This window comes from Homo sapiens, chromosome 3, assembly GCF_000001405.40.
Source record: "Homo sapiens chromosome 3, GRCh38.p14 Primary Assembly".
Lineage (NCBI taxonomy): Eukaryota > Metazoa > Chordata > Mammalia > Primates > Hominidae > Homo > Homo sapiens.
The window spans coordinates 142,306,327-142,812,985 of NC_000003.12; the positions used below are offsets into that span (position 1 = coordinate 142,306,327).

At 37.4% G+C, this 506,659-nt stretch overlaps 4 protein-coding genes, 1 long non-coding RNA gene and 8 pseudogenes across 63 annotated transcripts, besides 10 other annotated features; 6 read left to right on the plus strand and 7 right to left on the minus strand.

Moving 5' to 3' along the window:
* Positions 1-283: 283 nt before the first annotated feature.
* XRN1 (5'-3' exoribonuclease 1) lies at positions 284-141,711 on the minus strand. Of its 13 annotated transcripts, none has more exons than NM_019001.5 (42): positions 141,544-141,711; positions 126,335-126,567; positions 120,418-120,515; positions 119,103-119,212; positions 118,896-119,006; positions 117,234-117,316; positions 116,509-116,596; positions 116,256-116,424; positions 115,150-115,217; positions 114,690-114,827; positions 112,489-112,555; positions 112,178-112,283; positions 110,814-110,903; positions 107,809-107,965; positions 106,218-106,337; positions 98,581-98,750; positions 97,543-97,663; positions 97,348-97,446; positions 94,118-94,221; positions 91,003-91,134; positions 78,197-78,359; positions 76,974-77,087; positions 73,756-73,854; positions 70,153-70,268; positions 69,472-69,618; positions 64,913-65,002; positions 64,159-64,294; positions 58,984-59,040; positions 58,721-58,853; positions 53,536-53,605; positions 50,586-50,793; positions 49,075-49,170; positions 40,908-41,016; positions 29,122-29,183; positions 26,641-26,763; positions 26,049-26,205; positions 23,108-23,289; positions 12,464-12,577; positions 12,266-12,368; positions 6,810-6,848; positions 6,272-6,432; positions 284-5,487 (listed from the first exon to the last, which is right to left on the minus strand). In NM_019001.5, the coding sequence occupies exons 1-42, from the start codon at positions 141,616-141,618 to the stop codon at positions 5,185-5,187; spliced, it is 5,121 nt and encodes a 1,706-aa protein (NP_061874.3). In that variant the 5' UTR covers positions 141,619-141,711; the 3' UTR covers positions 284-5,184. The 13 variants fall into 13 exon arrangements, with proteins under 13 accessions (NP_061874.3, XP_011511221.1, XP_047304312.1 ...); XM_011512919.3 differs by having other exon boundaries at positions 26,049-26,208; XM_047448356.1 differs by lacking the exon at positions 12,464-12,577.
* Positions 101,331-101,411, minus strand: RNU6-1294P (RNA, U6 small nuclear 1294, pseudogene; annotated as a pseudogene).
* Positions 113,879-114,043, minus strand: RNU1-100P (RNA, U1 small nuclear 100, pseudogene; annotated as a pseudogene).
* Positions 137,755-137,961: a silencer, noted in NCBI's record as "fragment chr3:142162923-142163129 (GRCh37/hg19 assembly coordinates)". NCBI's record gives its function as "represses an EF-1alpha promoter that drives an FKBP-Casp9 reporter gene in an ReSE screen in K562 erythroleukemia cells {active_cell/tissue: K562}" and the evidence as "EXISTENCE:reporter gene assay evidence [ECO:0000049][PMID:32094911]".
* Positions 139,537-139,896: an enhancer, noted in NCBI's record as "active region_20641". NCBI's record gives its function as "activates an Ori minimal core promoter by ATAC-STARR-seq in GM12878 lymphoblastoid cells {active_cell/tissue: GM12878}" and the evidence as "EXISTENCE:reporter gene assay evidence [ECO:0000049][PMID:35858748]".
* Positions 141,429-141,708: an enhancer, noted in NCBI's record as "active region_20642". NCBI's record gives its function as "activates an Ori minimal core promoter by ATAC-STARR-seq in GM12878 lymphoblastoid cells {active_cell/tissue: GM12878}" and the evidence as "EXISTENCE:reporter gene assay evidence [ECO:0000049][PMID:35858748]".
* Positions 142,909-272,407, minus strand: ATR (ATR checkpoint kinase). 9 transcript variants are annotated; one of them, NM_001184.4, is made up of 47 exons: positions 272,320-272,407; positions 261,737-261,828; positions 259,795-259,935; positions 255,906-256,783; positions 254,917-255,095; positions 253,937-254,128; positions 252,925-253,115; positions 252,298-252,450; positions 250,057-250,249; positions 249,551-249,813; positions 247,499-247,689; positions 247,314-247,414; positions 246,901-247,072; positions 243,806-243,976; positions 243,153-243,347; positions 241,399-241,584; positions 236,339-236,431; positions 234,578-234,708; positions 232,156-232,299; positions 229,782-229,875; positions 228,754-228,879; positions 217,667-217,873; positions 216,402-216,515; positions 213,343-213,458; positions 209,069-209,189; positions 207,175-207,312; positions 205,934-206,144; positions 201,605-201,783; positions 198,813-198,977; positions 197,036-197,127; positions 193,301-193,392; positions 192,271-192,448; positions 190,687-190,866; positions 190,035-190,194; positions 186,806-186,985; positions 178,814-178,956; positions 163,760-163,857; positions 163,011-163,243; positions 161,608-161,742; positions 159,998-160,207; positions 158,771-158,914; positions 155,614-155,764; positions 152,901-153,057; positions 152,632-152,785; positions 151,278-151,429; positions 146,802-146,907; positions 142,909-143,276 (listed from the first exon to the last, which is right to left on the minus strand). In NM_001184.4, the coding sequence occupies exons 1-47, from the start codon at positions 272,376-272,378 to the stop codon at positions 143,103-143,105; spliced, it is 7,935 nt and encodes a 2,644-aa protein (NP_001175.2). In that variant the 5' UTR covers positions 272,379-272,407; the 3' UTR covers positions 142,909-143,102. The 9 variants fall into 9 exon arrangements, with proteins under 9 accessions (NP_001175.2, XP_011511226.1, NP_001341508.1 ...); XM_011512924.2 differs by having other exon boundaries at positions 216,402-216,521; XM_047448361.1 differs by lacking the exon at positions 142,909-143,276 and adding an exon at positions 144,233-144,276 and having other exon boundaries at positions 216,402-216,521.
* EIF2AK1P1 (EIF2AK1 pseudogene 1) lies at positions 143,753-146,011 on the plus strand (annotated as a pseudogene).
* Positions 178,508-179,707: an enhancer, noted in NCBI's record as "BRD4-independent group 4 enhancer chr3:142203676-142204875 (GRCh37/hg19 assembly coordinates)". NCBI's record gives its function as "activates an origin of replication core promoter dependent on BRD2, P300/CBP, MED14 and CDK7 cofactors, and independent of BRD4, by STARR-seq in HCT116 cells {active_cell/tissue: HCT116}" and the evidence as "EXISTENCE:reporter gene assay evidence [ECO:0000049][PMID:35650434]".
* On the minus strand, positions 225,921-226,642 carry SUCLG2P1 (SUCLG2 pseudogene 1; annotated as a pseudogene).
* Positions 272,198-272,357: an enhancer, noted in NCBI's record as "active region_20643". NCBI's record gives its function as "activates an Ori minimal core promoter by ATAC-STARR-seq in GM12878 lymphoblastoid cells {active_cell/tissue: GM12878}" and the evidence as "EXISTENCE:reporter gene assay evidence [ECO:0000049][PMID:35858748]".
* Positions 272,658-272,757: an enhancer, noted in NCBI's record as "active region_20644". NCBI's record gives its function as "activates an Ori minimal core promoter by ATAC-STARR-seq in GM12878 lymphoblastoid cells {active_cell/tissue: GM12878}" and the evidence as "EXISTENCE:reporter gene assay evidence [ECO:0000049][PMID:35858748]".
* RPL6P9 (ribosomal protein L6 pseudogene 9) lies at positions 274,963-275,652 on the plus strand (annotated as a pseudogene).
* On the minus strand, positions 285,351-285,465 carry RNA5SP143 (RNA, 5S ribosomal pseudogene 143; annotated as a pseudogene).
* On the minus strand, positions 289,583-350,484 carry PLS1-AS1 (PLS1 antisense RNA 1). Its single transcript, XR_001740938.2, has 4 exons — positions 350,232-350,484; positions 328,382-328,439; positions 294,202-294,420; positions 289,583-290,971 (listed from the first exon to the last, which is right to left on the minus strand). It is a non-coding gene; the product is annotated as a PLS1 antisense RNA 1 (long non-coding RNA).
* Positions 290,067-407,338, plus strand: PLS1 (plastin 1). 16 transcript variants are annotated; one of them, XM_047448326.1, is made up of 20 exons: positions 317,098-317,236; positions 327,902-328,125; positions 333,358-333,450; positions 337,092-337,213; positions 338,970-339,254; positions 357,876-357,981; positions 363,064-363,227; positions 364,667-364,796; positions 369,831-369,963; positions 371,706-371,787; positions 377,680-377,845; positions 377,927-378,069; positions 379,958-380,050; positions 383,292-383,487; positions 388,143-388,221; positions 391,627-391,741; positions 397,542-397,675; positions 398,137-398,260; positions 405,175-405,299; positions 405,546-407,338. In XM_047448326.1, the coding sequence occupies exons 6-20, from the start codon at positions 357,912-357,914 to the stop codon at positions 405,679-405,681; spliced, it is 1,890 nt and encodes a 629-aa protein (XP_047304282.1). In that variant the 5' UTR covers positions 317,098-317,236; positions 327,902-328,125; positions 333,358-333,450; positions 337,092-337,213; positions 338,970-339,254; positions 357,876-357,911; the 3' UTR covers positions 405,682-407,338. The 16 variants fall into 16 exon arrangements, with proteins under 16 accessions (XP_047304279.1, XP_047304280.1, XP_011511205.1 ...); XM_047448328.1 differs by lacking the exon at positions 337,092-337,213; XM_047448327.1 differs by lacking the exon at positions 327,902-328,125.
* Positions 290,123-290,362: an enhancer, noted in NCBI's record as "active region_20645". NCBI's record gives its function as "activates an Ori minimal core promoter by ATAC-STARR-seq in GM12878 lymphoblastoid cells {active_cell/tissue: GM12878}" and the evidence as "EXISTENCE:reporter gene assay evidence [ECO:0000049][PMID:35858748]".
* Positions 367,276-367,516, plus strand: RN7SKP25 (RN7SK pseudogene 25; annotated as a pseudogene).
* TRPC1 (transient receptor potential cation channel subfamily C member 1) lies at positions 417,708-501,562 on the plus strand. Of its 24 annotated transcripts, none has more exons than NM_001251845.2 (13): positions 417,708-418,405; positions 430,053-430,207; positions 437,159-437,260; positions 441,932-442,134; positions 471,306-471,437; positions 474,508-474,703; positions 478,378-478,714; positions 484,693-484,832; positions 486,498-486,641; positions 495,843-496,018; positions 497,651-497,852; positions 498,110-498,304; positions 499,682-501,562. In NM_001251845.2, the coding sequence occupies exons 1-13, from the start codon at positions 418,234-418,236 to the stop codon at positions 499,907-499,909; spliced, it is 2,382 nt and encodes a 793-aa protein (NP_001238774.1). In that variant the 5' UTR covers positions 417,708-418,233; the 3' UTR covers positions 499,910-501,562. The 24 variants fall into 24 exon arrangements, 22 of the variants coding, with proteins under 22 accessions (NP_001238774.1, NP_003295.1, NP_001400304.1 ...); XM_017007121.3 differs by lacking the exon at positions 417,708-418,405 and adding an exon at positions 427,866-429,360; NM_003304.5 differs by lacking the exon at positions 437,159-437,260.
* Positions 417,952-418,001: a silencer, noted in NCBI's record as "silent region_14790". NCBI's record gives its function as "represses an Ori minimal core promoter by ATAC-STARR-seq in GM12878 lymphoblastoid cells {active_cell/tissue: GM12878}" and the evidence as "EXISTENCE:reporter gene assay evidence [ECO:0000049][PMID:35858748]".
* Positions 418,260-419,126: an enhancer, noted in NCBI's record as "H3K27ac hESC enhancer chr3:142443428-142444294 (GRCh37/hg19 assembly coordinates)". NCBI's record gives its function as "activates a minimal SCP1, AML or CMV promoter by ChIP-STARR-seq in naive H9 embryonic stem cells {active_cell/tissue: H9 hESC(naive)}" and the evidence as "EXISTENCE:reporter gene assay evidence [ECO:0000049][PMID:30033119]".
* On the plus strand, positions 494,884-494,941 carry RNU7-47P (RNA, U7 small nuclear 47 pseudogene; annotated as a pseudogene).
* Positions 501,801-502,095: an enhancer, noted in NCBI's record as "tiled region #6947; K562 Activating non-DNase unmatched - State 24:Quies". NCBI's record gives its function as "activates a minimal TATA promoter and a strong SV40 promoter by Sharpr-MPRA in K562 cells {active_cell/tissue: K562}" and the evidence as "EXISTENCE:reporter gene assay evidence [ECO:0000049][PMID:27701403]".

Below are 506,659 nucleotides of genomic sequence, written 5' to 3' on the forward strand. Positions count from 1 at the left end.
CTAAATAACTTATTCATGTAACCAAACACCACCTGTTCCCCAATAACCTATGGAAATAAAAAAAATTAAAAAATTGGCCAGGCATGGTGGCATGTGCCTGTAGTCCCAGGTACTCAGGAGGCTGAGGCAAGAGAATCGCTTGAACCTGGGAGGTGAAGGCTGCAGGGAGCCGAGATCTCCAGCCTGGGCGACAGAGCAAGATTCTGTCTCAAAAACAAACAAACAAAAAGACTAATGTTTCTACTTTTGATATCAGCATAGTAATAAAAGAACAAACAGCTTATAAAATCATTCTCAAGTCTTTAATTAAAATCCATAGAGCATTTAACATGAACAGATGTTTAAACTCTTTCAGTGACTCTCATATTTTAAAATCCTTTGCACAGCATCGTGAGGCTAACTTCATGCTAGAAATCTACGGATAACGTAACACCACAAAAATACATTCGGAGTCCATTCCAATGCAAGTTTAAAACACTTTAATTGGCAGACAATGTAAAGATATTTAAAATCAAAAATTACAAAATGAGCACATAAAAGTCTTCCCTTTTGAATTTTTAATAAAATACTTCTCTGTATAAGATCTAATGAAAAATTCCAGTTACTTATAAAATAGTTGAGAAATCAATTAAGATATGTATCTATATATGTATGAATTACACTTTTGTTTAAATGAACAAAATGTTGAACACTTCAATGACAGCACAGCATCTATTACTCACATTAAACTAGATGAAAATACTCAAAGAAGCAGTTGGATACAGGCAAAAGAAAATATGATACTTAAAGCCAAAAGACAAAAAAATCCAAAAAACGAAAACAACCTCCCCATCCCCCACCAAACCCTTAACTGTAAGGGAAAGAAAGGAAGAGAGAACTTAAAGCTAACTATGGACCAAATTCTCATTCTTTTTAATGAGAAACAGCATGAGAATTTGGCTTCAAATTACTAAAACAGCTACAGAAACCTATTTGGCCTGGACAATTTAATAGTATACCAACTGCTGAAACAACCAAGTGCAGTTGGTGTACGGCTGGAGGGAAAAAAAAAAAGACTTTTTACAGGTTTAACTTTGTAAAAAAATGTATCTTTTGGAAACCATAGTCTCCTTCACAAATTGCACTTGAGATGGCTGAATGCATTGATTGAGCAAGGCATTATTATTTGTTCACTGACACACACACAAAAGCAGCTACAGATAGTTGACATTTTGGACTACTAAAACTATTTTATACATGTTTTTCTTCTTTAAGAAAAGGATCTATGATGTCTGTGAAACTTAACGGCCTGTCTGCTCTGCCATGTTTCTGGAGACTTGATGCTGGTTCAACACTATCTCTTACTGTATTGGAGAAGTTTGATGGAAATATGAATAAAGTCAGTCCGAACGACATTAATTTCTGGAATTTTAAGCTTTATCTTGACTAGGAAAGGAAGCTCCTGCAAAACTGATGGTTTCACTGACAAAGCTTACAAAATGTATATACTGAGCACTGCCAGTTTGAGTACTATAATTTATCTCTAGAAAAATGACAAATGAACTTCTGCAATTGATTTTTAAAGACAGAGAACGACTTTCACAGCCACTTCTCTACAATAAATTAATTGTCTTCTACAGTAAAAACAAAATTTGGAAGCAACATGATACCAAGAAATACAGCAAGCTCATAAGGCTGAGAAATTGTACAGTTGCTTTAAAAAACTGTGCTCTAAATAATGGGAAGAAGCGTGACAGAACTAACTTGAGTGAAGATCTGCACAGCTCTATCTCATATAATAAAAGTAAAAATTAGACAACCACTATAAACAGTTATGACTAACACAAATAGAACACATAAATAAAAAGTGAGTAAAAAAGACCTTACAGTTTATCTATTTCCTTGTGCTAGAAAGATACGGTATAGTCCAAAAATGCAGTGACTGGGTATGTCTTATTTAACTGTTTTTCTTCTTCCATCTGCCTCCCTCTCTCTGCCTCCTCTCATTAAAACCAAGAATCTAGCTTAGTTTGGAAGTAGCAGTCTAAAATGAAAGCAGGTACCTGATCATAGAAAGAAACAATAAAAAAACTTGCATCAATAGTTCTTCATTCCTCCACCAATCGGGAAAAAAACCCTTCAATCTTTATTAGTTACCCCTTTGAAAAGCAAGAAAAATCTTAAATTGAAACCAAGGTTCAGTAGAGGTGACTTTAATTTTTTTCTGCAACTACAACTGAGTCTTAGATGTTTAAGACTTTAGTCTACATGATGTTTAAATCAATTAATACATTCAAATTCTAACGCTGAGGTAATTATTAGGTAATGCAGGAAAATGTGAAAAGGAACGAGACTGGAAGGAGCAATCTTCAAAATTCACTTAAGTTGCTCAAAAAAGAAAAAACTTATTGAATAGAAATATTTAGAAATAATGTTTCAGTTAGGAGACAAAGGCTTAAATAGATTGAAGTGCTCTAGTTATGTGGAAGCATAAAGCAATTTGGGGAATCTGTCCTATGCCCTAAACAGTCCACCATTTTCACAAAAAGTCCTCAGAAGATTCAAGTTGAATGAGCATATTTTTAAACTTTGGGGGTGGTCTTAGTCCACCCCATCTCAAAGAGAGAATTTTAAATTTCTTGAAGTCCAACTGCTTTTCAGATATACTCTAAATTCCAGGTCTATCAACAGATTGTTTCCTCAACATGGGGCAGAAATGGCCTCTGCTTCTTACATCCTCCATAGGGAGGGCACATCTCCCATTGACCTCAGGCCCACATTTAGAATGGGTCTACAGGGGGAAAAGAATAGAGAATGCCTGACCACTATCCAGCCATTATGGAGCTCTCTCCTATCTTAATCTCTTCTCAGTTTTGACCTTTAGAATAATAATGTTAAAAAAAAAGTAAGGATAATAAAACTTTTTTCTTTTTTTTGAGACAGAGTCTTGCTCTGCTCTCCAGGCTGGAGTGCAGTGGTGCAATCTCGGCTCACTGCAGACTCTGCCTCGCGGGTTCAAATGATTCTCATGCCTCAGCCTCCCGAGTAGCTGGGACTAAAGGCATGTGCCATCACGCCCGGCTAATTTTTGTATTTTTAGTAGAGACAGGGCTTCATCATGTTGGCCAGGCTTGTCTGGAACTCCGGACCTCAAGTGATCCGCCTGCCTTAGCCTCCCGAAGTGCTGGGATTTGAGCCACTGCGCCTGGCTGGAAAATAAAACTCTTTCACTGCCTATCTGTATAGAACTGTCAGCTTGCTGTGCTCAAATATTGGTCAAGTATCCTTATGGGTTTAGTGCACTATGTCTACTGAAATTTCCCTTTGGAGTTTTCAGAAGATGGCAGGTGCCGCTTCTTCTATGCTCTAAAACAGATGTGAGCTGCATGCTATTTATATAACTGTCACACAGGAGTAATGAGTGAGGCAAATTCTCAATGCTGGAGTTTGTACAGCTGAGGTGAAACATTTCACACTTTAAAGTAGGAAGAGGTTAATATAACATTACTGTCACAATTTAACTTTTCTTTGTATTACCATAATAGATGTTTCCTTTAAAAACAAAGAGAGAGTTTATGAGGCAATAATTATACACATTGAGGATTTACTTGAGCCTCATTACTCAAGATCCCACTACAGATAAAGAAACAATGTTGGGAACTGATAAACATCTGAACTTATGAAAATAACAGAAAATAAAATCATGGAAACTTATACGACTATGATAAATGACAGATAATGAATATTTCTCTCTTATACTGAAGGCACTGCTAATACACAAATATCCTGCTAACATTTAAACTCTGAAATCAGCAGTTAGTGAAAGGAGTCCATTTAGTTTAATACCAGCATTTTAAAAAACAAGTAAGACTACTTTAAGAGTCATGGCAGAGTTTCCAATGAGTTACATGAAAATCAGATATAACAAGCTGCTCCATATAAAGATTGTGGTTCCTACTTTTAAAAAAGTATGCTATAACTTACTTCCTTAAAAATATAAGCATATCACAAAAACTAAAGAATAAATATATATATATATATAAACATAGGCCCTGCTGAGAAATCGTCATAAATTCTAAAATAATTTCAACAGTTACAGCTTGAACCACACATTCACATATGACATGCAAAGAGAGAATCCCAGCATCATTGAACAGTTCAGCATAAAGCTAAAAATATAGAATCAGAATGAAATAGGCAGTAAATAATGTATGTCACAAACTGATGACTGTGCCTCCTATATTGTAGCACACCTTGGAACTTAAACAACAATTAGAATTTCTTCAGTCCCAAGAAGCACTACATACCGACCAACTATGAAGCTCTCATAAAATGTCAGGTAAGCAAATAAAAAGCTATACAAAATAATACAGTTTATTAATTAACATGACTAATATTTCATATTTTATTTTGTTAGAAGATTAATTTGTAATCATTGTACCCTGTAGATTTTGAAACAATTTTACTAGAAATTACTAATGCTGGTTCTTGAGTAACCTAAAAAATTGTATTTACTCAAATTTAGAATGCTATTTATAGTTCTAAGCAGTTAGATGAAATATTCTGATTATTCTAAAGTTGCTTTGGTACAAAATTTAGAATAAAGCAAAACTGGCAGCACCACAACAAATGTGATCCTTTCACAGCAGGTCTAAAGACCCTCAGAGGCAACAAAGCATAAGTTAAAACACACATAAATAAGAGCCATTCTCCTGACAATTTTCTTACATCATTAAAAAGAGAAATAAAATCCACATTCAGTAAGTTATACTGGAGGCCCAAATTTCATGCTCCATGTAATTATTCCTCAATGATAGTGTAAAAAATGCTTATTATTGCTAACTGATGTCTAATTCATAGTTCAGGATGCTTCAATCATGAGGCCAATGATTAGAGTGGTACATTTTAATGTTTAGTCCACTGATACTGTGATATTATTTTAATGCAAGGTTTAATTTAGTTTTTTATTACAGATTTATTGAGGTATAATTGACATACAACAAACTGCACATACTTAAAGTGCACAATTTGATACACAGTCTTTTAAACAGCATGAAAAGTGCCTGATAACTTAAAAATGAAAAAAATTTCAATTTACACATATTATTTTAAAATAGTACATTCTAATTTTTATGAGACATAGATATGTATTTATAAAAAGGTAGATGGAAAGAGAAGAAATTAACTTAATTCTAAGAGCCAAATTTACTCAGAAGGTTTAGAAACACCAAAATTAACAGCCAGTTTTCTTGATTTTCTTCTTGAAGAAGAGATTGGTGTTGACTTATGGTGAGATATACTATGGCCTTGAGAGGCAGTTTCAACTTGAAAAGAAGATGCAGGTTGAGCAATCGGAGAGGACTTCAAAGAAGCTGATGAGCTCTCCCGTGGACTTACTTTGACAATGTTGGAAGAATCTGGCTGGCTAGTCTGAACTGGAGTGGCTTGAGAACTCTGGGCTTCCTTATTCTCAAAGTTCTTTTTGTTTGCAACCCTTTTTTTAGTAACCTGTTAGGAATAAAAGCATCACTAATTAATAATGTAGGCAAAAAATTAGCTAGTGTTGGAAATTACCATAAACCATGCATGCTGTTAATATTTGTCAATCACAGCTGATCTGTGACTTCCACTTATAATTGCCAAGTAAGACTTTAGTAATTCAAAGGACTTAGTTACAAACAAAATATTTAAAATTCTTGGGCTGTGTGCAGTGGCTCACAACTGTAATATCAGCACTTTGGGAGGCCGAGGCAGGTGGATCGGTAGAGACCTAGGGTTCGAGACCATGGCAAAACCCCATCTCTACAAAAAAATTACAAAAACTAGACAGGCATGGTGGCACATGCCTGTAGCCTCAGGTACTCGGGAGTCTAAGATGGGAGGATCACTTGAGCCCAGGAAGTCAAGGCTGCAGGGAGTCGAGATTGTGCATGGGCTGCGTTCCAGCCTGGGCTACAGAGTGAGATCCTTCTCCAAAAAAATGAATAATAATAATAATAATAAAAATACAATTCTTCATAGGTTATTTTGAAAATATTTGTGATTTTATTTATATTACTGATTTTAATCAATCTGTATTAGAATAGCATATTACTTGGTACAATTATTGTTTATTAGAACACAAACTCAGAGAGCAGAGACAGGTCAGACTTGTCAACCATTGCCTTCTTACTACCCACACTAGTACTGAACTTCTAGTTGGCACTGAATAAGTAAACTGAATAAAAAAATGTTTATCAATAGTCTTTCAGCATTAAACAAATAATTATCTTAAAAATATTATTTTTCTTACCTGCAGAGGTATAAACTGATTGTGCACACCCCCTGGTATTCCCCCAGCCATGGGCATGGTCCCAGAATATAAAGTATGATGGAAGGGCTTCCCAGGAACTGGCACCGATGGTCCCCATGGCATTGAGCCAAAGAGATGAGACGACGAAGGCATTATATTAGCTGTTAAAAACCAAGGAAAATTTTTCTTTTAGTAAAATGGTATCATCAAAGCTCTGAAATTTGAGACCTCCTTCTGCTAGCCTTTTTGGGCTTTTTTTTTCCCCTTTGGCAAAAGGCCTACACTTACTTCACCTATAATTACTCTTCCTTACAACATTCAACCTCAGGATCCTTTCCTAGGACTGTGTGGACTATCTACACAAATGAATTTATCATTATACTGGCCTGAAAAGGAGAATACTACTACTAATATCATATGCTGATACAAGTTTTAGGAATATTTGCAATTATATTTATAAAAAAAATAAAAGGGTCATGAAATTGTCCCTTGTGAGAGAAAAGCTTGGGCACAAATAGAGAAATCTTAAGGATCTCACCTGCCCCCAATGCATAGTTGCTTCCATAGTGATCCCAGCCTACAAAAAAACCAAAAAACCTCAAGTCCTGAAATCTCATCACCTTCATATGACAGGTAGAATCTTTCTTTTCTCTATTTTAATATTTGAAGTCAAGGCCTTTTTTCACTTACAGTTTGTTTATTAAAAATGTAATGAACCAATGGGTGCCAAATCTAATTTGTATATCTGAATCACTTGAGGAGTTTGTGAAATACAGATTCCTGGACAGGGCCTCAGACCTAGTAAGCCAGACTCTGAGGGGCCCTGGAGTTTGTATTAAGCTCCATAGGCGATTCTTATGGAGACAGCCTGTACCAGTAGAGCATTTGAAAACTACATTAAACAGTGACATTCAAGGCACCAGCACACGCCACTGAAGAAGATATGCACTATGTTCAAATATTCTTTTCATAGAGATAAAAAGCAGCCAGACCTGTAAAACAGTATAGCTTAATTAAAGTTCAGCTATTTAAGACACTTTTAGGTTAGGAGAGAAGAATCATAATATATTTCAGTGTTATGAAATACACATACACAAATTCTAAGAAGAAGAAAACTTTTAATATGAAAAACACTAATAAGATTCAGAAAATTAGGCGAGGCGCAGTGGCTCATGCCTGTAATCCCAGCACTTTGGGATGCCAGGCATGGCACGTGGCTGTGGTCCCAGCTACTCAGGAGGCTAATGTGTGAGGATTGCTTGAGCCTGGGAGGTGGAGGTTGCAGTGAGCCAAGATCATGTCACTGCACTTTAACTTGGTTGACAGAGTGAGACCTAAGAAAAGTAGAAAATTAGGTCTTGAAACTATCTACGAGCAACTTTGGTGGGAGTCATAATGCTAAGAAGGTCTATTTAAAAGATGCTATGCTAATCTTATACAATGGTCAACTCCGTAATTTCCCCAATAAATCACTGTTACAAATATGAAATACATATTCCTCAACTGGGACATTTTACATCACAAATTTTTTTATACCATAAAATAGAAATTTACAAAATAACTTTAAAATGTTAATCTAATGCTTAAGTTGTTCTCTGCTGATTAACCTCCAAATATCTTGGCATTTATGTATTTACATATTTTAACTGGAATATTTGGAGAACACCTTTATAGGACCAAAAGCATTCCAATTATAACCTTAAAATTATTAGTAGGTATGAATAAACTAATCAACATGAAAAAGGTTAAAATATCAATAATAAATGGGGAAAACAAACATTCCTCTTAAAAAATATATGATCATAAGACAATTCTTCTTTAGAGAAGTTTGTGTGCAAACTTTTAGGTACCCTACACATACTAATTACTTAAAATTAATCTATACATAGCTACTGTATTCATTTTTGAATGTGAAGCAGCAGCAGTCAAATTAGATTTTATAAGTTACGGTGATACTATTACATTGAGCTATATAAAAACATCAGATCCATTACGTCATGAAAACTTTATGACTAAAACATTGTTGGCTGGGCACAGTGGCTCATGCCTGTAATCCTGGCACTTTGGGATGCCGAGGCTGGCGGATCCCTTGAGCCCAGAGTTTGAGACAAGCCTGAACAACATGGTGAAACCCTGTCTCTATAAAAAGATACAAAAATTAGCCAGGTGTGGTGGTGGGTGCCATAGTCCCAGCCACTTGGGAGGCAGAGGTAGGAGGATCAACTGAGCCCAAGGAGGTTGAGGCTGCAGTGAGCCCTGATCATGCCACTGCACTCCAGCCTGGGTGACAGAGTGGGACTCTGTCTCAAAAAAAAAAAAAAAAAAAAAAAAAAAAAATCCAAGTCTGTCGTCTGTTTTTTTTTTTTTTTTTTTGAGACCTAGGCTACAGTGCAGTGGCACAATCTTGGCTCACTGCAGCCTCCGCCTCACAGGCTCAACTGATCCTCCTGCCTCAACCTCCTGAATAGCTGGAACTACAGGCACATGGCACCACACTCAGCTAATTTTTTCCATCTTTTGTAGCAGTAAGGTCTCCCTATGTTGCCTAGGCTGGTCTTGAACTCATGGCTCTAGTGATCCTCTGAGCTCAGCCTCTCAAAGTGCTGGGATTACAGGTATGAGCCACCACACTCAGCTATCTGTTTTCAAAGCCCATGCTTTTGTTACTGTACTGCACTGGCATTCCTTTGACTATATAAACAATGTTTTGTTTTGGTTTGGTTTGGGCCTTTGGGGGTTTTCTTGAGATAGGCCTTCCAAAGTGCTGGGATTACAAGCATGAGTCAACAAGCCTGGCTCAGACTTGGATTTTGATGCCAGTTCTGCTAGATAGTAACTTAATGACCTTAGACAAATTACATTAAAAAAAATCAAAATACTACATATACATTGTACTAAAAAAGATTTTCTTTTTCTTTTTTTTTTTTTTGAGACAGAGTCTAGCTCTGTCACCCAGGCTGGAGTGTAGTGGCGCGATTTCAGCTCACTGCAACCTCTGCCTCCTGGGTTCAAGCGATTCTCCTGCCTCAGCCTCCTGAGTAGCTGGGACTACAGGTGTGTGCCATCACACCCAGCTAATTTTAGAATTTTCGTATTTTTAGTAGAGACGGTTTCACCATGTTGGTTAGGCTGGTCTCGAACTCCTGACCTCAAGTGATCCACCCACCTCTGCCTCCCAAACTGCTGGGATTACAAGCGTGAGCCACTGCGCCCGGCCTAAAAAAGATTTTCAACAGAAAACAGCAGACATCTGTTCTACTCCAGGTTTAACTGTTTTAGATATTTCCACACTGTTCAATTATTTGCTTATGCTACTTGTTAATAACTTATTAATTTTAGGCATTTTTAGGTCTACTGACTTCCTATTCAGATAGAACAAAATTTAGTTTTTTTGCATTACCCCTCACTACTTACCCTGTACTCCCAATGTAAGTACATTACATCATTTGTTTAAATATACAAACAGTGTTATCTATTTGTGGTATGTGGCTATGTAAATATTATCACTGCAGAGCCAAGCTGGGTACTCTGATAATGTTTCTTTTCTTGTAAAAAGAGATCCATTATGTATTTTCTTGTAAAACCTTTTGTTTTTACTTGAGTTAGTCATTATCTTCTTTTTTTTTTTTTTTTTTTTTGAGACAGGTCTCATTCTGTCACCCAGGCTGGGGTGCAGTGGCACGATCACAGCTCACTGCAGCCTTGACCTCCCAGGCTCAAGTTATCCTCCCGCCTCAGCCTCCCAAGTAGCTGGGACTATAGGTGCATGCCACCATGTCTGGCTACCTTTGTATTTTTTGTAGATTAGAGATGGGGTTTTATCATGTTGCCCAGGCTGTTTTGCCATGTTGCCCAGGCTAATAATTATTTTTTAAAAGCTTAGTCTTGCTCATATCAATTCTTTAGGAAAAATATAATAAAAGCTGCTTAGTCTTCTCTATACCCATCCTTAATGTTTTCCCATTGCTCATCTATTAATAACCTTCCTTACTGCCAAGACTTCCCTCTGCCTGTCTAGTTGGGACTAGTCACTTTCTAGACCCACTGAGCAGCTGGCATCCTGGGATTTCCATTCATTGTATAACTATACTACATCTACAATTTGTTATTTTGGTTTCCTAATTTTCTTTTAAACTACTGCTTTGTTTTGTTGGAGCATGTAATTCAGTAGCTTCTTAAGAAAGGGTAGGCAAGGCATGAAGGCTCATGCTTGTAATCTCAGCATTTCTGAAGGCTGAAGTGGGAGGACTGCTTGAGTCCACGACTTTGAGACCAGCCTGGGCAACATAGTGAGACCTTGTTGCTTAAAAAAAAAAGGGTACATAAGAAATAAATTTGCGTATCTGAAAATATCTTTGTGTCTCCTTTGTATTAGATTCACAGTTTGGCTATACAGAGAAATTAGGATGAAACTCATTCTGCCTCAGGGTTTTGAGGTATTCAATGCTTTCTGGCTTCTAGGCACTGTTCAATAGTGCAGTACCATTCTAATTTTTGATCTTTGTACATATTTCTTCTCTGAATCTCTTAGGACCACCTTTTTATCACTAGTATTCAGAATCTGAAGATAATCTGTGTCTTTATTCATTGTGCTCAACATTTGGTGGCTCTTTTAGAGATGCATATCGTTTTGTTTTAGAAAAGTTTATTATTTTTTTGACACTTACCTCCTTTCCTTCATCTCTGATCTCTTTTTCTGGAACTCTAATAAGGTGGGAGCTGGATCTGTGCACTAAGTCTCTGTTCTTTCTTATTTTACAGCTTTTATCTTCCTTGGCTTTGCTAGGACTTTATCTACTAAATTTTAAAATTTTACTTAACAATTTTACCTGTACTCTATTCTTTTTTCATCTTCCAATTTCCTATCTGGGGAGAAGGGTATGACTGGCTACAATCTGAGAACAGGATGAGAAAAAGGGAACTTTTCCTTAATCTCTGTGTTTTCAGTCTCACATTCCATTCTCTTCTCTGCCTGGTATTCCCATATCTAGATAGCTCCTCTAGAAAACACACCTCCAGTTTTTTGCTTGCAGAGGTCTGGCTGCGTCACAGAGGGAAGACGGGGGTAGTCTCACCACTTTGCACATAGACTTTCAACCAATCCCTCTCTTTTCAGCACATGCCTCCTCTTTATCTTCTCTAATAGTTTCTGATGCCTCCAAGATCTGAACCTCTTGGGAACGGCGAGGGACAATCTACTTATGCTCATTTGTAGTCTCTTCTACAGGCACTTTAGCTTGTAGCTTTTAAACTTGCTCTGCTAAAATGGTTACTTCTGCAGTTGTTTTTCTCAACACAAACTCTTTTCAAATCTCTAATCTGCTGATATTTCTTCTGTCTTCATCCTCACAGATTTACACTTTTGAAATCCTTTATTATTCAGTTTAATGAGAAGAGACAACTGCATGTCATAAATTTAATCAGTATTATTCACCTTTCTAATGCTTATTGTAAGCATTAGATATTTAGAATTCCTGGAGTATTACCTGGCAGTAGATGCAGAAAAGGGATTTTCTAAACTTAAATAAATTATTGGCTTTAAAACAATAATAATTAAGATAAAGGGAAGCCAACTGCTATTAGGAAAAAAAGCTGAGTGATTTAGAAAATCTCAGAACTTAAGATTTAGAATTACAAAATGTTAGTCTCAACAAGATTTTGGACATAGTCTACTACCAATAAGAAAATACAGTCCTGAAGAAATTACATGATTTTTTTTTTACCTTTTGATGTCTAACTTAAACACAAATTTATCTGTTAGCAGCTACTGGAGAATAAGGGCCTGCCCACTCAACCTCTTCTTACTACTCTAGCCATACTAGAGGCTGTAGGAAGAGAATGGTACTTTTAGATGAATCTGCAGGCTGTGGCTTTAGGCTTTCTCACAATTTCTTCTTACATTCCTAGATATTTGAGTACATTCTTGATTTCTTAAAAGAGCTTAGTAAAAATAACAACTCAATGACAAATACTTATAAATGAAAAATATCTTACCAGTAGGTGGGGGAAAGGCTGGAGGAATGGTTCCAGGTGGTACAGCTGAAGGATAATTTGCAAATACTTGTGAAGGCAAAGGGAAATTCATGCCTAAGGAGCCCTGTGGAAGTATTTAAAAGTTACAAGACAATGCAATACAAGCTTTCTATAGGGACTAATAAAAATTTTAATAGAGAAGTCATGGACAGTTCTTACCAACTGTTGTAAAGCAAAAAGTGCAGCTTTCTCTTTGGCTTCATTTTCAGAGTGGCACTGTGGCCCATGTACCAGTAAGCCATTAGATAATTTTACTTGGCAAACGGTCATTGTCTAAAAAAAGAGAATATATATGTCTATGAAATTCTCTGTCTAGGAAGTTGACCTCTCCCAAAGTTTAGTCTAAACAAGTAAAATAATTTTATCAAGAATTTAAAAAAGGGCTTTCAGTTCAAGTTTTCAATTGCCAGGCAAAAATTTTCGAGTTGTTGCCTTATCTTTTTCAGTGTTTACAAAATAAAAAGCTTTCTAAGCTGGCTGAAGGGTCAATCCACCTAATGCAAATGAAAGCCAGCAAAACTGTTTTCTTTATACAAGGAGTTGACAAACTATGGAGTTCTGCCTCTTTTTGTAAATAAAGTCTTACTGGAACATGGCCACATCCATTCTAATGGCTACTTTCACACTGTAACTGTAGAGTTCGGAAGCTGTGATAGAGACTATCTGGCCCACAAGGCCTAAAATATTTACTATCTGACTCTTCACAGAAAAAATTTGCTGACTCATGTTTATACCATCCTTTACTTAGGAGATATTTTGGTAAGATAAGTTAATTGCCAAAATATAAAAGACTCAGAGATTCTGATGTGTTTTCTACTCATATTTAAATTATAACTATATTATACTTTAATTTTCTGTTTTATAAAAAAGCTTGTTTTGTTTTGGTTTACCTTAATTTTTTTTAAAAAATAGATTTGGGAGTACAAATGTAGTTACATGGATATACTACATAGTGGTGAAGTATGGACTTTAGTGTACCCATTGCCTGATTAGTATACATTGTACCCAGTAGGTCATTTCTCATCCCTCACATCCCTCTTAACCATCCCATCTTTTGAAATCTCTAATGTCTATTATTCCACTCTGTATGTCCATGTTTAGTTCCCATTTATAAATGAGAACATGTGATATCTGACTTTCTGTTTCTGAATTATTTCACTTAGGATAATGGCCCCCAGTTCCATTAATGTTGCTACAAGATACGTGATTTCATTCTTTTTATGGCTGGATAATATTACATGGTGTGTGTATAGGATAGTAGTACATGGTGTGTGTATACACACACACACACACACACACACGCACGCACACATACCCACACACATTTTCTTTATCCAATCATCCACTGATGGACACTTAGGTTGATTCCCTATCTTTGCTACTGTGAATAGTGCTGTGATAAACATACAAATGCAGGCATACTTTTTATATAATGATTTCTTTTCCTGGGGTAGATACCCAGAAGTGAGATTGCTGGATTAAATCATAGTTCTATTTTTAGCTCTTTGAGAAACCACCATACTGTTTTCATACAGGTTGTACTAATTTATATTCCAACCAACAGTGTATAAACACTCCCTTTTTGCTACATCCTTGCCAAAATCTGTTTTTTGACTTTTTTAATAATAGCCATTCCGCCTGGTATGAGATGGTATCTCATTGTGGCCCTAAAATCTGCACTTCTCTGGTAATTAGTAATGTTGAACATTTCTTTCATGTTTGTTGGCAACCCCTTGAGATGTCTTCTTTTGAGAAATGTTCACTCATGACCTTTGCCTGTTTTTAATGGGGTTATCTGTTTTTTACTTGTTGAGTTCCTTATAGATTCTGGATATTTAGTCCTTTGTCAGATACATAGTTTGCAAATACTGTAGATTGTCTGTTTACTCTGTTGATTATTTCTTTTGCTGTGCAGGAGCTTTTTAGTTTAGTTGAGTCCCATTTGTCTATTTTTGTTTTTGTTGCATTTGCTTTTGAGATTAGTCATAAATCTTTGTCTAGGCCAATGTCCAGAAGTTTTTCCTAGGGTTTCTTATAGGATTTTTATTGTTTCAGGTCTTACATTTAAGACTCATTTCATGAGTTCTCTATATATTCCAGATATTTTTTATCAGATATATCATTAGGAAGTATTTTCTCTTATTCTATGAGTTACCTTTTTCACTCTTGTTATTGTCTTTTGATGCACAAAATGTTAAAATTTCCATGAAGTACAATTTGTCCATGTTTTCTTTCGTGGCCTGTGCTTCTGGTGTCATATCCCAGAAATCACTGCCAAATCCAATGTTGTGAAGCTTCTGCCCTAAGTTTTCTTCTAAGACTTTTATAGTTTTAGGCCTTATCTTACATTTAGGTATTTGATCCATTTTGAGTTAATTTTCATATATTATGTTAGTTAGGTAAGGGCTAACTTCATTCTTTAAAATGTGAATATCCAGTTACCCAGCACCATTTGCTGAAAGATCATCCACTTCCTTTTTTTTTTTTTTTTTTTTTTTTTGAGATGGAGTCTCACTCTGTTCTCTGTTGCCCAGGCTGGAATGCAGTAGCGTGATCTTGGCTCACTGCAACTTCTGCCTCCCAGGTTCAAGCAATTCTCCTGCCTCAGGCTCCCAAGTAGCTGTGATTACAGGTGCATGCCATCATGTCCAGCTAATTCTTTGTATTTTTAGTAGAGACAGGGTTTCACCATGTTGGCCAGGCTGGTCTTGAACTCCTGACCTCAAGCGATCCGCCTGCCTCGGCCTCTGAAAATGCTGGGATTACAGGCATGAGCCATTGCGCCCGGCTATCCACTTCCAACTGAATGGTCTTGACAACTTGTCAAAAAATATTTTGAACATGTATGCAAGGGTTTATTTTTGGGCTCTCTGTTCTATTCCATTGGGATTTTGATAGGAGGTGCACTGAATTTGTAGACTGCTGTGGGTAGTACTGAGATCATAACAATATTAAGTTTTCCAATCCACGAACAGAGTGTGTTTCTATTTGTCTTTTTACATGTCTTTCAGCAACATTTTGTAGTTTTCGGTGTATAAGCACATCATTTCCTTTGTTACTTTTATTCCTTAGCATTTTATTATTTTTGATACTATAAATAGTTTTGATACTATCATAGTTTTCTTAATTTCCTTTTCAGATTTTTCACTGTTAGTGTATAAAAATACAACTGATTTTTGTCAGTTGATTTTGTATTCTGCAACTTTGCTGCATTTATTAGTTGGGATTTTTTGTGGAATCTTTAGAGTTTTCTACTATAAGATCATATCATCTGCAAACGGATACTGCTTTACTTCTTCCCTTCTAATTTAGATGTCTTTTATTTATTTATTTTTCTTACTTAATTGCTCTGGACAGAACTTCCATTACTGTGCTGAATAGAAGTGGTGAAAGCAGGCATCTTTGCCTTGGCCCTGATTTTAGAAAAAACTGCTTTCTGTTTTAGGTTAGAGGGTATCAAGAACTGGATATAAAGAGAATAAAACAACTTTCTTGCGGTCAGTAGGTCTCAAAGTGCAGTCTGGGGATAGCTGAGGGTCTGCGAGACCCTTTCAGGGAGGCACTGAGATCAAATTTTCATAATTATATATGCATATATTTTTTAGAGTTGGGGTCTCACTCTGTTGCCCAGGCTGGAGTACAGTGGTGTGATCAAGGCTCACTGTAGCCAACTACCAGGTTTAAGCAATCCTCTCACATCAGCCTCCTGAATAGCTGAGAATATAGGTGGGTACTACCACGCTTAGCTGTTTTTAAAGTTTTTTTAGAGATGATGGTCGGGCGCAGTGGCTCATGCCTGTAATCTTAGCACTCTGGGAGGCTGAGGCAGGCAGATCACCTGAGGTCAGGAGCGTGAGACTAGCCTGGCCAACATGGTGAACCCTGTCTCTACTAAAAATACAAAAATTAGCCGGGTGGGGTTGCATGTGCCTGTAGTCCCAGCTACTCAGGAGGCAGGAGAATCGCTTGAACCTGGCAGGTGGAAGCTGCAGTGAGCTCGTGCCACCGCACTCTAGCCTGGGCGAACAGAGCGAGGTTCTGTCCCCAAACAAACAAACAAAAAAAAATTGTTTTTTAAAGAGATGAGTTCTAGCCCAGGCACGGTGGCTCACACCTATAATCCCAGCACTTTGGGAGGCCGAGGCAGGTGGATCACGAGGTAAGGAGTTCGAGACCAGCCTGACCAACATGGTGAAACCCCGTCTCTATTAAAAATACATAACTTAGCCGAGCGTGGTGGCATGCACCTGTAATCCCAGCTACTCAGGAGGCTGAGGCAGGATAATCGCTTGAACCCGGGAGGCGGAGGTTGCAGTGAGCTGAGATCACAGCACTGCACTCCAGCCTGGGTGACAGAGCGAGACTCTGTCTCAAAAATAAAGAGATGAGGTCTTGCCCAGGCTGATCTCAAACTACTGAGCTCAAGTGATCCTTCTGCCTCAGCCTCCTGAGTTGTTGGGCTTACAGGTGTGAGCCACCGCATCTAGCGCATGATTATATTGAGGTGCTATGCTCTTTTTCGCATTACTTTTTCTTATTTCCTACCTTCTCACAAGTATATGGAGGACAAAAATGTTTATTGATAAGGTTTCAGATTCCACACTGCAAGATTCCACACTGCAACTAACCTTAAACAAAATACCACTCTTAAGGTTTTTTTTTTGTTTTTTTTTTTTAAATGGAGTTTTGCTCTGTCATGCGCCACCATACCTGGCTAATTTTTGTATTTTTAGTAGAGATGGGGTTTCACCACACTGGCCAGGCTGGTCTCGAACTCCTTACCTCAAGTGATCCGCCTGCCTTGGCCTCCCAAAGTGCTGGGATTACAGACGTGAGATACCATGCCCGGCCCACTTTTAAGTTTTAATGTAATATTAAAGTATAGCCAAAACTATCTGAAAAGGCTATTAAGATTCTCTTCATTTTTCTAATTTTGTATCTGTATGAGGACATAGATTTCTACAAAAAAACACGTATCACTAGGGATTGACAGTATTAAGCAGACAGGAGAATCTAGCTTCTCCTATTACTACTGTGGTGAGAAGGATTTTTAAAATGTAGAGCAGGACGGGCATGGTGGCATGTGCCTGTAATCCTAGCACTTTGGGAAGCCAAGGTGGGAGGACTGCTTGAAGCCAGCCTGGGCAACAAAATGACACCCCATCTCTTTAAAAAAAAAATTCGAGTAATATCACTCTTCTAACTAAATTTTTTAAGTAGTTAATATTTTTTACTATTTTTTTTTTGTTTCTAGTTTTATGAATACATAATAATTATAACACACATTTATGGGGTACATGTGATATTTTGATACAAGGATACAATGTATAATGATCAAATCACAGTAACTGAGATATCCATCACCTCAAGTATTTATCATTTTTGCTGTGTTAGGAACATTTCAATTCCACTCTTTTGGTTATTTTAAAATATATATTATTGGGTTTTTTTTCAGTTTTTTTTTTATTATTTTTATTTTTTTTACTATAAGTTTTAGGGTACATGTGCACAACGTGCAGGTTTGTTACATATATATACATGTGCCATGTTGGTGTGATGCACCCGTTAACTCTTTATTTAACATTAGGTATCTCTCCTAATGCTATCCCTCCCCCCTCCCCCCACCCACAACAGTCCCCAGCGTGTGATGTTCCCCTTCCTGTGTCCATGTGTTCTCACTGTTCAATTCCCACCTATGAGTGAGAACATGTTGTGTTTGGTTTTTTGTCCTTGAAATAGTTTGCTGAGAATGATGGTTTCCAGCTTCATCCATGTCCCTACAAAGGACATGAACTCATCATTTTTTATGGCTGCATAGTATTCCATGGTGTATATCTGCCACATTTTCTTAATCCAGTCTATCGTTGTTGGACAATTGGGTTGGTTCCAAGTCTTTGCTATTGTGAATACTGCTGCAATAAACATAGGTGTGCATGTGTCTTTATAGCAGCATGTTTTATAATCCTTTGGGTATATACCCAGTAATGGGATGGCTGGGTCAAATGGTATTTCTAGTTCTAGATCCCTGAGGAAATGCCACACTGACTTCCACAATGGTTGAACTAGTTTACAGTCCCAACAACAGTGTAAAAGTGTTCCTATTTCCCCATATCCTCTCCAGCACCTGTTGTTTCCTGACTTTTTAATGATCACCATTCTAACTGGTGTGAGATGGTATCTCATTGTGGTTTTGATTTGCATTTCTCTGATGGCCAGTGATGATGAGCATTTTTTCATATGTCTGTTGGCTGCATAAATGTCTTCTTTTGAGAAGTGTATATCTTGAGAAGTGTGTATATATATACACACACATCTTCTTCATCCATTTATCCATTGATGGACACTTAGGTTGATTTTGTATCTTGGCTTTTGTGAATAGCACTGCAATAAACATGAGAGGACAAATATCTCTTACATATACTGATATTTTTTCTTTTGGACCTATACCCAGCAGTGGAATTGCTGGATCATATGGTAGGTCTATTTTTATCTTTTTGAGCAATTTCCATGCTGTATGTCCTTCATAGTGGCTGTACTAATTTACGTTTCCACCAACAATGTATGAGGGTTTCCCTTTCTCTGCATCCTTACCAGCATCCATTATTGCCTGTTTTTTATTTTTTGGTAAAAGCCATTTTAATTGGAGATATATCATTGTAGTTTTGATTTGCATTTCTCTAATGTAGTGATGTTGAGCATTTTTTCATATACCTGTTGGCCATTTGTATGTTTTCTTTTTAGAAATGTTTGCTGAGATCATTTGCCCATTAAAAATTTTTATAGTTATATTTTATTTTTTAAAAATTCAACTTTTGTTTGACACATGGGGGTATACATGCAGGTTTGTTACATGGGTATATTGCATTTGCCCACTATCAAATGGGATTTTTTGTTTTTTTTCTCTTATTGTTTGAGCTCCTTATATATTCTGGCTATTAATATCTTGTCAGATGGGTAGTTTGCAAATATTTTCTCCTCTTCTGTGTATTGTCTTTTCACTTTGTTGATTGTTTCCTTTGTTGTGCAGAAGCTTTTTAAGCTTGATGTGATACCGTTTATGCATTTTTGCTTTAGTTGCCTGTGCTTTTGATGTCTTACTTATCTTTGCCCAAATCAATGTACTGGAGTGTTTCCCCAGTGTTTACTTCCAGCAGTTTAATAGCTACAGATCTAACATTTAAGTCTTTAATCCATTTTGATTTGATTTTTGAAAATGGTGAGAGATAAGCACTTAGTTTCATTCCCTTAAATATGGATATCTAGTTGTCCCAGGATCATTTACTGAAGGGGCTGTTCTTTCCCTAACATATGTTCTTGTCATCTTTATAAAAAATAAGTTGACTGTAACTGTGTGGATTTATTTCTGGATTCTCTATTCTGTTCCATTGGTCTCTGTCTGTTTTTAAGCCAGTACCATGTTGTTTTGGTTATGTAACTTTGCAGTATAATGCCTCCAGCTTTGTTCACTTTGCTCTGGATTGCCGTAGCTATTCAGGATCGTGTGCGGTTCAAGATAAATTTTAGGATTTTTTTTTTTTTTCTATTTCTGTCAAGAATGTCATCGGTATTTTGAGAGGAGTTGCACTGTATCTGCAGATTGCTTGGGGGTGGTATAGACATTTTAACAATATTGATTCTTCCAATACATGAACATGGACAATCTTTCCATTTCTTTGTGTCTTCTTCAATTTCTTGCATCATTGTTTTATAATAAGTTTTCATTGTAGAGATCTTTCACTGCTTTGGTTAACTTGATTAATTTCTAGGTATTTTATTTATTTGTAGCTATTCTGCAGGGGATTAATTTCTTGGTTTCTTTTTCAGATTGTTTGCTGTCAGTATATAGAAATGTGACTGATTGTATGTTGATTTTGTATCCTACAACTTCACTGAATTTATCAATTCTAATAGTTTTTTTCTAAATATAAGATTATATTGTCTACTAACAAGAGTAGTTTGACTCCTTCCTTTCCCTTTTGGATGCCTTTTATTTATTTCTGTTGTCTAATTGCTCTGGCAAGGATTTCCAGTACTATATTAACAGTGGTGAAAGTGGGCATCCTTGTCTTGTTTCCAGAATTTAAAGGAAAGTATTTCATTTTTCCCCCATTCAGTATGATACTAGCTGTGGGTTTGTTGTTGTTTATTATGTTGAGGTATGTTCCTTCTATACCCAGTTTGTTGAGAGCTGTTATCACAAAGAGATGCTGAATTTTATCAAACACTTTTTCAGTTAGTATTGAAATGATCATATGGTTTTTGTTCTTCATTTTGTTGATGTGTCACAGTTATTGACTGCATATATTTAAACATCCTTGCATACCTGGGATGAATCCCACTTGATCATGATGAATTATCTTTTTAATGTGCCTTTGAATTCAATTCACTAGTATTGTGTTGAAGATTTTTATATCTACTTCATCAGATATATCGGCCTGTAGTTCTCATTTTTTGTAGTGTCTTTCTTTGGTTTTGGTATCAGGGTAATACTGGCAAGTTTGGAAGTATTTTCTCCTCCTCAAGTTTTTGGAACAGTCTGAGTAGAACTCTTATTAGCTCTTCTTTCAGCGTTTGGCAGAATTCAGTAGCGAAAACACCAGGTCCTGGTCTACTTTGATAAGAGGCTTTTTACTACCGCTTCCATCTTGTTAATGTTGTTCTATTCAAGTTTTGGATTTCTTCATGGTTCAATCTTGGTATGTTTTTATGTGTCTCGGAATTCATCCATTTCTTCTAAGTTTTCCAATTTACTGCATATAGTTGCTCATAATAGTCTCTAAAATATTTTGAATTTCTGTGTTATCAGATGTAATGACTCCTTTTTCATCTCTGATTTTATTCATATGGATATTCTCTCTTTTACAGTCCGGCTAAAGGTTTGTTGATTTTGCTTATCTTTTAAAAAAAAAAAACAACTTTTTCTTTCATCCATCTTTTGTACTATTTTTAGTATCAATTCATTAATTTCTGCCCCAATCTTTATCATTTCTTTTCTTCTAATAATTTTGGGTTTGGTTTCCTCTTGCTTTTCTAGTTATTATTTATTTTAAAAATTTGTATAAACGTAAGGGGTGCGAGTGCAGTTTTGTTACATGGATTTATTGCAGAGTGGTAAAGTCTGGGCTTTTCTTATATTCATCACCTGAATTATGTACACTGCATACATTGCAGCCATTAAGTAATTTCTCACCATCTACTCCCTGCCCATCCCCCACCCTTCCAAGTCTCTATTATTTCACACTCTATATCCCTATGTACACATTATTTAGCTCCCACTTATAAATGAGAACATGTGGTATCTGTTCTGAGTTGTTTGCTTAAGATAATGGCCTCAGTTCCATCCATGTTGCTGCAAAAGACATGGTTTCATTCTTTTTTAAAATGTCTGAACAATATTCCATTGTGTATATATACACCACATTTTCTTTATCCAATCATCTGTTGATGGACCCTTAGGTTGATTCTACATCTTGGCTATTGTGACTAGTGCTGCAATATACATACAAATCAGGTATCTTTTTTATACAATTTCTTTTCCTTTAGATAGATACCCAGTAGTGTGACTGCTGGAACTAATTCTTCAAGACACACTGTTAGGTTGTTTATTTGAAGTGTCTGTACTTTTTGGATGCAGGGATTTATTGCTATAATCTTCCCTCCTAGTACTACTTTTGCCGTATCCTACAGGTTTTGGTATGTTGTGTTTCCATTTTCATTTGCTTCAGGAAAATTTAAAATTTTCTCTTAATTTCTTCATTGACCCAAGGGCCATTCAGAAACATAATGTTTAATTTCCATTTATTTGTATAGTTTCCAAAGTTCCTCTTGTTATTGATTTCTGGTTTTATTTCATTATGGTCAGAAAATATACTTGATTGAATTTTAATCTTTTGAATTTTGTGAGACTTGTTTTGTGGCTTAACATTTGGTTTATCCTTGAGAATGTTCCATTTGTTGAGGAAAAGAATGTATATTCTACAGCTGTTGGATGAAATGTTCTACAGATGTCTATTAGGTGAAAGTTATTTTTAATAAACAATGGATTAATAAACATATAGGTTTACTTGTAATATTATATATATATATATATATATATATATATATATATATATATATATATATATATATATATATATATATGTTTCAGAGACAAGGTCTTGCTCTGTTGCCCAGGCTGGAGTGCAATGGCATAATCGTGGCTCACTGAAGTCCTGACCTCCTGGGCTTCCGTCCTCCTGCCTCAGCCTTGTGAGCAGCTGGGACTACAGGCTCACAACACACATGGCTAATTTTATTTTTATATTCTTTTGTAGAGATGAGGTCTTGCTATGTTGCCCAGGCTGGTCTTAAACTCCCAGCCTCAAGCTGTCCTCCCGCCTTGGCCTCCCAAAGTGCTGAGTTACAGGCATGACCCATTACAACTGGCCAATTTTTTTTGTTTTAATTTCAAACACAGTAAATATGGATATAAGTAAACAAAATCTCTTTGGGGTCCTCCAAAAAAAGTGTGAAGTTTCTGAGACCAAAAAGTTTGAAAATTGCTACTGTAGGCCAAGATCCCTGGCTCTATTAGTTTGAGGAATCTTGCCAGGATACCTGCTGCCCAGTTCCTCCCTGTCAGCTTCTCTTAGGGCTTTGGTTATGTATAAATATTAGAGCTAGGGTAAGAAGCATAAATCTATGCTGCTCATAAAGTTAAGAAAAATAGGCCCCATTTTATTTTTTCTAGCTAAACATTTTCAACCAATTTATTTAAGCTTAATGTTAAATAATTTATATAAATAGAACAGTAGTATACTATACCTGTGGCATCCTAAGAAAGGAGAAATCAGGTTGTGGCATTCCAACAAGGGAACAAATTCGAGAAAGTTCAGTTACTGGTGTGGATACAGGAGGGATCTGGCTGGGGGCAGGCCAACACATATTGTCCATAGACTGAACATTATGGTACTCATTAGCACTGTGAGGCTTGTTCATATAAGATGCTACCAAAAAAGAGAAAAGAGTCTATCTTTATTAATAAAATACTATCTCAAATTATGCACTTATTGTAGGGTTTTATAGAAGAGCAAGCAGGAAACTGCTAAAAAGTGAAGTGAATTGCTCAAGGCCACCCATTATTAAATAACAGAATCAGGATTTCAGGTGGCTCTAGTTCCAAATCCTGGACTCTAGCAGTACAACCTGCCATCCAAGTGACTGTCAGCTTACCTTCAGTGGTCCTCTGGCCACGCACCTTATAAATTTGGTCGAAAACCTTGAAAAATTCAGTTAGACGCTATAGAGCCACCAACTGCATTAAAAAGATGAGTCTTCCATGAAGCACATATAAACAACTATTTAGTACTTCCTAAAATTATTGTGACTTCAGTAAAGGTTTTTGGATGAGTATAATTGATTAATGATAAATTATTAAGATAAAGATTTTAAAATATAAGTACCTAACTGCCAAAAATTAAAACCTTGAGCAGCTAATGACTACATGGTACTGCTACAGGTAAAATTTGAACAAACAAATGGCTTTCTTGTTTTGCAGAAGTAAGAAGAGAAAAATAAAAGAATGAATAAACAAATGGCTTTCTTGAGCTGAAATATAATTCATCCTTAAGTTTTGAAGTTTTGGCTTCCACCTCAATTCTTGCAATTCCACCTTACATTCTGAGACACATGGATGAATATTTTTGTGGCTCTGAAATAATATTTCTTAAAAGTTTTTTTTGAAATTGTCTTCTAAGTGTTTTTATATGGAAGATGATTTTAAAATTCTGAGTGTTCACATTCTTTATGATTAACAAACTCACTAATAGAACAAAAGCATACCTCATTGAAGAATTAATCCAAACTTCTTACTAATATAGATTAAAAAAGCAGTTAAGTGGCTTGCTCAAAGTCACAGAGCCAGTTAGTTCTATAACAGGGGCTGGATTCTGAGCTAGTGACCCTAAGACTCTAAAGCCTATGAGTTTTTTTTTTTTTTTTTCCTATACTGAAATAAAGTAAAACTTACTTGTTTTTGACAATGGGACCATCTTTATCTAATTTTGTCTTAAAATTAATTTGGTTCTATTTCAGGACCATGTCTGTCACTATAATAAATAATCAGGTTCCTAATATTTTTTGGAATTTTTAATTAATTATCACTGGAATATAAATGGGGTTAGGTTCTGCTTTTATTCCAGGTTTTGTTTTTGTTTTGACAGAGTTTCGCTCTTGTTGCCCAGGCTCGAGTGTGATGGCGTGATCTTGGCTCACTGCAACCTCCACCTCCCGGGTTCAAGCGATTCTCCTGATTCAGCCTCTGAAGTAGCTGGGATTACAGCTACTTGGTGGCGCCTGCCACCACACCCGGCTAATTTTTTGTATTTTTAGTAGAAAGGGGGTTTCACCATGTTGGCCAGGCTGGTCTCAAACTCCTGACCTCAGGTGATCCACCCGCCTTGGCCTCCCAAAGTGCTGGCATTACAGATGTGGGCCAACGTGCCCAGCCAATTCCAGGTTTTGATCTTTAATACGCTTAGATCTGCTTATTCCAAAATGTTTTTGACTTCTCTGAGAAACTTCTGCCCACATCCACTTTTGTATCAGTCATTCTTCCTGGCTGCCTTTAGTAGATCATTATACAGATAAAATGCTAAAGTATAGAGGACATTCAGGGTAGGAACAAATATGGCGGATATTTACTGAAATCCAGTTATGTGCCAGATGTTATGCTATAGGCTTTACAGACTTAAGAGTATGACTCACTTTCCTATATCTAACTCTATTAATGATTTTTAATTGATTTTGTAGATTTTTCTATTTTTACAACAGTTAGGTTATTTTAACATAATATTAATATCAATTATTAGCACCTACAATGTGTTGGACATAGTGCTGTTTTATATTTATACATGTTATATAATTACCACAAGTAATCTGTAATGTATTATTCTTATTTTATAAATAAGAAACAAGATTTCAGAAAAGTTAAATAATGTATTTAAGTTACATGATAATTTTTAAATTACTGAGGACAAAAGCTAGAATGTGCAAACTTTTAAAGGTTTGGATGTCTACAGAATGATTATCTATAACACTACAATTAAGTAATCACAAGAAGACATTTAGTGACTGTAGATCTATTGGTTACATGGTTGTATTATTATTGTTCTTTTTGTTTTTTGAGACAGGGTCTATCTCTGTTGCCCAGGTTAGAGTGCAGTGGCGTGATCTTGGCTCACTGCAACCTCTGCCTCCAAGGCTCAAGCAATCCTACCACGTCAGCCTCCCCAGTAGCTGGGACTACAGGCACACGCCACCACACCTAGCTAACTTTTGTATTTTTTAGAGAGACAGAGTTTCCGCCATGTTGCCCAGGCTGGTCTTGAACTCCTGAGCTTAAGAGATCCGCCTGCCTCAGCTTCCCAAAGTTCTGAGATTACAGGCATGAGCCACACCTGGCCAGTTATATTATTATATAACTGAAACAAATATAAAAATTATAGTTTTAAGAATAAAAGTAGTTTTGGGCCAGGTGTGGTGGCATATACCTGTAATCCCAGCACTTTGGGAGGCTGAAGTGAGAGGATTGCTTGAGGTCAGAAGTTTGAGACCAGCCTGGCCAACACAGCAAGACACCATCTCTAAAATAAATAAATACATTAAAATAAAAGCAGTTTTATCTTTAAAAGTACATGATTAAAAAGAACCAAATGAATTGAATTTTTAAAATGATATTATTGGTAATAGTATTTAGTTTACTTACCTAATTTCTTATTTTGTTTAGGCTGAGAGGGTAATCCATATTCATCTCTTCTGTTAGAGGAAACAGGGATTTCATTAGCAATCTGTTTGATTTCATTCTTATGGTCCACAGTGTTAGAGCCATCAATTTTTAGAATTTCTTTAAGCATCCGTGTTCCCTTCTTTTTGAAAATGATTCACATGGAGATGGTGAGGGTGAAGAGAACAAAGTCAACATTACATCTGTAGAACTTATTGATCTTTCTTGGAAAGAATTCCATTGTTAACAATTAAGACATTAACTACATTCAGATAGAAACTGAAAAAAAAAAACCCAACACCCACATTTCTGATACAGAAACGATACTTATCCTCCTGCTTAACTTTCATCCCAGTTACCTAGTAGCAATGTTTGAAAAGCAGGGGAACTGTGGTCTAAAGAGAAAAAGTATGGCTAAATTGCCCAGGGCAGCCTGGTTTCCTCACAAGATGACAATAATGATGTAACATACCAGCCTCCATGATGGAAGTGTTTGAACACTTGCATGGGATATGTCTGCATGGTCAACAGTCGAGAAATTACCACAGTAAGAAAGTTCCTACAAAATACGAACCATGGCAAATGACTGTGGTGACAAATGCTCTTCACTTGGAGGCTCCCCATGATGAGATGACTGTACTTCATTTTCTTTGGAGATATTCAAAGATGCTAAAAAGTTCTCAATTCCAGAGTTAGGCTAAAAGAATAAATATTTTGGGCATGAAGATGAACGTATAATACAAGAACACACAAAAAGCTGAGTTTTATGTACAAAAATGGTCATTCGATTTTCACTCAATCATCTTCCCAGGTGTTAAAGTTTGGGAAGAGAATTGGAATAAATAGTTTTTTACCTTATCAATAGCATTTGGATAACCAGTCACAACCTTTTGGGTTTCTGAGACTTCTGGACTTTCATTTCTCTTCAATAGCTTAATATTATATTTGGCAGGCCCTTCTAAAGTCTATTAAAAAAGTAAGAATAAACTTTTTGTGCAAATATATTTATAGTTAATATGTAATAGTGTTCTAAATAAATTGTTGCAAAAAAATTTTATGTGCTATTTTCCCTTTTGTATCATAAGAAAAGGGGCCTATAAACTTGGATGGGGAAAATTACACCTTAATCTTCATTAACCTCTCAATGAGATTTAGCATTTCCTGCAATTATGAATATAGGCAACAAAACACTTATATGGTCTGCATGTTTGTATTCCCCCAAAATTCTTCTGTTAAAATCCTAACTCCTAATGGGATCATATTAGGAGGTGGGGCCTTTGGTAGGTAATTAAGTTTAGATGAGGTCTTTAGGGTGCAACATCCATGATGGTATTAGTGTCCTTATATGAATAGAAAGAGAATAGAGCTCTTTCTCTCCATCATGTTAGAATATGAGAAGACGCATCATCTGCAAGCCAGAAAGGGAGCCCCCACCAGACAATGGCACTTTACCGGATTCTAACTGTATTTCAATATAACTGGTTTTCTCTTAAATCTTTTTAGCATTAAAGACATTATTCTGCTAGTGCCTTGATCTTGGACTTCTCAGATTCCAGAGCTGTGAGAAATAAATGTTTATTGTTCAAATGTACCTAGTCTATGGTATTGTTATTATAGCAGCCCAAATCAACTATGAAAACCACAACAGTGGTGATTCTAATTGTATATCAGTATAACTGGTTTTCTTTAAAATCGTATGTATTTTATTTTAGCATTAAAAATACTATTCTGAGAATAATAATGGCTTCACCAAAAGTCCATGGGCTTCACCAAAGATGTCTATTGAACAAAAAGTTTATCAATCCCTTTTCTAGAAGAAAGGAAATTACAGTATAAGAGTTTCAAATGGAGAGGGCCTTAAAAGTCAAGTAATTAAACCGTTTACTGGTATCTAAACATTAATGGGTTCCATTTACTACCTGTTATGTGCCAAATATTCAGCTAAGACCTTTTATAAATTTAATATATTACTATAAGAGATCAATTTAAAAAAATATATATTAAAATATGATAGGCATACAGAAAAGTACACATCTAATAAATATACGTGTCAAATTTTTTTAGATCAAAGATTTGTTATTCTTTCATTATAAAATGCATCCATAATCCTTGTAAACAGCAGAGACTATATAAAGTAAAACATAAATGATCTTGGCTTCCCCCACACCAATCTAATTCCACAGAAGTTAGCCTGTTAAATTTGCTATTTTGTTCCATGTACTTCAATTGTATATGTAAATATATATTTCTATGTATATATATAAGACCATATATATGTCTATGTGTATATATATAAGACCATATATATATGTCTATGTGTATATATATAAGACCATATATAATGTCTATGTGTGTGTATATATATGTCTATGTATACACACACACACACACACACACACACACACACACAAAAGACCATATATATTGGGAGCAACTACAAGTGATTAATTTTTTTTTTTTTTTGAGACAGAGTCTCACTGTTGCCCAGGCTGGAGTGCAGTGGTGCGATTTCAGCTCACTGCGACCTTTGCCTCATGGGTTCAAGTGATTCTCCTGCCTCAGCCTCCCGAGTAACTGGGACTACAGCAGGCACATGCCACCACGCCTGGCTGATTTTTTTGTATTTTTAGTAGAGACGGGGTTTTACCATGTTGGCAAGGCTGGTCTCGAACTCCTGACCTCAGGTGATCCGCCCACCTTGGCCTCCCAAAGTGCTAGGATTACAGGCATGAGCCACCACGCCTGGACAAGTGATTAATATTTTTATCTCCACTTAAAGATGAGAAAATTGAGGCTGTGAGAGGTAAAGTGAATTGCTCAAGGCCACCCAACTATTAAATGAGAGAATCAGGATTTCAGGTGCCTCTAGTTCCAAATCCAGGACTTTAGGTGTACAACCTCCCATCCAAGTGACTGTCAGCTTAACTTCAGTGACCCTCTGGCCACACACCTTATAAATTTGGTTGAAAAGGTTGAGAAATTCAGTCCAATGCTACAGAGCCACCAATTGCATTAAAAAATTGGTAACTAGAAATTTGATTTTAAGGAAGCTTACCTGCTTATTGGACATTTTTTGGGACCAACACTCAGCTTTAGGACTCTTACACTCTTCTTTAACTAGAGACAAGAAAACAGAAATTTTCATAAATGGAAGTGTTTACTGCACAATTAAAACTACCAAATATTTATAATAGCAAGGCACTGTGTTAAAAATTCAGAGAATTTCAAGACACAGTCTCTGAACTTAAGGAATTTATAACATAGATAAGGGGGAGAAGAGACACTTAGATAATAATAGAGAAAATGGAAAGGTGGCATCTGAATTGGGCCTCGAAGGAGGTAGGTTCTAAAGGGCAGACTAAGAAGTTAAGTACTCCAGGCAAAGCAAATAGTGGGAAAAAAGACATGGAAGCAGAAAGCAAGTTCCACTGGAAGTTAAGGGTAAAATGGAGCTTGAGAGAACTAAAAAAGCAGGTTAGAGCCATAATCTGCAAGTCACTGAAGACTACGGTATTATATTAAGTTGGTAGGAAATGGGCAGCCAGTAACAGAAAGGTTTAAGCAGGTAGTAATCTGATGAGAACTGTGCTTTAGGACGATTAAAATATGGCCATAGCCTATTGGCTAAATAGAAGAATAGTACAAGACCAACTCAGGCAGCTATTTTAATAGTTCTGTTAAGGGGAAATTGGGGGATGGTAGGAGAAATGAAAAGAATGAATTTGAAAAATTCTAGGATTTAGCAAATGACAGGATGTGAAGATGAAGGAGATAGGAAAGGATGAATTTGAGAGATTATTTTCATAGGATTTGGTAAATGACAGAATATGAAGATGAAAAATATGAGGGGCATGAGGTAGATATGAAGAAGCACAAAAAGCATAGTTTGTAATTATTGCATAATATTCTATTATATTGGATATACTGGATTATATAGCTATATAGATCTACTATAACTTATTTTTACCACTTTCTATCACTAGACTGTTCATTAAGCCAGTCTGAAAAAATAAAAAGGTGGGTGGAAAGAGAAGAGGAAAAAGGAAGGAAGGAAGGAAGGGAAGGGAGGGAGGGAGGCAATATTAAAAAAGAAAGAGAGGCTGAGGAAAGAAGCAGGGGAAGGGGAATAGTGAGGAGGGCATGGGAGGAGGGAATGAGATCAGAGACAGGGGAAGGAAGGACAAAGGGGAGAAGGAAGGGTAAGAGAAGGAATAGAGAGAGAGGAAAAGAGAAGGGGAGGAAGGGGAGTAAAGGAAGGTAATGGAGGTAAGGAAGAGAGGAAGGGAAGAAAGTAATCTTACAAAACAAAGGAAAAGAAAATGTGAGCTGACAAGCATTAACACTAAACATTTGTTGAGACATACACAAAAGAAAACTAACTGGAACTCCACATAACTCAAATAGTTTACATACATTTATGTAAATATTAGTTTGGAGAAAAATTAAAATCCATTTGAATATAACACCTTTATGCTATATTTATCATTATCAGATTTACAGGGACATTAATCTGTATTTAACTTAAAGAGTAAAATAAACCAAAATAACATACAGATACTGGTATTAAAAAAAGGTATAGCACTTACCAAACTGAACCAAAGTTAAAAACCACAAAATTTTTTTTGAAAATAGCTTTTTAGAAAAATGTTTAAAAGATTTTAATACCTATAATATATAGATAAATAAAATACCATGCATATATAAAATATAATAAGTTAGACTCAGGGGTCTGCACTTGATATTTCCTCTACTGGAAAGTTCTTCAGCCAGCTTTGCATAGTTCATGCCTTCCTGAGCCCTTTATTAGGGTCTCTGCTGGAATCTCATCTCCTCAGAAAGGCCTTTCTTGTAAACCCAATTTAAAAGAGCACCCCTGTCACTCTATCCTCTTAATCTGTTTTACTTTTTCATCATAGCACTTATTATTACTTCAGATTATGGAATTTACTGTTTACTTGCTTATTATCAGTCTTCATCTTAGAGTGTAAACTCCATTATACTCTAGGAGGTCAGAAAATTTGTCTTCCTTTTTAGTCATGTATCCCCAGCATCTAGAACAGTGCCTTGTACTCAATAAATAGTAGTTGAATAAATAAACGAATAACAAATGAGTCATATTTTGAACATAAAGAATAATTTTCTGCAATTTGGAAATCCTTTGGTCAAGGGAAGAGAAATAATTACTACAGGATGAAGATTCTCATTCCCAACTGTGCCTGAACACAGTAGACACTACTGAAGAAATTTAAAGAGTATAAACATATAAATTATGTGAGAGAATATTAACAAAATATTTGCACCTATTTTAAAGAAAAGCCTGTAATATAATTTGGAGTATATAATAGGCAAGTGTTTATAAGCAGAAAAGTAACTGGATCACTCTAAGATTTATCTCAAGTTGTTAGGGAAGGGACATCAGCAAAATGTCAGAGTAAGGACCTCCAAAAATTCTCTCCTCCATAAAATCAACAAGAGAATGGGCATAAATTAGCAGAATTCATATTTTCAGAACCACAGAAGTTAACCAAAGGCTTGCAGCAATCTAGGGAGTGTTTATTCAAGAAAAAAGACAGTGGGAACTTGAGTACCTGCAAGCCTTGCCCCCATGGACTGAAGTGCTTTGGAGCCTTAAATAAACCTGAAAGGCTGTCCAGGCCACAAGGACTACACGTCCTAGTGTTGAGTTGGGCTTGCAGCCTTTTACTTGCTAGGCATGTGACTTACTGAGACTCTTGCTGGGGCAGCTAAGGAAGTGCTTGTGCCACCACTTCCCCAACTCCCCCAACCCCAGGCAACACAGCTTGAGGCTCCAAAAGACATCCCTCTCTTCCACTTGACGAAAGAAAAGGGAAGAGTAAAGAGGACTTTTGTATCTTGGATACCAACTCAGGCTTGTGTCAGAGTCATGAGACCCCATTTCAGGCCTTAGCACTCCTGGATGACATCTCTAGACACGCCCTGGGCCAGAAGGGAACCTACAGTCCTGAAGGGAAGAACCCAGTCCTGGCAGGATTCATCACTTGTTAACTAAAGAACCCTTGGGACTGAAACAACCAGCAGCGATACCAGGTAGTATCCATGTGCCTTCGATAAGAGTCTGAGACATGCTGGCTTCATAAGAGACCCAGCACATGCCCAGCTGTGGTGATTATACTGAGAGAGTCCTGCTTGAGAAAAGCAGAGGGAAAAGTAAAGGAGATTTTGTCTGCATCTTAGGTACCAGCTCTGCCAAGTGGGACAGAGCACTAAGTGGGCTCTCAGGGTCCCCAATTCCAGGGTGTGGTTTTTAGATGGCATTTCTAGATGTGCCTTGGGCCAGAGGGAACCCCACTGCCCTGAAGGGTGAGTCCCAGGCCAGGCAGCATTTATCACAAGCTGACTGAAGAACCCTTGGGAGTTCATCAGCAACAGCCTAGCAGTACTCCCCATGGGCGTGTGGTTGGTGACGGCCACGGGGAAATACTCTTCTGCCCGCAGAAAGTGAAGGGAAGAGTGGGAAGGGTAGTGGCTCAAGGTTTCAGGGCCAGCTTAGCTGCAGTACAACACAGATTTCTAAGGTTTTTAAATTCAGACCCTGTCTCCTGGATGGCATCTCAGGATCTACCTGGGACCTAAGGGAACACACTTCCCTAAAGGGAAGGACACAAGCCTGGCTGGTTTCACCATCTACTGATTATAGAGCACTAGGACCTTGAGTAAACACAGGTTGACAGCCAGGTATGGCGGGCTGTGGGCGAGATCCAGTACTGTGGTGGCTTCAGGTCTGACCTAGTGCAGTCCCAGTGGTGGTGGCCACAGGGGTACCTGTGTCACCCCATCCCCAAGCCCAGGTGGCTCAGAAAGAGATACCCCATTTGTTTGGGAGAAAGTAAAGGAAGAGAACAAGAGTCTGCCTGGGAATCTGGAGAATTCTTTTGAATCTTCTCCAAGACCACCAAGATGGCACCTCTGATCCTGTAAGAACCACAGAATTATTGGTCTAGGTGTGCTCCTTAATGCAGATGTGGCTTAGATCACAAAATCCAAGTCATTTCAAATACTTGGAAAGTGTTCCCAAGAAGGACTGCTACAAACAAGCCCAGACTTTGAAGACTACGAGATGTATCTAACTCTTTAATCCCCAGACACCAACAAACATCAACAAGCATCAAGACCATCCAGCAAAAAACATGACTTCAACAAATTCAGTAAGGCACCAGGGACCAATCCTGGAGAAACAGAGATATGTGACCTTTCAGACAGAGAATTCAAAATAACTGTTTTGGTCAGGTGCATTGGCTCATGCCTGTAATCCCAGCACTTTGGGAAGCTGAGGTGGGAGGACTGACTGAGCCCAAGCGGTTGAGCCTGCAGTGAGACGTAATAGTACCACTGCACTCCAACAACAGGGCAAGACCCTGCCTCAAAAACAAAAACAAAAAACAAAAACAAACAAACAAAATCCCCAAATAGCTGTTTTGAGGAAACTCAAAGAAATTCTAGATAACACAGAGAAAGAATCAGAATTCTATCAGATACATTTCACAAAGATAGTGAAATAATTAAAAAGAATCAAGCAGAAATTCTGGAGTTGAAAAATGCAACTGACATACTGAAAAATGTATCAGAGTCTCATAATAGCAGAAGTGATTAAGCAGAAGAAAGAATCAGTGAGCTTGAATGGGCCATTTGAAAATATATAGGCTGGGCGCAGTGGCTCATGCCTGTAATCCCAGCACTTTGGGAGGCCGAGGTAGGTGGATCACCTGAGGTCGGGAGTTCGAGACCAGCCTGACCAACATGGAGAAACCCTGTCTCTACTAAAAATACAAAATTAGCCGGGCTTGGTGGCATATGCCTGTAATCCCAGCTACTTGGGAGGCTGAGGCAGGAGAATTGCTTGAACCCAGGAGGCGGAGGTAGCGGTGAGCTGAGATTGCACCACTGCACTCCAGCCTGGGCAATAAAAGTGAAACTCCATCTCAAAAACAACCACACACACAGAGAAGAGAAAAGAGAAAAGAATAAGAAAGAATGAAGCACGTCTACGAGATCTAGAAAACAGCCTCAAAAGGGCAAATCTAAGATTATTAGCCTTAAAGAGAAGGTAGAGAAAGAGGGGTAGAAAGTTTATTTGAAGAGATAATTTCACACAACTTCTCATATCTAGAGAAAGGTATCAATATCCAAGGACAAGAAGGTTATAGAATACTAAGCAGATTTAACCCAAAGAAGACTACCTCAAAGCATTTAATAATCAAACTCCCAAAGGTCAAAGATAAAGAAAAGATCATAAAGCAGCAAGAGAAAAGAAACAAATAACATACAATGGAACTACAATACATCTGGCAGCAGACTTTTCAGTGGAAATCTTACAGGCGAGAAGACAGTGGCATGACATATTTAAAGAGCTGAAGGAAAAAATTTTTTACCCTATAATAGTATATCTGACAAAAAATATCCTTCAAACATGAAGGAGAAATAAAGACTTTCTCAAACAAAAGCTGAGGAATTTCATCAACACCAGATCTGTCCTACAAGAAATGCTAAAGGGAGTACTTTATTCAGAAAGCAAAAAACATTAATGAGCAGTAAGACATTATTTGAAGGCACAAAACTCACTGATAATAGTAAGTACACAGAAAAACACATAACACTGTATGGTATGTAAACTACTCTTATAACTGATGAACCAATGAAAAAAATAACTATGACAACTTTTCAAGGCATAGACAATACAATAAGATATAAATAGAAACAGCAAAATATTATTAAGCAGGAGGATGAAGTTAAATTATAGATTTTTTATTAGTTTTCTTTTTGTTTATGCAAGCAGTGTTGTTAAGTGTTAAGTTGCTTAAAATAATGGGTTATAAGAGAATTTGCAAGACTCATAACTTCAAATCAAAAAACATAAACAGATACACAAAAAATAAAAAGCAAGAAATTATGTCACACCACTAGTGAAAATCACCTTCACTAAAAGGAAGCTAGGAAAGGAGGAAGAGAAGACCAAAAACAACCAGAAAACAAATAACAAAGTGGCAGGAGTAAGTCCTCACTTGTCAATAATAACAAAAGGAAGAATAATAAATAATAATAAAAGGAAGAATAATAATAAAAGGAAGACAGGAAAGGAGGAAGGGAAGACCAAAAAACAACCAGAAAACAAATATCGAAGTGGCAGGAAGAAGTCCTCACTTGTCAATAATAACACTGAATGTCAATGAACTAAACTCTAATCAAAAGACATAGAGTGGCTGAATGGATTAAAAAAAGGACCCAATGATCTGTTGCCTAACAGAAACACACATCACCTATAAAGACACATGCAGACAAATAAAGGGATGGAAAAAGTTATCCAATGTCAATGGAAACCAAAATGGAGCAGGGGTTAGCTATACTTATATTAGACAAAATACATTTCAAGACAAAAACAATAAGACACAAGGAAGATCATTATATAATGATAAAGAGGTCAATTCAGCAAGAGGATATAACAACTGTATAAAAACAATTGTAAAAAAATATATTTCCAACACTGGAGCACCCAGGTATATAGAGCAAATATTACTGGAGCTAAAGAAAGAGATAAATCCAAATATAGTAATAGCTGGATACGTCAAGATTCCACTTTCAGCATTGTACTGACTTTCCAGATGGGAACCAAACAATATTTGGAAAAACCTGAATACTCCACCAAAAAACTATCAGAACTGATAAATTCAGTAAAGTTTCAGGATGCAAAATCAACATACAAAAATCAGTAGCATTTTTATATGTTAACGGCAAACAATCTGAAAAAGATATCAAGAAAGTAATTCCATTTACAATAGCTACAGATAAAACTAATTACCTAGGAATTAACCAAAGAGTTCTCTACAATGAAAACTATAAAACATTGATGCAAGAAATTGAAGAGGACACAAAAAAAGAGAAAGATATTCCAAGGTTCACAGACTGGAAGAATCAATATTGTTAAAATGTCCTATTACTCAAAGGGATCTACAGATTCAATGCAATCCCTGTCAAAATACCAATGAAATTCTTTACATAAATAGAAAAAACAATCATAAAATTTACATGGAACCACAAAAACCCCAGAATAGCCAAAGGTATCCTGAGCAAAAGGAACAAAACTGGAAGAATCACATTACCTGACTTCAAATCATACTACAGAACTATGGTAATGAAAATGGCATGGCACTGACATAAAAACAAACACACAGACCGGTGGAACAGAACAGTGAACCCAGAAATAAATCCACACATCTCATTTTTGACAAAGGCACCAAGAACATACATTGGGGAGAGAGTAGTCTCCTCAATAAATGGTGCTGGGAAAACTGGATATCCATGTGCAGAAAAATGAAACTAGACCTCCATCTCTTGCCATATACAAAAATCAAAATGGATTAAAGACTTAAGTCTAAGCCTAAAGTATGACAGTACTCAAAGAAAACATTGGGGAAACTCCGACACTGGACTGGGCAAAGATTTCTTGAGTAGTCCCCCACAAGCACAGGCAACCAAAGCAAAAATAAACAAATGGGATCACATCAAGTTAAAAAACTTCTACACAGCAAAGGAAACAATCAACAACATGAAGAGACAATACACAGAATGGGAAAAAATATTTGCAAACTATCCATCTGACAAGATGGATAATAACCAGAATATATAAGGAGCTCAAACAACTTTCTAGGAAAAAAATCTCATAATCTCATTAAAAAATGAGCAAAAGCTTCGAATAGACTTTTCTCAAAACAAGAGGCATAAATGGCAAACAGGTATATGAAAAGGTGCTCAGCCAGGCGCTCACACCTGTAATCCCAGCACTTTGGGAGGCCGAGGCATGTGGATCACGAGGTCAGGAGTTTGAGACCAGCCTGGCCAAGATGGTGAAACCCTGTCTCTACTAAAAATACAAAAACTAGCCAGGCGTGGTGGCACACGCCTGTAATCCCAGCTACTCAGGAGGCTGAGGCAGGAGAATCGCTTGAACCAGTGAGGCGAAGATTTCAGTGAGCTGAGATCGCACCATTGCACTCCAGCCTGGGCAACAAGAGCGAAATTCCGTCTTAAAAAAAAAAAAGAAAAAAAGAAAAGGTGCTCAACATCATTGATCATCAAAGAAATGCAAATCAAAACTATAATGAGATATCATGTCACCGCAGATAAAATGGCTTTTATCCAAAAGATAGGGAGTAACAAACGCTGGTGAGGATGTGGAGAAAAAGGTACCCCTGTATACTGTTGGTGGAGATGTAAATTAGTACAAACACTATGGAGAACAATTTGGAGGTTTTGTAAAAAACTAAAAATAGAGCTACCAAATAATTCAGCAATCTCACTGCTAGGTATATACCCCAAAGAAAGGAAATCAATATATTGCAGAGATTATCTCCACTTTCATGTTTGTTGCAGCACTGTTCACAACAGCTAAGATTTGGAAACAACCTAAGTGTCCATCAACAGGTGAACAGATAAAGAAAATGTGGTACATATACACAATGGAGTACTATTCGGCCATAAAAAAAGAATGAGATCCTGTCATTTGCAACAACATGGATCAAACTGGAGATCATATGTTAGGTGAAATAAGCCAGGCACAGAAAGACAAATTTCACATGTTTTCATTTATTTGTGGGAGCTAAAAATTAAAAACGACTGAACTCATGAAAATAGAGTAGAAGGATGGTTACTAGAGGCTGGGAAGAGTAGTGGGGGGGAGGGGTGGGAAGTGGGGATGGTTAGCAGGTACAAAAAAATAGATGAATTAGACCTAGTATTTGCTAGCATAATGGGGTGACTATAATAAAAATAATTGTATATTTTTAAATAAATAAGAGAACATAATTATGTTGTTTCTAACATAAAAGATAAATGCTTGAGGTGATGAATACCCTATTTACCCTGATGTGATCATTATGCATTGCATGCCTGTAACAAAATATCTCATGTAACCCATAAATATATATACCTACTATGTATCCACAAAAATTAAAAATAAAAGATAAAAAACAAATAAAAGGCAAGGATGCATGTTCTCACCACTTCTATTCAGCACTGTACTAGCTGTTGTAAACACAGCAATTAGGCAACAAAAGAAATAAAAGGCATTGAGATTATATAGGAAAAAGTAAAACTATCTCTATTTGCAGAAGCCACAAAAAATTAGGGCTAATAAACAGTTAAGGCAATATACAAAAATCAGTTTTATATCTATAACAGAAATGAACAATCAAAAAATAAAATTAAAAACCCAGTTCCATTGAAAAAAGCATGAAAAAGAGTAAAATATTTAGGAATAAATTTAACAAAAAAGTGTAAGACTTGCATAACTGAAAACTACAAGACATCATGGAAAGAAATTAAAGACCGAAATAAATGGAAAGACATCTTGTGTTCATGGACAGGAAAACTTAATACTGTTAAGATGACAATACTACCCAAAGTAACCTACAGATTCAATGCAATCCCTATAAAAATTCCAGCTGCCATTTTTGCAGAAATAGGCAAGATGATCATAAAATTCATATGGAAATGCAAGAGGCCCAGAATAGAGAAAACAATCCTGAAAAAGAAAAACAAAGAGGGCTCAAACTTCCTGATTTCAAAACTTACAACAAAGCTACAGTAATCAAGACTGTGTATTTCACATAAGGACGGGCATATACATTAGTGGAATGGAATTGAGAGTCCAGAAATGAACCCATACATCTACAGTCAATTACTTCTTAAAAATGAGATGGTGTCTTAATATGTTTCCCGGGCTGGACTCAAACTCCTGGGTTCAAGCAATCCTCCTGCCTCAGACTCCTGGGCAGCTGGTACTACAGATGCATGCCTGGCTCTATAGCCAAATAATTTTTGACAAGGGTGCCAAGACTATTCAATGGGGTGTCAAGAAAATTCAATGGGGAAAGAGTAGTCTTTTTAACAAACAATGTTTGGATAAATGGATATCCACATGCAGAAGAATGAATATGAACTCCTACATCATACCATGTATAAACTTTTACTCAAAATGGAAAGAGACCTAAATCTAAAAGCTAAAACTATACAATTCTTAGAAGAAAACACACTGTAACTCTTTGTGACTTTGGATTAGGGAATGGTTTCTTAGATGTACACCTAAGGTACAAGCAACCAAAGACAAAGCAGAAAAAATACACAAATTGGACTTCATCAAAATTTAAAACTTTCGTGTTTCAATAGAGTATAAAGAAAGTTAAAAGAAAACCCACAGAATGGGAGAAAATATTTGCAAATCACATATCCAAGAAGCATGTAATATCTAGCATGTATAAAGAACTCTTACAAACCAAGAAAAAAGATTAAAAAATCCAATTAAAAAATGAACCAAGGATTTGAACTGACATTTCTCCAAAGATGATATACATGAAAAGATGCTCAACATTATTAGTCATTAATAAATTACAAATGAAAACCACAAGAACATTCCACCTCACACCTAGTAGGACGACTATTGTCAAAGAGAGGGACAATAACAAATGTTGTGAAGGATGTGGAGAAATTGGACCTTCACACATCCCTGGTGCAAAGGTAAAATGGTAATATCCAAACAGTTCGGCAGTTATACAAAAAGCTGAACTTAAGAGTTACCACTATATGACTCAGTAATTTCACTCATATGCATATACCCAAGAGAACTGAAAACATATGTTCACACAAAAACTTTTCCACAGATATTCATAGCAGCATTATTCACTATAGCCCCAATGTGGAAACAACCTCCATGTCTACAAATGGATGAACCGATAAAATGTAGCATTCATACAATGGAATATTATTCAGCCATAAGAAAGGATGAAGTACTGATACAGTTGTCCCTCCATATCTGTGGAAGATTGCTTCCAAGACCCTCCTGTGGCTATCAAAATCCACATATGTTCAAGTCCCTTACAGAAAATAGTGTAGTATTTGCATATAATCTACAAACATACTCTTTATATATTAAATAATCCCTAGATTACTTATAATGCTTGATACAATGTAAATGCTGTGTAAATAGTTGTCATACTGTATTGTTTAGGGGAATAATAAGATTAAAAAGTGTGCACATGTTGAGAGCAGACACAATCATCCTCTTTTTTTTTTTTTTGAGAAGGGGTCTCACTCTGTCACCCAGGCTGGAGTGTAGTGGCTGATCTTAGCTCACTGCAACCTCCGCCCCCCAGGCTCAAGCAATCCTTCTACCTCAGCCTCCTGAATAGCAGGGACTACAGGTGCATGCCACCACACCTGGCTAATTTTTGTATTTTTGGTAGAGATAGGGTTTTGCCATGTTGCCCAGGCTGGTCTTGAACTCCTGGGCTCAAGTGATCTGCCTGCCTTGGCCTCCCAAAGTGCTGGGATTACAGGCATGAGCCACCGTGCCCTGCCTTTTCTGAATATTTTTGATCCTCAGTTGGTTGAATCCATGGATGTGGAACCCACAGGTACAGAGGGCCGACTGAACATGCTACAACATAGATAAATCTTGAAAATACACAAGTGAAAGAAGCCAGTCATAAAAGTTCATATATTTTCTGATTCCATTTATATGAAGTGTCTAGAATAGGCATATCCATAGAGGCAGAAAGTAAACTATGGGTTGCCAAGGCCTGGAGGAGTGACTGCTAATAGGTATGGTGTTTCTTTTTCAGGTGACAAAAAATGTTCTAAATTTAGATGGTGGTGTTGGTTATACAATTTTGTGAAAATACAAAAAACCACTTATCGTATACTTTAAAATAATGAATTTACTTTATGGTATGTAAATTATATCAATAAAATGTTTATTTTTTTAAAAAAGAAGCAGCACACACAAGTACACCTTTCTAATTTAAAACTTACATTTTCTGTGAGGGTCATGTTTTCTTTGCTGATATTTAACACTGTTGTCATTAAAGCCAGATTTATGATGTTGATTTACTTGGCTTATTTCTTGAGGTAGAACTGCACCCTGAAAATTAAAATTCTTATAAATTAAACAAAATCTTAATATTATAACTACTTCTTATCTTCAACTTTTAATAAATACATTTTTATAAAAATTATATAGTTCCTTAGAAAAAAACTTAATACAGAAAAGTATAGAGACTTTTAAAGCCACTTGAACTCTATCACCAGACTCATTAACATAATGATCATCACTCTAGATATTTTTTCTATGCATTAGTTTGCAAGATATAAAGAAAACAATCATTTTATAAAAATGCTACTTTTTTTTTTTTTGAGACAGATTCTTGCTCTGTTACCAAGGCTGGAAGTGCAGTGGCACAATCTCGGCTCACTGCAACCTCTGCCTCCCGGGTTCATGTGACTCTCATGACTCAGCCTTCTGAGTAGCTGGGACTACACGTGAGTACCATCGTGCCTGGCTAGTTTTTGTATTTTCAGTAGAGACGGGGTTTCACCATGTTGGTCACGGTGGTCTCAAACTCCTGGCCTTAAGCAATTCTCCCACCTCGGCCTCCCAAAGTCCTTGGATTACAGGCATGAGCCACTGCACCCAGCCAAAAATCCTCCTTTCAATAAAAGAATTAAATCTAATTTTGCTTGATGTTAACAAATGCAGAAACCAAACAAAATACTAAACTTTAGGTAAATGTTTCTTCACCTTTAGAGAAATATCAGTCTCTAAAGATCCCCCTAGATTTGCTTCAAAATAATCCCATCCCTTGGGTAGGTGGAGGTGGGAAATGAGTAGGGGTTATAGAAGAAATAGTACTGGACTAGAGCATGGCAGGGAATGAATACTGGTGGGTTCATTCATTCTATTTACTTGATGTCATTATGGTTAAACTTTTCCATTAAAAAGTTTTAAAAAATTTATCATTTCTGGCTCTACATTATGAAAATTGAGGATGTTAGCACACTTACATTCCCTTCCATGTTAATTTTTATTAATCCCATGTTTTATTGGGATTAATAACAATCCCAATACCTGATTTTTATTAATATTTATATTGTCAAGGTTTTTAAATGTTGGAAGCCTTCAATATTAAATAGCCAGACTGATGATAAAGTTACAGTGATTGAGACAGTTCATAGACAGAATTAGCAAAATGGCATAAATTTCATATGAAGATTCTATCAGATCCTTTCATTTTTGGATAGGGAGAGAAAGCCTGAATGCAAAAAGAGATAGACAATTTCCCACAGTTGAAGCAACAAGAAGCAGCAGAAGTGGAGGCTAGAGAAGGTCAATACAAATGAATTATTTCACCGTTTTGCTTTTGGTAGGCTCTATTTACTTTCTTATCAGCACAGACAAATGGACACTGGGTACAAAGACACAACATGTCCTAACTGGTAGTGGGCATGCTCCAAAATAGTTGTGATATGCATGGGAGTACCAAGGAAGACCTAATGAGATCACATGGACAGAAACACTCAAGACTCTTCAGTTTTTTAAAAATCTATTTTTTATTTTTTTTGTAGAGACAGGGATCTTATTATGTTGCCCAGGCTGGTGTCGAACTCCTGGGCTTAAGTGTTCCTCCTGCCTTGGCCTCCCAAAGTGCTGGGATTACAGGCATGAGCCACTGTGCCCAGCCCAAGGCTCTTCAGTTTTGTTTTTTGTTTTTGAGACAGGGTGTTTGCTCTGTCACTGAGGCTGCAGTGCAGTGGGGTCATCCTGGCTCACTGCAACCTTCGACTCCTGGGTTCAAGTGATCCTCCTGCCTCAGTCTCCCGAATAGCTGGGGCTATGGGTATGTGCCACTATGCCTGGCTAATTTTCGTATTGTTTTGTAGAGATGGGATTTTGCCATGTTGCCCAGGTTGGTCTCGAACTCCTGGGCTCCAGTGACCTACCTGCGTTGGCCTTCAAAAGTGCTGGGATTACAGGTGTGAGCCACTGCGCCCGGCCAGCTTTTCAGTTATTAAGAGTCAAAATGGCATGAGATTTCTATCATCATGGCACAATGGCTGGTGGGGCTTTGGACTACAGCAGTACATTATGGGTGATTTTGACTCTAAGGAGAAGAATTAGAACATCAGGATAGAACAAGTATTGTCTGAGTGTCTTCTATGTGCCAGGTATGGTAAATGAACTGTGTACCCATTATTTTAATATCATTATAGTAATGCTACTAACTAAATAGTAAAATAAATAGTAAATAATATAATATTATTATTTACATTATTTTGGAGCTCTAACTCCAAAATCCATGTTCACAGTACTACTTCAGAGAAAAGGTAAGCCATATGTTTAATTAGTAAGCAAATATTTGGGTATAGTTCTTTAGGGTGTTCTGTTTGATATCTATATAAAGGTATTTGTACACATTGCCATGTTTTGCCAATGAAAGCTTGAATATTTCTTATCACAGTGAATTCTCTTGAATTTGCTCATCAGGTTAGGCTGCTTATTAATGCATATGCGTTATACTTGGGATCTCATAATTCTTAGGACATTTAAGAGATAAAACATGAGAGTGTTCAGCTGAAATAAACAATGAAATAGCACCAAGTAAGAGGGGTTGCATGTAGGAGATAATGAGAAAATATAATATCAAGTGATTCTCAAGGAAATAGGAGATTTTGACTGAGACCTAGGGGGTTATTTGTAGTGAGAGAAAAAATGGGCATTCTAAGTGGAAGGAACAAAAAGAACACATAACCCCAAATGGGAATCATCTGTGGGAAAGATAAAGTAAAGAGACCAGTCTAACTAGAACAGACTATTATGTCCAAATGGTTGGACATACATCATATAATTAGGTGGGGTTAGATTATAGAAGGCCTTAGACATTAGTTTGAGGAGTTGAGGCAGGATTCCAACCCTGGAGCTGTATATATTCCAGAGTACTACAGCAATACTATTTTGTGGCTGGAAAAGACCTTAGAGGTCATCTAAGTGAACTTCATTGTATACATGAGGACACAGAAGCCTAGGGAAATAAGCCTCTCTCTGAGGAGAGAGAGTATTCCAGACAAACTCAAAGGCCCTGTTGTGGGGACCATCCCTGGCATACTCAAGGAAGAGAAAGAAGACCATTATGGCTGTAGCAAAAATGTGAGTTATAGAAAATGTGATTAGAGAGGTGACACATCAATATTGTATGGGACATTCCAGGCCATTATATAAAAATAATGGCTTTTACTCAGTGAAACGGGGAATCAGTGGAGGGTTTTGAGCAGCAGAAGGACATGATCTCTGACATATTTTAATAGCATCACTCTGCCTGCTGTCTTGAGAATAGACTGTAGAGGAGCCAGGATGGAAGCAGATTACTAGACTACTGTAACCATCAAGGTGAGAGTTGGTATGAATTTGGAGTAGGGTAGTAGGAGCCTGTGAGAAATGGTCCAATTCTAGACATATTTGAAAGAGATTTACATATGATAATGAATTGGATATGAGGGTAAAAGAGAAAGGAAGGAGTAAAGGATGTGACTCTTAAGGTCTGAGTGAAAGGAGGGAGTGGCTATTAACTGAGATGGAAATGACATTAGGTAACGTAAGTTTGTGAGGGAAGAACAAGAGTTCAATTTTGGACATGGTAATTTGAGATGTATATTAAGTACCCAAGTGGAGACATAGAGTTGGACATTTGAGTGGAGATGAAGGGTTGAACACTGAGTCTAAATATCATGGAGGACTTCCAAGCTGGAAAGAGAAGTTTGGGAGACATGATGTATGTACTTTTGTAGGTATATATGTTTGTGTGTGTATCTATATCTATCTTATCTAAATCTATTTTTTTCTCTATCATCTATCTATCTGTCTATAATTATCTATCTATGTATCTATCTATGTATCTATGTATCTATCTATCTATCTATCTATGGAAATGGGTATAGATACAGAAGAAGTCCAATAATTTAGCCCTAGAGGATTCCATCTTTAAAGAGCCCGAGAGTTTAGGTGAAACTGACAAAGAAGACTGAGAAACAACAGCCAATGAGACAGGAAGAAAAACAGGGAAGGGTGGTATTCCAATGACAAGTGAAGAATGGATGACAAGGAGAACTGAGTGATCAACTGTATGAAATGCTGCTGATGGGTCAATTCAGATGGAAACTGAGACTTGATCACACGGTTTTTGCACACAAAGGTCATTGGGAACCTTGAAAGGGCAGTTTCCATAAAGTGATGGGAATGAAAGACCGATTAGGGTGGGTTTAAGAGAGAAGGGGGGAGAGAGGTGCCAGTATAGACAATTTTTTCAAGTTTTGTTCTAAAAGGAAGCAATTCTTGCCTTTATCTATTTGTTCAACTTTTTAATTAACTCCCTCCCGCTCTCTTAATCTTTTACTGAGGAACGTTCCTCCAAATCCAACAACAGTTTTCTTTTCATTTTTTGCCTTACTGCTTGACTAATGACTTTGACTGTAACCTCTCTGCTAAGTATTACTAATCTATATCTCTGATTTGAACCTCAGTCAAGATTTAATCCAGTATCTGCAACTTTCTAGGACAGATATCACAGCTGGATACTCCACCATCACCTCAACCTCAAGGTGTCCCATCTTAGACAAGGCAGCATGAGAGAAGAAGAACATTTTTTTTTAAGTTAAAAAAAAAAAAAAGGTCCCAGAATCGGCCTCACCTAAAGTTACTCCTCTTACCCTTATTTCTAACACCACCATTCCTCAGGCATATAATCTAAAATGCTTAGAGTCAAAAATTTTTGCTTTCTAACATTATTTTTACAATGATATTATAAATCATTCTATCATTCTACTCCTCCTCAGTTCCTGCAACTGGACTTTAGATCGTCATCCTTGGCCTAAATTAACCTTCTAACTACGATTCTTGTTTCCTATCTTTTTCACATATAGTCCTTCTTACATACTGCTGCCTGATTAATCTTTCTTAAAGACCCTGTCATCTGTTTTGGCCCCAAGGCATAATTGGGCAAAGTATCTCTTGGGTTTGAACCCAGTTTATACCCTGAAGCAGTGTGGTGCAGTAAGTACAGTACTGGACTCAGAATCAGGAAATCAGGTTTTGTGATTCAAATAGTTTAAAACAAAATAATTTATAGATAACCTAAAGAAAGCTTATAATAGCATATTGGCTGAGGAGAACTACGTATCTTGTCACCTTAATTTTTTTCTTTATTCTTTAAGTTATGACATATACACTAATTTTTTATGTTTATTTTATTATTTATATTTATTTTACCATTTATGTTTATATTCCCTTTGTAATTTTCTCTTTTATCTCTGATAATGCCACCATTACTGCAGGACATTAGAATAAATGAGGGTCTGAAGGTACAGGCTACTGGTTTATAAACTTGAACATTCCTTTTTTTATTTTTTGAGATGGAGTCTTGCTCTGTCATCCAGGCTGGAGAGCAGTGGCACAATCTTGACTCACTGCAACTTCCACCTCCTGGGTTCAAGTGATTCTCCTGCCTCAGCCTTCTGAGTAGCTGGGACTACACATGTGTGCCACCACAGCACCTGATTGATTTTTTGTATTGTTTGTAGAGATGGGGTTTCACCATGTTGGCCAGGCTGGTCTTGAACTCCTGACCTCAAGTAATCCTTCGGCCTTGGCTTCCCAAAGTGCTGGGATTACAGGCATGAGCCACCACGCCTCGCCAAACATTCCTTTTTGATCTAAGCTGAGAAGATAGGTAACTAGCAAAACATGTAGTAGGAATTTATTCCTTTCCTCTTCCTTTCTTTGTCTGAGTCTCTAATCTTTTAGCAGCACTTTTTCTCTCTTCTTAATCTCTACCAAGGAATACATATTTGTTCATTCATATTTAAGATAACCAACTACCAGCATAAAGTGACACATTCAAGTGGAAAAAGTAAGTTGTTAAATGCGATAACGGCCTTTGTTGAATTTAAAATATAGTTACTATGACTTCGTAAATAACTAAAAAAACCCTAAAGCTGATTTAAAACAAAAATTATCTATACTCTCGACTCATTGGTCCAGAAACTAAGGTCTGAAAATAATTATGAAAATTCATGATTACATGGAACCAGAAAAAAGCCCAATAGCCAAGGCAATTTTAAACAAAAAGAACAATGTTGGAGACATCACATTACCTGACTTCACGTTATACTGTAAGTTTATATTACCATGTATCTGCCATGTAACAAAAGTAGCATGGTACTGGTACAAAAACAGACACAAAGACCAATGGAACAGAATAGAGAACCCAGAAATAAAATGGCATACTTACAACCACCTGATTTTTGACAAAGACAACAAAACAAGCAATGGGGTGAGGACTCCCTATACATGATGCTGGATAGCTGGCTAGCCATATGCAGAAGAATGAAACTGGACCCCTACCTTTCAGCATATACAAAAATTAACTCAAGATGGATTAAAGACTTAAAATATAAGACCTCAAACTGTAAGAATCCTAGAAGAAAATCCAGGAAATACCACTTGGAGTATCAGCCTTGAAAAGAATGTATGACTAAGTCCTCAAAAGCAATCGCAACAAAAACAAAAATTTACAAGTGGGACCTAATTAAACTAAAGAGTTTCTGCTCGCTAAAAAAATTATCAACAGAGTAAACACAACTACAGAATGGGAGAAAATATTCGCAAACTGTGCATCTGACAAAGGTCTAATATCAAGAATCTATAAGGAACTTAATTCAACAAGCAAAAAACAAATAATGCCATTTAAAAATGGGCACAAGATGCTTGCTTCAGCAGCACATATACTAAAATTGGAATGGTACAGAGAAGATTAGCAAAATCTTAAGAAAATTTATATTTTAATTAAAAAATTAATTTTTAAAAAATGGGGAAAAAACATGAATAGATGCTTTGTAAAATAAGACATATCAGTGGACAAGAAACATATGAAAAAAATGTTCAACATCACTAATTATCAGAGAAATGCAAATCAAAACCACAAGACGATACCATCTCACACCGGTCAGAATGGCTGTCAAAAAATAACGGATGCTGGTGAGGCTGTAGAAAAAAGGGAATGCTTATAAACTCCTGGTAGGAATGTAAATTAGTTCAGCCACTGTAGAAAGTAGTTTGGAGATTTCTCAAAGAACTTAAAACAGAACTACCATTCGACCCAGCAATCCCATTGTTGGGTATATACCCCAGGGAAAATAAACCGTTCTTCCAAAAAGACACATACCCACATATATGAGTTGCATTTGCTATTCACAATAGCAAAGACATGGACTCAATCTAAGTGCTTATCAATGGTAGATAAGACTGATTGATTAACTGATTGATTTAGAGACTGAATCTTACTCTGTCGCCCAGGCTGGAGTGAAATGGGGCGATCTTGGCTCACTGCAACCTCTGGCCTCCCAAGTTCAAGCAACTCTTGTGCCTCACCATCACGAGTAGCTGGCTAATTTTTGTATTTTCAGTACAGATGGGGTTTCACCATATTGGCCAGGCTGGTCTCGAACTCCTGACCTCCAGTGATCCACCCACCCCAGCCTCTCAAGGTGCTGGGATTACAGGTGTGAGCCACAGTGCCCGGCCAGATTTTTAAAAATGTGGTATATATACACCACAGAATACACACTATGGAATACTATGCAGTCATAAAAAAGAATGAAATAACATCCTTTGCAGCAACATGGGTGGAACTGAAGGCCATTATGCTAAGTGAATGAATATAAGAACAGAAAACCAAATACTATATGGTTCTCACTTATAAGTGGGAGCTAAGCATTGGGGACACATGGTCATAAAAATGGGAATAACAGACACTGGGGGTTACTACAGATGGGGGAAGATAGGGAGGAGGGGGGAAGGGCTGAAAAACCACCTATTGGGTACTATGCTCACTGCCTGGGTGACAGGATCATTTGTACCCTAAACCTCAGTGTCACACAGTATATTCATGTAACAAACCTGTACATGTATCTCCTGAACCTAAAACAAATAAAGTTGAAATTATTTAAAAAAAGAAAAAGAAAATTCATGATCAAAATTGTCATTTTCTATTTTATGAGATGTCACAGAAAAATAATCATTGTAGTCTTAAAAGAAAAATATAAAAATATATTTTCTTTAAATTAATTGTCCATCAAAACAAGGAATACTAACCTTCTCTTGTATAGTTGGCTGAAAGTATTGCATCTTTCCAGATCCCTGTAAGGACTGCCAAATGTTGCAGAATTCATCATCATCTTTAGTAGGTACCTAGCAAAGTACAAACAATTTCTTGAGAAAATGAAATAGGAAGAAATAAAAATACATATTAAAAATCAAATAATTCATCTATTAATGTTATTCAGTGGTAGACAGGATATTAAACCTTTTTTTTTTGACTTGGGGTCTTACTCATGTGGGGTCTTGCTCATGTCGCCCAAGCTGGGGAGCTGTGGTGGGGTCATAGGTGATTGTAACCTCGAATTCCTGGGCTCAATCCTCAGCCTCCTGTGGAGCTAGGACTACAAGCGTGTACCATCATGCCCAACTATTTTTTTTTTTTCTTCTAGGGATGGGTTGCCATGTTTTGCTGTGTTGCCCAGGCTGGTGTTGAACTACTGCCTCAAGCAGTCCTCCTGCCTTAGCCTCCCAGAGTGTTGGGGTTACAGATGTGAGCTACCACGTCCACCCCTAAACTAACTTTCATTATGTGAAATCTCTTAGTTCCTTTTTTTCTAAAGCTCAGCATAGTAATCACAAAAGTATTCTATGAGAGTGAAACTGGTGTTCTTTATATGCAATTAGTTTTGAATGGTTTTATTTGTTGAAAAATATTTAAAGCATAACAAACACTATAAAAGATTATACTGAATCAATATCCCACCAATAGGTTTTTTGTCTTCTAATGTATTAAAATACATTCTCTCACTCAAATTGACACCTAAAGATTTTATTTTTAAAATCTTCACCTTACACAAAATAATCTAATAAATTTAAATATCAACTATTAAGATTAAAACTCTGGAAAAATAGGCACCAAATTTTGACAGTGGTAACCTATGAGATTTTAGAGGACTTTTGCTTGTGTTTCCTTTGTTATCATCTACTTATCTGTGTTTTCCAATTGGTTTATAATAAGCAGGTACTATTTGGGTTAAAAAAACGTACTTAATAAGCATGAGATTTGGGGTCATGGAATTAAATAAAGTGTCTCACACAAGACAACTCAATTTTTGTCCCCAGAAAGAGGAAATAAAGGAAATCACCCATAAATTGTATGGTAGAAACTTGAAAATTGCTTTTGATAAACGTGATATAATCCTTGCCCTTTATCTTTCAAATTTATGTTATTTATAGCAGATAGCATAGGACATTTGGATTATACAAGAAAAAAATTAAATGTTAACTTGAAATGTAAACATTTACAGAGAAAGCATGGACATTCTTAAGTTCCTTATTTAAATACACTTTTTTCCTTTAATACAACTGTTATTTTATAGCAGAGGTAGAATGCTAGCAATAGCATTCTTTATTAGCCTAGTATCTTAAATTTGGAATTGACCTGAGCCAAAACTTTTTAAATAAAAGAGGGAAACTAAGTTAAATTAGGTTTACATTTACAAAGTCTGCTGTGATTTGTGATTTGTAAAAGGGGTAGAGGAGAAGTTAAAGACTGAGAGTCTTACTTGAGTAGGAACAAAAAGTGATTGAGGGGAATGGTTGAGGGCTCCCAAATGCCCAGAGGAAACTGATGAACTTGAGCTATGTTGATGTACAGCTGGTTGTGGTTTTACGATGGCTGTCAACTTCTGATTTCCAGTTTCAGAGCGACTCCCATGAGAAAGGTTCACCAAGGCACTTGTTGGCAGTCGATAACCTCTACCAGGTGAGCATCTAAAAGTAAAAGTTATATCAGGGTTGGAAGGAAAACAATACTAAATGTGTTAGGGAGAAAAGTCAAATAATTTTTGGTGGACAATCCATCATCAGCATTAGTAAATATTACTTTTTAATTCGGTAGAGGAACCTCAAATCACAGCAATAGCTCAATTTATAAGATGATGTATTTCTAAAAACTTTCCTAAGAGCATATTTAGTATTTACTAAGTAGAGAAAACCCAACTATGTTCTAGGGGTGTGTGTCGATTTGTCGTTAAGAAGCTTGCATCTTAATTGCTGAATACAACTGAAAATTTATGAATTAATTTTTTTTTTTTGAGAGATGAGATCTCACTGTTACTCAGGATGGAGTGCAATGGTGCTATATCCTAACTCACTGCAGTTTCGAACTCCTGGGCTCAAGCAGTCTTCCCATCTCAGCCTCCTGAGTAACTAAGACCACAGGTGCAAGGCACCACAACTGGCATGCTTTTTTATTTTTTCTTAGAGACAGGGTCTCACTATGTTGCCCAGGCTGGTTTTGAACTCCTGGGCTCAAATGACCCTCCATCCTTAGCCTCCCAAAGTGTTGGGATTACAGGCATGAGCCACCATGCCTGGCCTCGAACGTCTTAAAAACTGTGGAGCGGGCATGGTGGTTCATGCCTGTAATCCCAGCCACAGCACTTGGGAGGCCGAGGCAGGTCGATCACTTGAGGTCAGAAGTTCAAGACCAGCCTGGCAAACATGTTGAAACTCTGTCTCTATTAAAAATACAAAAAAATTAGCCAGACATGGTGGCACACACCTGTAATCCCAGCTACCCGGGAGGCTGAGGCAGGAGAATTGCTTGAACCTGGGAGATGCAGGCTGCAGTGAGCCAAGATTGCACCACTGCACTCCAGAATGGGCAACAGTGTGAGAATCTGTCTCAAAAAACAAAATACAACAACAAAAACAAAAACAAAAACAAAAAAACGAAAACTATGGTTTGGGCAGTCTAGGTTATGAAAGCTCAGGAGCATGGAACCATTCTCAGTATAGCTCTTCCTAAGCAACAGGGTAAATGTCAGCTTTGATCTCATTTGTCTATCGGTCAAATGTGGAGTCCAGCCCTTTTTTCCCTCATTTTCCCATCTTAAAGTTCTGGGCCTGTACCTGGAAAGGCTTAAGAGACAAGTATTTGTGATTTCCATCTTTCATGGCTTTGATAAACGTGTCAGATATTAAAGAATCCTTCTCTTGTTAAGTTTTCAACTCTATCACCTATTTTTTTTCTCTTTGAGAGTATAATTTTCTTATATTGAAAGAAAGTGGAAAAGTAGATTTCTATGAGAAACCTTTGTAAGTTCAAGGTTGCTAGGAAGTATCTATTTTCATGAGAACTAAACTTACTAAAGATTCTGTATTACAGAAATGAATACACTGCAGGCAGGTAATCTTTTACCCAGCTCTCTATCAGTCAGTAAATTCACTGTCCCTTACTAGGAGAGGGGGGAAAAAACCACAAAAATATACTTAAAATATATTTTGGAAAGTTAGTGAATCAAAGGTATTGGTAATCAAACACTTTCATGAAAAATAAAATCAGACAGGAGATCCGGATTCTGCTGCTGTATGTGAAGAGTGTAGACCGGAAAAGTCTTTGAATAACAAGCATATTTAAGTTGCAAAACAATAATAATAGCATCCTGAAGGTGACTACTTGGTATAACAGCCAAAGACTGTGAGTTCATGTAAGGAGGTTAAAAAAGGGTAATTAATTTTTTATTTTAATTACTCACTTATCAAAATAGAGGAAAAAAGGAAACTAAGCTAAATTCAGTTCAGTTTTCCAGCTGATTTTTAGAAAGCAGAAAACTGGAAAGGATTTCATCTCATCCTCACAATAACCTAGGGAAGTATGTATATATCTTCATTATAGATGAGGAAATTGAGGGTCAGACACTTAATTAACCTACCCAAGGAAATACAACGTTTAACTGCAAGTTTACACCATGGTGCCTCTCATTTTATCATGATACTTGTTCCTATAACTTTAAACTTTCTATTGGCACTTTCCCCCAAAACACTTGTCTTATCTGTGTTAAATTAAAAACAATTTAACCCTCTTCCTTTAAACCTCCTAACCTCCAGTTAACTTTCTCCTTTCCTTTATAGTCAAACTTCCCAAGTGTTGCCTCAATTTCCTGTCTCCATTACTACACCTGCCATTCACTTGTCAAATCATGCCAATCTGTCGTGAGTACCTACAACTCCACTAAAATTGGTGACAAAGACATACATGTCACTAATTTCAAAGGACATTTCTATTCCTCAAGTTATTTAACCCTAATAGCATTGTTTACATATGCTATTCCCTCTTCCTGTGCAAATGTCATTATTCCCCCCTTTTCTCCCTGGTTAGCTATTATTCATTCTTCAAGTTCTATCTTAAATACCACTTCCTCAAAGAGGCCTTTCTGTTACTCTCAGGATGGGTCATACTCTTTATAAAAACCTGCACTTCTTCCTAGCACTTGCCATGCTTTAATTAAATAATTAATAATGTAATCGGTTGCTTAATTACCTCCCTCACTAAAATGAAAGCTCTCTGAGGGTAGAAAGCATGTCTGCCTTATTCAGTGTTACATCCCTAGTAGCAAGTACGTCTTACACATCCCACAAACTGAAATTGTAAACAAATAAAAAGTAATGTAAAGTCACTGGCCACATGAACATATTCACAAAGGGCAATTATCATTGGGAAATACAAACCTTATTGTTAACCCTCCAGGAAATTCTTCATCAAATAATACTTCAAATAGTACATCGGCTTCTCTATTAGCTGTTACAATAGGGAGAGAAAAAGAGACACTAAAAAATCATATGATGAAAAATCAACAGATAAGTTTTTGGAGTGTTTGGAAGTATTTATTATAAAATTCTAGATATGATATAAAATATTCAGGATATGAACAATGGCATAATATTAATATAAGGAACATTATATAAGCTAAGAAACAGAATACCAGTGCCTTAGAGGATCATTATTGTCCCAATTCCCAACTAGGTAACATTATCTTCAATTTGGCAGTTATGATTCCTTATGTTTCTTTATACTTCTACTACATACATATGTATCTATGAATAATACATAGTATTGTTTTGCAAGTTTTGAAACATATACATGATATCATAGAGAATATATTATTTTGCAACTTATTTTTCTTTCAACATTATATTTGTGAGATTCACCCACGTAAACATGTGCATTCAGTTTTCTGGATATATAGTATCCCATCTATGGGTATACAATAATTTATCCACTCTCCTGCCAATAAACATTTAGGTGATTTCTAACTTTTGCTATTATAAACAATGCTACAATGAACATGCAAATGTGTCCTTTATGCAGGTGAATGTTCCCTAGGTTAAAAGTGAAAACTGCTGAGTCTTAGGGCATGTACTTTTTTAAAAAAAAAAAACAGTCTTACTGGGCTGGGTGCAGTGGCTCACGCCTGTAATCCCAGCACTTTGGGAGGCCGAGGCAGGTGGATCACGAGGTCAGGAGATCAAGACCATCCTGGCTAACACAGTGAAACCCCGTCTCTACTAAAAATAAAAAATAAAAAAAAAAATTAGCCAGGCATGGTGGCAGGCGCCTGTTGTCCCAGCTAGTTGGGAGGCTGAGGCAGGAGAATGGCATGAACTCGGGAGGTGGAGCTTGCAGTGAGCTTAGACTGCATCACTGCACTCCAGCCTGGGCGACAGAGCGAGACTCCGTCTCAAAAAAAAAAAAAAAAACCAAACAACAACAAAACAGCCTTACTGAGGTATAACTGACATATGATACACTGCACATATCTGAAATATACAAGTTAATGAGTTTTAACATACATAATTAACCATAAAGCCATGATAAATAGGATAATCACTTCCAAAACTTTCCATGTCCTTTTGTAATCCGAATCCTCCTAATCTAGGCAACTAAAACTCTGCTGTCACCATAGGTTACTTTACATTTGTAGAATTTTATGTAAATGAAATAATATAATGTGTATTCCTCGTTTGTCTGGCTTCTTCGAGCATAATTATTTTGAGAGTCACCTATGTTGTGTCTATCAGTAGTTGTTTCTTTTTTATAGCTGAGAAGTATTCCACTGCATATGTATCCAAGAATTTGTTTATCCATTCATCTGCTGATGGGGATTTAGATTATTTCTAGTTTTTGGTTATTACATACATATAAAGCTGCTATGAAGATTCATGAACAAGGCTTTATGTGGATTTAAGCCCTTATTTCTCTTGGGTAAATACCCACCTATGAATGGGATGGCTGGGCCCTATGCTATGATGTATGTTTAACTTTTTAAGGACTTACCTACATCATGATAGCCCACCAATGGGGGGAGAAAAAAAGAACCCACTAAACTACTTTCCAAAGTGGTTTTATCTTTTACATTACGACTGGCAATATAGGAGAGTTCTAGTTGCCCTATATCATTGTCAACACTTGGTATAATCACTCTTTTAAATTCAAGTCTTTCTAGTCTGTATGTGGTAATATCTTATTTGGTTTTAATTTGTATTTCCCTAACAACGAATGATGTTGAGCATCTTTTCATATGCTTATTTGCCATCCATGTATCTTCTGGGGTAAAATATCTGTTCAGCTATTTTGATCATTTTAAAAATTGGGTTAAGTTGTAAAAAAACTTTTATATAGTCTAAATAAAAGCATTTTGTTGGATTTATGTTTTGCTAATATTTGCCTTTTCATTTCTGTAATGGTGTCTTTTGAAGAGAGTTTTTTTTTTTTTTAATTTCGATGAAGTCTAAAGTAGCAATTTTCTCTTTGTTTCTTTTCTTTTTCTCTCTTTTTTTTTTTTTTTTTTTTTTTGAGACAGAGTCTTGCTCTGTTGCCCAGGCTGGAGTGCAGTGGTGTGATCTCAGCTCAGTGCAACCTCCACCTCCTGTGTTCAAGAGATTCTCCTGCCTCAGCCTCCTGAGTAGCTGGGATTACAGGTGCCGGCCACCATTCCTGGCTAATTTTTGTATATATATTTTTTGAGATGGAGTCTCGATCTGTCGCCCAGGCTAAAGTGCAGTGGCATGATCTCGGCTCACTGCAACCTCTGCCTCCCAGGTTCAAGTGATTCTTCCGCCTCAGCCTCCCAAGTAGCTGGGATTACAGGCATGCACCACCATGCCTGGCTAATTTTTGTATTTTTAGTAGAGACAGAGTTTCACCATATTGGCCAGGCTAATCTCAAACTCCTAACCTTGTGAGCCGCCCGCCTTGGCTTCCCAAAGTGCTGGGATTACAGGCATGAGCTACTGCGCCCGTCTCTAATTTTTGTATTTTTAGTAGAGACGGGATTTCATCATGTTGGCCAGGCTGGTCTTGAACTCCTGACTTCAAGTGATCCACCCGCCTTGGCCTCCCAAAGTGTTGGGATTACAGGCATGAGTGCCCGGCCTTTTTTTCTTCGTCCCCCCTACCCCCGCCCCCACCCCCACCTCCATCCCTCCCCTGGCCTTTTTCTTTTTCTTTTCTTTTTCCTTCCCTCCCTCCTGCTCCGGCCTTTTCTTCTTTTCTTTTTCTCTCCCTCCCTTCTTTTCTTTCTTTCTTCCCTTCTTCTCCTCCTTCCCTCCCTCCCTCCCTTCCTTTCTTCCTTTTCTCTCTCTCTCTCTTTCTTTTTTTGACAGGGTCTCAGTCTGTCAACCAGGCAGGAGTGCAGTGGTGCAATCATGGCTCACTGCATCTCCGATCTCCTGGGCTCAAGTGATTCTCCCACCTCACCCTCCTGATTAGCTGGGAGTACAGGTGCACAACACTATGCCTGGCTAATTAAAAAAAATTTTTTTAGTAAAGACAGAGTTTCACGTTGTTACCCAGGCTGGTCTCAAACTCCCGGGCTCAAGCAATCCTCCCGCCTTGGCCTCCCAAAGTGTTGGGATTACAAGTGTGAGCCACGGCACCAGGCTGGCAATTTTCTTTCAGACTCTCTATGTGTTATTTAAGATATCGTTACCGAATTCTAGGTTATTAAGATTTTCTCCTAAAAGTTCTATAATTTTAGCTCTTACATTTATGTCTTCAATTCATTTTGAGCTAATTTCTATAGAAGATGTAAGGTAAGGAGTTGTGGATTTTTTTTTTTTGCATATGGTGTCTAATTGTTCCAACACCATTTTTTTTCTTTTACACTAAACAAGTCCTCAATATATACAGCACGATTTTTAAATTAAATTACATTTTTTTTCTTATTACTCACCACTATACTAACGGGGACAGCACCATTTGTTAAAGACATTATCCCTTCTTCATCAAATTATCCTGGCACATTGTTGTAAAATCAATTGACCATACAGGTTTGGGTCTATTTCGGGACTCTAATTATATTCCATTGATCTATATGTCATCTTCATATTAATTCACACCGTTTTTCAGTGCAAATTTTACTCTAGTTTGTAAAGTTTACTCTAGCTTTGTAAAGTTTACTCTAGCTTTGTAAAGTTTACTCTAGCTTTGTAAAGTTTACTCTAGCTTTGTAAAGTTTACTCTAGCTTTGTAAAGTTTACTCTAGCTTTGTAAATTTTACTCTAGCTTTGTAAAGTTTTGAAATCAGGTAGGGTAAATTCTCCAACTTTGTCCTTCTTTTTCAATTTTTTCTGGTTAGTCTAGAGCCTTTGCTTTTTAAATAAATTTTACAACCAGCTTATCAATTTCTACAAAACAGGCTGCTGGGATCTTGATTGGGATTTCTTTGACTGTATAAATCAAAGCAACTGATTTCACTGACATTTTAACAATAGTGAGTCTTCCAAAAAAGTAAACAAAAAAATTAGGGAAGAAAATTCTTTTAGTTATGTGGGCAGGAAGATTCAAAGAGGATCTACAAATGGAAAATGTACAGAACCACTGTTCAAATTTAGGTAGGAATCAGGGGAAGGAGTTCAAATCCCAGCTCTGCCACTTATCTATGTAAACACAGGAAGATTACTTAACTTATCAGGTGAGGAAATAACACCCACCCCTTGGGTGATAGTGAGGGTTAAATGCAAAATATGTTAGTGCCTGGCACATTGCTGGCACTAATTAAGCAGTTCTCTTCAGCTAGTGGCCCGTCTGTTCTTCCTACTTTTGGGATAGTGAGACCAAGAGGTTCGGTGCCTGGGATATATATAGAGGAATGGTGCTGCCAGCACACTGACTCCTGGGTGCATGATGCTGCTTCATGCTGGCACTAACTTTTTTTGAATCTATGCTATAAAGCTGGTTATTCCAGGAATATCTTTGGGGGCACATTCAGATATTTAGCTGCTGCTTCCTTATTTTCCCCCTTCTCTGATTTTTTTTTTCACCATCTTAGCCACTTTTAAGCGTATGGTACAGTAATGTGAACTGTATGCACACTGTTGTGCAACAGATTGATAGGTCTATTTTATATATGTAATTTAGTTGTATTCATAAAGTCCAAATTAATATACACATTTAATTTTCAAGTCTTTTAACTGTAACTAACGTAATATATATTTAATCTCAGAAACTAAGTGATTACAATGAAATTTAATCTCAGAAAATAAGTGATTACAATGAAAATAAAGCTCTGAGCAATGAAACTCAGGAGAAGCAATGAAAATTATCAGTTTCATGAAAACATATGTATGCTCACCAAGATCTTGCATAATTTTAATGTGATATAAAACTACTAAATTCTCAGCAGCCCCTTCTCAGTTTCTCCTTTTAATCTCTTTCCAGATTATACAATAAAAAACAGAAGAGATTTTTTTTTCTCTGAAAAGTATAACCTAAAAAAAATTTAACTAAAACATAAAAAGATTGTTTGTTCCTGATTTATAGTCACTTTCTGGTTAGATATAAAAAACAGACAAGCCTGTTTATTACTTTACAATATAAATTACGTTGAAGACATTTCAAGTATTAGGATATTACCTCCTTTTATTCCTATGATGGTGCCTCGAAGGCCAACTGGAACTGAGAAGTTTTCTCTCACATTTACAACACGGTCAAAAAGACAAAATTCTGCATCCCGATCAGGAATGACTCCATGTTGCTGTTCTAAAGGCTGAAGAGAAGAAAGCTATTAATTATAATAAACAAAAAAATTTTCATACTAATATACTGAAAACATCTTTGCTCCTTCCATGCATTCAAAGTGAAAGCAACAACTCTGAATTCTTTGATAGGAAACTTACTCTGTATAGCAAATGGGGTTTCACTGTTACTCGCACCTTCTTATTATTCTTTCTTTGCTGAGGAAAAAGAAAAATTGTTAAATATTTTTAAAATATAAAATTATAAAATCACTACCTACTCACTACTTCCACATGTCTGAATTTTAAAAAGCCAAATGAAGAGATTAATTTTTAAAATATTTAAAGTTCTGCAGCTGCAGCAAGAAGAAATAAACACATATAAAATGCCTATAGCCTAAATCATTATTTAAAAATTTTTTAAAGTAAAATTTTTTGCTGAAGTATAAGACAGCATGGGGAGGAAAATGCAAAATTATAAGTATATAGGCCAATGAACTTTTATAGTGTATCTATGTATAACTATACCTGGTTCAAGAAACAACATTGCTAAGCACAACACAAGAAATCCTTTCCATCTCCTCCCAGTTACTACCCTTTCCAGAAGTAACCTTACTTCTAACACAAAAGATTACATTTGTCTGTTTTGGCCTTTATATAAATGCTATCCTATTCAAATGTCTTTTTTATAACTATGAAAAGAATTACATACAATGGCCAACAAAGATGTATATATTTTTAAAAAGTATCAAGTACTGACCTATGACAATACCATGAATTTTGTGGCCACTTATAAAAATTATGGTGGCATTCATTTGACAAAACCCTTTGCTTTGAATTTATTGTAAAATGCGATATTAGAATCTTTTCATTATCTAAAAAATGCTGGAAGAAGACTTTTCTCCTATCTTTGATACTTGCTAGTTCTGTGAACTCACACTTAACTACTTTAGGCATCAGCCTCCTTCCATCTGTAAGATGGACATATTATCTGTTCTATCTAATAAAAAAGTGAGAAAAATTTATATCCTTTACAATTTATAAACTACTATTCATACTAAAAAAATTTAAAGTTAATTCTTATCGAATTTTAAAAATTACAGCAGTTTAATTATATGGCAGTCACCTCTCTTTAGAACATAGCTTATGGGAATATGTACAAAAGGACACAGAACAGATCCAGGCTATAGAATCCATAAACTATAGGGTTCATGTATTTACATACTATAAAATGCTCAAGCCTTTAAACAGTGTCTATTTTCTTTTGTTATGAGGCATTTCATTTATTCTTTCAATGAATATTTACTGAGATCCATTTGTATGCTGTATATTGATTAATCTAGGTGCTGGGGATAAAGCAGTGAACTGTTCTCTTACTCTAGTTGAGGGAGATATACAAGAAACAAAATAAGGAAGATATATAGCATGCTAGCAGGTAAAAAGCCTAGAGAAAAATGAAGCAGTTAAGGAGGACAGCAGTAGGGGGAGACATTACAATTTTAATAGAGTGAACAGTGAAGGCCTTAATGACAAAGTATCTATGCCCACAGCCGACTAGATGCACTAAAAGACTACAACAGCAAAAGGAAAGACTATGAAGAGATTTAAGGGAACTTTAAAAAGCAGGCACAGTGGGGTATTGCACATCAAAAAACAACCCATATGCTCTAAGACATTAACAGGCATTATTACACTATAGCATTGATTAGAGGACATGGATCAAAACTGATTCATCAGGCAAATGAATAAGCTGGGTAATGTTCATAATAGGCCCAACCCATATCTAATGTATGAGAAGTTTGGGGACTGGCTATTCAAAATATGATCACCTAAGAGCTTATTAGAAATGCAGAATTTTGGCCAGGTGAAGAGGCTTACGCCTGTAATCCCAGCACTTTGGGAGGCCGAGGCAGGTGGATCACCTGAAGTCAGGAGATCAAGACCAGCCTGACCAACATGGAGAAACCCTGTCTCTACTAAAAATACAAAATTAGCCGAGCATGGTGGTGCCTGCATGTAGTCCCAGCTACTCAGGAGGCTGAGGCAGAAGAATCGCTTGAACACAGGAGGCAGAGGTTGCAGTGAGTCGAGATTGCACCACTGCACTCCAGCCTGGGCAACAAGACTGAAACTCCGTCTCAAAAAAAAAAAGAAAGAAAGAAATGCCAGAATCTCAAGTCACACCCCAGACCTACTGAATGAGAACTATATTTTAACAAGATTCTCCGGTGATTTGTTTGTTACCTGAAAGTTTGAGAAGCACTGCTCTAGAGGAAGAACCCAGAATTTTATTCTAATTTTAACAATGAGGAAATAGAGGTATGGAAGGAAAGTTCTACCAGTAATTTTGATAATTAGCAGAGTTTGGAAACCATGTTCCAACAAGAAAACTGACTCTTTTTTTTTTATTTTTTTTGAGACAAGGTCTTCCTCTGTCACCCAGGCCAGAGTGCAGTAACGTGATCATAGCTCACTGCAGCCTCAAACTCCCTGGCTCAAGTAATTCTCCTGCCTTGGCCTCCCGAGTAGCCAGGACCACAGGCGTGTGCCACCATGCCTGTCTAATTTTTTTATTTTTTGTGGAGATGTTGCCCAGACTGGTCTCAAACTCCTAACCTCAAGTGATCCACCCTTCTCCCAAAGTGCTGGAATTACAGCTGTGAGTCACCGTGCCCAGCCAACTACTAATACTTTTAATGATGATCCTGCATTACTAAGAAAAGTTTAAATGATCTTCAGAATTACAGTGTTTTTTAGTTTTTTCTCCTTTTATTGCCCTAGTAACATAATCCTGAAAGAAAAAAAAAAATCACTCATAACTGCACCTCCCTGACAAATTAACAGGTTTAAGAAAACTCCTGTCTTATCTATATGCATATATGTATGATCATATATATGATTATATATAATACATATTAAATGATATGGAGTTAATATATTACATGTTTATATATAAATATGTATTTATATAAACATTTAATTTATAAACATATAAATTTAACACATATATATATAAAATGATATGGAGTCTTGCTCTGTTGCCCAGGCTGGAGTACAGTGGCACAGTCTCGGCTCACTGCAACCTCCGCTTCCCAGGCTCAAGTGATTCTCCTGCCTCAGCCTCCCGAGTAGCTGGGATTACAGGTACCCGCCACCACGCCTGGCTAATTTTTGTATTTTTATTAGAGACAGGGTTTCACCATGTTGGCCAGGCTGGTCTCGAACTCCTGACCTCAGGTGATCCACCCGCCTTGGCCTCCCAAAGTGCTGGGATTACAGGCGTGAGCCACTGCACTCAGCCTATATGCACATATATATTTTAAAATGTAATCAATATCACAGACTAAGACGTTGTATATGTATCTTCCATTTGTAAAGTAAAGGGAAAATGTGTGAAACATTTTAGAAAGCTCTGAATCCAAATGGGTTAAAATTGGGGGGCTTAAGGTTTTAAACATTTGTTAACTGGAAAACTCACCTCAAAAATGATGCTGAACAAACTGATTTCACTCTACATTGAAAGGCAATTAAAAAGAAATACAGGCTTTCTATCCTCAGCTGAAAATAAATGACCTTTCAAAAATTAAACTCTTGGCTCTGAGCCTTATATTTTTTCCTAAAGAGAAAAAGAGTCATCTAGTGGTGATTTTCTAGACTATAATCACAGCTCTTCAGTATGTGATAGGATAATTTAAATAATAATTAATAAAAACATCTAAGCATTATTAGGCATTAATAATAGCTAGGCATTATTAGAAGTAGTTTACGCAATATTAACTCAGTTTATCTTTTTGAGGACACTCTGAGGCAGGTACTATTTTATTCTAATTTTACCAATGAGGAAACAGAGGTATGGAAGGAAAGGTTAAGTATCTTGCCTAAGGTTATTAATATTGAAAAACCGATTCAAACTCAGGGTGTTAGGGGAGACAGCTCCAGAGCCCAGTTCTTAACTTATTCTGCAATTAGTTCGAACAAGAGAATGCTGTGTTGGCAAAGCAACAGCATTTTAATACAAAGGGCAAATTTGTGAAACATGAAATAAAAAGTTGAAAAAGGCAAAATAATCAATTCATTTTCTATAGATAAAACAACGCAACTCTACTATAAAAGTCTACTCCTTAAAAGAAAGCGAGACGTAAGAAATAGGAGAGATTGAGGGAGTTCAAAAATTTTTAGTAACTCAATGAGTGTATGAGTAAGAAAAGTACATTTTAGGCCAGGCACGGTGGCTCATGTCTGTAATCCCAGCACTTTGGGAGGCTGAGGCAGGTGGATCACCTGAGGTCAGAAGTTCAAGACCAGCCTGGCCAACAAGGCAAAACTCCGTCTCTACTAAAAAATATAAAAATTGGCTGGGCGAGGTGGCAGGTACCTGTAATCCCAGCTACATGGGAGGCTGAGGCAGAAGAATCGCTTGAATCTGGGAGGTGGAGGTTGCAGTGAGCCGAGATCATGCCACTTCACTCCAGCCTCGGTGACAGAGTGAGACTCTGTCTCCAAAATTAAAAAAAAAAAAAAAAACAAGAGTATATTTTAGAATTGACTGTCAAAAGTCAATTAAACTTTTTTGTTCTACAAAAAGATGAACTGTGTCTTTAAAGAATGTAGTTAGAGGCTGGGTGTGGTGACTCACCCCTGTAATCCCAGCACTTTGTGAGGCTGAGGCAGGCGGATCACCTGAGGTCAGGAGTTCAAGACCAGCCTGGCCAACATGGCGAAATGCCGTCTCTACTAAAAAATACAAAAATTAGCTGGGTATGGTGGCAGGCGCCTGTAATCCCAGCTACTCAGGAGGCTGAGGCAGGAGAATTGCTTCAATCTGGGAGGCGGAGGTTGCAGTGAGCCGAGATCCTGCCACTGCACTCCAGCCTGGGCAACAGAGAGAAACTCTGTCTCAAAGAAAAAAAAAAAAAAAAAGAATGTAGTTAGAACAGGAAGAAATAGGGGATTATTAACCTTATTCTCAAACTTTCTACTGTAACTAAAATCACAAAATATTAATTCTCAATATTGGAAACACTACAAGGGCATAAAATTTAAATACTATGGCTTTTGTATATTGAAAATATAATTTTATAAGTTTATAATTAGTTATGATGGCTAATGTAGCCATTAACATATTAGTGCTATACAATATAAATTTGGCATAACACTATTGGCTACTAAAAGCTACTATAAATGGTTAGAACTTTTTTAAATTACAGGATTATTTGATACTAATTAGAATCACTAAGTATATGTTTTATTTGGTTGAAACACAAATGAATTATTTGTAAAGTATAGTCCATTTAATTCCAAATCTCATCAATAATCTTGGTTACTGAAAGTTAGTACCTTGCACTTTTCGACTTCTTCCTCAATTTTCTCAACAATAGCTGCATCCAGAATTTGTAAATCACAAGAAGAACGAGATAAAGTACTGACAGGATGTCCTTTTAGCCAAGTAATAATTTCTTGAACTTTTTCAGCACTAAAGCAAAAACAATAATTTTTAAAATTTGATTAAAACTTTCTCAGGGCTATAAATTATAAAAGACATAAAACTTATATAACTAATAATTAGTCACTGAACTTAATCGGGACTAATTCTAAATCTAATATAAATATGGACATGTTACCTCTTAGTAATTAAAAGACACACAAAAAGATTAGTTTAAAAGTATTTGTTGATATAAATGAAAGAAAATTTGTTAAGCTCTTAAAGCAAAAATGAAACAATGCAAAAAAACAAAACAAAACAAAACAAAACAAAAAGAAGTAACAAGACACGCCTGTAATCCCAGCACTTTGGGAGGCCAAGGAGCATGGCCTGAGCCTAGGAGTCAAAAAAAAAAATTAGTCAAATGTGGAGGCGTACGCCTAATAGGCCCAGCTACTCAGGAGGCTGAGGTAGGAGGATTGTTTGAGTCCAGGGAACCAAGGCTAAAGTGAGCCACATTTGAGCCACTGCATTCGGGCAAGAGAGTAAGAACCTGTCTCAAAAAAAAAAAAAAAAAAGTAATATGAAATTCTTGAGAAACCAGCTGCAGTTGTCATTGAAAACACTGAATTGAACTATGAGGTAATAAATATCATAAATCTTGCTTACCCATTCTCATTTTCTCCAGGCCAAATGTCATCTTCATAGAACACATCCTCTTGGCTATTTTTGGCTATATAACTAAATAGTTCTGGAGCTCTGGTCAAACAAACAAAAATATTGTCTTAAAATATATATGGTTAATTTCGGATAAACTTCCTACATAATAATTTCAGATCCTAAAGAAACATATAAAGCTTATTGAGGACTACTATAATATTAATAAGGGATATTATTAAAAGTGATAGAAAGTGTAAGACTGGTAAGTCAGAGTACTCCTAGACCCTCAAAAAACTCCCACTGGCTAAGGTTCAAGTCATAAACTTATAATAAACTTCAATTACTGACTCTACTCTCTTTCATTAAAATGACAGCTGATAGACAAAAATGGTATCTATAGGTTAGTTTTCTAATTTTCACAACAAAACTAGAGCACTCCACAATACAACAAATTAAAATAGATTAAAAGCATCTTCTGATAATTTTCAAAACTCCATTTCTTTCTGAAGAGTGCAGGACTTTTCGATACATATAGCAAACTGAACGTATATGCTTATCTTCCATCCCTCTCCAATCCATTAAAATGACAATATAGTATAAAAAAGAGCACAGACCTAGAGAGACAGATGAAAAATGAAGCACGGTATCTGGTGGCATATATAACCTGTTAAAATTTTAGAAACTGGAAACTGGATGAATGAATATTATCTGATTTGACAGACAGGAATAAGTTGAATCTTGAACTACCAGTGGGGGAAGTCAATAAGAAGCAAGTTGATTTAAAACACAGAACACTCTGAAAAAGCTCAGGAATTATAGGTTCCAGGTACATTTGAAAGTGTGGGGTGAGGTTTAGTAAGATTTAAAGTTTGTATAACAAGCAGTTATACTGTCATGTGGTTGCCTGCCTACCACCCCAGCATATGACCTGTAGCGTATATTTTAGAGAGGTCAAATAGATACTCTAGCCTTGTGTATACCAGTCACGGACTTAGGGGTGAGGAAGGCATAAGGAGGAGAGGACAGGTGTTATACTGAAAACAGTGAATTAATGAAAGCATAAATACTATACAATGTGTCACTAGGAAGCATAAGGTCTCTAGAAATGGACTCTGGGATGGAGATAAGCATGCAGGTAGGGAGTGCTTGTTTGATCAACACCCGTGGAAGGGAAGGGAGAGGAAGAAAGCAGAATTGGGCACAGGAAGAGGATGGGCTGTGACCAATTCTCAATGAATTCCTTGAACAGCCCCACAAAGATCTCAAACTGGGATGGCCCTTCAGACTTGCCATGAATTGGGACAATCAGAATGTCTGGGTTTCTATACCTCCTTATAGATTGGGCATTGATTTGCGGCTGTTGTGGGAAGGGAAAGTAACCTTAGTTGAGGCAGTTCTCCTCATCCAGGCAATTACTAAAGAGGGCTCACAGCTGAGGGCTGCCGGAAAGCAGCATTCCTGCTGCAAGGGGATAGGTCTTTCAGTCTTGAAAAGTGGTCTGGGAGGTGTATCACAGTATCCACTTGGTAATGAAACCTTCTTTCCCTGGTTAACTTCCAGAATACTGGCAATCAGTTTAATCCACTACATTCATATCCACTGTCAAGGAAAAGGGTGGAGGCCACCTCTCCGGGAAAGAAAAGATAAACATGCAGGTAGTGATACTAGGAGGTCCTCTGTAGAAACAGGAAAGTCCCTCCTGATCCACCTGATAAACCCCACCTAAGTACACTAAATTTCCAATCAGCTATTTAGTGCCTCATTCTTAAATATAATTGGATATCAAAGATCATCAGACAAGAACAACAACAACAAAACTTTAACACTGCAAGAGAGACTAAATCAAACAGGAGGAAAAAAAGCAATTAGAGAAAACAGAAAACACAAAAAATAGAAGGATAAATCCTAGAATTATCTTCAGAGAAATAAATGAAGATATTCCATTCACTGTAAGAACAAGATGCTATATATAGCCAGAGAATAAGGACACACTTTTAGAAATTAAAATGATTAAATCAAATAGAAATTTTAAATGATAAACAATAAAGTTGAATGAATTTCCCAAAGTAGAACAGAAGTATAACAATATAGGAAATGGATGAGGAGAGATAAAACTAAAAGGATCAGTCCAGAAGGTTTAAGATTGAACTAAAAGGATTCCCAGAAATAGAAAGCAGGAAAAAAATAGTGAGGAGAAAATTATCAAAGAAATAATACAAGAAAGTTTCTCAGAATGGAAGGGCATCAGTTGCAAGCCTGAAAGAGCTGAACAGGAGAAGGGAAGAAAAAAGATCCATACCAAGGCACACATCCTTACATTATTAAAAAGCACCAGTAAAGGAAAGGTGCTAAAAAGATTTCAGAAAATGAAAATAGATCACATACAGAAATTCAGAATCAGAATGGCACAGGCTTTATCAACAGCAATATGGAAACGAAAGGAGAATGGAACAGTGGTTTCAAAATTCTGAGGGAAGGCCAGGTGTTGTGGCTCATACCTGTAATCCCAGCACTTTGGGAGGCCGAGGCAGGCAGATCACTTGAGGTCAGGGGTTTGAGACCAACGTGGTGAAACCCCATCTCTACTAAAAAAAATACAAAATTTAGCCGGGCATGGTGGCAGGTGCCTGTAATCCCAGCTACTCGGGAGGCTGAGGTAGGAGAATCACTTGAACTGGGGAGGCAGAGGTTGCAGTGAGCTGAGATCGTGCCACTGCACTCCAGCCTGGGTGACAGAGCGAGACTGACTCAAACAAAGCAAAACAAAAATAAAAACAAAATTCTGAGGGAAAATAATCTCCAATCTAGGATTCTACACCCAGGCAAACTATCGATCAAGTGCAGGAGAAGAATAAAGACATCTCCAGACATGCAAGTTTTCTCAGGAAGCTACTGGAGTAAGTGCTCCATCAAAATGGAGATATAAATCAGAAAGAGTGAGGCATGAAAGTCAGAAAAGGAAGGAATCCTATATGGCAGACTGGTGAAGAAAACTGAATTCCTAGGATGACAGTACCAGGAAACTGAATAATGAGAGCTGCACAACAGCCCTAGAGAGCAATCAGTTCAAACTGAAGCAGGAAGACACAGGTTTTAAAAGAAGTCTCCAAGAGAAAAATGGAACTGAGCAATCACCTGATCTGTCTGACCATAGTGTAAACAGCTATGACACAGAATTTGTTATGTGAACACAGATAAGAAGCAAATGAAAAAAACAGCAAACAAAAATGTGTACAAGAAATAAAATGTAATCTTAATACTCCATAAGGTCCAACTGTGAACATTTACTTCATCATAAGGAAGTAAACCTTTAATACAGATTTAATAAAAAATCTTCATAAAAGTTTAGTGAGAGGGGAAATATGTGTCTGAGGGAATCCAGAGTGGTGGAAGTCAAAGAAAGCTGAAGCTCAGGATAGGAAAGCCACTCACAGCAGAAAATCCATAAATATGTCAAGTTGAAAAATTAAGAAAAAGTAGTTTAAACATGACCTTTTAAAGAAATAAGAAAGTGAACAGAAGAAACAATCTAAATTTCCAGATGGTAATATGGGATTGAATTGTGTCCTGCCCCACTCAGAAGTTATCGAATGTGACTTTATTTGGAAATAGGGTTTTTAGTAGAGGCAGTCAAACAAAATGTGGTCATTAGCATGGACTCTGATCTGACTGGTGTTCTTACAAAAAGGGGAAATTAGGACACAGAGACAGACATACAGAGATGAAAGATGATGTGAGACACCCAGCGAGAACATCACATAAACACGGAGGATTGCAGGGATGCATTTACAAGCCAAAGAACATATAAGGCTATGAGAAGACAGAACAGAGATGCTTCCCTAGTGCCTTCAGAGGGACCATCATTGTCCTGCAATATCTCGATTTTGGACTTCTGGTCACCAGAACTGGTTGAGACAATAAATTTCTGTTGTTTAAGCCACCCAGTTCGTGGTACTTTGTTACAGGAGCTAGCCTAGGAAACTAATAAAGAGATCTTCAAATATAAGGTTAGAAACCAGTGGAATAATGGAAAGAACATTAAATTATGAATCAGATGTAAATATACTTCCTGTAAATCTTTGTCACTAGTAACTCAGTGAATCTTGGTACTTGGCTTTCTCACTTTTGGTATGAGTTGACTTGCTGATTTCCTAGATAATTTCAGCAATAAAATTCAATAATTCTAAGATAGTAACCTGTATAGCTACATAGTTCTAAGAATCAGAAAAAATCCACTATGCTAAGAGCTTTGTTTATCCATATCAGTTCTCTCAGTGCTGACATAGGTATGCAAGGTAGTGAACAATGTATGATAGTAAGTTAAGAAAAATTTTAACTAAAGAGGGCAATTTTCATTATATATTTTCTTTTTAATAATATGGTATTTTTCTACTCAATTTTAGCTAGTGCCTATGATATTCCATGATGCAAAATTAAGTTTACATGTAACATATGCCAGATTTTACTAATGGAAATATTTGTCCTCTAAAACTAATATCAGGAAGGCAAAATAAACAGTATTTTCCTAAGATTTTGGAATGACTACTAGTATCTTATTATGTACTTACCTCTCTAAGTACTCTGCCAGAAGTTGTTCTGCTGCAGATGAATACATCCATTCACTTCCAACTTTCTTAGTATATCCAGGTACCTCCTCATTTTTCTTGTTGAATTTGAGATTTAAACCCACATTTGCTTTATGGTCTCCATGAGGGCTGAATTTAAACCACACATGCGCACACGTGCACACACACACACACACACACACACACGAGTTTTAAAATGTCGTTCAAGGAACAAAAAGTTTTGCTTTCAATTCTTAGAAAAGCTCAGTTTTGATTATTCTTCTATATTTTAGTTATTATGGTTATTTCCAAAGTAGCAGTAATTGAAAAACTAGAAGAAAAGCTTCAAAACCCAAGTTAACAAAGCATGTAAATAAATTATGTAATTATAGAGGAAAATGAAATAACAAGATGCAAGGAAATATACTACTGAGGTTCACACACACCCTCTGATACCTTTTTTCAAGGTTCAATTTATTAGCTGCTAAAAAATAAGAACTGTCTTTTCCAACCACCTAAAACATGTGCCATTCAGATGAAAGATTACCATCAGAGAAATTTATGCACAATTTTAAGACAATCCAGAGCAATTAATAAGAAAATAAATACTGAAATATTAAGCATTTAATCTTTATCATTTAATTTTTCTGCCACTTTAAGTAAATTTCTCTAACATAAACTTACTTTCTCCTAGATCCTCTTCCAATAAAAATACTTCCTGTAAACCTTGAAACAAGGTATCCACTCACTCCAAGGCGACTGGCCAACACATATCCTGGGTTGTACTTTATAGAATATTTCTTTAAATATAAAAACAAAAAGGTCAATTATGGAAACACAAGTTTACATTAAATGTTATTTCTTTACCTTTAAAATCTGGAGATAATCAAGACATCACTAACCATTGGATTGTGGCAATATAAGGATTTTCACTTAGATCCATTTCCCCTTTTTTTTGAAAGGATCTGTAGGCAGAATTTTTCTGCTCCTCTCTCTTTCTCCTTAAAGGACAGAATTCCCAAGGATGGATAAAAGGGGGGAGGAAATATACAGTTTGTGAAACTGTCTTAAGAAATAAACTCTACTGTAAGTACTAAATGGCAAACTCCACAGGCAAGTTTTTTGTTTGTTTTTGTTTTCGTTTCTACTAATTTTCATATTCCAAGCAGGGCCTAGCAAAGTACTTGGGACAAAATGAGGCCTCAGTAATTATTACATTGAATTAAAAAATAGGTACATCATCAAAATCGTTGCTACTGAGAAAAACTAAAAGTGTCCTTCATATATGGATATAAGTAATATTCTTTTCCCCTAATATTTACTATCATATGAAAACATACAAGCATGTATAGACCCATAATTAATACAGTCAATGAAATGTAACCTTAATTTATATACTTAAGGGAAGAAAACATATTGTCACATTAAAAAAAAAAAAAGAAGTAACAGATCATATAATATTTAACCAGGAAGCAAATGATTCATGAATCCAATACTAACTAGGATAAACTACCATATACTCTTAACATCATGTACATAACAATAAAACATACTTAAGAACATAATCAGATTTAGCAATAATGTAATACAAATCAAGTATGCTTTCCAGAACAGTTCAAAGAATTAAGGTAGTAGGTCTCAAATATAAGTAGCAACACTTTTCTAACAAGCATTTGGAAACGTGTAGAGGCACATTTAATTACAATAACTGGCATGGGCTACTAGCACTTAATGCCCTTGAGCCAAAGATGCCAACTGTCCTGCCATATACAAAACAGTTTTATTTAATACATAACTGTCCTGCCCAAATTGCCAACAGTACTCCTTTTGAGAAATAATGGGTTTTGCTATAATTTAAGATTCATTAAAACCATCACAAACATCCTAGAAAATATAAAATAAGTAGCTGAGAATGTTGTGGTAAAAAAAGAAGTCAGCTTGAGTGAAAGTTAAACGTATGTAAAGAGAAAGAAACAACACTGTACACTATCATACAACAGGACAGGCTCTTCTAGATCTAGAAAAAGCCAGGGATGAAGGAACACAAGTTATTTAACCTTCACTGATTCCCAGTACAAAGCTCCAGCTACTTTATCTAAAGAGCCACTCTCCTGGTTTCATGACTGCTGTCTAAATTTGTTCTTCAAATGGCACCAGATGGTAAGATTTTAGGGATGACTGCCTTCCATACATAAAGTTTCCTCATGGGTGTGCTGATACATAATGCCTTAAATTCATTTCACAGGATATAAAGCTTTATATTTTACTATTAGTGGAAAAAAAAAGGCTAAGTAGCAATAGCTGGTTGATTGTGAATTAATTTTAGCTAAGTTAATTATCCAACCAATCAATAAGAACAAATGACAGATATCAGAACCTTCCCTCTGTTTTAACAGGAGAAAGGAAAGCCACTGGAAATTTTTGGTGAGAAAGTCCTAAAAAAGATGCTGTTAACTTAAATGCAATTTTCCAATATTCTTGAGGGTTGAGACTGTTCATTCTTAGCTGAGTGGATACATACAGCTTTTGCAGAAAGGCCATTTGTCACTTCCAACTAAAAATGCAGGTGCTGAATTGTTATGAAAGGTTTAACAGAAAACACAAAAAATAGAAGGATAAATCCTAGAATTATCTTCAGAGAAATAAATGAAGATATTCCATTCACTGTAAGAACAAGATGCTATATATAGCCAGAGAATAAGGACACACTTTTAGAAATTAAAATGATTAAATCAAATAGAAATTTTAAATGATAAACAATAAAGTTGAATGAATTTCCCAAAGTAGAACAGAAGTATAACAATATAGGAAATGGATGAGGAGAGATAAAACTAAGAAGATCAATCCAGAAGGTCTAAGATTGAACTAAAAGGATTCCCAGAAATAGAAAGCAGGAAAAAAATAGTGAGGAGAAAATTATCAAAGAAATAATACAAGAAAGTTTCTCAGAATGGAAGGGCATCAGTTGCAAGCCTGAAAGAGCTGAACAGGAGAAGGGAAGAAAAAAGATCCATACCAAGGCACACATCCTCACATTATTAAAAAGCACCAGTAAGGGAAAGGTGCTAAAAAGATTTCAGAAAATGAAAATAGATCACATACAGAAATTCAGAATCAGAATGGCACAGGATTTATCAACAACAATATGGAAACGAGAAGAGAATGGAACAGTGGTTTCAAAATTCTGAGGGAAGGCCAGGTGTTGTGGCTCACACCTGTAATCCCAGCACTTTGGGAGGCCGAGGCAGGCAGATCACTTGAGGTCAGGGGTTTGAGACCAACATGGTGAAACCCCATCTCTACTAAAAAAAAAAAAAAATACAAAATTTAGCCGGGCATGGTGGTGGGTGCCTGTAATCCCAGCTACTTGGGAGGCTGAGGCAGGAGAATCACTTGAACCAGGGAGGCAGAGGTTGCACTGAGCCAAGATCGTGCCACTGCACTCCAGCCTGGATGACAGAGCGAAACTCTGTCTCACAAAAAGAAAAAACCAAAACCAAAACCAAAACAAAATTCTGAGGGAAAATAATCTCTAATCTAGGATTCTACACCCAGGCAAACTATCAATCAAGTGTAGGAGAAGAATAAAGACATCTCCAGACATGCAAGTTTTCTCAGAAGCTACTGGAGTAAGTGCTCCATCAAAATGGAGATATAAATCAGAAAGAACGAGGCATGAGAGTCAGAAAATGAAGCTGGTTGATTGCGAATTAATTTTAGCTAATTATCCAACCAATCAATAAGAACAAATGACAGATATCAGAACCTTCCCTCTATTTTAACAAGAGAAAAGAACGCCAGTGGAATTTTTTGGTGAGAAGGTCCTGAAAAAGATGCTGTTAACTTAAATGCATTTTTCCAATATTCTTTAGGATTGAGACTGTTCATTCTTAGCTGAAGAGATACATACAGCCTTTGCAGAAAGGCCATTTGTCACTTGCAACTAAAAATGCAGGCTCTGAATTATTATGAAAGGTTTAAAACACCTAAATCTGTTCCCAGAGGGTGTGCTAATCAATGTGCCTCTTATAAGCTTGAACACAATAATCCATAACAATCACTATGGATTAATAACGGGATTTCAGTGATTTCCCCCCACAAAGATCTACATGAAGTTTTGAGCACAGATTCCACACTTATTTTTAAATACCAGATGCAACTGGGAGAGAGAATCTAATCATTATTAAATAAAATATCTGAAATAAATTCAAAGGAGGTGGCAAAAATATCCTAATATTTTAAAAGTTTATCAATTCTAAATGAAACAATACAAACTACTGTACTCACATGCTGGTTCTGTATTAAAGCATCAAGATTGGGTTCACATGGAATGCTGAAAATCACACGAATCCTACCTTCTGTAATCACATCACCTGAATCCTGAACCTTAGAAGAAAAAAAAATCACAGTATAGTCTCTTTCAGTACATTTTATTTTTTAACTTATTTGAACACTATTATTTTTGAAATACAGTATGACAAGTTGGATAGTGGAAATTCTCTTGAAATTTGTTAAGTGGGTATGAAAATACTGTAAATTTGAGTCACTGTATCGTTGCTTTAATGGTTAACTTCTTTTGAGACAGGATCTATAATACTATAAATTTGAGTCACTGTATCATTGCTTTAATGGTTGTTAATTTGTTTTTTCTTGTTTTCTTTTTGACAGGATCTCATTCTGTCAGACGAGATCAGGTGCGTTCAGGGTGGTATGGCCGTAGACAGGATCTCGCTCTGTCATTCAGGCTAAAGTGGTGGGATCACAGCTCACTGCAACCTTGAACTCTTGGGCTCAAGTAATCTTCCTGCCTTGGTCTCCCCAAAGTGGTAAGATAATAGGTGTAAGCCACTGCACCTGGACAATCATTTTTTTTTTTGGCAACAGGGTCTTGCTCTGTCATCTAGGCTGGAGTGTAGTGGCACTATCATGGCTTGCCGACTTGCTGCACTTGCCTTCCTGGGCTCAAACAATCTTCCCACCTCAGCCTCTCAAGCAGCTGGAGCTACAGGTATGCACCACTAAGCTCAATTATTTGCAGAGATGGGATTTTGCCATGTTGCCCAGGCTGGTCTCAAACTCCTGTGCTCAACCAATTTCCCCACGCCCGCCTTGGCCTCTCAATGTGCTGGGATTACAGGTGTGTGCCACTGTGCTTGGCCCAATCATTCTTTTTTAAATTAACTTTTTATTTGCAAATAATTTCAAAGTACCAAAAAGTTGCAAAAAAAAAAAAAAGTGGAGGTTGCAGTGAGCCCAGATCATGCCACTGCATTCTATCCTGGGTAATAGAGCGAGACTCTGTCTCCAAAAAAAAAAAGAAAGAAAGAAAAGAAAAAAAATTTATCCAGATTCACCTGTTGTTAGCATTGTAAAACAAATGCCTTTAACTTTTGTGTACTATGTGTGTATTTACTTATACATAGTTATCTTTCTGAACCCCTTGAGTATATATTACATACATCATGTCCCTGACCTCAATATTTCAGTGTGTATTTCCTAAGATAGATATTTTACTATATAATCACAGTACAGTTATTAAGTATATAAATTTACATTGACATAATACTTTCATCTAAGCTACCATCTATATTCCAATTTTGTCAGTTGACCAAATAATGTCCTTTATAGAACTATTTTCTTCCTTTATTACAAGATCCAGATTAGGATCAGATATTGCATTTAATTGTCATATCTCTTTAGCATCCTTTAATCTAAAATGTATCCACTGCCTTTTTTTGTTTTTATAACACTGACCTTTTAAGTTATTGCTTTTTTTTTTTTTTTTTTTTTTAAGATAGAGTCTCACTGTGTCATCAAGGCTGGAGTGCAGTGGTATGATCTTGGTTCACCACAACCTCTGTCTCCCAGGTTCAAGCAATTCTTATTCTCAGCCTCCCAAGTAGCTGAGATTACATGCATATGCCACCATACCCAGCTAATTTTTATAATTTTAGCAGAGATGAGGTTTCGCTGTGTTGGCCAGCCTGGTCTCGAACTCCTGGCCTCAAGTGATTGCCTATCTTGGCCTCCCAAAGTGCTGGGATTACAGGAGTGAGCCACCATACCCAGCCAACATTGACATTTTGAAGAATATATAATTTGTCCCTCCCTCTCCAACCTGCCTTTTAAAAACAAAACAAAACAAAAAAACAGTTCCTTATTTTGGGTTTGTTTGATGCTTCCACATAATTAGGTTATGGTAGTACATTCACAGCCAGAATACTGCATAGGTGATGTGTCCTCCAAAGGGTATTACATCTGGAGGTACACAATGTTCATCTGTCCTTTAATGCGATGCTAACTTTGATTATACCATTAATATGTTGCTCAATTTTTTTCCTGCATAATTACAGTTTTCGTTTCCCTTGCAGCTAATAAATAATCTGTAGGAGATACATTCTAAGACCATGCAAATATCCTGCTCCTGATTTAAAAAAAAAATGCCCCCTAGATTTAGTTCCCAAAGATGATTCTTACATGATTCAATCTTTATCATAATGGTTGCACAATGGTTTTTCAACTGCAGCACTCTCTCCAAATTTACTTCTTACATGCTACTACAGACAAGAGACCTTCCTTTCCCTATTTATCTTTTTACTGTCACTACGGAATCATGAATTCCTGTTTTCCCCCCAGTGGTTTATAATTAACTACTGAATTTAATTATTTTGTCACTCAAAGTATCCAAGATTTGGGCAGTGGTAGTACCCTCAACCTGGTTCCTGTGTTTACATGACATACTCCCACCATTCTTCTGAGCACCTCCTTACTTTCTGACATAACAAGATGTTCCAGGTTCATCTTGTATCTTCCCTGCCCCAGATCCAGAATCAGCAATTTCTCTGAGAAGCCCTGTTCCTTTTAGTGAGTTATGAAATTAGACGTCAAGATCTGGGTGGTACATGTGCTCATTGTGCTAAGGTGTCTTTGCTTCTTATTCCTTTCAGCAAATAGAGCTAGAAACATATGCATACGTGTATATATATATACACATATATATGTGCCTATATACACAGATATACAAACATATATACATATTTTAGAAACCAAGAGTTCACACTAATACTTCCAAATCTGTCCCTATAGGTTCTTTCTTGCTTTCTCTCCTTCCATATTTGCATGTACCTTTTTCCATTTAAGAACCAAAGTTCCTCAAATATGAACGCATTTACAAATTCACTCAAGCCTATTACATGTCTAAAATAGTTACAAAATCGTTTCATCCATACCACTACAATAAACAAAACTGCTAAAAAAAAAGAGATCAGGATTTGAACACACCACCTCTTGATCCTAATCTGCTCAAGACTAAAAGTATATGGTCTTTAGTCTTAGATATATAGTATTTAGATATATAAGTCAAACACTGTGTTCATAAGTTACATGGATAAATTCTTTATTTTTTCCCTTCATTATTATATTTTAATTTAAACCTAAATGAAGAGAAGTTAAGTAACTGCTTTAAACTAGAGAAAAATGTATCAGTAACAATAATGGAAACTAACTTCTCCAGTGCAGCCATAATAGGGAGTTCCCAGCATAAAGACCATACTTCTCAGAGGAAACAAATCATCCAATGTTTTGATATTGGAGAAACGGGAGTCGAAAGCTCGGATGTCCTACATAAAATAAAAGTAAATAATCTTAGTCATAATTTCTATAGATTGCGTATCAAGTTTTTTTCCTATGGGATTATGACTATGCTGTTTGCAAATGTCAATGTGAAGATTTTTCTACATAATGCCAAGAGCTAAAATTTGTTGACTGGTTATATGGCAGGCACCCTTCTATGTGCTTCACACATTTATTGAGTTCATTTAATCCTCATGACAAACCTCTGTGGCAGAGACCATTATTAGCCTCACTTTACAGATGACAAAACTGGGGCACAGAAAGGGGATGAATCTTGTCCAAGGTCATGCAGCTAAGAAGCCAACTCAGGCAGCCAGTGTTCTTAAGTCACTTAATCACTACACTGTACTATAACACCCCAAATTACAGGATCGCTACATACTTAAAAAAATTTTTGTCCTCTTATCGTATCTAAGATTATAAATGCAAAAATAAAATGCCTTTTACATTTATAAGATTTAAGGCAAACATTTTTGAAGAATAAAAATATAAAATTCAAGGGTGTAAGTTAATGGTGGGATTTTTTCTTTTAGAGTCTAAGTCCTTAAAAAAAACCATAAAAGGCTGGGCGCAGTGGCTCACGCCTGTAATCTCAGCACTTTGGGAGGCCGAGGTGGGTGGATCACGAGGTCAGGAGATTGAGACCATCCTGGCTAACATGGTGAAACCCCATCTCCACTAAAAAATACCAAAAAATTAGCCAGGTGTGCTGGCGGGCACCTGTAGTCCCAGCTACTCGGGAAGCTGTGGCAGGAGAATGGCGTGAACCCAGAAGGCGGAGCCTGCAGTGAGCCGAGATGGCGCCACTGCACTCCAGCCCGGGCAACAGAGCGAGACTCTGTCTCAAAAAAAAAAAAAGAAAAAAAAAAAAGCATACGAAAGCATAAAAGACAAGTTTCCTAACTATATATACTGAGTGTCTGAGCATGTAATACTTCTTACAAATAATAAGTTATTTTGTAAATTATATTAAATGATAATCTCTATTATACATTGCTGAATTAGTCTATTTATATTAACATATCTTTTCATTATACAGTGAATAGTGTATTAATAGTGTATATTAAGACAGAATTGAAACTTGATATAGACTTACCTTGACAATAGTTTGATAAACAAAAGGAACAACTTGTTTTGACCACTGTTTCTCTAGACGAACTTCACCATTTTGATTTATTTGATATTTACGACCTGTGAGTAACTGAGCATACACAACTGCAGATGTTTCATTTATTATTATTCCTTTTCTTCTCAGGTAGCTAAAATAAAGAATAAACATGAAATATACATATGAATGAGTATGCAGATATTCTAGGACGATAATCGTCAACTATCGTAAACTATCAACTCATAATCAAGTGTGTAAATAAACTTTAAATAAATACGCTAGCAGTTCCAGGTACCTAACTTGAGACTTTTTGCATTATTTATTTTACTCTGTGGGTACTTCTCCAACTGTCTCTGTGATTAAATAAGAACTCATAGAGCTATACAAAACTCCTGTTCTCACATCCACTAGGATCGTTATAATTAAAAAACAGGGAAAAAAATAAGTTTTGGTGATGACATGGAAAAACTGGAACATCTGTACATTACTGGTGGGACTGTAAAATGGTGCAGCTGTTGTGGAAAACGGTTTGGCAGTTCCTCAAAAAGCAACATATAATTAACACATGACCCAACAATTCTAAGCATTCCAACCCCCCCGGATTGGAAACAGGTACTCAAACAAATATTGATACACAAATGATCATAGCACCACTATTCAAATAGCCAAAAGGTAGAAACAATCCAAATGTTCATAAATGAACAAATGGATAAACAAACAGTGGCATATCCATACAATGGAATATTATTCAGCCATAAAGAGGAATAAGCACTGACACATGCTACAATGTGTATGAACTTCGAAAGCATGCTAAATGAAAGAAGCCTGATACAAAAGGCCATATATCATATGATTCCATTTATATGAAACATCTAAAATAGGTAAATCCATGAAGACAGAAAATAGATTGGGGGTTGCCAGGAGTATGTGATGGCTTTTCCAATCTAAAGTAATTCAGACAGCCTCCTAGTTTTTTAGATAAAAGTTTACTGGAACATAGTTATCCATTTACTTCCTGTCTATGGCTGCTTTTGCGCTACATGGTAAAGTTGAGTAGTTGTGACAGACATTGTAAAGTCTACAAAGCCTAAAATATTTACTATTTGCCCTTTACAGAAGAAGTTTGCTGACCTTTCATCTAAATATATAATCATTCTTCATTTAAGGAATACTTTCTTATCTCCTTTCCATTTTCTCTTTCTAGAACTCCTAATAGATAGATATTAAAATTCTGATATTATTTTCATCTCTTTGTGCTTTTGTACTGCTTACTGAAGGAATTCCTAAGGTTGATCATTTAGCTCACTGATTCAATTTTTAGTATGCCCGTATTACTACTCAGTCCATCTACCGAGCTCACTTTACCAATCACACTTTAAAAGTTTTGTTTATACAAATATGTCATAAAAATAGTATATAATATAGACTATATAAATAGCATATAATATAGTATATAATTATATAACACGTTATATATTTTTTCACATCAGCTTATACTTTAATAATGTTGTCTATGGCAAAGTTGGTCTGAAAAAAGTCATGTCACCTTAGCCAGAAACAAAAGTTTTCCAACAAATTTTTGAAACACACCATTTTCTAAAAATTTATTAGAATTTTTTTCTACCACTTTCACTTAAAAGTCATTTAGCCAGTAATCTTGATATCAACAGCTGACCAGGACATTTCAGGAAATCTTTATAATTATGGGCCAGTATTTCTCATGAAAGTAGATGCAAAAATCTTAAAACAAACTTAAACAGATAAAATCCAATTATGTATAAAAGGATAATATATCATAAATAAATGGGATTTATTCCAGAAATTTAGGGGTAGATTAATATTGGAAATTCAATCAATGCAATTCATCAGATTAACAGGATAAAAATAATATAATCAGTTTGACAGCTGCGGAAAAAACATTTTACAAATCAGCACCAATTAATGATAAAAACTCTTAATCAGAATAGAAGGAAATTTCCTTAACCTGATAAAGAACAGTAATTAAAAACAAGCTACAGTGATAATTTTATTTAAAGATAAATTACTTAGTTTTCCCCTGAAATTGAGAATGACACAATAAGCCAGTAAGAAAACTATAAAGTAATGAGAAAAAGATAATCAACCCAATTTTAAAAAGGGCAACAGACTTGAACAGGCATTTCACAAAAGAGTATGCATATTCAAATGGCCAACAAACACGAAAGGATGTTCAATTTTATTAGTCATCAGGGAAATGCAAATTAAAGCAAAATGAGATACTACTACTATACCAAAATGGCTAAAATGAAAAAGCAATAGTAAGTACTTATGAAAACAGAAATCAACATAAGTTCTTATAAACTGCTGGTAGAGCGTAAATTGATACAAAGAGTTTGCAAACCTTTTTGGTAGTATCTGTTCAAGCTGAATGTAGGCATATGCTATGAAGCAGTAATTCTACTCTTAGATATATACCCAAAAGGAATGCATAGACATATACCCAAAAGGAATGCATATATACACGTTCACCAAGAGCCCCAAATGAGAAACAACTCAAATATCCATCCACTGTAGAATGGAAAAATTGTGCTGTATTCATACAATGTAATAGTATCATTAGTGAAAATGAACAAACTATGATTACATGTAACAATATGGATATTAGAATCACAATACTGACCAAAAGAAATCAGGCTCAAGAAGAATACACTCTGTGTGAATGAACTTATACTGCATAAAGTTCAAAAATAGAAAACACAAATGTATGTGGTTACAAGTCAAAATGGTTATCCTCGTCACTGGGGGTGGGGAGGGAGCAGCGGATGGTAATGGATAAAAGGGTGTACAAGGGACTTCCTTGGATTATGGTAATATTCCTGTTATTGTTTCTTGACTTGTATTCTTGTTCCACATGTGAAAATTCATCAAGTAATATACTTATGATTAATACACCTATAATTCGCAAGTATTTTTTGCTCCATATGTATACAGCCATTCTTTGGGAGACATTTCAGGTTCAGTTCCAGACCACCACAATAAAGTGAGTCACATGAATTTTTCTGTTTCCCAGTACATACCAAAGTTATGTTTACACTGAGTCTATTAAGTGTATAATAGCATTATGTCTTTAAAAAATGTATATATCTACTATGGTTTGGATATAGTTTGTTTGACTTCACCAAGTCTCACGTTGAAATCCAATCCCTAATGTTGGAGATGGAGCCTGGTGAGAGATGTCTGGGTCATGGGGTGGATCCTTCATAAATGGCTTGCTGCTGTCTTCCTTGCAATGAGGAGGATACGGGGGTTTATCACTCTACTAGTTCCCATGAGAACTGACTGTTAAAAAGAACCTGGCACCTCCCTCCCTACCCCTCTCTTGCTTCTTTTCTTGCCATGTGATCTGTACACGCCTGTTCCTCTTTGTCTTCTGCTATGAGTGGAAGCTTCCTAAGGCCCTTACCAGAAACATATGCTGATGCCATACTTCTTGTGCAGTCTGCAGAACTTTGAGCCAAACATACCTCTTTTCTTTATAAATTACCCAGCCTCAGACTGGGCTAAGACAATACTTTCATTTTCAAATACAGCTGACACTTGAAAAACACAGGTTTGAATGACATAGGTCCACTTACATGCAGATTTTCCTCCTCCTCTAACACCTCCAAGACAGCAGATGAACCCCTCCTCTGCCTACTCAACATGAAGACGAAGATGAAAACTGTTATGATCAACCACTACCACTTAATTAATAGTAAATATATTTCTCTTATGATTTTATAATAACATTTTCTTCTATCTTACTTTATTGTAAGAACACACTATATAATACATATACAAAATATGCGTTATCAACTACTTATGTTATCGGCAAGTCTTCTGATGAACAGTAGGCTTTTAGCAGTTAAGTTTTGGGGAGTCAAAAGTTGTATGTGCATTTTTTTTACTGTATTGGGGGTCAGCACCCCTACCTCCCACACTGTTCAAAGATCAACTGTACTTTATTGCTCAAAAATGCTAACAGTAGGCTATTAGTAGTTAACTTTTTGTTAGTGGAGGGTCTCACCTTGATATTGATGGCTGTTGATTAGTCAGGGCAGTGGCCGATGAAGGTTGGGATGGCTGACGCAATTTTTGAAAATAAGACAATAATAAAGTTTGCTGTATCAGCTGACTCTTCATGAAAGATTTCTCTGCAGAATGCAATGCTATTTTATAGCATTTTACCCACAAGAGAAGTTCTTTCCAACTTGGAGTCAATGCTCTCAAAGTCTGCCACTGCTTTTCAACTAAATTTATGTAATATCCTAAATCCTTTGCTGTCATTTCAACAATGTTCACAGCATCTTCACTATGAGTAGATTCCATCTCAAGAAACCACTTTCATTGTTCATCTATAAGAAGCTACTCTTGGCCGGGTGCATTGGCTCATGCCTATAATCTAAGCACTTTGGCACGTTGGGAGGCCAAGGCAGGTGGACACTTGAGAGCACGAGTTTGAGACCAACCTGGCCAAAATGGCAAAACTCTGTCTCTACTAAATATAAAAAATTAGCTGCGTATGGTGGCGCTTGCCTGAATCCCAGCTACTCAGGAGGCTGAGGCACGAGAATAGCTTGAACACAAGAGGTGGAGGTTGCAGTGAGCCGAGATCGCACCACTGCACTCTGGCTTGGGTGACAGAGCGAGACTCTGTCTCAAAACAAAACAAAACAAAGAAGCAATTCCTCATCCATTCAAGTTTTATCATGAGAAAGCAGCAATTCATTTCCATCTTAAGGCTCCACTTCTAATTCTAGCTTTTTTTTTGCTATTTCCACCACATCTGCAGTTACTTCCTCCACTGAAGTTTTGAACCTCTCAAAGTCATATAGGAGGGTCGGAATCAACTTCTTTCAAATTCCTGCTAATGTTGATAGATACTTTGAAATCCCATGAATCATGAATGTTCTTAATGGCATCTATAATAGTGAATCCTTTCCAGAACGTTTTCAATTCACCTTGCTCAGATCCATCAGAGCAGTCACTCAGAGTCTCGCTCTGTTGCCCAGGCTGGAGTGCAGTGGTGTGATCTTGGTTCACTGCAACCTCTGCCTCCCAGGTTCAAGCGATTCTACTGCCTCAGCCTCCCAAGTAGCTGGGATTACAGGTGTCCGCCACCACGCTCAGCTAATTTTTGTATTTTTAGTAGAGACAGTGTTTCATCATGTTGGCCAGGCTGGCCTCGAACTACTGACCCCAGGTGATCCACCCACCTCAGCCTCCCAAAGTGCTGGGATTACAGGCATGTGCCACTGTGCCCGGCCAAAAATGTATTTCTTAACTACTAAAACTTGAAAGTTCAAAGTACTCCTTAGTCCATGGGTTGCAGAATGGATGTTGTGTTTGCATGCGTGAATGGATGTTGTGTTTGCATGTGTGAAAACATTATCTCCTTGCATATCTCCATCAGAGCTCTCAGTTGATCAGGTGCACTGTCAATGAACAGTAATATTTGGAAAGGATCTTTTACTATGACCAGTAGGTCTCAAGAGTGGACTTAACATATTCAGTAAACCACACTGTTAACAGATGTGCTGTCATTCAGACTTCGCTGTTCCATTTATAGAGCACAGGCATAGATTTAGCACAATTCTTAAAGGCCCCAGGATTTTCAGAATGGTCAATGAGCACCGGGTTCAACTTAAAGTAACCAGTTGCACTTTTCCCTAACAAGAGAGTTAACCTGATTTTTGAGGCTTTGAAGCCAGGCATTGGCTTCTCCTCTGCACCTATGGAAGTCCAGGATGGCATCTTATTCCAATAGAAGGCTGTTTTGTCTAGGGTTGTTGTTTAGTGTAGCCATCTTCATCAACAATCTTAGCTAGATCTGGATGACTCACTACAGCTTCTACATTAGCATTTGTTGCTTCAGCTCACACTTTATATTATGAAGATGGCTTCTTTCCTTAAACTTCATGAACCAACCTCTGCTTACTTCAAACTTTTCTTCTGCAGCTTCCTCACCTCTCTCAGCCTTTATAGAATTGAAGAAAGGTAGGGCCTTACTGTGGATTAACCTTTGGCTTAAGGGAATGCTGTGACTAGTGTCATCTTCTATCCAGACCACTAAAACTTTCTCCATATTAGCAATAAGGTTGTTTAATTTGCTTATCATTGGTGTATTCACTGGAGTAGCACTTTTGATTTCCTTCAAGAATTTTTCTTTTGTATTCACAACTATTTGGTGCAAGAAGCCTAGCTTTTGGCCTGTATCAGCTTTTGACATGCCTTCTTCACTAAGCTTAATCATTTCCAGCTTTTGATTTAAACCTAGAAACATGTGATTCTTCCTTTCACTTGACTACTTAAGAGGACATTGTAGGGCTACTAACTGGCCTAATTTCAATATTGCTATGTCTCATGGAATAGGGAAAGAGAAAGAGACTAGGGGACCGTTGGTTGGTAGAGCAGTCAGCACACACACAACATTTATTGATTAATTCACCATCTCAAATGGGCATGGTTGATGGTGACCAAAAACAATTACAATAGTAACATTAAAAATCACTGATCATAGATGACCATGACAGATATAAAAATAACAATAATAAAGTTTGAAATATTGTGAGAATTACCAAAATGTGACACACAGGCATGAAGTGAGCACATACTGTTGGAAAAAATGGCACTGATAGAGTTGCAACATGGTTGTCGCAAGCCTCTAATTTGTAAAAAAAAATGCAACTATCTCTGAAGCACAATAAAGAGAAGCACAATAAAACAAGGTATGGCTGTATTTCGATGCTTCTATTAAAATAAAATCCCCCAAATAGTTAGCTCAAAACTTTTAAATTCCCAAGTGGTTGGAAGATTTTCGTCCATTTACTTTTTCTTTTACTATATACTTTTACTGCTTTGGGGTCAGTGTTGTTGTCTGTTTTAAAATTTCTTAGCCAGACTTGGTGGCTCACCCTTGTAATTCCAAGTACTCCAGAGGCTAAGGCAGGAGTATCACTTGAGGCTAGGTGTTTGAGACTAGCCTGAGCAACACAGTGATACCCCATCTCTACAAAAAATTAAAATAGTAGCCTGGCATGGTGGTATGCACCTATAGTCCCAGCTATTGCAGAGGCGGAGGCAGGAGGATTGCTCGAACTCAGGAGCTCCAGGTTGTGGTGAGGTATAATATGAATGTGCCACTGCACTCCACCCTGAGTGACATAGTAAGACCCCGTCTCACTAAAAAAAAAAAAAATATATATATATATATATATATATATGAATGAAATAAAATTTATTGTATTTTCTTACTATCCTGCATGAAAGGGTTTTTAATATATGGTGCATAATCTGATCTATAACTTTTACAGCAATGCATTATATTATTTTGATTCTATTTTTGCATATTTGTTTTTTGATTACTAGATCTGTCAGGAGCTGTTCTCCAAATTATCCTCTATGTGCATCACTTTCTCCATGATGTCCTATAAAGTACTTCCTTGCCCCCTTTTCCAGGTCTTCTTCCATTCCTAAACCTTTTCACTCCATTTTATCCTCAACTTCTACCTCCTTATCTGAAGGTTCCACCACTTCCCTATCAAATAGTAGTTGTTTGTTTTCATACCATGCACCCTCAGGGGTAGGAGAGTGTTTTGGTATTCTCCTTACAGCCCACTGAGACCTCAAAATCTCTAGTAGAAAACTACCCTCCACTTCCCATTCTATTCTTATGTCAATGTCTACATGTATGATCTACCCACCACTGTAACTCATTTTCATAATCTCTTTATCTCCAATAACCTCCTTCATTTCACCTAAGCCAGCAATTTCTTTTTTTTTTTTTTTATTATACTTTAAGTTTTAGGATACATGTGCACATTGTGCAGGTTAGTTACATATGTATACATATGCCATGCTGGTGCGTTGCACCCACTCGTCATCTAGCATTAGGTATATCTCCTAATGCTATCCCTCCCCACTCCCACCACCCCACAACAGTCCCCAGAGTGTGATATTCCCCTTCCTGTGTCCATGTGATCTCATTGTTCAGTTCCCACCTATGAGTGAGAATATGCGGTGTTTGGTTTTTTGTTCTTGCGATAGTTTACTGAGAATGATGATTTCCAATTTCATCCATGTCCCTACAAAGGACATGAACTCATCATTTTTTATGGCTGCATAGTATTCCATGGTGTATATGTGCCACATTTTCTTAATCCAGTCTATCATTGTTGGACATTTGGGTTGGTTCCAAGTCTTTGCTATTGTGAATACTGCTGCAATAAACATACGTGTGCATGTGTCTTTATAGCAGCATGATTTATAGTCCTTTGGGTATATACCCCGTAATGGGATGGCTGGGTCAAATGGTATTTCCAGTTCTAGATCCCTGAGGAATTGCCACACTGACTTCCACAATGGTTGAACTAGTTTACAGTCCCACCAACAGTGTAAAAGTGTTCCTATTTCTCCACATCCTCTCCAGCACCTGTTGTTTCCTGACTTTTTAATGACTGCCATTCTAACTGGTGTGAGATGGTATCTCATTGTGGTTTTGATTTGCATTTCTCTGATGGCCAGTGATCATGAGCATTTTTTCATGTGTTTTTTGGCTGCATAAATGTCTTCTTTTGAGAAGTGTCTGTTCATGTCCTTCGCCCACTTTTTGATGGGGTTGTTTGTTTTTTTCTTGTAAATTTGTTTGAGTTCATTGTAGATTCTGGATATTAGCCCTTTGTCAGATGAGTAGGTTGCAAAAATTTTCTCCCATTTTGTAGGTCGCCTGTTCACTCTGATGGTAGTTTCTTTTGCTGTGCAGAAGCTCTTTAGTTTAATTAGATCCCATTTGTCAATTTTGTCTTTTGTTGCCATTGCTTTTGGTGTTTTAGACATGAAGTCCTTGCCCATGCCTATGTCCTGAATGGTAATGCCTAGGTTTTCTTCTAGGGTTTTTATGGTTTTAGGTCTAACGTTTAAGTCTTTAATCCATCTTGAATTAATTTTTGTATAAGGTGTAAGGAAGGGATCCAGTTTCAGCTTTCTACATATGGCTAGCCAGTTTTCCCAGCACCATTTATTAAATAGGGAATCCTTTCCCCATTGCTTGTTTTTCTCAGGTTTGTCAAAGATCAGATAGTTGTAGATATGCGTAAGCCAGCAATTTCTATGGCTATGACTTGGTTTTTGACATTATCCATAACTACCGAACCTCTGAAATCACTAACACAAACATCTCACTGTCTGATAACTTCCTCTTCATCCAACTTGCATGTTCAACTACTTTGTTCAATTTTATCTAGGATTTCCAAACCACTAAACTTTCTATCTTCTCCCAGACCTTTTTTTTTTTTTGAGACAGTCTTGCTCTGTTGCCCAGGCTGGAGTGCAGTGGTGTGATCTTGGCTCACTGCAACCTCTGCCTCCCAGGTTCAAGTGATTCTCCAGCCTCAGCTTCTGGAGTAGTTGGGACTACAGGCAGGCGCTGCCATGCCCAGCTAATTTTTGTATTTTTAGAAGAGATGGGGTTTTGCCATGTTGGGCAGGCTGGTCTTGAACTCCTGACCTCAAGAGATCTGCCCATCTTGGCCTCCCAAAGTGCTGGGATTACAGTCATGAGCCACCGTGCCTGGCCTCCCAGACTATTACTACTATTACTGTCTACTTTCTTCACTTCTCCCTCTATCCCACTTAGATTTCACCATCCACCACTTCAGTAACATTCTTGCCAATATTCTAAACTCTCTTGCCTCTTTGTCTCTTCATTGTGCTCATGTGGCAAAATCCAGTGCTGAGTAAATCCAGCCATTTGTTTTTTCTAAGGCTGTGACTGGTGAACTCACTTCTATCCCAAAACACAGGGTAGAATGTTTCATTATAAATTATGACTCCAACTTCAAAAAGGATCCTCAATACTGCTTACCATTCTACCACATTTTCCTGATAAACTGATAGTCTTCTATTTCCCTGAATAACTATTTTCAAACCTCCTTCACTCTACTTCAACTTATGACCAACCTTCCTTTTCCTCCAGCCATCCTCAATAGCTAAACTCAGCATCTGCTTTACAAGGAAAATATAATCAAATGAGAGCTCCTCAGCTTTCCCCATGCCAAACACACAAACCAACTTATATTTGCTTCCCATACTGTTAAAACAGAGGAGCTATCTCATATCCTATTTAAGAATCCATCTCCTTCCATCTTAGAATTTATTGTTTTCTCTCTGCTCCTTCTCATTGTTTTTACACACAATTAAAACTCTCTGAATAAACCAAAAACCAGCTCTACTCAATCCTATATCCTTCTTTAGCTATCTCTTACTGGTGATTTTCATCAGAAAAAAAATTTGTTACACAGGTATACAGAAATTTATTAGGTACATCATATGTGCTTAGAGGGTTTCTCAAAATAAAACTACATGATTTGGTACTTATGGAAATATTTCATGTATATGTTTATAGGAAAAGAATATACTCAACTTAGTAGAACATATCTTAGTTAAGATACATGGAGATATGAGATAAGTAATAGGTTCTACATTCTTCCTGCAAAAGTCATAGAGCTAAGAATGCTCTGCATAAGGATAACTCCTATTGTTAGAGCCATGGAATCCTCACCTCATGCTACTAACATTCTAATGTGCAAAAATCACAAATAAGTAAACCCTCAGGGGCAGAGCAACAGTAATCTTGTGAATTTCACCTTGGAAGACAGAAGAGCTAGGGAGGCATGAAAGGAAGGGACAAAAAGTGAGATGGTATCAGGGGGGAATATGGTAGCAAAGAAAAGCAGTCTAAGAAAATGGTGACCAGAATAAAATAAACCTAAGTGCTCATGAATCCACATAGCCTTGTCTACCCAACTTGGTCGACAAGGTTAAACAGGACAGCCTGAATTGGCAGGCACTAGAAACTATTCTCGAGTGAACGAGTATACATTGTTATCATCTCCAGCAGTCTTCTGCATTGACGACTCTCTCTGTCCTTTGCTGCCCTCATAGAAGTTCAAGCTCATTCAGAAGGGGAACAACAGATAAGAGGTCAAGATCTCTTGGTCTCTCTCTCACAGCTGAACTTTTTGAACAAGTTGTCAATTTCTACTGTGTCTCCACTTCTGCAACTCTCAATCATTCCTTTACCCACTCTAGTTTGGCTTTCAGCTCCATGGCTCAATCAATACAGCTCTTGCTAAATCTCTTCAAAATATACGGTGTGGTTTATTACCTTGTTCTTGAAATAATCTTTTCCTTTGGTTTACATGATATAACCCTCTTCTAGCTGTCCTCCTACTTCTGAGGTTGCCACTTTCTTTTTTCTTTGTTGCCAAATCTTCCTCAATACACACTGCTTTTCCTCCTGCCACAGGGCTTTTCATGTAAGTCTTCCCTCATCATGAAACACTTCCTTTTCATTCCTTGCCTAACTCCCAGTCAGCATTCAGATATCGATTTAATCAATACTTCCTTGGGAAACTGTCCCTGACTATGACAAATTCCTCCCTAGCTAAGTCAAATGGTCTCAGAGCACTACTCCTTCAAGTGCAATTACCATAGTTGTCTCCCATCCAGCAGCTGTAAATATCATAAGTGTAGGAACTGTGTGTTTTTACTCATTATTATTCATTACGTGTTTTTATTCATTACAATGCATACTACTGTATCTATTATGGCAGGTATCAATACATTGATATTCACATATCAATGTTACATATATAAACAAATGACTAAACACTTTACCCGAAGTACTTTGAATGATTTTTTTTTCCAATTAAAGGAGTCTTGACTAAAATATTATCTATTCATTCAAACAATAACTCAGTAACTGAGTGCCTAGGCACTAACCAATAAATTGGAATAAAGAAGTAACAAAAACAGATATGCTCTCTACTCTTATGGTGCATACTATCTAAAGAAAGAGTTATTAAATTAATCATACAAGTAAGTTTATTATGGTTTTATTTATATGCTACAAAAGACAACTTAGAATGATATAAACTATGATGGGGTATCTAATTTACACTGTTGGGAGGCAAAAATATGCTCTACCTCTCGAGAGCTATGTTTATCTCCTTTGGTGTTGGATGGTTTTTCATGGTCTTTGAACGTTTTCCCGGTTTATTCATCTTTGAATAAGGATATTGTGGCCTGGTATTAGCCCCAAAATTAGAAGGAGTATCCCTGAATTCTCCGAAAGCTTATCCATGGATAGGAAGGCTGATGGTATACATTTAAAACATTTCATGTGCCAATGCCAGCCTCTCGTATTCTGCTTTTGTTTTGGGAATTCTTGTGTTTGGATGGCAAAGGAGAGGTGCTGCTGGGGTGGGATCATGGGACACAAAACACTCTGGTGATCCTGAAAACCAACATTCCCAGGTGGGTTAGCATTTCAGTTTGGCTGCATTCTAAGCCCTGGGGAATATGGCTTGGGTGGAAGAGAGTAAAGGGAATGGGGAACGGGAGAAGATGAGGAACAAAACAGGATTTTTCTTCCAATTTTCATGACTTACATGTGGCCAAAAAATTCAATGGCCTTATACAGTTAGTGAAAATAGCTCTCAAAATCAGTCAATGTATTAAGTGTTATTCCTAGTATTACATTAATTTGTCATTTTTTTTCTATACTTCATTAGGTATTTTAGTGACAAACTGGGCAAGGCTGTAACTACTGCTAATCAGGTATCATTTTAAACTAGAACTCATTACTTTCTAAAACAGGATGAAGGTGTAATTAGTATTCAGAGTAACTACTATGTTAAATGGAAAATAAGTTAGAGAATGAGTACATTAAAACGGATTTTAGTTCCATGATATTAAATACTTTTAACGATACTCACTGTTCTGAAATTCCTTGTACTTCTTTTGCCCAGTTAGATTGTTCTTTATCTCCAAGATGAACCACTTTAGATGGTGGGGCAGTTCTTCCTGAATAAAGCTTCTGTGTTCCTGGAGGTTCTTCCAAGTAAAACCTTAAGAGTTAAAATAAAAATTATATAACCAAAATGTTCTGGTTTAATATAGAGTTCTAGCAGTGTGAGTCTTCCAAATGAAATATTTTTTTCACATGGTATACTAGCAAAAAACCCCACAACTGTAATGTAAATTACAAAACTATAATAATTACAGGTCTTTTTATAAACTAATATAAATTACAGAACAAGGCTTGTTAATTTCATTCAAATTTTAAAAGCATGGGAAGTACAGAGGAAGAAGAAGATAAGTTGGTTAATACAAAGTTAGATAGAAGGAATAAGTTCCAGTGTTCTATAGCAACAGTAGGTTGACCACAGTTAACAATTTAGTGTATATTTGAAAATAGCCAGAAGAGATTGAAAATGTTCCCAACACAAAGAAATGATAAGTGTTTGAGGTAACAGATAATTTGAAAATTACATGTCATATACATGGATCAAAATATCACATGTATTCTACAAATATATACAATTATTATGTATCAAAAAAATTTAAGGTTGGGTGCAGTGGCTCATGCCTGTAATCATAGCATTTTGGGAGGCTGAGATGTGAGGATTACTTGAGGCCAGAAATTCAAGACCACCCTGGCAACATATTGAGACAGTGTCTCTACAAAGAAAAATAAAAAAAATATGCCAGGTATGGTAACACATATCTGTAGTCCCAGATACTCGGGAGGCTAAGATGGGAGGATCACTTGAGCCCAGGAGTTTGAGGCTGCAGTGAGCTATGATTGCCACTGCACTTGGGGCGACAGAGCAAGACCTTGTCTCTCCCAATCAGTCAGTCAGTCAATAAAATTTAAAAGCATATTTTTTTCCTAAGAGACTAAACATATAAAAATAAACATTTTTAAAGAGTTAAAAATACAAATTCAATATGAAGTATGCATTATCTACAAAGTTTTTTTTTTTTTTTAAGAGATGGGGTCTCATTCTGTCACCCAAGCTGGAGTACAGTGGAGTGATCATAGCTCACTGCAGCCTCAAACTTCTGGGCTCAAGCAATCCTCCTGCCTCAGTCTCTTGAGAAGCTAGGACTACAGGTGCACACCACCATGCCTAGCTAATGATTTTATTTTTTGTAGAGACAGAGTCTCACTATGATGCCCAGGCTGGTCTTGAACTCCTGGCCTCAAGAGATCCTCTCACCTCGGCCTCCCAAAGTGCTGAGATTACAGGCTTGAGCCACCACACCTGGCCCCTATAAAGTATTTTCACCAAAACAGTTTAACCTGAATCTAATTCAGCTACTAGCCCTAACTTCTAGCTTACAGGAAATATGTGGGATAGACGACAAAGTTAAATGACACTAAAAGGAAACAACAGAGTAAATCCAGAATTCTACAAAATAACTGGCTGTCCTAAACTCTAAAAATAAAATAAAAAGGAAAAAATATTCTAAGATATAAAATCAACATAAAAAATCAATTGTATTTTTATATACTAGCAGGGGAAACAAATTTAAAACATAATACCATTCATACTCACTCCAAGAAAAATTACATACTCAGGTATAAGTCTAACAAAACATGTACCTGATCAGTATGATGAAAAAAACCAAAACAATGATGAGAGAAATCAAAGATCTAAATAAATGAAGAGATATATTGTGTTCATGGATAAGAATATTCAACATAGTTAAATCTCCCCAAATTGATCTATAGGTTTAATACAATTCATATAAAAATCCCTCCAAGATTTTTTGGAGATATAGGAAAATTATAAAATGTATATGAAAAGGCAAAGGACCTAAAATAGCTAAAACAATTCTGAAAAAAAAAAAAAAAAAAAGTGAAGTTGAAGGAATCACACTACCTGATGTTAAGACCATGGTAATCAAGCCAATGTGTTACTGGCATAAAAACAGACATGGAGGAAGCACAGTCTTTTCAACAAATGATGCTGAAGCAACTGAATATTCATACACAAATACATGAAAGTAGATCTGCCCCTTATACCTTATACAAAAATTAATTCAAAATGGATTACTGATTTCATATAAAATGAGGTAAACCTATAAAACTTTTCAAAGAAAATATCAAAGAAAATCTTCTGGATCTAGGGCTAGAATAAGAGCTCTTAGACATGACACCAAAAGCATAAAAAAATTAATAAATTGGACTTCATCAGAAAGGTAGGGGAATTAAATTCTGATAAAAAAAATCCTCAAGATTTCATATACAAAAGCAGATGCCAACAAAGGAAAAAAACCGTACTGGCACTGACTTCTCATCAACATTACATAAAATAACATAATGGAGAGATGTATGCAGAGCTCTAAGAGAAAAGGAAAAGAAACTGGGCCTCCAAAATTCTAAACCTATGTGTAAATTTAAAAAAAAAAAAAGACATTTCGGATGTGTAATAACTCAAAATCAAAAAACATAATATCTACCCATCTTCTCTGAAAAAAAATTATTTCAGAAAATTCTAGCCATATGAAAAATAAAATATAAGAAATCAAGATAAAATTTATATGAAATAATAAAAAAACGACAAAAAATAATTTATCTAAACATTTATTGATATAAACGATTGTGAATTTCAATGAAATGTTAAGATATTTTTCTTAAAACAAAAGATATGTGCCCTAAAAAATTAATGTACAATTTAAATGAAATCCAGATGGGGCAGGGAAAAGGGAAGGTTACATATGCTATTAATTCTTGTTAGAAAGAGAAATGTATTTGCTAAGTAATATAATGATAACCACTTCTAGAAAAGAATTAGGATATAGAACTTCCAAGAAATTAAAAGGGAAAAAATAACATATGCATCTAAAATATCTCAAGAGAGGTACAATAAACTGTCAATAGTGTTTGAACTTCAAGTGGTGTCATTAGACGACTTTCATTTTTGGTACAGAGTGTAAATGTTCTTAATATAATTTTGTCAGTTAAAAAAATGAATCAATAAAAGCCATCAAAGTCACAAAGCAAATATATGTTAGAAAAATTATAAATCAAATCTTACTTACTTAGTTTCTCCATCTGATACAGCCACGACTCTAGCTTCCTCAAGGTGAGGCCAATTAACAAAGACAGATTTTCCAAGCACTGATGAAGCTACATTTTCTACGGTCTTAAAGTAAAAGCAAAAAAGTTCATTCATGATTTCAGGTCTAAGAGAAAACTTTACACAGGCAAAATTTTCCAATCTCCATTTAAGTTTTTTAAATTCTAAAATAAACAAGTTGGGGCCGGGTGCAGTGACTCACACCTGTAATCCCAAAACTTAAAGTCCAGAGGTCAAGACCAGCTTGGCAAACATGATGAAACCCCATCTCTACTAAAATTACAAAAATTAGCCAGGTGTGGTGGCACACGCAGTAGTCCCAGCTACCCGGAGGCTGAGGCAGCAGAATCGCTTGAACCCAGGAGGCGGAGGTTGCAGTGAGGTGAGATTGCACCACTGCACTCCAGCCTAGGCAACAGAGCAAGACTCCGTCTCAAAAATAAATAAATAAATAAATAAAATGAACAAGTTGAATTAGTTGCTTTACAAAATTCCATCTTCCATCCAGGTGTAAAACTCTATCATTCTAATTATCTTCCTTATTTTTTTATGGTAACTGAGAAAAATAAAAAGAACAGCAGAAATATCTAGAAAAGAACTATTGACTGTTTCATATCAAATAGTCAATTATTTAAAACAGGATCTAAGAAATACAAGCTCATTTCAGTTTATGGCTGGTGTGATGAAAAAAGAATATTAGACTTAAAATCAGGAGACACGGGTCCAAATTTGGGTTCTACCACTTTTTCAGCTATAGAATCTTTGGCATATCATTTAATCCTACTGAATCTCAGTTTTCTTTTATGAGGAAAAGGAATAACATCTACCTTACAATGTTGAGGATAAAAGAAAATCATATACATGAAAGCTTTCATAAACCATAAAATGCTCTACAAATATTCTGTAGGAAATAATATCTTAAGTAAAAAATTCTAGTTTTAAGAAACTGTAGGCTGGGCGCTGTGGCTCACGCCTGTAATCCCAGCACTTTGGGAGGCCGAGGCAGGTGGATCACGAAGTCAGAAGTTCAAGACCAGCCTGGCCAAGATGGTGAAACCCGGTCTCTACTAAAAATACAAAAAAAAAATTGGCCAAGCGTGGTGACAGGAGCCTGTAATTCCAGCCACTCGGGAGGCTGAGGCAGGAGAATCGCTCCTGGGCAGCAGAGGATGCAGTGACCCAAGATAGCGCCACTGCACTCCAGCCTGGGTGACAGAGTGAGACTCTGTCAAACAAACAAACAAACACATAACTTCTTGACCAAGGGCTTAATACTTGCTACCTTTACTTCCCGTCTACACAATCTTAGCCTAGTTCTCAGAAATTGAAATTCTGCTTCCACCAATCTACCGAAATGGAATTTTCAAAGATCAACATTGATGTTCTAAAAGACAAATTCACAGATCTTATTTGAGTTTTTATTATTCTTCAGATTTATGCAGCTTACATCCTCTGCTCCATGCTTCTGTGGTACTATTTAACTTTGGAATCACTCTTCCTAACCTCTCTGTTTCTACTGGCTCCCTCTCCACCATTTATAACTGTGGGCATTTCTTTATGCTGAGACCATGAACACTCAATGCACCTTGTCTTCAAGGAAATGAACCTCAAAGTCATCAATTCTCTGTTGACAACTTGAATATCCTTCTCTCTCTCCAAGCTCTAGCTCCAGGTATTTAACTGTATATAAATAGCCTTTCTTTTTTTTTTCCTTTTTTGAGATGGAGTTTCGCTCTTGTCACCCAGGCTGGAGTGCAGTGGCGCGATTTTGGCTCACTGCCACGTCCACCTCCTGGGTTCAAGCAATTCTCCTGCCTCAGCCTCCCGAGTAGCTGGGATTACAGGCACCCACCACCAAGTTTGGCTAATTTTTGTATTTTCAGTAGAGATGGGGTTTCACCATGTTGGCCAGACTTGTCTTGAACTCCTGACCTCAGATGATATGCCCGCCTCAGCCTCCAAAAGTGCTGGGATTACAGACGTAAGCCACCATGCCCAGCCATAAACAGACTTTCTAAACAGGTTTTTCATCTGAATCAGAGAACACAAAATACGTCTACTTTCTCTGTTCTCTCAAAGATGGTACATAACTCCTACTGTTCTAAATGCACAGAAGATAAGTTAATTTATTGCTTACAATGAATGACTTAGGGCATTAGGGCTTATACATCTTGTGGAATACTGGTTAAGAAAGGCTGGCAAGGCAGTTCCGGTTAAACATCCTAGTGTTACCTTAAAATTCCATCATTATTTATCATTTCATCCCCCTAAACTATCAACTCCCCTGTTTTAACTTTTCTAGTCCAGTAAATTACAATTTTTTTTTTAGTTAATTAGCCTGGATATCTCAGTCACATTTACTATTAATAGTTTCTCTTTTCACCCCCTGTATTTGACCAAATAATGAAACCTATCAGTTTTATTTCATCTTGTTCATCTAGATCTATTGCTACTTCTGAAGTTTATGTCTCTATCACCTGATGCTACACTCGCAAGCTTTCCCGCTTTCTTTGATTTCTCTTTTGTGCAATTTAGTTTATTATACTGCCACCAAATTAATCTTTATGAAAATATCAATTCCAAAATAATGGTCATGGGAAAATAAGTCCAAACTCAGCCTGGTACTCAAGGTTCGACATAATCTGGCCTCAATCTGATTTTTCAAACTTATCTTCTACTATTTCCAAACACAAATCCTCTGCTTCAATAAGGCTTATTTATTCCTTCTCCTCAAATATATCACATTTATTCTAAAGAAAAGACTAAGTGTTAAGAAATAGTTCAGATACACAAAAAGGTTAAAAACAATAATATATGACATTTTTGACTGAAATGACTGGCTCATGATATTTCTTTTGACTAGAATGCCTTTCCCCTCCTTTTCTGTGTCCTAACCTGTTTTTCAGTCCTCAGCTCAAGCCTATTCTCATTTACAAGTCTATACTTAACTTTTGGTTTACATAGCTCTTCTCCTTTTTAAAATTTCTAGAAAATTTGTATATTCATTGTGTCACAGTGATACAGGTTCTTGAACTATTATCTAATTTGTATGAATGTTTCTTTGCTTCATCCTTATTTAGGCTCCAAATTTCTAGAGTTACAACATATAATACCTCCCTGGTAAACATCCCAGCAGCTACAGTTTAATACATTATAGGCATCTAATAAATGAATGATAAATAAAATACTTACAAGTTCATCTGATTCTGCATCCACTAAGATTTCCAACATCATGTTTTCTCCACGACTGCTTTGCTGGAATACTTGAACACCACTTTTCTTCAAAAAAAACTTTAAAAGAATTCAAATAATTTAATTTTAATTCTTTCTCCATAATCACTTCACACTTAATAAAGTGAAAAAATTCTGAACTAAATAGCCACTGACTTTGTGTCTGATGTGTTTCAGAGTAGGAAATCCACAGAAATATAATGCTTTCTGGTCAATTCTGGTTATTTTGTTTTTGTTTATGTCTACACGCCAAGCATCTAAGGATATTATTTTATACCTAGAAAATAAATCAAGGCATTTAATTTAAAATTAATACATTACAAACAATTACAGTTTTTTAACTTTCCCTTGTATATTTCGTAAGAGTCATCCTTGCTTTTAAAGAAGAGAATGACAATTAGTTCCAGACAAAGAAAACACAAGCAGATAACCAGCCTCTCTATTGTTACTGGTCTAGACACAATCATGCCTGTAGATTACTAAGTTGAGATTTTCCCCATTAATCTAAAACAAAACTATATATATAAATTTTAAGATAAAATATGACACATAACACAAATCTCTATATCCTCCATGTTCCAAAACCCAGGATGGAAAATAAACATTTTATAATGCCTGTTTTATCTTTCTCTTTCCTTTAACAAAAGGAAAAGTTGTAACTGAGAGATGTTTACTTTATTTGCAACTCAATTGCCATCTGGGTAGATTATTTGCAGGGAAGGTGAGAGAAGAGAAAAAAAAGGAAGATATTTTCATGAAGAGAAAAAAATGGAGCTCTTTATTTCTTATTTCCTTCTTTCTAGTTGGGTGGCTGGGGGGTATAATCAATATCACAGCGTATCAAATAATGCTGGGAGCAGAAACACTGACAATGGAAACAAAAATTCACATATCCATTCGAGGGAGACAAAATGCAGGGATATACATTAGAGAGAAAAAATTCAAACACTTTTAATAGAAGAAGGAAAGAGAAACAAAGAATCTGACCAAAGTAGAGAATTATAGACACAAGTGTGAAAGATCCTTAGATCCTCTGCAAGTTAGATGTAACTCATTGATTATCAATTGACTATAACTGTCATAAACTATTTGCTAATTCTCCAAACAGATATTCAAAGCTCCCCCTTCACCACTTCTCGCACCCTTGTGTTAGGAGCGCTCTTTTGTTGTTGAAAAATTACCAAGTAACATTACCTTGTACAACATCGTTCTATGGCAGGGAACTTTTCTGGCCATGGAGAAGGATAGATAAACTCTGTGTCTCTATCATACCAGCACATTAGGCACTCACTATGTTGGTTTCTTTTCCTCTCTTCCTTTTTGAGGGAGTGGTTACATGTCTCCATGGCTTCCAATAATCGCTTCTGAATATAAGGATTGAAGAGAAGGGTTACAAGCATAAAAATTCCATAATCTCAACAAACAGAATAAGTCTTTTTCCTCCATATACAGAATAACCATTTGTGCTCTTGAAAAACAAAAAACCAAAATCTTAACTAATGAAACTCTTCCATTTTATTGCATGAAAAATATGCTATTTATTGTTTCAAAGGGCCCTAGAATACTGCTACCACTGCAAAGTTCTCTGAAGCTATTACCCCAACAGTTGCCACTAAAGTGCAAATAAGCAAGGCAGCAGAAAATCAAATTTTAAGTGTGAATCTATTATAATACTATATCATAATTCACAGAGCATTAATCTCTTACTTTACAAATTCTGTAGTAGTATAGTGATGTCCATCTTTCCAAATTAACTTATACATTTAAAGTAATTCCAGTCAGGACATCAATGATTTAAAATATCTTTTTTTTAAAAAAAGAATAAGATACCAGTGTTAATATGGAAGAATAAATGTATGGACAGTAAAAAGTAACCAGGGACTTGTCTTACCAGATTCTATCACTTTTGATAAAGCTACTGTAATCAAAACACTAGTACTGACACTACAAGAGACCCACAGACCAGAAGAACAGAATAGAGTTCAATAATAGACCCAAATCTATGCCAAAACAGTCCTTTAGGTATTTAAATAATGACAATGTCCTAACTAGCTATCCAGCTGAAAAAAAAGCACATACACTTCTGAACTTCCTACCATATATAAAAACAAGTATCACAATAACAAAATAACAAATGTATCAGAAGAAAATCTAGGTGGTATTGATAATTTAGTGTGATAAAGTTTTATTTAAGGAAGACAGAAAAAAAACGAACAGCCTTAAGGGGAAAGACATTTTTTAAGTAAAAGATAATGTATATGACAGAAGATGCCATATACAAATCAAGAGACAGATGTGATACTGGGGAAAACTATTTCTAATATATAAAGTAGCTAAAAATCAAAAGAAAAAAAGAAAGAGAAATGGGGAGAGAATATAAACAAGCAAATTACAAAAGAGAAAATGGAAAAGGTAAACATACATAAAAGTATTTTCAATAAGACATATGGACCAATGGAACAAAATAGAAAGCCCAGAAATAAATCCATAATTTATAGCCATCTGATTTTTGACAAGGTTGCCAAGAACACACAACAGGGCAAGGATTGCCTCTTCAATAAATGGTGTTGGGACAACTGAATATCCATATGCAGAAGAATAAAACTGGACTTTTATCTTACCATAAACAAAATCAACTCAAAATGGATTAAAAACCTAAACATTAAGACCTTAAACTATAAAACTACTAGAATAAAACACAGGACAAAAGCTTCTTGACACTGCTCTTGGCAATAATTTTTTGGATATGACTGCTGACATGGCTGAATTAATAAAGTCATATTTGGGAGAAAGTAGATGGCAAAAAGGCATAAACATTTTTGTTTTTGTTTTGAGACAGGGATTTGCTCTGACACCCATGCTGGAGCGCAGTGAGGCAATCATGGCTCACTGCAGCCTCAACCTCCTGGGCTCAAGTGATCCTCTCACTTCAGTCTCCCAGGTAGCTGGGAATACAGGTATACACCACAACATCCAGTTCATTTTTTTTTTTTTTGGTAGAGGTTGGGTCTTGCTGTGTTGCCCAGGGTGGGCTTGAACTCCTGGGCTCAGGCAATCCTCCCAAAGTGTTGAGATTACAGGTGTGAGCCATAAACATTATTTTTGATGAGAATTTCAGCTGGAGGATGAGCACAACAGTTGTTAAGATATAACAAAATCTTGCAGTCATCATCCAGTCAGCTTCCCTGCAGTAAGCACAAGCTGCTGGTACAAAATGTTTGTGAAACCAATCTGAAAAGATGTCCCTGGTGATCCATGCCTTTTTATTAGCATAATAATGGATTGGTATGAAATTCACTCCTTGAAAACAGTGAGAACGCAAGCTTTTGCTTATAACAGCAAGTTTACACTTATGCATGCCTGCTGCGTAAGTATATCTCAGCACAGTTATTTGGTCTTTGGCATCCTTAATTCTTGGAAGGGCTGTTTCATCAGCTGCAGTCAGTGTCTTTCTGGGGCAATAATGCCCGAACAGTGATGTTTCATCAGCATTACAGACTTGTTCCAACATCACTAGCAAAGACCCTGGCAAACGTGTCATTGAATTTCTCTAGCTTCATGATAAGCAGGTGCTTTATCATCCCAAACATTTAAAAATTCAATGCTGTGACTTTTAAAATTTATTTATTTATTTATTTGATGGAGTATCACTCTGTCACCACACTGGAGTGCAGTGGCACAATCTCGGCTCACTGCAACCTCCACCTCCTGGGTTCAAGCAATTCCCATGCCTCAGCCTCCTGAGTAGCTGGGACTACAGGCATGAACCACCAACCTGGCTAATTTTTGTATTTTTAGTAGGGTCAGGGTTTCACCATGTTGGCCAGGCTGGTCTTGAACTCCTGACCTCAAGTGATCTACCCAACTTGGCCTCCCAAAGTGCTGGGATTACAGGCATGAGCCACTGTGCCCGGCCTACTTTTTTGTTTTTATCATTACTATTTTTTAGCATGGAATGCTTCATGAATTTGTATATCATGCTTGCGCAAGGGCCATGCTAATCTTCTTTGTATCATTCCAGTTTTTTTTTTAAGTATATGTACTGCTGAAGAGAGCACTGTCTTTTTTTAAACTTTTGCAACCAGTCTGTTAAATGTTCACAGTTCTCTTCAATTTCCAGTTCACTGTGATAGATCTGTTTGTTTCATTATCAGCCTGCCATTAAATGGCATGTATTCACAGCAATGCTGACAAATGCAGTACTTCAATACATGATTGATATCTTCATTTGTAGCTTTATGCAGTATTCTCTTTTTCATTAACTTCTGCTCATCACTTCCAGCACAGAATGTCAACAGCTTACCCTTCTGTTTCTTCAGGTCATATATGGACATTCTAATAGCATACTCTTCTAAAAGACAGTTCACACACCGCTGTCTAGTTTCTCCAACAACTTGACTTTCTATGCTACAGGTAAACATAAATGCTTCCTATTTTTCTTGACACCAACACCCATAGGGGTAGCTGCAGTCCTTTTTGACACTGTCAACACTATCTTCACACCAGACTAAAGAATAAGCGAAGTAATACAGTGAGTAATGCACATAGGCCTGGGGCCCATTTGGGGCATTGTGGGGAACCTGCCATTGGCGCATCTGGCCTATACATGTGCCATTTTATTACCCTTTGTGGGGGTGCTTGGGTGGGGGAATCTGGGTGTGTGCAGAAAAGGTATATTGCAGCTGAAAAGGGCTGGGAGGGTCTTCTATCCCTTGCGATGCAAATAAGCTGTGTTGTGCACCTGCATTTTGACTGCAACCCATCCCATGACACCAGGTGCAGATTTTCTATTTGCGGCATCAGATTGATGCTCAAAGTTTCTAATTTTGGAGCATTTCAAATTTCTGATTTTCAGATTAGGGATGCTTAATCTGTACCACAATTTACTTATCTATTGTCCTGCTGACTGGTATTGGGCGGTTTCCAGTTTAGTTATTATGAATAGTCTTGTACAAAACATTTTTTAAACATACTTTCCCCTCCTCTTGGTAAATATCTAAGAATGGAATTGCTGGGTCCTAGGGTTAGGTGTATAATTTACTTTATAAGAAACTGCCAGATAGATATGAAAAGTGCTTTTATCCATCTTATACTCCCATTAGCAGTGTATAAAAATTCCAATTGCTCCACATTCTTGCCAATATTGGGTATTGCCTTTTAAGTTTTTTCCATTCAACTGGGATTATGGTATAGTGGTATCTTATCATGCTTTTAATTTACATTTACCTGATGCCTAATGATGTTGAGCACTTTTCCATTGTTTATTATTTGTATATCTTGCCTTGTGAAAATGGCCCTTCAAAAATATTTTGCCATTTAAAAAATTGGGTTGTGTCTTTAACTTGAGTTGGAGGAGCTGGTTATATACTCTGGATACCAGTCTCATGCATGTGTATGTTCTGCATATATTTTTTTTCTCCTACACTGTGGCTTATCTACTCTTTTTTAAATAGCATCTTTTGATAAATGGAAATTTTTTTGATTTTGGTGAAATCTATTTTCTCAATTCTTTCCCTTTATGGTTAGTGATTTCAGAATCTTGAAATTTTCTCCTAAGTTTGCTTCAAGAAGTTTTATGGTTTTAGCTTTTATTAATACATTTAGATCTATGACATATTTTGAATTAAGTTTTGTGTATGGTGTGAGGTATGGGTCAAGATTCACTTTTATTCACAAATATAGCCAGTTGTTCTAGCACCAACTTTTGAAAAGCACTTTCTTTACTCACTGAATGCTTTGGTGCCTTAATTGAAGATGAATTAACTGCATAAACATACATTTGGGTGGACTATTTCTGTTCCAATTTATCTATTTGCTTATGGCTATACCAATAACAGACTGTCTTGATTAATGTGGCTTCATGGTTAGTCTGGAAATCAGGTCATGTAAGTCCTCCAACACTGTTCTTTATATGGATTGTTTTGGTTTTCTCCTTTGCAATCTTATAAAAACTTTAGAATCATATTTTCAATTATATAAAAACCTGCTAGGATTTTCACTGGGATTGAATTTAAAGATCAAATTGAGGAGGACGTACACCTTAACAATATTAAGTCTTCATATCCATGAACATGATATAATCCCTTCATTTACTTAGGTTTTCCATCTCTTTCAAGGTAGAGGGCTTCCACATATGTTGTTAAGTTTATAGCTGTGTATTTTATATTTTTAAATGCTATTTTAAGCAGAATCTTTAAGCTTCTTATTTTAAAAGTTTTGTATTTTCAAATGGTTTGTTGCTAGTATATGGAAATACAATTAGTTTTTGTACAGATCTTATACTCTGTAACCTTGCTAAAGTTACTTATCAGTTAAAGTTTCTCTTTTGAAGATTTCTTAGAATTTTTACATAGATAATAATGCCACTTGCCACTAAAAACAATTTTACTTATTTTCTTCATCTTAACACACTGGACCTCCAGTAAAACGTTAGAAAGAAGTGGTTAGAATGGACATCTTGTCCTATTCTTGACTTTACAGGAAATTGGTCCTTCTTTTACTATTAAGTATGTTGTTTGCAGTAAGATTTTTTATATGCCTTTATCATAAGGTTGAGGATGTTTCCTGTTATCCTTGTTTGTTGAACATTTCTATTAAAACTGGATGTTTGTGAAAAAAATATTCTTGGTCAGATAGTGGAAGGTGGAAAAAAAACTGGATGTTGAATATTGATAATGTGGTAAATTACATTGCAAACTAACTTTGTATTTCTAAAATAAATCCCATTTGGTCATGAGTATTATCCTTCTTATACGCTGTCAGATTCTATCTCATGTTTTTTTTTTTTTTTTTTTTTTTTTGAGATGGAGTCTGGCTCTGTTGCCAGGCTGGAGTGCAGTGGCTGGATCTCTGCTCACTGCAACCTCTGCCTCTGAGGGTTCAAGCGATTCTCCTGCCTCAGCCTCCTGAGAAGCTGGGACTACAGGTGCCCACCACCACGCCCTGCTAATTTTTGGTATTTTTAGTGGAGACGAGATTTAATCTTGTTAGCCAGGACAGTCTTGATCTCCTGACCTCATGATCTACCCACCTCAGCCTCCCAAAGTGCTGGGATTACAGGCATGAGCCACCGTGCCCGGCCTCATGTTATTTCCTTAGGAGTTTTTGCATCTACTTTTAGGAGGAGTATCAGTCAGTAATTTTCATTTCTTTTAATGCCATGTCAAATTTGGGTCTCTGGAATATGCTAGTCTAATAAAATGTTGGGAAGCAATTTCCTTTCTTCTGTTTTCTGAAAGTTTGTGTAAGATTGGCATTATTTCTTAAATGTTTGCTAGAATTCACAAGTGAAGACATCTGGGCCTAGAATACACAAAAGACTATTCAGATTTTTATATTTTTTTCTGTGAGTTTTGATAAGTTGTGATGAAATATGTTCACTTCATCTAGGTTGTTGAATTTGTTGACATAAAGTTTGACCATAACATTCCTTAACTAACCTTTTACTATATGAAGGAACTATAAGATAGCTCCTCTTCATTCCCAATATTGGTAATTTATTTCTGCCTTCCCCCCTTTTATTTAACTTTCTTGATTAGTCTAGGTAGGATTTACTGACTTTATTAATCTTTTCAAAGAACCAACTTTTGATGTCATTAATTATTCTCCATTGTTTGTTCATTTTCTGTAGATTTCTGCTTCTTTTTATTTCCTTCATTCTGCTTGAGTTTAATTTGCTCTTCTTTTTCTATCTTCTTAAGTTAGAAGCTTAGGTAATTTATTTTAAACCTTTTTCTTGTTTAGCGTCTAGAACCTTAAATTTCCTTTTAAGCCCTGCTTTAGTCGTATCATACTGACCATGGATCCCTTTTTTTTCTTTCCTGAGGGAAAAAAAGCAATCCTACCGTCTTGGCCTCCCAAAGTGTTGGGATTACAGCATGTGTGCCACCATGCTCAGCTCCCATTATGATGTATTGTATTTTAATTATCGTTCAGATCAAAATATTTTCTAATTTTTCTTTTAATTTCTTCTTTCATCATAGGCTATTTAGAAGTGTGCTATTTAGTTTCAAAATGTATGGGGATCCCCCAGATCTTTGTTACTATTTCTAATTTAATTCTATGAGTAGGTTTATAGCATTACTCAAATCTTCTTTATACTTACTGAAAATTTTTTTTTTTTTTTTTTTGAGATGGAGTCTCGCTGTCTCCCAGGCTGGAGTGCAGTGGCGCGATCTCGGTTCACTGTAGGCTCCGCCCCCGGGGGTTCACGCCATTCTCCTGCCTCAGCCTCTCGAGTAGCTGGGACTACAGGCGCCCGCCACCTTGCCCGGCTAATTTTTTGTATTTTTTTAGTAGAGACGGGGTTTCACTGTGTTAGCCAGGATGGTCTCGATCTCCTGACCTTGTGATCTGCCCGCCTCAGCCTCCCAAAGTGCTGGGATTACAGGCGTGAGCCACCGCGCCCGGCCATCCTTACTGAATTTTTGTCCTCTTGTGTTATTAATTCTTCAGAGAAAAGTGTTGAAATTTCTAGCTATAATTCTGGTAATTTTTGCTTCATGTATTTTAGGTTCTGTTATTAGATACAACATATTTAGGATTTTTATGTCTTCTTGAACTGAACTGACTCTTTTATCTGTATAAAATATCTCTTTATCTCCGGTAATATTACTCCTTGTTCTGAGGACTACTTTGTCTAATAATAGTAAAGCCACTTCAGCCTTATTATAATTGGCATACCTGGAAGTTTTTATGCACATAATGAAGAGGGTAGCTAAATCTCATTAACAAAACATAAATGGTGATTAAAACCCATTGCTCATTAACCTATGTGAAATAGTCTCTGATTAAGAATGTATGTGTATGTAATGATTATTTCATGCACTGACCTCATCAATAAAAGGGATTAACACCACAGCTTCCCATTCCTGTTGTTTCCCATTTAGGTCAGTTTTAAAATCAGGTGGGTAATATTCTATAATTGGTGAGTCTTCATTGGTCATCAAATGCTGTGAAAATATGAAATAGTATAATAGAAATATAAGAACTAATATCAATATAGTTTTTTGTTAATGTATTTATAATATTTCCTCATGTTAGTTTAAAATTTCTAAGCAAAGCAAACTAAATTTTTGTACCTTTGATATGTCACAATATACTTGCTATATTTTGATTTTCAACTATAAGAATTCTGATTTCACTACTACTCATCATTTATACATTTTACTGACTTAGTTATGCAGCAAAGTCATCCTTACTCTCAACATTCATTTTAAATTATTTTTTCTTGTTTTTTCACTCTACAAGACACACAGCTAAATTGTTTTTCTATTCAGACTTCATTTCAGTTCATCTAAAAGGCATCTAGTAGTTCTCTATTTTTAGCCTCAAATTGACAATTTACTTTCATGTCCTGAAGAACTGATTCTATTAAGTAATGTAACATCCAAGATAGTTTAAAATAAAAATATCCTAAAATCCAAGAATCACTGCACCACTAATATCAAAGAGAAATAGTCCAATAACACATTTCTATGACTTTATAACGGAGGTAGACAAAGAAAGCATAAGGAAATAAGGCAGTATACTCTCAGGGTAATATTCAAAATATTTAAAATAACCAGTATGGCATGGGCACTGTACGATAAAACAGACCGTAAAACGCATGGTCATGCTGGTTCAGAGTGGTTGGGTATTAAAGCGTATTGTATCCAAAGGCAGGGAAAAAACAATCAAAGAAACTTACGAAGAAAGGGAAGCCAGGATCAACAACAGTTTAAGGTTCAGAAAGATGCAGAAGGGAGTCTGACACTGCTAAAGAAGTAAAGGGGGTGTGTGTGTCTACTCCAATTCCTGACCAAACCACAGAATTAAAAGAACAGATTGTTACCCTCAAAGAACGATACAAAGTATAACTTCAGAATCACCTTAGTAGGCTTAGCGTAATTTTGGTAACCTTATCAACTCCTGAAATATTTTCCTCCTGTTACATGAAATATGTTAACCAAAGAAAGCTTTTTATTTCACAAATTGATAAATAAAATGTTTAAAAACAAACATATACTGAGGTAGTACTGCTGTTGGGATAAATGACTTATTAGAACCATCCCTATACCAAAATGTAGACAGTAAAGGGAAGAGAAATGAATCTATAAATGTTTAGATAAAGTAGATAGCTTCAGATTTTGTCGGTTTTAGCCTACTTTCTTCAGTGTAGAGACAAATTGAAAATCTGTTTAAAGGTGCTGAAAATGAAGCCAGGCTCTGAATGATTTACGGAGTTTCTTTGCATCTTTAAAACAAAGCTAACTTGAAATCAAAGAATTACTTTTCAAGGGACTTGTTAAAAAAATACTATGGTTTAAAACTGAAAATAACTACTTAGCTACCAAATAAATTTGAGTATTATTGTTTCTAGGTTTGGAGGAAGAGCTTCTAAATATCAAAAAGGACATAAAAACATTCAATTCTAAGACCCACCTGGTAGCATGCAGGAAGTAAATTTTTGCTGGCTGCTGGAAGTACAGCAAGAAGCTGTTCAAATGGCTTAAAAGGTTTTCCTAGTTCAAAATGGATTTTGAGTGTACTGATGTTGTGTATATCAGACAGGAAAGGTGCATAATGATAAGGATAATACCTATAAAACAAAACTGAGTTTTAAACAAGTGGCATCTTTATGAATTAGGTTAATAATAAACATATACTTTTCCCCATATTTTAACAACATATAAAAATAATTTTAAAAAATTAGTACTGCCCATAATTCTACTATCTGAATATAAGAAATTAGCAGTGTTGGAAAATTTAGGTCATCCGATGGCAACAAATGTTACATTTCCTGAATTTTTTTTTTTTTTTTGAGACAGAGTCTCGCTCTGTTGCCCAGGCTGGAGTGCAGTGGCGCGATCCTGGCTCACTGCAAGCTCCACCTCCCGGGCTCAGGCCATTCTGCTGCCTCAGCCTCCCAAATAGCTGGGACTACAGGCGCCTGCCACTATGCCAGGCTAATTTTTTGTATTTTTAGTAGAGACGGGGTTTCACCTTGTTAGCCAGGATGGTCTCAATCTCCTGATCTCGTGATCCGCCCGCCTCGGCCTCCCAAAGTGCTGGGATTACAGGCGTAAGCCACTGCGCCTGGCCTATTTCCTGAATTTTTAAAGTGTGGTTTCACATTTCTGAAATTGGGATGAATCAGGTAATTGAAAAACACGTATAATGTAATGCTTTTTTTAATTCTCAAAATGTTGATAGTGAATCTTCCAATCAATAGATTGAACCAGAAATAATGAGGTAGTCAGAAGACTTTCAGTTTGGTCACTTGAGCCTGGATCATTTAAGCAAGAGACTAAAAACAGTTGAACGTTCTGGTAAAAGCTCACAAGGAGAGGAAGAAAAGTGAGTCTGAGGTTATCTGGCCATTACCAGTCAGATCTAAGAACTTTTATCTTTGAATTAGCATGCTTATTATTGTATTTGTGATAAGGATGAAACCATGTATCGATCACATACACTAATTGTTTTTGTTTTTATTACCTTCTCATCTTAATTACAGGTATAAATATTTTATAAAGCTTTGAACAAACAATTTTTAAAAATTTCAATATGCTTCTAATGTTTGAGTCAGGATACCAAAAACATTGAAATGTTTTTGTATTCCATAATTATGGCGTACATTTCAAAAAAAATGGAGGAGTTTAGGAGGCCAAGTGCCATGTGGAATAGAAAAAGGGTAGACTTTGGAATCAGACAGGCTTTGACTTAATTCTTGGGTGTATAATCTTTAGGAAGATTACCTAACCTTTCTCAACCTTTCAGAGCCTCAATTTCTTCATCTGTAAAAGGGAGAAAACAATGTTTACTTTAAATAGTTGTGAAGATTATGTGAGAGCATGCTTTTTATGTGCTTGGCCTTAATGTAAGTTACAACAGGAATAACTTACATTCACACTATTTTAAAAATGGCAAATCAAGGATTTTCTTCATGAGATTGCTCCTCAGAGAGGCCCTGAGAATCAGGTGATTATAAAACTTTTTTCAAAGGCTTTATGTAGTAAGTGAAACCATAATTAATGTCACATTATTTTGCACTGGTTTGTATTGCTAGATGGAGCTCTGAAACAGAGCCTAGCACAGGTGCTTTGAACAAAACCAAACCAAACAGAGTTGTGTTATCATCTAAAAGTCTCTAGTATTCACTGTATCATTTTTTGGTTTTTAATTTTTCTACTTTGGTGGATGGTTTGAAAATGCAGATGGGATTTGCTAGAATAGGAAACATGAGAAATAAAATGATTACTATTCTCCATAAAAGCAAATAATTGGGAGGCTGAGGTATGATAATTGCTTGAACCCGGGAAGGGGAGGTTGCAGCAGTGAGCCAAGACTGCACCACTGCACCCTAGCCTTGCTGACAGAACGAGACTCTGTCTCAAAAAAAAAAAGAACTCCTTTCTCTTTTCTTCTTCACCTTTCTAGCCCTTCCTAGAAGTAAGCCCATTTTTCAATGATTATTCTGTTTATTTATTTATTTATTTATTTGAGAGACAGAGTCTTGTTCTGCTGCCCAAGCTGGAGTGCAGTGGTGCGATCTCAGCTCAGCTCAATTGCAGCCTCTGCCTCCAAAGTTCAAGCGATTCTCCAGCCTCAGCCTCCCAAGTAGCTGGGACTACAGAGGCACACCACCATGCCCAGCTAATTTTTGTATTTTTAGTAGAGATGGGGTTTCACCATGTTGGCCAGGCTAGTCTCAAAACTCTTGACCTCAAGTGATCTGCCCACCTTGGCCTCCCAAAGCGATGGGATTAGAGGCATGAGCCACTGTGCCCGAACACTTCAATAATTATTCTTGATAGAGAATTTTTTAGCAAACACAAAAAATGTAAAGAGAATATAATGAACACCCTCACATAACCATCACTCAAACCCAGTAATTATCAAGACTTTGCCAAACTTGACTAACTTTGATAGAGAACATTAAATCTTTACATTAACTAAGACCTCTTATTATGAGCCTTCTGTTAGGGCTGGAGAAAATATTACCTATGTTTCATTTAAACCTGGTTGTATGGAACTTTTAAAAAATTACCATAAGTAGAGGCCGGGTGCAGTGACTCATGCCTGTAATCCTAGCACTTTGGGAGGTCAAGGTGGGCGGATCACCTGAGGTCAGGAGTTCGAGACTAGCCTGGCCAACATGGCGAAACACCATCTCTACTAAAAATATAAAAATTAGCTGGCCGTGGTGGCGCATGCCTGTAATCCCAGCTACTCAGGGGGTTGAGGCAGAATTGCTTGAACCCAGGAGGCGGAGATTGCAATGAGCCGAGATCATGCCACTGCACTCCAGCCTGGGCAACAGAGTGAAAAAAAAAAAAAAAAAAAAATTACCATAAGTAGAAATAAAAGGAAGTGCTTCCTAAATAAGACTCTAGTAGAATGAATCATTATAAAAAGACAAAACTTTATTTTTGTTTTTATTCTCTCACCAGCTCCAGGACTGAACTCCATGATAGTAATAGTGCAAAATCCACTGTATTGCCTGAACATAACATGCAGCTTGATCAGCCAGAAAGTCACTGAAAATAGAATATTTTCATTATAACATATTTTCTGAAGACAGGCCCGTGTCTTTAGAGCACGGTATCTGCTGATACAACATTTTACCTCAGATGATTTATTTAATCAATGAATTAGCTATTTATGGCTAAAAATTATAATCCTAAAAACTCCAAAATATTTTTAAAAATTACATCCTGTCACATGACAGTTTTCCTAAACCAACTATCAAAATAGATAAGTCTGTTATTCATATTTACTCAGTTAATGTACCACTCCCTTGGTCCAAAGGTTGAAGATTTACCCAATGAAGCTTTCCATAGTGACACTACCACTCTCTTAAATAGTGGGGGTGAGACGGGAGAAAGGGATGGGAATCTTCTTTACATGGGATGATATCTGAGAGAAGCAAAGCAGCAAATCAGGAAGATCTTAAAATTTGGTCACAGAAGCTAGAATGCTTTCAGAAGTGCTGTATGTGAACAATATTCCTTCTAATCCTTTCTTTGTCAAAAACCAAATGCCATCTTCTAAGTTTGGGTAAAATAAGTCTTCAAATCATCAAAACAAAACAAAACAGAGCCCTGGGCTAAAGGCAAAAATATTCACTTAGAAATTACATAACTACATATTTCTGGGAGGTAGTTTTTTAATATGAAAAATATTGCTTTTTTATTATAAAAGAACTATTTCCTCAGGAGTGAAAATCTGGACAATGAAGAACAGCATTTTTATCATCTTATAGCCATCACTTTTACATTTTTAGTGTTTCAGTCTTTTATCTATATCTAGGTTTTTTTAAGGTTAATGAGAGCATACTGTATGTATGATTTCATGTCTTGCCTTTACAATTTGTACTTAATAATGTACTATAAGCATCCTTCCAAATTGTTATGAACTTTCTGCAAGTACCAGTTTAGCAGTTCTGCAGATTCCGGAGATGGAAGAGGTGACAGAGATGGTGACTGTAATGAAGAAGCAGTGGCCAATTATGATGAACCTTCTTATTGGACATTTAGATTATTTCTAATTTTTTTACTATTATAAACAACTTTGTAACAAAAATCCTTATACATAAGGATCATTTTCTCTTCAGCAATTTTTATCACAGGAATATAATACAAGTCAGAATTAATACCATCTTCTCCAAAACCAGACTAGTTGAAACATACACAATAATTCATGAAACCAAAAAATCCTTTTTCTCCCACTACTTCATCAAAATCATATTTTCTGAATAACTGCAAAATCTAATTTTTTCTATTTTAAAATAAAAGCATTGGCAAAAACGTACTCAGATACTACGTCAACCCCCATCTTCGTCATGTAATATGTTCTTTTATATTGTCTAAACTCAGTTTCAAATAGGTCATCATCTTCAGTCTCATCTTCTAAATTATCTGGGGAAAAAAGTCAGAAAGATAGTGACTGACAATTATGAATAGCCTGTTTTTCCACCTAATGATTTGATAAATGCATATCCAAGTTGATGCTTATATGCTATCACAGAAATCTGTTCCACCCAAAATTAGTAATAATAAATAAAAGGTATAACAATTATCCTGTCAAAGTAGTAACATATCAAAACACATACTTCATACTTACCCTTAGAAGTTATCATTTCGCCTTCATTTTTGTCTAAAGCAGTCCAACACAGAGAATTTTCCTGGCCCTGTAAATTGTAAATCAACATAAAATGAATGGCAAGATACATTTCAAAATGAGATGTCATTTCTCTTCCATGCACCCATTTGCTTTTCTATAGTTCTTCCATGTTATAACATCCTTCATATCCTGCCCATCTGTTTTTCCTCCCTTGTGATCTCAATCCTTTCTCTCCTCTATTCTCTGATTTCCTGTCTACTGCCAATGACTCTCTTTAGTTCTTCCTACTCCCTTATCCCCATTTCCTTTCTTTCATCCAACTTATGGCCTCTACCAACTTCCTGTGTCTGGGCTATTCCTGCACAGTGTCTCTAAAGTTAGCTGCATATGGCTGGAAGACTGGTGAAGTTTAAGTACTGAATTGTGGTGGGGGAGCCAGGGATTACTGACAGGTAAGTTTTGTGTGTACAGGTTCCCAAAAAGTTGCAGAGCCCGTTTTCTTAGGGGGGGAAAAAAAAAGACACACACACACACACAAAAACCAGTGGAATGCAGACTGACTGCTGCCAAGTTCCAGTGAGGAAGAGCTAAGCAGCGAGAAGGACTACACTAGAGAAAACAAGGACAGTTGCCCCTCCTGGAGCAAGAGTCATTAAGTTTGAACCTAAATAGAACCAGTACAGCAAGGAGAGTAAGAAGCTCAACAGAATCTTGGCCGGGCACGGTGGCTCACGCCTGTAATCCCAGGACTTAAGGGAGGCCAAGGTGGGCAGATCACGAGGTCAGGAGTTCGAGACCAGCATTACCAACATAGTGAAACCCCGTCTCTACTAAAAATACAAAAATTAGCTGGGTGGTGGCGCGCACCTCTAATCCCAGGTACTCAGGAGGCTGAGGCAGGGGAATTCAAGCGAACCCAGGAGGTAGAGGTTGCAGTGAGCCAAGATCGCGCCACTGCACTCCAGCCTGAGTGACAGAGTGACATGCTGTCTCCAAAAAAAAAAAAAAGAAACTCAGCAGAATCCAATAATTACAGAGAGGCTGAAGAATTTTTCACAAGAGGTTTACTTTTCAAGTTAACACAAGACATTCTTTGGAGATTATCAGAGATGCTCTGCAGGGTACTATCATATTCTAATTGATTCTATTATTCATTTATTAAGCACATAACATTTACTAGATATTGTGCTATTAGGCTGGCACAAAAGTAATTGTGGTTTTTGCCATTACTATTAACTTAGACTATTGTATTTTATATGTAAATCATTTCTAGAGAAAAATCACTGATCTAGTTAATGTCTCATATCATTAAACACTATAAATATCCACATTTTAAAAACTAGTCCATTGTTTTAAAATAACAATTTTTTTTTAATTAAAAAAAAATTGCCAGGGGAAAGTGTGAATGCAGTCCTCCACTACCATAAGTCACGCAGTTCAGTTTCCCACATTTGGCGAAATCGCAGGGCATCAGCACATCCAGAGTGCAATGGATAAACCTCGCCCTGGGAAAACTACCTTCATGATCATGGTATCCTCCCTGTCAGGTTTTAAATAATTGTTTTTCTTTTTTATGAGACAGAGTCTCACTCTATCAGCCAGGCTGGAGTGCAGTGGCTCAGTCTTGGCTCACTGCAACCTCTGTCTCCCAGGTTCAAGTGATTCTCGTGCCTCAGCCTCCCAAGTAGCTGGGATTACAGGTGTGTGCCACCACATCCAACTAATTTCTGTTTTTTTAGTAGAGATGGGGTTTCGCCACGTTGGCCAGGCTGGTCTCAAACTCCTGACCTCAGGTAATCCACCCATTTTGCCTCCCAAAGTGCTGGGATTACAGGTGTGAGCCACTGCACCTGGCCTTAAATAATTGTTTTTAATAACATGTTTTAAGTAATTTTTTTAAAAAGCCCAGAAAATAATTCATTTTCTGGGCTTTTATGTTTAGAAATGTTTTCCACATTTATTAACATAAAACACAATGTACCTCTTCAACAGTAAAAATAAGGAACTGATTATTGAAGATCTCATTAAATGACAGAAGCTAATAGAAAAAAAGAAACCAAATCAATTTCTGAAATGCCTATAGAGAGGAAGAGAAATAAAACGAGGCAATCCCAAATCATAAGAAGGAAAATGAGAAACAAAGAATATAATTTTTGCCTTTACAGTTAAAACAATGAAAGGACACCTAAAAAAATAGACACCTTTAACTTTTTCTTTTCCTTGTAGTTCCTGGCTTCTTCTGCTGCGACACCTGCTGCTTCATTGAGGTACTTGTTACCAACTTTGCTTTCAAACCATTTTAGGTCCACAAAAACTTCACTGAAGTGCTCCCGATCAAACTGTACAGAAATATTTAAATTTATTTTTAAATAATTTAAGTATATCTAGAAGAATACAAATCAAACTTAAAACAGTGACTACTACTGGGGTATAGGAAATTGGAGAATGTTACTCTTTTATATATATGGGAGACCTCATGTGTTACTCTAAAAATACAAATAGAAAGCAAATAAAAATAAAATTAATTTAGGTAAAAGTGTTTATATTGAATAAGCAATTGGAATAGAATTATAAAACCCCTTTCTTCTGGTATTACATAATTGGTGACTGATCATTTACAGCTACTCTGCGACAGGAAACCAAAAATTTCTAGTTACTTACATCTGATAGTTTCACAAGGTATTTCTCAAATCGAGGTAAGTTGAGGTGCCCACTTTCATTAATATAACCTAAAAGAAACAAAAATTTAAATCTGTACTAAAAGCTGACATTTTTTCTAAACAATTCTACAAAACTCTTTCTACAAAATGTTGAATGTTCATGTTCTACAGTACTAATCAAGAAAAAACAGTGTTGGACTATATCCAAACTGGCCCTAGTTTCTGTGAATTTTATGCTACTATAATATGCAACATGTAAGCACCAAAGCCAAATATAAGAAATTCCAGGTTCCACATAATAATCCAACATTTGGTAACAATTAATTAAATTAAATATGGTCTATAATCTATCTAGATCATTTAATATGATATGTTAACTTAAGGACTGATGTTCTGCTACCCTGTGGTCTGTTTTATTTGGCATCACTATGTTTGTCAATTTTCTGTTTTCATTGAAAAATCACTGCTTCATAATAAACACTGTGATGCATATCCATTCGAAAAAAATTGAATTTCTATGCTTAAATATGAAAAAAGTAAAACCAATAAAGTATGCTGGCTTTCTTAAGGAATTAAAGGCAAAGATTAGACCGGGTGTGGTGGCTCATGCCTGTAATCCCAGCACTTTGGGAAGCCAGATCACTTGAGGCCGAAGTTTGAGACCAGCCTGGTCAATATGGTAAAACCCCATCTCCACTAAAAATATAGAACTTAGCTGGGCATGGTGACACATGCCTGTAATCCCAGCTACTCAGGAGGCAGAGGCATGGGCATAGCTTGAATCCAGAAGGCAAACGTTGCACTGTCGCCACTGCACTCCAGCCTGGGCAACAGAGCAAGACCCCGTCTCAAAAAATAAATAAATAATAAAAAAAAGGCAAAGATTAGTTAGATATCAATAATTGAGGTTCGTTAACTCTGTTCACTTTCTTTCCTTGTGAATCACTGAAAATGACAACCTCAGAGGTTAGCACCTTAGACCAAAATAAATCCTCAATGTTTTTCTGCTTTAGCGTGCATGCAATAATCTACTAAACTAAGTCACATTTTTAGGGTAAGGTGGCACTAAATTAAAGTATCCTCGAGAGATTATTAAATTCTTCTTACCCCCAAGTTCTGGCAGGATGGTAACATATGTTCCATAAAGAAGAGGCAGTGCATCATGATTAATATGTAAATGAGGTAGATGAGGGATAAAATCATTACCAACAAGAAACCCCATCAAAATCCAATCATCTATTATCCTTTCAATATCATATTTAAATGTGATCTTTTCCTACAGTAAAATAGAGAACAAAGTCAAATCCAGTGAAAATTTCTGCAATGGAAATCCTTGGTCCATGGCTTTATTAATACTTACTTTTAATACTGAAAACTCATAGTCAATATACTCTCTCATTAAAGACAAGTGTAGAAGGTGAAATGTAGTTTCTTCTGGAGCACATACCCTGGAATTAGTCAGATGATCAAGATACAGTGAATTTTATTTTTAAGGTCCCAGCTTAAAAATGTAACAAAGCTTAAATCAAAAGTATCATCAGAAGATAGTAAGGTCTTGTAATTAAGGCATACAATTTATATGAAGGTTGCAGGGTAACAAAGATAAAAATACAATTGCAATAATAGATAATACATGTTAAAGTTCAAAACAATTGGTTTACATTATGTGTTCTGTGGAAGGATTCTCAGAATTAAGAAGTCCTAAATAACATATAGTAGAAGTAAGAAACTACTGAGATCTGGCCCATTTAAGGCTGGTCTTTTCAACAAATAATGCAAGGAAGATTGGATATCCACATGCAAAAGAATGAAGTTGGGCCCTTACCTTACACTACACACTAAAATTAACTCAAAATGAATCAAAGATCTAACCATAAAAGTTAAAACTTGAAAACTCCTAAAAAAAGAAGAATAAATGAGTTGGATTATAACAAAATTAAAAACGTTTGTGCATCAAAGGACACTATCAACATAGTGAAAAGGCAACCTACGGAATGAGATAAAGTATTTACAAACATGTATCTGTTAAAGAATTACTATCCAGGCGTAATTTCTTTCTTCCAACATATATGCTATATAATTTACCGTTGTGTTTTTTTGCCACCAAATCGAACTTCTTCTCTTAAGAGAGAAAAATGTGCCTCATGACTTGTTAATCCAAGCATAATCTGTTGAAAAATGATTAAGAAATGTTTTTATTCTCCCATTTTTAATAATATTAGGTTCACAAAAGCAATTAAAAAACAATTCTATACAAGGAAGAATAAGAAACAATTAGCACATTAAATATACAAATAACAAAATATGATCTATTTGTAGGTAATGAATGAGATAAAGTGTACTTTTCTAAGAAAAATATGTTCACCTTAGCTCACATGCTTTTCATAACCATTACCCTATCCCCTGTCCCCTCTCCTCTTCCTATCCCTCCAAATCCCAAACATCTTCTCTTGGTTTTCACATATTTCTACTTGCCGTGGGGGAACTGGTTAGAAATTAGAGGCAGCAGCTTTTCTATGACCAAAGAATGCAGGACTCTTTTGGAGACCAGGATAGCCCCAGTATATGAAAACTCAGGAAAAAAAAAAATGGAAAAGAGCACTTCCAGTTAATTTTCTCACATAGTATCTTTTTTTTTTGAGACAGAGTCTCGCTCTGTTGCCCAGGCTGGAGCAGTGGCGCGATCTTGGCTCACTGCAACCTCCACCTCCCAGGTTCAAGCAATTCTCCCTGCCTCAGCCTCCAGAGTAGCTGGGATTACAGGTATCTGCCTCTATGCCTGGCTAATTTTTGTATTTTTTAGTAGAGATGGGGTTTAGCCATGTTGGCCAGGCTGGTCTTGAACTCCTGACCTTAGATGATCTGGCCGCCTCGGCCTCCCAAAGAGATGGGATTACAGGCATGAGCCACCTTGCCCGGCCTCTCACACAGTATTCTAATACCCCAAGTAAGTCAACAGTCTGTTGACACATATCAATCAAACGCCATGTACTTGCATACTGTTTATTTCAATCTTGATTCAAACAAGAAAACAAAATGAAACATTTATGAGGCAATCAGGGAAATGATAATACTAACTGGTTATTTCTATATTAAGAAAAGGTTAATTTCTGTTTTAGGTGGGATGATGGCATTGTGGTTATATATTTTTTCTTAAAAAAACACCTTAATCCTTTAGAGAAACATTATGAAACATATACAAATTAATGATAAAATGTTTAGGATTTGCTTTAATAATCGGGCGGGGAGTGGGTAGGAGGGAGAGGAGACAGATGATTAGGGGTAGAAATTTAAAATTATTTAAGTTAGATGAAGGGTATACGATGTTCATTATATTACCTTTTCTATTTTTGTTTATGCTTGAAAATTTCCATAATAAAAAGTTAATGCCAAAAAGTCTACTAAAGGTATCTGGAGCATGGAGTTTTCAGATAAGGAGGTATTAAAAGCCAAGTATTAAGCCTGAGGGTAAAAAAGCAGCCCCATTTCTCTGACCTTGGCAAAGTATTCACAGCACTAGGATTAGTCACACCTGTAGACTAATTATAGAGATCTGTTGGTCAATAAACTATGGTTAAAAAGCTCATTTTCCAATGATTTTTAGAAATTTGGTAATGATAGAAGTAGCAATCATTATTGTGTCTCCAATATTTGTTGCCACAGCCAGTAAGCTTCCTGTACAAAATGAAATCTCTTAGATATTTAACTATCAATGCATAAGTTTATAATAATAAAAATTATACCTACCAAGTCAGCATCTAAACCATAAAGACAGTGTCTGGTGTTTGGATCATGATCTGGCTTTGCTTTCTCGGATCTGATAAATTCCATGATTTTATGCTCTCCTTCTCCAGGAGTCTAAATAAAATTGTTTTTAAAAATGCAGTAATATGGTATATGCTTGAGAATATTAAATACTTTTTTTAAACTCTTTAAATAAAAAAAGATAATAACCTCATGGCCTGAGAAGTAGATGGTAACTCCTTGCCATGACTTGTCTGTGGAAATTTTCATATTTACAAAATACTTCAGATGTTCATGTAACCTGGCCATAAATTCAGTTCCTAAAAATAATGTTTTAAAAAGGTTAATCTAAGAAAGACATAAAAACATTAAGTTCTCAGTGACAACACATAACTGAATCTGAGTACGCCGGGAATAGCTAGGTAGGTATAGGATCTCCAAAGAAGGTCAAAAGCTCTCTTGCTTATCCTGAAAAACAAGTAATGTACTTTTCCCTTGCAAATATCACAACTGTTTCTAATGTCACTAGTCCCCCTAAATAGAATCAGTGTCACACAGGGAAAGTCAAGGAATTTTACTAGTGTCTCAGCACTGTGCTTCAGGAATTTTCATGTAAGGGCAGAGTTTGAGATCTCTAATGAACCTCAACCTTCTATTTCTTCTGCTGAATTCTGAAGGTTTTTTTTTTTAAGGCTTGCAGCTTAAATCAGATTGTCAATAATAATAATAATATTACTACTGAAATTATTATTCTGAAAAATTATTATTAATTTGGAACCTGAGTCTACAATGATTACATTTTGGGAAAGGCTCAGATGGTCAACAGTCAAAAGCAATACAGTCTAAAACCACAATCAGGATAAAACCGGTTGTTAAACTGAGCAATGTGTGACCAATGCACTTAAAGAAAGGGCAAATTACCACTGTTAGTAAAGAACTGATGAGAAAGTTAGATTTTAAGATTTTCATTCAAAGTAAAGAATTATATGATGTTAGACAAAGGTTGTAGAAGTATATAGAGTATGCTGCTGCATACAAAATTAAACATAATACTGATAAATTCATTTTCCTTAAAGTCATAAAAATCTTAACTAATTTTGAGAAGCAGAGTAGTAAGTGCCCTGGACTAGGAGAATCAGTTTCTTACTCTGACTACCACAATCTAGCTACATCAACTTGATAAGCTACAACCTCACTGAGTCTGTTTTAACATAAATAAATGGCAGGAATAGGACAGAAAGATATATAAACATAAGTTTCTTCAAGGTCTGCAATTCTGTCCACCTGGGAGATTCCTGTCCATATCTGCTCTAATTTATCTACATCTGAAAATCCCTACAGTTTTTGTAGGAGTATTTATGACCAAGGTGACCAAATCGTCTCATGAGCAAACATAAGTGGGAAAATACAGTAAATGGAACCCTAAGGCCAAAATAAATAGAGCATAGAAAATAAAATACATTTAAAAACCAAGTTTTCAATTTATATTTCAATTCTGTCATAATTTGTCTCTCAGTGAATTTACCTGGTGTGATACAGTTGGAATCAAATCTGGCCTCTGTAGGAAGAGTTTCTCCCTTCTCTATTGCCTTTTTAATTTTGTCTTCTGCCTCCTTTGCTGACCTTAAAGGTTAAGGGAAAAAAGTACCTTAAGTTTTCTGAAAAAAAGTGAAGATCTTTATATAAACTGCTATGTAGGTGCCTTTATAACTAAAATAGTAATTCACCAGTTTTAACGTTCAAAACATACAAGTTTTGAAATGATTATGATTGATAAAAATGAGCCCCAGACTTGTCTGTTTTGTTTATTTAAAGAATTGAATTTTTCAGGCCAGGTGCAGTGGCTCATGCCTGTAATCTCAATATTTTGGGAGGCCAAGGTGGGAAGAACAATTGAGTCTAGGAGTTCAAGACCAGCTTGGGCAACAAAGCAAGATCCCATCTCTACAAAAATAAAAAAAATTATTAGCCAGGTACAGGGGCATGTGCCTATAGTCTCAGCTAGTTGGGAGGCTGAGGCAAAAGGATCCCTTGAGCCCAGGAGCTCAAGATTGCAATGAGTGATGATTGTACCCACTGCACTCCAGGCTGTGTGACACAGTGAGTCTCTGTCTCATTTAAAAAAAAAAAAATTGAATTTTTCGGATTAGGAATACAGAAGTAGAACATTTTAACAGAATGTTAAAAACATAAAATAATTATTGTCACAAATATATGGCAAATTCATTCTAAAAATAAGATCAAAAGTATAGCTTTAAATGTTCATTATATATACTACATCTAATGATAATGACATTTAATGATCTTAATCATCATTTAATGTATACATTTAAGATCATTAAAATTATCCCTAAGATTATATAAAAATGCAATTATAAAATTGAAATATCTATCTTTGTGTTTCCTAAAAACATTTAAAATGAAAGCCTAATGACATTAATGAAATCAACTGCAAAATCATCACATTTTTGAGGCAACAGAATTTACTAGAAAGAACCTGAGTTTTACAGTCAGGCAAACCTGGATTTGAATATGGGTGTCCTACTACCTGCCTGACTTCTACTGCCACCCCTTTGCAGCGTACCAGCATGCCACATGGCATACAAGTTAGGAAGCTCTGCTTTGAGTATAGTTTCTACAGCCTTGCTACTAGCTTCATCTACTGTGCCCCACACAATTCTATTTCTGTGATGAACAAACTCTTCTTCAAGTTTAACTTCTCTCTCACCAACCTCTTTAACATAACAAAAACTCTGAGGATATCAACTTGTTTGTATTATCTGCAATGTCTTCTTTCCTCTTTTCTTCCCTTCCTTCTTTGGCTGACCAAACGATTATTCAATGTTGTTATGTCACAAGGTCTTGGGATATAACAAAAGAGAAATTATTCTTGGCCAGGTGCGGTGGCTCACACCTGTAATCCCAGCACTTTGGGAGGCCAAGGCAGGTGGATTACCTAAGGTCAGGAGTTTGAGACCAGCCTGGCCAACATGGTGAAACCCCATCTCTGTTAAAAATACAAAAAGAATTAGCCGGGTGTGGTGGTGCGGCCTGTAGTCCCAGCTACTTGGGAGGCTGAGACAGGAGATTCGCTTGAACCCAGGGGGCAGAGGCCATAGTGAGCCGAGATCACATCACTGCACTCCAGCTTGGGCGAGACAGAGCAAGACTCTCCAAAAAAAAAAAAAAAAAAAAATTATTTCTGTTCTGAGATTACACTCTAGTGGGGAGGTAGAAAATTAAACAGCCATAATGTTTAATCTGGATGCAATAAAGAAAATGTTTGACAGGAACAAGGTAAGACTATTGAAGTAATCTAGATTAAGATAATGGTAGTCTAGGCTGAGACAGTAGCATTAAAGATGAAAAGAAGTAGACAGATGTGACAAATTTGAGACTGGATAAAGAGGACTGGATGTGAGGAATGAGGAAGAGCAAGAAGTCCAAATAACTCTTGGACTTTTGGATTAGGTAGCTAGTGGCAGGTGTTGCCATTCATTGAAATAGGAAACACAGAAGGCAGACTGTTTTAAGGGGAAGATGAGTTCAGTTCTAAATATGTTAACCCTGAAGTATATCTGGGGTTTCCAAAAGGAGACATTTAGTAGGCATTTGGATATATAGGAGCTTAGGAGAAAGCGATCCACCAGAAAGATAAATTTGGAGTCATCAGCAGAGACATAGTAATCAAAGCCATTGGATGAAATCACTCAGAGCCTAGGACAGAAACTTAAGAAACATTAATATTTAAGAAACACAAAGGAAGAAAAGAAGACAAGGAGACTAAGAAAGTACAAAGAGAGAATGTGGTTACATGATGGTCAAGGAAAGGGAGAAGCTCAAGAAAGAATGGTCAACATTGTTAAATGCTGTGGATAAATGAAATAAGTTGAAGAAAGAAGTATTCTTTGGATTTAGCCATAATCTTTTTTTTTTTTTTTTTTTTTGAGACAGAGTTTCACTCTGTCGCCCAGGCTGGAGTGCAGTGGTGTGATCTCAGCTCACTGCATCCTCCGCCTCCTGGGTTTAAGCAATTCTCTGCCTCACCCTCCCGAGTAGCTGGGATTACAGGCGACCACCACCACACCTGGCTAATTGTTTTTGTATTTTTAGTAGAGACGGGGTTTCACCACCTTGGCTAGGCTGATCTTGAACTCCTGACCTTGTGATCCACCCGCCTGGGCCTCCCAAAGTGCTGGGATTACAGGTGCGAGCCACCACGCCCGGCCTGGATTTAGCCGTAATCTTGTCAGGAAATTTTAGTGGCATGGTGGGGATAAAAGAAGGCAGATTTAGAAATAAGTAAAACAGGGAATTATGAATGGAGAAGGTCATCACTGTAGAGAATGGCAGAAAACTGACTAGGGGATTTCTAGGAAAAATGTAGTGCTCAATACCAGCACAGTATTTAATAAATGCTTGTGGTGGTTATAATGCATTGGCCCTCAACTTCCATTCCATTTCCTTTTAGTTTACCTTCTGACACCAGGTAGGTTAGAAAGTTCTCAGGCTTCCCTGAAGCTAAGTGTCTTCATATGACTCAGATTTTGCCAATTAGATGCCTCCATATAAGGTTTGGAAAGTGGAAGTGTGGTGGTGCCTGCATCACAATTGAGGCACTGGAGCTCTAGTATGTCTGTATATTTCAGCAATGGTAAAGAAGATCCCAGTATTCAGTATCTTTAGAGGTGCTGATAAGCAAGGAACAGGGAATCAGTTTTTTTCAGTGCAGATCTAGCAGGTGCACTGTAGCTCTGGAACAGATGCAGCTGTAGCTTCCTAATTGCTGAATTGTAACTATAGTGATGTATTCTTAGAGCCCCAAGTGACAGCTTCTTAATTATTGGATCACAGATAAAGGAGTAAGTTCCCGAAACCACCCATTTTGGTAGGGGGCTCTGAACTCCTCACGTTACCTGAATGTGGTAATAGTTCTGCCACTGGTGAGTCAGTTCTGTAGTGCTGTTTGGGAAGTTATCCCTTACGGCTCACCTAGATTCCCGCCCTTTTGGCTTTACAGTGATTTTTATAAACACCCAATTCCCTGAATTACACCCCTTTTTGTCTGAAATAGCTAGAGTGCTTTCTATCACCTGCAACTGAACCCAGACTGATGTAGTAGGTTTATAAAATCCCTCCTTAACACTAGATCTTCTAGGCTAGTGGCTCCCAAAAACTACTTTAACAAATACCAGGGGAGTATGGTAAAAAATAGTTCCCAGGAGTTTCTCAACTACTAGAGATTCTGATAGAGTAAGTCTTGGGTGGTATTTGAGAATTTAAATATTACTCAGAGATGGCCCTTGCCTTCAAAGATCTCACAGTCTTTCTAAAAATTTCAGTATCTTTTTTCTTTTGATATTGAAATCAGTACTTTTTGCCATCCTCTTCCTCTCACCGGCAGCCTTCTTCAAAGCACCGTCCCACCTTCTTTGATGACTTCCACATTGGATGTGCAGATGGTCTTTCCACTCCTTTACTTGCCATTATGATTGAAGGACTCATTATGCTAATGACCCGTCAAACACTCTCCACTAGGGATTTCTTGCCTTCAATTCTAACCTTTACTTCTGTTACCCATGAACCGGGACACAGCCTGATCTCACTGTTACACAGAAATATTCCACATGTCCAGGAATGAACTTTAAAATCCTAGTGTGTAACCTCTTCTCATCCTTTTACTTCTCCTACCGCCTAAGTCACACAGTGGTGCTGATAATACCCTGAATTTCCTAACTTAGCTCACTTCTCACAGTCCATCAATTGCATTCTGATCTCACTTGCCTTTCTGCCCAATCTGGACTTATGCTCAGTCAAAAATCAGCATCTAACCCAGAGTCTGGGCATTCAATACACGTTTGTTGAATTAAGTGTCAATAATGTTCTCATTAGAAGAACCTCTTAGTTCACTTTCTAGTTACCATCCCAGGGCAGACTACTATTGGAGCTTTTCTCTACTACAGTACTATCATTTGCAAATTATCAATGAGAAGTATAAAAACTTGTGACAGAAAACAAAAGTGTGACTTTATAAGCAAGGAACAGGGAATCAGTTTTTTTCAGTACAGATCTAGCAACTGCACTGTAGCTTGGGAACTAACAGATGCAGCAGTAGCTTCCTAATTGCTGAACTGTAACTACAGTGATGTATTCTTAGAGCCCCAGGTGACACCAAAACCTGGCCAGACGTGGTGGCTCACACCTGTAATCCCAGCACTTTGGGAGGCCAAGGTAGGCAGATCACTTGAGGTCAGGAGTTCAAGACCAGCCTGGCCAACAGAGTGAAACCCTGTCTCTATTAAAAATATTAAAAATTGGCTGGGCACGGTGGCTCACACCTGTAATCCCAGCACTGTGGGAGGCTGAGGTGGGTGGCTCACCTGAGGTGAGGAGTTTGAGATCAGCCTGGCCAACGTGGTGAAACTCCGTCTCTACTAAAAATACAAAAATTAGCTGGGTGTGGTGGCGGGCACCTGTAATCACAGCTACTTGGGAGGCTGAGGCAGGAGAATCACTTGTGCCTGGGAGGCGGAGGTTGTAATGAGCCGAGATCGCGCCACTGCACTCCAGCCTGGGCGACAAGAGCAAAACTCCATCTCAAAAAAAAAATTATATATAATATTAAAAAATATATATATTATATATAATATATTATATTATATATATTATATATAATATATATATTATATATATAAATATATATAATATAATATATTGTATATATTATATAATATATTATATATAATATAATATATTGTATATATTATATAATATATTGTATATATATAAATATATATTTTTTTAATATATATAATCTTTTTGAGACGGAGTTTTGCATATATATATGCAAAAATAAATAAATTATACATATAAAATATATACATTATATATAAATATATAAATATATTTTCATATATATAAAATATATAATATATAATTTATATATAAATATATAAAATGTTTTATATATAAAATTTATTTTATATATAATTAATTATATATATAATTAATTATATATATATAAAATTTATTTTATATATATATATAAAAAATTAGCTGGGTCCGGTGGCGCTTGGCTGTAATCCCAGCTAGTTAAGAGGCTGAGGCACCGATAATCACTTGAACTGGGGAGGCAGATATTACAGTGAGCTAAGACTGTACCACTGCACTCCAGCCTGGGTGATAGAGTGAGATTCTGTCTCAACAAACAAACAAACAAACGAACAAGAGAACCTCCAACATATGTTTTGAGAAAGGACATCTCACTGAGTTCCTAACTCATTACTCGACTGGTAAAATATGACACTGAGATATTTCCATTTCTGGGGGAGTTTACGCAGAAAATAAACATGAACAGAAGATTGTGTTAAATCAATTATCTTTAAAATAACATATTTTTACTAAGCTAAATAATATTCCAAAATAAAACATAAATGTTTTACCTAAAACGCCTCCCACGCTGCTGGTTCATTTTTGCTCGAGGAGCCACACCATCTACAGCCATAAAGAACACTTTCCTGGGTTTAATAATGCGAAACAACACCTCCAGGTAGTGAAAAATATCAGTAAAGATTTTATCATCTGAAATTCTAAAGTGAACATCATCATCATTAGGATGGGAGCACTGATGTATAATTCCATTCATATCCAGGTACAAGTTGTCAAATTCAGGAATCTGAAAAACAAAGAAAAATGCTTGAGATCATTTATTTTAATCAACTACAGATATCTTAAGCAGCAGGGAAAAGTGATTATTCAATGATGAAAAGCAGGATTTGTGTATTCTATTATACAAAAACTGAGTAAACAATCACAGATGAATACAAAAAGTAAAGAATTGGTAATATGGTGACAAATTTGGTTTTATATAATGCACCAATGACTTGATCAAATTTACTGTCAGAAAATAATCTACTTATTCAAAATAATAAGCTCCAAGAAAACACCAAATAAAGTGCTTGGTTCATTTGGTACTCAAAATATTAGTTTCGTTCCTTCCTACCATTTGACATTAACTCCTCAAAACCTCAATTTCCTCTATAATGGGTAACAAAAAGCCCATTTACATCAAAAGGCTGTTTGTACATGGTTACTGAAACATTTAACATATGATGTAAAGCCTAATTGTATACTTAGTTTCACTGAAGCAGTCACTGATTGGTTATATTAATTTTTAAAATGTTAGATTATGCCAAGAAATTTATGAAACTGAAACCTGAAAAACAGATTTCTTGTTTGTGATATGTGGGTTAATAATTTGTAAGCTCCGAATAACAAACATCTGCTTTTATAAGAAGACCTTAATGGCTCTCTCATTTATTTTTCCTCTATTTAAATGTTTGTGTTGGAACTCTTGGTCCCACCAGGAACAAAAATTTTTTTAACTAAAAATAAAAAAAGTAAATGTTTGTGAGGATGGGGAACATTACTGAAACAAATACACATTAAGATGGAACTGAAATGGGTAAAACTAAAGAGTTATATTTTGTACTGTAATAAAAGAATCTTAGAATAGAGTCTGCCTTACATATTCATTAAAGTAAATTACTTTGAATTTTTTCCTTGTATAAACATAATAGAAATCACTTCTGAAACAGTAATTCAAGTTTTACAACACGTACAAGTAACAATATATTTTCCTGCTACTGAGAAAATGGCATGCCTTTGAGTTTTGGGAGTGAAAAGTTTTGGTCTCTGAATCAATGAACACCATCAAAACATATTTTTATGAAATACCTATTTATATAGTATTGTATGTACAAGCATAACATAAAAATTCTGGAATGTTCTTACTGACAGGCTGAACTGAAATGACAGTTGTAACCATGAGAGTTTTAAAGTGCACTCAAGATTTACTGTTTATTCCAAGAAATCTGAAAACCTCAATGAAAATCTCAGTGTGACTTTTCAACAGGGGTATTTTATTTATTTTTATTTTTATTTTTTGAGACAGGGTCTCGATCTGTCACCCAGGCTGGAGTGCAGTGGTGCGATCTCGGCTCACTGCAGCCTCCACCTCCCAGGCTCAAGCAATCCTCCCACCTCAACCTTCAGTGTAGCTGGGACCACTGACACATGACAACAAACGTGATAATTTCATATCTTTTTCACACGCTAATTTTCATATCTTTTGTATGAAAAAATACCAGCCATGTTGCCCAGGTTGGTCTTGAATTCCCGAGCTCAAGCGATTTGCCTGCCCAGGCCTCCCAAAGTGATGGAATTACTACAGGTGTGAGCCACTGCGCCTGGCCTCAGCATCAACGACTTGATCAAATTTTTTTTTTTACACTTTTTTTTTTTTTTTTTTTACATTTTACAGAACGATTTTCCAAAGTTTTCCTAGGAGAATAAATATGCAATAATAGCCAAGAAGAGTATTAAAAAGAAGAATAAGCTGGGTGTGGCAGCACGTGTCTGTTCTAGCTACTTGAGAGACTGAAGTGAGAGAATCTTTGAACCCATAGGTTCAAGGCTGCAGTGAGTGGTGATTGCATCACCAAACTCCAGCGTGGGAGACAGAGTAAGACCCTTTGTCTCTATAAAACAAACAAACAAAAAGAAGAATCAAAGGAAATTTGCCCTAGATAAGTTATCAAACAGATGGTTTGAATGGAAATTTAGTATATAAAAAATAAAACTCCATCTTACGCTAAAACAAAAGAAATTCCAGAAGGATTAAAAATTTTACTGTAAGAAATGTAACAAAAAAATTACATACAAATATTTTTAAACTCTTAGGGTAGGAAAAGCCAGAAATCATAAAGCAAATAAATGGTAGAGTTATCTAAAAATGTATTGTTTTACATATATAGGGTTAAAAAGCGCCATATATAATTCAATTAAAAATGACAAAACGTAGGGAAATGTTTGCAAATTAGAAGTCAACATCTCTGGCCGGGCGCGGTGGCTCACGCCTGTAATCCCAGCACTTTGAGAGGCCGAGGAGGGCAGATCACGAGGTCAGGAGATCGCGACCATCCTGGCTAACACGGTGAAACCCCGTCTCTACTAAAAAAATACAAAAAAATTAGCTGGGCTTGGTGGCAGGTGCCTATAGTCTCAGCTACTCGGGAGACTGAGGCAGGAGAATGGCGTGAACCCAGGAGGCGGAGCTTGCAGTGAGCGGAGATCGAGCCACTGCACTCCAGCCTGGGCAACTGAGCAAGACTCTGTATCAAAAAAAAAAAAAAGAAGTCAACATCTCTAACACATAAAAAATACTGAAATACTGAAATATAAGAAAAAGAGCAAATTTTTGACTGGGCACGGTGGCTCACACCTGTAATCCCAGCACTTTGGGGGCCAAGGTAGGTGGATCACTTGAGGTCAGGAGTTCAAGATCAGCCTGGCCAACAAAGTGAAACCATCTCTACCAAAAATACAAAAATTAGCCTGGGTGGTGGCGCATGCCTGTAATCCCAGGTACTTAGAAGGCTGAAGCATGAGAATCGCTTGCACCTGGGAGGTGGAGGTTCCAGTGAGCTGAGATCATGCCACTGCACTCCAGCCTTGGCAACAGAGTGAAACTGTCCCCACCCCCCAAAAAAAAAAAAAAAAAAAGGCCAGGTGCAGTGGCTCACGCCTGTAATCCCAGCACTTTGGGAGGCCAAGGCGGGTGGATCACAAGGTCAGGAGATCGAGACCATTCTGTGAATGGTGAAACCCCATCTCTACTAAAAATACAAAAAATTAGCTGGGCGTGGTGGTGGGCGCCTGTAGTCCCAGCTACCTGGGAGGCTGAGGCGGGAGAATGGCGTGAACCCAGGAGGCGGAGCTTGCAGTGAGCTGAGATCGTGCCGCTGCACTCCAGCCTGGGCGACAGAGCGAGACTCCACCTCAAAAAAAAAAAAAAAAAAAAAAATTTAAAGCAATCACAGAAAATGGAAAGCAATTCAGAAATGAATAAACAAAAAAGTCATAAGTCTAATAAGCACATGAAAAGATGTTCACCATCCAAAATTTCTCATTGAAATAACACATCATTTTCCCACATTAGTAAAAATTAAAGAGACTGATGTTACCCAGTATTAACAGGGCTTTGGGGAAGCACATATTTCATGTTATTAAAAGCAATGGCTGGCATTTATTATGCAATTATTAGGTATTAAACATTGGGCTAAATATGTATATTCATTCTCTGACTTAATTATAACAACCTTAAAAGATAAATATTTAGCATTCTAATTTTAGAGAAAAGTCGTGGAGCTAGAAAAACAGAAATAGGGTTTATACCCAATAGTTTGGGACTAGAATGTAAATTGGCATAACTAATCACAAAGTACGAATTAAAATTTGAAACGTGTATCTTTGACCCAGGATTTCTACTATTGAAAATTTATCCTGAAAAATAATCAGATATGATTAACTTGTAAAGATGAAGTATAAAATATTCATGGCAGTATTGTACAGAAAAGATAAAAATAGAAAACTGATGATGGTACATCCATACAATGGAATTCAACACAGCAATTACAAATTATGAAATAGATTCATATTTGGCATGGAATAATATGCATAATATATATCATCAAGTGACAAAGGCAGGGTATAAAACAGCAGGTAAAGTATCCTATTTATAGGAAATATTTATTTACATACGTATCTGCATAGAAAAGTTAGAAAGTATATAAAAACAAGATGTTACTAGGGGTCAACCATGGATGATGAAAGCTTTTTACTTTCCTCTAGACTATACAATAATTTTTATATTTTTCCGCATTATCTGAATTTTTTAAAATAATGAGCATATATTACCTTTATAATCTAAAAAATACCCCATATAATTTTCCTTTTAGAAAAGAAATATTTGAAAAATTCTCTTAGGTTTCAGACTAGTAAGAAAGACAAAGAATAATTAATCATTGGCCAATGTGTTGAATAAAGTGAGAACATGCAGTAGAACTTTGCTCCCATACAAAGAGATTACTGATAATGTAGTTTCTCTTCTCAGTTATTACATTGGCAAGTTAGAAATTTCAAGGTTATTTTATACTCTCTGCCTTCTCCAATCCCATATCCAATTAGTCACTGAGGTATTTTTCTTTTTAATTTAACATCCAAAATGTTTCTAGAATCTTACCATCTTATCCATTTCCACTGTCTTAGGTAATCTCATCCTTTTCTCTATGCCCAGATCTCCCACACTGGTCCATGCCCCTCAGTTTCCCAACAGAACTGCTTGCTTCCAGTTTTCTCTCTCACCACAGTTTAGCTATTTTTCTAAAACATAATCTGATCACATTGCTTCCTTACCTAAACCCATAGGATACTACAAATCCTTAATAGCATAAAAGGTCCTGCATGATTTGGCTGCTATTTTCCCCACCAATCCTATATTCTTTCCTCTTTCTACATATCTTTACAAGCTACTACAAGAAAACATTGAGGAAAATCTCTAGGACATTGGTCTGGGCAAAAATGTCTTAAGTAATATCCCACAAGCATAGGAAACTAAAGCAAAAATGGAGAAATGGGATCACATCAAGTTAAAAAGCTTCTGCACAGCATAGGAAACAATCAGCAAAGTGAAGAGACAACCCATAGAATGGAAGAAATGTATTTGCAAACTACTCACCTGACAAGGGATTAATAATCAGAATATACAACGAGCTCAAACAACTCTATAGGATGAAATCTAATAATCCAATCAAAAATGGGCAAAAGATCTGAACAGACATTTCTCAAAAAAGGACACACAAATGGCAAATAGGAACATGACAAGGTGCTCAACATCACTGATCATCAGAGAAACGCAAATCAAAACTACAATGAGATATCATCTTACCCCAGTTAAAATGGCCTTTATCCAAAAGACAGGCTACAACAAATGCTAGCAAGGATGTAGAGAAAAGGGAACCCTCATACACTGTTGGCAGGAATGTAAATTAGTACAACCACTATGAAGAACAGTTTGAAGGTTCTTCAAAAAACTAAAAATAACTAGAATCCAGCAGCCCAGACCCCTTTCTTTGTGGTCAAGAAAGGCGGGAAAACAGGTGCAGGACTGCTACATTGGGGAGCGTAACTAATCCGATAGGCAGAGGTCCGTGGGGAGTTACGCACCCTGGAAAGGAACTCACCCCTGAGCACAAAGGCAATTTTGGGCACGCTGGTAAAGGACCACTAGAATCCAGCAGTCCAGACCCTTTTCTTTGTGGTCAAGAGAGGCGGGAAAACAGGTGCAGGACTGCTACATCGGTAAGCGTAACTAATCCGATAAGCAGAGGTCCATGGGTGGTTACGCACCCTGGAAAAGAATAAGCATTAGGCCCTTACAGGACGCTCTAGGACTAATGCTCATTGGAAAATGACTAGGGGTGCTGGCATCCCTCTGTTCTTTTTTCAGATGGGAAACGTTCTCCCCCACAAGGCAAAAACGCCCCTAAGATGTATTCTGGAGAATGGGACCAATCTGACCCTCAGACACTAAGAAAGAAATGACTTATACTCTTCTGCAGTACCGCCTGGCCACGATATCCTCTTCAAGGGGGAGAAACCTGGCCTCGTGAGGGAAGTATAGATTATAACACCATCCTACAGCTAGACCTCTTCTGTAGAAAGGAGGGCAAATGGAGTGAAGTGCCATATGTGCAAACTTTCTTTTCATTAAGAGACAACTCGCAATTATGTAAAAAGTGTGGTTTATGCCCTACAGGAAGCCCTCAGAGTCTACCTCCCTATTCCAGTGTCCCCCCGACTCCTTCCCCAACTAACAAGGACCCCCCTTTAACCCAAACGGTCCAAAGGAGACAGACAAAGGGGTAAACAATGAACCAGAGTGCCAATATTCCCCGATTATGCCCCCTCCAAGCAGTGGGAGGAGGAGAATTCGGCCCAGCCAGAGTGCATGTACCTTTTTCTGTCTCAGACTTAAAGCAAATTAAAATAGATCTAGGTAAATTCTCAGATAACCCTGATGGCTATATTGACGTTTTACAAGGGTTAGGACAATCCTTTGATCTGACATGGAGAGATATAATGTTACTGCTAGATCAGACACTAACCCCAAATGAGAGAAGTGCCGCCATAACTGCAGCCCGAGAGTTTGGCAATCTCTGGTATCTCAGTTAGGTCAATGATAGGATGACAACAGAGGAAAGAGAACGATTCCCCACAGGCCAGCAGGCAGTTCCCAGTGTAGACTCTCACTGGGACACAGAATCAGAACATGGAGATTGGTGCCGCAGACATCTGCTAACTTGCGTGCTAGAAGGACTAAGGAAAACTAGGAAGAAGCCTATGAATTATTCAATGATGTCCACTGTAACACAGGGAAAGGAAGAAAATCCTACTGCCTTTCTGGATAGACTAAGAGAGGAATTAAGGAAGCATACCTCCCTGTCACCTGACTCCATTGAAGGCCAACTAATCTTAAAGGACAAGTTTATCAGTCAGCTGCAGACATTAGGAAAAAACTTCAAAAGTCCGCCTTAGGCCCAGAGCAAAACTTAGAAACTCTACTGAACTTGGCAACCTTGTTTTTTTATAATAGAGATCAGGAGGAGCAGGCGGAACAGGACAAACGGGATTAAAAAAAAAAAGGCCACCGCTTTAGTCATGGCCCTTAGGCAAGTGGACTTTGGAGGCTCTGGAAAAGGGAAAAGCTGGGCAAATCGAATGCCTAAAAGGGCTTGCTTCCAGTGCGGTCCGCAAGGACACTTTAAAAAAGATTGTCCAAGTAGAAATAAGCCGCCCCCTTGTCCATGCCCCTTATGTCAAGGGAATCACTGGAAGGCCCACTACCTCAGGAGACGAAGGTCCTCTGAGACGAAGGTCTCAGGAGACGAAGGTCCTGCTGAACCAGATGATCCAGCAGCAGGACTGAGGGTGCCCGGGGAAAGCGCCAGCCCATGCCATCACCCTCACAGAGCCCTGGGTATGCTTTACCACTGAGGGCCAGGAGGTTAACTGTCTCCTGGACACTGGCACGGCCTTCTCAGTCTTACTCTCCTGTCCTGGACAACTGTCCTCCAGATCTGTCACTATCCGAGGGGTCCTAGGACAGCCAGTCACTAGATACTTCTCCCAGCCACTAAGTTGTGACTGGGGAACTTTACTCTTTTCACATGCTTTTCTAATTACGCCTGAAAGCCCCACTCCCTTGTTAAGGAGAGACATTCTAGCAAAAGTAGGGGTCATTATACACCTGAACATAGGAGAAGGAACACCCGTTTGTTGTCCCCTGCTTGAGGAAGGAATTAATCCTGAAGTCTGGGCAACAGAAAGACAACATGGACGAGCAAAGAATGCCCATCCTGGTCAAGTTAAACTAAAGGATTCCACCTCCTTTCCCTACCAAAGGCAGTACCCCCTTAGACCCGAGGCCCAACAAGGACTCCAAAAGATTGTTAAGGACCTAAAAGCCCAAGGCCTAGTAAAACCATGCAATAGCTCCTGCAATACTCCAAATTTAGGAGTACAGAAACCCAACAGACAGTGGAGGTTAGTGCAAGATCTCAGGATTATGAATGAGGCTGTTGTTCCTCTATACCCAGCTGTACCTAACCCTTATACTCTGCTTTCCCAAATACCAGAGGAAGCAGAGCGGTTTACAGTCCTGGACCTTAAGGATGCCTTTTTCTGCAACCCTGTACATCCTGACTCTCAATTCTTGTTTGCCTTTGAAGAGCCTTCGAACCCAACGTCTTAACTCACCTGGACTGTTTTACCCCAAGGGTTCAGGGATAGCCCCAACTATTTGGCTAGGAATTAGCCCAAGACTTGAGCCAATTTTCATACCTGGACACTCTTGTCCTTCGGTACGCGGATGATTTACTTTTGGCCGCCCATTCAGAAACCTTGTGCCACCAAGCCACCCAAGCGCTCTTAAATTTCCTCGCCACCTGTGGCTACAAGGTTTCCAAACCAAAGGCTCAGCTCTGCTCACAGCAGTTTAAATACTTAGGGCTAAAATTATCCAAAGGCACCAGGGCCCTCAGTGGGGAATGTATCCAGCCTATACTGCTTATCCTCATCCCCAAACCCTAAAGCAACTAAGAGGGTTCCTTGGCATAACAGGTTTCTGCCGAATATGGATTCCCAGGTACGGCAAAATAGCCAGACCATTATATACACTAATTAAGGAAACTCAGAAAGCCAATACCCATTTAGTAAGATGGACACCTGAAGCAGAAGTGGCTTTCCAGGCCCTAAAGAAGGCCCTAACCCAAGCCCCAGTGTTAAGCTTGCCAATAGGGCAAGACTTTTCTTTATATATCACAAAAAAACAGGAATAGCTCTAGGAGTCCTTACACAGGTCCGAGGGACGAGCTTGCAACCGTGGCATACCTGAGTAAGAAAACTGATGTAGTGGCAAAGGGTTGGCTTCATTGTTTATAGGTAGTGGCTGCAGTTGCAGTCTTAGTATCTGAAGCAGTTAAAATAATACAGGGAAGAGATCTTACTGTGTGGACACCTCATGATGTGAATGGTATACTCACTGCTAAAGGAGACTTGTGGCTCTCAGACAACCATTTACTTAAATATCAGGCTCTATTACTTGAAGGGCCAGTGTTGCGACTGTGCACTTGTGCAACTCTTAACCCAGCCACATTTCTTCCAGACAATGAAGAAAAGATAGAACATAACTGTCAACAAGTAATTGCTCAAACCTAAGCCGCTCGAGGGGACCTTTCAGAGGTTCCCTTGACGGATCCTGACCTCAATTTGTATACTGAATTCGCATACAATTCGTATACAATTCATTCGTATTCATATACATACAATGAATTCGTATACAAAAAGTCCTTCATAGAAAAAGGACTTTGAAAAGCAGGGTATGCAGTGGTCAGTGATAATGGAATACTTGAAAATAATCCCCTCATTCCAGGAACTAGTGCTCAGCTGGCAAAACTAATAGCCCTCACTTGGGCACTAGAATTAGGAGAAGGAAAAAGGGTAAATATATATACAGACTCTAAATATGCTTACCTAGTCCTCCATGCCCATGCAGCAATATGGAGAGAAAGGGAATTCCTAACTTTGGAGGGAACACCTATCAAACATCAGGAAGCCATTAGGAAATTATTATTGGCTGTACAGAAACCTAAAGAGGTGGCAGTCTTACACTGCCGGGGTCATCAGAAAGGAACGGGAAATAGAAAGGAACCGCCAAGAGGATATTGAAGCCAAAAGAGCCGCAAGGCAGGACCCTCCATTAGAAATGCTTATAGAAGGACCCCTAGTATGGGGTAATCCCCTCCAGGAAACCAAGCCCCAGTACTCAGAAGAAGAAATAGAATGGGGAAGCTCACGAGGACATAGTTTCCTCCCCTCAGGATGGCTAGCCACCGAAGAAAGAAAAATACTTTTGCCTGCAGCTAACCAATGGAAATTACTTAAAACCCTTCACCAAACCTTTCACTTAGGCATTGATAGCACCCATCAGATGGCCAAATTATTATTTACTGGACCAGGCCTTTTCAAAACTATCAAGCAGATAGTTAGGGCCTGTAAAGTGTGCCAAAGAAATAATCTGCACTGCAGGCCATACATTTCAATCCCTGTATCTTTTTATTTTTATTTTTATTTTGAGATGGAATCTCGCTCTGTTGCCCAGGCTGGAGTGCAGTGGCGCGATCTCACCTCACTGCAAGCTCCGCCTCCTGGGTTCACGCCATTCTCCTGCCTCAGCCTCCTGAGTAGCTGGGACTACGGGCGCCCAACACGACGCCCGGCTAATTTTTTGTATTTTTAGTAGAGACGGGGTTTCACCGTGTTAGCCAGGATGGTCTCAATCTCCTGACCTCGTGATCCACCCGCCTCGGCCTCCCAAAGTGCTGGGATTACAGGCGTGAGCCACCGCGCCCGGCCCAATCCCTGTATCTTTAACCTCCTTGTTAAGTTTGTCTCTTCCAGAATCGAAGCTGTAAAACTACAAATCGTTCTTCAAATGGAGCCCCAGATGCAGTCCATGACTAAGATCTACCGCGGACCCCTGGACCGGCCTGTTAGCCCATGCGCTGATGTTAATGACATCAAAGGCACCCCTCCCGAGGAAATCTCAACTGCACCACCCCTACTACGTGCCAATTCAGCAGGAAGCAGTTAGAGCAGTCATCGGCCAACCTCCCCAACAGCACTTAGGTTTTCCTGCTGAGAGTGGGGACTGAGAGACAGGACTAGCTACATTTCCTAGGCCGACTAAGAATCCCTAAGCCTAGCTGGGAAGGTGACCGCATCCACCTTTAAACACGGGGCTTGCAACTTAGCTCACACCTGATCAATCAGAGAGCTCACTAAAATGCTAATTAGGCAAAACAGGAGGTAAAGAAATAGCCAATCATCTACTGCCTGACAGCACAGTGGGAGGGACAAGGATCGGGATGTAAACCCACGCATTCAAGCCGGCAACAGCAACCCCCTTCGGGTCCCCTCCTTTTGTATGGGAGCTCTGTTTTCACTCTATGTCACTCTATTAAATCTTGCAACTGCAAAAACAAACAAACAAACAAAAACAAACTAAAAATAGAGCTACCATATGATCCCAGCAACCCCACTGCTATCTGTGTTAATATAACCCAAAGAGAGGAAATCAGTATATCGCAGATATCTGCACTCCTTTGTTTGTTGCTGTACTGTTCACAATAGCCAAGATTTGGAAGCAACCTAAGCGTCCATCAACAAATGAATGGATAAAGAAAATGTGGTATATACACAATGGAGTACTATTCAGCCACAAGAAGGAATGAGATCCTGCCATCTGCAACCACATGGGTGGAAATGCAGTTCATTATGTCAAGTAAAATAAGTCCAGCACAGAAAGACAAACATTGCATGTTCTCACTTATTTATGGAATCTAAAAATCAAAACAATAGAACTCATGGACATAGAAAATAGAAAGATGGTTCCTAGAGGCTGGGAAGGGTAGTCGGGGAGTCAGGGGAGAGGTGGGAAAGGTTAATGGGTATAAAAGAAAAACTGAAAGAACGAATAAGACCTAGTCTGGGCACGGGGGCTCACGCCTGTAATCCCAGCACTTTGGGAGGCCGAGGCGGGCAGATCACTTGAGCCCAGTAGTTCAAGATCAGAGTGGGCAACATGGCAAAAACCCATCTCTATTTTTAAAAAGATTTAAATTAAAACAAACAGAACAAAAAAACACAGGCCAGGCACGGTGGCTCATGCCTATAATCCAAGGACTTTGGGAGGCTGAGGTGGGCGGATCACTTGAGGCCACCAGGAGTTGGAGAAGAGCCTGGCCAACACGGCAAAACTCCATGTCTACTAAGAACACAAAAATTAGCTAGGCGTAGTGGCACACGCCTAATCCCAGCTACTTGGGTGGCTAAGGCACAAGACTTGCTTGAACCGGGGAGGCAGGGGTTGCAGTGAGCCGAGATTGCGTCACTGTACTCCAGCCGGGGTGACAGAGCGCGACCTTGTATCCAAAATAAAAAATAAAAAAAAAGAATGAATAAGACCTACTATGTGATAGCACAACAGGGTGACGATAGGCAATAATTTAAAAACAACTAAAAGAGTGTAATTAGATTTTAACACAAAGGATAAATACTTGAGTGGATGGATACTCCATTCTCCATGATATGATTATTACACACTGCATGCCTGTACGAAAACATCTCATGAACCCCATAAGTATATACACTATGTTTCATAAAAAAAAATAATCATAATAATCCCAGGCTTCATTTCACTTTTTTAAAAAATACTGTTTTACAACATACTAATATACCATGTCTATTTTAATATGCATTTCTATATGCTATATGCTATAGCTAATAAATTAATTCACTCAAAAAATATTTACTGAGTACCCATTCTGTTATGCTGCTTTGGTTTTTTCTTTTTCAGGCACCTCTACTATTTGTCTTCTTTGCCTATCTTTCTTATCGTTACTTTTTCTTGAATCTTTTAAATCTATTTTATTTTTTAAAATTTCATCTTTCCACTGCCGATTGTTTTCTCAAATGGTATCATTTGCTCGTCTTGCTTCTATTTGAGGCTCAGCTCTGCATTTTTTTTTCATTTACTTCTAACTTTCTCTGTCATCTCATTCTCACATTTTCATAATTGATACACGTTGTTCTTTCATGTCTTACCTCATTTTCTTAATGCCTTTTAACTCATTGTGAAATAGATAATAGTTTTGGTTATAATTTTGGTCTATTTTGTGTGCATTTTTTTCATTGCAAGTTTTTATGTCTGGAGAGATACTCTGTCCCTTTTTCTCGTATAATAACTTTGTATGTAATTTGATCTCAATACCTTTCTGTAGCTCATTTTTATGTGAATTTAATTTTCTTGAACTTTTAGAATGAGTAGAGGTTCAGGGAATATAAGTTCACAAAGCTGTTTCTGGGTAGTGTTAAAAAATACAGTGGTTTGCTTTGTGGTTTGTTTTCTAAGATTTCTTGATTCTATGACTTTGCCTCACTTTTATATGGTCTATCTCCTTCTCTTCTTGTCTCTATTGTCCCTTTCATAAAATTTTATTCCACTTCCAGCATAACATTTCCGTAAGACTTTATTCCACTCCCTTTTCCTTAGGGCTCTGGTCTAGAATGGCACCTTGGCAAGTCAGTTTTGAGTGTTCACAGGAGGTAGACTACTCCTGCCTGTTTGGTCTTTCTTATGGTAGACCTTCACCCAGTCAATAATGGAGTGAATAAAACTCCTCTGTTTCAGCTACCGCTATCTAATTGGCCAGCACAGTCTTTTAGTGGATACCGCTGGCTATTCTGGAATTCTGTTCTAAGGTTCATCAGATGTTGCCCCATTGCTTCCTTCTCGCTTTTGCACAGATGGCAATATCAACGGTGTCTAGAGACTATTGATAGTTTGCCTCACCTAGTTATGTTTTGAGTTTCATGGGGATAGCATGTCACATGGTTTGTTGTAATTGTTTTATGGATTTTAAACTTTGGTTTCTAGTTTCTCTTTCTGTTTTTACAAGATGATTCAGAGAAACTGAAAACCTATGCTACTGAGGCCACACCACTGACTTCCCGTAACTTACTTCTTCTCCCTATCCTTCCCGCCCAGGACTAGCTTTTGAATGCCTGTGACTTATTTAGGCATTACCATCTTTAAGTTCTACTTAACAGAGAAGCTGATAACCTTTGGTCTCTTTTTAATCAAACATTTTTGAAAGGTATCACAACAATGAACCAAATTTTAAAATTTATTTACAGTGAAATTTAAAAATAATTCTCCTCCCAGTTTCTATATAAAGCTTTCACAAAACCTATCCTTAGTGTCCATGTCATAAAACTGCATTAAAGAGATTTTCATTCTTCAGTAACAAAATTCCTCAGGATGGAGAGAATCTAAGATATTTTCACCAAACCAAATTCTGTGCCACAGACTACAGAATAAAAATATTACTGAACAAATTATGTATTAAATCATCACGAATAACAATCGCATTATTTTTGCACTTTAGAGATAAAGTGACTGATATATAGCAGGTACTGACTGAAGGATGCAAGAAAAGCCAAAGTTGGTTGTCTCCATTTCTGCAATGTACTGGTTTCCTTTTTAGCCCTCCCCGGGGGAAAAAAATACCTCTCTAAACCTAACTCAATCTATGTTTCAAATAAATTCAAGATAAGCTAACCTTGGAAACTTTTTGTAGTCTATTTCTCATCTACCAAATCTGATTGGAATCCAGCAACAAAAACTCCTTTCCAGAAGTAAACTACCTTCATGTTCGTAAATGCCGATTAAACCATAATTTAATAGGCTATTTACAATACTACCCATCACAACTGATTCAATCAGCTACACAAATTTCAAGCTTTTTTTCTGTAAAGCATCAGAAAAGAGATCAAATTCATTAAATGTGACAAACACCAAAGTATCACCCAAAGTCTAGTTTACCTAATAGACGACTGCTTTCTCCTCTCTTTCCACAGTTCCAATATATAAACTACGTTTTCGGAATCTACACATTAACGTTGTCCTGGGGTCAGTACATGCCAAATATTATTAGTAGTATTAATGTTCTATCAATTCGTTTCCCAACCCCCTCTGTCACACAGTGAGGCCTCCAAATAAAAGGTCCTACGCCCCACTCCCCAGCTGGCCCAAGAGTTTTTTGTTTTGGCAACAGGGGATTGGTGCTGCTTTTGAAATAACAGAAAGTAACAAAAGGCATCACCAATATGACCATCAGCCACGTCGGAAAGTCTAGGCTCCGGGGGCCGGGTGGGCCGCGCTCTAGATCAGGGAAAGTAAACAAGGTGACTGCGTGCGGAAGCGGCTGTTATCGTCTGTAAGTGGGTCTGCCGCTCTGGGTGGGATGGGGGAACCTACGAGGACACCCACTCCAGCTTCGCAGCCTCTGTAAGGAAAAAGGCAACTTGCAGCTCCCCGGGAGGAAACCGGAGAACAGTAAAAGCGTTCTTTCCCAGGACTTCATTTCGGAGTCGCGGAAGGACCAGCAGAAGCAAGAGCTGTCAGAGAAGCCGTGAACCCAGCGGCTCTGTCCACACACAGGCAACCTGCGTCCTTAGCCCCTTTCGGCTCATCCGGGCGTCCTCAAACCTTCCGTCCCCCTCCCTAATGCCACTAATCGTCCAGACGACGAGGGGAAAGAGGTGGCTCGAAAGCCCCAGCTCTAAGGTGGAGAGGGCCGCGGAGCCCCGGGTCCTCGGCTTTCTGAGCCGTTGCCCCTCGCTCACCCACCTGATGCTCTTTCACCACTTCGCTGAGACAGGGATACCGCTCTGAGATCCATCTGTAAAACTTGGGGACTCCCATTTCGATCGTCAACACTAATCCCAGTCAGGGCCAAACCGAAACCAAACGCCCCGCCGGGGCTCCGCCGCAGCCTCCGGTCGTCGCTCCGCGGATGACAACACACCGCCCGGCCGACCATAGAGAGCGCCCGGCGGGCCTAGAGCGGCAGGATCCGAGGCCGTCCGAGGGGCGGGGCTTAGCCCTCCGGGCCTCGCGCGGCCGGGGCCGCGGTACTGTCCAGTGGCGGTCAGGGAATCTGCGGAGGTTTGCTGGTGTGTTGCAACTTAGGGGCGAAAATGCCCCATGATAGAGTTGTGCTTTCTAAGTGGATTTGGAAGTGGCATGAAAACCGTACGAAGGTGTGGGAAGGGTATCGAACACTGATTTTTGTTCCGCTTGTCTCCTAGGGTTGCTAATCTCAGTATTTTTCATTCAGATTTCGAAAGATCTGGTGATTTACTTGGCTTAGTTTGTTGTTTTGTCAATAATTTTTTTTCTCTGAGGAATTTAAACTTACGTTTCTTAATACATACGTTTAAAAACGTTCTTTTCCAAATTGTTCAAAAAAATTTCCCATGTACCCGCCCCCCGCAACTGTTAACATAAGACCTTGGATACGAAATCATTTAATGTTTAGTTTTGACATTCTTGCATCCGGGTTTATCATATTTTTCCCCATCACACTTTCAACCGCACAGCAAAGGAGAGTTCTATCAACTTAAGTGAAATTATCAGTTTTAAATGTAAGAGTTTTCCACTTATTTGAATGTATTAACCCGTTACTTTGTATTTAAGTCTTCTGGATGAAAACTTACAGAAAAACCTTAAACATTTAATACTTTTTGGATTTTAAGATCTCAGGAAATGTTAAGTATCGCTGTCTTTCATGACCACTGGATTCTGCATTCTGGGACTGCAGTATGGCAGCATCACACAAATTACAGAATGTTTATTTCGTTTTCACATTCACGCTTCTTGGCTTATATTTTTTCCCTATCACACTTTAAAACAAAGTTTTATTAAGTGAACTTAATGATATGCTATTTATATTTATATATCTCTCTTACTAGACTGTCACTTCCTGGAGGGCAGGAGAGGGTAGCTCTATGCACAAGTCTGGCACAACGCCTTGCCCACAGTATTTATTCCATATAATTTTGTTCTTCAAGTGAATCCTTACAATAGCTAGGACTTTTAAAAGGAAATCAATAGAAGTTGTAAAATGAAATTAGACTTGCTTGTTTCTTGCAAATATAGTTTTTGACCATAAGAACACATGATATTCTATTTCTCCAATTATAATGCACAGTATGTATTAAGAAAGCAGTTTATTTCTTAATAACTGAATGTATATTATTTTACATATAATTAATGATCAGAGAGAAATAACAGTTGCTGAGAACGTAAATTTATGTTGTACTTTAGAATTGAACAGATACAACCACAGATTCATACCAAATGCATTACTTTTAGATTATTAACATATTCTTTTACATAATTTCATTTCACATATATGGAGTCCAACCAAGATACATCTGGCATAGTAAGTTTTCATCAGTAGCTTCCTGTATAAGGTAATGCACATGTCCTTCAATAGATAACGGCAGTCCTGTCACTCTATTTCGAGTCTTGATTACACCTTGTAGTCGCTGCTCAATGTCAAGAACATGGGTCTTGGCCTAAAAAGAAGAAACATAAAACCAAAAACAGATGTTAATAATTTGGAATTACTACCTTTCTTTATATTTTGACATTTAATAAATGTTAATACCATTTTACTGACCAATACCCCTTTTGTAAGAGCAAATACAGGAAAAGAAGAAATTAAACAAATACAGTTAGCTTGTGATACTGATTTGGAGGCTCGCAAGATTGATTCAACATCAACTGCTTGGACATGTTTCTGGACTACGTGAAATACCAGGGAATTATTTACACATTACAATTCTAGAAAAATAATTTTTTAAATCTGCTTTGGAAGTGTTTAGGACTTAAACATTTCAATGAATATTCAAATAACAATGCTGTACTGCCTAATATTTACATTATGTTAGTACATGCAAATGGGTGTTCTAAGTGAGCTACTTGGAACTGTACAATTTCTTAAGCATATCTGAATGCAAAAGGAAGAATAACGTTATTAGAAGAATAATTCTCAGAGGTGGTGCTGGGTGGGCTGGTGGGCTGCGCTGCAGCCCACGAGCACAAAGAGGAGGGCCACGGGGTGGAGACTGTTGCTGTGCCATCTGCCATCGACTTTTCCGCCAAGAGCCTGGACTCCAAATATGACTTATGTTCCAGCAGAACTCCAGGTATTAAAATAACCCCTACAACAGCCAACTTTCCCTTTTGCAGTTGCAAACCAGCTGCCGCTTATTTCTTTGGTGAAGCACTTGAGCCATGTGCGTGAACCAAACCCAGTTCATTCAAGACAGTGTTTAAGTTACTTTGCCAGACCTTTATCAAAATGGGGCTGCTGTCTTCTTTCACTTGTGACAAGTTTAGCTCATTGAGACTACATCACCACAGAGCTATTACTCACTTAATGAGGTCCACTAAAGAGAGAGTTCATCAGGATCCTTGTGAGGCTATTTCTCATATCCAGAAAATCAGATCAAGGGAAGTACCCTTTGAAGCACAAACTTCACGTTACTTAAATGAATTTGAAGAACTTGCCATCTTAGGAAAAGGTGGATATGGAAGAGTATACAAGGTCAGGAATAAATTAGATGGTCAGTATTATGCAATTTAAAAAATCCTGATTAAGGGTGCAACAAAAACACATTACATGAAAGAACTACGGGGAATGAAGGTGCTGGCAGGTCTTCAGCACCCTAATATCATTCGTTATCACACTGCGTGGACAGAACATGTTCAAGTGGTCCAACCACAAGCAGACAGAGCTTCCGTTCAGTTGCCATTTCTGGAAGTGTTCTCCGACCAAGCAGACAGATACCAATACGGTGTTAAAAATGGTGAAAATAGCAGCTCACCCATTATCTTCGCGGAGCTCACCTCAGAAAAGAAAAACCCTTTGCAGAATCTGACACTCAAAATCAGAACAACAAGCTGTGAACTACACCATCAATTCCGTCTTAAGAGACACCAGTGAATATGAATCATCCCTGGAGCTCCAGGAAAATGGCCTGGCTGGTTTGTCTACCTGGTCAATTGTGAAACAGCCCCTGCTGCTCAGGTGTAATTCCCTCCTAGAGGAGAATTTCACATCCACTGAGGAATCTTCCAAAGAAAACTTCAACTTGTTGGGGATCGAGGTGCAGTACCACCTGATGCTGCACATCCAGATGCAGGTGTGCAAGCTCCAGCTGTGGGACTGGCTAGCTGAGAGAAACAAACAGGGCCAAGAGTGTGTGGGCAAGTTTGCCTGTCCTTATGGCCAGTGTTGCAACAAAAAATTTTCAAGATTTAGTGGAAGGTGTGTTTTACATACATAACATGGGTATTGTAAACAGAGATCTGAAGCCTAGAAATATTTTTCTTCATGGCCCTGATCAGCAAGTAAAAATAGGAGACTTTGGTCTGGCTTGCCCAGACATCTTACAAAAGAACACAGACTGGACCCATAGAAACAGAAAGAGAACACCAACACCTATATCCAGAGTGGGCACTTGTCTGTATGCTTCATCCCAGCAGTTGGAAGGATCTGAGTATGATGCCAAGGGTCTCACTCTGTTGCCCAGGCTGGAGTGCAGTGGTGTCATCATAGCTCACAGCAGCCTCCAACTCCTGGGGTCAAGTGATCCTCCCACCTCAGCCTCCCAAGTAGCTGGGACTACAGGAGTGTGCCACTGAGCCCAGCTAATTAAAAAAAAACAAAAACTATTTGTAGAGACCAGGGCTGGCTTTGTCCAGTTAGATATGTATATAGCTTGAGTGTGATCCTGCTAGAGCTCTTTCAGCTGTTTAGAACAGAAATGGAGCGAGCAGAAGTTTTAACAGGTTCAAGAACTGGTCAGATATTGGAATCCCTCAGTAAAAGGTATCCAGTACAAGCCAAGTATATCTATCACTTAACGAAAAGGAACATGTCCCAGAGACCATCTGCTCTTCAACTGCTACAGAGTGAATTTTTCCACAATTCTGGAAATATTAATCTCACCCTACAGATGAAGATAATAGAGCAAGAAAAAGAAATTTTTCTTTTAGTTCTTTTAGAAGAACTAAAGAAGCAGCTAAACCTTCTTTCTCAAGACAAAGGGTTAAGGATGACATGAAGGATGGGGGCGTACAGGTCTAGCCTTCCTCGAGCTATATCAGTAGGATGAAAGTGGACTTAAACTCTTTAGGTAGTTAACTGGAATGTAAATTTTTAATCTTTATTAGCATATAGTTGGTATAATTCATTGTATTTAGTAAGCCTGTACAAGACTTATTAAAGATGTAAGAGTGCCCCCCACCAAAAAAAACGAATCCTCAATCTATTCTAACTTATTAAAAACAACTATCTGAGCTAGGCACAGTGGCTTATGCCTATAATCCCTGCATTTTGGGATGCTGAGGTGGGTGGATCACTTGAAGCCAGGGGTTCAAGACCAGCCTGGCCAACATGGTGAAACCCATCTCTACTAAAAATATAATAATTAGCCAGCTGTGGTGGTGCACGCTTATAATCCCAGCTACTTGGGAGGCTAAGGCAGGAGAACTGCTTGAACCCAGGAGGCAGAGGTTGCCGTGAGCCAAGATCGTGCCACTGTACTCCAGCCTGGATGACAGAGCGAGACTCTGTCTCAAAAACAACAACCACCACCACCACCACAACAACAACAACAAAACTATCTGCAAACTTTGCAGCTTCAACTAAGTAAGAAGTGAATTGCTGCATTTGTTAACATAGCTTGTGACATACTGGTATCATGATATTAAAGCTCAGACCTGTTGTTCTGTAAGTTCAGGCAATTTGTACTATAGTTTTTCCTACTGTATCTCATAACTGTGAATTGTCTATGGTTAAACAAGTGTGCCATGAACTTTTATTATACAAATGCGAATACTGTTAACATTACTGACAATAAAGAAAACTTATGGCATTGTGATACTAGAGAACTAGATTTCAGAGTAATCAATAGTCACTAACAGTATTTCCAAGCAGTTCTCATGCATAGAGATGAGAACTATAGCTGCATATCAAGTTCATTTGTAGAGATGAGGACTACAGCCCATATCAAGCTATACCTTCTACTAACCTTTTCATTGACAACTTCTCCAGTTTCATTCAGTGGCGCTTTGGAATGCCCTTTCACTGGTTTACTCCATTCCACAAGAGGATCATGTAGAAAAGTCTTTAAGACACTAAAATTGAAACAAATATTATGGTATGATGTTATCTTTGCAAGAAGAAATCTTGCTGACATCAATATTTAAGTGAAGGATGAGAAGCTAATGGTAATACTCTTATAATACACATTACTACGTCTTCATTAAGTTATGTGAAATTTCTGTTTTGGTGTGAGGGGAGGGTAAGAGAAGGGAAGGCAGGAAAAAAGGCAAGATAGAGGGGAGTCAGAGGTGTTTTGGAGAATAGAGTAAGATGGGTTCTATGTGCCATCTCTAAGTGTATACTGTGAACTGGTAAATGACTATATTTTGAATGAAGGAATTTTATCCCTTACCATGTCTTCAATAACGATATAACATCTATAGCTACCATATAGACCTAGCCCAGACCTTTTTTCTGCACCCTAAACATCAAATCCAATTACCTATGGGAAATACCCAGTTGGATATGTTCCAAACACCTCAAACTCAGTATCTCCAAAATAAAATTAATTACCTTTTCCCAACTATTTCTCCTGTATTCCCCAAATCATCATCCACCCATTTGCCCTAGACAAAAATCTAGGAATCATCCTCACCCCGTCTTCCTCTAACATGCAATTACAACTCCTAAATCTCTTTGGAATCTCTTCAGTTATCTCCGTCTCTACGGCCGTGACACTATCCAGTACACCATCATCCTTTCCTGGGTTACTGCAATAAACCTCTAACTAGTTTTCTGGCTGTTGGCCCAAACTAGGACCCTATTTTTTCTACAGTACAAATCAGATTATCTCTTTCCACCCCTTGCCCCCTTTTTATTCCTTCTTAAAATCCTCAATGACTTCTGGTTGCTCTGCAGGCAAAGTTATAATGTAGTAACAGGCCCCATGTGAGACCTTCATAATCTAGCCCCTGCTTACCTGTCCTGCGTCATCTCTTAGCACCACCTCCTGGAAGTATACCCTCTGGAATACATACTGTATTTCTCAGGCAGGCCATGACTTCACTTGCCTTGATATTTTTATCACTCAGAACACTCTCTTCTCCCTTGCATGGTCAACTTTATTAACTTTTAAGGTCTCAACTACTTCCTCCAGAAATTATTTCTTGACTGACCCAGACTAACACAGGGGCTCTTGGTAACTGTTCCACATGATGATATACTTCCTATTTCAGAGAATTTGCTTTTGCATATGTCCAACTAACCAGTATTCTACCATAATGTCTGATAGACAGCTTTTTTTTTTTTTTTTTTTTTTTGAGACGGAGTCTCGCTGTCGCCCAGGCTGGAGTGCAGTGGCGCAATCTCGGCTCACTGCAGGCTCCGCCCCCTGGGGTTCACGCCATTCTCCTGCCTCAGCCTCCCGAGTAGCTGGGACTACAGGCGCCCGCCACCTCGCCCGGCTAATTTTTTGTATTTTTAGTAGAGACAGGGTTTCACCGTGTTAGCCAGGATGGTCTTGATCTCCTGACCTCGTGATCCGCCCGCCTCGGCCTCCCAAAGTGCTGGGATTACAGGCGTGAGCCACCGCGCCCGGCCCGATAGACAGCTTTTAAATAATGAAGGTGAATAAATAAGCTTTAAAAGTCCTTTCAAACAATCTGTTTCCCACAGCTAACATCATACTTAAAAGTCAAAGACTGACTGCTCTACCCCTAAGATCAGGAACAAGACAAGGATGTCCACTTTTAGCATGTCTATTCGACACTGATTTAGTTAGGGCAAGTAGGCAAGAAAAAGAAATAAAAGGCATTGATATTAAAAAGGAAGAAGAAAAACTGTATCTGCAGGTGACATGTTATTGTGGAGAGAAAATCTTAAGGAAGGCACAAAAATAATTATTAGAACTAATACATGAATTCAGCAGATTGTAAGATACAATATCAATATATAAATATCAATTATATATCTATGCACTAGCAATGAACAATCCAAAAATGAAATTAAGAAAAATTCCATTTAGAATAAAATCAAAAGGAATAAAATACTTAGGAATACAATTTTTAAAAGTTAAATATAAAACTTGACCCTAAAAACCACAAAACATTGATGAAAAAAATAAAATTCAAATAAATGGAAAAACATTCTATGTTCATCGATCAGAAGACTTAACATGGTTAAGACAGCAATACTCCCAAATTGTTAAGACAGCAATACTCCCTAATTGATTTACAAATTCAATGTCCTTCCTATCAAAATCCAAGCTGATTTTAAAATTAATATGGAAATACAAGGGACCCATAATAGCTAAATGATCTTGGGGGAAAAAAAGCAAAGTTGGAACACTCACACTTTATGATTTCAAAATTTACTACAAAGGTACAACAATCAAAACACTGTGTTGTTAGCATAAGGTTAGGCATATAGATCAACAGAATATTGCTGAAAATCAATTGACCATTTCAACAAAAAAGCCAAGATAATTAAACGAGGGGCAAAATATTCTTTTCAAAAAATGGTGCTGTGACTAATGGATATGCACATGCAAAAAAATGAATATGGACCCCTACCTTACACCATATCTACAAAATAACTGAAGACAGATAAAAGATTTAAATAGCAGAGCTAAAAGTCAAAAATGCTTAGAAGAACACATAGGTGTAAATCTTCATGACTTTGGATTAGGGAATAGTTTCTTAGATATGACAACAGAAACACCAAAAATAACCAGAAGAAAAAAACAAATTAGACTGCATCAAAATTTAAAACTTTTATGTTTCAAAGGCCATCATCAAAGAAAGTGAAGAGACAACCCACAGATGGAAGAAAATATTTGAAAATCATATCTTAAAAGGTCTTGTATCCAAAATGTGTAAAGAACTCTTGCAACTTGGCTGGGCGGGGTGGCTCATGCCTGTAATCCCAGCACTTTGGGAGGCTGAGGAAGGTGGATGGCTTGAGCTTACGAGTTCAAGACCAGTCTGGGCAACATGGCAAAACCCCTTCTCTGCTGGGGAGGCTGAGGCAGGGAAATCACTTGAACCCACGAAGCGGAGGTTGCAGTGAGTGGAGATCACGTTACTGCACTCCAGCCTGGGCGACTCTGTCTCAAACAAAGAAACAAACTCTTGCAACTCAAGAATAGGCCAGGCATGGTGGCTCATGCCTATAATCCCAGCACTTTGGGAGGCCAAGGTGGGAGGATCACTTGAGGTCAGGAGTTCAAGACCAGCCTGGCCAACGTGGTAAAACCCAATCTCTACTAAAAATGCAAGAATCAGCCAGACATAGTGGCTCATGCACACATGCTGTCCCAGCTACTTAGGAAGCTGAGGCACGAGAATCGTTTGAACCCAGGAGGCAGATGTTGCAGTGAGCCAAGATCACGCCACTGCACTCCAGACTGGGTGACAGAGCGAAACCCTGTCTCAAAGGAAAAAAAAAAAGAATAAAAAAACCCAATTTAAAAGTGGGCAAAGGATTTCAATAGACATTTGTCCAAAGATGATCTACAAATGGCCAACAAAGACATGAAAAGATGCTCACCATCACTGGTCATTAGGGAAGTGCAAATTAAAACCACAATGAGATACAACTTCACATCCCTAGAATGGCTAAAATAAAAAAGGCAGACAATAACCAGGATAGATAAAGATGTTATCTAAAGATAGAAAAGATGCAGAGAAGTTGAAACCCACATACATTACTAGTGGGATTATAAAGTGTTACAACTGCTTTGGAAAATGATTTGAGAGTTCTTCAAAATGTTAAGTACAGCATTTAACATATGACCCAGCAATTCCACTCCCAGGTATACACAAGAGAACTGAAAACATATGTCCACATAAAACTTGTGCACAATGTTCACAGCCACACTATTTATAATACACAAAAGGTGGAAACAATCCAAATGTCTCTTAACTGATGAACAGAAAAAGAAAATGTAGTATATCCATATAACAGGATACCATTTGGCAATAAAAAACAATGAAGTACTGATACATGATGAACACTGAAAATATTACATTAAGTGAAAGAAGACAAACACAAAAGGCCACATATTAGATGATTCCATTTATATGAAATGTCCTGAATAGGTAAATCCATAGAGACAGAAAATATTATAAATGAGTGGTTACAAGTAGATAGCAGGGGTGGGAGGGGGAAGGGATCAGGAGTGACTGCTAATGCCTACGGAATTTCTTTTTGGGCTGATGAAAATGTTTTAAAATTAGATAGTGGTAATGGATGCACAATCTTGTGAATATACTAAAAACCACTGAATTATGTACTTTTAAAGGGGTGAATTTATGGTATATAAATTATATCTGCATAAAGCTATTATTTAAAAAAACTATTTCAGTCAGTACAAAGTGGTTTCTACATAAAAACAAACATATGTAGGGGCCAATAATTATATTCGAGGTTACTGTTAAATTATTTACAAAGTATAGGTGATTACCTCATTAAAGGCTCTCGCTGATCACGCATCAGCCTCATTGTAACTTCACATGCTCTTCGAAAAAGACCCTCTGTTCCCATAGGACCCATTCCATTAACCATATTATGAGTCAGGCGAAATGGCACAATTTCTGGAACTTCAAAGGTTTCTCCCTTAGAAACAATACATTTTATTACAAACTAACAATGTTAGAATTTAAAAATCTTTACTCAAAGAACTTCATGTCCAGATTCTTTTAGCAAAAAGCAAAAATACCCTCAAAATATTTATGTTGTAATTACTTTAGAAGTTTGTAACATGAAGGAGCCATGTAGCTCTGCCTTTGCTTTTACAGAACTGAAACCATACTTGATCTTGGATAAGATCTAGGAGATAAGTGGACTTACCTTTCACTGAGTTTAGTACAGTGAATAAGCAGTATTACAGAGAAATTTTATGCATTCAATATTTAGTCTCATATTAACTTCTTTAATGTCTTTCTTGAATAATATGAAATACAAATATTCTCATATATTTCTACTTTTCTTTAACACTTTCATCTTAAAACAACAGAAGCAGCCAAGGGTCAGATGCTCACATCCCCTCATAAAGGAAATAAAACATGTCATATAATGAAGTCCAGTTGTTCATTTTCTGCTGTCCTCTAATCTGCCTTTTCTAGGGACCTTTCATCCCTTGTCCAATCAGTTACCCTAAATTCCTCTCTTGTATGGTTTAACCCATGCCAGTATTTTATCTCTGATTTGTTCTCAGTTGGATCTATGATCTTTCTTGGTTTCTTGTGACAGCACAAGGCAACCTGTAGATGATGGAGGTGAAGAAAATAGTGCGCTAACCTACCAGTCTGCCCTGCAGGATTATAATATTGGAAAATTGTAGGGGGCCTTAAAGATGGGTCCAATTGCCTCAATTTATTCCCAGGTCCCACTCTGGACCTACAGAATCTGAATCTCCTGGGTATCTATAAATTTTTTTTTAATTCTTGGATAATTCTGATATGTTGCTAGAATTGGAAACTATCGTATTAAACTACTCTGTCTCTCTAAAACTGAGTCTCAGTAAAATGAACTGATCTGCCCTTATTCACATAACTAATAACTAATTGAGTCAGAACCTAAACCTATGCTCTTGGACTTCAAATTCAGTACTAGCTTTACAGTATCACTCTTCTAAGTTCTCTCCATCCTAATACGCATTACTACATGATCCACTGATGAAAACTAGTCAACAAATTCTCAGTATAACTCAACTGTGAGTATAACTGCTACTAACAGGTATGTCAAGGAAGATACAGTTGTTGAGAAAAGGAAATTGAGAGAAAACACAATTAGTAAGAGTAACTCATATCACATACCTTATTGAAAAGACAATTGAAATCTACATGTACGCATTCACCAGTCAAAGAATCAAAGAGAATATTTTCACCATGACGGTCTCCAAGCCCCAGAATATAACCAACCATTGACATTACTGCAGTGGAACGGCAGTAAGCTGATCTACTACTGTACCTAAAAGAAACACAATGCCTATGAAATATCCATATACATATGAGGCCAATATAAATCTAAAATATTAAAAATAAACATTCAACCATAACAACGTATTATATTCTTGGTAACTTACCATGATGTAGGATCAGGGAATGTTCTCAGAAACCACTCATGAAAAATAGGAGGATGCCTGGGCAGGAGAAATTCTCGGAATACTTTGAGTTTTTCAGATAAAGCTGCTGACTTTGGTAGCATACACTGGCGAAGTTCTTTTCCTGTCATATACACTCCTGCAAGGAAGAGTGATATCCATTAATCACATCAGCCAAATGAAAAAAGGGGCAAAGTTTTTTTTGTTAAAATTGGACAAGAAACATCTACTTTTATTCAAATTGTTATTGAAAAACAAGAATAAAGGAACATTTTTCAATTAAGCATACATAAAGTTACTGATTGTATAATAAAATAATAAACCACATTATCTTCCCTTAATACAGATGACCCTTGAACAACATGAGTTTGAACTGTGTGGGTCCACTTACATGTGATTTTTTTCAACCAAACATGGATCAAAAACATGGGATGTAAAATCAGTATATACTGAAGGCTGACTTTTCATACATGCAGGTTCTGCAGGGCTGACTGAGACTTGAGTATGTGTGGATTTTGGTATGTGAGGGTATTCTGGAAGCAATCCTCCAGATAAGGAGGGACCACCGTACTTACCCAAGTGAAGCCTCTTATTGATGAAAATTAATGTCAGTTAAAACCAGTGTTGTGAAATCAAATAGTTCCAGAATACAAGACTCAAAATTAAGTCCCATATGAATGAACTTATTTTGCATATATGTGTACATATCAATATATATGTATATATACATATATTTTTTACACTGACACAAATTATCAAGAAAAAATATATTTTCAAATCCAAACTCAGACATATACAATATGTCATGCTCATAAATAAAATAGTCAACAGCAAGTTCTTTGAACTCTGACTCAAGTGTCTCTGAGTTTCAGTTTTGCAACTGTGAACTTAGACAAGTTACGTAAGTTCTCTGGCACTGTCCATAAAATAGGGATGGATAATCAGGCGTGTTAACAATAATAAATAAAATAATGTACATAACATACTTGGCACAATACCCATTATATAGTGATTTATCAGTATTACTTAATGTTATAAATTGAACTTTATCTCTCAAAAAAATATGCTGAAATCCTAATTCTTGGTACCTGGGAATGTGAGCTTATTCAGTAACAGGATCTTTGCAGATGTAATGTTGTTAAGATAAAGTCATTAAGGTGGGCCCTTAATTCAATAATCCAGTGACTGGTGTTCTTATGAGAAAATAGAGACACAGAGACATAGAGAGAATGCTATGTAACAATAAAGGCAATGTGGTACAATACATCCAGAAGCCACAGAACACCAGAAGGTTAAGAGAAAGGCAAGGAACATTAGCCTTCAGAGAGATCATGGTCCTAATGACAACTTGATATTGTATCTTTAGCCTCCAGAACCGTGAGATGATAAATTTCTATTGTTTAAACTCGCTTAGTTTGCAGTAATTTGTTATGGCAAATACCATACAAATTATGTATGAAAACATATACTTATTTTCTACTTCACTTTGACAACTTGATCTATTCATTTTTAATGTATTACACCATATGAACTTTAAAAACGTCTTATTTTAAAACAAGTTTAGATGTTACAAAAAGTTGCATCAATGATACGGAGTTCCCACATATTCTTCACCCAGCTTTCCTTAATGTTCATATCTTGCGTAACAATAGTACAATTATTCAAATCAGGAAATTCTTATTATTACAGTATTATTAACCAAACCTCTGACCTTATTCAAATTTCACCAGCTGTCCCACTAGCACACTTTGTTTAGGGGTCAGGATCCAATCCAGGATTACACATTACATTTAGTTGTCATCAAATGTCAACTCCTTAATGTCATCAAATCTGGGAATTCATTACTTTGACATTTGTAAGGAGTTCGGACCAGTTATATTTATATTTCTCTACTGTAAAGTTACTATACTTTTCCCTTTATAATTGTTAAGTATCTGATAGGGAGATACTTCAAGATTCTTCAAATAACCTGTTTCTCATCTTTTGCCTATTAATTTTAGCATCCATTAATAATCACTGCCTGCAATAATAATTACTATAGTGTTTGCTAATTGCTGATTTCCCATTTCCATCATCCTTTCTACATTTATTCATTGAAATTCTATTAGTACATAAGGAAGAACTATTCCCACTTCCCTATTTATTTATTTACTCAAATATCTGTTTATATCAGTATGGACTCATGTTTATTTGTTTATTCCATGGGTTATAATAGTTTACAATCATTATTTATTTTGCTACTCAAATTATCCCAGGTTTGGACAGTTGGAGCCTCTTATTCCAATCTAAAACGTCAGACTTCATTCTAGCCTTCTCTCCTTCCTTTCTCCAATAGTGAGAAAACTGGCTCTCATTATACAACATATTTACTTACTTGCTGAAGACTAGTACTGTATATACATAGTTTCAGAATTGTTAACCAATATCTGTGAAAAACAAATATTCATATATAGTTTTGTAAGCTACCTCAAATCCTGTTGGGATGAAGACAGGGAAGGAATCAAAATGGAAGGAAGGAAGGAAGGAAGAAAGGAAGGAAGGGATGGAAACACTTAAGTGTTTCTGTATATAAAATCTAGAAATTTCACTATAGCTTATATCAAAAAACATATGCTAGCATATATTAATACCAATTATACCCATATTATATAACTTAGTACCCACACTGTATATGTATAAGAATTAATTTTAGTACCCTTTTCTTTATATAGTTTGGTCAGAATAGGTCTCAAACCAGCAGTGTTGTTCACCCATTCAATAATCCCACATTCATCATTTAGTGGAATAACTGCATATGTTCGAATATGAAGTTCTCTTCTACGAGACTCTGCATCTTTTCTTAAGCACTGTTAAAAAATACACATAAATTTAAAAACAAGATAGAACTCAAAATTTCTAAATGTTATATCAAATATATTTAAAGATTGTTCATTTCATAACCAAAGAATGTCATTGAAGGCTTACTATGTGGTATACATGAATAATTCTTCTGAATGGTAGGAAGGAAGCTACTGGGACAGTATCTCTAATCTATTTACAGATTATTAAAAATGTCCTGGGTAGGTCCTTCTTTTTAATTATTCACTATTAATGTGACAAGAATATTGTATTTAAAATATTTAAGTTGTATATTTAACAATGACAAAATGCTGCTGTTTTATTTTCTATTGCTTTATAGGTATTACTGAAACATTAAGTCTTTAGGCACAGAGACTGCTATTTAATTTTTCTTTTTTTTTTTTGAGATGGAGTCTTGCTCTGTCGCCCAAGCTGGAGTGCAGTGGCTCAATCTCGGCTCACTGCAAACTCTGCCTCTCGGGTTCTTGCCATTCTCCTGCCTCAGCCTCCCGAGTAGGTGGGACTATAGGTGCCTGCCACCACGCCCAGCTAATTTTTTGTATTTTTAGTAGAGACAGGGTTTCACCGTGTTAGCCAGGATGGTCTCGATCTCCTGACCTAGTGATCCGCCTGCCTCGGCCTCCCAAAGTGCTGGGATTACAGGCATGAGCCACTGTGCCCGGCCAATTTTAATTATTTCTAAAATACATAAACAAAAGAGCATGAGTTCTATGACATCCTCAAAATGTATTGCTCCTCTTGCGGTTTATCACAACCTTATTTCTAAAGCTATCCCTTAGCAGAAGAAAGCCTTACATATTTCATCTGATTGATCCTGATATATCAGGTGGAAATAAACAGTATTATGTTTAATTCTAGACCTGTATGAAGTAAGCACACATCTGTAATTGTAACCTGCTCAATTCAAAAGCACAATCACTGATCAAAAATACATTTTACTTTAGGAAATAGGTTCCATAACTACCAGGAAAACAATATGGCCATAGAATCTCATATAAAGATCAGTGTGTGGCCTCCAAAACTAACATAGTTTTTTACAAAACTATGTTAGTAAATATGTTACTAACTAAGTTAGTATGTCAGGCTATTTTATTTTACCATGTTTATGAGGGAAAATGTAACAAAATACTTTAATTAAAGTAACAAAGCTGATTAATGTAAATTTATAAACTAAAGCCAGGCCACTTGATACTCAAGTAAATCTGATACTCAGAAAAACTCAGGGAGCTTTGGAGAGAACATACTAATGGTTCAGTAGTTAGTGAATTAAGGTACCATTTTAACAAACAATACTTTTTTGTTGTTGTTGTTGAGACAGAATCTCACTCTGTCACCCAGGCTGGAGTGCAGTGGCACGATCTGGGCTCACTGCAACCTCCGCCTCCCAGGCTCAACCAATTCTCATGCCTCAGCCTCCCAAGTAGCTGGGAATACTGGCGTACACCACCATGCCTGGCTAATTTTTGTATTTTTAGTAGAGAAAGGTTTTTGCCATGTTGGCCAGGCTGGTCTCGAACTACTGGCCTCAAGTGATCTGCCCGCCTCAGCTGGGATTACAGGCATGAGCCACCACACCCAGCCCAAATAATATGTTAAAATAAAAAATAATCCTCCTTTTCATATTGCTTTTGAAATAGCTTTTTAATGTGGTATTAATTTTTAAATTACTTTTGGTTAAACCAAGCAGACTATAACTTTTTTTAAAAAACAAACTCATCTACTGCTATATCTTTTCTATGCTAAAGATCTATGACTTTAAAATGTGGGAAGGCAATGAGAAGAAGGGAAAAAAAGCTTGTAGAAAAATAATAAAGTTTCATCTTTCCACAGTATAGATCAATTTTTACCAATGGAAAAAGACATACACTATGCATCTACAAATACCTGGTTACAGAATAATTCAAAATACATAAAACCATACATTTATAATAACCCTTTAATAAGATTCCTCATATCATCTTTGAGATAGAAATCAAATACCAACAGAACTGAAAAAATGCTAATGATTACCTTTTATTTATCTATTTATTTATTTATAAGAGTCAGGGTCTTGGCTCTGTCATCTGGGCTAGAGTGCAGTGGCATGATCATAGCTCACTGTAGCCTCAAACTCCTGGGCTCAAACAATCCTCCTGCCTCAGCCTCCTTAGTAGCTGGGACTACAGGCATGTGCCACCATGCCTGGCTAATTTTTTTTATTTTTTGTAGAGACAGGGTTTCACTATATAGGCCAGGCTGGTCTCAAACTCTTGGCCTCAAGTGGTCCTCTTTCCTGGGCCTCCCAAAGTGTTAGGCTTACAGGTATGAGCCACTGCACCCAGCCTATTTATCTTTTGATAAATATATTAACACAATAGCCAAAAGGTAGAAGCATCCAAATGTCCATCACTGGATAAATAGATAAATAAAATGTGGATGGAAAACAATAGACTATTATTCAGCTTAAAGAGGGAGAAAATTCTAACACATGCTGTAAAATGAATGAACTTTGAATAATGCCAAGTGATTTAAGCCAGTCATAAAAGGAGAAATACTGCACTTATATGAGGTACCTCAAATGGTTAAATTAATGGAGACAAAGTAAATGGTGGCTGCTGGAGGCTGAGGAGAAGGGAAATAGGAAGTTAATTGTTTCATAGACACAGAGTTCCAATTTGGGAAGATGAAAAAAGTTTTGGAGAGGGATGGTGGTGATGGTTGTACAACAATGTGAATGTACTTAATGCCACTGAACAATATACTTCAAAAACTGTCAAATGTTAAGTTTTATGTATGTACATTTTATCTCAATAAAAAAATTAAGTGAAAATGAAAAAGACTTTATATTTCATTCCTGCTTTTTAAGAGTGATCTGTTTGTATACTAAAATGCCTATATCAGATTGATAGTAATTATAGCAACTCTGAAATAAAAGCAATCTGGTTTTATAATAGTCAAAAATTTTTTTAAAATAAAAAATAAATAAATAAAATAAAAGCAAACTATCTCCCAACCTTATTAATCAAGGAATTGAATTCCATTAGTCTACAATCCTTTCTCAGGTCATCTTTTGGCTTACACATCATGATGTAGAACTTTCCATCTGAGCCTTTTAAAGAAATCTTCTTTGGTTTCTGAAGAGAAGCAAGAATTTCCACCTAAAAGATGATGAGTTATATATGAATTAGGGCCAAAAATTTCTGTGTAAATGTCTATATATTATAAACCTTGAGTTATGTAAAAAAAAAAAAAGAATATTACCAGCTATATTATGTAGTGAATTTGTATTTTAAAAATCTTTTATTTTAATTATCTATGACCTATGAAAAGAATGACTGTCTATGAACAGAAACATTTTCACCCATTAAAAATAGCTATGACATAAAAAGATTACTTCATCGCCAATACAAGTACTTACATATTCAAATTTAGACACCCCCCTTCAAAGCAGTCAAAATGTTTAAAAGATTTTTGAAACATCTTTTCAGGATCTTTCTGCGGAGCCTGAGACTCTGTTTTTCAAGCTTTATCAATTAAAAGTAGTTTGATTTTTGAAAAAACAAACTCCTTCAAAATTAAGTGTACCTAATGAAGTGAGTAAATAAGATGAATAATACTGCTTAAATTAAAAACAAAGCATAGACTGGGTACAGTGGCTCATGTTTGTTACACTAACACTTGGGAAGGCTGAGCAGGAGAATGGCTTGAGCCTAGGAGTTCAAGACTAGCCTGGGCAACATGACGAAACCCCGTATCTACAAAAAATTTAAAAAATTAGCTGGGCATGGTGACATGCACCTGTAGTCCCAGCTACTCAGGAGGCTGAGGTGAGCAAATTGCTTGAGCCTAAGAGGCAGAGGTTGCAGTGAGCTGAGATCGCACCACTGTATTCCACCCAACCCGGGCAACAGAATGAGACCCTGTTTCCAAAAAAAAAAAAAAAGAAAAGAAAAGAAAAATCAAATTGTGAAAAAATAAAGATTATAGTCATACTAAAACAACAGGAGCATTTGAAAAATCAAAACGTTACGGTGAATGTGAATCATGAATCAGAACTTTTTTTAATCACTGAATTTTTTTGCCATCAGTACAAATGAGTTTAGTTTTACTCTTCTGTATTTCCAATTATTTTTCTTCACAAATAAGATTCACGTAGATTTTGTGAAATACACTTTTTATCTTAATTTGAAGTTTTTAACAACTAAATTTTAAAATCATAGTCATATAAAACTGAAGTTTACCATATCATCAAACCCTGCAATATAGGCCCAATGTCCAGGAAATGGTTCATGGCTAGCATGGTTAGCATGGGTACCCAGAATTGATGGAAGTGTAGGTATCATGACTGATTGTAGAGGAATGAGGATTTCACTAAATGTTGCTTCTTCTACCAGCTTTTTAAGCATTTTAAAATGAGTGCTCATGCTTAATGTGGAACTACTTCCATCAACCTGAAAAAATAAATAGTGCATTTTAATTTGTTTTTACCTTAAATTCCACTATAACAAAAATTTCACTTTTACAATATTTTGATTACAAAGGTTCAGCAGTCTGTGGTTTTCTAAGTATTTCCTAATCATCCCATTTTAACCTCTGTCATTTACCTCATTAATAATAGTACCTACATCATAGGATTGTTTAATGATTAAAGGAGAGAGTAGAGGCCTATAATCTATTATCAAATATTAGAAAATCCAAAGAGCTCTGTAAATTAAACTCTCACTGAAGAAACAGTTATGTGTTTGATTATGGGATACTCCAACAGGTTACCCTCAGTGGAAATATCAAATATTAAATATGCACTAAAATCTTAAAAATCCTAAATTTCTAAGTGTAGCTTGCCACAAAGGTTTCAGATAAAGAACTGGAAACCTGTACATGTAAAGCACTTACAACAGTGTTAGTGTTTTAATAAATGTTGGCCACCATAACACTGTTTTTGATAATGTCAAGTGCATCAGAGGTCAAATGGGATTAATGGAGATAATAAATGCAGATTACCCTTTTGAGATGTTTATTGATAAAGGAAAGGTGAGAAATAGTCTGTATCTTTTCATCTATAAACACTGATGCACTCTGAATATTTGTCAAGTGAAGTCTAGCTATGTACCTTATTAAAGAACTTCTCTCTCCCTCCTTATAACCACCCCCACCTCCCACTTTTATCTTTCCTATACATCCTTGGGGGTTTTTCTCTAATACTTAGGTAGAATTATGGGGTTACTCCTGTAACCATGTTCCTACTTTAGTCACAAATCTACCGAAAAAAGTACTTATTACTCTAGATAACCATCTGCTTAGTTCCCTAAAAGACTGTAAGCACCTCAGGCATGAGAATAGATTTTATTCATCTTGTTTCCCTTAGCATAGTGCTTGTCCCCTCATAGGCACTGAAATGTGTACTAAAAGAATGAAAAGCAAAACCCCAACCCTCTTCCCTATCGTAAGTGTAGTTTAATAATGTATATGAATTTTGAAAGTTTAAAGATATGATATAATCATAGACTACCATAAGTAACTTAGAATATTTTACATACTTATATTTTTATGGCTTATTTCATATTCTCTACTAAAAATTGCTGAGAAACATGGATATCTACTCTCGGAAAATTCTTAATTCACACTAAGAAGAACTTTTAGAAATATTAGAGGGTATTTGGAAGTAAGATGTATTAGAAATATTAAAAACTGCTTTATTAAGACAAATCATACATAATTAAAATATACATTTTGATATATGTGTACACCTATAGTTAGAATTTTAATTTAATTAATCAAATGAAAAAATCTGCTCAAATTATATACATAATTACCCAACATCAGTTTATAAGCACTAAGATTATGATAGTACCGGTTTATTGCACAATTCTAGAAGCTTATCTGTTAGGCGAGTTGCATCTCCAACAAACTTCTCTAAGGATTTTTTCATATGAATAGCTTTATTGAGGATTTCCTTGCATCTGTTCACACGCATGGGATAAGATGACTGTCATAAAAAAGAGTTAAATGTCATAAAAAAGAGTTTATACAGGATTTTTAAAAGATAAATTTTTTGCTTGACAAAAAACTTAAAAAGTATTCATGATGAGAGTTTATATGATACAAATTTTCTGAAAATTTATTTGGCAATGCTATCAAGAGCCATACAAATATTGCCACCCTATAACTTTGTGAATTATAAAGTTATAGGGATCTGCCCTGGAGAAATAATTACAAGTGAGAATAAACATAGACATATCTAGATGTGTTACAATTGCAAGAAAAATAGAAATAACCTTAATGATTAACTAAACAGTTAAATAAGTTATTGAAGGCTATTTTTTAGAATTTTATATATTAAAATTATATCTTCAAATTATATTTAATAACATGGAAACAATAAAGTGAAAAATATGAAATTGTACGGCAACATAATTAAATTTAGTGTTAAAATATGCTAGAAAATATACAAATAAAATTACATCAAAACATTAATGAATGGCCCAAGGTGTGAATTTTAATTTTTGTTTTATGTCTCTGTATTGTCTAAATTCTCTAAACATTTACTTATTACATATATTGACCAACATATGAATTCCCATTAATGATGCAATAACGGTTTTTTAGTATTAATAATTCAGGTACTGGCGGGGCACGATAGCTCATGCCTGTAATTCCAGCACTTTGGGAGGCCAAAGCAGAAAGATCACTTGAGCCCAAGAGTTTGAGCCCAGCCTGAGCAACACAGCAAGATCCCATCTCTACAAAAAGAATTTAAAAATTAACTGTACATGGTGACACACCGCTATCATCCTAGCTACTGGGAAGCTGAGGCAAGAGGATCACTTGAACCCAGGACTTTGAGGCTGCACTGAGCTATGATCCCACCACTGCATTCCAGCCTGGGCAACAGAGAAAGATCCTGTTTCTTAAGGGAAAAAAAATAAAAATTCAGGTAGTTTGGATTAAAATATTTGTGAAAACATAGGTAACCATTTTGCATCAAGCATTAACTGTTTACTAGACTTCATAAAGAAAACACATGCTGAATTATTTGATCTTAAACATACTAGTTACTTCATTTCATATGGTAAATATATCCAAATATTAAGATATAATGCTATAAATTTCTCTCTTTAAAAAAATATTTAAAATTACTAATCTAATACAGGAGAGACGCCCTGGAACTTGTATCTACATATTAGTATTACATAATCAAGTTCATATAAAATGGTAAAAGATCTTTTCATATAAAAAGGTAAAAGACCCTTTTACCTTTGACACAGCTGTCATCATCCACATTGCTTGTTGAGGATAGGCTAGAAATACTTTGGCTATTATTTCCATCAAGACAACAAAAACTTCATCGTGAGAATGACAAATTCGAGAGATCAATTGTGAAAAAGCAGTCAAAAATTGATATGGAGCTAAATAGTTTGTATGCTCTGTGATAACCTTGTTTATTTTACCCAAATCATTCCTCATTTGTACACGATCGGAGCGGCCAGCTGGGGGAAGAAATAAGTTTAAAAAACAATAAAGGAAAGAGAAAAATCAGTATATCAGTTCATTTCACAGAAGAAAAATTTTGCTTTAAAAATAGCTTTAAAGTATGTTATTCCCATGCCCAAGGTTAGGTCACTTGCCAATTTGTGAAAAGATAGTTGTCTCTGTCCAACCAGAAAAAATATTTAGAGCCATTCAAAAACCCAAGGGACATTAATTTTCACTATCCATTTTAATTTTTAGGGTAAATTATTTGGCTAAAACTAACACATTTTAATATGTGTTAGATTCATTAAGAAATAATCAGATTTGTATTTGTGGCCCTGAATTAAAACTACTTTAAAAGTCTATGATTTGTCTTTCCTTTTTAACATTTAGTATCTTACTCACACTTACATAATATCTTAATTATCAAATTCATTCCAAGCTTCTAGGAAATTAGACTGTCCAGCCAAATCTGACTTTATACCAAAGTTATAATTCCTAGTCCTTTAAAACTTTTACGTGAAGAGTTATACCTTTTTCCCATTCATATGCCTTTGTACCATAATCAAGCCATAGAGTTAACATTCGTGGCATTGACTGATATATGAACTGATTTCCATATTGTAGAGATCTGCAATTATATAGACAAGAAACACTATTAGCATAGCTGTCATTTTTATATTATACGAATTAAAATTTAAAGATTCAAACTACCACATACCGTTTTCACAAAAATTATGGTATCAATATTTCTTCCTAGAAGTTATTTTTGACTCCTCTGTCTCCTTTTTAGCTCACTTAGTTCTACATTCCCTGTACCAAAAACATGTACATACTGTATGTTTCCACTTACAGTATACAGAATTTGTACATTATACAAATTCTGCTCTAATCAAAGTCTATCAATACTTCTTTCAATTTTTCCTTAGGATCTCTGTGCCTTCATTTGCATTCTTTGGCCATAAGCCTAGGTTAGGTCCAATCATTCTATTTCTGGGAAATTATAATAACTTGGTCACCCTAAATCCATATTTCTACCCTTCAGTAAATTCCAGACTAACATTCCTGAAATTCTGGCTTTATCATGCTCTCCCCTTATTAAAAAACAGGAATCAATACCTACATATTAAAACTATATAAATGATTCTGCCTGGGATTCAAACATTCAGAATCTTTTATCTCCATAATTTTCCAATCTTAGCATCTTGCCACTCACCAGTATACATCTTCCATCAGGTCTAGTTTCTGCACCATCCTACAAACCAACCACTCAACGCTGTTTCTGGTAAAATTTGTGAAAAGTTAAAGTTCTCTCCTTCTTGAATTTTTTAGGGGCCTGGACATCAGTTTATTTTCAAAAGAAATTTTATTGTGGTAAAACATACATAACATAAAATTTGCCATCACAACCATTTTTAAGTGTACAGTTCAGTGTTATATTAATATGGTTGTACATTCACATTGTTGCGTAATCATCACCACCATTCCCCCTCCAGAACTTTTTTCATCTTCCCAAATTGGAACCTCGTACCTATTAAACAGTAACTTCCCGTCTCCTTCCCCACCCAGTCTCTGGCAACCACCATTGTACTTTCTGTCTTCATGAATTTGACCATTGAAGGTACCTCATATAAGTGGAAACATACAGTATTTGTCCTTTTTGTGACTGGCTTATTTCACTTAGCATAATGTCCTCGAGGTTCATCTATGTTGTACCATATGTCAGAATTTCCTTCCTTTTTAAAGCAGAATAATATTCCATTGTGTCTACATCACATTTTGCTGATCAATTAATCTCCCAATGAACTCTTGCACTGCTTTCATGTTTTAGCTATTATGAATAATGTTGCTATGAACACGAATGTACAGATATCTTTTTGAGACCCATAGAGACAGTTTAATGACATAGAATTGCATTTACCATTCTACAACTATAGAAGAAGTGGGGACTTTCTTTTCCCCTTCTTATTTTGTCAAGATTAATTTAACCAGAAATTAGGAGAGCTAGCAGGTTTTTTTAAAGGTGCACAACATAATGTTTTTGTTTTTAAACATTTCATTTATTTATTTAAATCAACAAATAAAAATTGTGTATATTTATTGTGCACATGTTTTGAAACATGTATACATTGTGGAAGAGCTAAACCAAGCTAACTCACGCATGCTAATTATTTCACATATTTATTTTGTTGTGGAATAAAATCTATTCTCAGCAATTTTCAATACAAAACATTTGTTAACTATAGTGACCATGTTGTAGAGTAGATCTCTTTAACTTATTCCTTCTATTTAACTGAAGTTTTATGTCCTTTGACCAACATCTCCCCAACTCCTCACTACTCCAACCCCTGGTAATCACCATTCTACTCTCTAGTTCTATGAGTTCAACATTTTTAGATTCTACATATAAGTAAGATAATTCAGTATTAATCTTTCTGTGCCAGGCTTACTTCACTTAGAATAATCTCCAGGTTCATCCATCTTCGCACAAATAACAGGATTCCTTCTTTTTTAAGCCTGAATAGTATTCCATTGTGTGTGTGTGTGTGTGTGTGTGTGTGTGTGTGTGTGTATAAGTATACATACATATGCCACATTTTCTTTATTCATTCCCATGTTGATGGACACTTAGTTTGATTCCATAGCTTGGCTGTTGTGAAGATGCTGCAATGAACATGGGAGTGCAGATATCTCTTCAACATATTGATTTAATTTCCTTTAGATATATACCCCATAATGGGATTGCTAGATCATATGATATTTCTATTTTTAATTTTTAAGGAATCTCCATACTGTTTTCCATAATGGCTCTACTAATTTACCTTCCCACCAACAGTGTATAAGGGTTCCCTTTTCCCCATATCCTCTCCAATGCTTGTTATCTTTTGTCTTTTATATGATAGCCATTCAAACAAGTGTGAGGTGACATCTCATTGTGGTTTTAATTTGCATTTATCTGATGATTAACGATGCCGAACTTTTTTTATATACCTCTGTTGGTCATTTTTATGTCTTCTTTTGAAATATGTCTGCTCAGACCCTTTTCCCATTTTTTTTAATTGGGTAATTTGTTTCCTTTTTTCTATTTTTATTTTTATTTTTTCAGACAGGATCTGGCTCTGTTGCCTGGGCTGGAGTGCAGTGATATGATCCTGGCTCACTGCAACCTCCACCTCCTAGGCTAAAGTGATGCCCCTGCCTCAGCCTCCTGAGCAGCTGGGACTGCAGGTGCATACCACCACGCCCGAATAATTTTTGTATTTTTTTGTAGAGATGGGGGTTTCACCATGTTGCCCAGGCTGGTCTTGAACTCCTGGGCTCAAACGATCCATCTGCCTGAGCCTCTCAAAGTGCTGGGATTACATGCATGAGCCACCATGCCTGGCCAGGTGATTTGCTTTCTTACTATTAAGTTGTTTGAGTTCCTTACCTATTTTGGCTATTAACCCCCTATCAGATGTGTGGTTTGCAAATACATTCTCCCATTCTATAGGTTGTCTTTTCACTCTGTTGATTGTTTCCTTGGCTATGCAGAAGTCTTTTGGTTTGTATAATATCATTTGTCTATATTTGCTTTTGTTGGCTGTGCTTTTTGGTTCATATCCAAAAAAATTATTGCCCAAACCAATGCCATGAACCTTTTCCTCTATGTTTTCTTCTAGTAGTTTTACAGCTTCAGGTCTTACATTTAAGTTTTTAAGCCATTTTGAGTTGATTTTTGTATATGGTGTAAGGTAAGAGTGTAATTCCATTCTATTGCATGTGGACATCCAGTTGTCCCAACACCATTTATTGAAGAGACTGTCCTTTCTGCATTGTGGGTTCTTGGCACCTTTGTCAAAGATCAATTGACTGTAAATGCGTGGATTCATTTCTAGGGTCTCTGTTCCACTGGTCTATGTAGCCATTTTAATACTAATGTCATACTGTTTTGATTATTATAGCTTTGTGGTATAATTTTGAAGTCAGGTAGTGTGATGCCTTCAGCTTTATTCTTTTTTTTTTTTTTTAGAGACATAGTCTCAGTCTGTCACCCAGGCTGGAGTGCAATGGCACAATCTCGGCTCACTGTAACCTCCACCTCCCGGGTTCCAGCAACTCTCCTGCCTCAACCTCCTGAGTAGCTAGGATTACAGGTGCATGCCACCATGCCCAGCTAATTTTCTGTATTTTAGTAGAGATGGGGTTTCACCGTGTTGCCCTGGCTGATCTTGAACTCCTGAGCTCAGGCAATCCACCCACCTCAGCCTCGCTATGATTACAGGTGTGAGCCACCACGCCCGGCCAGCTTTGTTCTTGCTCAAGATTTCTTTGGTTATCTGAGGTCTTTTCTAGGTCCATACAAATTTTAGGATTTTTTTTTCTACTTCTGTGAAAAAAGTTATTGGATTTTTTTTTTTTTTTTTTTGAGACTCCCAGTCTGGAGTGCAGAGGCACGATCTTGGTTCACTGTAACCTCCGCCTCCTGGGTTCAAGCAATTTTCCTGCCTCAGCCTCCCTAGTAGCTGGGATTACAGATGTGTGCCACCATGCCTGGCTAATTTTTGTATTTTCAGTAGAGACTAGGTTTCACTATGTTGGCCAGGCTGGTCTCAAACTCCTGACCTCAAGTGATCCACCTGCCTCAGTTTCCCAAAGTGCTGGGATTATGGGTGTGAGCCACTGTGCCCAGCCAGAATTTTTAAACAAAACAAAACAAAAAAAAAAGGAAAGAAAGAATAAGCTATTGGAATTCTGATAGAAACTACATTGAATCTGTAGATCACTTTGGGCACTATGAACATTTTAATAATATTAATTCTTCCAATACATAAACAGGATATCTTTCCATTTGTTCATGTCTTCTTCAATTTCTTTTCATCAATGTTTTATAGTTTTCATTGTATAGGTCTTTTGCCTTGTATTTATTCCCAAGTATTATATTTTATTTTTGTAGCTACTGTAAATGAGATTGTCTTCTTAATTTATCTGCAAGTACTCTGTTATTAGTGTATAGAAATGCTACTTACTTTTGTATGTTGCCTTTATATCCTGCAACTTTATTGAATTCATTTATTTGTTCTAATAGTCTTTTATTGGAGTCTTAGGGTTTCAGTATATAAAATCATGTCGTCTGCAAATAGAAAAAAATTGATGACTTCTTTTCCAATTTGGATGCCTTTTATTTATCTCTCTTCTCGAATTGCTATGGCTAGGATTCCTGGTACTATATTGAATATAAGTGGCAAGAGTGGGCATCTTTGTCTTAATCTTAGAGGAAAAGCTTTGAACTTTTCACCACTGAGTATGATGTTATCTTTGGGGTTATCATACATGGTCTTTACTGTGTTGAGGTACATTCCTTCTATACATATTTTTTTTTTAAAAAAAGTTTGTTTTTTTTTAAAAAGCCTCTTTTATTTTAAAAAACAAAGGAATGAAAAACACAAAATTGGGAATAGTGGTTGCCTCCAGGGATAGAGGGGTGACATAAAGGTTAGACTAGATTAATGGATGTTCATTCTATTATTATGCTTTACAACTTATATACATGTTATGTTTTATATATATATGTTTTTAATTATACTTTAAGTTATAGAGTACATGTGCACAACGTGCAGGTTTTTAGATATGTATACATGTGCCATGTTGGTGTGCTGCACCCATTAACTCGTCATTTAACATTAGGTATATCTCCTAATGCTATCCCTCCCCCAGCCCCTCACCCCACAACAGGCCCCAGTGTGTGATGTTCCCCTTCCTGTGTCCAAGTGTTCTCATTGTTCAATTCCCAGCTATGAATGAGAACATGCGGTGTTTGGTTTTTTGTCCTTCGATAGTTTGCTGAGAATGATGGTTTCCAGCTTCATCCATGTCCCTACAAAGGACATGAACTCATCCTTTTTTATGGCTGCATAGTATTCCATGGGGTATATGTGCCACATTTTCTTAATCCAGTCTATCATTGTTGGACATTTGGGTTGGTTCCAAGTCTTTGCTATTGTGAATAGTGCCGCAATAAACATACATGTGCATGTGTCTTTATAGCAGCATGATTTATATTCCTTTGGGTATATACCCAGTAATGGGATGGCTAGGTCAAATGGTATTTCTAGTTCTAGATCCCCGAGGAACCGCCACAATGACTTCCACAATGGTTGAACTAGTTTACAGTCCCAACAACAGTGTAAACGTGTTCCTATTTCTCCACATCCTCTCCAGCACCTGTTGTTTCCTGACTTTTTAATGATCGCCATTCTAACTGGTGTGAGATGGTATCTCATTGTGGTTTTGATTTGCATTTCTCTGATGGCCAGTGATGATGAGCATTTTTTTCATGTGTCTGTTGGCTGCATAAATGTCTTCTTTTGAGAAGTGTCTGTTATATCCTTCGCCCACTTTTTGATGGGGTTGTTTTTTTCTTGTAAATTTGTTTGAGTTCTTTGTAGATTCTGGATATTAGCCCTTCGTCAGATGAGTAGATTGCAAAAATTTTCTCCCATTCTGTAAGTTGCCTGTTCACTCTGATGGTAGTTTCTTTTGCTGTGCAGAAGCTCTTTAGTTTAATTAGACCCCATTTGTCAATTTTGGCTTTTGTTGCCATTGCTTTTGGTGTTTTAGACATGAAGTCCTTGCCCATGCCTATGTCCCAAATGGTATTGCCTAGGTTTTCTTCTAGGGTTTTTACGGTTTTAGGTCTGACATTTAAGTCTTTAATCCATCTTGAATTAATTTTCGTATAAGGTGTAAGGAAGGATCCAGTTTCAGCTTTCTACATACAGCTAGCCAGTTTTCCCAGCATCATTTGTTAAATAGGGAATCCTTTCCCCATTTCTTGTTTTTGTCAGGGTGGTCGAAGATCAGATAGTTGTAGATGTGTGGCATTATTTCTGAGGGCTCTGTTCTGTTCCATTGGTCTATATCTCTGTTTTGGTACCAGTACCATGCTGTTTTGGTTACTGTAGCCTTGTAGTATAGCTTGAAGTCAGGTAGCGTGATGCCTCCAGCTTTGTTCTTTTGGCTTAGGATTGACTTGGCAATGCAGGCTCTTTTTTGGTTTCATATGAACTTTAAAGTAGTTTTTTCCAATTCTGTGAAGAAAGTCATTGGTAGCTTGATGGGGATGGCATTGAATCTATAAATTACCTTGGGCAGTATGGCCATTTTCACGATATTGATTCTTCCTATCCATGAGCATGGAATGTTCTTCCATTTGTTTGTGTCCTCTTTTATTTCCTTGAGCAATGGTTTGTAGTTCTCCTTGAAGAGGTCCTTCACATCCCTTGTAAGTTGGATTCCTGGGTATTTTATTCTCTTTGAAGCAATTGTGAATAGGAGTTCACTCATGATTTGGGTCTCTGTTTGTCTGTTATTGGTGTATAAGTATGCTTGTGATTTTTGCACATTGATTTTGTATCCTGAGACTTTGGTGAAGTTGCTTATCAGCTTAAAGAAATTTGGGGCTGAGATGATGGGGTTTTCTAGATATACAATCATGTCGTCTGCAAACAGGGACAATTTGACTTCCTCTTTTCCTAGTTGAATGCCCTTTATTTCTTTCTCCTGCCTGATTGCCCTGGCCAGAACTTCCAACACTATGTTGAATAGGAGTGGTGAGAGAGGGCATCCCTGTCTTATGCCAGTTTTCAAAAGGAATGCTTCCAGTTTTTGCCCATTCAGTATATTGGCTGTGAGTCTGTCATAAATAGCTCTTATTATTTTTAGATATGTCCCATCAATACCTAATTTATTGAGAGTTTTTAGCATGAAGGGCTGTTGAATTTTGTCAAAGGCCTTTTCTGCATCTATTGACATAATCATGTGGTTTTTGTCTTTGCTTCTGTTTATAGGATGGATTACATTTGTTGATTTGTGTATGTTGAACCAGCCTTACATCCCAGGGATGAAGCCCACTTCATCATGGTGGATAAGCTTTTTGATGTGCTGCTGGATTCGGTTTGCCAGTATTTTATTGAGGATTTTTGCATCAATGTTCATCAGGGATATTGGTTTAAAATTCTCTTTTTTTGTTGTGTCTCTGCCAGGCTTTGGTATCAGGATGATGCTGGCCTCATAAAATGAGTTAGGGAGGACTCCCTCTTTCTCTATTGATTGAAATAGTTTCAGAATGAATGGTACCAGTTCCTCCTTGTACCTCTGGTAGAATTCGGCTGTGAATCCATCTGGTCCTGGACTTTTTTTGGTTGGTAAGCTATTAATTATTGCCTCAATTTCAGAGCCTGTTATTGGTCCATTAAGAGATTCAACTTCTTCCTGGTTTAGTCTTGGGAGGGTGTATGTGTCCAGGAATTTATCCATTTCTTCTAGATTTTCTAGCTTATTTGCATAGAGGTGTTTATAGTATTCTCTGATGGTAGTTTGTATTTCTGTGGGATCGGTGATATCCCCTTTAACATTTTTTATTGCATCTATTTGATTCTTCTCTCTTTTCTTCTTTATTAGTCTAGCTAGCAGTCTATCAATTTTGTTGATCTTTTCCAAAAACCAGCTCCTGGATTCATTGATTTTGTGAAGGGTTTTTTGTGTCTCCATCTCCTTCAGCTCTGCTCTGACCTAAGTTATTTCTTGCCTTCTGCCAGCTTTTGAATGTGTTTGCTCTTGCTTTTCTAGTTCTTTTAATTGTGATGTTAGGGTGTCAATTTTAAATCTTTCCTGCTTTCTCTTGTGGGCATTTAGTGCTATAAATTTCCCTCTACACACTGCTTTAAATGTGTCCCAGAGATTCTGGTATGTTGCGTCTTTGTTCTCGTTGGTTTCAAAGAATATCTTTATTTCTGCCTTCATTTCGTTATGTACCCAGTAGTCATTCAGGAGCAGGTTGTTCAGTTCCCATGCAGTTGAGCAGTTTTGATTGAGTTTCTTAATCCTGGGTTCTAGTTTGATTGCACTGTGGTCTGAGAGACAGTTTGTTATAATTTCTGTTCTTTTACATTTGCTGAGGAGTGCTTTACTTCCAACTATGTGGTCAGTTTTGGAATAGGTGTGGTGTGGTGCTGAGAAGAATGTATATTCTGTTGATTTGGGGTGGAGAGTTCTGTAGATGTCTATTAGGTCTGCTTGGGGCAGAGCTGAATTCAATTCCTGGATATTCTTGTTAACCTTCTGTCTCGTTGATCTGTCTAATGTTGACAGTGGGGTGTTAAAGTCTCCCATTATTATTGTGTGCGAGTCTAAGTCTCTTTGTGGGTCTCTTGGACTTGCTTTATGAATCTGGGTGCTCCTGTATTGGGTGCATATATATTTAGGATAGTTAGCTCTTCTTGTTGAATTGATCCCTTTACCATTATGTAATGGCCTTCTTTGTCTCTTTTGATCTTTGTTGGTTTAAAGTCTGTTTTATCAGAGACTAGGATTTCAACCCCTGCCTTTTTTTGTTTTCCATTTGCTTGGTAGATCTTCCTCCATCCTTTTATTTTGAGCCTATGTGTGTCTCTGCACGTGAGATGGGTCTCCTGAATACAGCACACTGATGGGTCTTGACTCTATCCAATTTGCCAGTCTGTGTCTTTTAACTGGAGCATTTAGCCCATTTACATTTAAGGTTAATATTGTTATGTGTGAATTTGATCCTCTCAGTATGATGTTAGCTGGTTATTTTGCTCGTTAGTTGATGCAGTTTCTTCCTAGCATCGATGGTCTTTACAATTTGGCATGTTTCTGCAGTGGCTGGTACCGATTGTTCCTTTCCATGTTTAGTGCTTCCTTCAGGAGCTCTTTTAGGACAGGCCTGGTGGTGACAAAATCTCTCAGCATTTGCTTGTCTGTAAAGGATTTTATTTCTCCTTCACTTTTGAAGCTTAGTTTGGCTGGATATGAAATTCTGGGTTGAAAATTCTTTTCCTTAAGAATTTTGAATATTGGCCCCCACTCTCTTCTGGCTTGTAGAATTTCTGCCGAGAGATCAGCTGTTAGTCTGATGGGGTTCCCTTTGTGGGTAACCCGACCTTTCTCTCTGGCTGCCCTTAACGTTCGTTCCTTCATTTCAACTTTGGTGAATCTGACAATTATGTGTCTTGGAGTTGCTCTTCTCGAGGAGTATCTTTGTGGCGTTCTCTGTATTTCCTGAATTTGAATGTTGGCCTGCCTTGCTAGGTTGGGGAAGTTCTCCTGGATTATATCCTGCAGAGTGTTTTCCAACTTGTTTCCATTTCCCCATCACTTTCAGGTACACCAATCAGACATAGATTTGGTCTTTTCACATAGTCCCATATTTCTTGGAGGCTTTGTTCGTTTCTTTTTATTCTTTTTTCTCTAAACTTCTCTTCTCGCTTCATTTCATTCATTTGATCTTCAATCACTGATACCCTTTCTTCCAGTTGATCGAATCGGCTACTGAAGCTTGTGCATTCGTCACGTAGTTCCTGTGCCGTGGATTTCAGCTCCATCAGGTCCTTTAAGGATTTCTCTGCATTGGTTATTCTAGTCAGCCATTCGTCTAATCTTTTTTCAAGGTTTTTAACTTCTTTGCCATGGGTTCCAACTTCCTCCTTTAGCTCGGAGAAGTTTGATCATCTGAAGCCTTCTTCTCTCAACTCGTCAAAGTCATTCTCTGTCCAGCTTTGTTCCGTTGCTGGTGAGGAGCTGCGTTCCTTTGGAGGAGGAGAGGCCCTCTGATTTTTAGAATTTTCAGTTTTTCTGTTCTGTTTTTTCCCCATCTTTGTGGTTTTATCTACCTTTGGTCTTTGATGATAGTGACGTACAGATGCGGTTTTGGTGTGGATGCCCTTTCTGTTTGTTAGTTTTCCTTTTAACAGTCAGGACCCTCAGCTACAGGTCTGTTGGAGTTTGCTGGAGATCCACTCCAGACTCTGTTTGCCTGGGTATCAGCAGCGGAGGCTGCAGAACAGCAAATATTGCTGAACAGCAAATGTTGCTGTCTGATTGTTCCTCTGGAGGTTTCGTCTCAAAGGGGTACCCGGCCGTGTGAGGTGTCAGTCTGCCCCTACTGGGGGATGCCTCCCAGTTAGGCTACTCAGGTGTCAGGGTCCCACTTGAGGAGGCAGTCTGTCAGTGCTCAGATCTCAAACTCCGTGCTGGGAGAAGCACTACTCTCTTCAAAGCTGTCAGACAGGGACATTTAAGTCTGCAGAGGTTTCTGCTGCCTTTTGTTCAGCTATGCCCTGCCCCCAGAGGTGGAGTCTACAGAGGCAGGCAGGCCTCCTTGAGCTGCAGTGGGCTCCACCCAGTTCCAGCTTTCCAGCCACTTTGTTTACCTACTCAAGCCTCAGCAATGGCGGGCACTCCTCCCCCAGCCTTGCTGCCGCCTTGCAGTTCGATCTCAGACTGCTATGCTAGCAATGAGAGAGGCTCCGTGGGCATGGGACCTTCAGAGCCATGCACGGGATATAATCTCCTGGTGTGCTGTTTGCTAAGACCATTGGAAAAGCGCAGTATTAGGGTGGGAGTGACCTGATTTTCCAGGTGCCATCTGTCACAGCTTTGCTTGGCTATGAAAAGGAATTCCCTGACCCCTTGCACTTCCCAGGTGAGGCAATGCCTTGCCCTGCTTCGGCTCATGCTCGGTGCGCTGCACCCACTGTCCTGCACCCACTGTCTGACAAGCCCCAGTGAGATGAACCCGGTACCTCAGTTGGAAATGCAGAAATCACCCATCTTCTGCGCTGCTCATGCTGGGAGCTGTAGACTGGAGCTGTTCCTATTCGGCCATCTTGGAACCGCCCCTCTGAAACTTTTTAGTCATAAAAGGATGTTGAATTTTGTCAAGTGCTTTCTCTGCATCTATTGAGATGAGATGATCATATGGTTTTTGTCCTTCATTCTATTAATGTGGTATATCAAATATATGTATTTGGATATGTTGAACCATCCTTGCATTCTGGAGTAAATTCCACTTGGTCATGGTGAATGATCCTTTTAATGTGCTGTTGAATTTGGATTACTAGTATACCTTCTTCATGAGGTTTACCAGACTTTTGTAGCAATTCAATGCAAAGAAGTACACTTTTGAAATCATAAAGCCAGTGGCTTGTGGCTTGACTTTTGACCTCCATGACTTCTGGACTTGTTTGGTTCACTTTTGGTATCTGGCTAATATAGCCTCCCACATAGCTGGGACCATGGTTGTACACCCTATGCCTGGCTGATTTATTTATTTTTTGTAGAGATGAGGTCTTGCCATGTTCCCTAGGCTTTTCTTGAACTCCTGGGCTCAAGCAATCCTTCCATTTCAGCATCCCAAAATTCTGGGATTACAGGCATTAATCACCGTGCCCAGCCATATCTGATATTTACTACATTTATTTTGATTTATTTATTTATTTTTTTTTTGAGATAGAGTCTTTCTCTGTCACCCAGGCAGGAGTGCAGTGGCATGATCATAGCTCTCCGCAATCTCCACCTCCTGGGCTCAAGCAATCCTCTTGGCTTAGCTTCCCTTGTAGCTGGGACCACAGGTGTGCACCACCATGCCTGGATAATTTTTGTATTTTTTTTGGTAGAGATGGGTTCTTACCATGTTGCTCTGGCTGGTTTTGAACTCATGGGCTCAAGCAATCTGCCTGCCTCAGCCTCCCAAAATTCTGAGGTTACAGACATGAGCCACTGAGCCCAGCCTATTTTGATATCTAATCACACATTCTATTATGTACCATTATTTAAATGTTTTATGTACTTAAGGTTTCTAACCCTAATTGGATCCTAGATTCTTAAGGGCAAACATTGATATTTAATCAGTAATAACACAATTATTCAGTCAGGGGATAAATATGTCTCAATAGCTAAGTTTACTCCCTTAAGCATACAAATATTTTATTTTAACTACTATGGATAGAAACAGGTTTTAAAATGTACTTACATTCCTGAAGGGTACTTTAAAAATACTCACTATACATAACAGTTTTATGCATATAGAGGACTTTATATAGCCACTTGTTTTAAAAGAAATGTGTTAAGTAAATTCTATATCCCAAGGCACATGATATATACTAAGACTAAAGAGCAAACAAAAGAAGCTATTACTCATTTTTCAAAAGAACTGGGCCAAGAGTGATGGCTCACACCTGTAATCTCAGAGCGTTGGGAGGCTGAGGTGGGAAGATTGCTTGAGGCCAGGAGCTCAAGATCAGCCTGAGCAACATAGTGAGACCCTGTCTCTACAAAAAATTATTTAAAAACATAGTTGGGCATGGTGGCATGTGCCTATAGTCCTAACTACTAAGGAGGCTGAGGCAGGAGGATCACTTGAGCCCAGAGTTCAAGGTCATAGTTAGCTATGATTGTACTGCACTCCTGCCTCAGTGACAGAGTGATACTTTGTCAATTAAAAAAAAAAAAAAAGAAGAACTGCCTTTAGTACCTTTACTCATTTTGCTACCCTAATACCATTGATGATGAACAAATATTGCTTTTTTTTTCCATTTTTTTTCTCGTGTGACACAGCCCTCAGGAGATCCTGAGAACATATGCCCCCTTTCTTTCTTTTTTTTTTTTCTTTCTTTCTTTTTTTTTTTTTGAGACAGGGTCTTGCTCTGTTATCCAGGCTGCTGTGCAGTGGTGCAATCACAGCTCACCACTGCCTTGACGTCCCAGGTTCAGGTAATCCTCCCACCTCAACCTCCAAAGTAGCTAGGACTACAGGCACACACCACCACCCGTGGCTTACAGATATTGCTTTAATTTCTGAAAATATTTAACTGAGAAGTCATAGTACCTCATAATAGGCAATTTTAACAGATATATTGATCTGAAGATATCCTTCCATGTAAAGCAATGGTACATGAGTATGATAAGGAGAATGTATGGAATGATATTGTTTCTTAGCAATTAATAATTTATAAAAACATAAACAGTAGGCCTGAGATTATACTTGACTATAATACACCGATATATGAAATTAAAAGTTATATTTCACCTATTAACTAGTTTAAGAATAAGTACTTTCTACAAGTCTAATGTCAAAATCATTTTCATGTATATATATTATACCACTTCTTATTGGAATGGGCTAGAAGGAAGTACTCCATTGCAATAAAATATAACCACAAAGGCTGAGTGGAGTGGCTCACATCTATAATCCCAGCACTTTGGGAGGCCGTGGTGGGTGGATCACGAGGTCAGGAGTTCGAGACCAGCCTGACCAACATGGTGAAACCCCGTCTATACTAAAAATACAAAAATTAACTGGGTGTGGTGGCACACGCCTGTAATACCAGCTACTCAGAAGGGTGAGCCAGAGTCGCTTGAACCTGGAAGCAGAGGTTGCAGTGAGCTGAGATCGTGCCATTGCACTCCAGCCTGGGCGACAGAGCAAGACTCTGTCTTAAAATAAATAAAATAAAATAAAATGAAATAAAATAAAATAAAATATATATATATATAACCACGAAATATGACATTAAGGGTCTTCTGGAATTCTATGGTTGGGGACTCAGGGGATGAGGGTCTGGAATGAGAAGGATACTTAATTTGGTGCTGTTGAATTTTTTTAAAAATCCAGGCTGTGGAATTATAATACATATATTGGTTTTAGTTCACAGTTACTGGCTCCTAACTCCTCGTTTTAATGTCAGGGCACTTTAGGCCTCAGGAAACAGAATCTCTCTCTATGAGCTTCTCCTGTCCTTCACTCATCTGCCTAAGGGAGGATTCTAATCTGACTGTGAGTCAAAAGATCCTCATCCCAGAGAGGATCCTGCCCCATATCCTAGAGGAAGGAATGCTACATAGAAAAGGCCAAGAAAAGTCTGAACAGACAGACCTTGCTGGGTTTACATTATGAGCTATTTGTCCACTCACATTTCTACATGGTTGTCAATCATGCCCATGTAATAAAGACTCCATTAAAAACCCCACAGGACAGAGTTTGGAGAGCTTCCAGAGAGGTGAACACGTGGAGGCTGACAGGAGGGTGAAGAAGACCTCATCCACGTGCCAGGAGGATGGCACAGCCCATCTCCATGGAGACAGAAGCTCCTGTGCCGGACCCCTCCAGACCTCACCCTACCTATCTCTTCATCAGACTGTTTATTTGCATCCTTTAAAATATCTTTCTTAATAAACTAGTAAAAATGTTTCCCTGAGTTCTGTGAGCCACTCTAGCAAATTTATTGAACCCAAGAGGAGGTTGTGAGAACCCCAACTTGAAGCCAGTTGGTCAGAAGTTCCAGAGGCCCAGACTTGCAACTAAGGGAAGGAGGAGATGGTCTTGTGTCACCAAGCCCTCAACCTCTGAGGTATGACACCGTCTCCAGGTAGAGAGTGTCAGAACAGAATTGGAGGACACCAAGCTGGTGTCCACTGCTTGGTGTATGGGGAAAAAAACCCACATCTTTGGTCATGTAAGTCTTCTACTGTGTTGATGATTGCTGTGTTGGTGTGAGAGCAGAGGAATAACATAGTTAGAGAGAGTTTCCAAAACACATGTCTATATCACTTTTTTCATTTAAAAAGTTTTTAAAGTGAAGAAAAAAGTTGCATAAAGGAAAAATTTACATCTTATCTAAGGTGATACACTGAATCAGTCATAAGCCAGAAAATACCTAGAATATGCTAAGACATGTGATAACAGTTTCAATATTAATAGTCATCCTTACATATTTAATCTGCAAACATGCAGTTCTCATACTCACCTGCCAAAATGAAGAACTATATACCGGATGAGATCACCTTGCTTTTCCATTTTGTTGTCTGTGACCATGGGCATCAATTTGTCATAGTACTTGGCAAGGTAAAAATGCCCATCCTCCCATTCTGGCAGGCACGCGGTCACATCCTATAAAAAAGAACATAGGATACCTACCTAAGGAAATCCCACGCTATGCTGGGAAGTAAAATATGAATAGATGATTAGGGATCAAAAGTATGTGACCTTTATCTAGGCAGAGCAAAGTCAAAAGCAGACTCAATCTTTGATGTGGAAAAGGAATAGCTAACTTCTTGTAAAGGTTTTCTCAGGAGGGCTGATTTGTTCTGGTGGGTTGCCCACTGCCCAACATGAAATAGTGCTGGAAGAATTCGCAACTTAGGAGAAAACTCCATTTATGTCACCACTTTAAAAGATACATCAAAGTAGTGTCTGGATGGGTTAAATTTTTTTATACATATATATGATATGTGTGTGTGTGTATATACACATATATCATGAAAGGCATTTTTAAAAATCTTCAAAGCAGAAGTAATATCAAGTCTCTAAAGAGTGTAGGACTTTAAAAAGCATAAAAATTTTGGTAAAATAAAAATCACATATTTTGTTTTTCTCCAAGATCTCTCACAAGTTATTGCCCTTTCTCTCAATTCCTTCAGAAGCAGGCTTCTAAAAAGGATTCTCTACCTCACATTGATTCCTAAAACTATGTCTTTTCAGCTTCAGTCTTCACCACTCCACTAAGGAGCTCCTTAAATCCAAGAGATATTTTACAACTCTGATCTCATTTGAACTCTCTTCAATATGTTTCTGTTGTCCAAGTCACTTATTTCAAATGCTTTCATCCCTTGACTTCTGTGAGGCCACCATCTTCCAAGTTTTCTCCTCTCTTTCTGGCCACTCTCACTTAGTCTCCTTTGTCATTTCTTTTTGCTGTTCCTGCCTTAAATATTTGTGTGGTTTATTAATTTTTAATATTACATGAAATGTGATGGGAAATACACAGGATCACTGACAATTTTTTTTTTAATTGAAGTTCCACTTTTCATCTAAAGAAGTTTGAGAACAGTTTAGACCAGAAACCTTAAGTGAGATCTTGAGTTTCTACTGACTCTAATCTTGAGACTCTACAGACACAAACCTGCCTGGGAATAGAGGACAGAATGATATGATTAGACGTGTGGCACATGCTAGGTTCATGTACCTAATCAGCCACACAGGGTAAGGGCTGCCAGAAAAACATATTAGTCAATCTAGTCTTTCCTTCCTTTCTTCTTTCCTGCCTGTCTTCCTGCCTTCCTTTCTTCCTCCTTCCCTAACTTCCTTCCTCCTCCCTCTCTCATTTCAGCTTAGATTTTAAATATTTATTTTGAAAAGTAAAATTCACATACTGAAAAATACACTAATATTACATTTACAGCTTGATCAATTATCACAAAGTAATTACCTTTATATAAAATCTCCTTCCTCCCTCTCTTCTCTCTCGCTCCCTTTTTAGTTAAGATTTTTAAGTTTTATTTTGAAAAATAAAGTTTATATACAGAAACATATATGAATCTTATGTATACAACTTGATCAATTATTACAAATTTATCATCCTCATACAAGAACTCCAGGAGTTTTTTGTCTGTTTTTGAACTTTTATATAAATAGAATCATACTATAATAATTATTATTATTGGCTGGGCAAGATGGCTTATGCTTGTAATCCCAGCACTTTGGGAGGCCCAGGTGGGCGGATCACGAGGTCAGGAGATTGAGACCATCCTGGCTAACACGGTGAAACCTGGTCTCTACTAAAAATACAAAAAAAAAAAAAAAAAAAAAACAATTAGCCGGGCGGTGGCAGGCGCCTGTAGTCCCAGCTACTCGGGAGGCGGAGGCAGGAGACTGGCCTGAACCTGGGAGGCGGAGCTTGCAATGAGCCAAGATCGCGCAACTGCACTCCAGCCTGAGCGACAGAGCGAGACACCATCTCCAAAAAAATACATATTATTATTAGAGACAAGGTTTTGCCCTGTTGTCCTGGCTGGTGTGCAGTGGCATGCTCATGACTCCCTGCAGCCACAACTCCTAGGCTCAAGGCAATCCTCCCTCCTCAGCCTACGGAGCAGCTGGGACTAGAGGCATGTACCACCACACCCAGCTAATTTTTGTATTTTTTGTAGAGACGGAGATTTGCTATGTTTCCTAGGCTGGCCTTGAACTCCTCAGCTCAAGCAATCCGCCTGCCTCAGCCTCCCAAAGTGCTGGGATTATAGGCATGAGCCACCATGCCCAGCCCTACGTGTATTATATTTTTTATCTGGCTTATTTCATTCAACATTACATTTGTGATATCAATCCAAGTTATTGCATATAAATTTGGTTTACTATATAGTATTCCATTATAAGAATATGCTACAACATATTTATCCATTCTATAACTGATTGCCATTTGGATTACTTCCAATATAAAATCTACAAATAATAATGTTATAAACATTCTTGTGTTTATCCTCTGGGGACATGCTGGGTCATATTCCAGATATGAGCCTCTAATGTATTGCAAATATCTTCTAATCTGTAGGTTGCCTCTAACTCACAATGGTATCTTCTGATAAACAGAAGTTATTGTTTATTTTAGGGTTAGTGTTTTTGTTATGTTTAAGAAGTCCTGACCTAGATTAACAATCTACCTCAAGTTTACTTTTGTTTATGGTGGGAAGAAGGGATCAAGTTTGATTTTTTGTTTTCCTATAAGATACCCAAGTGATACAACAACATTTATTGAAAAGACTATTTTGGTTATTCACAGTTTGCCCCTCCAGATAGATACACTTGCCAACTTTAGCCTTTTCCACTCTGCTCAGTGCCCCAGCAAACTGAAATTGATGATTTATATCAATGGGCCTGTTTGCCCTCTGGCTTCCTGTGAAGTTCAATCAATGGAAGGTAGCAATAGATTAGAGGGTGAGGGGGAGAGTGAGGTTAAGGTCTTTATACCTGCTCGTTTCCTTCCTGCTGGGCTGCAGTTGACAGTGGTGGTGTTTCTTTCCCTAAGGTTAAGTTCTGGTCCAATGGTCCTTTCCTACAAATTTAGCTCCCTGTACAGGTTCCAGTAAATGCCCTATCCTTTTGCTCCTTCAGGTCTAGAGTTAGCAACGACTCTCTGTTGTTGCTAGCCATGGGGTACTTTCACCATCCTTTGTTAATTTCCCTTAATCTAGTTTTTCATTAAACTCTCCCCAATTACCTCTTTTGATTGGGCCAACTATTTTCTCCCTGCACCTGACCTCACACGATACAGTAAAGAGCATCTCAGATAGATTGGAGGTCACTAAGGAGATATGACAACTAATGCTATATGGAATCCTTAATTCTAGACAGAAGAAGAACACTATTGGGAAAACTGGTGAAATGTGGTCTACAGATAGTTAACAGTATTGTTTATCAATATTAATTTCCCACTTCTGATACTCTGGTAGTGTAAGATATTAAAATTAGTGGAAACACGGTAAAGGGTAGATATGGAAATTCCCTATACTACTACTAACTTTTTAGAAGTCAAAGATTATTTCAAATTAAAACTGAAAAAATGAAAGGTGACAGAGAAGCTTCTTGGTTATTCTTGGCCTTTATGTTTCCACATAAGTTTTAAATTCTAATTGTCAATTACCTGTTAGCATTTGATGAGTAATGCATTAAACCTCTAGGTCAGTTTGTAGAGAAATAATTATATTATTGAGTCTTCCCATTCATACATGTATTCTAGCTACCAATTTATTTAGTTCTTTTTTACTTCACTCAATTTTAATGTTTTAATTTTTATTTTGTGGAGAGGTCTTGTGTGCAATTTAATCCTAGGCATTTCATCATTTTTATTGCTATCCTAAATGATATCTTTAAAAATTTTAGGCTGGGCATACATGGTGGCTCACAACTATAATCCCAGCACTTTGGGAGGCAGAGGTGGGAGGATCAGTAGAGGCCAGGGAGTTTGAGACCAGCCTTGGCAGAACAGCAAGACCCTATCTCCACAAAATAAAAAATTAGCTGGGTGTGGTGGCATGTGCCTGTAGTCCCAGCTACTTGAGAGGCTGAGGTGGGAGGATCACTTGAGCCCAGGAGGTTGAGGCTGCAGTGAGCTGTAATCATGCCACTATACTCCAGCCTGGGTTGACAGACCAAGACCCTGTCTCAAAAATAAAATAAAGTAAAATTTTAAATCAACTTTCTTAAGACATATACACCCATGGAACCATCATTCCAGTCAAGAAGATGAACATTCCTAACTCTCGAAAGTTCTTATGGGCGCCCACCCTTGCCGTCACTCTCCTGCCAACTACCCAGGCAAATACTGATATAATTTCTATGCATATACATTAATTATACCTGTTCTAAAATGTCACATAAATGAAATCATATAAGCATATAGTCTTTTATGTCCCTCTTCTTTCATTCAGCATATCTATGACATTAATCTACCTTGTTGCGTGTATCAGTAGTTCATTTCTTCTTACTGTAGGGTAGTATTCCATTATACAACTGTACCAGTTTGTTTACCCATTCTTCTCTGGATGGCCAGCTGGCCTATTTCCAGTTTTTGTGACTAAACCTACTATAAACATTTGTGTACAAGTCTTTTTATTGACATATGTAATTGTTTCTGTTGGATAAACACCTAAGAATGGAATGGAATATGGTAGATTTAACTTTTTATAGTCCCCACCAGGTGCATTTATTGCATTAATAGGTATTGCTAGTCTTTCAGACTTTAGCCATTTTAGTGTGTAATGTGTTATTTCATTGTGGTTTTAATTTGCATCTTCCTAATGACTAATGATGTTAAGCATCTTTTCATTTGCTTTTTGGCCATTTGCGTGTATTCTTTATGAAGTGTCTATCCAAGACTTTTGCAGATCTGTATTTTTTTTCTTTTAATAGACAAAGTTTCACTCTGTAACTCAGGCTGGAATGCAGTGGTGCAATCATAGCTAACTGTAACCTTGAACTCCTAGGCTCAAGTGATCCTCCTGCTTTAGCCTCCCGAATAGCTAAAACTATAGGCATTCGTCACCATACCTGGCTAATTTTTATTTTTGCAGAGACAGGTTCTCACTATATTGCCCAGGCTGGTTTTGAACTCCTAGCTTCAAGTGATCCTCAGGCCTCGGCCTCCCAAAGCACCGGGATTACAGGCCTGAGCCACTGTGCCTAGCCTCACAGATCTTTAAATTGTCTTACTAAGTTGTAGGGTTCTCTATAATTTAGCTACAAATCCTCTGTCATATATGTATTACAAGTATTTTCTCCAAGTCTATGGCTTACCTTTTCATTTTCTTAACTGTCTTTCTTAGAAAAGGTTTTAACTTTGATGAACATCTAATTTATCAGGATTTTTTAAATGCTTAATGCTTTGTGTGACCTAAGAAAACCTTTGCCTACCCTAAGGTTGTAAAGATTTTCTTCTATTTTTTCATCTAAAAATTCATAATTTTAGCTTTTCAGTTTAGATCTATAATCTACTTTTTTGAAGCAATTTTGTCTATCATATGAGGCAGAGGTTGAAGATCATTTTTTTCCTCATACAGATATCCAACTGTTCAAGTACTTTCTGCTTGTAAATGGTATGTTTTAAATTCCTTTCTTGTTGTCATATAGAAATAAAATCATCAGGCAATCTTGTTTAATTCACTCAATATTTTGAATAGTTTATAATCTTTTGAATTTTCTACATATGTATTCATATCATCTGCAATTAATAACTTTCCTATATTTTTTTCCTAGTCCTTGTATCTTTTACTTCTTTTTTTATTTAAAGATTGCCATTTGGGTAATATTTTAAAATGACAGCTCTATTGGGATATAATTAATATATTATAAAGTTCACACTTTTAAAGTTGTTGTTAGTATATTTACAGAGTTGTGTAACCATCACCACTATTTAATTCCAGAACATTTTCATCACTCCAAAAAAAAAATTGTACCAATTAGCAGTCACTTCCCAGCCCCAACCTCAGTCTCTAGTACCCATTAATCTACCTTCTGTCTCTATGGATTTGCTTATTCTGGCCATTTCATGTAAGTGGAATCATGCAATATGTGGCCCCTTGGATCTGCATGTCATTCTACAGTAGTCAGCCTCTATTCTTTTCTCTACTCATTTCTGTCTACATCATGTATAGGCAACCAGAACAAGAGAAGCAGCTACTGAGGCCTTTATGACAGGAAATTAGGGGTGTATGCAGAAGAAACAGAACCTGAAAAGTTGGTAGTCTGACAACATCTCTCTTCCCTAACCCTGGCTTTAGTACCCAGGCAGAGATGGGAGAACTGGAATATTTGCTATCAAATTCTGCTGTTAAGTACTGGTGAGTTTTTGTGTGCCTCATAAGTTGTTGTGTCTTACATACTAGAATAAATTCAGAAGATCTCTCTAACTGGGAAGGTGAAACTTACAAGTATGGTTTCAGAACTTGCCTCATTATCACTGCCCTTTAGGATAATATAGTTTTTAATGCAAATCAAGGTTAGTTTCTTAGGTGGCATGACATCTTCTTGTAACCAAGGAACAGGAGCTGGACTCCTATTTATCTTCATCAGAATGCAACACTTCCTGGATCTAAAGATTAGCACTGTCTGTGCCATTTGCTTTGGCTGTTGGTCCCATTTAGGTCTTTCTTGTATCTTTGATTTCTCTCTCTTCTCATCATGCTCTTATTTTTGTTTATGTTCTTAAACTTATGGAGCCTATATACAATAGCTGTTTTTAAATCCTGTCATTTCTAGAACTATTTCTACTGATTTATTTTTTTTCCTATCTGTGGCTCAAATATTCCTGCTTCTTCATTCACAGAGTAATTTTTTAATGGATGCTGGATATATTTTTACATTGTCAAGTTTTAGATTTTGTTGTCTTGCTTTAAAGAGTGTTAGGCTTTGATCTGGCAGGCAGTAAGGTTACTTGAAGATCAGTGTAATCATCTTAAAGCTTGTTTTACTGCCCTTCTAGTATGGATATAGAGTAGTTTTTAGCCTAGGACTAATTTAGTCCTACTTCTAAGGTGTGGCCCTTTTAAGGTCTTTACTGAATGCTCCATATTATGCAATGAGGCCTCTTAATCTGGCTGGTGGACTGAATAACTCTCAATCCTGTAATCTGAATGAATCTCAATCCCGTGTGAGCTCTGGAAATTGTTCTTATAGCCTCTGCATGTTTATTCTTTCCCCAGCAGTTATTCCTAGCTTGGCCTCATAGAATTCTGAATTATTCATGTGCAGGCTGGTATTCAGCGAACACAATTCCTATGCAGATAGGAACTACTCTGTTTAACTTTTTTCTCTCAGTTAATCTGTCCCACAAATTCTAGCCACCTGCTCTTTGCTTTATTATTTCCTTTCTTCTACTTTTTTATTTCTCTCCCTACTTTTTTAGTTCCTTTTCTAACTCTTTGGGATAGATACTTAACTCGTTAATTTTGAACCTTTATTTTCTTCGAATATATGCAAATAAAAATTTAAATCCCTTTTAAGAATGGCTTTAGCTGCACAGGATATGATATGCCATTTTTATTATCATTCAGTTCAAAGTACTTTTCAATTTCCATTGAAAGTTTTCATTGACCCATGGATTATTGAGAGGTATATCTCTTACAACACCATCTATATAAAGTTTAATACCTAGTAAAGAAGTTATAAATTGGTTTTGCTGAAAAATTTTCAGGCTAGGATGTAGTTAACTTTGAGACAGAGGGTGAGAATAGTGATTACTGGGATGAAGGGTAGTGGGGTTATAGAGCTCAAATAATATTCTATTTCTTGATGTGGTGGCAGTTTCATGAGTATATTTATTTTGTGATAATCCATATACTTATATACTCACTGAAAAGTCAAAAAAATTTCCTGGTTATTTTTATACATGTGCTTTGCCATATAGACTTAAGTCATTTTACGTAGTCAACAGAGTTAACTGAAACTGCATTATACATATACTTGCCTTATATTTTTTCATAATTGCATTGCTTTCAAAGTTAGCTGTTTCTTCCATAAATCGGCCCACTAGTAGCATAGCTCGACCATGGATTAACATGTTCTTACCCTCAGGTGGGGTTTCATTTTCAGGAAAACATAATTCAACACCTTTTTGAAGAACAATTAGTGCCTGGTGAACATCACCCTAAAAGAAAAAAGGCAACAATAAGCCTTTTAATTTAAAAACATACTTCTATTTTCTGCAAAAGTATTAGTTCATTATGTTTTTGTACAAATCCATTTGTAATTTCATGTTTATCTTTTACTTGCCTCTTATTAAAGTAAAATTCTAAAACTGAAACATTGCTTCATCTCATTCATTCATTTACTAATTAATTTTATAACTGCAGTTGGCTCTCTGTAGCCACAGGTTCCACATCAATGGATTCAACCAACAGTGGATAGAAAATATTAGGAATGGCTGGGCACAGTGGCTCATCTCTGCAATTCCAGTGCTTTTGGATGCCAAGGCAGGGGGACTGCTTGGGGCCAGGAGTTTGATACTAGCCTGGGCAACATAGCAAGATCCTGTCTCTACAAAAAATTTAAAAATTACCCAGGTGTAGTGGCTCATGCCTATAATTCCAGCTACTCGGGAGGCTGAGGGGGAAGGATCGCTTGAGCCCAGGAATTCGCAGTTACAGTGAGCTATGACACACCACTGCTCTCCAGCCTGGGTGACAGAGCAAGATCCTCTCTCTTAAAAAAAAAAAAAGAAAGCTAGGCATGATGGCTTATGCTTATAGCCTTTGATACAAAGTTCAGGGTGAGGTGGGAGGATTGCTTGAGAGCAGGAGTCCAAGGCATCAGTGAGCTATGATCATGCCACTGCACTCCAGCCTGGGCAACAGAGCAAGACTCTGTCTCTCTCAAAACATAAAAATTTAAATTAAAAAAAAAAAGAAATATTACAAAGAAAAAATTAAAAATAATATGAATAAGCAATACAAGTATAACAACTGTTTACAAAGCATTTGCACTGTATTAGGTATTATAAGTAGCCTAGAGAAGTATACAAGAGGATGTCCGCAGGTTATATGCAAATACTGTGTATGCCACTTTATATAAAGGACTTGAGTATCCACAGATTTTGTTATCCATAGAGAATCCTGGGACCAATCCCTCCATGGATATCAAGAAAGGACTATAATCAAAGTTCAGGGAATTGAAGACAATCACAAACAAATTAAAATCCCTGACATAAAAAAAGTTCATAGTCACATGAGAAAAGAAACTATGTGAAATAAAAGCATATTTGCTAAGTGTTACAACAGAGGAATATACATCAGCATTATACAGGATAGAGAAGAGAGTCCCTTAAACCTACCTGAAGAATATAGGAAAATGGAGGAGAACTACAGTCAGGAAAAGTTATCAACGAAGAAAATTTGAATTAGGTTTTCAAGAATGAGTAGAAATCTTCTTGGCAGAGAATTTAGTGAAAGGCATTCTAGGTAGATGGAATAATAATTTTAATTGGAAGAAAAGCACATAGTCTGATTTTAGCTGAAGTTTAAAGGGTTTTTGAGATGGTGATGAATGACACTGAGGAAGTAGGCCAGGACTTGATCAGAAAGGGATTTGTGTAGTTCCTAGAGTTAGGCTTAATCCTAAAGGTATGAAGAATACTTTGTAAGATTTAATCTTTTTGAAGGAGCAACATGATTCGATGTGGATTTTAGAAAGATCACAAACTGCAATAACGTATACAGGGAAATGGTGAGATCCTAAAATGGTTGTTAATATTGTTAGAGGAAGTAAATAATAAAGTCATAAGTTAAAGCAGTGGAAATAAATAAGAGGGAGAGGATTCAAGAGATATTTCTAAGGTTGAAGAACAAAGATTTAGTCTCCAGCTGGATGTGAAAAGTGAGGTTGCAGAAGGAATTTAAGATGATGTCCAGATTTCTGTTTTTGATGGAAGGATGGAATAAAGTCTTGTTCAGAGAAGTAGGAAACATGAGAGGAGAAACAGATATTGAGTATTAGGTAATAAATTGCATTTTGAACATTTTGAGTTTAAGGTATTATAATACATAGACTACCACTAGCTCAATAAAATGACCAGGTACTGACTAATGCACACTGAATAAATTGCTTTCCCCTCTCATCCAGGAAACCTCTCCTGTCCTTTCTCAGCCACCACAAGTTGGTGTAACCACAAATGGCACCAACAATAGTTGCTAAGTATCAATTCCAGAACATGCTATTATTATTAGTAATGCCTATTACTAATTCTAAACTGGTGACTAGCCTGAGGAGAAATTTAAGTAATAGCCATTAAATCTGGGTTATTGGCCAGGCGCGGTGGCTCACGCCTGTAATCCCAGCACTTTGGGTGGCTGAGGCAGGTGGATCATGAGGTCAGGAGATCGAGACCACCCTGGCTAACACGGTGAAACCCCATCTCTACTAAAAATACAAAAAATTAGCCAGGTGTGGTGGCACACACCCGTAGTCCCAGCTACTCAGGAGGCTGAGGCAGGAGAATCACTTGAACTCGGGAGGCAGAGGTTGTAGTGAGCGGAGATCGTGCCACTGCACTCCAGCCTGGGCAACAGAGTGAGACTCCGGTTCAAAATAAATAAATAAATAAATAAATAAAAATAAAAAATAAATCTGGGTCATAAACCTTGCAAGTAGTTCCAATGTTTAAAAAACCCCCTTCTTATTACTTTGGCTTTAATCTGAGGTCTGCCGTGAACTTCTGTTCAGATGCTAGGCCCTTTCTGGCTAGATCAGAGCTGAATATTTACAGTAACACTGGCAAGTCTACAGAGAGCTAATTATCTGCCAGCAACTAAGTGACAGAGTTACATTCATTTAACCAACATTTACTGGGTCACTACTATATACACCCTGTATACATACATAAGGTGAAAAATTAAGAGGTCGTTTTCCTCAAGGAAAATGTAAGATAGATGAAAACTGAAAAAACTCCACATTCAGCCTTGAAATGGGAAGGTATCTGGGGACTGTAGAGTAAAAAGAACAATTACTTCCAGGCTATGGTAGATAACTAATGAAGAAAAGTGATAGAAAAGGAAGGTTCTTAATTTGGATTAGTTATGTTCTCTCAGTTGGCCTTTTAAGGAAGTACATAATTCCCGACTATATATATATATATATATATATATATATATATATATATATATATATATATATATATATGATGACATTTCCCTGGCCATTACCTTGGACCAGAGCCACTTTGCCCTTTCCACGTACAGTTCAGCGAGTCGTGATTCCCCTGCATTAAGGAGAGCATTGTAGGCTGTCTGGTGGTGACCAGCCTTTCTAGCTACCCTGGCACTCTGCAGCCAGCATTCTCCAACCATTTCATTGTAATCTGGTCTAAAGGAAGTAACAACACATTGGTGAGAGAGACCATTGGTAAGTGTACACAACAACTTAACTTAAAACAATTTAAATCTAGGTCATAAACTTTGCAAGTAGTTCCAATGTTTTGAAAGCCTCTGTTCCCAATACAGAACCTTCTTCATATACTATTTCAAAGGAATTAATTATTAATTTGTTTAAAAAGCCTTGACTTAACTTTTCTTACAGTGTTCTGTTTTACCTATTATGAACCTTATTCTTGATTTTTATCAGTAAAAAACATATCCCCCAGATATGTTTTTAACATCTTAAAAAAGAGAAAGAAATGGTGTCTAAAAGTGATTCTTAAGTTCTAGGTTCCTTTCAACCAGATAGTGTAGCCCTGATCATTAAAAATAGAAAAATGTAGATTCAGACAGAAAATTAAGAAATACAAACACCCCCAAATAATATCCAAATACCAAATTCAAGATAAGTGACATTTTTAAAAAAAGTAGTGTGAGAAACCTTTTGTTGAGGCTTAGTAAAGCCCTCCGGAGAGCCAGGATAGGCTCCTTGGCTCTGTAGGAATTCTGGGTCATTTCTAGTCGAGCTACCCAGTTTAGAGAATCTTCTTGAGAACTGTCACCTGGAGAATGCTGGAAAAGTGGTTTGATGCTATGCTCCAACTCACATAACATGTGCAATCTGAAGATAGATAGAGCCTATGTTAAAATGTTATCATATTCAGCCTTATTAATCTCATATATAAAGCAAGTACTTTAAATCAGAAATAAAGAATTTAAAATACACAGTTGTCTTTGGTAGAACTTTAATATATCCTTGCTAAGTAAATAATTACATTTATATCTTTTCAAACTGAATGTAAACACCAATTTATGCTGGTTTATACATTTGGTGCTTTAGCCAGGCATGGTAGCGTGCACCTGTACTCCAGCTACTCAGGAGACTGAGGCAGGTGGATCACTTGAACTCAGGAGTTCAAGGTTGCAGTGAGCTATGATTATGCCTGTGAATAGCCACTGCACTCCAGCTCAGGTGACATAGCAAGACCCCGTCCCTTAAAATAATAAATAAATAAATAAATAAATAAATAAAATTAATTACATTAAACTTTTAAAATAAATATTTAGGGATTTGCAGTGAATCCCAAATTCCTAATTAAACTGGAGAATGATGGATAAAACTAAATTCAAATGTATGAAACCAAAATTTACCACCTAAATGAAGATAAAAGAAAATATGGATCCATTATAAACCAACATGAGGTATTTGCATATATTGCTGGTGCTACTATAAGAGGGCCTGGCATAGCAGATGATAGTAAAAAATTATGAAATTAATGTAGTTTTTTTCTAAGAGTGATGGAAACTTTGATACATTCACACTAGCTTTTTCCCCCTTGTATGATAGTCAGTGTCTATGATTCAGTGTTCAAGGTACAAGGATATAGCTGAGTAGCTACAGAACAGAATTAAACTCAGTGGTCCAATCTCTAGTTTCATTAAGATATCACCAAACGGGTTGATACTAAATATAATGAATTCTTCTAACTTAAAAAAACAGTGCTATGTAGTAAATTTCTTATACCTTAATTACAATATTTAGTTTATCATTTTTCCTCAGGTAGAATTCATAGACCTAAAATGTTTTCCAACATTTTCTTCTTCACCTATAAAAGTTAATATTCTTTCTAGTAATGTGATGCCTATATTTTTGGGGGGAAATATCAAACACATTTCTAAATGAAAAGGAAAGGGAAACAACAAATACCAAGCACCAATGTGCCAGGTGCTATAGATGTCTATATTATATTTGGTTATATAGAAAGCAAACTATGACATTACAAGAGGACAAACATAAGATATTTTTATTATGTTTTTCATTAGTCTCATAGTTGCCTTTCCTTAAAAGGATGTATGTTAGAATTTTAACTGTAGGGTGATTGTGAGGTAAAAAGAATGAAAGAGCTGTCTAGTGTAGCTATGCATGAAACCAAACTCACTATCAATTATTTACTCAAAAAAATTTTCCAATCCTGTCAGGTGACATTTATAGGCCAGAAATATAAAAATGGAAATTCCAAAATACCTCACAATATATTCATATCCTCGTTGGTAGGAGCCTCTTTCAAAGCTTGCAGCTGAAAGAGGTACAATTTGTTCTGCTCTCACTAGTTTCAGTGAGTCATAAAAAGCTGTGATATCTCTTTTTTTGGCTGATAATAATAGCTGTCCCAGTCTGACACTCCATGTTGTAGATTTTCCATCTGAAAAACAAATGAAGAGTCAAGAAATGTCACGGTAGCTGGGTCCAAGAGTCAGCTTTATTTCATTAGATAAAATGGTCAGCTGAAATATCAAACAGGTGGCTTCATTCCTTTTTTTTTTTTTGAGACAGAGTCTCACTCTGTGGTCCAGGATAGAGGGCTATGGCATGATTATAGCTCACTGCAGCCTTGAACTTCTGGGCTCCAGTGATCCTCCCACCTCAGTCTCCTGAGTAGGTGAACAGGCATGAGCCACCATGCCCAGCTAAGTTTTTTAAAAAACATTTTTGCAGAGACAGTCTCAGTATTTTGCCCAGACTGGTCTAGAGCTCTTGGCTTCAAGCAATCCTCCCACCTTGGCCTCCCAAAACACTGAGATTACAGGTGTGAGCCACCATGCCCAGCCTGGTTTCATTCTACTTTGAACAACTAAACAAGGCAATCATAAAACAGGCTAAGATATTAAGTATGAATGTTGCTAAGTTACTTAAGTCTGAATATTTATGTCATATTAAAACCGCTTTTTTTTTTTTTCTTTGAGATGGAGTCTCACTCTGTCACCCAGGCTGGAGTGCAGTGGCGCGATCTCAGCTCACTGCAACCTCCAACTCCCAGGTTCAAGCAATTCTCCTGCCTCAGCCTCCCGAGTAGTTGGGACTACAGGCGCGTGCCACCACGCCCAGCTAATTTTTTGTATTTTTAGTAGAGACGGGGTTTCACTGTGTTAGCCAGGATGGTCTCGATCTCCTGACCTCATGATCCGCCCGCCTCAGCCGCCCAAAGTGCTGGGATTACAGGCGTGAGCCACCGCACCCATCCTAAAACTGCTTATATTTTAAGAAGTAATTTTACCTGCTGCCAAATAGTTTTCCACCAAATCCCACTGTGACAATTTCCAAGCTGCTTCCACTCTGTACGTGTTTAATTCATCTGTCCACTCGGACCTATTAAAAGAAACCCATATCAACTAAACTTTAATTTATTTAAGGTGACATTCAGAGATTTTTCATTGGTTTACATACTCTATTTATTATATTTATTGAATTTGCATTATATTGTATTTTGTTCTTAGATATAAAATAATTATCTCTATCCAGAAACTATCCAGAAAATTTTAATCTTTCCATCCTTCAAAAATATTTTTTCACTAATTACTTCTGATACACCATTTAAAATGACATTCTTCAACAAATTAAAGTGTGCCATATATTAGAGCAGAGTTAATTCCTGAATAATAACTAAGCCCATTGTAAAAATAGCTGCATGCTTAATTTGAACAAAGAGCAAGGAAGAAAAAGAGCCAACTGAACACACATAAATTCAGAGGTAAGCAATTCCAATAACTCAGAATTCTGAATTAAATTTAAGACAAAAATACAGGGGGGCCAGTGGTATAACTTACGGACAGTTGGGAGGTATCTAGAACAATACCAAGAGCAAAAGAAAGTTACAATGATTTGTCAATGGCATAACAAAGTATATAAAACTAGCTACGTAAAATATATACCTATTTTTAAACTACTTTCAGTTAGTTTAAAATTTGAGTTTGCAAAACCAGTATGATATAGGCTAATTATTTTGTTCTAAGCATTCTACTTAGGTGACATTAGGATGACCAGTGATATTTGAGATCATGACTACACAGAAACCGCTAGGCTTTCCTCATGTTTCTTTTTTATTAATCATACTTTCTGAATTTCTGCCATATGTTTAGATCCTAGGCTAGGTACAATTTTCCATTTAATAATCTAATAACACTGCATACAGCACATATATATCCATATTATAAATAAAGTAACAGAGAGGCTGGAATCAATATCCTCAAAAGTTTTCCTTGCTCTTTTTATTGTAGTAAAAACACATAAAGAAAAGACAACAAGTGATCTAACAAGTTTCATTTTTAAAAATTCTAAAAATAGAAGCTAGAGGATTCCAATTTCTAAATTTATGACCACCACCAAAAACAGTTTAGAATAAGGCTAAAGAAATACAACTGAAATGTAATTTTCAAAAGTCCAATTTTGAAGGACTTTACAAGCTTACCATCAGACACCAAAATATAAAAATTTCAGGATAAAAATCTCAGTAGAATTAGGCAGTATTTGTTATCCAACTGTGGGATAACAGATTATCTATGGGATATCAGATAACAAAGGGGATGTGTCACACGAAGACTTATAGCAAAAAGTACAAATGGCAATCAGGATCAGGCTGTGAGAATGTATCCACATAAATGGGTACATTAAAAAGAATGATAAATAGGGCAGGCACAGTCAATATTTTAGGAAAAATATTTGTTTAATGCAAACAGAAATTACCCCAAGAAAAACATGCCCCATCCATAATCATTTGCTTCACCATGACACAGCACCCCTTCATTGAATATTGACGCATGCCTTTTTCACAACCCAAATCAGGAGGCTCTATGTATCCCAGACCCAAAGAGAAGAAAAGAGGAGTCTGAATGTGTAGTCTATGTCAAAAAGAAATTTGACACCCCAATTTGAGCCATGACTCTCCCAAATCCCTGTAATCTATTTATTCATAAAGTCTCTCAACTAATCTGGAGAAACATATCCACAACATATAAGCATTCCTTCTTTACTTCTGTAAAACTTCCCTTGTGATTTCATAAATTCCACTACTGTGATACCATCTGACCAACAGTGAACTTCTCTGCCCTTAGACATTGTAAAATGATAGTCTTTATGAATCACAGTTTTGGAACCTATACAAACAGTACTTAGAAAAGGCTGGCTTCAGAATCTATAAAAAGCTCAAATAAATCAACAAGCAAAAAAACAAACAACCCCATTAAAAAGTAGGCAAAGGACATGAGCAGACACTTCTCAAAAGAAGACATACAAGCAGCCAACAAGCATATGAAAACATGCTCGTCGTCACAATTATTTGAGAAATGAAAATCAAAGCCACAATGAGATACCACCTCACACTAATCAGAATGGCTACTATTATTATTATTATTTTGAGACAAAGTCTCCCTCTGCTGCCCAGGCTGGAGTGCAGTGGTGCAATCTCAGCTCACTGCAACCTCCATCTCCCAGGTTCAAGCAATTCTCCTGCCTCAGTCTCCCGAGTAGCTGGGATTACAGATGTGCACCATCACGCCCAGCTAATTTTTGTATTATTTTAGTAGAGATGGGGTTTTACCATGTTGGCCAGGCTGGTCTTGAACTACTGGCCTCAAATGATACACCCGCCTTGGCCTCCCAGAGTGCTGCAATTACAGGCATGAGCCACCACACCCAGCCCAGAATGGCTATTATTAAAAAGTCAAAAAAGATGTAGAAGGGGCTGCAGAGAAAAGAGAATACTTATACACTGTTGGTGGGAATATAAATTAGTTCAGCCACTGTGGAAGGCGGTTTAGAGATTTCCCAAAGAACTGAAAATAGAACACACAGCAATCCCATTACTGGGTATATTCCCAAAGGAAAATAATCCATTCTACCAAAAAGATACATACACTCGTATGTTCATTGCAGCACTATTCATAATAGCAAAGACATGAAATCAACCTAAGTGCCCATCAATGGTAGATGGGATAAAGAAAATGTGGCACATATACACAATGGAATACTATGCAGCTATAAAAAAGAATAAAATGGGAGCTAAACATTGGGTACACATGGACACAAAAATGGGAACAATAGACACTGCAGACTACAAGGGGTGGGGGAGGGAGGGAGGCAAGAGTTGAAAAACTATCTTTTGGGTACTATGCTCACTACCTGGGTGATGGGTTCAATTGTATCCTAAACCTCAGTATCACGTAATATGCCCTTGTCACTAACTTGCACATGTACCCTCAGAATCTAAAATAAAAGTTGAAAAAAAAGAGAAAGAAAAACTTGGCTTCAGAGTAGTCCAAAAACAGTGGCCTGTATAATCTTTGTTTAACTGAGATCCCATTCCCTTTTGACCAGATTTTACTGCCCAGAATAGCCATTTAGAGTCTGGTGAATAAATCAAGGAATACAGCTGTCAGCTCTCACAGCAAAGCAGCTTCAAGAGCAGTGCTAATCTCCACATTTAATCTCCAAACTGGAAGAACTACTCAGCCTTAATGTTTTGCCACATACATGTATTATTTTTTGTTTAATTTGATTTTCTACAATAAACCCACCTTCTTTAGGAAAGGAAGGCTGCTTTCACATTCATCAATCATTTAGGGTAAAATCAATGCACACAGTCTACAGTGGTATTCCGTAAATCAGTCACAACCTCTAGCACGGAAAATAAGTGGTACTGATACTGTAAGCAGAGCATAGATGCCCTTTGAGGCCCAGGAAGTCCCATCTGAGCCTCACCAATAGCCAGTGGGTTCTAGAAGTTCCTTGTGTTAAAGCAAATCTAATTCAAGGATGGCTCTTTAGACAGAAGCTGTTAAGTGGTAGACTGACTATGAAAAACTTGAGGAAAAAAAAATGTTGGTGCTTATCTCCAATACCATGAAAACACATAAAACATTTATTACTCTACTAAACATTAAATTACCCAATTCACTAACTAAAAATTCTCCATTCAGATGCAATAACAAAAGAAAATCATTTTATAAAATATTACCTGTTAGCATGCACTCCATTCACCTGAGTGATAACAGTAGACAGCTGACCAAGACCTAACATGGACTTTACTACACCATGATAATGAATGATCTAGAAATTTAAAAATATTTAAAATAGCAATTATCACTTCAATAATAGCTTGGGGACCAAAAACAGTTTAACTGATATTCTTTAAAAATTACTATTTACCTTATTGCCCTTATTTTTTTATTATTATTATTATTTTAATTTTTTGTAGAGACAGGGTCTTGCCATGTTGCCCAGGCTGGTCTCAAACTCCTGGGCTCAAGTGATCCTCCTGCCTCAGCCTCCCAAAGTGCTGGGATTACAGGCATGAGCCACCATGCCCAGTCACACCTTTCTTAATTTAACAATTGATTTGCTTACTTACATGGCAGGACCCCCATCAATGTCCTAACACATTTAAAGTAACATAAATAAATGTAGACAACATAGAAAATCTCAGATTGAAGTTATTATATTTTTCAATTTGGACTACTTTTTGGTTCACATCCAATATAAAAAGTATCTAATATCTTTGATATTCTGTTTAAAGATTGTCATATTTCTCACATAAACATTCAAGCTCAAAGGTCCTGATGTTTTAAATATGGATTTCGGGCTTTAGCACTAAAAAGTTAAAGAGGATTATGTACTATCCTTTAAAATGAAAAGAAGATTGTGAAAAATAAAGAATTTATATATTGTGCTTCTGAGAAACATGTCAAATATGACAAAAAGCAATATCCCAAAATTAGAAAGAATCTAAAGGCAAGATTGTAAATTAATGATTCTAAACCCCTTTCCCATTCCAATAGACACACAGCTTATTCCCATTACTAACTGTAACTCTGTGATTCTACAGGACCATTTTAGAGACGTGCAGGTGGGTGAGTAGGTGTATAAAATATGAAAATGTTTCTCAGGCTATGGAGAATCCCTAGTTCTACAAACTGATCCATGGCTTACACTTTTAATAGCAAACTAAAATTATATACATTTTAGAGTTATTAAATGAACATTTTAATACAGATATACTCCATAATAAATCTTATTCATTTAGGGGATTTCTAAAGTCATATAAATATAGTATTGGAAGGGACCTTTTTTTTTTTTGAGATAGAGTTTCACTCATGTTGCCCAGGCTGGAGTGCAATGGTATGATCTTGGCTCACTGCAACCTCCACCTCCCGGGTTCAAGCAATTCTCTTGCCTCAGCCTCCCAAGTAGCTGGGATTACAGGCGCTCGCCACCACACCCAGCTAATTTTTTGTATTTTTGGTAGAGACAGGGTTTCACTATGTTGGCCAGGCTAGTCTCGAACTCCTGACCTCGGGGAATCCACCCGTCTTGGTCTCCCAAAGTGCTGGGATTACAGGCATGAGCCGCCGCATCCGGCCTGGAAGGAATTTTTAAAATCATCTAGTAAAGTCTCTAATTTTATCTGTTAGGAAACTCAAGCTTAGAGAGGGTTAAATATTTTCCAGACACTCAGTGACACTGACAGAAACAGTATTAAAACTAAGGTTTCGGCTGGATGTGGTGTGGTGGCACACGCCTGTAATCCCAGCTACTCGGGAGGCTGAGGCAGAATTGCTTGAGCCCGGGAGACAGAGGTTGCAGTGAGCCAAGATCATGCCACTGCACTCCAGCCTGGCCAACAGAGCGAGACTCTGTCTCAAAAACAAAACAAAACAAAACAAAAAAAACTAAGGTTTCCAGAGTTCCTATTCAGGGCTATTTTCATTACAGTTGCCTTTCAATTATTATCTTACCTGGTCTGGTTCTAGCTGAATAGCCCTGTCATAACAAGCAGTGGCATCCCTCAGCAAGCCAAGGCTTTCATGTTCAAGGATCTGTTCTTTTAGAGATGGTTCTGCCTTTCTAATTGCACTGACTCCGGCCACTCCATCAGGTTCATGCATAGCAGCATACAATTTCTTTGTTCAATGATTAAAAAACAATCAAAAACAAGAAAAAAACACAACTGGAAATAAAACTATAAAACCACCTGTTTATATTGAAACAGCAATTTTTTGAGAAATTTTTCCTCAAAGTAATAGTAAGCATTTGTTTCATGGCAAAGTCACAGTAAAATTATAAACTTATTTCCAGGCATTCTATTCCCTCAACATTCTTACTCCTTTTAAATACAAATCTATATCAATAGCTGTTATTGATCATAAGGTTTATAAAGAACCTCAGGATCCTAAAACTGTCTAGATCCAAATGATAACATATTCTGTTGAGTATAGCTTATAAGAGTTTTATTGAATTTTTAAATTTTTAAAAATGTAAATAACCATTTTAATATATTGTTATTGAGATGACTTCAAGAAAACCAAGACAGCAATCTGGGCTCAAAGGAGATATTCAAGCTAAAGATAAAAATTTAGGAATCAGTTAGCACAAAGACAGTCTCTCACAACATGAGAAAGAATGGGATGATCTAGGAAATGGATAAAGAAGAAAAGCAGACTGACGATAGAGATTAGAGTTTCTACATTTATCAAGAAGGAAGAGCTGGCAAATGAAACAGGAGAAGTGAGATAACTTGGAAGAAAACTGGAGAATAAAATATCCCAGAAGCCATGGGAGAAAAGCAAATGATGTCTTAATGAGAAAGGCATGGTCAATGATACTGAGGTTAAGAAAATGAGGGCTGGGAAAAATTTACTGGATTTGGTAACATGTGGCCACCAATTTTCTTAGCAAGAATAGTGTCAACAGAAAAGAAAAAGAGAAGTCTTGTTGAAATGGGCAGAGTGAATGAGAAACAAAGAAGTGACTGCAGTATAAAGAAACTAGACAATTCCTTCAAAAACTGGTTGTGAAGTTCCGGAAACAGAGAGATGGGATGTATCTAAAGGAGAAGGTAGGATTTACCAGAGCATGTCTATATGCTCCATATACTCTGGTTCCCAAAGAGAAATTAATTACACTAGAGAAAGAAGGAATATATGAAGAAGTTACATCTTGAAATTGAGAACACAAGTAGAAAGATTGAATTTTGACAGGAAGAAATCCTTCCTTAAAAATAACAGAAGAAGCCAGGCACAGTGGCTCATGCCTGTAATCCCAGCACTTTGAGAGGCCAAGGCAGGCAGATCACTTGAGGTCAGGAGGCCAGCCCAGGCAACATGGAAAACCCCGTCTCTACAAAAAATACAAAAAATTAGCCAGGTGTGGTAGCAGCGCCTGTGGTCCCAGCTGCTCGGGAGGCTGAGGTGTGAGGATCCCTTGAGCCTGGGAGGTGGAGGTTGCAGTGAGCCGAGCTCGTGCCACTGTACTCCAGCCTAGGTGATAGAGCAAGACCCTATCTCAAAATAAATAAATAAATAAAATAACAGAAGGGAAGAAAAAGAATATGGTGCAGATGCTGTTTCATTTGCAGATTTTTCCTAATGAATCATGAAGCAAGATTGTCAGCTGGAAGCAGGGAAACAAAGTGAAGGTAAGAGACAGTCATCTTGACAAAGGGGAAAGTAGCCTTACTAGAGAAACACAGCCAGCCTGAAGGTAATGTTAGAGTCCTGCAGTTTTAAAGATGTTTGAGATCATGAACTTAAACTGAAACCAGTTATAACACCCACTGTGTAATTTTTCTCCAGCTGCTTACATGGTTGGAGTTTGACAAACGGAGTACAACACAGTGGGAAAAAGACAAGAAGTTGAGCATCACTCTAAGGGAACGATTTTAACCATGAACCATAGACTTAAAGCTGGACAAGGAGGAACACAAAGATAGGAAGGGGCTAATATTCATCTTAAGACTGCAAGTTACTAATTTTCTAGTTATTTTATCACACTTTGCTTTTTGATTTGAAAAGCCCACCAATCTTGAGCTCTTATTTAATTCCACTGTATTCGCCTCACCTGCTCTTACTTTCTTTTCTTCCCTACACAATCATAACATCGCCTAAATCATTATTTCACCAGCATTTTCATGCTTGATACCTGACATAACCGGCACTTGCCCCCACTAACTCACTCCCAAATTCAGGACCACAACTCTCACAAGGAGAAGAGTAATTCCTTGAATCATAGCCCTTCCAAACTCCTCCTCCACAACTGCCACAGGCATTTAGCTAAAATTCCATTGTGACCATAACACTTCCCTAGTTCGCACCCTCCAAGAAGTTTGGGCAACTTAAAAAGTCTTCTATTATTTGTGATCTTTCCTCTACCATTCCAAAACCGACACTTTACTCTTTGGCATATACCATGCTCTTTTCAAACACTCCACAGAGATGCCTCTGATTATAATGTCTTGCCTCCCTATACTGCTCATTTTTTAAGACACCATCTCCAAGAAGCCATTCCTGACCTCTGGCTCATCCGCTTCCATCTCCCACCCTATTCCACATGGATGAGTTAAGTGTCCTTCCTCAGGGTACATGTGTGTTACTGTACTTAAAATATTATACCAAATTGATGTTTATCTCTCCCCACTAATCTATAAGCTTCTAAGCATAGCATATAAAACATTCAATAAAATGAACAACATAAACATAAAAGACTGGCCACATTAATTTTCATTATTAAATTCACTATATTAACTTCAGACCTGTAAAAATCCAAGATGTTCCTGAATATTTTGCTTCTTTTCTGTAATAAATGATTCAAAGTGCATTACAGCTCGTGTGTATGCTTTGGAGCGAAAGGAAGCTACTGCCAGAGTATCCTGGGGTATGAGGTCTAGAAAACGGGTTACACTCTGATAGTCTTCATAATCCACAGTAGATACTAGATCATAAAAAAAGTTGAGTAATTAAAGACTTATAAGATAAAATTTAAAAGTGTCAATTTAAGTATTTAAGTTCAATTTATTTCACTAAACAAATTAATCTGAATATATTAGGATATCATATTTAGAATGTAACTAACAACAGAACAATTGTTCAGAGAGTCTTGCTCCAACTCTGCCATTATAACTTACCTTTCTTTGGACAGTCATTTAATTTACTGAGCCTCTATTTCTTTACCTATAAAAGGAAAATGTTAGTACCTGTCTTGCCTTCCTTACAACGTTGTTGGTGAGGATTAAATATCAATCTATTATTAAATTTTGAAAAGATATAATGATGATACAAAAGATACAAGATTAGTCATTATTTTTGATGACTATAAAAAATGATTAAATGTAGCTATTTTGTAGGGAAACTTCAAAACTATGGAAATAATCTTTTTTAAAGTTTAGAATTCATTGTTATCCACCTATTTTTTCTTGGTTGCCAAAAATACAGTATCACCTATTACAATAGAAATTGAAAGTAATGGCTGGGCATGATGGTTCACGCCTGTAATCCCAGCACTTTGGGAGGCCGAGGCAGGCGGATCACAAGGTTAGGAGATCGAGACCATCCCGGCTAACACGGTGAAACCCCGTCTCTACTAAAAATACAAAAAAATTAGCCGGGCGTGGTGACGGGTGCCTTTAGTCCCAGCTACTCGGGGGGCTGAGGCAGGAGAATGGCGTGAACCTGGGAGGCGGAGCTTGCAGTGAGCTGAGATCACGCCACTGCACTCCAGCCTGGGTGACAGAGCGAGACTCCGTATCAAAAAAAAAAAAAAAAAGAAAGAAATTGAAAGTAAAAGTGCCTTCAAAGTAAAACCACAAGTACTTTAGGATAATTTTTCAAGAGTGTACAAAAAGACAAAAATTAAAAACTTCTAAATGAGGACAGTCTAGTTTATGAATTATTTAAAACTTCTAAATTTTAATGATTCATAAGTGTGTAGAAAACAGGCAACAAATTTCTTCAAAATTTAAATAAGGCAGTATATTTTATTTTTATTTATTTACTTACTTTTTAAAAAAAATTATTTTGATCTCATTCTCACTGAGGCTGCAGTGCAGTGGCAAGATCATAGCTCACTGCAGCCTTCACCTCCTGGACTTAAGTGATCCTGCCTCAGCCTCCCGAGTAGCTGGGACCATAGGCATGTGCCACCACGCCTGGCCAAGTTTTGTATTTTTTGTAAAGATGAAGTCTCATTATGTTGCACAGGTTGATCTTGAACTCCTGAGCTCAAGTGATCCTCCTGCCTCGGCCTCCCAAAGTGCTAGGATTACAGGTGTGAGCTACCACACCTAGCCTAAGGTAGTATATTCTAAACAGATTATATTTAAAATAAGGTCCTTATTTCCATCAAAATTTGTAGATGATTTCAAATTCTGATTTTTTTTTTTTTTTTTTTTTTTTTTTTGGAGACAGGGTCTCACTCTGCTGCCCAGGCTGGAGTGCAGGGGTGTGATCTTGTCTCACCGTAGCCTCAATCTCACAGGCTCAAGCAATCCCCACACTTCAGCCTTGTGAGTAACCTAGGACTACAGGTGCACACCACCACACCCAGCTAATTTTTGTATTTTTTGTAGAGATGGGGGTCTCTACAAAAATGTTAAAGAAATGTTAAAGGTATTGTACTTTTGAATCATTACAAATGTTATTCTTAAAAGCTAGAATTTTGGCCAGGCACAGTGGCTCACGTCTGTAATCCCAGCACTCTGGGAGGCCAAGGCAGGTGGATCGCCTGAGCGCAGGAGTTTGGGACCACCCTGGGCAGTGTGGTGAAACCCTGTCTCCATTAAAATACAAAAAATTAGTCGGGTATGGTGGCATGTGCCTGTAGCCCCAGCTACTCAGGAGGCTGAGGCACAAGAATCGCTTAAGCCTGGGAGGTGGAGGTTGCAGTGAGCCAAGATCATGCCACTGCACTCCAGCTTGGGCTATAGAGTGAGACTGTCTCAGAAAAAAAAAAAAAAAAAAAGCTACTGTCACTGAAAATGGTGATAATAGAGTGTTTGGTTTTACAGTACCATTTTGACATGCAGAAATAAAAACTAACAGGCTGGTTGTGCTGGCTCACACCTATAATTCCAACACTTTGGGAGATCGAGGCAGATGGACTGCTTGAGCCCAGGAGTTAGAGACCAGCCTGGCCAACATGGTGAAGCCCCGTCTCTACTAAAAGTACAAAATATTAGCTGGGCATGAGGCATGAGAATCACTTGAACCCAGGAGGTGGAAGCTGCAGTGAGCCAAGATCACACCACTGCAACTCCAGCCTGGGCAACAGAGAGAGACTTAGTCTCAAAAAAAGAAAAAAAAATTAAAAAACAAACATTCAATAGTTAAATATAAAAATATATTAATAGCCACATTCCAGACAAAAACATTCTCCAAGCAGGTAATTATTGGCAAGTCCAGGAAATTTCAGAAAAATAATAAACTATTTTGCTTAACAACAGGAAAGTATCTGCTTCAACAGAACAAGAGGGAGATGCTCACAAACTGAGAATTATGGAAGTGAAGGCCTCTTTAAGGACTGTTAGATAGTTTTTCAATTAGCCTGAAAGCCTGAAGGAAAAATACTTGATGTCTGTGAGAACAGCTAAGGTATAAGGCCAGATTATAACCATCCACTTATTGCCAAGAATGGAAAAAAAAAAAAGGTTCAAAGAAAGTAAGAATATCCATTAGTGTGTGATGAATATAATTCTTCTCATCAATGCTTATATCATAGGGACAAATTAGCAGTTGTCATTTTTAAATCAAGATTCTTCTTAGTGAAAGTTGTAATATCACAGGAAAAAAACAGTGCAAGGTAAGATAGAGCAGGGTGTAGTGTAGTAATGCATACTAAGCATATCTGGACAGCTGGCTAGATATCAAACACTACTAGAGACAAGAAAAATAAATAAATAAAAATAGCTTCTCTTTAGGCCATGAAATAAATAAAATTAAAATCTCCCTTGAAATTTAAAACTTAAATGTGAAAAAGATTACAAAGAATATTTTCCAAGTGAAGAATGACAAAGAACAGAGTACACACATACACACACACACACACACAAAAACTGAGGAAACATATAATATGTTAACAGGGAGGATTAGGTTAATAACAATATTAGCATCTCATTTATTTCACATTTTATAATTTATCTGTTCATCATCTCATTTATTCCTCACAATAATCTCCTAAGGGAGATAATATTAACCCCATTTTGGCCAGGTGTGGTGGCTCACACCTGTAATCCCAGCACTTTGGGAGGCTGAGGTGGGTGGATCTCTTGAGGCCAGGAGTTGGAGACCAGCCTGGCCAACATGGTGAAACCCCGTCTCTACTAAAAATACAAAAATTAGCTGGCCATGGTGGCACACACCTGTAATCCCAGCTACTCGCAAAGCTGAGGCAGGAGAACTGCTTGAACCCAGGAGGTAGAGGTTGCAGTGAGCCAAGATCCTGTCACTGCACTCCAGCCTGGGCAACAGAGCAAGACTCCATCTCAAAAAAAAATTAATAAATAAAAATAAAAATATTAACCCCATTTTATACAAAGAAAAAATAAATATGTGCCTTGTCGAAGTGAGAGTAAGAAGAGAGAAAGGTCTTATTACTATAAATTCACTGTTTTTTCTCAGTGAAAAGGCCACACTATTACCCATTTTAAAAATACACAAAACAGCTGGGTGCGGTGGCTCATGCCTGTAATCCCAGCACTTTGGGAGGCCAAGGCAGATAGATCACCTGAGGTCAGGAGTTCGAGACCAGTCTGGCCAATATGGCAAAACCCTGTCTCTACTAAAAATACACGAAAAAATTAGCTGGGTGTGGTGGTGGGCACCTGTAATCCCAACTACTTGGGAGGCTGAGGCAGGAGAATTGCTTGAACCCGGGAGGCAGAGATTGCAGTGAGCCGAGGTCACGCCACTGCACTCCAGCCTGGGCAACAAGAGGGAAACTCCATCTCCAAACAACAACAACAACAATAAAAAACATGAAGCAAGGTATTTTTTAAGCTAGTGCTTAAATTATAGAACTGATAAAGGGAAGAGCTAATTGGTGAATAGCTAAAAAAAAAAAAAAAAAAGAAACAGAAGTGATAACTCACCCATTGAGTCTACCTTATTTCTGTTTGATTTGCTGTGTGGACATTTCTCAGCTTTCAGTGCCTGAAATTTGTGCCTTGCCCACTGTGTGAGATGGTCAAGCATGGAGAACACAGTCTGTGTACTGAGTTGACACAGATCAGATGCAATGTCTTGGGTATTTATGGTATGCTGATCGTCATGCTTTAGAACTGCCATAATTTCTGCATAAACCTATGAGAATCATTTATAATTAATAATAATATCTATATAATACCATTTAACTATTATATGACATCTAAAGCTAACCATTCTAAGGCAAAAATTTTCAAAAGAAAAAACACAATTGGCCAGGCATGTTGGCCTGTAATCCCAGCACTTTGGGAGGCTGAGGCAGCCCAATTGCCTGAGGTCAAGACCAGCCTGGTCAACATGGTGAAACCCTGTCTATACTAAAAATACAAAAAAATTAGCCAGGCATGGTGGCACATGTGTGTAATCCCAGCTACTCAGAAGGCTGAGGCAGGAGAATCACTTGAACCTGGGAGGTGGAGGTTGCAGTGAGCCAAGAGCATCACTGCACCCCAACCTGGGCAACAAAGGGAGGCTCTGTCTCAAAAAAAGAAAAGGAAAACACAATTGATCAATAATACATTCCTCTATTGTTCTTATCTATAATTAAATCAATCCAAATATTAGTCTAAAAAGAAAATATGTTAACGACTAAAGAAAATTTTAAAAATTTTAAAATATTCTAGATTATTCAATAAATGATAATGAAACTTTGTTAACAGTGAAAAAAACTTACAGTAATATTTCACACTATATGCAAAATTAAGTTCAGAGTAATTGAAGACTAAATATAAAAACAGAAGGATTAAAAGAAAATATAGCAAATAAGTTCATGACATTAGATGAGGCATCACATAAAAGGTTTAAAATTAATAATCTATAAAAGATGTATAAATTTTGCATTTACATTTAAAATTTCTGCGTGGCAAAATGTGAAAAGGTTAAAAAGAAAATGACTAAGTTGGAATAATTTTTGAAAATATGACTGGCAACAAATTGGTAGCTAGAATATACATAGAACGTCTATCAATTAAAGGGATACACACACCAAACAGGCAAAGATATGTAAATGAACATACATAGCCATACATAGGTCTACATTTCCTACTAATAGGTAGCCTTTCTAATACTAATTACATTGGAGAAAGTAAGTTTCACATGTTCAAAAACCAAGTAAGATGATTTATCTCACCTCCTGCTGATCTTCTTGATTACAACCCAGTAAGACATACACCAGAATATGTGGAAGAAGATAGATGGTCACTTTGAAATCATGCTTCATCATAATGCTACAGCAGGTGAAAATTTTACTGGCAAGATCATGTCGAACCTGTAAATGCAAAATGTGTAGACAGTAACACACTTTCACATATTGATTAAATGTCAAAGAGTAGCATGTGAGATAATTTATCACAAACGAGTATTCATTTTTAAATTTAAAAAGTTTTTTAATTAATTTTTTAATTAAATTATTTGGGGTTAAAGTCAAATTTTGTTATGACTTAACTTTTGATTTGCTAACACTGTTGAACTCATAAAATTTTAAAGAGATTTTTTCTTCAAATACAAAGCCAAAAAACAAAAAAAAACCCATAATATTCCAGAGCTGAAAATAGTTAACAGTATTCCACATTTCACACATTATATTTTCAGTATATTCATTAAAAAAAGAAAATGTCAGCCGGGCATGGTGGCTCACGCCTGTAATCCCAGCACTTTGGGAGGCCAAGGTGGGAGGATCACGAGGTCAAGAGATCGAGACCATCCTGGCCAACATGGTGAAACCCAGTCTCTACAAAAAAAACACACACAAAAATTAGCTGGTATGGTGGCGGGTGCCTGTAGTTCCAGATACTCGGGAGGCTGAGGCAGGAGAACCACTTAAACCCGGGAGGCGGAGGTTGCAGTGAGCCGAGACTGCACTCCAGCCTGAGTGACAGAGCGAGATTCCGTCTCAAAAAAAAAGAAAATGTCTTGAAGTTACTAACTACGAATTAGTATAATGATATTTTAAAACACTAACAGAAATGTTAATTAAAGGTGGGGCACGGTGGCTCACGCCTGTAATACCAGTACTTTGAGGGGCAGAGGCGGGCAGATCACCTGAGGTCAGGAGATCGAGACCATCCTGGCTAACACGGTGAAACCCCGTCTCTACTAAAAAAATACAAAAAAATTAGCCGGGCGTGGTGGTGGGCACCTGTAATCCCAGCCACTTGGGAGGCTGAGGCAGGAGAATGGCATGAACCCGGGAGGCGGAGCTTGCAGTGAGCTGAGATCGCGCCACTGCACTCCAGCCTGGGCGACAGAGTGAGACTCTGTCTCGAAAAAAAAAAAAAAATACAAAGATTAGCCGGGTGTGATGACTCATGCCTGTAATCCCAGCTACTCAGGAGGCTGAGGCGGGAGAATCACTTGAACCCGGTAGGCGGAGACTTACAGTGAGCCGAGATCGCACCACTGCACTCCGGCTGGGTGGCAAGAGCAAGACTCCGTCACAAAAAAAAAAAAAAAAAAAAAGAAAGGTAAATTAAAAACAAAAATTGTAAATTTTAAATATACTGTAAACATTTTCTTGGAACACAGAGTACCTTTTGTCTATCCAGCATGTAAAAATTTCTCATTAAGGAAATAGAAATATACCTGTTTTTCTATGAAAATTCATTGTAAAAATCTTTATTTTTATTTTAGAGAAAGTTCAGATAATATAACTTCTTTTAGAAATGCTATTAGAGTATAATATATCTCTTTATTGAATGTCTTTTTATTATGTAAAAAACTCTGACATAGCATTTACATCCTTTTACATAGTATTATTTTACAATATAAAAGGAATAAATGTAATTTTACACACACATTAAGACCATAGTAATTTTCTTGGTAAAACAATTACTTTTCACTCAGAAGCTATTATTAGTAACTACAGAGAAATTATTATTCTCTATTAGTTAACATTTTCTTCAAAAATTTCTATGATTATCAGCACAAATACTTCAATGATTATTGTGTGTGCTAGGCATTCAGATAGATGTTCTGGTTTCCTTTAGAATTTCCATTCAGTTAACAAACTGAACAGGGTTTCTTACCTTTGTAATAAGATAACCTGCCCAAGATGCTGACCATTCTGCAAAGTTACTACCCAATTTACTTAAGTAAATTGGCTTCTTTACTCCAGACCAATCGGTTGACTTCTGAGAACTCTTGTATCTGTAATTTTGAAAATTTGTTTATTAAAAAGATAAATCCACCTGTTTAGAATTTTAGTAAATTACAGCAACTCCTTCAGTTGACTACCTCAGTACTGCCTTGCCTTTACTGCAATCTGCTTACCTTTTTCCAGTATCCTTCTTAGGGGTGAAGTAGGTCATTCTTGGACACCTAAAGTACTTCTAAGGATTTGAGTCTGCCCCCTCCTCTTCCTCAGATCCTTCCAACTCTCTTCTTATATAAGAAAAACCTGTTCCTTTGAAGTTCAAGCCACCCAGGTATACTACCATTTTCTACTCCTCATTATGGGTAACTATGCAACACACTGATTACCAAACTCATTGATAACTTTAGAACACTGCTCAGGGTTTTCTTTCTTCCCAGTGTTATTATCATCCTGGGTGACTTCAGTGTCTAGCTGGAGCACTTAATCAAGCTCAGAAGTTTCCAATGACTTTCTTCTCTACTTATCAGGGCTCAGGAATTATCAGGGCTCCCATGCTAATTCAAAGAATTTCTTCACTTTGAAATCAATTATTTAGACATCTCATTGTATGGTCATAGTTTCCTAAATTTCCAGTTTTTTCACCCAGTTATTCCAGCACACCCATTCTCTCTTGTTGAGATCTTCTGTTCCGTGACCCTGCTAAGCTCTCCTGATCTATGACACCCCTGTCTCTTTGCCTCTTTCCACAACCATCTTAGTCTGTATGGTCCTTCACTTCTAGCATTCTCTTGGTAATATCCTCTACCCACTCCATTGCCACACTGTCTTTTCCAGCGGTATTCATCTGCTAACCTCCCAACCTTGAATCAGTCTAAATATTTGTCTTTACTGAAATGATACTCAGGCTACTGCACTGATACAGGAAAATCACTAACCCACTTATAAGATTAGTACTACTATGTATTCTTAGTCTTCAAAGTCAGTGGGCCGCTAAAGTTACAGAATTCCTTCTACGTTTTCATTATTGGCTCTCTTCTGTTTTCCAGTGATTATTTCAAACCATCACCACCCTCCTAAAGTCACCTACACCAACTCCATTGCCACTTTCAGCCAATGAGGTCATCTCCTATACCTCCTACTTCACAGAGTAAAAACAAAATCATTGCTTCCCGCAATGAAATCTGTAAACTTAGCTGTGTTCCATCCATTATTTTATCTTTCCCTATTGCAAAAAAAGAGATCTATTCCTTCTAAGTATAATTCCCTATAAGGGCCACGGCTCTCCCATTCCGGATGCTCCTTGGGGTCCTTACTACACCAACTATCACTTCTCTCTCACATTACTTCAACATGACCCTTTCTATTTGTTCCTCAGCATTAACATTTAAACATGTTCACACAGCTCTCATCTTACGGCTACCTGTGTGTAGGATTTTTTTGAATGGCATGGGTTTCTTTCAAATCACCAATAAAAGCTTAGGAAATAACAAATGCCCTATACCCAAAGTCTTATACCCAAATAATATATATATATATATATATATACATATTTCACTGTATTCCAAGTTTCTAACAGTTGAAAAATCCAATAATCTCTCAGTTAACCATCACACTAAACCAGGAGAAAAAATTCAAATCCCTATTTTGAATCATCACGCGTATAGTTCTCTGGATGATTTTTATCAAATTTATAGTAAACTTAGCTAGAAAACTACTGATACTGGGATACAAGCCAGGCTCTGCCTAGTCATAACCTGATGTTTTCTCCTAAAGTTATTTCTATGGTGATTTTGAACTGCAGTTGTTCTATCTGGTTCTAAATTTCAGTCTCCCAAATACAGCCATCCTTTAATCCAGATTTAGTGATTATATATAAAGAGCCCAAATTAAAAAAAAAAAAAACATAAAGTAGGGAGTATAACTTAAAGGCAGCAAAAATATGAATATGCTTTTAAGAAATTCCATATTTCCCTAGGTCCTCTGGAGTAAATATCAAGCAGTCCAAGCTATAAAATTGAGCTACAGGCTAACCTGGTATTTTAGTTTTTCATACAAAAGGGAATCAACGCTATTGAAAACGCACTCTATCAACCTCTTAATTTTATGTGGCTCCAATTTCAATAAGCAGATCCCAACTAGGTAAATCTCCTAACTTCCATCATTGAGGAACCATTCGAGAGGTTATTCTAACTGCTCAGGTATAAAAGCTAAAGACCAAAAGAATTTCCATTGCTTTGTTAAGATCTACTTTTAAAAGACCACTTAAAAGTTGCTTCCTATGAAAAACATGACAAGTAGGCAGAAATGTTGGCTTCTACTTCTTATGAAGTATATGATAGCCAACCTCACAAATTCTCCCCCCAAAAACAAAGAACTTATTAAGCAAGCTAGGATTGAATAAGCATTTATTATTGAGTGTCAACTAAATATCAGGCACTTTGCTAAGTACTTTTAATATTATCTCCTTTATTCCTAACAATAATCATACAAAGTGGGTAAAATTATCCATGTTTTCAAAATTAAAAAATTAAAACCTGGAAATGTTAAATAACTTGCCCAAGACTTCAGAGCTAGCAAATGCAAAGCCAACAATCAAACCTAAGCCTGTGTGACTACAAAGGTCATAAACTTTCCAGTAGATTACAGAAATTCTTTGACATCTACAGGTGCTATACAAAATACAGACTAAGAAAATGGGGGAAGTATGGAGTCCTCAAAAATGAAAATCCAAATTTTAACTTTAGTCTTTAACTTTACTTTTTAAATAATGCTAATAGTGGCCAGGTGTGATGGCTCATGCCTGCAATCCCAGCACTTTGGGAAGCCCAGACAGGCAGATCACTTAAGGCCAGGAGACCAGCCTGGCCAATATGATGAAACTTCATCTCTACTAAAAATACAAAAAGTAGCCAGGCATGGCGGTGCACGCCTGTAATCCCAGCTACTTGGGAGACTGAGGCAGGAGAATCACTTGAACCCAGGAGGTAGAGGCTGCAGTGAGCTGATACCGCATCACTGCACTCCAGCCTGGGCAACAGAGTGAGACTCTGTCTCAAAAATAATAATAATAACAGTAATAATTCTTCTTTAATAAGGCTAATAATAATAATGCTAAATAATCACTTCTTTAATAATGCTAGTCATAAGACATAAAATGATGTTTAAAAGATTTCTAAGTATAAAAAATTATCTAGGAAATAAATATGCATACCTCTGGGCTTTTATAAAGACTGTTAGTATAAGTCTAGGCACTTTCTAAGGTTCAAAGAAGTTATTTGTCCAAAGTCAAGTATCTAATATGCATGTGTACCTAGGGTACCAAAAAGTAGTTTCTAAATAGAAATAATTTATAGTTGTATGGATTTTTTTCATATAAAATGCTTCATGTATTTGCATGTCATCTTGCATATTTCGTCAGTCCTAACAAAGTCATTTAAATTTTTTAAGAGATTAAATACATTTTTTTAAAAGCAGAGGGTGAAAATATATTCATGAGGAGAAATTGGGAGTAATGAAAATCTTTAATTGGGCCTACTAAAGGCTTTCTGACTAGCTTTAAACTTTAAATTTCTGTATTACTTATACCTATCAAAGAATTCAACTCACATTCAGCTTAAAGTATATTCTTTCAATTTACTACCGACCATTGAACTTTTAAAAAAATCAATCCTTTTAACTTCAATAAATTTATCTGAATATTTAAAGTTGTAGAATTTAACCCAATGAGCAGACTGCACTTCTCATCTAGACAAATTATAAGCATAAATCATAGTGAAAAATATACATGAGGAGATACTAAAACACTTTTAATGTTAAAAAACTATATCAAAAATCACATTAATTTTTTTTTTTTTTTCCAAACAAAGTCTCGCTCTGTCACCCAGGCTGTAGTGCAATGGCACAATCTCGGCTCACTGCAACCTCTGCCTCCTGGGTTCAAGTGATTCTCCTGCCCCAGCCTCCCAAGTAGCTGGGATTACAGATGTGCACCACCACGCCCGGCTAATTTTTGTATTTTTAGTAGAGATGGCGTTTCACCATGTTGGTCAGGCTGATCTCGAACTCCTGACCTCGTGATCCGCCCGCCTCAGCCTCCCAAAGTGCTGGGATTACAGGCGTGAGCCACTGCACCCGGCCAAAAAAATCGCATTATTTTTATATAATTAAAAACAATTTTATGAAAATACATTAAATAAGCCTACATACCTGGTATTTAGATGAGGTTCTAGTATTTCCCGAACATGCTCAGGAAATCTCCTCCACAATTGGTGACCTGGGCCGTTGGTCTCCATCTCTCTACAGTCATAAATAGAAAGCAACTCCTACAAATACATATTTTACATTTGTAAGTCCACAGTGAAGCAGATAACGCTTTATATTCGTCAATGTTCTACATATCTTAGTTATAAAAATACAGCCATAACTCATTTTATTGCACTTCGCTTTATTTATGCTTCATGGATGCTGTTTTTTTTGTCTGTTTGTTTTTTTAGAAATAGAAGGTTTGTGGCCACTATGCATGCAGTAAATCTATCAGTGCCATTTTCCCAACAACATATGCTCACTTCATGTCTCTATGTCGCATTTCGGTAATTCTCAAAATATTTCAAACTTTTTCATTATTACTATATCTGTTATAGTGATATATGATCAGTGATCTTTGATGTTACTGTTGTAATTGCTTTGGGGCTCCACAAACTGTGCCCATATAAGACAGTGAACCTAATCGATAAATGTGGTGTGTGTTCTGACCAGCCGTTCCATCCCCCTCACTCTCTTTGGGACTTCATATTTCCAAAGACATAAGAATATTGAAATTAGGCCAATTAATGACCCTACAGTGGCCTCTAAGTATACATATGAAAGGAGGAATCGCACATCTCTCACTTTAAATCAAAAGCTAGAAATGACTAAGCCTAGTGAAGAAGGCATGTCAAAAACCTAGACAAGCCAAAAGCTAGGTGTCTTGCACCTAACAGCCAAGTATAAATGCAAAGAAAAAGTTCTTGAAGGAAATTAAAAGTGTTACTCCAATGAATACATCAAATATAAGAAAGAGAAACAGTCTTATTTCTGATATAGAGAAAGTTTTAGTGGTCTGGATAAAAGATCAAACTAGCCACAACATTCCCTTAAGCCAAAGCCTAATCCAAAGAAAAGCCCTAGTTCTCTCCAATTCTATGAAATCTGAGAGAGGAGAATAAGTTGCAGAAAAAAAGTTTGAAGTGATACAACTCAAGGGGCGCTTCTTAAAAAACAAAAAAAAACCCAAAAAGTTTGAAGCAAACAGAGGTTGCTTCATGAGGTTTAAGGAAAAGAAGCTGTCTCTATAACATAAAAGTGTAAGGTGAAGAAGCAACTATTGATAGAGAAGCTGCAGCAAGTTATCCAGAAGATCTAGCTAAAATCATTCTATTCTGTTGGAAGAAGATGCTATCCAGGACTTTCACAGCTAGAGAGGAGAAGTCAATGCCTGGCTTCAAAGCTTCAAAGGACAGGTTAATAACTCTCTTGTTAAGGGCTAATGCAATTGGTGACTTTAAATTGAAGCCAATGCTCATTGACGATTCCATACATCCTAGGGCTGTTAGGAATTAGGCTAAATCTAAATATATGCGTCTACTATATACCCATAAAAATTGAAAATTAGAACAATAAAAGTAAAAAAAATTTAAAAATAAAAAATTATGTGAAATCTACTCTGCCTGTGCTCTATAAATGCAGCAACAAAGCCTGAATGACAACACATCTGTTTACAGCATGGTTTACTGAATATTTTAAGCTCACTGTTGAGACCTACTGGTCACAATAAAAGATTCCTTTCCAAATATTACTGCTCATTGACAATGTACCTGTCACCTGGGAGCTCTGATGGAGCTATACAAGGATATTAATGTTGTTTTCGTGCCTGCTAACACAACATCCATTTTGCAGCCCGTGTATCAAGGGGTAATTTTGACTTTCAAGTTTTATTACTTAAGAAATACATTTTATAAGGTTATAGCGGCCACAGATAGTAATTCCTCTGATGGATCTGGGCAGAGTAAACTGAAAACCTTCTGGAAAGAATTCACTATTCTAGATATCATTAAGAACGTTCATGATTCATGAGAAGTCAAAATATCTATCAACATTAACAGGAGTTTGAAAGAAGTTGATTCCAACCCCTCCTGGATAACTCTGAGAGGCTCAAAATTTCAGTGGAGGAAGTAACTAGAGATGTGATAAAAACAGCAAGAAAACTAGAGTTAGAAGTGGAGCCTGAAGATAGGACTGAATTACTGCCTTCTCATGATAAAACCTGAATGGACGAGGAGTTGCTTTTTATAAGCAAAGAAAGTGGTTTCTGGAGATGGAATCTACTGTGGTTCCACTCAAAATGCTGTGAACACTGTTCAGGTGACAACGAAGGATTTAGAACATTACATAAACTTAGTTGATTAAGCAGTGGCAAGGTTTGAGAGGACTCATTCAAATTTTGAAAGAAGTTCTACTGTGGGGAAAATGGTATCAAACAGCATCACAGGCTACAGAGAAACCTTTCATGAAAGGCAACTGATGTGGCAAACTTCGTTGTCTGATTTTTTTAAGAAATTGCCACAGCCATTCCAACCTTCAGCAACCACCACGGTAATTAATCAGCATCATCAACATTGAGGCAAAATCTTCCACCAGCAAAACCATTATGACTTGCGAAGGCTCAGAAGATGGTTAGCATTTTTTAGTAACAAAGTATTTTTTAAATAAAGGCATTTACATTGGTTTTTAGACATAATGCTATTGCACACCTGACAGACTATAGTATAGTGTAAACATAATGTTAATATGCACTGGGAAACTGAAGAATTCATGTAACTTGCTTTATAGAGATACTTGCTTTATTGTGGTGGTCTGGAACTGAACCCCTACTATCTCTGAGTTATGCTTGTACATAGAAAAATAAACAGAATTTTATAGTTTTAGAGCTGTGAACATCCTTAGGACATTTATTTCAATGCCTAGAATGATTTAAGTAACTCATTTAAGTCACAAAGCTGAGGCAGTAGTATATATTTGTATATACATACAAAAATTTTGAAAGTAACTATACCTATAATAATTGGTTAAGAGGTATGCTTCTGTACTCTAAAATGTTTATCATGAACTTGTATAACTTTGATAAAAGTGAGAATTAAAACAAAAAGGAGTTTCACAAGTATAGAATTTACAACGTTCTTATTTGAATTAAACAATTTAAAGCCAGTAATGACTATATCCACTCTTACCTGAATGGCATAGGCAGCTGAATCTTGAGCTCGGCTATTATCAGCATACGCAAGGTAAGCTCTTGTTAGCTCCATCAATAATCCATAGGCAAAGCTTGAATCTTCTACTCCAGTCTCAATCAGAAAAAAAAAAAAGAAAATTCCAGGATAACTGCTATAAATTTTCTTAGGTGTACTGCTTTTTCCATGGTGAATTTAACTTAACTGCGTAAGTGAATTTAACTTAGACAAAGGAAAAGACAGTGAGGTTCAAACTAAGTTTGGTATCAAGACTACAATATAATCTGTAGCTAAAAAGCCAAAATGTAAAGCTTTTTAGGCTATTTCTAAGGTGTACAAAAAATTATTCAACTTTTGCATATCTCTGACAATTTGCATTGTTTGTTTTTTAACCCTTAAAAAGCAAAATGTAGGCCAGGCATGGTGGCTAATGGCTCTAATTCCAGCATTCTGGGAGGCCAAGGAGAGCGGATCATGAGGTCAGGAGTTCAAGACCAGACTGGCCAATATGGTGAAAGCCCATCTCTACTAAAAATACAAAAATTAGCCAGGCGTGGTGGTGCACGCCTGTAATCCCAGCTACTCGGGAGGCTGAGGCAGGACAATCGCTTGAATCCAGGAGGCAGAGGTTGCAGTAAGCCAAGATCGCACCACTGCACTCCAGCCTGGGTGACAGAGCGAGACTCCGTCCAAAAAAAAACACAAAATGTATACATAGCATCTCCTACGTTGCATTCTGTAGAGCCCAAGAGTCATCTGAGAACCTCTAAGGAATAATTTTAATATACGCATATAGTATAACTCTTGGAGATATAGTCTTAGAGATTCACAATGCACACAGATACATTAAAAGTCACATTTTTTTTAAAAGGTCACATTTAATTTTGTTCTATATGGAGTTCCCAAACTCATTTGACTACAAAACATTACTACTGTAATATCCTGGAAACTAGTTATCCATGGAAACACTAGCAATAATGTTTAAAAAGTAATATTTAAATAATTGATTAGGCTTTAAGTATTGTCATTATTATATTAGGAAGCTTTATTTACAAGAATATAACACCCTAGATGGGGTTCAAACTTTATTGCTTTTGGCTAAAGGTTTCTGCAATAGTAAAAGAAATAAACTCAGAAGTTAACTGATTGTCTGGTTCTAGGTGAAGCTTTTATTAAGGATAAGCTGAATAGTTCTTTGTAAATGAAATATATAAACCTCAATAGGACAGAGAACTCTTTTGTCATTCCAAATTTCCACTACTTACCACAAATGTAAAATCTTTTCCTTGAGTTTCAGTTGTTGAGAAATCTAATCGACCTGGATCTATCGCCCCCAATTCCCCTAAACATTCCCCACAGAGCAACCGAGCTTGAGAGTTTGCATCTTGGCAACCTTTCAAAAGCACTGTCACCAACTGTGAGATAATAGGTTCTACTGTTTCACTGTCTGTTGCATACTTTATCAGTTTTTCCTAAAATAAAAGTAGAAAGAAAATTTATACGTAATTTCTACAAACTAGTATGTTTTCCTGAGCTAGGAAGCTTAAAAATATTAAGGAATATCTAACATAAATATTGACAAAATTAAATTTCTGTATCTGCAATTTTTTCAGCTAGTTTTTGATGAGTTCACATAATATAGTTCAACAATATGTCCTGTACAATTAGAATCATTAAATGTCTGAAAGTCTTTGATCATTAATCCATTAAACAAGCAGTTACTGTGCATTTTATCAATATACAAAAAATCAGTAAAACAAGTCTTAACAAGTTCACAGTCTAAGAGGAAAACAGACAAATAACTAAAATATCATATGATATGTACAATAACAAATATACTTGTACGGCAAAGAAGCAATGAATAAGAAAAAACACAGAGTAACTTTTAAAGGACAGTGGACAGATATTTCAGTAGATAAGTGGAGGAGCAACTATTAGGTTAAAACAAGAAGTTTGAAAAGTGTATAACAACTAGTAAAGAAGGAAAAAAGATATAAAAAAGGGTTCTGTGAGGATGGAAAAGAGGGAGGAAGAAAGAGGTAGCCTAATGATAAATATGTCAATTCAAATAGTCTTTTTTCAGCTATCTCTTCAGGATGCTGTAATGAATAAAATGTTAAGTAAGAAGAAACAATTCTCAAGCCAGTGAAGATTTAGACCTTGCACTTGTGTGATCACTTTAAAGCTACTTCATTTATATTATTTTCTTTCTAGCACAAGTCAAGTGTATAGGAGCATCTCAAACTCCATGTTAGAACTGTAATGAGTAATACAAATTACTGTAATACATTTCAAAAGAAAAACGAAAAGACATTTAATCTTATCCAGAATCTTCAATAGCTGATTTCTTAAATAACATTACAGGTTAATTCAGCTGTAAAGACCGCCTCCCCACCCCCACACATACACACCCTGGTAATCAGTTAAAAGTAAAACTCAGATAAGAAGTGTCACTTTTTATCATATACTAAATGTCCATATGTACTTGGGTCTATTTCTAGACCTCCTATTGTTTCCCACTGGTCTGGTTATTCATATACTAGTTACCTCTTTGTTATAACTGTAGTGGCTACAAAGTATATTAATGTTTGGTTGGGCTACTATATTCTCATAACCTTTTTTTTTACAGGGGGAGTTTACTAGCTATTTTTTACATGTTTTATTTTTCCATATGAGCATTATTATAAACCTCCTACAGTTAAAAAAAAAACAACTTTGGTGACATTTTCATTGGGATTGCATTCCATTAATTAACCTAAGGAGAACTGAAATCGTTATAACATCAACCTACCCAATAATAAGGGATTGATATAGCTTAGGTATCTGTCCATTCCAAATCTCATATTGAAATGTGACCCCCAGTGTTGGAGGTGAGATCTGGTGGCAGGTGTTTGGGTCACATGGGTGGATCCCTCATGAATGGCTTGGTGCCATCCCTGTGATAATAAGTGAGTTCTTTCTCTATTAGTTCAGGTGTGAGCTGGACTCCATTAGTTCAAGTGATAACTGGTTATTTGAGAGTATGGCACTCCTCCCATTGCTTTCTTGCTCCCTCTCTCACCATGTGATATGCCAACTCCCCTTCCCCTTTGGCTATGAGTAAAGGCTCAGGCTTGCTGAAACCCTCACCAGAAGCAGATGCTGGCACCATGCTTCTTGTATAGGTTGCAGAACCATAAGCCAAATAAACCTCTTCTTTTTAATAAATTACCCAGCCTCAGGGTAATTTACTATAATTCCTTTACAGCAAAGCAAACAGACTAAAACAGTGATGGTTTCCATTTAGTTAAATCTATTACCCTTTTGTGTCTTTCAGAAGCATTTTAAAATTTTTCTTTTGTTGGTGTATGCATTTCTTGTTAAGTTTATACTCAACTATATTGTTTTCCTGTTGCTATTGTAAATGGGGTATTCCAAAAAAATTTCTACCTAGTTACCACTTGTCATATGAAAATTATTAATTTTTATGTTAATTTTATATCCCCTATTTTACTGAATTCATCTGTGGTCAAGTTAGTTTTATCAGTAATTCTCTATAATTTCCGAAGTATATTAGCATAAGAAATGGAGATAATTTTACATCTTTTCCAATTCTTATGTCTCTGATTATCATATCATCTGTAAATATAGTTTTACATCTTTTCCAACTTTTATGTCTGATTGCTTTTTTCCCTAAATTCCTTAGCCAATACCTCCAAGTGAACGCTAAATAGTGCAGATAATAGGAAACCTTGCTTTCAGTGGGAATGTTTCTTGTTTCCCATTAAGTATGTGTATATATGTACTATGTATATATATACATAGTACATATATAAACATGCATACATATATGTACACATATACATTAAGATAATATTCATCAATTTCTGTTTTCTTGAGTGTTTTCATTTGAAGTAGGTGATGAAATGTGTCAAAGTCTATTCGGCATCTATGGAAATAATAGCATGATTTTCTCTTTAGATCTATTAATATAGTGAATTACATTCGTGGATTGCTAAGTATTAACCATCTTTGCAATACTGGAATAAAATGCAACTGGTCATGGGGTATTGTGGGTTTGTTTTTGTTTTTTTTTTTTTGAGACAGGGTCCCGCTCTGTTGCCCTGGCTGGAATGCAGTGGCATGATCTTGGCTCACTGCAGCCTCAAACTCCCCAGGCCAAGGTGATCCTCCCACCTCAACCTCCAAGTAGCTTGGACTTTAGGCATGTGCCACCATGCCTGGCTAATTTTTGTATTTTTTGTAGAGATGGGGTCTTGCTATATTGCTCAGGCTGGTCTCGAACCCTTGGGCTCAAGCAATCCATCTGCCTTGGCCTCCCAAAGTGTTGGGATTACAGGCATGAGCCACTACACCCAGCATGGGGTGTTTTCTTAATGTGAAATTGATTTGTTTGATAATATTTCATTTATAAATTTTTACACTGATATTAATATGATAATCTTTAATTTTTTGTTTCATGCTATCTTTTTTCGGTCTACTGAACACTGTTATATATTGCCGCTTTTTTAAAAATGGAAGTTTTCTTTCATTTCCTATACTCCAGGACAATTTAAACACCACTGAGACTATTTAGTTTGTGAAAATTTGATTTAAAAATCCCCTTATCTGGGCCTGGTGCTTTCCTATGGATGAAGTTCTTTTATAATATTCTCTATTTCTCCTACAGAAACTAATCTTTTAAGCTTTCTATTTCAGCTAGAGTTCATTTTGATACACTATATATTCCAGGAAAAGTATACATGTTTACAAATTTATTTGTGTAAAAGGGTACAAAGTAGTCTCTTGTGATTTTTAAATACCTTCTATGTTTCAACAGTTTATTATTTACATATTTGACATTTACCAATTTCGCTAGTTTTTTGCTAGCATTTTTACTCATTAATTAATTTTACTGCTTTCTGTTCTCTATATTTCTGCTTTTATTTTTATTATTTTCTTCCTGTACTATCTTTTCTTAAATAGTTTTAATAAAATATTTGTTTCACATACTATAAAATTAACTCTTCTAAGGTGTACAAATGAATGGTCTTTAGTATATTCACAAGTTTTAGTATAATGAAGTATATCACAAGTGCAACCATCACTTCTATTTAATTTCAGAACATTTTTACCATCTCAAAAGGAATCTGTACCCATCAGCAATCACTCCCCATTTCCCCCAAACCTCCTAACCCTAGGCAACCATTAATCTACTTTCTATCTCTATGGATCTGTTTATTCAAGAATACCAAAGGTTGCCAGCAAACCACCAGAAGCTCTCAAAAGGAACCAACCCTGCCACCACCTTGATCTCAAACTTCTAGCCCATGGGAGCTGTGAGACAATAAATTTCTGTTTCTGTTGTTTAAAGTCATTCAGTTTGTAGTACTTTGTTATAGCAGCCCTAGCAAACTAACACAAAGATCCAACTAATACAATAATCAATTTTTATGAATGTTCTATCTGCTCTTTAAAGTATGCTTCTATTATCAAGGTGTAACGTCTGACATATATTCACAATAGCTACTTTATTATGTTATTTAGATCTTCTACGTATTTATCTACTAACTTATTTTATACTGAGAATAACATGGTAGTCTCCTCTGATTGAGTTTCTATATATATCTTCTTAAGCTTCTTATTTTGGCTTTATCAAGGTGGCTGGTGTGTTATTTGGAGCATATTCATAACTATTAAATCTTCCTTATGAATTATGGCATTAAGCATTAAAAAGTATCCATTTTGGTCATATTTAATGCTTTTCAGCTTCAGTTCTATTTTGTTTGGTGGCAGAATGAGAATTCCTGCTTTCTTATACTTTCCACTTATCTGGATAATTTTTGCTTATCCCTTTATTTTTGGCCTTTCTGAATCACTTTAGGTACGTATCTTGCATGTGGTAGAGAGTTGTTTCTTACTTTGTAAGCCAATTTGTAAATTTTTTAATTTTAAGGTTGTTCACACTTATTAATGTGACTCAGATGCTTGGCTACAATTCTGTCAGATTTTTTATTATAATACAATGGATTATAATTATAATACAGTATACTATAATTAGTGCTTTCTTCCCTCTATCCTGTTTCGTGTTTAAAAAATCATTTATTTGGGTAAGGATGACAGTTTATACTTTTGTTCTGGAATTATCATATATATATATATATATATATATATTTTTTTTTTTTTTTTTTTTTTGAGGCAGAGTCTCACTGTGTCACCCAGGCTGGAGTGCAGTGGCGCAATCTCGGCTCACTGCAACCTCTGCCTCCCGGGTTCAAGCGATTCTCCTGCTTCAGCCTCCTGAGCAGCTGGGATTACAGGTGCGCCATCATGCCTGGTTAATTTTTGTATTTTTAGTAGAGACAGCGTTTCACCATGTTGGTCAGGCTGGTCTTGAACTCCTGACCTCGTGATCTGCCTGCCTTGGCCTCCCAAAGTGCTGGGATTACAGGCGTGAGCTACCGTGCCCAGCCTATCCAATATATTAATACCTTTAATATTAATTAAAGGTGAAATATTATTTACCTTAAAGGTAAAATAAAAATTAAGGTAATTTTTTGAAATACCTACACTCCCTCTTTTCCTTATTTGACTTTCTATAACTAGTTTGCCGGTGTAAAATGGTATATTTTGACTTCCAGTTATTGCCTATGCAACAATTACTGAGCTTATCTTACTTACTCCTTACTCTCCCCCTTCTCTCATTTAAAAAAATTGCATTATTTCTAGTTTATTAGAATATAACATTTACATATAATTATCCCACACTTGCCCTATTGTTGTTTTAGTCTTATATATTTCGTTAAATACATAAACAGTAACCATCAGACCTTTTGCCAAAGTCTGCCCAGTCATCTCTTGACTTAATGAAGCTCATCCTCTAATACATCTCTTAGGAAGGGATCACTTGTGAAAACCATATTACTTCAATTCTTGTAGGTTTAAAACCGTGTTCTCATACATGATACTCTAAGGACAGCTTGACTCTTTCTTGACTCATACTTTATGACATTTTTTGACATTTTAAAAAAATGCTGCTATTTTCTAGGCCCACTCTGTACATTCCTACTGAGAATTCTGATACCAATCTACTTTTTTTTCTCCTTGCAAGTAATTTTTTGAAAAAAAATTTTTTGGCCAGGAAGCTTTGAAGACTTTTTATTATTAAAGTCTAGGATATGTCTCAGAGTTAATTATCCTGGGTCAATTTTCTCCAGGATACAAGTCTTTTCAATATGTAGATTAGGTCTTTTATTTCCAGAAAGCTTTCTTGGATTATAATTTTAAATATTAATTCTGTTCTCTTGTTTTGGTTTTATTCTTCAGAGACATCAATTATTTGCAGGTGAAATCTTTGCCAATCTTCCATTTCAACTACTTTTTCTTTTTACTCCTTTTTACTCCTTTATCTATTTTACTCCTTTATCTCATTTTTCTTCTGTTTTTTATACCTTTATTCAATGCCCCTTGCTAAATGTTTAGTCAAATATATTCTCCCCTGTAGTTCTTGTAATTTAATCTTCATTTCAATTTCTTTCCTAAGTTCAATCACCCTCGTTTCATCTTGGTTTTTATTTCTCTTGTTTTTTAAATTTTTCATGCAACTTTTTTTATATCTGAAAATGATTGTTTAAAATATTCAATTAAAGTTATACTGCTAAGTTCAATCTTCTTCCATGTTATGGTTGGTTTTGAGGAGGAACTGTCATCAATTCACAGACTTTATTTTCATTTTCTATTTTTGTCTTACAGGAACCTTGCATACATATATTTTTTCTACACATATTGTGAAATTTCTAAACTAGAAAACCCTCCATAACAGCTATCTGCAGTAAGCATTCTGTAGTGGCTTCAGGATTTCTCTTTCATGAGTATCCACGTCAGCATAGTGAAGTGCAGTTTTCTTCATGAATAGCTTTTTTTTCTTTTTCTGGTAGCAGGGGGAGGATTTGGTTCATCTCTGATTTTGTACATTTCTTTTACTTCTGCAGGACCCTTAAAATTCTCCCTCTTACTTTCTTCTTTCTGTTTATGCCATAGTCTCTGAAGAGTGCCTCTCCTCTCCTCTTCTTTTACTACTCCCAAGAAACTGATTTTCAGAGACTACAAACGTTGGGCATACTTTCAAGTACCTTCCCTGTAGCCAGTAGTCTGACATACCACATCCTGGACTTATTTTCAGTAATGTTGCACTTAAGAGTATGACTCTCTTTCTGTTGGTGATTTTCTCTTTGCTCCATCAATTCTTAGTTCCTATTCTTCATTTTCTTCTTTTTTTATACAGTCTCATCAGAACGTACCCGCTCTCAACACCATACAAGGTTAAGATATGAGCTCCACAGATATCTCTGTTAGTTACAAGTAATTTGAAGTTCATAATATTCTGTCTCAAAGTTCTGTTGAAGGTGTAAATTATGTGTGGTTTCAATTGCTCTGCTTGACACTCTTTATGATATTTCAGGGGCTACACAGAAATTCAGATGTAGGCATCCACCATTATCCTAAGACAACCTGAAAGTCTCTAGCAGTTTTATTTTATTTTATTTTATTTTATTTTTATTATTATACTTTAAGTTTTAGGGTACTTGTACACAACGTGCAGGTTTGTTACATATGTATACATGTGCCATGTTGGTGTGCTGCACCCATTAACTCGTCATTTAACATTAGGTATATCTCCTAATGCTATCCCTCCCCCAGCCCCTCACCCCACAACAGGCCCCAGTGTGTGATGTTCCCCTTCCTGTGTCCATGTGTTCTCATTGTTCAATTCCCACCAATGAGTGAGAACATGCGGTGTTTCGTTTTTTGTCCTTGAAATAGTTTGCTGAGAATGATGGTTTCCAGCTTCATCCATGTCCCTACAAAGGACATGAACTCATCCTTTTTTATGGCTGCATAGTATTCCATGGGGTATATGTGCCACATTTTCTTAATTCAGTCTATCATTCTTGGACATTTGGGTTGGTTCCAAGTCTTTGCTATTGTGAATAGTGCTGCAATAAACATATGTGTGCATGTGTCTTTATAGCAGCATGTTTTATAATCCTTTGGGTATATACCCAGTAATGGGATGGCTGGGTCAAATGGTATTTCTAGTTCTAGATCCCTGAGGAATCGCCACACTGACTTCCACAATGGTTGAACTAGTTTACAGTCCCACCAACAGTGTAAAAGTGTTCCTATTTCCCCACATCCTCTCCAGCACCTGTTGTTTCCTGACTTTTTAATGATCACCATTCTAACTGGTGTGAGATGGTATCTCATTGTGGTTTTGATTTGCATTTCTCTGATGGCCAGTGAGGATGAGCATTTTTTCATGTGTTTTTTGGCTGCATAAATGTCTTCTTTTGAGAAGTGCCCTGCTTCGGCTCATGCTCGGTGGGCTGCACCCACTGTCCTGCACCCACTGTCTGACACTCCCCAGTGAGATGAACCCGGTACCTCAGTTGGAAATGCAGAAATCACCCATCTTCTGCGTCACTCACGCTGGGAGCTGTAGACTGGAGCTGTTCCTATTTGGCCATCTTGGCTCCACCTCCCAGTTTTATTTTCAATAGCCTCTTCTCTTATGTGTAAACGTTAGTAAATGTCATTTTATTAGAATTCTGCATTGCCATAAAAGTTTATTTTGGCTTCTTACAAAGTTATCTTTTTGGGATTTTATCAAATGGATTCCTGACTAGTATCAATCTTCAGAAACCAATTATATGGTTTCTTAATTTGATCTCTAGTCTGACTTTTCTACATAGAAATCATTTTCTGCCATCCACTGAGCTTAGAAGTCTTCTATTCCTTCAAAAATATATATTCCTCCTTAAAAATAAGTAGAAGGTGTCATCTCTTCAATGTCAATGACTGTCTGGGACTACCCATCAGTACAGGGCTTTTGCAGGGTCATTCCATAAAAAATAGTTAAGTATCTAATGCTATACCAGCGATCATCTTATTAACTTTCCTATCACCACCTCTTGGAATTTGCTTTGTTGCTACATTACACCCAATCATTTGTTTAGCCACTCCTACCACAACTTCAGGTGTATTTTTAAATAAAAACCTCCTTTCAATCCACTCTTAAAGTATCTTTTCCTCTCCCTGTGGCTAAATTTTAAATTCTAAAACAGAATCTTTTGCATCTGTTGTCTCATGGACTCTTAAGAGTACTGACTACAAAGACTCTGGCCTCTCATCCTCTTATCTTATGCCAGTTTCATGCTCTGGTGGTATTCCTGTAGGTTCAACCAACTTGTAGAGCTGCACTGTCCAATACAATAGCTACTATCCACATGTGGCTATTTAAATTTAAATTAGGCCAGGTAGAGTGGCTCACACCTGTAATACCAGTACTCCCAGAGGCCCAGGCAAGGGGACTGCATGAGGCCAGGAGTTCAAGACCAGCCTGGGCAACATAGCAAGACCCCATCTCTTAAAAAAAAAAATTAGGTGAGCATGGTGGCACACACCTGTAATCTTAGCTACTCAGGAGGCTGAAGTGGGAGAATTGCTTGAGCCCAGGAGTTTCAGGCTGCAGGGAGCTATCATCACACCCCTGTACTGGAGAGACCCTGCCTCTAAAAGTAAATAAGTAAATAAATTTAAATTAGCAAAATTAAATAGAATTAAAAATTCTGTTACTCAGAACATAATGTTTGAGCATATATTTCAAGTGCTCAAGAGAGCCACATGTGGCTAGTGGCTACTGCTGAAGAGTATAGATATAGAATATTTTCATCCTCACAGAAAGGTCCTTTGGACAGTACTATTGGAAGTCTTAATTCAATTGTATTCAACTTTAATGCTATCTTCTTGCCACAGTTGGGAAAAAACCCATTTCCTTCTCTCTTTATTCCTAGGTGTTTTGGGCCAGTGCCTGCTGGAGTATGGTTAGGAAGACGTGTTTCTGGATCTTTATTCTTTTCTTACCTCCTCATGGATCTTCCAATCTTCCTTGCCTTTAGTTTTTCTTACCAGCCTGCCATAAATTTATCCAGTTATAGATGCTAAACTACATTAAATACTTACTTTAAAAAAATCCCATAATAATATACGGCTATTATATCTTAATCAGAGTACTCAAGACTCCTACAAGTACACTTCCCTTCTTATTCTGTCTAGGTAATCTATTAGCATTGGGGCTTTACATTGAAGGAATCCTGTAAGGAAGTTGCCACATATGATTTATCTTCTGTGATCCAGGAGGCAAAGTGAGGCAGCTGCAGCTTTCCTTAAGACTGTAAGAAATCTTCTTGAATTCTCAGATTTAGTTATTTATATCTAGGAAGTGATGATTGAGGTGAAGTTTCCTTATGTTAGACAATGACTGTGCCATCTGCTTGGAAATAACCTAAACTAGAAAACCTCTATGCAAAGAGGAGAAAACCTTTGTGATTCATAAATCTCTGTATTAAATTAAAAGGCTAAAAGTCCTTTGAGTTACCTGAAAACCAGGTAAAGGTATGGGGCTAGGGGCAAGCACAGGGTAGTTTCATTGTAGTTTAGAGCAGGAATAGAGGCTGTAACGTTGATAATGCACATCTATAGTCAGGAAGGCACAACACTTAACCTAGAGGAGATTCAAGGCTCCTCCCCTCTGTTGGGATCATCTCCACACTGGCTGCTACCCACATTGGTTATACAAACTCACTGCCCCAGAAAAATGTGCTCATTACCATCACGTATATCTTTTGTCCTAAGTAAGTGCTTGCTTCTATTAATGGAAGGAAATATAACCCTTCCATTATAGAATGGTAATCCCAAAATTCATGAGGGTCTTAGGCTCTCATATCTTACCATATGGGTTCTAGATATGCAAAAATGAGTAATTCCGTTAAATTTTTTCCAATTTATTCATATACAGTGATCTGGTATTTTAAATACCAGTTCTCACTATCATCAAGTTTAGGGATAATCTACATTATGTTGCCAAAGAAAAGAATAAAGTTCACTCACCCCTTGAAAAAGTAAACTTAAAGATTTAGCTTCATTAAAACTAACGTTAATTCAGTCAAAATGTACAATAGTAAAATTGCTGACATTTCATATGACATATATCCATAGGAAATATGTGAGAAGACTTACATAAACTGCTGCTGTATTATACAATTATATACATGTTTACTTACGAAGATGCAGTAACCTAAAATATAACCATCAAATCATGATCCTTCAAAAACAACAAAAACTGCAAATCCCTAAGATTCAAGCTCAAAGGGCATCTCATGGATTCCTAATTCTCAGTCAGATCTGATAATTCAGGTAAAATAAAAATTTCTTCTTTCACTAAATCTCAAACAAAAATGTCATTTTGTCATCTTTTCTTTAAGCCTCCAATCTTTCTTTGTTATACATTTTTAATTATATCATATTAGCATACCTGATTTTTATACAAGGTTTCCTTCAAGCTTGTAAGAGCATGAATACGAACATCGACATTTTCATGTTGAATGGCCTTCATAGAGAGCTGAAGAGTTGTCTGAAGATCAGTGCTCTCAGAGGTCTCCTATATACAAAGCACAGAGAGACAGAACTTATTAATCAACTATTTTAACAACCATTTCCAAAGGCCTGAATTCTCTATATAGTTACCATTAAACTATACCAAACCAATTTTTTAAAGTAATGAAATTTCCATTCCTTCCTTTGTACAGCACAAATCATTTTTAGTAATTCTGAGGGAAAGGGATTTCATTGTAAAACTGTTAGACCTGGAGAAAAATTTTATCCCAACTAAGTAAGAATTTACTTCTCTAAAATAAGTACTTCTTGACAGGAAGTACAAGTTTCCCTTAATTTACAAAGGGCTACATAATAGCTTTGAACCAGGTCTATGGATTATATAGGTAATTCAATTCCTTTCACTACCCAAGGTGACACCTAAGGTCAGGTGTCCCACTTTCTACCCAGAAGTTCTATGAAATCACCACTAACATCTTCATAATTTTAGAGAGCTCACTAAGATTTAAGATGCTGGAATTATAAATTATTCCCCTTCTAAATCTCAGGAATCATTCACATCTGACATTTCTATATCATGGTTTGTAGCACAACAAAACTAGAATCATCCCACAGCTTTCCTTTCTTCTCTTAGGGTGTGCCGCTGTGGTAGCGCTTCTTTTTGGGACAATAAGTAAGGACACTTTGGTCTGGGTAGTAAAGGCATAAGAATTGTATTTTTTGCTCTCTGTTCTATCTAATGGTGTTACATATTTAATCTAAATGCTAAAACTTCCCTCCAAAAGTCATGGATTCATGGTAGCATTATCTACTCACCAGGAATTAGCTATCAGAATAGGACTATATTATCCCTAGATATGATCCTAAAGGATCTTTATTTCATGTATTGGAACTTGGGAACAATTCTGTATTAATGATCTCCTAAACCACAAATTAAAAATTAAATACCTTTCTGTATTCCTGGAGAACGGCTTTTATCTTTTTTAATTCTGGATGATCAGGTAAAAAATATATTTCATGAAGAAAATCTTGCACAGCATCCCTAATAGTTAGTTGGAATAAAAAGAATTATTTGCCAAGAATATGAATACTAAAAAAATGTAAAGTAAAAGTTGAAACTAAGGCCAATTTAATTCATAATTAAAAGTGCTAGTTGATTACTGAGCTGCAAAGTATTTTCTAACTATGTCTAAGATGCTCAGCTAAATTATTAGTGGAAAATGACCAAAGCTATGAAAATCACTCTATAATAGTGCTACAATAAACCATGCTTCTCAGCATACAAACCCATATATACAGTCCCTTCCTCTTCAAGCTGGGCTGAGTGTGTGACTTGCTTTAGCAAATAGACTGTGGCAGAAGATATACTGTGCCAATTTGGGGCCTGTTAAAAATGCCTGCAAGTTTCCATTTGTGTGTTCTGGAGAGCCCTGAGTCACTACGTAAGAAGTGTTGCCACCAACATGGACAGACCGTGGTACAGAGAGACAGACTGTGAGACTACACGGAATGAGAGAGGGCCCAGCCCAGTCTACCTGCCCCCTGAATGTGGCCACATCAGTGACCACTTGTAAGACCAGTAGAACTGACCAGCTGAGCACAGTCCAGATTGCAAAATTATGAGCAAATAAAAATGCTCATTGTTTTAAGATACTAGGTTTTGGAGTGATTTGGAATGTAGCAATAGACAGACAAAGACTACCTCAATATACAAATTATCATGAAGAATTATAGAAAAAAATACATAAATAATCCTTGTCAGGGCTATAATTTTTAATTTCCTTCTAATATAATAAATGCTCTAATCTTTCTGGGTCCAAATATAAGCATTTCTAAATCCTAGTCTTCATTAACTCATGCAATAAATATATATTAAATAACTACTATGTGCTACTACATGCTAAGCACTCTGCTAGTCACTGGGGATGGAACAATAAACAAAGCCAAAGTAGTGCCTTCATTCAGCAAGCTTAAGGTCTTCTATCTTGCAGCATGATCATAACTCACTGCAGCCTCAAACTCCTGGGTTCAAACAATCTTCCTGCCTCAGCCTGCAGTAGCTAGGATTACAGGCTCTTTTTGCTTTTTTTTTTTTAAATGTTTCTGTATTTTTTGTAGAGATGAGGTTCTCACTATGTTGCCCAGGCTCCTGGCCTCAAGCAATCCTCCAGCCTTGTCCTCCCAAAGTATTGGTATTGTTGGCATGAGCCACCATGCCTGGTCAGGATTTTTCTTATGATTATGAGAAAGGTAGAGAAATGACACTTCTGCAATAAACAGCAAAGACATGACTATGTACAAAAAAATTTAAAAGGTACTTGAAAAGTAGTCCCAAAATCTAAATTAGTGATTTTGTTGTTTTATCATGCACAAAATATAAAAATATCAAAAATAAAAGTATTTTAACTAAATAAAAACACATTAACTTTTCCTTCTTCTATGATTTCTCCCTCATTAGACAGTTACTGCAACTGACTAAAGGGACCAGCAATAGCATATGGGTGAGTAGGTAAATAAGTAGTACTTCAATCCCAACTTTTCACAAGCAAAGGAATGATTATATACAACATTAAGTAAAATCACAGAAAAAAAATTAAATATATAAAAAGACATCCCAGTCTAAAAAGCAGCCTGAATCAAAAATACAAATGGGAAAGAATAATGCATGTTCTGTCAATAGTAATCCACACTGGCTATAGCCTAATGCCTGTTTTGAAAAATTATGGGGGAAGATAGTAAGAAATAGTCTGTGGCCACATTTTTAGAAAGCCTTCAATATCAAGCTAAGCAATTTGGAATTTATCAATTAGGAAATGGAGAATCTCAGAATGCCTTTGTATGCTGGAATGACACCAATAAAGAGATATTTTTAAAACACAGTTCTAGTAACAATATCAAGAAAAGTGATGAAAGCTTAAAGGAAGAGAGGCTGGTTCAAAGCTTAACGCAATGAGGTAATAAGGGTTTCAACTAAGGTAAGCTGCAGAAAGTAGGTATCTCTCCTAACCTTTCTCATGCTATTCAACTATCTGCCTTTTGACTGTGAAAAGAAAGGTAAATTAGGTTACACATTTACAGAATTAATGAAAAGTAATTTTTAACTGGTGACCTATTAGTGAGCTTTGGAAATAATTATAATAGAAGCAATGCCACAACTGAAATAGCATCATTTCAATATGTAATTACATGCCAATTACTTTTGTTTATTGATAAACCCTGAAATTCAAAAAAGTGACAGTTTCCACATTACCATCAGTAATTTTGAGACATAAAAATACAGTTTAAAAAGTTATTATTTTACTATTAATTTCAGTTACAATACCTGTTTTCAATTATGAGGTAGTGGAAGATAGCTGCAGTTTCTTTAGGCTGGATGTGTATAAGAGGTAACAAAGCTACTATTACATGACTGAGAAGGGAGCCCAGACAAGCATGATCCAGGCAGCGAACAAAGCAGTCCCAAGCTCTATGTGAAAAAACAAATAGAAATGAAGTCCAATTACTTTTATTATTTGTAAAGCTCTATCAATCAGTAATTAGTTGAAGACACATGATATATACAAACAATAGATTAAAAGGCAGCTTTAAACATGGAATAAAGATCAGTGCTATATATTCAAATAAAGTGATGTCCAAATTATGTGAAGTCAAAAAAGCAAGGTGAAAAACAGTGTTTGGGGCAGAATTAATAATAAAAAAAAAGTATGTGTGTGTGCATTTACTTATTCTTTTACAGAGGGTGGATATACAAAAATTAATAAAAATAGATATCTGTAGAGGTCGAAATTGGAATCTAGATTTCTGACTATAATTTGTTACACAGATTTGAATTTGGGACTATGCAAATGTTTTATATAACTTTTAAATTAAATAAAATAGAGGGAAAAAGCAACCCTTAAAAGTTTTAAAGAAACTGAAACAAGTGAACCTAACTAAATGTTAAATTGGTAGCACATGCACACAGAAAATAAGTACTTCACGTGATTCTAAAACCTATTCTTTATAAAAATTTTCTAGTAGCTACATTCACTTAAGACTTAGAAGCAATGACAGTAGGCCCAAAGAGTGCCTATGCTTGGAATTAATCTGGGCTCAAAGGAACCAGAGCCAGGTTTCCTTGAAGAAATCACTAATTTTGAGTCAGAGGCAGGAAATGTTCAAGATAAGCCCAGGTCATCTTGTCATGCCAGAAAGCAGAGAATCTATAAGAGATTAATAGAGGTCATATCAAAACTCATAGATGCCAACTTGAAGGGATTTCTACTTGCTTAAGATGGGACAATTTCAGCAATAAAAAAGGATAGTGACTTTAATGGATAAAAAATAATCAAACTTATAAAAATCTACGTTATCAAAATGATATTAAAAAAACTTCACTGGAGGTTGCTACAGCACAAACCTATATTCCTAAATTGATTAACTAAAGGGAAATATTCAAGTATTTATGAACTGCTTTATATGAACTATGGTTGTTTTGCTTTTAAAGACAAGGTCCTGCTATGTTGCCCAGGCTAGACTCAAACTCCTGGCCTCAAATGATCCTTCCACCTCAGCTTCCTAAGCAGCTGGGACTACAGATACGCACAATCATGCCCGGCTAGCCAAATTTTATGAGGAATTTTGTTTTAAGAAGAATCCCACCTAGTAAATACAGAAGGAATAATAAAATTAGAAAATCATTATTTCATCAACTGCAATGAAATAATGGACTTAGGCAATGATCATTAATTAATGCTAAAATCATCAGATGAAAGATTAGTGGGGAATTTTATAATAAAGGGATTCAGGTTGATAAAACCTACTGTCTAATCTTACCATTACTAAAAGTGGACAACCAGATATTATTATGTGGCTCATACTGTGCCACAAGAGAAGCACAAAGCCTCACCTATGAGGTATGTTATCATAATAAATTGAACCTAAATCTAATCAAGCATCTATATCTAAGTACCCATTTATAGAAAAGACAGGGAGGAAAGAAAAAATAGAGGGAAAAGTTAAATTAGCTATTCGCCAAATCCAACATCCTAAAATCTTAACAGCCTAAAATAAGTAAAATGTGTGAGTAGAGAATTTAAGGGATGAGGCTGTTTACAAGAGACACTTAAGGAGCCAGGCAACCAAATACACATATGTAAACTTCATTTATAGTCTAATTCAAGAAACTATGATACATACAAACATCTCTGGAAAAACATCTCTGATACATACAAACATCTCTGGTCATATACAACATAATATATACAATGTCTTTGGGAAAAATACCTTTGAGACAACTGGAGGAAATGTGACTAAGGACTGAGTTTTAGATTAGATATTTCTATTAATCCTGCTAAGTATAATAATTCATGAAGGTTATTTTTTAAATGTCCTCATCCGTTAGATACATCTAAAGTATTTACAAGCACAATGATAAGATTCTGGGATCTTCTCTAAAATACCCCAACCAACAATCAAAAAGGTAGAAGTGGATTAAAAAAAACTAGCAATGTTGATAACTGCTAAAGTTGGGAAATAGGTATGTAGGTTCATTGATAACTCTTCTATTTCCCAGTATGTTAAAAGACTTCCATAGTAAAATGTTTTAAAAGAAGTAAATATGTTCTATTTTAAATACAAATAAATAGTCTTTCTACCTTATTTATTATTTGAACCCAATTTCCCTCAAAGAGATAAGAATTCAAGTTAGTGCTACTGGAAAATGCAAAAAAAAAAAAAATTAATAAACTCAGGCAGTCATTTACCTGCAACACAATTCAGGAAAATCATCCTTGAATCGAAGGCCAGTTCTCAGTGTGGTCATCATCTTCACCCTCACAGAACTGACATGTTTGGGTCCCATTAACTTCATCAAAGACATCAAACTGTTCAAGGCCTATAGAGTTAAGTAGTGCTTCAGAGTAAAGCTTATAAACATGCTGCCAGAAGCAGATGAGCCCTAAGGACAAGTGCTTCCCACCCAGTATCAGGGTGTCATCTATTCTCAGATAATACAAAAGATTGAATAAATGTTGGCCAGTTTGTTTTGTCCAATTGCTTATGTCTTATGTGGTAATTATAAATTTGAAAAATACAAGTTGAGTTCTTTTTTGTTTTTTCCCTTGAAGGTGATTTGTTATTTTAGCCCAGTATTCATCTAGAACAGTACAATTTCTAATTTATTAAAGGTATAATGCATATTGTTTAATTTCTTTCATATCTATCCCAAACTGCCATACACATATATAAAACAAACTGAATTAAAATCATTTAAATTTGAGACCATATAACAATTTTTGTAGTAAATGGAATACTTCCTAGTAATCAGTAGTTAAGGAAATTTTTGTCCTAATGATATTAAATTCAAGATGTCCTGAATTTAGTAAAACAAATAATTAATGATACACTCAGAAAATGAAACACATGAAAAACACAGAACCAGACCTGTTATCAGCAGCTCCAGTTTATAATGAAGGGGTAAAGAAACTCTGGTCGACTTTATATGCCAAAACATTTTAGTTATTTATGGTTTACAAGACAAACTGTAGTTTTCTTAGATTCAAGGTGATTCTCTCCCTTAGAATAGCAATTGGGGAAACAATAGGAAAGAAGCCATGTAGATGGAATAGTAGTTGGTTGGGGGATTGAATTTACTAGTTGACACCAAAAGAACAGGCATTGGTTGCTGAAATTTGCAAAATTTAATATGGTAACATATGTCTTTCTTGGCTCCTTAATAAAAAAAAAAGGAGGGGAGAGTATACACTGAAATAAAAGCTTCCATTCGTAGGTGTTTTTTGTTTGTTTTTATTGTAATCTTACTGACTGCAGAGGTGGAAAGCAACAGAAAGAGAAATTTTATCAATATCTAAAATTTTACTCCAATTTATAGGACGAAAATTTCCAACGGTGGCCAACTGTTGCAGCAGTCATAATGAAACTTCACTGTGGCACAAGCATTTAAACATAAAGTTGCTTTACATTATAATAACCTAAGATTTCTGGTGTTCAAAAACACCATGAGCCATGACCCACACCAGACCAATCTAAACCAAGGAGACTCAATGATGCAACTTTTGTTTGAGCTTTCAGTGATTGCTAGTCTCTCTCTTCAAATGCTGGACTAGATGTTGTGATGACGTGAGCTTGAAGCCATTGAGGTCATTAACTGGCTCTTAAGTACAGAGCCAACCCAGATGAATCTGAGCCAAAAGACTGACTCTGAGAACTTTTTTGAGTCCAAAATCAAGTTATGCCTAAAGCTACATCATCCTTACGCTTTTAGTAACACAGCCACAAGTTCCTTTTAGTCACTTTGGGTTGGGTGTTCTATCCCTCCTAAACTAAAGAAATGAAACGAATACAATTCCAATTTTTAGACTCCCAAAAAACGTATATGAGTTCTTCAGCAATAGAGAATGTCATATTTGGTTATTTCTCATCTTTGAATGTTTGTAGCTAGATGCAGAATTTATCTATATTCTGTATGAATTCTATCTTAGCACTCTGGAACTATCACCACTTACCATTTTCTTATCTTCAATGCCAACACTAGAGCTCAGTAACTGCATGTTAAAAAAAGCCAAAATGCCCAACAATTTGGGTTGTAAATAATCAGCCTAAGAAATAAAAACAGATAATATGTAAGCTTTATACAGATTGAATTTCTTAAGTTGACATTTTAATTATTTAATTAATGTCATTTATATTTTACCTAACTAGATTAGCATATTAGAAATAAACACTTGGTTAATTAAGTTTCTCCAAAAGCATATATCTTCACATGTAGTATTTAAAGAAACATGTAGTATTTAAAGGAATGATTTATAGTCACCACGAAAAAATATGATTAAACAGTACAGTACAATGAGAAAATGATGAGTTTTTTAATCATGGAGTGAACTGGGGTGGGATCCTCAGGATCTAATTCATGTCGGGATGTGGGGTGGAGAGGAAAAGAAGAAAGAAAAGAATAGAGAAAGACAAGGGACTGCCCTTATTCTATGACATTTAGAGCTATGGTAGAAAAGTACGATTAAGGAAAAGGTATTCTACCAGAATAATGATCTGACATAGGGGATAATATCCCTGGAAGTAACAGGGGAAAAGAGGCACAAGACCATGGGCATCAAAAGTTGCAGACTAGATATCATCATCCATGACGCTTTAGGTTTCCTGAAGTAAACAGAGTTCCTTCCTTAGTTCCTTCCTTCCTTCCTTCCTCCCTCCGTCCCTCTTTTCCTCCCTCCCTCCGTCCATCCCTTCTTCCTCCCTCCTTTCCTCCCTCCCTCCGTCCGTCCTTTCTTCCTCCCTCCTTTCCTCCCTCCCTCCTTCCCTTCCATTCCTCCCTCCTTTGCTTCCTTCCTCCCTCTTTCTCTTTCTTTCTTCCTCTTTTACTTAAACAGGGTTCCTTCCTTCCTTCCTCCCTCCCTCCCTCTTTCTTTTTCTTTCTTTCCTCCTCTTTTTTCTTAGAGTTCCTTCCTTCCTTTCTATTTCTTTCTTTCCTCCTTTCTCTCTCTTTTTTCTTTTCTCTCCTCTTCTTTTCTTCCTCTCTCGACAGGGTCTCTGTCACCTAGGCTGAAGTGTAGTGGCACAATCACGACTCACTGCAGCCTCAACCTCCTAGACTCAAGCAATCCTCCCAGCTCAGCCTCCTGAGTACCTGTGACTACAGGCACGCACCACCTCGCCCAGCTAATTTTTTGTATTTTTTGTAGAGATGGAGTTTCGCCATGTTGCCCAGGCTGGTCTCAAACTCCTGGGCTCAAGCAATCCTCCTGCTTTGGCCTCTCAGAGTGCTGGGATTTCAGGTGTAAGCCACTGTGCTCGGCCAAGTTAATACTTTCTTAAGAGAAGGTCCTGGAGGAGAGGGCATGGGCTTTAAGTCAGCCAAATCTAGGTTTGAATCTTAATTTTGACACTTCCTAATGTGTGATCTTCTATAAGTTACTTAATTCTTCCAAGTTTGTAAAATGTGAATAATAAAACCACCTACTGCATAGAGTTGTTGTAAAGGCTAAATAAGATACCATTTATTGGCTAGGTGTGGTGGCTCACGCCTATAATCCCAGCAATTTGGGAGGCTGAGGCAGGTGGATTACATGAGCTCAGAAGTTTGAGACCAGCCTGGGTAACATGGCAAAACCCCATCTCTACAAAAAAAATTAGCCAAGCATGGTGGCATGCACCTGTGGTCCCAGCTACTCAGGAGGCTGAGGTGGGAAGATTGCTTAAGCGCTGGAGGCAGAGGTTGCAGTGGGCTGAGATTGCACCACTGCAGTCCAGCCTGGGTGACAGAGCAAAATCCTGCCTCCAAAAAAAAAAAAAAAAAAAAAAAAAAAAGATACCATTCACTAAGAACTTAGTATATAGCTAAGTATTAAATCAATTTGTTCATATTACTACAAACTGAGAATGTGACCAGTCTGTAAAGAAGAATATTCTTTTGTTTCATGTCTTTATGTACAGGCAGAAGAAAGGAGCAAAAAAAAAAAAAAAAAAAAATGAGCTGGGAATGAGTAGCAACTAAAGCATTTTGAACTCCATAAGAAAGTTGCACTGCTTGATGTTGAGGCATCTGATTTAGGTATCTTCAGGTTCCATGCATTACCAAGAAAAGGGTAGGAGGGTGTGTGCTACCATATAATAGAGAGGAGTGAGGTATCCTACAAGTCTCTCCAGATTAGATGTCAGGATAAATCTTTATCTTGCCTAGCACAGGAAATCATCTGGTTTTTAAAATCTAAAATTGCATTTTGTTCTGCAAACTTCTGATTTAGGTTGAGACTCAACTTTGGCATGGTAAGCCACAATTCACTAATTGTATGGTTCTAGCCTATGTTGCTTAAATAAAAAGCAGATAAGGATCACACAATCTCTGTCAACATTCCAATATTAAAGTTCTTGCACTCAGACAAACAATTATTTGACTTTATCTACCTACCAATATATTATCTATCACCAAATACTTATTATGTATGCCTAGAATCCTATACTGGGTACAGGTGTACAAGATAAGCAGAGTCATTCTCTCTCATTAGCTTACAAGGTAGACTAGCATGAATGGAAGACACTAAATAAGTAGTAAGTATGTAAACAAAGTTGTGATAATGCTATAAGAAAATAAACACAATCCTGTGATAGACAAGAAATGTGGTAAGGGAGTCGAGACAGGGTACTCAGGAAACTCTTGAAATCTAAAGAATGAGAAAGATCCAGGAGATTATTCCAAGCAGAGAGACCATCCAGGGCCTAGGTCTCGAAGCAGGAAAAAGTTTGGCATGTTTAAGAAACACAAAGGAAACCATGTTGAAATATAGGGAGAAAGGAAGAAAAGAGTTGTACCATGTGAGAGTAGAAAGGTAGGCAGATCATGTATGCCTTACAGATTTTATTTTATGTTAAGGGCAATGAAAACCATTGAAGGAATTTAATCAGGGGAACGATATGAGTTTGTAAAAAGAGCACTCCAAAGGCTGTGTAAATAATTAATTGTAGAGAGGGAAGAATGAAAGGACAGAACCATTAGGAGATGTTCACAGCTGTCCCAAGAAAGATGATCATTATTTGTGTAAGGGTGGTGGTGGCAGAAATGAAAAGATATATTTTGGAGAGACTTGATAGGATTTGCTCATTAATTATAAAAGGATAAAGGAAATGGAGGGCTCACGAATGCTTCTCAGGTTTTGTCTCATGCAACTGGTAGATAGCGGTACCATTACTGAGATGGGAAAGACTGGGAGAAAAACAGATTAGAAAGGGAAAATAAAGATTTCTAATGAACATATTATATTTGGAATTGTTTGAGATGCTTATAAGACATGAGAGTAGAGATGATGAAAAGGTGAATATCTGTTTGCCATCTTCTGTCATCCTCAGGTCCATTCTCTGCCGCCTTCTGCCCTGCTCCGTACCTGGGACACTGACCGGACTGCATTACTTAGGATCCCTTACCCTCTGGCTTTCCACTGAATTCAGTCAGCAGGAAATACCACTAGAACAGAGGGTAGGAGGAGAGAGTATGGTATTCATATTTCCTGCTCTGTCTGTGTTTTGAGGTAGTTCTGGCAGTGGCTATGTTCCTCTACAATGAGAGGACCCCCCTCATGGTTCTGGCTCTCAATCAGGTTCTAGTAACACTATTTCTTCCCCTTTCCCAGAACTAAGGGGGGCATTAAGTTTTCTGTGGTTTGTAGTACCTGGGTTCCTTAACATTCCTTGCTGGTTCCCTTAACCTTGCCATGTCACTAAAAGTAGCCCCTTTGTTAAACTATTTCTGTGTAAATGTTTGTGTGTATGCCATCTGTTTCCTCCCAGGACCTAACCTATAAAACCAAGCTCAGAGGCAGTCTGGACTGAAATTTCAACTAAAAATTATCAAAATGTAACTCATATTAAAGAAAAAGATCAAAGAAGATCATTAAAGGAGAGAATGATGACTGAGAAAAAAGAGCCAGTTACATAGTCCTGAGTTATTCTAACATTTAGAGGATAAAGTAGATAATTTACAGGGAAAAAGCCAGTAAAGAAGCCTAAATATGAGTGAACAGTGAAGCAAAAAAGAAAATCAAGACAATGTGGTATCACAGATGCCACGCAGGAAAGAATGGCCAATTGTATTGAATGATACTGAAAGGTTGAATAAGATAGGACAGAGAAGTGACTATGAGATTTAATAGCCCAGAAGACTGTTGGTGATCCTGACAAAAGGAATTTCATGGAATAGTGAGAAAAGAGCCAGACTAGAATGGGAAATGAGAAACCAGAGATAAAAATCTCTCTTAATGAACTTATGTCTAGTATTCCATTATTGGAATGGTAAGCTTGTAGAAGTTATTTATATCCTACTGCTCAAGGTCATCACCAAAGTCTGATTTTTCACAAAAAAAATTTGCAACCTCTGGCATAAATGGGTTAAAATATTTTGCCAACAGTCCTTTAAGTCTGTTACAAGAATAAGGGCAGTTGAAAGAAAAAATAATAATTTAATTCTGTGGATTTACATATTTTTTTAAGATAGATAAACAGTAAAGTGATTTCAAATACAAATTTATGGTAGGGAAAGATTTAAAATAGAGAACATATTTCCAAACTTCCCTTCTATCCAATAATGGATTAAACTACAGTTAGAATTGAAAAGTTTCATTTGTTGACCTAAGGAAAGAGTAGTCGGAGGGGCAGGGTGAGAGGAGAGCTACAAACATATTCTAATATACATGTAATTTAAAAGTAGTAGAGAAAAATAAACTTCAACATTTTTATTCAGTGAAAAAATAAAATCTACTAAAAACACTTAAAAGTCCACATTTTTCAATGCTAATATATGTTGTTAATGCCCTAAATATGTAAATATGTAAACAAAGTTGTGATAATGCTATAAGAAAATAAACGTGATCTCGTGTTCATGATCTTGTGCATGTGACCACGTGATTTAAATCAGCCTTTTCAAAATAAAAATACCAACTTAAAATTTAAACAAATGGCTAGCAGCCAGAAAATGACCAAAAATATGATTTCTTCAATTTTATAATTAAGCTGCAAAAGGAAGAAAAACAAACAAAAAAACCTCATAGAACATATTCCTTACCATCAGTTCAGGTGATATGATATCTCTCGGGCCCTGATATGGATCATCACTGGATGCAAATGAGGCAAGTATTGACAAACCATTAAAAACCTGTTGATAGTGTTCTCCAATACGCAGCAATAATTCATTATGCAATCCTTGGAAATCTTGTCTCAACAGGCTCCCCAGTTCAATTTCTGTTTCATTCTAACCCAAAGACATGTTAAAAAAAATTTTTTTCTTCATACTAATATCCTGGAAATAAGTATACTGATTTTAACATGCTATTAGTACATCAGGAGCTCTAGCCCAGATGACAGGATTTATTAAAGGTATTAAGAAAAGGCATTGGAAAAGATTCTAATCTTATTCTATCCTGGTAGGTCTCCCATGGATTATATGTAATGAAGAGAAGTGATCCAACTTTATTTAGAAATAAAATATTAAAAAGCAAGTCCTAGTTTTCTCTAAGGTCTTATAATATCATCAACTCATTATTGGGGACACACAACCCTGGGAGGAAATGTAGTATAGTGGCTTATAGCAGTCTTTCTGTTCAGATTGCTTTAGTTTAAATTCTAGCTGTCATTTATCAGATATGCTGACTTGGACAAGTTACCTAATCTAACCTCACTCTGCCTTAGTTCCTTATCTATGAAACAAAACAAAAAAATAGTACCTTTGGCTGGGCGTGTTGGTTCACACCTGTAATTCCAGCACTTTGGGAGGCCAAGGCAGGTGGATCACTTGCAGCCAGGAGTTGGACACCAGCCTGGCCAACATGGTGAAACCCCACCTCTACTAAAAATACAAAAATTAGCCAGGCCTGGTGGCAGACACCTGTAATCCCAGCTACTCAGGAGGCTAAGGCAGGAGAATCGCTTGAACCCAGGAGGTGGAGGTTGCAGTGAGCCGAGATCGTGCCACTGCACTCCAGCCTGGGCTACAGAGCAAAACTCCCATCACAAAAAAAAAAAAAAAAAATTAAGAGTACCTTTATCTCATTGGGTAACTGTGAGGATTGCATGAAATGATCCATATCAATTGTTTAGCTCAATTTCTGACATGTATTAAATACTCCATAAATACTTATTACTATCATTCTATCTCCACAATATACAGTCGAATAATACTTTCTCAAGATGAATAAATACATTTGATATTCACTAACTCTCGTGGAAAGAGATGTGCTGCTGGCATATATTATGAAACAAATTAAGTAAATTAACATCAGAGAAAACAGTAAAGTTATATGCATATTTCTCATAGTTTTCCTGTTCCCATGTAGTTTCATATTCCTCAGAGATATTTTGTTAATATGACACCAAAAAAAAGAAGCACAGGTTATAATTTTAAATGTAAAAACTACCAAAAACCTGGACCAAATTGTAATCAGAACACCAAGTAACTAAAATATAGACATTATACTACATTTGAAGGTGATTGCCTCTTCCTATGGATATAATTAAGTGTGTATCATCAGTCAACTTATAACTCCAATCAACTGAAAAGTACTATAATGAAATAGGCTGAGAACCTCTCCCATGAAAGGATGCCTATCATATCCCATTATGGTGAAATGATCAAAGAAAACAAAAGGAGAATTCTATTTAATATGCTCTCAGGACAAAGATTATTTAACATAACAACATTTAAACTTACATTCTTCTAGGATAGGCTATAATTTACTCACCCTCTTTCCTAGAAGAATGTTACATCTTTCCTATAATGCTAATTTATATAAAAAAGTAAAATATATAGAAATATTCAATTACCTTCAGATAATGAAGGGCACGTTCTAATTCATCTTTGGAACAAGAACAGACCAAATGAGAAAAAATATATTTGAAGTTGTTTATTAAAATCTCTCTACGATTGACATTTAATTGTTTTCCTAAAGTTCGAATGAGAGCAGAAGCTGCAGGGCTTGCTTTGGCAGCAAGATCAGGTAGTAGAACTTGTAATGTCCTCTGAAAAAGAATGCAACAATTACCAAAAAGTACATTTGTCTGGGTGAAAAAAATATTCACATAAGCTATGTGCAAAAATATTTTTAAATGCCACACATATTTGGAGTCCACTCCATACTATAAAATATGTAATAGTAGATCATTTATACCACTATAATTTTATACTTTATTATTCCAACACCTTAGAAGCAGAAATGATCATATTAGACTTTGAATTGCCAACGGAACAAATCATAGCACCAAAGACATAAGGGCTCAAATAGCTAACTGAATTGATTAGCATTATTCAATTAGTATTAACTTTTCAGGACAGCTAACCATAAAGAACAATGACTCAAATCCACTTAAACTTAAGTTTTACAGCATAAGCAATAATCTCATATCAAAGTCAAAATCTAGAATGGAATGAACAAAATACTGAATTGCAAACCTCAAGTGAACTATATGTTGCAACTTACAGTAAGAAAACGATTAAGATCAGGAAAGTCGAAAACGTTGGCAATTTCAGACAACGTATTTAAAGCCATTTCTCTCTGGTGAGCCACATCTTGTTTTCGCACGTCAGCATTCTGGCATGGAGTATTCGGAAGTGCTGTCATCTGACTAGAGTGAAGGGATTCTACCAAAAACTAGAGCAAAAACCATTTTATTGTGAGTTTTCACACAAAGAAGAAATTTTAACTAATACTTTTTAAGCCACCATAGAGGGCAGTATCAAATAGTATTCTACATTATCTGAATTGGTCCATTCAATTTTTATAACAACCTTAATGAGGTAGACTATGTCATAATCTGCCTTTCACAGATGACATAATCAGACTTAGTTAAAAAACTTGAATATCATGCTAAGGATTATACCACAAATAAATTCAGTATTTTAGCATAACCTAACTTTTCAGCCATTAATTGAATATATTTAAAACAAAGTGTCATATAACATAATATCAAGGTGTAAAACAGTTTACTATCACTAAAAAGTCTATACACCATTATAAGATGATTTCCTTCCTCCCTCATTTATAACCTGTATCTTCAGACCAATATCCTAAAATATAAAAATGGCAAGATTTCAGTTATAGTAAATAAACTATAAACAAAATACATCGTTTTTGACAATAATTTTTTTTTTTTAAAGACAGAGTCTTGCTCTGTCACTCAGGCTGGAATGCAGAGGTGCGATCTTGGCTCACTGCAACCGCCACCTCCTGGGTTCAGGCGATTCTTCTGCCTCAGCCTCCTGAGTAGCTGGGATTACAGATGCCCGCCCCATGCCCGGTTAATTTTTGTATTTTTAGTAGACATGGGGTTTCACCATGCTAGCAAGGCTGGTCTCAAACTCCTGACCTCAGGTGATGCGCCCACCTTGGCCTCCCAAAGTGCTGAGATTACAGGTGTGAGTCACCACGCCCAGCCTTAACAATAATTTTTTAAAGCAAGCACAATGCTTTCTTTTTAAAACCAGGCACAGTGGCTCATGACAGTAATCCCAGCACTTTCAGAGGCAGAAGTGGGAGGATCATTTGGGGCCAGGAGTTAGAGAGCAGCCTGGGCAAAATAGGGCTGCTCTCTCTAAAACCCCATCTCTACAGATAAATAAATAAAAATTAGCTAGGTGTGGTGGTGCACACCTGTAGTCCCAGCTACTCAAGAGGCTAAAGTGGGAGGATCTCTAAGCCCAGGAGTTAGAGGTTTCAGTGAGTTATGATCACACCATTCCATGTCACTGTATGCTGCCTGGACAACAGAGTGAAATTTGGTCTCTAAGAAATGTTTAAAATAAAAAAGAAAATAAAACTTTTAAAAAGCAAGCAAATGGAACAGATTAGAGAACTCAGAAATAAGATGACACACCTACAACCATCCGATCTTTAACAAACCTGACAAAAACAAGCAACAGGGAAAGGACTCTCTATTTAATAAATGGTGCTGGGAGAACTGACTAGCCATATGCAGAAAATTAAAACTGGACCCCTTCCTCACACCATATACAAAAATTAACTCAAGATGGATTAAAGACTTAAATGTAAAACTCAAAACTATAAAAACTCTAGAAGAAAATCTAGGCAATACCTCAGGCTATAGGCACAGGCAAAGATTTCATCACAAAAACACCAAAAGCAATTTCAACAAAGCAAAAATTGACAAATAGGATCTATTTAAACTCAAGAGCTTCTGCACAGCAAAATAAACTATCATCACAGTGGACAGACAACCTACAGAATAGGAGAAAATGTTTGCAATCTATTCATCTGACAGAGGTCTAATATCCAGAGTCTACAAAGAACTTAAACAAATTTACAAGAAAAAAACAAAAGTGGGCAAAGGACATAAACAGACTCTTCTCCAAAGAAGACATACATGCAGCCAGCCAACGAACATGAAAAAAAGCTCAACATCACTGATCAAAACTACAATGAGATACCATCTCACGCCAGCAGAATGGCTATTATTAAAAAGTCAAAAAACAGATACTGGCAAGGTTTCCGAGAAAAGGGAATGCTTTTATACCGTTGGTGGGAGTCTAAATTAGTTAAACCATTGTGGAAGACAGTGTGGCAACTCCTCAAAGACCTAGAGGCAGAAATACCATTTGACCCAGCAATCCCACTACTGGGTATATACCCAAAGGAATATAAAAAGGAATATAAATCATTCTATAGTAAAGATACATGCACATGTAGGTTCACTGCAGCACCATTTACAATAGCAAAGTTGGCCAGGTGCAGTGGCTCATGCCTGTAATCCTAGCACTTTGGGAGGCTGAGACGGGTGGATTGCTTGAGATCAGGAGTTCAAGACCAACTTGGCCAACATGGTGAAACCTCATCTCTACTAAAAATACAAAAATTAGCCAGGCATGGTGGCAGGCACCTATAATACCAGTTACTTGGGAGGCTGAGGCAGGAGAATCACGTGAACCTGGGAGGTGAAGGTTGCAGTGAACTGAGATTGCACCATTGCACTCCAGCCTGGACAACAGAGCAATACTCCATCTCAAAAAAAAAAAAAAAAAAGCAAAGTCATGGAGTTAACCTAAATGCCCATCAATGACAGACTGGATGAAGAAAATATGGTACATATACACCATGGAATACTATACAGCCATAAAAAGGAACAAGATCATGTCCTTTGCAGGGACATGAATGGAATTGGAAGCCATTATCCTCAGCAAACTAACACAGGAACAGAAAACCAAACACCACAAGTTCTCACTTATAAGTAGGAGCTGAATGATGAGAACACATGGACACATGGGGGGAACAACACACACTGGGGCCTGTAAGGGGGGTGGGGGAAGGGAGAGTATCAGAAATAATAGTTAATGCATGCTGGGCTTATACCTAGGTGATGAGATGACCTGTGCAGCAAACCACCACGACACGTTTACCTATGTAGCAAACCTCTACATGCTGCAATATACCCCTGAACTTAAAATATAAATTGAAGAAAAAAGAAAAGCAAGCAAAATAAAACATGTATAAATATTCTTCTTTTTTGTAACTCTTAAAAAGTACTGCTGTTGCCTATAGTCCAGACAAACGCTGACTCTTACCTGACAGATGGGTTTCTTATACTGGCTGAAAAAACTTTGCAGTTTAACACTTTTAGCTGCAACCAGAGCTCTAATTTCTGTGTATGCTGCTCCAGAGACAGATGCTGACTTGGATAACAAACAATGCAATAAGTGTAAGAGTGCAAATGGTACCAAATCTCCTTTTGCGGCCCTAAAATTAAAAACAACATACATATGAATACACAAACACACACACACACACACACACACATACACACACATATGTATCTCCAATATCCCAGAAACAAACGGAAATCTACAAATAAATTCATGTTGACTCACATTTTGTCTATAATATCACAAATATCATATCACCATTTTTAACAGCAAGCAAATAAAAATGGAGAATGGCCAAAATAAATAAGGAAGAACACAAATGCTGCCAAGTATACCTTCCAATATCCCCTGTTGTAAGAATCAAGGTATCCTTCAGCTCATTATTTCTTGATATTTGGGCATGTGTATATGCTTCCTTCATTCTTAAGACAAAAAGCTAGAACAATAAAATTAACTGGTTAAAGAAATTTTTAGAGCTAGGTTGACGTAAACTCAAATGTTAAAAACAAAAATTATCAACCTCCTTTATAAATCCATCTTCAGAGTCCAAGGATTCCAATATGTGCTTGATATTTCCACTAAAAGCCACTCTAACATCTTTGTCTGGATCTTCCATTAAATTTAATAAAGTTCCAAGAACTGCTTTTACATCTGTTTCATCTTCTCTAAAATCAAGATGCTTACAAAGATGATGTAGATTATCTATGAAAGCTGAAGGACAAGAGTATACAATACCTAATTTAACATATTAAATGTCAAGGTTGTACTGTAAAAATATTGTCAACAAATAATATGCCATGAAGAATCCTAAGTTCTCTTATAATGTCAATGTTTCATATTTAAGTATGTATAGCACACAGAATTTTAGGAAATTAAAATGGATACTTATAAATTAAAATTACTTTATATTTAATAAATGTCACTTTTTTTTTTTGATATAGGGTCTTGCTCTGTCACCCAGGCTGGAGTGCAGTGGCATGATCACGGCTCACTGCAGCATGCAGCCCTGACCTCCCAGGTTCAAGTGATCCTCCCACCTCAGCCTCCCAAGTAGCTGGGACCACAGGCATGCACCACCATGCCTGGCTAATTTTTGTATTTTTTGTAGAGATGGGGCTTCACCATGTTGCCCAGACTGGTCTCGAACACCTGAGCTCAGGCAATCCGCCTGTCTCGGCCTCCCGAAGTGCTGGTGTTAAAGGAGCGAACCACTGCACTCAGCCTATAAATAATTTAAATCTAAAATAATTTCCAGAATTGTTATAAAATAACAAGTCTCTTTCAGATTTTGTAGACCATTATATGTTACCAAGATAAACTTAAAAACACATTGCAGGCCAGGAGTGGTGACTCATACCTGTAATCCCAACACTCTGGGAGGCCAAGGTGGGAGGATCACTTGAAGCTAGGAGTTCAAAGACCAGCCTGGGCAACAAAGTGAGATCCCTCTCTACAAAAAATTTAAAAATTAGCTGGGTGTAGTGGCACATACTATGGTTCCAGCTACTCAAGAGGCTGAGGTGGGAGGATCACTTGAGCCTGGGAGATCAAGGATGCAGACTGCAGTGAGCCATGATTGCGCCACTGCACTCTAGCCTGGGTGACAGAGCAAGACCCTGTCTCTTAAAAAAAAAAAAAGAAAGAAGAAAGGCCGGGCATGGTGGCTCATGCCTGTAACCCCAGCACTTTGGGGGGACAGAGTGGGTAGATTACCTGAGGTCAGGAGTTGGAGACTAGCCTGACCAACATGGTGAAACCCTGTCTCTACTAAAAATGCAAAAATTTGCCAGGCCTGGTGGCACACGCCTGTAATCCCAGCTACTCCGGAGGCTGGGGCAGGAGAATCGTCTGAACCCAGGAGGCAGAGGTTGCAGTGAGCCAAGATGGCGCCATTGTACTTCAGCCTGGGCAACAAGAGCAAAACTCCGTCTCGGGGAAAAAAAAAAAAAGAAAAAAAGAAAAGCACATTTCTCAAGGGGATCTTAGCTTTATTGTTAACCTTACATTACAAGATTTAGGGAGTACTTTCTATTGCTTTCAATAGAAAGTTTCTATTGAAACTTCAGAACAAGTTTCAACTTACTACCTAAACAAATGGATCTTCTAAGTATTTGTATAAATCTCATACTTCATAAAAATTTATACTCCATTACCACTGGAAAGTGGCCAAGAAGATACACTCTATAGTCCTCAGTTGGGCAAAGTAATTTAACTATTTGAAGTTCTCAAGGTCCAAGGTTGTAACAGGGGGCACATTAAGACGATCTCTGGTATCACTAAAGAAGATAATCTAATATTGAATCTTACAATATTGAAACAACCATCAGGTATGCCCCATTTAGGCTGTCAAATCACAAGAGTATTCGAAAAATCCCAAAATCACCTCTCCTACCAGTTTTGTGATGCGATCTAATACCAGTTATCCCATTTATAACTAATCAATACTGAGCACTGAATCTATAAAGCATGTAACTTCCTGTAATTTTTCAAGGCTTCAGTCTAATTCTTTTACTGATTTGAAAAGCAGAGCTTAAATAGGTTTTAAAGTATTAAATAAGTCATAATCACTCACCAAGTTTTACTGGACTAGGTATTTTTTTTTTCAGTAGGAAAAGGAATGGCTTGCAGACAGAAGCTTTTAGTTGAGAAGATGAACATTCATGTTGAGAAGTGGCTTTCAAGTTCCTACAGAAGAGGTCCACATGTCCGTGTTCAGAGAAAGGTTCTGTTAAAGAACTTGTCAGATAAAACATGCCGTGAAGAGTACAGACAAGTTGACCAAGTATAGAAGCAAATTCTTTCTTGACAATGTCAGAATCATCTTTGACTTTATCTCTGGGGAAAAAAAAGAAAAAGTACTAAACTTTCTTGCCTAATTTTGTGGTCTAAATAGTCTTGCTTAATTTGGGACAAAAGTACTGGTAAAACAAAGCCTAGAAGGAAAAAATGTTAAATTCTAAAACTAAAAGCAACATTTGCTTTACATATTCAACAATAAACACAACCCTGCATACATAGCCAGACAATTATGATCTTTCCAATAGAGTGATATATTCAAATTAAAATCTTAGTACATACATAAGAATCTTGGGAACTCTGTTACAAGAATTCTGCTGCTGCAATAAGATAAAAAATCCACTAACACAACTAGCCCGGATTACTTCATGGGAGCTCTGCAGGGCCCAGTTGTAAACTGCTGTTCTCCACTCAAGGAATATTCTTCTTGGAAACAGAGTCAGAAGAAACACACATCGTGATTGTGCCTGTGGTGCTGAAAAAATTAAGTCTATTAAACAAGATTTCTACTAATGTTAATTTTATGTATACACATATACATATATATAAGTAAAGTAACATTTGTGTATACATATATATAAATAAAAGTCAAGTAACACTTAAAATACATTTAATACCTAATTTAATTAAAAGCTCCTTTTCAGAAAATAAAGCAAGTGCACTGAAAAAGGTCTATACACAACCTTACTAAATAATCAAGGAAATGCAAATTGAAAATCATACCTACCAGATAGGAAAAAGAAAAAATTTAAGATACTTAACTCCATGACATTTTTTATTTTCTAGATAGCAAAAATTTTAAAGTCAGCTAAGTGTCAGTGAGGATGTGGAACTCATACTCTGCTAACAGGAGTGTAAACTGGTGTATCTTTGGAGAACAATACAGCAGAATAGAGGTGAAGATGTGCAAACTCTATAACCCAACAATACTACTCCTAGGTAGGTAAAAACGTTAAAATAATGCTTCTCAAACTTTAATATGGATATGAATCACCTATCTTGTTAAAATGCAGATTCTGATCAGTAGGTCTGGGTGGAGCATAAGATTCCCCATTTCTTTCTTTCTCTCTCTTTTTTTTTAATGTGCTCTTTCAGCAGAATCAAAGACGCTCCATTTCTAACAAGTCCCTAAATGGTGGCGATGCTACTGGTCTGTGGAGCATACTTTTCAAACAGCAAGGACTTAGAATGACTAAAGAATCATTTATAAAAATATTCATTTAAATGTTGCTTGTAATTGTGAAAAGTTGGAAACAACTTGATTGTCCACCAATAGGAGGTCTGATAGTGTCCATCCAAATTTGGCTACTATTTGGAAGTTTAAATAAAAACTAGAGTTACCCATATCACCATGGATAAGTCTCATAAAGATAGTGTTGATCAACAAAATGTAAGCTGTAAGAAGCAAAACAATTTCTTATATTATTTATAAATAAATACATATATAGTAAAAGTAATAGAACATTCAACAGAACAATCAACACCAAATTCAGAACAGTAGTAATCTCTGGGGAAAAAAATGAGGGGAATGAAATCATAGAGGGACAAAGGCTTCCATCATATCTCTAATAGCCCAGGCTGGAGTGCAGGGGTGCAATCTTGGCTCACTGAAACCTCTGCCTCCTGGGTTCAAGAGATTCTTGTATCTCAGCCTCCCTAGTAGCTGGGACTACAGGCGTGAGCCACCATGCCTGGCTAATTTTTGTATTTTTAGAAGAGATGAGGTTTTGCCATGTTGGCCAGGCTGGTCTCAAGCTCCTGACCTCAAGAGATCCGCATGCCTTGGCCTCCCAAAGTGCTGGGATTACAGGCGTGAGCCACCGTGCCTGGCCTAATGTTTCTATTTCTTAAACTGAGAAGTTGGTATAAGAATTTTTGGTATATTGTTCTTCTTTTTAAAATATTTCTCAAATACTTCCTAATTTTATTAAATGAAGATAATGATATGTAAGGACACATTGCAAATGTTTTACAAAAAGAAAGGAAATGGGATATGTGGGGCAGGCTTTTATGTGTTACTTTTTATGTATCTAACCCCCTTCTGAACTATTAAAAATGTACCTGCTCTTTTAATTATTGAAAAAAATATAAATAAGTCTTAGAAGTCCTATATAGAGATGAGTTAAAACAAACCACACAAGGCCAGGCATGGTGGCTCACGCCTGTAATCCTAGCACTTTAGAAGGCTGGGGCAGGTGGATCACTTGAGGTCAGGAGTTCGAGACCAGCCTGGCTAACATGGTGAAACCCCGCCTCTACTAAAAATATAAGAATTAGCTGGGTATGGTGGTGCGCACCTGTAATCCTAGCTACTCAGGAGGCTGAGGCAGGAAAATTGCTTGAACCTGAAGACGGAGGTTGCAGCAAGCCGAGATTGCGCCACTGCACTCCAGCATGGGCGACAGAGTAAGACTCCGTCTCAAAAATAAATAAATAAATAAATAAATAAATAAATAAATAGATAGATAGATAGATAGATAGATAAATAAAACAAACCACACACACATTCTTGTGAGCACTTACAATAGCTATCTGAAATCCTACAGCTTAATGTTAGAAGATTAGCGGCAAATGTGGTCAACTTTAAACAGCCATCATCAGAATGGGAATAAATCCATGGAAGTGAGAGCATACCACATAAATCTTCCAGGATATGATCTTCAAATGAACTGTTTACTACAGAAGCACAAAATAAGTCATTAATTATAACTTTTCCTTAATCATATCTCTTTTAAATAAAAATAAAGACATTTGAAATACTATCATAATGATCATTGGATAAGCAGAAATTCTTAACACAGAGATCTATAAACGATGGTCTGAGGTCTGTGAACCCAAAGAAATTAAATGTGACTTTATAAAAACATGTTATCTATGCCTGTTTTAAAGAAGAATCACGGCATTCCTCAAACTCCCAAATTAAAAAACTTTGAAGTTATAAATAATTTCTATTGACTAAAGAATCAAAATATTATGCACATAAATTGGCAACTCAGAACTTCTATTATTGACAAATTTAATAGAACTGAAATCAGGAAAAAACTTCTGAGTATTCCAAACACGCACTTAGGCTTCAGGCAAAAAAGAAAGCATATTTCTATACTGATTATCTTTAAAGGTTATTCTGATCTGTTGCTAATTTGTACTCACCTTGCATATAAATCAAAGCATCATAAATTTTCACCACCTTATCAATGGTTGCCTCCAGGTCCAGTTTCTGAACAGATTCTAACAAACTTCTACAGCTCTTAAGCACTTTTGTGTAAAAATCCAATGACATCCAAGTTATCACTACAGAAGGTTTCTTCTTGGATTTATGTTGACAGTCCTTGAAAGTACGGCTGCAGTAAGTACATTTTGTTAAAAACATTGGAATTAAGATGAATTTTGTTATAGTCAAACATAAAATTGTAGTAAAGCCAAAAGAAATTGTGAGTACGAAATTTATCTATAACAATTTAAAGTAAACATGCAAATCAAGTAATATGTTATTACTATTTTAAGTTGAATCTATTTATGTCAGCTTAAATCACCCTTAGGATTTGGGAACCAAATGACTTTGGGAGCCTGAGGTGGGAGGATCACTTGAGCCCAGGAGTTTGAGACCAGCCGGGCCAATATAGGGAAACCCATCTCTACAAAAAAAATTTTTTCTAAATTAGGGTGTGGCGGCACATGCCTATAGTTCCAGCTACATGGGAGGCTCACTTGAGCCCCGGATAGAGATCAAGGCTGTAGTGAGCCATGATCATGCCACTGTGCACCAGCCTGGGAGACAAAGCGAGACCCTGTCTTCAACAGCCAAACACTGGGTTTTGAGTTGTACACAAATGTGTTCTGGTACTTTCTAATCATGTGTCCCCAGGAAAGTCAGTTTTGGCTTCAGACAAAAAAGAGCCTCAGTTTCTCTGAGTGTCAGTTTCTAATTTTTAAAATAGGCATAATAGCCTTTACCTTACAGGACTATTGTAAATATTAACTAAGATATATACAGTGCTTAGCACCGTACCTAGCATTTGACTCAATAGAAAATAAATTTATTAACTACTTCAGTGAAAAGTTTGTGTTCTAAGGTTACATGAGTCAAGTGAATAATGAGTAAACAGTAAATCCAAGTTCATTACAGGAAACCCAACCCCAAGAAACAAGAAGTTTGTTTTACCAGTTCATGTTTTGATGAGAACAATGAACAGTACACAGAGCAGTCAGTTGTAAGACAACAGCAATTCCTTCTAACATCTCAATAACAGGATTCTTTAGGCCACTGTATTCAAGGGAAATCTGAAGGGATTCAGCTTTCTGTTTCAGTGCACTCCATAATATGCTCTTTTGGTTCATGTCCACATGTTTAATTCTATAATTATGAATATAGTAGAGAGATATTCATATGCAATATAAATTTGGTTAAAACATGAAACATATTTAGAATAAAACATACTATGTAATATCAACTATTCAAAAAAATTTTTTTTTTTTGTGAGACAGAGTCTCACTCTGTCTCCCAGGCTGGAGTGCAGTGGCGCCATCTCGGCTCACTGCAAGCTCCGCCTCCCGGGTTCACGCCATTCTCCTGCCTCAGCCTCCCGAGTAGCTGGGACTACAGGCGCCAACCACCACGCTTGGCTAATTTTTTGTATTTTTAGTAGAGACAGGGTTTCACCGTGTTAGCCAGGATGATCTCGATCTTCTGACCTCGTGATCTGCCCGCCTCGGCCTCCCAAAGTGCTGGGATTACAGGCGTGAGCCACCGCGCCCAGCCTGAAATTTATACTAAGATTTAAAACAATTAAAACAATGTTCAGAAGTAACTGAAATATGGCAACTTAGCCACTTTATAAAAAATAGTTGGTTAATGTTTTAAAAATTGCTAATAGATGCACAGTCTCAAAGATTTTTCACATATTAAAAAGTTAAATTAGATAAGCATATAAAAACATGCAAAGTAACTATATTTAACCATGAAATGTTTTATACTACTAACCGTCTACAATAATTATAAAAATATTTTAAGCACTCCCTTGGCTACATTTAGAAAGATGTTCTTTGTGTATTTAAATCAAAGCACTTAACTAAAGCTGATTTTTAAAAGTGAACAAAGTTTTATTTAATGGCTAAATACAAACTGAATGAAGGTCATCATACTCCTCAGTCTGTTTTGGTGCTCTTTTAGAAGGGTTTAGAGACGAGCTGAGACGACGCCTTTTGGGTGATATTCCATCACTATTACTGCTGAGGTTTTCCTGTTGAGTTTGGCATTGAATCTCCTCAATGATTTCCATACTTTCCATTTTCAAAGCTGCATAAAGTGGGCCCAACAAGTACTGAGAAAATAAAAAATAATTTCCAGAAATATTCCTTAGAAAATATATTTATATTATTCATAGGCAGCAAGAATGTATTAGATGTTAGGTGTTTTCTAGTGAAACTACTTTTAGAGTCTCATAAAGCAAAATAAACATCTAAATTGATCTATATTATTTAAGTCTATATATAGACTATGGTTCTATAGTCTTAGAAGGTTTAAACAAATCCTTCTCTCTACATCCTGTTTTTCCTCTTACCAAAATGCTATAAATTTTAATTCCCTTATAAAAAATTCTGTAAGGGAATTACCAACTTTCTTCATGTAACTTTAATCCAGCAAGATTAATAAACTAAAATATTTAATCAAGTTACTGCATCTCTGATGATTTTATTGTATTACCTGACTCCCACAGTCCAAATAGAAAAAAGCGCATAATTTGGCATGATTAATCATTCATAGGTTTTCTAAAAGTGATTGATTATAACTTGTCAGACACATAATCTGATTGACCAAAGCTTCTGCAATTAAGTTGGTAACTGCCCCCTTTTAATTAATAATGCAACAAATACATTTACACTTCACAGATTCTACTTAGAAACATTCTACTCCATTGGCAGTTCATTACCAACTTAATGAACAAATCCTTCTGAAATCAAAGTAAAAGTCCATAATAGTGAGCCAGACTACACTATGAAAATCATTATGTTCCAAATATAAATTACTATTAAAGATATTCTATTTTCTTATTATTACATTTTGCACATATGTATACAATTAAATGATGAACAAAATACATACTTAACTAGTAACCTGAAAAATTACTTACCTCTGCATCTACCTCAATTCCAAGCACATCCAAAAGAGCTTTACAAATATTTCTCACATAGACCTTCCTGACTTGTAAAGCAGATTCATACCCAGCTGGCACAAATTTAAGGAAATACTGCAGTAAATGGCACAAAGCTGCTTTTAGCAAATCAGACTTAAGCCGCATGAGCACACCGTCTTCAAACATGACACAGAGTTTTTCCAGCAGCATATTTAAATAGACAGGTTCAATATTTCTATAAGCTTCTGCTTCAAAGGGAAATAGTGTCTTTATCAGCTTTGATAATGGCTCTTCATAGAGTTTCAATTGGTCAGTATCCATTTCTACAAGGTGTTTTAATAATTCCAAAAATGAGCTGAAAAAAGTGCTAGCTGGTTGTGCTGGTAGTCCTCCAAGCTGAAAAAGTTCTGTTAAAAAGCTAATTGCTAGGGATTTAATTTTTGGACTACCATACTCTAGCAGAACACAACCTATCTGCCAAAGTAAGAGTTCTTGCCTTCTAAAAAACACAATTGCAATAATACGAGTAAGAACCATTAATAAAGTGACTTCAATAAATTCTAAATTTTGCATACTCATCAACTGCAAAGGAGCTGATTGTAAATATCCCATGTGTTCATCTAATTGACTTAAAAATCGGCTCATGACCACTGGCCATTCCACAGCATGACCCATCACATTTCTTCTATGGAGGTAAACCAAGTCTTCAAAAAGTTGTAATAATTCTTTTGTGAGTACCCCAAAAATAGCAGGACTCTTGCTTTTAAAAAGAAATAATAATGAACAGATGACTTCACAGATTTTCTTGTGTAACAAATGACAGGAGGGAGTTGCTGCAATCCGCAGAAGTCTCGTTATGATCCAATTACTGAATTCTTTGAAATAAACAAAAAAGATATTAAATAAACAAGTATATCCGAAGTGCTAATTCATTTGCTAAATCCTTGACGATTGACTTTTAAAGAATAAACTTCACTAACAAGAGTGTAAAACATTCTCTTCACAATGGAAACATAATAGTTTAGAACACAGGCATACCCAGTTTTATTGCACGTTGCAGATACTGCATTTGTCACAAATTGAAGGTTGTGGTAACTCTGCATCAAGCAAGTGTATCAGTGCCATTTTTCCAATAGCATGTGGTCACTTCATGTCTCTGTATCACATTTTGGTAATTCTCAAAATATTTCAAACATTTTCATTATTATCGTATCTGTTATGGTGATCTGTGATCAGTGACGTTTGATGTTACTATTGTAATTGTTTGGAGCTGTCATGAACCACACCGATATAAGGTGGCAAACTTAATGGATAAATGTATGTGTTCTGACCCACCGACCAGCAGTTCCCCATCTCTCTCCCTCTCCTTGTGTCTCCCTATTCCCTGAGACACAGTATTGAAATTAGGTTAATTAATAACCCTTACAATGGCCTCTATGTGTTCAAATGAAAGGAAGAGTCACACATCTCTCACTTCAAATCAAAAGCTAGAAATGATTAAGCCTACTGAGGAAGGCATGTTGAAAGCCAAGACAAGTTGAAAGCTAGGCCTCTTTCACCAAACAACCAACTTGTTAAAACAAAGAAAAAGTTTTTGGAGGAAATTAAAAGTACTACTCCACTGAACGCACCATTGATGAGAAAGTGAAACAGCCTTATTGCTGGTATGGAGAAAGTTTTTGTACTCTGAATAGAAGATCAAATCGTTAAAAGATGAGGAAATTTCCAGTAGGAAAAAAAGAAGATCAAACCAGCCACAACATTCCCTTAAGCCAAAGCCTAATCCAGAGAAAGGCCCTCAACATCAAGGCAAGACACTCCACCAGCACAAATATTACAACTTGTTGAAGGATGATATAATCGTTAGCATTTTTTAGTAATAAAGTATTTTTAATTAGGGTACATACATTGTTTTTTAGACATAATGCTATTCCACACTTAAGGTACAACGTAAACATAACTTTTATATGCACTGGGAAACCAAAAAATTCATGTGACTTACTTTATTGCAATATTCACTTTATTGTAGTGGTCTGGAACTGAACCCACAATATTTCTGAGGTATGCCTGTAACAACTTTGGAGTCAGACAGGCAAGGTCCTAGCTTTCCACTTACTAGTTGTATAAACTTTTCATTTCTCTGAACCTCTGTAATTTCATGTATAAGGAGAATAATGCTATCTATGTTATGGGTTACTGTGAGGACCAAATAAGAAAATGCACATGAAATACTCAGCACAGTTCCAAAGTAAAATAAATGTTCAATAAAGGGTAGCTATTGTCATTCTTTCAACTAAAATTTGAGTGGTGACTCTGTCTCAGGTACACAAGAATAAATCAGTCATAGTCCTGTCCTCATGAATCTCACAGTACAGTTTCTTGAGCTTTTTGACTGCAACAAAGAAATAACATTTTATATCATGACCCAGTACATATACATGCATTTTATTTAAATATTTAAAACAAAAGGTTCATTAAATAGTACTTACTCTTATTACATACAATGTACTATAATATTTTCTTTTTTTTTTTCTTGAGACAGGTTCTCACTCTGTTACCCAGGCTGGAGTGCAACGGCATGGTCTTAGCTCACTGCAATCTCTGCCTCCCAGGCTAAAGCAATTAGTGTGCCTCAGCCTTCCAAGTAGCTTGTACCACAGGCATGTGCCACCATGTTCAGCTAATGTTTTTCTGTTTTGTTTTGGTTTGGTTTGGTTTGGTTTTGGTAGAGACAGGATTTTGCCATGTTGCCTAGGCTGGTCTCGAACTCCCAAAGTGCTGGGATTACAGGCGTGAGACATCGTGCCCAGCCTATGATATTTTCTAGTTTATTTCATCTTGTTTTAAATGCTGATAATTGCCTAATTTCATAACCCACTAGTGGGTTATGACCTGTAGTTTAAAAACTACTGTAGGAAAGAATATAGACAAACCAATGATTAGAGCACAGTTTAATAGCCTCTATGATAGATGAAATGCAGAACACTTAGTACTAAGAGAGAATAAAGGAATAACCAAGCCAGTTCTAAGCAGTTAGAAGTAGTGCTCAGAAAAAAACTTCTTGGAGGACATGCTATCAAAGTTGAGTTAAAGTTTGAACAAAAAATTTTAAAATACTTTATCCATTATACAAAAAAAATGTTTATTTTGCATCTCTTTATGAAGACACCAATGAAGGGACAAAAGTAGTAGGTGCAATAAAGAATAAGCCTAGAGAAAAGCTTCAATATATAGAATAGCGGTCAGCAAACTTTTTTTAAAGGACCAGATAGTAATATTTTTGGCTTGAGTGCCCAAGTTGCCTTTGTAGTAGTCACAGACAATAAGTAAAAGAATGAGCATGGCTGTGTTCTAATAAAACTTTGTTTACAAAAACTGAAGCCAGGCACAGTAGCATGTGCCTATGGTCCCAGGTATGCAGGAGGCTGAGGCAGGAGGATCCCTTGAGTCTACCAGTTCAAGACCAGCCTGGGCAACATAGCGAGACCCTGTCTTATTTAAAAAAAAAAAAAAAAAAAAAAAAAGGAAACAAAACAAAACACCAAAACTTTGTTCACAAAAACAGGCAGCCACCCTGTGGACTACAGCTTGCCAAGCTCTGATCTAGAAGAAAGAGATTACCAAAAACAGAAAAAAGAAAACCATGCCAAAGTGTTCAATGGCAAATAAACAAATTTGATTATTTCTAAGTACCTAGTATACAATACTAAAAAGAAAACAATAAGGATATGTGAAGGAAAAATAACCATTACCATTTTGCTCCTTCAATTTATAGCAAAGCTGACCCAAAAAAGTATAATCCTGTACATGTAATATTTCAGAAGAGCAGTAAAAGGAGGATTTTATAGAACAGATGGCAAGTGAATGCATGAATAACAGCACTTACCAATACAACTGCCTTTGGCCTCATGGCTTCCACTCACATTTACAAACATAAGTGGGGAGGATTTCATGATATGCTGGATGAAATCAAGCAACATCACGGAGGTTGGCTGAGAGTCAGTTTTCTTTACAAGTTCTACAGCAACTAAAACAATAAGATTCATTTTAAAGAGTCATGACAAATTAAACAATGGTCCTTTTGTTAAGAAACCAGACTGTGGGCCAGGCAAGGTGCCTCACTCCTGTAACCCCTGTACTTTGGGAGGCTGAAGTGGGCGGATCACCTGAGCCCAGGAACTCAAGACCAGCCTGGATAAGATGTCAAGATCCCGTCTCTACAAAAAAAATTTTTCTTAAAATTAGCTGGGAGTGGTAGTGTGCCTATAGTCCCAGCTACTCAGGGGGCTGAGGCTGGAGGATTCCCTTGAGCCCAGAAGTTCAAGGCAGTAGTGAGCTACGATCACACTATTGCACTCCAGCCTGGAACAAAGCAAGACTCTGTCTCTTAAAATTAAAAAAAAAAAAACAAAAAGTGGGGTGGGGGTGGGGAACCAGACTTTGGTGACCAGAATTATATCCAGCACAGCACTCAACAACATTCAAGCTAAATTGATGGGGCTAAACACTACAGTCTTTTTTTTTTTTGAGACACAGTCTCACTCTGTTGCCCAGGCTGGAGTGTAGTGGTGTGATCTTGGCTCACTGCAACCTGTGCCTCCGGGGTACAAGTGATTCTTCTGCCTCAGCCTCCTGAGTAGCTAGGACTACAGGTGTGTGCCACCACACCCAGCTAATTTTGGTATTTTTAGTAGAGACAGGGTTTCGTCATGTTGGCCAGGCTGGTCTCAAACTCCTGACCTCAGGTGATCCACCCACCTCGGCCTCCCAAAGTGTTGGGATTACAGGCGTGAGCCACCGTGCCCAGCCAACACTACAGTCTTATCTAATTTTAAATGTTTAAAAATCACATGCATTCCTCTACCATACATCTATTTATCAAACATGTACTTCAGGAATAATATGCCAGGCAATGCTAAAATCTAAGGATTAAAAAAAAGTTCTCACAATCCAGTGGGGCGCCAAACAAACCAACTAATAATTATAATACAATATGGTAACAGCACTAATCCAGAATAAGGAGAAACAGGTATCTGGGAGGACACTGTGAAGGAAATGATTCCTAGATGAGGAGTTGGTCAGAGAGGGGAAGGGCAAGTAGTCTAAACGGAGGGAATATGAATACGATACAAAAACACATCTTGTAAGTATTCAGTAGTCCTTTGTTATTTTTCAGCAACCCATCATTTTACTGATTGAAAAAGAAAGGATTAATGGCTAGTCTAAGTCATAAAATCTGCGCCAAATTTGGAATCCAAATTATAAACCCTGAGCCTAATGCCATTTTATATTATCCCTCCCATGTAATTTCAACAGATATGACAAATGTGACACCATCTTGCCAGGTTGGTAATATTCTGTCTAGCAGATTGGCACAAACAGGCAATAATTGATTCAGTAACTCACATAATCCTATAATCTCCTATAGGCACAGGCATGAACCTACTTAAAGAGTAACTTACTTAAAGAGGTTTTTTTGGGTGGCATTTGCTATTAGTCTACCACTGGCATAACAGCTAACCAAAATAGGGTCCACATGATTGGTACTGGACAAATATTTTTACATATAATATCCAATATTAAAGAACTCATAGCAAGCAGTAGAAAATCTAGATAACAAACAGGAAAAGAGAATTATTTTAAAAGCCTAATTCAAATTTTGTAACAAGCAATAAGCAATACTGATTAACAAATAACTTGCTTGAAAATAGTAACTATCATAAATACTCCATATCTAAAACTACATGGAGAAAATGCTACTATAATTTATACATGGAAAAGAAAAGTCTAATTTATAAAGTTTATATAAGAAATAATTGGTTTCTTACCAACATTTACATCTGTAAGTATCCGGTCAATGAATTGACACAGAATTTGTCTTGGCTTCTGTACAACTGTATTATATTCCTCTGGTGTGGCACTAAAATACAAATTAAAAGCTTTTAATCCTTAAAGTGACTCAGTTTCATTTGCAAAAAAAATTTCTCTAAAGTAGAACTCATCAAATGTGTTCAGTGTCAATGTTGATATTCACAGTATTCTTCTGTTTAAAAATTGAAAAGAAAATCTGAATATGTTACCAACTTACAAGAAAAAAAAGAATATGCTAAGTAATACTAAAGAGATCCAATCAGCAAAGCCTAGACCTGAACTTCTCAATATGGTGGCCACTAGCTACAAGTAACTAGGGAGAACTTGAAATGTGATTAGTACAAATTGAAATGTGCTATTGATGGCAGTGGCAGCCCAGTTGGAGCGGTGAGGAAGGTGGTGCTAGGGCTGCTCTCTCCAGGGCGCTAGTGGGCAGAAGCCCCGCCCCCTTCTGAGGTGCAAGACAGGTGGAAGCCCCGCCCCCTTCCGAGTTGCAGGGTCGGGAGCCCAGCCATCCTGGGTGCAGCTGCAGCCGCCCAACCACGGCTGCAAACCCAGGCATCCCTGCTCTTTCCAGGGCCGGGAAGGCCCCCTGCCCTCACAGACTTGGAAATGCCTGCTCCCGCTGCCTGGCCTCTCCCCGCTCCCGGCACCCACACCAATTTCGGAGCAAAGTTGTGGGGGAGCCCAGGTGTTGTCAGGACCAGGCCGCGTGTGCATGTGCTCAGGACGGCACTGACACACCAGCCCCCTGCTGCCTCATCTCCCTCTGGACTTTGGGCAGGCCAAGCGGTAGGCTGAGGGCAGCTCAATATGGGCCTGCAGGCGCCCCTCGGCACGAACAGCCTCGGTGTAGTGGGTGGCAGGTTGATGGCAGCAGGAAGTAGGCTCCTGGGAGGAAAGGGGTGGGTCCCCAGTGAAGACCCACCTTCAAGCCAGGAACAGCTTGAAGCCTGGAAGCCTGGCTGCCAGTTACACGGACCACAGCGAGAACTTAGGGTGCTTTTTCCAGGCCCACCCATGACTGCCTATGGACCAATTAGCATTCACTTCCTCCCTTCTGAAGCACATAAAAACTAAATTTTTGGTGGAACGCTAATACCCTTTTCCACAGTGGCTGTACCATTGTACACTCCCACCTGCAGTGGACAAGGGTTCCAATTTCTCCACATCTTCACCAACACACGTTATTTTCTGGGTGTTTTTTTATTATTATTTTATTTTCCCCTTTTGGCGACAGGGTCTAACCCTGTTGCCCAGGTTACTGTGCAGTGGTGCACCCATAACTCACTGCAGCCTCAACCTCCCAGCCTCAGGAGATCCTCCCACCTCAGCCTCCTGAGTAGCTGGCACCACAGGTGCATGTCACCACACCCAGCTAATTTTTTGTATTTTTTGTAGAGACAGGGTTTCACCACGTTGCCCAGGCTGGTCTCAATCTCCTGGGCTCAAGCGATCTGCCTGCTTTGACCTCCCAAAGTGCTGGGATTGTAGGCATGAGTCACCATGCCCAACTGTGTTTTTTTTTTGTGGGATTTTTTTTGTTTTTTGGTTTTTTTTGAGACAGAGTCTTGCTCTGTCACCAGGCTGGAGTGCAGTGGCATGATCTCAACTCACTGCAACCTCTGTCTCCCGGGTTCAAGCAATTCTCCTGCCTCAGCCTCTCAAGTAGCTGGTACTACAGGCATGCACCACCATGCCTGGCTAATTTTTTGTATTTTAGTAGAGATGGGGTTTTACCATGTTGGCCAGGATGGTCTCAATCTCCTGACCTCGTGATCCGCCTGCCTCAGCCTCCCAAAGTGCTGGGATTACAGGCATCAGCCAACATGCCCAGCCCCAACTGTTTTTTTATTAATAGCTATCATAATGGGTGTGAAACAGTATCCTGTGGTTTTGATTTGCATCTCCCTAATGATTAGTAATTGTGAGCATCTTCTCATGTGCTTATTTGTCCATTTGTATATCTTCTTTGGAGAAATGTCTATTCAAGTTCTTTTTCTGTTTTTCATCAGGTTATATTTGTTGTTAAGCTGTAGGAGTTCTTAATATATTCTAGATATTAAACTCCTTATCAGACATATGATTTGCAAATATTTTCTCCAGTTCCATGGGTTGCCTTTTCACTCTATTGATACTGCCCTTTGATGCACAAAGTTTTTAATTTTGATGAATTCCAATTTATCTGTTTATTTTGCTGCCTGTGCTTTGTGTCATATCAAAGAAATCATTGCCAAATCCAGTGTCATAATGTTTTCCCTCTATGTTCCCTTATTTTTATTTATTTATTTACTTTTTGAGACAGAGTTTCACTCTTGTTGCCCAGGCTGGAGTGCAATGGCGCGATCTCAGCTCACCGCAACCTCCGCCTCCTGGGTTCAAGCGATTCTCCTGCCTCAGCCTCCTGAGTAGCTGCGATTACAAGCATGTACCACCACGCCTGGCTAATTTTGTATATTTTTAGTAGAGACAGGGTTTCTCCATGTTGGTCAGGCTAGTCTGGAACTCCTGACCTCAGGTGATCCACCCATCTTGGCCTCCCAAAGTGCTGGGATTATAGGTGTGAGCCACCATGCCCGGCCCCCTCTATGTTCACTTCTAAGAGTTTCATAGTTTTAGTTCTTATGTTTAGGTATTTGTATGCCTTTTGGACTTTTAAAATTTTCCTGTAGCAGTAAAGAGAGAAGCCAGATTGCAAGGGGCTGAAAATCTAATGAAATGTGAATACTGAGAATAGCGGGTTCTTTCCAAAGCTTGATCATGAAATGAAGAGAAGTAGAGTTGGTGATAACTAAAGAACTGTATGAGATCAAGAGGGCTTTGTTTTGTTTCTCCCTTATAATGGAAAGACCTAAGCAACCAATTCTTGAGATGTGACTCCTCTTCTTGGAACCAGATATAAGTAAAAAGACAATCCTTGGACAGGAGGGTAACTCTTTCATAAACATAGAAAGAATGGATGGGTACAGACGCAAATAATTTAATAAATTCAAAAGGCAAGTAAAACAAGATCCTCTGCTTCAAAGAACTCAGAATAGTTGCTGGGGAGAGGAGAGGAATGCACTTAAATAATCAAAAGCGGCCGGGCATGGTGGCTCACGCCTGTAATACGAGCATTTTGGGAGGCTAAGGCAGGCGGATCATGAGGTCAGTAGATCTAAACCATCCCGGCTAACATGGTGAAACCCCATCTCTGCTGAAAACACAAAAATCAGCTGGGTGTGGTGGCGGGCGCCTGTAGTCCCAGCTGCTCAGGAGGCTGAGGCAGGAGAATCGCTTGAATCTGGGAGGCGGAGATTGCAGTGAGTCGAGATCGCGCCACTGTACTCCAGCCTGGGCGACAGAGCGAGACTCAGTCTCAATAAATAAATAAATAAATAAATAAATAAATAAATAAATAAATAATCAAAAGCAAGTATCATGTACACCCAAAGCAGGGAATGATTAACTCTACCTAGAGGATTCACAGTGGGTTATGTGTGAGTGATTAGCAAAGTCCATCACTTCTGACAAAACAACTTAGGGTGTAGTAAGACAGTTACTTATAAATAATAGCATATATTTCATATATGTCACAATTTATTTCTATATAGCACTGTAAAATGTTCATACATTTTCCCCACTTATTATCTCAAATAGTGGTAAAAGAAAAAGAGTGAATTTTTTTCTTTTTCTGATACAGAGTCTCGCTCTGTCGGCCAGGGTGAAGTGCAGTTAGTGGCACGATCTTGGCTCACTGCAACCTCCGCCACCCGGGCTCAAGCAATTCTCCTGCCTCAGCCTCCCAAGTAGCTAGGATTACAGGCGTGTGCCACCACACCCAGCTAATTTTTGTATTTTTAGTAGAGACGGGGTTTCACCATGTTGGCCAGGCTGGCTCGAACTCCTGACCTCAGGTAATCCGCCCGCCTCAGCCTCCCAAAGTGCTGAGATTACAGGCGTGAGCCACCGCACCCGGCCCTTTTTCTTTTTTTTTTCTTTTGAGACGGAGTCTCGCTCTGTCGCCCAGGCTGGAGCGCAGTGGTGTGATCTCGGCTCACTGCAACCTCCGCCTCGCAGCTTCAAGTGATTCTCCTGCCTCAGCCTCCCGAGTAGCTGGGACTACAGGCACGTGCCACCACGCCCGGCTAATTTTTTGTATTTTTAGTAGAGACGGGGTTGCACCATGTTAGCCAGGATGGTTTCGATTTACTGACCTCATGATCCATCCGCCTCGGTCTCCCAAAGTGCTGGGATTATCGGCGTGAGCCACCACGCCCGGCCTGACTTTTTTTTTTTTTTTTTTTTTTTTTTTGATTATTCAAACCACAAAGTCCAATCCTAATTGATTACATATAGGATCAATAGCATTTACAGCTAATAAATGCCATAAAAGAACTGATACTGGTCGGGCATGGTAGCTCATGCCTGTAATCCCAGTGCTTTGGGAGTCCAAGGTGGGCAGACTGCTTGAGCTCAGGAGTTTGAGACCAGCCTGAGCAACATGATGAAACCCTGTCTCTACAAAAGAAATAGAAAAATGAGCAGGTATAGAGACACACACCTGTAGTCCCCAGCTACTCAGGAGGCTGAGGTGGGAGGATCGCTTGAGCCTGGGAGGCTACAGTGAGCCAAGATTGTGTCACTGCACTCCAGCCTCGGTGACAAAACCAGACCCCTGTCTCCAAAAAATAGAAAAGAAAAAAAAGAACTGTTCTCTGGTCCTGGTACATAGTAGACATTTAAAGAAAAAAAAACAACTCTTCAATGAATGAATGGTTCATAAGAACCTTCCTGAATTTTGTGGTTTCTTCATTCCTAATGTACAGCCTTCTGGACCTATGGAATATTTACCTATTCCCTGCCACTAGACTATAAGCTCCTACAGGTGGCAGACTGTGCTTTATTTCTCTCTGCATGTCCTAAAGTGCCATTAGACCGTAAGCTCTTATAGGAGAGAAAATGCATTTTATTTCTTTTTGCCTCTGCTACATCACCTAGAACTTGCTTAATAGAAAAACTTACTGAAATTAACAAATGTTTTTAAGTAACATAAACTCTAGACACAAAGAATCAAAGGGCCAGGCGTGGTGGCTCATGCCTGTAATCACAGCACTTTGGGAGGCTGAGACGGACTGATCACTTCAGGTCAGGAGTTCCAGATCAGGCTGCCCAACATGGTGAAACCCTTTCTCTACTAAAAGATAGAAAAATTAGCCAGGCGTGGTGGTGGGCGCCTATAATCCTAGTTACTTGGGAAGCTGTGGCACTGAGGCAGGAGAATCGCTGGGACATGGAGGTGGAGGTTGCAGTGAGCCAAGATCGCACCACTGCACTCCAGCCTGGATGACAGAGTGAGACTTCATCTCAAAAAAAAAAAAAAAAAAAAGCAAGTTTGTATATGCTACTAAATAAAGTCCTTAAAAAAAAAAAAGAATCAAAGAACAAGTAGTTACATTTGCATATGAAAGCAAAACAACTTAGTGCTATGTATCTTATTTAAATCAGCGCTGGCCAATAGAAATATAACGTAAGCCATAATTTTGTTATTTTCTGGTAGCCACATTAAGAAAAGAAACAGGAAAAAAACAATTGATCCTAACAATATATCTGAAATATTAGGTGAATGTGTAATCGATATAAAAATTATTCATGAGATCTTTTACATTCTTTTTTCTGGTACTAAGTCTTTGAAACCCACTGTGTATCTTATATTTACAGCACATCTCAATTTAGACTAGCCGCATGTGAGGTGGTCAATGGTCACATTTGGCTAGTGGCTACCATAGTATAGGGCATCACAAATTTAACAAAAAATTCAAAATCTGTAATTACAAGGTAACATGAATTGTTTTAGACAAAGTCAGGAGACATTATGATAAACCACAGTAATTTCACAAGTATCATTTAAAAATGTGAACAAAGAGGAACATGGGAAGAGGAGCCAGGATTGTGGGTAGTGGTCAGAGTTTCTTACAAAGTTTCATTTTGTAAAGATTATGTACTCATGTATTATTTGTGTAATTTTTAAAAATCAGTTTTAGAAAAATGTAAATTGATTACCATTCATTAGATCTACTATCAGAAGAAAGAAACTTGGCCGGGCGTGGTGGCTCATGTCTGTAATCCCAGCACTTTGGGAGGCTGAGGTGGGCGGATCACTTGAGCCCAGGAGTTTGAGACCAGCCTGGGCAACATGGTGAAACCCCGTCTACAAAAATACAAAAATTAGCCAGGCATGGTGGCACACACCTGTAGTCCCAGCTACTTGGGAGGCTGAGGTGGGAGGATCGCTTGACCCCAGGAGGCAGAGGTTGCAGTGAGACATGTTCATGCTATTGAACTCCAGCCTGAGCAACAGGTGAGCCAGTCTCAAAAAAAAAAAAAAAAAAAGAAAAAAGAAAGAAAACTCACAGGAGTGAGCACTTCTTATTTTGTGACTTCTACCCTGGAACTGAGCTAAGAGGGTATAACTTTTCAAAAGCATACTATAAAATTTGAGTATTAATGTAAGTATTATATAAAGCTTAGGCACCTCCTCTGAGGTAAGCATCAAATACCAGGATAACCAAGACAGAATGCACCTGCCCTAAAATAATTTGCAGATTAAAGGACAAACAAGAGGTAATTATGGTTAAGAACTGACAGGCCCAAGAAAGAACACAAAGGGACACTCAGCCCTGAGCAGGGCCCTGTCAGTCATGGCTTCCTTAACGAGGTGATACAAAACTGACTCCCTAAGGGACAAGGCAGTGAAATAAGGGTAAGAGGGAGGGTAGTCCAAGCACTGGAAACTGTAAGAGGCTCTATGTGGCTAAAGCCTTTAGAGATGCAGCTGAAGAGGGAAGATAAGGTTAAATTTCAAAGGACTGGCTAAGTAGTTTGGATTTTACACTGAAGGCAATGTGTAAGCACTGAAGGATTTTAAGGAAGTAAAAATTAAGCAAGTTTTAAAAAACTTGCTTATTTCCCTGTTTAAAAGATTCCAATGGTTTCCCATCACACAATAAAATCTCACTCCTTTTTCTAGCCTCCAAGGTGCTGAAGGATGTGGCCCTTGCCTACCCCTCCCTGTTTAACTCATACCACTCCCCTCTTTACTCCCTGTGCTCCAGCCTTCTTACTATCCTTTTAAAAGTAGGCTCATTCAGCCTTGGCATGGTGGCTGAGGTGGGTGCATCACTTGAGGTCAGGAGTTGGAGACAACCTGTGCAACATGGTAAAACCCCATCTTCACTAACAATATAAAAATTAGCTCGGTGGTGCAAGCCTGTAGTCCCAGCTACAGGAAAGGGAGGCTGAGACAGGAAAATCGCTTGAACCCGGGAGGCAGAGGTTGCAGTGAGCAGAGATCACGCCACTGGAGAGGGCGAGACTCCGTCTCAAAAAAAAAAAAAAAAAAGCAGGCTCATTCCCACTTATGGGCCTTTGTACTTCCTATTCCATCCCAGATTCACGTGACTAGCTTCTTTACACCATCAAATCTCCTCTAGTGGCTAATGCTGCTGCTCCTCAGAACCTCCTCCACATCCCACTGTTCCATTTAACATTTTAATAGCAACTATCACATTTGAAAATGTCTTACAACTACAAAGCAATCTCAAGTAGGAAAATCAGAGAAGGTGATTCTGAAATGACATCTAAATGAAACCATCCAGTGTTCAGATAGAAGGAACAGCAAACGATTAAAGGCAGGAACAGCCTTGGTATCCTGGAGAAACAAGGTCAGTATCACTAGAGTAAAGTAAGCAAAAGAGGGATAAAAGGTGATGAAGTCAGAGGCAGGCTGAGCCAGATTATGTAGAACCTTAGAGGCCTTGGTAAGGAGTTTGGATTTTATACTGATTTTAAGTGTGCTGGAATGTCAAAGGACGGTTTTGTGCAGGGGAACTTACAATATGACTAATAGATGAAAAATCACTTTACTGAGTGGAAAATCTATTATAAGTAGGTAAAAGTAGAAATGGAAAGATCAACTAAGGTTACTGTAATAGTTCAGGTAAGAAATTCTGGTGGTAGCAGTGGAGACAGTGAGAAGTGTTAGATTCTAGATGTATCTTAAACATATGGTTGTCAGAACTAACTTATGGATTATTAAGCGACAAGGGAAAAAAACCAAGGATGACTCCTAGGCTTTTGGTTGGCATATTTACGATAACACAGGAGAAGGAACAAATTCAAGGGCGCAGTAAATCAGGCGTTCTGCTTTGGATATGTTAATTTTCACTTCCCAGTGTGGATGTTGAGTAAGCAACCTAATATATATCTCCGATCTAGAAATATAAATTTGGGAGTTATCAGCATATGGATGACATTTAAAGCCATGAGATTAGGTAAGATTACTTGGGAAGACAGCACAGATTAAAAGAGGGCCAAGGACATAGACTGAAAGCACATGTGAAAATAGTTAAGAATGACTTCTAGATTTCCAGTTTGGAGAACTAAGTGAATATGGTGCCATGTACTGAGATATCTCTACTTCAATGAATAAGAGAAAAATAATTTTTTTAATTTAAAAAAAGAAAGCTTGTGAAAGCTAGGACATGTGGGGAATTTGTATTGGATATTCTGAACCTTAACTACACATAGGACACTCAGTGAAACTACCAGTATACAGTAAATATACAATTCTATAGAAGACATGATTTGGAGAAACATATTAGTAGTCATCAAATAGCAGATTATAGTTGAAGGCAGGAGAGTGGAAAGGTCATTTAGCAAGATTATGCAGAGCAGACTGCTAATAGCAAAAAAACAATAGGACAAAATTTATCTGAGGGACTGAGGAAGAGCAGCCCATAAATTAGAACACTAATATCTTTTTTTTTCAGTAGTCTAATTGCCATAGTCAATTAAGAGGAAACATTTTGGAAGAAAAGGCCTTGAAAGCTTGAATCTGAAACCTAGCTCTGTTATCTGCTAGCTGTGCCTTTGGTTCTTCAACTTCTCTGTCCCTTTTTCTTAAACAGTGGTAACACTTGTTTCATTCTATGTCATGGATATACTATGAAAATTGATTAGCTTTTTTGATTCAAGTAGTTGTAATGAAAAAGCCATGACAATTAAAAACTATTAGACAACTCTCTGTGGGTCAGTTTTTCTATTCTTTCTCTTGGAATAGCTACAAATAAATGAAAGGTAACATAAACTCTACTGATGAAACCGACTATATATAATCCAAGAACCAATTATTTTTATTAACAGGACTCACGGAGGAAGACAGAAGAGGGAAGAGAAGTATTAACCAGTTAATTCTACTTTAAAGCAAAGTGGCAAAAATATACTCAGCTTCACAATGAGCCTGAAAGATGAAATTTGTAAACCAACTTCCTACAATGATCACTTTTCTTCCTCTTCTTTTAGAGAGGTAGAGGTTATTTTATAAACTAAACACAAAGTATACTTGCCACAGATAAGTGGAAAAAATTCACACACTCAAAAATAGTGATGCAGTTACGACAAGAATGGTCCCTTCATTTATCCTTTTATTCATATATTGAGACTAGATTATTTGGATGGCCAACCAGTGGAAATGAACACAACTGCGCTGCAAAAAGAAAGAGAAGTAGCTATCCCATTGGCTTAATGTCAGCTTTGACTTTGTGTGGAAAGTTTTCAAACAGTTTAAGAAATTGGGAAGCAGTTATTCCAAATGATAATTTAACTGCGGTAGCAGCACAAGCTTATTTATTTCTTGTTCGCAGTAGTGTAGAATTAAAACAAACAAAGCAAAACAAGCTCTACCGAGTCTTTAGGCCTGGTTCAGGGAAGCCTGCCTGTGTATTGAAGAGGTGTGAGAGCCATCAACACCTCTCCCTCCTTGTGGTAAGATACTGGTTTTCATGAGGTTTACAGACAACATGCATTTGCAAATGAAATATTAAATTGTCTCCAAATTTTGGCAACACTCTGTGCACGCTGAGATTTTGTGGACCCAGGGGTCTATCTCTCCAATTTCTGACTAAAATAACGGATCGGGAACTGGACGATCAATACGAGGGAGGTCACATCTTCAGTATGTACTATGACTTCACTTCAAAGAAAAAAACTGCCTTTTCCAGCAAGTGATGTCACTTGCAGAAAATGAGAAGCGGTGATTTTCTTTCAAGGGCAGTTTGGGGACAAAATGTAAGGCTAAAAACCAATTCCTCCACGAGTGATCACAAAGAACAGAAACTGATGGGTCAAGTCCCTCGTCTAAGGAAAAAGATTTTCGAGAAGAAAATGAGTGTAGAAAAGTGACCAGAAAGCGATCAGCAGGGACTCTTCCTCCAGCTGCAGGAAGCAAACTCTCGATCGGGGTGAGTGGTAAACCAGGGCCGGCAGACGCCTCTCTCCCCCACGGACCGGCTTCCCGCAGGTTTGTGGCGACTGCCCCATGTGCTATCAACGGGCACTCTGAGGGAGAAGCGCCCAAATCAGCCACGGAGCATCTCCACAAGGGCCGCAGCGGGGGCTTAGGGGATCCCAGCCATAGCGCAGCAGGGGAGGGGAGAGCACGTGAAACCCAAGCCGGAATCAGCGGAGGAGGATGCAGGACCCAGGCTGGGCCTAGCCCTACCTGCCCAGCTCCCGCAGGGCGGGGATCATGGAAGCCAGCTCCAGGCCATGTTCCCCCATGCTGAGGCTGCGAGGCACTAGTCAACCACGCCAACGCGGGTTCCCGGCGTCTCCAAAGCTACCGCTGCCGGAAGAGCGCGGCGCCCGACGGAGCCGTGTGGAGGCCAAAACTCCTCCCGGAAGCCGCTACTGGCCCCGCTTGCCAGGCCCAGCGTCTTTTCTGCATAGGACCCGGGGGAAGCCGGGAAGCCGTTAGGGGGCGGGGCAAGCGGGCGGGCGTGCGTCGGTCAAGTTTCCCGGGTCGCGTCAGGCTTCTTTCTCAGCACCGAGCGAGCGACGTTCGTGAAGCTTTCGTTTTGAGCGGCCAGACTCTGCTGTTCTCAAGCCTGGGAGGCACAGAGAAGCAAGACTTCCGCATCGGGGGAGGATAGGGCTTGAGGGCCGCCAGCCCAGACTCGCTTCACAAATGTGAGAACTATGACAGTCCAGCGAGTAAAGGCCAAGAGTAAACTCCAGGTTTCCCCAGAGTAACGCTCTCACATTTTAAAAGTTCCTCACGTTCCCACCGCTCTTGTCCCTCTTTCTGAGAGATACAGGCCAAAAGGTGGGCTCTCCCTGTTTTTTTCCTTTTAAGCATTTTTTTTCAACTTGAAGTCACTGTTAGGTTTCGTTGAGGACCCTACCAACTTTTAATATTTGAAAATGGGGTTGGAATATATTTGTGTCTCATCAAATCAGCAACAGTACTGTGTGTGGAAATGCCACCATTACGGGCATCCGCAACCTGTGATTTAATTTTTAAAGTAAATCAATGGATTTTGGCAATACACATTTTCTAGCTCAACTCAATTTATTGGAAAGATGACCACCATAAGAGATTGTTGACATGTCAAAGTTATGTAGTTAATCACTCAAAGTCATGCAGTATGTTTACATTTGTTCTTTGGTACATGAGGATAGTTAACCGATACAGTATCTTAAAGAAAAAAGTGATGGAATGACAGCCAAATATGCTCTTGCCTCAAGAACTTTGCATTTGCTGTACTCTCTGCCTTGAACACCACTCTGTCATTGCCCTTTTTCCTTCAGGTGTTTGCCAAATTAACACCAAAGAGCCTCATATAGACTAACATATATACACATTCTGTCTCACCCTCTTTTTTTTGTTAGATACATTGTCTTACTCTGTTGTTCAGGTTCTAGTGCAATGAATGTTGCAATCATAGCTCACTGCAGCCTCAATCTCCCAGGCTCAAGCGATCCTCTCACCTCAGCCTGGGCTCAATTGATCCTCCTGCCTCAGCCTCCTGAGTAGCTGGGACTACAGACATGCCACCACGCCTGGCTAATTATTTTTTGTAGAGACAAGGTCTTGCTATGTTGCCCAGGCTGGTCTCAAACTCTTGGCCTCACACGCTCCTCCCACCTCAGCCTTCCAAAGTACTAGAATTAGAGGTGAGAGCCACCACACCCGGACATACTATATTATTGTCTCTCTCCAGTTAGAGTGTAAGCTCTTGGAGAGCAAGGTCTTGTCTATTTTGTTCACTCTCAGATACCCAGGACCTAAAACTGTGCCTGGCACATAGGTGGTGTTCAGTAAACATTTGTTGAATGAATCACTGAATGTTTTAGGAGAAAGGACATGGGATTGGGAGTTACAGGCCCTACACAAGTTCTCATTCCATCTGCTAGAAACTATATGACCTCAGTAAAGTTACTTAATCTCTTAATACTTCCATTTTTTCATTTATAAAATGGGATTAATAATGTCTACCTCACAAGATTACAGCAAAGATTAAATAAGAGGGGGTAAAGTCATAAAGTGGAATATAATTTCATAGTTAAAATGAATGAATTATACTACCTATACCAACGATGAATCCTGAAAACTACATTGATTGAAAAAGCAAATTCAAAGGTATACATAATAGTGTCATATCATTTATATACAATCTTAAAACCACAAAACAATGCGTTGTGTGAGTTATGTATACAAATATGTTTGATAAAAGTATGAAAACATGTTTGGCAAAGATAGATATCAACTCCAGGATAGTTGCACCTGTGGAAGGGAGAGAAGGGAATGAAATGATGAAGCTTCAATGTATCCCTAAGGGTTTTCTTTTAGTAGGATTTGAATTAATTATTATTTAATCAAAATTTAATGTTATATTTGGGTGGATGTTATATTACTATTTGTATCTGCATAGCCAGGATATTCCAACATGTATTAAAAAAAATAGCTCCTTCCCGTCTTGTAAGATGGTGGGGGAAAAAGTTGAGAAGCCAGACACCAAGGAGAAGAAACGTGAAGCCAAGAAGGCTGATGCTAGTGGCAAGGTTAAAACATAACTTCGGTTGGGCACGGTGGCTCACGCCTGTAATCCCAGCACTTTGGGAGGCTGAGGCAGGCGGATCACCTGAGGTCAGGAATTCAAGACCAGCCTGGCTAACATGGTGAAACTCCATTTCTACTAAAAATACAAAAAATTAGCTGGGTGTGCTGGTGGGCGCCCGTAATCTCAGCTATTCGGAAGGCTGAGGCAGGAGAATCGCTTGACCCCGAGAGGCGGAGGTTGCAGTGAGCCGAGATTGCATCATTGCATTCCAGCTTGGGCAACAAGAGCGAAACTCCGTCAAAAAACACAAACAAAAACACCTCAAGGCTAAAAAGCCAAAGAAAGGGAAGCCCCCCTGCAGCGGAAATCCTGTCCTTATCAGAGGAATTGGCAGATATTCTCAATCTGCTATGTCAAAAAGGCCAGGTACAAGAGGAAGTACTCGGGTACTAAATCCAGAATTAAAAAGAAGAAAGTCCAGACTTGAAAAAGGAAAAGGTTCTTGCCATTGCTACAAAACCAGTTGGTGGCAACAAGAATGGTGATACTTTTTGCAAAGTAAACCCTACAAAATGCCTAGATCCTTCCAAAGATGTGCCTGGAAAGCTGCTGTTGAGCCACAGAAAAAACAAACAGAAACACTTCAGTCAGCACAGAGAAAACTGCAAACTAGCTTCTCTCCTGGGATCATTCTGCTTATCCTCACTGGGCACCACAAAGGCAAGAGGGTGGTTTTACTGGAGCAGCTGAGGAGTGGCTTGTTAATTGTGACTGGACCTCTGGTCCTCATTCACATTCTGTGGGAAACACACCAGAGGTCATCACAAAATTGAAATCAGCAATGTGAAAATTCCAAAACATCTTACCAATGCTTGCTTAAGAAGATGATGCTATGGAAGCCCAAATACTGGGAAAGTGACATCGTCAACACAGAAAGAGAGTAATAGAAGATTATGGAGCAATGCAAGGTTGATCAGAAAGCTGTGGACTCGTGGCCAAGCACGCTAGCTCACTCCTGTTACCCCAGCACTTTGGGAGCCTGAGGCGGGTGGATCACTTGAGGTCAGGAGTTCGACACCAGCCTGCCAACATGGTGAAACCCCATCTCTACTAAAAATACAAAAATTAGCCTGGCGTGGTGGCGGGCATCTGTAATCCCAGCTGCTGGGGAGGCTGAGGCAGGAGAACCACTTGATCCCGGGAAGCAGAGTTTGCAGTGAGCAGAGATCGCACCACTGCACTCTAGCCTGGGTGACAGAGCAAGACTCCATCTCAAAAAAAAAAAAAAAAAATTAGAAAGTTGTGGACTCGTAAATGTTACCAAAAATCAAAGCTATTCCTTAGCTCCAGGGCTACCTGTAATCTGTGTTTGCTCTGATGAATGGAGTTTATCCTAGCAAATAGGTGTTCTAAATGTCTTACCAAGAACCTAATTAAATAACTGATGCATTTAAAAACTAAAATAAGTATACTTTTAAGCTTAAATAACACATCTGAAAAATAGTTTAAAAATACCAAATTTTAGCTATTTTTAGAACATATGAAGAAAGATTATAAAAATTAGAATGCTATCTGGAAGGCAATAGCTAAATAGCATGGTAATTCTAAAAAGCAGTATAAATTTGCAAGCCTTATAAATAATAGAGCCTCAGAAATCCCATTTAATTCAAAAAGTCATTTTGGGCAAGATATTGGGTTAGGTACTTCTGTGACAGACACAAAAATGAGGAAGATGAAGTTAGTTTCAGCGGGGCATAGTGGCTAACACTTGTAGTCCCAGCTACTTGAGAGGCTGAGGTAGGAGGATGGCTTGAGCCAAGGAAGCCAGGGTTACAGTAAGCCACAATCTCGCCACTACATTCCAGCCTGAGCAACAGAGCCAAATCCTGTCTCAGAGGAAAAAAAAAAAGTTAATTTCAGGTAATGTACAATTTGTGGATACAGAAAGGATATAATGAGAACATAGACAATTAAGAGCAAAGTGAAATCCAGTGAATGCCAGGACAGGGATATAAACAGCATGTATTGGAAAAATAGAGGACACAATCTACTCCAGTGGAAAGAAGAGGTGTATCAGGAAGGAGCTCAAGGAGAAGGTGTCACCATATCTGAGATTGGACTTGAAGGATGAGGAGGACTTCAAGAGACAGAAATTGGGGAAAAGGAATATATTCTAACTAGAGGCAGCAGTATGAACAAAAAGCATGCTGAGGGAGGGACACGGTCCCCTTTGGCTGGTACAAGGGAACATTTAGAGTAGTCTGAGACATTTGTACAGACTTCAGTAAGTATTGGAGAGGCTCTGGGAGATTTCATATAAGAGTGATGGTCAAAGCTACACTTGAATCTGGCAGGAGAGTGTAGAACAGAATAAAAGGAGAGTAGCAGGTCATTTAGAGAAATCAAACATCTATAGCAGTATTTTAACAAATGAGTTGATTCAAGAAGTCAGCATTCCAAGTAGACATCCTCCCTCTAGTAACTCATGTATTATCCAGGCTGGTTCCATTTCTACACCTTCTACTCAGCCCTAAACCTACGTATACTATACTCTCTGTCCTGTTTGCCCTCCCACCCCTTAAGTGCCTCTCACCAGAGTTACCAATGACTTTCATATGGCTGTTGACCAGTTCTTTCCTTTGACCTTTTAGCAGCATTTGACAATAGAGACCAGCTGTCCTCAACCTTTTTGGCACCAAGGACCAGTTTTGTGGAAGACAGTTTTTCCATGGACAGGGAGGTGGAGGGATGTTTTCGGGATGATTCAAGCACATTACATTTATTTTGCACTATTATTACATTGTAATATATAATAAGTCATTATACAACTCACCATAATGTAGAATCAGTGGGAGCCCTGAGTTTGTTTTTCTGCAACTAGACGGTCCCATCTGGGGTGATGGGAGACAATGAGAGATCATCAGGCATTAGATTCTCATAAAGAGCATGCAACCTACATCTGTCACATGTGCAGTTCACAATAGGGTTTGCACTCCTATGAGAATTTAATGCCCTGCTGATCTGACAGGAGGCGGAGCTCAGGCGGTAATGCCAGTGATGGGAAGCTGCTGTGAAAAGAGATGAAGCTTCACTTGCTTGCCCTCCACTCACCTCCTGCTGTGTGGCCCGGTTCCTAACAGGCCACTGGCCAGTACTGTGGCCCAGGGGTTGGAGACCCCTAATGTAGACCACTGCTGCTTTCTTGGAAAGCTTTCTTTGGACTCCATGACGCTTACTTGTTAACAACACTTCTTTGCCATTCCCGTTACTGTTGATATTCCTCAGGATTCTAACTTAGTTTCTTTTCTCTTTTTTATTATTTCATTCACACTCAAGGCTTCAATTAACTTTCCGTCTGCTGTTCACTCCAAAATTCATTGCTCTTCCCTTATCTCTCTCCAAGATTTATATTTCCTATGTCTATCTCCCTACTGAATATTTTCCCTTCAGCATTTCCCAGGCACTTTATTTTGTTTAACTTTTTGTTATGGGGACTTTCAAATATATATAAAAGTAGACACAATAAGGAACTCCTTTATGTCCATCACCCAATCAATGATTATCAGCATATGGTTAGTCTTTGTTTCATTTATAACCACCTTTCTCATTTTCTCTCTCCTCAGTTGGATTAAAGAAAAGTCTAGACCTCATATCAATTTATCTGCAGATACTTCAGTTTATATCTTTAAAACATAAGGACTAGATTCTATCTCCTAAATATCAAACCTATCCACTTTCCCCCAAATTCCCTTACCACCATTCTAGTTTTAGACCATCATCACCTCTTGCCTAAATTACTTCAACAGGCTTCTAGCTTGCCTATCTGCCTTTAGGCTTGTTTTTCTCTAACCCATTCTCCATACTTGAGGGGGAGAGAGTCTCCCAGACCTTTTATTTTTCCTGAAACGAGTCTCACTCTGTCGCCCAGGCTGGATTGCAATCATGTGATCTCGGCTCAGCTGCAACCTCTGCCTCCAGGATTCAAGCCATCCTCCCACCTCAGCTTCTCAAGTAGCTGGGATGACAGGTGCATGCCACTATGCCCAGCTGATTTTTGTATTTTTAGGAGAGATGGGGTTTTACCATATTGGCCAGGCTGGTCTTGAACACCTGACCTCAAGTGACCTGCCCACCTTGGCCTCCCAAAGTGCTGGGATGCTGGGATTTAATAGGAGTGAGCCACTGCGCGTGGCCATCTCCTAGCTTTTTTGTGTGTGTGTGTGTGTGTGTGTGTGTGTGTGTGTGTGATGGAGTCTCACTCGCTGGAGTGCCGTGGCACGATCTCGGCTCACTGCAACCTCCGTCTCCAGGATTCAAGCCATTCTCTTGCCTCAGCCTCCTGAGTAGCTGGGATTACAGCTACTGTAATCCCAGTGTGTGCCACCACGCCCGGTGAATTTTTGTATTTTTAGTAGAGATGGGCTTCGCCATGTTGGCCAAGCTGGTCTGGAGCTCCTGGCCTCAGGTGATCTGCTGCCTTGGCCTCCCAAAGTGCTGGGATTATAGGCAGGAGCCACCATATCCGGCCAATTTTTAATTTTTGTGGGTATATAGTAGGTGTATATACTTTATGGGGTACATAAGCTATTTTGATACAGGCACACAATGTGTAATAATCACATCAGGGTAAATGGGGTATCCATCACCTCAAGCATTTATCTTTTGTGTTACAAACAATCCAATTATATTCATTTAAAAATGTACAATAAATGTTTGACTGTAGTCACCCTGTTCTGCAATCAAATGCTAGATCTTTTTTCTTTTTTGAGACAAGGTCTCATCTGTTGTCCAGGCTGGACTACAGTGGCCTGATCTTGGTGTACTGCAGCCTTGGGCTTCCAGGCTGAAGTGATTTTCCCACCTCAGCCTCCTGAGTAGCTGAGACTACAAGTGCACACCACCTCAGCTGGCTAATTTTGGTGTTTTTTGTAGAGACGGGGGTTTTGCCATGTTGCCTAGGCTGGTGTTGAACTCCTGGGCTCAAGTGATCGGCCTGCTTCAGTCTCCTGAAGTGCTAGGATTACAGGCTCAAATACTTATTCTATCTAACTATATTTTGTACCCATTAACCATCCCTACCGCACACCCGTCACCCCCCCACTACCCTTCCCAGCCTCTGGTAACCATCATTTTACTCTGTATCTCCATGAGTTCAATTGTTTTTATTTTTAGCTCCCACAAATAAGTGAGAACATGTGAAGTTTGTCTTTCTGTGCCTGGCTTAATTCACTTAACATAATGACCTCCAGTTTCATCCATGTGGTTGCAAATAACAGGATCTCATTCTTTTTTATGGCTGAATACTACTCCGTTGTGTACATGTATCACATTTTCTTTATCCATTCATCTGTTGATGAACACTTAGGTTGCTTCTAAATCTTGGTTATTGTGAATAGTGCTGCAATAAACATGGGAGTGCAGTTATCTCTTTGATAAACCAATTTCCTTTCTTTTGGGTATATACTTAGCAGTGGGATTGCTGGATCATATGGTAGTTCTAGTTTTAGTTTTTTGAGGCACCTCCACACTGTTCTCCATAGTGGTTGTACTAATTGACATTCTCACCAACAGTGTACAAGGGTTCCCTTTTCTCCACATCCTTGCCAGCATTTGTTATCCAACTTTTTAAAAATTATTATTCAGTAGTACTCTTGAAATTTTAAAAATTTGTATCCTAATATGTGCACATTTTTATTAACCATATATAGTTCTACATCCTAATGTACATGAATTTCATGATAATGTAAATTTGAACATAATACAACTACTAATTGATTCCTGCATTCCTGTCAGCCCTCTTTTTATCATTTGGGGAGTAGGAGTTTGGAGGAGAGGGTGAGGCAGGAAGCAGAGTGGTTGGTGTGGATAGGTCCCAGTGTCCCTGGTATTTCCTAAGCCCAGTGTCACAGATCAAGTTGCCAAAGGGGCATCAGTCAGTGTTCTGGAATTCCAGTCAGCCATGTGTATAGAATTGTCCCCATTCATGATTAAACTAGAGTGGAAAATGACCACCAGGTGGTACTACAACCCAGTTGAGACTAAGATAGACTTGGTTCTCAGCCAGATGCCCAAACTCCTGGTTGGTTAGCTATGCAAGTTCCAACATAATGCAACAGTTTTACAAGTTCCTTTCTACATCCGAATGAACTTCAGTGGACACCTCTTGGTACACACACATTCAATAATATGCATTTTTAACAAGCTTCTAGATGATGCTGATGTTGTTTGGAGTTGTTCTACACAGCAGTCAGAGCAACCTTCTTAAAACCCAAAGACCACGACATTTCTCTTCTTTAATAGCTTGGCTATGTATGGAATATTGTCAGACATAGATAAAGGGTAAAAGGGGGCACATGTCTGTTAGTTTTCTTTGGGTAAAGCCTCAAATAATAGACAACATAACCACAAGCCAATATTCTGAAATTTAATAGTGCAGAATAGCCAAACTGCACCAATACACTTGTCCCATTTAGTGGAAACACTGCAAAAACCCATTACAAAAAAAAAGCCATCATAAAGTAACAAAATATTTAAGAAACTTAAAAGTAAGCCATTTGGCTTCCTATCCCTGTGGCAGTTTCACATCTACTAAGACTGTATTATAGAACTAACTAACACTCCACTGTATTTGGAGACAATTCAGAAATAAGGACATGGACTAATTCTTTATGTCTCCAAGAGATTTCTATTTCAGTAATGAATTATTGTCATTTTCATTGCTAGGTCCTGAGTATGACCCTAAGATTATGTAAAATATATCGGAATAGTATGATTATTTGTATTTGCGATTACTATTTTTACTTTTCTGAAAATACTTTCACCTGCTATTATCCTCCAAGTAGCTCTGTAAATAAAATGCAGAGAGGTTTCAGAGTTCTCAAAATTGAGCATGCATCAGAATCACCTGGAGAAATTCTGATTCAATCGGTCTGAAAGGAAACTCAGTAATTCGCATTTTTAACAAGCTGCTAGATGCTACTGCTGCTGGTCCACTGCCCACACTTTGAGTTAGCACTGTTTTAGGGTAGTGGTTCTTAACTTTGGCTACACATTGAATTTATGTGGATGAGAAGATTTTTAAAAAGTATCTGGGGACTCCCAGAGATTCTGATTTGATTAGGTTACGGCACTTACATGTATGTATATGCATTTCTCTACTTACCAGCAAGTTCAAGCATCTACTCATGTCTATTAATCATTTGGATTACCTTTTTTTAGTAAATTACCTGTTTAGAATTTTATCAGTTTTAATTTGGTTGTGTCTTTTTTATTGATTTATACAAACATTTTAACATATTATGAATTAAACCTTTTCTGATTTATATCTGAGAATATTATATCTTAGTCTGTCACTTGGCTCTTATGTAGGAATTTTAATTTTTATTATATCAAATCTACCCATCATTTCCTTTGTGTCTTCTGGATTTTAGTCTTGCTTAGAAAGGCTAACCACAAGATTTAAAATGTTCTTTTATACTTTTCCCTAACATTTTTGTACTTCAGTTTGCTAGTATTTGTTTTCCCATTTATCTACAGATCATTTTTGAAACAAGATCAGACAACTCATTTCCCAGACAGATAGTTCATATGTTGGTATTGAAGTCCCTTCTGCCACTTTCAAAATAAAGAGTTTAAGGGATCTAGATGATATACAAAATCTTTGAGAGAAACAGGCTTCATCATGAGTCTTCAAGAACTCCCCAAATTACCTGTCAAGGCAGCTGCTAACTCTGAAAGGATCAGGACGCTGCAGAATTAGGAATCTGCCCAAAGGGGTTCATGCCTTTCCTCTCTCTTCATGTAATACAAATTTGAATCAGTCTAACTTGGCTTGGTAAAACCTAAATCATTTTTGGAATCCTAGCTACAAGTGAATGTGGGAAATATTGGTTTTGGCTTTCCAGGAAGGCATCCAAGAAGACAGTTGGTCAATCCATGCATGGTATCTGTTACTATGTCACTGACTAGTCAATCATTCTCCTGTATTTTGAAATGCCCTTATTTTCATAAATACATCATAGATATATTTAATGAAAAGATATTTGAGGACAATCAGCAGCCTTTGCCACACCCCATAGCTCTTTCATAATTTGCCATCTGTTTCAGTTAATGTGGTATATGATCTTATTTTTTTCCAAATAAGTAAGGGCAAGGTATGGGGGGAGGGTGGAGAATGTAGAAAATTGCCTCAGGGCACCCTTATAGGCCCTAAAGCCATTTTTTTCTGCCACTGCTAATTGGGGTGACATCATTCTGGGATAATAGGCCAGCTTGATTTTCCAGTTATTAATCTATGTCTATTCTGAAACCCAGACCATTCATTTCATTTTTTAATTTCAGCTATCATATCATATATATAACATATATCATATATATCTCATATATATATATATATATATATTTTTTTTTTTTTTTTTTTTTTTTCTAACAGGGTCTCTGTCACCCAGGCTGGAGTGCAGTGGTGCAATTATGGCTCACTGTAGCCTCAACCTCCTGGGCTCAAGTGATCGTCCCACCTCAGCTTCCCAAGTAGCTGGCTGGGACTACAGATGTGTGTCACCATGCCTAGGTAATTTTTTTCTTTTTGAGATTGAGTCTCGCTCTGTTGCCCAAGCTGGAGTGCAATGGCGTGATCTCGGCTCACTGCAATCTCCACCTCCCGGTTCAAGTGATTCTCCTGCCTCAGCCTCCTGAGTAGCTGGGATCACAGGCACTCACCACCATGACTGGCTAATTTTTGTATTTTTAGTAGAGACAGGTTTCACCATGTTGGCCAGGCTGGTCTCAAATGCCTGACTCAAGCAATCCAGCTGCCTCAGCCTCCCAAAGTGCTGGGATTATAGGCATTAGCCACCGTGCCTGACTTCCTAGCTAATTTTTGTATTTTTGTATTTTTGTGGTGATGAGGGTTTAGCCATGTTGCCCAGGCTGGTCTCAAGCTCCTAAACTCAAGCGATCTGCCTGCCTCGGCCTCCCAAAGTGCTGGATTTATAGGAGTGAGCCACCACACCCAGCCTCAGTTATCAAAATTTTAAATTTCCAAATATATACTCAAAGTTTTTGTACATATGACATCTTCTCATGTTTCTCTGAAGATATTATACATTTCAAATGTCTTCTTCTGATTGTTCTGTAGCTTTGTTTTGTCTAATAATAATTGTAAAAATGGTGCCTCTTTCATGGTAACTTTTTTCAAATGTATGATAATGTGTTAGCTATCTGTTCAATTTTGTATTTTAGAATCTCTCTTCCTTTTGCCTATTTATTTATGGTAGCTGTTCTCTGCCAATTTTGTATAGGGAACAGCACTTATAAGACAAGGGTGTGTGGTTGCTCATCTTTAAAGTGTGGAAGACTGGTGTTCTTCCTGGTGGTCTATTGCTTTCTGGGCCACAATTTAGAACCAGTTGGAGAGAAGAAAGTGGTTGACCAGCCTAGCTACTCTAAATCTCTTATTCTAATTACTCCCCCTGACCAATGTCTCAGTACCCTCCTCCCTACTTCTTGATCTGTTAACTGTAAGTTTGTACACCCTCTCCCCAACTACTACTATTTTTGCCTTTAGCAGATTCCTCCATATGATTTGAGCCGAATTTTCCTTCCATTTGGTTTTTCTGAGATTTAATCTATCTGCATTCTGTCTTTTCTCAACATTTCTGGTTTGTCGATGGCAATTTTTTTTGTTTCTAGGATTTCACCATGTTGACCAGGCTGCTCTTGAACTCCTGAGCTTAGGTTGATCCACCCGCCTTGGCCTCCCAAAGTGCTGGGATTACAGGCATGAACTACCACACCCAGCCTTCTTTTACTTATTTTTATTTTTATTTTTTGGAGATGGAGTTTCGCTTTTGTTGCCCAGGCTGGAGTGCAATGGCACGATCTTGGCTCAATGCAACCTCCGCCTCCTGGGTTCAAGCAATTGTCCTGCCTCAGCCTCCTGAGTAGCTGGGATTACAGGCATGCGCCACCACGCCAGGCTAATTTTGTATTTTTAGTAGAGATGGGGTTTCTCCATTTTGCTCAGGTTGGCCTTGAACTCCCAACCTCAGGTGATCTGCCTGCCTCGGTCTCCCAAAGCGCTGGGATTATAGGTGTGAGCCACTGTACCCGGCCTTTACTTTTTAAAAGTATCTCCTGGCTGGGCCCTGTGGCTCATGCCTGTAATCCCAGCACTTTGGGAGGCCGAGGCAGGCGGATCGCTGGAGCTCAGGAGTTCCAGACCAGACAGGGCAACACGGTGAAACCCTGTCTGTACAAAAAATACAAAAATTAGCTGAGTGTGGTGGTGCATGCCTGTAGTTCCAGCTACTCAGGAGGCTGAGGCAGGAAGATCAATTGGGCCCCAGAGGTGGAGGCAGTGAACCATGTTCCTGCCACTGCACTCCAGCCTGGGTGACAAAGTGAGACCCTGTGTCTCAAAAATAAATAATGATTAAAATAAACAAATAAAATTATCCCCTTTATCATTTCATGAGATTTTAGGTGGTAGGTGGGTTTAGGTGTGTGTGCTTTGTTGGCTATTTTGATCTTATCTGTGTTAGATCAAAACGGTGTGTGTGTTAAATTTTGTGTGTGTGTGTGTGTGTGTGTGTGTGTGTGTGTGTATGCATGAGAGAGAGAGAAGTTTTGCCCTGTTTTTTTGGACTTATTTCTCATATTATTGTTTTCTCTTCTAAATGATTTATCATAAATTCAGAGTTGAAATGAATACTGAATCTCCCATCCAAGTACTAACCAGGTCTGACCCTGCTTGGCTTCCGAGATCACACGAGATCGAGAGTGTTCAGGGTGGTATGGCCACAGACTGAATATTGAATCTTAGTCTTTCTCACATATGTTTTTTTCTCTACTCTCTTTGTTCTGGAAAAAAAAAACCAGCCAAATGAAATAAATATGGTCACATCACACTTGCTGGTATCATTCAGAATGCACCTACTTTTCTAAAATTGATTGTAAAATTGGTGCCTATATAGTAGCTGATTTCGGGATGCTGATCAGGGCTGGGTTGCAGTGGGGTGTTGTGGTTATAAGCATGTTAGAAACCATCAGGCTCTGGGGAATGAACTAACATTAGCCACATTCACAGAGACTCGGTTATAATCCAGAATGCCAATATTTTTCCCTTAGAATACAGGGACCAGTATTGTAAATAGTAGAAAACTGGAGTTGAATCCTGGTTCTTCCATTAGCTTTTTTTTTTTTTTTTTTTTTGAGGCAAGGTCTCACTCCGTCACCCAGGCTGAAGTGCAGTGACGTGATCTCAGCTCACTGCAACCTCTGCCTCCCTGCATCAAGCAATTCTTCTGCCTCAGTCTCTCAAGTAGCTGGGACTACAGGCACATGCCACCACACCCAGCTAATTTTTGTATTTTTTGGTAGAGATGAGGTTTCACCATGTTGGCCAGGCTGTTCTTGAACTCCTGACCTCAAGTGATCCACCTGTCTCGGCCTCCCAAAGTGCTGGGATAAGCCACCGCGCCCGGCCCGCCATTCACTCTTGAGTTGGAATCCTGGTTCCGCCATTCGCTGTCTTTGTTACCTATTATTATTGAATCTGCACTTTTGTCTTCATGAATATTAAATGAAATAAACAATGTGAACTTCTTGGCACAGTAGCTAGTACATAGAAGACATGGAATAAATATTAGCAATGATAATGAAGATGATGATGGCAGTAATCACTAGAGCTCTGCTTTTTTGGTAGCCCTCTTAGTATCAATGAGCCTGGAAAAATAAATTAATAATTCAGATGGATCCTTGGAAACTGTGAAATTAGCAAAGATTGTCTTTATATAAAATATATTTTAAAAATGTAGTTGTAATTATTTAGTCTTTAGTTGTGTTATCATGGGAAAAATAACATTTTGTACTTCAGTTTTCTCATCTGTAAATTGAGGATAATTTCATAGGGTTGGCATGGATATTCAATGAGTAAATACGGTGAAGTGTTTAAAATGGTGACTACCCAGTAGCAGCTCAATTTTTTTTTTTCGGATAGGGTCTTGCTCTGTTGCCCAGGCTGGAGTCCAGTGTAGTGAACATGGCTCACTGTAGCCTCAGACTCCTGGACTCAAGAGATCCTCCCATCTCAAACTCCAGAGAAGCTGGAACCACAGGCACATGCCACCACACCTGGCTAATTTTGGTTTTGTTTTTTTTTTAGAGATGGGTTTTTTCCACGTTGTCTAGGCTGGTCTTGAACTCCTGAGCTCAAGTGCCCTTTCCACCTTGGCCTCCCAAAATGCTGGCATTACGTGTGTGTCACCATGCCCTGCTTTATCCTCGTTTTATTTTTAGTTCGTGATTTTTTATATTATTTTGAAAAACAACCCCCAGCTTAAAAGATGTTATTTTTTTCAACCAACAGTTGGAATACATGATTAGATATAATTTATGTAATAAACAAATATTTAAATGAAGACTATTCTACAAAAATTGGAACATATGGTTACTATAACTACAGTGTACATTTTTAACTAGTTTAAAAATCTTTGTATGTATTTTTTCTCATTGCTCTGCAAGCCAAAAAACAGGTCCACCAAATATACCATCTCTTTGTGAATTCTTACGACCTGATACTATTACTTCAATTGTTTTCAAACGATTGCTCTTTTAATTATCAATGATGGCCAGGTGCGGTGGCTCACACCTATAATCTCAGCACTGTGAGAGGCCGAGGAGGGTGGATCACCTGAGGTCAGGAGTTCGAGACCAGACTGGCCAACATGGAGAAACTCTGTCTCTACTAAAATTAAAAAAATTAACTAGGTGTGGTGGTGTGCACCTGTAATCCCAGCTACTCAGGAGGCTGAGGTAGGAGCATCTCTTGAACCTGGGAGGTGGAGGTTGCAGTGAGCTGAGGTCGTGCCACTGAACTCCAGCCGGGGCAACAGAGCGAGACTCAGTCTCAAAAAAACAAAATTATCAGTGAAACCCTTTTATCAAATAAGATTTCACAAGATACTACAATATGTAAGCAGTCTGGGTTAGGGTCCTTGATCCAGAGCCCTGCGTATTTTTCTCTCCATGAAACCCAGAGCTCCTGGAAACACAGTTTGAATACCTTATTTGTCATTGCTAGTGATACAATCAGTTAAGCAGGTAACAATTTTCTTTATATAATTATTACACGCTGGTTGTGCATTTCTTTTTTTTTTTTTTCTGAGACAGAGTCTCGCTCTGTCGCCCAGGTTAGAGTGTAGTGGCTTGATCTTGGCTCACTGCAACCTCTGCCTCCTGGGTTCAAGAGATTCTCCTGCCTCAACCACCTGAGTAGCTGGGATTACAGGCGCTTGCCACCACGACCGGCTAATTTTTGTATTTTTAGAAGAGACGGGGTTTCATCATGTTGCTCAGGCTGGTCTTGAACTCCTGACCTTAGGTGATCTGCCCACTTTGGCCTGCCAACGTGCTGGGATTACAGGCGTGAGCTACTGCACTGGGCCCTGGTTGTGCATTTCTAATGATATACTCTAGTTATTATTTTACACTTGGAAACAATTTTGGGAAACGGTTTTATCAATGGTATATTTACAAATCATATCTTAGGGTTGGCTGCTTTTACAGAGGGTTGTTACAGACATTTTATATGCATTATTTTTAGCTTCATTTACAGAGGATGACTTTTTATTTTACCTTTCCCAAATCAGGTTATACCATATTTAGAATCTACGTTTCCTCATGAACCTGCCCTGGTCAATATTACCACGAAAAAAAAACAGATCATAAGAGTATTTCATGAAAAAGTGTTCTCTTATCAAACTTATTGGTGAATAATTTACACACATTTTTCATGTTTAAAGTGTACAACTTAGCGATGACAGTTGTATACACCTGTGAACTTGTCACTACCATCAAAACAGAGAAAATTTCCATCGTCCCCCTCCAAAAATATTTTTTCTGCTCATTTGCAGTTTATCCTTCCCTCCACTCCTGGCTCCAGGCAATTACTAATCTGGGTTTTGTCATTATAGGTTAGTTTGTACTTCATATAAGTGGGATTATACAATATGTTTTGTCTCTAGCTTCTTCAACTCAGCATACCGATTTTGAGAGTTATCCATATTGAGTCCTGTGTGAGAGTATTTCTTCTTTTTTATTGTTGAGTAGTATTGCATTGTATAAATATACCACAATTTGTTTTTTCATTTACATGTTGTTGGACAGTTGGGTTCCTTCTGGTTTGGGGCTTTTGTGAAAAACAGCTGCTATGAGCATTCCTGTTCAAGTTTTTGTGTAAGCATATGTTTTAATTTCTCTTGGATAACATCTAGGAATGAAATGGCTGGGTCATATGTTAGATGTATGTTTACCTTTTAAGGAAATATTTTGCTTTATTTTGTGAGAACTTACTTAACTCCCCTTGCATATCTAGATAAATAAGTATCAGATAAGGATACTAAATTTACCAGATTCTCTAGGTGGCAGGTGGGAAAAATCAGATAAGAATACTAAATTCACCTGATTCTCTAGGTGGCAGGTGGGAAAAATTCCTTATCTTCCCTCTCCATGGCCCACCTACTTTCATAGTTCATTGCTCGTCCAATTTGTTTGAGTTCTTAAAATAATTTCAACTTCCCCCCTTTATTTTTTCTATTGTTACCATCTCAGGGTTGGTTGGGTGCCTATTCTGTATTGGATATTGTGTTAGGCGCAGAAGGGGCACGTGGGACTTTGAGTTAAAGGGGCAGCAAAACCTTGTTCTGTTCTCTGGACTGAGTTGGACAGACCACAACTACGGATTATGCTTCAGGCAAAGTATGTGAGAACTCTTGAGGCAGCATTCCATTTACCTGACTCACATGCGAGAGAAAATATCCCACTTTTGTTTGAGTGTGGGCTTTAGTTATATATTTATTTTAATCAGGTGTGGCTGTTAAAGGAAAAGGAAGCAATCCGTGAAACAAACGGAAAAAAAAAGAGTAGGGGAGAGAAACAAGTCTTCCTTTAATAACGTATACCTTTCCTTTTGACCAGCAGGTCCCAAAGTGTGGTACCCAGACTAGTAGCACCAGTTTTCGCTGAGAACATGTTAGAAATGGGAACTGTCGCGCTACGCTCCAGACCTAACTGAATCGGAAACTCAGTTTCCGGGTTTGGGATCTGTGATTTAAAAAGCTCTCCAGGTGATTCTGATCCACGCTCAAGTTTGAGAACTGCTGTGCTAAACTCATTCCCAGGGTGTAGGTGGTCATCTTTAGACTTGGGTAACTGTGGGCGGTAGAGATAACGTTGCCGCAGCGCCCGTCCACCTCTCCCCATCCACGCTCCCAGCGCCTGCAACTCCTCTTTCACCCTTAGCCTAAACCCAGGTTCTGGGCTTCCCTTTCCCTCCCCTGGGAGCCGCAGGCAAAACGCGGCAAGTGGATTCAGAGTTTGCGGGCCCGGGTGCCGGCCGAGCATGCGCAGTGGCGCGAGCGCAGCGGCTACGCGGGCGCGGAGAGGTAGCCGCAGAGTGGACCTGCAGGTACTTGGATCTCCAGTGGGAGCTGCCCTCTCGAAGGCAGGACAGCGGTGGCGGCAGGTACGCGGGGGTGGGGATAGGGCCCAAAAGGAAGGCTGGACAGACAGATGGAAAGCGAAGCGTTACTCCTTTGGGGGCGCGCGGCGGCTCGGGGGCAGTATCTCCGGGTCCCCTCGCTCGCGTCTCGTCTCCTGGCTGTGCAGTGTGGCGCCCGCCGTCCTCTGGGCACGCTTCTGCCCAGTCCCGGCAGGCAGTGCCCGCAGGTGTTAAATCGCGTATTTACACTGCTTAAACAATAAGCCTGTTAACTGAATTGTGATTCTATGCAATGAAATAAGGTATTTCATTAAGTTTTCTTCTTTCAACTTTGGGTGGCTGCCGGTGAGGCTTTCTGAACCAGCCTGTTTTGTTTTAATTCTGGGACTGGTTTATTTGCCTTTGGCCTTTTGGTGCATAGGATCAATAGGGCTGTAGTGAAATCCCATCCGTGCTGTTTTTGGTACCTTTCCTGGAGCATAGGGACCTCTGGATGCGGCATAAAAATGTCAGTTTTCAGCGAATTTCACTGCCAAAAAACTTTCCGTGTTTCAGCTGCATTTTCAAGTGGAGACTTAAAAAAATTTAAGATTTCTCCCTAACTTTTCAATTATTACTGTATTTCGGTCTTCATTTGGTACTATTAAAAGGAAGCGGTCGTTTAGATGAGTAACAGAATTCTCACTTTTCCTCCTTTACTTACTTACTATGTCACATTTTATGGCTTATACCGTGATATCTTTCCCTCCAGCCACGGTGTTGGATACACTTGTATGAGGCTTCAGCTGTGCTGCATAAATTTCTTGAAGAACCTGTGAGCCAGAAGCAAAATTTCAGGACAGGGGGCACACACTGAACTTGAAGCAAGTACTTTTACACCCCCCACCACCTTTGTAATCAGCTTTCCTTTAAGTTGAATTATGTAATGAAATTCTATAGTAAAGTGTTAATGTGTAATGTGGAGGCATATATATATATAGAGAGAGAGGTAGTAAGTTTAGGAAGAGGAAATTTTAAGTTCAGGAAGAGAAACCTATATGGAAAGGGAATACAGGTATCCTGCCCCCCTTCATTCCTCCCATGATAAATGTTTTAATGGCAGAAATAATATACAGCTGGTCTAGTTTTGGCTGTAGAGACCTTTGAGGTCAGCCAGTTCAGCTGCTTCAGTTTACAAATGAGAAAACTGAGACCAGCGAGGTTAGATGACTTGCTGTGGCCACCCAAGCCCCTCATTGGCAAAGCTAGGCCTGGGATCCAGGTTTTCTCATTTTCTGGGGTCTTTTTACCACTCCCTGCAGATACTCTTCTTTACCTCCATTATTAAACTTCCTTTTTCTCTTCTACTTATACCATGAAGTCTGGCTTAAGCAGAAAATTAGTTGTTTCTCTTACTAAGCTTCCTAGTACCTCATAAATTCCTTTCAAAAAGTGCCCTTTCACTGAAGCCCCACCTAACAATTTGCTGGTCCTGAAAACGCCCTCCTTCCTTCCCTCAGTCACCTGGGCCCTTTGCCCAAAATGCCTGTTTGCCTCCCTCTTTCCGTATTGAAGTCCTGCTCATGCTGCAAGGTGTAGCTCAGGTGTGACCTCTTTTTGGAAGCCTTCCTTGATTGCCTTAGCATGAAGTAGCTCTCCCTCTTCTGAACCCTATAGCACTTACTACTGTTGTTTGTGCTGTTAGTATCCCCATTGTATATAGTATCCTGAGTATTTTAGCACCTCCCAACTTCCCGACCAGGAAGTTGGCAGGTTGTGTAAGCTCTTGGAGGTTAAAGCCTATGACTTAAACATCCCACCCAGCACTAAGCACAAAGTATATTCTTAGCCCCTGTTTGTGGGAGGGAGTGGGGGAAGGAAGTGCAGTATGTATAGTTTTGTAAAGAGATTTCATGTGTGTTCTATAATATGGGGAAGGCCATGTTAGAGCTGTATCAAGACAGCAGCCAAGTCCATTTCTGATTCCTCATATTTTGATAACAGATCACAGATTAGTTAGGGGGATTACAGGAGACAGGCGTAAAAACACGGGTCAGTTGGTCCAGGCCCTGGATTAAGCCTGTGACTCAAAGTGGAGAAAAGAGGGCACAGAATTAAGAAATGTAAAGGAAGAAGCATGTGGTGAAAGACTAAATGCAGAGAAGGAAAGACATGTTGAAAATGAATTTCAGGGTTGGGGTGTTAGTAATGGGTTTATAATGTTCTTTTTATCTTAAAAGTACCTCCAATTGGCTGGGTGTGGTGGCTCACGCCTGTAATCCCAGCACTTTGGGAGGCCGAGGTGGGTGGATCACAAGGTCAGGAGATTGAGACCATCCTGGCTAACACGGTGAAACCCCATCTCTACTAAAAATACAAAAAATTAGCTGGGGGGGCATGGTGGTGGGCGCCTGTAGTCCCAGCTACTTGGGAGGCTGAGGCAGGAGAATCGCATGAACCCGGGAGGCGGAGCTTGCAGTGAGCCAAGATTGTGCCACTGCACTCCAGCATGGGCGACAGTGCAAGACTGCATCTGAAAAAAAAAAAAAGTACCTCGAATTGTGACATTGTCTCTGTTTCTTAGTTAGTGATGTAATTGTCTTATTTCCCGTTCTAGATGATAAGCTCTCTGAAGGATGACCTTTAACCCTTCACAATACCTGGCACATTGCTTTGCAGTATCAGACACTCAATAGTTATTACATGAATGAATGAATAAATAAATAAATAAATAAATAAATAAATAAATAAAAAGTGCATTTTGCCATGGGGAGGGTGGGCATTTAGGATCTTAGAGCTATATGGTAGCGCTTTATCCAGACTATCCCCTAATTGTATAGAGGAGGGACTCAGATATTCTTTTTTTTTTTTTTTTTTTTTTTTGAGATGGAGTCTCGCTCTGTCGCCCAGGCTGGAGTGCAGTGGCGCAATCTCGGCTCACTGCAAGCTCCGCTTCCCAGGTTCACGCCATTCTCCTGCCTCAGCCTCCCGAGTAGCTGGGACTACAGGCGCCCGCCACCGCGCCCGGCTAATTTTTTGTATTTTTAGTAGAGACGGGGTTTCACCTTGTTAGCCAGGATGGTCTCGATCTCCTGACCTCATGATCCACCCGCCTCGGCCTCCCAAAGTGCTGGGATTACAGGCGTGAGCCACCGCGCCCGGCCAGATATTCTTAACTAAGCTAGTTAGTGGGATAGCCAGAAGCTCTGTTCAAATTTCCTCATTACTAGACCCAAGCTCTTTTCATTAACTATTACTTTTTGAGGTTGTTGGCCCCACGATTATTTTTATTTATTTATTTATTTTTTGAGACAGGGTCCCACTCTGTCACCCAGGCTGGAGTGCAGTGGCACGATCACTGCTCACTGCAGCCTTGACCTCCCCGGGCTCAAGTGATCCTTCCCACCTCAGCCTCCCAAGTAGCTGTGGCCACAGGCACGTGCCACCATGCGTGGCTAATTTTGTATTTTTTTGTGTTTAGAGATGGGGTCTCACTATTTTTCCCAGGCTGGTCTTGAATTCTTTGGCCTGCCTCAGCCTCCCAATGTGTTAGGATTACAGGCCTGAGCCACCATGCTCAGCCTCCCAAGATTAATTTGAGTTGGTAGCAAGACACTCCAGTTCAAGATGTTCTGTGGACTGAAAGCCCTCAGAAACCAATCTAAGGGGGAAATTTGGTGGTCGATGAGAGAATGTGTGTGTCATCGGAAGAGGTGAAACACAAGGCTGCTGGCCAGTTCAAGGTTGAGTGTACACAGTGAGGAGGGAGTGAGGCTGGGGTCCTAGGAATCTTCACACTGGGGAGTTGAAGTCTGGAAAGGTCATGGTAGCTTAGCTTGTCAGAGGCAGACACAAATGGGTTGGCCCAAAGTCCTTGGGACTGAGAGTCTATTTCCTAGATATATTGTACACTACCAGGAGGTGGTGAGCAATGGCTTTGGAGAGGGTAGGCCAGGTGCAGTGAGGGTAGGCCAGGAGGGTGGCACCAAAGGGTGGTGTTTATGACCCAAGAACATGGGGGTGAGGTAAGGCTGAGAGAGAGACAATTGTGATCAGATTCTACCTGGAAAAACAAGACAGAAAGCAGTGCTGCTGAATCCAAACTTCCAGTTCAAGAGGTGGTTTGGAATATTTGTTTACTTGGAACAGATGTTGCATTTTGCAAATCATAGCCATTTTGCAAATCAAAACACAGCCTTTCCATTGAGCTGCACACAGCGATGAGGGAGCTGTTGGATGCCACATCCTTGCCATTGACTTGCACACTGTGGTTGACCACCATCTTCATATTTCCACAGGCAACGATGGTCCATTAAAAATGTCAAGGAGAGAGAGAGCAGTTGAGAGGAGAGACAGAACAAATGAGCTTGAGAAATGGCTAGCAGTGGGGAAGGGAAGGGTTGGCCTGGTTTCATATATATATATATATATATATATATATATATATATATATTTTTTTTTTTTTTTTTTTTTTTTTGAGACGGAGTCTCGCTCTGTGGCCCAGGCGGGAGTGCAGTGGCGCAATCTCGGCTCACTGCAAGCTCCGCCTCCCGGGTTCACGCCATTCTCCTGCCTCAGCCTCCCGAGTAGCTGGGACTACAGGCACCCGCCACCACGCCCGGCTAATTTTTTTTTTATTTTTAGTAGAGACGGGGTTTCACTGTGTTAGCCAGGATGGTCTCGATCTCCTGACCTCGTGATCCGCCCGCCTTGGCCTCCCAAAGTGCTGGGATTACAAGCATGAGCCACCGCGCCCGGCCTATATTTTTTATATATATATGTTTTTCATGATGACGTTAGTGAAAATTGATTAGGCAGATGCAAAATCAGGTAGTATGTTGAAGTTAATGTCTCATACACTTAAATGTCCAAATATTAAATCCTAGAATTTACCATGGCCCTTTGTAAAATGACAAATATCTTTCTTAAAATAATAATAGTAATATTAGTAACTAGTATTACAGAATATCTTCCATGAACCAGGCACTATACTAAATACAAGTAATATATCATTTCATCTTTATAAACCATCCTGTGAGATAGGTGCAACAATTACTCATTTATTTTTAATTTTTATTTTTTAAAAACAGGGTTTCAGTCTGTCACCCAATCTGGAGTGGAATGGCACAGTCATAACTCACTGTAACCTTGAACTCCTGGGCTCAAGCAGTCCTCCCGCCTCAGCCTCCCAGGTGTGGACCAACGTGCCCGGCTTATTAAAAAAAATTTTTTTATAGTGATAAGGTCTTGCTATGTTGTCTAGGCTGATCTCAAACTTTTAGCCTCAAGCAATCCTCCCACCTCAGCTTCCCGAAGCCCTGAGATTACAGGCATGAACCACTGCACCTGACCTACCCTCATTTTCTAGATGAGAAAATTGAGGCTTAGAGAGATAGATAAAAGCATTTATCTGAGGTCATATAGTTTACAAGTGGCTGAGCTGAGATTTGACCCCAGGCCTATCTGACTTTATACACTGAGCGCTCAAATAACTTAATCAAATATCTTAACAAAAATGCAAAGCTCTTTCTGAGGTAACTCTAACAGATGCTTAGAATAGCCACAGGTTTCAGCTGGTGGAACCACCAACATTCTTTGAGCCACATTTAAAAAAACCAAAACAACAGTGGTAAATCGTTCCGGTTTTTTTTTTTTTTCATTCCACTTAGTCTTTATCTCCTTTTCTCTTGAAGCATTCCTAGAGAAAGGGACAGCAGCTTTTTCTCTGGGTACACCATTAAAGCCACTTCTGATCTGCTCCCACCCTCTTTTGGGGTGGAGCTGTGATTGGGGAGTGAGTTGGTGGTCATCCAGGGCGTGTCTGTGGAGTTGGCAATGGGAAACTGGGAAGCTCACCTTGTGTAGGAGCCTAAGAACTCTGGAGTGACCAGGTATAAGGATTTCTTTCCCTGGGGTGTCAGGATCCACTGCTGGAAGCTCCTGGAATATCTATGGATCATGACTCTAATCTTAGGCCTTTGAACTATGGCCATAAACCCCCAGGAAGAATCCAGGTGTGAACACATTCTCCCCCAATTTTTAAGATTGGGGAGTTGTGAAGTCCCTGTGGACTAATTGGAGGTGGGTGTGGATACCTCAGGAAAGGCCCCAGGTCAAAGACAAATAATTTAAAGGCCCCCCCCACCCCATAGGCCCCAGCTTTGACCTGTGAGAAAATGTGCTCCTCTCCCTCCTCTTGATGAACCTAATTACATAGAGAACTTACTCTCCTGGGAGTCTCAAAATGGAACTCAGCTGAGAGCGTGCTTCCCTCCCTTGCTGCCTGAGCTCTCTTTCCATTTCCTGGTTCTGCTTTACCTTCCCCTGAGTGGTTCTGTGTTCCCAGGATATGAAAGGCAGGGCCGCAGCTTCTGGCTTCACCGGGCTAATTTTTGTATTTTTAGTAGAGTCGGGGTTTCACCATGTTGGCCAGGCTGGTCGCCAACTCCTGACCTCAAGTGACTCGCCCGCCTCAGCCTCCCAAAGTGTTGAGGCTGAGGCCACCTCTGGCCCTCATTCTCTCAACATTCAAAAGCTTGTCACTTCATCCAGTTCCGAATTAACATTTTACTCTGGCTGATGATGAACGTCGGGGAGAAAGAGACATTTGTGCTGCATACGGGTTTATTGGTTATAAAATGGTTATACAATTTTGATTGCTGGAAACTTTGCTGACATGTAAGGTCACATGAGATGTGAGGCTGTTCAACTTTGATCATCTGATTTCTTTTTAGCACTGTGTCTGAAAGTGCCTATGTGCCGTTTTTGGTGAGACATATGTAGCATGGCTTCTGTAAAGGCACGTTGCTTTTTATTATAGTAATATTGTGGGCACAGAAAGGGTGAGGAGTTAGATGATTGGGAGAGTTTTTTCTTACTTAAAACACTTGTTTCATCAGAAAATATTTCCTAGCAGAGTTAGACATAGCTTTGTTCATAAAGTCCAGTGGTGAAGGGACTTCAGACTTTACGATAAACTAAATTTTATGATTGACTTTTGTGAGCAATTCACAGCTATAAAACTACGAGACTGGCTGGGCATGGTGGCTCACGCCTATAATCCCAGCACTTTGGGAGGCTGAGGCAGGTGGATCGCTTGAGCTCAAGAGTTCAACACCAGCCTGGGCAACATGGCAAAACATCGTCTCTACAAAAAAATTATCTGGGCATGGTGGCGCGTGCCTGTAGTCCCAGTTACTTAGGCTGAGGTGGGAGGATCATTTTGAGCCCAGGAGATTGAGGCTGCAGTGACCTGAGATTGTGCCACTGCACTTTAGCCTGGGTGACAAAGTGAAACCCTGCCTCAAAAAAAAAAAAAAATACCTACAAGAACATCTGGGTGATAACTCACTGCACACAGACATGCCTCCTTCAAAAGATCCAAGCTGACCACAAAAAAAAAGGAGAAACTGTCTTTTCTTGATAGTAAATTGGATGGAGACATTAGTAAGGTAGAAGGTGTCTGAGGGGCTTCTTCATGATAAAAAGCAAAAGGTTTTGGGGTGTCACTGACCCAAAATATTAGCAGAAATCAGATTTACTCTATTATTGAGGAACACAATACATTAAATTGTTTATAGATCCAGTTTCAAGAAAGAAGATGTTTATATTAAAAAAATGACAAAAGCTCCTTCAATTTTTTTGAGAACTAAGAAATAAGAGATTTTAGCAGTACTGCCAAAATAGAATTTGGATTTGAATTTAAGACACTGGTAAATGTGTGTGGAAGGATCGGTCTTGTTAATTACACCTTGGACCAAGGGCTGCTTGGAATGAATAAAAGAGGGGGAAAGGTTTAGACAAGTAGAATCTCTAGGTTGATATCAAGTTAGTATTTATAATCTTTGTAAATAAACCAAAACCTCTCAAAGACTCCTGCTGTCTCTTCCTGGAGAGCACTCTGAATTCTTTCCTGGCGGTCTCCCTTTTCCTTCCCCTCTCCCCAGGTTTAAGATCATTGGGACATCCTTTTGGTCAAGGAAATGTTTCTAAGAGTGACCTAGTTATTGGAATTTTAAGTGTTAATCAGGTCAGTGAGGTGCCATCTGTGAAACACAGCTCACCAAAACCCAATGTTTTTCATCAGAAGTTGTCATGGAAGTGAGTTGATTTTGGAAAAACAACAATAATAGCAATTTGCTTGATCCCTTTCTTATCCTCAAATAGCCAAATTAAATTCAAGATTATTGGCCAGGTGCAGTGGCTCACGCCTGTAATCCCAGCACTTTGGGAGGCCGAGGCAGGCGGATCACGAGGTCAGGATATTGAGACCATCCTGGCTAACATGGTGAAACCCCGTCTCTACTAAAAAATACAAATAATTAGCCAGGCGTGGTGGTGGGTGCCTGTAGTCCCAGCTACTCAGGAGACTGAGGCAGGAGAATGGCGTGAACCCGGGAGGCAGAGCTTGCAGTGAGCTGAGATCACGGCACTGCATCTCCAGCCTGGGCAGCAGAGCAAGACTCCGTCTCAAAAAAAAAAAAAAATTCAAGATTATTATCAGTGGAAAAAGGAAATCTGAAAATCTCTGAATGTTTAGTGGTCAATTAAAATGAGTCTTAGGGCAATTTAAAGTTTAGATACCTGAAACCAGTTGGCCTATGATCAGAACCATGGATGAGAAGTCAAAGTCTGTGATTCTGTTTCTGACCCCATGAGAAGGAAGGCCTTCTCTTCAGCTGTAGGTTTGATAATTAAACAAGATAGTGGATGTGAAAGTAACTAGTCAACTACAAGATAGAGGAAAGGCATTTATTGATGTTTAAAAAAGCTTTCTGATTTTACTTCCTTTCACTGATAAGTGGCCAAGACTTAGAGAATGACTTGCCTGCTGGAGGTTGCCTGATTTGAAACTGCCAGAAATTAAACTCATAACTGTGTCTTATAATTTCAACATTTGAAAAAATGTCAGGGTTAATTTTTTTGAGACAGAGTCTTGCTCCGTTGCTCAGGCTGGAGTGAGGGGCACAATCTTGGCTCACTGCAACCTTTCGCCTCCCGGGTTCAAGTGATTCTCCTGCTTCATCCTCCCCAGTAGCTGGGGTTACAGGCATGTGCCACCATGCCCAGCTAATTTTTGTATTTCTAGTAGAGACATGGTTTCTCCATGTTGTCCAGGCTGATCTCGAACTCCTGACCTCATGGGACTTCAGTCTAGCTCCAAATCTAGTGCTCTTGCAGTCAATTCATATTTTCTTCTGTTACTGACCATATGAAATAATTCCTCTATGAAATTTATGTGCAATTTTTATAAAAGTCTAAATGTATTTTATGGCTAACCCTCAACTATGGAGCATATTAACATTAAAATGAGTTCTTGAAATAAGAGTTGATTAACATGGGAAAATATCCATCTCTTTCATCTTGAACAAAGTAGTTTTGTTTTAAAACTTATACTTCCTGCTAATGTACATCTGGAATGTGTAGGATAAAAGATTAAACTTTCTAAATATTTTACAAAGTTATATTCTCCCTATGTGATATATATTGTTCTGTGGGAGACTAAGCCTTAATTGAAGTATTTCTGCAAGGTTACTATAAGCATTTCTCATACCACTAGGACAATAAATAATGGGAGAACCCAAAACATTGTAATTTTCTAGTAATTCAGAGGAAATAACTGAATCCTGAAACATTGTACAAAAGGGTACACAATGATACCCATTTTTGCATGTTAATGTATTATTAAATATCAGTGGGAATAGTCTGCATGCTATTTCACATCTCAGGCACACTTAAGGAAGACCTTGTGATGTGCATGTTGCTCATTTAATCTAGAAAGGATACCAAGATTCATTTAGAACTTCTTTATGCACAGTTTTTTTTTGAGTATGTTATGTCCTGAGGCATTAAGGGTATTACTAAAGCAAGCAGCGGGACTTCTCAGAGAAATTAAAGGTTTCATATCAACCACACGTTGTCAAAATCTTCACTTTGAATAGGATTAAATGATGTTTCATCAGTATTCTTGGCACACATGACATTGTTTTTAAAATAACAGTTTTATTACTCTTGGCTGTGACAGTTTCTCAGACTTTCCTTAATATCATACAATTCTCCAATTTAAACTGTATAGTCAGTTTTACAATATTTTAATTACCCTGTATTCATTAGCACTTTCCTCATTTTCTACTACCTCCTCCCCAGCTGCCCCTACCCTAGGCAATGCCAAATCTACTTTCTGTCTATATATTTGCCTATTCTTGAAATTTCAAATAAATGGAATCGTATAATATGTGGCCTTTTGCGTCTGGCTTATTTCACTTAGCACAATGATGTCAAGGTTCATTCATGTTGTAGCACATATCAAGACTTCTTTTCATAGGTGTGCATAATATGCCATTGTGTGGACATATCACATTTTATGTATTCATCCTTCAGTTCATAGACATTGGGGTTGTTTCTTCTTTTGGGCTATTATGAATATTGTTGCTGTGAACTTATGTGCACTGGTTTATTAGGGGCATTTATTTTCATTTCTCTGGGCATATACCTAGAAGTGGAATTGCTGGGTCATATCACTTAGCATTTCGAGGAACTGCCAAACCGTTTTCTGGAGCAGCTGCACCATTTTACATTCCTACCGGCAATGAATGGAAGTTCCTGTTTGTCCACATCCTCACCAGCACTTTATTATCTGTCTTTTAAATTATGGCCGTTTTAATACATGTGAAGTAAGTATCACATTGTAGTGACTTAAAAAAAAACCAATAGACTTTATCTTTTAGAACTGTTTCAAATTTACAAAGAAATGAAGCAGATGAAACAGTGCTCCCATATACTCCCACACTGACATACTGTTACCCTATTATTAACATATATATATATATTTTTTGAGACGGAGTCTCGCTTTGTCACCAGGCTGGAGTGCAGTGGTGCGATCTCGGCTCACTGCAACCTCTGCCTCCTGGGTTCAAGCGATTCTCCTGCCTCAGCCTCCTGAGTGGCTGGTACAGGCATGTGCCACCACGCCCAGCTAATTTTTGTATTTTTAGTAGAGACGGGTTTCACCATGTTGGCTAGGATGATCTTGATCTCTGGACCTCATGATCCACCCGCCTCGGCCTCCCAGAGTGCTGGGATTACAGGCGTGAGCCACTGCTCCCGGCCGTATTATTAACATCTTACATTAATTAGTATGACATGTTTGTTATAATTAATGAACTGATCTTGTTATATTATTATTAACTAAAGTCCTTAGCTTATTCATATTTCCTTTGTTTTTAGCCAAAATCCCTTTTCTGTTCCAGGATCCCATCCAGGATACCACATGACATTTAGTTACTGTGTCTCCTTAGGCTCCCCTTGGCTGTGACAGTTTCTCAGACTTTCCTTGTTTTTTGATGATCTTGAGAGTTTTGAGGAATAGCAATCAGGTACATTGTGGAATGCCTCTATGTTGGAATTTGTCTGAATTTTTTTTTTTTTATCATTAGCCTGTGGTGACATTGATTTTTAGTATTCAGGGCAACTTGATCAGAATTGGAAATCAGCAGAATGTGGTTGGTGGGAAATTATTTTAATTTATTTTTATTTTTAAAATTTATCCTATTTTATTTATTTTTAGAGACAGGGTCTGCCATGTTGCCCATGCTGGTCTCAAACTCCTGGGCTCAGGCAGTTCTCCTGCTTTGGCCTCCCAAACTGCTGGGATTATTATAGGCATGAGCCACCCACTATGCCTGGCTGGGAAACTCTTAGGAATTTTAAAAATTCAGTTGCCTCTGGAAGATGAGCAGACATTTAACTTAAGATATGTTTTCCTAACAAGAGCTTGATCACATTGGAAGATGATCAAATTCGGTAGTGGAGTTTATCTTCATGACTGTTATGAGACAGCATCTAACCTAAAGGTAAAGCCAAAGATACATTTTTCACTGCTTTAAGAGAATGTTGTTTTGCTTGTAATAAAACATAAAGTTAATAGAAATTCACATTAACTTTTAGAATTCCATAGTACTATGGCAGCAAGCATCCAATGTATATTGAGTACTTCCACCTACATCAATCCCAGTAATTCTCAAAATGCTTTGTGAAGGGAGTAGGAACTGAGGCTCAAAGAGGCTGTGTCATTTGGTCTGAGACTCACATAGCTTGTCAGTAGAAGAGATGAGATTTGAACTCAGGGCTGTGGAAGCCTATACTCTGCTGCCTGCCAGACTCCAGAGTTTCCAGTGGTTTTAAATCATGAATGTATCAAAGGACACAGGCTTGAGTCCTTATCTTACTGGATATTTTTACTGCCAGCCAAAGGAGATAGTATGTCTCTGTGTTTAAGGCCCCACTGAAATTGGTTGGTCCGGTTAACAGCATACCTGTTGACTGCTAACAAAGGGAAACTAAGCCAGCTTTGCCTGGGGCACTAATTCCTGCCACATGTCTTCTGAAAATGCAGCCTGAGGGTCATAAAGCAGGCAATGAGCTATGTGGGAGAACAACATTAGCTGAGTATGTTTGCCAGCAGTTACATTGCTCAATGTATGTCTTAGTTACTTCTCAAGTTTTTTCAATAAGTGAGTGTCAGAGAGGATTTAATTTTAAATATTTATCTTTAAATTGGAGTAGATGTGGTAATACTGTGTGAATGCACTTGAAATGGAATAATAAAGTTGCATAGATAGTTGTCTGAGGAAGGTTTGGAAAATTTCCCTGCTTATTCAGCTAATTTTTGTAAACTGCCCAAGATGATTGATCACAGATTAATACAAAGTTTCTTTCTATACTACCAAAATATCAGACTTTATGTATTAGTCAGGATAGAGTAGTCTGTGCTGCAGTAACAAATTAACTGTGACATCTCCATTACTGTCTTGCTCATGTAAATGTCAGTGTTTATTGGCTGTTCTCCAGGGCAGCTCACCTATATGCAATGACTCAGAAATCCAGGCTGCTGTGATTTTTGTGACTTTGCTTTCCTAACATGGGGCTTTCAAGTGGTCCCACCAGAGGAAGGGGAACTGGATGATCACGTACAGCTCTGAAATGCTTTGGCCTAGAGTGACAAATATCACTTTGACTCACAGCCTGTTGGCTAGAACTAAGCTCATCACCCTGCTTAATAGCAAGGGCCTAGAAATAAGAGGGAGCACATAGGTATTCAGTGAACAATAAATGTCTTTTGCATCCCTGGTTTTAGAGCAACAGAAGCAGTTAAATCGTTTGCCAAAGTCTCTTCTGTAGAGATAGAAAAGTGGACTGAATATTTAGTGATAATTACTTGATAAAAAATTGTAAGTGAATTTTGCCGTAAACTATTAACATTTGCAATAATTTATGTATAGCTGATTTAGCAACCTGATTTCCATTTGTGGATATGGTTATACCTTCTAAGGGTATAACAATAAAGTTAGCTTCTTTTACATTATAATACTTCAGCTGATGGTGCTGATGATCAAAGCTTGTATGTATGTATGTATTTATTTTGAGATGGAGTCTTGCTCTTTCGCGCAGGCTGGAGTGCAGTGGTGCCATCTTGTCTCACTGCAATCTCCACCTCCCTGGTTCAAACGATTCTCCTGCCTCAGCCTCGCGAGTAGCTGGGATTACAGGCACAGGCCACCATACCCAGCTAATTTTTGTATTTTTAGTAGAGCTGGGGTTTCACCATGTTGGCCAAGCTGATCTCGAATTCCTGACCTCAGTTGATCCATCCGCCTCGGCCTCCCACAAAGCTTGTATTTATTAAGTATCTCCTATGTGCCAGGTACTCTAAGTGTTTTATATGAATTACGTTAATTTAGATTGGGCAGTGCAGTTTCATCTCTATGGTAAATATTCTCCAGTTCCATCAACTTGCCTTGTTTGAATGGTGCCTAGATTAGACCCATCACCGTGCAGATAGCTCCCCTCTAGAAACCAGATTGTCACTAAATTACCTTAAAAATAATGCTCCGTAGGTTGAATGTGACACTGTGGATATTGTCTAACTAGCACAGAGTACAGTAAGATCTAACATTTACTGTGATTCGGATCATACTTAAATATAGCAGCTTAAGACTTTGTAAACCTTTTAAGCAGCCATATCTAAAAATAAGCTTAAGGTGAACTAAGCCCATAGGATGTTTTTTTAATATAATTTTTTCCCAAATGAATTTTCCTGTGTTTTTGTGATTCTAATATTGTCTTAAAATGGATATATTTGATGAATGTAGAATTCTCTTGTTAGTTTGTCCTTTTGATGTCCCCTTTCCCTACTCTCTTCAGTGTGGCCTCAAATTCCACCATTAGAATGATAGGATGACAAAGACTCTCGCTGGGCCACACAGACTGGGGCAGTCCTCTCTTACTCAGTTTTCAAAAAGGCTCTTGGTTGTTTGAGCACAACTATCTTTACCACATATGAGGAGCCCCATCTCAGGCTTTTCATGTTGATTCCACATTCATTCATCAAAAAGCTGAACACAATTTTGGGCCCAGGCACTGAGCTAGGCCTCATCTGTCTCTACCATTGTAGAGCTAACAGTCTAGACCAGAAGTTGGCAAACTTTTTCTGTAAGGGGCCAAGTAATAAATATTTTAGGCTTTGTGTTTCATGTGGTCTCTGTCTCTGCTACCTAACTCTGCCCTTGTAGCATGAAGGCTGCTATAGACAATATGTTCACGAATAAGCATAGCTGTCTTCCAATAAACTTTATTTGTGGGCACTGAAATGTTAATTTCTTGTAATTTTCCCTTGTCACAAACTATTATTCTTTTGATTTTTCTCTTAGCTGTTTAAGAATGTAAAAACTGTTTTTAGTTCACAGGTTATATGCAAGCAGGCAGTGGACCAGATTTGGCCTTCAGGCTGAGTTTGTCAACCCCTGGTCTAGAATGAGCTCTGTGTTATTTTATTCTCACAAATACATAGTGAACTGCCTTAATAATTACTTAAATTGGTCAAGCATGGTGGCTCATGTCTGTAATCCCAACACTTTGAGAGGCCGAGGTGGGAGGATCATCTGAGGCCAAGAATTCAAGACCAGCCTGGGCTACATAGTGAGATCTTGTCTCTACAAAAAATTTAAAAATTAGCCAGATATTGTGGCATGTGCCTGTAGTCTTAGCTACTCAGGAGGCTGAGACAGGAAGGCCACTTGAGCCCAGGAGTTTGAGGCTGCAGTTAGCCATGATTGTACCACTGTACTGCAACCTTGGCAACAGAGCAATACCTTGTCTCCCCAAAATTTTTTAAAAATAGTACGTATATAGTATTATATATAGTATGTATGTAGTGTTATATAGTATGTACATACTATATACATAAGCGCACACACATATTGCTTTTGAGGACCATTGATTTTATGATAATCATGAATCACCAATATTGAAAATAATACCTAATATCTATTGGGCATTTACTATTACATATATTAGGCCTTTTTCTAAGCCTTTTGCTATTTGTTTTAATTAAGCCTCCCTGAAACTGTATGAAGTTGGTATTATTATCTTCTTAACTTTTTAGCTGTGAAACCAAGACTCAGAAAGGTTAAATGACTTGTTTAAGGTGATATAGTTAGTAGAAGCAGACATTCTCAAGAATTCTAACTCTAAAACCAGCGCTCTCAATGACATATTATGCTTCTCTAGGTACTGAAATATATGTGCAAAAGTCATTAGGCCATTTTTTTATTACGATGTAAGAAAATAGAAGTAAAGATTAAAAAATTATTTTTCCTAAGAAACAAGTACATCATTGAAAGAGGAATTTAGCAAATAAGTGCTTTAATAGTTCTCACTGGTTTAACTTTAACTTGTTTCTGTCCATGAGAAAAGATGATCAACTCCAACTCTAACTCAGGATAAACAGCATGCTGGGATGTTTCCCTTTTCTGAACTTAATTAACACTGATAATCGGGGCAGGGCTGGATTTACAGTGTAATGATGTGTCCAGTGCCAAAATTGTAATACAGGTACATTGTATTTGTATATAAGGTTTAGAGAATGCTCTGTTATATGTGATAAGTGATGTGAAAGTGCTTTGTGACCTGCAAATCATATTCCAAAGGGATCATTGTTCATCATCCCGGTGGCTCATTCCACTGTAGATATAGCCTTAGTCCTACCTTCATGTTACTTTAGTTGGATCAGTAGAAAAGGTTAGATCTCAAGTAAACACAACTGAAAGATTCCTAGTGGACTATTTAAAATTTCCCTTCACCAGCCAGTTGTGGTGTTGTGCACCTATACTCCTAGCTACTGAAGAGGCTGAGGTGGGAGGATCAGTTGGAGCCCAGGAGCTGGAGTCTAGCCTGGTCAATACAGCAAGACCCTGTCTCAAAAAAAGAAAAAAAAAATCCCTTATTTAACTTTGAGCCTGTTTTATATTTAATTTTTATTTTTTTTTGAGACAGAGTATCAGTCTGTCACCCAGGCCGGAGTGTGGTGGCACAATCTTGGCTCACTCCAACTTCTGCCTCCTGGATGTTCTCCTGCCTCAGCCTCCTGAGTAGCCGGGATTACAGGCATGTACCACCACACCTAACTAATTTTTGTATTTTCAGTAGAGATGGGGTTTCACCCATGTTGACAAGGCTGGTCTCGAACTCCCAACCTCAGGTGATCTGCCTGCCTCCGCCTCCCAAAGTGCTGGGATTACAGGCGTGAGCCACCGTGCCCGGCCAATTTTCAGTCTGTTTTATGTTGAACCAGGAGAAAAGGACTAAAGAATCTATTCTCATCCTGGAAAGTCTGAGAAGAAAGAGAAGTAGGATCAGATACAGTTTACTTTCCCATTTAAGTTCTGGGCTTAGGGCTGGGCGCCGTGGTTCACGCCTGTAATCCCAGCACTTTGAGATGCCAAGGAGGGCAGATCACTTGTGGCCAGGAGTTGAAGACCAGCCTGGCCAACGTGGTGGAACCCTGCCTCTACCAAAAAAATACAAAAATTAGCCAGCTGTGGTGGCTCAAGCCTGTAACCCCAGCTACTCAGGAGGCTGAGGCAGGAAAACTTGAACCTGGGAGGTGGAGGTTGCAGTGAACTGAGATCATGCCATTGTACTCCAGCCTGGGTGACAGAGCAAGACTCTGTCTCAAAAGAAAAAAAAAGTTTTCAACTTAAAAAAAGAAAAGAAAAAAGCTAAGTTCTGGTCTTAGAAGGAAAGAGGTATGAAGGAGAAGGAAGGATTTTGAAAAGAAAATATTATTTACCTTGATGCTGACTCACTAATCTAATCTTGTGGGCAAAGACCAAGAATTCAAAAGATACCCACACTTGTGCCACCCTGGGGTGCGTCTCTTGCTGTAACACTGAGGTCATAGGATGGCATAGTAGTATCTTCAACCAGCTCATTGTACATGCAAATAACAGATGATTCAAGACAAGAAAAGATCTTTGTACACTTTTATTGCACTGTGATTGTTTCCTGTTACATAAAAATTCTCCTCTAAGCTACTCTGTAGTAGAGCTTATTGCTAAATGAAGAGGACTACCAGGTGACAGGGTCTTTCCAAAAACAACATACTTTTATTTGCTTTATGTATAATTAAAAATTAGTTGCACCATAAAATTCTATATTTGGTACCTTCTGATTATGGAATTGCTGTCCTGTAACAATACAGGATATGGCTACTTTTTCTTTCATTAGTCCAGATCTTTTAAGGAACTAGAAATGTTAAAAAGAGGATTGCCTTTTTATTTTGAGTCCCTTTACCATCTCTCTCCTCACCCTCTGTGAGTCAGGCCACTTTGGGATTTGCTATTCGTTCATGATCTGTACAATTACAGCTTCATGACTGAAGATGGAAGCAACCACCAGCTGAGGAGGAAAAAGAATACATATGTTCTTTCTCTCAACAGCACCATACCATATAATTTCAGCTCAGGGATAGCTCAGGAAATTAGCAGCGGCAGGCAGTAGAGCTTACACTTAACTACCAAGGATAGAAGGATGTGTAGAAGGGGGTGGTCATTCAGGTATGCTCTGTGGAAGAAGGCAGTGAAAGAATGAGGATGGCAGGGAATCACAAGGCCTGTGCCAGACTTCAAGGTTCACATGTTATCTAGAGGGTACAGCAACCCTGGCTTAGCCCAGTGTTACCATACAGGAATGTGGGTGCAGTATTGCCAGACATTCTGATTTTAAATGAAAAAACAGAAATCTGAATTTTATGCTAATCTCCTAATTTTTATATATTTGCTCCAAAATTAAAAAAAGAATCCAACACTCAATGAGCCACAGAGGACATGTGTCCAGGCAGTGTTTGGCCCATGGGTGCCATTTTGTCCCTTTGGCAGCCAGGAGAGGCTCTTAGTTTGGTGAAGGAGGAGTTATAAGAGCCTGTGATGGGTGCTTCAGGAGTATGGCGGCTATAGAGTGTGAGACCTGGCCTGGGCTCCATCTGCTGCTTTCTTTTTCTGTTTTATGGAGGAGGGTGTGTTTTAATTCTGCTTAAGGAAAATCTTTCGCTCTCTAGATTTCCTTCCTGGAGAAAGAGGGGCTGGAAGTGTTGAATGCTGTTGGGGACTTCAACAGCTGGGTGGGGCTGGGCAGTGGTGAGGCAAGCCTGGCTATACTACGGGTCTCAAGGCAGGGTGTCATTTGAAAATTGAGACAGAGAAGCATCCATCTGCAGGATCTGGGTAGGGTGGGCAGAACACGGAACAGAAACAGAGCTTCCAGACCCAAGGATGGAAAAGGAGGGTAGAGTGGGGGTAGTTAAGAGGTGCCCAAGGCACTGAAGAATAGCCCCAGGTCTTGGCTTAGTTGTGGGTGGGAAGGAAGCTGTTGAGGCAGCCAACATGGTCTGGACAATTGTTGATGATTGACCCAGAGAAGTGATGTAGGCTGAATTTCTTGAAGACCGTATATCTTCTCTCCATTTACATTACTTTGGTGGTAAAAGCATGTTCCACAGGAGCAAGAACATTATTCAGTGTATACAGATGATATCATCTGGCTTCAGCATTATGGCTGAGACAAGGCAGGGTGACTGTGCTTCCAGAGTGAGGTCACAGACTTTGGAATTCCTAGTTATATTCCCGATCATTCCACAATCATGATCATGATGGATGCTCTTGAGGGGCCTGTTAATTCAGACTCTTCTTCCTTTTATTTTTTGAACCAACTGAGAAATAGATACAGGTCTCTCAAATGGAGTTTGAAATGTCAACTTTATTCTTGGTGGAGGTGGACCAGGATTGCAGCCTGGGCCCGTGTCCAAATGGCCTTCCTAATATCCTTCTTCCCAGGAGCTTAATGTCTACTCACCACATCCCAGGGAAACCTAGTGAACAATTGCCTCTGGGTCTGTTATCATGTGAAGGAAGAGGAGAGCTTGTGTCCTGAGGGCAAGCAGATGTTGAAGAGGGAAGGGGCAAACCATGTAAGGACAGTGATGTTTAACACTTTACCCCACCCCACTCTGTAAAAACCACTTTAGCTCCATTGAGTATAGCAGTGGTTTTTCAAAAGTGTGGTCCCCAGACAAGCAGCATTAGCATTATGTTGAAGCTTACTAGACATGCAGACTTTTCGTCTCCATTCCAGACAAACTGAATCAAAGATTGTGGAGGATGGACCCAGGAGACTATGTTTTAACAAGCCCGTTTGGTGATTCTATTGCATTTAAAGTCTGAGAACTATTGCAGTAGAGGAATGAGGGTCAGTGGGCCCAAGACACTTACTGTCTCTCCAGTGAGGTAAATCATTTCCCATTTTATGGAGGAGAGTGAGAAAGAAGTGCAAAGAGGCCAAAGCTTCTGCTTTGACAATAGGTCCTCATGGAAACATAAAGATAAAGGTTTCCCTCAACAGATAATCCTGCCCTGTAGTCTGGAAGATGATAGTTTGAGGAAAAAATGCAAGAGCAAACATGAAGACTTTCTTCAGATGCTCCTTTTCTCATTTGTTAATGTTTTCTACCTTTTCTATAAAGGATAAGGTAGAGAAAAAAGAATGATGGAGGAAGGCACACTAGCAGGAAGAGAAAGAACACTAAATGATATAGAAAATAATAGGTATTGTATTTCTTCCTTTACAATTAATCACTTATTTTACTATATTATTGATTAGATTTTTAGTCTCTGATTTGTTTTTCTAGTTGTGACCCCAACAACAGGCCATTTGACTGTGATCATGTCAGCATGGACTGCAGTACTATTTGCTTTTTGTATCTATTCATTTTCATGTTGAATTGTGTGTGTTGTTTAGTGACACAATTATTATTATTATTATTATTGATGGAGTCTCACTCGGCCACCCAGGCTGAAGTACAGTGGCACGATCTCAGCTCACTGCAACCACTGTCTCCCGGGTTCTAGCGATTCTCCTGTCTCAGCCTCCCAAGTAGCTGGGATTACAGGCACCCGCCGTCATGCCTGGCCAATTTTTATATTTTAGTAGAGATGGGGTTTCACCATGTTGGCCAGGCTGTTCTTGAACTCCTGACCTCAGGTGATCCATCAGCCCAGGCCTCCCAAGGTGCTAGGATTACAGGTGTGAGCCACCGCACCCGGCCAGTGACACAATTATTTATGTCCTTCATATTCATCTGGAGTTCAGATTATTCAAATTGCTTTGTAACCTTGAGTAGGTCATTTAATTGCAGTTTCAACAGTCTTCAAATCACAATGGACCATTGCCCAGTTAGCCACTAAAATAGCCAGTGATGGCAGATGCTTGTCACAATAATCCATATAGTTGGCATTTCATATTTTAAGGTTAAAAAAGGGATACATTTCTAAAATGTTGTGATTAGGAAGATTTTTTTTTTTTTTTGCTTTAGCCAACCTTTTTAGAGGTTTGGAATAAAATTATGCCCCCTTGGGTACATACAGCCTTAACTAGACATGGATGCCAGCCTCTTGTAAACACGCTCAAGTCCTTGCAGTCCAGAATGGAAGCTTGTTTCCATTAAATGTTTAGTCTTTCCAGATACTGTTACAGGAATAAAAAATGCTAAAGAATTCAAGCTGCCTCTGATTTCATCTGAAAATGGAATTATGGTGATAGTGATCATCATAGTAACTGAATAGTTACTGTGTTGCAAGAACTGTGCTTAATCTGCACTTGGGGCCTTGATCAGCATAGCAGAGGTCTCAGGTAGTTGGTGGGAGAAATGGGGAGTGCTTCAGCTGTATTAATCGTTTGTTCAAGGAAAAAATTCAGAAATCCTTATTTTAGATCTCATTCAGATTCCTAGGCCCCATCCTAAAACTTCTGAATGAGACTCTTTGGGTTGAGACCCAGGAATCTGCATTCAAAATAAGATCCACATGTTGATTTTATGATTAATGAAAAACTACTACACCTGGCCGGGCATAATGGCTCAGTCCTATAATCCTAGCACTTTGGGAGGCTGAGGCAGGTGGATCACTTGAGGTCGGGAGTTTAAGACAAGCCGATTCAATATGGTGAAACCCCATCTCTACTAAAAATACAAAAATTAGCCCGGCTTGGTGGCATGTGTCTGTAATCCCAGCTACTCAGGAAGCTGAGGCAGGAGAATAGCTTGAACCCAGGAGGCAGACGTTGCAGTGAGCTGAGATCGTGCCACTGCACTCCAGCCTGGGCAACAGAGCGAGACTCTGTCTCAAAAAAGAAAAGACAACTACTGCACCTAATTGCTAGGCATCATTTCATGTCTATTTCAGTAATCTCTGGGGCCCAGTCTCTCAGGAAGGGTTAAGACAAAGGTATCCCTGCTCATCATTATTGGCAGAATCTTCAGTATTTTTATTTTTGTAGTGTTTTTCTTTTTAAGCTCCTACACTAAATATTTGACTAACATCTAATATGTATATGTTATTGGAGGGAAAATTTATTTAAGGAGAACTGTAAAATCAACATTGATCTCTCCCCTCAAACAAACTCTGCCTACCCCCCACCCTGCTGCATCTCCCAAGTGATAGCTGTTCTCTCGTGGACAATCCAAGGCCAAGGTGATAAGAACATCCCATTCTGAATAAAACTATCTGAGCCTGTATTAGCTTTCTGTTGCTCCCATAACAAACCACCACAAGTTTAGCAACTTAAACAATACAAATTTATTATCTTACAGTTCTGTAGGTCAGAAGTTTGATACAGGTCTTGCCAGGCTAAAGTCAACACAGCAGGACTGCGTTCCTTTCTGGAGGCTCTAGGGGAGAATCGTTTTCATGGCTCATTTGGGTTGCTGGCAGAATTCGGTTTCTTTTGATGGTAGACCTGAGATCTCTGTTTTCTTCTTGGATGTAAATGGAAGGCCATCCCCAGCTTCTAGAGGCCACCTGCATTCCTTGGCTCATGGTTCCTTTCCTTCATCTTCATAGCCAGCGACAGTCGGTAAAGCCCCTCTCATACTTTGAATCTTTCCTCCTCCTCCTTCTGTTTCATCTCTCTGAGCCAGCAGAGAAAGGTTCTCTGCTTTTAAAGACTCATGTGATTAGATTGGTCCTGCCCAAATAACCTAAGACAATCTGCCTCATCTCAAGGCCCATACCCTTAATGAACATCTGCAAAAATCTGTTTTGCCATGTAAGGTACCATACCATATTCACAGGTTCTGGGGATTAGGATGCAGACATCTTTGGGGGACAGGGTATTATCCTGCCTGCCACAGATGTGTTGTCTGCCTCTGTTGACAAATAAGATAGCGGTGGTTATCGCTACCAGCAGGGCTCCAAGCATTCATGTTGATGTACATGAGAAAATGTGACTTAACTGGATATCTTTCTAAATAGAAAACATTTCAGGGCCAGATTACAAAACAAATAGTTTTGAAAAGGATGTTTCAGGGCTTTTGTGTAGTCAAGCAGAGCTGCCACAACATTTATCTCTGTGAGTAGGAAAGGAAGGCAATTCACATTAAGCCTGCTTCTCTGGTAGCTTGGATTCAGAAAAAAATTCTGATATGAGAGAGGCACACCCATTCAGCCAGAATATTTGCTTTTTGTGACTCATTGCCTGCCATATGCTCCCCTGCTTCCGCACCTTTGTTCATGCACTTCCAGCTGCTTGGTGTGCCCTTATGTCTACCAATTTATCTATGATACATATTTATGACAAGTTTTGACACCTACTTATTCTAGGAAACATTTTCCAAGATGCTAAAAGTATGGCTTCTACTCATTTTTCCCAAAAACTGAAGTAAAATGCTAAAAAGAATCCATGTCATCTGCCAGATTTCCAAAGGCTGTTTTTGAGTTCTTCTCTAAGATGTTTTCCTCCATAAATGTGTACAGCATTAAAGAAGCCCCTGCAGCATCTTGGAGATAGTAAGTACTTTGTAACTACTTAGTGATTTGAAGTACTAAATCTAAGTAATTGATTGTATTATCTTTATACCAAAAGTCTGCAAGATGTGTGTATGTATTGTGTCCTTAGAATATTCTAAACAAAAGAACATTGCTAATAATGTCTCATATAAGCAAGTAAAACTGGGATTTTTAGAGGTGAGGTTTCCAATTCATCTTTTTCTAAATATGTTAATTCATATTCTGTCAGATTACTCAGAGGTATAATGGGCAAGGGAGTGGACTTTTTTCTTCTATTTTTTAATGTGATGTATATATGCAGAAAAACATAAAAATTATGTATATAGCTTGATGAATTTTCACAAATGGCTACTCCCACAATCAGCACCCTATCGAGAAACCAGAATTACTCCTGGCTGCCCAGAAACTCTCTGGTTGCTTTCCAGTTGCTGTCATTCTCAGGGGTCATCACTACCCTGATGCTTCAGAAGTTTGAGAAGTAGACTTTTTTTTTTTTTTCTTTTTGAGGCAGAGTCTTGCTCTGTCACCCAGGCTGAAGTGCAGTGGCACGATCTCGGCTCACTGCAATCTCCGCCTCCCAGGTTCAAGTGATTCTTCTGCCTCAGCCTTCCAAGTAGCTGGGATTACAGGCACCTGCCACCATGCCTGGCTAATTTTTTTGTATTTGTAGTACAGACGGGGTTTCACCATGTTGGCCAGGCTGGTCTCAAACTCCTGACCTCAGGTTATCCACCCGTCTCAGCCTCCCAAAGTGTTGGGGTTACAGGCGTGAGCCACCGTGCCAAGCCTGAGAAGTAGACTGTTTTTAAGATGCAGAAAGATATTCTCACAGATGATATGACAATCTTAGAAACAAATCTCTAAGCAAATGTTTATGGGTTTATAGAGATTTTTTTAAAAACGTGACTCTTGCCCCGAAGGTGCATTTAAACATGGAATAGTAAATTCTTTTCTAAATGTTCTTGCTTTATCAAATAGTTTGAGTTACAGATACAACTTTGATTCAGTTTATTATTTTCTAGTATTTATTGAGTACTTGTGATGGTTCAAAATACTTACGCCTCAAATATTCATAGGCTGTTAAAACTGCACCATACAGGCCATGTGCAGTGGCTCATGCCTGTAATCACAGCACTTTGGGAGGCCAAGGCGGGCAGATCACTTGAGGTCAGGAGTTCAAGACCAGCTGGCCAACATAGTGAAAATCTGTCTCTTCTAAAAATACAAAAATTAGCTGGGCGCGGTGGCAGGTGCCTGTAATCACAGCTACTAGAGAGGCTGAGGCAGAAGAATGCTTGTACTTGGGAGGGGCAGATGTTGCAGTGAGCTGAGATTGCACCCCTGCACTCCAGCCTGGGTGACAGAGTGAGACTCTGTCTCAAAAAAATAAAATAAAATAAAAGAGCAAACAAGAACTGCACCATACACTTGGCCCTGATCAGTGGCTTGGCACCATATCTTTTTCTACATAGTTGTTACTGAGATCAAATTAAAAATTTTTTCAGTATTTTTTTCCTGGAATTTTGGTTTAGGCTCATAGTAGATACTAAAGAAGAATATATTGTCAGCAAAAGTGACAGTCTCCATACTGTACATTTTAACTGTCTACTGTGACATTTCCCAACAAAGTGGAAATTGAAATTACTTGTAACAGAATGGAATGGGTAAACTCTTAGAGCAATTGGATTCACGGCTATAATGTCCCTCATAATACCACAGAGGGTAATGTCCCCATCTACCCTCTGTGTTCAAGGATGTTTGCTGAAGCATTATTTCTAAAAGTAAAACATAGGAAACCACCTTAGTTAGCAATATGAATGCTTAAATAAATCATGGTATAGTCATACATGGACTATTATGAAGCATGAAAGGCATACTTTCAAAAACTGAAAACTTTAAATAATATTAAGTAAAACTATATATAGCAAATATCAATTTTGTTTGGAAAATTGTATATTCATACACATGTGCATAGAAGAAAGATTGAAAATTTATAACATTTTGGCCTTGGTTATTTCTGAATGGTGTGCTTGAGAGCAATTTAGATTTTATTATTTTCCAAATACTTTTAATGCTGCATATTGCTTTTCAACAATCAGAAAATAACCACACAGGATCCATTTTTTAAAAGGACACATAGGGCAGATAATTGGTTTTTCCTGTGAAGTGAAGTCCTGGGGGAAATCAGAGCAAATATATGTTTTAGTCAAGAGGTTAGCAGAACTCCATGCAACAGCAGCAGGACTACAGCCATCCGTAAGTGGTCTCCTTGAAATAATGGAATTTTCAATGCAAAAAACATTAATGCCACCGCATCCAACTTTCTATGTAGGAATTCCCAAAGACAACAGCCTGTGTGCCTCCAAAATTGACTCTGAGCTTTTGGACACACAGGTCCAGTGTTCCAGGTGTAGAACCTCACTGTTGCAGTCCGGGTTGTCTCTGGACCACGTGGACAGAATATTTCCTTACATTCGTGCAGAATTTGTCTCCTGGTATTTCTTCTGCCAGTGGTCCTAATTCTACCAGCTTGTGGCCATAAAGAGCAAGAATAAGCCTTCTTCAATACAGATGTCCTTTAAAATATTTAAATGTGAGTGTGTATTTTTAACATTCATTGAGGTATAATTTAGATATGCTAGACTGTACCCATTTAAAGTGGACAGCCGGCAGTGTTTTGACAGGTATATACATCCACAAAATCACCACCACAATCAAGACGTAGAACACTTTTTTCCTCCAAAGCCTCCTCATGTATTTTGCTTTCCATCCCTCCTTTCACCCTGTTCCAAGCAACCTTTGTTCTGCTGTCACTATAGGTTAGTTTTTATTTTCTAGAATTTCCATAAATGGGATCATACAGTACTGTATGTACTTAAAAAAAAAACTGGCTTATAAAAGTCCTTAACTTTTTCTTTCACTTTATGAAGCAGTTTTATAACATCTATTCTTTACCTTTATGGAGCCATCATAAAAGATGTTTTAGACTTTCCCTTCAGATAATTAACCAGACAGTGAAAATGCATTATACATTTTATAAGTGAAACTGTTCTTGCCTCACTTAAATGGTAGTATTGGACTATAACCCGTGGGGCATCTTCTGGTTTTAACGCTGTATAATACTATAACATGTTTTCAGTTACTATTCAAAGATAATTTTGGATATTTGCTTGAAATTAGTCCAGTGACTCTAATTGAAATTCAGTAAGATGTTAGGGTTTGTTTGTTTGTTTTTGGTTTTACAATTTCCTAATTATTTCTGGGAATTAATTCTTCATGATTTTTTACATGATGAAAACAATATTGCCGTTTTCTTTTCTTTTTTAAGAGATAGGGTCTTGCTGTATTGCCCAGACTGGAGTGCAGTGGCTATTCACAGGAGTTATCATAGCACGCTACAGCCTTGTACTCCTGGGCTCAGGTGGTCCTCCTGCCTCAGCCTTCCAAGTAGCTGAGATTATAAGCACATACCACTGTGCCCAGCTCAACATTGCCATTTTAAAATTAAAGTGGCAAAGGAACATTTATGAAAAGAATATGGAAGCTCATAGGGTAGTCCCATTCCATAGGAAGAAAACCTGCTTGGGTAAAATCTAAGGGGTAAGGTGAATACCACAATGTATTTTAAGCTCCCCAGCTATAATCAAATAGAATGATGATGACATCCACATTTTTGCCTCTTGATTTTTTTATGGTTCTGAACCACACCCATGTTGCAGATTGGCCTTTCTACTGAGAGTAAGTTCCATCAAGATTAATATCTGTAGTAATAGGCAGAACACTTCAGTGTGGAATTGCTTCTTTTCTTTGGTCAAACACTAACTTTGGCAGAGGATAGACACAGCTTAGGAAGACTGAATTTTAAGTCTTCTGAATTGTTTTTCTGGACTTCCAAATCTCAAGTGATAAGACCAGCAGAAGCAGGTATACAAAAATTTATCTCTGTCAATAGCAGTAAGACAGCCTCGGATTCCAGGCTGCTTTTTCATATAATTGTTAAATTGAGATAAACACCCTCATAGTATTTCTTTTTTAAATGCATTCTTGCTTTGGGACTCTAGATGGCTTTGCATAATCAATGTAAATAGGAACCTTGGTGTGAAGATAATATAATTCTTAATTATCTCTTCATTTTTCTGTTTGAAAACTTTCTTCTGTAAGCACCACTGGTTAGAGAAGAAAGGACTGTTTTGGTTTATTCAGGGTTGGATAAAAATATTAGACTCATAATTCTTGATTGGGCTTTGATTTTCCTTTCAGAAATGGATATAAATTATTAGGAAAATGCTGAAGTGACTGAATGCACTCTTTCTGTGCCATCTAGAATGTGTGTGTATTATTGCTTGGAAACTTGATGCTTTCAGTCTGATGGAAACAGCTCTTCCAGTCTATAGTTTAATTGTGGATAAGCAAAACTCTGCTTTTTTTCTAGAGAAATTTCACAGATAAGACATAGTAATACAGAATATCTCCAGTACTAGGAATGTGTAAGATTCTGTTTAAGCATCTGGAGTCTGAAGAAAATATCTAAATGGAAATAAATTCTTTATCATTATATTTGTTCTTCAGCATTTCCAAGTACCAAAATGTACTTGGGGATAGCAGCTTTGCTTAAAAGCTTTTCACTGTTTCATTGAATTTGGGAAGGGCCTGAAAGCTTTCAGAAAGATAATTTTCTTATAAATAGTGTACAAGTGAGCAAGTTGCTCTTTAGTGAGCATTTTTAATGGTTTCTGAGGCTGGCCAAAAAACTCTATATCTTTACCCTATGCAGCCCTAGAAGCTGTAGCAGCCTTACCTTAAGTTCTTTTCTTAGTAAAGCAGAAAATGAGCAGTTCCCACCCTGTGTAAAGCTGAGAAGATCTTGAATGATGCATGTTGAGGAAACTTGGATACTGATACTGCTGGCAGTTTACATAGACCCCAGTGCCAAAGAATTAAAGAGTCTTGAGTTTTCTTAAAAGAGGCCAGCTTTTAAAAAGTTAAGTATGTTTTCTTTTTGCAGTGACCTGAGCTCTTAAACCTAAGTAGAGAATTAAGACTTGCTCAGCTTTGTGAAGCAGTCAACTTACTTGTACGCACCATAGAATACTCTTGTTAGAGAAGTGAACACATTATGACCAATTAACCATGGAAAGTGAGTGCCCTGGGAAAATTTTACATAGTTAAAACAAAACACATAGCTTTCTTAGGAACTGGAATTGCCTTTCCTCTATTATACCTGGAGTCCAACAAAGGCTATGCCTTTGTGCCAGTCCTTTTACAATGAATCAACCAATTGCTCAATTGTATTCTTGTGGAGGAGGAGGATAACATTCTTTTATGATCCCAGTTTAGATCAGTTTACCACCCAAAGCATGATATTTGATTACCCTTATTAGGTTTCTTTGCATAGCTACAAATGTTACTAATGGTTTGGCCTTGTCTAGCCATTAAAAAAAAGTCTGCCTCTGTGATGACTTAACAGTCAGTGCTGTAAAAGGCACTATTGCTTGGAACTCTGGAAATACGAGCTCAAAGAGAATAGAGCAGTACTTTGGGGTTAGGGATAAACTGCAGAAACAAACCTCTTAAACTCCCGAATATGTCACTGAGTGCCTGACTGCCTATTTTTTCTTCTAAGTGCTGATTTTAAGGCACTCCCTGGGTCTGGGCCTCAATTGCTTTAAGAATTATAAAAGTTTAGCTACCATTTCTGACTATGTTCTTCTATTAGAATTGAGGTTTCTAGGGTTCCCTCTTTCTCTTTCCTTCCAAATGTTTCCAACTCAGTTCTCGGTATTACAGGAAAAACAAGGTGCTGTCAGAAGCCGCTAAATTCTTATCCCTATACCTGCTCCAGCTGAGGTGGGAGGTCGAGATGCTTCTCCTTTTCAAATGTTGGAGCGGTGGTCCCCAGGCTCCTGAAATTTTTAGCTCATCAGTAACAACATGTTGTGCACATACTACTTGCAAGGTCTATATTTTTAATTTTTATATACTAAATGTATATGTTATACATGTTCTACTTAATGTGTAGGTTATATATACTAGGGTATATATGAAAATAAATGCTGCTGGATATGGTGGCTCATTCCTATAATCCCAGCACTTTGGGAGCTGAGGCGGGTGGATTGCTTGAGCCCAGGAGTTCAAAACCATCCTGGGCAACATGGCAAAACCCCGTCTCTACTGAAAATACAAAAATTAGCTGGGTGTTGTGGCATACGCCTGTAGTCCCAGCTACTTGGGAGGCTGAGGCAGGAGGATTGATTGAGCCCAGGAGTTCGAGGCAGCAGTGTGCTGTAATTGTGCCACTGCACTCCAGCCTGGATGACAGAACAAGACCCTGTCTCAAAAAATGAATGAATGAATGAATAAATGAATTCATGCATGCATGCTACTCAGGAGGCTGTGTCTTGCTATGTTGCCCAGGCTGGGATTACAGGCATGAGCCACTAAAACTAAACTTAAGAGGATAAGAAGGGGAGCTCATAGAGATTGTGGTGGACCCCTTTTGCTAGGAACTGCTACTTCCTCCCAAGTAGAGCACAGACAGATCAGGAGTAAATAAGGCATGGGACATAGTTTTAGCAACAAGAAGAGTGAGGACGATGGAAAATCAGGAAGCGAGCATCTTAGCAAACACAATATGTTAATAAGCAATGAGACATGGATTTGTTAGGGAGGATGGAGGGGCAGGAGTCTAGAGCAAACTCCCTCGCTGCTGCTGTTTGAGTGCTGTCTACATCACTAACATTGTGCTGGGTGCTTTTTGTACATTATCATTTCATCCTGGCAGCCAAACATAAAGTGGGGTTTAAGATGAGAAGACTAAGGCAGACAGGAGTTAAATGAAAAAAAGATAAAATAAGACGATTTTTTAAATCTATTGTTAACTGGAAAGACTTTATCATATCATTAACTAATATCTCATAGTACAATATGTATGCAAGATACTGTTTATTATTAATGAGTGAGTATAAAGTTGTATTTTATATAATCTCGATAATTGTGACTTTTTTGCCCAACATGTGATCACACTGCTCCTCTTTTGTTTTCTGATGTAGCTGGTAAAGACTCCTACTAAGATTAGAGGTGTGTGTTCTACTGTTTTCTTATGCTTATATGATTTGTATTTTTTACAGTCTCCAATTGCTTTGAAGACATATTTTTAAAGCTACTTGCTTATTTAGTGAGTGTAGCTTTGGTATCAACTGGGTTATATAATCTGTTAATCCACTCAACCAGGCATGTACAAACTGTAGAACATCACAAATGCTGGAAGTGAAAAAAGGAATGACAGTCACTGTCCAGGCTCTTCTTTGTAGAACGTCTACTCCTCTCTTGTGATATCCCTTGAACTGTTTGTGTCATGGGATCTTGTCATAAGGACCAAGTTAGGATTCTACTGAAAATATACACATTAAATATTTGTAAAGCTAATTTTGTTTCCTTTTAGTTTTAAAAATAAACATAGTTCTAATATTTACTTCCTACACTCTGGTAGAGATCATTGTTTTTGGTGACTCTTGTCTTCTGAGTAGACAAGGGTGTGACCTCAGTTTTCTTATCTGTTAAACAGGGAGTTGGACTAGATGACTTTTTAGGTGTTTGGGAAGGGGATTTTTTTTTTAACCACATTTAGTTTTGTACCTACTTTTTTGTACTGACATATGCCTGTTAACTCATCCTTCTAAGTAATACTCACTGGTTGGAAGTTTCTGTAAGGAATAATGTTCAGAAATAGGAGTGACATATTAAGGTTTGCTTTTTAAGTCAAGATTTTGGAAATATCTGTTACATCCAAAATGGAACTTGAAAAGCTTTCTTACTCTTCAAGGCCCATCCAGTTTAAACTCTACCCTCTCAGGAAAATTTTTGTCAGACCCATGTTTGAAGTATCTGCTATCTGTTTTTTTTCTTCTATAGAATTCTACTTCTACATTAATCAGTAGACTTGAATTATGGTTATATGTGTACATGTTTGCTTTTTATGAGGCACAGCTGTTTATTGTTTGTTTTGCTTTTGAGACAGTGTCTCGCTCTGTCACCCAGGCTGGAGTGCAGTGTTGCTATCAGGGCTCACTGCAGCCTCGACCTCCCAGGCTCAAGAGATCCTCCTGAGGAGCTGGGAACACAGGCATGTACCACCATGTCCAGTTATTTTTTTTCAGACTTTTTTTTTTTTTTAATAGAGACAGAGTCTCCCTGTGTTGCCCAGGCTGGTCTTGAACTCCTGGCCTCAAGCAATCCACCTGCCTTGGCCTCCCAAAGTGCTGCAATTACAGGTATGAGCCACCATGCTGGGCCAATCATATTTTAATTTTTAGAAAAAAATGAGGATTTGGAGTTGTTAGAATTGAGAAACTAAAAAGAACCATGTACAGAAAGAATTGTTTTGTAAACCTCTATACTGAGTCATCTAATTTCAATGTCTACATAAAAGAAGCTCAGAGCTCTTTCTTGAATATCATGTAGAAAGATGATACCTTGGTTCCCTTGAGAACCTGATTCATGACATCATTGCTTTTGGCCATTCAGGAGTCAGTTCGGTTTTTTGAAAGGAACATGGAACTGGGACTCGGGCACACTGAAAATACTACCAGCTTTGACACTTACTAGTGGATGATCTAGGCTGTTTAGCTTGATCTCTCTGAATCTGTTTCCTTATATGTGGAAATGGGAATAAAGATGGGTCCCAGAATATAGTGTGTGTGTGTGCGCGCACATGTGCATGCAGTGTGCATGTGTGCGCGCACATGTGCATGCAGTGTGCATGTGTGCATGCATATGTGTATGTGTATAAATTTATGTAGTGTAATAATATTATTTTTATTCTCATTTTACATATTAGGAAACAGCTAATAATTCTATAATATGTAATATTCAGTCCTGTTCCTTAGCTCACTGGGCTGATGTGAAAGTCAGATGTGATAATACATCTGAAAGTGCTTTATAAATTAGAAAACACTTAAATGTGAAATGTAATTTACCTTGATAATGGCACCTGTTACTTATAATATCATGGTGGTCTTCCTTAGTCTTTGGTTTTAGGCCACCATGAAGAATCACTTTCAAACTTATTTCTTTCTTTCACAACATTTGTCATTGTTATTAGCTGAGAATGAAATCTCTAGTGAATTTGTCCTGAGACATTCATACTACCTTATGACTTAATGAAAAAACCCATCACTTTGAAACAGACAAACAAAAAACACTGGGTCAGCCAATTAATGCTATTTTAAGTAATGAAGTTAACTGAAGTAAAATATTCTAAGGTTTCAAAAGCTGTATAGAGTCAGATTAACTCTGTAAGCAGAATGACGAAATTCTCTTATGGCAGGTCCAGAGGGGAAGCTTCCTGGACCCAGCCTTAGATTGAATAGTGATCATGTGGACTTGTTCCTCACACTTGTTTCAAGTTTGTTTCAATATGACTGTAGTTGTTTTGATACTAATATGTGCCTACTAGCTGAGTGCTACTGGGCAAGTTAGTTAACCTTAGTGAGCTTGATTTTATAAGTAAAAATAGAGATAACAACTGCTACTTTTGGTGGCTGTTTTAAGGATTGGAAATAATTTTTTTTTTTTTTTGAGACATAGTCTCACTCTGTCACCCAGGCTGGAGTGCAATGGCGCGATCTTGGCTTACTGCAACTTCTGCCTCCTAGGTTCAAGCAAGTCTTCTGCCTCAGCCTCCTAAGCCTGAGTAGCTGGGATTACAGGTGCACACCACCATGCCCGGCTAATTTTTGTATTTTTAGTAGAGACGGGGTTTCACCATGTTGGCCAGGCTGGTCTCGAACTCCTGACCTCATGATCCACCCGCCTCGGCCTCCCAAAGTGCTGGGTTTACAGGCGTGAGCCACTGTGCCTGGCCGGATTAGAAATAATTTATATAAAGTTCCTGGCACATATTCATCAGAATTCTGATTAGCACACATGGGTATGAGGAAACTAACTGGAGACCTGGGAAAGAACTGTCGGGAAGGATTAGAAGGAATAGTGCTTAGCACTCACACAGACCAGGAACAGTGCCAGTTCTTACCAGCCACACGGTAAAAAACCATGTAGTAATGTACAGCTTATTGGGTACTCAGAGGCCTCTTGCCTCAATAATGGGGAATAATTAGCCCACAGACAGTGTGGTTTCTCAACCTCAGCACTATAGGAATGTTAGACTTGATAATTCTTTGTTTTAAGGGGATCTCCTGTGTATTATATGATGTTTAGCAACGTCCCTGGCCTCAACACACTAGATGCCAGTGATGCCTCCTTTTGTGAAAGTAAAAAATGTCTCCAGACATTGCCAGATGTCCTCTGGGGATCATAGTCATCTCCTGTTGAGAATCAGAGCCCTAAACTCACTTCTGTGCTGGTCCTGCCTAATGAAGCTTAAAAGCAAGACCTAAGGGTCAAACTCTTTCCAAGTAATTTAACTGCATCCAAGAATAAAGATCAAGAATGGTTATAGGGTTTCCCCCCACCTACAGAAACAGAAAAAAAAATTTAAAATTTTGGCCTGGCAAGGTGGCTCACACCTGTAATCCCAGCACTTTGGGAGGCCGAGGCAGGTAGATCACTTGAGGCCAGGATTTTGAGACCATCCTGGTCTCATGGTGAAACCCCATCTCTACTAAAAAGACAAAAACTATCGGGGCGTGGTGGCAGGTGCCTGTAATACCAGCTGCTCAGGGGGCTGAGGCGGGAGGATTGCTTGAGCCCAGGAGGTGGAGGTTGTAGTAAGCTGAGATTGCACCAGTGCACTCCAGCCTGGGCAACACAGTGAGACCCTGCCTCAAAAAAAAAAAAAAAAAAAACAAACAAAACACTCTGAAATATAAAATCCTGGCTGGGTGCAGTGGCTCATGCCTGTAATCCCAGCACTTTGGGAGGCCGAGGTGGGCAGATCATGATGTCAGGAGTTCGAGACCAGCCTGGCCAACATGGTGAAACTCCATCTCTACTAAAATTACAAAAATTAGCCGGTCATGGTGGTGAGTGTCTGTAATCCCAGCTACTCAGGAGGCTGAGGTGGGAGAATTGCTTGAAACCAGAAGGTGGAGGTTGCAGTGAGCCAAGATCATGCCACTGCTCTCCAGTCTGGGCAACAACAGCAAAACTCTGTCTCAAAAAAGAAAAAAAAGAAAATCTCAAGCAACCTTGAATATCCAAAGCAATCTTGAAAAAAATAGAGAGTGTACAGTTCCTGCTTTCAAAATATACTACAAAGCAGCAGTCTGATATCAAGATGGTATAGTACTGGCATAAAGACATATATATAGACCAATGGAACAGAATAGAGAGCATGTAAATAAACACACACACACACACACACACACACACACACACATAGAGGGAGAGTCAAATGATTTTTGACAAGGGTCCCAAGACTTATACGATGGGGCAGAGACAGTCTGTTCAACAGATGGTGTTGGAAAATTGGATATCCATATGCAAAAGAATGAAATTGAGACTGGGCATGGTGGCTCATGTCTGTAATCCCAACACTTTGGGAAGCCGAGGCAGGTGGATCACCTGAGCTCAGTAGTTTGAGACCAGCCTTAGCAACATGGCAAAATCCTGTCTCTATAAAAAATACAAAAAAAAAAGGCCAGCATGGTGGCTCACGCCTGTAATCCCAGCACTTTGGGAGGCCACGGTGGGCGGATCACTGGAGGTCAGGAGTTGGAGATCAGTCTGGCCAACATGGTGAAACCCCGTTTCTACTAAAAATACAAAAATTAGCCAGCTACTTGGGAGGCTGAGGTAGGAAAATCGTTTGAACCTGGGAGGTGGAGGTTGCAGTGAGCCAAGATCATGCCACTGCACTCCAGCCTGGGTGACAGAGTGAGACTCCATCTCAAAAAAACAAAAACAACCAAAAATCCCAAAGCTGGCGTGGTGGTGTGTGCCTGTGGTCCCAGCTACTCGGGAGACTGAGGTGGAAGAATTACTTGAGCCTGGGAGGTCGAGGGTGCAGTGCGCCAAGATCATGCCACTGCAGTCCAGCCTAGACAACAGAGTTGAGACCCTGTCTCTAGAAAAAAAAAAAAAAAAAAAAAAAAAAGAAGTTGAACCTTATACCATATGCAAAAATTAACTCAAAATGAATTAAAGACCTAAATGTAAAACCTGAAACTCTTAGAAGAAAACATTGGGTGAAAGCTTCAGGACACTGAATTTGGCAATGATTTCTTGGATATGGCATCAAAAACACAAGCAACAAAAGCACATATAGACACATGGGACTTCATCAAACCAAAAAACTTCTGCACATCAAAGGAAATAATCGGTAGAGTGAAAAGGCAACCTTAGGTGTGGAAGAAGATATTAGTAAATCATATGACTGATAAGAGGATAATATCCAGAATATATAAAGAAGATCTGTAATTCAGTAACTAAAAACAACCTAATTAAAAAGTGGGCAAAAGATTGGAGTAGATGACATTCCAAAGATGACATACAAATGGTCCATAAGCATATAAAAAGATGTTCAATATCACTACAAATGGTCCTTGACTTACAGTGGTTCGACTTACAATTTTTTAACTTTATGATAATGCAAAAATTATACACATTCAGTACACTCCTCCACTTATGATGGGGTTATATACAAATAACCCCATCACAATTTGAAGTAAGTCAAAAGCGAGTTTTCTATGCACTTTCATCATCAGGATATAACATGACTGTAAGTTGAAGAACATCTGTATTCATAAGAGAAAACAAATATGCATCAAAATCATAATGACATATCACCTTATGCCCATTAGGATGACCAACAGCAAACAAATAGAAAATTTAAAAAGTGTTGCTGAGGGGATGCAGAGTGATTGGACCCCTTTTGAGAATGTAAAATAGTGCAGCCATTATAGAAAGCAGTATGGAGGGCCCTCAAAAAATTAAAAATAGAATTAACATATGATCCAGCAATTCCACCTCTAGGTATATATTTGAAAAAATTTAGAGCAGGATTTTTTTTTTTTTTCCCCTGAGACGGGGTCTTGTTCTGTCACCCAGGCTGGAGTGCTGTGGCATGATCCCAACTCAATATAACATCTACCTCCTGGGTTCCAGCGATTCTCCTGTCTTGGCTTCCTGAGTAGCTTGGATTACAGGTACATGCCACCATACCCGGCTAATTTTTATATTTTTAGTAGAAATGGGGTTTTACCATGTTGGCCGGGCTGGTCTCAAACTCCTGACCTCAGGTGATCCACTTGCCTTGGCCTTCCAAAGTGCTGGGATTACAGGCATGAGCCACCGTGCCCAGCCTAGAGCAGGATCTTAAACAGATATTTGCATATCCATGTTCATTGCATCATTAGTCACAACAGTAAGACGTGGAAGCAAACTACATGTCCACTTGCAAGTGACTATATGAAGGAAATGTGGTATAGAAATACAATGGAATATCAGGCAGCCTTTAAAAGAAGGAAATCTTGTCATATGCTACAACATGGACGAACCTCAAGGACGTTTTACTAAGCAAAATAAACCAGTGACAAAAGTACAAAGACTGTATGATTCCACTCATGTGAACCATGTAGAGTAGTCGAAATCACAGAAACAAATTAGAAGGGATTGCCAGAGGCTGGGAGAGGAGAGAGGGGAAATTAGTGTTTAATGGGTATAGAGTTTCAGATTGGCAAGATGACAAAGTTATAGAGAACTGTTGCATGACAATGCAATATAATCAACACTACTGAAATGTATACTTAAAAATGGTTAAGAAGGCTGGGAGCAGTAGTTCACACCTGTAATCTAGTTTCACAACTGTAAAGCACTTTGGGAGGCCGAGACAGATGGATCACCTGAGGTCAGGAGTTCGAGATCAGCCTGGCCAATATGGTGAAACTCTGTCTCTACTAAAAATACAAAAATTAGCTGGGAGTGGTGGCAGGCACCTGTAATCCCAGCTACTCGGGGGGCTGAGGCAAGAGAATCACTTGAACCTGGGAGGTGGAGGTTGCAGTGAGCTGAGATTGCGCCATTGCACTCCAGCCTGGGCGAGAAGAGCGAAACTCCATCTCAAACAAACAAACAAAACAAAACAAAACAAAAAACATGGTTAAGATGGTAAATTTAATGTTATGTGTTTTTTACCACAATAAAAAAAGTTATAGGAATATAAAACTGTTACCCAACAAAGTAAACTTTACAGTGTCTTTCATCCAGTAAAAAATTACCAGGCATGCAATGAAGCAGGAAAATATTACCCATAACTAGAAGAGAAAATCTGTCAATCAAAACTGACCCAGAACTAACACAGTTATTAGACTTTTCAGACAATGGCATTAAAATGTAATTAGAGCCATATTACATATGCTTAAGAGAGTTAAGTGGAGACATAGAAAATATTTTAAGAGACCGAATTCAAACGTCTAGAGATAAAACCTACAGCACTTGAGATGAAAATACAATGGACAGGATTAAGGGCAGATTAGACATTGCAGAAGAAAAGATTAGAGACCTCGGAGACATAACAATGGAAGCTGTCTAAAATGCAGCAAAAAGGAAAGAACTACAAAAATACTTAAAATAGCAGTAATTTGCATGATAACTTTAAGTGGTCTAATATTTGTGTACTTATGTTCCCTGAAGGAGGAGGGAGGAACAGAAGAAATATTTGAAGAGATCATGGCTGAAAAAATTTTCCAAATTTGATGAAACCTATAAACCCAAAGATCCAAGATGCTCAGTGAACCCCAAACAAAAGCTATATGAGGAAAACTACATCAAAGCATAATTGTTTTGTTTAAATCCACTGATAAGGATAAAATTCTAAAAGAACCCAAAGAAAAAATACACATTACATAGGAAGAAAGGTAAAAATGATGTAGATGTCTTTTGCTTGTATTCAATTGAAGTCTTCAACTGTACTTGTGGATTTGTCTATTTCTCACTGCAGTGCTGTTGAGTTTTGCCCGCGATGGTGTAGTATAGATAAGATAGTGGAGGAACATTATTAAGGTAGTAAAAGAAAAACAGTCAACCTAGAATTCTACACCCAACAAAAATATACTTCAAAAAAAAAGATGAAATTAAGGACTTTTTAGACATGTGAAAACTGAAAGAACTCACCAGCAGCCTTGCCTGACAAATGTTAAACGAAGTCCTCAAGGCAGAAGGAAATACAGGTCTGTACAAAGAAGAGCATCAGAAATGGTGCTACATGAGTAAACAGATAAGATTTCTTATTGTTTAAGTCATTTTAAAAGCCAGTTGTTTTAAATAAAAATAATAAAACATATGGGGTTTGAGCGGAAAAATGGAAGCATACCATTGTAACTTTTTTTTTTTTTTTGTCTTTTAGAGACAGTTTCTCACTCTGTCACCCAGGCTGGAGTGCAGTGGTGCAATCATGGCTCACTGTAGCCTCTGAACTCCTGGGCTCATGTGATCCTCCCAACCTTAGCCTCCCAAGTAGCTGGAACTTCAGGCACATACCACCACACTGTAATATTCTTATGCTATATTTGAAATTGTGTAATAGTGCTTGAAGATAAGCTGTAGTAAGTTAAAAATGTGTATGCTATAAATCCTAAAGCAATCGCTAAAAATGACAGAGAATTATAACAAGAGAAGAAAGGAGATAAAATGGAATTATAAATCATATTTGGGTAATCCAAAAGAAGAAAAAAGAGGAAAAAAGAAAACAAAGAACAAATGGGACAAATAGAAAACAAATAGCAGGAGAAAAAACTTAACCTTATCGATAATCACATTAAAGATTAATTGTCTACATATCTCAATTAAAAAGTAGAGATTCACTGGCTAACATGGTGAAGTCTTGTCTCTACTAAAAATACAAAAAAAAAAAAAAAAAATTAGCTGGGCATGGTGACGCGAGTCTGCAGTCCCAGCTACTCAGGAGGCTGAGGCAGAAGAATTGCTTGAACCTGGGAGGCGAAGGTTGCAGTGAGCTGAGTTCGTGCCACTACACGCCAGCCTGAGTGAGTGACAGAGTGAGACTTTGTCTCAAAAAAAATGTTTGAATAGAGATATAACATGGTGATGAACTCTCAGTATTGTTCAGACATCAGTTCCCCAAAATCAATCCTTAGGTTTACTGGAATTCCAGGCTAAATCACAGAAGGCTATTTTAGTAGAAATGGACACCCTGATTCTAAAATTCATATGGAAATGTGAATGACCTAGAATGGCCCAAACTATTTTGGACAAAAATAACAGAACTGGAGAACTAGTGCTACCTGATTTCTAGAGCTTTTTGTTTGTTTGTGTGTGTGCGTGTGTTTTGTTTGTTTCTTTGTTTGTTTTTAAGAGACAGGGTTTTGTTCTGGTGCCCAGGCTAAAGTGCAGTGGCATCATCATAGCTCACTGCAGCCTTGACCTCCTGGGCTCAAGAGAGCCTTTCACCTCAGCCTTTCAAGTAGCTAGGGTAACAAGAGCATGCCATCACACCTGCTAATTTTTTTTTTTTTCCTGTGGCAATAGGGTTCTCACTGTGTTGCCCAAGTTGGTCCCAAACTCCTGGCCTCAAGCTGTCCTCCCACTTCAGCTACCCAAAGTGTTGTGACTGTAGGTGTGAGCCACCACACCCAGCCCCTCTAGACATTTTATAAAGTTACAGTAATTAACAGTGTTGTATTTGCATAAAGATAGACATGTGAATGGAATAGAATAGAAAGTCCATAAATAGGCTCACACATATGGACAACTGAATTTCAACAAAGATGCAAATGCAATTCAGTGGAGAAACAATAATTGCCCACAAATGGTGCTGGAAAAATTGGATACCCAGATGCAAAAAAAAGAACATTGATTCATACCTTGTATTATAAACAAACCCAAAATAGATTGTAGACCTGAATATCACTCCCAGAAAATACAAAACTTCTGAAAGAAAAAATACTGTGACCTTGGGTTTGGTAAAAATTTCAAAGATACAACGCCAAAAGCATGGTCTATGATAGAAAGGGTGGATAAGTTGGACTTCATCAAAATGTAAAAGTTCTAGCATTTCAAATAAGCTATTAAGAGAATGAAATGACAATTCTCAGACTGGGAGAAAACATTTGCAAAGTATATATCTAATAAAGCACCTATATCCATAATATGCAAACAACCCTCAACTCACTAAGAAAACAAAATGCACAATAAAATAATGGGCAAAAGATTTGGACACTTAACCGAAGAAGATATATGGATGGGTAGATAAGCTCATGAAAAGATGCTCATCATCATTAGTCATCAGAGAAGTGTAAATATCATACCATAGTGAGATAGCACTATTTGAATGGCCAAAATTAGAAAGATCGATCATACCACGTGTTGGTGAATATGTGGAGGAACGCGAAATCTCATACACTATTGATGGGACTGCAAAATGGTATAATTATTTTGGAAAGTAACTTGATAGCATCTTAAAAAGTCAAATATACATTTACCACGATTTCCAGCCATTCTACTATAGGCATTTACTGAAGAAAAATGAATGTGTTTGTCCACACACAGACTTGCACACAATAGTTCATAGCAGCTTTTTTGTAATAACCAAAATCTGTGAACAACCTAAGTGTCTTCATGATTTATCCATTCAAAAGAACACTACTCAGAAATATAAAGGAATGAACTATTAAAATACACAACATAGATCTCAAAATATTTATGCTGACTGAAAGAAGCCAGAAGAAAAGAGTATGTACACATGATTCTGTTTATATAAAACTCTCAAAAATGCAAACTAATCTATAGTGACATTAAACACATCAGTGGTTGTCTAGGAACAGAGGAGGACGGGAAGGAGGGATTACCAAGGAGCATGAGGAATATTATAGGAATCATAGACATGTTCACTTTCTTAATAGTGACAGTTTCAAATATGTTCTAATATGTCAAAACTTCACATTTTATACATTAAATATGTGCAGCTTAGCGTATGTCAATTATACCTTAAAGCTATTAAAAATCAATTTATAGTTTAGAAAAATGATCATGAAAAGCTTTAACATCATGGGAAAATACTTACAATGTAATATTCAAAGGTGGATAGTTTTGTGTAAATTATGTTTTAAGAAAAAGCCTGTGAAAAGCCTGTGAAGGAACAGTCCAAAAAATTGAGTGTAGTTTTCTCCTGTGTATATGTGTATGTGTATTCAGGATATGTAATTAAATATGGAAAAGAAAGTAGAAAGTTAAAGGTTATCCCAGATTCCATCATCCTGATTAATACTTTTTATCTGTAGATAAACAACATGCCAGGCCCCCCCGCCCCCTCTCTCTCTCTATATATATATGAGATTTAGAGCTGCTTTAATGGCCAAGAACTCTTTCTCCATTCTTTATTCCTCTACTCATCCTCCTGCTGTCACTGCTCTCGAAGAAGCTAGCCAGCGCCATCGGAAAAGGTGATAGTTGCAATCCGTGTGTGAGATGTGAGTGTAGGGGCCCAGGGGATCCCTTTTCCCCAACATACCTGTCTATCTGCTCGCTTAACCTGAGATTCCAAAATTCCTAGAGAATAAAACTTTTTTATTCTATAATTAAGTCGTTTTAAGCATGCAATCTCCTGAAAGAGGCAATAAAATAGTGCCTGGCCTTTCACATGTGCTTTCTCATTTGATCCTGACAACGCTATGAGATAGGTATTATTTCTTCCACTCTAAAAAGTGAGATCCAGAGAGGTCAGATACCCCAGATTGCACAGCTGGTAAGATGTAAAGCCAGCATGGCATCCTGGATCTGCCACGTTTCAAAGCTCAGTTGAAGGCAAGAAAGGATAGGGTGTTGAGAAGGCAGAAGTGCTGTCATGAAGGGTTGACACCTGTAGTAACTGTGGCCCCCTTAATTGGTCTGTCTCTGAACACAGGGACAACAGTGACACTTCAGTGTTGGCGGAAACATGCCTGCTTTTGAGTGCTCTAAAAAGGATGCCTGGGAATGGTGTTTAGCATGTGTCTTTAAACTCTTTCTAGCCATACCATCTGTTTCTCTGAGGCACATTTTCTCAATATTCATTTTGGAATGTAATGATGTACTAGCTTGTATTATATTTGATTTATAACTCTGTAACAAGGATGAATTCCCAGGCCTCAAAATTTAGGTGTGTAAGAAACACTTATCTTCATTTTATTTTATTTTATTTTATTTTATTTTATTTTATTTTATTTTTGAGATGGAGTTTTGCTCTTGTTGCACAGGCTAGAGTGTAATGGTGCGATCTCAGCTCACTGCAACCTCTGCCACCCCGGTTCAAGTGATTCTCCTGCCTCAGCCTCCTGAGTAGGTGGGATTATAGGCATCCACCGCCACGCCTGGCTAATTTTGTATTTTTAGTAGAGACGGAGTTTCTCCATGTTGGTCAGGCTGGTCTCCAACTCCCGACCTCAGGTGATCTGCCCTCCTTGGCCTCCCAAAGTGCTGGGATTACAGGTGTGAGCCACCACAGCTGGCCTATCTTTATGTTTATTATAACGTAATTTCTATCATCAGTACTTATATAATAGAAGACTTCCTTAGGGTAAAACATACAAGTAAAACTCAGTCATTTAAGGCTGAGCTCAGTTGTCATCCCTGTGTGGTAGCAGTACGTTTTCAGAAACTTCGTCGTATCATAGCATGGATAGGAGGGTGAGGAGTTCAGGGCTGTCATTTCTCTTAAACCAGCTTCTGCTGAGACTTTGTGTAGTCCCTGGGTGTGGTTGTCCCTCCCTGCTGACATCTGAAGTGTCTGAATTTCCCCTTAGTCTGTAATAATGAGGTCCTTGTGGGGTCCCTTCATTAAGACCCTGAATCCCCTTCAAATCCACTTGGTTTTAGTAGTGGAATGGAAGAGGGAATGGGTTCGGATTGTCAAAGAGTAAGTTATAATTTAGCTGTTTTACCCCATTACACTTGAGATAACATTGCTTTTCTCCAATTCCTACTTCTCCTTTGAATACTTTCTGTATCATTTGAATATACGGACACCTCTTCTTCATCTCACCTCCTTAATTCTCTGTGTCTAGACTGTACCAGATGGTGAATTTTATTGATTACACTTATACTAACATTGCTGTTTAGCTTACTAATTTGTTTTTCTTACATCCCCCAACTAGTTTGAAAGCTCGTGGAATCTCTAGACCAGAAATTAAACTTCTTGATGCCCTTCGCAGTGCTTAGCATATGACTGAGTGCACAGGCAGTTCTTAGTAAGTGTTGGCTGGATGAATAAATGAATGAATTTAAACTTTCTAAGTGTAGAGAATAAATCTAATATTTTTTTCTATATCCCCTATGATGTTTGACATAGTGTTAAACACTAAGCAGTCATAAACTATTTACTTAATTGAATTGAATTGAGAGCCATTTTATATTACTAGTTCTACATGTATTTCAAGTGTCTAACGAAGCCTCGAAAAACCAAGTCTGCTGCAGACTGCTCATTGGAAAATATTTTAAGCTATTGATTAAAATTGACTGGGAGAATTTTATACAATAGAGGAAATAAGTGTGATTACATACATGGCATGTCAGAGACAGGAAACAATACAAGACCAGAAGAATTTAAAATCCTGCTAATATTATTTGAAATGTATATTGTTTAAGTGGATATAAGCAAACAGTAGGCAGATGAATCTACTTCACTTCTCTGAAGGTATGGGAGAAAAAATGAACTAAGAAGATGATTTTCTTGAATTTATCTTTTGGTAGGGTTTTAGTGACTTTCTGTACTTGGGTTCATACAACAAATTTTTATCAAGCAACAACTATGGATAAATAATGCTTTCGACAGTTTTCAGAGATAACTTGAAAAAAGATGTCTCTTATTTCCAAGAATGTGTAGTCCTTGATGAAGGCAGGATGAACAGAAAGTACTGTGTGCAAAATGGCATTAATCAGAAGGCTCAGTGAGTTCCTTTGACATCACTGAGTAATATGATTGCTTATTCAGGCTGAAGGATTTGAGGAAGACTACACAAGAGAAATGGTATTTCATTGGATCTGGAATGATTACCAAGACTTTAAAGGGTGAAGAAAGGATGAAGAGAATTTCAGGAAAAGGGCATGTATAGAGGGTTAATATTTAAAAATAACATGTATGGGATCTGCTGATGTGCTCAGTTTGATTGCAGCATGTGGTACGGAGTGTGTGGTTGGGTGGTGTCTGATGTGGATTTGGCTAGGTTGTAGGGGCATTCATTTAGAGGCCAGTTTGGATTTATTGTAGTAGTTTATCAAGGTTTATGCCCTTCATTTCTCAAAAATTCTTTTTAGCCATCATATGGGAATAGTTAAGTGTGAATCTTCACTTTTTTTCTTCCTCTCTTGTCTGTTATAAAAGTAATATTTGAGCTGGGCCTGGTGACAGCCCATGCCTACAGAGACCAGCCTGGTTAAAAGAGTGAGACCTGGTCTCTACAAAAAACAAAAACAAAACAAAACATTTAGCCAGGTATGGTAGTGCATGCCTGTAGTCCTAGCTTTGAGAGGCTGAGGTGGGAGAATGGCTTGAGCCCAGGTGTTTGAAGTTGCAATGAGCTAATGATTGTACCACTGTACTCCAGCCTGGGTGACAGAGACCCAGAGTGATTATATATATATATATATTATATATATATATAATCTGTCTATATTATATCTATATTATATATAGATATATATAATATCTATATATCTATATATCTCTCTATATATTATATGTATTATCTATATATCTATATTATATATAGATAAATAATATATATATTTATGTTAAGTAATATTTGGTCATTGTTGGAAATATACAAGTATATAGAAAAAAATTAAGGCATTCATAATCTCACCACCCTCATCCCCAAAATAGCTCCTATTATCATTTATATATATGTATGAATATATATATCCTGTTCTTTTTAAAAGATATGTAATTTTCTTTTTAAACATTTTCTGTTTTTATGAATTCCTTTTTGTTTTAATCTCTGAAGAATTTAGACATATTTATTACAAAGTCCTTTTTGTGATTCCCAGTTTGGAAGTCTCTTACTTTCATGCTGATGGATTCTTACAGTTCGTAATTTTTGTCTGTGTAAGTTTTGTCTTAAGAGCACTATCTTCAGCTGGAGTCCAGTGTGTACTCTGGGTGGTGGCGGTCTTCCTACAGAGCACTTCTGCTTTTGCCTTTGTGAGATCCTTATGGTTTCGTTGGTTTCTTGGGTTCTGGGTTTCTTTAGGGGAGATGGTGTGAATTCAGGCTCCCCCTGACACCTAGGGCAGCTTTGGGGTTCAGATTTCTCCTGGGTGCCTTTTTGTTTTTTTCTATCTGTAGTATGTGTTAAGTATACCACTTTACAGACAGGACTGCCTCTTCCCAGTTTTGGCCTTTCTTTTCTACTTCTAACTTTCTGCTGTGTTCAGGATCTGAGGGTCTCACTCCCTTGAGTTGTGAGTGTTGCCCTACTCTTATGCAGCTTCCCACTTCATATCTGGCTCTGGAGGTTTCTTTTGCTTGCTCTAGATCATGTATCTATTGAAAATATTTAAAGATTTGTATTTTATTAAACATTTCTACATGTTTCCCTTGTCACCTCTGTCTAACCTGTCTTTTTTTCTTTGCACAGGTGTATACTTTAAACAAAGTTGGGAATATACTATACTTACTGATAATCTCCTTTTTGGAAACCTGATAGTATATGGTGAATTTTTTTCCATATTCTTTGAGAACATGATTTTTAATTACTATCTGATATTCCTTTTATTGGGAGATTTACCATATATTATTAAATAAATTCTCTATTTTTTAGAAGTTTAGGTTGTTTTCATTTTCCATTATTTTAAGTAAAAATGAAGTAAAGATCTATACCAAAATTTCTCTGCTCATTTTGGAATACTTCTGTAGAATAATTCCTACAAATGGAATTGTTTCATCAACATTTTTGAAGAAAGCCTTGTTAATTTGAGGCTTTTGAATCCATTGCTGCTAAATTGTGCTACAAAGTTTGTTCCAGTTTTCACCCCATCAGTGTGGTCTGTCAGTCTGTGCCCCATATGGCAGGGTCTCTGTTTCCCAGAACATATTATCCGATTATTATCCCTTTAAAAGTATGGTTAATTTTCTGAGCAAAACAATGGTATTAATATTTCATTGTTATTTTAATTTTCATTTAGCTTAATGGCCATTTAAAAATATAGTTTGAATAGATCTGTGATATTTTCAGCTTTGCAGCCTCGACCTCCTGGGAGCTCAAGTGATCCTCCCACCTCACCCCTCCAAGTAGCTGAGACTACAGGGAAGCACCATCACACTGGGCTAATTTTAGTATTTTTTGTAGAGACAGGGTTTTGCCAGGTTGCCCAGGCTGGTCTTGAACTCCTGGGCTCAGGTGATCTGCCTACCCCACCACCATCCTTCACCCAGTCCATTTCCCACCCAGGATTATAGGCATGAGCCTGTTCCCAGCCTTCTTTTGTTATTTGCTGTCTTCCTATTGCCTCCCAAAAGAGTTGGATCTTTAGGTGGAAGTTGTATTTGTTAAGGGCAATGATGGGTGAGAGAGGTTGCAAATTGTAGAAGCTGAGGAAAGAATTAAATTCCTTAACATAAGAAAAGCTGTTGAGATGGAGGTTGAGGGAACAAGGCCTTGGAGAAGGGGAGACTGGAGCCCAGAAAGGAAGGGCCAGGAGTTGTGTCAGGGTAGAGAGTTTTAGAGTGATCAGAGAGGAGGTGGCTCTCTTGCAGAGAAGAGCTTTGGAGAAAGATAGAACAGTTAAAGGAAATTTTGCAGTTTTGCCCAGTGGTGTGTAAAGTAAATTTTTCTTCTTGATTTCTCCACAAAGTCTTAAGCAAGATATTTCTTGTTAAATGCATTGCCAGGTTGGCTGTATTTGATAGGAATGCATTGAAGCTGTGGTTATGGCCTATGATGGGCATCAGATAAGAGCCAAATACTGGATGGAGAAAGGTCGAGCAGAAATGTACCTCCTGAAGTAGCCCTGGTAAGACTGAAGCAAGGCTACGCTCACTGATGACAAAAGGAGTCCAGTTTTTCCTCTTATATAAGTTCTGGGGTCCTAGTATACATCAAAGAATGGAGAGGGATCTACATAACAACTAGCATTGGTCTTCTAATACTGAGTATGCGTAGAGCTAACTTTGATTTAGTTTAGGAAAATAAGGAACATAATCTGGGAGTTATAGAATATATTAGTTGAATTCTCTTTAAAACTATCAACAGCTAAGATCTCCTACAGTAGTTCTGCTCTTGTTAATTTCTTCATTTCATTTTTTTTTTTTTTTTTTTTTGAAATGGAGTTTCGCTCTTGTCACCCAGGCTGGAGTGCAGTGGCATGATTTTGGCTCACTGCAACCTCCACCTGCTGGGTTCAAGCGATTCTCCTGCCTCAGCCTCCCAAGTTGCTGGGATTACAGGTATGTACCACCACGCCCAGCTAATTTTGTATTCTAGTAGAGATGGGATTTCACCATGTTGGCCAGGCTGGTCTCGAACTCCTGACCTTAGGTGATCCTCCCGCCTCAGTCTCCCAAAGTGTTGGGATTACAGGTGTGAGCCACTGCATCTGACCTCTTCTTTTATTTCTAAAGTTATACAACCCATGGCATATAAACATTAATGCCTATTATGTCTTAATTTTGGCTTGAACCTCTTAGGCCTGTAAAATGACAGTGGTTTTCTTTGGTAGGTTTTTTGTTTTTTGTTTTTTTTTGAGACAGGGTCTCACTCTGTCGCCCAAGCTGGAGTGCAGTGATATGATCATGGCTCACTGCAGCCTCGACTTCCCAGGCTCAAGGGATTCTCCTACCTCAGCCTCCTGAGTAACTAAGACCACAGGTGCATGTCACCACGCCTGGCTAATTTATTTTTATTTTTCATAGAGATGGGGTCTCTCTGTGTTGTCCAGGCTCGTCTCAAACTCCTGGGCTCAAGCGATACTCCTGCCTTGGCCTCCCAAAGTGCTGGGATTATAGGCGTGAGCCACGGTGCCTGACTTCTTTAGTAGTTTTTTATTTAAAGTCCTCTTTTGATGCGCATACTCTTACTCAGCATTGTCAATGACTTGTTCTGGAATGTGAAGCATATAATTTTACCCCTCAATCTAAATGCTGTTTTTCTTAATTGTGGAGTGAGGAGTGTTGACGGGACTTTATAACTGTTAGAAATCATTAAACTTGAGTGTCGTGATTCATTTATGAGGGTAACGTCATCTAATAATGAGGTAATGGATGTGGAACTGCTTTGGAAAGTATAAAATGCTTGATGAAGTGCAGTTATCAATTTTTCTAATGCCAAGATACTAGTGAGAAACAATTTCCAGAGTTGGTAGTGGGCACCACTTTACTCCTCCAGAAGCAAAAGGTATAATTACTTCATAGTTCTCTGGCAAATATCTGGTTTCCCTAAGGGGCATTCATCTTTTGCGAGTAGGAAAAACTCTAACCTATTTGGTGGAATCCTTCCAAACTCTAACCCGTTTGATAGAATCATTCAGTGGTGGCATTCAGACTATTAAAATAATTATAAAACATAGATTTATTAATTAGTTGTATTCTTTAAGTAAATTGTGTTAATAATTTGATAGTTAATTATTTGTTATGGCATTCTTTGTGATTGATATTTTTCAGTACCTTTTCAAATCCATAAACTATCAAAACTTAGGATTTTAGGAAATACTTCTATGAATCCTTGAAAAAACATGCATGTATAAGACAATTCCTTCTTTTGTCTTTTAATAGGGAAGGCCAGCGTTGGATTGTGTAGGTTGCAAAATGCAGTACCTCAGACTTGCAACTCTGAAAAGCACTGTTTGAAATCTCTGTAAAGAGTGAAAAACTTCAAGTTTTAACCAATGAGTGTTTTAGAGGTTAAAGTTTAAACTCTGACTTGGAAGCACGCTGGGTAGGACTCCTCTGCTCACTCAGACTCAAGTTGGATCATCAGAATCTCTCTTGTGTTGCTGTGAATGATTTGCATTGAAATTCCCAGCTAGAACTGGAGGAAAGAGGATTACAAACCAGGAGGTAATACCTGGGTTATTCCAGAGCACTTGGAAATGACTCACAGCTTCCTGCTCTCTGACAGTTCTTTAGTGTTGGTCTTGAGGCATTCATTCTGAATGAGATATTTGTCATTATGGGGAGTTACAGTCTGAGCATAATCTCTAATGTATAATTTCCTGTTACTAAATAATACATAGAAAATAGGAACAAGGTACTTTTTCAGAGGAAAAAAATATGATTTAAAAATTTGTGTCATTTTCACAAAGCTTATTTAAATCTTTTAATCCATTCCCTGAGTATCATAAGACAGGTCACATTCTGCCCACACTTCACCCTGGCAGTTCTGTACCGACAAGTCAGGTTCTAGGGCAGCTTCTAACAGGAGAAGGTCTTAGGGGGTACAACATAAGATGTAGGCATGGAAGGGGCTTGATGGAGACCACCAATATGAAGGTATTATATAATTAAGGATCTGGACTTAGCAGACTCCTTGGGTTCAGAGCCCAGCTCTGCCACTTATGTGAAGCTTTTGGTCTCAATTTCTTTAATTCTAAAGTGCGAACTGTAATAATATCAACCACAGAGAGTTGCTGTGAAGATTCGATGAGTCAATACATGTAGTACTTAGAACAGTGCTTGGCCTATAGTGAACGCCCATGAATGCCTGTTATTAAAGGGGTAAGGGAAGTCTCACTTGCTGTGTGTGGACTGCCACTGTGTATGAGGCATGAGTGCTGTCTTTTGTGTTTTTTGGATAGGGAGCTAGGGGGAGATTTTATGAGCCATGTTTATAGAACCTTCATGTGTTTTTGATTGGATGCAATGAGTTCAGGTCAGGAGAAGATTCTTAGGACGGCATGCTTGCATTTGCTTAGGATTCAGATTTAAAACTTCATCTTTGCTTCATGCAAATAAAAAGACTACAGAAGGCAAATGAGTATAGGAAAAAGTTTCTCCATAGCTTTAGGTCTTGTCTTCCTGATATCCCTTTACTACAGGCATGGGCATGTTGCTGAAGCTCTGCCAATCACACAACATCCTGGGAACTAGACTGTCATCCTCAGATAGCAGCAGAGGCATCTGGAGACAGTGCTGCAAAGCAGCACATCATAGTTCTTACTGTGGAGCTCTGTGGAGCTGTCTGGCGCCTGTTCTTTGGGAGTCTATTTCTTCAGCTCTCTCTTGATTCTTTGAGTCAATGCCCTGAATCTAGTTCATTCCTTTTTTGATAAATGTTACCAGAATCAGGTTTGTTTGTTGCTTATAGTGAAAATACCTTAATTGGTACAAATAGCAAGTAGGAAGATTAAATCTTTCCACTGTCAGTAGGTAAGGCAACACAGATGAAGCTAAGAGTCCTGGAAGTCATAGAAAATTCCTTCTTAGAAAGCATGGCTTGGAGGGAGTGAGAATATCCCTTCTTTTCTAAGGTACATAAGAAGAAATGCATTTTTGACCTATTCGGGTGGAAAAAGGGAGAGTCCTTAAGTTGGCCAATGTTGGCCTGCTCTAAATACAAGGTGTAGCATGTAGGTGTGTTTGGAGATGGGAGTGGTGATTTTTCATGTGCCAGATATGCAAATTACCAATAGTCAAAAAGACTAACGGAAAATTAAAGGCTTTCAGAGAAGTGACATTTTTTGAATAGAATCATCACCATCATTGCCACTGAGAAATTAAAAGTGATGTTGTTAACTAAAATCTATATTGTATTGCATCAACTTATCACCTTAGGAGTTTCTTTAGGATAATGGTGTATCATATTTCTTCTATACTTAAAAATTACAAGGTGATAAGTTGCTATAATACAATATAAATAGTCAAGAACTCCATTTGTCAGATTATGAGTGGTCTGTTGGGAAGACCAGTAAGGTTTTTCTCCCTTAGCTGGGGTTTGCATCTTTTGTAGTCTGCCTGTTCATTTTTCTTTTTCTTTTTCTTTTCTTTTTTTTTTTTTTCTTGAGACGGAGTCTCGCACTGTTGCCCTGGCTGGAGTGCAACGGCACAATGTTGGCTCACTGCAACCTCTGCCTCCCGGGTTCATGCGATTCTTCTGCCTCAGCCTCCCAAGTAGCTGGGATTACAGGTGCACACCACCATACCCGGCTAATTTTTTGTATTTTTAGTAGAGACGGGGTTTCGTTATGTTGACCAGACTGGTCTCGAACTCCTGACCTCATGCCTGTTCATTTTTCAATTCATTTTTTCAGCCAATTGGTACCTATTCTAGAAAGCCTTCCTTGAATCTTCTAGTCAGATGATTCTTTCTTTCCTACTTATTTCATTCTAGACTGTACAGGGGTTCTAGTTCATTTTGAGAGCTGACTCTCTAGTAGGGGCTGTGTGGAGGACTGTGTTGAAAAGGGATCCTGAACCACTCAAGGCTCAGTGAGAAAGAACTGCAATTGGTGAGGGATGTCTGCAGTGGATAAGGGAGTCATGTGTTTGCCATTGCTGTCATCTTTGGTTCATTGACTCCCTTACTAAGTTGTAAACTCTTTGAGTCAGGTCTGTGTGTGAGTCACCATTTGATTGCCTCCAACACTTGGCACAACACCTAGCACCTTAGATGTTCTCAATAAATCTGTTCTGAAATGAAATGAGGGCAATGAAGGAAAAAATTCATGGTGGAATTTGAGCTTTGCTTTGAGTGGGGGTAAAGAACGGCTGTGAGAGAATAGAGTTTCTAGGGACAGGAAATGGCATGAAGGAAAGTTGTAGAACAATACGGAAGAGGCCTCAGGAGAAAGAGGAGGCCTTTTTCAGGATGTAGTGGGAAATCAAGATTGTTGAAAGGTTTGGAGTCTATAGGTAAAGGTTTAACTAAAATTGTTGCGGCTGTGATCTCATGAAGGAAATTGAAGTATAGTTTAATGGAACAAACTAAAAAAGACGAGAAAATTCAGTTGCGGGAGGCATCAGTTTTTGGAATATTTTCCTCCTCCAGGATTTGAAAATAGAGAATTGGGCAGCTTGTGTGATTATGAGTAGCAATATAGTGACATTATTATGGTCAACTGGAACTTCAAAACAATAATAAAAGCAACAAATAGATTTGATAAAGAAGCTCTCATTTCTAATGTTCCTACATAAGGTTTATTTCAGGCCAATTTTTTTGAGAAGCTGTACCTATGTTAGATATCTGACCATATATAAAAATGCCTGTACAAAAATGAATGGAGAGTTTTTAATTTCTTCAGCTTCATTCACTCCTGAATTGTCTGCCATACATCCTTCTTGTTCCCTTTGTGCTTTGAAAGCACATTATCATGCCACACAGCAAACTATAGTGTGGGTCTTACTGAGACCTGGGTCAGGCACCACTTTGGAAATCTAACTAACTTAAAGGGACTTGCCACTCAGTGTACCTGTTTTTGGTAGGATGTTGGATAAATCTGCAAACATCTTGGACATATATATATTTTTTACTCTCAGATACTAAGTAAATTGCTTTTTTCTCTTTACATGCAATACTTTAGAAGTTTCCTGATTTTAACGATTTATTGACTTTGTATGTCATTGCAGCTAGATTGCCCTGCCTTGCCTCATGTCAGAAAGACCTGCCCATTTCTCATAATATATTACTACTCACTTTGTCAGCTTTAGCTGAAGGTGAATTAAAAGTTAATAGGTACACAGGCTTGGTGGTACACGCCTGTAGTCCCAGCTACTCGGGAGGCTGAGGTGGATCATCTGAGCCCTGGAGTTCCAGGCTGCAGTGAACCATGATCATGATACTGCACTCCAGTTTGGGTAACAGAGTGAGACCCTATGTCAAAAAAAAAAAAAAAAAAGGCCAGGCATGGTGGCTCACGCCTGTAATCCCAGCACTTTGGGAGGCTGAGAAGGATGGATCACCTGAGGTCAGGAGTTCGAGACCAGCCATGACCAACATGATGAAACCCCATCTCTACTAAAAATACAAAAAATTAGCCAGGCATGGTGGCTCATGCCTGAAATCTCAGCTACTAGGGAGGCTGTGGCAGGAGAATTGCTTGAGCCTGGGAGATGGAGCTTGCAGTGAGCTGAGATCGCACCACTGAACTCCAGTCTGGGCAACAGAGCGAGACTCTGTCTCAAAAAAAAAAAAAGTGAATAGGAAGAATTTTTCTGAATGAAGGGAAAGGGAAGAAAAGGTACAAAGCAGTCATAGGTCTAGGTCTAGAGACCCTTAGGCTATGAATATAATCTTTAATACTGCTGATCAATGTGGGAGCAACTATAAACTGACTTCTGTGGTTCACTGATGCACTGAGTTTCTGGGATTAGGTGAGGTGGTGGTAAAATACAAATTATGACCAAAGTAGTGCCTATTATCTAGATATAAACTTACTTGGAAAGTATAATTATAGTTAATTTTCTTTCCCAATTCAGAATGCCCAAATATTCTCCATCCTTTGAGGAAGTGACTTGCCTCCCATTTTCTTCATGTAGATTGTTTGTTTTTGTCTCTATATATTCGTTTAGACACTTGTTGCTCAAAGCAATAGAAACCCAGTTTAAATGGCTTTTAATAAATTGTTTTGAGTAACCACCAAAAGAAAGAAAAAAACCACAGTGGGATTCAGGACTCTGAATTCATGACTACCCTGCCAGAATGTGTCTTGTCTTTACTGTTTGTTTTCTGCAGTGTTGGTTTTGGCTTCTTCTTCTTTTTTTTTTTTTTTTTTTTTTTTTGAGACTGAGTCTCGCTCTGTCACCCAAGCTGGAGAGCAGTGGTGTGATCTCACCTCACTGCAACCTCTGCCTCTCAGGTTCAAATGATTCTTGTGCCTCAGCCTCCTGAGTTGCTGGGACTACAGGTGCCTACCCCCATGCCCGGCTAATCTTTGTCTGGTTTTGGCTTCTTCTTAGCCTTGTGTTCTCTCTTTGTTGGAGGCATGATGGCTGCAGCTGCTCTGACCTCTACTTCCTCTCTGATTCAGGGGATCATGTGGGGATTCTCATTATATAACGCTTTACAAAAGCCTTGTTACGTCTTGTTGGCTCCAGCTGGATTTTATGCCTATTCATAAAGCAAAATCACTGTGGCTGGGGAATATGATGTGCTGCGTGGCTTGGACCTGGAACCTCAGCCAAAAATGGCATGGATGTATCATTACAGGGGGAACATCAGAACTAAAGTTAGGACTGTTGCCAGAAGAAGGGAAATAGTTTCTGAAGGAGAAAATAAAACATGTTGAGGAAATTACACTCGAAGTGTTAATACAGACATTATAATGATGGGGACTTGGGTAATACTCATGTGTTGAATTTTCCCAGAGAGCCAGAGAAGGCCTAAAGTGGCAGTAGGGGTAGGGGACAGTAGATGGGATATAAATACTAAATGAGAAGAAAAAGATCCTGGGATGCTAGGCAGGCCCAGTTGCCTGAGCTGGGAAAGTCTCTGTGGTTAATAGGCTTGTGACCTGCTGGCCCCTCATCTTTCAGAGGAGGTGACAATTGGAAATGCCCCTTATTGGGTTCAGGAATATGATGAGTGGTATAAAACTGAGGTTGGGTTTTGACAAATTTAGAGAGCAAATGTTTTCTTCTGGCCCTCAGTGAGCTAATTTGACAGAAGCATTTCTTTTTCTTTTTTCTTTTCTCTTTTCTTTACTTTTAAGAGATGGAGACAGGGCCGGGCACAGTGGCTAACGCATGTAATCCCAGCATTTTGGGAGCCCGAGGCAGGTGGATCACCTGAAGTTAGGAGTTCGAGACCAGCCTGGCCAACATGATGAAACCCCGTCTCTACTAAAAATATACAAAAATTAGCTGGGCATGGTGATGTGCACCTGTAATCTCAGCTTCTTTGGAGACTGAGGCAGGAGAATCACATGAACCCAGGAGGCAGAGGTTGTAGTGAGCCAAAATTGTGCCATTGCACTCCGGCCTGGATGACAAGAAAGGAACTCTGTCTCAAAAAAAAAAAAAAAAAAAAAAAAACCCAAAAAACAAAGAGATGGAGACAAGGGGGGTCTCACTGTCTTGCTCAGGCTGGATTCGAACTCCTAGCTTCAAGCAATCCTCCCACCTCAGCCTTTTGAGTAGCTGGGACTCCAGGCACGTGCCACTGTGCCCAGCTGATGGGAGTGTTTCTAAAGAAACACACAGCATTTCCATCAAGGCTCCCTGGGAGGCCAATGAATGAACAGAATCAAGAATGTGAGGAACCAAACTTAATAGACTGAAGGACTCATCTGGCACACACAGTGCTTTATAATAATTCAAATTGTTTGCCAAAGCTTAAAAATCAAATTTCACATAAAAATATTGATCTCTGACTTTCTTTGAAAAATCAGAAGATCTGGCAACCCTGGGCCTCATTTCTCTTGGCAACAGTCCACAGGAGTTCAGCAGTGGCTGCTCCTTGTCAGAGCCCTTCCAATCCCCTACCAGGCCTGAATCACACTTCTGACTTCCTGCCTGGCCCTTGTAGGCTTAGAGACATGGATGGGATTTCCAGGGGGTAGGCATTATGGACACATTAAGGAAGGGGTAAAGGTTGGGGAGTCAAATGGGGAGGGGCCTCTGTCTTCATCCAGGACTTCAGGAACCAGCAAGAATGTTCATGGCTGTAGATTGGAAGTCTTGCTGAGCTTGGGGCCGTGGGGCATCATTGTTCAGCAGGTCCTCAGAAGAACTGATTCCCACTTCGTAGATTCTAATTTCCTCAGCTTACAGGTTATCTATATTCACCCAATGTTGGATTTAGAGAAGACTTAAGGCTTTAGGAAAGTACTGGGGACTAAGTCATTCCCTTTCTTTCACCCCTACAAATAGTTCCAGTCAGTCTTCTATTGCTACTTTTTATTGTGCATTGGTCAGTAAATCCTACTTTGCACCTTTTATATATACTTTTAATCTAGTTTCCTATTTTCCAGCTAAGAAAACTTACTAACCTTGGCTCTACCAACAAAGAGGCAAAGATTTTTGTGCCCCTTGGACAAGCTGCAGTGAGGGAGCAGTGCCTGTGTCCTCGGAGGCATGGCAAATCCATTAGCGCATCTATCTGAGTGGAGCCGAGGGCACAGAGTAGGAGGCGGGGGAACCAAGGTGAGGCACGTTTCACATTGTCCCTCTTTGCCTAGGCCATCCCTTCAATATGTACTTCCTCACTGATCACTTGAAGTGTTTGGGTTTCAAAACTGAATAGCACCTGTTTGGTGTTAGCCATGGATAATGGGGAGAACTCTGGGATAAAGGCCTTGTGAGAAGAGGCTACGTTGTTGTTGGTTTTTGTTTGTTTGCTTGTTTGTTTTTGGCATGCTGATTTAACCATTCAGTAAGCAAGTCTAACTCTGCACGCTCATTCATTCAGTTGCACAAGTCAAATAACATTTGAACCTCTGTGTTTGAGTGACCAAATCCCATGTGTTAAAAAGTAAAGTCAGAGCTGTGGTGCCAGCAGCTTTGATTTCAGTATGTTGTCTTTCCTTGGGAAAGTTATTTCTTCTAAGTCCTTCTGTACAGCCAATTTTTGGGTCCGCGTCCATATTTTTCTTCACCAAATACTTGCTGAGTCATTGCATGTTTTTACATTGTTATTCTGGTAACTGCCGCCCCTGACTTGCACTTAGGTTTAATGAAGAAAGGATAATTTTGCTGCAACGTGAATCTCTCTCATACCAAATGCTTTTCCAAGAGCTTGTTTCTGTTTTCTTCACGTCTTTGGTCTTTGTCTTTCTCTTATTCTTGTTTTCTTTTAAACGCATGCACGTGAGTATGTGTGTACATATGCATATTCTTACCCACCCCTTTTAGCCTTCTCACATCACCATTCTATATGATACAATTGTCTTGGTTACAATTAGGTCAGAAACTTTTTTTTTTTTTTTTGAGATGGTCTGGCTCTGTTGCCCAGGCTGGAGTGCAGTGGTGTGATCTCGGCTCACTGCAACCCACACCTCCCGTGCTCAAGCGATCCTCCCACCTCACCCTCCAGAATGGCTGGGACTACAGGCTCAAGCCACCACGGCCGGCTAATTTTTGTATTTTTTTTAGTAGAGATGGGGTTTCACCATGTTGCCCAAGCTGGTCTCCATCTCCTGAGCTCAAGCGATCTGCCCACCTTGACATCCCAAAGTGCTGGGATTACACGTGTGAGCCACCATGCCTGGCCCTAGCTCAGAAACTTCTAACCCAAAGCCATATATGATATATGCTGAATAACTCCTATAATACGTGTATATAGTATAAAAAGAGACCCCTTTATATCCAGATTTAAACAGAAAGTGAATTAGAAGATGATTCTAATTTGTTCATCAAAGAGCAATAATCATAAGATTGTACTATTTACAAAAAATCAGTTTAAATTAAACTTTTCAGGCATTAACAGTTGAACCTGATAAGCACTATATTGTATGAGTATAGTTTTAGGAGAAACTGATTCTTACCCATCTTTATATCTTCATTTAGCCCAGCCAAATAGGATTTATTTGTTGAATACATGAATGAATGAATTTAAACTCCCTTACTAGGGGCCACATGTTGGGGCTTTTAAGTAAATAGTAGAAAAGTCTTGGTGGCAAGTCTGACAGCCACTGAAGGCCATCCCAAATTGCAAATGCATGGGAATATAATGACCGTGGCTGGTCATGGAGATGACCATGGTGGCGGCCCGTGTGGTGAGGCAGTAGGGAGGGGATGTAGGTAAGCCCTGTCTGTTCTCTGCTTTGCTAGAAGATTTCTTTGTTTATATATCTAGTGTTTGCACAAGAGGATCAGAACTTAAAAGCTTCACCTAGGGAAGAATGAAGGCTATATCATTAACTCCTTTGTAAAATGATTAGGAAAAAGTTTACAAATACTATTATTTTTTTGAGACAGAATCTTGCTCTGTCGCCCAGGCTGGAATGCAATGGCACAATCATAGCTCACTATAGCCTCAAACTCCTAGGCTCAAGTGATGCTCCCATCTCAGCCTCCCAAGTAGTAGGACTATAGGTGCGTACCACCATGCCTGGCTAACTTAAAATTTTTTTTCTTTTTTTGTAGAGACAAAGTCTCACTATGTTGCCCAGGCTGGTCTTGAACTCCTGACCTCAAGCAATCCTCTGGCCTTGGCCTCCCAAAGTGTGGGGATTACAGCATGAACCACTGCCCCTGGCCCAACAAAAATTATTTTGATAGATTTAGAAGAAACACCATGTATAAACATGTGGATTAAAAAATTTGAATGCTGTCAAATTAGTCTTTGTGCTTCCAATACACAGCACAGTAAAGAGGTACAGCAAACAAGTGCTCAATAAGTTGTTGTTGAATAAATAAATGGGTAAGTGAATGAAGAGAACTGGTTATTGACGTATAGAAACTCTTCATCTCCTCTTGTCAGTTGGTGGCACATTTCCCATAAACTGTTGTTTTATTTGGCCCTTTGTTATCTAGTACTCCTTATGCTCTGTGAAGAGAAATATTAGAGAAATATTACCTTTAATGAATTTTACTAACCTTTCCCCACATATACAACACAAGGCCAGTGGGAATATAAAAATATAAAATATCCTTTACCTGCAAGGAGCAAACAATGATAGGAAGGTGGGATGAAAATAAAATAGCAAAATAAGACCATTACAACACAACACATAACCAAGAATAAATTAATGTACATGAACGGAATAATACATAAGAAATGAAGACACTGAGCAAAGGAAAAGACAGAGGTGATGAAGTCTTATGCCAATGGGAAGGCGTTAAGGATATGGGGGAATCGGCCTTCCAAGCTGTCAAGTTGAGAGTGGAGAACAGAGACCGCATTAATTTGGCAATGTGGGGTATAATGAAATGGTAAATACTTGGGAAGACTGAAGCAGAAAAAAGTCCCAATGTTAAAATAACAGTGTATTGTTATTTTTTGTTTTTGTAGGAGATTGTCAGGCCTCCCTTTAAGAGATCACAAGCCGGGCACCGTGGCTCATGCCTGTAATCCCAGCACTTTGGGAGGCTGAGGTGGGTGGATCGGCTGAGGTCAGGAGTTCGAGACCAGCCTGGCCAACATAGTGAAACTCCGTCTCTACTAAAAATACAAAAAATTAGCTGGGCGTGGTGGCGGGCGCCTGCAATCCCAGCTACCAGGGAGGCTGAGGCAGGAAAATCGCTTGAACCTGGGAGGTGGAGGTTGCAGTGAGCTGAGATCATGCCATTGCACTCCAGCCTGGGCAACAAGAACAAAATTCCGTCTCAAAAAAAAAAAAAAAAAAAAGATCACAAAAGAGTTAGTCAGTTTGGAACCAGTGTCACTTTACCCCCGGTGCGCTGTTCCTGGCTTAACACTTCATAATGGTGCATAATTGAAGTTCTCGAGGTCTCTAGGATTGTCTAAGCATGTGGGAAATTATTTTATGTGTTTGAAAATAAAATTGTCTTTTTAAAATAGCCCAGGATTTGGCAAATCCAGGCTGTTGGCAATCAAATTAATTACTTTTTTTTGTTTGTTTTTGAGATAGAGTCTCACTCCGTCACCCAGGCTGGAGTGCAGTGGTGCAATCTCAGTTCACTGCAACCTCCACCTCCCTGGTTCAAGCAATACTTGTGCCTCAACCCCCCAAGTAGCTGGGATTATAGGTGCATGCCATCAGGCCTGGCTAATTTTTGCATTTTTAGTAGAGACAGGATTTCACCATGTTGGCCAGGCTGGTCTCGAACTCCTGACCTCAAGTGATCTGCCTGCCTTGGCCTCCCAAAATGCTGGGATTACAGGCATGAGCCACTGCACTCGACCAATTTTTAAGAAAAGTTTTCTATCATAGCTGTCCCTTGTGAATGAATGAAAAAGTTGAGCTCAGTTATTTTAGTGCTGAAGGATGCTCAGGAAATCTTTGAATTATATTGCACCATTTTCATATATTTTACCCTTTGTCCAAAGGACAGTCAAGGCTGTTATGTAGAGTAGGAGACTAATATTTAACAAAATAAATGATATCCCAATTCATACTTATATTCAACAGTCAGTAGACATTCCAGTTAAAGAAAATCTGATAAAAAATGGACAGGTTGATATGGAATATGAATACTTACTTTTTCCAAAATGAATGATACAGCTCCCTGTTGTGAAATGTTGTTGAATAAGGAGATTGCTAGACATATAGATGAAAATATTTTCCAGGTTTTCCTTTAAACTAGAAGGAAAATTCTTCAACTATTTCATAGCTGTTTTTTTTCACATAGTGATTTATTTCAGTGACCTTGTGATCTGTAAACTTGTAATGGAGGGCTGAAAATGGGAAGTAACATAGGAAAAGGGAAGGGCTGTGGTGAGAGAGACAATAATTTGCAAAGAAGAAGAGGACATGGGGTACCAGTAGAACTTCTACTCACCAGAGATACTGAAATATTCTAGAACCTCTGATCTCAGTCAATTCTCCATAGGAACACTATCAAGTCTTTTTCCATAAAAGTCAGATAAAAGAAAGATCACATTTCTTGATATTCTTTGAAGCAACTTTATTTTTATTGTCATGCTTCATCCTGCCCGAATACTGCCAAGTCTTTCTCAGGCACCTGGAATCTGCTCCTCAGCCTCTGTTGTCCTGGGTCTAATGTAGAGCAAAAGGCTGAGAGGAAGCTCTTCTATTCTCCATCATCGGTCTTCAGTGGCTACCTGGGAAACACCCCTTGGCTTAGTCGGCAGATTCTCTCCGGTGAGGTTCTGTTGCACCTGCCACTCCTAGGGCAGCAAGCAGCAGTCTTACTTGCTGGCACCTAGAGATTTCCCTTCCTCCCTGTGGGGGCAATCTTTCCCTCTCACTGCCTTCCTCATCTAGTGGTTTCTCAGAGGTGGCCTCTTCCCCCTGATCCGATTGCCAGGACATCCAACCTAAGTAAGCCCTCTAGGAGGTTCATGCTTCTTCCCAAAGACTGAGGGAACCACAGATTCTAGCCTGGTTTTGCCTTCTGTGCTGCCAGAGTCCCTCAGATAAGAAAGTGTTATAGTGTTATTGCTGTTTTGTTTTGTTTTGTTTGTTTGAGACGGAGTCTCACATTGTCACCCGAGCTGGTGTACAGTGGCGCGATCTCTGCTTGCTGCAACCTCCCCACCTCCTGGGTTCAAGCAATTCTCCTGCCTCAACCTCCCAAGTAGCTGGGACTATAGGCGTGTGCCACCACACCTGGCTAATTTTTGTATTTTTAGTAGAGACGGGGTTTCACTGTGTTGGCCAGGCTGGTCTCAAACTCCTGACCTCATGATCCGCCCACCTCGCCCTCCCAAAGTGCTGGGATTTCAGGCGTGAGCCACCACGCCCAGTGTGTTATTGCTTTAATTGAGGAGGAAAAAGAATAAACACAATTTAACATTTCAATAAATTATTCTCCCACAATAATATTAATTATTTTAATTTCTCAAGATTGAAGTAGTTAAGTTTCCTAAAGCCTTGGTAAAATTTCCCCTGTTCAAAAACATATTCTTGGTCATCTTTATTTTTTATTATTTTTATGGCTTGATTTTCCTTTATTAGTGGCTTGTGGCTTTGGATTAAGAAGCATCCTTTTTTCTCTTTAAGAATAATTTTTTATAATATGAATTATTTAAAGCAAAAGACTAAAATACAGAATCAATATAACCTATGTCCATGTACTCACTTCCTAGATTGAGCAGACATTAGCATTTTGCCATAACTGCTTCAACTGTATCTTTAAAAAATATGTAACAGGCTGAGGACATTGGCTCATGCCTGTAATCTGAGCACTTTGAGAGGCTGAGGCAGGCAGATCACTTGAGGTCAGGAGTTAGAGACCAGCCTGGCCAACATGGTGAAACCCTGTCTCTGCTAAAAATACAAAAAAAATTAGCCAGATGTGGTGATGGGTGCCTGTAGTCCCAGCTACTCGGGAGGCTGAGGTAGGAAAATTGCTTAAACCTGGGAGGCAGAGGCTGCGGTGAGCTGAGATCATGCCACTGCACTCCAGCCTGGGCAACAAAGTGAGACTTTGTCTCCAAAAAAAAAAAAAAAAGATGTAACAGATTCAGCCCTACCCTGCAAGCCCTGCTCCTTGCCTCCCTCTACATAGACCACCACTATTCTGAATTTGTTGTGTTATTCTCATGTATGTTTAAGTTTTACTACATAGGTATGGGATCATAAGCAACATATATAGTATTTTGTGTTTTTATAATTTATAATAAATAGTATATTGTATGTATACTTCAGCAGTTTGCTTTTTTCATTTAGTATGATTTTGAGAAACAGATGTGATTCATTTGTTTTACTGATGTATACATATTGATTAAATAGTAATGTAAATATAGTTGGAAGAATTAACACTTTACAGGCTTGGTTTACTGGTTATTCACATTTTAGTGTTAAGTAGTCATCATTCCTTTCTTTAAAACTAGTTATGATGCTTGCCGTGAGAGAGTAGGAATGCTAATTGAACTACATGTAGAACTTAAGAACTTGGGCACTAGAAAAACATTTGCTTTTGAATCTCTTATTTTGTCTACCTTCCTTGGGCAGGTCACTTAATCTCTGTAGGCCTCAAATATACATTTTTAAGGGATGATGCTTGTACCATCAGTAGAGCAGATAAATGCGTAGTGAGCTCATGCATGTGAGGAGGTTAGCACAGTTCCAGACCCATTGAAAGCCCTCAATAAATATTTGCCATTATATTTCATATTTCTAGACGAGGAAGAATAAAGGAAAAAGGAAATTTTGGAGGATGGATAAGGGGAAAAGCTGGCTGACCCGAGTCAGGGGCTAGCTTGAGAAGTCAGAATTTCAAGTGACCTGTGACAGGGCCACTGTGGAAGATGGGAAAATAGAATAGCTGGGAAATGAAAAGGTGCCTTTGTGGAAAGCTATAAATTATTTCACTATTTTAATCATAGATTTTGCTTTGTAAAGAAACATAGGTGCTCTTATTTAAAATGGTCACTATAGGTACTGTATATATAATTTTATCATTATCAGTATTCAGTAATGTGTATCTTTAGACCACTAGTATTTGTTTCATTTTTTTTAAATGTTTTACCAAAATTGCCTTTGCTTTTCAGTTATTTGTTTGTTTTGGTAGGCTGATAGTCTAAAAAACTGAATACAAAAAGCATATAATGAAGAGTAAGCCTCTTCCTAGTCTGCCTCAGTCTCCATTTCTCCTAGAGGATCAGTTCCTCTTCCACTTTTCTTTTTTCTTTTTTTTTTTTTGTTGTTGTTTTGTTTTGTTTTGTTTTTTGAGATGGAGTTTTGCTCTTGTTGCCCAGACTGGAGTGCAATGGCGTGATCTTGGCTCACTGTAACCTCCGCCTCTTGGGTTGAAGCAATTTTCCTGCCTCAGCCTCCTGAATAGCTGGGATTACAGGTGTGTGCCACCACGCCTGGCTAATTTACTTCCACTTTAAGCACGAATCATTTTAAGTGGAACCTTCTTTCATCAATTAAAGCCTCTTTTTTCCTTGCCTAATCCTCAAGTATACCGTGACACAACCAAATATATATTTGGAAAGTTAAAGAAGCACATTCTAAAAGAGACTTTTGAAAATTTAGATAAAATTGGATTTGATCTTTTATCCTCCCTCAGATTTCTTCCTTGAGCCTTTTAAAAGTTTACCAAAGTTAGTCCGAGCAGTTGTTTATGATTGGCAGAATCTAAAACCCTTCTTAGAACAGTTTCAGGAAAAAAAAGGCAATAGAAACAACCCTGAATTGCCATGAGACTAACAACGTAAAAATCACAACTGTTACCATTTTTTTGTACCCTTCCAGAAAATGTTGTATAAACATACAGCTGATACCATCACTCTCCCTGCCACACTTACTTTTCTGTATCTTGTTTTGTTTTTTTGAGAGTACAGATGCTCCTTAACTTAGAGGAGTCCCATTCCAATAAACCCGTCCTAAGTAAAAAATATATTTTGTATACCTAATCTAGTGAACGTCATAGCTTAGCCTTGCATACCTTAAACATGCTTAGAATGCTTACAGTATCCTAAAGTTGGGCAAAACTTTCTGACAACGTGGTAAATGTAGAGTATTGGTTGTTCACCCTTGTAATCGTATGGCTGAACGTGGCTCACCACCTCTGCCCAGCATGGTGAGAGTATCATACCGCTCTCTGCTGACTGTGTGTAACTTCCACACCATTGTGAAGTTGAAAAATTCTAAGTCAAATCATCGTAAGTTAGGAGCTGTCTGTATACAATCTTGAAGATCCTTTTATATTTTTCTGTTTGTTTCATTTCAATGCCAAAGGATTCAAAGCAACATCTTTACACTTATTAGCTATAAAAACAAAGCTTTAAAGATAGGAAACAACGTTGTATGGGTAAATTGCTTTTTTGATAAGTTTACATGGTGCTTTTGCCTGGTTATAGGAGACTAAAAACATTTTATGTAATTAACAAATTATATAAATTTGAATAGGCATGAGCAAAGAATATAACCCCAGTTTTATTTTTATCATTTCAAATGCAAGGTCAACACAAACACTGTTAATTTGCAGCCTTTCTGTGGAGTGCAAATGCTAAAATTGGGCCCCTATTTTTAAAACTTGAGGCAAGGGATAGAAAGCATTTTGAATACAGGAAAGGATATGCAGGATGACTGAAACCACAGAGATTCAAAGCCAGCCACACCACAAGTAGCATTTTGCAGACCCAGGGAATTATGCTTAACAATCCTAAAAAAACTATTTAATCTCTTTGAACACAAAATAAGAATGTCTGTAAATAGTTTTAAATATAGTAAAGCTTTCTAAAGGTGAGAATCCAATGAAATGAGTATTTAATGCTAAGATGTAAGAAACTGCATCTGGGGAGTAAGATGACTTCTATTTACTCCTTTTTCTACTGACTTGAGCTCTTTAGAATTTTTTAAAAAACAATGTAGAATTAAATAGCGGACAATAGTATATTTAAAATAAGACCAAAAGATTAATTGCACATTTAATTAGAACCAGGCCCCAGAAAAATTGTAAGAGATAGAAATCTGTGATTTTGAAAGAACACCAAAATTCCTGAATAAATTTGTGTACAGATCACAAATGAGCCATACTCTTAGAGGGCTTCACACAATTTAATTTTTCAATGATCAATGAAATTTCAGTGAATAAATTATTTTGAAAATTGATGTGCTTCACTGAAAAATTAGGGATGATATTGAACCTTCTATATAAATACAAGTTTATAAAAGTGTATAAAAAAGAGGATTTTCCACTTAGCTTCAATTCCTATTGTTTTATAAAGCACTTGTTTTCACTTATTTTCTGAGGCACATATTAACTGTCTGATAGAACTAAGTGTTTATGAGAAATACAATATAATTCGTATTCATCTTTAGCTTTACACTGAATAGAAAAGCCACTAAGTCATTTTAAAAATAAGAGTTGTGGCTACTCTGTCTATGGAGTAGCCATTCTTTTATTCCTTTACTTTCTTAATAAACTTGCTTTCACTTAAAAAAAATAGGAACACTCTTACACTGTTGGTGGGAGTGTAAATTAGTTCAACCGTTGTGGAAGACAGTGTGGCAATTCCTTAAGGATCTAGAACCAGAAATACCATTTGACCCAGCAATCCAATTACTGGGTATATACCCAAAGGATTATAAATCATTCTACTATAAAGACACATGCACACGTATGTTTATTGCGGCACTGTTCACAATAGCAAAGACTTGGAACCAGCCCAAATGCCTATCAATGATAGACTGGGTAAAGAAAATGTGGCATATATACACCATGGAATACTATGCAGCCATAAAAAAGGATGAGTTCATGTCCTTGCAGGGACGTGGATGAAGCTGGAAACCATCATTCTCAGCAAACTAACACAAGAACGGAAAACCATTCTCACTCTGTATGTTCTCACTCATAAGTGGGAGTTGAACAATGAGAACACATGGACACAAGGAGGGGAACATCACACACCAGGGTCTATTGGGGGGTAGGGGCTAGGGGAGGGATAGCATTAGGAGAAATACCTAATGTAGATGGTGGGTTGATGGGTGCAGCAAACCACCATGGCACATGTATACTTATGTGACAAACCTGCATGTTCTCTGCACATGTATCCCAGAACTTAAAGTATAATAAAAATAAATAAGAGTTGCATTGCTAGATATCAGAAGTCTTAAAAATGTAAGTAATTCTACTTTTAGATATTTATCACACAGAATAAACATGGAGAAGAACAAAGATTTATCTGCAAGGATGTTCATTGAAGCATTATTTGTAATGAAAAATTAGAAGCAGTACAAATACTCTGAAAGAGGGGATTTACCAAATAAGTTATGATATAGTAATATGTAGCCATTAAGTATTATGTTGATGAACAACATGAAAACATAGTGACAATGTGTTAGTACCAACAAAAAGGTTATAATATTGTATGGTCACATTGTTCTCACCCCCAAAAAGGTACACATGTGTTTTGAAAGTAGGTCAGAAGGGGGCCGGGCTCAGTGGCTCAGCGTCTGTAATCCCAGCACGTTGGGCGGCTGAGGTGGGTAGATCACTTGAGGTCAGGAGTTCGAGACCAGCCTGGCCAACATGGTGAAACCACGTCTCTACTAAAAATACAAAAATTAGCTGGGCATAGTGGCACATGACATGACTGTAATTCCAGCTACTGGGGTGGCTGAGGCAGGAGAATCGCTTCAACCTGGGAGGCTGAGGTTGCAGTGAGCTGAGATCGTGCCATTGCACTCCAGCCTGGGTGAAGAAGTGAGACTCTGTCGCAGAAAAAATAAAAAAAGAAAGTAGGTCAGAAGGATAAAGACAACAAAATTATATTTGTTGATATTTCTGGATAGAAGGATTATGAGTAATGTTAATTTTCTGTTTGGGACATTCATTATCAATTATTTTCTGCAGTGAACACACACCACCTTGTGACTTTTCCTATAGCCCAGTTTTACATAATTTTTTCCTCTTTAGTTTGTCTTACTCAGAATACAAAAGCCCCCTTGCCCCCAACTTTCGAAGGCCAAGACAGGAGGACTGCTTAAGGCTAGGAGTTCAAGACCAGCCTGGACAACATAGTGAGATCCTGTCTCTACAAAAAACTTAAAAAATTAGCTGGGTACAGTGGCACATGCCTGTAGTCCTACCTATTCAGGAGGCTGAGGTGGGAGGATCACTTAAGCCTAGGAGTTCGGGACTGCAGTGAGCCACAATCATGCCATAAAAAAGAAGAGCCCCACAGACCCTCAGAGACTTCACATGGGGTAGGGGAAAGAATGTGGCAGTGGTTGGATATTGTAAAGCTGAATGTTAAAACCACAAATCCCATTATAAGATAAGCAGATGCTGAATTCACCTTTTTTGTAGACATTATTCGTGTCTTAAAAAATTTTACTTTCTGACCTTATGCTGTACATTTATAAATGCTATACTTTTCTCAAACTTGAAATGCAATGCTTATTTTCTTGAAATCGTGGGGTAAAATGCAAATAGAAATTATTAATTCATTAGGCTATTGAGAAATATCTGTGTAAAAGCACAAGGTGAGAAAAATAGGTGTTTCTTCCCCTTACTGAGTCTCAGTTATAGTTTGGCTGGCCTATGCTGAGAGATTGTTACCAGGGGACCTACTCATATTTGTTCTTTGTCAGCCAGATCTCATAGATAATTCCTCCTAGAGAATGTACTTCCTCTGTACCTTATATTGCTTAGTTAAATGTTTCCAAAGGCTTCATGCTTTTTTTATAATATTGCTTTTTCTAGATATAAAGACCTGAAGATAGTCTTTTCTGTCCAAAGATGGAAAACAGTACTACTACCATTTCTCGGGAGGAGCTTGAAGAACTACAAGAGGCATTTAATAAAATAGGTATGCTTGAGAAAAAGTAAATATGATATTACTGGTCTGCTTGATGTCAGACTTCAGGAATGGAAAAATACCTTTTATTTCATCTACCACCACCCAATTACCTCCAGATTTATTCCTTTTTTTCTATCTAGGTTTCACTGGATTCTTTCTTTCTGAAAGATAAGCTACGACTAGCTTGAATTTCTAGGTGAATTGGACTTTGAATTCTTTGATCATTTCTTTGCAGAGAGTAATCCAGGTTAATGAATGACAATGTAACTGAATACACTTTACACGGTATCCTTATTACAGAGAAAAAAATATAAAAATACTTCCTTGTGTATAAACTGAACTCTGGCCTTCACATCTTTGCACTAACAATAACACTTTCTGACTTCATGCAGAATATTTTTAAAATCTCAGTATTGTTTTTAAATGCCATATGTCTTATTTTCCTTCTCCCACATGCATAATTTAGAAAGTCTTAGTATTGTTTTTAAAGGCCGTATGCCTTATTTTTCTTCTTTCACTTTTTATAGCCATTTAGTGTTTTGTCTTTATGACATTATCATTTTGACAGTTTTGTATTTTTCTTCCAAAAAATTTTCCTCATACTCTGTTGGATCTCAATTCTTCTGCAATTTGCTCTTAGGAAACCCATGGTAAACAGGAGAATATAAATACCTTTTTTTTTTTTTGCTTTAGTTTGCAAATGCATGCAAGTGAAAGGTGAACCCAGTGAAAGGTGAGCACAGTGAATAGACATTGGGATAATGACACCACTATGTTTGCCCCTTACTCATCAAGCTCATTCTCTAGTGTAATAGAGCCCTCCATGAAAAACAGTCATATGGTAGATCAGGGAGGAGAAAATGATCACCGCTGGTCTTGTGCTTAGATTTCTCACAAACCTAATAACGACTAAAATTAATGTGAGTAAAATATCATGCAACATGAGTTTTATTGACCAATACAAAGAAAAACGATATGTTTAAAAAAAAAAAGCACTCCAAAAAAAAAAAAAACCAAAAAACTGTGAAACTCAGGAAGCTCATGTTTTACAAATCATTACTGTGAAATAAAGTAAACTAAATTCTACAAATCTCTGGGCTCTTCCATTTCTCCCTGGGAATGGCATATTTGTCATTAGAGCATTGTATGAATATGGTATGATTTTCAGAAAACAATCATACATTTTATAGAGAATTGTATGTAGTGTCCAGAATCTTTTCAAAACAAAAACTGGGCAATTGTTGAAATGTTCTGCTCATTCTGAGCATTGAAACAGAGGAAGTAATAAAAATGTATCTCGTAGTTTGATATTTCTGTTATTTTATAGATGCAGTTTTGTAGCTTGAATAAAAGTTCTACCCAGGTCTTGGTAAAATAAATGAATTAGTAATATATTTGCTTTGTTTAGCACAACAACTTTAATCTTTGACTCATGAACATATTAATATAATCTTGCAATATTTATTTAATGATATATTGAATAAACAATTCACTGATGGAACAATTTTTTTTTTTTTAACAAAACCTTGTGTTGAGGGCTGACTTTCAATAGATTGTAGTGAGGGAGCTGCTCTGCTAGGTACAAAACCCCAACCCAGAAGCAGGTCCTTGATGGAACAATTTTGAGAGCAAGATAATTTGTTCTGTTTGAGCAAAGCAGTAACACTAGCAGAATAGGTACTTGCTGACTTTATTTAGGAGGTAAACTGCTACTCTGTGAACTCAGAAACCTCTCTGCTAATTTGTAGCACACTTTTCTCAAGGATAGAGGAACACGGCCATCCAATGTTATTAGATGGAGTATTTGGGGGCCACTGGGGAGAAGGGGGAAGTTGAAATATTTCTCTGTATTGTTTCTTTTTGAAATTGTGGTAAAATATACATAACAGAATTTACCATTTTAACCATTTTTAAGTGTATAGTTCATTAGCATTTAGTACATTCACATTGTTCTACATTCATCACCACCATCCCTTTCCCAAACTGAAACTCCATATCCATTAAACAATAACTCCCAAGCCCCAGGTGACCATCATCCTACTTTCTATATGAGTGTGACTACCCTAGGTACCTCACATAAGTGGAATCACATAATATTTGTCTTCTTGTGACTGGCTTATTTCACTTAGCACAATGTCCTCATCAACAGCTTCATCCATGTTGTAGCCTGTGTCAGAATTTCCTCCCTTTTTAAGGTTGAATAATATTTTATTGTATGTATATGCCACATTTTGCTTATCCATTCATCCACTGATGGCCATTTGGGTTGCTTCCACCTTTTGGCTATTGTGAATAATGCTATGAACATGGGTCTACAAATACCTGTTGAAGTCCCTGCTTTCAATTATTTTGAGTGTAAACATAGTAGCGGAATTGCTACATCATGTGATAATTCCATATGTAATTTTTGGAGAAACTACCATACTGTTTTCCATAGTGGAGGCACCATTTTACATTCCCACCAGTGGTGTACCAGGGTTCCATTTTCTTCACATCCTCACCAACACTTGTTTTCTGTTCTTTTGGATAATAAGCATTCTCCTAGGTGTGAAGTAGTATCTCATTTTATTTGCATTTTCCTTATGACTAGTGATGTTTAGCATCTAATGTGCTTATTGGCCAATTGTATATCTTCTCTGGAGAAATGTCATTTCAAGCCCTTTGCCTATTTTTGAATCACGTTGTTTTGTTGTTGTTGTCGAGTTGTAAGAAAGTCCTGTTTTCTTTTCAAACTGTGATCTTTATGGTTATTTAACTTAAGCCTTTATTTCCTCACCTTTAAAATGGGAATGACATTAGTAACCACCTCAAAGTTGTTGTAAGAATTTCATGAGATGGCCGGGTGCGGTGGCTCACGCCTGTAATCCCAGCCCTTTGGGAGGCCGAGGCAGGCGGATCACAAGGTCAAGAGATTGAGACCATCCTGGCCAACATGGTAAAACCCCATCTGTACTAAAAATACAAAAGTTAGCTGGGCGTGGTGGCATGTACCTGTAGTCCCAGCTACTTGGGAGGCTGAGGCAGGAGAATCGCTTGAACCTGGGAGGCAGAGGTTGTAGTGAGCTGAGATTGCACCACTGCACTCCAGCCTGGCGACATAGCGAGACTCCGACTCAAAAAAAGAATTTCATGAGATAAGTCAAGTTCTTATCGCTCCACTGCACTTCAGCCTGGCGACAGAGCAAGACTCTGTCTCGAAGAAAAAAAGAAAAAAACAATTTCATGAGATAAGTCAAGTTCTTAACAAGTCACTTGGCTAAGCATATATGTGCATTAGATGGTTTCTATTAGTTCTTGTCATGTCACACCAAAACCACAGAGGGCCTAGGGATGGAGCCTGGGAGCTTAAGCCCCCATATCTGTCTTCAGAATCCTAGCTCTTAACTAATCCTGTTAGTTTAACATGATCGTTATTAGGCAAATAACTTCCTCAGTCTTGTTTATTTTAAAATATTTCCTGCTATTATGCTGGTTTAGAAATAAGCCAGCCTAATCTATGTGTGTATTTCAGAATTATGGGAAACAGTTCTGAACTGGTCATGTAATGAGATTTTTCTCTAAATTCAAAGAAAGCAATATTATTGCAATATCAAGCAACTTAGCTTCCTAGCTGAATTTTGCAATTATACCAATATTTTGGTTATTGGTGGTTCTAGTTTAGAAATATTCTATCATTCTGAACAGTATTAATTCTAAAACTTTCATATGAGAGTTCCAAAGAAAAGTTTCTATCCTAACCATTAATTCAGTTAGTATAGCAGCTCTTTTATTAAGAAGAACAAGAAATATAGGAAACAAAGCAGCTATTAGCAGATGAGCAAAGAGAGCCTATACAAGGTGGATCCAGGCAACAAAACAGTGCAAAGCTCTGCTGTCAACTCTGGGCAGAAGCGTTTTGTGTTGCCTTTGTTCTGAGTCAAGAAGTGATACCCGGCCTCTAGGGAAAACCTAGGGAAGGGCATCTCTCAATGATGCCATGACATGAAAACACCTGGAAACCTGTTTCCCAAAGTCCAAATATAGGTGTGAATTTCTTGAACACCTAATCTCAAATGACATCAAGCATGATTCAGCATACGTAATGGTATCATGAATACATAATGAAGAAGCAATGAATTATTGACAGATGAAACAGAACTGCCACCAAATGAAACGTAGAACACAAATGCCTTATGCGTATTTTACACAGCGCATGTATTTTATATGGAATGTGGGGTCAGCAGATTTATTTTCTAAATTCCCTCAAGAAGTTAAAGTCTGAGTGGGTGCTCCCTTTTTAGCTATCTGTGACTTCCCCATGCTTATTCCTTTTTTTTTTTTTGAGATGGAGTCTCGCTTTGTTGCCCAGGGTGGAGTACAGTGGCGCAATCTCGGCTCACTGCAACTTCTGCCTCCTAGGTTCAAGTGATTCTCTTACCTCAGCCTCCTGAGTAGCTTTGATTACAGGTGCCCGCCACTATGCCCAGCTAATTTTTCCATTTTTAGTAGAGATGGGGTTTCACCATGTTGACCAGGCCGATCTCAAACTCCTGACCTCAGGTGATCTGCCTACCTCGGCCTCCCAAAGTGCTGGGATTATAAGTGTGAGCCACTGCGCCTGGCCCCCCCCATGCTTATTTCTTTGATGCTTAGTCATGTGCTAAAACTGGGTTTTCTATCAGAGCAACAATACCCTTAAAATATATATGGTGGCCCTAAATCTATGGGGATAAACTCGATTTAAATATATACAAAGTTTTTGTTTTGTTTTTGTTTTCGTTTTTTAAGAGATGGGGTCTCACTCTATTGCCTAAGTTGAGGGGCAGTGGTGCGATCATAGCTCACTACAGCCTCGAACTCCTGGGCTCAGGCAGTCCCCTCACCTTAGTCTCCCAAATAGCTGGAACTACCAAGCCTGGCTTAAATACGAGTTTTTAAAATAAAGCATATAGCATATTCTGTACAGTTCAGGTACAGGAAAAAAGGTTACTGCCACCTGTGAAACAAATGTGAAAGGCTCTGTCTGCACATCTATGAATCCTCCCAAAAGGCATCCTTATTGTACACCTTCAACAAAGATTACAAAATATATTTTATAATATATCTTTACAGATATTGACAATAGTGGGTATGTCAGTGACTATGAACTTCAAGACCTGTTTAAGGAAGCAAGCCTTCCTCTGCCTGGCTACAAGGTGCGCGAGATTGTGGAGAAAATTCTATCAGTTGCTGACAGCAACAAAGATGGCAAAATCAGTTTTGAAGAGTTTGTGTCAGTAAGTAATCTAATCCTTTCGGGCTACTGATAATCTTGCTTAGAGCAGAATTGTAGTAATGTCATCACTAGCTTTGGTTAAATCCAGCTTCAGAGACCAGAAAAAGGACTGCTTTAAAATGATGATGATGATGATGACAATAACTATTATTATCGAAATAATTTCCACAACTAATTCATAAAACAAAGGAAAAAATTATTCTCAAATTGTTGGAATGGAAATCAGGTTTAGATAATAGTAATTCATTCCCTAGAATAACTAGGTGAGTTCAATGCTTATTGACCATTAATATAATTGAATAAATATTTATGAAATATAAATTGTCTGGTTTTGCATTCTTTATTGATTAAGCAGGTATTTTAGCTCTTCTCTTCCTAGAAATTTTGCTAGGCACTGTGAGTAATGTGATGAGTAAAAAGAAACGTGATTCCTGTCTTCATGGAGTTTATATGTGTGGAGAAGACTGCATTGCACAAATTGATAAAAGATAATTGGAGAATTGCTATGACAGAGTGGTACAGGTCCTGTGAGAGTTTGTGGTAGAAGGAATTGAATTTGGAGGCAAGGCTGGATAACCCAGGGACTCAGGGAAGGTATCCCTACAGTGTGAAGACTGTGATGTGTTCTGAAGAAAGATGTTAAACAGATAAAAGTGGGTTGTGGGAAAATGAATAATGTAGGAGGCAGGTAGACATGACAGCATGTGTAGAGTCCCTGTGGCTTTAGAGATGGTGAATATTCTCAAGCAACTGAAAGAAGGTTTGTGTGACTGGAGCTGAGATGGTAAGGGTAAGGAATGTAGCTGGAGAAGTAACTCAGAATCAGGTCACACAGGGCCATGTCGAATTTTTGTTTTTATCCTAAAAGCAATAGGAAGACAATGAAGTGGGAAGAATAGAATGTGAAGTGACAAGATCAGATTTGCATTTAAAAAAAAACCCAATCACTTTGCTGCAAGCAGAACTGATTGAATTGAGTCTTGCCAATCTCTGGTGAGTCCAGTGAGAGAGTGATTGGGAAAGGGAGTTTCTGTAAGCCTATGTTATTTCCTCTAAGAGCTGACTTATTTTATCATGAATGCATTTGAGATGTTCAGGCAGGAAAATATCTTCATTAAGGCATTCTTCTATCTTTAGCATGTAGTTAGTTATTTCTTAGGTTTTCAGTACAAAAGATTATGGCAAGCCAAGAAGAATAATTTCAGTGTGTTCAATTTAAGCTTAGTTATAAAAAATTTATTCCACCGTTTGGGGTTCAAGTATTTGTCTATTTTGTGTTATTGGTAAAATGATGAAAGTTATCTGTGTATACAAGCAATAAGTACAACTGACTAGTATTTAATTTGGTGTCATTTCAAATAAAGAAGTGTAAATAAATATCCATTTTGTCAGGTTTTTATTGATTATCTGATTCTCAATTTTACTTATGTTCCATTCCAGCTAATGCAAGAATTAAAAAGCAAAGATATCAGCAAAACATTCCGAAAAATAATTAACAAGAGGGAAGGGATTACTGCTATTGGAGGAACTTCAACTATTTCCAGTGAGGGCACACAGCATTCTTATTCAGGTAACTGACTTCTCCAAATTTGATCTTTTAGTCACTGATTCATTGATTAAGTGACATATTTAATCAGTTCTAAGATGCCACTCATTGTGATTCATACCGTTATTTTATGTGCCACTGAGGAGAAAAAAATACTGCAGACCACAGTATAACATGCCATTGAATTTGAAATACATCTCAGTTTCACAGATGTCAAAATGAAAAATCCTAGAATCATTGAAATCAATGAGTTCCTGCTGTGTATCAGGCTCAGTCTACAGAAACAAGATTATAAACAACAAAGTGGAAGTTGTTTATACTCCAGCATTAGATGTATTTAAAAGTGGCTTTTCAATGGCTTTTCATCCTGACTGATGAGGTGGCTTTACTTTTAGACCTGAGCTAGGAATGGGGGAGAGGCTTCTATCACAAGGATTTTTCTCTTCCATTTTCTGAGATCTGAGATACCCGATTCACCTTTTATCTAGTAACCAAGTGACTAGAGAGCATAGCACCTGATTTGCTTGATCTGATTAAACCACTGGACCATTGCCCAGTGGGAAATGCAGAAGCATATCAACTTTTAAGATGAGGTGTCTTCCCCGTGTTAAGTTATCTAAGATGTCTAAGAACCTTTGGCCAAGTTCTTTTTATTTATATGAACATAACTAGAACTATGCTTTTTGGCCTTTTGACAAAATTACCTGTAACCTTTTCCCCTCTTTCTTCATTTCAGATCTGAATCTGTTAATTATCCTCTTGATTCTGTCCCTTCCTAATTGGATTTTCCTCTAGCGATACACTCAAATTTCTCTCATCTATTATATGTTTTTCCTAACTTTTTCCCACTAGGGAAGCAGCCATAAAGGCAAAGGTCCATAACTGTTACCTTCACTTTTTGAAAGGTATTCACCCCTTAACCCAGTTTCTGCCTGTCAATTCTACTGAAGTGGCTTCTTTTTAAAGACAAAAAAAAATTATTAAGGTATAATACACATTCAGCAAAGTGCTATAATCTTAAGTATATGGCTCAATGAATTTTTCCATGTGTATATACATTCATGTAGCTGCCAACCAGAACAAGACATGGAATCTTTTCATCACCTGAAGACTCCCTCATTCCCCTGATAGTAACTATTCTTCCCTAGAGGTAACCTCTTTTCTGATATTTGTCACCATAAATTTTTGTTTACTTATTTTTTGAGGTATAAGATACTTGTAGTAAAGTGCATGAAGTGTACTTTTTTTTTTTTTTTTTTTTTGAGATGGCGTCTCGCTCTGTCGTCCAGGCTGGAGTGCAGTGGTGCGATCTCGGCTCACTGCAAGCTCCACTTCCCAGGTTCACGTCATTCTCTTGCCTCAGCCTCCTGAGTAGCTGGGACTACAGGTGCCCGCCAACACGCCCAGCTAATGTTTTTGTATTTTTAGTAGAGTCAGGGTTTCACCGTGTTAGCCAGGATGGTCTCGATCTCCTGACCTCATGATCCACCCGCCTTGGCCTCCCAAAGTGCTGGGATTACAGGCATGAGCCACCACACCAGGCTGAAGTGTACTATTCTTAAGTATATGGCTTGATGATTTCTTTTAACCTATGAATACACCTATATAACTATTCTCTAGAAAAATATATGGAATATTTAATGGCTTTTATAAAAAATAGCAGCTTTATTGAGATATAATTGACATACCATGGAATACATTTTTAAAGTATACAGTTCAGTAGTTTTTAGTGTATTCATAGTTGTGCAATTGTCATCACTATTTAATTTCAGAACACTTTCATTACACCAAAGAAGAACACTATATTCATTATCAGTCACTCCCCATTTCCCTCTTCCCGAAGGCTCTGCAACCATTAAACTGCTTTCTATTTCTACAAATTTGCCTATTCTGGAAGTTTCATATAAATGGTATCATACTGTAGTGGCCTTTCATTTGACAGGCTTCTTCACTGGTGTAATATTTTCAAGGCTTATCCATGTTGTCACATATATCATACTTCATTCCTTTTTTTCTGACTGCAGCCTCGACCTCCAGAGTTCAAGGGATCCTCCCACCTCAGCCTCCCAAGTGCATAACCATGCCTCCCAAATGTGTACCACCATGCCCAGCTAATTTTTCTATCTTTTGTAGAGATGGGGTTTTGCTATGTCACCCAGGTTGATCTTGAACTCCTGGGTTCGAGCGATCTGCCTGCCTTGGGATTACAGGTGTGAGCCATGGTACCTGGCCCCTTCATTCCTTTTTATTGCTGAATATTCCATTCTATGGGCAATACCACATTTTGTTTATCCTTTCATCAGGTGATGGACATTTGGGTTGTTTCTAGTGTTTGGCTATTATAAATAATGCTATATGAACACTCATGAATGCATTTGTGTGTGGACATATACTTTGAATTCTCGTAGGCATATACTTAGGAGTAGAATTGCTTGAATTTTTGTTAACTCTATGTTTATCATTTTTAAAGAACTGCCAAATTGTTTTCCAAAGTGGCTGCACTTGTGAGGGCGATCTGGCTGCGACATCTGTCACCCCATTGATTGCCAGGGTTGATTTGGCTGATCTGGCTGGCTAGGCAGGTGTCCCCTTCCTCCCTCAGTGCTCCATGTGAGTCCTTCCCGAAGCTGCGTGCTCGGTTGAAGAGGACAACCATCCCAATAGAAGAGGACTGGTCTTTGGTCAAGGGTATACGAGTAGCTGCACTCCCCTGCTAGAACTTCCAAACAAGCTCTCAAGGTCCAAAGTGGCTGCACCATCTTACATTCCCACCAGCAATGTATGAGGGCTCCAGTTTCTTCAATTCTCACCAACACTTGTTTTTGTCCATTTAAAAAATTACAGCCATCCTAGTGGTTGTGATGTGGTATCTCATTCCTGGTTCCTATACCTGAAACATCCTTTCTTTCCTTGCCTATATTCACCTATTGAAAAACTATATTTCAAATAGTACCTCCTCTATGAAGCCTTTTCTTGATCACCCTAACTAAAAGTGATTGCTTCTTTTTTTAAATTCTGCAAACATTGCATATATATTTCTGGTGGTGTGTGTATTTCCCTTATATCACATTTCTTTGTATATTTGTTTTACAATTACACTAAAAAATTCCTCAATGGCAGATACAGTATTTTAGTGATCTCTGAATTCCTAGACTCCAAATCCTTCTAAGGAGGTGTGTATGAGGAGGCGAGAAGATAAGGCAGATTATGATATGTACAAAGAGGAAATATTAGTACATATTTGTGTTTTTGTTGACTTGTGTGTGTATGTATGTGTGGTGGATTAAATTTTGGGGGTACCTGCAAAATATTCCCTTGGGAAAATTACTTAATTCTAGGAACTGGGGCAACAATGGAGAAGGCCAAATCATTATGTGCTACCCTCTGATGGAAATGGGGATTATTTACTTTAAGGATTTATAATCTTAAATGGTTTTTATATCTACAGAATAATAATAAAGTTGTACAATGTTTTTACTTTAAGTTCCTTCCTATTTTCCCCACTGCATAACCCAACAAAATTTTCTACTTAAGATCAATGTACCCATACTAGAAGCCATGTGTTGAGAAGTTGTTGGATGAAGATGGCCAAAGATAGTGCTGGTATCTAGATTTGTGTCAATTTTTTCTTCGTTTTTTGTTTTTTTGAGACAAGAGTCTTGCTCTGTTGCCCAGGCTGGAGTGCAGTGGCGTGATCTCGGCTCACTGCAACCTCCGTCTCCCAGATTCAAGCAATTCTCCCTGCCTCAGCCTCCAGAGTAGCTGGGATTACAGGTGCCTGCCACCACACCTGGCTAATTTTTGTATTTTTTAGTAGAGATGGGGTTTTGCCATGTTGGCCAGGCTGGTCTCAAACTCCTGACCTCAGGTGATCTGCCCACCTCAGCCTCCCAAAGTGCAGGGATTACAGGCATGAGCCACCGCACCCAGCCAATTTGTGTCAATTTTTTAATAGTTAAATTCCATTGAAATTGAGCTGTTTTATTCATTTGAATAACTCTTGACTGAATTCAGTATTTCTGTTGTAAGCTAAAAATCACAGCTCTCTAAACCTTTTGGGGAGGATGGGATTTATTGCCATGGTATTTGTTTCTTGTATTTTTTTCCTTATTTAATTAACATATACATATTTGACCTCCGATGGTCTGCTTCTGACTCATTAGCTTTCAGAAGCAATACATATTTGGAAATATTTTTGAATCAAACCAAATATATATTGTGCTCATTTAAGATATATACCTTCATCTCTCCTAATAGATCAGTTTTTTGTTTGTTTTTTTGTTTGTTTTTTGTTTTTGTTTTTGAGACAGAGCCTTGCTCTGTCACCAGGCTGGAGTGCAGTGGCGCGATCTCGGTTCACTGCAAGCTCTGCCTCCTGGGTTCATGTCATTCTCCTGCCTCAGCCTCCCAAGTAGCTGGGATTACAGGCCCACGCCACCATGCCCAGCTAATTTATTTTTGTTTATTTAGTAGAGATGAGGTTTTAACATGTTGGCCAGGATGGTCTTGCTCTCTTGACCTCGTGATCTGCCCGTCTCAGCCTCCCAAAGTGCTGGGATTACAGGCGTGAGCCACCGTGCTCCCCGTTTTTTTTTTTGAAAGGGTCTCTCTTTGTGGCTTAGGCTAAAGTGCAGTGGCAGGATCTCCACTCACTGCAACCTCCACCCCCCGGTTCAAGCAATCCTGAAGCCTCAGCCTCTCGAGTAGCTGGGACTATGGGCATGTGCCATTATGCCTGGCTAATTTTTGTATTTTCAATAGAGACGGGGGTTTCTCCATGTTGCTCAGGCTGGTCTTGAACTCCTGACCTCAAGTGATCAGCCCGCCTTGGAAGTGCTTTGGGAAGTGCTGGGATTACAGGCGTGAGCCACCACACCCAGCCACCTTTCTTCTTTTCTTGAACCCTTTTGTGTTTTAGTAGATTTGTAATAATGGTCAATTATTATCTTTGAGCAGAAATTAACAAGTATGTTTTTGTAGTGCAATAGCTATGTATGTTTTTATAGTGCAATAAAGTTTGTGAAATGAGATTTGCCTACCAAGGTTTTCTCCTTTCAGAGGAAGAAAAAGTGGCTTTTGTTAACTGGATAAACAAAGCCCTGGAGAATGACCCTGACTGTAAGCATCTTATACCCATGAATCCCAATGATGATAGTCTTTTCAAGTCACTTGCAGATGGCATCCTTCTTTGGTGAGTTGAACTTCTGGTTAAGGAAGCTGCGTTCTTGCTGATTACATTGATGAGCATTCCATGAAAACTCCAATTCAGCTGTCCATTGTCTTTTGGAGTCAGTAGCTACTTAGGTCATGAGGAATTTATATTGCATAGAAAATGAACTACTGTATATCTATTGGAAAATTTCCAAAATTTTCCTTCAAATACAATCCCTTGTTTTTCTGTTGCCTTTTACGTGTATTACTATAATAATTGCCAGGAATCTTTTGAGTTATTTGTCTGATGCAGTTTTAAATATTCGCAGGGTTTCTCTTTTCTTTTTCCAGTAAGCGAGTATTGATTATTGACTGGAATGGGACATGAGGAAATGTAAAGGGAAGATATTCCTTATTTGTACCTAAATGAAAATAATGTTTTGATTCAGCCTTGTGTTATCCTTGGCTCTTTGCATTCTATTTTTTCTCACTATGTTGTAAACTCTCTGAGGGAATGTCTTTGTCATTGTTGTGTGTACCACAGTCCCAGCATACTTCTTTGGACAAAGCAGAGGTCTTTTCTTTAGTTTATAAAAAGTACAAAAGATTTACAAAGTAGAAAATAACCATCAAAAATATCCTTACCACCCATAAATGACTTATTAATATTCTAACACATTTCCTTCAGTCTTTTTTTTTATGTTTTTACTTAAAAAGGAAAACAAAACCTTACCCATAAGTACAGGATATTAGATTTTATGACATTAAATATAAAATATACCTTGACCTCCACCTACAATTCTTATCTTTCTTTGACTCTCAGAGAAATTCCTATTATGAACCAAATGGGTATTTTCCTATTCTTGTTTTAAAAGGTAAAATTCTAAAATATAGAGACAAAATTTATATTAATTTCTCTGAAAATGTCTAAATTATTGGTCTTAGATGAAATCTCTGGCTTCGTATCTTTCTGCAACAACAGTAATTTTAACAGTGTTGATACTACTTTATGAAACTTGGCTTCTTGGAGAATTTCTTTGTTTTAGGCTGCGGAATACTGATGATCATTAAGTGAAATAAAGACAAAACTAACATAAAGAAAATTCAGGGTGATGACTGGGCGTGGTGGCTCATGCCTGTAATCTCAGCACTTTGAGAGGCTGAGGCAGGAGGATCACTTGAGGTCAGGAGTTTGAGACCAGCCGGGCCAACATGGTGAAACCCCATCTCTACTAAAAATACAAAAATTAGCTGAGAGGTGGCACACACCTGTAATCCCAGCTACTCGGGAGGCTGAGGCAGGAGTATCACTTGAACCCAGGAGGTGGAGGTTGCAGTGAGCTGAGATCACACCACTGCATTCCAGCCTGGGTGACAGAGGTAGACTCCCTCTTAAAAAAAAAAGAAAATTCAGGATGGTTAAAAAAAATTAGGAGAAATGCTTAGATTACTATTGCAGTGAGTGATGGATTTGTTTTAGGAATGGGAATATTTCTTGGATTTTAAGAATTAAGTTCCGGCATGAATTATAGTTTAATTAATTATTATTATTATTTTTTGAGATGAGGTCTCTCTGTTTTACACAGGCTGGCCTCAAACTCTTGGGCTCAGCCTCCCAAGTAGCTGAGATTATATGCATGTGCCACCATGCCTGGCTTACTGTTTAATATTTTAAAGTAATGAATTGTTATTTTCAAAATTTATCTATTTTGGCTGTTTGCAATAATAAACTAAAAAAATTTCTTGGAGTATTAAACTAAATTATTCTCATTTTCTCTTTAGCAAAATGATCAACTTATCTGAACCAGATACAATTGATGAAAGAGCCATCAATAAGAAAAAGCTCACGCCATTCACTATTTCTGTAAGTATTTGCCCTTTGCTTATTATCATGTTACTATGCTGAGAAATATAAGACCTTTATTAATGAATGCTTGGACCCAGATAAAACCTTTGATTTAATTGTAATGCTATTCTCCTATAAAAACTTTTTTTTTTGGAATCCTTTTTTTTATTTTTATTTTATTTTATTATTATTATACTTTAAGTTTTAGGGTACATGTGCACAATGTGCAGGTTAGTTACATATGTATACATGTGCCATGCTGGTGTGCTGCACCCATTAACTCGTCATTTAGCATTAGGTATATCTCCTAAAGCTATCCCTCCCCCCTCCCCCCACCCCACAACAGTCCCCAGAGTGTGATGTTCCCCTTCCTGTGTCCATGTGTTCTCATTGTTCAATTCCCACCTATGCGTGAGAATATGTGGTGTTTGGTTTTTTGTTCTTGTAATAGTTTACTGAGACTGATGATTTCCAATTTCATCCATGTCCCTACAAAGGACATGAACTCATCATTTTTTATGGCTGCATAGTATTCCATGGTGTATATGTGCCACATTTTCTTAATCCAGTCTATCATTGTTGGACATTTGGGTTGGTTCCAAGTCTTTGCTATTGTGAATACTGCTGCAATAAACATACGTGTGCATGTGTCTTTATAGCAGCATGATTTATAGTCCTTTGGATATATACCCAGTAATGAGATGGCTGGGTCAAATGGTATTTCTAGTTCTAGATCCCTGACGAATCGCCACACTGACTTCCACAATGGTTGAACTAGTTTACAGTCCCACCAACAGTGTAAAAGTGTTCCTGTTTCTCCACATCCTCTCCAGCACCTGTTGTTTCCTGACTTTTTAATGATCGCCATTCTAACTGGTGTAAGATGGTATCTCATTGTGGTTTTGATTTGCATTTCTCTGATGGCCAGTGATGATGAGCATTTTTTCATGTGTTTTTTGGCTGCATAAATGTCTTCTTTTGAGAAGTGTCTGTTCATGTCCTTCACCCACTTTTTGATGGGGTTGTTTGTTTTTTTCTTGTAAATTTGTTTGAGTTCATTGTAGGTTCTGGATATTAGCCCTTTGTCAGACGAGTAGGTTGCGAAAATTTTCTCCCATTTTGTAGGTTGCCTTTTCACTCTGATGGTAGTTTCTTTTGCTGTGCAGAAGCTCTTTAGTTTAATTAGATCCCATTTGTCAATTTTGTCTTTTGTTGCCATTGCTTTTGGTGTTTTAGACATGAAGTCCTTGCCCATGCCTATGTCCTGAATGGTAATGCCTAGGTTTTCTTCTAGGGTTTTTATGGTTTTAGGTCTAACGTTTAAGTCTTTAATCCATCTTGAATTAATTTTTGTATAAGGTGTAAGGAAGGGATCCAGTTTCAGCTTTCTACATATGGCTAGCCAGTTTTCCCAGCACTATTTATTAAATAGGGAATCCTTTCCCCATTGCTTGTTTTTCTCCAGTTTGTCAAAGATCAGATAGTTGTAGATATGCGGCGTTATTTCTGAGGGCTCTGTTCTGTTCCATTGATCTATATCTCTGTTTTGGTACCAGTACCATGCTGTTTTGGTTACTGCAGCCTTGTAGTATAGTTTGAAGTCAGGTAGCGTGATGCCTCCAGCTTTGTTCTTTTGGCTTAGGATTGACTTGGCAATGCGGGCTCTTTTTTGGTTCCATATGAACTTTAAAGTAGTTTTTTCCAATTCTGTGAAAAAAGTCATTGGTAGCTTGACGGGGATGGCATTGAATCTATAAATTACCTTGGGCAGTATGGCCATTTTCATGATATTGATTCTTCCTACCCATGAGCATGGAATGTTCTTCCATTTGTTTGTATCCTCTTTTATTTCATTGAGCAGTGGTTTGTAGTTCTCCTTGAAGAGGTCCTTCACATCCCTTGTAAGTTGGATTCCTAGGTATTTTATTCTCTTTGAAGCAATTGTGAATGGGAGTTCACTCATGATTTGGCTCTCTGTTTGTCTGTTATAAAAACTGTTTTTTAAAGAGATGAGGGTCTTGCTATGCCACCCAATATAGATCACTGTAACCTCAAACTCCTGGGATCAAGTGATCCTCCAACCTCAGCTTCCTGAGTTGTTAGGGCTATAAGCATGTACCACTATGCCCTGCTAATTTTTTAAAGTTTTTGTGGAGATGGGGTCTTGCTGTGTTGCTCAGTCTGGTCTTGAACTAGTGGCCTCAAGTGATCTTCCTGCTTCAGCCTCCCAAAGTGCTGGAATTATAGGCATGAGCCACCATGCCTGGCCAAAACTGGATTTTTATTAAATAAAAATTCAGTTGGATTTTGTAATGAATGAAATGAAGATTCAAGGTACTTTGGATGCACTTACTTAAGCTGTAGTATTCAGTTTATATTATTGTAATTGTTGAATTATTTATTAATGAACACCTGTTTGATGCCAGTGCTCTTATTAGGTGGTTGAAAAAGAACACTGCAGTTTTATCATTTCACAAAATTTTAAACTAATCTTTTTGTACTAAATTGTTCTGTAGTTGGCTCCTCCATACAGATCTTGTATAAGTCCAGGTATTTATACTTACCACACTTTCCCCCTCAAAATCTCTAGAACAATGAGTGGATATTAATATTTACTGAGTACTTACTGGGTATCAGTCACTGTTCTAAACACATTATGTAAATTATCCTCCCAGCAACTTTATAATAAGGTATATACTATGATTTTATAGATGAGGAAACTGAGGCACTGACAGGTTATACAGAGGCAGAGCCAGGATGTGATCCCAGTCGTCTAGCGCCAGAGCTCATTTCTTAATCACTGTGTTACACTGCCACTCTCATGTGGTGGTAGTAATAGCAACTATTTAAGGTGTGGTTACAATAGTAGCTATTAAAATTCAGCTACTGTTAACCTGTGTCCTTCATTTGGCAAGTGCAATCCTTGATTTCACTAAAATTGTTGAGTCTTCTATAGAAAGCTAGTCTTCTATAGACTATTACCCCCTGCATATTTTGGAAGTGTGCTATCTAAAAATAAAACTGCATGATAGCCTCTCAGATCCACTCTGTGGCTACCGCAAAATACTTATAGAATATTTTTTCTTTATTTTCTTTAATGCACTAAATATAAATATTAAAGTAAAACCAAGCAATAAATGTATACGATAGTAAGAAATGCTGTATTTCAGATTGAGTGACCAAAAAAAGGTCATGTATATATTCTATAAATAAGATAGATGTTAATATTTTCAGTAATCATGGATATTAGATGAAGATCCCAGTACAACATGTGAACAATAATCTGGCAATTGCAACTGGAAATAGGCTTCTTCAAGAATGGTAATTTCTATTAGTGATATGCAACATTATTGACCTATTAGCAAGCAGGGGACAAGAAAGCCATGTAGTCAACATCCAATTCTTTACTTCTCAAAGATTACAGGAAATGAGGGAACCTGTTAGACAGTCCAAGCCTAACCATGTACCACTGCCCTAAGAAGGCAGGGCCACCTCTCTTGTGTCTCTTGTGTTGCCACCAGTTGTTTGTGGTTCCCTACTCTCCCTATCTTTCCGCATCAACACGAGTCTTCAGGAAGGCTGGGCATTCAGGGCAGTTGTCCATGGTAAGAATTGTATAGCAACTTCTCCATGGGGTTCTCCTGTTACTTCTTGTTCTTAAGATGTTTAGAAGTAGCTTAGTGTGGCCGTTCCATTCCCTACTAACTGGTAGGGCAATAATGTTGTATTTATCAAGTAGAAACTACCATTTACTTGAAAGAAACATGTTGCAACTCCTTATTTTCTACCCATTTTTAAAGCCAAATTACTTTAAGACATTTGATATGCTTGTAAAGCAAACATCTTTGATAAAATTAACATCAAAAGCGGTTTTTCTCCTGTATGACCAACACAACCCGTTGATAAGACAAAGCTGAGTTAACTGTTTAATGCAGTAAGAGAAAATACTTGCAAAGCTTTGTTAGTGTCTTGGTGCTGGGAAAGTGAGGGCAGCATCTGAGAATTGGAATTGTGGTTTAGGGCAGGTCTTTCAATATGAGAGGGGGCAAGAGGGCAAGATTGGGCAAGATTCTCAATACAGCAGCCCAAGATTGGTGGCAATAGCAAGGGGAGGATTTTAAGGTGAGGAGGTCAAAGAATCTTAGAGTATAAACTGTCATTGATGTTTTATTTGAAGAGTTAATGGGTCTTTTAGGTAGCGCCTGCAGTGAAAAATCAGACCTTTTGCCTAGGGTCAAGACTCCTGGAAGAATAAGATCATGGTAATGAAGACAGAGAGTAAAGTCATGCCAGTGAAGACAAGAGGATAGCACACAAGGTCATATTAATGTAGGCAGTAAGATGTGGTTTTGTTTGTCATTGTCCAGGCTGAGAGTAGTGGTAGGTTTTGGTTCTTACTAGTATTGCAATCAATTTAGCGAAATTACACACTTCTTTTGGCCCACAGTACCATGCTGTCAACTGCATATGACATGGGTTATTGTGAGGTTAATACTATTATTGGCTTAATTTTCAGTCCAGTTCTTTCCCCTGCTGATGCATTCTGGGGAATCACAACTGGAGCAAACATCATTTATGCTCTTGGAAGCAAAGAGAAAAATATTAGTGGTCATGCCTAAATCAGCAGAAGCTGTCTCTTGAAAGTTGCATAGATTTGATTTAAGGTAACTTAAAAAACATTTGAAGCAGGAGTGTTAATTAAAAACACCTGAAGTTATTAAAAATCTTAGATTTCCACAAAGTATTTGTAATTTGCTGTTAATTTTTTCATGTTTATGTTTATTTGTAGTTAATTATGAGGTTATAAAAATATTGAAGGCTTCTCTGGTTCTGCTGCTTCTTTCAGGAGAACTATATTTAAATGAACATTGCTTAATACTACTACCAAAATAATTCAAAATGCTAATTTTAATCGCCCCAGACGATCCCCCAAAGATACAGCCATTTATTTACTTGGAGCTCAATAAATCACTTCAGCACACTGTAGGAGGAAGCTGCTGAAATATTCACTATGCTTTGAGAACCTCTATGCTTTGCTGCTGTTGTGACCAGCCCATTAAATTGTCGCTATTACTGCTACAATATGAGAATGGCAGTAATGCATGGCGATTAAGAGGATGGGCTCTGGGCCAGGTGCGGTGGCTCACGCCTGTAATCCCAGCACTTTGGGAGGCCGAGGCGGGCAGATTACGAGGTCAGGAGATCTAGACCATCCTGGCTAACATGGTGAAACGCCATCTCTACTAAAAACACGAAAAACTGGCCGGGCGTGGTGGCGGGTGCCTGTAGTCTCAGCTACTCAGGAGGCTGAGGCAGGAGAATGGCGTGAGCCCAGGAGGCGGAGCTTGCAGTGAGCCAAGATAGTGCCATTGCACTCCAGCTTGGGTGACAGAGTGAGACTCCGTCTCAAAAAAAATAAATAAAAAAGAGGATGGGCTCGGGAGACCGCTGGGATCAGACCCCGGCCTTTCCACTGTGGAAACTGTCAGTGCTGCAGTTTCCTCATCTGTAAAATCCATCTTAAGAGTTACTTTAAAATTATCTTAAAACCTAATTGTACATCATTTTTTAAAGAAGTGCTTCCAAATGAGCACTTTACAAAAATATCATGTTGAGTTTGAGGTATTGGCAGAACATCCAGGTAGACATAACCAAGTACATATATAGATACACAGCTTAGAGTGGAGACTCAGAGGAGGTCTGGGTGGAAATAGGGATTTGAAAGTCATTGGCATATAAAGTAACAGTTAAAACCATGTGTTTTTTTTTTTGAGTAGTGGTATTTTCGTTGTATAAATATTATGTTTATAAATCTGAAATTTGGCAGTCCATTGTTTCTTATAGATAATTTTTATAGATAAGACCTTAGAAAGGACTTCCTCATGTGTACTTTTTTTTTTGGCAATTCAGGAAAATTTAAACCTAGCTCTGAATTCTGCCTCAGCCATTGGTTGTACAGTGGTCAACATTGGTGCATCAGATCTCAAAGAAGGAAAACCTCACTTGGTCTTGGGACTTCTCTGGCAGATCATCAAAGTTGGCCTTTTTGCTGATATTGAGATTTCCAGGAATGAAGGTAAGATCATTAGAAATATTTGCTGTTCATTGACATGTACTTGCTATGGGAAGAATTTACATTTCGCTGTTTTGCCCTCAGCTCTGATTGCATTGTTAAATGAAGGTGAGGAACTAGAGGAGCTGATGAAGCTTTCTCCCGAGGAATTACTGCTGCGATGGGTGAACTACCATCTGACCAATGCAGGATGGCATACCATCAGCAACTTCAGCCAAGACATTAAGGTTTATATTTAAATGTTCAAATTTGTGACATGAAATAAGGATGTGCAGTGTAAAAATAAAAGGGGTTCAGACTTAAATTTGAATTAAATTCACAAGAACACTTGGGATAGAAAATGAAAATTTGCATTACTGTGTGAAGTAGATCCCCCAATTATATTCACAAAATATATATTTTCTAAAAACCAGATATATTGGCTTTTAATAAGAACTACAACTGACTGTGAGAGGAAAGAGGTGCTAGCCTCAACAGATTAAAACACACTTTCTCATTTTTTATGCCTGAGATCTGCTAGATTATAATGAGGATGTCAGTCTGTTCATTTGGACTAATAATTATATCTGTTTACTGGTTTAACACTCTTACTCCCACTTTGCCAATAACCAGCTAACAGGAAATCAGATTATCTGAGGGTACAGAGAATCAGTAAATAAAGGGGATCTTAAGGTATGTGCCTTAACCAGGGTAGCTTAAAACACTTCCCTCTCTACTGGGAGAATCTTGTCAAGGAAACTATAACAGGCATTTTTGTCTAATGACAACTTTCCCTTGGTTACTGCCTGGATGGGCATTGCCAAGCCGGGTCGCTGTGACTTTTTTCTTCTCTCTGTTTCTTTATGTCCTCCCCCATCCTGCCCCCCAAGAGTAATCAGTGCTGGCTCTAATTCATGTTCCGTCTTTAGCTATATAACCTTCAGTCAGGTTATCTTTTTCCATAATGGCCTACAGGACAGTCTCTCAATTTGAAGTGACATTTTATTTCTCTGCTTTCATCTACTATACACTGTTATATTTGAAAGTTTATTTGGGAGATTTCTCTTATTCTGAAATCTCTGAAAATTCAGCTAATCAAACATTTATTCAGCTCTTTCTGAGGGGCATTATGCCCAGGCGATGCAAAGACTCAGCTCTTGAGAAGCTTGCCAATTCTACTCAGAGACAAACATGTACCAGAGGGATATTTCAGTTATCTATTGCTATATAGCAAATTATGCAAAATTTGCTTAAATAATGATTATTTCTCATCATTTTGTGGGTTGATGCATCTTGGCTGGGTGGTTCTTCTGCTTCACATGGTTTTGGCTGGGATTACTAACTCGATTACATTCAGCTGTCAGTTGGGCTCATCTGGAAAGTACACAAAGGCCTCAGTCACATGTCTGGTGCCTCAGTGCTCCTCCACAAGGCCTCTCTACATGGTGAGCTCAGGCTTCCTCACAGCATGATAGTCTCAGATAGTTGGACTTCTTATGTAGAGGTTAACTTTAAGAGAGAGGAAGCAGAAGCTCTTAAGATTTGGGCGTGGAAGCCCCAGAACATCACTTTCACAGCATTCTCTTAGTTAACGTGAATCATAAGGCCTGTCCAAATTAAAGAGGACAGGAAATAGCTTCTGCCTTTTGGTGGGAAGAGTTAATGTATGCATGGGGAAGAACTATATATCCATCTTTGGAGACAATGACATTAGATGATTTAATAGTGTGATCACTGTTTACTTATTAAGATAGGCAAGGGGTGCTGTGCACTACAGAAGAGGGGTTCTTAGTTCATCCTAGAGAATCCAGGGAAGGCATACGGGAGATAATACTTGACCTGAATCTTAACTGATGTTGATGCTTGGGTGTGTAAACAGATGGAAAAGTAAGGGAGGGTATCCAGGTGCAGGAAACAGCATTGCTATAAACTCTGAGGTGTGAAACAGGATTGCTTTGAAGCTCTGAAGTGTGAAACAGCATGGTACATTCAGGAACCTACAAGTAATTCTTTATTTTTAAAGTTATTCCATTCTTTGAGATAGAGGCAATTTCTTCAGTTTGAGCACTTGTTTTCCCTAAATTCAATGATGATTTTATTCGTTTTAAAAATGCTATTTCATATCTTTCCTTGAAGGACTCGAGAGCCTATTTTCATCTGCTTAATCAGATTGCCCCTAAAGGTGGGGAAGATGGACCTGCCATTGCCATTGACCTTTCAGGAATTAATGTGAGTGCAATTTTTAACTTTTAAAATATATTGTGGTAAAACAGACGTAGAAAATTTACCATTTTTATCATTTTCAGTGTTCAGTTCAGTGGCATTCAGTACATTTGCATTGTTGTGCAGCTATCACCATTATCCATCTCTACAAACTTTTCATCATCCTGTAGGGAAATTCTGTACTCATTAAACAATAACTCCCCATTTTCCCCTTCCCCCAGGCCCTGGTAACTACTGTTCTACTTTTTGACTATGAATTTGAATTTCAGTAGCAGGTACAGTCAAATTTAGAGTACAGTTCTCTACAAGCAGCATTCCCCAGTAGAGCCCTCAGCCCTCCATTAAAGTTTGGTGCTTTGCTCTATGGAAGTTTTTTCCATGCCCAAGGCTCCAAGCCTCCATGTCAAGCCAACTGGCTATCATGACGGAAGAAAGGGAACTGCGTAATTGTGACCTGGAGTATTTGTGGAATCAATCCTACATTCATGTTTCCCTGGTGCAAGGCAATTGGAACTCACCAGGGTGCTCTTTTGACTGTCAGCATATGCCAGGAAAGGAAGCAACAACCTGTTGTTAGATTTTTAAGCAATCAATTATCAGTTTTACCAGCTTATATTTAGAAATCTACAAAATAAAAATAGATATTCATGGTGTAGGAAGGACTGATACAGATTCTGACCTACCAAGCATACTTCCTAGGAATCTCATTCTTTTAGCATAAGTTATAAATACCAGGGATGGTTCTATCTAAATCAGGATGTCCAGTCTTTTGGCTTCCCTGGGCCACATTAGAAGAAGAATTGTCTTGGGCCACACATAAAATACACTAACACTAACAATAGCTGATGAGCTAAAAAAAAAAAAAAGGTGCAAAAAAATCTAGTGTTTTAAGAAAGTTTACAAATTTGTGTTGGGCCACATTCAAAGCTGTCCTGGGCCGCATGTGACCCACCGGCCGTGGGTTGGACAAACTTGAATTCTAAACATTAAAATTTGGTCAGATAATAGACTGTATGAAAATATATCACGTACTTAAAGTGCGGCGTCCGTAACATTTGGTTTTAAAGGCAACTTGAGTCATTACTAATTAATTATATCTCACATTATTATAATGACATATTTCAGAAACACAGTATTGCAACGCTCTGTAAAATGTGCAAATCATTTTAAGTAAAAAAATTAGGAACTTAAACTTATGGAAAATTTTGAATATATTCAAGAGAACAGACTTAGTATACTAAACTATCAGGTACTCATCCCTCAGTTTCAACATCTGCCAATTCATGGTCAATCTTATCTCGTTTATTCCCTATTTCTCTCCTCTCCTATATTATTTTGAAGCAAATCCTAGACATTACTTCATGGATAAATATTTCAATATATATTTCTAAAAGACAAAGACACTTTTAAAATAAAACCACAATACCTTATCATACCTTAAAAAAATTACAACAATCTGTAACATCATCAAAATATCTAGTCAATGTTGACATTTCCACTTGCCTCATAAATGCCATTTTTTTCATAGTTTATTTGAATTAGGATCTAAAATAAGGTCCACATGTTGTCTTTATTTGTTTGTTTTTTTTTTTTTTTAGATGGAGTCTTGCTCTGTCGCCCAGGCTGGAGTGCAGTGACACAATCTTGGCTCATGGCAACCTCCGCCTCCTGGGCTCAAGTGATTCTCCTACCTCCACTTCCTGAGTAGCTGGGATTACAGGTGCACACCACCACACCTGGTTAATTTTTGTGTTTTTAGTAGAGACGGGGTTTCACCATGTTGGCTAGGCTGGTATCAAACTCCTGACCTCAAGTGATCCGCCTGCCTCTGCCTCCCAAAGTGCTGGGATTACAGGCATGAGCCACCACGTCCAGCCACATATTGTCATTTTTTGATGTCTACAATGGTAACTTTTCTTTGTTAATTTAATAATCTGTTGCTTTCTCTGATTTCATTTATATGATTAATTATTTTGCAACTCTGGTGCACAGAATTAGGTAGGTTATCTTTGGTCATGATATACTCATATGGGTCTGTGCATACCCATTTTTAAATTTATTTTTGTGTGTGGTTGTTTGTTTTGAAATTGTAACAAGCCTCATGAACTCTCAATCTAACAGGAAAACTAAAACTTTGACGTGACATTTTCTGTACAGTTCTTCCCTATCCCACCTCGGTTTTCGCCCAGTGTGGTAACCACAGTCTTGAATCTTGTGTTCATTGTTGTTCTGCTTTTCTTTTTATGTAGTTTCCCTTCATCCAAATGTATCCCTTACAAAATTAAATTCTTCATTTTACTTTTTAACTTCCTTTAAAGTTTATCATGTTATACTTAAATTTCTAGTACTTCTTTTTGGCCTTGTATCTCTAAGAGTTACCCATATTGGATGTCATTGTGTGAATATACAAATTCATTCATCTACTCTCCTGTTTATAGGTATTTGGGTTGTTTCATTTGTTTCCAGGGTTTTGCAATTGTGAAAGGTGCTTTTCCCTATGATTTTAATTTTTAAAATATGTATTTCAACTTGTTTTTCATCAAGAAGAGCCTTCTGGAAATGTCACTCAGTGTACAGTGGGTATGATAACTATGCCTGTTATCCAGAGGGCACTCTACTAGCTGGTCTTGAATAAGTTATCTATAGTGCAACCAGTAGGAGCTTACTGATACAATATTTGAGGATTTTGCTGAGTATTTTAGCAAAAAGGGTAAAATATAACTCAGTTATCCCAGCAAGGAAATTCAGAGACTTTTTTCCTTTTAACTTAAAAGGCACGGGGGCTGGGCTTAGTGGCTCACGGCTATAATCCCAGCACTTTGGGAGGCCGAGGTGGGCGGATCAGGAGTTCGAAACCAGCCTGGCCAACATGGCAAAACCCTGTCTTTACTAAAAATACAAAAATTAGCTGGGCATAGTGGCATGTGTCTGTAATCCCAGCTACTCAGGGGCTGAGGGAGGAGAATCACTTGAACCTAAGAGGCAGAGGTTGCAGTGAGCCAAGATCACGCCACTGCACTCCAGCCTGGGGAACAGAGCAAGACTCTGTCTCTAAATACATAAATAAATAAATAAATAAATAAATAAAGGAATGGGTAAGTTGACTTGGAATTACTACACATTTTGATCTTATTTTGAGTTATTATTTGATATATTTGTGGAAAAGTAATTGCTTATAAACATGTATACCAATAAAAATTATGCCAATTAAAACTTCAATTGTAACCATTTTTGTTTTATTGTTTAGGAGACAAATGACCTGAAGCGTGCTGGACTCATGCTTCAAGAAGCAGATAAACTGGGCTGCAAACAGTTTGTTACTCCTGCAGATGTGGTTTCAGGCAATCCTAAACTTAATTTAGCTTTTGTAGCTAATTTGTTTAACACATACCCGTGCCTGCACAAGCCGAATAATAATGACATCGATATGAATTTACTGGAAGGTGCGTTCTTTCTGCCTTTAATTGACTTGCTATATTTATCTTCTTATGGTATTGTCTTACTTCACTGTCAGAGATAGGGGATTGTGGTGGGAAATGCAATTTAGTGTGTGTAGGTATGTGTATCTATTGAAAAATTAAAATTATGGAAGGTGGTTGCTGGTTTTGGTTAAAAGAGAATGCTGGGGTAAATCTTTTATTTCTCCATAAGAGGTTAGTGAAAACTATCATACATTTAAAATATTCTCATAAATGATCACATAACAGCTCTACCACCAACATGGACAATGAATTATCTATTAGAATAAAATAATTATTTGTAGGTGTTTTTCTCCTTTGAAAGGTCCAGTTTGACTCTAGTATTGTTCTCTTTTTAAGGTTTTTAGTGTACATGAAAAAAATTACAGTGTTCGTTATTTGTCTTTTGTGTGGTCTATCGTTATCTGTCTCATAATATATAATACTTTCCTGTTTTGCTTCATGAAATGCAGATTTGACCCCTCCTAATGTAGGTACTGTATTTAGTACTTTTCTATACTCTATAAATATATTCATTCTGAATGTTCTTTTTATTAGTACCATTTATTCTTTCCATCTGGGTTGATATTTTACTTTTTGCATTGTTCATGCTGTGTTATTTCTCTCTTAATATGCCCATAGAATGAAACACAAATAAAACTTAATTAGAATAGCAGAACAAAGCTTTGATTTTGTAAAATTTCTACCTAATTTGCCTTCTATAATGATGGGATATTGTAGTTGTAAACACATTAGAACTCAATTTTGAGAACTGGAATTCATGATTTGATGTAAAATCTTTATCCTTCTCCTGTGACAAAATGTCAAGTAATCTTTGAAAGGATTCATTTAGGTTCTATAACATATTATTTTGTATCAATTAGCTATGTTATATTTACTGAACCTCATTGAAGCTTACAGTATATGAATCATAATAACAAAACATTCTCAATACCCAGTTCTTACTCATTTGTTTCCCAGCCTTTCTTTTTTTCCCACTCTCATACATACCAACACCCACATTAGTATCAGAACTTAAAGTAAAAACAGTGGCAGTGGTAATGGCAGTTGTTGAAGGGAAAGGCAGTTGTCAGAGGAAGGCGCCAATCTTAAGATTTTTCTTGCTAATTGCCCTGGTTTGGAGAAAGCAGGGATTCTTCTTGGTGGGGAGAGTATGATGTGCGGTATTCATGATCTCAGTGTTCATTCTCTCACAAAACTCACACTTATCCCTTCTTTCCCAGTGAGACAGAATGAGAAATCAATTTCATGATCTTTTTCTGCTTGACTGCCATAACCAAAGTTCCAGTGTCCTTGTCACCTCATAATTACAGTTTTGTGATTAATGAACGACGTTTCAGATTTAACAAATATATTCTTCAAAGAATATGAGTAATTCATTCTTCTTGAAGGTCCCGTAAAATAAAATAAAGATTATATTTTCTATGTAGATACGTAACTGAGAGGGAAAATAGACAAAAAATGTAGATTTTTCAGCGAAGAGAAATTTAGGGTGAGAGATTAGAACTTGAAAAAAAATAAGCAAAAGCAACACTGTTAGGTTTTATCAGTCTGGAAAATTTCAAAATCCCTCTGTCAGTAGAAGGCATTGTTTAGAGTGGCATATTAAAAATGATCTGCTTTTTATAGTCACTGAATTCTTGCTAGGTATCTTTTCCAACTTGCTCGCTTTCTTATTTTTCATGTTTGAATTCTTTTTGCTAGTGTTCAGCATGCTTTTGGAATTTTTCAGTGTGAATAGGATTGCTAAATATTTCCATTATTATTTACTGTCTATTAAGATAACATGGGAAATATTTATCAGTCATCTTTATTATGTATGTCCTCATACATCTGCCAAAAATGTATTTGACTTTGACTGTCATTGGATTATTTTCCTCTGTAAATTTGTGTTTTAATATATCCTTATGAAATTTGAAGCTTGATCATATCACATCCCAAATTCATATGTTAGTATGTCCTCATTGGCAGAGAATTTTCTCTCTAGGGAATTAAATAAAACACAATTAAATATTAAACGCTCACATCAAATTGAACCAGATATGTGGGCTACGTACAGAAAGATCATCTCAGAATTCATTTATGATTACAGAAGGTACACAGGCCATAAACTATCAGACTTTGTTCAAATCATAGTTCCACTATTTAATCTGAATGACCTCTGTGAGCCTTGGTTTTTTTCATATATAAAACAAGACTAATAAACTTAATTTGAAGAGTTACAGAGCAAGCTAAATGTGATCATGAATGGAAGAATACAGTATGTGTTTATTAATGGTCAGGGAGGGAGGAGGAAAGCACTTCATATGTCACAGCACATTTGAGTGTTAAATATATGTTAACTCCTCTTTTCCCTCTTAGTAACCTACTTCTAAGATATTTGTTATTTTTATTACTATTTTTTATTATTTGTAGACGTCAAATTGAGCCTGCAAATGAAAAGAATGTTTTATAGTTCTTTCAATCTTGTATATCAGCAATTAAGATTTTACTTCTTGAAATTGTATATCAGATCTAGGGGGAAAAAAAGGTTTTACTTCTAAGATTGCTTTAGCTGTCTATAATCCAGACAACATTTTCCAATCTGGAACACATATATCTTTGTAATGCTTTACCATGGCTGTTGCACAAATGCATAGTGCCTCTAGCTTTGAGCATTTATTTACCAAGACACTTTGAAATGTTATTAGATAAATAAATGCTCATTTATAAAATCTATTTTACTTTCCAGGTATCAAAAATTAAAATAATTATATAATCAGTTGAGAACAATAGGAAGAAATATGAACCCCCGAAGATAGTTTCAGAACTCAATCAAAATGCAAGTTTAGTTATTTTAAAATATTATTCACTGCATCATTAGGTTCAACAGAATTTGGATATTTTAATTAAAAATTAAACCATTATGGCACTATTAATCTTCATAATTTTAAGACATTTAGATTTTCCTAGATGGAAATAATGTAAAACTTCTGTAACTATTAGAAACATATATATATATATCTTTATGATAGATAGAGAAACAACTGAGAGGTAAATCCAAATCAAAGGCATCAAGTTATTGATCATAGTATGTTTATATTTATGTCACTTTGGGGATAGTTCATAGATTTAATTTGTACCTGTTTAATAATTCCTACAAATAAGGCTGGCATGGATTCTAGAAATATTTAGTTTAGCTTGGTTATTCTTAAAAAAAGATTCTCATGTAGACTGTTTATTATAAAGTGGTGGTAGCAGATACAACAGACTGATCAGTTACCTTTTATGCAGACCAGAGGGAACAAAATTTAAGCAAGAAATTATAGGGCTACATAATAGAGCAATAATTAAAGCAGATTCTGGGAAAGCTGTTAGATAATGGCATTGAAATCACATGAAACTACAGTGGGTAGATGATTTCCTGAACAGTTGGCACAAATAACAGAATCCTTTAGATCTGACAAGGCTTGCGTTCCTATCATGGGTGTGCAGGTTTATACTGTCTTTGGCACTCAATGTGAAGATGACTGTTGCAATCGCTCTATACGAACGAGCCCCTGGAACGCAGATGATTATAGATTTATGTGCCAAATTGTCCTGTGAGTCTCACATGGGCCAAAATCTAGAGAGTGACTTGAACTTGCCTATAACTTAGAAGTGATGACAGGTGTAAATGTTTCAGTTTTTCAGGAGTCTGCTGATAAGATGTAAACTAGGCCATTCCACTGTCTAATAACTTTGCCGAAGAACAAATAATCATGATAGTTACTTAGAACTATTTGCAGTCAGGAGATGACTAGAAGGCAGACAGTGGCAGAGCCAGCCCACATCCCTGCTCACTTTGTGGTATACTATGACCCGCATTTTCCTTATAGATGATGTAAGCACTGTTACAAAGGGAATGCTCAGGGAGGTATGGTTAAATAACAGCACCTGAAGGAGTTATCTCCTTGAGGGGATCTTTGAGGTCCAGGAACTTACTATGATGAAATCTGTCTTTCTCTTATCAACCTGTATTGGGTCTGTGTTCCTTATGTATTTTCAGTAATGATAATCTAAACTAACTCAGGAAGCCTGTAAAATAGTTATATTCCCCTCATTGTGTGTTTTTATATTTACCTGTAATCCCCTCTGCCCTTCATTGTGTGGTGTAAAGTGTAGGTCTGTGTGCTGAGAAACTTTCCTATGTAAAACCATAATTTGTACAAATTTAGAAACACTGCACCGAGAAAGGTATAACTTTTCTATTTGTGTTTAATGTGCTAATGTTACCCTGACTGCGAAAACATTTTGTTTTTATTAATGTTTAGTGAATCCCTTTTGCATCTAATCATAATTATAGACCACAGAAGTGTATCTGTTATTTCTAGGTAGAGAAACCCATGGCTCAGTACTAGTTCACAGACATCAAAGGGAATCTAGAAGGAGAGATTTAGAGCAAATGGAGGCTTCCTAGATAGTAGGAAAGAAGGGACTTTGGCATTAAGAGACTTTTTTTCTCCCTTTAAAGAAACTGTAGTATCTAAAGAACCATGGCAAGGTAGGTTTGACCAGTTTGTACCTGCTAGAATGGTTTAACATATAGTTCCTGGTTCCTTTTGTCCTGAGTCATCAGTGTGAGCTTGTGTCTACTCTAGGAGAGAGCAAGGAAGAGAGAACATTTCGGAACTGGATGAATTCCTTGGGAGTCAACCCATACATTAATCATTTGTACAGGTAAATATTTTATTGTGCTTCAGCTTTACTGTCAGGGTCCAACTTTTCAAGTTTCAAACTGTAGGCATGTTTAAATGGAACATTTTCTCAAGTTGCAAGAATTTTAGCCAATTTTTAGAGTTTCAGGATGCTGGGAATTGGCAATACAATGGATTTTAAAAGAAAGCTACTATTCAAAAAAGGAATAATAGTTATGTTTTTGATGATATACGTAAATCAGTAAAGATAATCCTTTTTTATAGTTATTGATTGTAAAAATAATTTCAACTTTAACAGATTAGAGTAACAGTAATAACTGATAAATTGTTGTTATATCAGTATTTTTATTATGTCATTTTTCATTTATTTTTGCCAAAACCTTAATTATTCCATAATTTTTGTGTATATTTTTTTCTAATTTGTAAAAGTAACTTGTTTTCCTTGAATAATTGTTATAGCTTATCTCATTCTTTCTTGTTTAAAAAATGATAACACATTATTGACATTAGTAGGGCTAAGAAAATATTTTACTAAATCAACTCCTGGGCTAACGATGCATCTTTCTAAGTGTGGATGAGAGGAAACCATTCTTCTCTCTTTATTATACAATCTACCAGCCTGCCTTGATAAAGTGCAAAATAAGCCAACTTCAGCTAGTTGTATTTTTTTTTAGAAAAAAGTTCTAATTAGCTAAATGTATTAATAATTTATATACCCAAGAAACTCCTTAAACAAGATTATGATTAACTCCTTAAAGAAGATTAATGTCACAACAGGCCAAGTTCACTGGTTCACTGAGGATTTATGATGTTGTAATTTCTGCTCCTTGGTGTTTATTCACAATGTTCTTTAAAATTGAAAACCAGTGTTACCTTATTATGGTAACTGGCTTTGATGTGATAGACCCATATTTGTAAAGCTCTTAAAGAGTGTGTAAATTTCAGCTGGATGAGGAGATATACGTCAATTAGACCAGAGCTCCTGTTACAGTAGCAGGGAAGTTAAAACACAAATATTGAAGGTGAGGAGGGATTCACTTTTTATGGACTGATTTGAAAGAATGTCTATAATATATAGTCAAGAAAAAAGAATAACAGGTCTAGTATGATCCCATTTTGTTTACAATTTGAGTGTGTGGATATTTGTATTCGAATTTTAAAAGAAAATCTAGAGAGGTACATAGCAAACTCTATGTAGCCTGGGTAGTAGGAGTAGAGAATAGTAAGGAGACTTACTTATTTATTTATTTATTTATTTATTTATTTATTTATTTATTTATTTATTTGAGATGGAGTTTCACTCTTGTTGCCCAGGCTGGAGTGCAATGGTGTGATCTCGGCTCACCGCAACCTCTGCCTCCCTGATTCAAGTGATTCTCCTGCCTCAGCCTCCCAAGTAGCTGGGATTACAGGCATGTGCCACCACGCCCAGCTAATTTTGTATTTTTAGTAGAGATGGGGTTTCTCCATGTTGGTCAGGCTGGACGCGAACTCCTGACCTCAGGTGATCTGCCTGCCTCGGCCTCCCAAAGTGCTGGGATTACAGGCGTGGGCCACCGTGCCCAAGACTTTTACTTTTAATCTTAGTAACTTAAACATGATTGCATTTTTTTGGACCATGAGCATGTACTTTTCTATAATTAAAGAGTAAGCTTAAAAATAGCAGATTAAATCGATTTGTTGATACTCATGTAATTATTTCATAAATGTCAGGAACACTAGAGTTCTATCACTGACAGTGGAGAAAAGAATTGACCAAACCTTTTAGCTAAAGATATCTGAAGAATATCTTTATTCAAGAAATACCAGCATAGGGCTTCTGAGCATATAGTATTTTTTCTTGCAAAAAGAACTGTTACTTTCAGAAAATTCTTAAAAGTAACATAATCTTGGAGAACCGTCAGATGTAGAAGAACAATAGGTGGACATCTAGTTGACACTGGAACCATGTGTCCATAGAATTGTGTCTGCATCATATTCCTAAACCCACCCCCAAGAATTTTTAGGTTCCTGCCTATAGTATAGCCAGCCCATACCAAAACAGCTAGATTTTCACTGAAAATTCTCTTCTCTAAAATGTTATATATTTCAAGAACTATTAGTCCTAGAGTTTTTCTATGACCAGTTCGTTCTAGAACTCATCTTGAAGTCTCTGGAAATCATTTAAACTCTCTGGACCTCAGTTCTATTTGCAAAATAATAATAATAATAATAATAATAATAATAATAATAATACCATACTAGACAGGAATGAGAATGAATTCATTTAAAGTAAAAAAGAAAAATACATGAAACATAAGATTCCAGAACCTATAGAAATACTTCAGTGATTTTTTTTTATACAGAATGTTTCATGTGCCTAAAGATAATCTATTCAGATCTTAATTACCTTCATATCAGACTTTCTCCCTCTATCACCCAGTACTGGGCCCAGCTCCCTTCACTGCCATATGGTTTGTGCTCAGAGAATGCAAAGTAATTTAATATGAACCTTAGCGAAACATAACTTATTGGACAAGCTGTTGGAGGAGAAAAGCCATATAATATATCACAAAGCTAGCAATTTAAAAAATCAATTGCTATTGCTTTATGTCCTTAGCATACAGCATTGAAAATAGACTAAACAGCCATACGTTAACCTTCTCAGGAGAACATATTTTTCTGAATCCAAAGTAGTAATATTTTTACTTTGAGAATTCCTACTTGTTCATAAGTTCCTTCCTCTTAACCCTCATTCCCGAACACAAACAGCTGCCTACTGAGTAGCTATTGTGATTTTCCTGTAATTATGTTTTAAGTTAAAAAATAATGTATAAATAATACAGGAACTTATTCTTACTGTACAAGTTTTAGGAAGTATGTAAGTATATGGAATAAAATAAAACATTCCACCCTTACTCTCTCATACTCCCCTTTTCCTGACCTCTTTCTTTACCTAATAGAGGTAATTGCTATTAACTGTCCTTAGCATATATAGGTACATAAATACATTTGACTCTAAATTTTTTTAAATAAATGAGATCAAATTGTATGAAGTGTTCTGCCATTTTCTTTTTAAAATTTGATATGTCTTGCAAAGCTTTTCATATCAATACATAGAGATCTACCTTATGTCCAATGGTGGCCAAGGAGTTTATAGTATAGTTTACTTAACAGCTCCCTACTGCCAGGCACTTAAGTTGTTTCCAAATTTATAAATATTGTGGCAATGAATGTCCTTGGATGTATACCTTTGTAAATATTTATGTAAACATTTTGGACAGATTCTTAGACTGGAAGTTCTGGGTCAAATGATATGTCCTGTCATTCTTTAAGAATTAAATGACTTATGTTCTTAAAGATATAAGTCTATCTCCAGTGTACTTAATAAAATTAGGTAATACCCAACATTTCCTCCTCCTTTATCTGCTTTTCCTTCCTGCTTCAGTGACCTTGCAGATGCTTTAGTGATCTTTCAGCTCTATGAGATGATCCGAGTGCCAGTCAACTGGAGCCATGTCAACAAACCTCCTTATCCTGCCCTTGGAGGGAACATGAAGAAGGTGAATGAAATAATGGCCATGGATATATTGTTATTGTTCTGATATGAAACAAAGAATTTAGAGTTTCATGAAGTTATACGTGCTCTGTCCCCACAATTCTGATTCAGACCAAAATGTGTTAAGCTTAATAGCCTTTTTACAAGTTTGCTTTAATAAATTTGAAGATGAAGGCAATCCCTCTAGTCAGACACTTTATATAACTATTTTCATCTTTATCAAGTCATAGTACTTAATGTTCTTTGAGATGTCCTGTAAATGTATTCTTTTTTTACAATTGGTATAACGTTCTGAATGTTTATTGGTTATCCACTCATTTATTCAACAGATATTTATCAATTACCTAATACCTATACAGTGTTATGCAGGATGTAAAAAAAAAAAAAAAGTATAAAGCATGGAGTTGGTCCTCAGGAAAGCCTAAATAAATTAGGGAAATATGTGTGCAAACAACTACAATATGGTACATGGTAAACAAAAGTGAATATTATGAGTTCTAGGGAAGAAAGTTGAAGAGCTACTGAAATAGTAATAGCAAAATGGGAAAGACACATGAATGAACAATTCATAGAAAAATAATGATGAATAATAGAAATATGAAAAACTTTTCACCCAGAATAAAGAAATGCAATTTAAAACAAGAAACTATTGAACTGCATCCAATGTAAGAGGAAGTATTCATTTGTATAATCCTTCTAAAACCAGTTTGTCAATACATATTAATCTTCCAAAAAATCTTTTGACCTAATTTCACCTTTTTCCACCTATCCTGATGAAAAAATCAGAAAGACACAAAGTTGGGTGGCAAAATGCTAATCATAGCAATGTTTATACAGCACACAAGAAAACAACCTAGTTGTTCAGTAAAGGGTTAATAAAATTGATACACCCATAAGATGAAGTAAAATGTGCCATTAAAAATAGTGTTTGACAGGAACAGAAAACCAAACACTGCATGTTCTCACTCATAAGTGGGAGTTGAACAATGAGGACACATGGACACAGGGAGGGGAACATCACATACCTGGACCTGTCAGGGGTTGGGGGGCAAGGGGAGGGAGAGTATTAGGACAAATACCTAATGCATGCAGGGCTTAAAACCTAGATGATGGGGGCCAGGTGCAGTGGCTCACACCTGTAATCCCAGCATTTTGGGAGGCTAAGGCAGGTGGATCATGAGGTCAGGAATTCGAGGCCAGGCTGGCCAACATAGTGAAAGCCCATCTCTACTAAAAATACAAAAAATTAGCCAGGCGTAGTGGTGGGTGCCTGTAATCCCAGCTACTCGGGAGGCTGAGGCAGGAGAATGGCTTGAACCCGGGAGGCAGAGTTTGCAGTGAGCCGAGATGTGCCATTGCACTCCAGCCTGGGTGAGAAAGCAAAACTCTGTCTCAAAAAACAAAACAAAACAAAACAAAAACCTAGATGATGGGTTGATGGGTGCAGAAAACCACCATGACACATGTATACCTATGTTAACTATCCTGCATGTTCTGCACATGTATACCAGAACTTAAAGTATAATCAAACAAACAAAAAATAGTGTTTTAGTAATAGTGGTATGGAAATGAGCAGGACACAAAATTATATATATACATAATATGAATCTAATTTGTTCAAAATACATAACACATACAGAGATGTATTCAAAAGGGACTTTTAGTTTTCCACATCTATAGAATGAAAATGTATTTATAGACACTAATTTTAAAGAAAAAAATTTTAAAAGACTTTTAAAGGGAAATACATCATAATATTAAAGTAGTTAAATGGGTGGTATAATTATAAAGAGTTACTCGTATGTTTCAGCATTTCTAGTCATTGGACTGCCTGCATTTTTAATTTCATTTGATTTGCATATAATTCTTTTCATGGGAGTAGAATTCAGAAAATTTATTGACTAATTTCATGTAAGTTTTTTCTCCAAAATTTTGAATGCAAAATGTAACAGGAAAACAGAAATTAACCATTCATTATACCTGGAATTTTAATGTGAACTACAAATAAATACATATGTCACAAATGAATCATATGCAGAATACTTTTTCAACAAATACAGAATGAAACATAAAGCCTGAAATAAATTCAAGATGTTTAAAAAATGAAGAAGCAGTACTTTCATGACACAGTATCACAGGGAATTATTTTATGGAATTTGGGCAATAATCAATACATGTCACTTTCCTTCGCTTACAAAGTTCTTAAAGCTGCACCATTAAAATAGCCTTTCTTCTTCATTATTATTATTATTATTTTATTTATTTATTTATTTATTTGAGATGGAGTCTCGCTCTGTTGCCCAGGCTGGAGTGCAGTGGCATGATCTCGGCTAACTGCAAGCTCTGCCTCCCAGGTTCATGCCATTCTCCTGCCTCAGCCTCCTAAGTAGCTGGGACTACAGGCGCCCGCCACCACGCTCGGCTAATTTTTTTGTATTTTTAGTACAGACGGGGTTTCACCGTGTTAGCCAGGATGGTCTTGTCTCCTGACCTCGTGATCCACCCGCCTTGGCCTCCGAAAGTGCTGGGATTACAGGCGTGAGCCACTGTGCCCGGCCTTCTTTACTTTTAAGTATTTCTTTTCACTTGAACCCTTGTGTCCCATTATGTAACTCTTCTCATTGTCTAAATGATCTAAGCTTCATTTTTGTCCAAAGCATTTAAAGTACTTGGTAATTGATATGGTTTGGCTGTGTCCCCACCCAAATCTCATCTTGAATTGTACTCCCATATTCCCATGTGTTGTGGGAGGGACCCAGTGGGAGATAATTTGAATCATGGGGGCAGTTCCCCCATACTGTTCTCATTGTAGTGAATAAGACTTAAGAGATCTGATGGTTTTATCAGGGGTTTCCGCTTTTGCATCTTCCTCATTTTCTCTTGCTGCCACCATGTAAATAGTGCCTTTTGCTTCCTGCCATGATTCTATGGCCTTCCCAGCCATGTGGAACTATAAGTCCAATTAAACCTCTTTTTCTTCCCAGTCTTGGATATGTCTTTATCAGCAGTGTGAAAACAGACTAATACAGTAATCATTTCTTCCATTAACTCTGTGAGACTGCACTCCAAGTTTTTCTTGCTTTCTTTGTGCTCATTCTTACCTTGCATAGGTTCTTCATCTTTTAGCCTGAGAACTCAGTATTTCCAAGGCCTGGTTCTTGGGCCAAAGGTCTTAACTTTTATATTTACACCCTCAGGGAGCAGATCTGTTTTTAGTGTTTTAATTGCAGGTTGAGTATCCCTTATCCAAAATGCTTGGGACCAGACATATTTCAGATATTGGAATATTTGCAGTATACTGGTTGAGCATCCTTAAGCTGAAAATCTGAAATGCTCCAGTTAGCTTTTCTTTTGAGTATTGTGTTGGTGCTCAAAAAGTTTTAGAGTTTGGAGTATTTTGGATTTTTGGATTTTCAGATTAGGGATGCTCAACCTGTACTACCATACACATGGATTACCTCTAGGAACCTAATTTCTCATTCTTTCTCTAGTTTGGTACCTCTCTAGATCTCTTAGAAGTGTTCTGCCAAATTTGGAACCAAATATTGCCCATAAAAGAATATATGCTTTCCCTTATGCTAGCACCTATTTCCAGTTTCTCTTTCAATGCTGGTCCTATCAATATATTCTTAGGCCTCTATACTAGCAACCCTGAACTCCTTTCTCACCATCATCTCCCTTAGGAACTTTGGTAGAACTGTAAAGCAGATGGCTCTTCATTGAAACACATTTTACACATGTGATTACTGCAGTTTGCTATAAAATTCTCCCACTGAACTGGGTGTCCATGGTAAATATGCTGGCTTTTTACTCTCCTGTACACAGTGTTAAATAATTCAAGTGCTAATGTTATTTTCCATAAATTAGGAATCTATTCTATTTTTTAAAGTCTACATTCTTACAGCATATATTTCTTTTAAGCGGGCTAAGCCTATAATATGATTCCAAAAAATGTTTTGGAATATTATCTCTGCATTAAAAAATTCTTTTAAAAACTTTTTAGAAGTAGGGTTTCACTATGGTGCCCAGGCTGGAGTGCATGCTATTCACAGGCGTGATTATAGCACAATACAGCCTTGAACTCCTGCCCTTAAGTGATCCTCCTGCCTCAGCCTAAGTAGCTGGGACTACAGGCATGTGCCACCACACCCAGCTTCTCCTTGGATTTTAAAAAAATGAATATATATCAAACATTTTATTCAATTTGTGAAGTTAGCCAGGCAGATGTTACAGCAGGTTCCAAAGATCTTCCATTTTTATTTGTAGTAAATTGAACTTTGGGAATTTGGATTCTCTTTTTTAAGAACAATAACCATATATTTGTACAAATTCTTTTATTGTATTAGCTGTCTCACATTTCCTGCAAATATTTTCTTACTATTGGGGAAAATGTATCTGTGTACCTTAGGTTAGACTGTTTTGTAATGGTACCTTAACTAACTCGTGGAAGAAAATTAAGAAAAGTAGTGTTCTCCTTTTAAGTGTTTATTCCAAAAAGTACTTAGTGTAAGCACTTTTGTTCCTACTGGTGATATAAGATTATGAGAGCTTATAATTTCACTGGAGCAAAAAGACTCAGATACATAAGAATTTATAAGTTCTGATGTAAGAAACACAGCAGTAGATGATGCAGGTAAAAAACCCTATTGACTCCAGGATAGATAAAAAAAATTATTAGAGAAAGGACCTAACTGGACTTATATCACTGGAAAGAAGTATTGTGGTTGGGGAGGGTAAACAATTTATTAGGTGTTTATGTATCAGATTCTTACTTTAGGCAGGGCATTGTGCTGAGAGTGGGGACAGTATGATATAGATTTGTGCACGTAAAAATTTTTGTCCTTTAGAAGAAGCTTATACTCTAGTTGTTGAAAGGAAACACATACAAGGCTAAGTATAGTAGAAGATGGTGCATAAGCATTACAAAGTAAGCATTCTTAGGAGTTCAAGCAAAGGATAGATCATTATTAGCTGGTACAGTTAAGGTTAAGCCTTTATTGAAGAAAGTGGGCCAAAAGCTGAATTTCAGAGGATAAGTAAGATCTGGGTAAAGAATATCGGAGATGAAGTTAGATTCTTAATAAAACAATTACTTTCTTTTCTATTTTTAAATTTTAAATCTACACAAAACATCATCTATTACTTCTATGAAAGGAAAGCAGGACACCTAGGTTTTTAGGCACACATGTGCCATTAATAAGCTATTTCATCTTGGATAGTCAAGAATTTTTTTTTTTTTTTTTTTTTTTGAGACGGAGTTTTTGCTCTGTTGCCCAGGCTAGAGGGCAATGGCGCGATCTTGGCTCACTGCAACCTCCACCTCGCAGGTTCAAGCGATTCTCCTGCCTCAGCCTCCTGAGTAGATGGGATTACAGGCACCCGCCACCACACCTGGCTAACTTTTGTATTTTTAGTAGAGATGAGGTTTCACCATGTTGGCCAGGCTGGTCTCGAACTCTTGACCTCAGGTGATCCACCTGCCTTGGCCTCCCAAAGTGCTAGGATTACAGGCGTAAGCGACCACGCCCGGCCTGGATAGTCAAGATTTTTAGAGTAGGAAGGGATCTTAAAACTTTCCGGCCAGTTGTTCCTCTATCTAGGTTAACCCACTCAGTGCTTTAATATCTTCAACTATAAAATGGAAATAATTATGTCCTTGCTTTCCCTGGGTTATTATTATGAAATTGGTCATATAAATTTAAGGTGTCATCATAATTGTTTTTCAGATGGCTGAACTAGGCTGGCCTATTCTGGAGATATGTTTTTAAAAATCTTTTTATACCCAAACTTTTACTTATTTATAGATTGAAAACTGTAACTATGCAGTGGAACTTGGGAAGAACAAGGCCAAATTCTCCTTGGTTGGCATTGCTGGGCAGGACCTAAATGAAGGGAATTCAACACTTACCCTGGCATTGGTATGGCAGCTGATGAGAAGGTAAAGGCTGATATGTTGGTAGCAACACTGCCTGTTTCCTCCAACAAGTAATCTGAACCAAATTTTTAGCTATTTTTGAACAATAATGAACACAGAAGAAATATACAATGCAAAATATTTTAATTTTTAAAGGATTTACTGTTGATTATGGTTTTTTTGTAAATTATATTTTATTTAAAAATGGGTCAATATCCAGAAACACTATCACTTTTATTAATGCCTCTTAAAAATGGCTTCATAAGGAATTGCTTTAAGTTTTAAAAATACCATGTAGTAGTTTTTGTTTCTGATTAATGAGGTTTGTAACTTTGGAATGTAACTGGGTGCAAATGCCAGACTAAAATTAGAAATATTTATTAGAACTGAACTATTTCTTAAGTATTTATCTAAACATTGATATAAATTATGTGAAAGCAAATTTCACCCTTTTCAGTCTCAAATATACATCTTTTCTGTTGCAGGTACACATTGAATGTGTTATCGGATCTTGGAGAGGGTGAAAAAGTAAATGATGAAATTATAATTAAATGGGTCAATCAGACTCTTAAAAGTGCAAACAAAAAGACTTCTATTTCCAGCTTCAAGGTAATCAAGAGTCCTAAAAAAAATTTTTTTTTGTAGGTATAGGAAGGAATTTTTTTTTTTTTTTTTTTTTTTTTTTTTTGGAGATGGAGTCTCGCTCTGTCACCCAGGCTGGTGTGCAGTGGCGCGATCTTGGCTCACTGCAAGCTCTGCCTCCCAGGTTCACACCATTCTCCTGCCTCAGCCTCCTGAGTAGCTGGGACTACAGGTGCCCGCCACCACACCCGGCTAATTTTTTTTTTTTTTTTGTATTTTTAGTAGACATGGGGTTTCACCATGTTAGCCAGGATGGTCTCGCTCTCCTGACCTCGTGATCCGCCCGCCTCAGCCTCCCAAAGTGTTGGGATTACAGGCATGAGCTACCACGCCTGGCCAGGAACGAATTTTTATTGGAAATTACATTGGTTTGGTTTAGAAATATATTAATGTTGTATGTCAGAAACATGATTTATGAGTTTAGGCATACTAATTATTTGGCCTGTGTAAACTTGAAATATTCAGTTTTAATTACTAAATTTTTGATTGGTTGTCCAGTTAAGTATAAATGTAGGTTAATATTATCTGACTCTGGTAATCTAATCTTAAAAAATAAACAGAATAGAGCTAAAAAAAATCCAGTTATCAAATGAAAAAGATAAGAAGCCATTGTTTATATAGGACCTATAATGTTTTGTGCTCCCTAGCAGCAGTCTCAGAATTGTATTGACATCATTTCCAAGGCATAACAGAGCCAGCCAAACCGATTCAAGTGGGAATTGAGAAAACTGGTAGGAAAAAAAAAATCTTGTCATCTGGCTTCATAATGGCACTTAACACTCACTTCCAAGCATTTGTGGATGATTCATAAAGCACTCAAAATGTAATCTGTACATACATACCCACTAATTTTCATGCATTTCCATTGTGTTTTGCTTTTGCATGCAAGCCGATGTTAGCTACAAATAAGCATGTCTGCTTGTACACATTCATTCAGTGAGCCTTGTGTTTGTGATTTTATTATGTGTGAAAAACTAGCAATAAATTTGTGGTTTTTTTACTGAAATAAAGTACAAAGAGATGAAACACTAAGCTATCCTAAGAGATTATCTACCCATTTTTATTTCTCTCTTTGCCTTCGCTCTATATGCTTAACAACATTGCAAAGTGAAAGAAATGTCAGAAATTTATCAGTTCAATCTTCTCATGTTTGCCAAAAACTAAGACCCAAAACGGTTTTAACAGGACAGCTGGATATTGGCAGAGACGTTGCCTGAGTCCTAGTTCAATTGATTTCCACCCCCCCTTTTCTATCTTGGAAGAAACTAATGACATTGAGTTTTTGTTACTGCTTGTTTTTTTTGAAGTAATTTTCAGTGCATGATTTGTCTCTCTGTGTTTTAAACATAAAACACAAAAATATAAAATAGCAATGGGGATTGTATTATAAAATTCTCTAATTGGCAGTTATTCTTTAAAATTGTTATGTTGAAATTATATGCATTTGCACATTATAGAAAATATTAAACATGTATATAGTTAATATGAGAAAATATTTAGGAGCAAATTAATATTTATTGAGCTCCTATTAAGTAACTTTTATAAGTAAAGAAAAAGGCATAAAGTATAGGAAATTAATTTGGCCCTCAGAGTGTTCACCATTTATTTTAAAGACAAAGATTGTATAACTGAGAAGGTAACAATACTACAGAGTAATAAAATCCAAGTAATGCAACTAATATTATGGATGAAAAGTCTGATCATTTCCAATTGAATGGTCAGTGAAGAGCCGATAAAGACAGCTGGATTTGAACATCATAGATGGTGGGAGGATTTGAATTAGTGGAGAGAAAGGGGGATAACAAACTTAGAAGGGTCCATCTTGAATAAAGGCATGTCTCAGAAAGTTAGGAGAAATAGGACGGTTCCTAAGGGATGTTGCGCAAGACATAAATTGGGTCAAGATTGTAGAGGATTTTGGCCTAAATAAAGGATATTGAGTAAAGGGGGTAATAAGAAAGGCAATTATTTTAGGAATACCAATCTGAATGTAGTGAACAGGATGGGGAGGGAGAATAGTGTAACTGCAAGGACAATGCAAAAGAATCCAAGGCAGTACTCAAGGTGTGATGTAATAAGGGGGCTGGGGCTGGGAATGGAAATGGTAAGATTAGAAAGCTATAAGTTATTGCAAAAGAAGAACTAGGATTTGGCTTCCTGATCTGGGGAAGAAGAAGGGAGGGAGGAGCCAAAACTCTTCATGTTTTGGGCATGGGTAACCGGAAAACAGATAACACTAATAGAAATGAGGATGTCATGAGGTACAGCTACTTCCTGGAAAAGGTGATGAGTTCAGTTTTAAGCTTGAATTTGAGGTAATTTTAGGAAAATGGGGGTGGTGAAAGGAGATACTAAAACTGGAAAGACAGACTTGGTGATCAGTTGAATAAAAGGGTTGAGAAATGGGAGTGCATAAACCTTTTAAGGGAGAGCAACCCTAGAGAACAGCCGACCTGAGAGTTTGGCTCTACTTAGAACTGAGGTGGCAGAAACATCGCGAAAGTGCTTGGCATTTTGCATATGCTTAATGATAAAATCTTTAAAGAGAGTGCAAATGGTTAAGAAATGAGGCAGTGAATGCTAAAACATAGTTGAGGTGAGGGAGGTATTTTTCCAACTACAGAAGGCATTATGTTTGAAGGCTATAATAAGTGGCACTAGCAGAAAAATTTTAATTATAAACAAGGTAGCACTATAGGAATTTCAGAAAAGACAAATTTACCCTTTTTAGCCATAAATTTCCCTTGCTAAGAAGACAGAGAAGGTGGTAGATCAGCAAATAATAATCATAATTACCATTTATTGAGTCCTTCGTGTCACTATGTTAAGCACTTTACACATTGTTTAATTTTCTAAATACTCTGAGCAAAAAGGTGAGCATTAGAGAAGTTAAGTAACTGTCTACTGTCATACAGCTTTTAAGCAGAACAGCTGGGTTTCATATCCAGGTCTGTCTACACACAAGGTGAAAGCCAAGCTTTGGAGTTGTATGGCCCTGGGTTGACTTTTGGCTGAGCTACTGATTAGCTGTGTAGCATACTGCTCATTTATTCCATAAATATTCAAAGCTTGCCCTGTGTCAGGTGCCTTGCTAGTCGCTGTGGCTACATAGTGCCCTCAAAGAGCTCACTATTCAGGGAAGGTGGCAAATAAGAAAACAAGAATCACAGTATGGGGTGTCAGCAATACTATATAAATCAGCTAAGGGGGGAGTGTGGGACCACATGAGAAGGGCATCTGTTTTACAGAAACCTTAGCGGTTTAAACTAACAGCAGGGCTACATCTACTGATGAATAAAACAGAGCTTACTTCTGGCTCAGCATTTAGTATCTGTGTGACCATGGGCAAGTTATTAATTTCTCTATTCTTCAGTTTCCCCATATCTAAAATGGGGAAATTAATAATCCCTCTCTACTAAGATTGTTGTTAGACTACATAAGTTAACAAAATGTAAAGAGCTTAACAGTACCTAGCACATATTAAGGGCTCAATAAATGGGGCTTACCACGCTGTTGGCATTGCTAATATATAAAGGGCATCATATGTGGCAGGACAGGGGACTCTGCTGAGCCTCTTAGGGAAGTCTGGTGTCCACATCACTGTTTTTCCAGATTTATTTGTTTATTTTATTTATTTATTTTTTTGAGACTGAGTCTTGCTCTGTCACCCAGCCTGGAGTGCAGTGGCGCGATCTCAGCTCACTCCAACCTCTGCCTCCCAGGGTCAAGCGATTCTCCTGCCTCAGCCTCCCGAGTAGCTGGGACTACAGGCGCCCGCCATCACGCCCAATTAATTTTTTGTACTTTTAGTAGAGATGGGGTTTCACCGTGTTAGCCAGGATGGTCTCAATCTCCTGACCTCCTGATCTGCCTGCCTTGGCCTCCCAAAGTGTTGGGATTACAGGCATGAGCCACCACGCCCGGCCTTTCCACTTTTATTTTTTAAAATGACAGAAACAGCAGTGGAATGAAATGTTCTAATACATATCAAATAGAGGGAAAAATCATTATCTTGAAAATCAAGCTGTAGGTAATTCTAGATTAAGATATTGAAATTCTTTTTGCCGAAGTCATTTCTTTATGATTAACTTAAGGAAATAAAAGGAGAAATAATGGAAATGTATTTATATACTAACCTAAGGGTTTTCACTATAACCCCTTTCCCTTTGCAAAAGTAAAATGTCTTTCACTGATAATGTACAAATCAGAGGATTTGGAAGACAGGGCTATTTTCTTGGAAACAAGAAGATAAGAGATCTGATACAATCTTTAGAAACTTAAATTCTTCATTAAACTCAGTAGAAGCTTTACGCAAGGTAACTCATAAGAAAATGGGTGGGAAAAATACTTGTTTCCTAAATCTAAATGAAATATTTAAAATAACACAAATATGTAAATAAGGAATCAAATTATAGCACAATTAAATAAGTCACTTGTATTTTAAAAAATAATCATATACATATATGAAAGGTAAGCCCATAGAAATTAAAATGCATTCTAGAATGAAATATTGTTTTTAGAAAGTATAATACAGTACACATTTAGAGTCATCTAGAAAGCTTATTAAAAATGTAGATTCCCAGCCTCATTCATAGATAACCTGACATTAGTTTGAGTGGGGCTAGATTTGCACTTTTAACAAATACCCCACATGATTTTCATGTAGGTGGTCTGCAGACTGATTTCTCAGAAACAGAAAAGATACAAAAAGCAGATCCAGATTACCAGCATCAGATAGACTTAAAGGACCTAATTATTTTTACCCTCTCTCTCTTACCCCTGCCCAGAGATCTGTATCATAAAATGAACATTACCCCTGGCCAAAGATCTGTATCATAAAATGAACATTCCTGCCCAAAAATCTGTATCATAACATGAACATAAGAATATAAATTTTTCTAAAATTAATAAATGAGGCCGGGCACAGTGGCTCAGGCCTGTAATCCCACCACGGTGGGAGGCCGAGGCGGGTGGATCACGAGGTCAGGAGATCACAACCATCCTGGCTAACACGGCGAAACCCCATCTCTACTAAAAATACAAAAATATCAGCCGGGTGTGGTGGCCGGCGCCTGTAGTCCCAGCTACTCAGGAGGCTGAGGCAGGAGAATGGCATGAACCTGGGAGGCAGAGCTTGCAGTGAGCCAAGATGGCAACACTGCACGCCAGCCTGGGCAACAGAGCGAGACTCTGCGTCAAAAAAAAAAAAAAAATTAATAAATGAAGTGGCTCATAGATTGTGGCTCAAAGAAGCTGTTACTCTTCTTCACATGGCTTCAGATTGTTTTATTAGATATTGATTAAGAACTGACATTTGGCTAGAGCCTATACTAGATGTTTTCACCTATACCACCTCAGTATTCCTAAGAATCCTATGACATTCTACTTTAGAGATTAGGAAAGGGTGCTCTGGCTTCAAGTAACAGAAACCCAATTTCAAGTGGTTTAAACCAAAAGGAAAGGTGTTGACTACAATAACAGTAATCCAGAGGTAGGGTAGACTTCTGGATTGGTTGAACCAATAATTGAAGAATGTCATTCAGGACTCTTTTTTTTTTTTTTTTTTCCCATCTCTGCTTTGCCATCTAATGTGCCAGCTTCACCCTAAAGCTGGTTTTCCTTTTGGTCATAGGATAGTTGCTGCTTGTGACAGAGGTTTCATTCTCTCATTCACATCCAGGAGGAGGGGTTGCTGGCTTTCCATAACATAGGCCCAAATTAAATTACTGTGGTAATAGAATAGCATTCCTCTATTTGGCTTAGACCAGTGTTTTGAAATCTTAAAAGAAAATTATCCTCTAAGGAATATTTTTAGACCTTTTTTTCCGTTTTTGTCTCTCCCATGAAATTTTAATGCAGAGATACACTGTATACCTGTTTATGCACTGTATGCTTTATACATAAACAAGGTTATCACCCTACCCCTATTGAGAATGCTTGACCTAGATTAATTTAGGTTCACTCCTGGAACTATGAATGTCAGCTTTCCTTGAAGCTGATGTCTGTGTGAAGGAGGTATGGATATAGAGCAAAAATATGGGTTCTACTTGTATGAAAGAAGTAAAGAGTGTGTAGATTCTGGGTAGGCAAGCAGTGGTGGCCACTATTCAAGCTGAGAGAGAAAACAAATAATTTGTTCAAGTACTGATAAGTGGTAAAAATCAGTTCAGACCAGGATGTCTGATTTCATCTGCAGTGCGCTATTCACTATAATTTAGTTGTCCATTTTTAGCTTGCCTTGGTGGTAACTTAAAAATGGAGAGACTCTTGGGCATTTTAGAGTCAGACTGTCATGGGTTCTGTATTTACTGGTTGTGTAAACAAGTCATTTGAGCTATCTTAACTTTATATTCTTCATCTTTTTTTAAAAAAGAATTCCTTTACTATCAAGATGCTAGGGTTTAAAAGGTGGATTAAATAAACTAAAACATGTAAAACAACAAGACAATGTCTTTGTAAGTGTTAGTTCCCTTTCACTATTTCATTTTTCTTTCTGAAAAATATTAAGGGAAGGCTTTTGGATTCATGGTCTAAGAAATATGTGAGTAGAATTTATAAAATTGTTAATTAAAAATTCATCTATTCCCTTTCAAAAGTTTTGTATTTTTTACAGAATGGACACTATAGTTAGCATACTTAGGAGCTATCATGTCCACAAACCTTATTCAGATATGGTGACAACTCTATATTATATATAAAGATTCAAGGAAAAGTATATTTTAAAGGGTTTATTTATGTGTGCTGGTTGCAGAAAAGCTGAACGTTAGGTTAAGTACAAAGAATTTGTAGATTGCCTTCAGTTATATGATCAGAAGAGTCTGAAAATAATGAAAATTAAAGGTCAGATGTTTATGAATGTTCATCTATGCTTTATTTTCTAGGATAAATCTATAAGCACAAGTTTACCTGTCCTAGATTTAATAGATGCCATTGCACCAAATGCAGTTCGTCAAGAAATGATCAGGAGAGAAAACTTATCTGATGAGGACAAGCTGAACAATGCTAAGTAAGCCTTTATGGTTTATATTACAATACATGGCCCTTTAATTCTCTAAAATCCTTATAGGAAAAGTTACTATGCCCTTAAAATTCATATTTTTAAATATAACTTATATGTGAGTCTTAGATTTAAGACTCACAAACTTAACCTTTTCGTAAAACTAATCTTGTCAAAATATTTCACTCTTTTGTTAAAATATGTTAAGTGAAAACACAGTGGATAACACCAAGATATTTTTCTTGTCTCTTCAAGATACGCCATTTCAGTTGCTCGAAAGATCGGTGCCCGGATATATGCATTACCTGATGACCTCGTAGAAGTGAAACCAAAGATGGTTATGACGGTGTTTGCATGCTTAATGGGAAAAGGACTGAACAGAATAAAATAATCATTTCATATGATTTTCTGCCACATTAAACATATTGTATGCCTCACAGTTTACAGGATTCTGAAATGTAGTGGGTGTAAAACCAGAGATTATTTGTATGCTCAAAATAGTTATATATTCATTAATGAATTCAATATCCTGTTCATACTAGTTAGAGCTGGTCAGCCTTTTTGGGTAACACAGTTAATTTACCAACTGATACAGATAATAGAATATATTCATAATCAAGCTGATACTTCATGATTAAATTATTTTTGTTGCTTAAAAGTCGTATTAGACAAGACTAAATCATTCTTTTTTATGGTTCAAAAAAGATGAATACAAACGTTTTTGCAGGTTCTGCTGTGAAATGTGGTTTGATTTTTTTGGTGTGTTAATTTTGATCATAAATGCATTCATACTCATAATCCAGTTTAATCCTTTTATTTGCTTCCTCCAACTATTTAAAGTGGTCCAAAAACACTTTTCTGTAAGTTTCTATACTGTCTAAAACCTTATGGTGACCAGAATTGTTTATTAATATCAAACTTTTTTATATATGAGAACTAATTCTTGAATAAACCCCAAAGTTCACTCTCTTGTTTAAGTAGCAGCAGCTTTTTACTTAAAATTTAATTTTAACTACATTGATACTTTACACATCCTAGTTTGGTAACACAGCTTTAACTATGTCATGCAACATATATATGTTGGTAGGATGTTATTAGAGAGATATGTGTGCATATATATTTTTTTGCACCTGAATCACCCAGCTTTTCATAAGTGGTATGTTTAATTGGTCATTCAGCCAACCATCAGTATTTTCCCCCCACAACATGTGTAACACTTTTCAGTCTGTGGATATCTGATACATTAAGATTTCTTTTTATAAGTATTCATTTTGAATGTGCATATAGTTATTTGACCCCTTCCAAATACTTGTAGCCAAACATTGGCTAGAACATCCCAAGATATGCTGACACTGTCCTGTTAGCTTCATATTATACTTGCTAGTTTAGGTCTCTATAGAAGCCCTATATAATTTAGAATATGCCCACTGAATATCTTTAATAGAAAGTAACATAAAGCTAGTATTCAATGTAGAGTATTTTCATATGTTTTTCACAGCCCGTTACAAATTGGCAATGTTTGGTTAATGTTTGTATTACTTGGAAATCGCTACAGCTTGGACTATTTTTTTCTAAATTTTTAGCATTAGTCCATTTCTGCTGCTAACAATTGAATCCAGAAATCTACTTTCTCCATCTTCCACTGTTAGTGCCAGTGAGCAATACTGTTGTGCAACAAAAATGTCACTTTATCTCAGTGTGAATGAGTAGTCTAAATTCCCTTTCTACCATTGATTTAAATATATATATTGGTAAGAGAGACTGCCCATGTGTTTAGAATAGAATTTTTTAAATGAAATGATCAACAGGTGGAATTTGAAATATATTCTTCTACAAAAGAGATTTCTTTCCCTTTTATATTTTGATGATTGTTTTCTTAAGATTAAGATATGTTCTTGCTCTTTTATAAGATTATTTAAATTATGTTTCCCTCTGATTTTTTTTCACCATTGTATTTACTAAGTTATTGGATTTACATGAAATCTGGCACTTTAGGGTGTTCTTTTTCTCACAGAGTATATTTAATAAAAATGCTGTGTATATAGAAATGTGTTTATATTTATTTCATTTGAAGAAAAATATTCAGCCTTGAAAATTAGTCTAGCATAAGCTTATTTTCCAGAAAAGAAAAGAATTCCTAAATGAGTTAGTAAAACAAAAAAAAAATTGTGTCTGATTTCTTTGAAGATGAGGGTAGTTCTTTTGTTCTTAAATATGAAGAATTATTAAAAACCAACTGTGTGATTACTACAATTTAGTTTGTGCTGAAATAATTCAGGTGAATCAATCCATTCACAAATTTATCATTTATTATGATCCAGATACTATGCTAGACACTGGGGATTCATCTGAAAAAAATACAGATGAAGTCTCCTGACCTCATGTATCACATCCATGTATGATATCCTAGTAGAGAGACAATTCGTAAATAGGAATTTTAGACAGTGATAATGCAGTAGAAGAAATAACATAAGGTAATGTGATAGAGACTGACTTGGGAAATGGAGTGGAGATTATTTGTATTTGGGTGGTCAGGGAAGGTCTCTCTAAGGATATTTGTGCTATAAGTGTTCAGCAGAGAGAACAAATGTAAAGAACCTGAAGCAGGCAGTCCTGTAGGCATCCTAGAAGACAAACAGGTGAACATGACCTGAGAGTACTGAGGGAGAGGCAGAGTCTGGAGATGGAGATGGAGTCTAGGGTATTGTAGGACTAGATCTAAATCTGGATTTTTTTTTTTCTTCTCTGACTGGAGTCATGACTGCTCTTTTGTATATGTGGTTTGGGTAAGCTGCTTGAAGTAATATGCTGCTTCTGAATCTTGGATGCTACTGTTCATCATAACTCTGCCACTGGTCTCTGTATCACCTGTGTAGAAAAAACTGATGATAGGCTGCATAGATTATGTTAAAATACCCCAATTTATGCTGGATAAATAGTGTACCAGGCCAGGCACAGTAGCTCATGCCTATAATCTCAGCACTTCGGGAGGCCAAGGTGGGAGGACTGCTTGAGGCCAGGAGTTTGAGACCAACCTGGGCAACATAGACTCTTGCTACAAAATTTTATTTATTTATTGAGACGGAGTCTCTCTCTCTTGTCCAGGCTGGAGTGCAGTGGCACAATCTCGGCTCACTGCAACCTCTGCCTCCTGGGTTCAAGTGATTCTTGTGCCTCATCCTCCTGAGTAGCTGGGATTACAGATGTGTGTCACCATGCCTGGCTAATTTTTTTTTGTGTTTTTAGTAGAGACAGGGTTTCACCATGTTGGCCAGGCTGGTCTTGAACTCCTGACCTCAAGTGGTCTGCCCGCCTCGGCCTCCCAAGGTGCTAGGATTACAGGCATGAGCCACTGGGCCCAGTCCTCAATTTTTTTTTTTAATTAGATGGGTGTGGTGGTGTGCACCTGTAGTCCTAGCTACTCAGGAGGCTGAGGTGGGAGGATTGTTTGAGCCTGGGATTTCGACACTATGATGAGCTATGATTGCACCATTGCACTCCAGCCTGGGTGACACAGCAAGATGCTGTCTCTTAAAAACAACAAAAAGTGTATCAGAGAGGTAAGAGAGGATTTCTGCAGCTGAGATGATCCAAAAAGACTTGTGAAGAACAGGGTGCAGTTGCAACACTGGCTTAGTTTGAAGTAGGAACAGCACCCCCACCCCCAGCACTTTGAAAGGCCTCCTAGAATTATCTACCAAAGTAAGTTGGGATTCCCCAGTCTTAGAAATTAATCCAGCCCCTATGGGAGTCCTCTGGATAAAGAATCATCTAGGTCCAGCAACTTGCAAATGCCTCGGATTAAAGTGAAGCTATATCTACATCGCGCTCTATCTCGCTTGCTCTCCTGCTATATCACATGTGCGACATAGTTCTGAGCCATCTAAATTTTTTCCCTCAAACACGAAGTTTTGGGTACATCAGGGTTAGTGTTTTTCTGCTACTAACTAAAAATTGTGCTGCACTACAGAGAGTGTAAGCACACACGCATAAATACAAATATGTGCCACTGTTCACTGGCCACAAATTTACAGGAACAATCTTGACATTCCACCAAATAAACTTGGAACTGTATTAAACATTACAAAATGAGGAAGATTTACCATCTACTAGGGATAAGACAGAAAACAAACTCAATAGATTATCAACTGTTTTGAAGTAAATACATGAAAATGTTTGGAAAGACGGTCTGCTAAGGCCTCTTAGAAAAGACCTAACAAAGACTTTGAATTATGAGAAAGTTGTATTTAGGAAATTTTGGGAGTTAACGTGCTGGCTGAGACAGGGATGGAACATACCAGCCTGAACAGGATAGGGAGTATTTCCTCCAAATATAAGATACTCTGAAGTAAATTTATGTATTCTTTTAAAAACCTAAAACTTTAAAGGCACAATTTAGAGTTTTCTATATGATTATGGGAAGCAACAGGAATTATTCAAGAGGCGGAATTTCCAGTTTCTCCTCCATTACCTTTTAAAAGCAGAAGACAACAGCAACTCTATAATGGTTATAATACTTTAAAAGTTTGGTTAAAAATAAATTATTTGGCAGGGTATGATGACTCATGCCTGTAATTCCAGCACTTTGGGAGGCCAAGGTGGGCGGTGGCACTTGAACCTAGGAGTTCAAAGGCCAGCCTGGACAACATAGTGTGACCCCTTGTCTACAAAAAAACTTTAAAAAGTTAGCCGGGTGTGGTGGCATGCACTTCTGGTTCCAGCTACTTGGGAAATTGAGGTGGGAGGATTGCTGGAGCCCAGAAGGTTGAGGCTGCAATGAGCTATGACTATGCCACCGCACACTCCAGCCTGGGCCAAACAGCATGACCCTCTGGGAGAAAGAGAGGAGGGAAGGAGCACTTACGGAGCTTCATTCAACTCTTGCCCAAATAACAGATCTGTCTTTTAAAATCAGATTCATAAACGTGATGACAAACTTATCCAATAGTTACATGTCCATACTTTTGAATTAATTGCAAACACATGTGTGACAATAGGAATCTTATGCCAATTTCAGATCACAAACTGGTTGTTAAAAAATATACAGACTCGGCCGGGTGTGGTGGCTCATGCCTCTAATCCCAGCACTTTGGGAGGCTGAGGCGGGCAGATCGCGAGGTCAGGAGTTCAAGACCAGCCTGATCAACACGGTGAAACCCTGTCTCTACTAAAAATACAAAAAATTAGCTGGGCATGGTGGCGGGCACCTGTAATCCCGGCTACTCGGGAGGCTGAGGCAGAAGAATTGCTTGAACCTGGGAGGCAGAGGTTGCAGTGAGCCGAGATCGTGCCATTGCACTCCAGCCAGAATGATGGTGTGAGACTCCATCTCAAAAAAAAAAAAAAGAAGAAAAAAAGACCAGGCACAGTGACTCACACCTGTAATCCCAGCACTTTGGGAGGCCAAGGTGAGCAGATCATGAGATCAAGAGATTGAGATCATCCTGGCCAATGTAGTGAAACCCTGTCTCTACTAAAAATAACAAAAATTAGCTGGGCGTGGTGGTGCACGGCTGTAGTCCCAGCTACTCGGGAGGCTGAGGCAGGAGAATCACTTGAACCTGGGAGGCAGAGGTTGCAGTGAGCCAAGATCACACCACTTGCACTCCAGCCTGGTGACAGAGGAAGACTCCGTCTCAAAAAAATAAATATATATATATATACACACACACACACACACACACACACACAGACACACACACACACACACACACAGAGCCTCGAGAGACCTGTGGATGGTTCACATCATAGGACTCAGTGCAGACAACCCCCAATACCAGCCCAGAGCCTGATAGACTTGCTGGGTGGCTAGATCCAGAAGAGAGATAACAATCACTACAGCTTGGCTCTCAGGAAGCCACATCCCTAGGAAAAGGGGGAGAGTACTACATCAAGGGAACACCTCATGGGACAAATGAAGCTGAACAGCAGCCTTGAGCCCTAGACCTTCCATCGGACATAGACTACCCAAATGAGAAGGAACCAGAAAAACAATTCTGGTAATATGACAAAACAAGGCTCTTTAACACCCCCCAAAAAATCACACTAGCTCACCAGCAATGGATCCAAACCAAGATGAAATCCCTGATTTACCTGAAAAAGAATTCAGGTCAGTTACTAAGCTAATCAAAGACGCACCAGAGACAGGTGAAGCCCAATTTAAAGAAATAAAAAAAAATAAGAGGAAATACGGGGAGGCCAGGTATGGTGGCTCATACCTGTAATCCTAGCCCTTTGGGAGGCCGAGGTGGGTCGATCACTTGAGGCCAGGAGTTCAAGGCCAGCCTGAGCAACATGGCAAAACCCCGTCTCTACTAAACAAAAGAAACAACAACAACAACAACAACAACAAAAAACAAAATGAGGGGAGAAAACTTCCGTGAAATAGATAGCATAAATAAAAAACAATCGAAACTTCAGGAAACAATGGATGCACTTAGAGAAATGCAAAATGCTCTGGAAAGTCTCAGCAATAGAATCGAACAAGCAGAAGAAAGAACTTCAGAGCTCGAAGACAAGGTTTTCAAATTAATCCAATCCAACAAATACAAAGAAAAAAGAATAAAGAAAAAATGAACAAAGACTCCAAGAAGTCTGGGATTATGTTAAACAACCAAACCTAAGAATAATTGGCATTCTTGTGGAAGAAGAAGAGAAATCTAAAAGTTTGGAAAACATATTTGGGGGAATAATTGAGGAAAACTTCCCCAGCCTTGCTAAAGACCTAGACATCCAAATACAAGAAGCTCAAAGAACACCTGGGAAACTCATCGCAAAAAGATCATCGCCTAGGCACATTGTCATCAGGTTATCAAAAGTTAAAATGAAGGAAAGAATCTTAAGAGCTGTGAGGCAAAAGCACCAGGTAACCTATAAAGGAAAATCTATCAGATTAACAGCAGATTTTTCAGAAGAAACCCTACAAGCTAGAAGGGACTGGGGCCCTATTTTCAGTCTCCTTAAACAAAACAATTATCACCCAAGAATTTTGTATCCAGCGAAACTAAGCTACATAAATGAAGGAAAGATACAGTTTTTTTCAGACAAATGCTGAGAGAATTCACCACTACCAAGCCAGCACTACAAGAACTGCTAAAAGGAGCTCTAAATCTTGAAAAAAATCCTGGAAGCACATCAAAACAGATCCTCTTTAAAGCATCAATCTCACAGGACCTATACAACAAAAATACAATTTAAAAAAAAAACAACCCAAGGTATACAAGCAACAAATAGCACAATGAATGGAATAGCACCTCATATCTCAATACTAACATTGAATGTAAATAGTCTAAATGCTCCACTTAAAAGATGCAGAATTGCAGAATGGATAAGAATTCACCAACAAACTATTTGCTGCCTTCAAGAGACCCACCTAACACATAAGGATTTGCATAAACTTAAGGTAAAGGGGTGGAAAAAGACATTTCATGCAAATGGACACCAAAAGCAAGGAGGAATAGCTATTTTTATATCAGACAAAACAAACTTTAAAGTAACCACAGTTAAAAAAGACAAAGAGGGACATTACATAATGACAAAAGGCCTTGTCCAATAGGAAAATATCACAATCCTAAATATATATGCACTTAAGACTGGAGCTCCCAAGTTTATAAGACAATTACTACCAGACCTAAGAAATAAGATAGACAGCAACACAATAATAGTGGGGGATTTCAATACTCCACTCACAGTACTAGACAGGTCATCAAGACAGAAAGTCAACAAAGAAACAATGGATTTAAACTATACCCTGGAACAAATGGGCTTAACAGATGTTTACGTAACATTCTACCAAACAACTGCAGAATATACATTCTATTCATCAGCACGTGGAACTTTCTCCAAGATAGATCATATGATAGGCCACAAAACAAATCTCAATAAATTTAAGAAAATTAAAATTATATCAAGCACTCTCTCAGACCACAGTGGAATAAAACTGAAAATCAACTCCAAAAGGAACCTTCAAAACTATGCAAATACATGGAAATTAAATAACCTGCTCCTGAATGACAACTGGGTCAAAAATGAAATCAAGATGGAAATTTAAAAATTTTTCAAGCTGAACAACAATAGTGACATGACTTATCAAAACCTCTGGGATACAGCAAAGGTGGTGCTAAGAGGAAAGCTCATAGCCCTAAATGCCTACATCAAAAAGTCTGAAAGAGCACAAATAGACAATCTAAGGTCATACCTCAAGAAACTAGAGAAACAAGAACAAACCAAACCCAAACCCAGCAGAAGAAAGGAAATAAGATCGGAGCAGAGCTAAATGGAATTGAAATGGAAAAAAAAAAATACAAAAGACAAATGAAATAGGCCGGGCGCAGTGGCTCACGCCTGTAATCCCAGCACTTTGGGAGGCCGAGGCGGGCAGATCACAAGGTCAGGAGATCGAGACCATCCTGGCTAACACAGTGAAACCCCGTCTCTACTAAAAAAATACAAAAAATTAGCCCGGCGTGGTGGTGGGCACCTGTAGTCCCAGCTACTCAGGAGGCTGAGGCAGGAGAATGGCATGAACCCGGGAGGCAGAGCTTGCAGTGAGCTGAGATTGCGCCACTGCACTCTATCCTGGGTGACAGAGCAAGACTCCATCACAAAAAAAAAAAAAAAGAAACAAAAAGCTGGTTCTCTGAAAAGATAAATAAAATTGATAGACCATTAAAAAGATTAATCAAGAAAAGAAGAGAGAAAATCCAAATAAGCTCAATTAGAAATGAAATGGGAGATACTACAATTGACACCACAGAAATACAAAAGATCATTCAAGGCTACTATGAACACCTTTACACACATAAACTAGAAAACCTAGAGGAGATGGATAAATTCCTGGAAAGATACAACCCACCTAGCTTGAATCAGGAAGAATTAGATACTCTGAACAGACCAATAACAAGCAGCAAGATTGAAACGGTAATAAAAAAAATCACCAACAAAAAAAGTCCAGGATCAGATTCACAGCTGATCCTGTGACATTTAAAGACATTTAAAGAAGAATGTCACTATTCCACAAGACACAGAAAGAGGAAATCCTCCCTAAAGCATTCTATGAAGCCAGTATCACCCTAATACCAAAACCAGGAAAGAACATAACCCAAAAAAAAAAAAAAAAAAAAAACCAAACTACAGACCAATATTCCAGATGAACATAGATGTAAAAATCCTTAACAAAATACTAGCTAATTGAATCCAACAACATATCAAAAAGATAATCCACCATGATCAAGTGGGTTTCATACCAGGGATGCAGGGATGGTTTAACATATGCAAGTCAATAAATGTGATACATCACATAAACAGAATTAAAAACAAATCACATGATCATCTTAACAGACGCAGAAAAAGCACTTGACAAAATCCAGCATCCCTTTATGATTAAAACCCTCAGCAAAACTGGCATACAAGGGACATACCACAATGTAATAAAAGCCATCTATGACAAACCCACAGCCAACACAATACTGAATGGGGAAAAGTTGAAAGCATTCCCTCTGACAACTGGAATAAGACAAGGATGCCCACTCTCACCACTCCTCTTCAACATAGTACTGGAAGTCCCATCCAGAGCAATCAGAGAAGAGAAAGAAAGAAAGGGCATCCAAGTCAGTAAAGAGGCAGTCAAACTGTTGCTGTTTGCTGATGATATGATTGTATATCTAGAAAACCCTAAAGACTTCTCCAAAATGCTCCTAGAACTGATAAAAGAAGTCAGCAAAGTTTCAGGATACAAAACTAATGTACACACATCAGTAGCCCTCCTATACACCAACAGCAACCAAGCTGAGAATCAAACAAAGAACTCAATTCCTTTGACAATAGCGGCAAAAGTATTTTGTTTTATTAGAAAAATAAAATACTTAGGAACATACCTAACAAAGAAGGAGAAAGAACTCTACAAGGAAAACTACAAAACACTGCTGAAAGAAATCACAGACGAGGCAAACAAATGGAAACACATCCCATGCTCATGGATGGGTAGAATCAACATTGTGAAAATGACCATACTGCCAAAAGCAATCTACAAATTCAATGCAATTCCCATCAAAATACCACCATCATTCTTCACAGAACTAGAAAAAATAATCCTAAAATCCATATGGAACCAAAAAAGAGCCTGCATAGCCAATGCAAGATGAAGCGAAAAGAACAAATCTGGAGACATCACATTACCTGATTTCAAACTATACTATAAGGCTACTGTCACCAAAACAGCATGGTACTGGCATAAAAATAGGCATATAGACCAATGGAACAGAATAGAGAACCCAGAAATAAACCCAAATACTTACAGCCGACTGATTTTCAACAAAGCAAACAAAAACATAAAGTGGGGGAAAAGACACCCTATTCAACAAATGGTGCTGGGATAATTGGCAAGCCACACGTAGGAGAATAAAACTGGATCTGCATCTCTCACCTTATACAAAAATAAACTCAAGATGGATCAAGAACTTAAATCTAAGACCTGAAACTATAAAAATTCTAGAAGATAACATCGGAAAACCCCTTGTAGACATTGGCTTAGGCAAGGATTTCATGACCAAGAACCCAAAAGCAAATGCAATGAAAAGAAAGATAAATAGCTGGGACTTGATTAAATGAAAGAGCTTTTGCATGGCAAAGGGAAGAGTTAGCAGAGTAAACAGACAACCCACAGAGTGGGAGAAAATCTTCATAATCTATGCATCTGACAAAGGACTACTATCCAGAATCTACAATGAATTCAAACAAATAATCAAGAAAAAAAAAATCCTAACAAAAACTGGGCTAAAAACATGAAAAGGGCTGGGGGCAGTGGCTCATGCTTGTAATCCCAGCACTTTGGGAGGCTGAGGCAGGCAGATCACCTGAGGTCTGGAGTTCGAGACCAGCCTGACCAACAGGGAGAAACACTGTCTCTACTAAAAATACAAAATTAGCCGGGTGTGGTGGCACATGCCGGTAATACCAGCTGGTCGGAAGGCTGAGGCAGGAGAATCACTTGAACCTGGGAGGCGGAAGTTGCGGTGAGCCAAGATCACGCCATTGCACTCCAGCCTGGGCAACAAGAGCAAAACTCTGTCTCAAGAAAAAACAAAAAAACATGAATAGACAATTCTCAAAAGAAGATACACAAATGGCCAACAAACATATGAAAAAATGCTCAAGATCACTAATGATCAGGGAATTCCAAGTCAAAACTGCTATGCCGTATGTACCACCCTACTTCCGCAAGAATGGCCATAATCAAAAAAATCAAAAAATAATAGCTGTTGGTGTGGATGCGGTGAAAAGGGAACACTTCTACATTACTGGTGGGACTGTAAACTAGTACACCACTATGGAAAACAGTGTGGAGATTCCTTAGAGAACTAAAAGTAGAACTACCATTTGATCCAGTAATCCCACTACTGGGTATCTACCCAGAGGAAAAGAAGTCATTACACGAAAAAGATACTTGCCCATGCATATTTATAGCAGCACAATTCGCAATTGCAAAAATGTGGAGCCAACCCAAATGCCCATGAATCAATGAGTGGATAAAGAAACTGTGATATATATATATATATATATATATGTGGTATATATATATGTGATATATATATAATGATGGAATACTACTCAGCCATAAAAAGGAATGAATAAATGGCATTCGCAGAAACCTGGATGGGACTGGAGACTATTATTCTTATTCTAAATGAAGTAACTCAGGAATGGAAAACCAAACATCGTATGTTCTCACTCACAAGTGAGAGCTAAGCTTTGAGGATGCAAAGGCATAGGAATGACACAATGGACTTTCGGGACTCGGGGAAAGGTTGGGAAGGGGGAGAGGGATAAAAGACTACAAAATTAGGTTCAGTGTATACTGCTCGATGATGGGTACATCAAAATCTCACAAATCATCACTAAAGAACTTACTCATGTAACCAAACACCACCTGTTCCTCAAAAACCTATGGAAATAATATGGAAATAAAAATTTATATATTTGTATAAATTATTTAAACATAATATAATTATATATCTATATATCCTTTATAAATGAGAGTTCATTTCCAGCCTAAAATGAGTACAACATACAAACCCACGAGTCTGGCTCTCCATTGTGCTTTAAAGCATAGTGCACCAGAATATGAAATAGCTGGACAATTCCACAAAGGATTTCGACTAAACATTAAGTCGTCAGAGACTCAATTAACATACTGCTCCATATTTGCTTAATTACCTTAAACCAGTACCCTGGGTGTGGAAAGGGACGATTGAGCGAAGTCTTCCTCAGACTGCGGTTCACCTCACCAGAGCGAAGGAAGCTGCAGCGGGCTCCAGGAGCCCAGTGCGTCCCCACCGCAGGCCCCACCCACCCACGCCCCGCTTGCCGCAGGCCCCGCCCACCCAAGCCCGCCCTTGCCGCAGGCTCCTCCCTAGTGTCGTCGCTACAGAGGAGCAGAGGATGACGTGAGGACAGAGTCGCGAACATCTCCTCGGAGCGCAGCTGGGCCAGCGGTTCCCACAGCCCTGGAGCCCAACGTGCGCAGAAGCGCCTCTTGGAGCTCCTCTCCCACAGATCTCTCGTCCTCTTCCTGGGCTAGGCCGCCCCAGGCGCGGCCCCTGCGACTCCTGGCACGGCCCCGTGCTCGGCTGCCGCCCTGGCGCGCGCCACACTGTCGTCCCCGGACGGGCGCGGACCGGCTCGGCCGGGGCGCCGGCGGCTGGGGAGGGGTCGCTGGCCCCGGGGCCGCGCATGCGCCGCCACCAACTTGGGGCTGTCAGTGGAGGGCGAGTGCTGGTTCTCAGGGGAGGCGACGCCCTTCGGGGCCAACGGGCCTCGAGCCGAGGCAGCAGTGGGAACGACTCATCCTTTTTCCAGCCCTGGGGCGTGGCTGGGGTCGGGGTCGGGGTCGGGGCCGGTGGGGGCCCCGCCCCCGTCTCCTGGCCTGCCCCCTTCATGGGCCGCGATGATGGCGGCCCTGTACCCGAGCACGGACCTCTCGGGCGCCTCCTCCTCCTCCCTGCCTTCCTCTCCATCCTCTTCCTCGCCGAACGAGGTGATGGCGCTGAAGGATGTGCGGGAGGTGAAGGAGGAGAATACGCTGAATGAGAAGCTTTTCTTGCTGGCGTGCGACAAGGGTGAGAGTTAGGCCCCTTTCTCCTCTGGACGCCCCTGTCCTCCAGACCTTTAGTCCTCTCCCCCGCCTCAACTTATATCGGGGCATTCCCTCTGTCTCAGGCGCCGAGTGTCTTCCCGCCTCGCCTGCTGCCTCAGGCGGTCTTCTCCTCACCGCCTCTGCCCTGTGAGTGTGGAGCTGGCGGGAGAGTGGAGCTGGGGCTGCGCCCTCGGAGCGCTGCACCGTCGGGGGTGGCTCTGGCCTTGGGGTCCGGGGTTTAGGTAGCGCCTTGGGAGCCCCGACCCCAGCGTTTTAGCGCCGCCCTTGCTACTGACCGCATGAATGACCTGGTCTTCTCTCTGGCTCGCAGTTCATTCCTTCCGGGAGTCGAGAGGCTAGTTTCCGACACTCCAGTCGGAAAATTCCGTCACCTTACCTTAGGATGCCTCGTATGGAGGGTTCTCATCACCTGGTTTTTGTTTTTCTTAAAAACAAAACCAGACCCTCTATTATTTAGCTTCACCTGACCAGTGCTTTAGCCAGTGACTGTTGACTGGCATTAATAACGGAATATCCTAGGTGGAGATACATGAAGTAAGGACGGGACGGAAGAAATTCTGCCTTAGTTGCCAAAACTTTCTCTGGATTTACGGAACGCCTTTGATTGTTAGTGCTTTTTATTGGAGAGAAAGATTTATTGCTCCCAGATCTTTCTTTGGGAGATAAAGATAGTGAAAAATAATTACAGGAATTACAAGGCAAAAATATGTGGAATATATTTAGCGCGTTATCCTTTTTTTAGTCTAGAAGTTAATCATTTTTATGGCCATATTAAGGCCATGTCACGCAATCATCCTTTGTAGTGATGTATATAACAAAAGGGATAGGAAATTGATTGCCCTAAGACTGCTTTTGTTTCCTACATGGAAACACTAAAATTTTTCTTTTTCCAAATTTATATGGCTGTACACTTAGGAAAACTCTGTTAGAAACATGCAAACTTCTGGAACAAACCCAAAGGGCAGTTTACACTATGAAAAGACTAACTACACAGGATTTTTGTTTGTTTGTTTGTATGTGTGAATGTGTAATTAATAAATGACAGCCTTCCTAACCTCTCCTCCTGCTTTTGAAATAGGATTTTATTTACATGATTTTTTGAAAACAATTGACATATAAACAAAGTCCACCTATGTCTGTGGTTGAGCCATTTTTATGTTCTTATGTAATAGTATTAAATAATATTATGAAAGCAATATTAATAATATTGTTAAAGTACACCATGGACACAACTTTGAGCAGTCTTTGAGATGTAAAGAAACAGAATATACATCTACAACGTCACAAAAATAGGGTCTGTGGATTATGTAAAATTATTTAGTATTGCTGGAGTGGGTTGCCTGAGTTCTCTTCCCTCAAAAGTTCTGAGAGAGGAAGGGGAGAAGATTGTGTTGTACTAAAATGAGTAAGTGCTGGCTCCATGTATTCCAGCTCACTGTGCAATGGTTATTTTAAAGCAAACAGAAAGTATGTCAAGAAAGGAAATTTGATATTCCTGTCAAACTGAGGACAGAAAAATATCAGTGGAATATGGTTGAGCAAGTATTTGTGCATTGTGTATATTTAGGATTATTGCATGACATATCTCAAACAAAAGAGAGTTTTAATTTATGATAGTTGTATAGCCTATTTAGTAGTACCAGGTGAAATACCTTGATATTCTTTGTCAGTTTTTTATTTTATAACATAATTGAGATGAGAGACTTGGCTTTGGGGGGGTAGGGTGGAAATTAAATATGCATATTTTCCCCATATATAAATTAGAAATTTTTAAAACAAGTGAGCTAAAATGGGAATTTTCTGTTTCAGGTATGTCTAAACAACTTCTTGAGTTAGATTTGGAAAAATAGCATAATTCTTACGCATACTTATGGGGTACATTTACATTTAAAAAGTAACTTTGAGTTATAGGAATATTCTTTTGATTACGTGTTTGTATTCGCTAATATTGTTAGACTTTTTAAAATGTTACCTAAACCAGTCTAAAAGTGAACAATTTCCTGAAGTAGCTATGACTTCCACCATTACACTGGAGCCTTCCTCAGACCAAATGTTAAACATTCACTAAAGCAGCTATTGGGGTCGAGTGTTCATGCTTTTCATAGAGGATTTCATTTAAACCCCACAACCCCATGAGCCAGATCTGTTGTTGTCCTCAATTTGTAGATGAGGAAAATGAGGCTTAGCAAAATTTTAAAATTACTTTGCCCAAGGTTACATTGGTTAGATAATAGTAGAACTGGCATTTATCTTGAGCCTGCACTCCTAACCACTACGTTATATAGATCTGGTTGTAGGTGAATGAGTGAACATCATTTGTGTCAGAAAAGACACATCCATATTTGGACTTACTAGTTGAAATTACATTTTCTTTGTATGGATGCTTTATAAACCTTGATTTCTGTGTATTACATTTGTTCAATGAAGGGTAAAAAGCAAGCATGGTACTTCAGTAGCACCAGAGTAAATCAACTCTAGAGTATCTATGGTGTTCTAGAGTGTCTCATTCTTTTCATGTAGCATTCTTGTTGTACATATGCAAAATGTTCATAACATATTCTTCTTAGGAAAAATTGAGGAATTCCTAAAGCAAAAATTGTGGAGATGAGATGGATATGTGTATGTTAGTGGATGGGTGGCCCTTTGAAAGATGTGTACAGATTAAAGAGTACAATAAATGTAGGAAAGAGAAAAGAAAAAGATTTATAGTTTGTGATAGCTGGCTTTTATGTAAGTAAGTTCGGTAGATTTAGGCAACTGCTGATCTAGGTAGTGGCCACTTAGTAATGGCTGTTAGTGATCTTCATAGTGGGTGAGGATCATCTCAGAGGTAACATTGAATCCTTTCTTTGTAAAGGAAAACCTTAATTGAAAGTTACTGTGCCAGCAATATATAAAGTGAAGTCTAGGACCCCCAGATAAAATTCTCAGAAAGTATACTCATGTTCTTTCTAGAGATAGAAAGCTATATAAATTCAGAGGTAAAACTTAATTGAAACAAGAGCTGACTATAAATATGTTGTTTTATGAAAAATTAAGTAGTGATTCTTACAGCCATGGCTTTGTCCTCTCTCATTGAGAATTAGTGTCATAATGAGCCTCTTTTATTTGTAGGCACCTATGGTGTCCCTCAGGTCTGTTAACAGGAGAAAGGGTAAATAAGTTTATTTAGAAAACACCTAAACTAAGTGTAGTTCATGTTAATTTTCCTCTAAAAAAAAAAAACTTGTTGAGTAGATGGTAGCTTTTAGTATATATTTGTAAATATAAACCTGCATAAACTGTTTGATTTGCTGATGATCATTAATCAGTTCATGTGGAGGAAAGAAAGTATGAAATGATTCAGTCCCTGCCAACTCTCCATGGAGAGTATTTTCAGGAAATCTGATGTGCGGTAAATGAGTTAGAAGCCCCTTCTTGAAATTTCAGCATGGGGTTAGGGGGAGGGATGGAGAGAGCAGGTTTTCACCTTTATCAGTGGGCTCAGCCTAGTCTCAGTGTCCTGTGTCACCTTTGTGGTAAGATTTGCTGTGTTGTAAGGAAAAATGTTTTGATGACTGTATTTCTTTTTTTTTTTTTTTGAGATGGAGTTTCTCTTGTTGCACAGGCTGGAGTGCAGTGCAACCTCCGCCTCCCGGGTTCCAGCGATTCTCCGGCCTCAGCCTCAGCCTCCTGAGTGGCTGGGATTACAGGTGCCCACCACCACGCCCGGCTAATTTTTTTGTATTTTTAGTAGAGACAGGGTTTCACCATGTTGGCCAGGCTGGTCTCAAACTCCCGACCTCGAGTGATCCACCCGCCTCGGCTTCCCAAAGTGCTGGGATTATAGGCGTGGGCCACCGTGCCTGGCCTGATGACTGACTTTCTCCATAAGCTTTGTGTACCTTTGGGCTAAGGATGCTTTAAAAATGTGCAACAACTCCAGAGAGAAGCCAGAGTCAGAAGAAAAAAGTGCAGCATTTCTGAGAGAAGTAATATTAAGCTGCTGTTTTTTAAACACCTTATTTATATATAATGGGCCTTTAAAATTTTTTTACTTATTTGAGAAGAGATTTTGAAGTCTGGTATTAGAGAGGATGGTGGTGGGAAGAAACAAAAAATGCAGAGTACTGAGTATTGGTGTGAAGTGTTATGTTGACAATGGGGCACCTAATGTAAGGAGGTATGTGCTGTGAGGAAAAAACTTTGCAGAAATGAGAGGTAAAGAGGGTATTGTAGGCAGCATTCTATAAACACTTCACAAATCATCATAGACATAGCATTTATGTACTTTATATAGGAAAGCTTTTCAAATAACCAAAGTTTTACAATGTAATAGTTGAAAAACATTGCCATGGCGAACGGTTCAGGGATACTTTAACAACAGCAACGAAAGACTCAAATTGCGAAAATCTTAGTGGATAATTTATCTCTAACAGACTAGTAATTCAGCAGCTAGCTGCCTGGTAGTTCTATGATACTGGTAATTCTTTATAGTGATCACGCAACTTTGCTGCTCTTTTTCTGTAAGTCACAATCAAACTATACTTATCAAGCTGTTAATTGTGTTAAGGCACTGTGAAAGTGCTTTATCAAGAAAGTACTGAGTACATCCCTATCCTTTAGGAGAATATTCTTTAATGGAGATGCTCTCTTGTGCTCTAGCGAGGAGAAGTAAGGAAACAAAAGTATGTTTGTATTAAATATATCTGTCTGAAGGGAAGAAGCAAGTGCTCAATTTAACTTAAATGGCCTATATGTGATTTGGAGAATGGGATATTACGTGTACAGGGTCAGTCTTTTATCTGGGCAGTTAAAAAAAATGTAACCCAAGCCAGACTCCTAGCTATACCTTGTATATAGACTTGGAGGAAGAGTGTGAAAAGATTAAATTTTATTATATAGGTATTATCGTAACCTAATAATTCCTCTTCTACCTTGCTGCCAGTGCTCTAAATATCTTCTTCATTGCTAACTCTTCCAAATTTAATGATACTGAGAAATTTAAGATTTAAGATCAATAGTTGAATAGGTAATGAGGATTTCAAAAGTTATCACTAAGATGTGATTAACTAATGACTTTTAGGAGCCTAGATGAATGATAAGGACTAAAAGAATTCCAGCACTGTATCAATATAGTCATGAGACTCAGTAGATTTCTTTGGATGCCAAAGCTTTGTTATGTATAAAGTGGGGGTGACTGGCACTGTTATTAATAGCTTCTGTTAATTTTTAAACATATGTTTTTCTAGATTAACATATTGGCCAGTAATATATTTTTCTAGTTTTATAAATATGTATAATTCAAATGTATATGAGATTAAATTTAAGCAACACAATAAATCCTTTCTGAGACTGTGTTGCAACAACCTGATATAAACTAAGTTTTAAACAACTTACAGCAGCATTGTGAATGGGATCTCATGTCATTTATCAGACTCTAACTACAAAATAAACATTGCTTTTGACTATTTTTCTAATAGAGTTAAGAATATGCTGTTTATAATTTTTATCAACTGATTTACTATGAAAAAATCAGCATTACCTTCTGTGCTATAGTGTAATTTTTTCAGGCAGCAGTGTGAATCTTTGCTCTTTTGCCAAATGATATTCATTATTATTAATGGTCCTCATTAAGATTCATAAGCAACTAAGAAATTATGGTAATAATTGTCTTTTTACAAAAATGTTCAAAGTGTTATAAACAGTTTAGCCTACCATGTTTTTTAGTATCTTTAATTTTGAAGGTTTCATTTACAATAATATGGTTATAAATACATTGGGGTCTGTAATACGAGTTTTGCACATTTGATAAAGCTACATTTTAAATCATTTTCACTGTAAAAAGTCTGCATGGGTTTTTTTTTTTTTTCCTTTTTAAAATTTGGTTCAAGCTAATTTGAAGTTTGATGTCAGTTAACATTTTTATCAGTATTGTCATTTATATTTCCAGATCCAGCAACTGAACTTGATCATGTCTTTTTATTTTTTCACATCATCATTCTTTTTCCTCTTAATAAAACTTTCTGTTTTAAGCATCATTGGTAATATTTCAGTTAGAATGTTGCAATTGCCACACTCAGGTTTGTTACAGAAACTTGGTTTGAAAAGCTTTACAAATTTTTTGACATTAAATTCTCTCACACTTCACAACTAACTTCAAATTTGGTTAATATAAAATTAAACTGAACAACATTGATACTCTCTTTGCCATAAAATCAAACGAGATGCTAATGAGGAAGAGGTGGAATCACCTGTTCTTAATCAGTATTGTAACATTTCTCCATTGTATTTCTCAAGGGTTTATTACAGTTGGCCAGAGTAAATTTGTTGCTAAGGATCTATGGGATCACTCTGGTATTTTGTATACTAGTTCATTTTTTTTAAATTGCTGGTTAGGACTCACTAAATTGATTTTATGACTGTTAATGGGTTGCAACCTGCAGTTTGGAAAACATTGGTTTGGAATGATCATTGGCTGAGCCGCAGAGAGGCACAAGATGAATTCAGAATGTTAACAAGGTCTAACTAAGTCCTATAGGGCTTTGTAGGCCACAGTAGAAATTTGGCCTTTATTTTAAGTGTGATAGAAAAATCACAAAGTTTGTAAGCTTGATATGTTTTGATTTTTTTTTTTTTTTTTTTTTTTTTTTTGAGACCGAGTCTCGCTCTGTCGCCCAGGCTAGAGTGCAGTGGCGTGATCTCGGTTCACTGCAAGCTCCGCCTCCCACGTTCACGCCATTCTCCTGCCTCAGCCTCCCAAGTAGCTGGGACTACAGGTGCCCCCCACCATGCCCGGCTAATTTTTTGTATTTTTAGTAGAGGCGGGGTTTCACTGTGTTAGCCAAGATGGTCTCCATCTCCTGACCTCATGATCCGCCTGCCTCAGCCTCCCAAAGTGCTGGGATTACAGGCATGAGCCACCGCGCCCGGCTTGTGTTTTGAATTTTTAACCGATAACTCTAGCTGTGGAGTGCAGAGTGGATTGAAGGGGTGGGGCTAGAGCAGGAGTGAGCAAACTATGGGCCACAGACCATATCTGCCTGTTCTGTGAGGTCTTGGAGCTAAAACTGGTTTTTTACATTTTATATTTCAAATGGTTAAAAAAAATTTCGTAACACATGAAAAGTCTATAAAATTCAAATTTCAGTGTCCATAAACAAAATTTTCTTAGAACACATCCACTATCATTTGTTTACATATGGTCTGTGGCTGCTTTTGTGTTGAAAGGGCAGAGTTGAGTAGCTGTGACTGAGAGTGCATGGCCCACAAAGCTTAAAATATTTACTCTCTAACCCTTTTTCAGAAAACTTTGTTGACCCCTGTGCTACAGTATAAAGTATTAGTAAGTAATATAAGTTGCAATAGGGAAAAGAGTAAACAAGGAAGGGGGTGAGTGTGGGCTCAGTGGAGTCAGGGAAGTGAAAAATTACAAAATACGGGGCTTGGGGAGTTGGTCCATGTGAATCCCACCTGAGTTTGCTAAAGGCACTTAAGGAGTTAGGCTCCTACCCTCCCTGGAGGCTGAGAGATAGGGGCCCTGTCTTCAGGTGTTGGCTGGAACAAAAGTAAATTTTTATGTCAGCTTTGAGTTTTCTCGGGCAGGCATTTTAAGAGGGGCTAGGGTCATCCTAGGGATCCGGCCTTCAGCTGTTAGAAACACTTAAGTGTTTTGTTCAAGTTTATATGGGCCAAGGTGGAGGCCTTGTGGAGAAGGGCTCAGAAAAGCCTGACTAGAGTTTGGTTAAGGAGAGAATCTTGGTCAGCAGCTGTGTTAGTTAAGAGGCTATTGCAGAGTCCAGGAGGAAGATCATGGGGGTTTGGACTGTGGGTAGCAGTATACATGGAGACAAGTAGATGATTATGGGAGATATTTTAGAGAGGGGGCTAAGAAGACGTGCTGTTGAATTGGTATACTCCCTGTGGAATTGATTGAAAATGGTTTCTTTTTCCTTGACTGAAAAAGACTACCATCTAGCCAAAAAAGTAAACAGATTATGTTGCACTTCCTTCTATGTGTTATATTTTAAAAGACAAAAGATGTAACTCTTGAAAGCAACTTCGTTATAAAATGAATGGCATTTATATATTTGTCTGTCATACACAGGCATTTTGAATTGTAATCCTTGTTCTATAACTAGCTACTTGCTGTCTATTTTAAGTTTTCTGACCTCTTTTTACATATATACTCATCCTAAAAATTAAGAGTGTTCTGGTCTTTTTTTTTTTTTGACATAGTGCATTGTTTTAAATGAATTGCAAATATAAACTTCTCTGAAATGCTTAGCAACCACTCTAGGTTTCCTGTAGGTTCTGTGACTATAATGTGATTTTTCATTTGCATGACTGTGTTAGCTGTAGCAGGGTGGAACCTTTTATTTTTAGGGATGAAAATTATTTATTTGGTTTTGATTTTTAGGGATTTTCTTTCTTTCTTGTATAGCTCCTTGACTACAATAGAAATAATCTTTAAAACCTTAGGGCTGGGCACGGTGGCTTATGACTGTAATCTCAGCACTTTGGGAGGCCAAGGCGGGCAGATCACTTGAGGTCAGGAGTTCGAGACCAGGCTAGCCAACATGGTGAAACCACATCTCTACTAAAAATACAAAAATTAGCCGGGCGTGGTGGCAGCTGCCTGTAATCCCAGCTACTCAGGAGGCTGAGGCAGGAGAATCGCTTGAACCCAGGAGGCAGAGGTTGCAGTGAGCCAAATGGTGCCATTGTACTCCTCCAGCCTGGGTGACAGAGTGAGTCTCTGTCTTAAAAACAAAACAAAAACTTTAAAGCTGGAATATATGATATTTGTAATGTACTTTCCTTTTTAACAGCAATCTAAACTTTTAAACATGTAGCAGTTATTTTTGTCTATTTGCTATACCTGAAATTTATAAAATGTCATAAGGATTTATTTGTGTAGCTCTTCCTACGTTTCTGTCTCTAGCAATATGGTTGATTAGATAATCTGAAAACCTTTCTTCTTCAAATCACCTAGAAATTATAGCTAAAATATAATGAACATCCAGTTAAATGAACAGCTGAGCTTTCAAGAAAGTAGGGGAAACAACCAAGATACAAAAGTGAAGAAAAAACTGAAAAACAGGAGTTTGTGAGCTGACACTATGGCTGCTCCATGGGTGGGGATAAGAGTTACTGTTCTGGGCATTGCAGGGATTTGAGTCTTAATGCCCATATGAGAACAGGTTACAAGGCCTGGAGACTGTACAAAGTGAGGAGTTGGATTCAACATCTAAGCATAAAACCAGGATTCTTAAAGGACTGTACCTTCAGCAAAGAGGTAGATGAGGAGAAAAACCAATCTACCAGCACATGGAGACTTCAAAGAAGCTTGTTTGTGTTATTGTGGGCTCTGAATAAGGCTAAAAATAAGACTCCTTTAAGAATACATAACCATGGTCCTGCCTCTTGTTGTCTTGGGGTTCAAATTAATACTACTTTCAGATAATTAAACTGTCATACAGCGACTACAAAATAATTATGTTTAAAATGATGAGAAAGTTAAAATAAGGAAATGAAAACATAAGAAAATAAGAGAGTTGGAAAGAAATCTGGTAAAACTTATGCAAATAAAAAATACAGTCATTAAATTTTTAAGAAATCAGTGAATGGGTTAAAGGAGGAATGTGAATGGAAGCTAAAGGAGAAATAAGTGAGTGGAAGAAATATGTGAAGAAATTACCCAGAATGCAGGAAAGAGAGAGGAAAAAAAGAAAAAACAGGAAATCTTGAGAGACACAGATGTTGAAATGGGAAGGTCTAACTTAATGTCTAATGGAAGTTGACAAGAGAAAAAGCAATATGGAGATGAAGCAATATTTGAAGAGAGAATGGCTGAAAATACTGAAGAATTAATGAAGGGTAGAAGTCCTTAGATTTAGAAAGCCTAGGCCAGATGTGGTGGCTCATGCCTATAATCCCAGCACTTTTGGAGGCCGAGGCGAGAGGATTGCTTGAGGCCAGGAATTTGAGACAAGCCTGGGCAACATAGCGAGACCTCATCTCTATAAAAAATAAAAATAAAAAAAAAAATTGAAAGCCTAATGAGTCCTAAGCAGAATAAATAAAAAATTACTTTTCACCTGGACACATCACGATAACAAAGTATAGCAGAATTTTTATGTGTAGCATTCTACTACTAAGATGTTGAAATAGAGTCACCTGAAATAAGATTTTAAATGTCACTTTCCAGTAATAGCGATAAATTTTCACTGGTCTATCTTTGGTCACTATTGGTTCAACTTGTGACTTAGAGTATCACTTTGTGAAGTGTCTGTCTGATAAGGTTTTCCCAGGGAGCATTTGTGTCTAACTATTAACTACTAGTACTATGGGGAAAATATTTCTTTTTGTGACTAGTTTTCTTCTTGAGGGACCTAAGGAAATACATTGTCAAGAAAACTATCACCCAGCTTCCTTCAAAAGAAGTTGTATGTGTGAGGCAGGGAGTTTAAGGCCATAGATTAAAAATAGTAGCAAATTTACTTGAAATTTTAATAAATAAAATATGTTACCTGTCTTTCTTACTCACTTATTTAGCCCAGTTTCAGTATTTTCTTTTTCTGTATCATGAAATCATTTCTTTTTCTATTTTCTATGCTGATTGTTCTTTCCCTGTTTATTTATAGACTTCTAATGAGCAACTGTATTTGCACATCACGTAAAATGACTTATTTATCTATTGTTTAACAAGTCAAATGAAACAAAACAAGCAAAACCCACCTTGGCTTTTTTTCTCTATTTAATTAGCATTTCTCTTGATTTATTCCCCATATTCCTGTACCATCTGGTCAGCAGACAAATACAGTGGGGCCTTGCTGAAAATAATTACTGCTGTAATTGTTGTCATTTCCTCACATGGGACAACTGTTTTGTTGTGGGCTACAGTCACACAGAAGGCAATTTGCCTGCTCCTAACAGGTCAGGCACTAATCCTAGTCCTGCCTTAAGAGTTTTGTGAACTGAATGTTCCCTGGCCATTTAATCTAATCAGCTTCATTAATGAGATGGTGTGTGTGTGTGTGTGTTGGGAGGGTGGGAAGTAGGGAAGAGGATTTTCAGACATCTTTCCCTTTACTATACATATCCTTGAATATATATGTATTTATACTGCTTTTCCAAAGTGTTTTCTCCTGTAAAACCTCTTTATAATATCCTCTGCTTATTACTAGATCTCATTTTTAACTCTATGTTATGTAAGTAAATATCTATGTATATTTGAGGTATAAAACTTAATTCTTTAAGCTTTTTCCATCTAATTTTTCTAGTGTCCAGTCTGTGCCTTTGGGCATCCTTTATTAAATTGCTTTAAATATCTTCCAAAAGTTTCTCCTCTTATGATCATTCAGTTATTAATTTTAAACTAATAATTTTTATTTTATTCTGTACATTTAAAAATTTTCTACTTTTTATGTCTGCTGCTGATGTACGTATTATTTTATTAAGGTATAAATTTTCATCAAGGAAATGTTCACATTCTCTGTGTACATTTTCTTATACAAAAATGAGTTTAGGCTTTTAATCTTTTAATTCAACAAGCTAAGTTTTTCTTTACAGTCATCCTTACTTGATATGTCACGGATATTAAATTATGTTTGTATATTGTTATTTAGGTGACTATTATATGGTTAAAAAGATTTTGGAGGAAAACAGTTCAGGTGACTTGAACATAAATTGCGTAGATGTGCTTGGGAGAAATGCTGTTACCATAACTATTGAAAACGAAAACTTGGATATACTGCAGCTTCTTTTGGACTACGGTTGTCAGGTACAAGGCTAGATAATTTAATCCAGTTAACTTCTAAGTGCTGTTAGATATGCCATGCTTTCTTCCCTTCTTGTTTTCTTTCTTCTTTTTCCTCCTCTTCTTCCTTTCTTTTTCTTTCTTTGTCTCTCTTACTCTCCTTCTGTCTTTCATCTTTTATTTGGTTTTGAGGCACTAAAAGTTTTAAAAACAAACCAAAAAAAACTTTTTGAAAAGTATAATATTTTGAATTGATTTATCTTTTTCCTCCCAAATGTCATTTTCCCCACATGACTTATTAAAGATGACTTTGTTTTCATTACCTATGTTAACACTATTTATATTATATATCTAAAATAGTACAAATACTCTGGAAGTGTCAGAGGAATAGTTTTTTTTCTGGCCCATATTAGTTACAGACACATCAACAAAATGTTCCTGCCTCAAAACAGTTTTCAGTTTGACTTTGGTTTTATTAAATTTTATTTTTTTGTTTGAAACTTAATGTTTGTTTTTATCTAAAGATGAATGATTTTTATCCATCTATAAAAGGTAGACCTTCCTACTTCATATCAGTTTGGGTAGAAAAACAGGCATGTGTGTAAGTCTTGAATGAATTCAGTCTAGAGATTCTGAAGGGAATTTGATAATATTTTCCTTTCCTTTTTGGTTTGCTTATGATGGGACTTGGCACATTAATTCTACCTCTTTTTTTTTTTTTCTTAATGAGGCACATTTTTTTTGAGTGACATCAGGAGACATTCACAGCAGATTTTCTGAATATAAGTAGGGTAATTCTATGTACATTGCTATTTTATATATATATATGTATGTATGTATGTATGTATGTATAAAACAACATGTGGTACTATCTCCATGTACATGTTTGGAGTAAAAAAAAAAGAATTGCTTACCCAGCAACTTCAGCTATCCAGACCACAATTGAGAAGCAGAAAGTAAGTAAAAAATACCTCTGAGCAGCCAGTGGTTTGCTGCCATGAAGTTTACAGATTAAATTTATGAACTTTAGTTATAGGAGTCCTCCATCAGGGTCTATTTTTTCTCATTTTAGTTTCCATTTTAACATAATTAATTTCTAATCCATAGAGAATCTGAGGGACAATGGAAGGGGCATGAGAGCTGCAGTGGAATAAAATGAGGAGTGGTACCTCCGACACTGTTTAACAGAGGTCAACAGCATTACACATGTGATCTCTGAGGGAGCTGTATGTTAGGATGATAATTAAGGCTTATAACAATGGTGCAGAGTCAGTAAGGAAGAGTTAAATTATATTCAGTACCTATTGTTTTAGAAGAAAGACTGTATATATGTGTGTTTGTGTATGTGCGTTTGTGTGTTTATAAGACACAAAAGCAGAAGACTTCCATCAAAATAGTTTAAATTTTAAAATTAAACACTTAAAGGCATAAGCTTCAGTTACCTAGAAAATAAGGGTAGAAAAAAATTCATACGCTGATTCTGGATAAAAGAATTACTATGGTATTATAATTTTGTCTTTTTACACATGGTTATATACATGTAATGGTTTTGCAGTATACATGGTGCTTTCATATACTTGATCACATTCAGACATCACAGTCAACCTATATAGATGTTACATTTTATAGATTAGAAAACTGAGGCTCATAGACTTTAATGAATTTCTCAAAGTTCTAAAATTAGTAAGGACAAGACAAAGATTTAAATATAATCTTCTGATTGCAAATCTCATGCTCTTTCTAGTTCACTGTGTTCTGTCCAGGTTACCTGTGTCTTATTTTATCAGTCCACAAATGTCCAGGGCCTTTGGTTGGGTATGATTGTGGAAATGAATAAGTAAAACATGGGTTCTGTGTGATAGGATCTTTAAGACAAATTGGACAATTAAAGTATGTATGAATTACAAGTAAATTAAGTAATACAAAGGTATATTTGGTAAGTGTTGAGTGGTAATAATATTTGACCATTTTATATTGCTTTGCATTTATAAGAGCTTTCATGTATCTTGTGCTATATCAGTGGTTCTCAACCAAATGATTTTGTCACCATAAGGGGACATTTGGCAATGTCTGAAGATACTTTGGTTTCACAATTGGAGGGCAGTTTACTACTGTTATCTAGTGGGTAGAGGCTCCTACAATACCCAAGACAGTCCCCACAACAAAAAATTATTTGGCCCAAAATTTCAGTAGTGCTGCTATTGAGAAACCCTGTTTTATGTTTAAACTTTTGTGGTTTGATATACATTATTTAGAAATATAGAATAGGTTGGGGCTATCAAGAAAGATTTCATTGGAAAAGTATCAGTTGACTCAGCCTTGAAATATTAATAATTGCTAACATTTATATAATAACTACTCTCTGCCAGGAACCTTAAATATGTTCACTTACTTAATCCTCACAATATAGGGATTTGAATTTAATCTTCAAATTAAATTCAGGGATGAGTTAGATATTATTTTATTATTATTATTTTTTGAGATGGAGTTTCGCTCTTGTTGCCCAGGCTGGAGTGCAATGGCGTGATCTCGGCTCACTGCAACCTCTGCCTCCTGGGTTCAAGCGATTCTCCTGCCTCAGCCTCCCAAGTAGCTGGGATTATTATAGGCATGCACCATCACGCCCGGCTAATTTTGTATTTTTAGTAGAGATGGGGTTTCTCCATGTTGGTCAGGCTGGTCTCGAACTCCTGACCTCAGGTGATCCACCTGCCTTGGCCTCCCAAAGTGCTGAGATTACAGGTGTGAGCCACTGTGCCCAGCCTAGATATTATTATTGTCCCCATTTTATAGAGGAGGAAACAGGTAAAAAAGGTTAAGTAACTTGCCCAAAGTCATTCTGTGAATGGCAGACCTGGAATTTGAACTTAGGTTCTGGCTCCAGAATCTATGGTCTTACCTATTATGCTAATCTACTCTCAAACATGTAAAGACAGGTAGGGAACAGGAGATGTGGAGAAGGATATAAACAGAGCCATGTGCAATGTATATTTTTGAGACACTGAATTGATTTAGCATTTTTGAACAAAACAGTTGGGTTGGGGAGTAGTAGGAATTAGGAAAAATAATTAAAACAAAATGGATACAAAGGGCCTTGAATGCCAGAATAAGGAATTTGGGTTTTATATAATAGTTAGGGGATATCATTACATGATTTTCGAGAAAGGATGTGATGTGTCCAGTGGTATTTTAGAAAGATGTATCTAGTGGCTGAATTTAGTATAGACTGGGAAATGGAAAGTGGGAAAGGCTATAGCCTATGTCAATAGTTTTTGTAGTAATCTACATATGAAGAGGTTGAGGCTTGAACTGGAACAGTGCTGTAAGAAAAACAGTGGCTATGAGAAGAAGGGGGAAAAGGCAGATATGAGTCCATGGCCTATATGGTTCCGTGGTCTGTTAGGAACTGGGCTGCACAGCAGGAGGTAAGCAGCAGGTGAGCGATCATTACTGCCTGAGCTCTGCCTCCTGTCAGGTCAGCGATGGTATTAGATCCTCATAGGAGTACGAACCCTATTGTGAACTGCACATGCAAGGGATCTAGGTTGCATGCTCCTTATGAGAATCTAACCAATGCCTGATGATCTGAGGTGGAACAGTTTCATCCGAAACTATCTCCCTACCTGCTCTATGAAACCAGTCCCTGGTGCCAAAAAGGTTGGAGACCGCTGTGAGGAATTGACAAATCTTAGTGAATATTTTGATTTGGAGTGGGAAATTGAAAAGGAGTCCAGGATGATTTGGAAATCTTAAACGTGGGTGACTAAGAGAAGGAAGAAAGGAAAACATTAAGTTCAGAAGCTAAGTAAAGCTTGGGGCAAGGGAATGTGAATTCTGGTTTTATCCTTGTTGATTTGGCAGCTATCAGGCAGTCCTCATCAGACAAACACAGATGAACATTATATTTCTAGGGAGAGATCAGGCTAAAGAGATACAGTAAGCTGTCAGGGCCATGGGAATGCCCATCACCATTGTGAGAGTAGGTGAAATCATGGAGAAGAGCAAAGGGCTGGTGCAGATTCATTCTTAAGGAAACATCTACATTTAATAAAGAGCATTACATGGAAAGAGTTTCATTAAAGACCAAATGAATTGTTGAAGATATCAGAGGCAGTTAGGATAATGCAACATTGTGAAAGCCAAAAGAATAGTTTTTAACATATTGGCTTAGAAATTAAGAAAAATTAGAAGGTAGAAAAAGTAATTGGACTTGGAAACTGGCATCAGTAGAATTGGAGAAATGATACACTTTGATTTGCAAAGTTTGACACAATGAAAGGAAGAAGAAAACGAGTGGTAAGAGAAAGATGGAATTAAGTCAAGTTAGCAAAGAGCTAGTAAGCAAGTTAGCAAAGAGTGATGAAGGATTTAAAGTTCTGGGAGGTGGGAGATTAGACTGGTATTTCTGCAAATGAAGGACCAGGGTTCTAAAGATTGGAGAGCATCAAATAGAATACTAAGGTGGAAAATGTAGCTTTGGAAAGGAAATACGTAACTTTTTTACTCTGAGCTTAAAGGAAAGAGTATGGGAATTGTTGAAAAGATAAATTCTAAGGTAGGAAGGAAGATAATGATCTCATAAATATGTAATAAGTATATATTGAAGAGCTTTTAATAAAGAATCGTCAAATATCTGAGAAATTGGAAAGCAAAACTAGTGAGGATTTTTTGTATAACTATGTATTTTTAAAATAATTTAAAACATTTATTTCTCTCATAACTGCCATTGATTTATCAAATAACATACCATTTGTGCAGAATAAGTAAATGGTAACTCCTTATTTACAAGAAATTTTAATGTAAATGAATATTTTTATAGCTGAAGCTTATCCTTTTAAGCATTGAAAGATTTAATGTAAATCTTTATTCCTTACTAAGTAATGTATCTGAATATAATTTAACTTTACCATCCTTAGTTGGAATAATTGAGAATGTAATTATTTTACTTTGCTTCATATGGTCTGAAACTATTAACATGTTTGTCCTTACATTAAGTGGCTTTAGACTGTTGTGCATTGATAGTGATTTTGCTGTACTGGTATTTAATCTTTTCAGTAGTCAACTTTTAGTAATTCTTTCTTCCTTTCCCTCTACGCTGTTGGTTTTAATCTTGCTATTCTTTTATTCAGTAAAGATCTGAAGGATACTTGGGAAAGCCAGATATTCATCATTTATGGACAATTCTAAATCAGAATGCTTGGGTCTGTTTCTTTTGGGAAATAATACCCATGGAGTTTCTTTGTGACAGCTCAATATGTTGCTGTTTTTAAATCCATGGCTATTTTTCAGATTGTTGAAGTTCCCTGGTGTTTGACTTTGAAAGTAATGACATTACTATAGTTAGCTTTATTGGTTAAAATTAAAAATCATAGGCTGGGCGCAGTGGCTCACGCCTGTAATCCCAGCACTTTGAGAGGCCGAGGTGGGTGGATCTCTTGAGGTTGGGAGTTAGAGACCAGCCCAGCCAACAGGGTGAAACCCTGTCTTTACTAAAAATACAAAAATTAGCCGGGTATGGTGGCATGCACCTGTAGTCCCAGCTACTCGGGAGGCTGAGGCAGGAGAATCCCTTGAACCTGGGAGGCGGAGGTTGCAGTGAGCCAAGATTGTGCCACTGCACTCCAGCCTGGGTGACAGAGCAAGACTCTGTCTCAAAAAAAAAAAAAATTAAAAATCATAAATGAAATATTTAATAGTAATGGATATAGCATTCTTTTTGTTCATTTCCTTCAACTGATTAAATATGCTAAAATCTGAAGAGAAATGTTTGCAAAGCAGAGTAATAATGCTAGGACTTTAAAGCATAGGCCACAGCTCAATGAACCCTGAAAGTTTTAAGAGATAGTGCAATGGGTTAAATTTCCCATCTGGGTGGGAAGTTTTTCTGTGGGAAAACATAGGTGATTCCTAAGGGTTGAGTGAGGACTCCAACCCTTTTTTTTGAGGTGCATAGTCCTATTTTTAGATATTCAGGTAAAGTCTGCCACTTTTAGTTCTATTTTTTACATCCAGATAAAGTGAATATAAACTTTACTCTTTTCAGCTACAAAGAATATTAAAGATCGATATAGTTTTGTTTCCAAGAGCAAGAACATTGATTTAAATAGTTATTAATGATTATAGCAGTTAAAATGTACAGATTGAAAATAATTAGGGCATTTTCTTAGATTAAATCATTATTTATCCCCATGTTTTCCTTCTTCCTTTATATTTTTCCCTAAAAATCCAAAAACCTGATGTTATAGTTGCCAGTAGGACTATAGGCTTTGTTACAGAGTTGAAAAGTCCCCATTTCCTCAGAGTCTCCTTACTTTTTCCTCTTTCGGATCTTCACAGTGAGCTATAGACTGGGAGCAGAATGATAAAGTCACTTCTCCCTCCAGTCTCCATGAACTTTGGTAGCCTAACTATTTGTGGCTTATACTTGATAAAATTGCTCATAAATGTCAAATTTGTAGCATTTTAGTCAGCCATGTGTTTTAAAAATGAGAACAGAAGGCTCTCACCTTTAGATATTCTCCCTATATTCCTGTTTGCATTGATGATAATCATTTTCATTAGACTGAAAAAAATCCTTTACCTGTAGTAATAGTTCTTGACAGTTTCTTTTATAGATTTGGATTGTTAAGATTCTTTTGGTCCACAGTTCAAGAGTAAGGATCTTGAAAAAAAATTTTCAACTTTAAATCCTGCATGGATCAGCACTGTTACTCTAATAATCCCTTCAATGAGACATTCATTATTTTACCAACTCATGCATTGAAACCAGGACAGAAACGTGTGTATTGTGGTACACAGAAGTACTCCTAAGGCAAGCAAATGTACTATTTGTACAGTCAAAATTTTTGAAAAATTTTGTATTACTGTATATAATACAGTTTAAATTTTTAAAAAGTTTTATTTATGAATTAGTAAAAAGAAGTAGTTTACCTTTTTATCTTCCATTTTCATTTTTAACTTTTTTTTTTTTTGAAGTCTGCAGATGCACTTTTGGTGGCAATCGACTCTGAAGTAGTGGGAGCTGTTGATATACTACTTAATCATCGACCAAAACGATCATCAAGACCAACTATAGTAGTTAGTACTCTTAAATATTTATTAATTTGGATTTTTAAACCAAAATAGATCTCTTGCCCCATTGCCATTTTTTCCTTCCCTCAAATTTATTTTGTTTTTTCAAAAAATAGATATTTTTTCTCACTCTGTAAAATATTAAAAGTGGACACTTGCAGGAATAATTAGTATTTCTTTCAGGAAAACTTTTTAAATTTAGTTGATATTTCCATAATTTTGTCACTGTGGACCAGTATTTACCATTTGAAATATTCTGCAGGTAATGTTGAAAATATAGATTAGTTTGCAGATAGATAAGAATTAAATGTAAACAATGAAACCAACAAACTGGAAGAAAATGTAGGTGAATGTTTAACTGATCGTGAGTAGAAAGACTTTATGTGCATAAAAGCAATGGACAGAAATCACAGTGGCACAGTTTTTGCTGTTAAAAAAGTTAAATTTTTGGAATCCAGACATCAGACAAAATTTAGAAAGCAGATGAATAACTGGCAAAAGATATTTGCAGCATATATCATAAATTAATAATCTTAATATTGGACAAATTGGTGAAAAACATATTAGAAAAGGACATAGAAATAGCAGAAAATACAAAATGTTAAATCTTAATGATAATCAAATACAGTAAGATACTAATTTTAAACTTACCAAATTTACTTATTAAAGTTGAAAATTTAAAAAAAATCATTGATAGCAAGGGAGTATTACAGTCTCATGCTACTAGTGAGGCAGGTATTTTGGAAAGTGTTTTGGCAGGATCTGTCATAAGAAAGGTGTTCATATGCTTTAACTTAGTGCTTTCTCCTCTGGGAACTTATCAAGGAAATGGTCAGAAATGTGGACAAAAATGTTGGTTGTGATCTTATTTGTAGTAATTTTTAAAAGCCCATGTGACATAATCTAAACATTCCAAAATAGAAGATAGGAAATATAAATGATTACATATATGTACAATGGAATATTATGCAGTCATTAAAACAGTACTTTTAAAAGAATAGTTAGGAACATGGAAAAATATAACGTAGTAAGTGGAATACTTACTATGGTTAAAATACTTACCACGGTTAAAAATATGCGTAGAAAAGGGACTGTGTGGAAATGCAACAAAATGTTACCTAACAATCATCATCTCTCATTGACTAACCAAATTATGGATTTTTTTGTACTCTTTTTATTTTTCTTTATTGCTTTTGTAATTAGGAGGATAGTCACTACTAAATAAATGCTAATTTTATTGTTTTTTAATCAAATTTTAAACATGATAACATTCATTATTGGTGACGATACCGTGAAACAAGCAGTTTAAATAACTGCTGGCAATATAGGCTGGCTATAAGCAGAAGAAAAATACTGTTTTAAGAGAGAATTATAAATTGGTTGTTGACTCTCTGCCATGTTTGAGAAATGTGAGAGGCTCTGCTAAATTGCATACTTTGTTATATAGTAACTGAAAAATCTTACTCATTCAGACTATTACAAAAGTGTGACTTTCTCCAGAGGATAGTACCATCTAGTTTAAGTGGTGGTAAGAAATCAACAGGAATAAGGAACAAAAGGCTAAGAATATAGTCCCTATCCAAAGCATCAGAAATATCTAAAATACCATTCAATTTTCTGCCACTTATCTTGCAGTTATTATTATATTTTGGCACACCTGTCCCATCTTCTAGCCTTTTAGTCCATTTCCTTTCCTGGGGGAAGGGTGGGGTGTAGTGTGCTTGAGTACTGGAACCATTGACTGGTTTTATTCATCACCATTATCACTAACGATTAAATCTTAGTGTTGGCAGCCCTCACCTACTTAGTAAAATAACCTTTGGGAGGCCGAGGCGGGTGGAACATCTGAGGTTGGGAGTTCAAGACTAGCCTGACCAATATGGAGAAACCCCATCTCTACTAAAAATAGAAAAATTAGCCGGGCGTGGTGCCGTGCACCTGTCATCCCAGTTACTTGGGAGGCTGAGGCAGGAGAATTGCTTGAGCCTTGGAGGTGGAGGTTGCAGTGAGCTGAGATCGAGCCGCTGCACTCCAGCCTGGGCGACAGAGCAAAACTCTTCTAAAACAAAAAAGAAAAAGAAAAGAACACTTTCTACTCTGTCTCTAACAAATAAAGATTATTCAGCCTTTATTTAAATACACTCAATGACAGCAAGATCATACCTTCTTTTATTTTATTTTATTTTTTTGAGACTTAGTTTCGCTCTTGTTTTGTTGTCCAGGCTGCAGTGCAATGGCGTGATCTCAGGTCACTGCAACCTCCACTTCCCGGGTTCAAGTGATTCTCCTGCTTCAGCCTCCGGAGTAACTGGGATTACAGGCACGTCCCACCATGCCCAGCTAATTTTGTATTTTTAATAGAGATGGGGTTTCACCATGTTGGCCAGTCTGGTCTGGAACTCTTGACCTAAGGTGATCTACCCTTCTCGGCCTCCCAAAGTGCTGGGATTACAGGCCCAGCCAAGATCATATCTTGATAGCCCTTTTACTTCTAGAGAGGCAATATTAAATATTTTTATATATTTTAAATAACTGAGGGAATATAAACTGGCTATAAGCAGAAGAAAAATATTGTTTCTTTTAGCGTTTCAGTAATGGTAATATTCTTTTAGCATTTCAATGAATTCATTCTGTATTCTTGGCTTGCCAGATTGTCTTTTTGGCAATTGACTTTCAAATTTAGGTTTTTTATTTAATAGTATACAGATTATATTATGAACAATGGAATTATGAACTTTAATCTTATGCATATCTAGTGATGTTTTTCATACAGTTAAGTATGTTTCATAAGAAACATGAGGACCACTTTTCTCTTAAGGGATTAAATATATTTTATTCTTCTTTATAACCAGTAATGCAATGATAAGATGGAAAAGGGCTAGTTTTAGGTTTCTCTGTAATTTTAAATAAAGTCATTAATTTGAAGTCCTCAATAAATAAATAAGTATATAAACAAATTAGTCATAAAAGAGGAGGAAAATCAGATAAGTATATCAGAAAATATTAAAACTTACCAGTGATCAAAGGAAATTAAATTACAATTTCATGATAGTATTTTTCACTATAAATTGGGAGTGATCATGCCTAAGACGGGTGAGTAAAACTTTAGTGTGAAATGGGTACCTCCTTATATTATTGGTAATATAAACTATTAAAAGGACTTTAACAATATGTTTCAAGAGCTTCAAAACTGTTCATGGCCGGGAGGCGGAGCTTTCAGTGAGCCGAGATAGTGCCACTGCACTCCAGCCTGGGCGAAAGAGCGAGACTCCACCAAAAAAAAAAAAACTGGTCATGGCCTTTAGACCCATAATTCTGCTGCTGGGCTTTTATGTTAATGAGATAATCCTAAATTTGCAAAACACTCTTTTCATAAAGACGTTTATGGTAAATTAGCAAAATAAAATACTTGAACACAGAATCTATGAACTTCCTTAAATTGCATATAAAATTATGTGCATGAATTATTTTTTTCTGAAGATTCTGGGCTATGTAAAGATCCTGCTTTATGGATTATTAAAAGGGTCCCTGATCTTGGAGATATTAATGACCACTGTTTAATCATTGGTCCTTAGAATACCTACTGTTTATGCCAAAGATGTCCTTAAAAGGGGGGTGTAGTAGAAAAAGGATTAAAATGAAATACTGTACTGGAAAATGTTCCTTGGGTAGTAGGAATATGGGTATTTTTAAAATTCTTTCTGATTTTCTACATTTTCAGATATTTTATAATAAGTATATACACTACTTTTATAATATTGCAAAAAAAAAGTAAGTATTAGAAAATACGATAGTTATAAAATAGTCAACCTTTTTATTTAAGCCTGGTTCTTTAATTACTAATGGTATTTTCCTCATTTCATGCTCTTACCACACCCATGGACTCCTGTAGTGGAAGGAGCTCCAGCTCTAGAGTAATACAAACCTGGATTCTGATCAGCACCCAGCCACCCTGTTTGTGGCTCAGGCACATTAACTTCTCTGAGCCTCAGTTTCTTCGTGGGGATTATAATGCTTGGTTTTGCAGGCTACTGTGGCAATTAAATGAGATGATAAATGTAAAGTGCCTAACAGTTCCAGAACTCATTAAATACTAGCATTATTGTTAATTTTTTGGCGTTTATAGTAGGAAGTAGTATATGTAATGATTGAAAATGTGTAGAAAATTATACAAAATGAAGAGTGCTTCCTATTGCCCTTTTCAAGTAGCTGCATTGCTGTCAATGTGATAAGGTTTGCCATAGAGGTGAAATTCTTAGTTTTTCTCACATGTTAATATTCTCCCTATTTTTTAGCATTTTTATTTTTCTAATATATTTTTCTAACATTCTTCTTTATTTTTGTCAGGCATGATTCTATAATCTTGTGAAAATTAAACACTTTTCCCTAAGATATTTCTCTAGATATTCTCACTTCTTTGTTGGAAAAAACAGACCTCTAGTTAAATGAATGTTACCTATTGAAGATTTTGTCTGTTATGATTACATTGCATTTATTAATTAGAGTTAAGTTTTGAGGTTTCAAAGAAAAATTTAGTCCAAGCAAAATGTTTAACATATTCCTTAAATAATTCTTAAGTTCTTTGTGCCTTCCTATTTTTTCATTTCATTCTTCAGATAAATATATTTTTTGAAGTCACAAATAATAACTTTGGACATTTATATAAATATTTTTCAGAAACTAATGGAACGAATTCAGAATCCTGAGTATTCAACAACTATGGATGTTGCACCTGTCATTTTAGCTGCTCATCGTAACAACTATGAAATTCTTACAATGCTCTTAAAACAGGATGTATCTCTACCCAAGCCCCATGCAGTTGGCTGTGAATGCACATTGTGTTCTGCAAAAAACAAAAAGGATAGCCTCCGGCATTCCAGGTTAGAACATTAAACTTTTGATAAATAGATGTGTGATATATATCAACAATGTTGATTTTTAAAATTGGTATTCTTTCTATGCAGCTTTTAAGAAATGTGATGCTGGGGTGACTTATGAAAGCCAAACTTGTAGCTCCTTTGTTTTATATAATGCATTCTGCATTTTTAAGAAGTGTTCACCAAATGCTGAATAATTGCAAAAATCCTTCAAATTATGAATGAAGTTATCTCATACTCCTGCTGGCAGGGGCACTATTTGCTTTTTAGAGGCAGAGTTTATTAATCCAAGAGAAGTTCCAAGTCGTGGAAGGAGTGGAGATACCACCTCCTATCTCATTTATAAAGAAATCAAAACTATTTTCTGTCTAACTAAGTATTGACCTTTTATGCCTCTATCTTCCCCTCTCACACAATGTTCAAGTCTTTTTCTCTTTCTTATTGATCATCTCTTCCTGTTTCTTCAATTAAAAATGTTAAGAACAACTGAGGATTGATTGACCAAGAAAATACCCTGTCACAGGTTGAGCAAGATCACACGTGGGCATGCTGTATAAGATACATGGTGCTGGACTAGATTTGAGAATCTGATTTTCAGCAGAAACATTTATACATACAGTCATGTGCTACATGACATTTTGGTTCAAAAACAGTTCACATATATGACATCGGTCCTGTAAGATTAAAATGGAGCTGAAAAATTCTTATCGCCTACTGATGTCATTGCTGTGGTCACATCATAGTGCAACGCATTACTCACGTTTGTGGTGATGCTGGTGTAAACAAACCCTACTGTGCTGCCAGTCATTTAAAAAAAGTAGAGCACATATAATTTTATACAGTACATAATACTTGATAATAATGACTGTTACTGGTTTATATATTTACTATACTTTTATCATTATGTTAGTGTGTATTCCTTCTACTTATAAAAAAATAGTTAACTAAAACAGCCTCAGGCAGTTCCTTCAGGAAATATTCCAAAAGAAGGCATTGTATTCATAGATGACAGCTCCATGCATGTTATTACCCCTGAAGACCTTCCATTGGGACAGGATATGGAGGTGGAAGACAGTGATATTGATCATCCTAGGCTTAAACTAATGTGTATGTTTGTGTCTTAATTTTTAATAAAATAGTCTAAAAAGAAAAAAGTTAATAAAAAATTTTACAAAGAACAAAGCTGGAGGCATCACGCTACCTGACTTCAAACTATACTACAAGGCTACAATAACCAAAATGGCATGGTAATGTTACCAAAACAGATATATAGACCAATGGAACAGAACAGAGGCCTCAGAAATAATGCCACACATCTACAACCATCTGATCTTTGACAAACCTGACAAAAGCAAGCAACGGGGAAAGGATTCCCTATTTAATAAATATGTTGGGAAAACTGGCTAGCCATATGCAGAAAACTGAAACTGGACCCCTTCCTTACACCTTATACAAAAATTAACTCAAGATGGATTAAAGACTTAAACGTAAGACTTAAAACCGTGAAAACCCTAGAAGAAAACCTAGGCAATACCATTCAGGACATAGGCATGGGCAAAGACTTCATGACTAAAACACCAAAAGCAATGGCAGCGAAAGCCAAAATTGACAAATGGGATCTAATTAAACTAAAGAGCTTCTGCACAGCAAAAGAAACTATCATCAGAGTGAACAGGCAAACTACAGAATGGGAGAAAATTTTTGCTATCTATCCATCTGACAAAGGGCTAATATCCAGAATCTACAAGGAACTTAAATTTATGAGAAAAAAACAACCCCATCAAAAAGTGGGTGAAGCATATGAACAGACACTTGTCAAAAGAAGACATTTATTCGGCCAACAAACATATGAAAAAAAGCTCATAATCACTGGTCATTAGAGAAATCCAAATCAAAACCACAGTGAGATACCATCTCATGCCAGTTAGAATGGTGATCATTAAAAAGTCAGGAAACAGCAGATTCTGGAGAGGATGTGGAGAAATAGAAATGCTTTTACACTGTTGGTGGGAGTGCAAATTAGTTCAACCATTGTGGAAGACAGTGTGGTGATTCCTCAAGAATCTAGAACCAGAAATACCATTTGACCCAACAATCCCATTACTGGATATATACCCAAAGGATTATAAATCATTTTACTATAAAGACACATGCACACGTATGTTTATTGCAGCGCTATTCACAATAGCACAGAGTAGGAACCAACCCAAATGCCCACCAATGATAGACTGGATAAAGAAAATGTGGCAAGAATACACCATGGAATACTATGCAGCCATAAAAAAGGATGAGTTCATGTCCTTTGCAGGGACATGGATGAAACTGGAAACCGTCATTCTCAGCAAACTAACACAGGAATGAAAAACCAAACACTGCATGTCTCACTCATAAGTGGGAGTTGAACAATGAGAACAAACCACCATGGCACGTGTATACCTATGTAACAAACCTGCCATTCTGCACATGTATCCCAGAACTTAAAAGTAAAATTTTTAAAAATTAACAATAGTAAAAAGCTTATAGAATAAAGATATGAAGAAATAATATTTTGTACAGCTGTATGTGTTTGTGTTTTAAGCTGTTACTCCAAAATGGTAAAAAAGTTAAAATTTAAAGTTTACAAAATAAAAAAATTACTGTGAGCTAGGTTTAATTTAGTATTAAAGAAACTTTAAAAATATACATTTAGGGTAGCCTAAGTGTATAGTTATTATAAAGCCTGTAGTAGTACAGTAATGTTCTAGGCCTTCACATTCACTTACCACCCACTCACTACCTCACCCAGGGCAACTTCCAATTCTGCAAGCCACTGATGGTAAATGCCCTGTACAGGTATACCATTTTTTAATATTTTATGCTGTATTTTTACTGTACCTTTTCTATGTTTAGATATGCAAATATTTACTATTGTGTTACAGTTACCTACGGTATTTAGCATAGTAACATGCTATACAGTTTTGTAGCCTAGGAGCAGTAGGCTATACCATATAGCCTAGGTATTTAATGGGCTATGTCAACTAGGTTTGTGTAAATTCAGTTAATGATGTTCGCAAAACGATGAAGTTGTCTAACAACACATTTCTCAGAATATATTCCTGTTACACAATGCATGACTGTGTGTGTGTATGTAAATGGTAATTAAATATAGTTGAAATAGTATCAAATATAATACCTACTGTGGAGAATATCATCTGGAAGTCCCAGGCAGCCTGGTGACAAACTATTTTTAGGTTAAGGATTGTTAAACAGTATATGAAATAGACTTTAAGGCTGTAAACCATCCACCCTCACTCTTTCCTCACCTTAAGAACAAACCTTTGATGGATTTGAGATAGTGACAGATCTCTAATTTGGGAAAGTCTCCTGGGAATCAATCTGATGTTTATTTGCAGAGGTTTACCTGGAAATTTTTTCTATTTTCAAGTCTATTTTACAAAGAGATCTGTGTTTCTCTTTGATAAGATCTGGTTGATAGCGATGGCTACATCACTTAACTTTTTAGTTTTAAAATGACTAGTTTATAAAATGACAAGCAGAAATTATCTTTAAGGCTTTTTCCAGTTTTAAAATCCTTTATTAGTATTAAGTGAAGGGGTGGCCTGCCCCTCCACACCTGTGGGTATTTCTAGTTGGGTGGGATGAGAGACGGAGAAAAGAAATAAGACACAGAGACAAAGTATAAAGAAACAACAATGGGTCCAGGGGACTGGCACTCAGCACACCAAGGACCTGCACCGGCACCGGCCTCTGAGTTCCCTCAGTTTTTATTGATTATTATTTTCATTATTTCAGCAAAAAGGAATGTAGTAGGAGAGCAGGGTGATAATAAGGAGAAGGTCAACAAAATACATGTGAGCAAAAGAATCTATATCATGATTAAGTTCAAGGGAAAGTACTATGCCTGGACGTGCACGTAGGCCAGATTTATGTTTCTCTCCACCCAAACATCTCAGTGGAGTAAAGAATAACAAGGCAATATTACTGCAAACATGTCTCCCCTCCCGCCACAGGGCAGCTTTTCTCCTATCTCAGAGTTGAACAAATGTACAATCGGGTTTTACACCGAGACATTCAGTTCCCAGGGGCAAGCAGGAGACAGTGGCCTTCCTCCATCTCAACTGCAAGAGGCTTTCCTCTTTTACTAATCCACCTCAGCACAGACCCTTTACGGGTGTAGGGCTGGGGGACAGTCAGGTCTTTCTCATCCCACGAGGCCATATTTCAGACTATCACATGGGGAGAAACCTTGGACAATACCCTGCTTTCAAGGGCAGAGGTCCCTGCAGCTTTCCACAGTGCATTGTGCCCCTGGTTTATTGAGACTAGAGAATGGCAATGACCTTTACCAAGTACACTGCTTGTAAATATTTTGTTAACAAGGCACGTACTGCACAGCCCTAGGTCCCTTAAACGTTGATTTTATACAACACATGTTTTTGTGAGCTCCAAGTTGAGTCAAAGTGGCTGGGTCAGAGTGGCTGGGGCAAAGCTACAAATTAACAACATCTCAGCAAAGCAATTGTTTAAAGTACAGGTCTTTTTCAAAATGGAGTCTCTTACGTCTTTCCTTTCTGCATAGACACAGTGACAGTCTGATCTCTCTTTCTTTTCCCTACAATTAAGTGTGAATATTTTTCAAATTATATGCTTGTTAAATAAGTGTGTAGTTGAAGCAGCGGGGTCTTACAGGTTGAAGCTAGAGAAAACACTTTACCTGGCTTGGTTTGAGGTTGGGGGACAAACTTGTTTGAAGGCTTTTAGGGGAGCTATGACTTGACATAGATCTTTTAGTATGAGTAAGAGTTAAAAATTGAAAGGTATTTTAGGCAGAAAGTACAGCATGTGATTTGTTTATTTGGAAACTGCAAATGGTTTGGAACATTAACAGTAGAGTTTGAGAGAGTTTGTTAATGATCTTTGAGAAAACATTTGTACGAAATGGCAAGGACCCCTGACTTAAGTCATTTCTGGGAATTGCTAAGTAGAACTGCAGAAGAAAAGGAGGTTAACAAAATTAGTAAAAAGAGACCGGGCGCGGTGGCTCACGCCTGTAATCCTAGCACTTTGGAGGCCGAGGCAGGCCGATCACCTGAGGTCAAGAGTTCGAGACCAGCCTGGCCAACTTGGTGAAACCTCGTCTCTACTAACAGTACAAAAATTAGCTGGGCGTGGTGGCATGCACCTGTAGTCCCAGCTACTCAGGAGGCTGAGGCAGGAGAATCGCTTGAACCTGGGAGGTGGAGGTCACAGTGAGCTGAGACTCTGCCTCAAAAAAAAAAAAAAAAAAAACTTAGAGAAATAGCAAGGTTTCTCAGAATTTGAAGAGCCAATATACTGGCAGTAAGAAAGTGAGATGGCTGGACATGGTGGCTCACGCCTATAATCCTAGCATTTTGGGAGGCCAAGGCGGGTGAATCACTTGAGTCCAGGAATTCCAGACCATCCTGGGCCATATGGCTAGACCTTGTCTTTACAAAAATAGCCAGATGAGGTGACTTGTACCTGTGGTCCCAGCTATGCAGGAGGCTGAGGTGGGAGGATTACCTGTGCCCAGGAGGTTGAGGCTACAGTAAGCTGTGATTGCACCACCACACTCTACCCTAGCCTAAGTGACAGAGCGAGACTCCGTCTCAAAAAAAAAAAAAAAAAAAAAAAAGAGAGAGACAATTGTTTTTTAAATTTTAGAGATGGTGTAGTTTCAGGGTAATATTTCCTAATGGGCCAGGGAAGGGTAGTAAACCATTGTAGTTTAGAAAAACATTTTCAGTAATATAATAGCTGTGATTTGGTTTTAGTCTCAATATTTGATGTATTTTGAAACTTCAAATAACTTTAAAGAAGGAGTCTTTATTTATTATCTATTAGTGGAAGACAAAAATTTAAAAAAACTTGAGAAACACCGGAATTGGGAAAGATAGCAAAGAAATGGATTGCCAGTTAAATTTAATTTGCATAAAGTATAATAAAAAAAATGACGAGTTAATGTAATGGATGCAGCACACCAACATGGCACATGTATACATATGTAACAAACCTGCACATTGTGCACATGTACCCTAAAACTTAAAAGTATAATAAAAAAATAAAAATAAAAAACAAAAATTTAATTTGCAGAAGAGCTTTGTTTAACTTGCATAGTGTTTTTTATAATTTTGAATTTGAATGCCAGTAAGCCCTATGTACACTCAGCTTTATTCATATTATTACCAACATCACCCCTGAAGGCAAATGAATTTGTAAAACTTGGCTCAGTATCTACCAAGAGAGTAGGATGTTGGCTGGGGTCATGTTAGGAATATGGAATTCTTCTGGCATAGTGGCAGGAAAATGGCTTGGGAGAGAGACTGCTTAGTGCCACAGTCCTCAATGAATATACAAGAGTGACACGGAAGTAGGAAATGACAGTGATGATGATGAGGGAGTATTGGAATAACTGAATGGTATGAATCTCCAAAAAGGGTGATTTTGATATGAGAATGAATGAATAATATAGCCTGTAAGATTCAGGTATTGTGACATTATGCTTCCATATTGCCAGAATCTTTAAAGGGAAGTATTGTTCAATCCCAATTTTCAATCCCAATTTTTCTTTTCATTTCTAGAGCTAACCACTGTTACTAGTTTGGTATTCTACACGTGTTCCTTAATGGTTAACATTACCATTGGTTAGAAATGTTGAGTCTTGCTGGGCGCAGTGGCTCATGCCTGTAATGCCAGCACTTTGGGAGGCTGAGGCAGGTGGATCACCTGAGGTCAGGAGTTCGAGACCAGCCTGGCCAACATGGTGAAAACCCATCTCTACTACAAATACAAAAATATTAGCCGGGTGTGGTGGCAGGCACCTGTAATCCCAGCTACTTGGGAGGCTGAGGCAGGAGAATCACTTAAACCTGGGAGGCAGAGGTTGCGGTGAGTCAAGATTGCACCATTGCACTCCAGCCTGGGTGACAAGAGCAAAACTCCATCTAAAAAAGAAAGAAAGAAATGTGGCTCTTCGCTACAGTGTTAGATTGGAAACTAGTCTCATCAATGGCTTAGTTACATGTTAGAAATCCCTTCTCCCAATTTCTGCCTATACAGAATTCCATTCATGTTTCCTTTCCTTTTTTTATTGTTTGCCTGCCTTACTAATCTTGCCTCATTTACTCCAGTTCTTTTTATAGTTGCCCACATATTTAGGTTGAACCATATGAAATTAGTGTTTTAAAAGTACTTTGGACATAGGGAATTACATATTTCCATATTCTTATATTGGTGTGGGTGAAACCAAAACCCCAGAAAGTTACACAGATCATAATCACCTTACTCCATAGGGCCTCAAAAAAGGCTTTTTTTACAGTGTGGAAATGGATGATTTACAGTATGTTTAAAGTGTGTAACTATTACCATAATCTAATATTCTAACATTTCTATCATTGGAAAAAGTTCTCTCTTGCCTGTTCATTCATGGTCAATCCTTGTTTCCATCCCCAGCTCCATGCAACCACCAGTTTTTCTATTTTTGTAGTCTTTTCTTTACTAGAAATTTCATATAAATGGAATCATAAAATATCTTGACTTATGTCTCTGGCTTTCTTTTACTTACCATAATATTTTTGAGGTCCATCCATATTGTTTCATATGTCAGTAATTCATTTTAAAAATTGTTGAGCAGTATTCCATTGTATGGTTATAGTACCACCTTTTATTTATCTGTTCACTAGCTGCTCAACATTTGAGTTGTTTCCAGTTTTTGGCAGTGAACATTCACTTACAAGTCTTTGTGCGGACATGTTTTTATTTTTGTTGGGTAGACACCTAGGAATGGAATTTCTGGGTGTGTTAACTTTTTAAGTAGTTGTCAAACTGTTCTCCAAAGTGGTTGGAAACAGTTTAACATTTTTACTGGTAAGGTATGATGGTTCTTTTTTTTTTTTTTTTGAGACAGAGTCTCGCTCTGTTGCCCATGCTGGAGTGCAGTGGCGCGATTTCAGCTCACTGCAAGCTCCGCCTCCCGGGTTCACGCCATTCTGCTACCTCAGCCTCCCGAGTAGCTGGAACTACAGGCGCCCACCACCACGCCCGGCTAATTTTTTGTATTTTTAGTAGAGACGGGGTTTCACCGTGTTAGCCAGGATGGTCTCGATCTCCTGACCTCGTGATCCGCCTGCCTCGGCCTCCCAAAGTGCTGGGACTACAGGCATGAGCCACTGCACCAGGCCCTGGTATGATGGTTCTAATTCTGCCACATACTTACTGAAACTTGATATTGCTGGTCTTTTTTCTTAGTCATTTTAGCAGGAGTGTAGTGGTTTCTTACTGTGGTTTTAAAAATTTTTTTATTTCTTGTTGAGGTAAAATATATGTCTATAATTTACCATCTTTGCCATTTTTAAGTGTACAGTTCAGTGGTAATAAATACATGAATATTATTTTCTTTCCCCTTCATACATCCCATTCTTTCCTGGCCTCTGGTAGCCACCAGTCTACTCTCTATCTTCATGAGATCTACTGTTTTAGCTACCAAATACATGTGAAAGTTGTCTTTCTGTGCTTGGCTTATATCACTTAGCATAATGGCCTCAGGTTCCATCCATGTTGCTGCAAATTACAGGATTTCATTCTTTTCAATGGCTGAATAATATTCCGTTATGTATATAAACCATGTTTTTAAAATCCATTCATCCATTGATGGGTACTTAGGTTGAGTCCATATCTTGACTATTGTGTACAATGCTGCAATAAACATGGGAATGCAGATGTTTCTTGGCTATATTGATTTCCTTTCTTTTGGATATATATATATATGTATCTAATAGTGGAATTGCTGGATCATATGGTAGTTCTTTTTTTTAAAAAAAAATTATGTTTAAAATAATCCCAAAGGATTATAAATCATTCTATAAAGACACATGCACACATGTTTATTGCGGCACTATTCACAATAGCAAAGACTAGGACCCAACCCAAATGCCCACCAGTGATAGACTGGATAAAGAAAATGTGGCACATATATACCCTGGAATACTAGGCATGTAGACATGAATTCATGTCCTTTGTGGGGACATGGATGAAGCTGGAAACCATCATTCTCAGCAAACTAACACAGGAACAGAAAACCAAACACCACATGTTCTCACTCATAAGTGGGAGTTGAACAATAAGAACACATGGACACAGGGGAACATCACACACCGGGGCCTCTTGGGGGATGGGGGGCAAGGGGAGGGATAGCATTAGGGCAAATACCTAATGCATGCGGGGCTTAAAACCTAGATGACAGGTTGATTGGTGCAGCAAACCACCATGGCACATGTATACCTATGTAACAAATCTGCACGTTCTGCACATGTAGCCCAGAACTTAAAGTATAATAATTAAAAAAAAATTTTTTTGTGGGTACATAGTACATATATGTATTTATTGGGTACATGGGATATTTTGATACTGGCATGCAATAGTGTAATACTCAGGTCATGGAAAATGGGGTATCCATCCCCTCAAGCATTTATCCTTTGTGTTGCAAACAATCCAATTATACTCTTTTATAATGTACAATAATAAATGTACAATTAAATTATGGACTATAGTCACCTTATTGTGCTATCAAACACTAGGTCTTATTCTTTCTATTTTTTTTTGTACTCATTAACCATCCCCACCTTCTCCTAACACCCCCACCACCCTCATATGGTAGTTCTATTTTTAGTTTTTTGAAGAACCTCCATACTGTTCTCTGGTAGTTCTATTTTTAGTTTTTTGAAGAACCTCCATACTGTTCTCCATAGTGGCTATAATTATTTACATTTCCAGCAACAGTGTGTGAGAGTTCCCCTTTGTCCACATCTTTGCTTGCATTTGTTATTGTGTGCCATTCTGATACAAACTATTTTAACTGGAGTGCGATGATACTGCATTGTGATTTTGATTTGCATTTCTCTGGTGATTTGTGATGTTGAACATTTTTTCATATACTTGTTGGTCATTTGTATGTTTTCTTTTAAGAAATATCCATTCAGATCTTTTGCCCATTGTAAAATCAGATTATTTATTTTTGGTTTTTTGCTTTTGAGTTGTTTGAGCTCCTTACATATTCTGGTTATTAATCTCTTGTCAGATGGATAGTTTGCAAATATAGTCTCCCATTCTATGAGTTGGCTCTTTTGTTTGTTTTGTGGAAGTGTTTTAGCTTACTGTAATCTCAATTGTCTATTTTTGCTTTGGTTGTCTGTACTTTTTTTTTCTTTTTTTTCAATTATACTTTAAGTTCTAGGGTACATGTGCATGTCGTGCAGGTTTGTTACATAGGTATACATGTGCCATGTTGGTGTGCTGCACCGGTTAACTTGTCATTTACATTAGGTATATCTCTAATGCTATCCCTCCCCCCTCCCCCACCCCACAATAGGCCCTGGTGTGTGATGTTCCCCACCTTGTGTCCAAGTGTTCTCATTGTTCAATTCCCACCAATGAGTGAGAACATGCAGTGTTTGGTTTTCTGTCCTTGCGATAGTTTGCTCAGAATGATGGTTTCCAGCTTCATCCATGTCCCTACAAAGGACATGAACTCATCCTTTTTTATGGCTGCATAGTATTCCATGGTGTATATGTGCCACATTTTTTTTATCCAGTCTATTATTGATGGACATCTGGGTTGGTTCCAAGTCTTTGCTATTGTGAATAATGCCACAATAAACATAAGTGTGCATGTGTCTTTATAGCAGCATGTTTTATAATCCTTTGGGTATATACCCAGTAATGGGATGGCTGGGTCAAATGGTATTTCTAGTTCTAGATCCTTGAGAAATCACCACACTGTCTTTCACAATGGTTGAACTAGTTTACAGTCCCACCAACAGTGTAAAAGTATTCCTGTTTCTCTACATCCTCTCCAGCATCTGTTGTTTCCTGACTTTTTAATGATCGCCATTCTAACTGGTGTGAGATGGTATCTTACTGTGGTTTTGATTTGCATTTCTCTGATGACCAGTCATGATGAGCATTTTTTCATGTGTCTGTTGGGTGCATAAATGTCTTCTTTTGAGAAGTGTCTGTTCATATCCTTTGCCCACTTTTTGATGGGGTTGATTTTTTCTTGTAAATTTGTTTAAGTTCTTTGTAGATTCTGGATATTAGCCCTTTGTCAGATGGGTAGATTGTAAAAATTTTCTCCCATTCTGTAGGTTGCCTTTTCACTTTTCCCATTCTGTAGGTTGTAGTTTCTTTTGCTGTGCAGAAGCTCTTTAGTTTAATTAGATCCCATTTGTCAATTTTGGCTTTTGTTGCCGTTGCTTTTGGTGTTTTAGTCATGAAGTCCCTGCCCATGCCTATGTCCTGAATGGTATTGCCTAGGTTTTCTTCTAGGGTTTTTATGGTTTTAGGTCTAACATTTAAGTCTTTAAATCCATCTTGAATTAATTTTTGTATAAGGTGTAAGGAAGGGAGTCTTGCTCTGTTGCCCAGGCTGGAGTGCAGTGGCGCGATCTCGGCTCACTGCAAGCTCCGCCTCCTGGGTTCATGCCATTCTCCTGCCCCAGCCTCCACGCCCGGCTAATTTTTTTGTATTTTTTTAGTGGAGATGGGGTTTCGCTGTGTTAGCCAGGATGGTCTCGATCTCCTGACCTCATGATCCACCCACCTCGGCCTCCCAAAGTGTTGGGATTACAGGCGTGAGCCACTGTGCCCGGCCTTGTCTGTGCTTTTGAGGCCTTACACACAAAAAAAAATTGGCCCAGACCAGTGTCCTGAAGAGTTTCCCCAATGTTTAATTTGAGGTTGTATATTTAAGTTTTTAATCAGTTTTGATTTAATTTTTGTGTATTGTGAGAGATTGGGGTCTAGTTTCATTTCATTCTTCCACATAGTTAATCCAGCTTTCCCAGCAGCATTTATTAAAAAGACTATCCTTTCCCCAAAATATGTTCTCGGCACCTTTGTCAAAGATGAGTTGGTCATAAATGCATGGACTTATATGTGGGTCTGTATTATGTTCCATTGGTCTATGTGTCTATATTTATGCCAGTACCATGCTGTTTGGGTTACTATAGCTGTGTAGTGTATTTTGAAGTCAGGTAATGTGATGCTTCCAGCTTTGTTCTTTTTGCTTAGGATTACTTTGCTATTTGGAGTCTTTTGTGGTTTCATATAAAGTTTAGTATTATTTTTTCTATTTCTCTGAAGAATGTCGTTGGTATTTTGATAAGGATTGCATGGAATCTCAAAATTGCTTTGGGTAGTGTTGTCATTTTAACAACATTAATTCTTCCAGTACGTGAGCATGGAATACCTTTCCATTTTTTGGTGACCTCTTCTATTTTTTTCATCAGAGTTTTATGGTCTTCCTTGCCTAGATCTTTCACTTCTTTGGTTAGATTGATTCCTAGTTTGTTTTGTTTTGTTTTGTTTTTTGTAACCATTGTAAATGGGATTGCTTTTTTGATTTCTTTTTCAGATTGTTCTTTGACATATATAAATGTTATTGACATTTGTATGTTGATTTTTGTATCCTGCAACTTTACTGAATTTTTTTTACCACTTCTAATAGTTTTTTGGTGGAGTATTTAGGGTTTTTTTGATGTAAGATCATGTCATCTGAGAACAAGGCTAATATGACTTCTTCCTTTCCAATTTGGATACTCTTTATCTCTTTGTCTTGCTTAATTGCTGTGGCCAGGACTTCCAATATTATGTTGAATAATAGTGGGAAAGTGGGCATCATCATCTTGTTCCAGTCTTTAGAGGAAAGGCCTTCAATTTTTCCCTGTTGGCTTTTATTATTTTGAAGTATGTCCCTCCTATACCTGTTTTGATGAGGGTTTTTTTGGTTGTTGTTGTTGTTATAAAGGGATGTTGAATTTTATTGAATGCTTTTCTGGCATCCATTGAAATAATCATATGGTTTTTGTTCTTGATTCTGTTAATGTCATGTATCATGTCTATTGATACATATATGTTGAATCATTCTTGCATCTCTGGGATGAATCCCACTTGATCATGACAAGTGATCTTTTTAATGTGTTGTTGAATTCAGTTTGCTGGATTTTTGCATCTATGTTCATATTATATCAATATATCAAAGTGTATTGGCCTGTAGTTTTCTTTTTTTGTTGGTTCCTTGTATGGTTTTGGTATCAGGGTAATGCTGGCCTCTTTGGATGAGTTTGGAAGCATTCCCTCCTTTTCAGTATTTTTGAAGAGTTTGAGTAAGGTTGGTATTAGTTTTCTTGAAATGTTTGGTAGTATACAGCAGTGAATCCATCAGGTCTTGGGCACTTCTTTGATGGGAAACTTTTTATTATGGCTTTGATCTTGTTACTTATGATTGGTTTGTTGAGGTTTTCTATTTCTTCATGGCTCAATCATGGTAGGTTGTCTGTGTCCAGGAATCTAACCATTTTTTCTAGGTTTTTCAATTAGTTTTGCATATAGTAGTTTATAATATTATTTAATGATTCTTTGTATTTCTAAGGTTTCAGTTATATCTCCTTTTTCATTTCTTATTTTTTTATTTGGATCTCTCTTTCTTAGTCTAGCTAAGGTTTGTTGATTTTGTTTATCTTTTCAAAAAATCAGTTTTTCATTTCATTGATCTTCTGTGGTTTTTGTTTTTGGTTTTTTGAGACAGAGTCTCACTCTGTCACCCAGTCTGGAGTACAGTGGCGTGATCACAGCTCACCGCAGCCTTGACCTCCTATGCTCAAGTGATCCTCCCACCTCAGCCCTTCAAGTAGCTGGGACTATAGGCACGTGCCACCACATCTGACTAATTATTGCATTTTTTGTAGAGATGGGGTTTCACCATGTTGCCCAGGCTGGTCTTGAACTCCTGGACTCAAGTGATCTGCCTGCCTTGGCCTCCCAAAGTGCTAGGATTACAGGTATGAGCCACCGTGCCTGGCCTCTTCTGTATTTTTTTAAATTCCAATTTCATTTATTTCTGCTTCGATCTTTATTTCTCTTCTTCTGCTAATTTTCGGTTTGGTTTATTCTTGATTTTTTTTTTTTTTTTTTTTTGACGGAGTCTCGCTTTGTCACCCAGGCTGGAGTGCAATGGCGTGATCTCGGCCACTGCAACCTCCACCTCCCGGGTTGAAGCAATTCTCCCACCTCAGCCTCCCGAGTAGCTGGGACTACAGGTGTCTGCCACCATGCCTGGCTAATTTTTGTATTTTTAGTAGAAATGGGGTTTCACCATGTTGGCCAGACTGCTCTCAAACTCCTGACCTCAAGTGATCCTCCTATCGTGGCCTCCCAAAGTGCTGGGATTACAGGCATGAGCCACCGTGCCCAGCCTATTCTTGATTTTCTAGTTCTTCAAGGTGCATCATTAGATTATTTGAACTCTTTCTACTTTTCTAATATGGGAATTTATTGCTATAACCTTCCCTCTCAGTACTACTTTTGCTCTGTCTCATAGATTTTGGTATGTTATATTCCCATGTTCATTTGTTTCAATAAATTTTTAAATTTTCTTCTTAATTTCTTCATTGACCCATTGGTGATTGAAGAGTATGTTACTTAATTTCCATGTGTCTGTGTATTTTCCAAATTCCTTTTATTATTGATTTCTAGTTTTATTCCATATGGTCAGAAAAGATACTTGTGATTTGTATTTTTCTGAATTTGTTTAGACTTGTTTTGTAGCCTAAGATATGGTCTGTTCTGGAAAATGTTTCATGTGCTGGTGAAAAGAATGTATATTCTGTAGCAATAGGGTGAAATGTTCTATAAATGTCAGTTAGGCCTATTAGATCTAGTGCGTAGTTTAATTTTACTCTTTCTTTGTTGATTTTCTGTCTAGATGATTTGTCTATTACTAGAGTGGCATGTTAAAGTCCCCTACTATTATTGTATTGTAGTTTATCTATGAACCTAACACTGGAGCCTTCATGTATATAAAGCAAGCATTAACTTTATATACTTGGGGGCTCCAGTGTTGGGTTCATAGATATTCATAATTGTTATATCTTCTTGCTGAATTGCCACCTTTATCATTATATAGTGACCCTCTTTGTCTTTTTTTAGTCTTTGATTTGTAGTCTATTTTATCTGATATAAGAATAGATACTCCTGATCTTTTTTAGTTTTCAGTTACGTGGAATATCTTTCAGTCTCAGTCTATGTGTATCTTTATAAGTGAAATGGATTCCTTGAAGGCAGCATATAGTTGGGTCTTATTTCTTTATCCATTAAGCCACACTATGCTTCTTAATTGGACAATTGAGACCATTTACATTCAGTGTGATTGTAAATAAGTATGGACTTACTGCAACCATTTTATTGCTTGTTTTCTCCTTGTTTTGAGAATTCTCTTTTCCTTTTTTTGTTTCTTATTGTCTTCCTTTGTAGTTAAGTGATTATCTCTGGTAGTATATTTTAATTTATTGATGTTTATTTTTAGTGAATATATTATAGGTTTCATACTATCATTACCATGATTCTTGCAAAAAACATCTTATAAATATAACAAATTATTGCAGTCCAGCCTGGGCAATAGAGCGAGACTCCGTCTCAAAAAAAAGAAATATATATATATATATATATATATACACATACATACATACATATATATATATATATAACAAATTATTTTAAAGAGATGACACTTATTTTAGATCACAGACAAAAGAATGGAAACAAAGGCAAAAAAAAATTCTACACTTTAGCTTCTTCTCCCAACATTTTCACTTTTAGTTGTCAACTGATATATTTTTATATTACCTATTTCATTTTCACTTTTAGTTGTCAACTGATATATTTTTATATTACCTATTTCTTAACAGGTTGCTATAGTTATTATTGTTTTTGATAAACTTGTCTTGGAGGCTTCACACTAGAGATATGAATGGATTGTACACCACAGATACAGTAATAGATTATTCTGTGTTTGTCTGTATACTTAATTTTACCAATGGTTTTTATACCTTGAACATTTTTTCTTTGCACACTGGTATTTTGTATTTTCTTCCAGATTGAAGAACTCCATTTAGCATTTTTTGCAAGGTGGATCTGGTAGTGATGAATTGTCTCAGCTTTCATTTGTCTGGGAAAGACTTTATCTCTACTTCTTATTTAAATAACAATTTTTTCTGGATACAAAACACTTGGATGGCAGGGCTTTTTTTTCCCTTTGGGCACTTTGAAAATGCCATTCCACTCCCTTCTGCCTGCATGGTTTCATTGAGAAGTCTGTTTCCAGATGAATTGGGGCTTCTTTATATGTTATTTGCTTCTTTTCTGTAGCTGATTTTAGGGTATTCTCTTTGTCATTGACCTTTGTGAGTTTGATTATTATATGTCTTGTATAGATTGAATCTGTTTGGTGGTCTAAGACCTTCCTGTACGTGGATATTTATATCTTTCTCAAGTTTTGGAAAGTTTTCTGTTGTTATTTCTTTGAATAAGTTATTTATCCCTTGTTCTTGCTCTGCTCCCTCTTAAACACAGGAATTCTTACATTTGGTCTTTTGAGGTACTCTTTTATATCTTATAGGCAGTCTTTGTTCCTTTTTGTTCTTTTGTCTTTTTTCTCCGCTGAATGTGTATTTTCAAACAGCTGATCTTCAAGCAGAATTTCTATACATCAACATTGTTCAAGCTGAGGGCCAAATCAAGAATGCAGTCCCATTTACAATAGCTGCAAAAAGAATAAAATATGTAAGAATACAGCTAACTCAGGAGGTAAAAAAAAATCTCTACAATGAGAACTACAAAACATTACTGAAGAAAATCAGAGACAATACAAACAAATGGAGAAACAGTCCATGCTCATGGATAGGAAGAATTAATAGTGTTAAAATGGCCATACTACCCAAAGCAATTTACAGATTCAATGCTATTCTCGTCAAACTACCAACATCATTTTTCACAGACTTAGAAAAAACTATTTTAAAATTCATATGGAACCAAAAAAGGACTGAAAAGTTAAAGCAATCTTAAGCAAAAAGAACAAAGTCAGAGTCATCACATTACCTGACTTCAAACTATACCACAAGGCTACTGTAACCAAAACAACATGGTACAACACAAAAACAGACATATAGACCGATGGAACAGAATAGAGAATCCAGAAATAAAGCTGCACCCCCACCATGTGATCTTTGACAAAGTAAACAAAAATAAGCAATGAGGAAAAAGGCTTCCTGTTCAATAAATAGTCTTAGAATAACTGGCTATCCAGATGCAGAAGAATGAAACTGGACCCCTACCTATCACCATATAAAAAAATTAACTCAAGGTGGATTAAAGTCCTCAAAAGTAATTTCAACAAAAACAAAAATTGACAAGTGGGACCTAATTAAACTGAAGAGCTTCTACACAACAAAAGAAACTATAAAGGGAATAAACAGATGATCTATAGAATGAGAGAAAATATCTGCAAAGTATGCATCTGACAAAGACCTAATATCCACAACCTATAAAGAACTTAAATAACCCCATTAAAAAGTGGGCAAAGGACATGAACACTTTTCAAAAGAAGACATACATGTGGCCAACAAGCATATGAAAAAAAGGCTCAATATCACTGATCATTAGGGAAATGCAAATCAAATCTACAATGAGATGCCATCTCATACCAGTCAGAATGTCTATTAAGAAGTAAAAAAAAAAACAGATGCTGGCAAGGTTATGGAGAAAAAGGAACGCTTATGTGTCTATATTTACATCAATATAACTCTGTACTGATTACTATCGCTTTATAGTAAGTTTTAAAATCAATTACTATGTGATGGTTAATACTGAATGTCAACTCGATTGGATTGAAGGGTACAAAGTATTGATCCTGGGTGTGTCTGTGAGGGTGTTGCCAAAGGAGATTAACATTTGAGTCAGTGGACTGGGAAAGGCAGACCCACCCTTAATCTGGGTGGGCACAATCTAATAAGCTGCCAGTGTGGCTAGAATATAAGCAGGCAGAAAAATGTGAAAAGAGACTGGCCTAGCCTCCCAGCCTACATCTTTTTTTTTTTTTTCTTTTTTTTTGAGATGGAGTCTCACTGTGTCACCCAGACTGGAGTGTAGTGTTGCGATCTCAGCTCACTGCAACTTCCACATCCTGGGTTCAAGCCATCTTCCTGCCTCATCCTCCTGGGTAGATAGGACTACAGGCATGTACCACCATGCCTGGCTAATTTTTGTATTTTTAGTATGGCCAGGCTGGTCTCAAACTCCTGATCTCAGGTGATTCACCCACCTCGGCCTCCCAAAGTGCTGGGATTACAGGTGTGAGCTACCATGCCTGGCCCCAGCCTACATTTTCCCCCATGCTGGATGCCCTCAAACACTGGACTCCAAGTTCTTCAGTTTCGGAACTCAGACTAGCTCTCCTTGCTCCTCAGCCTGCAGACGGCCTATTGAGGGACCTTGTGATCATGTGAGGTAATACTTAATAAACTCTCCTTTATATATATCTATTCCATTAGTTCTGTCCCTCTAGAGAACTCTAATACACACAGTAAGTCCTCCATTTTAAAATCTTTTTCTTGAAAATTTCATATATTGTATGTCCTTTAAATTTCCAAATAAAGTTTGAAATCAGTTGTCAATTTTTACAAAAACATCTGCTTAGATTTTTGAGAGAGATTGTGTTGAATCATTTAGGCAGAAATGCCATCTTAAAAATATTGAATTATCCAACCATTGAACATGGTATATCTCTCCATTTAATAGGTTTCATTTAATTTCTCTCAGCAATATTTTGTAATCCCCAGTGTACAGGTCTTGTGCTTCTTTATTTTTACTGTTTATTCCTAAGTATTTTATACTTTTTGATACTATTGTACATGAATTATTTTCTTAAATTTTATTTTCACTGTTCATAGCTAACTTTAAAAGTTCAAAGCTAACTTAAAAAGATGTTTAGATCTTTCCCATTTTTAAATTAGTTGCTTTCTTATGGTTGAGTTTTTAAAATATTTAAATAGTCCTTTGTCCAGTATGTCTTTTGCAAATATTTTCTCCCAGTCTGTGGTTTGCCTTCTCATTCTTATGATCCACAGAGTATTTTAAAACTTGCTGTTTTACTTTCACATATCAGGGAGTTTCCTAGATTTCCTTTTTTTGGTGATTTCTACTTTAATTCTGTTGTGGTTAGAGATTATACTTTATTTTTAATGATATCTTTGTTAAGATATCTTTATATATAAATATATTATATATAAATAAATTATATATCTTTATATATCATATCATTTATATATCATAAGTGTACATTTCAGCTCTTAGGATATTCACAAAGTTGTGCATCACTTCAAAAAGAAACCCTATATTCATTAGCAGTCACTCTCCCAGCTGGTGGCAACTACTAAATCTACTTTCTGTCCCTACGGATGTACCTGTTCTGGATATTTCATATGAATGACATCTTTTGCTTAATGGATATCTGCATATCTTTATTAGATATATGTCTGTTCAAATTGTTTTCTTAGTTTTTAATTGGTTATCTGATTTTTTTATTGATGAATTGTGTGTGTATGTTTTTTTTTTAACTTTTCTGATGGTATCCTTTGAAGAATAAAAGTTTAAAATTTTGATGGAGTCCATTTGATCTTCTTTTTTCTTCTTTTGGTCATTTGCATATTGGTGTCATAGCTAAGAAGCCATTGCTTAATTTGGAGAATGTGCTTTGTATGATTTTATGCCTTTTTAATGTATTAAGAGGGTCCATGGCTCAGCATAGGGTCTAAAATGGAAATGTTCTATGTACTCTTGAAATAATATACATTCTGCTGTTTTAGGGAAATGTTCTATAAATTTCAGTTTGGTCATATTGTTTCATAGTGTTGTTTAAATATTACATATCGCTACTGGTTTTCTATCAATTTCTGGCAAGAGAGTATTAAGATTTCTAACAATTGCTCCATTATCTTTTTCTGTGTCAGTTTTTGCTTTGTATATTTTCAGGCTCTGTTGTTAGGTGCATATACATTTATAATTGCTATGTATTCCTTCTGCTATTAGTTTATCCATTCTACCTCTCTCATGGTTACTGATTACATGGCACTTTTTCCAACCCTTTATTTTCAATATGCTTGTTTTTCTTAATTTAAATAGTCTTTTTTGGACAGTGTACTATTGGATCTTGCTTTTTATCTACTTTGACAGTTTTTGCCTTTTGATTGAAGTGTTTAGTTCACTCACATGTAATGTAATTTTTGGTATGACAGATTTATGTTTTTTATTTTGCCATTTGCTTTCTGTATTTCTCATGTCTCTTTGTTGTTGTTCCTCTGTTCCTCCTTTGCTGTTTTCTTTGTGTTAAAAAAGTATACCTTTCTATTTCCTCTGTGTTTTTTAACTATTTAAGAATTTTTTCTTTTAGAGATAATAGTATTTATCTTTAGTGTATTACAATCTATTTCAAGTTGATATCGACTTAAAACGTAACAACTTTGCTTTCCCATTTTCTTTGTGCTATTATTTTCACATATATTACATCTAAATATGTTATAAACACAATAATGCAGTATTATAATTATTCCTTTAAATAATCTTACATTCTTAGAAATGCAAGAAAAAATATTCATATATAGTCTTTTATATTTATCCACATAATTACTATTTCTGTGCCTCTTCATTTTTTCTTGTGGATTCCAGTTACCGTTTCCTTTCAGCTTTAGCATTCTCAGTATGGCAAGTCTACTATCTGAAAATTCTGTTAGTATTTATCTGGGAAAATTTTTATTTCACCTTCACTTTTTGAACTTTAATGAGATAGAATTCACATACCATATAATTCACCCATTTAAAATATATAATTTGTTGGTTTTTCATATATCTATAGGTATGTAAATGATCACCACAGTCAATTTTAAAACATTTTTATCACCTTATAAAGAACCCTCATACCCTTTGCTCTTTTTTGTCACTGTTTTAAGGTAGAAAGTCATGTTACTGATTTGAGATCTTTCTTCTTTCTATTTTTAAAACATTTTTATTTTTGAAATGGGGTCTTTCAGTGTTGCGCAGGCTGGTCTTGAACTACTGGCCTCAAGCAGTCTTCCCACCTCAGCCTCCAAAAGCATTGGGATTATAGCCATGAGCCACTGTGCCTGGCCTCTTCTTTCTTAATATAGGTATTTATATCTATAAATTTTCCTCTAAGCACTGCTTTAGCTGAACCCCATAATTTGTTATATGTTGCGTCTTCATTTTCTTTCATCTCAGTTTTTTATTTTCCTTCTGATTTATTAAACCCATCAATTATTTAAGAGTGTGTTGTTAATTTCCACATATTTGTGGGTTTTTTAAATAACTTTCTTGTTATTGATTTCTAATTTATTCCATTGTGGTTGGAGAACATACTTCGTGTTATTTCTGTCCTTTTAAATTTATTGACTTTTTTTCCCTTATGGCATAGCATATGGTCTAATCTGGAGAATGTTTTATGTAGACTTGAGAAGAGTATATAATCTGCCTTTGTTTGATAGAGTGTTCTGTAGATGTCTGTTACGTCTAGTTCATTTATAATGTTGTTTAAGTCTTCTATTTCCTTGTTGATCTTTTGCCTCATTGTTCTCTCCATTATTGAAGGTAGGATATTAAAGTCTTCAACTGTTGTTGTTCATTATCTGTTTCTCCATTTCTGTCTGTTTTTTCTTCATGTATTTTGGTGCTCTGTTGTTAGTTGTATATATATTTATAGATGTTGTATGTTCCTTTTTTTTTTTTTTTTTTTTTTGAGACAGAGTCTCACTCTGTCACCCAGGCTGGAATGCAGTGGTGCAATCTTGGCTACTGTAACCTCTGCCTCCTGGGTTCAAGTGATTCTTTTGCCTCAGCCTCCTGAGTTACTGGGACTACAGGCATGCACCACCACGTCTGGCTAATTTTTGTCTTTTTAGTAGAGATGGGGTTTCACTATGTTGGCCAGGCTGGTCTTGAACTCCTGACCTCAAGTAATCCGCCCGCCTCAGCCTCCCAAATTGCTAGGAATACAGGCGTGAGCCGCTGTGCCCAGCCATATACATGTTATATCTTCCTGATGGATTGACCCTGTTATTCTTAGAAGGTATTCCTCTTTAGTAACTTTTTAAAGTCTGATATTACCATAGCCACTAAAATTTTCCTGTTGTTGCTGTTTGCAGTATACATCTTTTTCCAGCTTTTAATTTTAATCTATTTGTGTCCTTCAATCTAAAGTCTGTCTTCTGTAGACAACATATAATTGAATTTTTAAAAAATCTAGTCTGACAGCTGCTGCCTTTTGATTGGATTAAGCTGTTCACATTTAATGTTATTGATAGTTGGATTTATGCCTTCCATTTTACTTGTTGTTTTCTGTGTCTGCTTTTTGTTTCTTATGTGTTTCATGTCTTTTTTGTTTCTCTGTTTCTTCATTAGTGCTGTCTTTTGCATTGAGTATATTTTCTAATATGATTTATAAGACTGTTTGCATTGTTAGAATACCTGAGGCTACATAGTTTATAAAGAAAAGAGGTTTATTTGGCTTATTGTTCTGCAGGTTGTACAAGAAACATAGTGCCAGCATCTGCTTCTGTTAAGGACCTTAGGAAGCCTCCAATCATGGCAGAAGGCTAAGGGAGAGCAAAGATGTCACATAGTAAGGGAAAAAGAGCAAGAGAGAGAGAAGGTGGTGCCAGGTTCTTTTTAAAAATCAGATATTGTGGGAATGAATACAGCAAGAACTCACTTATTACTGCAAGGATGGCACCAAGCTGATCATGAGGGATCCACCTCCATGACCCAAACATCTCCAACAAGGCCCCACCTCCAACATTGAGGATCAAATTTCAACATGAGGTTTGGAGGGAACAAATTCCAAACTATATCATGTAGCATTTTTATTAATTATTTTTTCACTGAATTTTTTGAGTTCTTTTTTTGACTGGTTTCTCTAGGACTTGTCATATATATTGTAACTTGTCAAAGTCAGTGTCAGATTTTTTGTTTGTTTGTTTGGTAGAGATGGGGTTTTGCCACGTTGCCCAGGCTGGTCTCGAACTCCTGGACTCAAGCAGTCCCCCCGCCAGCCTTCCAAAGTGCTAGGATTACAGGCGTGAGCCACTGTGCCCAGCAGCTTGAGATTTATACCAGCTTAATGCCAATAACATATGAAAATGTTACTCCTATACATCTGTATTTCCTTTCTCGTAATGATATTTTTGTTATACATATTCTATCTATTAATATTACTAACCCAAGAAAATATTGTTATAATTATTACTTTACCATCTCTAGGCATTTCCTTAACTCATTACAACTTTGGCCCCACCTACCTACTATATGCTGTTATTGGAAAATATTTACACCAAATGTAAATAGAAATATATTACATTTCTATGTTATAGGCCAAACATTACTTTCTATTCTATAAATATTATTCTATATAATTGCTTTTTAAATCACTTGCTTTCAGCCTGATGAACTTGCTTTTATATTTATTGTAAGGCAGTTCTGGTAGCAATATATTTTGTGAGTTTTTGTTTATCTAGTGAAGTTTTTATTTTTCCTTTATTTTTGAACATTCACTTTGCTGGATTTAGGATTTATGATTAACAATTTTTAAATTTCTTTGAGTACTTTGAGTATGTTCTCTCACTGCCTTCTGGCATCTGTTTCTACTGAGAAGTCAGCTGTTAATATTATTTGGGTTCCCTTGTAAGTGACCTGATATTTTTCTCTTGTTGCTTCCGAGATTTTGTCTTTGACTTTCAGCATTTTTACTATGATGTTTCTGTTTGTGGGTCTCTTTGCATTTATCCTACTTGGAGTTTTTTTAGCTTCCTGGATGTGTTGGTTGTTTTTCAAGAAATTTGGGAAGTTGTTAGCTATTATTTCTTTGAATATTTTTCTTTTCCTTTTTCTTTTCTTCTTACAGTACTTCCATTATGAGTATGTTGGTATGCTTAATGGTGTTCCGCATCTCTCTTAGGCTCTGTTCATTTTTCTTAATTATTTCTTCTCTTTGTTCTTCAGCTTGCATAATCTGTATTGATATATCTTCAAGTTTGCTAATTCTTTCTTCTGCCATTTCACAGCTACTGTTGAGCCCTGTATTAGTTTTCTGGGGCTCCCATAATGAGGTACCACAAAGTAGCTTAAAAAACAAATTTTGTGGCTGGGCGCCGTGGCTCACTCTTGTAATCCCAGCACTTCAAGAGGCTAAGGCGGGTGAATCACCTGAGATCAGGAGTTCAAGACCAGCCTGGCTAATATGGTGAAACTAAAAATACAAAAAAATTAGCCAGGCATGGTGGCGCACACCTGTAGTCCCAGCTACTCAAGAGGCTGAGGCAGGAGAATCGCTTGAACCCAGGAGGCGGAGGCTGCAGTGAGCTGAGATCGTGCCACTGTACTCCAGCCTGGGTGACAGAGTGAGACTCCATCTCAAAAAAAAACCCAAATTTTGTTTTGTTTTGTTTTACAGTTTGGGAACCTAGAAGTCAGAAATGAAGATATTGGCAAGGTTGACTTCTTATGAGGGTCGTGAAGGAAGGATCTGTTCTAGGCCTCTCTCCTTTGTTGTAGTTGGCCATCTTCATGTTCACATGACATTCTCCCTGTTTGCGTGCCTGTCTCCACATTTCCCTCTTTTATAAAGACACTAGTCATATTAGATTTAGACCTACCTTGAGGTTTTCATTGTACCTTAATTTCCTTTTTAAAGACTCCATCTCCAAATAAAGTTATATTTTGATGTACTGGTAGACAGAACTTCAGCATATGAAATTTGGAGGGATACAATTCAACCCATAGCAAGCCTCTCTAGTGAATTTCTAATTTCAGTCATTGTACTTTTTAATTCCATAATTTCCATTATAGTCTTTTTTTTTGAGATGGAGTCTCGCTGTGTTGCCCATGCTGGAGTGCAGTAGCGCAATCTCAGCTCACTGCAACCTTCACCTCCTGGGTTCAAGCAATTCTCCTGCCCCAGGAAAAAAAATCTGTGTGCAGAATAACCAGATGTCAGATTTAAGAGAAAAAGATTTCAAACTAGCCATTATAAATATGCTCACAGTACTAAAAGGACAGCATGATTGCGGAAGTAAAGCAGGGTAAGAGGACAATGTCATGTCAAATAGAGAATATCCATAAAGGGAGAAATAATGAAAAGGAATACAGGCCGGATGCAGTGGCTTATGCCTGTATCCCAGCATCCTGACATCTGGTCACTCTGCAGGCAGTTTTTTTTTTTTTTTCCTTTAGGGGGTATGGGTCATACTTTTCCCATTTCTTTGCATGTCCCTTAATTTTTTGGTTGGAAACTGGGCATTCTAGATAATATGGTAGCAAACTCTGTGTGCTAGTCCCCACCCACCCTCTTTCCTGGGGCTTGTTATTGTTATTTATTTGTTTAGTTTTTTAGTAATGGATTGGATTATTTTAATGAAGTCTATCCCCGCCCCCCTCTCCCCCATAGTGGTAAACCTCTAATGTTGCTCCTCAGGGAGGCACCTTTTCCTTGAACATCTAGTATTTGTTTGTTTGAAAACTGGACAGTTTTGTATGTATTATAGCAACTCTGCATACTTTTTTCCTGTTTTGTTGTTTTTTATATTTTTTACATTACTTGCCTAGCCTACAGAATTTGTCTCCTTGTGTTGTACATTTATTGATGTCTGTGCTTTGTTTGTGTTTTAGTCTCATTTTCATTGTTTAGGTTTGATTCCTAAGGACTCTTTTTAGTGTCTACATATGTCAGCCAAAGATTTGGGCTGAGGTTCTGCTAATGCACCTTCAGCCCATAAAGTTTGTACTATCTGCTAATCAATCTGTGGGTTAGTTGGGGAATGCATTTGAAGTTGTGGGCATTTATTAATTTTTCCTTGGTCTTTTCTTTTTACCAACTCTCTGATGTTCCCCACACATATGTAATTTTCTAGTCAGCCAGGAATTTGTGGAGAACTTATGTGAATCCATTTATGGCTTTCTTATTTCCAAGCTCTCCCTGTTAAGTTTCTGGTTGGTCCACTGCTTGCCTCAACTTGGTTTGCAACCTCAGTCTTGCAAAACTGCAAGTTTTCTCTATCCATGTCCACCAAGTCCATTACTTTCAGCCAGTAGAGCTATAGGCTTTTGCCTCTCATTGAATTGATTTTGGCACCCTGGCATGAAACTACAAGTATACCAGCTACAGGATGGCAAAACTACAAACCTCATTGACTGAACTGGGGGCAGGGGTGATGGAGGCAGTTCTAGGCAAGGCTATTCCTGCCTGAAGCACTGGCAGTTTTTCAACAATCAACAATTCTCAATAAACAGTTTCCAGTGGCCTGAAATGGTTGGTCTTTTTGGATAATTTTGTTCAGTTTTATGTATTTTTTTTTTGTGGAGGGGAATTACTGACCTCTTCATACTGTTATTATTTTAATGGTGTTTTGAGTACCAAAATTGATAGATCTTATGAAAGAAGTGGCTTCATTATTCGTCAGATTATATCAAATGCTTTCCACACAATGGTGCTTCATTATAAGTCTAATACAAATGGTTACCAATCTTTTCATTCCACCATTATTGGAAGTTACTCTTGCTGTGCATTTTGTGATTAATCCTTACTATATCTTGAGACATGATAAAGTAGGTTAATACAAAAGCCTATTTTTGAAACAGTGTGATAAAATTAATTAATGTAGACATTGTTGGAAATGGATAAGTTGCACAATTACATATTATTTTTTTCTCAGTTTTTTGACAGTGTAGTATAGGTAAATATGTCTTCAGAAATCCTTAATATACTTATTAATTAACTAGATCATAACTGAATTTCATAAATATTGTTTTCTTAAAAATGCATTATATGGGATTACTTTTGTATCTAAGTAAGACATTAAACCTATAAGCTAAATAAGGACTATATCAATAAACTTGTTTAAATGAAGATTTGGAATTTCCGTATAGAAAAATTCATTACAACAAAGTAGAAAGATAAACAACAAACTGGATTAAAAGTATTTAAGTCGCCTGTAATCCCAGCACTTTGGGAGGCCGAGGTGGGTGGATCACTTGAGCCTAGGAGTTCAAGACCAGCCTGGGCAATATGGCAAAACCCCGTCTTTACTAAAAATACAAAAATTAGCCAGGTGTGGTGGCACGCACCTGTAATCCCAGCTACTTAGGAGGCTGAGGCAGGAGCATTGCTTGAACCCAGGAGGCGGAGGCTGCAGTGAGCAAAAGTTGCGCTGCTGCACTCCAGCCTGGTTAACTGAATGAGAGTGTCTCAAAAAAAAAAAGTATTTGAATCACTTTTGATTGGACAGTAGGCTAATTTCTTTGATATGTAGAAATCTTACAAATTGACTAAAAGCAGGATAAATAATCATTACAAAAAATGGGCCAAAGAATATGAACAGGCAAGTTACAGAGGAAGAAGTATAAATGAATATTAAACATGAAAAGATGCTCAGGCATCTAAAGAAATTCATTTTAAACCACCTATAAAATCCTATTTTCTGTTAGATTGAAATAGTAATACCCAGTATTAATGAAGCTGATGGAGAAAATGAGCTCTCCTTGTTATTATTGCTTTGGAAACATCTATCAGAATTTAAAATACAAATGCCATATTCCCTAGAAATTGAAAGTACACAAAAGATATGCAAACTGAAGAATATTCATTGCTGCATTTTTTATAGCAGAAAAAAATTAGAAGCCACCTAAATGTTCATTAATGGAGAGCTTATAGACCTCCGTCCAGTTGTATGAGATGAATCTGTATATGGTAACACAGAAAGAGATTCATGATATGTTACACTTTTTAAAAAGCAAGCTGTTCCTTTATTATGTCTGATTATGTTCGTGTGTGAGTAGAAAATATCAGGGAGGACATGCACAATTCTCTGTAAAATGACGAGTTTTGAGGATTGCAGTTGGGAGGTGATGGGAGGACATGGATGAGGGAGTATCATGTTTCCAAATTGCTTACCTTATGTTTTATAATAAGCATGTATTTAAATTTATATTAAAAGAAAAATATAATATCTACTAAATTTGTAAATTAAGAATTATATTAATAAATGAACTATAGCAAATTTTTCTGGTTTGTTTTCTATTTAGGTATGGAAATTTGAATATTAATTTATAGATGGCAAAGGGAGTGCTTTTTTACATTACAGACTGTGCATAAGTAAATGATTTCACTCTTAAGATTTGAAACATCTTTCAAACTCATAACCTGAATGAATGAAAAATGTATTATATATATTGAGCATATTAAAATATTTTTATGGTCTGGGCGCGGTGGCTCACGCCTGTAATCCCAGCACTTTGGGAGGCCGAGGTGGCTGGATCACAAGGTCAGGAGATCGAGACGATCCTGGCCAACATGGTGAAACCCCGTCTCTACTAAAAATACAAAAATTAGCCAGGCGTGGTGGCACATGCCTGTAATCCCAGCTACTTGGGAGGCTGAGGCAGGAGAATCACTTGAACCAGGGAGTCGGAGGTTGCGGTGAGCCGAGATCGTGCCATTGCACTCCGGTCTGGTGACAGAGTGAGACTCCATCTCAAAAAAAAAAGAAAAAAAAAGTATTTTTATTACTGAGAGAGAAAGAAAAGATTTATTAGTCATCAAATCCACATCATATTAAAAATTTATGTTATTAGCATATTTTATTTAAAATTATGTTGGGTTCAAACCAGGCACAGTGGCTCACACCTGTAATCCCAGCACTTTGGGAGGCCAAGATGGGAGGATAACTTGAGGCCAGGAGCTTAAGACTAGCTGGGCCACATAGCATGACCCTGTCTCTATAAAAATTTTAAAAATTAGCCTGGTGTAGTGGCATGCACCTGTAATCACAAGGCTGAAGTGGGAGGATCCCTTGGCCCAGGTGTTCGAGACTAAGGCAAGCTGTGATCACTCCACTGCACTCTGGCCTGGGTGACAGAGCGAGACCCTGTCTTTTAAGTTAAAAAAAAGTTGGTCCAGAAATATGAATTTAATTAAACTGGATTAAACAAAAATCTTTATATTATACCAAAGGCATTTTGAATCTATGAAAAGAGACAGTAAAAAAATTTTCTAAAAAGCAATAGATAGCAAGGTTTTTCAATATTTATATCTCAAAATATTTGTTTTAAGTCTTTTTATGGAGGTTATCTTGTAATAAATATATCTGTAGTTTTTCTTTTAATTTTATAATATTTTAAGTATACATTTATGAAAATTATAGATTAAAATACGAATTATATGTGTATAAGTTTATTTTACATTATGGAATCCAATTTTATCACAGGTTTCGTCTTGATATATATCGATGTTTGGCCAGTCCAGCTCTAATAATGTTAACAGAGGAGGATCCAATTCTGAGAGCATTTGAACTTAGTGCTGATTTAAAAGAACTAAGTCTTGTGGAGGTGGAATTCAGGTGGGAATGAATGCAAATTATATAATGTATTTTGTTTTAAATCTTCAACCTCAGTTTCTTCATTACCCAAATTATAATTTGTATATATTTACATTTGATCCAAGAACACTACACCTTGTTGCCACTTACTTGGCAACAGACCCCTGCTCTCCCTCAAAGGAACAGACCCTGGTGCTACTTAAGTCATTCCTTCCCCATCTGCCCTCTGCCACCCTATAAACACCTTTAATCTCTTCCCCACTTTTCAACCTAACCAAAGGCATTGTAGAGCAGTATGAAATACAGTAGGATTATAGCCTAAAGCAGGAGCAAATTTATTCATAGTTGCTCTCTCTCTCACACATATCTCCTCATTCTCTGACTCTATAATCATCCTTGAGTAATGATCCTTCAGATCTTTCAAAAGCATATGGAATGCTTTCTGTATGTCAAGGACATTCCACACACAGACATAGTCCCTTTTCACTATTTGCTCAGATTTTCTGGTAAGAGAAATAATATATGTAATACATGTAAACATAAAAATAAAATACAACTAATTAAGAGGGATGAACACCCAGTCTGAGTTCTCTTCTGAAATGAAGATTAAATGTAATTTTGGCACTTGGCATACCAAAGAAGCACTCCTATTATTTTCCTTTAGGGGGGTAAGTTGAAAAAAAAAAAGACTTTGTAATAGCAGCCTATGAAACTACTAATTTAAATATTGTTTTTAAAAAAATCCTTAGAAAACTACTTTTATTAATAGTAGAGTTGAGAGAAAGCGTTGAGATTTTCCTTTATGGAAAAGTATCCCTGTTGCCCTCTAAAGAAGGAGGAATTGATTACGATTTTTTACTAGCCCCTGTTGCAAGGTTTCTACTGGGGATCTATAACTATTCCTACCTTTTCTTTCCTATACGGCTGCTATTAGAGCCCCATGTCTTGTGTGACACTCTTTCAGTGACTTGACAAAATTGGGAAAGTTCAAATTTCTACTTCCTGGAAGGGCAGTAAGAAACTTGGAGTTTTCTTTAGCTTTAACAGCAGTACTTAATGTGTTCTTCATAGACCTGAGTTCCAGAAACTGAAAAAAGACCTGTTTATATTTTCAAGTTTGGAACTACTGTCTTGTAACTTGGATAATTTAAATTTTGTTTAAACTTGATATGACATGAAGTATGTACTTTACTTTGATGAACACACAAAACATGGTTCAAATGTAACTTGTTGCTACTTTTAACTTTATTAGCACATGAGGCTGTTAAATTATTCTGTTTAAATATGAAAAACTTCCTATTGTAACCTCATAATTTGAGTCTGAGTTATATAAAATAAAACTTACTCAACTCCTTTCAAACAGGATTTGAAGAAACTGCTATGATTATATAATCATAAAATAATAAAGTTAGATTTGGAAGCGATCATAGAAACCCATTTACTTCAATCCAGTGTTTTATAGACAGGGGAGGAGATTTATAAAGGCTAGATTTTTACTAATAGCAGCATCTAATTAGGAATAGAGTTAAAACTAAAAGTAGGAGCAAAGTTATAACTAGAATATATGACTCCTTGCTTCTGGTTTTCTATATTTCCATCTAAACTATACAGCCACTTATTTGTCTTCAGTAATCTATTAGAAATGAATTAGATTAATAAGATGTATAAATTTCACCTTTGAATCTCGTAGTCCATCAAATGTTTATCCAAAGATGGAATATTTTTGTAATAATATATACTTCTGATAAACATTCCAGTCTGCAGTTAGATTCCTAAATCAAGAAGCAGGGAGTGCCGCATTTGTTAAATAAATCCAATTACTTATTTTCAGGAGTTTTGACTACATAGAATGTATAAAGAATGATGAGAGAAATTAAGGCAAAGAAGTTTTTATTCTTAAGTTATGATTTTTATATAGCCAGTTCCTGGAAAGCCCCATTATATAGAAAGACTAACCAGTGGGAAATCTTCCTGTTTCCCCTTCCTTTCAGTTTGGGAAAAAACTGAATAAAAACATTATTTTCTGAAGCCCAACCTCAAGACTATGACTCATAATTATTTATTTCTGACTTCATTCTTAAGTTATGATTAAGCTTAGACATAAAGTTAATGTAATTGATTTTTTTTTTTTTTTTTTTTTGGAGACCCAGGCTGGAGGGCAGTGGCACCATTTTGGCTCACTGCAACCTCCCCTCCTGGGTTCAAGCAATTCTCCCTGCCTCAGCCTCCTGAGTAGCTGGGATTACAGGCACCTGCCACCATGCCTGACTAATTTTTGTATTTTTTAGTAGAGACAGGGTTTTGCCATGTTGGCCAGGCTGGTCTTGAACTCCTGACCTCAGGTGATCACCCGCCTTGGCCTCCCAAAGTGCTGGCATTACAGGCCTGAGCCACCGCACCCAGCCGTAATTGATATTTTTTAAAAGAATTATATACTAAAACTTCTTCATTTCTCACAAATTAGTTTAGGCCTGCCTTTAATAAGCAGTTCAAACCCAAGATTCAAGGAATAGGGATTCTGAAAGAGAGGTTTTTGTTAGGCGCATTTTAATATCTTTCTTTCTAATTTGAATTTCACTCAAATGAGCACTTTAAATATGAATCAAAATGCTATTTTAATATTAGAAGTAACATAAACATATTGTAGATGACTATTGAAAAAGCTCTAGTTAAAAATTTTATGATAATGATTGGATAGCATTAAGATATTATGTCTATTGTTAAGGTGAGTAATATAAAAGGAAGTTTTAGCCAAGCTTACAGAGAATAAGGGAAAATGAGTTAAGCGAAGAACTGGTTGACAAATATTATTAGAATTTTTAGGAATAACATCAGTATATATAAATGAACACTGTGCTCATCTAAGATTATTAGTATGAACACAGGGAACATAATTGTGTTATGGTTTTCCCCAAAGCTGTGGAAAATTCGTGCATCACTAGTTTCCTTTGATTATCCACAGAAAATGACTTCAGATTTTGTGTAACACTGTCAGAATTAAAATGTTGCTGAGTAAAAACGTTTTTAGTGAATATAGCTTAATTAGAAGATGGAAACGACGTTTCTGATAATAGAATGCTGCATTTTATAGGAATGATTATGAGGAACTAGCCCGGCAATGTAAAATGTTTGCTAAGGATTTACTTGCACAAGCCCGGAATTCTCGTGAATTGGAAGTTATTCTAAACCATACGTCTAGTGACGAGCCTCTTGACAAACGGGGATTATTAGAAGAAAGAATGAATTTAAGTCGTCTAAAACTTGCTATCAAATATAACCAGAAAGAGGTATGAGGCTTTCTGTAATATATTTAAATTATTTTCTCTACAGTAGTCTAGTGGCTCAGGGCAAAGGCTTTGGAGTAACTCATCTGGGTTAAGATCCTAGTTCTGCTTCCTAAAAATTGTGTGTCTTGGGATAGTTATTGAATCTGTTTGAGCTTTTGTTTTAATAATTAATTAAGAATATATACTAAAAGGGTTTAGCACAGTAAGTATTAGCATTAAGCAAGTATGCAATAAATGGTAGTTTTTATTATTTTTAGTAATATTGATTATAATTATAACATGGATGTTGATTTAATGTTTTTGCTAAATAGTTGCTACACAGGTAAGATCCTTTGTAGTAGGTACAAACTTTATAGTGAAGTTTCCATCTTGTGTTTTGTCTGTCACAGGTTGGTTTTCATTGATCTGGTTATAAATAGCCCCTTCTATAGTAATAGTGATTTCTATTTAAAAATAAAGTATCAGATACTATATTTCCTGATTCCTCTTATTTATAATTCATTGTGAAACTCAAAAGTGGAGAGGTACATGATATGATAACTAAGTTGAATCTGACTTTTCTGGCATCATCCCTTTCTATTAAGAGATATGCCCATTTCTACTCCCCATGCATACATATACATATGATCCAGGAACTTGAATCAGGAAAATATGCATTTTAAATTTCATTTTTGAGATAATTAACTAAACAGTGATATTCATATGTAGATAATAATAATATCTAATTGATAGTATGGGATGTTGATAAATGGTATTTATTAGGTATTACTTCTAAGACTATTTTCATTGTTAACATAGATGTTTAAATAAAACTTGCTTATCAAATTTATATTATTACAAAAATAGGGCCTGAAATATATAATGATAGAAGGCCAGATACAGGACCTTTGGTGCTAAGGGCAGAATTTTTTCTTACCTTGGTTAAAAATTTGAGCCTCACAAAGTTATTAGGAAATTGATGGAGGAATTGATGGAGGATGTTTATTGGTTAATATATTTGCTTCTGTGTTCCACAACCTAAAAGGGACATGAAGTCCTAGAAAATGATAGAATAAGGGGATTACATGGTATAAAATCAATTAAAGTGATTTAAAAAAAGAACCTCAAAGAAAGGCGTAAAGAACTAAAATTATCCTGTTTAGGAAAAAAAATCTTAAGAGGTAATTTTCTAATGATAGCTATATCCCTGAAGGACTCACAGAGTGGAGTCCAAATGGAACCAAATGTACCATTCTAAAGAAGATGAAAGAAAAGACAAGAAGTAGTAGTAATATTTGTTAGTTGAAAGGAAGATATTTTGCGATTTTAAAGATGAATGAAAATGTAAAGTAGTTTTTAAAACTAGATTTCTAAATACGATCAGTGGGGAAGATATTTTCTCAAATAGTTGGTAAGCTTTGTTTAGGTTATCAATCTTGAATAGCAAACTACTCTGAAACTTAGTGGCATAAAACACTTCATAGTTATTTTATAATAATTTCATAATCATTTTATTATGCTCTTGGATTCTTAGGTCAGGAATTAGGAAAGGGCATGGCAATCATGATTTTTCTCTGCTTCTCCGTGTCTGGGAACTCATCTGGAGATAAATGACAGGGCTATAATCAGCTGGGGGCTTCTCCACTCACATGTCTGGTGTCTGAGCAGCAGCTGAGGCCTCAGGAACAGGGTGCTCAGATGGGTGAGTCCACAGAAGGTGGGGCTCCTGAGAACTCACAACAGGAACCAAGGAGAGGCATGGCCATCACAATGGGCAGACTTTGAGGATGTGGTCTGAGAAGCCTCTGCGGGCTGGCTGGGGTACATACATGTGACCTCTGTGTGCAGCCTGGGCTTCCTCACAGCATGGTGGCTTCAGAGTGGCTTTTTACATGGTAGTTCATGGCTCCAAGAGCAGGTGTTCCAGTGAGCAAGGTGGAAGATGCGTAGCCTTTTAGGACCTACCTTCAGAAGTCACATAGCATCACCTCTGTTAGAATCTACTAGTTAAATCAATCACAAGCCTGTTGAATTGAAGAGTAGGAAATTTTGACTTCCTCCTTCCCCACCTCTTGATGATGGGAAGAAAGCGTGTCCATCTTTCACTGCAGACTTAGAACATTTCTAGTTAAACTTTTTATTCCAAATACATAGTTAACATTACTGCAAATTAAATTGTCATTGTATAGAGGGATAGCAAGGACAGTAATCAGTCCTGAGATTGCTTTGATATTTGGAGGAAAGGTGACACTACTAAATTTGAGATTTACTAAACCTGGTCATTGGTGAGAGGAAAAGCTGTTTCTCTCCCAGGCATTTCACCTTGAGGGACAAATTAAGATTTCCCAAGAACATTGGAATCTGAGCAGAAGAGTAAAGAATGAAGTATTGCCAAAAATAAGTATTTGCATATAACATACACACATCTTCCCATATACTTTAAAGTATCTTTCAATTACTTATAACACCTAATACAGTGCCTACACATCATTTCATTCATGTGGATTCAACATAGTACTTGCTGTGAAGAATATTCAAGTTTTGCTTATTTGGAACTTTGTGAATTTTTTCTTCCAAATATTGTTGATCCATGGTTGGTTTAATCCACAGATGTAGGACACAGAGATACAGAGGGCCAACTCTACAGTATACTAGAAATTTTCTTGAAAGCACAATAAACAACAAAACTCTGTCCAATTCTTTTTTTCACTACAGTGTTAATTCTACAAATTATATTCTGTTTTGGGATAAATCATTTTAAAACAGAAGGTTGACCAAATATTATTGTGGATTACCTGAATAATGTCATTTTATAATAATTTCAAACCTGATCACATGAGTATATATAGAATTATCAGGACCCTTAAGTTATACTTCACAACATGAGCATTATATTGGAAAAATATTGCCTATGAAATTTGTCAACTAAGAAGATTTGTAAACTTTGGTAAATTAGTTTCTGTACCTGAACTAAAATTTTTCTCATATTTGGGAATATTTTTCCTTTCTTCTCACATGAAATTCAGTTTTAATCAGGCTTAAGAGTGTCTTTAATACCTTTTAAGAAATCCGCAGTGCTTTCTTGGAGCAAGAATAGGTCTAATATTTAGCTTTTTATTGTTTTTGCTATCTTGACTTCTTGGCTTCTGGTAACTAAAATCAATAGTTTCTCTAGACTGAAGATGTCCAACATTAGTTAGTGGTATCTTTTTCTATGGATTGTGCATGATAACTTTGAAATTTCATAAATATTATTATGAGTTTTTATATATTAAACATGAAAAAATGGCTAAGTAAGCTAATAATAATAGTTAATACTTATAGAGTGCATGCTATGAACCAGGCGCTATTCTGAGGGCTTTACCTTTAATCTTCACAACTTTATTAGTAGATACTATTATTATTCCCATTTTACAGATGGGGAAGTTGAGGCTTAGAGAAATTTAAAAACTTGTTAAAGGTCATTTACCAAGTAGCAGAGCCCAGATTTGAATCTAGGTAATCTGGCTCCATAGTCTATCCTCTTAACCTCTACATGCTTTTATTGTTAGAAAAAGGGAAAAAACAAAACTATGTTGAATGTATAGAATTGATTTTTAAACTCTTATTCAGTAAACTTTGAATATCAACCAATCAGTATTTAAAGGTTTCCTTTTACTTTTTTTCTTTTTAATGTGTGTGTATGTCCTTTTCAGTTTGTCTCCCAGTCTAACTGCCAGCAGTTCCTGAACACTGTTTGGTTTGGACAGATGTCGGGTTACCGACGCAAGCCCACCTGTAAGAAGATAATGACTGTTTTGACAGTAGGCATCTTTTGGCCAGTTTTGTCACTTTGTTATTTGATAGCTCCCAAATCTCAGTTTGGCAGAATCATTCACACACCTTTTATGAAATTTATCATTCATGGAGCATCATATTTCACATTTCTGCTGTTGCTTAATCTATACTCTCTTGTCTACAATGAGGATAAGAAAAACACAATGGGGCCAGCCCTTGAAAGAATAGACTATCTTCTTATTCTGTGGATTATTGGTAAGTATCAAGTTAGTTTGAAAGGTTTTGTCTTTATTTAGCCCACTGATTCTTTCTTGATTGATGGCATTGTGAATATTGGGTTCAATTTGCAATTTTACACTGTTCACACCACAAGAATTTGAACACTTCCATGATCACTGAAGACTTAACTAACATGTCTGTAAAGATAAATGTTCCTGAACTTGATGATAAGGAAGCATCTCTCTTATTTAATATTTCTTAAATACATGGAATTTTAAAATTATTTATTCTCAGACTCTATGGTTATTCATGATTGTAAAACAGAAAATCAGCTTTAACACATGAATGCTTTTTTGGTGTAAGAATATGAAGTTTTCTTAGGTATTTTGAAACAATCTATTTTATACTGTTGTGCATTTTTAAAGTTAACTATTCTATTTCATTTATAACATTAGTTTTCCTTTTAAGAACCTATGAGCTTTTTGGTTTTTGTTTTGTTTTGTTTTGTTTTGTTTGAGACAGAGTCTCGCTCTGTCGCCCAGGCTGGAGTGCAATGGCACAGTCTTGGCTTACTGCAACCTCCGCCTCCCGGGTTCAAACGATTCTCCTGCCTTAGCCTCCCAGTAGCTGGGATTACAGGTGCGTGCCACCACACCTGGCTAATTTTTGTATTTTTAGTAGAGATGGGGTTTCACTTCATTGGCCAGGCTGGTCTCGAACTCCTGACTTCGTAATCCTCCTGCCTCAGCCTCCCAAAGTGCTGGGATTATAGGCCTGAGCCACCGTGCCCGGCCTAGAACCTATGAACTTTTGCAGATATATCTTGCTTTATCTCTATTTTGGAAACATTGTTTAAATTTAGATTTAAAGGAGTCCCTGGTGACTCATTCCATAAATCATTTCTTTGTAGAGATAGCCAGATCTCTTTAGAAATGATAGTTTTTTAAAAAGTATAAGACATTTTATTCCTGAAAATTATTTTTATAAGTATTACACTGTATAATAAATGTCTTAAATCATCTTCTACAATTTTTACTCGTCTTGCCTTCTGTGTGTCGGGGTGCGTGTGGAGAGTTGAGGTAGAATCACATTATCTGTTTATGGTATTTTAAAGATATTTTCTTTATTTCCCTCTGTATCTTCTACCTTGTTTTTAACCTCAGCACTTCCCATCTGTCCGTCTACTATTTGCTATAGAGTAAAAGGGTAATAAAATTTAGTCTTATCTATGGCACAAAGTACTGAGTGTATTTATCTTTTGATTACTACATTCCTGATTGTTTCAATTATTTAGTACTTTCATAAGTTATTTCACAATGTTCAATTTTAGCTCTTTAGCTATACAAATACTTTTTATATTTTAGAATGTTTATTTGAAAATCAGTTAATTTCAGGTAACTAGATTGTAATTAGAGTTTTGCTTTTAACAGTATTTAATCTATGATGCATTAATGTTTAAAATTAGGTAGATAAAATAATACACATCTAAACTCTAGGTTAAAGAGAATTAAATAATTCCTTCTTGTTAATATTTTTATTTCCTGTAGTTTTGCTCTTATCTAAAATTTAATCTTTTAATTTAGGAAATAATTTAAACTTTACCATATATGGTTTTATATTGGACTGTGGGACTCTTTCAATGTGAAATATGTTTGTATTGCTAGTTGAGTAGTTAAAAAATTCCTGGAAGAATTTTACACATTAGTTTGAAGAGAATCGCTAAGGAGCACTTTCCCTATATTCATTTAAACTATTTCTGATTGTTATATATTCCTTAGTCTTAAACAGATGAAATTTTATAACATTTATCTATAACCTATTGTTTAGTAGTAAGAAAGAATATTTTCTGTGTTTTGTTAGATTTAGTTTACCCCAGTCTGTATAAGAATCAAATTAAAGTTTATATGTCTTAGCAATGAGTAAAAACTCACCGAACTAAAATAGTCATACCACTCTTTGAATAGCATAAATATTACTGCTGTCCCCGATTTTCATAATAATGGTAAAACTATAGCTCTTCCCTTTTATATGATGCTGTTTTCAATGATATTACACGTATATATACATGGGTACCCCCTTACACACATAATATGATTAATTTTCTAACCATATTCTACCTCACTAGAAGAATGCATGTGCATTAAGCCAGTAAAATTCCTGGAAGTATCTTCCTTTCCTCAGCACAGCTTCTGCTTTGAAACAGTTTGATCTGAATAAGCCTTGCCAAGGAAGTCTTCTTAAGCCTTTTATGTAATTAGGTCACTCTGGGCTTTTTTTCAGTATATAGATCCAAACCGGCTCTAAGTGAGCATGGAGGAATATTTTGCTTGCTTGCCTAAATAAAGTCATTGCTTGGTTCAACTTACTATTTCAAGCAATGAACACAGTGACTTTTTAACTCATCATGACCAATTTTTGTATATTTGTTTTGTTTGCTTTCATTAGCTTTTCAGAAAAAAGTAAGGTTAGGTTATAAAAAGCAAGGTAGGTAAAAAGAGAATAATTTGTTGAGGAATGCACAGAATATTAATGGTATCCTTTTACTTAATTTTTGCTATTAAACATAATAGAATGGCTATTATAGAAATGTATTTTTTAAATGTCATGTACCTACTTTGTCTAAGCACAGGCAAAAGCAGATATGGCCCATACACTCGTGAAGCTTATGATCTAATAAAAGCCAAATAAAACCATCAAAAACTTGACTTGAGAATCATATGGAAAAATGAAAACTCAAAAATGGATTAAGTGCTATTGGTTAAAGATCATAGTGTTAGGAGAGTAAGCATATTATAGGGGCATTTGCCCTAGTCAGGGAGGTTGGGAAAGACACGTTGAGGAAGTAATAAGTGAGCTAAGATCTAAAAGATAAATAGATGTCAACTGAGAGAACTGGGAGAGGAAGCTACTCTAGGCTGAGATAAAAGCACATTCAGAAGCTCAGTGGCAAGAGAGAGAATGGTACAAAGAAGGGTCTGAGTAAAGGCTAACATTTCTGGAGCAGGGAGAACCAGGAGAGCTTGATTCAAGATGAAGCTACAGAAACATATTGTACCAGACCATGCATGGCCTTGTAGGTCAGGTTAAGTAATTTTGACTTTATATTAAGAACAAGGGGAAACCATTGCCTACCTGAAGTAGGCAAGTGACATGATCAGTTTTGCCTTTCGAAAAGATCATTCTATCTACAGGGTGGAGGATGAGCTGGGAGGATAGTGCTGTGGCAGGAGTAGATGGAGGGAGACCAATATCGATGCTGTTGCACTAATCCAGATGAGAGCTGATGGCACCTTGGACTTAGGGTGATTGTGATAGAGAAAGAGAGAAGGGAACAGACTTCAGAGATATTTATAATGTAAGGCCAGTAGGACATCGAAATACATAGTATATGAGAGGTGAAGGAAAGGGAGATTATTAAGCAATATTGGTCTTTTGGAAGAGTACTAGGCTTGGGGATTTGTGTGTTGAGGGGTAGATCCTGAGTACAGTTTCGGATATGTTGAGTTTGAAAAGCCTTTGAGATATTTTTTAAATATCCCTTTTAGGGATGTCAAGCAGACAGTTGGTCTGGAGCTTGAGTTAGAAAGGTATGCATATCTGAAAATAGGTGGTATATGAAACTATAGGCATAGGTGAGACACAAGGAGAAAGATAAATTGAGAAAAAGAGAGGACCTAAGATCAAGCCCTTGAGAAATCCCAAGATGGCTGGGATTGCTGCCTTCTAATGTTATTATTAACATTAATTCTAAAAAAAATAGACCCTAAAATATAGAATGTTGGTTATGTAGTGTTTGTATTGCTTGGATTAGTTTCAACTTACTATGTTCTTTGTGATCCAGCTTGGAAACATGCAATACATCAAGTGTATTAGCTTCATTTTTGTGGGGGTATTGCAGAGGAGCTGGGAAACTAACCAATTGGTCTTCACTGTACTTTCATGTCTGTCTTTTTTGATCAACAGTTTTCTCCAATTCATGTTGTAAGTTTTTGTTAAGAGTTTCTTTTAGGTAAAATATTGCATTTCACAGAAATAAACACATTTCTGTAAACATCTTTCTTAGTTTGATGTTTTAAATATTAACAGGAGTGTATCTAAAGTTTAAATATAAGGGTTTTTGTTTGAAGATGTTTCATAAATAAGGATTCGCACACATCAGGATCTAGAATTAGACAATAATTTTGAGTCTTCAAGAAAGTATGGTCATGGAGGATTTGTTTAATATGTTTCTGCTCCACAGCTCTGAGTGGTAGGTGAAGGTTGAACATGAGAAATATCAGAAAGCTTTCATCCCTACTCCTTCCCCAAATAAAACAGTATTTGAGTTAATAAAATGTTACCTGCTAGACTATTTCATTTTACATTTTTAGACAGTTTTCATCTATTCATTTTGAGTAAAAACATACTAAGGTGGAATTGTTAAAAATGTTTTTCCTGTCAAATCTGCAAATGTTTTAAACACTTTTTTTCTGTATAAAATATGGGTACTGCATAATTAAGATGTTTTGAACAGAGATCTTCAAGAATGTTTCTTGTGTTTCCCAGGGGAATTATTTTGCCTACTGATAAGCCAGAGAATGATTCTGATTGGCCTAATTTGATCTCCACCCATGTGTGATGCTACAGCACTCTATTCTTTTGTTACTCTGTAGTCTCCCCGAAAATGACTTAATGAAGGAATGTACCATAAAATGATCCTGAATTATGTTACTGAAGTCTGGTACCCATAAAAATATATAGTTATAGAGGAGCTTCTGGCCAAAAAACGGAAAGTTTTTCTGTTTGTTTGCTTTGGTTTTTATTTTTGTATATTTATTCATTTGGCAATATTTTTTAGCACCTTGTTTGTATCAGGTACTTTTCAGGACATTTGGAAACATCGGTAAATAAAACAAAGATTCTTACCCTTGAAGAGCTTACCCAAAGTGGGGGAAAGATAATCAATTAATAATAGACCTAATAAGTAAATTATATTCAGTGTTAGAAAAGAGATAAGTAATACAAAAGAAAGGTAAAAGCAGAGTTAGGAGAATTGGGAGTGGGGGACAATTTTAAAGTTGCAAAGAGTTTGCAATTTTAAATAGGGTAGTCAGGAAGGGTGATGAGCAAAGACATGAAAAAGTGAGGTAGTTAGTCAAATGGATCTCTGGGTGAGGAGGGTCCAGCCAGAAGGAAGAGCCAGTATAAAGGCCCTAAAGGCAGGAGTCATGTGTTCAAAGAACAGCAAGGAAGCAAGGAGGCCAGCGCGACTAGAATAGTACAAGGAAAGATTAGTAGGAGATGAGGTCAGAGAGGATAGGTAATTTGGAGACTTGCAGGCCATTGTAAAGACTGGTTTTGATTCTGAGTAAAATGGGATTTAAGGGAGGGTGCAGTGCCCACTATGCACAATGAGCAGCAGTGGTTTTGCATTTTTTTGACATTTGCACTCACAGAACAAAACAGGCTGAAACCTGGTACTAGGTTTACTTAAATTTGTAGAAGTAAAAGATTTGAACTTAAATATATAAACTTGAGAGCCTTTGCCATGTAGATGATATTTAAAGCCATTAGATTGGGTGAGATCATTAAAGTAGTAAGTATAGGTAGAGAAAAGAAAAGGATCAGGGACTGAGCCCCTTGTGCGGGGGTGTGTACGTGTGTGCGTGCACATCCATGTGTGTATCCGTGTGTGTCTCCGTGTATGTTTGTATCCCTGTGTATGCATCCATGTGCATGCATCCGTGTGTGTGTGTTTGTGCCCATGTGTGTTTGGCATTAATTTATTTGGTTTCTTACGTTTGTTCCACATCCAAAGATGAAACTTAAGGTTATTTTCTTCAAGTCGTATGAAAGTTAAGGTTATTTTCTTTCAGATTTTAAGAACTTTTCACTAAAATGTTTTTGGTTTTGTTTTTTTTTCTTTTGAATAAGGCCCAAGGATTATTTATTTAATATTTTGAGTCTTAAAGTATTATTTAGTTTATTTATTGAATTAAGAAAGTGTTATCTGATTTTTTTCTTCCTTTTCTCAGGGATGATTTGGTCAGACATTAAAAGACTCTGGTATGAAGGGTTGGAAGACTTTTTAGAAGAATCTCGTAATCAACTCAGTTTTGTCATGAATTCTCTTTATTTGGCAACCTTTGCCCTCAAAGTGGTTGCTCACAACAAGGTGACTATTTACTATGTCAATTGAAGGCACAAATTAAGTTTATTTTGGAAATAGCTAAGATATTTAGCTATGTAACTCAGAGTTACATTGAGCCAGATCAGTGTCTGGTGTGTTTTCATTTTAAGCCTATCTGTGTGCACATAGTTTCCTATTTTTCCAGTAGTTTACAGGTGTTACTTACCTTTACATGATGGTTATTTATTATATAACAGGGACCATAGTTCACATTTGGTATACTTTATCTCTTTTTATCTACACTGGGATTCTTTGAGACTGAAGTCCTTATTTCCTTATTCCCATTTTGCAAGTAAGAAAAATGAAGCCTAAAAATATTAAACAACTTGTCCGAAACCACACAATAGGAAACCAAGACTGGATTTAAATCCTGCCCTGTCTAGGCATTTTCTTTCTACTAGATGCCAATTCCTTATATCTGACCTAGGTTCTTTTAGCTTATTAACCTGTATATACTTAAAATGAGAACAAAGTAACTTAAAATGATTAGTGTTAGATATCTTTATATCTGCCAGAAAAAGAGTTTCCATTCCATTCCATTTCATAATGAATGAAATTGGTTATGTAATATTTTACACATTTCAAATCATGATTAACAGCTTTAAAAGTGATGTAAATGTTATTATTTTTCTAATAACTATATATTTTTATTTAGAATTTGACAAAAATCTACCCTTATAGATAACTTACAATTTTACTTTCATCAGAATTTAAGCTCCCCCAAGCCCAGAAAGGGTAACAAATTGTGTGTTAACTATCTTTGTTTAAACCCTGAGTTTAGAATTCTTCTGGGGTGTCACATTCAAGGAACTAAAATATATAATATTCTCTGTTTTTTATTAGTTCTTAGATTATTGAAAAGGCAAGCTCATTATTTTACATAATTTTACTTTATTAAAAAATTCTGTTTAATTGATCAGTAGTATGGAATATGTTAGGTACGTTCAGTGTCTAGAGTGTGAAATTACTAAGAAAATGAAAATTGGTCATATATAGATAAATGGTTTGATAAAGGGATTGAGAGACATTGCTTTTTCAGATTGATCTCTTTCGTTCTATAAGTGGAGTACCCATATAATTTTTTATCCAAATCAGGACATTTTGAGAGTGAAAGGGGGCACTATTAATAATTATGCCAGGACAACTGGTACAGCATCTTAAACTATCCCAGGCAATGGGGACAATTGACCACTGTGTCTAGGTACAATAATGCCCTCTTTTTTATTTTGTATTTAAAAGGGGGGAAAAAAACTCTGAATTCCAAGTCAAAGCAGTAGGTTAATGTAATATGATAGGGAATTAATTGACAGCACATGTACTTAACGTTTGTGTTGTGGAATTTAAGAAAACTAGCCAACATTTCATTAATAAAAAGCTTAATGATCATTTAAAAAATTATTTAATTTTCTAAAATTTAAGAGTTTCTGGAAAAACCTCTTCATATAGAGTGATAATGCCTCACATACATAATAATATTTTATTTCATTAAAATATTATTTCTATTTTTAAAAAACCCTATAAAACATAAGTGGAGATCCCCTATAAGAAGACAAAATTAAAATGGCTTTCTTTCAACAGTCAGAATATTTGCTTTTATTTTCCTAAATTGAGAGAGCTTATTTACCTTTGGCTTTTTCTTCCTAACCTTAGTTTCATGATTTTGCTGATCGGAAGGATTGGGATGCATTCCATCCTACACTGGTGGCAGAAGGGCTTTTTGCATTTGCAAATGTTCTAAGTTATCTTCGTCTCTTTTTTATGTATACAACCAGCTCTATCTTGGGTCCATTACAGGTAAATAATTAAAATTTCTTAAAGAACATTTTTTAGATGTCATTATTGTTACATCTTTCTCCTTGTCCAGTGGAATACTGTTCTCTCATGATATTAAAGCTAAACTTTGCTCTTGAGAATAAGTAGCAATTAGAAGGACACAGCATGTTTATCTACTTTGCTTCTGGCTCAGTGATAATCCTTTGCTTTCAGGTATTCCAAGTTAATTATGCTGTGGTCCATTAGCCTCCTCCCCCCACTTCATAGACATAGATATGTTTAAAATATAATTACACTTCAGACAGTAGAGTAACATAAAAATCTGCTTTTTATCAAAATGAATCTCACATTTAAAGTTTTAAATATTTTAGGTTATAAGTATAAAGGAGGACCTGTGCAAACAAAAATAATCATATTTGATGATTTTTGAATAAGCTGGATTTAAAAGAATACTTACACTTTCGTTTAATAAATATTAAATGTAATAAGTTGGAAAGTAGCATACTTAGAGCTAAAAAATTTACAGAGGCTATGTAGTTCAGCTTTATATTTTATAATACTTTATAGTTAAAGAAATTGAGCTTTTGAGATGGGATTTGATTTGTCCAAAGTAGTATGATTATTATGTATGAGAGTTCAAGACTAAATTCTCAGTCTCTTTGCACCAAAGAAAAGACTCATAATTGGTTGCATTTACCCCACAGAATTTAGTAACTGGTTTTCAGAAGGTGGGGTCAACTCTGCTAGCTCTATGTAATACTATAGCTTATTATTTCTGAAAATCTGAACAATATTCATTTTTCCTTAAGTCAAAATTTACTAACAATTTAGATTGTCTCATATTTTTAAAGGTGATATTTTAAATAAAAGGCATAATTACCTTCTCCAAACAGGGATATGAAAATAAAATATATAGGAAAAACCTGATTTGATTAGGCTTGTGCTGTCATCCAGCAACAGTGTTTCCTGAAGTGTGGCTCTCTTAACCAAGTCCTGTGAGATGCTCTGAATTAAGTAAGTTTGGGACACACTGTATACTGTATACCTCTTGGGAATTGACAGTGCATGTTATCACATTAAAGCCTCTGAGAAAAAAATTTGTTTAACCTTGTTCAAATCATCATTACCTAAAGTCATTTAACCTCATACCTGTTTTTCATGAAATATGTGCAAGTCTCTGTATTTTTCCAAAACACAGTAAGCCATAGAAACACTGGCTTAAACTATCTGTCCTTTTGATTTATTTTTGCCACTAATATCATCTACGAATGCTTTAATCAAGAGTCTACAGTGTTTTTACATGCACATTGATTTTTTTTTAACTGAAAATGGACGACAGAACTAGGTTTCTATACTGGAAATTTCTTTATGGACTCCTATAAAGGGTTAAAAAGGAGAAAGTATAATATTTTTTAGGAATGAAGAGTCAATTTCTGACTTCTGTTTCCAGCCAACATGGAGTAATAAGGATTGGATTTACCCTTCTATCTAAAGCAATCAAAAAGGAAAAAAGAACAAAATATATGAAACAACAGCTTATAAGAAACTAGATATCAGGCAGTAAACAACAGTGATCTCTAAGAAACAAGAAACAAAGATCACTCCAGCTTACTGCTTTGTGAGAATTTTTAGGCTATTGTGCAGAGTGGGTCAGTGCAGTCAGAGCCTGGCAGAATTCTGGATTTAGCAGCACAGAAAGAAAATTCTGGAGATCTGCAGTTGTCTCCCTTGAGTATTCAGCAGAGTACTGATTAGCATATGCATGTGAGGACACTACCTCGGGCAGGGAAAGAACCATCTCATCCGACGGGATTAGAAGAATACTCAGAAGGGTCTTGCCTCAATAGTTATCTCAAGCCTACACACTGCTCTAGTTTCAACGAACAAATATTAAAAGCAAGATGTGAAAGGATTAAATTTTTTCCAAGTAACTTAAATGTGTTCATTAAAACCTATCCAAAAGCAACACAGATGTTAGAGTTATCAGATAAGGACTCTTCAGCAGTTATTATTATTGTGTTCCATATGTACAAAAAGTTTAAAGTTTAGTAGAGACATGGAAGATGTAAAAAAAAGAAAAAAACACCAAATTAAACTTTCAGAGATGAAATTTTCACTGTGACCTGAAACATGCACTGGATGTGATTAATGACAGGTTAGACCTTGTAGAAAAACACATTAGTAAACTCGAATAGGTAACAATAGAAACTATTCAAAATAAAATGGAGAAGAAAGAATTTTTAAAAATGAAAAGAGTATCTGTGAACTTTGGGACAACTTCAGGTGGCCTAATATTAATACTAATGTAATTGGAATCCCTGAAAAAAGGAGAGACCAAAAAAATTTTTTAAGAAATAATAGCAGACATTTTCCAAATTTGAAGAAAACTATAAACCCACATCCAAGAAGTTCAATAAACCTGCAAACACAAGAAACATGAGGAAAATCACACCAAGGGACATCATATTCAGTGTATCACTGCTGAAAATCAGTGATAAAAAAAATCTTCAAAGCAAACAGAGAATAGCAGGTCATCATATACAGAAAAAGAAAGGTAAGGATGACAGTAGATTTCTTGTCAGAAACAGTGCAAGCAAGGAGGCAGTGGAGTGACATTTGTAAAGCACTGAAAGAAAAAAAAAACAACTGTCAACCTGGAGTTCTCTACCTAGCAAAATATCATTCAAAAATGAAGGTAAAATGTAGACTTCCAGACACACAAAAGCTAAAAGAATACATCACTGGACACCAGCACTACAAGGAACGTTAATAGAAGTCCTTCAGGTGGAAGGACTACAGTAACATAGGGGAATATGGATCTAAACAGAAGAATGAACAAAATACAAATATACCCAAAGGGAATGTAACTACAAAGCTAAATAGACAGGCATTTTTTTGTTGTTTCTTTTGCTTTTATGAAGGATGCCAGCTAATCCACTTCAGCAGATACAAGAAACATGATTGGGCATAAATCAGTAATGCTTTATATTTTAAAGAAAAAACGACATGAAGATAGAATCTGTACATAATTGTGGTAATAATAGTAATAACAGCAGACATTTATTGGGCCCTTACTATGTGCCAGATACTGTTCTAAAGTCTTTATTCACATTTATTACCTCATTTAATCCTCACAACCATTCTAAGAGGCAGACTCTTTTATTTCCATTTTACAGAGGAAGAATCTGAGGCATAGAGACATTAAGTAACTTGCGCAAGGTCACATGGTTGGTAAGTAGCAGAACTGGGATTCCGCCTAGGTGGTTTGGCTCCAGAGCCAGTGATCTTAATCACTATACTAAATCGCCCCCCAGGTTGTATAATACTACAGAATAATATGATTCCCTCATTAACTCTTACTGTATAACTTCTGTGGGCAGGCTTTAATAATTTACAGTTTTTTAAAAAGTTATTCAAGTCACATGTTTCAAATGAATTAAACAGCCTTTTACACTGACAGTTGGATAATTTAGACAGAAAGAACAACCCATGGCCACACAGCACTCTACCCTTTTTTCCTTATTTCCTTATTTCCTTTTTTCCTTACCTGGTCCCAGGGTAGGGCCCTCTCTCAGGTCCCACATGCTTCCTGTCTTTATTCTTGTAGCTTAGTACAAAAGATGTGATTATTATCAGTTCCTCCTGCTCCAAGACTCTGCTGCGTGGGTCCCTGATTCTTACCCATCTGTAGCACATACTATTGGAAAAATGGCTCCCATAGACTTACTCAAAAAAGGTTGCCACAAACAACACAGTATCTGTGGAGCACCACAAAGTTAAGTGTAATAAAACGAGGTATGCTTGTATTTTGAGGGCAGTTACTGGTACTAAGTAGTGAGAGGGTTCTAACTGAATCTGGCATTTAAAGTGTAGAGTGGAGTGGATTGAGGAGGATAGAAGAGAAAGAGGCAAGGCCTTCAGAGAAAGCAACCTTTCAAGGAGTTTTACTCCTGCTGTCCAAGGGACTGTCAAATCCAAAATCTATCCAAAGAGAAACCTAAGGTTTATTATGATTGTCATATTTGATAGGACCCAGACATAAAGTCGAGTGGACCTGTTTGCCCTTCCTCTTTTTTTCTTCCCCTTCGCACTGTAAAACATCACCACCTTTTCTTCAGTGCTATGATAAGAAGTCCTTACAAAAGCAACAAGTCTCCCACTTCAGCTTCTGTTTTTGACCTCATGCTTTCAGGCCTCACATCTAGAGAAACTAAGTGGAAAAAAGGTTGTTTTTTTTTTTTTTGGAGGGGAATAAATTATTTGGCAATTTTCTCAAATATTAATCCCTTTTCTTCCCTAAAGTTCCTCCCCTTCCTACTTCATTTAGGATAGGAGGTGCGTTTCTTTCCCAGAGGTTGAAATGTTTCCTAGGGAAATCTGCCGTATCATGTGATTCTAAAACAGTTTAAAGGCACCACATACACTGATTAGGTTTCTCTGAGGAGGAGCCCCAAAGCAGAAATCTCTGGCAAGGATTAGTTCTGGAGGGGTGGTGATGAGCAAATCAGACCAAAGGAGGGGAGCTCTTGAGGGTCTATGCATGCATTCCTAGGCCTCAACATTTATGGTACTTGAAAGAGCTTGTATCTAACTGTCTTGCTTTTCTGTTTGGTCTAATTATTAGAATTACTAATATTACAAATGAATGAACATCCCCTTGGGTTCTGACAGGTTGGTTCAAAATCTTGCTCCATCACTTACTGTTTAGTGTCTGTGAGCCTCAGTTTCTTTATCCGTTATTGTGAGGATTAAATGGGTCAGTGTATGTAAGATGCATACCACAGTACTTGACACATGGTGGGCTTTACGTAAATGTTTAGGTCCATTTTTTCCATTCCTTTTATAGTTAGTTAACTATGGCAGACCTGAAAAATAATATAAGAAAACTTGGAAAGCTTAGTACTTGAAACATGAGTGTGTATTTTATTTCTAGTGAATTATTTGGTTTTACTGGATAATTATCAGATTTAATTTAGTAGCCTGTATAATATAAGTGGCATGTTGGTGCTGCTTCTAACGAGTAAAGAGCTGTTTCAGGTGTTTTGCATTTTGGTGTATATTAGAGTTAGAGAAACCGAGGAGTCATGTAGTCCAGAGGTTCAAACTGGTGGGGCTGCAGAATCACCTGGGGAGCATGTTCAACCTAGATTCTCAAGTCCTACCCTCAGAGATACTGATTAAATTGATTGGGTTAAAGCTGGAAAATGACATGCAGATGAGTCTGATGCAGCATTTGACTATATCCCTTGTATAGATCAGGAAACTAAGGCCCAGCTCACACAGTGTTAGAACCAGGACTTGGTGTTAATTAACTAAGTTAATTAAGAAACTAAGAAAGTGGTAAAGAATTATTCAACATTTTAATTAATGCACTGGGCTCTGGAGCTTACTAAGACATGGTGCCTGCTCTTAAAGACTGCTAGAGGAGACAAACATAACATAAATACTAGTATGAAGTCAAAAATACTGTTTTAGCAATAACAAACAAAGTTACTTTGGAAGCATGACTGAGGAAGTAGCCGGAGAGAGTCAGGAAGGCTCCTTAGAGGAGGTGGCATTTGATCTGAGCCTTGAAAGGATGAGAAGCCTGCCTGGCAAAGGACAAAGGGAAAGTAACACGCAGAAGCGTGGAGTCCTAAAGCATGGTGTGCTTAGAGAAGACAGCATATCCTTTATAGTTGGACCGTGGATTGGAGTTGGGGAGATGAGGCTAAAAAAGACAGGCTGGGCTGGACACTGAAGGTCTCTGTGCCAGGAATTTTAATATCACATGTGCAAAGGAGGTTTTTGAGCCTGGGTGACTTGTTTAGATAGAACTTTTGGACAGATAATTATGGCTTTATTCTGGAGGGAGATTTGGAAAGACAGTGACTAGAAGTTGTGATTATTATTGCTTTCTTTTGTTAGCAACTTGTGTAATTTAATGAGCCTAATGATAGCAACCTTTCCCTTATCAGAGATTTAGGTTGTTTTTGTTGTTCTGCATAGTACTCTGTGTATGAGGCTTTTTGCCTCTGTTATTTCTAAGGGTAAGTCTCCAAAAATAGTATTAACAGATCAAAAGATATGATCCACCTAACACCTCAGTATTTTTATTTTTTTACAATAAAGTGTGTTAATTTTCTGCAATACAAGCAGTATAAAAATAGTTTCACTACATTAATAGCATTTGGTGCTGTTTTAAAGTTATGCTAATTTAGTAGTTTGCTTTAATTTCCCTTTTTCTGATTAGCAAGAAGGATTTTTTCCTCTGTGTGTACTAGTATTAACTCTATGTAAATTTTAGTATTAATATTTTAATTACCTTTCTCTTTTCATTTCACAAGTTTTCATATTTCTCAAGTTAAACCGCCAAGTACTTTTTAAAAAGTAAATGTTTGAGAAAGCATTATTACTTTTACAAATACATAAACCTTATAATCTCTCAGTCTAAAATAAATTTACTGTTTTTAATATTTGCCTTTCACATGAATATTTCATTAGTGTCTTCAAGCCAGTGTTTTCCTCAGTGGTATCCACTGTTCTACTTTTACTTCTTCTTGTATTAAGAACCAATACCATGCTATTAAACAAGTCAGGCCGGGCATGGTGGAACACACTTCTAATTGCAGCACTTTGGGAGGCTAAGGCGGGAGGATAGCTTGAGGCCAGGAGTTCAAGACCAGCCTGGGCAACATAGCAAGACCTTGTCTACAAAAAAATAAATAAAAATTAGCCAGGCATGGTGGGATGTGCCTAGTTTCTCATGAGGCTTGAGTGGGGAGGACTGCTGAAGCCTAGGAGGTTAAGGCTACAGTGAGTCATGATTGTACCACCATACTCCAGCCTGGGAAACAGAGTGAAACTCTGTCTCTTAAAAATTTCTTTTTAAATTTAAAATTTAAGCAAGTCATGAAGTTTGTGGTGTTCTCATTCAGAATTGCTTACCTTGATATTGAACTCGATTACATTTATTTAAAACTTAGGTTAAATTAAAGCTACTTTGACTACATGTTTTAAAATTAAAATGATATCATACATGGTCACTATTGGAAAACCTGATTTACCTGTAAGCTTACAGTGTCCAGACTTTCCTCAAGGTGATCTTTTCTGTAGTTATCAAAAGCAGTTACTGTATTCTTACTGTCATAAGGGATTGAGTTCTGTACTGAGATGGTATAGCTTTATTCTAAGCAATCACAATCTGAATGGATGCTTTTCTTTCTCAAGGTGATCCAATAAAGCTGTCATTGATTAAGAGGAAAATGCATTTCTTCTCCTTCTTACATATTTTGAGTTTTCTGATTCTAAGTGTCCCCTGCTTCTTGTGTCAGAATTTTGTAAGGGGGCCAAGTGAGGGCAGCATAGGCCTTGAAAAGTACCACATGGTCTAGTCAAAAGCACAAGTCAGGCATATTGGACCTCTCCACTATGGCAGAGTCTGGGTTACTAGCTTGTGGCGTGCCTAAGAATTTAAACTCACCTATTCTGCTTAAGTAGCTGGTCCACTTTAGTGGGCTGGAAGCATCTGGCCAGTTGCCTGTGGCTACCATTTTGTATCACTGAAAGCGGGATGTGCTATGCTGGCCGACTTGGGCCAATTAGGAATTTTATTTAAAGCTTGATGTAATTAATTATATAAATTTGACCTGTTAAATTTGAGGAAGGGTTGTTTCAAAACACTCAATTTTGTACATTAAAAATAATGAGGCCAGGCACGGTGGCTCACACCTGTAATCCCAACACTTTGGGAAGCTGAGGTGGGCAGATCACTTGAGGCCAGGAATCTGAGACCATTTTGGACAACATAGTGAAACCCGATCTCTACTAAAAATACAAAAAATTAGCTGGGCATGGTGGTGGGCATCTGTAATCCCAGCTACTTGGGAGGCTAAGGCAGGAGAATCACTTGAACTTGGGAGGCGGAGGTTTGTAGTAAGCTGAGATCACACCACTGCATTCCAGCCTGGGAGATAGAGACTGTCTTAAAAAGAAAGAAAAAAAAAAAAAAGTCTCCCTACTATACCCTTAGATATATGCCCTTCCATAGATAAACATGGTTAACAATTTCTTATGTAAACTTCCAGAAACTTCCTATGCATATTAAAGCATATCTATATTAAAATATGTATCTTGTCTATCCTTTAACAAAATAGAAATGGGGGCCGTTCTACATATACATACTGTTTTATACCCTGCTTTTTGGATTTACTGTCTTACAGCCATCTTTGTATGCTAGCACATGTAGATGTTCTTCATTCTTTTTAAAAACAATGTTGAGTAATGTTACAGCTCTTTTAGAATTTGTCTAGCAGGCTTTCCGGTTCTTGCGGGAAAGTCCCCCCCAAAAAATATTAAAAAATAAAAAATAAAAACAATATTGAGGATTTTCTAAAATTTTTTTGCTACCTCTAACAATGTTGCAATGTAAATCCTTGTATATACATGCATCTTTGTGTACTTCCTATCTATTGGTTAAATTTCTAGGGATAGAATTGCTGGGTCAAAAAAGTACTATCACATTATTCCCCAAATTTGCATGCCAATTTAAAAACCAAGAATTTATGAAAAGTACCTAATCTCTAAATTTTGAAGAATGAAATTAGGATTAAAGCTTCCATATGCACTATACATGTCTAAACTACAAAAGATACTCACTACTAATACTGGACACCCTCATTTGGCTTGCACACATAATATTTTCTTAAAATGGACCCAAAGGGAAAGAAAATCTATCACTTCAGCAAAAGAAATTAGGGCAGTCCCATAGGAGGAAATGCTGATTTTAGGAATTGGTTTAGAATTGGTTTCAAAAATCAGGTGAAATACTTTGCCTCATAATGATTTTATGTTTGTAAAATTTAAGAAGCCATGTAAATATAAGCATTTATTTCTCTTTAAGTTTGAGCAGGGTATTTTCCTTTTATCCCTTGCAAATTAGGCCTTTTCTTAAATCTCCATATCTCTGCCTCTATCTCCATAACAACAATGTCCTCTGAAACCCTGATCCAGGTTCTAGGAACGTGCCATCTAACACTGATAGTGTTGGTATGATTAGAATGACTTTTTGTTAGGCAGCTGGATTTTCGATGTTTTTAAAATGATCTGTCTCAACCAGATGCAATAGAAGGGGTGGCCTGTGGATTATGTGTTTGTCTTCTTCCTTTTGTTGCTGGGTCATTTATATTTAATATTTTGTTTTTCTGATAATCTTAATGAACACCTGTGTAATATATTCCACAGATTTCAATGGGACAGATGTTACAAGATTTTGGAAAATTTCTTGGGATGTTTCTTCTTGTTTTGTTTTCTTTCACAATTGGACTGACACAACTGTATGATAAAGGATATACTTCAAAGGAGCAGAAGGACTGTGTAGGCATCTTCTGTGAACAGCAAAGCAATGATACCTTCCATTCGTGAGTATCTTTTAAATGTTTTAGTAAATATATTTGTCTTTTTTTTTTTTACCATCTTCTATATGAATTAGTATCTATAGAAATGGAACTTCACATTTTAAGAAATTCCTTAGTAATGTTCATAAACTTTAATAAATACTTATTTTTCATGAATCACTATAGTCATCTTTACATACAGCATCTTAAATAGTGGGTCCAAGTTATTACCTTGTCTTCCCTACTGCAGTCTATCTTAACAGAGGAATTCTTGGCATTTTGTGTGTTCTTAGCATTTTGAGCAATTCTTTGTCATTCCTATGTATTGCAAGATGTTCAGCATCTCTGTCCTTCAGGTATTAAATGTCAGTAGCAACTCTCAGTCATTGTTACAGCCAAAAACGCTCACAGCTTCAACACTTTTTAAGAGGTCATTAGAATTGAGAATCATTAGAACTTCATGAACATTTTTTTCTCTAATGTATCATAAGGATTTGAATAACCTGTTTTGAGGTAAACAAAATTCCTCCCGTCATTTTTAAATAAAACAATGGAGAAGAGTTGTGGAAGGACACATTTGTCATGTTCTTATTATGTGTCAACTATTCTTTAGTTATTTTGTGTGTCATCTTATGTAAAGAATAAGATTAATGAGTATGTGTCAGTGTACCACTTACTATATACCAGCCAATGTTCTAAGTGCTGAGCAAATGAAGTATTAGTAAACAAAACTACCCTGATGAAGCTTACATTCTAGGGAGGTGATACAGGCAATAAAAAGAGGAGTAAAATATTCAGTATGTTACACAGTGGTCAGGGCTACAAAGACAAATAAAGCATGAGCAAAAGAGTGTCTGTGTGTCAGAGTTCAGTTTTAACTAAGGAGCTAGGGAGTGCCCCAGAAGAGATGACATTCATGTGAGGATCTAAAGCTGGTAAAGGAGCAAGCCACGAAGAACATTTCTGGGGGAAGAGCATTTACAGAGAGAGAGAACGGCAAAGGCAAGTGTCCAGAGGTAGGAGCATGACTGGTATGTTCAAGAAAAAGCCAGGCAGCCAGTGTGGATGGAATGTGTTGAATCAGAGGGGGAGTTGTAGGAAATGAAGTCAGAAAGGTAATGGGGATCATGTAGGACTTTTTTGCCCTTGTAAGGATTTTGAGTTATTGAGATTGAGAGTTATTTGAAGGTTTTGAGCAGAGGTGTGACAAAATCCAATTAGATATTAGCAAATCATATAGGCTGCCTTGTTGAGAACAGACAGAAATGAAGTCAGAAGGGTAATGGGGATCATGTAGGACTTTTTTGCCCTTGTAAGGATTTTGAGTTGTTGAGATTGAGAGTCATTTGAAGGTTTTGAGCAGAGGTGTGACAAAATCTAATTAGATGTTAACAAATCATATAGGCTGCCTTGTTGAGAACAGAAAGAAAGGCAGCAAGGGGTTAAACAGTTACAAATAATTTATCTTCCTTAGGGTCTCTTTGTTTAAATTTAAAGTAAGGCATATCAGTACTGTGGAAGTCAACATCATTTTTAAATAAGGAACTTTTCATGGATTATCAATGTTTTATTTAAATAATTTTGATATAAACAAATGATTCATTTTTGCTAATTTCTTTAATTGCCTTTTAAACAGAAATGCAATTGTCTTTACAGGTTCATTGGCACCTGCTTTGCTTTGTTCTGGTATATTTTCTCCTTAGCGCATGTGGCAATCTTTGTCACAAGATTTAGCTATGGAGAAGAACTGCAGTCCTTTGTGGGAGCTGTCATTGTTGGTACATACAATGTCGTGGTTGTGATTGTGCTTACCAAACTGCTGGTGGCAATGCTTCATAAAAGCTTTCAGTTGATAGCAGTAAGTTCATTCTTTTAAAAACTTTATATTCTCCTCAGACCATACTAAGTGCATACAATAGATAAGATAGCCAAAGATTATAAGATTATAAGAATTGAAAAATAGTATTTTTAAATTAAATATAGATTTTTAAAATGTAAGTAATGTATAATAATTGCAAATGTTGAACAAAATTTTTCTGCAAGGTGTGGAAACATCCCCCATATTTGTGTGTGTATTAATATTCTAGTTTGCTTTTTAATTTGCCTTTTATATAGAATCATGAAGACAAAGAATGGAAGTTTGCTCGAGCAAAATTATGGCTTAGCTACTTTGATGACAAATGTACGTTACCTCCACCTTTCAACATCATTCCCTCACCAAAGACTATCTGCTATATGATTAGTAGCCTCAGTAAGTGGATTTGCTCTCATACATCAAAAGGCAAGGTCAAACGGCAAAACAGTTTAAAGGTAAGAAATTAGAAGCTTGAATGGCAACATAAAAGTTTTAACAATTCCTAATCTCAGATATTTCTTAAAGCGTAAGTATGCAGGTTCCCTAAGGGCTGTGACTGTCTGACTTTTTTTCACTGCTATATACCCTAATGTACGGCATCGCATCCAACATAAAGTAAGGATTCAATAAATACTATTGAGAGTGAGAGGGCTGGGTGCGGTGGCTCACGCTTGTAATCCCAGCACTTTGGGAGGCTGAGGCAAGCACATCATCACTTGAGGTCAGGAGTTTGAGACCAGCCTGGTGAAACCCCATCTCTACTAAAAACACAAAAACTAGCTGAGTGTGGTGGCACATGCCTGTAGTCCCAGCTACTCAGGAGGCTGAGGCAGGAGAATTGCTTGAACCCAGGAGGTGGAGGTTGCAGTGAGCCAGGATCATGCTACTGCACTCCAGCTTGGGTGACAGAGCGAGACTCCACCTCAGAACAAACAAACAAACAAATATATATATACACACACACACACACACACACACACACACACACACACACATATAATTATTAAGAATGGGAGATAGTACTGAGATTTTTTTTTTTACTTTTCAGATTCCTCCAATATATAAAATTTCATCTCATAGTTTTAAAACATGGGAAATATTCAAAATACCCATTCTGTCACTGTAGCTAAAGAATGACTACTAGAATCAGCTCATATTTTTCTGGTTCTTCTTGAAAGTTATTCAATACATCAATAATTCAATATATGTTACTATAAACCAGGGGTTGGGACATTTTTTCTGTAAAGGTCCAGATAGTAAATACTTTACACTTTTCAGGCTGAGACAAAATCAGAGATATTGTAAGCAGTGATACAGTAAGAGAGAAAACAAATTTTCACAAAACTTTTATTGATAAAAGTCAAAATATAACAATAACAGTAATAACTTTTTAAATATAGGTCTACTAGTGAAAAGAATGGAGTTCCTTTTGGGAGGGGATAAAATTTCACTTAACTAGAGTTTAAAATTAGTGTTATTATCAATTGATGATAAATGTTCATCTGTAAAATCTATTCTTAGCTCACAGGCTGTAAAGTCAGGATATGGACCATATTTGGCTTGTGGGTTGTAGTTTGCCAATCCCTGCTATAAACTAAGGATTCCTAAGACTAATTTTTTTCAATCAAGATAAGCATAAAATTAAATTCATTAAACAAATATGCAGGCTATATTTGTTTTAAACAAGTGTTGAATATTATACCATGTAGTAGAAAAACTATAGTCTAATAAAGCATTTAAAGATGTGTTTGTGTCTGTGAATATATTTTTGAACTCTACCTCATTTAAATATCGTTTCTGCATATCCTTAGTATCATATTGTTGTTTTGAAGGAATGGAGGAATTTGAAACAGAAGAGAGATGAAAACTATCAAAAAGTGATGTGCTGCCTAGTGCATCGTTACTTGACTTCCATGAGACAGAAGATGCAAAGTACAGATCAGGCAACTGTGGAAAATCTAAACGAACTGCGCCAAGATCTGTCAAAATTCCGAAATGAAATAAGGGATTTACTTGGCTTTCGGACTTCTAAATATGCTATGTTTTATCCAAGAAATTAACCATTTTCTAAATCATGGAGCGAATAATTTTCAATAACAGATCCAAAAGACTATATTGCATAACTTGCAATGAAATTAATGAGATATATATTGAAATAAAGAATTATGTAAAAGCCATTCTTTAAAATATTTATAGCATAAATATATGTTATGTAAAGTGTGTATATAGAATTAGTTTTTTAAACCTTCTGTTAGTGGCTTTTTGCAGAAGCAAAACAGATTAAGTAGATAGATTTTGTTAGCATGCTGCTTGGTTTTCTTACTTAGTGCTTTAAAATGTTTTTTTTTATGTTTAAGAGGGGCAGTTATAAATGGACACATTGCCCAGAATGTTTTGTAAAATGAAGACCAGCAAATGTAGGCTGATCTCCTTCACAGGATACACTTGAAATATAGAAGTTATGTTTTAAATATCTCTGTTTTAGGAGTTCACATATAGTTCAGCATTTATTGTTTAGGAGTATAATTTTATTTTATCTAAAATAATAGTCTATTTTTTCTTTTGTATTTTGTTATAATCTTAAGCAACAAAGAAAAAACCCTAATATTTGAATCTATTTATGTCTTTCAATTTAAATTCACTTCAGTTTTTGTTATTGTAATATATTTACTTTTACATGGTTATAATCACTTTATATTTTTAATGTTTTTTTCACTTAATATTTTATATATACATTTCCATGTATTGATGTAGTTAGTCCACATTTAAATTTTTATAGAATTATATAGTTTTTGAAAAATACAGTCAGTAGATGTTTTATTTTTTAGCTATTCAGTTATGTTTATAAGTTTGCATAGCTACTTCTCGACATTTGGTTTGTTTTAATTTTTTTGTATCATAATAGTCCTATTTTTTTTTCAAGTTGGAGTGAATGTTTTTAGTTTTAAGATAGATAGGAGACACTTTTTTATCACATGTAGTCACAACCTGTTTTGTTTTTGTAAAACATAGGAAGTCTCTTTAATGCAATGATTTGTTTTATATTTGGACTAAGGTTCTTGAGCTTATCTCCCAAGGTACTTTCCATAATTTAACACAGCTTCTATAAAAGTGACTTCATGCTTACTTGTGGATCATTCTTGCTGCTTAAGATGAAAAGCATTGGTTTTTTAAAATTAGAGAATAAAATATGTATTTAAATTTTTGGTGTGTTCACATAAAGGGATGTAGCTAAAATGTTTTCATAGGCTATTATATATTCTCGCAGCATTTCCAGTTAAGAGGATATTAGGTATATAATTCTCTTCTTAACCGAATGTCAGATGGTCTTACGCCACAGGGTGCAGGTAACCCTTGGTCTGTAAGCACCACCGATCCAGGGATCATTGTCTAAATAGGTTACTATTGTTTGTTTCATCTTGCTTTTGCATTTTTATTTTTTAATTTCCAAATTTTAAGTGTTCCCTCTTTGGGGCAAATTCTTATAAAAATGTTTATTGTAAAGTTATATATTTTGTCTACGATGGGATTATGCACTTCCCAATTGGGATTTTACATCTGGATTTTTAGTCATTCTAAAAAACACCTAATTATTAAAACATTTATAGAGTGCCTACTGTATGCATGAGTTGAGTTGCTTCTGAGGTACATTTTGAATGACAGCATATTGTAAGAAAAAAAAAGGTGAATAAAATTTGACATTAGATTATAAATGGAGTCTGTTCATTGTATTACCAATTTTAAAAAGTTGAGATATACAGTAGTCCCCCTTTATCTATCTGCAGTTTCACTTTCCATGGTTTCAGTTACCCACAGTCAATCATAATCTAAAAATATTGAATGAAAAATTCCAGAAATAATTCTTGAAGTTTTTTTTATTTTTTAGAGACAGAGTGTCTCTTTGCCCAGGCTCACTCTGCAGTGGCATGATCATAGCTCACTGCAGCCTCGAACTCCTGGTCTCAAGCAATCCTCCTGCCTCAGCCTCCCAAATTGCTGGGATTACAAGTGTTAGCCTCCATGCTCAGACAGTTCTTAAGTTCTAAGTTGTTCACTGTTGTTCTGAGTCACATGATGAAATCTCATGCCATCCTGCCTGGGCGTGAATCATCCCTTTGTTCAGCATATTCACAGTATACACTATCCACCACTGAATCACTTAGCATCATTCTCTGTTATCAGATCGACGGTCATGGCATCCCACTGCTTGTGTAACCCTTGCTTTATGTGTAACCCTAATTTTACTTTATAATGGCCCCAAAGTGCAAGAGTTGTGATGCAGGCAATTCAAATACGCCAAAGAGAAGCTGTAGCCTGCTTCCTTTAAGTGCAAAGGTGAAAGCTCTTGACTTAAGGAACTTCAGGAAAGAGAAAAAATGTATCTGTGGTAACATCTACAGTAAGAACGAATCTTTTGTCTGGGAAATTGTGAAAAAGAAAAAAAAAAATCTGTGCTAATTTTGCTGTTACACCTGAAACTGCAAAAGTTACAGCCACAGTGTGGGAAGTGCTTAGTTAAGATGTAAAAGGCGTTAAATTTGTGGGTGGACAGTATGAACAGAAACGTGTTCCAGTTGACGGCAATTGGGCTCAGTAGTATCTGTGGTTTCAGGCATCCACTGGGGTGTTGGAACATATCCCCTGTGGATAAGGGGGGACTACTCTACCATGTTTTGAAATAATCTGTCAAAGACCTGTATGTGAACATTTATAGAAGCTATATTCATGGTGTCAAACTGAGAACAACCAAATGTCCATTAACTAGTGACTGGATCAGCAAATTGTAAATCCATACAATGACAATTTATTCAGCAGTAAAAAGGAATTGTATCAGTCACAATCAGAGAAACAGAGCTACTAGGATATTTGCAGGCACACATGTATGTGTGTGTATAGTGATTTGTTTACAGGGATCTGACATTACACAACTGTTGGAGTTGGTAAGCAGTCTCTGTAAGTCCCTGTTTTTTTATCTAATGCTGGAGCAGAGCTGGAAGTCCACAGGGTAGGCAGGTGGGAAGAAAAGATGGATGTCAAGTGGGAGAGATCAGGGACAAGCTAGAACCCATGAAGACAGACCGAGTCCCATGTGACTCCTCACATCTCCAACCTTATGATGTGGTACCCTGTTGGAGAAGTGTTGCCCTTTGCCACTTGCTTTTGCAAGTATGTTACTAAACACTCACTTGGCCCAGGAATCAAGAGAAGCTGAAGCAGGATCCAAGGAAAGGTGGGTCAACTGTAGGCCTGGCTGCTGCCCCACATTAGCAAAGTGAACCAGCAGATAAGTTACAGCACGTGTGAGCTGCAGAAGTGCCCGCATCAAGAACAAAACGGCTGCTGCTTCACTTCTGCTCTCCAGTCTTGCACTAAAATGTCTCTTGTAACTGGAAGCATACAAGAAAGGGAATTTTGGGAAACATAATTAGGCCTAGCCAAGTTGATACATTATAAAGCCACCACAGGAACAAACTGCTGATATATGCAATAGCATGGATGGATTTTAAAAGTAAGTGAAAGAAGCCAGTCACAAAAAGCTACAATACTGTATGGTTCCATTTAGATGACATTCTAGAAAAGACAAAACTATAGGAACTGAAATCAGATCATTGAGTACCAGGGTCTAGTGGTCTAGGAGACAACTGACTGCACAGCTCATCAAACTGTATGCTTAAAAAGAGTGAATTTTAATGTATAGAAATTATGCCTTAATAACCCAGACAAAAAATCTAAAATACAATGCTACAACATACTAAAATAAATAAGAAAATAACAGTGGAATCTTAAAATTCATTACCACTGCCAAAGAAAGCAGTGCTTGCATCTGCAAGTTGGTAGCCCATCACTCACACAGCACAGTGGGGTACAGTAATAAATGCCAAGGTGAATAACTTCGTATTACTTTTTCAAAATTATTTTTGCTATCCAGGTTCTATGATTTTTCATTTAAATTTTGGAATCTATCAATTTCTTAAAAAATAAACGGGATTTTTATTGGAATTGCATTGAAACTAGAGACCACTTTGGGAAGAACTGACGTCTTTACAGTATTGTCTAAACTATCAACATGATGTAGCTTCTCATTTATTTAAGTCTTCCTTAATTTCCCTTAGCAATGTTTTATAGTTTTTAGCATTGAAATCTAATAGCATTATATATTAATAACTAAAAAAATAGAATGAGATTCTACTCACATGCAATCCCAATGAAGACCAGTTTGCTTATCATTTAGTTATGTGTTCAGATTTCAAAGCTTAACATCTTTCCTTAAAGTAACTACAGGTTGTTGTTATTAATTGTTTGAAGGATACAAACCAACTGCTAATCATTGACAGTCTTTCTTAAAAAATGATAAAAGTGGAAGTGCTCTTAATCTTATTAATAAATACTTATTATCTCTTTTCTACCTGATAAAGAAAACTTTCTTTGATTCCTTAGACTTCAAAATTTTTGTTTTCCTCAGAAAATACGTGTATAAAATACCAAATAAATTGAGGGTATAGATCCTGGGAGTAAACCAACTGGGTCTAGTTATTCAGATTACACTAAGAAACTAATAATAGTATCAGGGATAATCACTGCTCTGAATTCCTCATTTATAAGTTAATGTATTAGTTTTCTGGCATCACGGCCCCATTCATAAACAAGCTGTGTTTCTGGAGGATATACTTAGAAGAATTTCCCATTACAGTGCTTCTCTTCATTTGATAATTTCACATTGTTTTTTCCTATTCTGCTCTCCCTGCCCCCAGACTGAAATAAATACTTCAGATATGCAACACATAAATTAGGAAAATTTTTATATACTAGTTGATGCTTTAAAAATAACCATCTTCTGTAATCCCAGCACTTTGGGAGGCTGAGGCGGGTGGATCACAAGGTCAGGAGATCGAGACCATCCTGGCTAACACAGTGAAACGCCATCTCTACTAAAAATACAAAAAAATTAGCCAGGCATGGTGGGGGGGGCCTGTAGTACCAGCTACTCGGGAGGCTGGGGCAGGAGAATGGCATGAACCTGGAAGGCGGAGCTTACAGTGAGTCGCGATCACGCCACTACACTCCAGCCTGGGCGATGAAGCGAGACTCTGTCTCAAAAAAACAAAAAAACAAACAAAAAAAACCATCTTTAAGAGACATGATTTCTGATATAAATTAAATTATAGTAATAAAAGAGGCAAAACAGCAGGTTTGTGTAGGAGGTAAATGTATACTTAAAAAAAAAACAAAAAACAAAAACTACTATCCCAGCCAATCCAATATGTGACACAGTAAGTTCCTTTTTCTTCATCCTGCTACCAAGAATCTGGAAAATTATCTCTCTCTCCCTCTCTCTCCCCACTAGAAAGGTTATTTAATTCATCCTTCAATTTTAGGCAAATTTATTCTTATTGAAAGATAAAATGGGCCGGGCATGGTGGCTCACGCCTGTAATCCCAGCACTTTGGGAGGCCAAAGTGGGTGGATCACCTGAGGTCGGTAGTTTGAGACCAGCATGACCAACATGGAGAAACCCTGACTCTACTAAAAATACAAAATTAGCCTGGCGTGGTGGTGGCGCATGCCTTTAATCCCAGCTACTCCGGAGGCTGAGGCAGGAGAATAGCTTGAACCCGGGAGGTGGAGGTTGTGGTGAGCCGAGATTGCGCCATTGCACTCCAGCCTGGGCAACGAGAGTGAAACTCTGCCTCAAAAAAAAAAAAAAAAAAATGAGATAAAATGATTGAGTGCTGTTTTAAAAATTTTAAGGAGGAAAATGCACAAGCTACCTCAGTAACTCATTCAGAAATTGAATTAATTCTGTGAGGTAATTCAGCTTCTCATTTTAAAATTCATTTCCTCCAATTTTATTTCAACGGAAAAAGCAATCACAATATTTTCTGTGTTTGCTTGAATGCAGATGTTTTCTTCTCCCATCCACCCCCGCTGACCCCAGTGACAGAGTCTCACAATATTTTCCAGGCTGGAAGTACAGTGGCTATTAACAGGTGCCATCATAGCACACTACAGCCTCCAACTCCTGGGCTAAAGAGAACCTCCTACCTCAGCCTCCCAAGTAGCTGGGACTACAGGAGTGTGCTACCACACCCAGCCTCTTTCTTTTGAAAAGCTGTAAAACAAGACCAGGCACAAGAAGGAACAGTTCTCTCATTCTCTTTTGTATCCTCACTCTAAGTATAGTATTAATGTTGAATGGCACAAAGTTATTGAATAAAAATTTAGCCATTATCCGTTAGTGTAAATATTCTAGGAATGACAACTAGTTTATTAAATACTCTTAACAATTGTGTGCTCCAGATCCTATTTTCTCAAACTACATTAAAAGAAAACTTAGATTCCCTACTTCAACCTTCTAATTTAATATACAGGAAAACTAGCATTTTGAGTAATTTGTCCAAGTGTATATACTGACTGGAGATACTGAATTCAATTGATTTTTCCTATCAGTCAATATATATCCAAAAGCTTTCCATTTTTGAATTAGCTTCTCATTGTAGGTTCATCTTGGTCAGCAAACAGAACTTAAGTTCCTACTTTTCTAAATAACTAATTTGTTAAAAACTTTTATGACGAGGGTCAAGCAGAGACCAGCAAGATGAGCAAGAGTTGGAGGAAAAGGATGGACAGGTAGGTAGTGAACATCATAGGAAAGGGGGAGTTAGCCTCAGAAAGTAACAGCCAGACCAGAAGGGACCAGAGTGTTTAAAGCACACAGACTGGTGAATTTTATTTCTGTGCCACTTTCTATCCTAATCAATTTGAATATTCAGCCAGGCGCAGTGGCTCATGCCTGTAATCTCAGCACTTTA

What these genes read in the sequence shown, in the direction of transcription:
- TRPC1 (NM_001251845.2), top strand. Translation starts at nt 418,234, where the DNA reads ATGATGGCGGCCCTGTACCCGAGCACGGACCTCTCGGGCGCCTCCTCC. An exon ending in AGCAATGATACCTTCCATTC is followed by an intron (nt 496,019 to 497,650) that starts GTGAGTATCTTT and finishes TTGTCTTTACAG; the next exon opens with GTTCATTGGCACCTGCTTTG. An exon ending in AACGGCAAAACAGTTTAAAG is followed by an intron (nt 498,305 to 499,681) that starts GTAAGAAATTAG and finishes GTTGTTTTGAAG; the next exon opens with GAATGGAGGAATTTGAAACA.
- ATR (XM_011512924.2), bottom strand. Translation starts at nt 272,378, where the DNA reads ATGGGGGAACATGGCCTGGAGCTGGCTTCCATGATCCCCGCCCTGCGG. An exon ending in TTCAGCTAGAACCAGACCAG is followed by an intron (nt 197,128 to 198,812) that starts GTAAGATAATAA and finishes TTAAATTTCTAG; the next exon opens with ATCATTCATTATCATGGTGT. An exon ending in GGATATGAATATATTGTGAG is followed by an intron (nt 190,867 to 192,270) that starts GTATTTTGGAAT and finishes ATCTATCTTCAG; the next exon opens with ATTGCACATGTTATGTGAGT.
- PLS1 (XM_011512903.3), top strand. Translation starts at nt 357,912, where the DNA reads ATGGAAAACAGTACTACTACCATTTCTCGGGAGGAGCTTGAAGAACTA. An exon ending in AGAGGCATTTAATAAAATAG is followed by an intron (nt 357,982 to 363,063) that starts GTATGCTTGAGA and finishes ATATCTTTACAG; the next exon opens with ATATTGACAATAGTGGGTAT. An exon ending in CTTCTATTTCCAGCTTCAAG is followed by an intron (nt 398,261 to 405,174) that starts GTAATCAAGAGT and finishes TTTATTTTCTAG; the next exon opens with GATAAATCTATAAGCACAAG.
- XRN1 (XM_011512919.3), bottom strand. Translation starts at nt 141,618, where the DNA reads ATGGGAGTCCCCAAGTTTTACAGATGGATCTCAGAGCGGTATCCCTGT. An exon ending in TCTACTTCTCAGGCCATGAG is followed by an intron (nt 119,007 to 119,102) that starts GTTATTATCTTT and finishes AATTTTATTTAG; the next exon opens with ACTCCTGGAGAAGGAGAGCA. An exon ending in AGGAAAAGAAAAAGTTAAAG is followed by an intron (nt 112,556 to 114,689) that starts GTGTCTATTTTT and finishes TACAATTTACAG; the next exon opens with GGCCAGGAAAATTCTCTGTG.